The sequence below is a fragment of the Carassius auratus genome, chromosome 20 (assembly GCF_003368295.1).
Source record: "Carassius auratus strain Wakin chromosome 20, ASM336829v1, whole genome shotgun sequence".
NCBI lineage: Eukaryota > Metazoa > Chordata > Actinopteri > Cypriniformes > Cyprinidae > Carassius > Carassius auratus.
The window spans coordinates 6,805,040-7,302,963 of record NC_039262.1 but is presented as its reverse complement, the minus strand read 5'-3'; the positions used below and the strand labels follow the sequence as shown (position 1 = coordinate 7,302,963).

Sequence of the window (497,924 nt, the reverse complement as noted above, 5' to 3'; positions counted from 1 at the left end):
TACTATCAACTGCTGTTGAAACTGAAATGATGCTTGTGATTTTTGCCATTTTTACAAAGCAAATTTGTCCATAAATACATTAAATTCTGTAAAGATTTAGGCTGAGCTAATACAAGGCACAATTATACTAATATTTTTAATGAGACAAACTATCCAGTTTGTTTATGTTTAAGCTAAATATTTAAATCAGACATGCTTGGACCCATTCAAACGATCTATATCTAAAACCTTACACAAAGCTTAATATAGCAGTATCAATCTATCTCTTTATCATATCTGACAGGGCAGAGTCACGTCATAGAGTTCAAGTTGTGCTCCATCGTATAAAGTTAAACAGGTGTTTAAAGGCCTGCAGTCATTTTGTGTCTGGGACATGGTTACAGCTGTTATGATGTCAATATTGACCTGTTAGCTATTAATACACAGTGAAGATTCAGAAGAAGTGATTTCACTTTTCCATCTGTTACGTGATGATTGTTGTCTATCAACAAAAATGTCAAAAGATGGAATAAAAGAAAAGCCAACCAGCCAGTCTAATCAGATTTTTTTTATAAGCATACACAGTCACGTTTTTATAGGAGGTCATGTGTTATGTTGTCTTTATGTCTGTCTATCTTTCTGTCTGTATGTATGCATTTATTTATAAAATTATTACAAAAAACATGATTAAATTACAGTAGAATCACTTGATGCACTGGATTTTATATATAATTGTATGATTATAATAATGCTGCCTTTGTCTTTCATTTGGCTTTATTTTCATTTTGAAAAATATTTGTATCTTGTACAAAGTGTTTATCTTTCACTTTTGCTTGTACCATACATACATATTTAAATCTTTACAACCAGCACCATCATTATACTTTAAAGTATACAAAATATGTCCTAATTATGTCTATTCTCTCTGTACAATGTAAACTATTTTCTGAAGAAAAAAAAAATACAAATAAAAATTATTAAAAAATAATAATAATAAAGCAAAAGAAATATTGAAAAGACTGATTTTTTTATTCTTCCTTTTGTTATTTTATTCTCTTTCTACTTCCATTTTACTTTATGTGCTATTTATGGAAAACCAAGGCTTGTCATTTTACTAAGTGTTTAAAGTGTTTTAAAATTAAAAAAACGTTACCAGATTATTATAATAATTTAAATAATTTAATTTCTCTTTTTAACTCCGAGTGATATGGCCATTGCGTTACAGACTCGTGTTAAACGGCACACAAGCACTTTCCTAAGAAGCACAGACTCCTCATTGTTTCTTTAAGACGAGCTCTCGAGTATTCTCGCCCGGGGAGAACACGTCATCCTTCCGGGAAGTTGAGACTACAGTAATCGTGAGACTGTCCCTTGTTTTCTAGGTTTGGAGGTGAGCAGTGAAATCACCCTTTTCCCAAAACATCACGCGTGTGAAACGAAACGTTCATTGCTGGAACAATGAAAGGTCGGGATCGATATTTTGATTTGCGCTTTCGGTCTGACACATGGCATTCCAGTCAAACGTTAGTCATCGAAAATGCCTGGTGGTTGCTCTATATATGCCATTATATCTACAAATCGAATGACAGAGTAGCCTCCAGCATCTGTTAGTATACCATGTAGCACAATAGGAACACAGTCGATACCTTTACAACAAATATTTTACATTTCAATAATTATTATTTTAAGGTATTTTGTAAATAAAAACGTGTTATTATTTTAATTTAGGTTTTACAGTATTATCAATAACTGTATCAACTATAATATTTTAGTGAAACTATAGATAGCATTGTCATTTTATTTTTATATAGGCTATAGGATTATATTTTGTTTATGTAACTATGCCCCACCCTTTATAGTTATACATCAACTGACTGCAGTCAGAATAATATAATATAAAAAATCTAAACATCCTTATCGAAAGTATTAAAATAATTTTGTAGATAACACTGAAATTAAAATTAAATAATTAGTTTGTGATTATTTTGTTATAATATGGCAAGGTGTAGTGATGAACATCCTAAATTAACATTTACACATAAAAGTAGTAGTATTTATGGTATTTATCAAGACCCATGAATGGGTCACGAGTCTGATATAGAAATATGGCATGTACTAATATAATATTTGGTCATGTGTTCTGTGTCACTTTTTTTGTTTAACTATTTACAAATTATACAGTTATTAACTTGCATGTTGTTTGGGTTTATACACAGTTCAGTTTCATTAAAAAAAAAAATGTCTGATTTATAGACGTTTTGTTAAGTTGTATACAATAAACCCTTTTTATCATCATTTATCAGGTTGTCACATGGTGTCCAAAGTAAAATCTGGGTATTGAAGCAAAACAAGTCACTCCAGGTGGTTTAAGGTCGTCTACATCATTGACCTTAATGATTAAATAGCCTACATTTCAAGTCTGACGACATGTGGTTTATTCTCTAGTTCTATATTTAGTAAGCTTTTTGTTTGGGTTGAGATTAATATTTTCCAACTAGCCTTGTCACTCGATATGGAATGTACACAAGCTTTTTTGAACTTGTTTAATACTACAATATAATACATATTTTTCCTTTTTTAATGAATTTTTAATGGTAATATTACAAGGTACATTGTCTTGAATGACTCCGCAGCAATGGGGCCCAAATATGCATAGCATCACTTGCTCAGTATAAATGTTGACACTGCTTCCTCTAAATAATAGTTTATATAGCGTCCCTCTTACATATGTGACATAGACAGCTGTAGGCCTCATAGTTATTTATAAAGTCCCAGTTAACTCGGTGCTACCTTCACACTGGTACACGCACCACTGCACTGTGTACATGTTTACTCCGGCTGCGTCCATAGTGACGGACTCCCGCCCAAAGGACTTTCGTCGCAGACAGTCGAAGTAGGGGAAGCCAGGATTCCCAACCCCGTCACAGGCCGTGACCTCATTTCTTTCTCCAGCAGGCCTCTGGGCTGCGTTTTGTTATTTCGGTCCTATGTGTAGAGTGGGAGCAATTACCTAAAGTTCATTCCCCTCTGAAGCATAAATGCCTTACGTAATTCATAAGGAAACCAAATTGAATCACACTCGGAACGTAGTACATGTAATGAAACACATTTAGGGAAGACTTCCTCTTTTCGGAGGAACTCAATTTTTTTTGTCTTTGGTTTTTGGATTCTATTTAGAATGAAACTTCTATGTATGGTAAAGTAAACTACGTTCTGTACTATCTGCTTCCTGCAGATGTGAAAGTAAATTGCTGCTTGTTCTGTGAATTTTTTTTTCTCTCATTCCACATCCAGTGAGCATCCGAGCAGTACCTCAGGCAAACCTCATTTTCATCATTCATTTCCCATTCCTCACTTCAATTTGCTGTAAATTCGAAGAACTGGATTAATTGGGACATTTGACTTCTTCCTGGCATATAGAACGTAACGCTCTAATTTCTGGTTTTTATTTCAAGCAGGGAATTGAAGGAACACAGGCCTCCTATAAAAACTGCCGCACTTAGTCTTTTAAGAGCCACGTCATAGTTAAAAAGTCACATGACTGCCTGTAAAAGATCTAGCTGTTATAAAATTGATACTGTGAGCACAGAGCTGCACGAGAGGCTTCGGCCAATCAGCTTGCTAAAGTGAGATGACATCATCTGACTGCTCTGTGGTGTGACTACAGTATGCATCATTGCAGCATAGGATTAATAGTTAATGATAATCCCTTGAGATCAGCCAATCAGAGCGGAGGAGAAGAACATGGTCAGGGCATGTCCACAGCCTGCAACGCAGTGCGGGACTGAAGCTAAATCCCTGTGCTTTGCCTTACCACTGACATTAGGCTGTTTATATCTGAATCAAGGTTAGTGCATATACACACTAACTTTTACAAGAGCTTCAGCACAGATATAATTATATAAAAGACAATGATATAAAAGATTGTTTCTAAAAATGCTTATTCTTACATTTCAGAGCATAATACAGTAGACCATTTTCAAGCCTGCATACATGTCATAAATCATGATTTGGTAGAATATTAACTTGCAGAAGCTCATGTGATGATGAGCTGAGTGTGTGCAGTCTGACATCATGATGAGTCAGAGAGTAACAGGACTCTGGAAATGCAGGTAGAGGCAGATGAGTCATAATGTCGAAGAACAACAACAAAACAAAAACGCCCTGTGCCAGCTTTTCCTGGTTGTTATCTCTCTTTTTATAGATTGTTAAAAAAATCTTTATGTACACTCTTAAAAATAATAATAATAATAAAAGTTCTTTATAGGCATGAATGGATCCACAAAGAACCTTTACCATCCATGGAACCTTTTCATTCCACAAAAGGTTCTCAGCAATTTCCCTGCAATTATTAAAGGGAGTTTTATGTTTAATAATATGTTTAATATCATGCACACTCCCATGAAATGAAGACTCGATACATATGTCCAACTAATTAAAAGCTCATTTCTTTTACATGTTGCGATCACATGACCAAAAGCGATTGTTGCTGCATTAAAGTTTGTGTACAAAATGACTGGTTCATTTAATATTTCTTTCTTCCTTGATTTACTGGCAAACCTATGAAGGTTTTCTTAGCACTAAACCAAATAAAGTGCACACAGATGTGTAAATTATTTTATTAAACTCATGCTTCTCTGAGGACATATGGGAAATTATTGTTGCAGAAGACTGTCAACTTATAAACCCTGGGGTTTTCAAACTGAGGCCCAGAGACAATTGGGGCCGCAAGGGATTCTGTGAAAATGTTTAGAGACAAACAGTTTAAAATAAAAAAAAATAATGATTTAATAATAAAAATAAGAAAGAAAAATTTGATTAGAATAAAAAGATATAAAGAACTAATGCATTAACTGTACAGTGCTATAATGAATAAACAAAATGTTTTCCAAATAATAATACACATTTTAGGATGGGGTCTCTTGCACAAGGATGATTATATTTAGGGCTCTGTGGCTTCTAAGAGAACAAAAACACTGTTCTAAACCAGTTTTACGAACCATAGGTTTTGACAGTCAATGTTCTTCATTAATAATATACACATTGCATACTAAAATGTGATTTCGATGTTCATAGCATGATTATTTAAAGGTGAAGTGTGTTATTTCTGCACCACACCAACAGGTTTCAAATCCTCACCTGATTCTTAAATATTTGGTTATATTCTTTGTCTTGCACTGTAATAAAAGCATTTGGCCATGTTATACAAATATTTAAGTATTTTGTTCACACGACAAGAATAAGAAGTTATAGCCCAGAAATCGCTTAGTCCTGCACTGTTATGTACGCTATCATCAGCAAACAGAGATAATGTCATTCAGTTTTTTTAATTGTTACAAGATGTTGTTTCCCTTACACTGTATTCCTGTACTTGATGTAAACAGTTTCAGTAAAAAGGTCATGGGACAGAACCAAAGACCCATGTCATGTGATGAAGGGGAATTTCCTGTTTGCTGATACACAACAAAGAGCACGCTGAGCACGGAGCGAGTCACGTGACTGGAGGTGCTACAAGTGCCGTTTGCTTTGTGGAAAACACCCTTGTGGTTATTCAGCATATTCAGGTGGCTTATGCAACAATGAGCCAATTCTTGTTGTTTCCTCTATAGAGCTCGTCCCTTGTCAAACAAACTGTCATAAGCATGACCAGTGCAGTTTCAGTTGTCTTACACATAATCACTGGCAAAATTGACGTCATGTTTTTATAACCTTTGAATCACTAAATTTCTGAACTCCTTTTCCTCTACACTTGGCTGGTTTGTCAGTATCATCTGTGGTATTGGCCACAATCTGACCCACATAGCTGCCCGAAAGATGTCTCAATCTGATGTAATTTACTTGTTTACTCCACATGCTTGTGCTCAGTAGTTACTGGTACTTTCACAAGACTTGCTATCCTCAGAACCTGACTGTATATACTGCAAATGCCTTCTTATCCAAAGTTATACACTGTACACTTAGTGACAGTCAACTCTGCATTAAAAGGATGAAAAATGAAATTCAGTAAACCTCGTGTCATTCCAAACCTTTTTTCTGTGGAACATTTCTCAAATTTCCCAAAATTATTTCATGTTCCACAGAAGAAAAGAAGTCATACAGGTTTGGAATAAAGTAAGGGTGAGAAAATGATGACAGAAATGTTATTTTTGGGTGAACGGTTTCTATAACTGCTTATTAGCTCAGATTCTACCACATCCCTAAAATCTAGATGACCGTGGAAGTCTTAATTTGACTGACTTTTGCTTTATAAAATAACATTTTCAATAGTGCTGTCAAATCAATTAATCATGATTAATCACATCCAAAAATAAAAGTTTGCACTTTAATATAGTGTGTGTGTGTACTGTGTATCTTTATATGTATACATACACATATACATACATGTAAGATATTATAGATATTATATATACTGTACATACCTGTATATGTGTATATTTATACATATAGGAAGTATACACTCATGTAATTACAGACCTTTATTTTGGATGCGATTTACTGTATCGCATTGACATTTCAAATATTATTTATTTAGTACTGCCATTACTGATGAAAAAGTTTATTATTTGTATTTTTTTTAAGAAATAATACTGATACTATAATAATACTGAAAGATGCTTTTTTTTTTAAAGTGACCGTAAAATACTATTTTATTTGAAAATACATGTTATATATGTTTCAAACAGATGATGTTCTTACATATATAAAATAAAGAATCCCAAAAAAAAATGAACAAAAATACTGTGCAGCACAGCAGTTTTCAACATTGAATAATACGATTTTCTTTGGAGCGCCGAATCAGCAGATTGATTTCTGAAGGATTATGTGACACTGAAGACTGGAGTAATGGCTGCTAAAGATTCACATGAATACATACACATTGATATAAATTTAAATAGAAAAAAGGTATTTTAAACTGTAATGATATTTCACAGTATTTTTGATTAAATAAATGTAGCCTTGGTGTAAAGCTAATTATGAATACATTTCTATTAAAATTAATAAATGAAGACATTCATGATTTCATGGCCATAACATTCTTAAAATGATCCAAATATAATCACAAACTAAACTGACAAATGTCAATGATTAGGATTATGCATTGTCATGATGTATCAATTAGCTGTTTATTCTGAATATATTCACTCTTTTATTTTCAGTACATTACATAAACGGTGGTATATAGTCTTATCCAGTTAAGAGAAGTTTTTTTTTTTTTTTAAGGTATAAGGAAGTATTGCGTCAATAGGGTTGTGCTTAATGCAATATCAAACGTCATATGCTACCCACATTTATGCATCTATTTGGTCAGATATTACTTCATTTCTTCCTGATTTTATTTTCGTACTGAAGTTTATTTGGACCTGATGTGACCTAGTTTGTTAAGTTGCTACGCGTTCAATCATAGATGTGCGCTGCCCTCTAGAGGAACCCGGAAGAGTTTCAACGCAACGAAGACGGACGCCCTCGAGGTTTCTTTAACTATAAGAAAGCAGTCTTGTTTCAATAATGCTCCATTTTGAAAAGCCAAAACAGCATGCATTGTTTCCTAATCAAATAATGCATAATTTTAATGAATAGCATTATTACTCACATCATTTATTAACATTCACAGGTCATTTTACAAAAAAAGGGGCATACTACAACCTGTAGAGTTTGCAAAACAAAACGACAGTTCTACAACTATTCTCATTAATTAGTAGAACCAAGTAAATATAAGTGAAAATACTCCTAAATATGTTTGTTTTTTTATCACAGTAGCAGTGCAATTAACATGCAATGCTACCATCCTGGAGGGGAGCATGAATGTGATTTGGTCCTGGAAAATGTCCAGCAGCTGCAACATCAGATTCAGAGATATCCTTTCTGCTATTCCCCCTTATAAGTCCATACTGCAGATGTGAATCATTCATATATATATATAATCTTTTATGCTAGCCATGTCGTGGCAGTTATATAAGGAGATTGCTATGCTACAGGAATTAAAATAAATAAATAAGATGCACTAGTTTATAAGTGCATGTAAAAACCTTGGCATGCCTGGCTGGGAATAAGGTTAGGGGGTCACAACATACAGAAAGGACAGCTAGCAGGTCATGAGAAGCTAACCCATACTGTACACCTGCTAACAACAGAATACCTGGACACCGATACACACTCGGCTCTCAGAACAGTTTCCTCCGGGTCGATTTTATTCAGTGCTGTTCTGCATGAAAGTTTCTTTAAAGTAGATTTGTAAGGAATCTCAGTCCTGTGCTCACTTCTGAAGTTCCTGAGGCGTGCTGAACGTTTCGTACACGTTGGCGGCAAACTCTTTCACCTGGTCTATCAATAAGAGATCCTAAATACAAGAAAACGAGCAAACATTGGTGTGTGGGCAGATTCTATACCACATGCAAGTCAAAATGAGTCGATGAATATGAAGGTTCTCACCTGGACAAAGTGACTGGGTATTTCGCTGCATATTGAATGTATTTGTCCGTTGATGATGGGAATGATTTTGGCTAGTGGGAGGCTTACATGTGATAACCTGGAAGAAAAGCATGTGGAAAAACAGCAATAAATCTCTTTCCATCCCCTATATTGTTCACAAACCTGAAAGGTGACAGAATTTGAAGGGAAGGTGATAAAATGGCTTAAAGCTGCAGTAGGTAACTTTTGTAAAAAATATATTTTTTTACATTTGTTAAACCTGTCATTATGTCCTGACAGTAGAATATGAGACAGATAATCTGTGAAAAAATCAAGCCCCTCTGGCTCCTCCCAGTGGTCCTATTGCCATTTGCAGAAATACATCGCTCCCGTTAAGAAACAACCAATCAGAGCTGCGGTCCGTAACTTTGTTTGTGTTCAAAATGTAGAAAAATGTATATAATAAGCGAGTACACCATGAATCCATTTTCCAAACCGTGTTTTTGGCTTGTCCTGAATCACCAGGGTGCACCTATAATAAGTGTTTATATTCGGACTATTTTAGATTGCTTCGGGGATACCGCGGCGGAGTAACCCAGTACCTTTGTGATTCTTCAAAGACATAAACAGAGAGAAGTAGTTCCGGCTACGATGTTCTTCCGCAAGACACAAGCAGTTCTGTTTATTAACCGCTAGAGCGTCAAAAGTTACCGACTGCAGCTTTAACGTGGCTTAATTGGCCAAATACTTTTTGGGTTCACTGTACGTACCTTCCTTTAAAAAATGAAAAAAAATGCATTTACACTGACCGGTCAGGTGTGCTGGAGGTGTTGGAGTCTTCCTGTGGGGGTCGGAAAAACTCTGACATGTTGTCTAGGAAGCGGATAAAGCCTCGGCTCAAGCAAGTACGAAGTACAGTAGTGAAGTCTGGACTGGAAAAAAAAAAAAGTTTATCAGCTATCTTCACTTAAGTGATCTCTCCTAAATGATTGATTAACCAAATTAGTCTTATCCTATTATTTTTTCTTTTGATCAAAAATGCATTTTGAATCAAGAATTGTTTTCAACCAAAAATGAAAATTCTAAAGGTAACCTGTCCCTTTAAGGTATCTTTTTTTTTTTTTTTCAATTTCATAACCTACAGGATTATACAGGTGCTTAGATTTCCCTCACCTTTCAAGCATATCTCTGGTTTCATTTAGCAGCTTTATTGTTGTGACATCATTCTCCGTGAGACCACAAGCCTACATTTATTTTTAATAAATAAATAAATACAATTAGTACACAGACATCAAGAAATTAAAAAGTAAATTGTGATGTAATATAATGTTTCTTTTTCTTATCAAATGTTAAGTTAATAATATAATTATAGTAATATATAAAAATTATAGTACTATAATTATAGTAAAAATGAGTAATACAATTATATTCCTATAAAAGTCTTATCAAGCTTTATCAAATGTTATTGTTATATTATTTGATGGAAAAAAAAATTCAGGATTCTTTAATGAGTAGAAGGTTTATATAGAAGTTTAGAATATAAATCATTTTTTATTTATTTAATGTATCCTTGCTAAATAAAATAAAATGCTGGTATCATGAATATGTATGCATATAATTGTAGTTTTACATTTAATAAAACAAATCTGAAATAAATTAATCAATTACATATCTAATTCATAACTAAACAAGAAAATAAATGATACATATCTACCTGCGAGGCTAGTGTGTTCTCTTCATCAGGCATCATGTACCAAGAAAGACTTTTGTGTTTAGAGGACGCACAGCCCTCCTCCACTAACTGTCTGATCTGACTTAACTGTTGCTCCAACTCTTGAAGGGACAAACTCTGCTTCAGAGACACCCTGAGGAGACATGGACAGCAGTTAGCGATCCTGCTAAATATACAAGACGATGGACACAACACAATGGCAAACTGCCATGGCAAATAAAGCCACAAATGGTATGAGAAGATAAAAATTCCTTCATCTAATAAATCACTCAACATACGGTCCAAGAACTTCCTGAACAGCTTTCTTCACCACGGTTATCAGTTCAATGAGCCCTGAAAGGACAAAATTAAGATCACTATCAACTATGGTGGATGTGATCTCATAAACATAGGATTAAACTCTAATACAGATTAGATGCTTTTATACAGATCTGACACTGTCCTCACCTGCTCCAAGAAGGTGTTGGATACTTGACAGATATTGTTGTTGGACATCAGGAGGGGCCAAGGGGGTCTAAAGAAGCAGTATAATAGAAATGAAGTAGAATTGATGTGCTGTAACATGGTAAAACCAGGTTGCTTTGCCTTTAGAACACCAAGCCCTGACATACCGTTCCATTCTTTGTCACAGAGTTGTCCAGGTACAAGTAGCCACCAATTATGTTGAGCTGAACTCTGAGTAGCACCACCAGCATGCAAGTGCTGTAAACCGCCACAACGCTGCGGGTAAAACCTGGAGAGCAGAAATCATTGTTTGAGAACAGGAATAGATGAAAGTGTGATTAAATTTCCTTTCAAAAGCCATTTTTACTTCTGTAATGTGACATACAGGTGGATCTCAATAAATTAGAATGTTTGTGAAACTTGTGTATTAAATAAATTGAGTGCACACAGACTGAAGTAGTTTAAGTCTTTGGTTCTTTTATTTGTGATGGTTTTTGGCTCACATTTAACAAAAACCCACCAATTCACTATCTCAACACATTAGAATATGGTGAGATGCCAATTAGCTGATCAACTCAAAACACCAGGCAAAGGTGTCCTGAGCCTTCAAAATGGTCTCTCAGTTTGGTTCACTAGGATATGCAATCATGGGGAAGACTGCTGATCTGACAGTTGTCCAGAAGACAATCATTGACACCCTTCAAAAGGAGGGCAAGCCACAAACATTCATTGCCAAGGAAGCTGGCTGTTCACAGAGTGCTGTATCCAAGCATGTTAACAGAAAGTTGAGTGGTAGGACAAAGTGTGGAAGAAAAGATGCACAACCAATAGAGAGAAATACAGCCTTATGAGGATTGTCAAGCAAAATCGATTCAAGAATTTGAGTGAACTTTACAAGGAATGGAATGAGGCTGGGGTCAAGGCATCCTTTTCGGGTGAGAGCAAGTTTTTTTATTTCATTTGGAAACCAAGGTCCTAGAGTCTGGAGGAAGGGTGGAGAAGCTCATAGCCCAATTTGCTTGAAGTCCAGTCTTAAGTTTCCACAGTCTGTGATGATTTGGGGTGTAATGTCATCTCCTGGTGTTGGTCCATTTTGTTTTTTGATAAACAAAGTAGCCGCACCCGTTTACCAAGAAATTTTGGAGCTTTTTATGCTTCCTTCTGCTGACAGCTTTTTGAAGATGCTGATTTCATTTTCCAGTAGGATTTAGCACCTGCCCACACTGCCAAAAGCACCAAAAGTTGGTTAAATGACCATGGTGTTGGTGTGCTTGACTGGCCAGCTAACTCACCAGACCTGAACACCAGAGAGAATCTATTGTCAAGAGGAAGACGAGGAACAAGAGACCAGAAAATGCAGATGAGCTGAAGGCCAGTGTCAAAGAAACCTGGGCTTCCATACCACCTCAGCAGTGCATGTACAGTAAATTAACATACTTTCTAGAAGGCCAACAATTCACTAATTTTTTTATTTTAAAAAAAAAAAAAATTATTGGTCTTATGAAGTATTGTGATTTTTTGAGATAGTGAACAGGTAGGTTTTTGTTAAATGTGAGCCAAAATTATCACAATTAAAATTATTAATTTAATTTAAAATTATTTAATACACAAAGTTTCACAATTTGAGTTAAATTACTAAAATAAATGAACTTTTCCACAACATTCTAATTTATTGAGATGCACCTGTATTGTGAAACAGGACATTCAACTAAAATATTTCAGGGCATGAATCAGTTTGATTGTGAAAAGTGGGTGTTCCATTATCCACCAGTATTGAGCCAAATCAATAACTTATTAATCATTTGGTCATTCCTCAACATTTTCCAATAACACACATGACATCAGCAGAAAATAATAATTTATAATAAAAAAGTTTGGGGTTGGTAAGATAAAAATAAAGTTTTTAAAAGAACATCGTATTAACAGTAATATTAGGGAAATATTATTGCAATTTAAAGAGCAGTTTTCTATATTTAAATATTTTTAATATTATTTATTGTTGTGATGGAAAAGCTGTATTATTTAGTAGTCATTATTCCAGTCTACAGTATCACATGATCCTTCAGAAATCATGTGATTATGCTGATTTGGTGCTCAAGAATAATTTTCTTCTTATTAATGCTGGAAACATTTATGCTGCTTAATATGATTGTGGAAACTTTGATAAATTTTTTCAAGATTCTTTGATAGAATGTTCAAAAGAACAGCATTTATATGAAATATAAATATTTGTAATAATGTTATACTATAAAAATGTAATGTAATAACGTTGTCGGTCTTTACATCCTTGCTTAATAATATTAATTCTTGTTAAATAAATAAATAAATAAATACTGACCCCAAACTTTTGAATTGTTTTTTTTTTTTTAAGCGAAATTAAATTGACATTGCTCTTCCTTAAATTTTAACACACCAAAAACAAAGGAAAAAGGAAAATTGTGTAGATTGTTACAGATTGGAAAGACTAACAATTTATTCTTAAGGACAGATTGAAAGTACACAATGGCACTCAGAATCTGCATTAAGAAAGTAAATAGGGTCCATTTTAATTTCATGTTGACATTACAGCAAAAAATATGTAATCCTACAACAAAGAATCTTATTCAACTCACTAATAATCTTTAGATCCTCCCAGATTTCAAGTTTATTAGCTGGCCTGTGTAGGGAGAAATGATCACTTGCGTCAGTTCTGTTCTTTTATTTTGTAATTCAGATAATCATCTATAATTTACATGAATGACTCACTTAGTCTTCAGCAAAGCGGTGAGGCTCTCTGAGTTCAGGTGATGTATGATTGCCTCTCGAAGAGTGGGGAGCATTGATAACACTACAAAAAAAGACAATTAAATGTACTGGGCAGAATATCTCGTTTTCATAACATTTATTAACTGATCATGTCATTCGGTTTTATTTTTTACCTGTCATGTTGCATGTCCTCTGGTTGCTTTCAAAATGAAACTGTCTCCGAGCCTGAGCGATGTATTCGGCTGCCTCTCGCTCCTGCATCTCCTGAATTTTTCTTTGTGCATACTTACCAAGTAGATAGACACCTGGAGTTTGAGAATACATTACAATATAACATACATGTTAAGAAACTGACATGCAATGTGCCAGATATATCCAGTGATTTATAAACTGCATTCTGGGTTAAAATACCAGGGTAAAGATCATATCAACTGTGCCAATAGAAAAACTAGGTGACAGGTGAACTGAGATTGATTAGCTGGATGTGGAAATAAGATCTAATGCTTGGCAACACTGTAATAACATGCTAACCTATATATTATAGCATATTAACATATTAGAACTACATGTATTAGTATTCAGCTATTAAAACTTGTTAATACACAGTCACACGTAGCTAACACTCTCTCAACTATATAAGCATGCAGGTGGTCTAACAGTTGCCCACGTTACCTCCAACAAAAACCCCAGCGAAGATGAATTTCCTCCTATGGCGTTTGATGAAATTCCATGTAGAACTCAACATTTTAAAAACAGACTTTACACTGCAGAAAACAAACAAACAAATGAAAAACTAGATGGAAAAGCGTGTTTAGACGTAACGCACTAGCTAGCGCAATGCTACATGGCAATAACTTCTCGTGTTAGCAGCACACAGGCGAACTAAAGATAACAGATTGCGTCGGTCGATCGATCGATTCTGCGACAGGTCGACTCGCCGCCCTGAACTGTCCATCCATTATTACGGTCCTCCGTAAACAACACGTGTGCGTAAACAAAACGTTACTATTTCCTGATTTATGCTGCTTTGTTTTTACGGTTGTAGATTCGTCGAGGATACTAATGGAGATGCAAGCAGACCGTGTTGAGCTTGAGAAAAGTGATTTTCTGCAGCCCTTAGATAGTGAGATACAAACATGGATGTCAAAGGCGTTTGACATGGTAAAACTTATCTGATGTTTACTGTTTGTTCACAATATTTACCATGGTAACTGTCGTTTCCCCTCAAATACCGTAGTTACTAAAGTTACGTTACTGCATTAATTTGACTGTGAAAACTAAATGAAATAAAACGACACTGCCTTTGAAACGAATACGTAATGTATGTATGATTTAATATCTAATATCTTCTGAAGATTTTCCACAGTTTTTTTATTTTTTATTTTTAATAATAACTAGTTTCCATTATATTTTAGTTGTCATGGTAAGTGTGTATGATTTGTGCCTGTCTACCTGGAAATGTGTTGTTGTTTTGAAAAAGTTATAAACGTATTAACTTTTTTAAAGGCACTTGAGGCTCTTGAGAATGGTGAGGTTCCAGTCGGCTGTCTGATGGTTTACAACAATGAGATTATTGGAAAAGGAAGAAATGAGGTGAATGAAACAAAAAATGTAAGTAACTTCACGATGGGCCTATTATAATTGTGTAAACCAACAATAATCCTTATTAGATTAGATTAGATTAGATTCAACATTATTGTCATTATGCAGAGTATAAATACAGAGCTAATGAAATGCAGTTAGCATCTAACCAGAAGTGTAAGAATATAGTGTTTTATATACATATAAGTGCAGAGTAAGTGAAGCTGTGATTTACAGAATAAACAGTGGAGTTGCTATATACACACTATTGAGCGGAGTATATACAGAATATAAATAGGAATGCAATGTAGGGGTATATTATGAACTGAGCAATGTAGCATTATATATACATTATGAACAGCAGCAACGTAAGAACAGTGGTAATAAATACAGATGGATGAGTGTGCAATAGTATTGTTAAACAATGTATTCTATGCAAAATAACAGTAGTGCAATGATATTTTTATAGAAATAGTTTAGTGTGCTTTGTACGGTAACAACTTTAGACAGTTTACAATGTAATAACTTGAACAAGGTGCAGTCTGTGCAAAATATGAGTAGTGCAATACATGTATGTGAAGTACTGTGACCAGTGCAGTAAGAGAGCAGATGCAGGTTAGATTGTTGGTGTGGAGTTCAGAAGTGTCACAGCTTCGGGGAAGAAGCTCTTCCTGAGCCTATTATTGTGAGAGCTTTGGCTCCTGTAACGCCTGTTGGATGGAAGGAGGGTGAAAAGTCCATGGCTAGGATGAGAGGCCTCCTTGATGATGTTTCTTGCCGTGCCCAGGCAGCGCTTGTGATAAAATGTTCTCAATGGAAGTTAACTGGGTGCCGGTGATCCGTTGAGCAGTTTTCACCACCCGCTGGAGTGCTTTGCGGTCAGATGCGGAGCTTATATTAATGTAACTGGCTCCAGAATATATATTCGAATGATAATTGGTCAGTTACTTAATCATATTTTTCAAATCTGTTAAGTTATTCAGAAATGCCTAGAAGATGTGGTTCACAGGCCGTGATGGGAATACACCTCTTCTATGATGGACATTCAGTTTTTGTATTTAAAAGAATGTTGTTATTTTTGTGAGGCTTTCAGTCTGAATGTGTAAATGGTGTAACTGTTTAGAAGTGGTCAAAAGCAAGTCTCATTGCCAGGCTTATTTTCTCGCAAATGATTCATGATCAAATCATTATACTCAAGATGAGAGGAACATTTTCTAAATTGTTAAAATTCTAGGAACTGGTACTGGTGATTCATTTTGAAATGATTTCTAATTTCTCATGTTAATAATCACAGACATCCTTTTTTGCCATTGACCCCTAAATTATAGTTCCTGTTCTTTTAAGAATTTGATCAATGGTTCTTCCTAGTAGAGCACAGAGAAACTTTGGAATAGATGAAACAACCTCACGTCTGTGTATGCTTTGCCCAAGGCTACTCGGCATGCAGAAATGGTGGCACTGGATCAAGTGCTTGATTGGTGCCGTTTCAGAGAGAAGGACCCAAAGGAGGTGTGTGAACAGACTGTACTTTATGTGACAGTGGAGCCATGTATCATGTGTGCCGCTGCTCTGCGCCTGCTTCGTATCCTTGATTCCAAAATGTAGCCACTTATTAGTTTAGAAAAGTTTACACACACCGTACCATTAACAGTACCACAGCACCTTAACATTTAAGCAGACATACCTCTTGTTGTATATGGGTGCAAAAATGAGCGGTTTGGAGGCTGTGGATCAGTCCTGGACATCTCATCAGATCTTTTACCACACACTGGAACTTCATTTAAGGTAAAAGAATTTCCAAGTTCAAGTTAAATTCCAGCTGATCCAAAAGGAAACTAGTCCTTTACATTCTGAACCGTTCTGTGTGGCTAGAATTTTTTTCTTGTAAGAAGCATTCACATTCCTTTAATTGTAGTCCAGACCACATTGCATATTTTTGCTGAAGCACATGCTTACTTGCTTATTACAGTGCATCGCCGGCTATAGAGCAGAAGAGGCTGTTGAAATGCTCAAGACATTTTATAAACAGGAAAACCCAAATGGTAAGGGAAATCTGTTTAATGTATGCAAATTAATGGTTTCAATGTCCTGTTTCTGAAACTGATATTTTTGTTTTTTTTAGCTCCCAAACCTAAAGTGAGGAAAGATTTGATCAGTCCTCCAGATGGCGCTGTAGTCGTTCAGGTAAAACAAGGACCGCAAGATGACGAGAGCGAAACAATTGCTCCTTTGAGCTGAAATGGAAAATATTGAGACTTTTACAAGACCTTGTCAGTGCCTGGATCTCAGTGACTTTTGATTTTGCCATCTTTATGAGGTCATTGATATGATCTAGTATTTGAGGAAGCACGTTGGCTCATTATCTGGACCACATAGCTCGTAAAACCTCCAGGCTTCCTCTTCTCTGTGGCTGGACGCTGAGAGTTGTCTGTTAACAGTGTGTAGAAGCAATAGACTGGGCCTGTTCTGCATTAAAGCGCAGGTTCTTCTCCAGGTCTTGCGCTCTCTGTGTCCTTATACAACCCAGAGAACTGGTTCTGAACTCTCAATGATCTCAGTCTTGGACTCACTAGCAGATGCTGGACAGGCCCAGGTGGAGTTTCCACTTACTTCATAGCCAGAAAATTTAAAGGGATAGTTGAAATTAAATTTCTTTCAGTACTTTTTCACACTACTTTTTTTTCTTCAGTGGAGCACAAAAAGGGAATTTTATGAAGGAGTCCTCTAAAGAATATATACCCATTTTAATAGAATTAAAGTAATTGAAGATGGAGGCTGTCAAGCTCTATAATAGCAAAAAATAAAAGGATCACAAACAAGTATAAAAGTCATCCTGATGCTTTGTGTATATACTTTTGTTTAGATTTTTCTGGAAGATGGAAAGTCACACAGGTTTGGTACAACATGAGGGTCAACAAATAATTAATCATTTTTAGGTTTTCAAAGTTGTTTCCTTAAGTTTGCTTGTTTATATATTTGTATTTGCAATATCCCATGCATACTAACTTGGAAAAAAGAAAATACGTTTTGTTGTCTGTATAAGTGTTAATTTAGTATTATTTATGTGCTGTCATAGTTATTGATATTTTGAATCAGAATTAAATTATATTTTACATTTTTCATTTTAACTTTAGTTTCATTTTCAGTAATTGTATGTGTATATATATATATATATATAAACCATTTAGTTGTTCTTATTTTTTTATTTCCAATCAGTCAACTTGAACTTATTTTGGTTAGTGGCCAAGGCAGCATTTTCTCATTTTGATTTAGTTTATTTATTTATTATAGTGCTGTCAATGATTAATCACATCCAAAATAAGTTTTGGTTTACCTAATATGTATAAAAAGTTATATTATATTATATGTGTATAATGTATAATGTATAACTTTGTCCTCTAATTACATATATTTACATAATTTACAAATAATGTTTTTATTTTATTTTTATATGTATAAATACACACACATACAGTATATATTGTGAACATATATATATGTATATATTTATTGTCATATAAATGTATTTATATAAACATTTTGCTTGAATATATACATAGGTTTGTGTGTGTATATATATATATATATATATATATATATATATATAATATATATATATATGTAAACAAATTTTTTTTTTTTATTTGGATGCAATTAATTGTTTTACAGCACTGATTTATTTATTTATTGTATTGTTTTTAATTAACAAAACTTACACTTAATACCAATCCTGATCTGCACACTTCCACTTCTTCATGAAACCGTTCATGTCATGTTGCGTTTCTGGTTATTAAAGTATAACATAGCTCATAATGGTTTCTAGACCCCATATTATTAAATTGCCATGTAATGTGTTATTAGTGGCTGGAAGTGGGTTTTCTGTGGGTGCGTATGAAAGAGCAATCAAGTGGGTTTGGAAATAGATGTGAGGTGTCTGAGATGTTTTGAGCTGTCGTTTTTCAAGGCCTGTCGTCTTACATGGCTACGGGTTCTGCTGGCCGTATCATATATTTGAAAAATATCCTCGGTCAGTTACTTCTCTGTTATTGTCATTGTAAGCAGAGAACCCATGGGTTTTATTGTTTTGTGATGAATGATCAGACATTGAGCGCTCACAGCTGGCTTTTTTAATATGACTCTTCTATGCTGATGTTGAAATGGCAGGAGCTGTCATTAATAAATGAAAATAATCATTTAGATTCATTGTGTAAATAGTGTGGTCTTAGTAACCGATTCAAAACAACCGAGCGCTGGTCACACACCTGGTAAGCATTTGACAGGTGTTATGCCTTGGCCGCGTTACATCATGAGTCAGTGCGAATCTTAAAACAAGCTGCCGCCACCTACGCTCACCCTGTTCACATGGACTCGGAACAATATTTTGTCTCTAACTCTTTATCCATGGACAGTGTTTCATAAAGCTTCATTCAGCTTTTAATAGAGTGAACCAAAGTGTCAAATCATAATAGATTTTCTAATGTTAATATTTTGTCCGAGGTGAAAATCCTAGGTTTGTTTCATCCCACAGAGGGCTTGGGAAAGCTCACGGAGATGGTTAAGACACAAGGCGTTTTATTCTACATGTAAGCAAGTATTTATTTTAATTTAATTATTTACAGAATAAAATGATATGCTACATGAAAGTTTGAGACTAGTTTTCTTTAGTCTGAAAGTCAACAAGTATTATTGTTTGTTACCCGTTGTACTTCATTTGGCTTTTCCACAGGGAAAACAGGATATTCAGTGCTAAAAAAATGGTGGGAATTGAAAGGATTGTGAAAAGCGAGTTTTGAATATTCAGATGTGAATTTGGATTAAAAAACAAAAAACAATTTGCTAAATAGCTATTGGCTAACAGTATCCAATTGCCTCCATAGCTCAAGTGACAAAAATGGAAAATGAAAGAGAACATTATTTTGATTTGATAAGTTACTATAATTTAATTTGAATGTAAAGACAAACATTTGGTAACACTTTATAGTGTTAATTAATATTAAATAATTAAACAGAATTATTTGTTCCAAGTCTCTTCTGCTCACAAGTGTGCATTTTTTGACCAAAAATAGTCAAAACAGTAATATTTTTATAGCTATTTTCTGTTTTAAAATGCAGTTTATTCCTATGATGGAAAAGCTGAATTATTAGCAGCCGTTAATCCAGTTTCCAGTGTATTTTTCCCCAGGATTCAAAGTTCATAATAACTGCATTCATTTGAAATAGAACAATTTTGCTAAATGATGTCTTTACTTACAAGTACTAATTTCTTTAATAAAATCACTGAGCCCAGATCTCCAGATGCTAGTGTATGCTAATGTTTTTAACATGTCAAGTGGTTTAACTGAAAACTATAGCTACTCACTAAAGAAAATCCTTTACTAAACAGTTTGACTTTCTTCTGTGAAACACAATGGATTTTTTCTTCCTTTGAAAAAAGTCTCGTCTTTTTTGTTCATGATTTAGATTCCCGATATAGAAACAGTTAAAACCTTTTACACAATATATTCTTTTGTGTTTCACACAAGAAAGGAAGTCATACTGGTTTGGAACGGCATGAAGGTGAATAAATGATGACAGAACTTATAGTATATTTACAAATGAAAATGTCAGTTTTCATAAAATTGTTGTTCATTTTAAGATTATGATGAATTAAAGTTAACAGATTAAACCACATTAGAAAGATTTACCACAACAACATACCAATGAATTGTTCACAAGACCAGGAAATGTGCATTAAGTAAATGAAGCTTCAATGATATGATCCAGAGTGCTAATAGATGGTCATTTATACATGTGTGGAGTCTAGACTGGTTTATCTGTCACTGAGCTTTCCTTCAAATGCATCTCACACACCATTTACACTGCAAAATTCTGCTGTACTCTCCTCATTTACATTTTTTTTTTTTTAAAGTTTGTTAATACACGTCAGGAAACTGTTCACTGTGGTACTTCTGCATGCAGGAGAGGCAGTGTTAATGAGGACACTATGAAGTGTCGTTTTAAAATTAACGCTCTGACAGAGAATTTAAACACACACACACACACACTTTCACTCGCTCTCAACATGCCTCCGAACACACACCGCTCCGAAACTAAATTGTAAGTGAAATATATATGAGAATCATCATGAAATTCCATTGCCAGTCAGTGTGGAAGGTATTCTTCATCTATTTTTTTTTTTGACCATTCCTTTGACATAAAATGCATGATGAGTTGCAAGCATGAAACAGGAGAGTATTTGAACAGTCTTGTCTGAAAAATTTAGATATGATGATAACACAAAGTTTCTCACTATCGGTTTTCTTTAAACATCCCGAGAGGCATTGCTCCTCATTCTGCTTTTATCGGGTTGCACCAAATTCTTTTTCTTTTGCTATTTGGGACACACGTTCTGGACTTAAAGTTGAAAATTTGACTTTTAAGGGGATGAGGTTCAACGGGGCCTGGTTATTTGGACTTGTCCATCGAAAGGTGATTGCAATTCCTTGTCGAGCGATCTCCTTTTCCTCAGGCCTGAAATGTGTGTGTTTCTCATTAAAAGAATGTCCAGCTCTGCACAAAGGAATTGTTATGTTTGGGCAACATCTGTGTCTTAAAAGTCGAGGGGGAAAAGGCCAGAGAAAATATAGGACAAACATTAAATCATAAGTACAACAATTTTTCCTTGGTAATTGAACGTTGGCTCTACTTTTCCCACAGAATTATGGTGCATCTGTGTATGTGCGAGCATAAGAAAATCGCTGAGTGAAGACTGTAGGTTTCAATCCGCTTTTCCTCTTGTCTGGCTTCCTCTACAGCTTTGGAAGAACATTAAAAAATCTATATATTTAAAACTTTATTAATAAAAGAAGAAAAATCAACAACATATTAGTGAACTAAACGACAAAAGCTCATCATATCCATAAGATATGAAACATTACATCCCTTTAAGATAAAAAACACATTTAAATAATAGGTAACACTTTATAATTAGGTTTCATTTGTTAGCATTAGTTTACTACATTAGTTTAATTAAAGTTTAATTCTTGTTGACAATTGAATGTACTATGAACTAACAAACAATAAATGAACAACTGTATTTGTATTTACTAAATGCTTTAAAAACTATATTGTGCATTCGTGTTAGCTAACGTTAACGTATGAGAGCTTCTTATAAAGTGTTACCGAGTAGGGAAAGGTCAGTTTTGTTTTCTGACAATGTTTGGATCTCGTGCAGGTAATATCTGCTCATCTTAATCAAAAACATTTATGGCTTCGGAAACCCCATAAACAATTAATCTAAGTGAATTCTCTTGTGCTCATTATCGTTTGCCATATGTTACTGTGTATATAAAGGTGTTGCTTATTTGTTTTAAAGAGGCAAAGAAAGACAAATTCCCTCATAAATCCTCCCTCTGTAAATAAATAATACCTGACGTGAGATATATATGTAATGTGGTTTGTTAAACTGGCTTTGGACACACAAACAGAGCATGTGTGCAGTACAGATCATTCAATGCTCTCACAATGCTTGAGGTTCTCTGAAATACTGCAACATTCATACTATTAAATAAAAACATGAATTATTCAATTGCATGTTCAAGCCAATATAGGTCTGTGCTTTTTTTTAAATTAAGGGCAGTAATGAGGATGAGATAAATGTCTGAGGAGACTGAGATAAATATATACTATTGGTTTGAACTCCAAAGTCCAACTGATTTGAATTCAGAAGAAGAGAAAAAAGGCAGGGTAACATTTGTGGTGGTCTTCTTCAGTCAGTTTTGGTCTTTTCTGATTCCAGAGTGCCTAGAAAAAGAAAAAGAAATATTAATGACATTAAATTTAATGACCTGAAATTATATGATGGCTATTTTAGCAATATTACAAGAGAGCTGTTTTATTGATTCAGGTGCAAGGAATTGCAAATGTGATCTCTCCTTAATATACCCTTCTTTAAACAATAATTTAATATTGAGTAATTGACATTTCAGGCACTATATGGCCTTTTGTTTTATTTATTGTTGTGGCGCCAAAGCAGGATCTAACCAAAAGTAACTGTGTAATACTACAGCAGGCTTGTAAAACAGTGTATTGTGTGAACTGCATTTTGCTTTCAGAGTCATAATTATCTTGAAAACCATGTGTATTTCAATGGTCCAATTAGTTTATGCATTAGGTACAATATTGTTCTAAAGAGAAGGTGTTGAAATGTTGAAGTACTTCTAAGGTTACATTAATTTGGTCCATTTATAAAGTAATAATAATAAGAAATGTTTAATGAGCAACCAAAGGATCATTTGACATAGCTTTGCTATAAAATAAATTTTAAAATATATTAAAATAGAAAACATTTTAATTTAAAATAATATTTCACAATATAACGTTTTTTACTGTACTTTTTTTCTGTATTCGGCCTTGGTGAGAATAAAAGACTTCGAAAACCTTTCCGACCACACACTTTTGAATAGTATTGCATACATTTTGAAATATAAATACACTGTTAGGTTACTTTATAATTATTATTTTATTGAAATGTTAAAACTGTATTAGTATAATGTCTGTACAAATTCATTGAGATTAATAAATGCTGTAAAAGTTTGTGACACTAAAATGCATTAGCTTACTATCGGATTATTATAAAGAGTTGCCATTAAATGATCAAATTAAATGTATGTGGTTCTCGCCACTTCAGCATAATTTGTAAGTTCATTTAAAAATATACTGTGCATCCTGAAATATTAGTATTTTCTTAAACGGTATTTTTCTTTTAATATTTTCACTTTATTTTTTTGGATACTGTAGTGACATATTCAAGATCTGTGATCTCTTGGCAACTGATTGTGCATTTCATCAGAGAATCAGAGTGAAGAACAGCACAGAACATTAGTGACGGATGAGTTCATGGTTAGTTTAGCTGGAGGGGCTGTCGGAGATTACGCTACTAATGCTTTGGACATAAGAGGGGGATCTTGTGCTGAGGATGAAGGGACATAGATTAGCTCCATGGGAGAGAGTCTGAGGTGTGTGTGTGTGTGTGTGTGTGTGTGTGTGTGTGCGTGCGTGTGCTGCTTCGGTGATTTGCAGGTCAATGTCAAACAGGTGGGAGGAAGAGAAGCCTTCGCCGTCTGCTGCTCTCAGACTGCTCACGGGCTCATCTGCTGCACGCTGCCTTTAGCGGCTTTACACCCACGATGCACTGCTCCCAGTCTATAGCACTAACAGGTGGAGCGTGCGTGGGTGCATCAGGAAGCTAAGCGGGATGTATATGTACCTGAGGGAAAGTGTTTAATGTCTCTAGCTACTATCCCGGCGTGGGTTGGGGAGCAAGAAAATTTGTAGCTAGACATATAAACATACAACACGCACAAACTCACACATGGAGCCAGTCAATGGTGGATAATATGCAAAATCAGAAAAACAGTCTTTCCAAACCTGTAGAACGCAAAAGGATGGTGTTTACACTGCTCCTTTCCAAGCAAAAGTGAGCTAGGAAAAACTCAGTAACACACTATAGAATAATCTATTTGGATTGTAAGGTTTTTATCCAAGTCTTCTAAAAGCATTCAATAAATGTATGATGTAAAAGCATTTGCATACTCAAATTTGGTACGCTGTGAGTCACTGATCGGCTTATAGTAGAGATTGTTTGTAAATTATTGTTTTTGGTTGATATTGGATTTGCAATTGTTAATGCTCTTTCCTTTATTTTTACCTTTATTTGCCATCATCTAACAATCACAATAAATAACTGATGTCCAGGTAAGTTTAACTTGGAAGATCCAAAAAGATTATAAAGGTATTGCTTAATTCATAATTTCGATTTTTCAAAATACTTAAATTAACTTGTTACATTTTAATGATTGATTTTATTAAATATTTTTTTAAAAAATATTTTTTTTTATTAGACAAAACTGTATAGAACTTTAATATCAGACATTTATTAATATTGGTAATATCAGCCAGATATTAATATTGGTAATATCAGCTAGATATTTATATTATTTGTTCCTCACAATAAAGCCTTGGAATATATAGCAGTTATATGGACTACTTTTATGGTGTTTTTTTTTCTTCTGAAGACAGAATAAGATTTTTGGGGAGAACTATCCCTTTAAGAAGATATTTAGAAAAATCCCATCGACTTTCATAATATTTTCTCTGCGTAAGTCTGTTTAGTTACCTATACCTTCCATCGTGTTCCGCAGAAGAAAGCAATTAATAAAGGCCTGGAACATCATGAGGGGGAGTAAATGGCTGAACTATCCCTTTAACTTACTCTTTGAGGAATCCCAGATGTAGTTGTTCAGGATTTCTCCCAAGACGTAGTAGACGCTGATCAGAGCCGTGAGGCAGATGAAGAAGAGAATTCTGGCCATGGGCCCGATGTGCTCCAGCAACGGATAAACCCACACCCCCGTCATGCTGTGCACCCAGCACATCCTATGAGAGCGAGACAGAGAAAATCTGTTACCTCTGCACCTCTGATCTGTCTAATGTGTTTGTCCTTCTGTCTGCTAAATCCAGCGCTTGAAAGGCTGCAGAAGCAGTCACCGCACTGTCAATGTGTCTACCATTCATGTCTGTAAATGCTAGACACTGCTCTTTTTGTTACGATGCGGCGCTGCTTAAATTCTTTCTTGCTGGAGTAATTTTAATGCAGTCACATGGTTGTAATCTACGGTCTGACAGCCTGCTTATGTAATGGATTGCGCCTGTTTAATCTACTCCCGCACTCATAACCTTAGCTTTAATATTTGATGAATATTAAAGAAGGCCCATCTACCTACTTTTCAAATGGCTTGTTTTCTCAGCCTCGTGAGTGTCCTGTGAAATGGTGTGTGTATATAAAAGCTGTCTCTGGAAGGTAATCCTCATGTGAGGCTGCCTATGGATTTAACAACTGCAGGCAAGTCTTATTCCCTGCCTAAATAAAATGCAATGCCTAATCAGCTTAATTTAGGGAAGGGAAATAAGACAGAGAGGTGTGTGCTGAACATCTTACACTTGAGGTGATTTTGACAGAGGCCTCCTCCATGCTGTCAAACTAGTTTAGTTTGGCTCCAAGGACTTTCTTCATATTGCCAATTAATCTGTTATGTGCGAGACTAAATAAATCCTTGGCTGATTATTTTCCATAGGTTTCTGGGGCACTGAAATTGGGGACGTGTCTACAAAGATAAATACTTTATTAATACTTTTTGTAATAAATTACATACAAGGCACTTTCCATGAATTGTGTACAAAACAGGGCTCAAAACTCTTAAAATATGTATTTTTTATTTTCTAAAAAAATTATTATTGATAATTATTATTAATCCCATTTATTATATTTTTCTTTTAAAAAATTTTTTGCGAGACAAAGTTATTTTCTAGACAAAAATATTATTATTATTATTGAGAAATTATTAATATTTACTTTAATTTATTCTTAATGATGTATTAATTATTCTATTTATTATGGCATCAAATAATATTACTTTTATTAATAAATACACGATTAATAAATACATTTACTAAAAATTAAATACATGATTTGTTGTTGTTTTTTAACTATAACAGAACATGATGTATCAGTAAAAATCCTGGTTTGTTTGATTTTTTTTAATTTCTTTGCAAAATAAAAGCAATTAATAATGAGTTCTTCTTACCCAATATATTTAATAATAACAAAAATAATAATAATAGTAATGATTGTTCTTGTTGTTGCTGGTTTAAACTAAACCAGAATGTCTAACAGGGTCACAGGTTTAGCCTAAAGCTAGTTGAACAAATGTTGGCTTGTAGTCATTGACAAAATATTATCTTTTATAAATGGACAAGTCAAAGTCTCCGTTTTAAGCGGGGATTCAGACGCCTTTTGCTGGGGTCATTTCACGTTAGATGATAGTTTACATGGGATTTGTGCCTCTAATGCTTTTACAATGTAACGGGAGCCCAAAGTTTACACTATTCGTGAAAAGTGCCAGAATTCAAGCAAATTCATTACTATGCAGAAAGACACAAGGGAATGATTTGGAGGTCAGGAAGATCAGGTGACCAGATGGAATCTTTCTTTTGACTGACACTGTGCTAGAACAATGCAAAGCCAGTTTCCCCTGATCATAATATCTACAGGGAGTCCTTTGTAAATGAGCCCAGTGTAATATTAAAAATGACTGTGCTGAAAAGAGGCATTTACCACACAACATATCCCACGGCAAACATGCACACCGCGAAGAGTCCACAGGTCCTGCTGGGATATCGATGGTGTGTTGTTCTCATCTCAATTATGATAAAAGGAAGAACTGTTGTGTGCTGAAAAGGACAGAAATAGATCACAGTTAGCTTTACAAATGACTCTAAAGCATAAAAAGATTACAGCAGTGTCGCCAAATTTTAGTTGGCATGCTAGCTATCATTATTATGTCCATTAATAACATTATGTAAGCCAATACAAACACTTCAGGTCACGGATAGTAGCATAAAGTTAGTTTATTGGTTGTTTTAATGTAGAGCTGAACATCTGTTTGATTTTTATGAAACTGCTACCATGTGCATTGTGCATGAGAAAATATTTAGGCTGAGGTTTGTTAAAAGTTGCAATGAACGCTGACATAATGCACATTAAGTCAATATTAAAGGCTAATCATTTTAAAACAGACATTCATCATGTACTTAAAGTCATCGTCTGCTCACTTTCATGCCGTTTTCAAGCCTGTTTGACTTTCTTCTTCTGTAGAACTCGAAAGAAGATATTTTGAAGAATGTTGGGAACCAAACAGTTTAGCATTTTTGACCACATAATGGAAGTCTATGGAAGCTGTTTTTGCTTCAGAATAAAAAAATAAAAAAAAATTACATAAAATTCTCACAAATAGTTTATTTCTCACAATCTAAGGGTGAGTAACTAGTGCCAATATTTAAAATCGTTTTGGGTACAAATACAATCCCATGGGTTCCTTCCATTGCATGTTCAGTCACCAGGTGGCACCCTTCTTACATAGACACATTCAAAACTCTCATCCCCTGCAGATCTTGCCTTATTTGACCCCACGTCTATGTTTGAAATGGCATCCAAAGGAAGACTTATGAGCTTTACCGAAATTACATGACATGTTGATATTCTGATATGCTTTTAACATGCCAGCACAGCTCTTAATGAACCCCCTTTTGCAACGCATAATCACATTTCCACACTAAATAAAAAAACAACAGACCACATTTAATGGGCTTTCCCTAGATATGAGCATGCCAGCCCGCATAAAGCTCAGATGCTGGGTGTTTAAGTTCGTCTCATCAGATCGGCAGGTCTGAACTTGTCTTTGACAAGTGTGAGGATGAGATGTACAGTCAGTGAGAAAGCTGCTCTTTGTGTGTCATTCTATGTCTGAACCCATGATGTGCTAGATACCAGTTATGAGTCACATTACTGTTAACCAAACAGATACTGTAATGCTCAAGAAAGCGGCCAATGTCAATCAAAAGTCATATAGGAAGGTCAATCAGCTCTGATTCACTGTGACCCAGTTTTCAGTAGTTGGTGTTATCACCAGTGTTGTTAAGGTTTTAAAGGCCTCACTGTAAAAATAAAGGCTGTGTGATGCATTGAGATGTTTTTGAGTCTTAATTAATTGTTCCCTGTAACACAACTGTGTCGAATTTGCTTGTTTACTAAATGGAAAATGTCCCAATATACATCCATGTCAGTTTCAGTGATGCTGTAAGGTCAAGCGATTCTTCTATCACTAACTCCTTGGAAACCTAAGAATTTTATAGCATAGATAAAGTATAGAATAGTTTGGCACCTATCACTGTTATTGAGGTTTGGGTGCAAAGCACTGTGGGCTATGTGCATTCAGCTGAAACTTTTGCACATAATGCCTTTGCTTTGCCATATGTTCTCTTCAGAGGTTCCTCAACAGTAAGCTGCTTCAGATAAAAGCATCTGCCAAGTGAATAAATGTAAATGTAAATACTACAGAACTGTTTTACTAAATAAACAGAATTAAATGGAAACGTGCTTTATAAAGTAATAAGTTCTAAAACAACAACAACAAAAAAACACATAATAATAACAGGACATATTAAGAAGAATAATTAAGACTTATAATATTGTGTGTGTGTGTGTGTCCTTTTTTTTTAGCAAGGATGTATTCAGTAATTAAATTCACCAAAATGTACTTTTAAATTGTTACAAAACATTTATATTTCCAATAAATGTTGCTTTGAATAAACGAATACATAAATGAATAAATAAAATAAAATCTAAATCTAATCAACTCTTTCCAACATTTATAAGAAATAGAAATGTTTCTTGAGCACTGAGTCAGCATGGATCGCGTCAATCTAATCGGATGCAATTATTATTAATTATTAATACCACACACCCACACGATAGAAAGACAGAGAAATCCATAGTTGCAATGTGCCTAAGTACACATTCAGACAGACAACTTTCCCTTTTTTCTCAGCACCACGAGTGAAGATTTATTTTTTCAAGACTTGTTGAGATAAAACTGGTTTTAAGAATGTGTCGCAAGACCCCTACATTCTGTTCCGAGAACACAAGAACGTGTCCTGTGTGAATGAGCATGCTCCTGACTCATTCTGTGCAGTCTGCTCTCAGTACGTGTGCTTTGGCACACTTTCTACACTGACTGCAAAAACGTTAGCCTGGTAAATTAAGCATTCACATAGTGCTAATTTTATTTATTATGTTTTTGTTTATTATTAATATAAATCAATTAATATTTTAATTACTTAATTGGGATAGAGCATCTAAATTCATGTTAATTTTACATTCAACATTGAATTATGTAGTATAAAATGCGATTTCTTTCTTTATTTAACAGTGCAGTGATGTTGCATACTCTGTTTAATCTTTTGTGTGTTTTCTGTTCTTGTGGGCATGTGCACATCTTTCTTCACCATAATAAAGTTTCCTGAATCATTCAGTCCCCTCAGATATTTACCGAACATGCTTGCGACAAGTTTGAAAAAACCTCAGAAAACCTTTTCATCTCTTTCCAGAAGCTAGTCAGGGAGTCAAAGTTGACACTTGGAAAATAGACGGTTATTCTGTTCATTACGGTGATTACAGTCTAATTGCTATAATGTCAAACCTCTGCAGGAAAAATAAAGAACGTATGCTTCTTGGTGTGGAGATGTGTCCTAGCATGCATGTAGCGCTGAAGTATTCTCCAAGGAGCTTGCTCACCCACACACGTTCCATCTAACAAATCACAGTGCCCCGCTATCGAAACCCCTCATGATCTGCTCAAATGCCTCTCAACCTCTCCAGACTGATCTTGAGAGACTTGTGGCTGTAATAGAGCACTTGTGCAGAAACTAGCGTGGGTTTTGAAACTGCATACCAATAAGGGAATTGTAAAAAGCCAAAAAAATATATATTTAATTTGGTCATTTTTGATAAGTTCTTCATAAAATTTACCCTAGTGGCTGGTGCTTTTCAAAATATGTTCACCAGCTCACCAAGTTTGAATTTATTTGATACAAATATAGTAAAAACAGCAATATAGTGAAGCATTAACATTTAAAAATTTCATATTTTATATATTTATATATCTGTGATGGTAAAGCTGAATTTTCAGCACCCATTACTCGAGTCTTCAATGTTACATGATACTACAGAAATAAATCTGAGATAATGATTTGGTGGAACATTTCTTCATTTATTATTAACAGTTGTGTAGCTTATTATTTGTGTGGAAACTGTGACACATACAGAAAGCCCAAAATAATAAACTATCACTTTTGATGGGTTTCATTCATCCTTGCTGATTAAAACAATAAAAGTAATATATGTGTGTGTGTGTGTGTGTGTGTGTGTGTGTGTGTGTGTATATATATATATATATATATATATATATATATATATATATATATATATATATATATATATATAAACTTTTTCAAAGTTTTTAGGAACAATACCGTCCTCACAAAAATACATTCTTGTATATACTCCGTTATAAAAGTAGATTATGTGCATTGGATGAACAGGTGATATTTTACTCTTTTATTCTGTACTATATTCAAATGTAAATGACACTGACTCTACACGGCCTCAGATACAAACCACACAACTATTAATAAGCTTCACTTTCTTAGTTCTTTCTGTTTGACTATCTCCATAAAATGACTCTTTCACATTTTCTTTCACAGACAAAGCACAGGCTTGCATCTGGGAATAGAGTTGGGCTTGACCCAAGGACCCCATCTTCACATACATTAGTGTCTGTTTCATTGGAAATGATAATAATCATAACCTCACATGCAATTACGAGTTGTGGTTATGGATGCACAACTGCCAGATCTCAAACCAAACAGACTAAATTTGGGAAAAGTGAGACTAAGAGAGGTTGTATCTGTGGGTTGAAGAAGCCAAAGCAACAAGAACAGTCCTCTGCTTGATGATCACACGTAATTCATTGTGATCAGTGATAAGCTATACTTTAGTGCTCACTGACACTTATAGTTATTTCATGATATGGAGAGCTCTAGAGGAATAGACTCATTGGCAGAAACTTTGCCCAAACATTCCAGCTCCTGGAGTCTGTTAAGCAGCGCTGTTTCTCGTTTTTGTCTTCTGACAGTGGTGAGACAGCGAATGTAAGGATTTCACAGCTGCGTCCCAGGTGGGACTCAACCCAACCCTCTGTGGTCAAAGTGTCAAGGCTTCAGCTACTGCCACATTAGAGTTTGGCTGCACACTGCCACTCTATACTCAAACCAAGGACATAGATTGTCATTAAGGGAATAAAAAAATATCATGGGGCAGCAATCTGATAATAGAAATCAATGCATCCATTATGGAAATGAAATAATCAATTATGTGTCACTGATGCCATCTCAGCTTACTTAGTTCCTGAGTTTGGATTTCTGCATCATTCATAATTGCCTGCATCCATCTGTTGTAGCTTTCTTTTTCAATTGTGATTTATTTAATTATTTATTAATGTTTATTCTACAATATTTGGATAGTATACTTAGAAATTCAATTAAAAGTGGCATTAATGTATAGTTAATTCTATTAAATTTCTTCTGAAATTACAAGATTTTGAAATATTTTTGAAAGAAGTTTATTATGCCCACCACATCTGCATTTTTTGTTGTTGCTAAAAATACAGTAAAAAATGTTTTGTTTTTTTTTTTTCTTTTTTTTTCTATTGTAATATATTCTAAAATGTGATCTAAGAATTTCCAGAAGCCATTACTCAAGACTTTAGTGTCACATGATCCTTCAGAAATAATTCAAATATTCTGATTTGGTACTTCAGAAACATTTTGGTATAAATGTATAAATCATTTTAAATGGTTATTAAAGGGTAAAATACATATATAGTTCCAAAACTTCTGAATAGTAACGTACATTTCTGTTGTAAAAATGTACAACAAAAGTCATTGCAGGGGTCATTGCAAAAAAAAAAAAGGCAAAGCGTACAGAATTTAGAAAATATTCCACAACAAAAAGGCCAACAAAAGGCCTTTCGAATTTCTTCTTGGAAATTGATTGTGATTATTATCTGCGCAAAGAAAGCAGAGTTGCTCTTTTTGAAAAAGCAAGACAACTATGATTAATGGGATGTCATATCAATACACACACTACAGCTTGTTTGGAGCTGCGGATAGAGTTTCTGTGAGAGATGAGCCAGTTGGTTAAAGGCACATGATTGGGTTTGTGCTGCCGTCTTATCACAGTCCAGCTTGCCCCGACCTGTCACAGCGTCCGAACCCTGTGGAATCCGAACAGAGATGTGCGAGCTAACCGTGCAGCGGGCCGCCTGATAGCAGGCTCACAGAGGATATAGGGTGACAGAGAGAGTGCTCCCAAGGTCGGGTGTTGGGTTCCCCTGCTTATAGCCTCCCCACGCCCCACAGCTCCCAGTCGACAGGAGCTCACATGACCTCTTAGCCCTTTTCCCCTTGGCAGCCGTGAATCCCCACTAAATAGCACTCCGAGCTGGTCTGCACACAGACGCCACCACAAGGAGAGCCTGTTTAGGTCCCCGCTCAGCTGGATGGGTATCAGTAGATTTGGCCTGACGGTGCATTTTTCACCACTGAGGCGAGCTTGAATGTGACCCAGACTTGTTTTACTTTAGCTTGTGTTTGTGGGTCCCTGTCTTAATTTAACATGGCAGCTCTCTTTCTCTGACCACCAGGCCGAGAAGCTCTTGGAGTCTTGTGGTTTTGGCCAGCATGCCTGGACTATCTGCGGAAAATCCCCTCCAACAAAACAGCACAACTCACTCAGAGGACCCTGGACTATAAACAGGACAGGCCTTGTCAAACACTCGCAGGATTAACTCCATATCCTCCTGTTTCACTGAAAGAGCCGCATGTGCTTCAGACTGATCAAACACTCGCTCTGTGACAGCAGAATGAATGGAGAGGTAAAATTACCTGGGTACAGATCGACAGATGGAGCCTTTTTATGACCGATACACAGAAACTATTTGTAATTTTTTTAAAAGTAGATGATTGTTAAACTGCAAAAATATGTATTATGCATGTATTTTGATAGGCCTAATAATATTATTTTAGAAAAAAACATCATCTTATTGTTAAAGTTATTTATGGGGTGTCTTAATAAAATGAACAATAATCATCATTGATCATTTATATGCAGAAATTATTTCTAAATGTTAAATGTTATGTTAGTAGTATTCAACATAATTGGAGTGTTATTGTTATATATTCAGTGTCTTAATAATAAAATAATCATCAGTGAGGTCGATATGCAAAACAATTTATAATTATTATACTTAATTTAGTGTTAATAATAAAATGAATAATAATAATCACTTAAAATCAATATAATGAAACAATATGCATTTAAAAAAATAAATAAATGGTCATACTGCAAAAATGCTAATTATTATTAATCAACATGCGATGTTGTAGTATTAAAATAAATCATTATCATCATTATCATCATTGATAATCAATATGTAGAAATGATTTGTAGTGCTATTGTCATTTATTTAATGTCTTTAATTATAATAATTATTATTATTAGTTATACTAATGAACGATGATTTTTGCTGCAATCGACTGATCATTTAGTGATAAAAAACAGCAATTAGAAAATTACAAATAAAAATGCAATGGACTTTTTCAATTTTTGTTTTGCCCTATCTAAATGCTAAGCTACATTTTTTGAGTTTAAAACGAAGGCCTGTTATTATTATTATTTTTTTAAGTAAGTGTTTATTAAAAAAATACTTTGTTACTTAACGTAAAAATATTATGGATACTTGCTCCATGATAGCAGAACAGATAGTTAAATAGAATTACTGGCCAAAACCTATAAACTCTCAGGTTTTGTGCAAAGACTAAGTGCAGAAGACTTTGTGTGTGAAGCACATGATGAGATTTCACAAGTTCTTTATGCACCGCTGATCACACTTCACTGGCAGCCTGCTATAGCAAAACTGGTGTGAACACAGATGTTTCTATGCGCAAATGAAAAGCAGGGCTTACTGCCTGCTCTGCTGTCGAATACACTCCAAGAATTCTGTGCTAGAGACGTTTTCCAGCACCTCTGATGTGAAAACTTCCTTGCCAACTTTGTCAACAATGGGCAAGAACGCAAACTACGAAACAGCCATCTTTCACTGGGTTGAGATGGGTAAATATTTTCCCAGTTGTTAAGGATGAGCTAGCGAGCCAGCTATGCGCTCGTTTTAATGACGGGTTTGGATGAAGGAACTTCACCTAGTTACTTTTCCAGGCTCAACATGGCAACTCAATCATGAGTGTAAGCGTGACATCGTACACCGCCATACCGTGAAATATTAGCGTCTAGAAAAACGGACCTGCAATTATTGATCTTTATAAAGTAATCCCCCAGCACTTAAGAAAACCAAAGGAAATAGCTGAACAGAAAACACTTCAAAAGATGATTTTCCCGTAGAGAATCAATATCATTGAACATAGTCGTTTTTTGCTTCTTTGCACCAGTTGTTCAAGAATTTGGGTTTGTTCTGTGAAAACCCAATATGTCTCTTGGTCTTTGCGGAAAAGCACATCTGTTTCCTGTGCACCATGTAAAAACCAGCTCAGACCACATAGAATCACACTGACTGTCAACTGAAACCTCCTGCTTCACCTTGATGATACACACATGCACGGATGAATATCTGAAACAATTCACTGCTTTTACTCAGAAAGGTCAATGTGAGGCCTCCACCACTGATGATTTTATAGAGACTTTTTAATCTGTATAAGTGTAATTATTAGCTTATCTCAAGCCAAAAAAAAAAAGTCAAATGTAAGTGCAGAATATTTTTTGTTAAAATATGAATAGATAGCTATAGTTTTATGCTTCAAACAAGGGAAGAAATATTGCCAATGAGGTAATTAAAATATTTTTTCCCCTGCCCTATTAGCAAGATGTTTTTTCTTTCTTGTTTTAAGCATGACCTCGCTAAAGTTAATTCAGTTTCTCTCAAAACAGTCTTATTTTGCTTATAATAATATTTTTTTATTATTATTATTAAAAATAATATGCATTTTTTATATTATTATATATATATTTCTACTTTATTATATTATATTATATTATTTTATATTTTATTATATTATTAAATTATTATAACGTATGATTTTTTTCTGCCTAATTATTCCCTAATAATATATGACCCTGGACCACAAAATCTTAAATCACATGGGTATATTTGTGACAATAGCCAACAATACATTGTATGGGTCACAATTATCGATTTTTCTTTTATGCCAAAAATCATTAGGATATTAAGGGTGTATTCACACCTGTCTTTTTTGGTTCAATTGAATCAAACTCAAGTTTCATTTCCCCCTTTGGTGCACACAAAACAACTGCAGCGAGACTCAGTTGAAGAGGTGGTTTCAGTCCAGTTCCAAACTAATTCTGGTACAGTTGAACGGATAAAGCAATGAATGGATGACTTTAGCACATGCGTGGTTTTGTTTACAATTTCTGGTTCATTTGCAAAAATTGCAGTGTGAAAGCGAACCACACCGAACAAAAAAAAAATCTGCATCGTATTTGGTCCAAGCGAGTAAACTACCGGACTTTCCTGCTGTTAATAAGTAAAGATCGTGTTCCATTCAAATAATTTGTAAATTTCCAAAACCTAATTTTTAGTAATATGCATTGCTAAGAACTTCATTAGGACAACTTTTAAAGGCGATTTTCTCAATATCTTTTTTTTTTTTTTTACATATTATAATATTGTCCTATCCTAACAAACCATTAATCAATGGAAATCTTATGATTTTTGACTCTTAGATTTTTTTTGGTCCAGGTCACATTTACTGTATCAGATGATACGTGCCGATACGTGCAGATCTGGCAAGGGAGAACAGTTTTTTTAAAATGATCGTAATATGTTTTTTTTTTTTTTTTGTCTGCTTGATAGGTTGAGGCAGTTGTGTTTTTGTGTTTGAAACACAAACGCTGGATTCTGCTGGCGGTCTCTAGGGGACATGATCTCTTGTTATGACAGGCTATTTTGGCTCAGAACGGCTGGCACAGCTGCAGGGATGCTCTCTGGCAAGCGTGAATACAGTGCTGGCATGATGTGGCTCTTTATTTCCCTGTGCCAAGAAGTGTGTTGGTTTGGTAGCTGCTCTTTGGCCCATCACACGACAGGATGCTGATCTAGGCTTAATTTGTCCCTCAACACACTAATGCAGAGCACTGATCCCGGTTTAATTTCCTCTCCATCACAGCTCGCTTTAAGTTAATCCATAACGCATTAGAATCTGACCATTGTAATCAGATATAATCAAACTGCATTTGCGAAAAATCCATCTTAAGATGTCAAAGCCCTCAGATGTGGTGTGTCTTTTTGGTTTTCAATCAAAACACAACAGGTCTTTGATAAAACATCAGGATATTATAGTTTTTTTGACTTCACTGTGCTCAGTTACTTGCAACCAACCGTCATTGCATAAAATGGTAGCACATAATGTCCTCTGTAAGTAGCTGGAGGCTTGCCAGACAAAACAACCAGATCCCTCTTGTCAATCTGGAGCTTTAAGTGAGTGAAGGGGTTGCCAAGCAAAAAAGATAACGCTAACCCCACAGCACATTGAAAGAGAAAACAAGAGCAGATGCTCAATAATGCCACACGGCATACATGGTTAAATCACAAATGAGGGGAATTTACAGAGATGCTGTCATGTTAATAGGCTTTTTTAGTGTTCTAACATGCACTCTTGAGCAATGCAGCTTTTTGTATACACAGATACAGACTTATTGGTATCTTATGGAAGCTTGTTTCCACTGCCACTGAAAAAAGTTTATATCTCAAAATTCTGACGTTTTTCTTCCAATTCTGTGAAAAAAATTGTGAGATGATAAACTCAGAATCTCAGAATGAGATATAAATGCAGAATTGTAAGATGAATGTTCAATTCTCAGGAAAAAAAATTATATCTCCGAATTTTGAGATATAAACTTGCAATTGCAAGAAAAAAAAAAGGTTTGAATTGTAAATTAAATTGAATTGTGAATTGTGAGTTAAAAAGCCATGAGAGAATTCAGAATTCAGAGAAGAAAAGTCTGAAAAGTGAGATATACCTCACAATTGCAAGAAAAAAGTCAGACTTTTCAGAAAAAGTTGCAACTACTTATTTTTTATATATTTTTTTCTGTGGCAAAAATCAAAACAAAACAAAAAAAAAAAAAAAAAATTGCAAGATGTAAACTCAGAATTCAGGAGAAAAAGTTAAAAGAGTTGCAATTACCTTTTTCATTTTCCTTTGGCTGAAACAGGCTTCCATAGTATCTAGTGGCATTTTGAAATTCAAATAATTTATTGATTTATTAATAATCTTAGTTTATATTGAAGCAATACAAATATTTCTACTTTCCCATTGAGTTGCACTATTTTTTTATCAGTGTTTAGTTTTTTAGGCCAGCCAAAGTTAATATAATATAATATATATAAAATAATAAATACAATATAAATAATATAATATAAATATATAATGTCTGGTATCATTTAAACGTTTAATAGTGTAATCATATTTATGTGAAAGTTTCAAGTTTATAATATACTGTGTATCCAAAACTACACTGAAATAATTTATTAGTTACTTTTATTTTATTTTAGTTAGTATTGAAGTCATTACACCAACCCTCCCCCATTTTATTTCACTTGACAAAATGGTTTTCTTTCAATTTTGGTTTTAGTTTTTTGTTAACAATAATAACACTGACCTCTCCCTTATGTTTACGAGCGCGACCGCTGACTGCACTACACTCTCTGCAACAATACTGAGCCGCTTTGTGTTTCTCAGCCAGACTGATATAAGATCAAAGCTCGTGTCCTCCAGCGATGCATGAAAGAATTTGCTGGTAAATGTTCTATAGAAGATGACGGTGGCACTCCACTGTGAAAAACACCACAAAGAATGCTGATTTATTTAGCTTCACTTTACTTCATTGCATACGAGGAATGGCAAGCCACGGGACAAAAGATTTTGCAGGGAAACCTCAATGGCCATAATGAAGGGGAGCCTTGTTTTAACATGTCATTAAAATGATTCTGCATCTTACAGCAATCCTGGGAATTACAGTCTGAGCTTGTGCGCGACCAGTCCTCAAGTTGGCAATGACCACCAGATGGCAATCTGTCAACAGCCTGACATGTTTTTGCATTTATGGAGACTAATACTAATAATTCAATAATGCACTTATGAATCAGGGTCTGGGCGCTGTAGGTGATTACTAGCCTGCATAAATTGTAATTTCTACTATTCAGACAGACCTTTTGGTTTGTATCCTTGGCCAGTATGATAATTGATGGGTAGTTTGCATCAAGTTTATGGGTGCTGAACCAGAATAATATTGAATGTAGGTGTATTTTATCATCATTTACTCCACTGAATTGGTTTGGACAAAAAAAGTTTAATATTTTCAGTTTCTTTTCCTTTGTGTTGCACAGAAGAAAGCATATAGGGTTTTAGAATTACACGAGGGCGAACTGTATAAATGTTGCCAAAATGTATTTTTTTTTTAATTAATTCATTTAGCTGGTATAATTTAACAGAGTACAATTTTTCAGCACAGTCTAGTATTATTGATATCTAGTTGCAATTTCATGTTAAAATAATTTATTAGTTATGTTTATTTGATTATTAGTTTGTACTGAAGTAATAAAAATGTTTTCAAGTTTCTTATTTAGTTGCAACATTTGTGCTATTTATTTTTTTGCCAAATTATTTAGGCTTCTAAAGTTAATATGCTATTTGATAAAAAAAAAAAAAAAAAAAAAGTATACCAGGTTATAAAGTAAAAAAAAAATAATAAACTAAACTGAATACATAAAATGTTCATATAAATGAATATATATATGCACATATACATATACAAAACTGCTGCTACACAGTGCAAACAATTTACCAAAAGATTGCTTACCTTATACCTTTATCCTACTGTAAAGTGTGCATGTGCTGTATTTCATACGATACATGTTTTTTTTTTTTTTTTTTTTTTTGAAAGTGTAAAGGGACGCAAAGCCTGAAAAAAAGTCTGATTTTTTTCTGACATCTGGTTCTTATCCTTGCGGCATCCTAAAGACGGTCTGGGTAATACCATTGGTTAAGCAGAAACTAGTCTGTCTGAGGTTCCTCTGACAGTTGCAAACCCAACATGTTATTAGATGCAGAGAAAACACCACTGGAGAGCATCAGGAGCCCGGATCAGTTTAACACAGCCACGGATGGTGACATTGATCGATTTCAGTCACACGGATGTATTTCTCCTCTCACTCGGAGGATGGATTCTTATTACTGTAAATGGTGAAACACTTATCCTCACAGTCTGAACAACATACTGGTAGTCGCAGCAGGAGCGTACAGTTAGAGACCATTTTCAGAGGAGAGCACTCTTCAAATTGGCCTGTGGGCACAGCTATTTTCCACTCTAAACAACATCCCACAAATCCAGCAGAAGGAATTGTAGAGAAATGCCACAGACAGGTTGAGAGACAATTAATTTTAAAAAGCCAAGTCTGCTTCCTCTCAGTGTGAGTTTTTCTTTACAGGCCAAAAGAAGCCGGAATTGCAACTGGAATTCATTACTGACCTATAGAGCTTAGTTAAATGGGATCCTTGCGTAAAAATCTTTCTCTGTTGCAGCGACGGATGTTTTTGAAAGTTTTGAAACAGTAAGTCAGTCATAACTATTGATTGTCTTTGAACTTACTGCATGATTAATTAGCCGAACCCTGTGCGTTCAAGGTCACGCTGTGGAAAAGGAATTGCCGTGTACTGTGTTTCGTTCCCCCGAACAATTAGCAGTGTGAATAAAGGAGCGACAGAGGGTTGTTTACCAGGTAATCAGTCATAAAAGCCCCTGTGCACAATGACCTGTTTCATTTAAAAGCTACCTGCTGAATTATAAATGAGGAAAGTTAAATGCTCAGACCGGGCGTTCTTCTCCAGAAAATACCTTCATGTGGGAAGTCGGCCTCTCTGGGTCTTTTGTACTTTTATTTTGAGATGTACAGCGGTGGTGTCTTTTCTAAGCAGGTGTAAGATGTTTATTTGCGGTATGCGTTTGAACATGGGGGCTGCTCAGCGGGAGGCCACTGGCATTAACACAACGCTCTTCTGACAGGCCTCTCTCCGCAGAGAAGGGATTATTGTCACAGATACTTTGACGCAGGTAAACCGCCTCCCGATGATGTCATGAAAGTTTAGCAGTGGCTTCTTTAAGTCTTTTTGAAGTGACTCTTGTTTGATTGTTATCAGCACATTATGAGTCCTGACAGGCTTTGCCAAATATACTGCTGACAGCTTCAGAACAGGGAAAATGTCCTTTCCCTTTCTCATTTTATTATAATTTTTTTTTTAATCTTATTTCTGTTTTTGTTTTTCATGTTGCTTCCTGTCTGCACCAACAGAGACAAAGTTTTCAAATTCTAGTGATGTGATTAATATTTGCAAATATTTGCATGTGTCTACATGTATCTAGAGAGTCCCTGAACGTTTCAAAGGACTTTTGTAGCCATGAGCTGCATGCACCAGCAGAAATATAAATATGTCTAGTGTGTTCAAATGAATCGACTTAAAAGGAGCAGTTGTACAGTCAGAGCTATTATAGTTTATTGTGGCCTAATTTTTAGGGAAGCTTTGAAAAACAGCTTTGCTCTCTCTTTCAGTGCATCAAGGTGTAAAGGATTCATAAATGCCCTGCTGTGGGTGTTTCAGTGGCAGGCACATGAGATTTGACACTCATAATTAAGAATTTAGAATTAAGAACTTGATCATTAGGCTACAGTAAAACATAATCATATAATTGTAGTCTATTTAGTTAATAGATAGTTGAATATAAAATTTAAATATAATAACTATTTTATTATAACATTTTTAATAATAATAATAATAATAATAATAATTATTATTATTCCAAAGCTGTTTGAAATGGTCTTTATTTATTAAACATATTTTTCATATAAATTTTTTTAAATTATAATGTTATTGTAATTTGTTAATTTATAAATTACTTACACTTACTTTTAACTACTTAAAATACTATAGTTTCAAGTATTATTATTATTATTATTATTATTATTATTAATGGTAGTTAATTTTTTATTTTGCCGTCTAAATAGTCTTAATTTTAAATAAATTGTTTCAGTTATGTTTAATACTATAATTTTAAAAATGTATGTTGATAAATTCATTTTATAGTTTAAAAATGTTATCTCACTTTATACTAAGTTGCTTTGCAGTATAAATGGTCTCCAGTTTTAAATATATTTTTCATATCTATTTTTTTATATTATAATTTTATTATGATTTTAGTTAATAAACGAATTCAAGAAAATCTCAAGAAAATTATGATTATTATTATTATTAATGCAAAGTTGCTTTGTAGTCTAAATGGTCTTTATTTCTTAAACATATTTTTTATATTTATTTTTTAATATTATACTTTTATTGGTATGACTTATTTTAGTTATTTAATTAATTGCATAATTTTAAAGAAAATGTATTATTATTATTATTACTATTACTATTATTATTACTATTATTATTATTATTATTATTAATTATTATTATTTATGAAAAGTTGCTTTGCAGTCTAAATTATCTTCATTTTTCTAAAATATATTTGTCATATTTATTTATTTTAATTTGAATATCTGTAGACATATCTGTCACATTTATAATCTCTGGTATAAATGCTCAGACATCAGCTCAGACTCGACTTTGTGCCTAAAAGTAACAAGGCTTATTCACAGTTTTTTTTGTCAGAACATCCAGTGAACAGAAGACAGTTGCCATAGCAGCATGGGTAAACAAACAAATGTGGTACCATGGAATGCTTCAAAATATTTACAATGGAGTAACCCTTTTCAGTCACAGGCGGGATAGTCTGGAACTTTCTGCATAGCACAAATTGTTTTCAGATGGAAGGTAGTTCTCTCCCGTGGGTCAGTCCTCAGCAGCACAACTGTATTTAGATCACAAGACCTCCGGTTTCTTCACTGGCTGGAGAAAACCATTGTCCAAAGCAGGAACAATGCTTTCTTCATTGAAAGCCTTGAATTAAGGATGATAAACTAAATTTGGATTTTTAACAGTGTTTGGGGTTGAACATTTTGTTGATCTTGCCATCCTTGCAATGCATGATCACAGTTTTTATCATTTGCATTGTTTTTTTCCCTGTGAACCAAATAGACTCTCGACTCATTTTGGGGCCACCTCAACCAAAGTCGTTAAGGAAATATGAAGAAATTAAACGTACATTTTTAACACATGCCTAATAACCAAACCTAAAAATCATGAACAGTCTAATGTGTATTAATGATGAATGTTGAAAGGTTTAAAACCCTGTGGAAAATCCAATTGCATGTGATTTCATAATGCCCATTAAAGATAGAGACAATTTCTGATTAGGCTCAAAGGTTATATTCCTGCTGATTAATAACCGAGACTCGTTTCCCTAGCAACTGCTACGTGTGTTGTCATTGGCCCCGGGCTATACCCAAGTCAACCGAATACATCCTGTGATTAGCGACGACTGAGACATCCAACCACATTTCCAGTAATAGCCTCATTCTGAGTTATATTTCCTATCAATCTATCAGAAGCCTTTAGGTCCCAAAACCTCTTTCGTCAAGGCCACTTGAGCAGATTAAAGAAGGATTCAATATGGAAACATTTAGGTTATTAAAAATATCTTGTAGAGTCGTTTCACTTCTGAAGATACATTAATGCTGTATTCGTGACGATATGTGGATGTAAACATTCTTGCTGTCTCTTGCCAACAGTCACTTCTGCGATTTTGCTACTGCAATAACACACTGGCTTAAAATGCTGTCACACTTAACATCACATTTACCTGTCAAAAAAACAAGACCTGCAACTTGGACCCCACCTTGAAGGTTTTGTTCTAACTGATTGAAATGAACGTTTGCACAACGACTAGCATTTCACATCTAACGTCAATGTGGCTCAAGAAAAAAGAACAAAATGTGCTTTTTCTTTTGATTCTGTTTGAGAGTGATCTATCTATCTATCTATCTATCTATAGACTTATAATATCATTGTTCATTTATAAAGACATTTGTAATGTCAGTGATTTGAATCTGGCAAGCATATTTCACAGTCTAGTCTAGAAAGAAAAGAAAGCAATTTTCCACTTACCATGCCATGGTTTAGCCACTGAGGTATAAAGTTGTCCAGGAGTCTTGGATATACCAAATCTCTGTCATACACGTAAAGTGTCCAGAACATAGTGACCACAAACTGCAACCCAAAAACAAAGAAAATACTGATAATGAATCATTCGATCACAAAAAAACTAAAACAGAGAAAAAACACATTCTGTCACCATATTGAATGTTGTATAATATATATAATATGTCTTTTAACTTTTTTTAAGTAATTCCTAAATATAAATGAAATGTGTAGAGTATGTGTGGTATGTGATTTTATTTACATTGCACACCTGTGACTGAACAGTTTTCTAATTCCAGTGGGTTTTTTGTGTTTGTCTAATGCTGCAAATACAAGGGGCATTATTGCAGGCTTGCAAGGTTTCCACAACAAAACTTGCCCATTTGCTACTCAAAAATAGTCCCTAAATAGCTCAAAACTAGTCCAATCGTGTTTTGAGGAAGGTCCCCCCCAATTAAAACTCATGTTCTGGGCTTTAAAATACGTGTGTTTTGGTGGGGTTCCCCTGGTAAAATTCGCATTTCAGGGACAAAATATTATGTTTTTGGGGTCTCTTCAACATGTGGACATGAAAAACAACCCATGGCAATAATGTTAAATATTAAATATATACACATTAAATTACTACACGCACAAATTAATCGAGACCTTGAACAGTGTTCCTGCCTCTGATCTGTCCTTCACGCGCTCCACCCTTTACCGCCTGAGACTGTCACAGGATTGCGCTAGCTCTCCGTTCGTCTCTGACGCAGCTGACGTGAGATCTATAGGACTCGTGGCCAGTAGCCTAATAATAAAGTGAAGTAGTTTTACTTTTCTGTAGTTTCTCAATGGCTCTCTGTATCTTACCGACGGCGTTACCTGAGCAGTCGAAAGCTGTATTTATTGCATGGATGGAGCTGAAATGTAAGTGTCCAAATCATAAGTACAGGAAGAAGGAAACTGTTAGTGTGAATGACGTGACATTCAGCCAAGTATGGTGACCCATACTCAGAATTTGTGCTCTGCATTTAACCCATCCAAAGTGCACACACACCAGGGGCGTAGCCATGTTTTCAGAAGTGAGGGGGACAGCAATTATATATATATATATATATATATATATATATATATATATATATATATATTTTATATATATAAAAAATTTCTGTAATCTATATAGCCTAACAATCAACAGTTTTGAACTGTAAGATTTTTTTTTGTTTTTAAAGAAGTCTCTTCTGCTCACCAATCCTGCATTTATTTGGTCCAAAGTACAGCAAAAACAGTAATATTGTGAAATATTTTTATATTTAAAATAACTTTTTTCCCTATTTGAATATATTTTAAAATGTAATTTATTCATGTGATAAAAGTTGTATTTTCAGTATTTTTACTCCAGTCTTCAGTGTCACATCCTTCAGAAATCATAATGTGCTGATTTGCTGATTATCAATATTTAAAACATCATTTTTTTAAACAGTTTTTTTTTCAGTATTCTTTGATAAATAAAAGGACCTAAAGATGAGCATTTATGTGAAATAATATACACTACATAATACATAATACACTACATCATTCAAAAGCCTAGAGTCAATATATAATTTTTGTTTTTTGAAAAAAAAAATAGAAATTAACACTTATATTTAGCAAGGACTCTTTTGTGGGTTCGAGTCTGAGGCCAGCAACACCACTGCTCCCCGGGCACCGCAGCATAAATGATGACCACTGCTCCAGGTGTGTGTTCACTGCTCTGTGTGTGTGCACTTTAGATGGGTTAAATGCAGAGCACGAATTCTGAGTATGGGTCACCATACTTGGCTGTATGTTACTTCACTTCACTGTTTGAATTGATCAAAAGTGATGATAAAGTAATAATTTTTCTAAAGATTTCTATTTCAAATTAAATGCAGTTCTTCTGTATGGAGCCAAAAGAGTCTCAATAAAGATAAATGCACACACTAGATTCACATATTCACACATAGGATTCATACATGCACACACATAATTCATAAATACACACACAGGATACACAAATGCGCACAAAATTCACAAATGCACACACACAATTTTAATATTTAAATATATATAAATGTTCTTTTGGATGCAATATAGAAGTCACTTTAATTATAATATTCGGTCCCTACATGAAGAGAGAGTCAGTGGTCCACTGAGAGAGGAAAGTGACTCTCCGGCTGCGAAAAGTGGGTTTCCAGCTGCGTGAGGAAAGTGAGTCATTTGCTCAACTTCGCTGCATGAGGAATGTGAATCGTTCGCTGAGGAAAGTGAGTCGCTCGCTGCGTGACTCGTGAGGAAAGTGAACCGTTCGCTGAGGAAAGTGAGTCGTTCGCTGCGTGACTCGTGAGGAAATTGAATCGTTCGATGAGGAAAGTGAGTCGTTCGCTACGAGAGGAAAGTGACTCTCCGGCTGCGGAAAGTGAGTCTCCTGCTGCACAAAGTGGGTGTCCGGCTGCGCAAAGTGGGTCGCCGGCTGCGTGAGGTAAGTGAGTCATTCGCTGAGGAAAGGGAGTCGTTCGCTGCGTGAGTCAAGTGAATCGTTCGCTGAGGAAAGTGAGTCGTTCGCTGCCTGAGGAAAGTGAGTTGTTCACTGAAGAAAGTGAGTCGTTTGCTGATTGGCTTGTAAGTAAACAATCCCCCACGTGGGGTGCATTCTTGTGATTGGCTAAAACAAGGGAGATATCTGATTGGTTGCAGATCATTCCCTGTTTAAAAAAAGGCATTTGTGTGTTGAGCCAAGTCAGAGGAGTCTCAAAATTCACACACAAATGCAGTGTAGTTCACAGACCGCAAGCAGTTTGTAAATCAAGATGTGTGTGTGCATCAGAAATACATTTCTGAATCTTGTCCTGTGCATTTGTAAATATTGTTTGCATTTCTGAATTGTGTGTTTATTTCTGAATTTTGTGTGCATTTGTGAATTTTGTATGCATTTGTGAATCTTCTGTGCTTTTTAAATTTTGTGTTTGCATTTGTGAATTTTGTGCACATTTGTGTATCCTGTGTGTGTATTTATGAATTATGTGTGTGCATGTATGAATCCTATGTGTGCATATGTGAATGCAGTGTGTGCATTTATCTTTATTGAGACTCTTTTGGCTCCATACTTCTGAACTTTCTATCGATCAAAGAAACCTGACAAAAAATCTAATCCGCTGGTTTCAACATTATCATAATGTGTGTTTTTTTTTTTTTTTTTTTTTGAGAAGCAAATCAGAATATCAGAATTATTTCTGAAAGATCGTGTAACTGGAGTAATGATACTAAATTCAGCTTTGAAATCTCAATAAATTACATTTTGAAATATATCCAGATAGAAAACAGTTAATTTAAATAGGTTAGTAAAAATATTTCACATTATTTTTTTCATCACAAAATAAGGCAGAATAGGTTCTATTCTGTAATAAATGCTATGTCAATTGGCACTGCTGGAGATACCAATATATAAAAACCATATATTGTTGCAATCGTATGTTTAATGTCTTCATGTTTGCAAAAGTTTCTGGGCTTTTTTTCTGTGTAAAAACTGTTTTCATACAGCCATAGCCGGACGCTTTTGCCCATATTAGGATCTTCCTGAAATGACTTTCTGCGCGAGAGCGCCCTCCAGCTTCGAGTATGAATGAAACACACACTACAGGAGTGTTTGCGCTCTGTGATGTCCATCTACGCCCCTGACACACACACAGCAGTGAACACACACACAGAGCAGTGGGACTCGAACCCACAACCCTAGGGTAAGGAGTCAAACTCCCGAACCACTAGGCCACGAAACGATAATCTTGTAAATGACCACAGCATTAACAACGACCTTGAAATAAGAGCACAAGGTTTATCTGATAATCAGATGCATGAAAGTAGCATTTGTAGCTTTAGCAGACATACATCAGGTGAGTTTTCTCTCAGATTCATTCGCTGATGGAGAGGAAAAGTTAGCTAGTCTACTATAGCATTTTATTCTGTGAAAATGAGATGAAGACGTTTTCACACTGAAAGAGAAGTGATCGCGCTCTCATAAACGTGCCAGGCTTTATCTGCAGCTAAACTGAATAAAAGCAGAATGAACTGATAAAATGTAAAAAAAAAAAAATAATAATAATTAAAAAAATAAACTGTATGAATGATGCAGAGCTAACTGACATATCATTTATTACAGTACGGAAACTATAAAGTATATTTTCTACCTTATTCTGTGCAGAAAATGTAAATAATTGCTAATTAAATGTATTATTGATTATTGTCAAATGACAATATTATCAAATGATTGATTATTGTCCAGCAGTGTATTTTTTTCTTAAAGCTAATTAAAAGTAATAAAAAAAGAAGAGAATTCCTTAAAAAATAAAATAAAATAATAATATTTATCATAATATATAGGCTACATACATAAAATTATTGTATTTGACATTTCTGTCACTCCTGAAATGATGGCTACGCCCCTGGTGTGACAAAATGTTTACCTTATACATAATACTCTTAAAGCCCTTTTTTTAAATCTTGGCTTACATACATTTTTACCTATGCCATGCCACATCATTAAACTAGCATTTAGCAATGGACAAATTATTTTCATTTTATTACCATAAATGCTACTGAAATTTGCCCCCTGACTAAGCATTTAAATAATTTAGGGGAAACATTTAAATAATTCTGTGAATGCACTTTAAGAATGCAGAATCGAATCGTTGTAATCAAATCGAATTTAATTGTGAATCGAATCGAATTGAATCATTTCTAAATTTGCAAAAATCTTCTTGAATCGAATTGAATACCTGTGAATCGTGACTCACCTAAGAATACCAAAGACTCACAGCCCTAGTGTGAACAGAGATTGTTTTGACACTAAACTTAACCATAGTGTGGGATAAACAGTACAGCAAAATTTCTATACTATTGAAGCAGTTCTACTGTCACAGGACCAATACTAACCATTTCTGATCCTAAACATGCTTTCTGTAAAAAGCTTTTTTCCATGATTATATGATTCAGCACAAAACAAGCATTAGAAAAGTAAATACTTCTTGTATGTTATCAGGTGCTATCCATCTTAATTATGGATTTTTCTGAAATTAAATAAATGAGGAAACTGCAACTACATTTTATCTTCAGAGACTTATAACTTTTTAAGACCTCTCACTCCCTGCCATGACTTAAAATTGAGCCCATTCCTCACCCCCAGATTCCCAGCAGGTCTTCTGGCAGACTGCCTCATGCCGGCACATCTCATTATGCCGAAAAGTCTCACTTGTCTAATATCCTCTTTGATTCGCAATCTCTACGCAGAACCACGACAAGCTCTAAAACCAGCCATGAGCACAACTAACCAACACACAGAGCTTATATTTTCATATCAGCGTACCATAATTAATCCCTAAGAGCTGACTTCTTTTTTTCTTGCTTTTATCCAAAACTTACTTGGAGCTACAGATGTCTTCTGTGAAAAAGGACAGTGTTAAGATGATGAGGACATCACACACGCTGTTAAACACAGGCACGTTGGTGTGTAGCATGCAGGCCTCGTGAAAGAGCATTTGAAGTCCAAGGCTCTCCGACGAGGAACTTCATTTCCCCTGCTGTAATCCTGAACTGCTCAAACGTATTTGCATTAATGGGCCTCATTTATGGGCGTGACAGATTTCTGTTTGGTTTGGGTGTCTCCGATTATTTTGCAGGATTCTTGTTTCCAGTAAGAGCTTGGATGATGGTCGCCGTTCCCCAAATAAACGGGTGGCAAAATGAGGATAGGCCTTGTGAAAGGGAACTGTTGTGCTTTTGAAGCATATTTCAAGTAAACGTCGGGCTTCGTCTTGAAAGCGCAAGTTAAATAAGTTCATTGCTGGACAGGTGGTTTATTTGGATTTGCCCGTTCTCTTTGGGCACTGCGGATAAACCACATAACAAGCTCAAAACTTTCTCTATTATCCAGCCAAGCTAGCTGGAGGCCCCGTCCCTAGGCCTGACATACTGTTTCCAGCTTATTTTAACATAAGAGCGGATGTGGCCATTTGTGAATTGAATGTGCAAGCCTTCCAGTGTAATCAACTTCCATTTATTTTAGCTGTACATAAATAGTCTATCATGCAGTTTGATAGTGCAGTCTGGTGTTTGTTATCATTTTAATGTATTATCGTAATCATAAACACACTGGTTTGTAATGCAAATAGTCTTAGTTCTAGCTATTTACCTATAGCAAGTCACATTTACTGAAAACAGCTTACTTCTTCTGTGTCGCAAAATAACGTGGATAAGGTCGTTCACCAAGAAATAAATATATACTATAAATTTACTCACCCTCAGACTATTCAGTATGCAGATGAGTTTGTTTATTCATCTGAACAAATTTGGAGAAGTTTAGTATTGCATCACTTGCTCACCAATGGAACCTGAATGGTTGCCATCAGAATGAGAGTTTAAACAGCTGATAAAATTATCACAATAATCCACAAGTAATCAATACAACTCTACTCCATCAGTTAAAGTCTTGGGAAGTGGAAAAACAAATTCATCAAGATTAGTTTTTTTTCTTTCAATTTACTTAGTCCTCTTTTATGGGATTATAATCCCATACTCTCTCCATGATATTGCTTACATAAAAAGTGGTCTTGGCAAAAATGCACACAGATCAGGCACCATTTACAAGTGAAAACAGTCCAAACAGTCCTAAAAAAATATGTTGATGCATTTTGAACAACAGGGGATAGACTTCTTCATTGGAGGAAGCAGTGTTATGGATTATGGCCAGAAGCAACAGTTTAAAGTTAATTAATGATGGCTTTAATGATCAATTTGTTCATAATAAACATGCAACGTTTTACACACCAAGATGTTAATTGATGGACTGGAGTCATGTGGATTACTTGTGGATCATTGTTATATTTTTATCAGCTGTTTGGACTCTCAGTCTGACGGCACCCATTCACTGCAGAGGATCCGTTGGTAAGCAAGTGATGTAATGCTAAATGTCTCCAAATCTGTTCCTTCATCTACAGTGCACCTTAGATGGCATGGAGTTATACTAATTTTCAGCAAAGTTTAATTTTTTTGTGAACTATTCCTTTAAGCAGACGGCACAAAATGTGATCCCACTGTGTATCATTGAGTCTACAATGCAGAAGAGTGAATATCGGCGAGACACATTAATAGGTGCCAGGAAATGACCTGGGCTAAGGCTAACAAAGTAGGCATATCACTCAAACACACCAGAGCCTGTTTCCCAATATTAACGTCAGCACTAATAATGCTCATTGTGATGGCTGTAAGCTGAGCCTCATGCCCAGCTCTTAGTCTGAGGGCCAGGGCCAAGTCAAGTGTCTATTTTGTGTTTGTATCATGGCTGTCTGGCTGCTAAGTTTTTTACAAGCTTACAAGGAAGCCTCCTCTGTCTGCCATCTCGTTAAGTCCCACTGAGAATCTGCAACCTACAAATACCCCACAGAATGATGCAATGTCAAAGCTGTAAGTATCTTTATGTAAATGCAGCCTTTGCAAATATCTTATATTCTAAACTTTTGACCTGTAGTGTATTTGCACATCAAATAATTATTTGTGCATTTTTACACTCTGCTTTATTTATTATTTAGCCATATTAGCCATTTATTATTAGTAATTCCTTGCAATGTCTAAGTGGAATGCCTGTCGCTTTCATTAAAATTAAATGAGCAGAGTCAATTTTCTTTCCACTTAAGGTTTAAGTCACTTTGACACCGTCATTTGACATCTTAAACTCCTTACTAACATTGTGCCATGCAATATTAAAAGCTATTTAGCCAGCCAGAGACAAAGAAAGACATTTGTGATCAAAATTTAAATACTTTCCATGCAATTATCTGATGGTCATCACAGGCACACACACACACACACTCGCAAAAAACAGAAACAACATAGTGTTTCCTACTTCACAGGACAGGATTTTATTGCATAGATGATTTTGTGGCAGTGCCAGATAGATGACTGGGCATTTGCAAAACAAAAAGGCTCTACATTTAAGACAATGCGTATTGGTGTCTGTAGTCCCCTTATGCAAAGCAGCACGTGTGGATGGTGCCAAATATAGCGGTATATGCTAAGATAATACAAATGCTGTCTGACCAGACCTGCAGGCTCATACCTTTTGTACCTATTTTTCACTTATTGTACCTTTTTAAAGAATCAGATGATTCAAGGTTTTGATAGTTTAAATACAGATCTAAAGGCAACTAGCGTCTATTCTGCCCTACAAAGACAAGACACAGTGACCTTTTAAACTGGATTGCACAATATAGATATATTAATCAAAAGTGACCGTAAATACATTTATAATGTTACAAAAAATATTTCTATTTCAAACCTAATGATGTTCTTTGGAACGTTCTACTCCTGAAAAAAAACATATCATAGTTTCCATAAAAATATGAAGCAGCCCAACTGTTAATGACACTGATAATAATAATAATAAGTGTTTCTTGAGAGGTAGGCTAAATCAGCATATTAGAGTGATTGAAGGATCATGACATTTTGCTTAAAATATATTCAAATAGAAAACACTTACATTGCAATAATTTCCCAGTATTAGTGCATTTTGATCAAATAAATTAAACTTTGTGAGTTTTCAAAAACTTTTAAAGTATGATGTATACTACTGAAAGTTGTCTACAAATGAATGAGACTGCAAAGTTCCAAAAAAATCTACCATTGGTCAGGCATATGCGGCAAGCTGTCTTTTACCTTTGGCACCCTCTACTAATATGCTCTAAACACAACCCTCCTTTCTTAGATCCACTGAATGATTACTTGAAACAAGGTTTGAATAGTTGCCTCTGTTTTTCTGTGGTTTCAGACATCTTAATGTCAATGGCATGTGGGAGGGGACGGCAGCTTCAGACAAAGTATTGCATTCATGTTCCGTTACTGTACTGTTTTTTTTTCTTTCCCACACATTAACAATGGAATTTAATGGCTCAGAGTTTATGGTAGGTTCACACACTTTAAACTAACCGCACTGTAAGTCACCGCCAGCAGCCAATGACTTTTGCTGATTTTCCATTAAAAAAAAAGAAAGAAAGAAATGCAACGTTTGCATACTTATATAAATTTTGAAACTTTTCTAAACTTTAGTTTGAATGCTAGATTTCTTTGCACAATAATAATTTGGATAACTTCATTATTTCACTTTAAAATTGACCATATTGGTGTTATTATTCAATCTCAATCCAATTTTCAAAGTTGATTTTAAGCATTGATTTTATCTGAACGTCAACATATTCTCATTGAGCCAGCAGCACTGCTCACAGTCTCCAGATGTAGATCAAAATAACAAAAACAAAGAGTATCACTATTTTTATAGATCTCAGACAGTGTACATATGCAAAACAAGAAATTTGATTGGTGGTTTATACATACCGCACCAACGGGAAAGGCCAGAACAGCCATCATCCAGTCTCGTAAGCTAATCAGCTTCCTCAACTGTCTCTCTTGCTCCATACTGGCACTGCCTTTTGTCAAAAGGCTTGAGAGGTCAGTCAGGACACACACTCCAAAGAACACCGCCTGAATGACCTGCCGTGAGGAATCGTAACACACTGGTTAGGAAAAGGTAATGTAGTATACCTAGAAGAAATGGGACACGTCCCATCAGATTTGTAAATACAACTTCTAAGAACAATGATGCACCATTTTGACTTTTACATTGTGACAAAGACATTGTAAAAATAAATAAAAAGTTATTTTAAATTGTAACAATATCTCACTATAACTTTTAACATCTTAAGATTTTTAAGAAATTTCGAAATGTCAGAAATTCGTATATATATTAGATAAACGGGGGTTGTGTGGATTACTTGTGGATTATTATAATGTTTGTAATCAGCTGTTAGGACTTTCATTCTGATGGCACCCATTCACTGCATAGAATCCACTAGTGATCAAGTCATGAAATGCAAAAATTTTTGGGTTAAATATTCATTTAACCCCTAATTGAAAAGAGCAGGCAAAATTGACTGAGTTGTAGCTTGGTCCATTTTTGCTATAAATAAATAAATAATATCAAATTTCAATGTGTGTGTGTGTGTGTTTGGAAGGCCTCTCATTGACATGTAAATCAAAGCTCTCTTATAAAAGGAACACAAGAGGAAGTTGAAGGGAAACTTGATGAAAGCCATGCATTCATCTTTGGTTGTCTCAAAATAGAATATGAGTATTTCTAAGCGGCATCATTTTCCAAGAGCAAACAAACTCACATCACAGGAAACAGAACAATATACAGATACAGTTGACAAGCTTTCAAATGTTACAATGCATGACAGGCCGCAAGAAAACTGCCACTGGAATAATTTAATACACAACCTTTCCCACATAACCTATTTCTCATGTTAAGCTAATATGTCTTCTTTTTTTTTGCCCATTTTCCATTAGTGAACATTCGTGATGAGAGTGTTATGAGATTTCTTTGACATTAATTTAAGATGGAAAGACATTATGGAATTATGAGGGTTTCTTTATTATATCTCCTCCACAGAAATCCAACATGCAAAAAAGTCTCCCATTAATGCACTCTTTAATATTTCATTCCTCATTATCTTTCTGCTCCTAAATTTGTTTCCTGGTGTCTTAAGACATGAGAAGCCCCGCTAAGGCTTCATATAAATGTTCGATTTATCCAAAACCAATCTTTTATTGGAAAAGTCTTAAATCCCTATCACCAGCCACCTAAAATTGGATCTATTTTTCTTACTCTACCCTCACTACTGCTTTTAATCTTTGCTTTAGCTGAGCCTAAAATTTACGTTCTTCCTTTTCTCATATCATTTGAGAGTTAAAAACAGCCACGGTGCAAGTACATGAAGCCAATAGAGGCATAAAATCATTTATTAGTTATACAAAATCTTATTTTGTGCTTATAAACAACCACTAGGATTTCTGGACTGAGACTCAAGTCTCCATGAAATCTAGTGAATTGCTTGTCTGAAGCTGGGAATAATAATAATAATTGCGCTAGGAAAACTTCGGTTTTTATCAAACAGTAGACCACTACAGTATACTGCAAAAAAACATACTTTTTCCAACCCTGTTTGCCTTAAAATCAATAATTAAAGTTACAAAGTGTTTGCAACATACTGTAGCAACTGCTCTCCCAGAAATACAGGCTGCCTTTCATTACAGTAATGCCACACTCTGAAAAATGGTGCATCTGTGCTAATTAAACTCCGCTGATTAATCCACGGGTATCTCATTGTCAGATCACTGAAAGCTTTCGGCCACACTTGACCAGGCACTTTATGTATGACACTGAGAGATCAGTTCTATGCCAGGCTCCTCAAGTTCCTATTGTGAGAATGGAAAGCCAAATCTAAACTATCCTGTATTTAATAATTAAAGAAGCCTGATGAAAACACAAATGGCCACAATCACAGTCACTAGAATGGTAGTTACTTAGAAGTGTTAATAAATGGAACAATGCTAGAGTGGAGTACATCAGTTGTGGATAGTGAGTGCAAGTATTTGATCCAGACGTTCTTGCATTTCTTGTGCCAAGATGAGATAATCTGCCTCTCAGAACATGACATGTGTTTATCGTCTGTTCTAATATTAGTTTCACACAGCCTCATCATCCAGGTTCATTACGGCAATGCTGTGAGTGGTGTCAGAGGTCCTTAAATGCTGTCAGAATTAATCATTATACTATTACACAAAGCAGTGTGAACAATAAATCACTTCCCTATCTCTTTATGGTTGTAGGTGAAAATAAGTCAAGTTTTTCTGTGCTTATAGACAATCAAAGAGTTTATGAATTAACCTATAACTATCATCACTTTGTTTTTAGGTGACCAAAACTATTAAAATAACTATTCTTGTACATTTATTTTGTGTGCAATGAATGAAGGTTTATGGTACGGCTATTTCGGCAGATAGGAAACTAAACATTTTCAAGGTTCTTTGATGCATAGTTTTATCTGAAACAGTTCTTTTTATTTTAATGTAATGCATCAGTACAAATAAATGAAAAAATCTTACAAAGCTCACAGTTTTGCACAATAGTTTGACTAATACGGTGACTAGAGTGCGCTACAATTTAAAAAAAAGAACTAAGGATTTTTTGGGGAAAAAAGTGTTATGAAACAGCATAAGGTTTGAAAAGCTTCATCCACAATACTCCAAACACATCTGCACAGAAGATAACTGTGCATGAGATTACTCCCAAACAAGAAAGAAGAAAAAAGGCGCAAACAGTGCACTGGAACAGATGTGTAAATGTGAAGTGTAAGAAAACAACTTTTATTGCTATTAAAAAATCACAGTTCGAAAAAGGGGGAGAAAATGGGCTGTTTATGTGGAAAACATGAGTCATTGGCTCACAGACTGTCATAACAGTCAATGCGTATGTGCGTATGTGCGTGTGTGCAGTTGCTGGCACCTAATGTGACCTGCATTTTCTCGAACAGACTGGTCTCTTATGGTGCCAGAATCAAAGAAAAGGATGATTCAGTTTATATATAAAAACTGTAAATGCACTCTTTATTTGTCCTCCTATGAACTGCACAAGCCTTCAGAAGAAGATTCATTATACATGAGGATGTGAGATATGAAAAGCATGACATCATCATTAGAGATTTAAAAAGTCATTACGTCATGTGATTAAAGATTAATGATCGCTAAATATGACGTAAGGCTATTTGTGTTGGCGTTTGGACTCTGAATCTGCATATTTCAGCATAACAGGGGCCTGTCTAATGCATTATGGACATGTCATATAAATATACATCAGGCAATGCATGGGAACGACGCACATGCACTTACCAAATCTATGAACGTAAGAAACTTCCAGCTACCGCCGTATGTTTGATGCGCGGGCATGTCTATGGCTTTGTAATTGCAGAGGATGGAAAAATAAGAGAGGAGTATCGCTACTCTGAGGATCTGTGATGGGATGAGCGCCATTTTCCTTCCCCCGTCGTATTTCCGTCTCAGGAAATATCCTGTTGACAGAGGGATGCGGTTGTGCGGTGGGGAGGAGGAGACGATGGTGGAAGCGGCGGATGTGCGAGAGAGCTTGTTGCTATAGTAACAAGCATCGCTGCCTGTGTGGAGCAGCTCCTGTGGTGCTGGTCTCGTGTCCGAGCATGCACATTGTATTAGACGCTGATCAGCACCAGTACTGAGCTTTGGGGTTTCGTTTTGTTTGTTCTTTTCGCTTGTCTCTCACTAGGGTAATCTTTTTCTGGATTTGTTTACTGTCCTAATATAGCGCAAAATGTTTAGCTGGAACATTTAGTCTCTATTGTAGATCATGTTGTCACACTTTGTAGTCTGTTTGCTGTTTATTAGAGAAGGCAGTTTGTTCATAAACCAAGAAAAAAAAAAAAGTTACACAAATGATTGCAATTTCCATCGTCTTTGGCTGTGGAAAAAAGATGCAGTTAATTTACCAGCCAACAAAAATGTTCTAAGACCATTTTGCTAACATTCCAATGTCCATTGTTTTTTTTGTTTTTGTTTTTTTTGTTTGTTTTTTTGTGTGAACATTTAAACACTGTTCTTTTTATTTATCAATTTTATTTATTATGTATCTTTTTTATTTATCGAAAAAAGTATCACAGGTTCCAAAAAACATTCAACTGTTTCCAACATTGATTATAAATCAGCATATTAGAATGATTTCTGATGGATCATGTGCCACTAAAGACAACTTTGCTTCACAGGAATAATTGGAATTTTAAAGAACATTAAAATAAAATACTGTTATTTGTTAAAATAAAATACTGTATTTAAATACTGTATTAAATACTGTAATTATATTTATTTTTCTTTTGATAAAATAAATGCAGCCTTGATGAGCATAATAAACTTATTTTTTCTATAAATATATATATATATATATATATATATATATATATATATATATATATATATATATATATATATATATATATATATATATATATATATATATATATATATATTTAATTTTTTTTTCATTATTATTAGGCTTTTTATTTATTTACATACCAAGTATAGAAGCATACAATGAAACAAATAACCCTTTCTCACCACCCCATTTCTGAGCAGTTTAACTGTAACCTATAATTGGCCACTTGAGTCCATCACTGTTTGAGAGACGTCAGACAGTAGCAGACAAAAATATTTGCCCCCGTAAAATCTGCATTATGATACCTTACGTCAGCGAAAGAGGTTTACAGTGGAAAATCCTGTGCCACAGGCACACAAATGGTTCCCAGAACTAGCCATTTAAGAGGATGGAGGAATGAGGATTAAAATACTATGCCTGCCTCCACTTGAAGCAGCATTGCAGGGGCTAGTGTAATTCCTGTGACCTGAACTATACTGGACTATCTCTATGGGACAGGATGATTTTATTTTTGAAATCAAGGGATAATATGCATAATGTACACTATTTTAGCTGTCACATCTCAAATAGCGTTATGAAACTGGATGCTTTTATGTTTGGACTTACTGTCACTCACATGCCATATTATCTCAGCCAAATCCACTTATTAACAGCGTGTTATTGCTTTTTATATCTTAAACAAATCAAGTCACTGAAGTTGATGTGTGTAAAATCCTTTTTCTCCCTGAAATATCCAAAACCTCATATTTATCTAACTTGACCTGAGCCCCATGAGCAAAATGAGAAAATGCGAAGAAAATATAAGGCATCTCGACTGCTGTGCAGGCTCTTCATCTACCGTGGGGTTCGAAGGGGTCTGCCAGAGTACAGGAGTGTTCCACAGTTTGTGGTTAGCTGTTGGGAACGTGCATACGTTTCCAGAGCTGAGATACTTGAGTGAGATACATGTCATGTGCATGTGGTTCTAGATGAGTGGGTCCACCAGCAACTCAAAACTCCATCTCTTTCAGCTGGCCCCAAGACTCTGACATGCAAAGCTCAGATTTCATGTGCAATACATGTGCAAGAGTAGATCTCAGTGTGTTTATTAGTATGATACAGTGCCAAAAGTCTTGAAAACACAGATAGGCTCCCCATTTCACACTTGAAATACTGCGCATGCTTGCTAAGTAAATAATATAGTCAGTCAGGCCAGACAGTCTGTTTTATTTTGCTTTTGGTTTTCTTGGGGTTTATTTTGCGATAATGGCCAGTTGGCTGCATATTATCCTGCTTAATTGTTATATGTCTCTATCTCAAATCAGTCAACAGCCTACACAAACATCAAATTTCTACCCAGGGGCGCCCGAGTCAATACTGTTCAGGGGGCCCAGAAACCACAGCAGCACTCCTTGAAACCATAGCTCTGGATTAGTTATTGTACTATTAATATGATAAGTCACATGAATAAGCAAATAGAACCCATTATTCCAGAAACATTCTTTACGCAAATACGCAAGCCTTGGTCAGCAGTTGTACTGTATTTGATGTAAGTGGTTCTAATTTAGCAATAAATTCTATGATTTGCTGGCCATTTGCTTGTGGATGCATTCGAACACTTGTGTTAAGTATAGGGCTTTTTAAAAATGGGTTTTTCTTCTTCTTTGCATATTTGCTGTGTCATTGTCACTGATTTGGACAAACACAGCACGCGATTAGATAACATGGTTACACGGTTTAGATAACAAGGCTCAATCGCTGTGCATTCTTATAGACTGCAAACTGTAACGTCAAGATTATGGACTTTATAGGTAAGAAACAAGTGGTATCTTCATCACTCCAACTGATGCGTTTTCCATAACCATTTGATATGTTTCACTTCAAACGTTAAAACAAGTGTTCATACAGTGCGCGGTTTTTCCCTGACTAAAGCACGTGAGTATGAGGCTAGAGATTGGGTGTCTGCTGCTAGGCATTAAGCCTTACCATTCTAAAATCACATTATTTTAAAATGTACATGTTTTTTCGGTACCGCAACCTGGGGTTAACACCACAAAAGCGACGATAACCCTGTCCAAGAGCAGGGTTTCATAATGGTTAAGGTTAGAAGGGATACAATAGCATAATTTTTGTCATACTGTACAACAATAATTGCTGTTTTTACATTATTGTAAGGGATAGGTTCAGGGTTGGGGTAGGTGTAGACATTAATAAAACACAAACTAGGTAGAGAAATGTATTTATTGTCAGTTACCTGCTGTAGCTCCCTTCAAGTAACAACCAAAGAAAAAAAGGTTACTTCAGGTTAACCATAATAACCACAAATAAACATGGTTTTGTTATACTAACCATAGTTGAACCTGTAGCAAAAATGGAAATCAGTATGCCACAAAACATGGTTACTACATTTACTATAATAAAATCATGGTTAATTTTTGTTAGGGTTCTACCAGGGGTTAAAAGCAGAGTTTAGAAGGATGATAACCCTGGGATGCAGTTTGAAAAGCCCGTCTGTTTCTGGCTTTATATCGATTATGCTGTCTACAATAGATGGACAAAAATTATCATGACTGAGTTGTTTTTGGAACATTTTCACACTGAACATTCCAATTAATCATTCCGAATCACGTACACCAGAGAGCCACATAAACCTTTATATTATTCAAGTTTATCAAGTAATACAAGAACAAGCATGTGTATAATGAATTATATAAAGAAATACTGCCTTTTGTAAATGCAGTAGGAAAAAGCAGTGGACTTCGGAGAGGCCTGCTGAGGTGATGGACTTGTGGCTTGTGTGGCTGGCCCGGTATGATTTCTATATGTCTCTTTCGATTTTCTGTTAACTTAAGAAAGTTCATAGCCTAGCTTATAGGCAATAAACGTGCAATGGCAAACCATCCTTCAACCACATTTGAAAAGAGAGTTTAAGACGCTGAACCGCAAGTCTTAATGCAGTTCACAGACAGCATGTAGAGCAATATATCTGTCTTTTGGATACATTTATGGTTATGGGGGGAAAGTCATGCTAATCCCTTTCCATTTGATCAATCTCTAGTCAGATCTGCAACAAGATCCCAGGTAATCAGGTTGAGTTGCCCTTATGTACGTATACCAGCATGACATTGTAGCAAATTGAACTGTAGCTCCCTATAAATAGTCTATCAATGTCTCATTAAAATGTTGTTTTGTTTACAACAGTGTAATGCTATAGACTAAACACTGGTGTTTGGACTTGTTTGCAGACATCAAAGTCTGCCCAATCAATCTAATGACGAGAGCGAACGCACACATGTGCCCGCTCGCCCGCCTCCTGCTTACCTTTGTCCTGCTTCTGCCAATTAGATGTCCCTTCTCAGCAACCTCCCAATCTAATCCCGCAGATAATGAAGAAATATTATTCAACCATCACAATTGCCTCCAGATTCAAATTTGGTTTCATAACTGTCCTACGGTTAATCAAAAAACGTCAACAACGATTATGAGCTTTTTGGATGAAGTTGGCAGGACCGCAGGAGGTACAGCGGTCGCACTGTTCTCACTGAGAGCTCAGGTATTTAGTGTTGTGCACTAACTATTCCATTTCAGTTATTGCATTTAAATTGATGTAGCGGACAGGACACATTTCAGTTTGATTATAAGTAGTGAAATTCTGTTTTCAGCACTGAAAAAATGAATGTTTTTGAACACGACTCAGCAGAATGATTTTTGAAGTATTGTTAATGAAAAATAAAAAATAAAATAGTTATTTAAAATTGTAATCACAATATTACTGTCTTTATTGTATTTTTGACCAGTAAGTGTTTTATTGTCAATAAGTAAGATTTGACCTGGTTGCCATTAGCTTCAAATATGAATTTTTCATAACCTTGCAGGTCTGTATCCTGAATCTTTCCTCTTTCTCATTGCCCATTTGCTTCAGAATGAATGATGCATGTGGTGAGTTTTCTAATTGTCCCTGTGGACTTCGAGATTTGAGTGTTGTTTACTGTGCCGGCAGCTTTCATCATCATCTTGACAAGCAATAAATGATACAGTGTGTAGACTATATAAAACGCTCACTGAAAGCAGTGGGGGTTTCCATAGTCACACCATACATTTCATATCATTACCGTTTATGGTCTGCGGTCACAGTCTGTCCAAATATACAGATCACACACACACACACACCTGCAGTTATTTAAAGCACAAGGTGTGTATCTATCCATAATGGAGAGGTGTGAAAAGACAGATGGCCGATGAGAGGTGTGTAAACACTGTACTTTCACTGGTTTAGAGATAGAAAAAACGTGCAGAAGGCGCAAAAATCCACAATGACAGCATAAGAGCTGGGCAAACAGAATTATGAGGAATAATAGCACGCAGATGCTTTTGAATAAGAATAACTCACCTCCTCACGGTGAACTATTTCAATAACCGAATATGTAGATGAGTTTGTTTCTTCATCAGAACAGATTTGGAAAAATTTCGCTCCAATGGTTCCACTGGAGTGAATGGGTGCCGTCAGAATAAGCGCTGATAAAATCATCACAATAATCCACAAGTAATGCAATTTATCCACAAGCTGTTTGTTTGTAATAAACAAATCCATTCTTTAGGATGTTTTTAACTTCAACCCATCGAATAAAATACGAGTCTTCCATGATATCGCTTTCTCAAGTAGTTTAGTCTGAATTAGGTGAGAAATATACACAAATCAAGCACTGTTTACACACATTCTTAAACAGTTCTAAACAAACATGTTGGTGGATTTTGAGGAGGACAACAGGGATGGATGTTTTCCATTGGAAGAAGCGTAATTATAGATTATGTATTGGATTATATTTGGAACTCTCAATCTGATGGCACCCATTCCCATTGGTGAGCAATTTACATAATACTGTATTTCTTCAAATCTGTAAAAAAAAATATATATATATATATTCATCTACTGTCAGTCTTGGAGGGCCTAAAGGGTGAGTACATTTTTAGCAAATTTTCATTTTTGGATGAACTATTCCTTTAAATTTTGTGTTATCTGTGAAGAGAGATATCATTTTGGGATCTTAGAATCGCTTGTGTGGTCCCGCTATTTTCTTGTTTTATATCAGAGTCATGAATACACTGTTTTCATTGAATTAATTTAGTGTTCAGCCAAGAGTGTTATTTGTATTCATTGATGTAGACTTTTAGAATATATCAGCAGTCATGCTTCAATGCGACTGTGTTGTCTTCTATTAAGAGACTTTATTTAAATAACAAGCTTTATTCATTGACGATATTTAGTGGATATAATTGCATATAACAGACAGGCTAAAGTCAAAAATAGGCCAGTGGCTGTGAAAACAAACGTTTTGATTGTGAGAATGATGTCCTTCCTGATCTGTGGGAAAACATGAGGACAGAAGCCATGTGTGCCAAGTACACCGTGGAAAACCTGTGCTCTGCCAGGCTTCAATGTTTTACCGCTTTCTGTCAGTTGTTGACTTCAAACACAGAGCTTCAGTCTCACGGGATGGAGGAGTCTGCAATCACTGCGCTTTTATCTCATGAAAACATGTTAACCGCCTTTTTCCAGGGGCCTCTGTGTGGTCTCCAGGGTCCTGGCAAATGAGATAGATGTTCTGGAGGATGAGGAAGCACACGCTGAAAGTCATATTGACCATGATAAAGAAAGTAATTAAAAGACACCAGTGTACTCTAAAGCTAAAGGTTGACCATGCAGTTAGGGGTCAAACTAAATGCTAATGCATGGCATAGTACCAAATGGCAAATTATATTACATGTAATTAGTAAAATGCTATATTATTAAAGTTATCAAATATTTTATTTATATACACGATTAAAATTTTGGGGGAGGTAAGAGTTTTTTCATTGTCTTTATTTTAAGATTAAAAATAAAAGCAATAGTATGATGAAATAATAAAATACCAGTTTTCTGTTTAAATATACTATTTTAAATATAATTTATTCTTGTAATGGCAAAGCTGACTCAATATTTTTTAGTGTCATATGATCCTACAGAAGACATCAAATATACTGATTTGTAGAAAAATTTCTTATTATCAATATTGAAAACTAATATTTTGGTCACAGCGATTTTTTTGTCTGATAAATAGAAAGTTCAAACGAATTCCAATTATTTGAAATCTTTTGTAACCTTATAAATATTTTATGTCACTTTTGAGCAATGTAATGCGTCCTATAAAAATATGCAAAAAAATAAATAAAATAAAATTATATATATATATATATATATATATATATATATATATATATATATATATATATATATATATATATATATATATTATTATTATTATTATATTATTATTATTATTTTTCTTTTGTATTTTATTTTTTGACAGCCATGACTTTTTTTTTTTGGATTTATAATAAAAAAAAATTGAGCCACTAAACTTGAGGTTTATCATCCCAAATTCGATCAGAAGATAATGCAATATCATTCTTACCACCAGAGGTCTTGAGGCAGCGCCTCTTTTTACAGTAAGACCGCCATTGAAAATTACCTTTGACACCGATTTCCAAACTGCTATATTTCAGTATTTCAAAAAGATAAAATCGTAGTACCTGAAAAAACGAAATAATAAAGATTCATTTAATGACACTGTTGATGTTCTTTCAACAGATATTAATTTAAGATTTGTGATTCATTAGAAAGCATGTCAGGTAACATCTTGTCACTGGACAAATGAATGAATCTAGCGGCATTCTCTTTATAGTCAGCAGACCCAACAAAGGAGTATTTGATATGGACTCTGAGACTTCAGGTGTGTCCACTCGCCAGGCCTTCGTCAGTTTTACAGGGTGGTTTTACAGCTTAGGTACATGAGATGAAAGGAGTTCTTTGGCAAGGATTCACACATTAGTTGAACAACCAAGCACAGACAACCTGACCTTTGTCAGGTGTAACATATTCTTATGTAATTTCCTGCTAATGCTTTACGAGCAGAGAGAAAGCTCTGGGATTCCTGAGAATGACATTTTGCTGAGTATGAGGTTAATCACAGGGATGTGAAAGCCGCACAATAGTCACAGATTACCGGGGGTAAAACTGGGAGTGGAAAAGGGAGAGGCAATTTAAAAAAAAAAGCTCTAGCAGGATGACTCCTGTTGAAGCAATATTACACCATGTCTACTGGAAAATCATTTGGCTATATTCCTCTGTGTCATATGTAGTATATATATAGTATATACATTTAAAAATTGTATTTATATATATATATATATATATATATATATATATGAGAGTGTGTGAGAGAGTGTACGTGACTCATTTAGATTACTGAAGTGTGAAGAGAAGTGGGACTCTGTGTCTCAAAGAAAGCATGAGGAAGTTTCCTGATGTCTGCTTGTTTTGTCATCTTAATTATGAGGCTTTGGATTACCTATTCATTAAAAAACATTTCAGAAAGGAACATATATATATATACTGTATACACACACATACACATAATGTTCAAACTTTTGTGGTTGGTAAGATCTCTAAAAAAAAAATTAATCGTTACTTAAATCTTTAATTTTTTATGCCATTAATCCAGGCTTCAGTGTCAAATGATCCTTCAGAAAATCATTTTAATATGCTGATTTTATTATTATTAATGTTGGAAACAGTTGTTTTCTTGTGAAAACTGTGATAGGTCTTTTTTCAATACAATGCATTAAATACAAATAAATGATCCAAACCAAGATAAATATAAATTATAAAAATAAATTGTTGATCAATTCAATGCATCATGTATTGTATGGTTATATACAGTTATATATATATATATATATATATATATATATAATAAACATATATATCTAACTACGTGTCATCCAAAACTGGATTAAAGGTAAAGTAGGTTAATAGAAAAACACCTCAGTATGAGTCAGTCATGCTCTTGCTAATACCAGCACTTACTTCTGATTAAATACACACACACACACACACACACACACACACACACACACACACACACACACACACACACACACACAAATATGTACATGCACACATTCACAAACAAAGAACTGTTTCACAAAAACATGTACATATATAAAGGTCCTCACTTCATTGCCTTGATTCTAAACAATGTATAAAGTATAAAGCTACTACATCTGTTTTAATGTAACTTTTATCATACATATATAAATGATGATGCGGAAGAGGTGGTTAAGGATAAAAAATATGTCATGGGAGTTATGGTTTGCTTCTAGGAATGTCTGGTGATCACTTCTGGGAAATAAAAATGCATTGTGTTTCATGACATTCAAACATTTATAATATCATGGAGCAGTGTTTTTATCTGGTCCATTGATAGTTAGCTCTGTGCTGCTGGGAACACCCTCGGTGTCCTTGAGAATATGACTTTGCATTCTGAATACACACAGACACCTGCACAGGCACTCATGAGCAGTAAACACCCACCAGTGCAACAAGATGACTTGATAAATGTTGATGAAACATACCTTTTGGGTCAACTCCAGACATTTCCATCTCCTCTTTATTTCTTTCAGGAGAGCACCACTGATTGTGATGTCTAAGTTCGTCCGGCAATGCTGATTTATGTCTGTGCGCTGTTAATTATGTTTGAGTCCGATGCCAGTGATTCTTTGGGGATGCCCTTGCTGAGGCTTACAGAGGAGCTCCCTATTGTCAATGTAATGGGAACTCCAGGTCACAGCTGATGTGATCACAAGCTCCTTAAAAGAAACGTAAGCCACTCTAACCTAGCCAGTAATCCATTTAACACAATACAGAACAGATGCACCACTCCCAGCAAGACAAACATGCACAATTCATATCAAGATCAGGACCTGATCTTTCCCTTGATTTCCGATTTGATTTTATAGTGAGCTAATGATAATTTTTATCTCCTACCCCTGAACTAAAGCTTCAAACAAGCTATCGTTCATTTTGGTTTTCCTCAATGTATAAAGTAATGTAGGTTTTGCATATGTATGTATACCTTCAATGTTTTTCCATCCTTACGAGGACATTCAGTCCCCACAACATAGGTAAAACATAGGCCCTCGTTTATTTTATAAAGCATGCGCATGCTCAGATTTGATCTTAGAGAGTGTGTACTCTTAAATCCATGCCAACGCTCACATTTATAAAAACTGGTTTTGACATGGAAAAGTGCCTAATGTACACACTATTTCTTGTCAGAGTATTCTTGTCATTCAGTAAAAAATTATTTAAATATATTTCATAGATTTCACATCTGAAAGAGAGGCGTACATGCGTTTCTGTGCGTACATACATTCAATGAATCACAAGTATATTTGCATATTTCAGAGGAGACTGTAAGATAAAATTTAGGATGGTTTCTGCACAAAATGTTATAAATGAGGCCCATCATGCACACACAAGAATTGAACAGTAGTACATTTATAGAGCTAAGAAAAATAAATTATAAATACTAAAAATGAAATGGTTTAACAGTCTATCTTTATTTTGGGGCCAAACAAGGCCTATACGTACACATGAACAATGACCATGTTTACATGTATATAACTTTACACTTCTGGTTAAGCCTTTACTCAGAAAAAGCCTGCATTTTGAGTTATTTAAGTAATATTGGAAAGTCATTTGTCAGTCATGTGTGTGTGTGTGTGTGTGTGTGCACTTTCAATGATGCAGAGCTAGGTGTCTCTATATTTACTGCCTACAGTTCTTCTTTCCTAAACAATATGTGTCATACAGGGAAAATAGGTCACTGCCATGATTTTAGAGTAGAAAATATAAAATTTGATGCTGCAAGAAGCCACATAGGTTGTTGATGATAGCATTATATCTTGATACAGATTATAAATCGGAATTTGTGATTTAATACTCCTCAGGGCATTTCAGAATGGTATCTTACCCTATTACTCTAGTGTTGTGCAAGTCAAGTAGACCTGATGCATCAAATCGCAGGAACACAGGACATCTGTCGCGGTCTGGAGTCAGAGGAGCTCGTTCTGGAGAAATTTTAGCAAGTGAGTTCCCTCCTCTATCAAGACAAGGAAGGGCCTGCCTGCCTGGCGGCCAGTCTCGGTCAACACAACACCCCCCTTCCCCCCAGCCTCACGGGGACGCGCGCTGGGGGATCCGATGACGTCACATTCACACTGACACACGCGCGCAGATTCCCTGTCTCCTTCTCCCTCTCTTGCTTTTCTATTCTGGGAAGCGACGCTAGGAATAACCCCGTCTGCCCCCCCAAGCGAAGCGGACTAACTCACTTTCATCTCTTCCTGAAGCAAAGACGCACTACATTGTACTCCAACACCTGGCGTCTGCAACGTAGTCGTTGCGTCACAATTCGAATTGAACTGATATTTTGTGTCAGTTAGAGCTGGAAGCGACAGTGGCGTTTGACCCTCTTTTGGAATGTTGTGGGCGCATTTGAAAACGTTTTACCGGTAAGTTCTAGTCTTGTACACCTTGTTCTTAGAATGTCAGGGAGCGACATTCTTTCGAAAGCGCGAATAAGTGAGAATGAGTTGCGGATGGGTCTCCTCCGCTTATTGAGACATGTGGGGAATACCCCGTTTGCCTGGTTGGAGATAGTGAATATTGCGTAATATCCTAAGGAATTTGCACAGCTGTTGCGAAAAGCGAGATAAATCGCTATCTGGGGAGCAAATGTCATTAACGTTGAAGGGTCTGTGCTGTTTGTGTTGTTGTAAACCGTTTGTTTTTTTCCAGCATGGGTAATGTTGTGATCTGTATTTTCATATACACACCGCCTGTGCGCGTGTATGTGTGTGAGCAGGAGAGAAGGTGGGTGGGACTTTGGCTCGTTCCGGGAATGTTCCATGACGCGCTCTCAGTCAGTGAAGGGCCCCTTTAGGGAGACTCTCGACACGCGATTGTTGCTCAAGCCAGATGGCACCTGCTATAAAAGTGACCATGCTATGATAGGATGGAACAGTTATTTATTTATTTATTCAACGTGGCAGCATATATTGCATTAACAAAATAATGTTAATGTATTAATATCTGTTTTTTTTAACTTTCCAAATTGACAGCTCTAATACTGTATTTGTTATTTTTTTTATGTAAAACACACATACTGTATACATACACACATAGATATATGAATTTAAAATTTGCAACCAGCAAACATGTTTGAGCTTAGTTGGAGACTATACTATTTTTATTATTGTTATAGATAATCTAATATAATCATATACAGCTTTGCAGTAGACATTTCTAAAATATACAATGATTTTCTTTTTTAGGGAGCATTTTTTTGCATTAATGTTTTATATTGATGTAATTTTGTGAACCACAATCTTTTTTGTCATTTACCTTTATGCAGACACGTTCATCCAAAGCGACTTCCAATGCATTCAAGGTACACATTTACATTTTTTTTTTAGTTCTTGCTTTCCATTACCTTGGTGTTGCTGGCACCCTGCTCTACTGTTTGAGCTACAGGAAAGCATTTTTGTGAAAAACGTTTCTTCCATGATTAATATAAGATACTATGAATTTAAAATCCTGTAGGAATAGGCAGCAGGATTATATAACAAGAAAGTGCACCAGCGGAGACAGGGCCAAGGGTGTAGCCTACTATTTACAACCCATCAGGCAAATTAGTTTATTTGACTATGCCAAATACATAAGCCAGTGCCCTTTGCACTGGCTTAATATATATGTCCAGTGCAATGCATAAACACACCCACCGTATCTCTTCCTGACACTGACATATGATACATAAACATCATTTTGTTTTCCATCACCTGGGCTCTATCCATCAAGAAGCAACAGACAGAGTTGGAGGTTTGACAAATGTCCTCATGCCTTTTTTTCCACAACAGAATCAATCACATTGATTCAGTGTTGAGCTTTGACATATCTAGGCTTTCTGGCAATTTATTTGTAATTGTTTCTGATGGGAAGTCACTTTTATAAGTAAACTGACCCACATTTTGTTCTCACTTTAAACACACACACACACATTTATGATTCACCTTTCGAAATGGCTTTCATTCAGTAATGCCAACATAAACAAATGGGTTCCTGGAATTAGGGAAGCATATTCAAAGGCTTCAAAGTGCCACTTTGATGGGAATTTCAACAAGCTTTCTTTGTGACAGTCTGTTCCCTGGTGCAAACCCAACCATTAAATGTAGAGACCCCTCAGCACAAATTTAGGAAGGCAAAGGTCACTCTCCAGCACATATTCAAGGTATTATTGCATTCAAGGTATACATTTAATCGCTTGAACCCATGATCTTGGTGTTTGTTGCTAGCGGCATGCTTTGCTGTTTGGTACAGGAAAACTGACATGCACCAGTTGTGGTTGAATGCTAAATTGTGCAGTGGGCGACTGTTGTTTTTGTGTGCATGATGAGGGGAAGGATTTGTTCTCATGGTGCTGGTATGTAAGGAAACAGTTGAGGCGTATCACCACTTAAACAGTTTGTCAGAATGGATGCCCAGCATCTGGGGTGTGCTTTTCCACCTGTTGCTTCAGGTTACATAATTGGATTTCTGCTCGAGAATACAAGGTTAAGGAGGAAAGTACCATTTGGAGTAGCCACATACTTGGGGCCGATTCCTTGCTGAAGACAATCGTAGATGAGCGATTGGCTGAGGTGCTTTTTTTTAACGTGGTTTTAATGTTCTCATAACATTTCTATACAGCAATACTTACCATTTCACAGCAGTAATAAAACTAGCTCTCTCACTCACAACACTCAGTGTTAAAGTGAATCTGGTATAGATGCTGGGAGGTATCTACATGTGTGTGTTGTAATCCTGAGGCCGTCTTGAAAGTGTCAAGATGAGCCGGCGTCTGTGTTGACACCCTGCCAGAGTGAGAATGCTGCGCGTGACGTCCTCGCTCGCTTCAGCTGCACAACAGGAAATACTCACGGCCTCCCCTCCTTCCTGCTTTGAAAAAGAGGTAGTCTCTCGCTCGCACTCGCTCTCCTGCCCTTCTTTTCTTTCGTTTTCTGCAGCAGCAGGGCAAGGCGAGACCTATTTTAATGCCTGCAGCCATCGGCGTGGCTGACGCCTCCTTCGGACCATCCGCCCAATCAGAGAGCAGCTGCTTACGCTGAAGAAACATGATCATTTTTTTCACTCTTTTGCTCCTTTCTCTGAGCAAGTGAAGGTAGCAGGAGTGGGAGCAACCAAAAGAAAGAGTGTGCGGGAGGGAGGGAGGGAGAGAGAGAGAGTGAGAGAGAGAGAGAGAGAGAGAAGGCTGTAGACAGAGGTAGGGAAATAGCTTCTCGCAGAGAACGTGAGCGAATGGTGATTGTACAGGCTCGTGCGACTGCCACAGCAGAGAGGAAGGAGGTTTGGAGCCCTTGAGGATCTGAAGGATGCCATGTCAGGTGAGCAGCTGACCCCGGCAGGGAGGGATAGCGGAGGAGCGGTGAAAAAGAATGAGAATGAAAGTAAAGAAGTGTGGTTGTGCTGTAGCTTGTGGTTTCTTGCTGCTTGTTTTTAAGTCCTATATGGAGTCAGGCTGAAGTCACAGCCGGTTAGCGGGCATTTGCAAAGAGATTTGAGTGATGCTGGACACAAGTTCAGTAGCTTACGGTAACAAGTTTGTTAACTCACTGACATACCTTTGCTGATAATGTGTAGTGGTTAAATACAGATACCTTGTCTGATTATAGATAACTTGTGCACTAAATGGCTTGGCATATTGAACACGGCTGTATATTTGTTTTTGTTGGTGCATGTGTGCTTTAATAAAACCAGTGTTGCATGCAGTAATGACATTATCTTTTCTCTTTCTGAACAGGGTGTGTGAGGAGGGTGTGTACCTGGATTAGATTCCCGGGACCGTCAGGACAAGAAAACCAAACACTGGGTACAGTATGTGTTTGAGATACGTTGTGGCAAAATTAGTACAGGTGTTTATGCTATGCTTGCAGCCGCATCAGTCAGAAGTGTCTGTGTGTTTGGAAAAGCATCTCCAGAAACATTTGCGCAAGGGTGTGTTACTTGAAACCTATCGCGCTTTTTTTTAAACTGCAGTTTCCGAGCTTTGTTAATAGGGCTGAATAATTAATGAGCAGGTAATCGAGTTGGGCTAATTATTCATTATGAGAATGATGAATATCATCGCCGATTTGGGAAGTATTTCTCAACTCTCATTATTTTCAGTCGCTTTTGATGAACTTGCAGTCAACTTTGTTCAGGGTTGAGTTCGAGATAACAAAGCGAATCGAAAAGAGGAACTGAAAATAGTAAAAGTAGAACAAAGTTTCTAATCTATTTTAGAACGCAGTCATCTTCAATGCATGCATTGTTTTGGTGGTGGTTTTTGAGGTAGGCCTGATGTACTGTATAGGTTCTGTTGTGTGCCACTCTTTTTGTAGGCCAGACCTCTTCTGTTTTTCTTTCTTTCAGTCTACCTCGGCCATATGCTCAGGATACAAAGAGCTGTTTGTGACTGTACATATTTTGCACCGTAAAAATAGACGTATAAAATGCTGATAACCATCAGGCACTGCACAAGCCTGCCAGTGGATCAACAAAATTGAGGGACCAACTACGCTGAGCAAATTGTAGAAGAGTGTGTATAAGTAAATTGAACTGGTGTTGGTTGATTCAGGGTGTGGTGCCGTCACGTCTGTTACGGTGTGTGTTCGTCGATGTGGAGCTCAGTGGTTAGCGCCAGGCCGTAGGTAGAGTGTGAACTGTTGTGTCTGTTTGGACTAGAGTATTGTGGGTGGCAAATGTTGATCCATGCCTCCAGCAGTCTGGTGATGTGACCACAGTTTGCTCAGGGTGATAAAACAGGCAAGTCATTGAACTTTTCTGTTTGTGTTTAGTCTGTAAAGTTCAGGTAATGTTGAGCAACAAATTGTAATATTTTGCTTGAGAGGGATTGTCGTGCCAATGTGTATAACAGTGGGTCAAATGGCATTTGATTGCTTTTGACTTCAGTTGGCTAGGAGTGTTGTGATGCTCTTTGCTGATTTGAGGTGATGGTAAAGTGCCTTCTGGTTATCATACGCTGTGTTAATTGGAAAAACATGTGGCTCTTGGAAGAGAGGCAGCTGTATGACAGTCAGGCGGTTGTTGCCCTCTTCTGAGTGGTGTGCATTTGCCCTTTTTTACCTCGGGGAGCTTGAGCGTGGTGGGCATGGAGAGGTCAAAAGGTCATGCTGTCAGTCTTCTTGTTGCAAGAGCTGAGTTATAAGTGGGTCAAAACTACAAAGGTTATTGGTGCTTCGAGTATGGAAAATAGTTTCACATTTGGATTAAAGTCAGTATTTGGATTTATCCTGTATAATGCGATCTTCTGAAGTAAATTATCATGCCAATTAATATGTAACCTGAAGATGTGTGCGGAGTATGATGGTAAATATCGATGCATATCTCCCGATTCGAAGCTGCTTGATTTGATTTAAATTTTTGATTCAGATTCAGATTCATGAGTGTATTTAACTGAAAACGAAAGAAATTCTCTCTTTGCTAATTCTGTTAATTATACAGGGCAGTGTTTCAGATGGATTGGACTCATCACTGAAGAACCAGCTCAAAGGGATCATTTATTTTTGGAATCAGACTACATTGATTCACTGATTTAATTCACTAAAATTCAGCAGCTCAAGAGTCATTTGTTCATTAATCAGTCTACACTTGTCAGAACACACCCTATGTCAAATTTTTTTGTCGAATTTTGTCTCTGCCATCTAAATTTGAACTGATTTTTCAGCCCATTATCATCAGCATTGTCAGCGTTAGCATTTTTTGTGCGTGATACAAGTCTAAAATGACTTTTGGTTGAGTTAATAATGCTGAGGCATTTTGAAACTACATTCTTGTGACGTTAGTGCCACCCATGAATACTGGTTGAACTTTTGACCAGCATGAGCATGCTCAACAGTTCAGTAATGACAAGTCAGCCATTATTGACCAATACTTACAGGCACTCTGTGCACCTACAGTATTAGTGTTTTTCAGCTCAGTGTGGCAATGGAGGATTTTTGTTATGGATTACTGGTCACAAAATGGTCGCTGTGTGTGTATATGTAGGTGTTTGTCCCTATAGTGCATGACACTTTTCACCCTATTAAGAGGCTGTCAGGCATCTTCCATCCAAGGCAAAAAGGTCAGAGCTGCCAATGCAGTGACTACAGTTCTCTGGAGAGAGACGTGCTTCATTCCTCACAGTTCTTTAATGTTAAAAGTCTACAATTAGTCGGTGACAAAAAACCCTGATTTTAGCCAACTCGCAGCGTATGCTGTTAGAAATCTCTCTGAATGGTCATCAGGTGCACATTCTGCCCCAAATATAGAGAAAGCAATGAACAAATTTGTGCAAGGAGAGTGAGGGATTGAACTACTTGACTCCTTTTCATCTTGCTTTTCTGTCCAAGTCATGGCTAAAACATCCACAAGCTCTTCTCGTTTGAAATGTTGGCAATTAGCTGTGTAACGCTAAAGTGAATGCAACGTTTACTGCAAACATTAAACTCTGTCTTTTAAGACATATTCTGGTTTCATCTTAACCAACAGCATTTGTGGAATAATATATTATTATAATTATATAAAAAAATAAATAATCAGGGTTACAGAGGATGTTTTTCAGAAATCAGAAATCTACAATATATCATTTAAAAATAACAAAGATCTCTATTTTGCAGTGAAATTACAATAGTTATACAGTATCTCCTATTTTGTTTTTACGCGATATATAATAAATAGTTATTAAATATTACTATTATCGTTTTACTGTTAAATAAAAAAAACATAAGTAATAATAATGATTTTATTACCTGTCATGTTATACAATCAAACATAATATTGATTTAAATGTCTTACAGTGTGCACTATGAAACAAACTCCATCTCTCAGACATAATGTGTAGTAGGTAGTACAACATCATTTACCCAGATGCACTGCCTGTTTACAGTTCCTTTATGCCATCTGATATCGCTTAAATCTTTCCTTGATACATTTAGTCGGCCATTAGCCCTTAAGTGGAGGAGGCGGTCTAGTATGAGCGATCGACTTAGTAAAACACACGGTGCTGCATGCAAAAACACTATGCATGATGATTATACGAATCTTTCCCTGTCAGCACTTGCATGTAATAATGCTAATGGAGGATCTCACTCATCAGAAGAGCGTGACCCTCCTGATATACAATGCTGCGATGACTGCTTATGATCTGAACTGCTGTAGGGGTGCCAGGTCGCGCTGACGGCTCCAGGTTGAGGGAAACAAGAGCTATCGGTCAGCCCAGAGCTTTTATACGAATCCCGCTGAAGAAGACAATGCACAAAAGCCCCCTAAAGCAGCAACACATACTCTGTTACTATGGGAACCTATCAGAACTGTGCTTTGTCCTTGACGGAATCAGATGGAGAAGCTGTATTAGTAGAGCTTAGAAGAGAGAGAAACAGACAGAGCAAAAAGAATAAAAGCAGGAAGCAGCATGTGTGAGGAGGATGAATGGAAATACAGTACGTCTGCCTTCGAGTGAATTTCAACACAACAGGAGACTCTTGACCCTCAACCCTTGGTCTGATTGATCCGTCTGTATTGATTTAGTACATTAAGAATTTATTATGCAGCTAGACGTGTCACTAGATTACATGAGCTCTTTGCTTACTAATTTGGCAACAGCGAAAAAGACAACAGTGTATTGGGTCGGAGAAACAAAGGTTACTCGCACACATACACACATAAAGAATGAAGCACATGGCGCACAGGGACCAAAACTTGTCTCATCTTTCCCAAGCAGAACAATAGTATGTGCAGGTGTTTCATCTGATCAGAAATAGAGCACCCACCCACACACATAGAGTTATACAAAGACACACGGAAACTCATACGTATGCACCAACGAGCACACGCATACATTCTCATTCACCTAAACCGTTTACGAGCAACCACGCATGCAGCGCACCTTTCTCTAACAAACAGTGCTACGTTAGACACACTGTCTGTGGGTCGGAAAATAAGTTAACGGAGCTGTTACCCAAAAATTAAAACTCTGTCATCATTTACTCACCCTCTTGTAGTTCCAAACCTTGATGACTTTCTTTTCTTCCATGGAACACAAACTGTCTATGCAATTGAAAAGAATGGGAGCTGGAGCTTTCAAGCTTTAAGAAACACACAAAAGCGCCATAGAAGTATCAAAATATTCTAAATATCGTCCATAAAAGTTGAGAATTGGTTATTATTTACTGATTTTTCTACCAATTCTAAGTAAACGGGAATACAAAATATGTTTTACATCCTTTACTACTGTAGAAGTTTACTCAACTGACTTCTGCTTCTGGGAACCCCGGAAATATGCAAAGGGTCTATTGAGTCAGTAAACCAAACTTAAAGAACCAGTCTCGGTTTTGTTAACTGGATACACCAATTCATTGAAAAGATTTGATTCAAAATTGTTGTGCATGAATCTGGCATCGCTTTTTTCATTAACTCCCAAGAACATGGAAAATTTGGGCATACTGTACTGTATGTAAAGGTTTTTAGAGAATAACAACATTTTGTATAACAACACTTTATTTGAAGCAATGTGCTTCTGTTTTATTAAAATACCTTTTGTGTTCCACCGAAAAAAGAAAAAAGAAGGATGACCGTAAATGATGACTGATTTAACTTTTTCCCCCCTGAATGAATTCCCCCTTTAAATACTGCCAGGCTGTACAGTAGAGACTCCGCACCTCACAGCCCCTCAGCTGTTCTATTCTTCCTCCTGCCACTTCCAGATAACAGAGCATTTGAATTTGAATAGTCCAGGATTGGACAACAAGCGTGCGCGCTGTTGTTTCCTTCAGCCAGACAGAGCCGAGGCGAGCGGCATGTGTCCATAGGCAAAGCACATGGAAAGCAGCGAGAGAGCGAGCATGAACTGTCCTGCCTCGCTCTCCCACACATCGCACCGCACAGGGTGTGCAGGCATAGAGCTGAATTACGCCCTTCTTTCGTTTCCTTCTCTTTGTCAATGCAAATCGCACACCTTCCAAAACCTGCACTGCTGCAACGGAGCACGCTTCCTGTTTGACAAGGTGCATGCGTGAGCTTCTGCAGAGGTGGAGGGATGCGTGCTGGAGTTGATGCCGGGCTGTGGTTTTCATGCCCACTCACCCAATCGCCACATGCAAGCGTGCATGCGGGTGCTCAGCTGTCTCGATAAGGTCAGACATTGATGGCTGTTTCTGACATGAAATTGCATCACAGCAAGAGACCCATCACTTTTGTGGGTTCTAGTGATGCATATCTCCCTATCTGCCAGACTCCTCTGTGCACTGCTATCTCTCTCTCCGGATGTCAAAGGCAGACAAAGCAGCACTTATTTGATACCTCTTTAACTTAATCCTCTATTTTAATCATGGTTTATCTATGTCTTAATCTATTAACCCAGCATCTGCAGATGACCGGCAGAATGCGTCGCTAATTTGCATGTAAATCCACATCATTAGATTACTAACATCATTACATTACTAATACCCAGTATGCAGATTACTAGATGGATGTAAAATAGCACCAGATGGCTTTGAAATCAGAGACTGTCGTCACTTTAAATTTAAGAGAATTGTTTTATTTGTTCACACAATCTGTTTTAAGTCGCTTACAGGCTTTTGGTTCCTTTAACGCACCCAGTTTTCCAAATAAAACGATCTTAGGCGTCTTTCGTTTTTGTCCTTTGTGTCAAATCTTTGTTGTTGATCACATATTCCTGGACGGAGGAAGATGTTTATATCATATTACTGGCTAATACATGAATCAGCTGTAATTGCTAATCAAAATGACTTTTTGGCAGTGGTTTGTCAGAAAGCTGGAGAAAATAGGATACCCTAATTGGGGGTTATTCGAGGAGAGCTCTGTTTTTGCTCTGTGTAGAACAGGTGGTGAGCTGAGCTCGGTAGGATTGGTTGGCAGAGGCTGTTCGTTGTGTTGGTGAGGTGGCAGCTGCGTTGAGCACTGAGCAAAAAGTAGCGCTTCTCTCCCTCCCCGCCTCACTTTCAGCACACCCACGTGCCACCCGCATGCCGAAAAGAGCTGCTCTCGCCCCACTCTCGCTGGGATGGGATGAGGGTGTAGCGAGGGGGCGGTTGGGGGGGAGGGGGTGTGTTGCAATCAGTGCAACCGAGAGATGAGGAAAGATTTCAGTGTACTGTAGATCAGTGTGAGTGTTAATTTTGTCAGTGAAGAGTTCGTTAGTGATGAAAATATCAAATAATACCCATTGTTTACAAAATATGTATAGTATTTGAACAAAATACACTCAAATGCTAGATATTAACAATGTGCTAATATACATTATATATAAATATAATATATATATAAATATATTTGAATATTTTAATTTAGTTTTTCTTATAAATTACAATATAATTTGTCTATTTTTTAATTAGATGCAGTGTTTAGTATTATTTACATAGTGTAGTATTTATTAATTGTTTGAATTTATGTATTTTCAGCTTTAAATTTAGTTTTACACATTTTGTTTTATGATTTAGTTTTTTAAATTAATTTCAGTTTTTTTATATTTCTCATTTATTTTTTATTTTAGATTTTGTAATTTTAGTACTTCAACTTAAACATTCCTCATTTTATTTAATCTATATTCAGTTATATGTAATATTATTTCAACTTTATTGCCATAAACTAAAATTATTAAAAATAAATTTTGTTATAGTTAACAATTATAACAGATGCCTTTTTAGTCAGAGTACAAATGACTAAAATGTATAATATGAAATATGCATTTAATTTAAAGACTAACATATATACACACACACACACACATAAAATACAGGTCAGTACACACATTTTATCCTGCACTCAGGGGTTGGTTTGCCTTTATTTTATTGATGTATTTTTATGTTTTTAGTATTAGCACAGTATCTAGTGATTGATTTGATCATTTTGTGAGCGTTTGCATCCAATATTTACTTCCTCTCTGGATCATATGTTTGATTTCTGTTCTGCTACAACAGCAGTCTCACCTATCTCCTCTTTTTGAAGGTGACCTACTTATAGGCATGGAGTATTTTCCCATTTGTGTGGTATGAAGCAGGTAATCCCTACTGTATGTCATCTGTCATCCAGCACTCTTGCATATGGAGGATTTGGCCGGTGATAAGGGGGATAGAGGGTGACGATGAGTGCCCTGCTGGGAATGGAACACCTCCGACACTGGCCTGTTGGCTCATCTTCTCAGGTCATTAATCCAACATTCTGTCATTAGTGGGTCCACGCTGTTCCTCAGCAGCTGTCCTTCACACTTGATAGCAGTACATTGAAGTGCTTATTAAACAGAGCACAGGCTGGACAGTGTGCTTCTGCCGACACTCGGGTCTCCCTGCAATCAGGAAGGGTACTTACGATTAATTAGCGTTGGTCTCTCCAGCTAAAGATGCAGCCAAGAGGTGCCCTGAAATGTTTGTACTCTGGTCTGGAGGCTAACAACAGCACACATGGGGATCAGGAAGTGGCTACTTAATTCTGTGTCAAACAGAATTAGGTTTGTGTGAGATTAACAGCTTCTGAAATCCTCAGAAACATCAAATTGGCATCATACAATAACTGTGCACACTTGACCAATTAGCAGAGGTTAGGTCGCACCTTTGAAAATTGAACTTTCAATAAGGGTCAGTTAGCTAAACAATTACCCCCTTTGTAATTGTTGTTCTCTCAGTTAGGCTTTATAGAATGTCCCGTAGGAATGAACTGCAGACTTCCAAGAATAGCAAAGGTAACAGTCTGAATCAAGGGTGATTTTGCAACACATTTGTTTTCATATGTCTTTAAAGTTATTTTTTTACAGAGTAATTTAATTAAAGAGACTCCGATCAGAAAAACAATTTCAAGTGATTCTTTTTAGTGAATCAATGAATGACTCTTATGAATCAGTTCATTCTTGAATCATTGGGACCAGTGAACAAATTATTCTAATGAGTCATTTTTTTTTAATGAATAGTATCAAATTGTTATTTATATATTTAAGGCGATATTTGCATTTATGCTGACTCTAGAAACAATTCTTGCAAAAGCAGAGTATTTTATATACTTATTGGAGCCTCAACATTTGACAGAAGAATTTTACTCCCTAAAAGTACAAAACAATCAGTTATAAAACCATTAAGGACAGAATCATTAAGAACTCAGAATCAGAAATTTTAGAATTATAGAGAATTCAGAATTTTAAATTCTACATTATTTTTGATCCTATTTATTCTGGCCTGTTTATTGGAGTCACAATATGAACCACCAAGCTTTCTAGACATCTGTAAAAAAAACTTGACCAAATTGTTTGGCCACTACAGGACATCTGTAATCTGCCAAAGGATTGAATTACAGTAATCAAGTTTTATGAGGTGAGAGACGGGAAAAAAAGCTTGAACAAGTCTGGATGTACAGAGTTGAAAGTTGGATGCATCGTACACATGTGGTTCTGATCTTTTGGCATTTGCGATGGAGGACAAGATTTGAATATGCTTCTGTTTTAATAATCCCTCTTTTGCCCTCCTTGTAGCTTTGGACTGATGGATCCATCCATGTAGGATTGCCAATAATGAGACATTTTTGTGTCATGTGAATGGTTCTTATAATTTGTTCTTCTTCTTTGCTAAATAAGAAAACTCTGCTTTGGACAACCCAGTAGACTGCCTGGAATGTTTTTATTAAAACTGCCATCTTCACATGGTCTAGTGATGAATGGCCTGCTAAATCTTTCCCTTGCTCTAATTTACTGCAGGGATTAATAGAAGCCAAAGTTTAATTACGGCATGTGAGCGGAGACACATATTAAGGCTCTTTGTTCTCCCTGTACGTGAAAGATGATTACAGGTGTAGTACGGCTCTGTATCACTGCCTTGGAAATACACCTCAGTGAGTCACCTTTACTTATACGCTAAAGTGGTTTTGCATCAAAATGGATATTTTGGGTTTATCAGTTGGCTGTTTGGGTTTTAAAGGGCAGTAATTTAATTTACTGTATGCGTTACGTTTGTTTTTTTTTGTTGTGTGCTAATATAGAGATGAAAACTTGTCAAATCTTGAGGTATAACCTTATTGTTTCCTATCAGTTGGATTGGAATACAGCTTTTTAATAAACCTGTTGAGGTTCGATTAAGGTTTTGACTAAGGAAACTCTTACTATAATATATCACACTGCTGAGGCAGGGAGTTACAGACATTATGAATCAAAGCTAGCAAAGTGCTGACAAAAGCCACAGCGTATTACTCACCTGACGTCTCTGTCACAGAGTTTCTTTTTCCACTTTAACAGTCCCTCCAGACAAGTTGGAAAGAGATCTTGGAAATAACAGTTCCATGGGATTGTGTTTGTCTAATGTGCCTCACAAATTTTCTTGATACTTATCTTTAGAAAGGCAGAAATGGTATGATTTTTCATAAATGTATATTTAGAAGCAACATAGATACCAATTAGAATCAGTTATGAGACTTAATTATGCATAGCTCTGTTTTTTGCTAAGATGACAAAAGGTTTTTAGATTAACATTTTAGGCTGTTTAATAGTCTCTGTTTAATTGCTCTTAATCAAATAAATAAATTAAACTAAACTGAAGATCAAAATTTTGCTGGCCAGCATGTTTTTTGAGGCATTTCGATGCACCGGCTACTGATGCACATGCATTTGAGTCTTTGCGTTTGATTTGTGTTAAGCTTCCCTTCATCACAGGAGGACGAAGGAAGGGAGGGAAGGACCACCACTCCTCCTCCTTTGAGTCTGGATCCCTTGATCAGCAGCCTGCGCCTCCAAACGCCGTGTCATACTGTAGGTTCTGACAAGTGCAACCACTCGCCGTATCTGCAGCGCGCACCGCTTGAAAGATGCGAGCTGTCTGTCTCGGCACATTGATCCAGTCTCTCTGAGAAAAAGATATAAAAACACTGACAATATTATCAAAAGAGATGAGCCCTCGACTTGGCATGTGCTGAAACATGCCTTGCTTTGAGAGCCCACCGAGCAAGCTGGGTGTCTTTTGAATACGATGGGGGGTGAGGGGGGGCTGTAACTGCGCTTCATGGCATGCTTTTTCAAATGCTTTTGGATGTGAACAACTGTTTGTTCGTGCGGTGGAAGAAACGGTGGCATTTTGTTTTGCTCAAGCGCTATTATCAACCAGCTTGCCTGGGCCAGCGTGTGACAGGAAGCATTGCTAACAGAGACGTTATAACACTGACAGCCAAAAAAAACACCAGAGATGTGAAGTGTGTGATGAGATAAAATAGACCTGTGCTATCAGAATTAATCCATTATTTGAGTGTGTTTGCTTGATTCATCCATCTGGTTGTTTTCAAAGCTGTCCCCGTTAGCATGGTTTGTTTCAAGAGAGACAGCATTATGCCAGCCTCGTCTTCTAAAGCCAGACTTTTGACTTCGTCCTCTTTGCAGCTTATTCTGGCCAAGAACTGCCCAATTAAACAGGAAGAGACTGGTTTCAGCATTGATAATAGCAGGAAATGTTTATTTAATCAATATAGCATGCTGATTTGGTTCTCAAGAAACATTTCTTGTCTCATTTTGTTATCGATGTTGAAAACTTTTTCTGCTTAATATTTTTTGTGGAAACCATGATACACTACTATTGGGGGCAGAAAGGATAAAAACAAACAAACAAAAGAGAAATTAATACCTTTGTTCAACAAGGACACTTTAAATTGATGAGAAGTGACAGTAAAGGCATGAATCATATTACAAAAGATTTCTGTTTTGAATGTATAATGCTAAATGTATAAATGTATCACTGTTTTCTACAAAGTATTTATAATTATTGCTAAAATAAGACAATCAGAATATTAGAATTAAGGATCATGTGACACTAAAGTAATGCCACTGAAGTAATGACTGCTTAAAGGAATAAACCATGTTTTAAAATATATAAAAATCAGTGATAAAACTGATAATAATATTTCAAAATTGTTCAGTTTTATTTTTGATTAAATTGAAAAAACTTTTGAGCAGTAGTATGTGTATATATATATATATATATAAAACATATTTATTTATCATTTATATTATTTAAGAATTTATAAGTAATTTATTTGTATATTTTATATAAAATGTATATTTTATATTTATTTTATGTCTTCAGTTCAGTTCAGAGACTGAGACATTTTATATTAGTCATATGGTAGAGATGAGACACTCATAGTCAAATCACAAAACCCAATGGTAAAAAATCAGTTTCTGATCACTTTCCAAGCTTCAGAATAAAAAAAAAAAAGTTGTGGTTGCGAGATAGATGGAAGATTACACTGTCGTTTAGCGAAGCACACTCATTTAGCTCGACGGATTTCTGATCTTGGCTTCCTCTTGGCAGAGGGGTAGCCACCTGCTCAGTGTGATGTCAGTGATGTTTGCTTTCCCCTGCTCAACATGTGGTGTGATGCAGGGCGGGTGAGTGAGAGGAGGTGTTGCTGGTGCACGCGCACTTCTCACACATGCACACACAGCATACTGGGAAGGCTAAGGAAGTATGAGCTGCCACAGTGTCAGGTCTCTGGTGCTCCCAGCAGCCCATGCTGAACACACTCAGCTTCCTGCCTGAAGTGACAATCTGCTCTCTGCTGAGTGCTTGTGCAAGCAAGTGCAAACACTGTGAAATTCTGTTCCTTTGAAATGTCAGGTGCGCAGACCTAATGCAAAACCATAGTTAAGATTTAAGCTTTGGAGGAACAACACAAGAAAGTGACTTGTAAATTGCTATATGTGAGTATGACGTCCATTTAAATCATTTCGGAACCAAAATGTCCCAAGCCAAGCCAAGCTCACTTTCTCCCTCCGGTCACCCTCTGGCCAAAACAAATTGTGTGGCAAAGCAGGAACATTTTAAGCGCGACTCGAGGCGCTGTTCCTGGAGGATTGGATCTTGGCAGGGCTGCACCGGTAGCGTGACAGGAGGGGGGTTTCACTTTATCTCAATTCTGTCAGTTTCCTCATCCCATCTGTGAGCTTGGCAGCCTTGTTAAACTGACATTGCTAGTCTCCTATCTCACCTTCTAATTTTTGCCCTGCAGCCCATCCAAGAATCGCAACTTGCATCCGTTCTTCCGTGCTGCTGGTTTCCATGGTGTTGAGGAACTGTGGTCTGTGGTGGCATGCCAGTTTGGTGGATACCATGCTCCAGTGGTCCTCCTTCCTCCTCTACTGTACTGGGCAAACTGGTTTTGTTGCTCAGGATTTAAAGGGACAGTTCACCCCAAAAATGTAAAATTCTGTTGTCGATTGCTCACCATCATGTGACATAAATTTGTAAACTTATTATACATTAAACTGTAATAAAAGATGACTAATTACATGGGTAAATAATAGTTTTTACAGCAAATATAGTTTTTATTTTAATTGTAGTCAAATCGTTTAATAAATAAATTTAGTTTGTAAATTTAGTTTGTACATTTTTTAATGTAATAAATTTAGTTTAATTGCTTTAAATGAAATTATAAAATGTTTAAAATACCATATAAAAATTAAAAGAGCATTACTTATATAATAAGTAAATAATAGACACCTATAAATACAGGAATTTTTTATTATAGATACATCAGAGTGGAATCGTTTTATTTCGTTCTTTTTTTTTCTTAATTTTTTTATTTGCTTTAAATTAAATAAAATAAAAAATGATTTAAAATGGCAATATCGATTGATCTGATATAGATGTTGAAGCATCAGATTTCATCCCTCAAGACTGTAATCCTGTCAGTGATTATTGCTTTTTTTGCTGAGGTCCTTTTTCATAAATTTTATGCAGGGGCCGTTTGAAGGTTTTTCATCCGACATTTAACACTGTCACAGACTGCCAGTTTGCAGCACAGTGAGTAATGTTTGAAGATCCAGGGATGGATGAGGGAAAAGTTTAGGACACAGAAATCTTTGCTGAGTTTACCTAAACTAAATGCAGCAATGTGGCTCCCAATAAACCCCTCAGAGAGCTCAGGAAAATTAACTGTGTTAATTAGCCCTGAAGAGGTACAATGGTGTTCAGTCCAAACCACTTTGGGTTTGTAGGGACTCAGTATGGTCCCATTTGAGAGGGGAACTCCAAATTACTATGCAGAACCTTAGACGTTGATGTGTGAAATCTTCGGGTCTTTACATATTCAATCTCGGATTGGCACAGCCAGAGAAAAAGAAGAGAACAGTAGTCTAGCTTTTTACAAATATCCTGCTGAGGGAAGCACTTTATTGGCTTACACTATGTTCTTTGTGTAAATACACAGCCCTGGAAGCCCTGGCAGTGGCGGGGTGAATTGATTTCCTCTGGTGGGAGTGGGACAGACCCTGGATCTGTGTGTGGAGGAGTGAGACCACTGCTGTGTACTTTTCTGTCTCTCTCTCTCTGTCACTATGCTGCGTCAAGGCCACTTTCAACCCTATTTCTCTCCCCCTTTACTGTTTACTACTCCCTCCTTCTCCTCACACTCCCTCTCTGCCTACACTTCATCATGTTTTTTTTCCTTCTGACACTCAGTTTTTTGCCCCTCTATCTCTGAATATATTGTCGCGTCTGGCTGAGAGTGTGCTTTAAGCACATGCTGCAACCTTGATAGATGTTCTCTCCCTCTATCTCTCTCTCCTTTCGTCTCTGCCTTCTTGTCCTCCTCTATTTCTGCATCCTAGCCGCTGCAGGTCTGTATTTCTCTCCCCCCAACAAGCTTAGGATATTTCCCCTGTGCAATGTAAAATGCGGATCTGGGTGAGGGAATGGGCAGCCGTTTGTGTATCTTTCATTCTATGGATGGGCTTTGTGAAAAACCTAAATTTATCAGCTCCGTGATCTCTGTTGTGTTTGCTGTGCATGGCTTAATTAGCTGTTACATGTAGCATGGCAGAGTACTTCTTGGATGCATTATATAATGCGTTATATAATTGGATGCATATTTCATGTTGAATGTTGCAGAGGGAGGCTCTTCAGAGTCGCATCCTGTGGTTGAAGATGAGTGCAAATGTCAAGAAGAAAGGACAAGCTTAGGTTCAGTTTTTGGAGATATGAGGCAACTGCTGCTGTTGTTAACCTGATGGAGAAACTCACATACTCTGTCAGTTCTGTCAAAGTTTGAGCTAGTAAAAAGGTTGTAAAAGATAATTACTGAGTAATATTTTAATTTTGGCTTTATTTAAGTTATAATATGAAACCGTGAAGCAGATAAATATAAATATTACATTATATAATAGTACACACAAAATGATTTTGACCTATTTTTAGATATTAGGTAACACTTTAGCATAGGGACCAATTCTCACTATTAACTGTTTGCTTATTAGCATGCCTATTATTAACATATGAATATTAGCATATTCTGCATGACCATATTCTACATCCCTAATCCGACCAAGTACCTCAATTTAACAACTACCTTACTAACTAATAATAAGCAGCAGAACAAAAGTTGTTATAAGTTAATGGTTTATTATTAGCGAGAATTGGACCTTAAAATAAAGTATGACCAAATATTATTACATTATTTTCTTTTTGAAAAAACAAACAAACATCTAATGTCTATATGCTTAATATTTTTCTCATATATTTCTCAATATTTTGTCTTTAAACATGAAAATATTTATAGTTGCCTTTATATCTTCTAATCAATACATAAGCATTAGGATATTAAGTAAAGATAGTCAATTTTAATATTGTTATAATTAATTATAATCATAATAACAATAATTGAAGTCATTGTACAGTTAGCGTTAGCTTTTCTTTGTTGAGCGTGATTAGCTTGTCAGAAACTCTCTATGAGAGATCAATTCAAGATGTTTTCTAGTTGGATGTTCTTTGTAAACGAACAGGTCTTGTTGATTGTTGGAGTAATTGCTGAAAGCCTCAATGAGTCATTTCTTTTCCCAAAAGCGGAGAGGTTTACAATTACAATAGACGTTAACAAGCTCATGGCATGGCACGAGCTTACAAATATCTGACTGGAAACGGGCTGCAACATAATAACCCCTCAGGAGAGAAACATTTGTGTATTTTACAACTGAAACGCTAAGCGTGTCATGACCTGGCCGTGATATTGTAATGTAACGTGAGTTAACACAGAAACACCCAACTGAGTCATTCCTTCACAAAGTCTTACGAGGCAAATTTGATGGTTGTGTTTGTTTCGCACTGCAGGAAATAATGTCATGGCATGTTGAGTTTTTCCTGGAGCAAGCAGATGCTCTTGAACTGCTGGCTGATTGCGATGCAATGGCCCGGGATGATAGTGGCATCCGGGGGGTGCTCGGAGGGGGGGCTTGTGACCAGGCCACCACTGCGTGAACGGATTGCATTTCCAGAGTGATAGATAATACTGTAGCCCAGCTCACTGACAGAAATGCATTTATTTATCCTCTCCAGCAAACCATTCATGTTCAATAACCTCTCTGCTTACAAGCCCATTAGCCTTGGAATAAATCCTCGCACTGGAGAAAATGTACTTTACAATTTTAGCCACCTGTCCAACCAGCTTTTATATCCACTATCGTTTTTTCAAAACTAGACTGGTATCTTATGATATTACTTAAGTTAAAAGAACAGAAATAGTATTTTTTTTTTTCTTGCATTGCAGGAGTTCACCTTTACGCAGATCTGTTTGTACGTTAACACTGACGCATATTTAGGCAATATGGCTCATGCACTTACTCTGAGAATGTTCCAGAGCCCCTCAGGGACATTCACAGGACAGCCTAGCATATTTTTAGAGACCAACAATATGTCCAATGTGCCCTACTGTTCAGCCAGGCTCAAGACCCAAGTTTAGACCTGCCACACAGTGAGTTGAGAATGCCTTTTAAATTGCTTGATTTTAATTGACTTGACTTACAGTAACAAACTTGATGCACAATTTGAATGCAAGGGATACATATTCAAAGAAATACTCTATTTTTACCTCTTAAATTTTAATAACAAAGCATAGATAGATTTACATTCACATTTACATATTTATGCATTTCATGCCCATTCTAAATATTACACAACCAAGCCGCACAGAAGAAATTAGAGCCCTGTATTTTTGCACCAACCGTGCATGGATCGAGACCAAAACAAAACTGCTGCCAAAAGGGTGTACTTGCTGGATACTAGTTTTAAAAGTTTGTGATAAACAGAGCAAGTACTGAATTTCAACATGCAATTAATAAGATTGTTTATTGTAGAATGGAGATTTATTTTAACATTTGACTATTTAGTATTAGTATTTTTCGTTTTTTTTTCACTCATACACATAATTAGCCTTGCATAGCACATTCTGTAACTGAAGAATGTAAATAGCTCAAAGTCATGAAAACATGTAGATCTAAATATAATACTCTAAACTGATATAAAATTAAGAGTCTGATGCAGCCATTTCTCTCAGTGACTTTAGCTTTTGCGTTTCTTTCTAATTCTTATGTAGCTCGTGTTGTCAGAGCAATTGAGTTAATTTTAGCTGCTAATGTTCTATTCACAGTAATTGTTTGGAAGTGGAAAAATATAATTTCTTAAATTACCCCCAATCTAAGGTCTTTTTCCATGCCCTGGTGGACTGCATCCGGTACTGGGCGCTGAATGAGAGGCGGGCAGCATATACAAAGCCTGAATTTGTTGGCTGTGTACTTTAATAGAACTCTTGTTCTTGCACTGGGCAGCAGCCGAGTCACCTGCACCGCGATGTTTTTGGGTTCGGGGAAGCGGAGGGGAATTAGATGCAACAGGGGTCTTCTGTTTGGGAAGCCCCCGGTGTTCATTCCCAACATCAGCCAGCTGATCTGACTCGGGGCCAGGGCTAAAATTGGTCGTGCTTGTCTGGGCGATTTTTGTAAAGTGACACTGTGGGCGAGGGGGATCTTTTGGGGCAGCCGTGGCCCCTCTGTGCCTCGCCTTGAAACGCAACAGGTGCAGCGGGGCAACTTGAACCCTGCGGAATGACAGAATGCTGAGAGAGCCGCTCTGGGGACGTTGCTTAGAGGGGTATTCGCTCCACAAGGTTTCTTTTCCCCTGTATTTTTCCTTCAGGCAAAATTGGAGACAGCTGCTGGGGAGTGGCGCAGATAGGAAAACACGCTCCTGGGTTGCATAACAGGAGAAAGCAGGTCCCTGATGGTGCACGGAGTGTGAGCCACTGCCCTGCACTCCAGTGAGCAATTGTGTAGCCCTCGCTTGAGAGCCTGTTTGTTTTGGAATGGCTGCTGAGTGACTGTTTTCATCAGCGTTTGCGCATGGCTTGTCAGACTACATACACGCATCCCCCTGAACTCCCGCCGGGGCTCCTGGGAGAATCACTCCTGGCACGAGTCGCGCCGGGGTTGAGAGGTCAAATGAAACACTGTCATGAATTTGTGCTCAGTTCATCAAGGCCTGAAGTGCGATGTCAGAAATCTGTGACTGCGACCCTGCAGTGTTTTGAATGGAGCTAATTTATTCTTGATTTTAATGAATGCTTGAGCCTGGAATGTAGTGGTTTATTGATAGGAAGTTTAGCCTGAAAGATCAGGATCAGAAATCACAACATCATTTTTAGAGTGCACAACTGTGATGATGAATGTATATGTATACAAATGAATATATATATATATGTCCGTCACTCTGTAATTATAGTTCAGTTGTCAGTTCTGTATGGAGGAGCAGTGTGTAGGTATTTGATAGGTGTGAGGTTTTGTGTTAATTGGATACTGCTGTGCTTTTGATGCACTGTGTCTCATTTCCAGACTATCTTCAGGTTAATCACTTACTGAATCAGCAATCCCCTCTGTACTGCTAACATGTTAACATGCTCTAATTGTGTGATCCGTTTATTTGTGCATAAAAGCTCTTGTCTTCGAGCAGTTGGCTGTGCCCTGTTCTCATGTGCTTGAGGGATCTAATGGAAAGTACTGTGCAGCGTTACAAATGAGACCCAGCACAGGTTGCCTCCCAATTCTCTCTGCTCTAGTTATCCACTATTGCATGATTTTCCCTCTTTTAGCATCTTTTCTCAACACTAGAACTTCCAGCAAATGTGTATATATGAGTGGTAAAGTAAAACAGGCTCAGGAGAAGTGATTTCAGGATGTGCCCTGCTAATTACGCTGCTTTTTTTTTTGTTATATACAATTGAACGCTCTTTTGACAATCTCCGCTCTGGAGGATTGATGGTTCCTGAAGGCACAAACTTCTGTTGTCACCAACGCATGGAAACAAAACATCCCTCATTTCCGTTCTAAACAGATGCCTTCTCATAACAGCTCCACAAATAGATTTGAAGACAATGCTGTGAGTTGTGTGATACAAGCACGTTGTTACAGAGAAATATTTAATTATTTAGTATTAATACAAAACCACTTTGATACAGATATCAGAAGTTGTATAATATACCTGTATGGGAAAGCAATACTTCCAGCAATACTTAAGATTAATTATTGATGTTGTAAATGTATACTGGAGAAATTACACTTCCTAATTAAATTATCATAACTTCCCTATCATTATCATAATATACTATTATTATTATTTTACAGTGAAACAGACTATTATAGTAGCATAAATATAAATATATAATTAATATATATTAGACAATTATTAATGAACTGCAAGTATTTGCAACTGGTTTTGTGTCCTCAAACGAAACACCCGTGGGGAACCTGTTGATTGATATAATGATCCGCTCACACAGTTTGGAATAGATCCATCTGATCTTAGAATTAATACATGACAAATATATACAAGAAACAGAGGCTGACATATCTTGCTACAACATCTTGTTTCACAACACGCCTAACTTCACTGAGTTCTCAGTGGTTGCTGATACAGTAATGATACTCCTAATGAATAATACCATGACTAAACAGTTGCAATATGTCAATGTCAAAAAGTTCAAAGGTTCGGGACGGTAACAGTAATCTCACCGCAGTGGCTCTCGGACACTGAGGTCACTTCTCAAGGTAGATTGTGCAATAGATTTGTCATTAGCATCAAAGAGGGGAAACTTCCATGAGAAGGGGAAAAATAAAAATAAATCCCAACTGGGGGTTTGTTGAGGTAAGCAGAGTATACTGTGTTGATGGGAGGATCCTTCATTTCCCTTGAGTTCCTCCCCTCATCGCGGCCTGCTGATTAGAGGAGTGCACACAGCTTGGCAAAGGTCCAGAGCCTCACCTCAGCCATTAAAGTTGTTCATTCAGCACTAATGCCAGCTGAGATCTTGTTCCTATCCTATTGTCCCTTAGCCACAGACCTGTCTGGCTGCTTACTTACTGAGGATGATGCAAAGAAACAACCAGACGTCCATCCTGCCCTAGATCTTGTCCTAGACCGTTATCTCTTCTCTGCCTATTACCATAAACATGACAGGCCTGTACCTGTCTGCATGGATGGCATTGTAGCCTGTTCGTTTGCTTTCACACTCAGCACATTGAATCATTAGCAGTGGCTCGGTTTGAGGGACACCTATGTGTAGACAGAATGTGGACTGACGCTGTTTTTAGATCAAGGGCAATCACATTCTGAGCAGTTAAATATTAATGAAGCTTCACCTGTCTAGTTTAGTAGGAAATGCATTTATTATGTGTTACTGCATTTAGCAGGAATTTGTATACATTTGTATGCTTGCATGCATATGGCCACAGGTACTGGATAAATAATTAATTTGTACAACAAAACAGTGGAAGATAGATGAAGGCTGCTCTTTATTTCTTCACAGTTAACAGATGGTATCCATATGATCGCCCAATGTAAATACCACTTGATCTTATGAAAAACATAAAGTATATATCTGGAAATCACTTTCCATCTCTAAAGCAAGATTCTGCAATATGCGGTCATTCTTCATTTGTGATGAGAAATATTATATTTGTAGTATTTTTCTATCTTTATTATGATAGAAATTGTATAGTTGTCAGGAAGCAAAGTGGAGGGAAAGGTCCTTCGAACAAGATTCGAACTCGGAACGGTTGTAGCGCGACACAACTTGCATGTTGCCCACAAGGCTATCAGTGCTGACATATTTTGAGTATTTAAAAGTGAAATAATAATTATAAATAAATAACAAAACACACTATCGTTCAAAGGTTTGAGGTCAGTAAGTTTTTCAAATACTTTTATTCAGCAAGGATGCATTTTAAGAAAATCTTACTGATCCCAAATTTTTTAACAGTAGTGTACATTTTGATAAATGTTGTTGTGACATTGAATGTCCTATAACATTAAAACCATCACAACCATACATTTCTGAAACTCTGACCATGAAAGTAACAACCCAGACAAAGTGGTCACAAGTATTTTATTAAACCGTCCATTTCTCTGGATACTGCATGCTTAACTGTTTTAAAATGCACATCTATAAAGCAGATTTTTAAATATTCAAATTTATGCATCTAAATTTTCTACTCCCATTAAAGGATGACCAAATAGTTTAATTAGCAGTGCAAATCATACCCTATCAAAAACAATCCAACACATTTTAATAAGGTGCCCTATTGGATATCTATTGGTAGCTAAACCAGCAGAGTTGTTTACAGAGAGACTTGTTCAGACAGTGAGTGAGAAACCCCAGGGAACCGGTTTAGGTCCTTATATTGTTTTTATTCTCTGCATATCTGAGTGGGCGATGTCACAGGGGATCCTGGCTCCCTGTCGGCCAGATGCTCTGTTAGTCACCGAGTCGCTCTCCAGAGGTCAGACCTGGTCAAATATTTTTAGCTGTGTAAATTGGATTCTGTGGTAAGGGCAAAAGTCTGCCGAATAGCTGTATATGTTTAGCTCGCAGATGTGATTAACTGATTCATCTTTGGGATAACCGGGATGGTTGTTATCACGGTGACTCCTGACAGCTTGATGTCATCCCACAGGTTAAGTAAATGCTCCCTGGAATGATGCCTGATGCCATGAGCTGTTGGCTTATGTGGCCATAACTCTTGATCCGACAGTTCATTCAGGTGACCCTCAAAAGGGCTGCATTGCTGTCACTCATGACACAGTGTGGCTTTGGGAAATATATTAGCATAAGTTAGAATTAATCTTCTCTGCCGTGAAGGGGGTGGCCGGAAGTCTTTGCTCAGCAGCTTGGTTTCCCCGTAAAACCTTTTATTACTGGGGTTGTCGCAGTGCACACCTGTCCAATGTCACAGTTTGTTTTGTTACAGTAAAATAACCCTTGCTAAATGCATGCACGCTCACACAATTTCACGGCGTGGTCTAAATGCTAATTGTATCAGTGTCTGGGCTTGGCCGAGAGTGATCGGTGAAAGCGCATCTATAAAGGGATTTTGTAAGAATTAGCCCGGTGAGCTATTTTTAGCCCTGCGGGAGGTGGCAGAAGGAGGTTTGAGTAGTGATACCTTGTTATACACCGCACTCTTTGGACAATCCCAGGGTCAAAGGCACCGAGGCCAGACTGCAATTAAAGCACTGTCCAATAAGACATTGTTACACACAAATGCTTGTTCAAAAGGCTCTTTGACCCATCTGTAGGATTTGTGGATTTCGCAGCTCTAGAGATTTAAAAGGCACTAAAACAGCCCTGAAGAGCAGGCACTGCGAAAGTACCTCAGAGCGTAGTCTGTTGTATAATCCCTATAGGGGCCCCATTGCTATTTTTGTTCCTGGATATGCGTCACAACTGGGTATTTTCTCTGGTGACTAGCTTACATCAGTAGGTCTCCTAGTATACGCTCTATCAGCGAGAGCCTTCTGATTGATGGGAGTTTCAGCTGGGGCTTGCTGGTTTTATTCCTGACCTCCTAGAATGGACAAGGGGAATTTGAGATTGGCAGAATGTTGTGGATGACCGAGGACCTTGAGAAGGCAGGTTGGTTGACAAATAGATTTTTTTTCCCTTTCTCGAGTTGTCTCTAACAATACTAGTCTAGTGTTGATCAGAGGTGATATCCCTGTCGGCTGTTGTTGTGACCACGAGGACAGACAAGGGAGCGGAGGAGCTTGTGTTAGCTGTTTTCCTCGGACTGAAGCAAGCTGTCAGTGACAGATACTCCACTTTGCTCGATTTGCCTGTATAGCTCGCATGCTGCTGTAACATTATATGTTATGATACAGCAGCGATATAGGCTAGCTTTTGTTAGGAATCTTTTTCCTGTGCATGACCCTCTATTTTTTTTCAATCTCTCCTGCATTCTGATGGTACATTTGTTGTTAAGGCTTGATAGGACGTTGCTGTTAGACTTCCATTGATACTGATGCATTCTCAGCGTTTGTGCGCACAGGAATGTCAGTTCCCATCTCGGTCATGGGACACCCCTCACATACCCCCACCAAACCGGGTTCACATGCCTCACGTCATCCATCAATTGCACTGGGAATCATTACAAAATGCTTGTTTGCACAATGCGTCTGTCTCCGGATATGCAACCCCCCCATACAGCTGTCTGCCTTATCAGCATGTCATAATTCATTATGCGAGTGATAGCTCTGGTGATAACGCAGGGAAACACCAAACCAATGTCATTGGAGCATTTATTCCAGTCCTAGCTAAAAGTCACCAATTTAAAGATGCATCAGTTTCTTTTACATAAACTTTAGACTTATTTGAATGTACCAACAAAGTTCAAATTCAGAAACCTTTACAGGAACCTTGAGATGCAGGTCAGGAGAGCATATCCTCCTCGTTTTCTTTCATTCGCCTGCTCTTTGTTGTATGTCTTCTTGTGTAGAGTGAAAGAATTGTAATACGTCTGTCTGATAGCAGTGGAATGATCCTCCCTGCCAAGTGTGCTAAAGCATTTTCCATTCACAAATACTTCACGTTGCGGATTCGTCTTCTGTACTGTTGTTCGGAGAGGTGTCTCTGGGACAGGGTTCGGGAAATGCCCCATTTGACATGTGTTAAGGATTATCAAGTGTTTTGTGTGTACGAACTGTTTTGCGTAAACGTTTCGTTGTTTGTTTGGAGTTTACTTTTTTTTTCTTGCGCTCTGAATGTCTAAAGTGTATCATTGGAGGGAAGCCTACCACGATGGATCCTTTTGACCTGTCGTGTGATTGAAAGCAATTACCGATCAGAGCGGGAGCTCTGTCCGCCCTTGAGCATGAGAGTAATGCGATGTTAGCCTGCCACTACTGCACTCACGGGATTACAACAGACCCTCGTGCACAACAACCAGATACAGACCCTGCTTCATCAATTGCTCTGTCTTGGTGATGGGACATGAAGTTATTGTGTCCAGGTTTGGGCACTGCATTGTTTACCGCTTGTTTTCTGCTTGCCATTATTTGATTAGCCCAAAATCCTGCTTTTCTGGATTTGTGTGTATGTGTGACACATATAGACCTATGCTCCCAGAAGTCCTTGGAAGTGCTCTCCTGTTTTCTTCTTCTTCTAAATTTACTGTTTAATTTGAAAGGAATTCAAAGGATCTTTACTTACCCTCACGTCAAACTTGTAGGACTTTGGTTTTCTTATGCAACACAAAGGTAGACATTTTTAATGATTTGCTTTTGTCTATATAATTTAATTAAATGGGACTAAAGATTTTAAGCTTCAAGGGATCATAAAAGTTCATGTGACTCAGTAGCAAAGTCTTCTAAAGACATGTTAAATTTGTTTGAGAAAGAGACCATAATTTCAGCTGTTACCTGATAATCTTAAATTTACTGAATCCACTGAACTTGATCGTTGAGTTCGTGAGTTACAATGATCTGTGAACATTCAGTTAAATTCATAGAATTATTTTACTATGTATTTGATTTAAAGCTTTTGATATTTGTATATATTACTGTTTAGCTTTAATTTACTTCTTATTTCAGTTTTAGTAAGTTTTATTACTTTAAATTACTAGAGCTCAGTTTAATTAATTTAAATTTAATTCATTTTAGTACAGCTTAAAATGATTTCAGTTATTCATCATTTCATTATTTTAGTTCATCATTTAATATTTACGTTTCAGTTTTATTTCCATTAATAGTTCTAGTTAAAGGTCACACAACGGATTGTTACAAATTATAGATCTTTACTTCTCTCAAGAATGGCCCACTGTGAGTTAGGGCAGATGATCGCTTAAATTTTGGTTTTCAAATGCCTCAATTTGAGTATTTGAGACCTGGAATAGTGCAGAAATCATATAGACCACTTTTATTCTTGGTGCTTATACTGTATGTTTTTTTTCTTCTGGATCTTAAAACCTCCACTCCAAATTAATTGTACCTGTGATGAAAAGAGCAACCAGTACATTAATCAAAGTCCTTCTTTTGTATTTCATGAAAGGGGAAAAAATAGAAAAAGTGAACTATTTATTTAAAACCATGAAAATGCTAGATAAGTATTTGTCCAACTATCAATATTCTTTCATCCTTCAAAGAACACAACAGAGCACTTCATTCAGTATCTAACCTTGTCTTCTTTTGTGTGCCCTTCACAGTTTTCCTGCATTTGCTGTCTATGTACACTTCCTCTTTTCAAGCTTTACTGGAATGAAACCGTTTCTCCACCGAAAGGCTCACCACTCTCTTTCCTTCTAATCATGACACATTTTCATTCCCTTTCCAGACAGAAGTGGATGTTATGCATCTTTGCATGCTGATTAGAATCAGCCTTTACAGTTAAGGACCTGATTTCTTAGAAGTAGAGAAAATAGTGTTTTGATGATAAATTCCACCATTCAATGGCCAAGCTGAAAGCAACTCCATTTGGAGACAGAAAAGCACCTGAAATGAATAGAGAACCACAGAGTACAGATGGCAGGAGGAGGCCACCTGTACACCTGAAGGATCCTCTGTGACCTTGCACCACCACGCTCCTCCTTCTGTTGAAGGGGAGTGAAAGAGACAATCACCACATCCATGCTCACTCCTCACGCATGATTTGCTTTTTTTCGCAAGGTCCTCTGTGCTGCCACAAAAGTCCCTTTTTGTCACGTGTTGACAGACACCAAAGACATTTCTTCGCATTTTGTCGTCTCCTGACAACGGCTTCGGCATCTGCACTCTTGAATAATGTTGCAGTGACCATAGGTGTGGGTTAAAAGTCAAGACCGCTCAATGTGCAGCATTAGAGAGATGCTCAGGACAGAGGCAGTGTGTCCATGGTGACACAACTGGCATTTTGCCCCTGTTAACTTCTCTGACCTTTCTGTGAGTTAATGTGGCTATGAATTAATTATGCTGATGTGTAGACAGTCTGCCTATTTCATGTCTGCTTCCTGTTCACTATTCAATCCCTTCTATTTGGTTAATCATTTTCTTGGTTATTTCTGTTTTAGTGCCTCTATATTTTTTCCTTTTGTATTCCTGTTTCTAATTTATTTCTATCAGTACATTTACATTACAATGAGAACATACCCAAAAACATTAGGTGGGCAATTAAAACCAGAAACATTTGCTGAACTGTTCAGCTGCTGTCATTAGAAACCATAGATGAGCAACTACGGGGCGAATACAGCTGAATCCGATCGAAAACAGCATGGCCAGGTTTTCATAATGAATGCTGAGGCTTTCATTCAAGCCTACTCTAGCTGTGCCTTGTGACGCAAATGTCACTGATCCGAGTGCCAGAAGAGTGTGGAGGTGTATGGATGGAGGTTGGACAGACCCTGACTGCATCCCCTCTCTGCGTCTGTGGCCTGATCTCCGACTAGGCTAAGCTCTCCATACCTTCTGTTCGGTCCCGGCCAATGCCAGATCTGTAGCAAACAGTGAGACCTGGATAACCAGCCTGAGCCAAATGGGCAAGCACTCTGTGATTCGCAATCCAGCGAGAAAAGAGGTGGAATAGACGGGATCCAATATTGAGATTCAAAATCATGATTTGTTTTTAACATTAACGTGATCTCCTGACTTGCGGTTGTTATTTACTGTATGCTGTTTACATCTTGAAATGCAGTGCATCTGTGAACGCAAGTAAAGCAGCATAGAGTGGGCAGTAAGTTCAGTCATGCTGACCTCTCGACTTATAGCATGTGAATGTAGATTTCAATGTTTGAGTGTGTACTATGCATCGCCGGCAGCATTTTTGTGTCTGTATGCGTTTGTGTGCATCATACTGGACAAGTGTGTGTGCAGGCATTGCATTGGCCAGGCCCAGTGTGTGGGCTGGACTCAGGAAGTGGGCAGGCAGACATGTGGCCCTCTGCCACTTGGGCCCCAGGGTTCCTATCACAGATGGCCCACTGACATTAGCCCAGGCCTGGGGTCAGCTAAGAGAAAGAGAGAGTGAGACTCATGACATTCTCAGCCTGAAAGGATGAAAAGGCAACAGCGAGATGAAAGACGCACAAAGACACTTTACCTTTGCTCAGGTGAGGCTTTGAGTGGAGACAGCTAGGAAAATGGTGGGTTTATTCCATGGAATCACAGGTGAGACCACCTGTCTCCACTGGCCTCAATCAACCACATTCCTGGCAGCTTTCACACTGGAAAATCAGTTTGCTATGATCGAGATTCACATAAAAGCAATTTACGGTTTAGATCTATTCCCAGGTACAGATTTGACGTTTAATAGCATATATTTACCGACTTTTATTGCGCAGTCATAAATTTATCTGACAGCCCTGTCTGAACTCACCTTTACGGTATGGTTGAAAGGTAAAAGTTTAAAGTTGAACCTCAGAATGCTTTTTAAAAGTTAGGGTCTTTTTTGTCTCTTCTTTTTCCAAACAGCCCTGTCAGACAGATCAGACTCCCTCTGCGAGTCTGTGGCCTCCATTATTAATGTTGAAAAAAATCAGGCTTTACACACCAGGCTGGTGGACTGTACCCTATAAAACATATCATCCAACGAATGAGTCACTCCATGCTGGACGCAAGAAATTATAGGCAATCGTTTCAACAAATCCCTTTTTTTCAGCAAAACCTTTTTTGGAGGGATTTTGTTGAGAATGAGGCTGGTCACAAGTATATGTTGTGTTTTAGTTGCTTTTATTCTAACTAATGTTATTTTAGTATCATTACTATAGTATCTTATTTTTAATTTTGTACTTTCCAATTTATTAAAATTTTACTTAAAGATTTAGTCATTTTTTTTGTTTTGGTCAGTTAATTAATATTATTTGAAAATGTCTATTTTAGTTTGAATAATTTTAGTACTTAAAATAATGATATTTAAAAATGTCTACTTCATTTTTATAAATTTTAATTCCATTTTCAGCTTTAATCATTTTAGTACTTAAACTAAATATTATTTTTCAATTGTCTGTTTCATTTTTATTTTAAATAAATTATTTATTATTATATTATATTATAAATATTTAAAATTATTATTTTAAAAAGTGTTTAATTGTTTTTTTAATATGTTATTTTTAGTTTTAATAATTTTTGTACTTAAACTAAATGAAAAACTAGAAATTTTGCCTCCTCAGCTAACTTTTTCTAACTTTAATATTTTATTTTATTTTAATTTTCTTATTATAGTTTTCAATGTAATTATTATTTTTATTTATTATATAATAAAAATGATTAGTTTTCATTTTAGTTTTCAGTGAGGCTTCTTGACTATATTAATCTGGAGCAGTATGGGTGGGAATCAGTCATTCTGGGCAACCTGGGCATATAGACCGGATTCAAACCTTCATTTCCCACATGAGCACCACAGCTTAACATGTCTGGAGCATGTGTTTGCATGCTAAACACTTCATCATAGCTTTTTAGTACTGCAACACAGATTTTAAACATTAAACATTGATAGAGGAATGATGTTAGAGGAGGATGCTGGTAATGCATCACCTTTCTTTATCTGTCAGACACAGAGATTCAAGAGTGAGACAGTGTGTGGCATTTCATAAGGGAATCATGCAGAGGTTTCAGAACAGGAAAGAACCAGATTAATGGAGAAAGAGAGAGGTTACTGTAATGAAACCCACCTGAACCTTCAACCACCATAGAGAAGAGAGCAGCTGACGTTTATTCATCCCACTGACTCTCTGACGCGCTGACACCGAGGCAAGGTGAGGGCCTCAACTTGTATTTTTAGTCTGTGAATGAAAGGAGCCATGAGTTGAGTCAGAGGGAAGAATAGACAGAAAAGAAATGGAAGGAAACGGGGAAAAAAAAATCTTCAGGCAGATGGAGAGGCAGCAGCCGTGGGTTGCTGTGACTGAGATTGTGCTGCTCTATTTAAAAACCACAGGAGTTTGTAAATGCTGCCGTGGGGTACATGTTATGTGTGTGGAGATGGAGAGACAGGAGTGTGTAAGTAAGTGGGAGGACAGAGGGAAGGAAATAGAAAAACTGCCGCTAGCACAGCAGCCCTCATTACAGTGCGACACAGATCTGACCACATACTGCTGTGGGCATGACACTTATCTATGAACATTACAGCACGACTGTTTATGGGCAAACCTCACTGCCTTTTGACCTCTGCCCTTGGTAAGCATCAATGTTTAATGTCTGAATATGAGATATTGATTTTTTGAATCAGTTTTCAGCATTAACTAGGACTGCTTCGTTAACAGAATTTCAGTATTTGATACCAGTAAAATGTCATGATTTTCTTTGAATATTATTATTATTATATTTACAGTAAATACTTCTCAATGAAGTAAACATTGCTTCTCAGGTACACTACAATTGAAAAGGGGCCTTTAAGATTTATTTTTTCTTTTAAAGTCTCTCTGATTAAAATACAACAAATACAGTAATTATTTGAAGTATTATTAGAATGTAAAATAACGTTTTCTATGTTTATTTTTTATTTTTTTATTCCTGTGATGAGAATAATGCATTGTCAGTAAAAATGTCTCTTTTACAGACCAATTGAATCATTCCTTAACTAAATTAAATGTTATTTTATTAATTTATAAATTAGGCTATATATATATATATATATATATATATATATATATATACGATTTAAAAAATATATTATTATGTAGGTTATGGATAACGAGTCATGCTTAATCTCAATCTCCCACTGTACAGAACAGTATCATGATGTTTGTGATATAGCAGAACGATAAGAAATTCATTTTTTATTCATTCAATTTTTTTTTCATTCAATTCAAAATGCATCATAAATTGCATGAAATTCCGACATTAGAACTCACTTAAATTGCTATCCCAGGAAAAGGAGCATCACTGAAACATTGTAAAATTGCTGTAAATGTCTGTAATGGAGAAGGCCAATCCCCATATGCCCACTGTGCTGAGAGTGGTTCATGTTGTTCATTTCTCATTGCCAGTTAAGGGAGATCTATCTGTGATACTGAGAGGAGGAGGCTGCCACTCGTCCATCTGCATACAGTCACACCAAACAAAAGCTGAGCATGAAGCTGTTCAACAGTGGAAGAAACTAGATCTTTATTTGGTTCTGTCTACATTTATCACCCATGGAGACGGCCGAAGGTGTCCAGGTTGGAAATAAAAATAGGCTTTCTTAGAGAAAAGGGGTATCAGTATTTGGCTCCACTATTGGATTGTAGGAATATTGCAGTTTAGTGGAATCAGTCATTGGTTGCATTAGTCAGGATTTGGCCTTAAAGAATAAAAACATTAGCTGCCATAAGTTTGATATATTATTCAAACGTCTTTTTTTTTTTAAAGAAATTAATACTTCAGTTTAGCAAGGATGCATTGCATAGATCAAAAATAATAATTAAGATTTGTTTTACAGCATTCTTTATCACTCAGTCATGAAACAAAAATGCATCACAGTTTCCACAAAAAAAAAAAATATTTTGAATATTATAAGAAATAATTTTTCAGTTTTTACTGTAATTTTAGTCAAATAAATCCAGCCTCAGTAAGCATAAAATCTTGAATGGTAGTTTATGTGGATAATATATTTTTTAAATTCTTTAATTCTTTGTCTTGATTCGGTCTACATGTTTGCATAAACCACTTATGGCATTCCATATCCATTGTAAGATTTGCAGCATATATAGAGAAACTCTGTTGGTGTTAAACAACACCAGTGGACTGCCTGTGGGGATATCCCATCAGCAGGTAGATATAAACACACCGAGAGATCCTCACACACTCAGACTCCAGCATATGCAGGGCATGCATGTCTGGTCCACGAAGAGGGAGGAATGTGGAAAACCTCGTAACGCACCTCTGATTTTCCACTCCTGCTGTGTACACATCCCATTATCAGTTTTATTAGAACGTTGGAAATTCCTCCAGTGAGGTGGCTCCAGTGCACAGACGCCCCGGGCGGCACGGCCACTACATTCCTGACTGGGGGGCCTCTTTCCGAGACAACTTAGGGTGGCCCCTTCTTGGCTCATTTAATAGTGATATAAAAAGCTTTTCCCCACATCTAGTCATCAGCATGCAATGCAACACCACATAATGCGTGTATAGAGTTGCATGCGTGCATGTTTTTGTTCGTGCAGTATACTGTGATCTCATGAGCTGGCAGGTCAGGCAGTCATTCGCTCAGCGTTTGTTGATCCAGAAGTAATTAAACGCAGGTTAAGTGTTTTTAGAGATGGAAAATCGTAAAGGAACTGTTGATAGATTTCTAACGTGTCATGGAAGAGGACTGGTTGCATAATACACAGGGTGTGGACAAAAGGTTTCTAAGCCAGATTTCAGTTTGAATGTTTTTTCATTCTTGTTAGTGCTTGAAATGGGTGGATTTACAGTATGGTTGTCGGAACATATTTTGACAAGAACAGAAAATCATGTTTCGTAGACGTAATACAGGCAACACAAGTAAAATGTTATGTAGCAGTACCAGTTCTTACTTCTTCTAGAAGTCATATGCTTGTGTTATCTGTGTGAGATATATAGATACACACAGAGTTCAAATGCAATGCTGTGGATATTTAATCATGTTTATTCAGCAAATAAATGGTCATGTCTGGAATTGATTTAGCAGTCTGTTTTACACAGTAACAATGGTATCGGGGAGTTTTATTTTCAATTGTTTTTCTATGAAATCCGAATGAATACACTCAGAATTGTGTGACGTCTAAATCTGAGATTCTTGAACAGATTTGACGTAGTCGCATTTCACTACAACTCAACGGTAGAAAGTACATGAACGGCTAATCTGGGTTAAAACGGGCTCAACCTTGTTTTGCTTTAGAAGTGTGCTTTAGAACTAAATTTGTCCCAGAACTGTGTGTTAATCAGGTGCAGTTGTGACGTGGCAGCTTTAGCAGCTCTCAGATCATTTTCATAAAGAATCATCGATTGCGTAGTATTTGGGTGTTCTTTCTATATTAATCTCAAACGGCTCAATCAGGTGCTGCAGTGACGTGGCAGGTAACAGGTTTCGGGAAAATGACAGATTACAAATTATTTGAATGTTCTGTTCTATATTTACAGTGGAACTATTTTTAGATGACTTTAGCAGTTTTTGGTTCCTGGGTGGCAAATATTGCTGACTACTTAATAAGAACAGATTAATGAAACTGTGAAACCAAATGAACACTAGACAGACTTACAGACAGTAATTTATTTATATTTGTTGATATTAAATATGTTTATTAGCCCTATTTTTTTTTACTTTACCATGATCTAACTCTATTTAATCTATGTAATATTTACCAGATTTTGAAATTATTATACTTTTTTGTATTGTACTAATGCCTAAAGACAGAGTGATAGAATGTGTAGCTTGATTATAACTGCGCATATAAATATATTTAGTGGGGCAACTAGACCTCAGCTGCGAGAGAGCTTATCCGTTCTTGCTTAATGTAAGAATATATATAAATAAAAAACAGCCACGATTTGCCTATTCGTTTTGTTTATGTGTTTATTTACTTCTCTTACCCCAGTCTGATGTGTCTCCAAGGATGAATGTAAATACACACGTACAAACAAGTTCTCCTGCGTTCCGTACACACCCATAAGAGACGTACAGTACACAAACAACATACGTACACACTTAAACATTCAAGAGGCCTCATGTGTGCGTTCCTGCTAGAGGCAAGATGATGAGAACTTGTTTGTGATGGGGGCTAGCAGTGACCTCAGATGCTTAACAGAGAAGGTAGTGTACCCCTCCGCCCCCTGACACACACACACATTGGAACAGCGCTGTTTGTATACCCCTACGCCCCAGCGAGGCAGCGAAGCAACTGTTATGTAAGTCACACACACACGCTGCCAGAGTTCACTGTGAGGTTCTCGACCGAGTTAAGAGGTGGACCACAGTGACACCTCGTCCCTTCCATCTGCAAGGAGGGCTGCATTGTCAGAGACACAAAAGAGGGTGTCCTGGGCGTTACGTAACACTCACATCTTGGGATTTTGTGTGCTCATCTCTCTTCGTATTTCTTTGCACTGAATTGTATTTGCTTCACACTTAGCTCAGATCTCTGAGGACGAATGGCTGAAGCATGGACTTCATTGTGTGGATTTGATTCTGTAAGACAGGGTTTTCCCCTTGAGAGTCAGCCTATGACATCAACCGAACTTTCCTCTCTTCCACAGTTACACGTTCCTGAAACCTGAAAAAAGGGTTTCGTGTCTCTCAGGTGAAATGATTGTTCAAGTTGTTTGACTGTGGCAGACGTGTTTTTAAGAATGGAATAAGAGGGGAAATTGCCTGTTGAAATTGCATTGGCCATTCCGACCGGAGCATTTGATTTGTGTCTGGGCATGGGTGTTGTTTTCACTTTGAGAGGTGCTGATAGACAATAGTTTGCTTTTAGAATGACATACTCAGTGTTGACTTGAAAGTTATGCAAAAAAAAAAAAAAAAACCTGTGTAGTGAATTTGAACTTGAGTCTGAAATGAATGTGATGAGATGAGAAACATACATGTATCAAAATTATAGATAAAACACTTTCCTATTCTTCATGCAAAGTGTAGGGTGAATCACATATAAACAATTCTTGTGATGTGGTTCTTTTTAGGGAGTCACATTCATACAGCATAACAATGTAATCTAATTCTCAAGCCTATGACCCAGCTCTCTTTAAACAATCATACACACACAACTAGACTAGTATATTCTAAATAAATGACAAATGACTTGGTTCCTTTAAGTGTGTCTTATATTTACAGTGTCTCATTCATTAACTGATTCTTTTAATAAATCTTTTCAAAAGACTCAAACTGTGTGAATCAGTATGATCTATCCTTTACTCAGTGGATTCATCTGAATTTATTTTTTACTGAATGGAGTCACTGAATCAGTAAAAACGAGTTTTGAATCAATATCTGATTCAATAACCTGCAGTATGACTCTGAAACAAACTTATTGCCTTTAACCTTTGAAACTCTGTCCTCGAGAGGTTTATATGTATATCATTTCTATTGTTGTTGTTATTTATTTTTATATTGTAGTTTTAATATGCCAGTCAATGTCTACTGGTCTGTAATAAGGTCTGCGTCGTTACAGTCTGATTTCGTACAGCTTTAATTTGGTGATTGTTTTAGGGGTTCACCTGTTAAAAATAGCCAAATAGTATCTGTTTTTGCTGTTCATAGCTCCCCAGTATCACATGTGACTCAGCTGAATGCACCCATGGTACAAACATGATACGGAACAAGCTTAGCGTGAAACACGGGCACACGGAAAGGCTCAGCTGCATGTCAGTGAAACTGGAAAAACAATTTAATTCTTCATTTCGTATTGAGGGGTTTCATCCCAGTGCTGGAAGAAGCTGAGAAATCGTGAATGAGCAGTTCCATCCCCACTGTGCTGCCTTTGTTATGTAGTTGTGTCTTTTAGAGATGGAAATTCATGGTCAGATTACACTATGGTCCTGTCTCTGGAAATGAACATGCCCCGGGGAGAGGACTCGTCAGGTTATGACAGATGTGGAAAACGCCAGAGAGCCGCTTGATTTTCCACTTTCCAAGCAGCTTGGAAAAATAATTTCTCAAAGAGACTCACAACAAGGGAAAAAAAAATGACAATGCCATCAGAAACTGCTTTGCGCTTGTTTGCACAAGTATGCGTATTTGCGTGCTAGTGCCCAGCTTTTCCACGGGTATATTCGGTCTGGGGAAATCTGGCCTGTTCCTCCATTCCTTTTTCCTCCACTGATACCCAGAGTTTCCAAGCCTGGAACTGTTAATCAGTGTTTGTTTCTTGGCCCAAGTGTCTGTGGCAGACCCCAATTCCATGACCAGAAAACCTGTCTCTCTAGTCAAAGCAAACTTGATAAAACAATTCACCATTCTTCACCTCACATCCTTTGTCTCCTCACTCAAAGACAGCTACAGTATAGAGATGTGCTCTTGCATGTGGGCGGATGTGTACGTGTGTGCAAGCGAGTCAGTCGCCTGCACTGTTGTGGTGTTGTATCTACAGTCTTGTGGGAGTTCAGTTTGCACCTTTACATTACCACTTCCTCCAACGTCACTGACACAGTTGCAGCCTCAACAGTAGTAGTCGCTGTGTGGATCTCAGCATTGCAACCTGGGATGCCACCCAAGATTGTGCATTCACTGATTTTCTGTGATTGTAATCTTAGTGTTCCCACGTAACTTTTACTTTCTTGATGGAAAGGACTAATAAATGTATCAAAATCGGGTGAAGCTTGTGTGTTCTCTTAATATAATATCTCCAGTTTCTCTCTGATTTCAGCAGTGCATTAGAGGTCCAAAGACACTCAAGTAATGATGGAAAAATCTGTCCCCACTGTACGCACACTTGAGACCCTCTCAGGGATTGAGACAGGCAGATTAAGATAAGGAGACAGAATTAATATAGTTGCCAGACTCTTCTCTTTGACTAAAAAACACTTTGTCAGATCCCTAGAAGCCTGTTTCTGCCTCAAGTAAAATAAAAAGACTTCATATGTCACAGTATAACTTGTTATAACCCAGAATCAAAGCTGTATTTCTCCTAATTACAGAGAAATTGGTCTTTTTCTCATTAATTGCCTTGTTTCTTTTGATAAAATACATTTGTCTTACATCAGCAAGATCTCAGAATTGAATCTAACCGTCTAATTACAGATGTACTAATTAAATCTAACTATCTAACATAAAACTTTATTTCTTATAATTATGAATAACTTTTATACCTTCATATCTCATAATTGTGATTTATATTCTCAATATCTCAAAAATATGGCTTTATATCTTACAACTGCAACTTTATTTCTTGTAACTGTGACTTTATACCTCACAAGGTGATTTAATATTTCACAATATGGCATTATACAAACATTTTAAACTTTATTCATTATTACATGCTTTATTTTTTTATTCTGAAGGTAAAAGCAGGCTTTCTTTTGTAAAGCAGCAAAATGTTTCAGCCGGTCTTTCAAAAATGCTGAATATAATTTATTTTAGCCATCTCTTCAAAAAGACTGGATAAATTGATTGCAATTATAGGTGTGCCTTTGAAATAATTGTCCAGCTAAAGTCTGTACAAATATATTCAATTTACAGAATTAAATAGACATTTAGAATTGACCACCAAAAAACGCATCTGAAAAGGCAATCCGAAAATACCAGCCAATGAGTTAAAGGCACAAAGTCAGAGGTAAAGAGTAGCCATGTAGAGGAAATGGAGATGCTGCTATTTTATTTTACTGAAGATGCCATAATTACAGTATGATGCAACTGTGGCTTCATCTCCTTCCTCACACAGCTGTGACAGTTCCACCCTCAGCAATTGAGCCAGACACCAAAGACGCTTTGTCTCTCTGTCAGATTCCTGGAAGTAAAGGCTTTTATCGCATTACACAGATAGGCCCAATTTGTGGGAAAGGCCGTGCTCTGATAAAGATCTTAGCATCAAGGATTGTTTGCAGTGACTCTTGACAGTGCTTTTTTTTCTGGTGGGAAATGGAAATATGGCGATTCCAGGGAAAGTTGGCACCTGGACGGCATGACGAGGTGTGATTCTGGCTCTGTTATTGTGCATGTGGGACACAAGCTACTTTACAAGCTCTTCCCACAGGCACAACATAAAGACAGGGTCCCGTTTTTGGAAATACAACCATACAGTATAACCATAGGACTCAAGTGGCTCAAAATGCTCTCCCTCCCTCTCTGTTTCCGCTGGATTATGTGGCCTTGACTGCTAGACTTGACTGTAGTGGGCCACTTTAGTCCTGCACTTCAATATTAATGCATCAGGAGGATTTCGGAGGGGGCTGTTATTATCTCCCGCACATGTCTGTCTCCAGCAGAGTGACAGTTAAAGGGACAGGCGCCACAGAGCAAACAGGCTCGTGTTCTCTATGATGTGGGCCAGCCAGCAGAGCCCAGAGAAACACTGCGGGGTGACTGATTGATATTCTTGGCCCCCAGGATCGTCCCCTGTGGCCTGTATTCACTCTTAATTATAGGAGTGGTTGGAGGGCAGGTCACTCTCTCTCCAGTAATAATATTATTCTATTGGGTCTTAGGGGAGAGCCGCAAAATGTCAAATTTTCTCAGCTCTGTTAATGGCTTGGTGATGCACTCTGATCATGGGTAAAATCCTCCTGTGTAGTTGGAAATGGAGCACAGTCGAGGTTGAATCAGCATATTGCTCTGTCTGCTTTTCTTTTGCAGTGTGTAAGTGACTCGTTTATGCGTTAACCACCGGCGGTTCTTCTCAGGAAACTCTTTGTCTTGAAGAAGGGCTTTCAGCAGCAGCACAGCCTCCTTGACGCTGGTGTTGGTGTAAAAACAGCTCAGTGCAGACACAGCAGAGTGCATATAAAAGTCCAGAGAATGGTATGACCACGGCAGTGTTATCCCTGCAGTGGTGAATCAGCACTTCACCTCCTTGGAAAAAGCTTTCCTCAGTGTTTGTGGTATAGCAATGCTAGATCCACTTTTCAGAAAGACAGCAGCAAGTCTACTGTACTCTTTATGTTTTCTAACGTGCTGTTCAAGTAGGCCCACAACTCTTTCTCTGACTTTTAACAGCTGTGATACTCCTTTTCTTGGACGTGTCTCTTGCTAGAAAAATTATTAAATAATAATAATGATAGCTAGCTAGCTAGATAGATAGATAGATAGATAGATAGATAGATAGATAGATAGATATTGTAATGTCAACTAATGAAATGTTTCTGACTAACAGTTTTGGCAGTGAAAAATTATTTATAGAATTACAGAAAGTTGTGCTTTGCTAACTCGGCTATAAAGCTGTTCTGAAATATTGCTGTACACCCTTATCGACTCTGAGTTCATGCTGAAGTATGGAAGGAAATATTATATAAACATTTTTCACTTGTGAGTTGTGTAATGCAGGTTTCAGGACATTTCATCATGAATCAAGACTGAAAATCAGAATTGGGTTTGCAGGCATGGAAAGAGTGGCGCCGTGTTTTGAGAATGCCGGACAGGAAGTGCCGTTTACCCCTTGGAGAAAGGAGTGTGTTATTTGTTAGAGGATGCTGTTGAAAGCAGCTGTTTTCTCACTACAGGTCTATCAAAGACCATTACAGGAAGACCCTCTTCCTGCTGCAATACCTGATATCCAGGAAGAAAAATGTGTAGCGGTCACCTCAGATAATTTAGCAGGAAATCGTACACTGTATTATTCTCCCATTACTCTCCAGGCAACTATATAGAATGACGTATTTTCAACGAAATTGTGTTGTTTTGTGTTTCATTCTAACTGGTGCCATTGCTGCCTTAAGTCTCCGGACTCCTCCACCTTGAGTTGGTATGTTTATACATGGTGGGCTTCTATAAAAGGAGCGCATGTCTCTCACAGGGTAATGGCACTGTGCAGTGGTTGTGTTGCCCAAGCCCATCAATTACACAGCCATAAAGCTCTCATTTCAGCCCAAATAGCTGCCATTGCTGTGTCAAAGCCCCCACCAAACTGCCTGGGTACTTTTAACAACCGCCCTCCCCCTTGGCTGAAGTAAATTGGTGAAAAGGCATGTTAGAGAGAAAATGACTGGAAACTGGACAGACGGGGCCTGGATGTATTTTGCAGACTGACTCAGACACCAGCTCAGCGCTAGCTTCTTGACTTGTATAACAGTGCGGAGATTGGAACAGATAGAGCTAGCTTGACTCATGGTGCTATCATACAGAATCTGCTCTTGTTTTTCTTTAGTAGAGGAAGGAGAGAGAAGAACAGAAGGACAAGTGGGCGTATTTGCCTTATTCTGCAAAAGACAGCTGAACCCAGTGACCTTGCCGTGGTCCTCAAAGAGAGGTTCTTCATCGGCCCTCGGCCAGTGTGGAGGCTGGGATGGGTTGTTCTATGAACTGGTTCCTTGAGTCGTTCTCTTGGGGTACTTGTTACGGTTCTGTGTTACTATCACACCCAATGTGATGTGCTCAGCTTGTGCGATATAAGTCACACTTCCCCCGTTTCAATCTCAGGGGAAGATTCTCTTGGCTTTGGATGGACTCACGCTGATGCTGGCACCATTCCTTTGCCGGGGCCTGCCTCTGATCCAAAAAGATCGCCGCTTGTGAAAGGAGTGACAAGGATGTTAACTGGTCCACTCATCCCCCAATGACGTAAATGTCACTTCCCCCTTTCAGTCTGGGCCTAAAGTCAGATGCATTGCAATGCAAAGGGCTGGAGAAGATGACACTGATTAGCTCGCTCTCGGGGGCGACTGTCGTGGTTTGCGCAAGATGGCCATGGCACTCTGTGATTAATGCCCATTAAACACCATGTGGCTCCAATTTGTTGCAGCCCAAATCCTGTCTCCCAATGCGCTGATTACAGAGCAATTCTGCACCTGCTGGATTGAGGAGATGCTCATTGTGCCTTGTTCTTGGTTATGTGGTTCCGCTGACTCTTTAGATAAACAAGCAATGGAGAGACAGCACTCCCTCTGGAACTTTGCCTAATCAACAGTGTGTGATCAGGGCTTTTATAGTTCGTCTAAATCACAATAAACCATGAGACTTAAATATTTTTGTTTCAGCAGTTTTGTTTGACTAGAAAACCTCTAGAGGTATTCGCCTCATGATGTTTCAAATTAGTCGTGAGCAATGAATCAATTTCTCGCCTTTTAAGACTGGACAACTCGTAAATCATTGAATACCTAACAATTTTCCACAGGGGTGTCTGGCTGGTTCTGTTAAATGTGTCTTTTATTATCTTGAAATTCTTGCAAAGCATTTAAATCGTTCCTGACATTGGAGCCTTGCTATAGGGGTTGCTGTGTGGCATTTAAAAACAGATATCTAGTCATTTCTATATAAATGTTTTACATGTACATTATGTTTAGTTGCCACTAATTTTGGTTCAGAAATACTGTTTAGATGGGAAGGTCGCTTCTGGACTGATGACACATGTGAGAGTAGTTTTTCTTTCAGAGCACAAAGCAAATACATGAACCCATATACCGATCCGATACCATTTTCTTAAACAAGACCTAGTTTTGACCGCTAGCTTTGCCTAACCGCTGCACGGTTCTTCTTCGCTTCTCACAATGCATTGCAAACACAGGAAGTTGTGCTGTGTCGCCACAAGCAACCCCTGTTTAGAGCAGTGAAGAAGAAATGAAAACGCGTTAGCAGTATGTCCGCTCTTTAGCAGTATTTCAGACTGGACCAACTAGACAGTAAAATGGCGACTAGGGATGCCACAAGTACAGTACTCAGTATCGCCCGATACCCTGAGCCCAGGTACCAGAATCAGTATCGGGAAGAGAAAAAGGGTATCGGAACATCTCTAACTTATTTCCGATCTTGCTAATTCAAGTACAAGTCAGCCTGTGCCGTCAGGAAATCCACTCAGCCCAATTTCCCGACTCTTGTGAGGGGTAACATGACACTGGCCCCAGCCGTCAGGGGAACACTCACCGCCCAACGATAAAACATGTGACTCTGATGTCATGACCACAACAATGCGCTGAATTCCTCACTGATGCACTCATCTATCAGTAGTGCTCTTTCCAGTGAAACGCCCTGTCATGAAGAGACATGGGAATCAAAGGGTGGAAGGAAGCAGAAAGATGGAAGCGGGGGATTCGGTGGGGGATTGTGTGCAGCTGGGGCTGAAGGAGAACAACAGAGCCTACTGATTTGTTTGTTTGTGCTGGGAGACATGTGATGGTTTAACGGGATCCTTTCCTTTTTTCTGCCTTCTTTTTTAAGACTAAGCCGAAGGAGGGAGCTGTCACCTATGTTGATTGTGTCATTTGTCAAAAGTACTTTCCAGTTTCCTTCTATACATTTTTAAGTCACCCCATTAAATATAAGGTAATTGCATTGTCTCTATATGGCGCCTGGAGCTATAAGTCCTTTTAAAGAGACACAAAGGCAGCAAGTCTTAAGAGTATTTATTAAAAAGAGTGATATTAATTATGGAGGAGGACTTGAACTTGTGATGCTGTGAGGGTCACAAGTTTAGATTTGTTTACATAGTGGCCAGCCCTGCTCATATCAATGACAATCCACAGATGGGGATTTGACTAGTATTTGGTCGATCTATTCTGGGTAGTAACAGTTCCTCCTCACCCTTTTATTTGTCCCTGCTGAGCTCCATTATATCGACTTCCTCAAGTAAAAAGATGCTAGGGTTTGGAAAGGATGGCGTCATAGTTTGTCAGACAGGCAAGAGAATGCAAAATGATATGCGGGCAGAAGGAAAGATTTTTAAAAGAGAATGAGTAAAAGAGGAAATGAGAGAGAGTGGTAAGTTCAGTGGAGGTGTCAGTGTGAGGCAGGTGCACCTGACAGAGTGCACATTGGTTCCCATGGTTGCAGGGCCGAGTCAGAATAATGACAGCTCTTCTAGCCCCAGGGCCCTTCCTCCTCTGTGATACATTTAGCTTCTTAATGCCACCTCAAATGATCTTGCTAACTTTCCTGTATTACTCTGCATAAATTTTTTAGCACCCTGAATAATGTTGTGGAAGTGAGGCAACAGGAAGGCTCGTCTCCTTGACAAATTTTACTCAACGGATGTGGTCGCTGACCACGTGCAATATTAGAGCATGGTTAGTGTAAATAAGACTATACACACTGAGCTACAGTCAACTGCTCAGTTGTTGGGCAGGATGTGCCCAATAAACTGGCTGTATAAATCGTTATATTAAAATCTGTTACTCATATACTGCAGATCTCTCTAAAAATGTACCTAAAAAAAATTATAATCTAAACTGGCAGTGTGCCTTTCAATCTTAGCATGCAATACACATTAAAAGTGGAACATTCAAATGAAGAATTGTTTAAGTGTTTTTATATTATGTAAGATCCATCTGAAAAACTAGGACTTCCTCCTGGTTTATCAGGCTGCTCTATTTCATTTTCATGAGGAGTTTGTGTTCATACACTGAAGTAAATGGAAATGGATTAGGGTAGAACCGCTTCATAATAATATATTTCCTGTGTCAGTTCTGTAATCGTATTCAGTTTAAGACAAAGAGGCAGAAAATGGTGTGAGGATGTTGGGAAGGGGGTTGGAAACGTATTCATGGCATGACATTATATGGCACGTTTTCCACCGAAATCATTTTGCTGAAATTACTCAGACCATTGAAACAGAAAATATGCATTCACTTGTCACTCCTTACATTTTAATTCATACACTGTGGAGTGGCACAGAGCATAGTTTATGAGAGCTTTGACAAAATGTGCCACATGTCCTCAAGTACTTTCAAATGATAATTTCCAAGGAAAAAAAGTGGAGGCATATAATTACAGGCAGTTATTTATACCCTGTACATCTCCAATTCATCGCCTGTTCATTTAGCTAACAGCCCTATGTTGGGTCTCTATTTTGGATGCTTTTTTTTAAGATGAAGCAAGCACTCATCATTGCCCCCATTACCGCACATCTCAGTGGTAAGAATAGTTTCTCTTGTGAGTTCTTGATGACCTGTTGTGGGTGAGATCCTTGGTTGTGGGTGAGCTCCTTGGTAAAGGGTTTTGAGCAAGTAGTCTGAATACTGTAGCTGGACTTTATTTTCCAAAAGCATCATAAGCCTACTTATAACATTGAAACAATTGGCAGAAACCATTCGTTTACTGACACCAAAGTCATTTAAGCAACCAAAATATACTTCACTTTAAGTAATACGGTTGATGATTTGTTTTATTATAAAGACATAATAAACATTCCTTATAATTGCATTGTTAAAACATTTTTCAAAGTCTGAGGATTTGATGTGCTGCGTGATATATCTGAGCTCTGGTGAAAGGTTTTTTTTTTTGTTGCTGTTGCGGGTAAGAGGAAGTGTTGCCAGTGTTTACCCTGGGTGAGCTCCACTGCAGATTGTGATGCAACCTCACAGAAATGTCTTGTTTTTCTGGGTTAGCTGAGGTTGTCTTAGTGCAGCAGAGCAACATAATGGTGTTTGTAATATCTCTAGCCCTGGGGCACATTTGAGATTGCGAGGCTGAAGAGCACAGCTTGGCTGCATTCACTCCAAGACAGGGAGCATGAAAACACTGTAAAGCATGCTTCTCTAGATGGACTTTTTGAGAGCAGGCCTGAATAGCACTACAAAGGCCAAGCAAATTGTTTAATTAAGAGCTAAGACCTTAATGTATCTTTACTATACTACTTCTTGTATCTTTATTTTTTTCATCATATGGATAGTTGTGCAGTGCATGCTTATTTTACTCTCTTTAACATAAAGGAATACATAAATTTGTAGTCATGTTCCATTATTCTGTTTCGGTCCTGGTATCATAAGTGCTTTTTTATAGCAATATTACAGCATTTTTTTTCTTTCTCCATCATAGACTGCTAGCCAAGGTTCAGTCTCGTCCAGGCACAAACAATGGAGCCCTGTGGTTGTCGTCTGGGTTCTTTGCTATTTTAATGTCTTGAAGGTCTTTTTTGCCATTTTAGTGTCTGTGTTGTTAAAGGCAACAAATTGAGTCAGATACTACACAACCTTGTTCAGTAGTATGCCCAGTGTTTGATTATGGTGTATGCATTTTTTGTCATTTATGAATTGGCAAAAGTCCAAGAAAACATGTAGACAACAATGTGTAAACCATCATGCAGATGTCAAATGAAGAAAAGGTTGATGTTTAATCAGTTTGAATGTGTACAATGTATCAAAATATTGCATATATTATCTTGAAGACACTTCTTTGCAATATGGTTTGAGCATAAACACATCAGAGGATTCATATTAATAGAGCATGACTGCTCCAAAGTGAGAGGAAATATTGTTCTAGCAGATGCTCAGTTCCAGGTTATTAATTTGATGTGAAGAGCCTTAAGCTAGTCTGATAGTCTCTATTTAGTCTCACATTATCATTAAACTTGTTTCCTTTCATTGTCTTCTACAGTGGTCTGCATAATCTCAGCACCCTGGCCAGGGGATCTTACTTGTCACCCCACTGCCCAGCCTTTGCCTGCCTAACCTGACTACCATAGAGGAAGTAGCGTGAGGCCTTTACCCTGAGAAACAAGCAGATCCCAGACTGACAGAGAACCTTTGGGTGAGTTCACAATGTCACACCACACAAGAGCAAAAACAGCAGCATGGAGAGTATCTTGGAGGCTATGAAGGACCCAGGTGTTTAATTTGGAAAAAGTGGAAAAGTGAGGTTAGGAAGACACATGTTCCTCTGGCTGTGCATCTGGCGGGACCGTGTGCTGAGGTTGCATTCCTCACAGATGCAGTAGGAGGCACTGCTGATTATATATGATTTACAACGGCTAATAAAGCCTTTGATTAGCATGGGAGTGGAAACATATAGAAGTTCAAAGATCACAAAGGATATTTTGGTATTGATTCCAGTTTTTAGTTCTCTACATGTAAGGCTGGAATACACTACATATTTTAAAACAATAGGAATCGTTTTACAGAGAAAAACTGGGAATTGTACACTAAACATCTGAAGATCACACACTACCAGACTTTCAAGTCTTTCTAAACATGAACTTGCACAGAAACATGCGTCTCATTGCTAGGAGATGCATGACAAATGAAACAATATGTGTTCTAAAACTGACTCAAAATACCAAAAGTGATTGATATCCTCTGACCGGATGGAATCATAGACTGAAGCACAAAAATCATACATGACACAGTTTTCTGTGAAATCTTTAACTTCAGCTGCCCAAAATTGGCAGACTGGTTTTTACTTCCAACAGCTAAAGTGTCCAGACTGCAAATATGGCCAAAAATCTGGGCATGTAGTGTATTCCAGACTTTAGGCCCCTACAGCAGAGCAAAGATAGTCCTATGGTATTTTTGTGGATGCCACAAATGCCTGTGATTCAAAGCTTGAGCTGTGAACAGTGACAGGGTTTATTTTCAATGGTGCTCAGAGTAGTGGCAGCCAAACGTCCCACTCTTGCATGCTCGCCCACCAGTGCTTAAGCTTTTAACCTCGGACAGTGACTAGAGCCATTTATTTGTTCTACTCTAGGAGGTCAGGGCTCACTTGTGGCAGATGTTTAAACTCTTCCACTCTGGATCAAAACCTCCAGATGCTTTCCCTCTTGTTTTGTGCCTTCTCTTTATAGGATTTTGGCAGTGGAAATCTTTCTGAGGTATACCGTTCCACTTGCTTTGGCTAGTCCTGTGCAACACCTTTTTTTGATGCACTTGCATCCAGTAAGCTGTGGAGAGACCTTCATGTGGCTGAAGGGTTGATGTGTTGGTCTAGAAGATCCAAGCTGTGTCCAAACCCCTTTTATGGTAGAGCTAAGCTAAGACCTCCTTTAGAGTTAGTCATTTCCTCTTGGGTTCTGTGATTTCAATGTCAACAACTGACCACAGGTTTTACATTTATACATGGTTCAGTCAGCCTCATGAGGTTCTAATGTAGGTGAGAGGAAGTGAAAAAAGCAAGGATATAATTTCAATAAGGCATAATGTTGTAATTGGGGAAGCATTAAGAAAGACAATTAATCAGTGCCCCCACAGCTGTTTCCTGACATTTCTGCAAAATGTTGTGGAAAATTTAATGAAAGCTAGCTTGTAATGGTTTCAAGCTTACCCGGTGGAAAATATGACAGTCTTTTCCATAGACAATTAAGACCAACATGAAGCCCTGTTTTTCCCTTTTTTTTATTATTCCTGCCTTTCCTTCCATAGGGCAGTGTTCGGTGTTTAAGCCAAGGCTAAATGGAAACATGTACATTAAAACAGATACAGCTGTGAAGTCTGAAAAACCCTTAGGATTGTTGCCGCTTCACTAAGCAATCTAAGCAATGGCACCTACAGGAAGATTTTGTGTCAAATCTTACGTTCCCTCCCACAGTCCGCAAGGCGGGCATGTTTTTAAACACCGCCTCCAGGAATGCACCATAAATCCATCTAATGACCTATACATGGTGCTGATGATCTTTTCCCTATTTACTTCCATGATGTTTTCCTGCATTACACCAGTCCACAACTATGCAGCTCTTGTTTTGGGAGCGGGTTATTCACAGAGAATGTTTTCATCTCTGCCGTTTTCAATTATCAAGCCATCCTGTCATTACGCTGCTCTGCCCCATATTGGACTGCTGGTTCGCCTAAAGAGTCCTGCGCCAGACCGGGGTACATTTTTCCTCCCAGGACCCCCTTTTCTCTAGTGGCCGGTCCAGTCACTTATTTGATTGGTAACAGTATCTCATGCTGGGGGGATAGTGCTTGGGCTATCAGAGTGGCGGTTAAATTAGACATGACCTAATGTTGAAAGGGATTTATTCTCTCCTTAATAGCTGTTGTGTTTTCTATCAGCAGGCACTGCCTTTTGACCCGACACCCACAGCAGCACTCAGATCATTGTTCTGTCCCAATGTAGACCTCTTCTGTGACAGTGAGAAAGAAGAGAGAACTGCTGCTTGACTGTAATAGGTTGACTCAGGGCTTCCTATCAGACCCCTAAAAAATGGTTGGTGGCTTGTAGAAATAGATATCAGTTGCTTTTGCAATGTTAAGACATGAATGGTGGACATAATAACTGGGCACTTTGTAAACCGCCGTTACTGTTCGTCAAGATAAAAAGCAACATTCCCCAAACTGAGGCAGTGCTAATGTCTTATTTAATGTCTGATGTCAAGGCCCAGTCAAATTTGAGCGCATAGCAATTTGTTGAGAGAGCAGCCGTCTGGACAGATGATGTTATTTAAATAATCACCATTGATATGATTATAATGACAAGCTAATGGATAATGTGTCCTTTCCGCTGGCGTATCTCAAAACTAATCAGAGCAAGCGAGCGTTTTCTCCCTCTTCTTTATGCTGGGATATTGTCCTTTTGAAAGAATTGCCCATCATTTTCATGAATGTGAGTCTGTTGATGCTTGATTTTTCCGGTACATTCACTCTTTTTCTCTCACTGAGTCGCTGGCATCACAGCTGCTAGATAATTACGCATTCGACCAAATGTCTTGAAGGGTTGTATGCACCTCGTTTCCGGCTGTGCGCGGATCGCAGCAGCTCTGCCATCCCTCTCGGCCCACACAGGCAGAGAATTGGATGGGCTGGGTTGTGTAACTGAAGTCCCTTTCATAACGCAATTCATCAACACCATAACCCTGCATGGTATTCATGCCTCTCCTCCCACACAGGAACAGTCACCCACTCTCCTCACCCCGTCTCGAGATGGCTGTAAGATGCTTCCCACGCATGCTTTCGCTCTCCAATGCGCACATTAATGCTTAGGCTCTCCTGTACAGAGTGTTAAAAATACTTCCCCTTTGCTTTAATGGCTTTTTCCTCTCCTCCATATAGCTTTGAAAGACTGGTTTATCTGTCTGAACTGCAAGTACGGCTGTCTTTTCATGAACTCCTATCGATCCTCCCATTTCCTCATTTCAGAAGGCTTTAAAGGCATTGTAACGGTGCGTTATGGAAGTCCTGTGTCCTTGGAATGTGATTGCGATATTGTCGACGTGTAGAACTCCCCTCGGCTGACCATCTGGACATGATTTTAGCAGGCCTGTGTCTGTGCACTGGCCTCTCACCCGGCTGCATGTGGAGCTGGATGAGTCTTCTGCCCAAGATTCAACTTTGTATTCTTAATGAGAAGTCAGTTTGACACTCCAGGGGGCTGACTCACATGAATTTTTGGTGATACATCCTCAAGTCCTGCTAACACAGACCAAAATCACACAGTAAAAGTTGCTGGATGAGCAAAAGGTGAATCTTGCGGTGAGCTGAGATAAACTGCAAAGACAAAAGACCTGAGCTAGTGAAGGAAGAGGTAATGTGAGGATAGCATTAGTGGGTCATAACTCAGGATTGTCTCAGAAATTTCCTTTATTTGATTGAATGGACAGTGCCTTTTTTTCACGTAGTTATAATAAATCCTATGAAAGAACAGCTATTGAGATCCTTCCTGCATACAGTCTTGGTTGCTTGAATAATTGCTTTGATTAGACATGTGCCAGTTCCTTTAAAACAAAAGACTTTATTGTGGTATCCTTACTTTTAGTCTATTTGAAGTAAGGCTCATCTTCTCTGTGCCAGATGATAAAGCCAGTTGGAGTAGTAAAAGTTGCTGCCATCACTAATGAGTTGGGATAGCTGGAACAAGGGCAGTGGAAAATCAACTCAGCAACCTCTCCTCCTCAGCAAGAGTAGTGGTATTTGTGCACACTTGAAATTCCCTTATGGCAGAAAAGCTCCTCTTGAGACAACAAAGCAAGGTGTAAGCAAAATTAAGACGCATGATGGCACGGCAAATACAAATGAGGTGCCAAATAAAGTTTGTGGAATTGACCACGACTCTTTTAGTGGTAGGACTTTGTCACCATAACCTCTATAACCACTGAATTGAAACAATTAGCATCCAGTTGAATTATTCAGTGTCTGTCCTACAAGGGACAAAAAAAATTGTGCCACTTGGACTCAGGGAAATGAGATCTGGCTTGTGTACCTCCCCAGCATCATGGCTGTGATGTCATGATGGAGTAGACAAAAGGTGGAACCCAATCTCTGGAACATACCGCCCGGTGTGCCCAGGTGCACCTCAGTGAGCAACATGATCGAGTAACACTGTCTGCCTCCAAAGAGTCCATTAGCTCAAGTATGCAAACTGCAGTCACATACATGTCTCCTAATCATTTCTGAGTCATTTACACTACTGAAGTTCCAGATCTTTGTGCTTGAACCAACAGATCACACCATAAGTGGCTTTGGACTGCAAAGCCTTCCCTTAAAAAGTGGGGGTGTGGTAAATGGACAAGCTTGACTGAATTACCCAAGATGTTTATTGCTATAACCCTGTAACTTTGGCAGGAGTCAAACAGCCAGGCAGCTGATAATCACAGTGTTAAAGAGCATGACTCAGAATATTTCAAGAACAGACTTTGGCCAAAAAAAAAAAAAAAGGTCTGCTTCTGTTTTATTCTTTATTTAGTTGTTCATTTATATATTTATTTGTTTGCGGTCTTTAAGTGTCCTGCGGTGAACTTTGGGGAGATTAGGCATTTCCACTGCATTAAGGCTTTAAATGTGATAGCACTTTAAAAAGACAGGGAGTCTCCCTTCAAGTGAAAAGGATATCCAATTGGCTTAGAATGTGACATAATGCTTCTCCAAATCCTTTTAGGACTGTTGCACCGTAAAGCATTCATTGACAAACAGACTTTGAGAAGACTGCTGTTAATCCTCTCACTGGAATCCGACAGCAGAACCTTAAAATGCATAATCCTTACGTTAGATTAGGTGGTGTATTTCTGATCATGAGCAAACGTTCTTATAAATTGTTTTATGTTCTTTATTATATTGGTATTGTGCATTCAGCATGGAGTCCTTGTTGTGGCCTCAGGCTAAGAACCTCCTACACTTTGTATGGTGAAATGGGGCAGGAAGATGAGTGGGACAGCAGACAGCAGCATACTGATCTCAGCCATGCAAGGATCACAATAATCTTTGGGCATAAACAAGTTTCAGAACCATGTAGCATGGGGTGGTTAAAAATATGTCTTAAACGATGTGTGTAAAACAGTAGATATTGTAGATTCACTCTGTAACAGGGACAGAGAGCACAGGGACTTCATGTCATATAACATTCTTGTAACCTCTTTTGGTTTATGTAATACGACTTAGTCATTCTATTCTAAATTTTGATGGATTTGCTGTGAAAGGAGGTACTGCTCTTATCCTCTTCACAATGTGTGTCCCACACATGCACTCTCAAGCACATTCATTTGCCTCTTAAAAATGTGATTCAAAGTATTTTTAACCTCCCTTAGAAACTGATTATGCAATTCATTCAGTAGATGCAGTATCTCATAACCCCAAAACCCATCATGTCACGAAAGCATGAGCAATAGGGCTGGATGGAATGATGAGATGCACAGTATAACAGCAACAGTACAACATGTATATCATTACAGATTTAGCTCTATTGGTTTCGCAGAAGATAAAGATAAAGATCCACACAGCGCAGTAATACTAACATTTATCTACATGTGAGGGTGGTAAAGCAACATGCATGAATGAGAAAAAGTTATATGAAGAAAATTGATCAATATATTGGATCATTGCAATAGGTCTTAAAGTGATAGTGACTGTAATACCTGCTGCAGTATATGACATGTTATTCAAACAACAAAAGAAAATCTACGTCCTTTATTGTAGTATCAGGGGTATCTTGGAAATACACTGTGGTCCTTTTATATAAATCTTTGTGTTATTGCATTTTAAAAGCCTTACTAATTTACAGAATTGGGCAGGACATTTGTTATGCATGTTGCTATAGGAAACATTGCCTGACAATGCTATACATGTAAAATTGCTGCTTTAGTGCAACAGCAACTGGGGAGTTGAACTCATAGTTTGTCTTGGTTTGTGAACACATACTTTCCTGTGTCAGGCATGGAAGAATTATGAAAACAAAATGAACCAAAAGTTAATGTTTCAAGTGCTATAAATACCAGTGGTTTTTCTGCCCTGCTATTTTTAGTGCTCACATCGTCTTCCAGACACCAGCGTCACACAGTTTCCTCACTCATACTGAGGCAGTGCTGTCTGTTGCAAGCAGTATGAGCCTGAGATTAAGATATACATCACACAGAGACTCCAGTACCTTCTCTTTACAAACTTGTCATGTTCTATTTATTGCTTTGAGTACATACTGTACCTTAAGGCTGTATTTTGGTCTGCTCCCACCTATGTCTTGAAGTGTTCACAGTGTTAATGTTTTTAAAAGCATAGAAAAACCCAAAACTCGTAAGGATGAAAATGCTTATAATTTGACCTTTAAACACCCACACACACTACGTCGAATGTCATTTGCATTCCTTGGGCTATTTTTATATGTTTGTGTCTCTTTAGGAAATGAGTGGGCAAGGTTTTTAATGATGACTCATGAGCACAGGGAGGTGGTAGCTCCTCTGCATCGGTTCATTGAAAACTCTTGACACACTTGCTAGTTAAAAGTACACAGCTGTGCAGCTGCCTCGATATCAAACAGAAAGAAATAAAACAAGAAAGCAAGCTGTAATTGAAGTATGATGAGCAACAGAGTCACACAATGCACTACCATACTGTTTGGTTTAGACAGCTGGTTTTTTTTTGCCAGCTTTTTTAGACATTAGCTTTTAAAATGTTAAAAGGTAGTTATGTTACATGTGTAGTATTTTCTTTATTTAGAACAGTAATCCTTGTCTAAAAACAATGTTTAAACATTATTTTATTTATTCTCTCTTATAGATACTGAAACAGAGGACATTAAACAGAAAGGAACAAGCCTGGATGAAACAGAAAGTAAATGAACTGTTGAAATGAGTGATGGAAAGATGCTGGCCTGATTGTCAAAGAAGGACCTCATTTAAATTTTAAAGTGGAGCAACACTTGAACTATGGAAGTAGAAGGACCTTTTATTTAGGAGTCACTTAAGTAACTCATCTGGCATGACAGCTTGCATGAATGAAAACTAGCAAACATCTTAAGAAACCCCATTGAAGTACTACGAAAATGGAGACACATGAACCTGCTGTTGGCCAAAAATGCACCAAGCAGCAACGGGAAAAGAACCCCTTACAAAGAAAATGGGTCTCTGAGCCCTCTGCTGGAACTAAAAGAAGTACCTTAGGAGATCCAGATGTTAAAAGACACATGCATCGTGAGCAAAGTCTTACAAGTGGGACAAGCCTTGCTAGCTCCACTCAAAATTTTAGCTCTGGAAAGCTGATGTCATCTGCAGTGACACATTCATCGCAAGAAAGCCAGTTTCAACAGGTCTTCCCTCGGCCTTACTCCTACCAGTTGCCACATTCATACCCACAGGAGCCTTTCCTTTGTGGTACAAAGCCACAACCTGGGTTAGAGGCCCATGCCTGGTCTTTTTCTGGTCAAATGCAATCTCTGCCACCAGATGATATGTTTCCTGTGCACTCCCGCTCTCATGGAGTATTTCCTCGTCAGAAGTCTCCGGCTGGTTTTGGCCAGTTTTCCCAATCTGGACCTGAGCAGCCAGATGAAAGTCATAAGAAGGAACAAAAACCCAAGAAGCCAGGAAAGTACATATGTCACTACTGCGGCAGGGCATGTGCTAAACCCAGTGTGCTTAAAAAACACATACGGTCCCACACAGGGGAGCGTCCTTATCCCTGTGTTCCATGTGGTTTCTCATTCAAAACCAAGAGTAATTTGTATAAACATAGAAAATCTCATGCTCATGCTATAAAAGCAGGACTTGTTCCATTCTCAGAGTTAGCAACTCGAACAGACACTGATCAAGCATCTTCAGTTGGGGAAGCAGAGGCACACTCTGATGGTGAACAAAGCACTGACACTGATGAAGAAACTGCAGAAGGCGCAATGTTCCCTGAAAAACGCAGCCCACAGATATCATTTGAGTCAGACAAGAGCCCAATGGAAAGGGGACCAGCATACGCAGATCCAGCAGAGGAACTGTCCGTGGCATCTATGAAAGTGCCTATCTTAATTGTTCCAAAACAAGGGATAACATCACCTGCCACAGAATGTCCTCAGTTTACAGACATTAAAGGTTCAGTTACTGGTGGACAGATGGGCAGAGGAGACGAGTCTCATACGGTCAAACAGAAACTTGCCTTAAAAATCACAGAGAAAAAGGACCAGGATTCAGAGCAGTCTCAAAATCTCTTGAGCCCCCACAGCAAAGGTAGCACTGATTCTGGTTACTTTTCTCGCTCAGAGAGTGCCGAACAGCAGATCAGTCCACCAAACACCAATGCAAAGACATATGAAGAGATAATGTTTGGAAGAACTTGGTACCACAGAACCAACTCCAGATCTAGACAATCAGTCACAGTTGGGATGGTAGATATTGCTAGTCAAGACACTAATATCAACAAGTCTAATGCCATGCAGGAGTTGGCCATGGGAAAGATATCAGAGCGTCATGAATTTTATCAAAATGATTGTGCAGAATCACAATTAATTGCTGGATATGACCCAAATTATTATCATGCTGGCTCTTGCCAAACTAGCACAGGTCTTCTGGAACCACCCTCTGATTCAGGGCCACTTATTAGAAGCAACTCAATGCCAACACCTTCTCCAACCAACCTCAATGTCCCACCGAATCTAAGAGGGAGTCACTCATTTGATGAAATGATGACCCAAGATGATGTCTTTTATGGAGGAGCTGCGGGTCTAAAAAGGTTAAGGAGGCAGGCTGCCTTTGAACACTTTGCCCAAGAAGGTCATGGAGAATCAGAGAACTATGGGAAAATCACAGGTGTGAATTCAAGTTTGAAAATGGGAGAGAGGGGGCCTTTGATGCCAGAATTTAAAGGCTCTGGGTCAGAGATGGCTTGCCCAGAAGTACGCACAGCATACACTTCATATGGTACAAAGGTGGGAATGACATTTATGAGTGGGAATGAGTTTACAACAAGAAAAAGACGCATGAAAAAGAGTGTGGGTGAAGAAGAGGATTGCCTTGGGCAAGATGATAGCAGTCGAAGCGGCTCTACTGAAATGACAGGGGATTATGACCTTAGACAAGGAAGTCACGATTCTGCCAAGGCTGCTCCTACTAGTAAGGGTTCCATGTTTAGAGCGCACAGTCCATCAGAAAGTTTTGACCGAGGCTCATGTATGACACCAGAGGACATTGTACTTGTTCAAGATTCAGACACGAAGACTGCTGGTAATGTAATTTCTGTCATTCAACATACCAATTCGCTGAGCAGGCCAAACTCATTTGAGAAGACTGAATCAATTGAACATCCATTTTATCAGCCAGATAAACATGTTGGACATCTTTCTGAGCAGTCAGACTCAGAAAACATTGATGATGTGCAGAGCCTTGATTCTCATCATAAATTTGAAATCATGGAACATCAGCAGCAGGGTGACATTGAACATGGATCTTTCTCTTCTAACCCACTGTATCATATGCCCCACAAACTCGTACGACAACCCAACATTCAAGTGCCTGAAATAAGAGTTACAGAAGAGCCTGACAAACCTGAAAAAGAACCTGAAGTACCAGTAAAAGAACCAGAGAAACATGTTGAGGAATTTCAGTGGCCACAAAGGAGTGAAACATTGTCCCAGCTTCCTGCTGAGAAACTCCCCCCAAAGAAGAAACGTCTGCGTCTTGCAGATATGGAGCACTCTTCTGGGGAGTCAAGCTTTGAGTCCACTTGTACTAGCCTTTCAAGAAGCCCTAGTCAAGAAAGTAACTTATCACATAGTTCAAGTTTTTCAATGTCATTTGACAGAGAGGAAAACATCAAATCTGTATCCCCAACTAAACAAGAGGACTTCGCTAAACAGTCTGAGTTCTTAACTGTTCCAGGCAGTGGCCATTCTCTGTCTATACCAGGCCATCATCAAAGAGAGATGCGACGCTCATCTTCAGAGCAGGCCCCCTGTGCTCTATCCACTGAAGTGCCAGAAATACGTAGTAAGTCATTTGATTATGGAAGTCTTTCAACCGGTTCAAGACAAGGAGAAGTTTATGCAAGTGCTTCAGCTATGAAGGAGCGTAGACGAGGTTACCTTGTTAGACAGGCATCTCTCAGTGTCTATCCTGAAGCAGTGGTTCAAGAGCCAATCTCAGAATTGAATATCAAACAAGAGCATTCTGACCATGTTTCTCAAGCTGCTTTAACTGGTACATCCTATTGTGTAATTAGTGACTTGGTAAGATCCAGAAGAGGTACACAGTCAGTTCTTGGATCACATCACTTGCTGCAGCAAAGCATCAGTGAGGACAGTCTATCTGAGGATAATTTCCAGAATTCTCCTCGTTTGCCTGCACAGCTTTCATCAGATAGTGAGCATTCAGTACATGAGCATATGACCCAGGATATAATTCAGCACTCTTCACTTCAGAGCAACCTGCCATCCTCATCTTTCTTGCCATTTCAACCAATGCTCTGGCATCCTGAATCAACACAAAGAAACAAGCAGTACCTGGCATTCCAGGCACAACAATTACAGAAACTACATATCAAACAGCCAAATCTACAGCCCATGTTACAAAAACCATACCAACCTCCTCGTCAAATTCAGGTGCAAACAAATTCAAAAACCGATGGGGCAAGTCACAACTATCCATATCCTTCAAGAGCCTCCCCACAGCAACTTGGGGTCTTGTCATCTAAAGGGCAGACTACAAACTTCTTACAACAAGTTCAGCCTATCTTTGCTACTCAAAATGTAGGTTCACATCCATCACTCCCTGCAATGCTGGTACCAGTCAGAATCCAGACAAATGTGCCATCTTATAGTAGTGTTATGTATACAAGTGTTTCACAAATCCTTGTCTCTCATTCTCAGAGCACAACTTCTGTCAGAGTTTTATGCACAGACAATGTGTCGACTGTTTCACTAACAGGCACCTCATCAAAGCCCCAAGTAGGCATCAATTTATCCAAAATATTAGGACATTCAGAAGGGTCCTTAAATATTCCAATATGGAAAGTACCTGAATATTTCCCCGGGAGCCTTAATACAGGAATTCCTTTGTCTTTGACATCAGGAACTATCTCTACTACAGATGCTTCCTCTAGTATTGGGGGAAGTAAGAGAATGTTGTCACCAGCCAGTAGTCTTGAGCTTTTTATTGAAACCAAACAACAGAAACGGGTCAAGGAAGAAAAGATGTATGGCCAGATAGTAAAAGAGCTTAGTGCAGTTGAGCTAAGCAATTCCAGTGCACCGAAAGATAAGACCCCTAAACCTGAATTTTCAAAAAGAAATGACTCCATAGATGAACAAGAGAGGATGTCCTCATCTCCACCCAGTGATTTCCCGTCATCTAAATTCCTTGGGTACCCATCTGCACCTCATTTACCTGATGTGCCACCAAAAGACAACTTCATTCCACCCTTGCAAATTATTACAAACGTCGCTAGCAGAGCAGATTCCCCAGAAGAGCTTGATGTAGATGAGTCTACCCCAGAGGCAAGCTCAAGCCCACAATCAGTAATCTCCTCAAGTGATACTCAAAAAGAATCTAAGCAGAACATGAGTAACAAGTTCCCAGTAAACATGCTGGTGCAGCTAGCTGCCAATCAGGGTGGTGGAGTTGTTGGTAGCAGTCTCCTGCTCACTGACCTTGCAGATGTCCATCAGTTTTTTCAATTCCCAAGTCTTCGCACACCAACCAGTGTCAGTTGGTGCTTCCTAAATTATACCAAGCCAAATTATGCACACACGACTCCCCTAACCTCTGTGTATAGTTCATGGTGCGTCAGCTCTTACAACCCAAACCCACTCAACCTCAGCACCAAGGCCACCTTGGCACTTCTTCGGTCAAAACAGAGGAAGAACACAGAAATGTATACAATGGCTGCTATGTATCAACCTGGCACTGGAAAACTTGTTTCGTCCCTCCGGTGGAAACAGAAGTTTGAGCAGGTAGTACTGACTTCTAAAAACACACACACACAAAAAAAAAATTGATTTAATTTGATGTAAGTCTTAATAAAAACATTTACACATTATATACATTTAATTCCATTGATTTTTGTGAATGAATATTAATTTCAGAACATTGCAGATTTTAATAGTAATTTATACAGACAGATAATGGATACTATTAAAAAAAAATTCAGATTAAATTTACCACTTGAAAATTTGTGAGCAAAATATGCACGAGTTAAAACATAAGTTAACTTTGCTCATTTTTAAATTGAATTTTTAAATGATCAAGATGATTAAAAATGAATTACAAAAAACTGCACAGACCAACTTCTGTTGCTTATGTTTTATGCTTACAGTTTTAGGGTTCATTATTCAATCTTTTCTCTGTTTACATTTCCAGTTGAAGCCAGAGATCATACAGCTGGATGTTGGAAAGTTTGGGAAGAAAATGAAGGGAATCAGCCTAAGAGACAGGGGGAAAGAAGACCACGGAGAAAAAGAAGCTTCTTCAAAGCAGGCTGAACCCACTCGCATCAGAATCTTTGAAGGAGGGTATGTGAAGATGTGTGTTTATTTTCCAACACATAACTTAGTATTCTTTGTACAAGATGGAACTTTCCCTTTTCTAAAATGCAATTAAAATTTTACTGCTGCTAGAAAGCAAATATTAGGACTATCTATCAACATACAATTTTATTTATGGTGCTTAAATCTGTTGAACACAAGTACCTGGAATGTATACAACTACATGCTATGGTATCCCAATGGGTGCGCCATATAATATTATGCTGTGCAGGGAAAAAAACTTAAATTGACTTAAATGTTTTCATTTCTCACAATTATAATGGCTTCAAAATATATAATGTGAGATTTTTGATGTATGTGATATCATTCCACATATGAACCAATATATTTGATCTCTTCCAATAATGTTAAAGGGTTAGTTCACCGAAAAAAGTCATTAATGACTCAACCTCATGTCCTTCCAAACCTGTAAGACCTCCGTTCATCTTCGGAACACAGTTTTAAGATACAGTATTTTAGATTTAGTCCGAGAGCTTTCTGTCCCTCAATTGAAATTGTGTATACGGTATACTGTCCATGTCCAGAAAGATAATAAAAACATCTTCAAAGTAGTCCATGTGACATCATAGAGTCAGTTCGAATTATTTGAAGCATTGAAAATACATTTTGGTTAAAAAAATAGCGAAAACTATGACTTTATTTAGCATTTTCTTCTCTTCCGGGTCTGTTGTGAGCGAGTTCAAAACACTGCATTTCAGTGATATCCGGTTTGCGAACGAATCACTCGATGTAACCAGATCTTCTTATACCAGTTCACCAAATCGAACTGAATCATTTGAAACGGTTCGCGTCTCCAATAAGCATTCCAATAAGAGTAATTCATGAAATAATTTTCATTTTTGGGTGAACTATCCCTTTAATAACCCTGGCTTTGTTTTTATTTCAGGTACAAATCCAATGAAGACTATGTTTATGTGCGTGGCCGAGGCCGGGGAAAGTACATCTGTGAAGAGTGTGGGATCCGCTGTAAAAAGCCAAGCATGCTGAAGAAACATATTCGCACACACACAGATGTCAGGCCATATGTCTGCAAGTTCTGCAACTTTGCTTTTAAAACAAAAGGTGGGTTTTCTCATACATTTCCAATAACCAATACATGCAAAAGCACACATAGCATTAAAAACAACATTATACAATTTGATGAAAAAACATGATTTATGTACTTTTTGTAGATTTTTGTTTGTACCACACTAAATAGCATATGATCTCTGTACTATTTAATGCCAATGCAAGTTATTCAAACACTTTACAATCTGTTTTCAGGAAACCTTACGAAACACATGAAGTCAAAAGCTCACATGAAAAAGTGCTTAGAGCTTGGAGTGTCAGTGACATCGGTGGATGAGACGGAAGCAGAAGAACCAGGTATAATTCTGGATACATTTTATTCAGAGGAGCCAATATTGCATTATATGTTGGCACCTGGAAGAAGTACCAAAATTAGCCTAATTAAAAACAGAAACCTCCTACTGCCAATGAAAACAATATTTCTAAATAAAAAATATTTCCCCCCATTGTGATTGCATGTTCTATCAAAGGGAGACCAAGAAACCTAAAAACCTTTCTAGCTTTCCAACTGATAATTATGAATAAAATAAACAACTTGCAATTAAAACACCTCAAACTATGTTGATTAACCAGTGAAAGTCAACTGAGAAAATGTGTTTTTTTTTTTTTTTTTTTTTTCAGACACCACTGAGGAGGTCCAAAGAGCATCAGAAAAGATTGGCATGTCAGAGATTATGGCAGAGCACCAATTCTCTGATGCTGATGACTCGGAGGGTAATGAAGAGGATGGTGATGAAGTTGATGAAGATGAGGATGATGATGACGAGTATGATGGTGATTCAACGCCGAAGACACGGTCCCGAAGCACAAGTCCACAGCCATGTGCCATCCCCTCGCTCTCCATCACTGCAGTCGCCGCTTCACAAGAATCCACACCAGAGCTTCTGGCCTCTGTCTCCAAACAGCCTCTTTTCACTTATTTCACTAGTCTGCCCAGTATTCAGATCACCCAACTCATGGCACCCAGTGAGAAAGCTGGAGAGGCCCAGATGGCTGAATACCAGAAGCTCCTTCAAGGGGCTCTGGGTGAAGATCACAAAAACAGACTGGATGTGCCGAGCTCTATGGATGAAGACCTGGCTCTGTCTCCGGAACACAGCTCATCCTCCTTTGACTTCTCCTGCTCCCGTCTGTCTTCACCCGGCTGTGATTCCTCGCCACTGCGAGAAAGCTCACCTTCGTCTAGGCGATATCTGTCCCCTCGAAGGGACCTCTCCCCACGTGGTCGTTTGTCAGCAAGGCGAGAAGTGTCTCCCCTTAGGCATATCTCCCCCAGGCGGGATGTTTATAGAAGGGATCTGTCACCGAGGAGGGACCTTTCTCCAAGAGGACATCTCTCTCCTATCTCCCAGACAGGACGGCCAACATCCCCAGGAAGGGATCTCTCGGGCAGACTTTCTCCCAGAAGCCGTAGGGGCATGATCAGACCTGTGTCCCCCAGGAGGGGTCTCCATTATCAAAGCGGCCCATGGGCGCACAACCCCAGGCCACATGCAGAGATGATATCATTAAGCCTAAAGACTAAAAACCATGCAGAGCTGGAGCAAGTAAGTTATGTTTGCCTCATAAACAGTTTTATATCTCCAGTCCTTATGAACTTTTCTAAAACAAATCACAAGTAATATAGCTGTAAACAGTTCACTAGCTACGCAACCATATTGAGTCCATCTGAAAATAACACAGCCTGCATACTTTATATGCGTGCCAGGTTTGGCGAGTTAAAGGATGAAAAGTCATTGTTGTTCGAAGTGAAGAGTAATAATAATGATAATAACGCCAGCATAAAGTATACAAATCTCAAGTATACAAGTTTGGACAAGTAAATTGTAGAGGTAGTCAGGTAATGTCTCTAACAAACAAATTGCCATCATACAACAGAATGGAGCATTTCTATTTATATTGTATACTAGTTGATTAAGAACTCCCTGGAGAAAGTGGATAACTGCAGTGCCTATACAGTGTATGCAGTATAGTAATTCATTTCAGTGCTGCCTGGCTTGTTACCAAAGAGCTAGGGGGATAATAAGATAAATGAGCAAGGTCTATTATGTAAGCTTGGCCCTTTTTACTGTTGTTTTTGTTCGTTGCGGTCTTAAATTTTCCAAACTTTCCAAGAGGTCCAGTTTAAATAACTGTGAAACAAGCCCCAGATAAGCAGAATAACAGACAAGTATTTCAAGAATTCTTTGCTAATCTTATCACCTAAGGTGTATTTAGCTTCACAAGGATTTATTTAAACACTGCCTTTACGATTATCCAGAAATATTCTATGATGTAAATTAACCATATCTTCCAACTGTTTAGGACCAGCGAAAGACATTGCATCTTCAAGGGGAGGCTCACAATGCAGATGCCCCAAGTGTCCACCAGGGATTATTTAGCCACCTTCCCCTGCACTCCCAGCAACAGATCCGCACTCCGTTCTCCATGATACCCATTGGCGGCATCCAGATGGTCCATTCTGTGCCCACTTCTGTCACTGGTCATGTCCACCCGACACGCCTTGCCCTGCAGAAGAGCACTTCGGAGGAGTCCAGCACCAGCGAGGTGTCCTTCCACCTTTCCGAGGGTAGAGGGCCCATCAGCAGAGGCCCAGAAGACTCACCCCTGTCCCATGAAAAATCCATGTCCCCCAAGGCTGCATCACCTTCCTTACATAAGTCACGAGAGGACAGCACCGACATGTCCGACAAGGAGAGCAAGCAGGAAGAGTGCATCCAAACTTGCACTAAGGCAATCGCCTCATTGTGCATCGCCTCCGAAGAAAATCCAGAAAAATCGACAGTTCCAATTGATCCTTACCATCAGCACACATTATCTCTTTCACCCGCAGCTCAGCAAGACTGTGCGTCGAGAGCGCAGCACTATTGCAGCTCAGAGATCAGTCACCCCCTACACTCCAGAGCAGAGAGCAGTGTGTCTGCCACATCAAAGACTCCCACAGCAAGCCATCCCACTCTCTACAACACAGAGACAGCAGAGCGAGTGTCTGGCCAACAAGGTCGTGGAGAGAGGCCAGCGACCATAAAGAAAGGCAAAGATTTAAAAGACGCTATTAACAACAGATGAACAAGGACGAAGGGAGAGTGGTAAATTACACTCACACATTTTATATTTACACATGTACATCCATGTACACAGAAAATCAAGTGAACTGATTCAGTGGTTTTAATGTACATGTATAGCATGCCTTTTATAACACGGTTTGCTATCTCAACTATAATTACTTTCTTATTTAAAGTTTTAAAGAATATACATATATATAAATATATATGTGTTAACTTATATATGAGCCTGACCAAAATTGCTTATGGACTTTGTCTGGTACTTTTAAAAAATGTACAGATGTGTGTGCCTTTTCTTTACTTTTTGCTTATATTCTTATAAGCATTAAACAGGAAGACATGTAAATATATATCGAGTTTTGTGTATCCCGCTTTGTTATAAATGCAATTTACCGTCTTTTTGGACACTTTCAGTCTGAATGATGTGAAGTATCAATACATGTAAGGTTGCACTAAAACATATTTTTATATGTGTGAAATTAAATGGCTTTTGTGTACAGCATCGATTCTATAATACTATTTATTGTATCATGTTTCATAAATTGTAAATTTTTCTTAATGTTGTGGATGCCTTTTCTATGTAAAGCATGGGATTTGCTATTGCATAATTAGAGCAACAAATATGTACATGTAATATGGCTTTATATATTTAGAAGTATGTGTGCATATACTTCTCAGTAAACTCGCTTTATTTAGAATTCTATATAATTTAAGTAAATGTTTATATACCTAGTATACAGAAAAATTATATATCTGCACATGTTCTAGATTGACACCCACATACAGTATGGTAGTTGGTTCTAAGTGCTTGCCTTGTACCCTTCTCTTTCCTATTGGCTGGTAGGCTACACTAGTTGTGATTTTACTGTTCACATTTTAAAAACTGCTAAGCATTAAGTGAATCAAATTTCGCACTTCTGCATTTCCTCCACCACTTATTGAGGTAGATGTGAAAGATATTTTGATCTTCTGTGAATTATGTTGCTTGAAGTACTTGACTTGTTGATGATTAGTATGGGGAACATTCCAAGAGATGTACATATCGGATGCCTATGGTTCTGTATACGCTTATAGCCATACATATTCACACATTGATGGAGTTCATAAAGGGCCACGTCATCAGCCCTTAAACACTTTTATAAATGTACATACAAAAACTCCAATACTGAGAACTCCTAAAATGCACCTTATGTTTTCTAAACTTTCCTAACAAATCCCAGATGATATCACTTTAAGAACTGGGATTGGAAATACAGATTTGTCTTTTCTTTTTTCTTTTTCTGGAATATGTTTTAAAGAGTTGAAGCAACCTAACTGAACTGGAGTATGGAGCCAGTGCACTTGTGTGTATATCTGTATTTTGTATTGTGTGTATATGATCTATGTAATTGACTCCTTTGACCTTTTTGTTGGTAGTCCCTGCTATCCACTTAACTGTATTAACATGTCTTTCAAACCTAAGGTATCAAAAGCACAAATCATTGTATTGAAACAAACAAAAAGAATAAAATACAAACATAATAAAGAAATAAAAAAAAGTGTAACTTTGTGATTTTCAGTGAAAAACCAATATGTACAATACCAGTTTTGACGAATCACAGCACAAGTGAAAAAAATACAGATTGCTGTCTTCAAATAAATACGACTATGGTAACTTTGCATGTCCATGGTGTCTTAATGGTTCTCTAGATTTTCAGGAAACTGGCACAAAATACGAATGCTCAGATTCTCTTTCAACTTATATAAAAAAAGGGATGAGGAAAGGAGAGGACCAAAAGAAGAATTTGAAAAGGATCAGATATACAATGAGATTAAATCTGTCAGTACACAAAGACATCTTGCATTGCTAATTTTAGTAGTTCTGCCTGACTGTACATGAAAACTGTATTACCACAATGTTAATATGCGTTGACACAAATGGGTTGATGTGACATAGTTTGTGCATCTACCAGTTAGTTCAACACATCAATCTTCTTGCTTTCATTCGTTTTTAAACAAGTCTTATCAGTCTTTAAAAATTATTTTTAAACTAAACAGTAATAAAAGGAGTTCTTCTAATAATCACTGATGTGAAGATCTGCACTCAAAATCATTTTTTTTAAAGACTGAATATAGTTTTAGTTTTAAAGGAAGGTTGATCTTGAACCTACAATATTTTCCTACCAATCTACACTCTTGGTACATAAAAATTTAATCATCATCTTATACAACATCAGAGCTGGCTAAAATAGCCACACATTTTGCACAAAACGTGTACATTTAACATTTCATTTAACATTAACTAAAATGGATGCTGAGCCTCTCTGATTAGAAATATATTGCTTCATCAGAAGCAGAGCTACAGATGTTGGGCGTGCTCCTGAAAAATGTTCATGTCTGGCAAACAGTTATTAAGGCCGTTTCTCAGCAGATTAACCTTTTACCACATCATCCAAAAACTGATCAAGTGCAGATATTACGGGGAGAAATTACATGTCAACAGAACAGTACTTCTGAAACAGCATTATCATTAATGTTACACAGGTTTTCCCTTGTTTACCATTCTTGATTATTCTCAAAATAAGATGTCATCCGTTCATCATTAACTATGTGGTGTGATATGACGTCGTATCCATTACTGTTTAACTTAAGCATGGATTTGCACTTCCTGAACAATGTCAGGAACTCTGTGAGTGTTTTAAGAAATGTGACATGGCCTCCTCCCTATTAATGAACCGTTTTCCACGCTTCCCTATATAGAATGATTGCACAATACAGTCTTATGCAACTAAATATTTTCACAGTGCAAGCAGAAACTTGATTGCTGTCATAAAAGTGAGTATAGCAGAATTCTATACAAGTGCACAGATACCACTGGCAATACCACGCACCCATAATAGCACTTTTAAATAGTTTCAACAAACAGCAGCAGCCTTGTTCAAACTGATTATAATTGACTGGTAGACTCGAGCTACAATAAATTGTGATCTATTTAACCAGAATGACATATTTTCCTCTGCTGTTTTATATCTAACCTGCTTCTATACAGATTGATTGTGAAGAAAATCATTGATTATTAGTATGTTATGTTTGCACATAGGTTGGGGGACCAGCCCAAAGTGCTGCCCCCTTCATGGGAACACACTATTCCTAACATTACATACTAGTTAAAATTTTTCCTTTCACCCCTCACCCGCTTTTTTTAAACTAAGGCACTCTCTTGCCAAGAAGAAAAGAAAACCACAGCCCACATTTTCCATGTGTAGTCAATATTTCTACAGTTTTGTTCATGGGTGACATGCCTGTCCTGCTGGAAGTGACTGCATGTCATCTCTGATAGACCTTGAGAATAAAAAGATCATGTCTGGAGACAATTCTATAGAAACTTACTAGCAGGTCTCAAGCTAAATTTAGTTCATTTTCAAACTTCTCATATCGGCAATGTGTCCTAGCCACAAGCTGTAGTGTTACAGTGTTTGTAAAACAAAGTCTGCATCCTGGTCTTTTCTTTAAGACATGCTGCCATCTGTTGGTTTAGGACTGAAATGCCCCCCCATACATGAACAGTACAATGCAGAACAGACTATCTTTAATGTTTTAAAAATGCATAGCTCGTGCAATTCTTAACTTGTTAATGTTCATCAGATCTACTTATTTGTATATATACTTTTATTTAGAAAGGATGCTTAAAATTATTAAAAAATTTTTTTTATAATGTTACATTTTTTATTTCAAATAAATTAAGTTCTTTTGAATGCTGTATTCATTAAACAATTCTAAAAAAAAAATAGTATCACAGTTTCTACAAACATTTTTAAGCAGCTGATAACAATAAGAAATGTCTTTGAACACAAATTAGCATATTAGAATGATTTCTGAAGGACCGTGTTACACTGAAGACTGGAGTAATGCTAAAAAATATAGCTATGAATTACAGAAATAAATGTAATTTTAAAACATACAACCATTTATATTGTAATAATATTTCACAATATTACACTTTTTACTGTAGTTTTGATCAAGTACTGTAAATTACACAGATAACCTTCTAACTTGGTACATTACAAAATACAAATTCTAACTTGTGTCTATGATTGCTATCAGTGGTCATTAAGGCACATACTGTACCTGTAAATAAGACATAGTAAGCACTAAAGCAGTGGATCATTAGGTGATGTGGTTCACCATACTTGGCTGGGCCTTTTTGTATATTGAGAAAGCCAACATATATGGCTTGGCTGGAACCTCCGAGTCATAATAAGAACCAGATGTAAAGGAGACAGCGACGGTCTCAAAGTCAGACTTATAGCACTGTTTATGTTCTGTTCCCTCCAGCATTATCTTGGGCTGAAGGGCTTCTGTAAACCTTTCCAAAATCAATTTATAGGCAAAGATTTTTTCTCTCTCTCTCTTATCATGAAAGTACTTCCTCTGAGATTTTCTTGCTGTGTTAACTAATTGCTTCTTTGCTGACATGTATCATGTGTTCAGCTGATGGAATGTTACTGTCATATAGTGCAAGATGACTTTGTAGCCTCTTTGCTTGTAAGTCAATGAATATCAGTACTGTCAGCTCTATTATCCATAGGAGATAAGAGCAGGGTGGGGTGAAAGACAAATTCATTGGAACATTTCCATTGCCATTCCAGTGGGAAAAGTTCCTTCAGATTATTGAAATGTTCTTTACACTAAGAAAAAAAAAATTTAAGAACCGTTAACAGAAAGGTTATTCAGGCCACTCAAAATGGATCTTCTATTGCACTGCTTCAAACCCTGATTGGTTTGTAGTTTCAACTCATTGCAGACTTAAGGCCCGTTCACACCAAGAACGATAACTATAAAGATAACGATATTAGCGTCCACAACAGCGAACGATATTGTCTGTGTATTCCAAGCGGACGCGCGTCTGCTGCTTTAAATTCTCGAGCTCATTACAGCAGGATTGATTCTGATTGGTTGGCAATGTTTTATCGTTCATCGGGGGAAAAAATCGTTCTGAAAGTGATTCCAACGATACCGTTTCTCTGTGCCTTTATCGTTATAGTTGTGGTGTGGACTCTGCTATTCTTTAATATTGAGAACGATTTTTAGAACTATATTTTTATCGTTATCTTTATAGTTATTGTGCTTGGTGTGAACGGGCCTTTAGTCTAATGGCATTCTGAATGGTGTATGAAGTGTGGCAATCTCCTGAGAAAATAAAGTGAAAAAGTTTGATAAAAAAAAAATAACAGCAGAAGGAAGGATGAGACAGAGGAAAGCTGCTCTCTAGTCAGGGGAGTTTAAACTGCGATCACTGCTGCCACTTTTAAAAGTGATTCATTTGGAAACACTTGGGGAAAGAACAACATCGGTTTTGCTTTGGTGGCTTGTGGAAAAGCTGTAGGCGTGCAGGTACATACAGAGAGGTTACTTTCCATCCATAGACTAGGGCCAAGGAGACAGCAGGAGTCCGGCCAAGCGCAGGAGAACCATAAATGCAGAACTCTAAATCATTCCAGCGATGGCCTCAAAGGCGTCATGTTTTCGAAGGGCAGGAGCCAGGAGAGGATGTTTAGCTGTGCCTAATCTTCCCCTGGAGGTTTGCCTTTGATCGTATATTGTATATTATGGACATATGATTCCACACCCGAGTGGAATAGAGACGTGTGATGTACGGTGGCAGGGAGGAAGTGATCAGGAAGGCAGGCGGGCAGTAGAATAGTAGGAGTAGATGCGAGCCCAGCAAGACCTGTATGGCATATGGTGAAAAATCTGTTCTTCTCTGTTATTAAGTGGCTCTCAGGCTGCCTTGAGCCAAGGTATAACCAGTAAGCCATGGCAGACACAGAGTACTGTTTTTGCAGAGCTGACGCATTTTGCTCCAGTTGAGCACTGTAGGGTTGCCCACCCTCTGATAGTCTATTATAATTAGAACGCTTTGTCGTCATCTTGCTGTACACTGATGATCTCATAAAATGCGAACTGCCAACTGCACTTTTTTAGCACAGTGTAAAAATATTTAGCATGCTGTTTACAGTAAACTGTATGTACACAGTACTGTGCAAAACCATATTAGATGTTCTTTTTCAAATACCGTAATAATTATGTGAGGATTTTGTATGAACAGGAGTTAAAACTATTTTTTGTTAAGTTTGTCTGTGTCTGTGTTTGTGTTTTAAGCAACACACACATACTGTATATATATATATATATATATATATATATATACACAAAGAAAAAATCTAGAGGGTTAAGTCATTAGACCAAATTTGCATTTGTAACCACTACTTCCAATGTTTCCCCTCAGAGAAATTGGCCAATAACTCTTAAAGAGCCCAATTATCTAAATATAGCCTCAAAATCTTTTCGGTATTTCAAGTTGCAGTTGACCAACGTGTGTTTTTCTGGTTGCGTAATTACTGTGATTCAGCCCAAAAATAACATAATTATCTTCTGCCTAACCTTTAATTAGTGTTGTTGTCTTATCTCATTTGTATGCTCCATAAGAGGATTTACCAGAACGACTAAAATGCTGATGTACAGATTGTCACATTTGACAAATGAAAGCATCCATGAACTCATTAGCAGCTTGAGTGGATAGATGCAGAGGGATGTATACAGGTGCTATTTTCATTTCACTATAAATATCATTGCAGTCAGCAGATGTTGCATTGCTTCAGTCCATAAGAAGTTAAATCAAAAGTGCACATTCATTAAAAAAAATAGTCTCAAAGACAGTTTTTAAAATTAAAATAACTCCAACTGGATTCGTCTGAAAGAATAAAGTCATATACACCTAGGATGCCTCCGGGGTGAGTAAAACACAGCCTAATTTTCATTTCTGGGTGAACTAACCCTTTAATAGCCTCTGATTATCACTCACTTTCATTGTACAAAAAAAGTGTAAATAAAATCTCTTTTTGAGGTCAGTGAAAGAAAGTCACATTTTTGAGAACTTCTAAAGATGATTAAAAATATTCATTTTAGGGTGAGCTCTCTTGAAGTTTTGGTTAAAAGTCCAACAAATTATCGGCCCTAGGGCCATAGTGAACCTTCAAGAAGTTCTTAGTGTAAAATCGGTACCTGACAAACTCTCATGCTTTTCCAGGATCAAAATGATGGCTGACAATCTCTCAAAAGCAACTTCCTATTGAAGTCACCACCTCTCCATTAGTGCTGTCTGGAACCGTCACCCAACAGGCCTTGTGGAACTGCATTCACTCTGTAATCAAAGGTAAAATGTGTGGTTTTCAGTAAGAAAGTGTCTCAGACTGAAAAAATAAAAATGACACCAAGCTTATTTTATTCTATGCATCCGGCTCCCAGGTTTCCAGCTGGGATAATCAGCAATAAATCACATTTAATTTCCCTGAGAATGTGTGTCCAAGCCCAACGCTAGAACATGAGACAGGATGTGGTAGACCTGTGTTAGCAGCACTTTCAGTAAGACTACCATGTGCTCATACATTATGTTTCACTTTGGAAAGAAAGCTTTAGCACTTCCTGACCTGTGACAAGCTGATTTAAGCTGATTTTGGCATTTATTTACAGTACATTGTTTCTGACAAAACAGTATATAAAAAAATTATGATTCTTTAAAAACGTTTGTAATTATTTACTAGTTCGGAATTGAAATCTAGAAATCCAGCACAAATAATCTAATCCCAGGAAATTACAACAGATTTGCGCTGTATTTGTAATGTAATATAGCTTATTTTACAAAAGTAATAAAGTTAATGTAAAGCATTATGTACTTTAATTAATTAAAGAATGTCTTTAAATCAGTAATTAAAGCACACTAATGCCTGAAGATAAATATAACATTATATTATATGTGTGTGTAATATGATGTAAGACAGAAAGTCAATGAAGATCTTAATAATTATCTGGTTCATGACAGCAGTTGATGGGACAGCATGTTCTAATCTAAAGTATAACATAAACATAAGTTGAAGTACAGTTACCACGGTAAATGTACATATTTACCTACATGGTTTATGCCCAATGCGGTTTAAATTCATGTGGGCATTAACCAGACCTGCTTTTATGTAAGACTGGGCTTTCCAAACAGTTTAGGTAAAACATTGAAACGCTGACTCTGAAATGCTGCTTTGCGCGGGAATAGCTCACCTTACTTCTTTAAACAGGGAAAAACTCTAGACAACTCTTTTATCCATTGTGCTGACCAACAGGCGAAATCTTTTTTACTAATTTTCGTTTGATTAAGACACCTACCTATCAGAAACTGTACGCCTAGTAACAAGCTTGTAGTTTGAACGCTTCATCTAAACCCACATCTGAACACTAGGCGGAGTCATAGAGTACCTTTTTTTTCTGATAAACCTGGTCAATCGCGCATTGTAGGAAGTGATTATTTTTTATAATTATTTTAAAACGGTATGTATCTGTATACGCATGCAAGATTTATGAAACTGAAATGAATTCATTTCAATACACCAAAACATTTCTTAAAAAATATAATTTAATTGTGTGTGCGTGTGTTAATGTTAAAGATAATATGTAGCATAATTGTGCATGTCATGTGTCGACATACCCAAGTGACGATTTACAAAGATAAAGAATGGAAATTAAGAGTCCTCAGCAGGTAATGTGGTCGAATCCTTCAAAAAAAAAAAAAAAAAAAAAAAAAAAAAAAAAAAAAAAAATATATATATATATATATATATATTAGAGGCTTAAAAGGGAAGTGCAGGGTCAGTGAAAAAAAAAGGGGAGTGTGTAAAACACTGCACCTGTGCATATGAAGGTATGGTTTTCAGGAGCAAAAGTATTTCAAAAGATAGTCTAGCTTAACCATTGTCTTCTCTCAATAATATTTTACTTTTAATGCATTTTTCTGGCTCTAGGATGGATAATCATGAACAGATTGTTACAGGCTTGGTTGGCAAGCTAATAATAATTATGTTGAAAAGTTTATAAAGCCTTCTTCTCATATAGAGGTTAGTGTTCTGTGAAAACAGAAAAGTTATTGATTTACCGATTGATTTTGTCAGCGATTCTGCATGCCATTTGACACCTTGAGCAGTTAGCCAAAGTTTCACTGTTTTATTAGTTTAATAAACACTGACTCAGCACATGTAGGCTACATTGCTACGAAAGATAAAACAGTTATTTTATTAATCAAATAAAAACATTAATGTTAAAGCGTTAATGTAATGTGATATGAAATGCGATAAGAGCAACAAAGACTAGCACAAAGAATTTTCCTCCTCTGCCAGAGATCAAGCCTGTAATATTGACTTGAATAAATTTCACATTAAAGTATCAGTTGAACTTGCATATGGGGCTGTGTCCCATAGTTCACAGTTCAATTTAAGCATGAGCATTTTTTTCAGACAGTCTGTCAAACTGTTCATTATGTCTCTCCCACAGCTGCAGGAAGAAGCTGTTTGGAGCTCTGAAGTTCTCCTTCACCTCACCTCACAGATCTAATTGCTGTAGCCAGGGGCTCTGTGACCAAATATGTTGTTTTGTGTTGTGCCCAGCCTTTAATTATCTATCCTGAATGCAAAACTAAGCCTAATCTGGACTAATGAGAAGTCAAAAAGTGAGCTAAATAGAAGTACGGGTGGGAAAAAATAACCCAACCCCTGTGGTGCTGCATAGAATACATCACTTTGCCCCCCTTGTGATTAAATGACAGGCCCCATTGAGGACCATTCTCAACAACTTTCACGCCACATTTCATATCTCTTCGCCTGTTTGTGCAGTGGAGCTCATGCCACACACATTTTCACCAAATTTGGCATGATTATGGAAGGAATTGCCAAAAAATGAGACCAAGAACTGTTTCTGAACTGCAGAAAATGTTTAACCAGTTAGAGGAACCCTCCACAGTTAAAAGAGTCTGGCACACAGATGCTTATATTGAGATGCTTCAATTGGCTTTTTATTGTTTTAATTAAGATGGAGGTTTACCACAATGGGCTTCCCTTGGTTTGGGAAAAAGACCTGGTCTGTCTAGGTTTTCTACTTTGAAAAAGATGGGTTTCCTCTCCAAGCTGTAGTTTTGACTTTGTTCTTCAAGCCTCCATTCCTAACATAGCATCAGGAAGGAAAAAACAAGAGTGTGCAAAAATTCCCAAGAGATGCCAGCTCACCCATCAAGTGGAACTCAATCCATCCGTTTATAATCTTTGATGTACCTTTGATCATGTTGGAAACACTTGATGGAAACAGACAATGTCGTATCTTATTTCATAAATGTTTCCAATGGATTTAGATCATCTATCAAAACAAAAAGTACATTCTGTCCCTCTTTCTCTCTCCCACTGATGCTCACATACAATGAGTCTCGTCAAACACCTGTCCTTAGCATTGTGAAGAACAACTCGGCAGGCTGATTTAAAGAGGGAGATGGGGGAGGAGGGTGTGGTAGGCTGGAGGTGTTTAGAGAGTGGCAGAAGTTTCTGAGAAACTCCACAACCTGCTCTCTCTCCCCTCACAGTTTTCTTCTCTTCCTGTGGATAGACATCCAGGAGACAGGCTTGCCAATTAATGTTCTGAGCATCTTTGGAGAGAAGAATTATGGATTTTTCCTTCTTATTCTTAATAAGTGTGGTTGTTTTCATATTGGGACAACAAGGTAAATGACAATCATCTTTCTTATGTATTATTTTGGCTTTCTGTTCAATTCTTGTACTACTACGTGAATATTTTCCTATCTGAAAAACTGTTAATCTAGTTTGCATAAGATTTTATCTAGCAACAGCCAACTTTGTATGTAATGTGAACTGTATTTTCAAACCAGATATATATTCTTGTAATTTAAAGTGATAAACAATTTACTGTTAATGCTTAAAGGAAAACATTTGCTCACCCTCTCATTGATCCATGCTTGTATGGCTTTCTTTTTGTTTCACAGAAGACATAAAATTCATACAAGTTGGAGTAAATTTTGACAAATACTTTTGACACTAAATATTTTTATTTGATTGTGACTTGTGAAAAAAATACATAACAGATTTCAATCAAAAATTAGAGTTAAATATTTTTGGATAGATTTCTACAGCATGATCAGTTTGTTTTCAGTTTGTCACAATATCCAGATAGTTTTACAACAGCAGAATGAACTGTTGAATTAGAGTTAAATGTGGCGTAAAATGCTGCTTAAGCCATTTGAGCATGCAAGTGGGTAAACTCCCCATGTGTAGGCCATCTACCACTTCTATGGACCACAGAACATGTAACTTCTTTCATGGTGGTGCAACAGCAGTGACAGTTGCCTCAGAATGGTCTAGATTTTGTTCTGTGGGTGTGCTTAATTTTAATAGCATTCTGAGATCATAGACAGAGCAAGCTGTCTCTGTAAACAGTTCAACTATAATATGATCATTGCTTTGTTTTATAAGGGAAATGTTCTTGAACCAATTGACATCATTGCAAGTTGGCTCAAAAATTTTAACATAACATAGAAAGGTTTGTTGTTGAGCTCTTGAGTTTCAGCATTGGATGTAAAGGTATGCAATGCAAAACACTTTCAAATATTAGGCTAGGATAATAATTATAAACTGTATAGGAAAGTATTGTTATTGCAGTTCATTGCTGGGAATACAGTCCCATTTTTCTCAGTAGATTCAAGTTTCAAGGCCAGTCTCATACAGGACAGAAATTATCACAGCTTTGAATTTTTAATAACAGCAGTCACACTTGGGATTAGTAAAGGTTTACATCTACTTTCTAACATGTTAAAGCTGACAACAGGAATCCTGTTGCCGTTTCTCCGAATGAGATGGTCTGGTTCACTGTTGGTGGTTATGATCTTACATAATCCCTTGCTTGTCTTTTACAATTCTATGCTGATCCACCTTGGCATTCCTCTCTTTCTTCAGGGCATGGGTCACAAAATTAAATTTTTCTTGGGAAAACAAAATGTCCCGAGAGGTGCTACAGAACTCGCCAGTATCGTACCAGTATCGAATTAGTGAAGTCTAGCCTGATAAAATACAGGGATGAAGAAAACGTTTCCTGATTGTCCTTCTCATGATTTTGGGTATGGTATAAAGTCTGTTGTATGTGAATAATGTCAGGCATTTTAATAATACATTCCAATGGATTTGTAACAAATTCCACAGCACAGCTTTTCTCTGTGATTAATTATTCTGACCTGATATATGAAAACTAACCCCAGTGCTTCACTGCGTAACCTCTACTGATGCCTTCAGGATGTGGATGTCAACTGATTTCCAGCCAAGTCAGACCAATTGTTGTGTATTCCACATCGAACTTCTATGGTTAGACCCCCATAGCCTTGTTATAGTGATGGATCACTGTGATCACTCCCAGATCACTTTCCACCGGACCCTAGCATGCAATTTCATCCTTTTCTATAAAGCCTTACAGCCTCAGGCCCTGTTTGCTTGACTGAGCACCTAAGAAGTCATTCCGGTTACTGGGGTCCTGCTAGTACCCCTCTTCCATGTATCCTGAACAAAACTCAGAGACCTCTTGCAGTCTTAGTTCATTGCTCCATAAAATAATTAAGCATCATTCATTGGTAATGGAAATTATCCTGATGTAAATACCATCATACTTGTTATTTTGTCTTTCTTTTCCTTTGAGATCTGTTTGTCTGTTAAAGAGTTATGTTGCAAATAAGCGTGAGATCTGTTTTTGATTCTACATTTAAAACCCCAACCATCGGAAGCTGTAGTGGTGGTTTGCTTTGTAGCATCTACACATGCTGCTGGAATCCTAGAGGCATAAAATGTGGTTGGCCACGTATTTGCTGTCTTCTTTAAACATGATCCACATGGCTTTTTATTCACCACAACCTCAATGAAGCTCAACCAGTTTAGTTTTTCTTCATTTTTATTCTTTTTTCAATGCAATTTTATCATTATTAATGCTGTTATACTGCAATTCACTTCTGAACTGATAACCTATGAGATCAAAGCTACATGAAAACAGGATTTGTATGGGAATCTTCAGGATTAAAACAAAGCGGTCTTCGAAGACACAACAGTGCTGAATTGTTTAGACAGCAGCAACATCTTAGACATGTTATGTCTCACATCATCAAGTGAAGACTAATATATTGAGGATTTGTTTCAGGTGTAACACATCAAAGCAAAAAGTCTTAAGCTTAGGCTGAAAATGGGGATCAGTGAATTGTTGTAATTAAGCTTTTTGAAGGCTTCATTGATAGTGTTAACCCATTTGTTTTTACTGGAATTTCAAGATTAGTATTTGATCAAAAATATAGTATTTTTTTTAAAAATATAATTCAAATTGGAAATAGATTTATATTTAAAATTTAATTTATTCTTGTGATGGAAAATCAGATTTTTTCAGCGGGAGTTATTCCAGTTTTCAGGGTCATGTGATCCAACAAAAATCTTTATTATATATTGATTAGGTGCACAAAAACATTTCTTATTACCAATAGAGTTTATTTTCTTTAATGAATAGAACAGAAATAGAAAGACACAAATATATATTTCTTGGAAACCATAATCTTTTGTAACATTGTCTTGTCCTTGTTCCTTTTGTTACTTGTTGTTTAAAGTTCTTCTCTTTGTATCTGTCAGTCCCAGGGTCCCATGCGAACAAAAGTCCATCTGTGAATGCTACTCCACACACTCGCCGTCGTGAAAGACGCTGCTCCTGTGAAAACCTGAAGGACAAAGAATGTGTGTACTTTTGCCACATAGGAATCGTATGGGTTGATACGCCAAGGTACATCAGACACATTGATTTGTGTATGTCTTTGAACAGCACTTTGGTAAAGAGAGAGTTGAGATCTATTGAGGACTGATGCTGGTAACCTGTGCACTCTGCAAGCACGTGTCTGGTTGTATTTAAGTGTGTGGTCTCATTAATGTGGCCCACGCAAGGAGACCTGAGGACAGGCAGACTGCCTTTGGTGAAAAACAACCCAGAAACCAAAGATTGAGAGTCTGGCTCTTGGGAAGTGAAACAAGTGTGAAGTCTTTTATATTTGAAACAAACAGGAATCTACACACCCGGTCAAAATGCAAATTTAAAAAAGCACAAGGCTTTCGGTTCTGATCATGAATTTCTAAAGAGTTCTACATTGTGCATAAAACATACATTTATATAGGCTACATGTATTTGGTGCAGAACTTTTTCTAGATGAGTTATTTTTTATTAAATTTGATTATTAAATCCATATAAAAAATTGAAAGGTTTGTTTAAATATCCACCGTTCTCTCTCAGTCAGGTCATTCCCTATGGTGTGGGTTCACTCCAAATGCGTCTGAGACGAGATGTGGAACGATGCCAGTGCACAGACAAGAGAGATAAAAATTGTGTGCAGTTTTGCTCTTACTCTGATCTCCAGCAAGAGTGAGTGTCATTATTAATTTCACTGTATTTGACACACATTGTGGCAGTTGTATTGTATTTTACTGATACACTACTTGGTATTTTTGCAGAGATGAAAATGCCTCGGTCAGAAGGTACCATTCCAGAAACTACAAAGAACGATATAAGTCTAAATTCCCATGGAGACTGAGGAATCACAAACCAATGCAAACAACCTGAGAGAAATGAAAAAAAAAAAAAGCTATGTAGTAACATACTGTATATTATTACTATTTGGGCAGCGAGCCTGGCCATAGGTCTGAACATGTGTGCTGTGAATGGTTTACGAAGTACAGTATTAGACATAATTTCTATTACTTTGGCTTGTCATGAAATGCTAGCATCTCAATAGTGACAGTTTAGGAGTGATACTTATATTATCTAACTGTAAGTATTTTGTAGAATACTGTAAAACCGTACTGCTTATTGATGTGTAATATATATTTGATGATTCCAATTTTCCTCATAGTGAGTACATTTGGATATTTAATGAGAACTATAGCGTCTTATGGTCACTTTAATGTTTGACATTATACACATAAATTGGCCTTTGGTAAAGATTTTTTTTTTGTTTAGAAAGAGGATATTGTCAAAAGAACGATTGTAGATTAAGTTTTATTTTTAGCCTTGGAATAATAATAAATATAATAACAATAAATACATCACTATTCAGACAATTGGAACAATTTCTAATCTAATGAATGAACTGAATATTTATTATAATGTGAAAAGGCAAATAATAAAATAAACCAAAACCTAGTCATCTGTGAACATTTTTCCCCCCATATAATGGAATATGGCTGAAGTATATAATTATGGTTTGGTATCGACTTTCTTTGTAAATAGTTCCAGCTTGCAATAATTGAAAAAATTGCTTAATCTACATACAATGAGAGTAAGGTTAAATATGCACAGAAAAAGTGAAAGTTAATCAAAATAAATAAATAAATAAATAAATAACTTCAGTGTGGTATAGTGTGAGAGAAACCGATAAAACTGTCATTGTGCCCAGAGATCAAACAGGAGTCTCATCATGGGAGATGGTAATGGCAAAGCTAAATGTTTCCACAGTGCTAGAGGCTAGCAATTTTCTGAATAGCTCCACTCACTCTTTCTTTTGCTGCTGTTGTTTTCCATGAGGTGATATGTAAAGCCTTTCTGGTGTAAACCAATATTGTTGGTTGGTCTGGTTTTTGGAGTGATACATTTTGGAGCATCAACCAGGCAGTTAAGGTGAATAGTAGTGGGCCTACATCTTTATATAAGGCTGGCTATTTATCTCCATTCATTTTTGGCATCATCAGGAATGCTGGTTTACCTCACAGGAAGCATTTCACAAGAAACTTCTGGAAGGAATTTGTGGTGCTCTCATTTACTACCGGGACAAAGGAACAAACACTCTCTATTCCTGTCCCCCCTGTTTCAGTCAGACGCATCGAGCCAGCCACTAACCACATTGTTAGGTTCTGGGAAACACCCTGAAAAAACCCAACAAATGATTAAAAGTCAGCTAAAAACAGATCATTAAGATTATCAAGGTATGGGTGCATCACATACTGTACCCAAATCTTAAAGGGATAGTTTACCCCATATTCTTTCATTAATTACTCACCCTCGTGTCGTTCCAAATCCATAAGACCTTAGTTCAGAACACAAATTACGTTATTTATGATGAAATCCGAGAGAAAGGTAGTAAGAATATCAATAAAATAGAATATTGTGACATCAGTGATTCAACCATCATTTTATAAAGCTACGAGAATATTTTTTATGCGCAAAGAAAACAAAAATATGTGCTGTGCATCTGGGTTCTATGTCAAAACGCTGGATCCTGCGTCCACAGCAGCACATGTATATGTGTCGTGTTGAATAAAGTAAGTTTTGTTTTCTTTGTGTACAAAAAAGTATTCTCGTAGCTTCATAAAATTGACCACTGATGTCAAATGGACTATGTCCTTACTACTTTGATGGCTTTGAATGTAGTTGCTTGGCTTTCTATGTAGGGTCAGAAAGCTCTTGGATTTCATCAAAAAATAAAAAAATCTTAATTTGTGTAAAGAAGCTGAATGGAGGTCTTTGTTTCAACTATTGCTTTAATATTTCAGATGGGCCACCGTTTCAATATTGTTTGGGAAGTTAACTATGTGAACATAGAACAAACAGGAAACATGATATTGTTTTGACAGAAATCTAGATCTCCAAGATTTAGGCTTCTAAAAGCCCAACAAACACAGAATGGTCCCCTAACATTACTATTTGTTTCCCACTTGATTACTTTTATTTATTTATTTGTGAATCAAATAATAATGTTCTATGCAACCATAAAGTATCATTCCAAGAACAATGCAGTAAATAACTTAAATATAACATACAGAACATTCTCAAATAAAAAGAAGAGGAAAAAAAATTACGTTCAGAGAACATTTAGAAATAACAGATTCATAACTTAATGGGAATGTTAGTGGTAAAGCTTTCAGTTTTGGTAGAACATAATTAGCTTGTTGGGTGTAATACAGACTCAAAATTTGTAAGGCATCCTTATATCAGATTTTTTTCTTAAACAGAAAAAGTTTACTATTCAGACAAATAAGAATGGCAAGATCTGTTTTAAGTGCATTTAATATGCAGGATGTCACATTTTCATAAAGCATCCATAACCGCTATACAATGATGATCTACACTGATGACCAGAGCAAACTGAGAAGCCCTCGGTAAGCATTCCCTCTCCTGACATTTTCTTCAATGAAGCAAAGAAATCTCTTAAAAGCATTTAAAATAAATACCAAGTCAAAACAGTCATTAAACTACAGCAAAGAAGATCTGAATGTGTTAGATTTGGTGTATACTGTAGCTGTTGTTTTCCTTTCTATCGTCAAATAGCAAAGGACTGATCTCGATGTCCTGTCCTTCTATTAGAGCAGTTTTATGAAACTGCATACACTGAAACACTTGAACAATGAACACATTGTAAAAAAAAAAAAAACATTTTCTGTAACAAGTTAATCAGTAGTAGATCATGTGACTAAAACTAAAATAGAGAGCATTTAAATAATGGCAAAACAGAAGTATTAAAGGTTCACTAATTTACATTGAAAATAAACGTAAGGTAAAGAAAGCTAAATCAAGGTGAAATTCACAAGTATGAAAATTCAAGCTCCAACCGTACTTGTTCTTTCAGTCCCGAAGTGAGAAACTAACTAGTACTCCTCATGTTTGCCAGTCAGTCTTTGGATGTACCGTAAATTGGTCCCATTTTTTTTCTGCTGCAGCAAGCCTTTATGCATTTATATATACAAAAACAAAAACCAAAGTAATGTGCAAAAAAGTATGCAAAACCGAAATTAGAAAAAGCACAAATAGTAAAATATATTATGAATATTTACAGATCACATAGTCAGTATAAGCTGAATATCACAGTATGTCAAATCCACACTTTCATAGCTTGCCCTCTCTACAGGGTTATGCGTTTCTCTACTCCAGTCGGGGAGGGTGGAAGGGCTTGAAGGGTTATTAACTCAATATGTAGCATAGTCTTTACACACAAGGTAAGTCTGTGGGGCAGAACAGGGCTCTGTCTCAGCCTCCTCTCACTAGAATTTAGTGCTGTTGCTAAAGCTGTCTGACATCATAATGTTTTTGTAGAAGTTGTCTGAGCGCACGGAGCAGTAACCCTTTACCTTGTCCAGGACCTGGTGGACAGGGAGGATGGACGAGGAAGCCTCTCCGTCGGAAGGGTTGCATTTGGGACTGCTCTGATTGGAGAAACTTTTACCTGCAAATATGCCACAGAGGTTGATTGAAGGACTGAGGGAATATACTTAGAAGTATTGATGTCAAAGTATCTATACACTTGCATACAAGGTGATGATGACAAATGGCACCCAATTTTAAACTATTTTTTTAGGCTGCTTCACAAGAAACAGGACTGTTTTGTCAATGCTTTGATAGTTTGATCATATTAGTTTCCAATCCATTCAACTATATAAGGGGTGAGTCATTATTTGTTCATGCCATTCTGTTGAATTTCCATGCCTTTGTGCATTCTTAGGCAAAACATTCCAATGCACACATGCACCTTCAGTCCCTTTCTATAGCACTATTTTATTTATTGCTTTTTAATGTGCAATAAATTTAACACAGTATTATGCTCTATTATGAGGTTTCAGAAAGCTGCTAAACAGTAGAATACCACAAAAAAATGGGAGAACACTTGGCATTTCAACCCAGACTTATACTCCCACGTTCCATGCTATAAAAGTCATTATTTGATGACGAGGTCATTTACATAGCAATTTTTTCTTTTATATATTCTTTCACAATACACGTATTGTGTAAAATCAGTCAAATGAAGTCAAAAATGTATAAATAAATGAATGAAGTCAAAAATTAATTAATACATAAAAATCAATTCATAACAAAACAGTAAAAAAAGTAAAAAATTATGCATTATTTAAATTAAATAAATGTCTTTATTAAATGGAAAAACAGGATAAACTAATAAAAACAAAGGGTGTCAATATAATAGCAACTTTTTTCACAATACATAATGTGTACCGTAATAATGACAAAAAAAATAGACATTTAAAAAATCAACAACAACAAAAAACATTAATTTGCCTATTAAAAATAGAAAAAAGTGAAAAATTCTAAATTCTTTAATATACTATGATTAATTTAATTACTTTCACTATAAAAAAATCAATATCAATTAATTGTACTGTTAATTAAATGTACAATTCAAAATAAACGTTTTGTTTCCATAATATTTATGTGTAATATGTGTATATATTATGTATATATAAATACACACACATATAGTATGCATTTAAAAAATTGTTACATGTATTCACATGTACATATTATCATTCATTTATATATATATAATATAAATATATATATACATATATACTTAATATATAAACATATTTATCTTAAGTACAGTAGATACATGCATGTATGTGAATTTATATATACATAATAAATATACGCAGTACAAAAACATATCATTTGTAAACAAAAACGTTTATTTTGGATTTAATAAAATCACAATAAAAATACAAAATAGAGTTTGCTATACTATGTGAACTTTTGCCTTTTTTAGATAAATTATGGAATTTTGCTCTATTCAGTGTAACTAACAGCACAGTATTCCCTTAATCTCAGCATATATGCAAACATAAGTCTACTACTCCTAAATGTCTAAGTATTTCACAATGACACATCTGCTGTGCATGACAGCATCTCTGATGTTAAGTGCATTATTAGTGTCAAGTGCAAATAATCTATCCTCTGCATGGCCAGCACGTAGGGGATGAAGTATTTACTGTGTATGGTTTTACACATTTTAGTGTCAGCAGTGCAAGCTGGGTATTTTCTCCTGTGGGAACATTAACACTGCCAAACGAAAAAAGAACAAAACAAAGAAGACAAATAAAAACAGCCCACCATGAGAAACATTAGTCTCAAACAGAGTGCAAATGACATTCAGAACTCCTAAAAGACACTAAAGCTTGTCAATGTCTACTAAAAGACTGGCTGAGAGTTAAGTCTATAACCTATTTATAAATATTTATTCGGGTTGAGGTGTTTCCTAGTATTACACCATTGTGCTAGCAACTTTTTTTTGCTATAATTTAATTGACAATGACAACCAGCAGCAGTGTGTTTTCTAGTTCTAGAATGTCACTCCACAACTTGGATTCAATCCAACAGGCAACTATTCCACCATGAAACATCACAACAGATACCAATTTTTTCCAAAAAGGTAATGTCATATTAAGGGCCAAATAGAGGCATTTATGCGTTAAGAGTGAGTTAGACTAGTTATTACATCTAGGGCCGCTGGATTGATTTCAGTCTATCCCAAAAGGGGAAGCTGATCACATGAACAGAGGAAAGCAGTGTGAACTCAAGCTGGTTTGCGTGTTTTACCTCAGGATGTCTCTCCATGGCATTATTGCAGGGTACTGTCTATACCACAAACATAAATACAGACACAGAGCACCACTGAGTCCCGAAGTACAGTCACACAAATAGTAACACAGTTTAGCAGTGCACAAAATAACACAAGGCATGAAAGGCCATATCCTTACTAAAAATAGTCAAGCATTACACATCAAAGCAAAACCTTACTCAGAACATGCTAACGAAGCTCTATTTTTGGTATCAAATAGCAGTTTTAATCCTAACCCTTTGATGCATGATGTTTGTTAAAGTGGACAAATTTTTAAAGGCTATTTTTAATCATTCGTTTACACTACTGATCAAACGTTCGGGGTTGGTAAGATGAATTTCAAAAGAAACTCTTATGCATACCAAGACTGCATTTATTTTAACTGAATTAAAAAACGGTGAAGCAATATTCTGAAATAATATTACAATATTTTCTATTAGTATTAAACTATAAAAATCAATCTAATTCTTCAATGGTGCACAGTAAAATTTATGTAATAATAAATATATTTTTGTCTATCATACTGGATACATAGTATTATTAAGAGCATATTTGGATTCAGTTGATCTATTTATTAATTCTGAAACCATATTTTTGTAGGTTATTAGTTTTAAAAAGTGACAGATTTCACTTATATATTGACAGTTCTTGTGCTTTTACCCTTGTTTTAATGTAATAGTTTATGCATCAAAGGGTTAATGTAAACCAACAACTGTGGCCAATACAATCCACATCATTACTTTTTTGTTTACCTGTATTACTGTGCCTGGCAAAGGGGTTTAGTGTGGCTTTGGCTTTAGACGTCCAGTTGGCTGTAGTGGAGCCAAATGAACTGGAGGAGAGGGATTTTCCCAGGTTATCGGAACTCACTTTCTTGGTATTATTAGTGGCAGTTTTGCTCCAGTCTGCAAAATATGGTTAAATGTTATTCATACCAATTACAGGTGAATCCCATGCATAAATATACAGAACAAAACAAACCCAGGAAGTTCAGATAATATAATGCAATTCCATCTTAAATTCAGGACAGACAACTTTCTAAAGGAAAGTTGTACGGGACGGGCATTCGAAAAATAAGCTACTACACATTTCATTTTATCAGATTTAACTGTAAGTAAAGACCAGCTAAGGCATTTTATGGTCCTACATTTTATTAAGAATAGTTCAGTGATACTTGGGGCATAAAAGTCTCTAGAGCTGGGCTTTACTGAAACACACATTTTGAGTGCAACAAAAGTCCCAAGAATTCAGCACCTAAAGATGTAATCACAGCACAATCCAATATACCTATGAAAAATAAATGATATAAAAAATATGGCAAAAAATGAAAAAAGTATAAGCACAAATGCAATGTGCAAAAGGAGAAGTATACTGTACAGTGCTCCAGCATTCAAACAACTGATTTAGGCTACATCATGTTAGGCATTACTTCATGGAATGTGACTGAATATATGATTCTTCTTCTGTATTGTTTCCTGACACATGGTAGATGACCAAAAAATCCCCCAAAAACATAATTCATTCAAAATATCAGTAATAATACAGACTAAATTTACCTGAGTTATCTGCCGAGCGGAACTTTCCACAGCACAAGTACCTCCTCCATTGATTCTGTACATTTTCTTTCAGAGCACAGTGGAACACAAATATGAATAATCCTGTTGGAAAAAAAAAATAATAATTACACTCCTTAATCTTTCCTGATTACAAACCCACATTTTAAATGAGTGGTTATATTTCATGTTTAACAAGCAATCAACAATATCAAATCGCATACACAACTACACAATTACAAACCAGACCCCCTACACTGGCCGAAATAGCGTTAAAGGTCCCTGGTTCGATTGCGGGTTTAGAGCTGTAATCTGGCCTCAAAAGTTAGGCCCGACAGGACCCGAGCCCGACAGGTTTCGGCCCGAGCCTGACAAGTAAATTTTGATTGACAGCTTTTTAAAAGCCCGAACCCGTTTACAGCCCGACATTATTCAAATGTGTGCGCACACACAGCTCTTTGCCTTTTGTCAAGTATGAGTCATTTATACATGTTTTAACATAATTTATTCATAACTAACGTAGACTAGACCACTTGGAAATTGGAATAAAGAAATAAAATAAGTCCTCTGTAACATCGTAACATCTCACAACTCTAAAAAAGCATAGGCTATAAAATAGATCAACACACCAATAAAAACTAGTTTTTTTTTTTACAAATTAAATTAAGATAATTTTTTTATTAAGATGGGTATTTGGCAATAACGAAATTAAGATAAAGGCTTCGCCGGATTTGCTTCCCCACTAGCAGCTGACATTTAATAAAAGAATAATGCCAACATTAGCGTATATACTCTGTCCACATTATGCATTTAAGACTCGATTAATATTTATCATTTGAAAAACCTTTACTCACAGAGATTAGTCTAGGTCTACATGTTTTTGTGGAGGAAAATTAATGAATCCACTGTAGATGTCTTCAGCGCATTCCTGTGTTCACTGATGGTGCGTCATTATTCACTCATTATTTTCATTATAAACATGGTCAAAACTTTTCCACACCTCAGACTTTGCTTTAGTTTCTGGTGCAACCAAAACGTAATCACCAGAGGCAAGCCTCTGTTTCACCTACTCAGCATCTATTTTCACATTTTTCTCACGCTAATCGAAAAACACATCACATTACCGCTCGTTCACCTCGCAAACCGGAGCACAAGCCCAAGCCTGGCCCGAGCCCGCGTAAGATGATATAAATTAAGCCCAAACCCGACCGAACCGGGCAAAGATCTTCAGCTCTACCCGGGTTTCGGCAAAGTCTGGTGCTACAAGCAGCTTTTCAATGATTAACTCTTAAGGTAAAATTGGGATTTACCCTTGACAGATAAGTATTTAAGAAGGTACAATACTTAATGTAAAAATAGGAAACAAATAACATGAAAGATATCATCACCACCATCATATGATTCCATGGAGTCTTTAAATGTACAGGATAATTAAAATATAAATGACAAAAACCAACCCTGTAGGGAGTTGAAAATGGAGAAGAGGTACATGAAGGCCAAGCTGACTGGACCCCAGGCGAAAAAAGCAAAGCCCCAGGTCATTCCCAGCAAGAAAGTCAGGCTGACCACACTACGCAGGTTACGTAGGATCTCCTCTCGAAGTGTTCGATTGCTCCGTTTGCCGTTACGACCGCAGATTTGGATCATGACCACGATGAACATGGCAACATTCATCAGGAATATCATGGAAAAGTAGCCCACGCATGTCACGTAGAATACAACCGGACTACGAATCCAACAGCTACAGAAGGAAAGAGCAGGAAAACCAACAGAATAAGGAATTGAACCAGGCTACTTCTTTCACAGATGTCAAATAATGATCAGTTTGAATTTCTTCGACCAACTTACAATTCGGTGCCCTGTCCAGTCTCTCCTTTTCCATAATAGTTTTTTCCATAAGAATTTTTGCCCACAGCCAACACAATGCCAACAATTGAAGCAGGGACACCTGAAAATGCAGTCAGATCTTCTTACTGTTATGTTCAACACTTCTTTAAGAGTGGTCTTACAGTATATTGAACACTGAATACAAAAAATAAATGGCCAACAACTACCAAAGGGAAAAACTAATTAATGTAGCACTTACCCCATCCAACGAGGCAAAACTTGAGGATGTATCGCCGTATGTAGGTGTTGAAGACCTTGACCAAGGCAATGTACATGTGGATGGACTCTAAGCCCATCCATGTGAAGGAAGTGAGAAGGAAAAAGTGCAGAAAAACAGCCACCGTCACACACAATCCCTCAATCTCGTATGAGGCCAACCAGCCATCCAGAAGAAACACCATGTTGAGAAAGAGCAATGATGTGCTGAGATTCATCAGGATCTTAGAGGGATAGTCCCGCCGCAGCTTCCTATAGATTTATATCAATGAAAACAATGAGACTTTCCAATTCCAATGCACCTTTAGTCATTTACACTACAATTTCCAAGTTTGTGATTTTTCCAATTTTCTTCCAAGTTAAAAAAAAAAACACCAAACAAAATACTCAACGAGGCTGCATTTAACTGTTCAAAAATACAGTTAAACAGCAATTTAAAATACATTTTCTTGACCACCAAATCAGCATTTTAGAATGATTTATCAAGTATTGTGTGATACTGAAACTGATGAAAGTTTAGCTTTGTTATACCAATAATAAATTAAATTTGACAATGTAGAAACAGTTCTTATTCTTATTATTATTATCAAAGCTGAAAATAATTGTGCTGATTAATTTTTTTTGGAAATCATGCAACTATTTTTTAGGAATACAACTTCAAAAGAACATTTTTTTTTTTTTTTACTTTCGATCAATTTAATATGTCCTTTATTAGTTACAATTTAATAGTTGTATTATTTCACAATATATCATTAAAACACTTTAAAAAATGTGGGTAAGAAAATGTAACTAGCTGTAACTTTTTTCCATTTTTTTTCAAACTTTTTTTCACGAAGAGGCATAGATCGAAGCAAAGATCGAAGCAAAGCAACTTTTCTAGTCAGATGCTGAAGGGCACTCACTCAAAAGCGATGTACGTGAGAAGTGTTGCTGCAGAAAAAATGGCTGAAATGCCACAGCCAATGTAGGTAATGAAAGTGAGAACCCTGTTGTTCTTCTCATCTATCTGTGCAGAAGCTCCAGAGATGTCCTAAAGAAGAGCAAGTAAGGTGAATCAATTATAACACAGATCAGAGATGCCAGAGTCACATTAGTTTTTAGTTATCAGTGGCAATTCTTGAAATATGAAAAAACCAGTCCATAGATAAGGGTGCATTTCCTCATTAAACAAATGCTACACAAAGAAATGTAATAATAGTTGAAAAGCTGTTTTATTCTATTATTTGTTGTTATATTGTTCCTGTGAATAAATAATTTCTACAATGCCACTGAACTCTTTTGCATAATGCTACATTTAAATGACTCACTGGTGCAACATGAACAAATTGCACCTAATAATATAAGCGTGCAAAGTCTTGATAGCTTCAGTTCCACATTACAGCGAAGCCTCTTAATTTACTATTTGCCAACTATCTGGTCCTGTCTGTTTCAGGGATGGTTAGCCACTCTAGATGACATATCCAACGCATCAACATTGCTTCAGTCTGCCATATTGGCTTAGTACATGAAACCGCTCTGTTGGGCCATTTTGTTGCCAATCCCACAAATCTCACCATTAGAATGCCAAAGTGTGTGAGGTGATTACACAAGCAGACGGTCCTGTTGCTGTTGGACTCCGGACTGACCTCGCAGCCTTCACTGTTCCAGCCCCCTGTGCTATCTAATGGAGACAAATGGATATTATATGAATTTTGTAAGTCTATACGTACAGCCTCGTATGGGACTGTTTTAATGCTTTAACAGTGGCCAAATAAATCATTTATTTTACCCTCATTTTGGAGGTTGAAATCCCAAAATACACAAAGACGCTTTGGATCTCTCTGGAGGACAGACAGACACATTAACATGTGTTAGACACCATTGTTCCAGTTAGCTTGGACAAATCATTTTTTGGAAGAAAATGACTGGTTTGAAAGCTCACTGATGGGAAGGTTAAACTAATAAAATGAAGGGCTACTGTAATTACTCCCCAAAATATATCACTGAAACCCTAGTTTCTTCAAAAAAAACAAACAGTAACCAAAACTGGTACTACAGTAAATCACATTTTCAATAAATCAAAAAAGCTGAATACCTGGTACTCCAGATGGGCAATCTCTATTCTGACAGGATCCTGCAGGTTTTTGATTGTGAAGTTGCCAACACTGCTAGCCACCACATAGCTGTTCAAGGACATGCCGTTACTTTGCTGATCCTGTAAAGACATGAAACAGATTGTCAGGGCAAATCTGCTCGTCTTAGTTTTAGGGAGAGTCAGGCACATACAAATTATACCTCAAGTTTTGTAAGTATGGGCAGAATATTTCACTTTTGTTAGCTATTAGTAAGTGACCAAAGATGCATTCAAGGAATAAGAAACATATCGTTAGATACACGTTAATTAAAATCCACCACATACAGTTCACATGTTTGGGAATGATTTTTTCAATATTTCTTTACTAAGTTTTAATAATCGTATCAAGGTTGCTTTTTTTTGATCACAGTGGAATAAAAACAGTTAAATATTATTATAATTAAAAAGAGCTGATTTATTACATTTTAAAATGTCATTTACTTCTGTGATGGTCACTCCAGTCTTCAGTGTCACATGGTATTTCAGAAATAAGTCTAATATAGGTGCTTAGGAAACCGTAATAGACTTTTTCAGTATTCTTTAAAAAATATGTTTTAAAAGAACAGCTTTTATTAAAAATATCAATATTTAGTAATAATGCAAAAGACTAACCTTTGATCAATTTAACACATTCTTGCTTAATAAAATGATTCATTTCTTTAAAAAAAATCTTGACCCCAAATAAGTCTGAATGGTAGTGTGTTACGCAGTTTAATGCACAATTTAAAGTTTATTCGGAGAAGTTAGTTTACTCAGCACATAGAAAACATCCAGAGATTCATTACCGTACCATGAATGATCCAAAGTGCTATTAACAAAAATATCAATGAGAATTGTCAATATTACATTGTTTTACAGTCCTATAAATAGAGCTTTTTTTTATGAGAATAATTAATTTAGATAAAAATATACAATATAAAAAGCTGGTTCATTCTCACCTGAAAGAGTCCTGTCTTGCTGAAGAACATGAAGTTTATTCTGGACACTTTCAGTGAATTACTCAAGTTCTGCAGTAGTGTTGGAGGCAGAGTGACCACAGCCAAAGCATTCTGGGCTTCTGACTCAAAATCAATCTGAGGAGAAAAAGTGACTTATATTATATGACAATGTGTGTATTAAGGGTATAAGAGCTATGTTGTAACTGCATTTGTAGAGGTTACGGCGCCCTCTGCCAGAATTAAGTGGTAATGAATCCAGGTAGACTCAGGTTGAAGAATCAATGATGCATTCTTGGAGATGTAAAATTGGTTAACTTAAGACTGCACTGAAATGGGATCTAAACGGGATAATCTAAACTGTTGGTAAGCTAATTTGTATTTTTTTATTCTTGAAAATCCCTTAAATAGTTTCAATGATTGAGTTCAACTTCGACTATAAACGTACAAAATGGCCCAAAAAAATAACAATTTAAACTTGAGTATGCTAAAAATACAGAAAATACACTTAAATACTTGCAAAAATATACATTCTGACACTCATGCCCAGAGAAGAGAGAAATGTGTCATTGTCTGAGTCACTCTCAAACTGTACCATGTTGCTTTTTCCTCCCACTACTTTCCAGGAAACGTTGGCTCTTAATCAATGGGTGCAACCTCTGGGCACGGACCATACACGTCACCTCTCATTACACTGCTTTAATTGCTAAAGATTACTTTAAAACTGTCCTGCTAAAATGTTTGGGCAGCCAAAATTACAGCTAAAATGTTCGGGCAGCCTTCCTGAGGAAGTCTTAAGCAAATTTTGCGTGCAGTACATGTTCAAATATACACGCATAACCAGAAATAGACCCCATCAAACAAAACAAATAAAATAAAAAAACACCCTTGTATAAAGACATTTCAAATTTCACATCAAAAGACATGTAGCAGAGAGGTGAACATTTTTTGATGGACGTTTACCTGAGGCTCCGTTGTGTTTGTGGCTATAAATGCACTGAAAGTGGTCCCGTTGAAATTGCTGATGTTTAGAGCAGAAACTCCAACAGCCAGATTTTTGGATGAGATGGTTAGTAAGGGTCCATCGAACTCAATCTTCTGTACCATTTTATCCACTGCTCTGAGAGCTCTGATCATGTCGATACAAAAACAAGAGGCTCAAATGAGAAGATTACAAAACTTCCAGACTGAACACACAAGAAGGCCCTTCACTGAAACTGAAAACATTTGGACGGCAATATTCAGACATTTCTGAGAGATTCAAGCAATATAGTGTAAAAATGTAATGCTTTGTTTTCAAATCAAATGTACTGAGAATACTGTTATATTGAAGCATATGTTGCCATTTAAAACCATAAATACAGGTAATATCACATACGTGTCTGAGGATTCCTTTTGAGCGGCCTTTGAGCTGATCATGACATTGGATATGATAGTGACCACAGTGCTGGCCAGGGTGGCGTTGATTTTGGCTACGTTCACAAGCTCATTGACCTTGAAGACAACCTGTGTCACCTCCTCGTTAGAGAGCTCATTATTGCTGATGTCAGCGAGCTGCACAGCCACTTCCATAGCATTCTCTGAACGGATTCAAAATAAGAATGATTCAATTTGGTTTCGATTTCAGAGGAATGTGTGCAGTGTGGATCAGAACCTACCTTGTGAAACTGAAATGCTTGTTATGTTAGTGCAGTTTCCACGGTCCGGGAGGGTCCAATATGATGTATAATTATACTGGCTAATCATACTAAAGAGTGGAAAAAACAAACGCAAAGAATTTAATAGACTTTTTGTTTTAACACGTCGGCTACAATATGATCACTGCTTGTAACTACTTCAATTAATAATTAATTCCCATTTGCATCTAGATCAGAAGCTATCAGCATTTACTCACCAAGTCCTGGATGCGTTTTGCTCTTTGTAAGGGAAACAGGGGACGTACTGGGTGACAGTGGGTCTGCTCTCTGGCCATCTGTAGTGGAATGGGAACTCCTCGGCCTGGCAGTTTTCTGAGGTAAAACAAACACAGAAACTAAATTAAAAGGATTCACTTCTAAATGTTTCTTTAAAGAGGAGCCATGCTTCTGAAAATGTCCATCCTTCCTTATAACGTGTACTGAATACATTCAAAAGTTTTACTCTTAAGACATGAATGATCCTTGAAAACATGTTTAAATTCACATTATGACTTTGCCAACTAAAACCTGCTTGCTTGATGCTGCAAGGTATCAGCATTCAAGAAAAAGACCATATCATATTTTAATAATGGGATCACAATAATTAGTAAGGGTTTACATGAATGCTTTTTCTTTAGCCATTTACAAGTACAGGGCTACTGAAATTGAACAATATGGAGCATGCCATACCCATTAAGTTCACAGTCACACCGTCCAATATCAAGCCATTGCCGATTGCAGGGGCACTTCTCAATATGTCCTCAATCTCTGCTTCTGCCAGACTTACATCTGTGGTATTCTTATACACCAGCAGGGCCATGTAGGTTTGGCTGAGAAGAATGCAACATCACATCATATCTTTTAGACATCAGAAAACCAAATATTGTGACACATAGTCACTATTACAAGGTTACAAAATAGTTACAGTCTGCAAATGTTTTACCGTATATCTGTGGCCCTTGAGAGAACAGTGCTAGGTTGGAGACTGAAAAAGGGATGAGAGTATGATTGCAAATATTCATAATTAAAAAAAGAGATGTTTATTTACACTTTAAACTTAAAAAAGAATCCTACCTGACACTATCAACATAAACTCTGTAGATCCAGTTTTGAAATGTTTGATTGAGCTGTAAAAATCACAGAAATTGATTAGTAAGCAGTAACATGTTTACAAATAATTACAAATTTATAAAATGATCAGTTATCTTAATATCCATTAATGGGTTTTTAAAACAAATGTATATATATATATATGTGTACCCATTGAGATATCATCGTCTTGGCATCCCTGTCTGCAGTGTTTGCTTGTTCATCAATAACCACTAAGGATATTCTGTAGAAAATATCCTCTGGAAAAGGAGAAGATGGTACTTTTTTAATTATCAGTCGAAACACACTTTGCTTAATTCACTTTTATTTCTGTGTTGCATAGCAGTAGATATGTAATAGTAATAAAATATATATCTTATTAATTAGCAATTTTGAAACAAATGTGCTCTCAAGATAGAGCTTCTAAATCAAATCGCTCCAAAGTGTTGTAAAAATGTATTCAGTATAGTAGATCTGGCAGTAAAAAAACCCTAGTTTTGAGATCTACTGCTATGCTGCACTTCTATCACAAGATGGCTCTCATGTATCTTGAGTTGTTAGTGCTGCACTACTTTATAATGCATTAACTACACCATGCCAAGGCTTTTCTTAGGAGACTCCTAATATTATGTAAAAAACTTATTTCCACAAATTGAAAATATAAGAGAGCTTTCTTAGATAACACACTGTATTTTCACTCTACACCCTAGGTAGTCACTCAAAATCATCAGAGTGTAAACTACTAAAAGTGAGGCTGAACAGTTCAATGTAAAATATTCATATAATTAAATAAAGCAGTCTCCTAAGAAGAAAGAATGATACAAATCTGGATAATTACAAAAGACCTATCTTCTAAATTTGAGTGAGCGAGTAACAGCCAGTACATGAAAAGTGCTGAAACACAATGATTGTCAGAACTGGCTATTGTTAATCTTACTACTTCTAGTAAATCACAAGGAATCAAAAAAATTAATTTGCACACCGAGAAGACTGATTTGCCCCCAAAATTGAACAACCTTCATTCTACGATCACTTGCTAAGAAAGTCAAGATTCAGCAATAAAAGAAACTATCTCTCTTTCTAAGGTCTAGATTGTTATTGGAAAACATACTGTTCCCGGTTGAAAGTCCACACAGACATGTAATATGAAAGGGAGCTTTACATGGACATATGGCCAGTTCATGAGGCTCTGTAGTGGTCCCATTGGTGGCACTAGTATGCACAGATCCAAAACCTGTGCTGACTGCAGTGGTTGGGGTGTCGACTGTGCCATTTGTGCGGACAAAAGACTGGCCATCAATAGCTAGAGACGGATGCGTCTCGCTATCTGCGGTGGCGGGCTGAACAACGAGCACATTGTGGCCATGGCTGGAGGGGTTTGCTGATTCATTCTTGGCCCAAAATGGCCACTTTGTTGTTGAGGAGTGGACATGTTTAGTGTCCAGCAGGTCTTCGCTGTGGCTGCTTGAGATACCCATTGATTTGTTTGGTTGGATGACTGAAATGGAGGCAAGTTCTGATGGCGTGCTACTTGTAAAGGTGGAAAACCGATGAAAAGCAGGGTCTGGTGGGGACTGAGATGACAGATCTGCACCAGTCATAGTCATTTGCAAAGGAGCATGAGTGGGCAGCATGTTCGCTGACAATGATTCAAATGTGTGCATGTCTGTTCTAAGCAATTCATAACCTTGAAAAGTGTTTGAATGGCTTATAGTGGTCACGTGTGCAAAATTACTATGATAATCAACAGAGTCACGTGTACTGTTTTTGTTAAATGACTTAGAGCCTTCTGAGGCATTTAGAGAAGATGTTGTGTTGAGAAGCCATGTGGTAGTTGTGACTTCAACGTAATTGTGCACTGGACTTACTCGACCATATGCACCAGAAATAACAAATCCGTCATGATAAACCTCTCCTTCAGACTGAGAAGGAAGGACATGGCCAGGCTCTATGAAGTTAGAAATGTCCATTGTCTCTGATTGATACCTGGATTTGGTTTCATAAGGTGAGGCCTCATCTGGTCCACTCTTACTTATTGAATTGAACAAAATAGAGGGAAATATTGCAGTTGATGAAATTTGAGAACTCTCCCAATTGGATTTGAAGTAGTCCGACCATGCTGACGTGACCATGCCATGTTCTGAGCCAAAGTCAACAATTTTATGGGAGGGCAAACTGAATGTGGGCGACACATCTATCTTCTCCACTTTCTTTTGGGAATCTGAGATAAGGGGTGAAGACTGAGCACCTCTCCATTCATCTGTCAGGCCCACCACAGAACCGTATGGTAATTCCGAACTTGCGCTGACAGAAATATGAGGCATATGTGACAATTCCCTCAGATCAACCTCTGAAGGATTAACATCGCCTTGCCTACTTAAGCCTCTGAAAACTGTCTCTGGCAATCTGATTACACGCGATGGCTCCAGCGCCAGAGGTGAATCTAATTTGGACAGTCTGCCCACTATTGACGTAGAAATGCTGCTTGTGATGTCTGGATACGCAGTGAGAACACTGCGAGTTGGGAATTGGCTGGAGTCAACAGCTTGAGGGTTTTCAGAGAGGATGAATTGATTGTTCATTGAGGGTAAAACCAGGTCAGCATTGTTTTTGGCATCCGAGATAAAGAGACTTTGGGCTGAGCCAGGTGTCAGAGATGGGAAAACATCAGTGTGAGGCCAAGAAGACAACAGACTCGGTCTGATGGCCTCTGTCATTAAGGAGTCACTTTGAACCCCTGCAGAAGGCATTGAATTTAGGGGCTCAATAAGAGTGGCAGCACTGTGGGTTGAATCCATAAGCAGTCCAGGCACCAGCTCGACACTATGAGAAGAAGTGAGAGAGGAGATAACAAGTGTCTCTGTTGTGAGGGAATAGCTGCCTTGCAGAACGAGAGAGCTCGCTGCCAAAGGCTCTTTGAGTAAAACAGTTTGATCAGGGAGATTGTTGAAAGAGCTCTGTTGGAGGGTTGATGAAAAATAGGAAGGGGTAGTATCAGTAAGACTGTACTCATGTATAACCGCTGTGTGCTCAACGGTGGAATTTTTCTGACTGTGTTGCGCATCTTTAAAAGTGTCCTCGGTGGCAGTTGCCTCTGAGAGGCCCCAAGGCACAGTGCTTGTTAGCTTTACATCCACAAGTTGTGTGGGCAACCGCTCTGGCCATGCTGCTGTTTGATCAGAGAGACTCTTGAGCTCAGGCTGGATCATTTGCACACCTGTTCCTCCCGGAGACATGGTGGGAGATGGGATAAGTGTCCAGCTGCCGTCTGTCTCCTGTCGCTCTGAGACCTGTGCCAGCTCTGACATAGCCCAGGGTAAACTAAGGTCTGACTGACTGTGTAAATGTTCCTGTTTGCTAACAGCCTGTCTTACAGGCCCGAAAGTCGTGGTGTTGACAGTCGGTACACTTTCTACCTCTAAGAAAGACATGTTATGGGGGATGGCAGTGGCCAAACTTTCATCCAGGGAGTAGGTGGAATCAAAGTCGAACAGGCTGAAGACATCATCATCCAAATCAATGTCGTAAAAAAATGCCTCTGGGCCAAAACCAGATGGGTATTCAAGTATCTCTGTGCTGTTCTTGTCACTATCGCTCAGGACTATTTGGGGAGCTAGTGGTTTGTTCTTACGATTACTATGTGATGGCACCTGGAAAGACTCAAAGTCTTCACTCTGATTGTGAGCGCCTGATTGCCACGGAGGTTTCACCTGGGAATAGGCTGGCCTCATGCTTGTAGAGTCTGTTTTCTTGGCAACTGGGGCCATTGTAGATGTTTTCGACAAGTGGGATTCATTCGTCATGCTTATTGTCGGTTGGGCTGGCGGCTTGGTCAGATGGATTGCGGGACGTTTGTGTGGTCGAGTGACGGCAGCCTCAACTTTCTTCCTCACGGGCCAGATGAGGGGTGTGGAGATGAAGCCGAGTGGTGTTTTGGGGCCCCGGGGAGCGGGAGCAATAAGAGGCCTAGCAGGGGGAGAGCCAGTGGATGGAGTCTCAGCACGAGGAGTAAACCGCAGTAGTGACCACAAAAATGCAGCCCTCTCTTTTTCTGCTCCAGCTCAATTATTCAGAGGATCCCGGATTTGGTAAAAATGAAGAGGTCAGAGCAGGCTATTATTTATCTTTGCAGATATAAAAAATGAAGAGGTCAGAACAGGCTATTATTTATCTTTGTGGATATACAGTACACCATACAACAAATCAATATACCTGAAAACCAACCTGGGAAAAAAAAATCTCAAAAAAAATATAGAAGTTAGAACAATGACTGTTTGAAATAAAGCACAAATATAATCCAGTCATTGACACATTGCTGGTGACTGTGAAGTAGAAAAAAAACAGAAACACGGGAGTTCAGGAAATCTGTCTGGAAAGCAATGCTAATGTTAGTGCAGAATAAAGCACAGAAAGATAATATTGCTGAGTGCTATGCACAAAGTAAAAGAATAAGAATGGTAGTTAATTTAGCTTTGCTACAAGCAAGAGAAGAGTAGAGAACTGTTGGTTGGCGGCCAGGAAAGGCTTTAGTTGAACACATTTAGAGAATTTAAGAATATGCAATGAAAGAGAAGATCGAAGGTAAGTGTTTAAAGACTGTTAAGACCTGAAAAAAAAAAAGAAATAATACAAAAAGCTTTCAAGATTCTGACAGATATATACAGGAGGTAGAAGTCAAGTCCAAATTGAAAAAAAAAAAATAAAATAACAAGCTAATCACAGCACACACTTGACAAATAGAGTTAGAATAGTGTTTATTTATACAATCAATTTTGAACATTCTAATATTTGATAAATATACAAACCATGCATAAAAAATGGGTAAGAGGCCTTTTTATTTGCTCCCAGAAACTTTCAGAGCTTTAACAATTAGCCAACTGTTTTAATTTCCGTTCCTATTTAACCAAGCTAGCAGTTCCCATTCTGCCCACACAAATGAAAGTTTAGCAGTGACATCCCCTGGTAAGCACAAGCAAGCCATTTATGACATGAGATAACAGGTTTGGCTTACCAATGGTTTTGCGGTTGGACAGAGTTGAGTTAGTAGCAGCAGCTGCAGATGAATGAATGGATTAAATGACTGATGAATGGTTTAGGTAAATGAACACACACACACACACACACACACACACAAACACATAGTAAAGCTATGCATGAGGACATGAGACAAAAGTCCATATACTGCCATGCAAATTTGTTCTATTTATTGGGCTTTTTTGTTTTATCTTTGTTGGGCAATGCAAGGTATCTGCCAAAACATTGTTTAACTATTATATATATATAAAAAAATAAATAAATAAAAAAAAAAAAACAGGCAACAGCACATTGTGTGTCCAAATGCCACAAACATGTTACATGTATGTAGACTGACAGTGCATCAAATAAACATAAATCTGTTAAAATAATCAGATATTGGAAACATACAATCAAATGGATGTAAAAGCAGATCCTAGACAATGTGGAGTAATTTAGTTAATAAAATAGGCATTTGATAATACATCTTTTGTAGAAGTGATGTCTTACCAGGGTTGATGGGTGGAGGGTTAGACTGAATTAAAGGTGATGTAGTTGGTGCTAATGATGGCACACACAGACATGTTATAGGTTTGGTTAGTAAGGCAATATGAAACAGCACACATTTGTATATATATATATATATATATATATATATAAATAGCTAAATCTTTGACTCAGTAACTGTTAGCTTACCAGTAGTAGTTGTTGTTGTTTTAGCACTAGTAGTTGATGTGAGTAGAGCTAGCATTGGTACAATGTATTAGTGAGGGCATTTTTCATACCTCATTAAACAGAATATAAAACAGTAGGAAACCTAGATACGTGCTTACCAGAAGTTGTGGTTAGAGGCATGCTAGAAGTAGATGTGTATGAAAGAGTAGTAGTGAGAGCTGATGAAATAAATACAGAGATAATGAACTCTACTGACATGCATCCATCTTTCAAATTATAAAACTAACATCTACTGCTTCATAACATAATTTGAAAAATTTAGATATACATTTGACTTGGAATATAACAGTAGTAAATACAATTTATGTCATAATTTAAACAAAACAAGGTTGAATAAATTATGACATAATTGATATTTTTTAGGGGGGAAACTATCCACAGTTGTATACAGTAAAATGCCCCATATGGAATCTATTTAAATTTTGACAATAAACTGCATTGTTGCTACAATATTTGATGCTAGAAGGGGGAAAAAAAGATGAAAAGAGAGTGGAAAAGACATTTAAAGGGAATTTATACTTTCTACTAACTTTTAAATCACTTGTAAACTGCAATTGGTATGACAGAAATTTGCATTTCAACCAGACAGACTTTCTTACTTAAAAAAAAAAGAAAAAAAAAAAAAAAGAAAATAGGGACATTATCATTAGAGTGCTGTGATTCAACCAATTCATCATATAAAGCAACCATTCTCATTGACATTTTTTCAAATCTACTTTTGAGCATTAAAAAAATAAACAAAAATGTATTTATTTATTTATAAAGCATTTTTTTTTTTTAATGGAACATTACTTTCAAATCTAATACTGATGTTCTTCGAATGAGTTTACCACCACCTGTTCTGCATTAGGCAAAATACATTACCCTTATGAAACAAGAGGAACACAGGCATAAAATGATGAGAAGGCAGATGTGAATGCTTACCATGGGTTTCTGCATTAGTAGGAATGATGTTAGTGGTGGCAAAGGAAGCGGTGGTAACAGTTAATGTTGCTGGTGGCAGGGATGGAAGAAGGGCACACTGGCATTAAATGAAGGTTAGAGTGAAACCAAAAACGCAATTAAAAGCATAGCGTGAGAAGAATATGGAAAAAAAGAGAATAACCAAAAATGAGAAATATGACATGTTGGGCAATAGATTATTGTTATTAACTTCCTTTGTTGAGTCAGACATGTGCATCAAAAAAGGAAAATCTTTTCTTGGTAGTTCTCATGTCTTCCTCACAAATTTCTGTCTGTTTCTACTAGTAATTTTCTAGAAACACCCAATAGATCAAATTCTATGTAATGAACCATTGTGAAATTTCAAGGAGGCAATTATATAGAAGCTACCCATGATTCTATATAAACTGATATGGATTTCTATGCAAAGATATTTTAGCTCCATCATAGGTTGTTTCTGCACACATGATACATTAAAACAATTATGACGACAACAATAGTTCAGTGACGAATGACATTAATTCAAGTTTATTTCTCAACAAGAAGACTAACTTTATTGATAGAGTGACAAATCTCCAGGCATCTCCACGAATATGCCATTTTTGTACTTCATGGGAATGAATATTATGCAATGAAATTTCAGGAGACCAGTGGGAAAAAAGCATGGGACATTGACCTTTAATGGCCATTACTAAGGACAGGAGGCCTGAGGATTCTCATGGCTCCCAGATGATGATAGACGTTTACTGGCCACCAGTTCAGTTCAGTTCCTTAATGAGCGGAAGGAAAGCTGTTTTTGTTTGTCACGCCTACGCAAGTACTAAGACTTGCCAATTAAGTATTACATATAATTTTCAAGGAAATGGTTGTATTTTAAACTCTTTCATGTGAAAACTAGCAATCAAATTAAGAGACAAAGGATAAATGTCAATCAGCAAAGTCATAAATGAGTCAAAAAGTTAAAGATTTTGATGAGACAATAATTGTTTATAATGAGTCAACTCATTATCTAGAACAATTATCTAAAACATGTTTTGAGGAATGCGTTCAGCATGAAAAGTTATAATTAGGATATTTCTTCCTACCTGGGCAGCCAAGTCCAGAGGAAGCACAACCCGTGGTTCCCGGGGAAAGAGTTGCTATGTCAGTGCCTAAGAAAGATTTGAAAATGCTCATTTGACATTTTATAACAAATGAAATGTTTGAAAAATAAACGGTTCTAAAGTAAAACTAAATAAATAGCCAGCATAAGAATGCCGCGTTCACGTTGTGAAAACATATTATATTTAAAATTCAAGAAAGTATCTAATAAATCTTAACGCTGCACAGAAACACATCTAAAATGAATCAAGTTTGAGATGGACAAACTTGGACATTCCCAAAGCACTGTCAAAAACATTCATTCTCTCTCTTTTGCATCCTTAAATAGAAAATTCTAGTCTACCTTAGGACAAGATTTGGATCGTAAAAGTCTCAAGACATTTCTCAGCACTCCTCTGGGCTTTGACAACGGAATGTGACCTCAAAATGTCCAGACTGGAACTTGAACATCAGCGATTCAAAGGTGGAATTTAATAATTTGCCACAGTTGAATGACAGAAGTGTTGTGCAGGCTGGTTTGATCGAGGCCCAGGAATGCCGCTTCTTCTCAACACAAATCCATTAGGGATGTGTGAAATACCGATTGCATCTTCTTTTGCTTTTCAAATCTTTCCAATTCATCCGTTGACATAAAGCTCAAGCTGTGTCCAAGCAGCATGCTTTAATGCTCGAAGACACCAAATCTGTCAAATAATTTAAAAGCCAGACAATCCGCAAGAGCAAAACCTCAACTTGCAATGCAAATCCATTGGTTAAGCTTTAGTCAATGAAATCCTCATCAGACCATGTCTGAGGATTGGAGAGATGACCAAAAGTCTAGTCAATAAATCTTTTGCACGGACCAAAATGTTAAAGGTTTTCCCAGATCGGTTTGATATTTTCCGCCTTTTAAGAGTCTTGATGGCTAAAGGATTTACTACATGTACATTAAGATGCTATTGGTTCCAACAAAAGCTGATTATTTTTGACATTTTCGAATACAGTGTAACTCCGACTTAACCTCAGAGCACTAGTCACTTGTGAAAAAGATGATTTGATTCAGGTTTCAGGGAGTAATCCATAGCACATCATAGGATAACTTCAAAAACTCTTTAATTTCTTAACGGAGACGTCATGTTGCGACAACTGCCTAGTGTTATATTGCAGAGTCTCAGATCATCCTGAACTTCAGTGTGTTAAAAGGCAGGTTGAGGGAAAAAAAAACCTCAGATGTTCTAAGGATAGGTTCCTCTGCTGTGTTTACATGCAAGGTGGGATCGCTGTCTCCCACTGGTCTTGTCAAAGGATGAGAGGGAACCACATGAGTAGCCAATGGAAAGACAGGGGAGGACAGCGTTTTAAAAGCATGCTTATTAGTGACAGCATTAGTTTTGCTCCAGGCTATACTTCACGGGCCTCTTGACTTTATGCCAACATCACAAGCACAGCTGGTTGTAACTGAGCAAAGGAAATAGTTATGTGTCATAGGTTCCAGCGTCTAACTGTCTACAGAGGGCTGAGGGGGTCTTGCACTGCTCCTGTCAAGGTCAAAAATAAAAAAAAGGGGGCAAAAATGCCTTGGAATAGGTCTAGCGCTGAAATCGCAAAAATGAAAGATATATGAATGGAACAAAATAATGTTTTAACGGGGTAGTTCATTTTTCACCCCCATTTCGTCCCAAACCCGTATGACTTTCTTTAGCAGAATACCAAAAAGGTATATTTCTAAAAAATATTCTGGTCACTCTTTTTAAAATAACGAAGCTCCAAACTGAAAAAGGCACCATTAAAATATCATAAAGACGTATAATTCATGAACGAATCAGATCTTCTCAGACTAATCATGTGATCCAGTTCACAATATCAGACTAATTGATTTATTCTAGAAATAGACAGATCTGGTTATCAGGTTTAACTCACTAGATTTTAATATTTTCAGTGAATAATAACTTAAAATTCACAAAGCTGATATAGTGACTCCAGATGTGCTGATATTTCTTATGGTGCTTTTGCATTCTTTATGAAGCTTGGAGCATCAGTTTCCATTCAGTTCACATCAAGAGAAGAGAGTAACCAGTGGCATGTTGGAAATTAACCTGTAAATATAAGTATATGCCAACAAACATCAGCTTTCCAAACGTCCGTCAGTAAGAACATGAGCATTGTTCAGCACATTTGACTGTAAATAAACTATACACTGGGCAAAAAGCATCTATAGGTGCAACCACATGTTGAATGACATTGTGTACACATCATGCATGACCTTCACAGCTCATGCAAGCAATTCTGCACATATTAGGCATGTTAGCAGTACACTCACCACTAGTTGAAGCTGTTAAGTGAATGCAATTTGGGTAACAGACTGCAAAAGAAGATGAGAAATTAGTTGCCTTTAAAGACGACAGTTAGCATAAGCACTTAATTCAAGTTAGCCAATGGCAGCGCTATGTATATCAATTGCATACAGTGTCTATCAAAGAAATTTCATGCTTTGAGATGGACAGATAATTAAAAAGCCTTTGAAAACATTAATTACGGTATATACAAGCAAACAGAGTCCACATTTAAAATCTTGGATGCGACATCCAACTAAAACTTAAGTCAAATAGTTTCAAAGTTTTTGATAACTTACTCAAATAAATGTTAAAAAAAGATTGTGCACCATTTATGAGATAGGCCTATTGCTTTTGTGAAATTTGTGATGCACAGGATGGTGGTCAGTCAAGGCTATCATTTTCAGATCATTTGGTCATCAGCAAAAGTAGAAATAATCAAATTTCAATATTCATACATGTTACCATACACAATTGTACCTCTCAAGCAAATTAATTTACTACAAAAAATTACTTTGCAGGCTAAATACAGTATAAATATTTTAGATTCTGCACTAGTTACTTACTTTATAAAAACGCATTTGTGATGCACATGCACAAGATGGACAAAAAAAGCAAAGACAATAAGTATTTTTCAATCAAACTTAGTTTTTACTCACTATTTTCATGTTAATAATAAAATTTGCAATGAAGAAACTGTCAAAAAAGAGACGCATTTTTAGAGCTTTGAAGCCCACTGTATATTAACATAAAAAGACAATGTGTTGCTAATGATTTGCATATGAGTAGTTATCTAAGGAATCAGTACCCTTTCTGTTCTGATGTCCTCCTGACAAGGAAATACCTTTAACAGGAATCTATATAGGCAATTTAACAGGTTATCCAGAGAAAATAATTCCAACATAACTTCCAAGACTAACCCAAACCAAATGTTCACACAGGACATACAGCTTTATCTGTCTTAGGGCACAGAGCACTACTGAGTGAGTTAATGCTTTTGATCTGAGGCGCCATAGTTTAAAGTGACACTTTTTTCCATGGGCTGCTGATGTGCTGGGCATCTAGAGTTTCAGGAACCTAACTAAGTGGAAGAAAGCAGTCCCTGCTGAGGCTTGTTATGCATGTGAGTCATGCCTGCTTTTCCTCTATTCCACTCAAAGCTCATTCCTCAACGCTGAGAGTTGGAGGGCATTTAAAGGACTTTGAAGGACTTTTAAAGCGCTGTCTTAGGTAGCAGAATAAGAAAAGTTTTTAGTTTATCAGAAAGTGTAAAAGAAATGGGTGCCTTTAAATTTGGAATTAACATTCATTTGTTTCAGGAAAGTATCTGGAAACCCTTTAGCTGTATAGCTTTTCCCCCTTGGATTCCAGTGCGATACAATAACATTAATTTATGTAAAATGGAAAACAGCACTTATATATTATTTGTGTGGTTGTATAGACTTAACCAAACAACATTTAGCATGCACATCTTTGTTGAATGTGGTCAGTCTGTGACCACCTCTGAATGGTCTATGGTCACTATGGTCTTTTCTGTTGGTTTAAAACTACAGTACAGTGTCTAATAAATACAATTTCCCTTTCTTTCTTATGTATCTGTATTTGCTTATGTATTTTCAAACACTTTCTACTTAACCAAGTTTACTTCTACATTTTTATATAAGATTTTTTATCTGTGAAATTAATCTGAAATTACTATGATTGAATACCACTAGAAACTAATTTTAGATTTTGGAGTCAAGCGTGTCAACAATTACGTATTACATGAAGTCATGGATGCACATGGCAGAGCAGTGCAAGGCGGCAAATTTTTGTTTATAAAGCATATAACATTACTTTTTCCTTTTTTTTATGTTTGATCATTTCACTAGATAAGATCCTTATTCCTTGTCTGGTATCGTGTAGAGCCCTTTGAATCTGCACTGAAACTTTTGACCTTCAATCGTTTGGTAGCCATTGAAGCCCACTACAAGGGGAATAATCCTGGAATGTTTTCATCAAAAACCTTCATTTCTTTTAAAAAAAAAAAAAGAAAGATTTAAACATTTTGGATGACATGGGGGTGAGTAAACCATCAGGAAATCAGAATTTGAAAGTGAACTAATCTTTTAATTTATAATAAATCAGCTTCCATAGAACTGAAACCATATACTCACTACAGCTGAGAGTGCTGTCAGTCTGCATATAACTGCCTGGCATAGTCCAGAAGCGATGATCCCAGTCAATGACGTTTCCCTCGACATCACAGGTGAGGACAGACAACTCAGATTTGGGCATGGCGTAATCCCACAATCGGAAATTGTACATGAAGCCATCCAAATTCTGATCATCCACACTGACCGAGCTTGACCCTTTTCCTGCAAGTTCGAGGATTCCCCCACTCGGCAAGGTGCAAACCTGAGAGGCTGCGCAGATTTTGGTTTGATAGATGCCTCCAGAGTACACTGCCACAAGGCCGGTGGCCTTGGTCCAGGTGAGGCAGATGGGCGTCATGCTGGATGTGATGTCTGAGCTGGTAAACAGGTCGTTTACGGAGCAGTAGGAGCCGTCAATGAACAGCTCCATGCCTCTTTCTTTCTTCTGAAATGCCAAAATGGATGTGCCATCAGCATCAGACATGGTAAAGATAGTCTCTGTGCTCTTCTGGGAAGTGCGGGAGATCTCAAAGCACACAGTGAATGCAGTGAGAACAGGAATGAAGACTGAATTGGCCACTCTCACTACATTCTTGCTGCTTTTTGGCATTGTGACCTTCTGGTTCCTCAGTGCCACAGCCACTGCAAGAGTAAAAAACATTAGATCTTAAAATATATGACAAATGCACACACTTAGTTATTATGGAATAGAAAATGGTTCATTCAAACCTTTATGATCTCCAAATTGGTTCAAAAGCACAACACAGACTAAATTCAAATGAGAATCAGCTAATATGGAATAACTGTTCCATTATACACACAAGAGAAAAGAGAAGAGAAACATTAATGTCTGAAATCATCCAAGTTTGTCAGGAACATTATATTAAGTAATCACTCAAAGACAAGCTTCTTAAACTTCTTCTAAACTGGGAAGTCATATTCTTTTTGCACACGTTAAAAAAACGCTTTTAAGTCAGATTTGCTGACACATTTCATTTAATTGGTGGAAGTTTGTGTCTGTTGGCCATCTCTTTATAAAAACCACAAGCAATGGAAAAACACACCTCCAGTTGTAATATCAAATCCCTGCACTCTATATTCATGATGCTTTTTGACATAACCAGACATCTGACACTACTGATCACAGAACAAGCAACGGGTTTGCAGTACACTAAACACTAATGAGCTTGATCTCAAAGGTGTTTCATTTCAAACCTGTTTCACTGGGAAGATAATAGAAAATACAGCGTCTAAATCTGTAAGCTACTGGTTACTAATGGGTATCTTCACACCTGTCTGACTTCATAACAAAGGTGTTTTTTTGCAGGTTGTTATTTATTTTAGAGAAGTGTATGCTTTTCCATTGAACATAACTGTGTCCGTCAATTTATACAGGCACCCCTGTCGCCTGATAACGAGCCTACACCTAGAAATTTGTAGTTTTGTTCACAAAAAGAATTACAACCACAAATAAAAACAATGTGTGACTTCCCAAACTCTTTCCATGTTTCAAAAACATTCTACAAAAATCATGTCTTCAAGTTAAACCAATATGACAATTTAACATTTTAAGTGAATTGTTTTCCCCTCAGAGTTAAAAAAAATAAATAAAAAGAAGTTAACTATTTTACACTTTACCTTAAAGAATGTTCAGATCATTCTGTTCCAAAAACAGACATTCATTTGTTTATGAAAAAGAAGCAAAATCTACTATACCAGTGGGCATGAAATTAAATATATATTATCTGAAACCTAGCCTTATTAGGTCACAAAATCAAATGAATAAATTAGCATTTTTTTCTTTCTGAAAAACAAGCAAAAAAAATAAATAAATAAAACTGATTAGAATACTTTACAGGCTGAAAACTCTTGTTGACAGAATTTAGAGAAGTGCTGAATAAATAACTCAATAAAGTGAAATGATTGTGACCGTGGTCATAAGAACATAATGTGATGATAGGGTGAATGGCAAAGCTATATGATGTGAGCAGTTGTGATATGAAATGGAGAAATAGAGTTCAGCAACATAATCTTGATAATACTGCTGTCTGTGACATCTGATGATTCTTCACTACATTAAAACATTGCTTTCGCTGTCCCGCTTGTGTGGAAAGATTATCTGTTTTTTTTTAAGCCGCAAAACATAATCATTGGCATCCAATGAACCATAACAGGATACAATTTTTTTTCTTTAATTATACATTATGAAATAAATAAATAATAAATAAAATTATTCCTTAAAGTCAATCATCAATGAAAAAAAGGATAAATTAAAATATCTTAGATAAATAAACATGCTGTGAAGAGCTCGCCATGCAATAAACATACCTTGTTTGTAACTGATATGGAAGCCTTTCTTTTGGACACTAAAGTCTGAGGTAAAGGAAATCTCCATCACATTGCCACTGGAGTTGAGAGTTAGTCCATTGGGTGTTAAGCCGCAAAAGTTGGTATCGCTCGTGCCAGTTTTGATGTCGATGCGGTCATAGATGCAGCCGGATGCTTCCTCGAGCTCAAAATCTAGGAAGGTGATCTGCACTATAAAGCCAGTCGGGGCCTGTATGGTCCACTTGCAGGACTGACTGGGTGGGTAGTCATTGGGGTAGCAGGGGGAGGTAAAAGAGCCCTGGGAGTCAGTGAGCACCACATTGCAGCTGACGCTACTCTGGCAGCTCTGTGCTACTGCAAGCAAACAGGTCACATGTCACTTTAGCTCGCAAAGTACAGAAGTATTAGAAGAGGCCAAGGACAGGAAAGGCTTCAGGTGACAGGAAGATGCGTTTAGACAGCTGTTGGGTTAGTGCATTGACAAGGACAGAACGAAAGGGAGACAGATTTCAAGTTTGATCGAGATCTGGTACGTTACTTTTAGCAGTCCTGGAGCCATTTTCCCATTAAGACAACCTAGAATCTTCAACCATTTCATGGACTTATGACCAACGTCACCAACCATATCCTTTAAGATCCCTCAAGACAACTCTCGGATGTGAAGACTTCAATGGAAAAAAAAAAAAACTTGACTCAGAGACAATGGTCTCTGTTCATGTAGTCCTGAAAAGCACATAATCAAAAACCACAGCAGTCTTTGGCAAATTGAGCAGCGCTGAGCAATTAAACTTTCTCAAGATGCAGTGGCTTCCTCAGGACAAGTTTGATGTAAGTAAACAAACATTTCTGAGGGTTATATTTCATAACCCATTCCAACAGTCAAAGGACAAACTAATCTCAATGATTTATTATATGTTCTCCAAGTAAATAATACTCCATGAGTTTTTTTCTTTCTGCAGAAACAGTTTTTCATTTACAGTAACAATACTGTTGAGAGCAACCAACTGAGTTTTCCTGCATGAAATCTTTAAAGGGGGGGTGAAATGCTATTTCATGCATACTGAGTTTTTTACACTGTTAAAGAGTTGGATTCCCATGCTAAACATTGACAAGTTGTACGTTTGAAGGAGTATTTTTGTTCCAAAAATACTCCTTCTGGTTTGTCACAAGTTTCAGAAAGTTTTTTTTCGAGTATGGGTCTGTGTGACGTTAGATGGAGCGGAATTTCCTTATATGGGTCCTGAGGCACTTCTTCCGGAAGAGCGCACGCTCCCGTAGAGCAGAGCACAGACATTCACTGATCAGAGCGAGTGCGAAATGTCACAAAAGAAGTGTGTTTTTGGTTGCCAGGGCAAGACAACCCTGCACAGATTACCAAAAAAAAAAAACAGCACTAAGGGACCAGTGGATGGAGTTTATTTTTGCAGAGCATCGAAGGAGTTGTGCAAGTGTTTTTGTTTGTCCCCTGCATTTCGAAGATGTTTGTTTTACAAACAAGGCCCAGTTTGACGCCGGATTTGCATATAGTTTATTTCTTAAGGATAATGCAGTCCCAACGAAAAAGGGTCACGATCGTGTGTTGGAACCGCATGCGCTGAGTAAAACTGCTTCAAATATCTCTGTGTTGTTAACTTAGCTATCGGCGCGTAAGCACATCAAGTAAACAACATGCGATGTTGGCATAAAACTGCCCTTTCCGAATTTACACCTTAAAAAAAAAAAAGACCACATAAAGTGGAACTTAGTCATTTTCCAAAACCACTAAGCAAATATATACAGTTTCAATACATACTACATAGAGACGTCCTGATGTAGTCTTTGAGGCTGCTGCTCTTGCTAAATTTCAGCCTGGATCATAAATAAATGGCTGAATCTGACTGTTAGCCATGGTTTGTTTTGGATGATGGTTTTTTTCCTCACGGTAATCTCACAGCTTCCACATGCTCTCAACGCAAAAGCCTACTGGCGCTCGTGATTCTTTAGCTCCGCCCACACGTCATGCCTCCATACGCTCGTATTTTTCCGGGGAAAAAACGGTACAGACTATCTTTCTCTTATAAATATAATAAAACTAAAGACTTTTTGGAGCTTTGAAGGATGCAGTACTACTCTATAGGTACTCAAGATTAACCCCCCCCACCCCACCCCTTTAAACTCTTTGCATGAAACATCCCAGAATGAAGGTCCACTAGTGGCCATAAATGTGGAAGTTGGCTTGAACCTTGCAGGTATAGTCATTGTACCTCAGGAGAAACAGGAAATATGGAAATTTATGGCTCTACACAGATTCCGGGAGGGAGACAATAAAGCACTTTAATGATGAGAACTTCTCTCTATTAGAATTGAAGGATAGAGGGCCTTCACCCTAGAAAGGAAAATGATCTTCCGTTTAAGAGAACACAAACTTAACCACAGAGTTCGCTCTCTTCAGAGACCCGAGTCATTACATGCCTTGTGTTCACCAGAGTGGACAGTTGATATAAAGGCTGAATTTCAGACCACTTACATTTCAATCCAAACTGTCAAGAGGCCAAAACCACACACTTTTCTCCTTTCTGATTCTGGTTAGAAGTGGTCAGACATCTAAAAGCATTCCTAGAATCAAAATGTCTTTTTATAAAAACTACGAATGCACATTTTCACTACTGTTGTAAATTATGAACTTTGTTCACTTTCTAACAAATTTGGTAGGAATCATATCATGTCTAAGACAAAGTCAGGTCCAGACCAAATACACTACAAGGTAAATGTGAATGAGCTTTAAAGGATACAAATTACTAAAATACATACTAGCGAAATACACAATTTTTTTATTGCAGAAGTTTTACTGTTTGCCTCAGGTCAAGTTTTATAAATGTACAAAATTAACGTATAATTTCTTAATGGAATAACACTATTAGAAATGTTTGCTTGTGCTTGTTTCCCATACCCCTGTGCCAGCATTCAAGCCAAATTTAAATTGAACTAAATACGTCAAGAAAAGGCAAAATGTGATTAAAATGACTTTACTATGAAGAGTGACTCTTGGCTGTATTTCTGCAAGTTGTAAACTGTAAAATAATTTAACTAAATAGATTTTATATATGTAACTACCTTATTTTTTATTTTATTTTACGTTGAAAACACCAGCAGGCTCTACAAGCAAAAAACACTTCATAAATGTATAACAGCTCCTTTTTATCGGAACGTAAGCTAATGTTTCTACACATTTGCATTCTCTTGGTCCCTCCTGGAGGATCAAATACATCACACAAATCATAATGTTAGACCAGCCTGAGCTGGGTCACTACAAAACCCACCACTAACAAGACCCCATCGACACACCTGGGACAGAAAACGGTGGAAAATTCATATTAGTTGTCCAGCAAAAACAAGTAAAGAGGTGAGGGGAAAAAAGATCATTCTTTCCGCCATCATGCCTGGGGTTTAAACAAGCAAGGAATGGGATCAGCTTTTGACAGGTGGCCTGTGAGTGTTTTGCAGAAAGAGACTGAAATCACTATTGGACGGAATCACGCTACTGGAATATCCTGCTGTTTTATAGTTGTGTGCAAAGCTGTCGGAGTGGGCCACAGTAAAAAGCGGCACGACTAACTGTGCTACAGAAGCCACAGCTCTAACTGGCACGATATATGCTGCTCAGATCCTGGTTCCCACCCAGGATGGGTTCATCTCAGTAGTGCGTCGGGGACTGAACACGTCACCTGCCTTTTTAAATGAATTTCATTTGCACGAACTGTACAAAACAGGATCACTCCACTCAAAGGTCATTTACTCGCTATGAGATCATTCACAATAAGTACAATTTGTCTCGTTCATATACTTTGTGTAAAAATATCTTTAATAGCTTATAACAGCTTTCACTATGTGTTGAGTATAATTTCATTACATGTGTTGAAAATGAAATGAAACATACACGTAATTTATAATGTTAACCCGGTTATATTTTATAACGTGTAATTATATCACACATTTATTAAAATTTATTCATTTTGCTCGAGATGGAACAATGTAATTTTTACAATTAAGCACATTTAACATTTTATAAATACTGTTTAAAAAAAGAATTCAACTGAAAAAGGCACTGGTTTACTAACCAACTTTTTCACTATAGCAATTAAACAAAACAAAAAACTACAACAAAACAAAACAAAGCCAAGCCAAGCAAAGCAAAGCAAAGCAAAACAAAACAAAACAAAAAAAACTAAACAAAACAAAACAAAACAAACACTGGTGATATGGGATTTGCAAAGTGTTGTGAAGTGACTGCTGATGAAGTGAAGGTCAATGAAAGAATGCCTGCATGATTTAAAAGGAGAAAAGGAGAGCTTTGATCTCAAAATGTCCTTTTAGAAGAAGGGCGCTTCGGGAAGATGCCAAAAGATGGAATGCCAGATACATGGATCTCAGGCTAAAAAGGCCTGAGAGATTAAAAATAGCCCTTTCAGCAGCGTCACATTTTGTGAAAGCTTTAATCCTGAAGCGTCTCATTTCTCTCACTCTCCTGGCAGTTTACCTGCTGTCTTTGTACCTCAGGTGTGCTGCATTCATCTGCCAAGGCTCAATTAACAGTTCACCCAAAAATGCGAATCCTGTCATCGGTTAGTCAACTTTCTGTCATTACGAATGCCTGCGTTATTTTCTTTCTTTCATGAAAAAGAAAAGGAGATTCAAGGCAGAATGTCCAAAGTGTTCTTTTTCATATAAAATACAAATAAAATAACAAAACAAATAAGCGGCTATATGGGATTTGAGCACTGTTGAGAAGTGCCTGCTGATGAAGTGGAGGTCAATAAAACAGTCCATGATGCATGCCCTATAATCCCACTAAAATATAAATGTGACTACTTTTATGACAGTTTTATGAGGCGTTTTATAATTTTGAATCATAGAATTATAAACTTTGAAATCCGTTTTCATTGTATGAGGAAAACAGCTCGGACATTCTGCCCAGCATTTCATTTAGTGTTTAATGGAATCAAGAGAAAATAACAAGGGCTTGGAATGGCATGAGGGTGAGTAAATGCTATTATTTTCATTTCTGGGTGACCAGTTCCTTAATTGAATCCATCACTTGTGCACTTTTTTTTTTTTTTGCGTTGCTCTTGATCAACATGGAGGAGCTGTTATAAGGATTCAGTGAGGTTTAACTCTATAAACACACCCATGGCTCCTTGGCTTATGAAGCACGGCAGAAAAACAAGGGCATCCAAGAACAAACATGTGACAAGTTGTGTGTACAGTTGCGGTTTCGGTATGAAAACAAGCAACAAACGCATATTGCGAACTTATGCACAAAGGGTTTGGTCTCTCTATGGGCCATAATCACATCTGGTTTTAATGACAACCTCTTGCACAAGGACAGTAAAGATTCCATGTCTGGGATGGAGAGTCTGTGTGCGCTGTTTACTGAAAGTGACAAATCAGATCTAATCAACAAATATTTTCCAAGTTTGTACTACATTTGATTTAGGCGTGATTTAAGTGAGGTCTGGAATGCCTACGAGAGGCAGACATCCTAAAATGATGTTCGAAATTGCTCTTGGCCTTCCCCGCACAACATTATTCCATTATTTGCTTTTGCTGTGGCTTACATTAATTGAATTTCATTGTTTTGAAAGAGTTTTAGCACTTGCTCGTCCGTTGTTTAAACTATTATAGCGTTTTCGAAATTTCCCTGATACTGATTCCCAGCATTAAATCTGATCTTTGCTCTAAACCATTTCTGACAGGCATCCAAAGACCGTAAACGTTCCTTCTTGGACCAATATAACAGTACGAACAAATAAGGCGAGCCACGGTATGTGACTAATATTAAAAAGACACATGCTTTTCATATGCAGCGCACAGGGATCTTATATTCTGCAACAACAGGCCGATTAAGGATTCAAGCTGCCAGTTAAAGCCAATGTTTTTTTGGTTCTGAAATCATTAATAACACGTCTGAATTAGAACTCAGTCTCAGGAGAAACTGTCGTAAAAAAAAGATTAAGTCCGCTGCAGAAAACAACTACAAATGTTGTGCGTAATGACTGGTCTACAAACAGAAGCAGTTTTGGTAAATAGTTTAGCCCACTAATGCATGCTGTGAGACCACTGACAAAGCCAGATCTCACCCTTGGGTCCTGTTTTATTTATATATGGAGGAGTAGAAATAGGATCTTTCTTCACGACTAAATTGAATGTGGCGTTATTTTAAAAAATGTCTTTTTATAAGATATTTTTCATGTATAACTGGTGGCGACTAGGACAAGGACAACCAAAGTATGTTAAAGGTGATTAAAAAAGCATGACAGAGCAAGAAAGTGATTTAAACAAATGTAAGGAAGCTGATAGAAGGTTTAAAGCATGCATATACTGTACATATAAATTAAACAGATAAAAGTGAAATAAGTAAACTGCAAATATGAAACAAGACATTAAAAGGGGGAAAAGATGAATTAATGAAATGGAAGCAATGTTGATTAGCATGAAGTGAAATCAATATACATATAAACTCAGATCAGAACTGAACTGTGGCTTACTTTTCCTGATAACACACTATTTGTTGTATAACATTTTACATTTACAACTGTAGAGCTCCTTTACCTGTGGTCGAAAAGCAGAGCAGCAGCAGGAAAACTGGGAGAGCTTTCTGGAACCTCCATCTCCACCACCTACCACTGACGAACGAAATCCTGCCAATCAGATTTAGCAAATTAAATTTCAAAACAAAACCGCAATTCAATTTATTACTTACATGTCATTTTAGTACAGTGTAAATACACAAAAACCACAACTGCATTAGAGGTTTCATTACATAGTCGGCCGTTAAAACTGGAAACATTATTTGACGGATGTTTGGAAACAAACTCGAGTTTATTTGTTTTGCGAAAAACGCAAATAGCGTCATGAATTGTTGTCTCTGGTTTTCTTAGTCACTGACTTAAAACGCTTCGTACACGTCAACAGGCATAAACTTCATGCATTAGCTTTTCTCACTCTCACACACATGCAGGAGCACAATATCTTTATTCATGCGTCTATAATTTGGGAGAACTTTGAAGGTTTAAATTATGTATTTGTGGCATGGAAACCATTTTTTTCTTGTCAGAACAGTGACCGCAGCCATGCAAAAACTGCCCCGTTACATAATGACTAATCACTCTCCCACGTCAGCCATAATAAGTTTGCTGAAAAAGATCACGGATGGTGAGGTTTACAAAGGGGTGCACCACTATTTACAAAGCAAAACTTGAAATTACAGGAAACACGAAGTCTAAAAAAAACATAAAAGTGTGTGTTATCTATAAAGGGGTTCATGCAAGTAAAAAAACATCATAGCTGCTAAAATACATGGAAGGGTACCTTGAAAAACAAGTTAGCTATACAGAAAACTAGTGTTTAAAAAAGTAAATGATAATGTTTAAAACTACAATGCCGTTACATGGTCTTAAAGAGACAGATCACCCCTCAAAAAATATAAATTCTGTCAACGTCTCATCACTGTATAGAACACAAAATAATTATTTTGAAAGTCAGTGAGGTCTAAACAACACTGAACTCCACTGACTGTCATAGTACGGACAAAAATCAGGGACATTTTTGAAAAGGTTTTCTTTTGTGTTACTCATAAGAAATACAATCAAAATGAGTGTGAAATGTTTTTACTTTTAGGTGAACTATCCCTTTAAACTAGGGCAGTCATAATTGCCGAAACTTGATTATTAATTATGATAATCACAATTTACATTGAATGATGTTTATACCATTGTTTGATGCAACTGCATGCTGTATTTTCAAATGTTCAAATTTTTTTGAACATTTGCGTATTTTCAAATGACATGTTCAAAAGGAGGTCAGGATACTGAGATGTGCAGTACAAAAGAACCTACCCCACATCCCCTTAAAAGCAATGATTGTAGTCTAAAACCTGCTCAGAATGGATCACTATTTTGGTTCTTCAGATCTACAATAATGGACTGTATGGAGCATTGCCCAGGAGTCCCTGCTCTCATTCCTTCATAAAAAGACTGTGCTGTACTAGCAGAGGCAACTGACACTATCAGCATCCACTTTCAGCTTTAAAATAGTCCTTCTAAGAGCTTTTTATCACAGATTGTTGACAAGCTGCAAAAACTCCAAAATAACTTTTAGGTTTTTACTGGAAAGTGAAGTTGACAATAATTTCGAAAATATAGAATCTTTAATGATTCCGTGTTGCACCACAGATTCAGAAAATAACCCCTTTATCATGGAAATTTTTGGGGTTCTTGAGTTGCTTCTGGTTCTTTACATGAAAAAAGTCATGATGTTACAGCTATAAATATCACTGTTATTCAGATCAGAGTATTGTTTTCCCCAGCTCTTTGAAACATAAGAACATAGCTGGTTTTCTAAAGGGCTAGAGGAAAAAAAAGTTGATGAATGAATCAATGAATCAATGACTAAAGAGTTAAGTTAGAAAGCACGTAGCACCAATCCGAACAGCCATCTCAGAAGAATCAACTGCACATATCTATGACTTTTCACTACGAACCACATTAAGATGCAAAATTTGAAATTGGATATCAACAAACAACCCCTGATCTGTAATCTGCTTCCAAGTAGGCGAGTTCTGGTAAGTCATTATCCGAGGTCTATGGAAAATGAAGACTCCAGCGGGAGATGACAACCAATAGAGACCTCCTAAGTTACTCTGACGAAGACATTATTTGTTTAATTAGGCATTGTTCATCTGTATTAGTATTAGGTTGATAAATGTCTTAATTTTTATAAATGGATGGAAAATTCCCTCCATCTGTGACCGAGTATGTTTTAATGAGATTATCGCAATGCTCCATTTGATACTATGGTTAATAACACGTAGTCTGTAAGCTTTCGTTTCCAAGACTTGAAGTGTGAAGTCCCGAGATCTTGTTTCATTTTAACAGCCATTGTCAAAAGATAGTAGAGATCTCGATTTTCAACCCACAAGCGAAGGCAGATTCAGGACAATAGACAGGGCCCTGAATTCATATTTTATTAAACAACCACGACATGCCATCAGTAGCATTCATTAGGCAAGCCACAACTGTGGAATAAAATCATTAAAGGGAAGGGAATCTTATCTAAGAGGAATGCAAGTCAACACCCTGAAATAAATGATTGTTACAAATCATAATGTTGCTCCATGTTTGTCAGTCTTAAATAAACATCCTCATATCATCTCTGTAAGATGGTGCATTTGGCGTGAGAGATCAGAATGAGGCCATGTATTTACACCACCATATAAAATTAATGTAATACATGACATTAGGGGACATATGAAGATTGTTCAGAATGCTCCCCTAAGCATATGTAAATACACATGAATGGGGTCAGCGACTCAAGGGACTGTGTCAGCAGCATAAAGAACTTGATTCATCATGGCAAAAAATGAGTTGGAAAACCAGAAACAGGGGCTTCTGGTATTCAAAATGCTAAGACTCTCATGATAAGAAAATCATAATGTCAAATAAAAGTAATTTGCATTAATATGAACTACAATTGAGTTATAAAACCTAAACCTTAGATGTAACTAAAAAGGTACACCAACGCTTCAACAGTTTTTCATTATTTCGCTATCTTCAGAAACGCACCACAGCTGTCAACACTACAGGTAAATGGGATATTCATCAGTCTCTCGTTTTCTCTGACATGAGCTCATCTCATCTAAATGACCTAAGAAATTCCACATTAACCTACTTCATGGTTGTGCCTGAAAATCAAGTAGTCTGTCGGACATCAAATGTCTGTGATGCCTAAAAACGTTGTGTAGGCAGGCCGCTTGCTATAGTGAGAGAGACAGACTATGAGTGGAAGCTATAATTTAGATGTAGACGTTTTAAATACTATCTAGTTGAGTTGTTTACAGTTTTATTTGCGGTCATCTAAAAGTCCAATAAGCAATTCATCTGCCCACCAACATTGTAATGTGACACCCATTCTTTAGGGCCATGGATATTTCACTCTTAAGTAAAATATATAAAATACAACCAAATGCGCACAATTCATCAATTATACATAAAACAAGACCACATGAACTTTCCATTTAAAAAATTTAATGACCTATGAATATCAACGTTGTTTAAAATAAAGGAGAAAATATATATATAAAAAAATATATATATATAAATAAAATACGTAGCTGTCTCACAGCTCACTCGGTTTCTAATTGTATTATTATTAGGATTCATTTTAGACAATATTTAAACATTTATTAAAACGTATCAATACCTTGTGGTCAAATTCTATTTCCACTAATCAGAGCACTTTGTCGTCAGCGAAAGTTAAACAGGGAAAACCACAAGATTTATTTACCTGAGATTTAGTCAGAATATGTAACGTTAGGCTTATTTCACAAAGAAACGTGGAAGTAGTTCAAAAAGTCACTTACATTGTTTCATTGAAGCTCGTCTCGTTGAAGAAGCATTATCTCTTCTCCTGTTTGAACAACTTGTGAGAACTTTTGAGAGGCAGCCCACCATCAACTTTCGCGCGGCGCGCCAGTGATTAACACACACGTATCATCACCGGAGATGTTTTAAAATGAATTGAAATATCTATTTTTGATGGCTGAACCTGTTCTCCGAGCAGACAAATGATGGGTAAAGCGTTAACAAGAGTTTTACTAGACAAAACTGTGCTTAGCTTGTCCAACTGCTGGAGGCAGTTCTCAATAGCCCCACCCTTTCACAGTGTGAGAAATCCCGAGGAGACCCCAAAAATAAGAAGAAAGAAAGAAATGCATGAATACTTTGCATTAGTGTTTGGTACGCACTGTTGCTAGGATTAAATACGAAAATATGAGCAACAATGTAGCATTAAACGTGTGATTACTTTATATAAAATCATTGTCTTATTTAGGTATAGATAGGCTAATAATAAGTGACCGTGTGAAGAAAAAAAGGGTAGAAATATATATATATATATATATATTATTAATATTGTTTTTGGGTAATTATATTTATATATATATATATATATATATATATATATATATATATATATTATATATATATATATATATATATATATATAAGCTTCAGTAAACATGGACACGTGAGAAAGAATTTTTTTTTTTTTACTATCTATCTATCTATCTATCTATCTATATATATATATATATATATATATATATATATAAACGGGAGAAAGAGAAGTATATATAATATAAAGGCTACATACACAACTTTTTTCATATGTAACTTATTAAATTATCTGTTAAACTAAAATAAATTAGATATTAAAATACAAGAACAAAATATAGCCTATAGAATTCTGTCATTTCTCTAATTATGTGTTTCATGAACAAATTATTACTTCTTACTAATTTGTTAAATACGTTATAAAAGGACTGTAAAGATGAGCTTGTCCTCAGTCACCCAAGCTAGCTAGCTACTTTGTTTTCAACGTCAGAGAAGATCATCCAGTTAGATAGTTCCTACAAGTCCGATAACTGTATTTGCATGTACCTCAGATACTTACATTTCAACAATCAGGTCAAATACGCTCTACAGAAATCGCATGTTATGTGCTTGTAACCAGTTCCTGTTTACTACAAGCCTATGAGCTGATGAATGAGAATACTACACATTTTGTTATCCTTTATTTGGATGTAGAGCCTGCCTCTTCCTTTGAATCAGATAGAGTCCCTGTAGGGGACTGTTAGGTTTTGATCAATTGTGGGTGTGAGAACCCATACACAATAACATGGACATTTATTATAGGCTAGCTACATTTATATGTTTTGTTTAGTATTGAGATTTACAGCCACAATGACATTTTATCATCATATCACAGGAACTTGGCTGAAGATTTTGAATGTGAAACAACTACAGAGCCAGGAATTAAGATTTGAACGATCCTTCCAAATTCTTTGCGGTTCACAAATTACTCATTTGTTCTGCTCAATAGCCATTGCAAAACATGGTAAATTTGAATGATAATGCAGCATACATGGTGGTAAAAAAGATTTAACGGCTTTCTCTATTCCCACAGCACTGATAGCGATCAAGTCATAAACTTTATCTGTGTGCGTCAATGTCAATACCCTTAAACACACTTTAAACACTAAAAAGATATTATAAAGTCAAAAAAATTGATGAATGTCGTCACTCAAAATCTAAGGTTAATTTTGAAAGGTTAATATACATAGTTATGTTTTAATCCTCAGCTGTGGTGTAAATGTATATGCTGTCCTAGATGGATTTCATCAGAAGCAATACATTACTTTGTAAATTCACTTAAGCCAATTAAACCGGAGTACAAAGGAGTAAGACAGGTGGGATGGAAAATCCCAGGTGATGTTCATTTGCATCCACAGTGAGGCAGGAAAGGATTCAGGCAAATGCAGATGCATGCAGTGATAGCTGAGTCTACTTCCAGATAAGTGCAATGCCCTTTCTATTACACTTCAGGCTAAACTGTGGAAAGAGAGGAAAACAGTGACACCACTAATGTGACCGCAACAATCACAAGTTGAGCAGAAAACAACAGGAACGGTCTGTTGTAATTAAATGTTTCCTGAATATGCACACTGAACCAATCAAGTTCAGTCATGCATAGGGCGGAATGGGTTGAGACCAGTAAAAAAAATGACCCATCAAAACATAACTACAATCAGTACATCACCTTTAGCGCCTTTGAAATAATATATCATCCCTGTCTTTCAGTCTGCAGGAATACTTACTGCAGCACATTTTACTGTTTCTACCACCTGGAATAATACAAAAATCAACACTATGTGTGTGTGTGTGGGGGCATGTTTTTGTGACATATCAGGACACAACTCTGTATAATGACATGGGTATGACACAGGTATTACAAGGAGTGGGTGACTTATGAGGACATAACCCATGTCCCCATTTTTCAAAATGCTTATAAATCATACAGAATGAGTTTTTTTTTTGAGAAAGTAAAAATGCACAAAGTTTCCTGAGAGGGTTAGGGTTAGGGTTGGTGAAGGGTGATAGAATATACAGTTTCTACATTATAAAAACCATTACGCCTATGGGATGTCCCCACTTTTCACAAAAACAAACATGTGTGTGTGTGATATATATATATATATATATATATATATATATATATATATATATATATATATATATATATATATAAAATGTTGATTTTAAATAAAAAGCATTCATGACAGTGAAGGAGAAAGTACGGAAGCCTGTTTCTACCATGGAAAAAAAGTAATTGTGATGTTTTAAGCTCACAGTTGACTTTTTCGCACAATCCTGAGTTTATATCTACTTGTGAGATGTTAACTACCTTGTTAGACACTACAAAGGAAGTCCAAATTCTAAGATATAAACTTGTAATTGCAAGAAGAAAAAAAGATCAGAATGAGATAAAAAGTTGCGTTACCTTTAGAATATTTTAATTGTAGTAGTAGTAGTAGTAGCAGCAACAATTGTGAGATGTAAACTCAAAAATCTGAGAAAAAGTCAAAAAAAATCAGACCTTATTTTTTTTTTCTATAATAATAGCGAGTTTATCTGACATGCAAGACAAAAAGTTGCAATTATTTTTATTATTTTTATTCTGTAGCAGAAACAGCTTCTATAAGAAGACTGAAAATCGTTTTCATTTAATTAAGCCAAATAATCGGCACACATTTACCAGTGATTAGGTTTATAATTGCCATTTATTAGTTTATGTCTGTCTGCGTGTGCAGCCTGTCTGTGCAGAGATCCAAAGTTAACACCATTATAATCCTTATTCATGTTCTAACTGCATGTGTGCAGTGCTTATAGTTCACATGATTCAATGCATACAACTTGGAAAGCAGCATATAACAACTACATTTAATAATCAACCACCTAAAAGCAAAATGCGAGATGCTAATTTCTCATGACTATTATTATGAAGAAAACATGCACTGCAAATGACCAATAAAAGAGCTGACCAAGAAAAGATTTATTGCTGATCAGAGCAATGCATAACTAACGGCAGAAAACAGTTACTATGTCAACTAACTGCAGAATCCTTTCACCTGAAGCATACACATAGGAGTGAATGGAAAGTAGTTCAGGGCAAATTGTCTTTAAAGCTCATGTTGCAGAGAGCTTGAAGTAAGATGAGAATTCCTGCTTAAAAGACATCTTGAGACATGCTTCCATGTCCATGCATATCTAACCAAATTGTTGTGAAGCCAGAAAAATAAAAAAAACATTAAAAGACCTCAAAACCATGAATATGAATCAACACCTCAGAATTTAAAAGGGTCTTTCACATGCACCTGATTTTTTGTGTTGTATATATATATCTCATAGGTCTAGTAATGAGCAACTATTGACATCCAATTTTGCAGAAACAGATGTTGTATTGAGTGATTAGTGAGCGTCCTGTTGCGTGTCTCTTTTTAATACAGATGGGGCTAAGGAAAAGGCCCTTTTTCAGTTCCTCTGGGCCAGATCTCTGATAAAGTGGTTTTGGGGGGGCAGCACAATGGTCTCATTCTTTGCCAGTGGTTAGTAGCTTCAGGGCCTTCTGCAGATTCTGGATGGCAGTGCCCACATCCTCATATTGCAGTGCACTGCCTGCGTATTTACAGTATTTCTGAGCCCGAGTAAAGTCTTCTGGTGTGAGCCGCACGTCACCTGTAAAAAGAACATGAGTTGCACTTGAGACACACACAATACTTACATTACTGTTTAAATAATTTTTAAAATAAATTAATACTTATTTTTTTCTCTCTCAGAAAAGACACATAGAAATGTATCTATTTAAAGTGATAGTGAAGTTATTAACAACTTTTTAAACAATTAAGAAAATTTTTTGTTTTTAACAAAATTACAAAAGCACTTTTCCCACTTTTTGCACAACAATTGTTTTAAACATTTATAACCATAAGAAATGTTTCTTGAACACCAAATCAGCATATCAGAATGTTTTCTGAAGGATCATGTGACAATGAAGGCTGAAGTAATGGCTGCTGAAAATGCTGCTTTGCACCACAGGAATAACTTAACTGTATATTAAAGTAGAAAACATTTATTTTAAATTGCAATAACGTCAAATAATTGTTATTACTCTACTGTTGATTAAACAGTAATAAACTATTATTAAATATAAAAATGAAATAAATATAAAATGAGACCGATATGACCAGATAGCTTCTCTGCTAATATTTTAATGATTTCCAGGGGAAAATTCTGGGAAAGCTATGCACCCATTTCACACATGCATGTCTCTCCAGTGCCCACCAGCACATTATGATAAATTATAGGGTGAGCTGAGGTTGAGCTAGTTTATGAATACTTAAGTTAAGGCATTTGCCAGTGGGCATGTGAAATATTATAGTCATGGTGCACAAATGCCTTTACCACAATGTATACTATGCTGGCTCTCACAGTGACACTCTGAGTGACAGTTTGAGCTGAATCCATAATGTGGGAACCAAATAATGAACTGGACAGAGACGACCACCAAAGCACTTGTGAGCTTTCAAAATAGTTTTAGGTGAAGCATTTCTGGGAACCTACAAAGATCTCTAGATCCAGTCTCCTCTCCACTATTAATATTTAACCAGAATACATTTTTGCCTCAATTAATAGCACTGCTTGCACCTCGATTAGTACAACATGCAGTGTCTAGAAGGAGTATAACCACAGCACTATCAGAGATATGGTAGGGTCACGATACTTTGAGGGCGAGTAAATCACAGGCTAATTTTCATTTTACTAACCCTTAAAGACTAGATTCTGTGACGTGATGATTTGTTTGTTTATTAAGATGCATTTCCCAGTTACACTGTACTGACATGATCCACCCTGGGTCTTGTTGTAACTGGTAATAGCTTCGTTATTGTTTAGTGTAGGCAGAGCAGTTGTCTCTGAGGCATGCTGGTATATCAGCTTGTTTGCTGGACTTCTTCAACACTGTCATGCAAGTATTAATCACAATTAACTACTCTGAAAATAGTGATCAGATCAGCATGAGTTGAGACAAGGGATTCAATTAATCTAATTCAAAGTCTTTTAACCTATTTATTAGAACAGAAGTTAACCATACGGATTGAGTATGATATAATATTATACACCTAACCAAAATCATAAAGGTAAAAGATGTGACATCTAATATATAAAACCATCTTATGACATTTTTTGACTTCAACAAAAATAAGTAATTTTATTTCAGTAATTTTTATTTCATTTATTTTAAATGTTGTTTAAGTTGAATCAGATTTATTATATTAAATCAGATATTCTATATTAAAACAGAACATAAATGTTGAGGAAAAAAATGAAACAAATTGAAAATGATAATTAGAAATGTTGGTTTGGCAAATAAATACATCTGTGCTGAAGTACTAATAAATAAATAAATAAATAAAAATACTAAAATCACAAAATTACTAAAACCTTAAAATGAAAACTGAAACTAAAGCTAATTCTAATATTTAATTAAAGGTTGCACTTTATTTTACAGTACGTGTACTAACATGTACCTACAGTGTACTTACAGTGTATTTATCTAAGAAAGTTCTGGTAATACAAGGTAACTACATGGGGTAGGGTTACGTTTAGGGGTAGGTTCAGGGTTAGTACCTAGTTATTACATAGTTATTGTAATTACTATAATAAGTACATAGTATGTACATGAGGAACAGGACTGTAAAATAAAGTGCTACCGAAATAAACATGAATAAATAATTAAATAAGTACAATTACTACTAAATTTTATTATAACTACTATTACAGTATTTTAATGGTAATAAATAATATACAAATTATTTCTTATTCATTAATTAATACTAAATACCCACATTTTATCTTTGCTTCTGGAGAGAAAAAAAAAACCAACCAAACTATTTTTTTTGTTGCTTAAACAGTTTCTAATCCCTGGTTTCATGGATGAATGCATTCTTTTTACTTTGGTCTGTGCAATATCAAGTAAACAGGTTTTTAAATGGGTTCAGATATTGTAAATCTAGGGAGAATGACCCCTACCAAAATCGCCTCACCTTCAGAGCCTTGTTCCACATCACCAATTAGTGTCTAATGCGGTGCAGACTTCTAATTCAATTAGACAATGTCATAGCTGATATGTTCCCAGAAAGAACTCAATAGTTCAGAAATGATGGCTTTGAAAAGCACTTTGCAGTAGTTATATTTGGGTGTTATCTTCCTTATTTGTCCCTGACTGGGTATCAGTTATGATAGCAGACAGATTTCAATTAGCCAAAACAATATCAAATGATACTCTGTTTTGTATACAGATCTGCTTGAGCTAGAAAAGCAACTTTTTGTCATCTGAAATTTTTTTCTAGATTTTAATAGCATTACAAAATTCTCAGTCTGCTCTATTTCTGGTAATTGCAGCAATAATAAACAGTCATTGTATATGAAATGACCTCACTCATTAGCCAAATTATTTAATTGGCAGGCTGAATGCCAACAGCAGCTTTGGCCACAATCTGCAATAATTCTTATTAAGGGTACATTCCAGTGGCTGGTAGGTGAATGTCATTTTGAGCTTCATCTGTGGTCATTCCCACCAACTATGAAAAGCCAAAAGCGTCAATCTGCTTCTCATAAAGCCTTAATTTATTTCAGAAAATCCAGTGCAATGTCTGATTTTTTTCCTCTGGCTTCATGAGTAGAAAATTAGGTCCATCATATCTGTGAAATGAGGCTATATGCTTTTTTTTTGTCACCACAGTTTGCTGACTTCAGTGAAATTGGATTTCAGTCTATAGGAGTCATCTTCAAACAAAAATCTTACCTTCCTGGGTATTGTTCAGAAGTGAAGGATCGACCGCTGGCATGGTTCTTGGAACAGGCACTGGTTTGACGAGCTGTGCTGCTCCAAAAGAGGGAAAAAATGTCCATCAGCTTATAACCATGAAAGCGTTTTTTTTCATTTGCAATCATGGCTGATAGGATGTTGAAAAACTGTAATGAATGAATTAACCAGCCTATTTATTTTAGACCACTGTAACTGATTTAGATGCAGATGCGCTCGGCTACCAGCTATGGCTGAGAACAATCTTTCCAAGGAAGAAAATAACAAAAGGAACATTTTATTTAAAAGGGTCATATGATGCTTTTTTAAAGATCATTATTTGGTGTATTTGTTGTAACAGAATATGTTGACATGCTTTAATTATTTTTCAAATACTGTACATTATTGTAGGTCTTCTATGCCCCGCCTTTCTCAAACACCTCATTTTCTACACAGTCCCTCCTTTTGACAAGTGTAGTCTACTCTGATTGGCCAACTGACCCAGTGCATTGGGATTGGCTGAACACCACAAGAACTCTTCGAAAATGTAACGCACCTTTTCATAATCAAAATAAATGCAAATACAGTAAATAATTTCCTTAGTTTTACCATCAGTTCAAGCCTGAAAGGGGAACAGTGGCGTGCGTGCACACACACACACACACACACACACACGACGCGCAAAACTCCGCATTTGAACATTCAATAGCAAATACTTAAACTAATAACAAAACATACTTCCAGTAGCTGATTCAGAAGCACCAGATTGTCGTAGTAAAGTCAAAATGACCTCCTCTCCTAGGTTCACAAAATGGTCATCCATAAAATGCGTTGCTGTTCTCTTGAACTTCGAAGTAATCTCAAAGATTCCTAAATGCTACTAATCTACTTTCGGAAAGCCAAATAAAGTGCTTTTGCCTAAATCCACACATAATCTCCCTGACATGGCTGCTTCAACACTAACTGCAGTTACTGAAACCATGCCTTCTTTCTTTGCATGAACATTTGGGCGGCATTAAGTAAATATTCCCACATCGTGATGTAGACATGTGGGGGCGTGTTTGAATGAGCTGTTTTAGGGGGCGTGACAGAGTCTTAGCTTTGATAAAGAATATCTCTTTGTATTTGAGAATTTAGTATTTGCAACTTTACAGATCTTCTTCATGCACCAAGAGCTTGTAACACTCCAAAGAGAAAGGAAAAACTGAAATCACATCATATGACCCCTTTAAAGAAAAGTTCACTTTGGAATCATCTAAAGAGTCTGAGAGCTGGCATAATGTCAAATACAAGAGCAAGGAAATGAGAGCATGCTATGCATGATCAAATTAAGTGGTTGCACCTCTGGGGTGCCATGTTGCAGATTAGTCATTTCCGTGTTTGGAAGCCGAAGCACTAATCACAGAGGACAGCAGTTACCAGGGGAAACATGCCCCTCGTGGGGACCCTGAGCCTGCCTTTCTGCACTTTAGAAAGACAAACAGGAACCCTGAATGGTAAATATACAAGCAAACACGCTACAGCTCTGTCCCAGTCCTCTGATAAGTACTAATTAACCTATACGTTTGAGTAAAGGGATGAATGAAAATCAGTGTTCATCAATCACTACCCTACCCAAACTGAGCGAATACTGATTTTAAATATTGTTATCAAATGCATGGCTGTCCATAAACAAGAAACACTTCCTCAAAAAAACAAAAAAAACATGGTCTGTGTGTACTTAGGAATCATCACGTAAAAGTTTGGGGTTGGTAAGATTTTGTAACAGCAGTAATATGGTGATATATTATAACAATTTAAAATAACTATTTCCTATTTTGATATATTTTTCTTTTCTCCATCACTCCAGTCTTTAATGCTACATGATTTGGTGTTCAATAAACATTTCTTACTATTATCGATGTTAAATGATAATGCTTACTATTATGTTAAAACAGTTGTGCTGTGCACAATTATAAATGTGTTTTTAGTGTCACTTCCTAACCATTTAATGCAGTGGTTCTCAATTCCAGTCCTTGCACCCCACTGCTCTGCACATATTGTATGCCTCTCTTTATAAACACTCGTTAGAAGTGAGCTCAGTGCATGAACTGTGTTCCGACTGACATGGTCTCTACACAGTGTTTACTGCTCCCTACCCCCTGAGCAGGGGAAATCTGTTGAAGTTTACTTCACTTCGGAACATTCATTCATGGGTCTGCACACACGGACAAGTGTGACATCATATACCTCTGTAAATCAATACAATTTAAATAAATGTCTCGCACACCTCAATGCACTTTGAATGGAACATATCATTCGCTTCGAACTAGAATCATGGCGAAATATCCTGTGATGTCCACTTCGCAGGGCACTTATGTTCAAATAGAACAAAAGTCTGAAGCAATAAGAGAAACGTACAAAATGTGCAAAGCAGCGGGGCGCGAGGACAGGAATTGTGAACAGCTGATTTAATGTGTCCTTGCTGAAAAGGAGTATTAATTTCTTACCCAAAACTTTTCAATAGTAGTGTATAGTGGAAGCATGGGAGATGCTTATAAAGTACACTTAAGCTCAGCAAGCTTACCTTCTGGATGGGGAATCTCTGCAGGTGTATTGGCTGGGGCGTGTGACCCAGGAGGTATCTGAATATTACTGAAATTGGATGCTGAAGGTTGATTTGACGGGTGGCCATGGAAAGAAGGCTGAGATTGGGGTGGATTGTGAGGAGCTTCTGAAGGACCACCACCCTCCGCACCAAATTCATCATCTAAAGTAAAGAGAAAAAACATTCACGCAAACAGCATTACGCCTTGTCAACATTAAGCATGTTGTGAAAGCGTCCAGAAAGTTCCCCTTTATTTAGGAAAAAGCAATGCTATTCAGAATGAAGTTTTCCTTCCTACAGTTAGTTTTCCACAACTAATGGAGCTCTGAACTGTCTGCTGCCAGCACTAATCAGGCTTTTCAGTTTTCTCACATTATCCCATTCAGTGATGAAAAGATGCCTATGTTCACAGCATTATTTTCTCACATAATTTTATCATGAAAACAAATCATGGAACAAATGAGTCTCACTGCCAGTCAACTGTTTGAGGGTTTTAGTTGTAAAAGCCTTTGATGAAGTGGCTTCAATCTGAAAATATCGGAGCAACTTCCTGTAGCCAAGGAGATACTTGGCAGCAAAGGGAAACAAACACTACACAAAACTGTTATATTTGGACATGCAGAATTTTATCAGCCGAATCTATTATGCAAGTGACATTTTAGCATGATTTGATTTAAGCTTGAAACATTTTTGATCCTCAAAACCCTGGAAAAAGTTGATGAGGAGAGCTATTACACGGAACCAATTTGAATCAATTGCAAGCTGAACCCTAAGACACCCCAAACTGAGTGATGAATATAAATAAACAGAACAAGGAAAAAAGGCAAGAAATTTCTATAAACTGCGGCGGGGTTCTTCCATTTGAAATGTAACAACCATCCCACATTCATAATGTTTCTAAAGATTCGATTTTTGCAAATATATTCGATTACAACAAAACACAGTTTAGAGGTTAGCTTAGCATTATATGTATATGCCTGCATCAGCAACATTTAATAACAAAGTAAAACTTTTCATCACAGGATAAAACTAAATGAAGCATATGAAAAACACATTTCTAAATAAGCTTGCTTAAAACATGCTTTTTGGACGACATTCCTTTCTCCAGACATGTGTCAGGGGGTTTATTTTCATAATCTACGGTGAAATAATAAGGGTGGGGCAAGTCAAACAAACATTATGCTATTATGAAAATATGGCCTTCATATGGTTTCTGTGTAGAGGGGATTGGTCGGCCAAAGATCAGGGGGATTCCTGGTCGATCCTGGAGCAGAGTTTTGTTCTCAGAGCGATGCTGTAGGCAAATGAGGAATTGTGAAAAATAAGTTGGCAGACTATGACCACGAAAGTCTAGACTTGAGATAGCTTTGTACTGCTATAGTGAAAAGACCGGTTGTGATTACACAAGGATAGCACCACAAAAAAGCCATCCCCTCTGTTCTTAAGAGAAATAATATACACCGAGGGGCTGGATGAAGAGCTGAGCTATGCATGAATAAGCTGTGGCTCTGCAGAAAACTCTCAACTCCTGAATATATATACATCATGCTTTCCCTGTGAGCAATGAGCAATGATAAATCAGCATGAAAATCAAAAGCTAATAAAAAAAAAAAATGGATGGTTGTAACCAATGACAAAAATGAAACCGTAAATAAGCCGATGTATTTTGTGCATTGTACTTGTTGCATGACTTATCAATGTGACTTGTTTTAGTTAATTTTCTTTTTTGTGTGTGTGTTATTGATTTTTCAGTGTGCTACCATTTCCGAGTACTTGAGTACTAAAGTGCCAATCCATAATACAGATCCTACCTTTCACTGCCCAGTGCATATGAAAGATTGATCTGTTAAACTTGTTTTAAAACTCCATTAAAGTTCTCACTAATGAAAACATCCCGAAAGCTTTGTTTTAAGTAGGAAGGTGATGGAGCCAACACTGGCTCTAGCGCACTATGGATTTGTAAAAGTCAACACGAGGATTAAGAGAAGCTCTCTCTGCAAATAGGTTTCTTTATTTATTATTGATCTGTGCTGATTTCTGAGCTGAATTCTGAAAGTTTTAATGGGTGTGCTCAACCAAACTCTACAGCTGCTGGCCAAAAATTGTGACCTACATTACACTTAAAAAGAAAAATGTATTCTGTGCTAATTAGTGACAGGGAGGGAATGGAAAAATTGTGAACAGATGGGATGGTTTTAACATGCAAGATGAATTGCTTGGAATGCTGCAGTCATGTACGTCTGGAAAAGTATAGAGGGAAAAGTCATTTGTGGAATTGTAAAATGTATGCAACACTTCATGATATACTGCAATAGGAGGGAGATGCTGTAATAATAATTAAAAAAAAAAAAACCGGCAATCCGAATTGTAATGGGCGATTTAATTTGCAAGGGCAAAAGGGCATAAGTATAGGGAGTAATTAAATTTGAAGCATGCCCAAATCACGTTTTGCAATTAGTCATGCTACATAAAGTTATACATTATCATAATGCACATGTATACACATGGTTATGGTTGTTAGATTTGTTTCAATTGAATCGACTCAAGGCAAACCAATTCAAATCCAAAGGTTCACCTGAATACTACAAAATAGTTATTTAGAGTCAAAATGACTTCAGCATGTCTAGAGCATGTTCTTCACTGACTTTTTAAACCTCTAATTTTTTCCAAGCTGTACTTGTCCTGACACCAGAGCCCATTTGAGTTTGACCTTAATTTCTCAACGGCTAAAATAAAGAGCCCCTTACTTTCCATGGAGTCATGGCACGGGTGCAAGTCCTGCTCCAGGAAACGAACAGCTACTGGTGAACACTGTAAACACTGTAGATGAGTCTTAGGAACAGTATACTAATTGAGAAACTTGTTACAGATCAGTTCTCTTTCCTTCAAATAAGCCTTTTTCCCATGCCCTGAGTCGTGCTTGCTGTGCATATATTCACAAGTGGGAAAGCCAAACTCCAATGGCAAGGAGACAATACCACTAGTATGGTTCTTAAAGGAATATTCCACATTCAACACAACCGAAGTTCAACCAGCATTTGGAGCATAAGTCGTGGCCTAATGGTTAGAGGGTTGGACTCCCAATCGAAGGGTTGTGAGTTCTAGTCTCGGGCCGGACGGAATTGTGGGTGGGGGTAGTGCATGAACATCTCTCTCTCCACCTTCAATACCACGACTTAGGTGCCCTTGAGCAAGGCATCGAACCCCCAACTGCTCCCCGGGCGCCGCAGCATAAATGGCTGCCCACTGCTCCGGGTGTGTGTTCACTGTGTGTGTGTGTGTGTTCACTGCTCTGTGTGTGTGCATTTCGGATGGGTTAAATGCAGAGCACAAATTCTGAGTATGGGTCACCATACTTGGCTGAATGTCACTTCACTTTATGTTCATTACCACAAATGATAATTTTACATCATGCTTTATTTTCTTTAAACCTCATTTTGTGTACTAGTCATTTTAACCCAAGACAATGAAACATATCCTGAGAATCCTAGTTAAAGTTACAGCATTGGACTAAAACCTACTGACTTTGCTCACACAAGGTGTAACAACTTCCTCCCAAAAAAACCTGACAATTTTTGCACCACCTTGTTATACTTGTGGTGCTCCTAGTCAAAAATGACCAGCCTAATATAAATACATACATACATACATGCATACATATATATATATATATATATATATATATATAAAAAATGTTCATCACTTAAAAACTGAGGTGCATAAGCTCTAATCAATGTTGACAAAAAGATTGAATCCAACATAATATAGCATAGTGACAGATTTACAATCAATTTTTAAAAGGCCAGTCATTTTTGACTGGGACACCAAAGTAAGTAAAGGATTTTCAGCACAGCATGTTCCCTTCAACATTACATAACTTAAAATATAAAATTCTAGCAAATAAAACACTCTACTTTGTTAGACTTTATTAATGGAAACAATTGCTTTTGGAAAAACACAGTGATCACTTTTCAAGTGCTCCTTCATCACATGCTGAAATAAGAGGGTTGCACTGTCAAATTGGGATCCCGCATACACAGGAACAACTTTAACTGCTAAGGACAACAGAAAACAAACATTTAATCAGCTGACCCAATGCAGGTCTGACCTCAAACAAGGCCTGGTGTTCGTTACACAACACACAAACATCTTGGCATATTGTTATAATTATTTTTCTAAGGGACTTCCTTGGAAAAGCGATTTGACGGACATAGTGAACAAGACAAATCTGTGATAAGGTGCTTAAACTCCACAAGGCAAAAGCATGCTATAATTTTTTCTCTTGGCAATGCTGCACATGAGTGGGAATAACCAAGCATGAGGTAACTACTTAACAAGAGGGGCCCAGCTGCTAGATGTAAAGCTCAAGAAATCTAACTAAAAACCATTAAAACTTGAAGAAACACTTGTGACATGAGTTTTTGACAGCCGTTAAAAAATAAAACAGCTAAACAGAATAAAACCCTGGGATGATGCAGGCAACATCATACAAATATTACATACTACAGAAACATACTGCATGCATGTGTATGTCCCAACGGCTCAGTCTACAGATGACTTCATCTTTGACATGAGCAGGTCAGGTTAAAAGCAGCACGCCCAGCAGATGTGGAGGGGAGAGTGATCTAACTGAATCCCATCGCCAAGCACTATTTTGACCTCCACATGAACAAGGAAAATTCTTCACTCATAATAATTTCACATTTTCATGTTATCATAAAAAAAAGATACACTCCATAATGAAATTGCAACTAATAGGATGATAAATCTAAGACTAACTGCAAAAGACTTTCTCAAGTAGATTCATTTGCATATTCTACTTTATAAATATGCTAGATTGCAAACCTATTTCACTTGCAGCCCACTTAGCAAAGGTTTCATGGATGTGCTTGAGAAATGTCCCCCATTTCTCTTAGACTGCTTTAATTGAAGTGAAAATGTGGCACTGCATGCACTCTGTGGAGAATTGTGTGTGTGTCAACTGTCAATCATTTAGGTTTAAAATCAGGTTTAAAAAAATAATAAAGTAGACAATGAAAACCAACAGTTCCAAGAAGAATAGGATGAAATCGGGATTGCACCAATGAATGCAATTTGCTCTCAACCAGTGCGTTTATTATGCAACTAGACTGTAACCATAATGAAAGAGTACAATGTGAAGAGGCACTATAAAATAGATGCATAGCTCTTGAATCAGTCTACCTGCAATCAGTCAGATATACTCTCTTTGTCGTAGACACATTTTGAAAGCCAATTTGCAGTATGTTTTCAGAATTTCCTCCTAGGTGGGAATGGCTGTCATAAACATTGCAAAATGTTATAAAAATAAATTCTTAAATTATCAAAAAACATTGCAATGCAACTGTTCTCTGCTGCTTTCATTCACAAAATATTGTACCTCGGGCTTGCCCCAATGAATGTTTCATTTGGCCCACTTCTTGATGAAGTTGAATAGCCCTGCTACATGCTATTGGCACTTCCATGGTGTACTACGTCTGGTGATCATTAATTTAAATAAAGTTTCAAGAGGAAATGGGTTTGGTATTGCTATTGTGTAATAACTTTAGCATGAAATGACCTTTTCCTTTCAAAATGCCCAAATCAAAACACTGGCCTTATGTAACTCCATAAAATAATTGAAAATTATTGATAATATGATAATTATAAAAATAATTGAATTACCCATTCCGATTTTTATTATACAGTAACATAAGAAACCTTATTAAACAATACGTAATCTATTTGTGCTCGGTGAACTGATTACATTAATTTACTTTTGAAATGTAATATACTATACACTGGCTGAAAGTAATATGCTACAAAAGATTTCTTAAGAAGTCAACTTCCACCACTACAATGTAACTTCCGATTACTATGCTGCGACTTTTCTTTAATCAGTTTGGCTGGTTTTATTCATTTTTTATTTTTTTTTATCAACTGTTTATAAGGTACTGCATTACTTTTTCCATTGAATTTTTAAAGACACATTTCAATTCTGCAATCACTCTAAAACTTAAAATAGTTAGATTAGCCAACAGTGGATACATTTTCACACTATTAAAAGGGGTGGCAACCCTAATCCACTCACTGACTGTTTAAATAATTACCACATAAATAGCGACCTGTGTTGACTGGCAACGGGAGGGTCACGGGGCAAAGCGGTCATCTCCTGTGTTCTTCAAAAGTTGATAAGACACACAATGTGCTAACATTTACAGACTCAAAAACAACACTCACAAAGTAAACCTGGAGGAAAACCCCGACTGGGGTGTATTTTGTTAATGGGAATCACGGGACCATTCTGGGGAAGCAGATATAATATCAGCACTTACCATATCCTTCCCCCTCCATTCCAATAGGGCCAGGCTGTGGAGTCTCACCATTCTTCAGGCAGTTGTGAATGTAGGCTGCCTTCCACTTTGCATACTTCCTGTGCTGGATATTCTGGATAAGGGAGAAAATGGGAAAGTCGGTGAATCATTTAGATAATAAATGCTTGAACTTTCCCAAGAACAGGATAGGTGCTAAAAGAGTAGATTTGATTTGTCAGAATTTTGTCTGGACATGACATGGATAAGAACTGATTGATGAATGACTCACACTTGACTATGATTATGGTACATGCGCTTATGAATGTGAGTTTAATGACTGGTATATTCAGCATTGCTTTAGAATAAAACACAAAGACTTGGAAAGCTTGCATTGACATTGAAGGTCTGTTACACATGATGAACAGTTTCATTCCTTGAATGGCGTATACATGATGTTAAAAGACACCAATATTTATTAAATAACCAATAATAAGGGGAGTTCAAAATTAGTACCCACAAATAAGATGCGACCTTTGTAAATGGTCCTAAGAACAAAGTCAGCTATATATTTTCACGTACACGCAATATTATAAAGACATAAAATTAAAAAAATACTTACTTTGTATTAATTTTACAGGATATTTACATTCTAACTACTAATAGTGTAATGTTAGAAAGTTTTAATAAAAAAATCACTTTCACAATAAATATTGTTTTAAAGAAGCATATTAAAAACGATTGCTTTAAACATTATTTCAACATATATTTTAAGTTCTTATTTTCTGATTTCCAATTTCTCTTTCAAATGATCTGCAGACCTTCTAACAGGCCTCTGGCAATTCCTGGACCCCAGTTTAAAACATGACTAAACATGCAATAATACAATCAAAATAAACAATTATTCCATTAAATATTATAGTATATTAGCCTAGCTGTCAGTGATATCTCGGAAGTCCTAGCAAATGAATATAGAATTTAACTGATTTGTTTCAAGGAGGAATGTGTAACAACTATTTTAAAAAGTCAGAACTTTATATCAAGCAGTCTTTTGCAATTAGAAAAACGAATGCAATGCATTCACCATATTATTCATATAAGAGTTGTAATTATTGATTTTGTGCAGTGAAACATTTTTAATCAAATGACTAAAGTACGTTGGCTTTATTTTCGATGGTCTGAAGCGTGCTGAAACCTGTAATTACACCACCGACTCAAATCCATTAAAAGGGTCTCGCAGACCCTTGAAGCCCCTATACATCTCATCTTCTACTTTTACATACATCAGAACCGAGTCCTCTTAAGTCTAGCACTAAAAAGTTCCCTTTCCTCATGTAATCTAATATGGCACAACTCCTTGTGGCATTGTCGGAGCGAAACAGCACAGTAATGGAGGGCGATTCTGAGAGCTCATTGTCTGGGTTAGTGTTACACAGAGAAGGCGCACTGTTTCAACAGTCAATCCAATGAGCTCTCTACAGTAGGAAAATGTCTGGCCCTTAGGGAGCGAAGAACACTCAATGAAACATTGTCCATCTTCGGACACAGGTCACTTCCCTCTGTATAAAAGAGACATCTGCGGCCATGGCGACCAGCAGGGATTGTCTAATAGGCACACTGGAAATACACAGATTCAACTGGTGGATTAGCAACACTTTCCAGGCACAACTTTGCCAAGAATTGGCCTCTCAAAAACTCTGTGTACATTGAGTCTGGTGAGGCGTTGTTAGTCCTTGGGCTCAGCTTTATAGTTTCCCATTAATTTCCACCTTTTCATGTTTTTGTAGCAGTTTTCAGATTTGAACAGAAGAACATGGCTCTAATGACGTATTTGATTCCATCAGACATTTTCACGTTCCACTAAATTAGGCGAGTTTGTGTCTGTGCCATCAGAAACAGGGGACTGTGTCAAGAAACACATCTCAGACCCATATTTTATGTCCCTTGAACACAAAACGTTGTCATACTAGCCTTGGCGTCAAACTACAGACCTACCAAGCTTAGAAGTAGAGAAAGAAACGACTGACAGTGACTCACCTCGTCTGATAATTCGCCAAAGACACTCAACACATCATACAGGAGACTTGAGGTGTAGAAGGACTTGATCATATTCCTGTGATCAAAACACACATTAAACTGTTAACACTGGAGTCAATTAATTTCTCAAAGTACAAAAAATAAGCCAATTGTAGGTCTCAAAGCAGATGTGTAAAACAAAGAACATCTGGATATTACACACATACTACTGTTCAGATGTTTGAGGTCAGTATAATTTTTTTTTAATCCAAGGCTACATTTATTTAAAAAAAGAAAAACAGTAATATTGTAATATACTACTACTATTTTAATATATTAAATCATAAATATCAATATCACAGTTTTGCTGCTTAATAGATTCCTTTTTTTCAGGATTTTTTTAATTTCGTAACATAATATTGTCAAATAGGATGTTACTTTTCTGAGACATCAAGAACCTCTTAGGGCTAAAGAGACTGCTAATTGGTAATCCTGACTTAATGTTTTTTTTTTTTTTCAAAAGTCGTTTATTTCTTTACACACAGTGTCATTAAACATGAATTTATGATGTTATCAGCACTGTTTTTTGCAATGGAACCCAAAGAGTCAATTATCAAAGGTTTAGGTAAGGTGATGTTTAATTTCCTATCAAAACTGATGCAATGACCCTGAAAGTCAAGTATGGGACATACCATCCTTGGACATATTCACATCCTGGGTCTCTTTCAGGACATTTTCAACTTCAGGCACGCTGCTCTGATCAGAAAAACCTCACTCTCTATAAAACCTTTAAGGTTACAATTACACATTAATGTTCAAGAAAACCTAAAAGGAACTTGCTGAAAATACTGGCATTGTTTTTCCAGAATGGGGATAAATGTCATGAACTACAGTACCTATTAAAAGTAAAATCATAAAGTACACAATGATTCACCTTTTGAACTGTTCGAACAAACCCTAAGTATGTGAAAACATCCTGGAGAGTGGCCTCTGGTCAGGGAGTGTATGCAGGACTGACAGCTTCCTACAGTAAGACAGATCTTCACTCTAAACCTCATCAGCAGAAAGAGGATAAAGAACATAAGGACATGGAATGCCAGAGTTTATCCATTTCCGAATGTATTTTGAGACTTAGAGGGAACTTGTTGTTTCTTCTTGTAGCAATGTAAGACTTTTGGAGGTTTTTCTCGGCAACAGAATTGAATACAAGGTCCCTACGTCTACGACAACGTCCTGAAGTGTATTTCTCTGAGATTTTATTAAGTCTTGGTAAACATTTTATAAATGTGTACTCCCGTTTATCTAGCTACAGCCAAACTAATGAGCACTTAAAATACCTTGGGAAGTGCCAGTCTGCATGACCTGAGGCATGAGTCAGTGCCAGGTATTCAGCTCCTGGACCCTTTACCAGCCCTGCACTGCTTATTTACGTCACTGTCCACAACAGCTTCATTATACTGCAGTGACCTGTAACGCTACACCTGGCTAATCCATGCCGTCTCACTCCCAAGCAACTGCCCTGTACAGAACCAGCATTGTAGCTAATTTTAGCCTGCTGCTCATTCCCTGTATGTGCAATACTGACAGTGGGATTATTTTGTGTCACAGTTCAGTGAAACGATGATAAAGGTCTGCGCATTTAAACAGTCTGAACAATCTGGGGACTAATCCAATCCAGACCCTAACTTACTTGTGGAAACGTCCTGATCGATCTTCATTGTCTGCATAGAGGAACATTTTCAAGGCGTAATTCTCAATGTGGGCATTACCAACTACTTCCTGCGTGATGGATTCGTTGTCGCCGAGCTCCTTCTTCATCTGAAACACAAATAAATTAGTTTTCCATGTGCAGTATGGATGTTAATGACAAATATCATCCTAAGTGCTATGCAAAAGAGGTCATTTTAGCATTTTTTTGCGTGGGCGATGCCGTAAAGAGTGTTTACTGCATCATTTATGACAGATTCTAGATGATTACTCTCTAAAGTCTAGTTTCCATAGCATGACTCATTAATTCCTGAGACGCATCGGTCACTTTGATTCCACTCCAGAAGCCTAGTGTAATTAATATTTTGTTGCAAAAGTGGGTCCCTCTGGAGCGTTGCCCAAGCACAATTAGTGGACTCATTCACCCAGCTATTATTATGATCCTTTCTGCGACACCAGGCAAATAAATTTTGCAGCCTCATAATTTACAGAAAATGTTTATAATGCAACAGACAATAGCAATGCGTGGATTAAAGCAGGCATATGCTTTCTCACTTCTAATAATATGACCACAGCAAATCTGAATATGTCTATTTGTTTTCCTGGCATGAGTTTTCAGGCTTCATCCTTCTACATGGTGGTACACTGACCATAAATGTGGTGTAGATTCATTTAAAATAAATTTAGACTGTGATTATATAAACATAAGCAATTTTTGAGGTGGTCCTGCATTAAAAAAAAAAAAAAAAAAAAAAAAAAAGAGCGGGTCACTGCTGTCTTATGTGTTACACTGGTTTGCAGTGATCAGGATTATAGCTGCAATGTTGCAATGAAAAATATTATATATATATATATAATAAATATTTTTCATTGCAACATTGCAGCTATAATCCTGATCACTGCAAACCAGTGTAACACATAAGACAGCAGTAACCCGCTCTTTTACTTTGGTTTGGAATGGCCAGCACCCAACTGCCAAAGCTTCAGCCAGTCGGCGGCCCCCGGGATCTGCCTTCCTCTCTGTGATGTTACAGTCTGCTAGAGAGCGTCAGGTTTCCTTGTAAAATCAGTAAAGCAAATACGACTGGTTACATTTCAACAGGTGGAACCTGGGCGCCTGAATGGACTCACTGTTCACGTTTTAATGAAATTTTTACCTATTTTATGAAAAAGCACTGCGAAGCCACAGTACATCACTTGTGCTGCATCGCAGAAGAATATAAAAACACAAGTCGGAAGAAAGCGTGCAAAAACAGTACAGGGAGAAAGAGAGATTGAACGCTTTCAGTTGCCAGTGCACACTAAATCAAAGTCTTGAAACAAGATCTTGTCTCTGCGCACCGATTCCATGGGACTTACTCAAAATCCCCCTGGAAAAAAAGAAACACTGGAGTCATTTTAACACTCTTACTAAAGGAAGCTTGTTCTGTTTAAGAAAAGCGAAGAAGGTACTATGTGTTTTCTGGCCAAGACACATGCTGATATTTAGCACGAGAGCATGATATAGGTGAAGTGAACCTTATCACGCACATTCTACTTCTCTGTTTAAGTTCATGAGACAAAACTCCTACATCTAACGCTGAGAATTAGCAGGTTTACATGTTATTTATATAAATGCTTCAGAAGACACATATTTCAAGTCCATAATTTGCATTGTAAAAAACACTTTGGTCAGCACAAATCTCAAGTGAACCTGTATTTATTGTAGTCTAGGACTGGGTCATGTTTTCTTTTACCTTGCCTTGTTTCTTGAGGCTGGAGGAACCTGTTCATGCTGGCATCTACCTAATTTGTCTAGCTTCTGCTAGCTGGCAGATGACTTTGTGCTGAAACACCTTAGAGTTTGACTGGATGTTGCATCAGCAACAAAATATATGGGGTTTTTACCTTACTATGGCAATAATGCACATTTATATAGTTAGTAAGATATTATTATTTGCATTTTGGAAATTTTTATTTATTTATTGTTTTTTTAGAACAGGCCTGTGAACCATTTATGGGTTGAGAACCAATTTAAATCACAGTTATGCCACCTAAACCACTGTAGTTTTAGAAGTTTAAAAGTTTTATAAAACACTTCTTTAAGGATGAAAAGAATAAGGTCGGTTAAGTGGAAAATTTCTATACATAATCTTTAAATAGCTATAAAACAAAAGTTCTAAGTTTAATCGATCCATGGATTTCACTCCATATGTAGTAGATTCCTTGCATAAAATCCCCTGAACGACAGGTGTCTGATTCGAATCATAATTATAGAGCAAGGCATCCTTCCACACAGATTCAGTTCAGTACCCTGTATGTTTCAGACCTTTTGACCGGATGTGCCCACCAGGATCGGGGTCTCCACAGGTTGTTGTTTTCAGTTTCAGTGACTTTTAATGAACTGAGTTGAGGCGATAGTAAAAGTGAGCTCCAGAGACAGCAGGGTCTCCATTCTCCTCTAATTGGTTCCCGAAATGTCAATAACAGCACCTAAGCATAAAAGCAAAGTTTTCCCGTAGCTTCCTGCTCCCCTTCTGAGGAGACCTATAAATTCAGCCTTGTGAACAGTGATGTGAATACATTGGCTTAAATATAAAAGGTCACTTATCCCTTTTGCTAATGCCACATACACGAAAGAAAACTAAACTAGTAGAGGTATGAGTCTAGATTTATACATCTATAGTTCTATCTGTAAATATCAGCATATTGCAAAATAAGGCAGTACATTTTTTTAAGACTCGTTTAATAAATAGTTCAAATCAGTTGAAGAAGTCTGTTTAGTGAGTTCATGAGGCAAGATGTTAATAAAAAAAAAAAAAAAAGATATGAACCTATTTAAGACTTACCATTTCCAACTGATCCATTAGTTTCACAAGAAACTTTCGGCACTCTGGAGTTTTGCTATCTAGTTTCATTCCTGTCTGCATGGCGTAAAGTCGACCTGAAACACATTAGACATGAGAAGAGCATTTCACTTTCAGGGTTTAATCACTGCACTGATACAGTACAGTTAAATGTCTAGACTTGCCTATCTGGATATGTGCTTTTCATGACCTTACAGCTTATGCTAAAATGTCTGAAATGAACTTATATATTTTGTAGATTACTTTCGTAAGTTGCATGCGTTTCTTTACAAAAAAAAAGTTGATTTATTTATTTTGTTGTTGGAATGAAGTGATGAAAACGAAGCCAGCATGTGTCCTGTATATCAGAATTCCTTAATTACAGTCCAAGAAGAAGAGCATTCCAAGACTACTTCAAAGTTGGCTGAGAGAATGCCAAGAGTGTGCAAAGCTTTTATCAATGTAAAGAAGTGTCTTACTGAAGTAGTTTTATATTTCCATTTCTGTTGTTTCAAATTTTTGCTTACTTAAAATGTGAAAAAAGGAAAAGTGTCCAAATGTTTGACTTTTACAAAAAAAAAAAAAAAACAGACATGATATAACCAAAATAAATAAATACATTATTTAGTAATTAAATGAACGTTGTTAAAAGTTCTGACCCTTAATTAACTTTCTCCACTATCCTCCAATTCCCTTTTCTTGCCACTAAACTGCATTATTATTTTTTTTATTTTTTGCTTTTATGTCTTTGGAACACTGGAATCCAGTTGTCACTGGTTAAGAGTTACAAAACATGGTCAGGCCTACACATCTGGCAAATGTTTTCAAGGTATTTTACTGGCCATATGTGGCCAGCACAATGGAATTCTTACTGCCTGTTGCTCATTTAGTACAATATACAACAGTGGCACATGATACTAAGAGAGAAAGTTTATATTATATATATATATATATATATATATATATATATATATATATATATATATATATATATATATATATATTATATCTCGGCTCACACATCAATAAAGAGCATTAACCCAACAGCCTATTTTAATATTAATGAATAAAATTCCAAGTCTTAATCAATTAATAGACCCTGCTAGAAAAAGAATGTGATCTACAAAGAAGAAAAGAAGCAGCGAAGCATGAAACAGGAAGCCCAGAGTTTGTTCATTACAATTCAAAGAAGGATCGCAAACAGGGTCTTCATTATGGGGTTCTTGAAAGAAGCAAGACAACAATCAATTGCTATTGCACAAGTTCAAAGTCATTAAGTTAAGAGGGAGTGTTAAGAGGGACATTTGGAAAAAGGCAGCAGCAAGCCCCAAGCCTTTGGGATATGCTCCACTAATGAAGATAATATCCGGTCCCACCCACACTTGCACCAATTTAAAATCTCACCCAGGTGAACCTATGCTGTCCCAAAGGAAATTAAAGATGAGGGCTTACAACTATTCCCCGGCTTGCTATCCTATTTATGTGATGAAGAGGGATGAAACTATCCCCTCGCGGCTAAACATTGGCCAAAATCTTCATTCGCTTAACACTGAGATACATCAGGATGGACCTCTTACTAAATGTCACAACGATGAGAAAACTAAGAGATAGAAACATTTTCATGAACTTATGAACTGTTTTTACTTGGTCCTTAAAATGGTATATATTTGCAAGAAGTCTCTTTTAACAGAAATACTGTGAAGAAATAATTGGTAGGCCTGCATAATTTTACGGAATTTATGAAACAGAAATCTAACCTAATATATATATATATATATATATATATATATATATATATATATATATATATATATATATATATATATATATATATATATATATATATATATATATATATATATATGTAATTACTTAAAATGTATTAAAAAAAAGTCTGCATAGTATGCAAACATAAGGAAACTATAATGGTAATCATATTATGTGAAATACATACTTACTGTAAACACGCTGTGGAAAAGGATGGACACGTTTTCTTGATATTACTGTGCTTTTAGCAATATAAAATATCCAAACAAAATAATCAATTCCACATGCTGTGCTGAAGTGACCATCGTCTAGCCGAGACAGGACTTTGAATGGCACTTTGTATACGAGGCAGACCTTGAAATCAGTCATCTAATTCCGATTTTAAAAACATTAGCCAGTAATGCCAGTGAACTGGCAATTACAACTTCCTGAAGGAAACAAGTAAAAGCAAATATGCCCAGCTGTGAGTGTTCAGGTCAGGGCAAATACATCCTACGTCTTAGTCCTCATAAAGGTGTCTGTATGCTGCTGAAAACCGAATCAATTTTAAATGGTTTAGACTGCTATCAAATGCTAAAGTTTTATTTCAAACAAGAGGCATATTTGCTTTTAATGAGACACGTAAGGTGCCTTAGTTAAAATAAGCATAGTTAAACTGTGAGAGAAAAATCGAGAAAGCAACAAGATCGGCTTAAAACAGAATAGAAGACCAGCCAATAGTCTAGGAAAGGCCATAGGAAGGTCACGAAATACCAGTCAAAATATTGCACATTTTTCAGCCATATCACCAACATCCAATTATAATAAATGAACAAACAAAGGGTGAGCTAATTGAGTTATCAATATGGATATTTCATCATTGTTAGCATCACATAAGTTTTGTAAAAAAGTACAAAAACCCTAATAAACCATACAATGCTCTTGTTTTTGGTCTTTTGTTTTGTAATCTCGACCTAACAAACTTTGCTACTTTCTCATAATCTCAAACACATCTCTCATGAGAAACAAATGGTATGTTGCTCATGATTAGTGCCAGAGTCTTCATTATGCAGCAATAAAATCTGGATTCTGCAACAAAGATTAAGTTAGTATCACCCTAAAATTTATGCAAGACCTCTTAATTTCACTTATTCCTCAAAAAATAAGACGGGTTATAATGAGGTAGATAACCTTGTGTGAACTAAATAATTGGAGGTTCAGCAGATGGCAGCTGAAAGGAAAGGCTCAAACAGTTTGATAGATTTTTGTCAAGTTTCTTTAAGAACATGCCATGTCCTCTTCCATGAGGCCCAATTTGCAGAGATCTGATGTCTATCAGAAAAGATCATAGCATACTGTCACAAAGTCCTCCTTTGTAACTGTATAACGCCCATACTGCTCAACATCCAATTTTCCTCATCTGAAACAATGCAACACTGTGGCCATTCAGAGCTGTAAAGCATGAAAATAAAAACCATAATCTATTATTTGCCTACGGGTGATTTTATTTCTTTCACTGTTTAAGGAGTGGGAACGGAAGTAAGAATAAGAGTTTCATTGAAAGCCGTAACAAACCTTATCAAGTGACTTAAAATAGCTCATTTTTGGCTCAATTAAATGGCCTATATGTAAATTAATTTAGAAAGACTCTTATTGGTAATATGATTCATTGTTACTTGCATGTGCCCGGGCCAAACACCAGATTGCACCCATTCATTGTCCACTGTACAACATCCCAGATGCTCATTATGGCCGAGTAAGCATCAACGCAAGCTTGACGTTTGACAGACGAAAGACAGCCTGACTCTTCAGACGAGGACATGCCCGAGTATTTCACTGACATCTGCAGTAAGAACCGAATTGTATATTCAGGAATGTCAGCCCGCGCACTCTGCTTTCCCTATTACAAGGATGTTATTATGTAGCTGCTGCTCAGCCTGAAGACTGGATAAGGTCCAGCGAGAAGGAAGGAAAACAATGTCAAAGAGGGCCTTTTCCATAGGTTTACAGCATGGTGCCAATCAGAGAACTGGAGCTCGTCAAAGAGACGGAAGCCAGAGCAGAAGCGCATCTGAAGAGCATTCTGCTTCAAAAACTACGCACAACTAAAGACTGCCACACATTAATCTGGCACCACGCACATGGCTGTCTCGCATTATGATGTTTTCTTAAAAAAAAAAAAAAAAAAACTCCGTTATTATCCAGAAAAACTGTTTTGCTATTACCAACACTCTGAAGCAGCACTAAATCTGTAATTTTTTTTCCATTATCACAATGTAGTTCATCCTAACTTTAAAAGTGTGAATTATTAAAACCAGTTCAGCTGAAATACCGGGTTTGACAAAATCGCTAATTATGATTCATAAAGCAAGCTTAACTTGCTCAATAATTAAATTTTAGGATAATGAAGAAAAATATGATAACCGAGAGAGAGTGTAGATGCATCATCATCATCATCTAGTTATATAACAAACAGACCATGATCAACTATTACAAGGGTAAGCAAACAACAGACAAAGTCATAGATAAAAAAGGGCCAGTAAGTTAACAACAGAAACAATTCCAGTAAAGCCAGATTCCCTCAGTTAAATGTCAATGCTGACCTCCAGTGGCACACTGAATTCACCCACTATTAAAAGAAACTGTTTAGACCTTTCAGAATTCATAAGTTTTTATGTATGAGAACAACAGTCAGAATTTTATACAAACAACTTTCACAATCAAAAACCTTTTGAATGGCAGTGTATCTGCAGAAGGAATCGGATTCATTTATTATAATCTTTTTAGAGGGTTAGATTACAGCTATATAAACAAAGAAACTCAAGTCCAAAATTTGTGACAATGGCACATTTTTGCCCTTTGATTGAAGCCAAAACTGAATTTTCTCAAAGCAGTTCCATAACAGATTTATATTGATCTTCTCTACAATATTTTGCCCTGAAACATCAGGATGGCATGGCATTAGCCTGGAAGCTTAAACGTGGCCTTAGTCAGAGTAATTGGACTGCATTTCCCCTTCACGGTTCAGAAACAGCCCAACAAAGAAGAGAGATTACATCTAACATTTTCTTAAACTTGCCCCTCTACCGTCATTGATTTCTCAGGTCAAGTTTGACATTTAGACTCAGCAAAGAAAGGACATAATACCTCACTACTCAGAAATGGAAAATTGTAGGAGCAGTGGGAGGTCTCCTGCTGATGAGGTTAGACTCCCAGGACACTAATTGCTAGGGATCTGATGAGATCTCACGAGATTCGACTGGTCTCGCGAGAACGTGACAATACGTAGTCTCGCAAAACAATTTGCAGTGTTTACACGTTATACATTGCTGCATATAATTCATTAAAATAGAAGTTTAATTTCTTAAAGTACAAGTTGATTTCAAATTGCGCCTACATTTTTTTTCTTTTTGTGTTTTTCAGATAAAAAAATAATAATATCTGTCCCTATATATTAAATCATTGAGCATTTCTTTATATATATACAAAAAAAAACGGCAAAAATTTTTGTCTTGTTCTTGTGAACCCAGTCTCATGTCTCATCTTGTGGGATAAGTGTTTCGTCACAACCCTATGACAACAATAATGCAATGCAAAAATATATGATCCTGCTCAATAGACAGTATCGTAATATCACTAGCCTTTTCGCTTCATTTGATAGTTTTCATGTCACATAAGGTATAGTGTGCAGTGTTTCCAACAGCCTTACACTATATTCGTGGTGGCACTCCCCCGCCCCCCATATATACATATGCAAATTAATTTCTGCCAGCAGGAGGCACTTTAAGAGCGGGAGAGATAGCGGTTTCTCCGGTAGCTGTAAAGCAGTGCTGAGCTCAAAAACCTGCCTTATCAAGCATCACATGCAAGATGAAATGAAATCTAAATTTTTCGGTTTCCTTCTGAAATTCAGCGATATAACAACATCCGCACCGGTTTTTGATTTTGAAACGTGCAGTGCTCACGTTTTTTCAATGAGGTCAAAGACTTTTGGAAAATCTATTTGTGGCGGTCAGTTCTGATATTGTTGCTGCCCGCCACAAATAAATCAATGTGTGGGAAATAGTCCTGGTTTGTGTGACTATTATCTGGAACATGTAAACATTTGGTAACCTTCTATCAGTCTCCAGTCAACGTATTACATTTTTATGAATTGTTAACATAACTCTCAAGCTGAACTGCACAGACCTAAAAATGTCTTCATTTCAGCCATTAAGATAATCCTATTGTGAACACTAAATAACTTCAATATCCAAGAAAAAAACCTTCCTCCTAAAACTACAGTTAAAACATATAGAACCAAAAGTTCTAATACAAAGTTATGATAAAACAAAATGGTATGTAAATCAATCTCTGCAATTATCAGTTTCTGCTATGTGATGCTGTGAGCATGCAGACTAAGCAGCTTGATGTTAAGCAGCCATAAGACGGAGGTATTATCAAACATTAAACATGCTACAATGTCCCTTGGGCATTAATTATCATTTTTAGTTTGTTAATTCATCACAAAGCATACAAAACATGCACACTAATTAATAGCTGTTCAAATATAACAGTTTAATAAAAGTTTTTGAAATGCAATCCTTACTACTGCAACATTACTGTCTTCCAATATTATAAGGGTTATCTAATGATCATATCACAATGTTTCGCAAAAGCCTCATCCAACTCTACTACTTTACTATTCACTTTGATTATATAGTTAATTTACAGTAAAAATTACACTCCTTTATAGACGAAGTCAACCGATTTATCGGTTATCAGCAAAAACCCATGCCAATATTATTTTTTCAATTTTCTATATTATTAAAAAAAAATGTTTACATATTTGTTTAATATGAATGTCTCTAGGGGATAAGAGAGTTCAATTAAATGTTCCATCTTTGTTTCAGTTAAATTAAATGTTTTTTCTTTTGCAAGTTAAAAATGTAACTGGTTGTGTAAAATATGCACATAATATTATAATATTGACTTTTCAATAAAAGGACCCTGTATTTAATTAAAAGCAGAACAGTATTGCAGCATGTTTTGAGGCATAACAAACACTGCACAGTTGGCAAAGAGAACCGACTGTAATGAAACACCCTATTTACATACTATTTTACGTAGTATACAAAGATTCATAATATTATCAACATTTTATAGATTTCGCTACATTTAATTTACTTTTCTGTACAATTTTTAAAACCACATGAATTACACTTAGTATTTAACTGTATTTATAAAATATTCACCCATCACAAAATTACAATTCTGACAAAATTTATTTACCTTCCCCTTTTCCAAACCTGTTTGAGTTTCTTTCTTCTGTTCAACATAAAAGAAGATATTTTGAATAATTTTAGAAACCAAATAGTAGCTGTTCCCCACTGACTCCCACAGTATGAAAAAATATATAGCCTTTACAATGGAAATCAATAGGGACCAGCAACTGTTTTGTTGCAATTCTTTAAAATATCTTCTTCTGTGTTCAGCAGAAAAAAAAAGAAAAAGAAAAAAAAACTCATACAGGTTTGAAACAACTTGACGGTGATTAAATGATGTCTGAATTATAATTTTGTTGAGAACTATCCCTGTAATTATAACAAATATTACAATAATAATAATAATAATAATAAAAGTTTATCCCTAAATATAGTTTAAGGAAAGACTGCCGTTTTATGACATCACTAGAAGCATATGACTACAGAATATGCATGAGTCATGCATTACATGACATGAGCACAGACCAAACTTACTAGTCAAGTCACCTTTATTTATATAGCGCTTTAAACAAAATACATTGCGTCAAAGCAACTGAACAACATTCATTAGGAAAACAGTGTGTCAATAATGCAAAATGACAGTTAAAAGCAGTTCATCATTGAATTGATGAATAGTAATGGGATAATGGGATGGGGGGGCCATCTAGAGGCCCAAGGCCTGCCACTAGGCTGACCACCTTCCTGTTACTTAAAGGGTCACAATTCATCTCAGTTTATGTCACACTTTACGGAAGTTTTACAGTATTGCTAAAAATAGATGTACCACATACAATGTCTGACACACCTATATGATAATTGAAAAAAAAAAAGGTTGTGAACCTTTACAGTTCACGTCCTCTCTCAACACCCCTCAAGATGGGCAGACAAGGAACTTGTTTTTCAGCTTGGCGTGGTGAGAATGACAGCAAAGCCTAACGTGATTCAGCATATTTCTGATTTTACTCTTACACCCGTCAGAAAGAAACAAACTGCATAGCATCCGTAATGAACGACTATATCTCAACTACAGATCCCAGAACACCATTAAATTAAATCGAGCACATGAAGTACTCGTGATGCAGTGTAGTTTAGCCTAAACCTCTCCAAACAAAGCAGCCAGTTAGCCAATCCTGCTACATTTGTTCCTAAATTGTATCATAACAGCATGTGTGTAGAGCTATTAAAATGGGAATCTAGCTGAACATCTGTATTTATAAAGTCTATAAATTAAGCTGTTTAAATAGCAAATAGCTAACGTAACGTTATATTATCATAATAGCAGTTGTAAGCTAGCTTAACTGAAACTAACTTCCACAACATTTCTGTCCACTGCATATAAAAATACTGAGTAATTAAAACAATTTAAGTCGAACTTTATTGGTATAATCTACAAAATGACAAGTTTAATAAACCAGTGAGAGGGGAAGGGCTGCTATGTGACAAGCTAACAAAACAAAGCGCTATTTTCACAGACTTACAGTAATAAGCAACCACCGGATCTCTTTTCTCATGTTCCTGCGCAGTTCGTAAATGGTGCTGGATCGGTTTCAGCTGCGATGGGAGCGCCATCCCGAAAAAAAGACACTGTTACAAACTTCTAGGATTAGCTAGGGCCAAAAATAGCTAATAACAAAGATGACAGGCGCTCGAGAAGGAGCCGCTTCCGCGTCTTCACGTGAACGCACAGCCACGCCTTTACTGACCTCCATAGGCGTGGAGTGGGTAATGCCCGAAATGATCAGTGCTTATATTGGATTATATACAGAGATTTCTTATTATTTAGTAATCATATATTTTTAAGATGTAATTTGTAAATGGTTTGCCATACTAATTTGTTTTATTAATAATATGCTACGTTAATTTAGCTTTTCTGTTTTCATTCTATTCTATATTATACAAACCCGATTCCAAAAACAGTTGGGACACTGTACAAATTGTGAATTAAAAACAGAATGCAATGATGTGGAAGTTTCGAACTTCAATATTTTATTCAGAATACAACATAGATGACATATCAAATGTTTAAACTGAGAAAATGTATCATTTGAAGGGAAAAATAAGTTGATGTAAAATTTCATGGCATTAACAAATCTCAAAAAAGTTGGGACAAGGCCATGTTTACCACTGTGTGGGATCCCCTCTTCTTTGTATAACTGTCTGAAAATGTCTGGGGACTGAGGAGACACGTTGCTCAAGTTTAGGAATAGGAATGTTGTCCCATTCTTGTCTAATACAGGCTTCTAGTTGCTTTGTCTCTTTATTATGCGCCAAATGTTTTCTATGGGTGAAAGATCTGGACTGCAGCCTGGCCATTTCAGTACCTGGATCCTTCTTCCACGCAGCCATGATGTTGTAATTGATGCAGTATGTGGTCTGGCATTGTCATGTTGGAAAATGCAAGGTCTTCCCTGAAAGAGATGACGTCTGGATGGGAGCATATGTTGTTCTAGAACTTGGATATACCTTTCAGCATTGATGATGCCTTTCCAGATGTGTAAGCTGCCCATGCCACACACACTCATACAACCCCATACCATCAGATATGCTGGCTTCTGAACAGAGCGCTGATAACAACTTGGGTTGTCCTTTTCCCTTTCATTCCCAGTTTTCCAAAAAGAACTTCATATTTTGATTCATCTGACCACAGAACAGTTTTTCACTTTGCTACAGTCATTTTAAATGAGCCTTGGCCCAGAAAAAAAAACGCTTGCGCCTCTGGATCATGTTTAGATATGGCTTCTTTTTTGACCTATAGAGTTTTAGCCGGCAACGGCGAATGGCACAGTGGATTGTGTTCACCGACAATGTTTTCTGGAAGTATTCCTGAGCCCATGTTGTGATTTCCATTACAGTAGCATTCCTGTATGTGGTGCAGTGCCGTCTAAGAGCCTGAAGATCACAGGCATCCAGTATGGTTTTCCGGCTTTGACCCTTACACACAGAGATTGTTCCAGATTCTCTGAATCTTTGGATGATATTATGCACTTTAGATGATAATAACTTCAAACTCTTTGCACTTTTTCTCTGAGAAACTCCTTTCTGATATTGCTCCACTATTTTTCACTGCAGCAATGGGGGAATTGGTGATCCTCAGCCCATCTTGACTTCTGAGAGACACTGCCACTCTAAGAGGCTCTTTTTATACAGAATCATGTTGCCAATTGACCTAATAAGTTGCAAATTGGTCCTCCAGCTGTTCCTTATATGTACATTTAACTTTTCCGGCCTCTTATTGCTACCTGTCCCAACTTTTTTGGAATGTGTAGCTCTCATGAAATCCAAAATGAGCCAATATTTGGCATGACATTTCAAAATGTCTCACTTTCAACATTTTATATGTTATCTATATTCTATTGTAAATAAAATATAAGTTTATGAGATTTGGAAATGATTCCATTCCTTTTTTACTCACAATTTGTACAGTGTCCAAACTTTTTTGGAATCAGGTTTGTATTTTTAATTAATAAAGATTTATAATAATTAACCGTTTTCATTTGTAAATGTTTTACAATGCAGTTTGGTGAACCTGTAGCTTTACTGTACACCATTGATGTAACTGTCATAAAAGAGTAGACATTAGCTATTCCTGTTACCTAATAGATTATTTTTTAAATTGTATTTCCCTAATAACATGTGTGAATATCACATATATGTAAAGGTGTGAAAAAAAAAAAGAATGACATGAGTATTTTAATTATTTTTAATCGATTGAAACTTCACAAACATTAGGAAATCATTGTATCTGACAGAGTGCCAAGGATTCACAAGCAGTTCTGTTTATTCTGACCTAGACTGATAATACATTATGGCAGTCATAAAATATGCACCAATTGTTATATCTATATAAAGATTTTCATGCATAATCATATCATAAATCCCACAGACATTGATCAAAAAACCAATATAAATGATCAACTCTACACACAGTACAAAAGCTATTACTCAAACAGCTGTGGTGTTGAACAGTGGGAAGGCAACAGTGGGAAGATGTGCAGGCCAGACCTGCTGCCAGATCTCCTCAGATGCTTCATTTATGCATAAATAGTATTCTTGTAATAAATAGTTACCCGCTGACACAAAGAGATCAGAGTATGCCATTTGTACCTGAGATGAAACACTTAGCTGAGAATAATAACAAAAGTTGGATGGATGCCTGATAAAAACATACAGATACTACAAACACAAGATATGGAAACCAGCAGCATGATGAATATTCTATCTATGTGCATGATTCTAATTAGATACCATGGAGCTTTCAATAATGTTTTTATAAACTGATGCTTGCAATTTGTGTAGTACTTCAATATTGAATTCTGAAAATATTATTGCAACGATAATAATTACCTACCAAATATTTATGTGGGGTTTGGATTAGATTACACAAGTAAAAAAAAAGGAGTGTCTCCTGCTGGGGAGGTGTTTTGTAGGTTTAAAAAGAAATCTGAAAATCTAAAAAGATTAATGAGTCCCTTGTCATTAATTAGGCTCATTTTGTTTTGATTATTCCAGAAAAGGAATAATACGTTGTCTTGTTTTAAAAAAAGCATGTATTTCTGTGTCTACCACCAGAACATGCAGAGGTATGTGGGTTTGTGGGTTTATGTCCTGTCTGTCATTCAGAGAGCCAGCTAAAGCATCACTCAAAACACTTTCTAAATTCTCAAGTCACTGGCTGGTTTAAATAACCCAGTCTTCGGAACAGAATCTCAAAAATCTCAGCGATACAGAGGAGGATGGTGATGATGGTGAAGGTGTACATCGCACTGAGGAAGATAGTCTTCTCAAAGTGTCCAGGGACCATACACTTCGAGATGTTGAAGATCTTTGCAAGGGCACTGACATCGCACATATAAATAGGATCAACCAGGAACCCAAAAAGGTGGCTCTGAAGCCAAAATGCTAAGGCTTCCAGAATTATTCTCAACAGGACAGAGATGATGTAGAAAACTGTGGACACTAGCCGCTCAAGGATCTCTTCCTGGTCTATATTTTTACAGGCAGCATAAAGATGAAACACAGCTCCAGGTACCAAGACAGTGACTAGCTGCAACGCCCAGAATACCTACAAACAGACAATAATAATAATAATAATAACATTACTTTCCTTTCTTTAGTTTTTTTTTCTTCCAATTTGTCATTTCATCCTAAAATGTTTTTTATTTGAATGAAAAATCAAAATATGCTCACAATTTAGTCACCCTCATGCCATCCAAGAAAACAGTGCTTCGCTTTATTTCGCTTTTATTCGTATTAAAGTAACGTTAAGACATTAAATGATGGCCTGGAGTCGTGTGGATTACTATGGATTATTGTGATGTTTTTAACAGCAGTTTGGACTCTCATTCTGACAGCACCCATTCACTACAGAGGATCCAATGGTGATAAAGTGATGAAATGCTTAATTCCTCCAAATCAGGTCAATCAATAAAGAAACAAACTCATCTACATCTTGGATGGCCTGAGGGTAAGTCAGATTTCAGCACATTTTCATTTAACTCTTTCTTTCTCTTATCTCAGTGGAAGTGTCTGTTAGGCTTCCAGTTTTACAGTTATTAGGACTCATTTTTTTTAAATGTTTGATTTTCGGATTTCTGAAATAGTTTCAAAGGTCCCACATACACCTAAATGCCAAATCTTACAGTTACATGTTTAGATTGGTAAAATTAATTAATTAATTAATAAAAAGCTGTTAGCTTCGCAGAATTAATCTGTTTTTCTTTATTTCTACTTTCTACTTCTTCCTGCATCCATAGTCAATTTTGCCTGACCTTTCATGCATATTTTCATACCACCATAGCAGACTATTAAATCCAAATACTTTTAGAAACTTTTACCTGAGGTGTTATAGGCCTGAACTGGTTGTAACAGTAAAGGTTTATTTCCCTTTTGTCTGGATCACAGCTGAAGTGGAGGGCCTCATTGCCATAGACGGTGAATCCAAGGACTCCAAGGAAAAATGTACGCACTGACCCAAAAAACAGTGTGTGAAACTGGCCTATCACTGTCGGAGGCCTGAGCTGAAATATGCAATGAAGAGATTATAACATGCAAGTACAAGACCAGACATGCATCCACTAAAACTTTACATTATATACTTACACATCCTTCATAAAAGTTTTTGATGTAGTTTAATGACATAATTTGGCTTCACAACTCTGCATCATTCTATGGTAGCTTGTCACCATCATTGCCAGTCTTCTAAGCCTCAGGCAGAGGCAAATGGCAGTTCCGAACCTCCACATGACCTTTCGCTTTAGAAACCCCTTGTCAATGCATGCATTCTCTTTTTATCCGCAGTGCCTTCATCAATTTACTCACACAGTGCAAAAAAAAAACAAACAAAAAACAAAAAAGAAAATAACAAAGGCCATGGGACATGTGGTCAGCCCATAGGCTAATCCCTATTCAACTCTGTCAGCGAAAAAACAACTCTTGTATCTCACAATAGAACAGAGCAAACATGACAATTGCAACGAAATGCAATTGTACCACTGGGCAGATCACATAATGGAAAACAACAATTAATAAATTACTCAAATTACCGAGCACGCCTTAAACAAACTATTCTTATCAAGGTAACAATAAATGGCATTTAAATTAGGTGCATTTTTAAAACAACAGTTGGTTGAGTAATGATATCTTGGGATTTTGAGACTCTCTAAATTATGCAGAAGTATATAGTTCCATAAACATATCTATTTTTCTTTATTACATATATCTATATTTTGCATTTGTAGCTGCACATCCACCTCTGCTTGACAGGCCTACTGAAAGTTCCTCTAGACGTTCCTTCAGTGTTTCTACTCTAAAACCACAGCACAAGTAACGTTCACACGGTAAGAAACGTTTCACAAACGTTAAATCGTCTATTAAAAGTCCACACACCAACCGTAATCCAGGCGGAGAGCTGTTCATCCCCCTTCTTAATCAGAACCGAGGTCCTGCTCTCATGTCACTGCGTCCCGAGGGAAAGACAGACCTGCTGGAAAAGCCGCATGTTGGGGGCGCCTTTCTGACGGCAAGCTTTTTCGACTCATAAACCAAAGAGCAAACAGACAAGCAAGTCATCAATGAAACGTAGCAAAGAATACATCATGACCACAGAGATGCTAATTACCGAAATAAGAGTGCTGGGGTCTGGCGGTCAAACGGTCATTGCGCACGTGATGCACACGCAAGCATAGCTGTCCATCAGAGTGATGATTCATATATGACCATGCTTGATTGTTTTATTAGCGCACAGAGATCATGGTATAAGAGAGGACTCTGTTATATGAGTTTACATTATTCGTGCGATACCATTGCCGTATTATGAATATGCATTTGTCTATTTATAGCCTATTATTTGTGCATTAAAAAGTCACTGAAAATAAAAACGCAATATTCCAATTTCTTTGAAAATAAAAGCAGGTCTAAATGTGTGAATTACGTTCCATACGTCTGACTCAAAACTAATTTAAAATGCAATTCTTTATAAATAAATAAAATATTTGAATATGCCTCTTCTCTAATGAACGTGTTTTAAGTTTCTCTGGAAACTGCGAAGACATCTAATTAAATGTCTCAAACATTATTATTATTTATTTATTTTCTAAAATGTGGCAGTGGCAGCTATGTGCGTCAGTGCTGGTTTTGGATGATGATGAAGGAAGCCCATAAACGGCATGTACCTCAACTAAATATTTCAGTTGCATTCTTCTCTAATTACATTTTTCGTCTCCATGCAACTTTTTCACAGGTTGCATCAAGCGCGCGCGTCTTTAAATGCCACCAGATGTCACTAAATCAACAAATGACATTTCCCCCATGCAACCCAGGTCGGTTGCGAATTATATCCATTTAGCCTATTACCAAAGGCCTTATTTATATCAGGCAACATCTGTGTTTTGGTAAACATACACAATTAGATTTTGTTCGTACGATGTGAGTCAAGGTGAGTAACCAGTTCAGCTGAACTGCTAGAAGGAGAAAGAGTGGGGCATGTAATGGTTTTAATTAGCAGTCTGAAACCCATTCTGGTATGCATGGCGCATGTCAAGTTCAGAATTTGATTATTCTTTTGGCTGATCTATAAGCACACCAGAACCAGTAAAAGTTGTCAAAATACCACATCATTTCTGAATAAGTTTCTGGATGTTTGAATTCAGCTTTCTACTATGAGACTACCAAAGCGTGAAGTCTTTGTATTCAGCATGGTACAAATATGAGTTTTACAGACAAAAAGCAAGGACTAAGACATGATACATTAGTTCTGAGACCAAGGCCAACTGAAAAATCTGATTTCAAGATCTGTCTAGACAAGGAACCTTTCTCATTAGCATTTATAATCCATAAATGACTATTTGCACTAAGTGTCTGTTGTAATCCTTGTAAGGATGAGAAGCCAAATCTAAACCAAGATTTGAATTTAAAATATAATACAAATCTCTTTATGTAATTCTTTGGTCACACAAGCCACACAACACGACACAAGCCACACAAAAAGTCTTCTTCATTTGCGCCACATTTTTGCAAGGGACTAGAGAATTTCCTTTCTATCTTTCTTTTTCAAATACCTGTTTTTCCACTCTAGTTGTCCAGACCCTGTTGGTTTTCCTGATTATGTATTTATTGCAATTCTTCCCTCAGTAAATCCCCCCTGCGAGTCATAGAATGAGTATGAAAGAGCTCCAGTCGAACCCTGATAAGGGAGCGCGCGGACAAAAGCTGCACATGCCGAGTCCAGAAAGCACAATCCCAGTTTGTGCTACTGATGAGCGAATGCACTATATGATCAGCATCATTCAGAGATGAGGCTGCGTTTTATGAAATAAATAAATACACTTTAAAACATGTCATGAAGGATGGATAGACAGACACATAGATAGATAGACATATAGATAGATAGATAGATAGATAGATAGATAGATAGATAGATAGATAGATAAATAGATAGATAGATAGATAGATTGATAGGTAGATTTAGAACTGTTTGGTGCTGTGCTCTGCAACAAGGTCCGCATTGAAGTAGTGGCTCCTATGGCAAGCCAATTTAACATGGATTTCTTATATATTATGCTTCTAATACTTGTTTTCTGATTAATACTAATAGTAAAACTGGGAAAGTGAATCGTGACTTGTGGCGAAGAATGAATAAATGCTAGTATCAAATGACTGGTTACAACAGGAAAATAGCATAAACAAGTACGAAAATTAAATTATGAGACAAGTCAAGCGTCATTATTTAGCTTAAGTCAGTTTAGTGTTGATTCAGTTTAATAAAATGAAAAGTTAATCTATTTTGAAATGAGTTAATCTCAGCTATTTCTACAGAAGCATTGTCATTATACAGCTTGAGTTGGTTCTGTGTTGATTCAGTTCAGTTGGATAAAAGTGTAGATGTTGCAAGATATGATTAACTTAAAAAGCAGCTACAGAATAGTGTCATTATCCAGCATTTTTATGAATGAGAAATTTTAATCAATACTATTCACTATTTGAATTTATATATATATATATATATATATATATATATATATATATATATATATATATAGATAGATAGATAGATAGATAGATAGATAGATAGATAGAAAGAAAGATAGATAGATATATATATAGATAGATAGTTAGATAGATAGATCTTTTTTTTTAACTAGTAGTCTAAAAATATGTGTTGATGACATCAATACATAATAGTTTTTTTTTTTAAGAGTTCAATGTTAAATTGGTTTGCCACAGGCTCCCCCTTTACTTGTTCCTGCCTGTCAAAGAAGCCAGTCAACTTTTAGGGACGTGGCTGAAGACATCGCTCATTTCAGCACTAAGTTTGGCGGACAGCACCTCTTGCTCTTTCACTCTCTATGTCTCTATCCCCACTGGACAACTTTTAAAAACCCTTTCAACTACTCTGCTTTCTAACCACTAAAACAAAATATGAATCACACTTTCTCTGAGGATACCTCAGTCTATGAGAACTTCACAGATGACTGGACATCAGATGGAGGGGAAACGGTGCATTTCATCATTCGATGCGTTATCCCGTCGGTCTACATACTTATCATAACGGTTGGTTTACTGGGCAACATTACTCTTGTGAAAATATTCATCACTACCAGCGCGATGCGAAGTGTACCAAACATTTTCATCTCCAGCCTGGCCGTTGGAGATATTTTGCTTTTGGTCACTTGTGTACCAGTGGACGCGTTCAGGTATTTCTATGAGGAGTGGATTTTTGGAACGGTGGCTTGTAAGATGATCCCGGTGATCCAGCTCACTTCGGTCGGAGTCTCCGTGTTCACTCTCACGGCACTGAGCGCAGACAGGTAAGGCGAAAAATCATCAATGAACAACTGCAATCACTGCCACATTCACCACTGAATGAACGGAAGAAAATGACATTTAGAGATAAAATAATGCTGTTTAACAAATAAAACTAGAAATGAGCAACAAACGTGATGTAATTTTCGAAGATTATACATTCATTTTAATAAAATTTTGACACGCACACCTATATGTGTTCTTATTTTTAACACTATTTAAGTTTAAATTGTTATATATATATACACACATATATACACATATATTTCAAGCTTTGGCAATATTGCATTTTTTTTTACATTCATGCCAATAAAGAAATTTTGAATTGAATTGAATAAATAAATATGTATGTAATCAATAACTTTTTTGTACACACACTTTTTAAATGTTTTTAGTATATTAATTGTATTATATATTGTTTATATTTTATGTTGTGCATACTGTATATATATACATACATGTGTTGTTTATTGCTATATAAACCACAAGAAAATATCCATATTAGGTTTGTAGTGACTGCTTTAAGTCATTAAGCAGTAAAGACCTCCTTATTAAGCACCTGTAGCTGAGAGCAAATGCAAATGACTTTGATTTACAGAGGAATTAATCGTGATGATGAAGATATCATACAACATTTGGCAAGCAGCCTGTAGGGATTCTTTAGTACATTTTATTCATTGCACAGATAAATTTCTCAACAACAAAAATGCAGTTCATTTCTCTGACATTACACAGAGTGATGGGGTCAGGTGGGCACAGAGCACAGTTTTGGACAGATTATGAAAGATTTATTCGGTATGTTGGGTTTTTTATACTTTCTATACACATAAATAAGGCTGGAAGTCATCTATACAGCCTATCCATGACATTAATCTTCTGAATTTGTCCACACCACAGTGAATTTTATTATAGAAAAGCAGCAATTTCATAACCAAATTGGACCAGGGCTGCTGTAAATAACAGAGGCATCATTACAGACTAGACAGGAGGGTCTGGGATAAAGCTTACTAGAAATCATTGTTTATTAAAGAAAATCTCCACATACATTTGGACCATAATTCCCTAATATTTATTTCCATAAACTGCACCTGAAAGTAGGAATATCTTCTGAATTCAAAGTTTTTATTAGTAGATTACTGTGCCTCAAATCCTAAATGAAGATTGACGACCTAATTAATTGACAAGCTCATTTCTGGCTGCAGGTCTGCGAAAGAGCATTAAAAATGTGGCTGAGGATCCATAGTGAAGATGACAAATGTCCTCTCTGTTTCACATACTCAGTCTTATCCTTCATTGTTGTGTCAGTGCTTGGGGGCCCCGGCTAAAGGTGATGACCTTTCCTAGTCTGATTTGTTGCTCTGTCTGTTTGTTGTTTGGAGCACCTGAAAGTTCATTTGTGTCACAGTGATTATGCCAGCACCCTGGGGTCCATGTAGTTCTCATTTATTGCTATTGATTTGTAGGCTGCATTTACAGTTCCATTCTCCAAAACGACAATCGTGATGCAAAATGTAGTCAATGTTCAGCTACTTGTGATAATGAATCTCCTGGCCTGAGGAATTAAGTTTAAAATGATAGATTTGAGGAGCTTCTCCCTGAGGAAGAACGACAAGCGCATTGACTAGTATTTCATGTGAGAGGAACAGAAAACAGACTGTTTGTATTGTCAACCAGATGACAGTTTTGAAGACGTAATCTGATTAGAATTTACTCAGCATTCATAGTCATGCATGAAATACAATCAAGGTAATTTGCATGTCAGTCAGTTCATACTGTATGTTCAATTGGGACTTGTTTACTCATGGAGAAATCAAGCTGTGATGGCGCTCCCCAGCTAACCCACGCCTCAGGCAGGGCAGTCGGTTTTCATTGAGGGAAGAAAAAGCAAGCCCAGGGCAGTGAAACCTGGTGGAGGAGAGAAGTCAGGGCGAGGATGCTGTCATATGAGATTTCCATTTACCTTAGAGATGATGGCAGCAGAATGTCTAAAGGACACTGTCGAATAGATCAAGCCGTGCCAGTTTGTCAATAGGAGAAAATAGACAATTTCCCTGGAACAAAAGCAACCAATTTTCCACCATGAATTTCCTCTATTGGTTTTTGTGTATTCTGTCCGTAGGCTTTGCAGCTCCAGCGGAAGAACAGAAAGATGTGCACAGGAAATATCGTATTTCCTATACGACAGCTTTTCTTTTAGAAAAAAACCCAAAACATTAACCTAGAAATGAATCATTTATGACTTTGATCATGTTTTAGACTTACCATTGCTGATCTCAAGTATAGAGAAGCAAACATTAAATCATTAAATAAAAAAAATATGATTTAAAAGTGCCATAACCCTTGAGGAAAATGTTTTAATAAAATTAATATATAAAATAAAAATTAACAGTGTGTAATTTCCAATAATGCCTGTGTTGACAGAGTACTTTAAATTCTTCAAAGTCTGTCAAATAAAAATCTTATCTAATAAGAATACTGTATCCCTGTATTAGTAGACAGATTAGTAACGTTAAAGCGCCTAATCTCAAAACATTGTTTTCCTAATAACGGGTCAAGTATAAACAGACACATATCCCAGTGTGGAATAACTTCAAACCGCCACAGAGAATCAAATCTGACTTCAGATAAGAACACATGGTGTTGTTTTCCCTCAAACCATGATAAATTGTTGATAAACAAAGCAATTTTCTCTTTCATCCATCCTCAACCTGGATGAAAGGCGCAGCAATCTGTGTGCTGACAATTCTTCACATATGTTTCTCTTAGACACAAAGCTATTGTGAATCCCATGGACATCCAGACCTCCAGCGCTGTGTTCTGGACCTGCTTGAAGGCCATCACTATATGGGTTGTCTCAGTGCTGCTGGCTATCCCTGAGGCGGTCTTCTCGCAGGTGGTTCACATGCCAGACAAGAACATGACGTTCACCGCCTGTGTGCCGTATCCACTCTCCAACGAGATGCATCCCAAGATTCACTCCATTATGATATTCCTCGTCTACTTCCTGATCCCTCTGAGCATTATCTCGGTTTATTACTACCATATCGCGAAGACGCTTATCAAGAGTGCTCACGATATGCCAGGCGAGATTAGTGAGCACTCCAAAAGACAGGTAAGAGGTTCCAGGGGAAGAGTGTAAAGCTCACACGGCTGAATGCCAATCTTTTGTGTTTATCCAAATAAGTTCTTCTTCAAGCATTATCTATCAATCATGTTTTATATCTCACAGAAGAGACAGTAGCGCAGAACATACAGATTTGTAATTATGAAATATTATTAATTTAAATTATCTATCTATCTGATGTTTTTTCTATCTATCTATCTATCTATCTATCTATCTATCTATCTATCTATCTATCTATCTATCTATCTATCTATCTATCTATCTATCTATCTATCTATCTATCTTTCTGCTGTTTTTTCTATCTATCTATCTATCTATCTATCTATCTATCTATCTATCTATCTATCTATCTATCTATCTGATTTTTTTGCCAATTTGTATCTATCAATTTTTATAATTTTTTTTAATCTATTTAGTATCTAACTGTTTTTTTTATTCCTCCACCCATCCATCCATCTATTTAATTTTTTAAAACTGTCAAACGAGTTGTCAACCCAAGATCACTTTTACATATTTGCATACGTATACAACATCTAGGATTTACTTTGAAAAAAAAAAAAAATTCAGAGAAATTAATAGAAAACTTTATGAATAATTATCAAATTAAATTAAATGTTCAATATGGAAAATGTACAGACTGAAATGTTTTGTAAAGTGTACTCTATATACATCATTTATGACTTTTTAAAATTCAGTATTGGAATCCAAAAGACATTCTTAATGCAGTTCACAATGCATATAATCCTTACTCGTTATTCAGAAAAAATGTCAAATTACAGTAACAGCTGTTGTTAAAGGAATTGGCCCCTTTATGATGATCTAAGACCAGATTTCTCTCAGAAGTTTCAAACCATAAACATTTTTAGAGAAAGTGTAAAATGAGCCTCTACTGAACCGAGGGACACCCTTCATAAAATGCTCCCTTGACAGTTTTTTGAGACAGGGCACTTTATCTTTTGCTGGGCTGTGAATCATCAGTTAAGCATTGTGCCAAGGGTCCTTAAGGATGACAGATATTCTCGTTAATATTCTCTTTTAGCAGCTGTTTCAAGGCAGCTAACATTTTCCGCTCCCTCTTGCCCTTGATAATACAGTATATCATCCACGCTGAAGTGTATCACTTTACCTTACCTATTTAGGTTATGAGTAATTATGCGTTTCATGGGACAAAGCAACACAGTCTTGTTCATCCATCTATCATTCATTTCTCTGAATGGTGTGAATGGCTTTTAGGGATAAAATCTCTTGTATTGCACTGAATGTACTTGATTGAACAATAGAAAAATAATGCATTATCAGTACCGCAGAATCTCAGGAGCCAACTAATAAAAAATTGCATACCCAAAACTGAAAATTCAGACATTATTTACTCACCCTCACCTTTTTCTAAACCTGTATTAGTTTCCTTATATTGTTGAAAAATCATAAGATAAAAAATAAAAAAATGCAGACAAAAATGTTATCACAATTTAAAATAATCACTTTTGATTTCAATATTCCACAAAACATTAAGCAGCAGCAAAAATAAATAAATAAATAAATAATAATAATAATAATAATTAATTAATTAATGTTCATTGAGCACCAAATCATTAATTTCTGAATGATTTCTGAAAATCATGTGACACTGATGCCTGGAGTAATGGCTGCTGTGTGCCATAACAGTTAGGTTAAATACATTTTAAAATATTAAAATTCACAATATTACTGCAAATAAATGCAGTCTTATTAATCTTTATAAAGAAATGTCCTAGTAAAACATTAAAACATAATGCTGAAACATAGATCACTAACCAGAACTTGATCCCAGCAAATGAAAATCAATAACTGGGTTCAGAATCAGGCTAGAGGATGCGCTTGTGAACTTGCATGCATTTTATTGACCTTTTCCTCATTTAAAATGCACCTTGTACTTTATCGAGTGTTCTTATGTGTCAACTTTTCTCCTTCTCTCTTCTGAGACGGAAACAAGGAAGCGTCTGGCCAAGATCGTTCTGGTGTTCGTGGGCCTCTTTGCGCTGTGCTGGTTCCCCAACCATGTTCTCTACATGTACCGCTCATTCAACTATCGGCAGATCGACTCGTCGCTGTCACACCTCATCATCACGCTTGTGGCGCGCGTGTTGAGTTTCTCCAGCTCCTGCGTGAACCCGTTTGCCCTCTACCTGCTGAGCGAGAGCTTCCGAAGGCACTTCAACAACCAGCTGCTGTGCAGACAGCACAAATACCAAGAGCGCAACACCAGCTACCTTCAGAGCACCTCTGCTATCCGCATGACCTCCATCAGGAAGAGTACGCCTGCTGTCACCAACGGACATGGCCAAAAAACAGGAGTCTGCATTTAGCATCTGTTCTCCAAACCGAACAAAGTCTGAGAATAAGTGTTGCTGGTGACTCACATTTAGGTTCGACTGAAGCGTTTGGTGACCCAGCTGGGTAAACGTGCAGTTATTGAAAGCAGAGGATTTACTGTTGTAAATATCGCATGCAGGTTTTTTTCCAACGGTTGCTTGAGCCCAAGAATTAAATTAGCTTTATATTTGAAACAATATTCTTATTGCAAACAGAAATGAATGGATATCTTGCTGATAAAGACTAATTCTATTTCTCCTCAACCAAAAGACAATTTCTGCCTGTATAAAATATTAGCTCTGTACAAAAGATTTCCATTACTGTATAATGGCAGGTTTGCTTTTCGGCTCAATCTTATCAAATTATGAAAACTCAACTTTAATCGATGGAAAGTGCATTTAAAACAGTAAATGAATGGTTGGGAAAGCAGTTTTGATTTCACCAGGAGGACAAATGTATTATAGAGATGCCACTGAAATCATATACATTGCATATGATCACTTTCTATTTCTCAGACGATGACAATATATTCAATTTAGGAGCAATGGGAGACATGGCTCTTCCCGGTGAATGTTAATGTCTACGATGATAGATCAGACGGGTCGCACACTCAAGGGTAAACTGTGGTGATTAGATTAATATATGCATAAACAGATTAGGATTCAACATGAATATAAATTTCTCAGACACGTTCCCCCTTACCTTCCGATATATAAGTCATAGGAACATCAAGATCATCGTGGCATCGTATCATTCTTAGATTCACCAGCAAATATTATCATATTGATCACTGCATTGCAGTACATCATCTTTTAAAATCTTTGAAATCAGTTTCTGTTTGGAGCGCCTGATGTCTATATCTAATGGAATAATCATTCAGCCGTGAGGTGAAAATATTACCTATAAATGTAGCAATTGTCAATAGCTGCCGGACTGCAGGCAGTGCACCTTTGAGCCACATTTTGAGCTTTCCAACAGGTTCCTGAACCTGAAAAAACATCATACCTTAACATGACACAATTTGGAGTTTAAAGAGGTTTTTGAGATCTTGTGGTCCTCAAGGTATTACTTTGGAAAATGTACACAATTTTAAAATTGAATACATGCACTTTTACTCAACACACACACATTTTTCATTCAGACCTTCAAAGGACATATTTCACTGGTCATCATTATACATTTTTGTCTCTTTTACTGAACGTCACATTTCCTTGAATTTTAATCAAGTTCTCTTCAAAACAATGAAATCCACTTTAATGGAAAATGTAATTAGCGATAACTATTACAATAATTTGTCCTTGTAAAGACACATCTCAGTTCCCACAACACAGAGTCTTTGACCTGAAGCAATGTGTTTCAATTACATAAAAAATTTACTTAATTGACACTAGACTTGTGTCGAATAAAATCAGCTGAAGTTATCAACCATTTCAAGTGATACATTTTAGAATGCTGGTGTCAGTTTAAAATCAATAAATAAAAAAATAGAAGAAAAAATCACCACTGGCTCTTGAATTTATAAGTCTATTTTAAAAGACAAAAAAAAAAAAACCTTTACAAACTTGAGTACAATTAAATGTCGTAACTTAGATTTTTTACTTTTAAGTAATATCTTGACAATAATTTCTACATTTGACACGCTGCATAGTATAATTATAAAATTATATAAAATTCTAACAGCATAGAACATGACATATAGCATCCTTTAGCATCATGAAGTGAGGTGAAAAGACATCAAACGCACCTCCTCAAGAATTGATTGTAACTGTTCCACAGGAGCAGGATCTAAATGTAATTTGGAATGATTGATTAAAAAGGCACACTACACTTTTCCCATCTACTTTATTGGGATTTCACCCGGAGAGTTAATTAAACTTATGGATTAACTTCTCACATTGAATCAAGACAAGTTCAACCAAACTGGTTAATATCTTTAAGAACACATGCAAAAAAGCAGTAAAAGGATTATGCTAAACCATAAAATAAGTATTTCTGCTAGTGCTTTCAAATGATTAATTGCGATTAATCGTATCCAAAATAAAAGTTTGTTTACATAATATATATAAGTGTATATAAGTGTTTATTTATTATGTATATGTAAATATACACAGACATTCAGTATATATTTTGAAAATATTAATATATGCATTTATATATTTATATTTTATATTATATATAAATATATTTAAATACAAAACATTCTTAAATATATACATGCATGTGTTTGTATTTATAAATACATAATACATCCATAATACAGTACACACATTTTATGTAAACAAAAACATTTATGTTGGATGTGATTAATCACGATTAATCGTTTGACAGCACTAATTTCTGCACTTCTGAGCTACAGTAGCTTGCTATAACATGTTATAACGTAAACATATTCTAAAAGCATCTCACGTAAACACCTTAATAATAATATTGTCTTATTCAGAATAAGGTAAATAATCAGATTACTGATGTCCATGTAAATGTAGTCATAGTCTATTATTGTAACACAATTATAGTATGACTATAGTGTGAGCCAATGTGGAGCCGCAGAGCCTCCTCTGCTATTAAATTGAAACATTAGTCGATTGTTTCATGTGGGTACAGAGCAATGCAAAAATATGTATTTTTCAAGTTTAACTGATTTAGATCTATGTAATGCAGCAATGGCAATTCAGTCATGAATGTTCACCATAACAAGATTCTAGAATATTAATCAAGATATTTTAATTAAAAATTTCAATAGATAAAACTTGATTGATTACACTCTACTTACTTCAAAACTTTAAAATGATTAGTTTGATAAAGTGGTTATGTTTTGATACAAGAGTTTATATTTTAATCAGGAATGTCCAGCTCCTGCATATGATAAAATGTCAGCCATGCTTACAATGTGCATGTTTCCTAACCCTTTCTTATTCATAACTGAAAAAGAATAAAAAATATTCTAGAACATTTTACAGATGGGACCATACTAGAATGAATAAATATGAATGAATACACCATGCAATGGTTCTATGTGTTGAAATATCACTAGCTGGTTTTAAGTAATTTGTATGTGTTTATTGAAAATATGTATTTTTATGTTTTCTTGAAATTATTTGTGTTTTTTTTTATTGTATTATTTGTGATTCATAAATTGTTCCATAATGTATATCAAGATGTATTTAAAATGCTAAGTAATTAAAGATTCAAATTGAATAACGAATAAACAGATTTTTGGACTTCTACAAATCTACAAAAGCTTTATGATCCCTCAAACCAGACTTGGAAGATGAAAAACAAGTTTGATTTATTTATATATTAACTTCCCTAAGCAACTGCCATGCAAATATGGTCCATTTTTAAAGACCATAATCTGTTCATGCACAGATAAAGTTAACATTATTATTCAGAACTGCTGAATGAGTCATGGCGCAAAATATTTGAAAGATGTAAAGAATTTTTATGTCATGGTTTATCGCTGTCTCCCAGATTGGAATTGCATTTTCTTTTTATTTGTCACAGAGCAACACGGAAAGAAAATAATTGCATCAATAATTGTATATCAAAAATATAAATCAGCGTAAACACACATAAAAGGGAGCATTATGCTGTATTCACTGAACCCTGATAAGACAGCCGGCTGAAAGCAGTTGAGTTTGTCCATATAATAGAAAACAACATGCAACATTTTAGATTTATTATTATTATTAATAACACTAATAAATCATCCGATTGTCAGAAAACTGATGGTTTGGTCACATATTTGTAAACCCCACACAGCACTGACTGGACTGATATTTTAGATCTTGCTCATATATAATAGAAACTGTCCTTTATGAAATAGTAATGAAACTGTATGAAAAGCTTCATTCTATATCTACACAGTTTAAAGGTTCATCCTTGGAAATAAGATAACATGTTGTGTGTTTTTACTATACCAGATTCTTTTCCTCTTCCTTTTCGAGGAATGACTTTCTTAGTGACATGCCAATGTAACATTTCCTTTACAATTTCACAGGAAGAGAGTAAGATCAGTCACTGTGGAGCAGTGAAAAAGACTTAGTTAGACTTGCCATTGTGCTAGCATAATTTTTTTCTCAACAATCCTCAATGAAAGGCTGAAGAGTGTAGCCAGTTAATTACGCTTTCTTTGTATCGTTCTGATTGGAACAGCATTTAATTTGTTTGCTATTATTCGCTCTCTGCTGATCACTAATCCAAGATTCCGGGAAAAGTCTTCTAGTGGCCATAATTAACTTCATTAGTAAGGTTTAATTAGAGAGTTTAAAAATGGCTTTAAGAAAAATGGCTTTAACAAAAATATAGTCAGTCCAAATTTTTCATCGTGATATTAATTGAAAACTGTAATTCTCTACCAATCTACTTCCTTAGTTGATGAATTGTGGCTTAGAAGTAACTTTCACATCTACGTACCTTTGCATAATCATATGCCATTAAACAGCAAAGCCTAAAATGTTATTTATGTCTAGCGACGCACCTGAATTGCATCTTTAGGGGTTCAGCTTTTTGCAAAAAACATGTGCAAAAGTGCATGTTAAAATGTCATTTGTGTATATGCCCTGAAACAAACAACCCTGTTTAAATGTATTTTTATAACTCCGCCATGTTCTGCTGAACTTTCCTGTTAATGAATAAGGAGGCTATTCCTCTGCCGTCGTTCTGATAAGGCCAATGTTCAATCAAGGAAAATAATTGGCAGCCATCCCATCGTTGTGTGTGATAATTCCTTTTGACACTACCATGTCTTTTGTTTGCACCCATGCTGTCACTCTTCACACATTTATTAGCTCACATCTCAAAAGTGGGCAAATGCTGATGGCGCCGATCACTTTTAGATTGGACTCCTTATACCTTCCACAGAATGAATGGCACTTTCTTAATAGAATAATTTCATTACCTAAGAACTGCTCTAGTGGTATCAATACTTCTCTTATTAAAAGAATAGTGCACCCCAACATTAAAATATGTATTGTGTCAGCTTTTAACTGTCATTATATGGGAATAATTATTTTTATTTTATGACAATTCCTTCGCCGTCTCCAGTAAACTCATGACATTATATATTTGTCATAAAAACATCACTTTTTACCACCTGTAAATGTCAAAAACAACAACAACAACATTGAAAGTCTCTAATATAAGAAACAAAAAAATACTTGCCGATAGTTCTCACATATCTTTCATCATTTAGGAATCTTTAGAAAAAAAAAAAAAAAAAAAATATATATATATATATATATATATATATATATATATATATATATATATGTATGTATGTATGTATGTATGTATATATATATATGTATATATATATATATATATATATATATATATATATATATATATTAAAAAACATATTTTTTAAATCGTATAAAACATATTAAAATATATTTAAAATATAAAAATTAAATAAATAAAACTTTTAAATTAGCGAAACCTTAAGAAAGTATATTAATACAAATATAAATAAAGTAAATAATTTAATATAATAGTAAATATTAGATAGTAAATAGTAAATATATGACTCTCTACAACAACTGTTTTAAAGACTCTGCAGTATTAACATCATAAAGGACTCTAAATATGGTACACAAATATGCCATAGCTAAATGGCAAAGTCTTGCTATATGCCACTGAACTGTATACTACCAACCAAAAGGTTGAAGACCCCTGGTTAAGATCTATCTGTCTGTCCCTTTGTATTAGCACTTTTGGAACAAATGCTGCCCATCAGATTATTTATGGGTTGCTTAATTCACCTCCCCTGCGGCACGACTTCATGTTAGCGAACACATGCAGACATGTAGTTGAACATGCACATAAACACTCTTTCAAATCCTTCATCCATATATATATATATATATATATATATATATATATATATATATATATATATATATATATATATATATATATATATGACAGCTCACAAATGGAGTTGTTATTTTATTTTAATATGACAGGACGGTCTTGGTAGGGGATTTGCCAGAAGTGTTCTGTTACTATCAATGCAGAAAAGTGATGACAGTTCAGCAGAACTATTTCATTTATTACGACAGGTGCTAACAAAGGAGAGCTGACAAGTTATGATTACCTTTGTCCCAGCTCTGGGAATAATTTTGTTTGAATGGTTATTTGACAATCAGATTAATATAAGGTAATTGAAACATTAACAAAAAAGGGTGAGTGTGCTTTTTCAGAGCAGTCTTTTGTAATTCATCAGGACTCATTCAGGCACATTAGAAAATATTGCTGTTTCCTACCAGAAGTGTGAAAATCTAACTCTGATCTCATAGTAAAGATACAATGTGTACTGTGACACTGTTCTTAATGACAAAATATTCACTTGGGCTTGTTAGTCCCCCATGAATCTGTCAAAATCCTAGTGTGCTAGACATTTTCTATGCTTAACCCTTCTCATTTGAAGAAGTCAAAGCAGGTTCCAGAAGGAAGCACTAGTCTCTGCATTTGTGGGCCTGTGGCACATTAGTCACCAAATGTCACTTAAAGCACCTGCAAGACATTTCAAATGTTTCAAATCCCCTCTGTGCGTTTGCTTTCTCTTCTTTCCTTACACTCTCACATAAGTCAGCTTGCGTCCTCTTCCACCTCCTCATCTTCCTCCTTGCATTGTGTTATCAAAACTGACACAAATAAGGGTTGGTAAATAACATCACGGAGCAGCTGGACGGCAGTTTCATCAGGCCCTTCAAATTTTTGGGTAATGATCTCTCAAAAATGATCACCGTTTAAAAATATCAAAGCAAAACTGATGGGAGAGAAAGAGGACACAAGACAGAGGATTAACTACTGAATATTAATAATAATAATAGAAAAATAATTCTTTAACTTTGAAATCATTATATAATCTTATTAACAAAAAAATATTTTTTTTAAATAATATTATTTTTTATTACAGATCAACGTAAAAGGCAATAGCCTGTCCATTGCCTTCCTATATAACTCTTTGAGATATAAACACCTAATTAGATCCTCAAAGCAGGCTATTCAATATAATACAAATCACTTCAACAGCTACCAGAAAAATTCTTGGGAACAGAAATAATAAATTCAAATGGCCTTGCCTGGCACAACATAAAAAGCCTTTGGGATGAAGTCCATTTACAGTAATTTAACACATAATTATGACCATAAGCAGCCAGGAAATAATTTGTGATTAAGCATCTTACCAGAACAGAATGAAACAAATCAACTGCTGTTTGTTTGTGCCAGACCCTTGAAATTATTCTTGCAAGAGTGAACAAACAGAAATTGTCTCTATTCTGTGCATATATTGGTCATGCAATGGAAAGTTATTTATTTATTAGCTATTTTTTTATTAGCTAATTATTAGCTATTTATTTATTGGCTTAAAGGGCACCTATTATGCAAAATTCACTTTTACATGGTGTTTGACCATACATGTGTGTTGGCAGTGTGTGAGCAAAACCACCCTAGAATGATAAAAATCCACCTAGTGTTTTTTTTTACAATCTCAATAATTCATGAGCACTGTCTCAAAACGCCCTGTTCTAAGACTGCTCTCACTGTGACGTAGAATTGAGCTAAGCCCCACCGACGTGGTTTGATTGACAATCTGGTTTTGGCATAGAGCCCGCCCTCCGTGATCAGTACACCATCCTCCATTGTTTCAACGACAGCCGGTAATGTCTCCTAAGAAACATAAGTGTTCTGTTGTGGGATGTAATAATGAACATAGTAGTTTTCACTTACTTCCGACATCAGAGCCACTGAAAACGCAGTGGATGGATTTTATTTATGAAGGAAAGGCGCCACTCAAAATTCCAAAATACGTTTATGTTTGCGCGAATCATTTTTTGACTGACTGTTTTGAGAACGAGGGTCAATTCAAAGCAGGTCTTGCTTCAAAGTTAATCCTCAAGTCTGGATCGTTGCCTACTGTTCGCGATGCAACGTCACCTTCAAAAGAAGTAAGTGTATTTCATGTTTTTTTAGAAAATAGTCATTTCAGTCGATGTCAGCCTGTTCAATAACAAATGCGTCAGTAGTTGACTGGCATAAAGTTGGCTTGACGTTGGACGTTGGATATTCGCAAATCTAGGGACCGTCTCTAAAGTTACACGAGAAACTACTATACACTTCTCTAACGTCAATAGCATGCAAGGAGAATGACTAACAGTCACGAAAACAACTTTTAACTGTTCATCCAGGTGTCAACTATAATGCACACCTTTTATATTTTTGATAATTATTAAAATAAACTGTAAATCATGTGGAAAACAATTGCTACTTTTCATTACCGAATGGACTTAAATACAAATTGAAAGCTCAATAACATTTGAACAGAATGATTCACTTTCATAAAACATACTGTAAAGTGTTCATCTAGGTGTCAGCTATAATGCACACCTTTTATATTTTTCATAATTATTCAAATAGACTGTAAATCATTTGTAAAATATTGTTATTTTTCATTACCGAATGGGCTCAAATGTAAAATATGCCATAACTTGAAGCTCAATAGAATTTGAACAGAATGACTCACTTTCATAAAACATACTGTAAAGTGTTCAACTAGGTGTCAACTATAATCCACACCATTCAGATTTTTCATAATTATTCAAATAAACTGTTAATCATATGTAAAATATTGCTATTTTTCATTACCGAATGGGCTCAAATGTAAAATATGCCATAATTTAAAGCTCAATAGAATTTGAACAGAATGACTCACATTCATAAAACATACTGTAAGGTGTTCATTTAGGTGTCAACTATAAGCCACACCATTCAGATTTTTCATAATTATTCAAATAAACTTTAAATCATATGTAAAATATTGCTATTTTTCATTACCGAATGGGCTCAAATGTAAAATATGCCATAATTTGAAGCTCAATAGAATTTGAACGGAATGACTCACATTCATAAACCATACTGTAAAGTGTTTATCTAGGTGTCAGCTATAATGCACACCTTTTATATTTTTCATTATTATTCAAATAGACTGTAAATTATGTGTAAAATATTGCTACTTTTCATTACCGAATGGGCTTAAATACAAATTTAAAGCTCAATAAAAATTGAACAGAATGACTCACATTCATAAAACATACTGTAAAGTGTTCATCTAGGTGTCAGCTATAATGCACACCTTTTATATTTTTCATAATTATTCAAATAGACTGTAAATCATGTGTAAAATATTGCTACTTTTCATTACCGAATGGGCTTAAATACAAATTTAAAGCTCAATAAAAATTGAACAGGATGACTCACTTTCATAAAACATACTGTAAAGTGTTCATCTAGGTGTCAGCTATAATGCACACCTTTTATATTTATCATAATTATTCAAATAGACTGTAAATCATGTGTAAAATATTGTTATTTTTCATTACCAAATGGGCTCAAATGTAAAATATGCCATAACTTGAAGCTCAATAGAATTTGAACAGAATGACTCACATTCATAAAACATACTGTAAAGTGTTCAACTAGGTGTCAACTATAATCCACACCATTCAGATTTTTCATAATTATTCAAATAAACTGTTAATCATATGTAAAATATTGCTATTTTTCATTACCGAATGGGCTCAAATGTAAAATATGCCATAATTTAAAGCTCAATAGAATTTGAACAGAATGACTCACATTCATAAAACATACTGTAAGGTGTTCATTTAGGTGTCAACTATAAGCCACACCATTCAGATTTTTCATAATTATTCAAATAAACTGTTAATCATATGTAAACAATTGCTATTTTTCATTACCGAATGGGCTCAAATGTAAAATATGCCATAATTTGAAGCTCAATAGAATTTGAACAGAATGACTCACATTCATAAAACATACTGTAAAGTGTTTATCTAGGTGTCAGCTATAATGCACACCTTTTATATTTTTCATAATTATTCAAATAGACTGTAAATCATTTGTAAAATATTGTTATTTTTCATTACCGAATGGGCTCAAATGTAAAATATGCCATAATTTAAAGCTCAATAGAATTTGAACCGAATGACTCACATTCATAAAACATACTGTAAGGTGTTCATTTAGGTGTCAACTATAAGCCACACCATTCAGATTTTTCATTATTATTCAAATAAACTGTTAATCATATGTAAACAATTGCTATTTTTCATTACCGAATGGGCTCAAATGTAAAATATGCCATAATTTGAAGCTCAATAGAATTTGAACAGAATGACTCACATTCATAAAACATACTGTAAAGTGTTTATCTAGGTGTCAGCTATAATGCACACCATTCAGATTTTTCATAATTATTCAAATAAACTGTTAATCATATGTAAAATATTGCTATTTTTCATTACCGAATGGGCTCAAATGTAAAATATGCCATAATTTGAACCTCAATAGAATTTGAACAGAATGACTCACATTCATAAAACATACTGTAAAGTGTTCATCTAGGTGTCAGCTATAATGCACACCTTTTATATTTTTCATAATTATTCAAATAGACTGTAAATTATGTGTAAAATATTGCTACTTTTCATTACCGAATGGGCTTAAATACAAATTTAAAGCTCAATAAAAATTGAACAGGATGACTCACTTTCATAAAACATACTGTAAAGTGTTTATCTAGGTGTCAGCTATAATGCACACCTTTTATATTTTTCATAATTATTCAAATAGACTGTAAATCATGTGTAAAATATTGCTATTTTTCATTACCGAATGGGCTCATATGTAAAATATGCCATAATTTAAAGCTCAATAGAATTTGAACCGAATGACTCACTTTCATAAAAACATACTGTAAAGTGTTCATCTAGGTGTCAGCTATAATGCACACCTTTTATATTTTTCATAATTATTCAAATAGACTGTAAATCATGTGTAAAATATTGCTACTTTTCATTACCGAATGGGCTTAAATAGAAATTTAAAGCTCAATAAAAATTGAACAGAATGACTCACTTTCATAAAACATACTGTAAAGTGTTCATCTAGGTGTCAGCTATAATGCACACCTTTTATATTTTTCATAATTATTCAAATAAACTTTAAATCATATGTCAAATATTGCTACTGTAACTTTCATTACCGAATGGGCTTAAATACAAATTTAAAGCTCAATAGAATTTGAACAGAATGACTCACATTCATAAAACATACTGTAAAGTGTTCATCTAGGTGTCAGCTATAATGCACACCTTTTATATTTTTCATAATTATTCAACTAGACTGTAAATTGTGTGTAAAATATTGCTATTTTTCACTACTGAATGGACTTAAAGACAAATTTAAAGCTCAATAGAATTTGAAAAGGATGATTCACTTTCATAAAACATACTGTAAAGTGTTCATCTAGGTGTCTACTATAATGCACAACCAATTCAAATTTTTCACAAGTATTCAATTAGTTTTAAATCATGTGTAAAATATTGCTACTTTTCATTACCGAATAGGCTCAAACACAAATTGAAAACTCAATAGAATTTCAGCTGAAAATGTACAATTAATATATTTCAGATGTATTCTTTAAACAACAATGAAAGAAACATCAATGATGACAACAATGATACTTCCATCATTTTTATTGTTCAATTATTATCTTTTCAATATTTTCATATTTCCCAGGAACATCCCCAGTCCCTAGACTCCCACAAATACCTTAACTTTTACATAAAACAACTGTAATACATTATTTACACAGGATTTTTTAATTATTTGCATAGGCAGCACTTCCAATCACTCTTTCGAGCCCTGTTAAACTGGCCCTCTGTCATTTGAATGCATGTCACATGGAACCACCTCTTGCATTGATGACATTCGATCTGAAAAAAAAAGAAAATAATAAAATATATAATCTTTTCTAATTGATTAGTAATATTATATATATACACACACACACACACACACACACACACACACACACACACATACTGTACATATACAGTATAAGCATTTATAAATTCACAGTAAAGCACAGCTTATGTATAAGCTTCAAATTAATTGCCACATCAAATAATACTTAAGGCAATAAGCCACAAGAAGCTTTGGTTTACTGTAAATTTATAACAGCTAAGGGCTGTGGTTAGGCACGATGTGAAGAGGAGTGACACACAGATGTAAACATAGGTGTATGTTTGTAGAATAATTTACAACAGCTTCAAAAGCGGCTCAAACTATCAGAATCAAGGACCGAAACTACCCATTTTATAAATTAATATATTAAATTAATTAAAAGCAAACAGTTATCTAAACGATGCAAACAACAAACAAAACAATAGAACATGGCATCAAATGAAAATTAAAAATGGCACAGAAAAAAACATTCCCTAAAGGTCAAAACAATCCCAGTCCTAATTATTAATTTTATTTTTACTATTACTTTTTTATTATTATTTAAAAAAAATGGTACAATTGAGCATCTTAACAATGTAATATGATATTTATTTTAATTTTCCATTGTGAAAAATTCTGAAGGCCTACATGTATCTAGTTACAGAGTGAGGTTTCTGAAATTGCAATTAAACTATTTTTAAACCTTAAAACATGTCACAATATAGCAAGTTACAAATCAGTGAGACATTATTCCACTCAGTTTAAAGTTAAAACATTGTTTTTCAAGAACATTTTTTTTTTCAGAGTGTGACACCAAGGAAAGGCCTTCTTTGAATGTGCTGTGGAAGCGCTGCGCGTGACAGACAAATTGTCAAATTTAAAACGTAAAACAGTCAAAATGATAAGTTGTTTCTGAGATAACGTTAAGCAAAAAAAAATACACATAGAGCAGCTTTTACTACACAGAGCCATTGTTCACTGACAAGCTGTGCAAAACCATGCTAATAATGAAACGTGAATTTGGGTAGTGAATGCTGCTCTTAAAAAAATGTGTAAATCAAGAGTAAAAAATTCTGTCTCTGTCTCTCTCTCTCTCTCTCTTTCTCATGCTCTCACTCACTCACAGACACACACACACAGTTGTTAACAATGTAGTATGACCATATTAATTGTATAAGGAATGGTATTACCCACCCAAACCATTTTTGCACCTCCACCAGGGGGTTTTGAGGCAGCACAAGCAGAACAGTAATGTCCTCTCTTGAATACTGAAAACATGGTTATATGTTAGCTGTGTTGGCGAATGGTACATAATGTAAATAACGCATAGTAGTCCATGACCCTATGTTTACTACTAAAAATTGTATTTCTCTTGTATTCCTCATGTAAAAAGGATATTGCGTGTTATAAAATGAATGGTTTTCTAGAAGTTTTTCAAATCTACACTTTACAGTATATGTTGTATTATAAATGACAGCTGTACAAGAAATATATTACCTGAGGCTTGCAGAATTTCCTCTGCCATTCTCAGTCGCACATCTTCCATATGCTGCTTGGATGTGTTTATCATCAAATGACAAGGGATGCGTGGGAAATCAGCTACAACTCCCTAAATGAACACCTTACAGTATGTTTTATGAATGTGAGTCATTCGGTTCAAATTCTATTGAGCTTTAAATTATGGCATATTTTACATTTGAGCCCATTCGGTAATGAAAAATAGCTATATTTTACATATGATTAACAGTTTATTTGAATAATTATGAAAAATATAAAAGGTGTGCATTATAGCTGACACCTAGATGAACACTTTACAGTGTGTTTTATGAAAGTGAGTCATCCTGTTCAATTTTTATTGAGCTTTAAATTTGTATTTAAGCCCATTCGGTAATGAAAAATAGCAATATTTTACATATAATTAACAGTTTATTTGAATAATTATGAAAAATCTGAATGGTGTGGATTATAGTTGACACCTAGTTGAACACTTTACAGTATGTTTTATGAATGTGAGTCATTCTGTTCAAATTCTATTGAGCTTCAAGTTATGGCATATTTTACATTTGAGCCCATTCGGTAATGAAAAATAACAATATTTTACAAATGATTTACAGTGTATTTGAATAATTATGAAAAATATAAAATGTGTGCATTATAGCTGACACCTAGATGAACACTTTACAGTATGTTTTATGAAAGTGAGTCATCCTGTTCAATTTTTATTGAGCTTTAAATTTGTATTTAAGCCCATTCGGTAATGAAAAGTAGCAATATTTTACACATGATTTACAGTCTATTTGAATAATTATGAAAAATATAAAAGGTGTGCATTATAGCTGACACCTAGATGAACACTTTACAGTATGTTTTATGAAAGTGAATCATTCTGTTCAAATGTTATTGAGCTTTCAATTTGTATTTAAGTCCATTCGGTAATGAAAAGTAGCAATTGTTTTCCACAAGATTTACAGTTTATTTTAATAATTATCAAAAAATATAAAAGGTGTGCATTATAGTTGACACCTGGATGAACAGTTAAAAGTTGTTTTCGTGACTGTTAGTCATTCTCCTTGCATGCTATTGACGTTAGAGAAGTGTAAGTAATGAAAAATAGCAATATTTTACATATGATTAACAGTTTATTTGAATAATTATGAAAAATCTGAATGGTGTGGATTATAGTTGACACCTAGTTGAACACTTTACAGTATGTTTTATGAATGTGAGTCATTCTGTTCAAATTCTATTGAGCTTCAAGTTATGGCATATTTTACATTTGAGCCCATTCGGTAATGAAAAATAACAATATTTTACAAATGATTTACAGTGTATTTGAATAATTATGAAAAATATAAAATGTGTGCATTATAGCTGACACCTAGATGAACACTTTACAGTATGTTTTATGAAAGTGAGTCATCCTGTTCAATTTTTATTGAGCTTTAAATTTGTATTTAAGCCCATTCGGTAATGAAAAGTAGCAATATTTTACACATGATTTACAGTCTATTTGAATAATTATGAAAAATATAAAAGGTGTGCATTATAGCTGACACCTAGATGAACACTTTACAGTATGTTTTATGAAAGTGAATCATTCTGTTCAAATGTTATTGAGCTTTCAATTTGTATTTAAGTCCATTCGGTAATGAAAAGTAGCAATTGTTTTCCACATGATTTACAGTTTATTTTAATAATTATCAAAAAATATAAAAGGTGTGCATTATAGTTGACACCTGGATGAACAGTTAAAAGTTGTTTTCGTGACTGTTAGTCATTCTCCTTGCATGCTATTGACGTTAGAGAAGTGTATAGTAGTTTCTCCTGTAACTTTAGAGACGGTCCCTAGATTTGCGAATATCCAACGTCCAACGTCAAGCCAACTTTATGCCAGTCTAAAACTGTTGTCGTCGTCGTAGAAAATCTGACTGTGTATATAATGTAAACCTTGTTTGTAAAGTGTGTATCCACACGTATATAACTTTTTAAAGATATTGTATTAAAAACCGTGTATGTTTTCTGTAAAGACAAGACATCAAAATTGCTATGTTTATACAAAGGCCAGCACATCGACACGAAGCTGTAGAACGAGGGATATTGGCGTGCAGACAGAAACATCAAAGCTATGCAGTGTTGGTACACAACTGTCAATGAGGACGCTTCAAACACACCACAGGAGTGTCTGTATGTTTATGTTTTTAACTATATTTATATTATATAGTATACAATATAATATTATATAATTGTATTAGCTAATTGTATTTTTATATGCACATTTCGAAATTCATTTTCTGTAAAGTTGCTTTAAAACAATGTATTGTGAAAAGTACTATACAAATAAATTTGAATTGAATTGAATAGCCACGATAGAGAAAGTGAATCTTTGCTGAATTATATATTCCAGGTGTCCAGACAGAGACAACATTGTCAAGTTTTGATGTTAGCACAAAATTAGTTTCTCATACAGCTGTTGCGTCTTCCACGCCCCTCAAGACTTCATCAAAAAGACCTTGTCTGGACCTTGAGGAAGATGAAGATATCCTGCAGGAATGCTCTTCAATACTAACATCACAAGAGACTGATGTCACATTTAATCCTGCAGAGGCAGACACATCAATAACAGAGCCAAAAGACTTGTCGTAAGTTTATATTATATTTTAGAATAATGTTTGTTTTAATTATAGCATATCTAATTTTTCTGTAGTGCTTATGTAAATTAATGTTTTTTTTTTTTTCAGAGCTCAAGAATCCAGCCATATTCAAAACATTTGTAAATATATTGTCTATGAGACCTGCATCATGGAACTGTTTGATGTGTGCCCGGTATGTCATAGAAGCTGTCATATAAGATCACAAAGGATTGGAACATTTCTACGTGTTGAACAACTCTGCCACCATTGTCAGTTCTCACGGAAATGGAACAGTCAGCCGATTTTGGGCAGTACTCCAGCTGGAAACCTTCACCTTTCTGCTGCTGTGTATCTCAGTGGTGCTTCATTTTTCACAATTGAAAAGGTATTTGTAAATGAAATAATCAATAGCTTTGCAGTTACATGAGACTAAAAATGTGTAATGTAAAAAAAAATTATGTTTATTCATTTATTAATTTACTGCTTACCAACTCTTCTCTATGTGTTGTCAGATATTTGCAGCTATGAAGTTACATCTTTTCAAGTACGACACCTTTCGTCGTCATGCACGAATGTGCATTGAGCCTGCTATTGTTTACAAATGGAGAAACTGGCAGGATGAGATGCTACAGCTGTTGGCTCAAAGGGAAAAGGTCATTGTTGGAGGAGATATGAGGGCTGACTCACCAGGTACATTGTGGGACAAATTTACATTGTTTTTTTATAAAGAAAAAAATATATAGAATTTTATCTTATAGACAGGGCACATTGTGTAATAAGAGATTATGTATTTTTGTTTTTGAAGGGCACTCTGCCAAATATGGCAGTTACACAATGATGGACCTGGAGACAAACACCGTTGTTGATGTACAACTCGTCCAGGTAAATGAGCAGAAACCTTTGATTCAATGTCCTGGAAAACTTGAATATTTTATTTTAAACGCAAAAAAATAATTATATTTTAATCAATTTTCAGAGTAATGAAGTGGGAGGAAGTTACCACATGGAAAAGGAAGGTTTGAAGAGAGGTCTTGACTTTTTGGATGCTCATGGAGTGACTCTGGACTGCATTGTGACTGACCGACATCCGCAAATACAAAAATTCCTCAGGGAACGCAATGTCAACCAATTCTATGATGTCTGGCACATTGAGAAAGGTAAATAACCTTACTACCATCATATCATTTTCTAAATTTTTACAGACTAATAATTGCGCTGAAACAGTTTTAGCGGATCATTATGTGTTAGCGGATTATTTATATATATACTGTGTGTATGTATGTATGTATGTATGTATGTATATATATATATATATATATATATATATATATATATATATATATATATATATATAAAACACCACCATTACATTATATGTAATGACACATTGCTCTACTTATTGTGTGTTGTCATGTTTGTATTTAATTGAAATCTCCAGGAATTTCAAAGCAGCTGGAAAAAGTGTGCAAGCTAAAGGGTTGTGAGAAAATACGTAAATGGTTGCATAGTATAAAAAACCACATCTATTGGACTGCTGCATCATCAAGCAGTGGACCTGAAAGAGTGGCTAAATGGATGTCTATGCTAAACCACATGCAAAATAAGCACACACATGAAGACAGCAATTTTCCAGCATGTCTACATGGAACAAGGAGAAGTCGAGACACAAAAAAGTGGCTAGCTGCTGGTATGTAGGCTAAAGAAGCAATAGTTACTTTTAAAAAATGTATACAGATCATATAGCTTGCCTTTTTTTATTTAAAATTACATATCATACTATAGTAACACTTCCAATAATTTAGGAACACTGCCATATCTCAAGTTGGAGAAAGTTCTCTCCAACAAGAGAATTGTGAAGGATGTTGCCAAGCTAAGTCCACACTATCAGACTTCTTCTATCGAGGTTTTCCACAGTGTAATACTACGGTTTACACCAAAAAATGTGGTTTTTCCATTTCTGGGAATGTTGTGCAGGTAATGTTATTGTTGTAAAAATAAATTTACTTTTACATACACTGTAGACATTGTATGTTGAAAACGTATTTATTGCTTACAGACTATACCTGGCTGCACTACATTACAATGAGAATGCCGGGCGTCCTCAAGCCACGACAGCAGCTGGTCGACCGGTGTTCAAAGTGACCTTTCCAAAGGCCAAGAAGGGAGAATACCGGGTCAGAGAAGTAAAGACACAAGCAACATTCAGTATGTATAAAATGAGTTTACTTAACAAATTTACTACAAATGTACATATCTTTTTTGCATAATTTCTTACAAGCTATTAGAAAACTCAATATTTGACTAATTTAAAATAAAATAAAATGTTATATTGCACAGAATATGTGGATGACCTGCTGGATCTCATATTTGATAAAGTCTTTGTGGATCCTGCACCATATGTGGATGATGTTTTGAGGATACCAATACCACCAGCATTGTGCGCAGAGTATGACCGGCCAGAGAAGGAGGAGGCCATCTCTAGTAGGGTATCTCGGTTTAATCAATAGGTGGTCGAAAACCTACATAACTACCCTGGGCATCAGGAAACTCTCTTCGAATCCTCAGGACCACACAGGATGGAATCACAACTCGAACTTTTCGTCCAAGGAAACCCCAGCACCAGCTCACAAAACTCCGATAAGCTAAAAATCTGTAACGACTAAGGCACACACACACATAGACACGTTCTCAAAACTTCTGTGTTTTTTTTCTTTCAAATATCTATCATTTGTTGTCTGGAGTTGAAATATTTGATATTTAATTGATCATGGTTCAATTTTTTTTGGAGGAATGTCCTTTTATTAAAATTATTTAATTTCTAAACTTATTTGTACAGTTCAGTGTCTTTATACATAATGTAAATAAAAAAATGTATATGCAAGTTGTTGTGAAATTATTTAAAGCTATAATATGTATTGTTTTCACTATAATTTCCTTATAACCCGGGAAAATATTAGACTAAAAATTAATTCATCAAAAATTCATAAAAACATTTGTAATATTTAGAAGAAATTGACATTTTTTCTTAAATGTGCTAATCATTAACACTCACTGTTGTACTCCACGAAGTCGCAGGGGACCATAGTCAGCCCTGTAAATGTTAAAAGCGTTTTGTAACGAAAACACATTTAAACAAACTGGATCCATTCCGGGATGGTCTACCATACATGATGGAGTGACTTGAAGTTGTTGCATCCGTCTTGTAACCTTTGATACAACAAATAGCGTATGACAGTTTTATGTCACTTATTATTTTTTGCAACAATTACAAGTGTAAATAAATTAATACCTGTTCTATCTCCCTGCAGCATATATTTTCTGGTTCTGTAGCCATCTTCTCACATTTGGCACATAAACACCTGTACGACAAGTAATGTCAACATGACGCAATCGTTCCCTCGCATAAATATAATTTCGTTTGTACTTAGCAAACGTTATCACAGTATTTGTGTTTGTAGTTTAAAAAAATTGCGCGAACGTTATCACAGTGCGTGTTGCACATCCATAATTGCAAAGGGGACGGGATTAAAATATGAGTACATAAATGTATCAAACAACCATTCAGAGACGTCCTGCTCCATTCTCATTTGTGTTTCTTCTGCCGGAGTCTCTTCATCATCTGGGTCTGATTCTGGTTCAAACATATACGGCTGAATGCCATACAAAACAGCGGGTCTCCCACTCTCAGCCATTCTGCTTCTACCGATACCGATCGCTCATTGTAATAGGTGTGCCAGTTACGCCCTCATCCAAAGGCAGGGCGGGGATATGCAGCTCATTTATATTTAAGGTGGTACACACCAAAACAGCTCTTTTTAAAACAGGCCCCAAAAATGACATTTTCAAATGGTTATAATAAATTAACTGTGGGGTATTTTGTGCTGAAACTTCACAAATACATTCTGGGGACACCCAAGACCATTATTATATCTTGTAAAAAGGGGCATAATAGGTGCCCTTTAAGTAAAAAAATATAGATGTGAATAATTACCTTAATTTTTTTTTAAATTGGATGAATGAAACACTTTTCAATTTTCAGTGTATATTATAGTAACATCTAACTGGTGGTGCAAATATTTAATAATTAAATATTGAACTTTAAACTTTGATTTTTTTATTTGAATCAAGGATACGATCAGGACTTATTGTTCATACAACACTAAATAAAAATATTACTTTCCAATTCACACAATCATTTAGACATCAAGATATCAATTGTACTTCATTTAGCCATGTGCTGCTGTTTCTCCACCTCTGGCGAACAATTGCAGCAGACATTGATGCATGGAAACCATTGTGAGTAAAGCAACTCCTGACCTCATATGTCTCAAGTTGTGTGCTTTTGCTATCTGGTCCGCCCAGAGACCTTTGTGATTGGTCAGACTGTTTATCATGGTTATTGATTTGAAAAAGATAAGGTCAGAGTATTGTTTAATTGAATGGGACGGTACTTTGTTGAGGCAAGATAGAGGTGTGACCGATAACTTTAGCCTTAATCAACATGCGTTCTCATTATATTGTGGACCTAAAGCATCAACTCAATATTGGCAATATAGTGCTGTTGCTGCACAGTTCAACAAACAAAAGTTCATTGTGATTGCTACTGCAAACAAAGCCGGAAAAACTAAACGAAAGGCGGGGCTCTTTTAAAGAATATGTCAACCAAGCCCACCAGAAGAACTGCGGTTTGGTATGAAAGGGGTTTATACATAAAACTTTACTAATAAGTACACATAGTAATGTTATATGTAATGAATTGTTATATTCCTGCATAGGGAGAGCAACAGTGGCAACAAAAACTGGATGATCAATAATCATTTTCAGTTTTTTTATCACAAGTAGGTCAGTATCCCCCCAAAAAAAGAAGAAAGACAAACAGAAAATCATACGATGTTGTTACTTTAAACTAAAATTAAAAAAAAAAAAAAAAAAGATAATACATTTTTGTTTATTGAAATAAGAGTATATGAGAAATAACAATAATAATTTATAAAATAATAAACAATAATACATTATCAATCACTTAAATTACTAAAATAAATGTGTAAAAGAAATTAAGCTAAACATGCATAAAAACAAAAACATGCTGTAGTAGCATATTAAACAATACAATAATGATAATAATAATAAAAAAACATCATACTACAACAAAAGAGATCTACAAAATATAATGCCAGTGACCTGAGCCATAAATGTCATGTGACCTCAGAAGAGACATCATCATGACAATGCTGTTTGGCTGACGGCACCATGAGAATCTGCACATTTCCATGCTCTTTACTAGCAGCTATAAAGTCAAAGGCTGAATATATATATATATATATATATATATATATATATAACACAATGAAATACTTGCAATTTATATGTTGCTTGTAAATAATTATTTAAACCAACAACATACACAGATTTATTTCTTAGTTTAAACTTTTATTTCTTATTTTAACTCTCAGTGTTTTTAAGGCAGAAATTTATATAAGGCAGAAATGAGCTTCTATGTGTTAGTTATAAGAAATTCAAATAAAATGTAATTTAATAAAGAGAAAACCAGCTGAAAAAAAAATAGTAACCAGATCTCAAGTTCTTCTACCTGCCTGTCAGAGAAAATGTAATTAGGGTTGTCTCCACAAATATCAAACACTGGTGGTGGAAAAGTGCTGAAAGCTTAATAAAGGATATATTGGTTAGGAGTGTTTGCTAGAGATCTGATTGGACAGGAGCTGCTTCTAAGGGTCAATTACAGTTGTTGTGAAGAGCTGCAGATAAGTGAATGGTTGTCCTTATGCTATTAGCTGTCGGTGAAGAATAAGAAGGATTGCTGTTGTTGGTGTACCCTTAAATGCCGATTAACTTCCTTTCCATGAATAGTCCGTGTTCATGCTTGGAATTCATTTTCCAATGGGTATCCTCCAGGTCACTTCGACTGTTCCCATGGCGACAGGAAGCTTGAAAGCTGCAGGCAAAACCAAGGGAAATTCAACATACACATCCAAGTTATTTTACAGTTTAAATTAAGATTGTATTGCATGTATCACATCTATATCTTTTTATCTGAAAATATTATATGTGTATGTGGACAGACTACTGAAAACGTTCATTTGCAGCATGCAATACAAATTGTTTTCTTAATTAACTGAGAAAAAAGTATTCCCGTAGCTTTGTAAAATTACGGTTTACCAATGATCTCCCATTACTATTTTACAAAGATTCTGGGCCTGGGAGCATCAGAAAGCTCTTGAAAGAGCATCATAAAGCTCTTGGAAGCTCTTCAAAAATATTTTAATTTGTGTTCCGAAGATAAACAAAGATCTTACAGGCTTGGAACAACATGAGGGTGAGTAATTCATGACAGAATTTTCATTTTTTGAGTGAACTATCCCTTTAAGTGCCTTCTGACTTCTAACGTCTCCATAGCGTTGTGATCCATCATATTCGCAAAGCAGCAGTGATTATAAGAGGAGAAATCAATCTACATACAAAATACTGGTCACAAATGATTGCCCACTTTCTAAATAATAAAAGTATAGTGCATCTATAATGAATTATATAAATTAATAGTTTTTTTTACTGATGCAAATATGTTATAAAACAATGCAAATGTGAAACTAATGCCAATTTTTATCTTATGCACACTATTAATGCATTCAACTTTTAATGCAGATGCACTGATGCGAATCTGTGACTTTTGCAATCCCTACAACAGCAAATATTACTGATATACTAAAAATGACCAGAAACAACAACTGACTGTCTTTAGCATGCTCTGTCTTCATTCTGTGCTTTGCACCCAGACTACATTAATATTTATTTTAGAATCTAAAGCACTATTAACATACTGCACACTGCATACTGCATCCATAACTCACTGAGATACTGCTTTATGTACATCCATCAAATCCTCCCTGTCTGCTAGCTCACTGATAATTATGCATCTCTTCCCCTTAGCCTAGCATATAGCATGTGGTGTGGCACCCGAGGGATGTTTCGAAACCTATGTAGATTAGCCTCCCGAATGTCTCTGCTGCATCTTTACCTCTGTGTAGTGTTGAATCAGCCATAGAAGTCTGCTCGGTGGGGAGGAGGTTTGAACAGAATTTAATTCTCACCCGGATCAATGGTAAGGCTGAGGTTTCTAACAGGATTTACCCAAGGCTTTTTTGCCGTATCGATCTATCGAACTTGAAAACATCCTCAGAGAGTACTGGGAATTAGCAGGCACAGTAAGATGTCATCACTACTGTCAAGCTTTTTCAGGTTAGAGTATGGCAGAATCATCATTTTTAACCATTTTAATTGTCTCATTTAAATGTGCTGAAAATTGTCCATTAAAGCATTTAGAGCAGAAACAGTGTTCAGTAATGTGGCAGAAAAGCAATGTTTTATTTTTCTTCTTACACACATACACATCTTTGTTAATGATTATGTAATTAACTGCTCTTCTTCAGACTTTGAAGTAATTAAATAGATTTTTTTTCTTCCAGTTTTGAGTAAATGTCATGTTTTAAATGCACAGAGCACTTGTACAGTACAGTTCCGCCAATGACATCAAAAGCCTTGCCTTGCATAAAAACTACAAATCATTAAAGCAAACTGTTCAGCAAAACAGACCATAATGAATTGTAGTGACGAATATTTCCATTGTATTAGGCATATATTTTCCCTGCCACTTCTCTATGAGAATAATTGCGAGTATACATTGTTTTTGTTCAAATCAAAGTGTAAATAAACATAGAAAATGTATCCGTGTGGTGCTGCTGACACAGAAGAGCATATGCTGTTTGCGTTCAGTGGATACTCTCCAAAAATGGCACTATGATGATGCGGAGGAGACGAATTATTGAATAAAGTCACTATTTTTGTGTTCTTTTGTGTAAAAAAAGTATTTTCATAAATTCGTTAAATTACAGTTGAACCCCTGATGTCACATGGATTATTATTATTTTACCAATGCTTTGTTTCTGGATGTTGATTGTGTTTGTGACATTGCTGTCAATGGAGCATCAGAAACCTCTTGGACTTCATCAAAAATATCTTAATTTGTGTTCTGAAGAGGAACGGAGGTCTTATGGGTTTGGAACAACATAAGGGTGAGTAATGACAAAATGTTCATTTTGGAGTGAAGTAACCCTTTAATGACTGTCTTGCTTCTGTGGAACACAAAGGTAGATGTTTTAAAGAATGTTCACACTGCTCTTTTTCATACAACTCATAAAGCATTCTGAAACAATTTAATAGCTCTGGGAGAAAAATGTTAATTCAGACTTGTTTTGAATGAAAAGTTACTAATCAAAGAATGTTAATTTTGAGAGAATTATCTATTTAAATGTAAATGTATTGAGTATTGCTTATTCACATAAAGACATTGCACTAAAATCTGCATAGGGATACAGTAAAGCAGATTAAAATACATACCAGATTCTTGCTAATCTTAATATAGTAATACTTCAGTTTACTTTATTAATATTTTAATTTATTGAGGCATTACTTAATAAGAAATTGCTAAAACACCCTATTATGTTCTCAATCTTAATCAACTTCTAATAAGTTTTCTAATAAAAAAAAAGTTTGACCTATTACATATTCTAATACTGCAACGGTAAAATCTATAGTCAGGATATAAAATGATGAATCTGAAGCATAACAGAGCTCAATGATGTCTGTTTTCTAGCAGCGGTCAGTTACAGAGGTGAAGGGCCAGGGATTCCTGCTGGGTTTTTCCAAATGTTTTTCCACTGTTCATAAAAAAAGCAATGGAGCAATAACGTGATCTACTTGTTTTGTTAAAAGTAACAGTTTTGTCAGGCATTTTTGACAAATAATTTTTCACTGTGATTTTAATATATACAACATTTTCAATGTGTCAAACATTTTAGCATAGGCACAGATAATGTTTTTGAATGCTGCTTATTTCTTAGTACTTATACTAGTACTTATAACTAGGCTATTTTGTGTGTGTGTGCAAAATCACAGTGTCTGGAAGTAAAGAGATCAGCCATTGCTTGGTCTCATCTCAATCAACAGACAGCGACCTACTGGCCACACACACACACACACACACACACACAGTCTGACAATCACTCTTTCATGACCTACAGTAATGATAAAACAAAACACATAACCATTTAAAGAGTTAGTTAACCCTAAAATTAAAATTCTGTAATTAATGACTCTTAATGACCCTCATGTCGTTCCGTACCCGTAAGACTTACTTTCATCTTCGGAACACAAATGAAGATCTTTTTGATGACAGATTAATGTCATAAAAACGATTGATTCTCTTCAGAAAACTTGGACTTAAACCGCTCTATTCATATGGATTAGTTGTCCGATCTCTTTGTAAAGTTGCTGTAGCATCAAATTGGTGGTTACAAAGGCATCCAATGACAGAAAATCATCAAAAACATCTTAATTTGTGTTCTGAAGATGAATGAAGGTCTAACGGGTGTGGAACAACATGAGGTTGAGTAATTAATGACAGAATTTTCATTCTGGGGTGAACTAACCCTTTAACCAGATGCAATGTTCAAACCTAAATCAGGATGCATATTTAAAATAATTAACATAATGTTAATTAAACTTTATCTTCTGTTGCATATTAAAATGCAAATTGTATCCTGCTATGTTTATGCAAAACATGTAAATATACTCAATATTTTTAAGCTTATAAATTTTATAATTTAATTTTCAAATTCAGCCAACATGAATGTTGGCAAGAATCAAACAATATTTCTTCTATTTATTTGCAAAAATACATGGCAGAGTTATACTGATGTCATGGTAAATTTCTAATGTGTGGTGAATCTCCTTTACATACTAGAAAACAAGAATGTAAGTCTCATTTGTTACAGTTCCTATTGGTACAGATTAAAATTCAACAAAATCCCTTATTGGTCCTCCAATTCCAAACATGATTACGCAGCAAGGTGTTTGTTTACAGTAAAGTAAACCTAAACTTATATTAGTTATTTCAGTGGTAGATGATGTCTACTGCAACCACAAGTTCCTGGCCTTTTACAATTGCACTTTTACAAAAGATAAATAAATGAACAACACAAGTGTTATTAATTGTTGAAGGCACATTCAACAACCAGTCCACCAACAGACTGTAATGTAACATTTCAATTCCAACAGCTAATGACTTGCTATTGACTTAATATTTCCTTTCCAACAAAATACCATGGATGTCATGTTTAAAGGATATGTACAGTGAAAATAACAAAGTAACTAACAGGGAATGGGGAAATGAAATGCATGTCACCTTTTAATGGAAAATATGTTAATGATTAATTAATTAATTATTTATTTTAATGAATAATTAATTTCACATATTATTTTGCATTTAATGCGAACCGGCTTTTAAACTCAACTGACCTTTTTGCCTAAATTGAATTGTAGGCCTTTGGGTAAGACCATGTGGGTCTCCACTACATATTGAAAGCTGGTATATCACAGAGGCACTTTTGAAAACAGTGCACACAGGTGGGGATTAGTGGATTCACTCCTGCACATCAATATGGAACACAACTGACATCTTGTAAGGTCATTTCTAGTTTGCTGTGAAAAAGAACAACCTGTATACATTAAGCATGAGCCCTGAGGAGATCCCATCTGCACACCAAAATCTACAACAGGAAACAACTCATGTTAACACCGGTGCCAGAACTACATCTTTCTAGCTCTGATGTGCTGATCATATCCTGGCTTCACAGAAGTACTTTTAAATCTGAAAAAAAAAACCATTCTCCAAAGTATAGGTAATACAAAAATACATACAAATTTCAGGATGTAACTCAACAACTTGCTCAAAGCTGCTGTGGGCAAATTGTGATAGGATTTATATTTATATAGGGATACTTTCTGAATGTTACAGTAGTTCCAACATTTTGAAAGTACATTATAATGAAAATTAAAAGAAGAAAATGTTTCTTGTAAAAATATGCAACAGATACATATTAGGTGATACTCTTTCCCACTGTCAATTTAACAAAATAATGTGAAGCAGTCCGGTTAGTTTGAATATTGAAATGTTGTTGGGTTATTAGGTGTATTATTTTTTAACAATGCTCGTCATGACAAAGACAGAATGGAATATTGGGCATATTCATGCATAAACTTATCTGAAGAAGTGAATAATATAGCGAAGCTCACTGAGGCATTTAGAGCTAATCTAATGAATATATCTTAGATAAGCAATTCACTGGGTTTAAATGATTTCAACCTGAATGTTCAATCTTTTAATGGGATTCCATTAGGGTCTGGTCCAGAAACCAGAAAAAAAACAAGTCAACGGGAAAATCAGTCCTGACTGCTCTTTTCTAATATGCCTAAACACTGAAAAGCAGCTTAATCAGTTGGAGTTGTGTGAAGTTTTGCTTTAAAAACCATTAATGCAAAAGTAATTCAGGCCAAAACTGATGTATTCAATCAAACCAGTTTGAATTGGATGGAGTGAAATGCTTTTAACGTCTTTATTGGTCATGTAAATATGGAAAGCTTTGACACAGTCAATAGGAAGGAAATTCAGAAACAAATTTGAAAGGAAATGAACTTCACAGTGGATCATGACATAAAGTGATTACACTTCAGAGGGTGTTTGAAGCGCTGAAGTGCTTCCCATATTTTCTGTTTGCAAGGCACTTCCAAAAACACACACTCACACACAAAGACTCCAGGAAGACATCCTGGGGTGTTTTCCTCAGACTCACTGACACATTGTACAATATGTGGGACACGTGTTATGCAGTGGCCAATTGGCACATGCAAACTCATTAATCAACTCGGCTCAGTTCCGACAAAACACTAATGAATGTGTTTATAATAATTAAAAAAACTACCTTAGGGCTCCAAAGTTCAATGATGACGTGTAGGCCACAGAACTCAAACTCTGTTATTAAATTATTCCATCCTACAATGCAATACCTGTACTCTTGTCTCTACTGTATATTTCAGGCAGCTTATATGGCGGAAAGCACAAGCTAATATCTACACCGTGTTCCTCAATATGCTATTAGATATTCTGGTATAGTCTACGACTACTTGAAGTGATTATTCCAGCCGCTCTGCCTGTTAGTCTGATGAGGCTTCTAGGGTAATGCAGAAGAAATCAGACTGTGGGCAATTGACATGCTGATACTGCAACAGAAGCCTCAATATCATTAACTATATACTTAAGAAAGGTCACAGCTCTCATAAAATAAGACACAAGCCTTCATCTCAAGTGAAGATTTAATCATATTCACTGGCGTTCACTCTAGGCTGACCTCTATACTTCATATAGAGACCTTCACACAGTCTAAACAATATCCCAACACTGCCCATAGGTCAAACCTCTGTGATTAATGGAGTTGAATACTCCATTTTTTTAATATTCATGGATTATCAGAACTGTTCTCTTTCAGTTGCCTTTGTTTTATTCCTTTTCATATTATTATAACGTGTACACCGCCTGCCAATTTTGTTACTGTAAGCTATAAAAATGAGAATAAGCAGTAAAAGAAAAAAAAAGACAATATTTTTTGCTTTGCCAAAAACAGTCTAATACTATATTGAAGCAATGACGCATTGACATGGGTTTGTTTGAATAAAAGACATTTACAAATTTGAATGATTAATTGAAAATGACCAAGTTATTTTAATCACAAATCGGACTATACATTTGGTTTTGCATGCTTTGCATGGTGCAGGAAAAATGTCTGTGATTCATAATACATCTTTGGTGTGTTATGTAAATATAAGTTATGCCCATACCAAGTCAACTAAATTTGAGATCTAATTTTTCATATTTCTCACATGGTATAAACTTTCCACCATTCTAAAACTCTTCGTGACCCATTTTTTCCCCACTCCTTGACCCAAAGTTTGAAAACCACTGAAAAGAACAGGCCAGCAAAACCAATTTAATGCCTTGACTGTTCTGGATCTACTTCAGTTGTTCTCAATATGACAATATGAATTTTAAGTCAAAAAGTGTTTAAAAAGAACTTAGAACTTTATCTGATTCTGAATGATTCCAAAGCACAGTATAACAATTTCTTTAAAAGAAGAAAGATCAATAATAACAAAAAAAAAAAAAAAAAAAAAAAAAAAAAAAAAACTACATTGATTTGGGGAATAATGTTGTAACCACTGTTGACCATAAGATAAGTCACAGTGCTAATAAAAATGCTGAGAAAATAGTTACAGTGCAATTAAGGAGCAATGGACATCGATAACTTTAATGCAAGTTAATTCCTGAGGGTGGAACATGGGAAGAAGAATACATCTGTTCTCTTTCACTTGACTTTGATTTATATATTACTTCTCATATGATTATAATGTGTACTATACATTGAATTACTGTAAGCTATAAAAATGAGAACCATGTTCCACAAGTGAAGTGAGAGGACCAACGTGATCTCGTGAGAGAACAGACAAAATCTCTTATCTAGATAGGCAGGCCTGTCTCATGTGGCGACACAAGTGAATTAGGTGGCGATGGCAGCAGGATCAGGGTGTATGGTTTGATAATGCAGTACATGGGGGTCTGGCATGGACTGGTACTGTAGGTTGAGGACTCTACATATAGGATAAATATAGGTCAAGCAGCAACATTTGGAAATAAATTGGCTAGAAATTCAAATATACTGTATACTGTACTACCCATTTAGATAGCACAGATTATGTAAGAAACATGCATAAATGTGCTCTTCAGTCACAAATACAGTGCTTAAAGGTATAGTTCATAAAAAAATTCTAATTGTGTCAACATTTGCTCAAAACCTGTTTAAATAAAAAACATAAATTAACAATGGAAGTCAATTGCTACCAGTTCTTGTTAGGTTAAAAACATAACTTAATTAATTTTTTTTCAGCAGAAGAAGAAAATTCATGAGGATTCTGAACAATATAAGGGAGGCTTAATGACAAAAAATATATATTTTTGGTTAAATTATCCCTTTTAAATAAGCTACATGTGTTTAAAGAGCATTGTGCATTGATGTTCATTACAAGTACAGTTCACTCAAATTTTAACATGAAGGTGAATAAATAATGACTAAATGACAAAAATAATGGCACAATTTGTGATACAAACCACAGTGCTTATGATTAAGATAATAAATCAAATAAAAACAAATACCGGGTTGAAATATCATGCAGCATATTAGATTGTTCTGTTTGGCTAAAATAACTGGTAATATGAGTGGAAGACTTTCTGAAGCCTCGCATTTTCAAATTACAAACTGCTGCACCAGCTCTTATGTTGAAAACAAGGCGGATAATTCTAAAGATATTGATCTGTTGTAGTTTAGCTGATGATCTAAAAGAAAAGAGCACATTTACAAAAAATAAAGACACTTTCAAGGTAGCCTTTATGCTCTTTCTGATCGCATACAAAAACAAGTAACGCTCTCTTTCCAAGCTCACACAGTATAAAGGACACAAGGGAAAATCCATTTTCTCTGCTCCAGCTTTCCCCTCTACAGTCATATTTGTAAAAGTGGTTCTGCTAATCACTGCAGGTGGGCATGAATATTGGGATTGTTTCAAGCCTTCAAAGAAGATAATGTATGCCAAATATCCCATGATGCTTTATCAGACCTCATTAACCATCATGACAGATGGCACCAGGCCAGATTTTCACATTCTGACAAGCTAATCTCACAAACTGTCAAAGTGCTCGGAGAAAAAAAGACTAGTGCTGATTGGTTCAGTGGTGTGGTCCTCCACATAGAACTGTACACATCTGTGAAAATGACTTGTGCCATGTATGGTTGGTATCCGCAGGTATCTGATGATTCTCTCAGACCCTCATACAGCATTTAACACAGAGAAATAAAACACTGCCACAATCTCAGTTCCTACCCCCTCATACAGCTTGGAATATCCTCACATTATATCACATCTAATTGAATTTGGTACAAAAAAAGAACTCAATATTTGAGTGTTTTCTTTTCCATTTCCAATCTCAAGTGTCACAATATAACCTACCCACGAGAGCAAATTGCTTGAGATGAACATGAAAAATCGTATTTACTGTGCACAGACTCAAATTTAAAAAGGTTATTTTAATGTTTGCTAGATGAGGCATTACAATATAATCCTTATTAAATCCTACTTAGCTGCTCGCTTGTTTGCTGAAGTTGGGGGGATTTTCAACATCCATCTTTATGCAGTAAGTGTCAAAACACAAGACCAGTCTTGTTAGTCTGAAGGTTGCCGATGGGGCATGCATTTTCATGAGATGTTTTGCAAAGACCATCTGATGACAATAGAAAAACACTTTCTTATTTAATAGATATTGAGCCCTTTGTCATTCAGGCAGATAATTAAATGTGTGAAAACATTTACAGTTACTTATCTCCTTTATTTAGTGCTGCGTTAGACAGAGCTGTAAAACATAAATAATACGTATTATTATAATTCTAATAATTATAATCACTAGTTTGTCTTGCACATAAACATCCTTAAAATATTTTATATCACTACACAATACCATTGACTTTAGATGTTTTTTTTTTCTTATTTTATTTTTTTCTGGAAAACAAGATAATGATTATTCCTGTTTTCTTTTTAAATGTGGTTTAACTTGTTATTTCATGTTTGAAGATACCTGATGAAGGTCATGTGACCAAAATGTTGTTATGAAACATTTTTTATATTTTTTGCACTAATTGACAGTGTGCAGGACTTGTTTTCTTTTTATTTGTGAAACAAGATAAACTACCGATTAAAAACTTTTTTGTGTTAGATTTTCTTCTTTTGATCTGACAGTCTCCTTGTAATAATAATAAAATTTATATTATAAATCATTTCTGACCTTGAACTTCACTTTCCCAATTTTAACCAGCACTGTAGTTTCATTGCAGATTATTATTATCGGCGTGTTATTTATATTCTAATACTAGACGTTCCTTCTTCTTGTGTTGGTACGTGATCTGTATGCACAGTATGAAACGGTCTCTGGAGATTTTTGGCATTTGAGGTACAAACTTAGTACTTGGCTTGCATTCTTAGCAAACTGCAGTGGTAATTACTTGTACACAGTATTTCCTGACACTATGTTCTGCCAAGATCCACTTGGTGTAAGTTGTTTACCCGAGTAAAAAAGCATTTTGGTCTCTGTTTACACCAGGTTCTCTAGAAAGGCTTCCTATGTACTCTAGCAACACTCTGCATTAAATTTAGTCATTTAAATATTTTAGTGACAATGAAATGTAGATAACTCAAGCATAAACATATATCTGAAACTACTTTTCTACTAGTATTCACTGGAGTGCCTCTGATAATTTTATAGTCAGACTGAAACCTCTACAGTCAGACCTATAGTAAGTCAAGTAAACGACACAAACCAAGATGAGAAATGTCTGTTTGGATACACGGTTGTGAAATATCTGACCTTTTGAGCGAAGGTGGACACTTGCCAGGAGCACTTTCAAAGTCTACAGCTTCAAAGCATCTTAAAGAAAACAGAAAACAAAAAGAAGAATAATTCACTTTAAAAGAAGGCATGCTTGCATTGCCTTTGCTTTGTGTGTGTTTGCTGGTAGTGCCATCCATTCAGCATTCTGCTCTTCATTTCCATTAGATAGAGCTTGCTTGATAGGAAAGTCATAATGTAGAAATTATGTCAAAAAATCATCACGCACACCAATACAAATGCACACAAATTACAGTCTGTATTTAAGTAATATCACATGAGTGTTGTTTAAGAACTGTGTTCATAATTAGTTAGGCTACTCCGTGTGTTTTTACAGTTCAAACTGCACCACACTTCTGTTAGTGGGTTCCTGATTGAATTACTGTGTTTGAATGAATCGCTTGAATGAACAATTCAATGGTTCGGTCACTTGTTTTGTTCCTGATGATAATAATATAATATTAATATGTTTTTGAATGACACACTTGAGTGAACAACCCAGTTACTGAGTCACTTGTTTCCTGGATAAATTTGTGTTTTTGGACGAATTAAGGTTATCGGAGTACAGGATTTAAAGACTCAATATATAACACCCAATTGTTTTGTTCCTGAATTAATTATTAGCTGAATCCCAAATGACATACACTATGTATTTATTCACTATGTACTCAACCATGTAGTATATGAGTTATATAAGATTATTTTGTCATTCATAATCAGAGTCTGATTGCCCCTCCCCTTCACTACATAATTAAAGCTAAGACAGTTAAGTGCATGAAGTGTCCAACAATCCAAACATAATTTTTTGGTTATTTAAGTGCATTGTTCAGGTATTTAAAGTGCACTTTTTTTTCTGTGTAAAACACACTAGTCACACTGTTTATAGTACACAACATCATAGAACAACGCTTAAGTGCAATTTGGGATGCACCTTTTGTTTTTTAGTGAACTGGTTGAGTGAATGAATCAAAAACTCACTCACACACATTCAACTGTTGCTGAATCTGTCAGTGAGTTTAAATGAATCAGTTGAGTCAATGATTCAATAGTGACTTCCTCAAAAAAAAAAAACTCACTTTGCACCACCAATTGGTGGAACTCTGCAAAATTGAAAATTTAAAATCCCAATTTTTATGTAACAAAAACATGAATATTTTGATGAAAAGACCCCCTCCCCTTACAAAAATGTTATAACAAATAAAAACCAAAAAACTTGCTTACTACAGTTAAACCACAAATGAATGGCATTGCTACACTAACCATGTTAAACATAATATACAAATGGTAAACAATATGCCCAAAAACAATTACATTTTTACTATAACAAAAACAAGGTTAATTTTCATAAGGTCCAGTAAAGACATCATTCTTGGAATATTTTTGCCTTACCTGAACTGTGTGTAGTGGGATTTTATACCACACTTCAAGAAGTAAAGCTTCCAGCTCTGATAAATGATGGAAAGATTTGGGACATCAGAAGACTGAAATCACAAAAAAATCAATGGGATTTAGATTGAAAATAGACTCATCATAGTCTCATAGTCTCATCACATCACATACGTTTTTATTGCTTAGAAATCCATCTGCTCTTTGGACGGTTTTGTTTTATGCTGTTTTAGTGCTGTCAAAATGGCAGCCCAACAATAAAGTTTAGCATTGTGAACAATTCACAGTTGTTGTTCAGTAGCTGCTCTTTTTTCTCACAGATGTTCTGATTCAGTCATTATTTTTCTCTATGCCAGGTTTGCCAATATCTGACTTAGACTTCCATGACTGTTCAGCTCCGAAATGAGAGGACATTAATAACTAATAGCCTAGTACTGACAACTGCCAGTTCTCAACCTGTGACTCATAAACAATTATATATATGTGCACTTCAAAGTTAGATGTCTTTTACATGAAATGCTTCCATTAGTTTGTATATAAAGAGGACTATACTATGTAGTGCACTTTCAAAATGTTATACATCTGCTATGTAAGATTTATAAGTGCCATTTGAATGTATATAATGGTGTGCTTTTGAAAGTTATGGAAGTTCATGTAAGGTCTCTCTGAAGACTACATAAACTATGAAAAAAGTGTACAGCCACATTTACACACATACTGTACCTTTCCAAACCTCCATTAGCATCCAGAGACATGAGGGCCTTGGCCTCAACCTCAGCAATCCTACAAAGCAACAGAAGAGAGGCACAGAGATGAGGTCAGGAGGGTTAACTTCACTCACAATGTCATGATAATGCATGTTTGCTCTTATTGACAAGCCAGCATTGCTCAAAGTCGGTTTTCACACATGACCATGTCTCCTCCTGACGCCCTCTTATGCAGTCTACTTTCACCATCTCCATATGAGGCTAACAGGAAAAAAATATATATTGTCAAATATGACACTCATGTAAATTTGTGCAATCTCAAATATGACATTTATGTAAAAAGTTGTTTGTCAAGCCCAATCTTCGAATCAATGCCACAATTTATGTATGAATGATTTCATAAGGCTGTCTACCATTGCTGTTTCTTCCATTTCTTAAATCATAGGGTTGCTTAGGTATTATTAGCCCTAGTCATTATGGTGTTTTTATTTTATAACCACATGCACTACTCAGTTACTCGGTAACTTGACCATTCAAGCTTTCACATGGCTCAATTAGCAGCACTGAGGACCGGAGGGCAGTATTACTGCTAATACACTCAGAACATTTTTTCAGTACACACGTCTTTTAAACCTTCCATTTGCAGCCCAGAAAACCTGCGGGTCAGAAAAACTTCAAATGGACCTGATTATTGAATTTAGAGCTTTTTAATAAAAAAAAAAAATGAAATAAATGACATTGGCAACATGGATTTAATGTAGGGACAAGGCATTAAGATATTAATATAAGTGGCCTCTTGCTCCAAAATCAGCTTTTACTTCAAACACATAATACAATTATTATCATAAAAATCTTTCAGTGGATTGTCTGAAAAATTTTATTGCACAGACATTACAAAACAAATACATAGAGGGGGATTTGATGACATATTTTATGCCCAGAGAGAAAAACACACAAAACAAAGATGGAAAATGGATGATGTTGAATGGCAGGAACAAGCTTCAGATTGTTTTTCATGATATTTATAATTCATCACACAATTATTTAAATTGTAAATTCTAAATACATACCATACAGTTCATATTCCAACTGTGTTTTATCCTGATGGATTCATTAAATTGTAAAGATTTGTTAAATCGGCCCTAATTACAAAGTTATCCTGAAATGATGGGAAAAATTTACAATTATGCATCATGAGGGGAATTACTGTGCAACAACTGATTCAGTAATGAGAAATGCGGCTGGTCTGTGAGGGCAAACACTTTGCACACCTGTCAGCATCGCCCAGAGCAACGATACAAACAAACACACAAAACAGAGTGAACATGCAGATTGGAATAATCCCCAACAACACCTGCTGTTGTTGAGTCATTCACAAAATGAGCATCCCAGTCAGGTGACCAATGTCTCCAGCAGACTCCTTTACCTTGTGTGATAGGAAGTAACTACACAGAGCTGCCCGTAACTCTGACACTGGCCCGTCTTCATGCCAAAATTCAAACTGATGAGGTAATACCCAAGGACAGAGAGTAGATTCCTAAGAGCAAGGTAATTGTATTTATTTGGAGTTCAGAAAAGTGAGATACCTATATTGACAGTATCCATCATTCATGTAGGAATTTATTAGATCGTGAACTCGCATAACAAGTCATCACAGAGTTTCTAATTCAATTCAACATCTCAATTACTGCTTAAACATGGTGTCTAAATGTCACTGTGGCAGAATGCCACATATGCTTTAAGTGAAGTGAAGCATAAAAGTCAAACTAAAACTGAAGCCCAAACAGATTGGAAATGAAACGAGTGTACAAATGAGTACGTTAGATGGAGTCTATCTCTATATCTAACTTTTTGGAGTGGTGGTTTGGGTTGGTGTTTTAGTGTGTCAGTGTTCATCTCTGAGGTGATGTGTATTTTAATAGAAACGATTACGTCTAGTGTCAATTATAGAAGTATGAGAAAGTGTATATCAGCACATCCGGTGCTTCAAACAAACTCTCAATTATCTTTATCTTCGCAAAAGAATGTGTTTTATTGAAAAAGTGTATGGCAAGTAAATAAATGTAAATGTAAGTGCTTAAACCAAGCCATTATTTCACAAATGTTGAGATCTGCTCACATAGCTCAGGGTTCACCAAGTGAGAAAATGTCTATTCATTATTCCTTACACATTCACTGTGTTATCAAAGTCTTACTGAAGCGAGAAGTACAGAGTCAGAGGGTAAAATCACGGCATAGAGACACGCTATTTTCTTGAATCAAATTGTTTGGCAAAATACTTATAACAAGGATGACAACAACTGTTGTTAAATCTCTTAGAATGAATTGGAGTGAATGCAGGTGGTTCTACAACAGCTGGTCCATCGAGTTAATCCCTGATTAGAATAAATGAATTTACAGAAGATGCTATATATATATATATATATATATATATATATATATATATATATATATATATATATATATATATATATATATATAGACACACACACACACACACACACACACACAAAGGAAAAGGGGGAAAAAGAAGATGATTCTGGTGTTGGGAAGTATTTCTTCAATTATTTCTTCCTACTAAAATCAAGACACCAATTAGAGCATTTTAGTTTGTATCAGACAGTATTCATTAAAACATAAAAAAGTTCCATACATTAATACGCCAACAGAGGTCTCTGTTTTTGCTCTACTCATTATGTGTTTTCACTTCACTGATAATGCTTGCTTCCATTTTTACTTGATTAGTTCATTAGCTTCCATGCTTTTCTGCACTATTTCCTTTTCATAATTCTGTTTGCCATACTGAAATGAACTTCTGTCTTTACTGGTTCTTTTTAATGTACTTAATTAGAATTGATTATTTTATTTGTCTGTAAAACTAGAAAACATCCCATACAGCACTTTTGTATCGTTGAAGAATACTTATATATAATGCAAAAGTTTTATAGACTACAGTTAAGATCTTTTGTTTTTCCAGAGGTTGAAATCCCAGTTCTTATTAAATGCAAATAGGTGTTGCTGGTGTTTTCATTTTTTGTTTATTGAGCCAAAAAATAGTTTCTTAACCATTCACTCAATTATTTAACCCTTGACTACATACTGCATACTGTATTCTGCAAAACTTCCATGACACAATGATACAATTCTACCAGTTTCATGCATTGTTACACCAGTTGTTATTCTTCTTTTGCTCCAGTTTATTTAAAACCATTAAATAAAATTCTAGGGTATAGTATTGCTCAAAATACTTTAAGCTGGCCCTAAGTTTTACCCTTGGCAGATGCTCAAGACTCCATCAAATGAGCTACTTCCAATTCCTCTGTGGTTTTGCACACCATCCTAGTCTGTTGTGATTGCATGATCTGTATTGTAGACTAGATTCCCAAGGAATAATCATGGGCCACAGTTGATGATAACTTGGAACCATTACTGTTCAGCTATTTTTCTCCACCTCTTTGGTGTAGACAGCTGTAGCTTCCCCTAGGTTACATTAATCAACAACAGTTATATGTACCACTACCATGTTTTATAAAAATGTGCAGCTGCAGTTAAAGTAGATGCATGATTGGAATTTCTTCTTGCTTCAAATAGTGATGCACATCCATTTAAATTAATCTCATACCTGTTTATAAGAATAAAGGGAATGTAATTGGCAATGCACCATTGTATGACAATCCATATTGTTTTGTGCAAACTGTATATACACATGTATACTGTTAGTACAAATCGATATCTGCAATAAAATTTGAAAAGAAAAGAAAAAAAAAATATACAGTATATTCTATGAGTGTATTCCACAGTTAAGGGGAATGGAGAACTGTAGTCCTCAATCAAGTGCTCCACAGTCAAGCAATCTGAAATTTCAATTCAGTCCTATTGTGTTTGCATTTTGCAAACATTTTTTCTTACTGAGCTCAAATGATCAAGAATCTTGTTGACGGCATGAAATGCAGCTCTAATGGTTTTAAATATCTGGGTGTTTTCATAAAACCTTCCATTTGAAATAAATTATTCTGCTCTATAATAGAACACTAAAAGCAATTTCAATAAATGGAATAATCTACCGGTGCCGCATATCGGTTGAATTGCCCTCATTGAAATGAGTCCATTGCCAACATACGTTTGGCACTTTTGCTGGCAATTTCAAAAAAGGGCTTGATAGAGGCGGGTTAAAAAAGGATAAGTAACCAAGAGTCACCATTAAAAACAACTTGTCTGCAAAATTAAGACGGCCTCACGTTATATTGTGTCCCTAATACCTGTGTACTTACATAGTAACTAAATGTGTATGTAGTATATACACATCGGTACATAGTTGTAATATTTTTTCACTTCACTAAGTACTCGTGTAACAAGAATTATACAACTAAATTTTCTAACAACAATATGTACAGTATAAGAGTAATTGGAACCATTTGATCCACAGGGTGGAGATGGGTAGGTTTAGGGGTGGAAATGGGATCCAGTGGGTGGAGATGGGCAGTTTTAGGGGTGGAAATGTGATCCAGGGGGTGGAGATGGGTAGTTAAAGTGGGAGGAAATTGGATCTCGAGTTGGAGTTGGTGCACCGCTCTGTACTTACAAGTGTACTTACATGGTAACTCCTCAGGAACTGTCCACTTAATATAAAGTGTAATATTCTGGACACCAACCAGAATTTATATGTAAAGCCTAACTTACAGGCTGCTGCTGTGTAACATGTGAGTAATTACATTATAAATCTAATATAAAGTGTAACACTTGCTTTACCAAAAAGTGGTGTTAGTCCTGTTACACAGTTGTACTTTCATTACCAAAATGTGTTGTTACACAAAATGTCCTGTTACACATTTGTACTTACACATACCATTCAGTGGGTTGTTACATATATATTTACACAAACATTAGTGCTGTATACACTATCTATCAATGTGTACTTACACTGTGGTTACATACTATGTATACATCAAGTTACTATGTAAGAACACAGGTATTAGTGACACTTACTGTAATATAAGGTGAGACCATTTAGACAAATTTGGATTAGTCATATGCATAACTAGTTAATATGTTAATTAAATAAGCTGTAGTTTCTGCTGTCTTCATTAGAAAACAATGCTGTTTTTTTATTCTCAGTGTCATTCAGATGATTAAATTGTTATATTACTGCCACGGAATGCTCCAAAACAAGGAGCCACAAGACACAGCTGAATGTAATAAGACTTGAACAAAGGGATAGGATGGTGGGACAGGTCCACGTAGTGAAAGAGGTCTAGAAACAGAGGTAGGCCAGAGAGGCAGGGTGGGCCCAGCAGTGACAGACCAGCGAGGGTCCAGCCGAAGAACAACCCCATCGTGTGACCAGGGCAGAGCCAGGAGCTTGGTTGACAGCAAAGAGAGAGCTTATGACCACCTCAGCAGAGCTGACAAGGCCAATGAACCCCATAGCAGATCAGGCAGGACTGCAAAGAAGAGCACAGAAAGATTTGTAACAGCCTTGATGGTTGTAACAGGACAGGCAGACAGTTCAGCAACGGTCTCCTTGACCAAAATAGGGCAAGCAGACAGTCTAACAACAGTCTCCTTGGCCATGACAAGGCAGACTGTGAGTTCAGAAGTAATGCCCAGAGTGGAGCTGAAGCAGAAGCCGCAGCTCAGGAGTAAACTCAATCTGGAGTAAGCTCTGAAATGGATTTGTTGACTGAAACAAACTCTGGAATGAATTTGTAGACTTGAGCGGGCTCCAAAATATTGAGCGGGCTCTAGAGTGAACTCATAGACTTGAGCGGGCTCCAAAATACTTGAGCGGGCTCTAGAGTGAACTCATAGACTTGAGCGGGCTCCAAAATACTTAAGCGGGCTCTAGAGTGAACTCATAGACATGAGCGGGTTCTGGAATGAACTCATAGACTTGAGTGATCTTTGGAGTACTTTAGCAGGCTCTGGAGTGAACTCATAGACTTGAGCGGGCTCCTAAGCACTTGAGCGGGCTCTAGAGTGAACTGTAGACTTGAGTGGGCTCTGGAGTGAAGTCATAGACTTGAGCATGCTCTAGAGAACTTGAGTGGGTCTGGAGTGGACTCTGAAGGCTCCCATGCACGCAACACAGCCCAGAGGCCAAAAGGAAAAGACAGCCTTCTTTATAATGGCAGAAGCAGTTAAATTGGGCAGTTCTGTGATGACCTCTGAGACCAACAGGGTCAGTTCCTCTAGGACCACCAGACTTGGAACCACTGGAATCAGGTGCTTCAGGACCAGCATACTCGAGGCGAGTAGAGCCAGTTCCTCCAGTACTACCAGACTCAAGACCAGACTCCATCCCCTTGCGAATCCACTGCGTAGCTCCTCCAACATCTGGTGCCAAGCCTTCCACTTCTTCAAAGCAGGAGGAATACAAATGCCCAAGGTCCACAATCCGATAAGCCCAGCCGAGCTGCTGGATCTGTTGATAGCTGTTTTATTCTGTCACGGACTGCTCCAAAACAAGAAGATCCAAATGCAGCAGAGTCACAAACAGTGCAATATATGTGGATGAGTTAACAAGGTAAATGAGACAGCTCAGTGTAATAAGACTTGATAGTCAAATTTGCTCATGTACATTCCACATATAGGCTAAAAATATCTGGAACATTTTGTATTAATCATGATAGCTATTTATATGAATGCCACTGATTGTCTAAACAATGCTATGTGAAATGTATCATATAGCTCATGTGGTTGGTTGCTTGTGTATGGCAATATAATAAACCAATGAAATATACACTAAAATTGAAAAAAAAAACACATTTCACTTGTTACACAATTTAGAGGATGAGCTCTTTTGACTTACTGATGTTGGAAAGCTGTTTAACACGCACACACAAACACACGTTTGTTTTTGTGAAAAGTGGGGACATCCTATAGGCGTAATGGTTTTTATACTGTACGAAGTGTATATTCTATCACCCTTCACCAACCCTACACCTAACCCTAACCCTAACCCTCACAGGAAACTTTGTGCATTTTTACTTTCTCAAAAAAAAAAAAAAACTCATTCTGTATGATTTATAAGTGTTTTGAAAAATGGGGAAATGGGTTATGTACTCATAAGTCACCCTCTCCTTGTAATACCTGTGTCATACCCATGTCATTATACAGAGTTGTGACCTGATATGTCACAAAAACATGTACACACACACACACACACACACACACAAATACAATTTACAATTTACAATACTCAAGTGTAATTTTCCAACTAAAAGTTCCCAATTTGTTTACATGTGAATATGACAGAATTGTGGATCAGATTTCCTGTCTCTTTTGAGTGACAAGTCACGAATACGACCTTCAGAATGATATCGACGTGATGAATTGGTGATAAATGCCATCATATTCTATTACACTATAGTTGCTTGCACATGATAGCTTCATCTACTACTAAATATTTAATAAACATTTTCCATTTTCGTCTTTTTTTCCAATCATGATACATCTGTTCATCGGCAAATACCGTGTTTGCCATTCGCTCTCAGGAAATTACATGAATCCAACTTCATCCCCTCAAGATCCTCAAGGTGTCTTTCCCAGGCCAGGAAGCAATCAGAATCTCCACTGAAAGCTGATCATGTCATACACGGAGATCTTCAAGATCATTCTCATCACAAGATGCACAGGCTCCCAAAAGCTTGCAATATGCTTCCCTGTAAGGAGACGTAATGCACAAGTTAAAAAATAACATCCTGTGGCACGTTTTGAGTTTTGGAAGTCGGCTCTCGAATTGAAGAGTGTATGTTACCAGATGTTACCATGCTGTTAGCACATTTTATGCCTAGGGATGTTGCACAAATCTTTGCCAAACAGAAAAATAGGTTCAGACCTTGAATAGGAACAAAAACTTTAAGAACGTTTGTCTCAAATTATAATGCAGTACAGTTAACTGCAGAAAAGTGACCCTGTTATCTTTAAAGTCATCTCATATTCAGATGAGACAGAAAGCTGGATAATTGTGGTTCAATTTTCAATTTCAGATGAAAATAATGTTTGGGAACACCCAGGGCTCGGCAGTCCTTGGTGGCCTCGATTTTCTCACCTAGAGATTACTCTGCACAAACCAAAATCCAAAATTAATTTACATAATTGGCAGAAGACAAATATTAAGTGATGCTGTCTCCCAAGGATATGCTGGAACTCTTGAATCTCCCACTTGCATTTTTTTTTTATCTCTGAACTGCAGACACAAATTAAAAACCCACAGCGATGCAACACCACACTGAAATAAAATGGGGTTCTCACGGGATTTAAGTTTAAAATGAGGCTCTTAACAATGAACAGATATACTCCCTTACACCTTTGACATGGATGATTTATTCATCAAATTAAGAAGAATTCACTGAAATTCAGTACTATTAGTTGAAAAATAGAATAAAGACTAAATTTTACCTTTCCTTTTCAAGAAGAGCGCTGTAATAATTAGACATTGTTCTGATTATTTTACATTTATTATCATCACCATCTTTGTTTGAATGCCATTGAATGTGATTATTCATTCATTCTAAATTATTTGGTTTTCAATTTCCATTTATGCTGTGTTTTGGAGATGGAATTGAAGAGCAAAGGTGTTTGCAGGTTTAGACATATTGAGATTTCACAATGTAAAGATCTGCATTGAAAGACAACTGTAGGGTTCAACACCTGAACATCAGTTTGCATACAAGAACTTTTGAATATTATGAAAGCTATTGTCAATCAGTGTTGTCAATATTAATGTGACTGCTACAACAAGACTGCATTTGGTTACACCACATCTTTAAGGTATGGTCAGATCAGGTCAGATCTGCCTGCTTTAGCTTTTTACATAATTGGAAAATGCAGCAGACATAAATAATAGTTTTAAAAACAGAGGCAGGGTTAGACACCCTGTAAGCATTTTTGAGGTAAGATGATTTTTAATTTTGTCAACTGCTTATTTCCTCAGGTACAGTGGTAAATACAATCCATGTGGCTTTCTTAGAGTAGATTTTATTTCACAACAACACTTTGACAAACACCCTTTGAGGCTTTGAGAATAAAAATAGGCTATACAAAATACACAAAAAAGTTGCATGTTGAATAAACTGCTTATAATTGCTTCTTAGCACAATAAGTTTCTTGAATCTGATTGCTTAAATGAGTCCATCTAGTTGTTAAAAATTTCAAAAATATTTATAATCACAGTCGCTACTGGAAACGAAACATTTGGTTAACTGAAAAGGGCACTACTTTAATGTATCTTGTATCACATTCGCGGGCTCAGCGTTTCAATCAAGCACAACTGCCACCACTTTTAGAGAAAATTACCTCAGTATTATTACAATCTGCCTACTGTATTGTTTGTTTTTTATTGCTGGGTGGACTATTTTTCTTAGAAGAAGTTTCAAGAAAACATAGGCCTACAGGTAAAATACAGCCTCAAATCAAAATGTCTTTACACTTTTCTTTGGTGATAAGTAAGCAGGATAACAAAGAGTTAGATGGTCATAGTGACAAATTAAACCCTGTCATAACAGTAAAACTGAATTTCCATTGTGTTGTGGTTTAAGTTGTTTTCCTCTTCTCAAAAAATGGCAATGTTCACTTTTGGGGAAAAATGCCCATTTGTATGGACTTTAGGCTTTTATTCTCACTCGAGGGTTTTGTGGACATTAAATAAGGCAAGAAATAAAGTTCTTCTCATAAGGCTTTATGGGTGTAAAGAATTCCCTTCAGCTACTTGCAAATATGATAGAATAATGAAAAACAGTATCATAGCGTGCCACATTATGTGTGCACACTGTCAGATCTGTTTATCATCTTGTTGCCGCTGAGATGATGACCTCTACACCTGGGAAGGCACTGGAAAAAAAGAATACAAAGGCTTCGGTTTCTGAGGATGTCAATCTGCCTGACTCCTTTGACCACTCCGGGCATGAGTTTATAAATTCTGTCAGGGCCCACAAAAAGAACAAGTGATTTCAGCTGGTGGAGAAATAAAGAGCAGGATGATTTCCTCGAAAATGTTGTTTGCCCCTGCAACTCGTTATGTTTGTGGAACTGCCATTTTTGATAACAAATCTCACTGGTGCAGAGACACTGCTATGAAAGCTGTGTACTACAACACATCATGTAACCATGGGGGTTAAAGGTTATTTGAGAAGAGGAAACCAAGTAGGTCTGGAGAAAACTTGCATTCCCATTGATCTGAGATGTAGTTGCATGGCTGCCGCAGGATCTGCCAGAAATACCTCAATTTTAAATCTGTCATCTTTGCTCATGGGCATTCTGTTCTGCAGCCCGGCCGTATTTGAACAGAGATGCCATGTGACTAATCATTCTGGAAAATGATATCATTGTTATCCTTATTGGCTGGACAAATCCTTTGACATCAAAGACATGAGACAGAAATATATAGGTCCATTTCACATTTATTTATTTATTTTTGCTAAATCTTGCAAATTTGACTTTTTACCTAGTAATTCTGACTTTACATCTTGCAATTCTGTTTATTTCCCCAAAGTATTTAGACACCTGGCTACATATACATATACAATACACAAAAACATAATTTCACCTAACCGTACTAATAAATACATAGAAATAACCTCTGTTAACTTTAAAAAGTACTGTTTGGCTATCCACAGTACATTGTGTACTGAATGAAGACATGAAACCCTTATTATGAACAGCTAAGCAGAAGGACTTCCATTAAAGCTCAAGTGTCCATCAACATCCTTTCCCCACGTTTGCTTCCTGTTCTAGTCAAAGGGGCAGCATCGATCATGCGAATGCTATGCGAAGGTCATCATATCTTGGCACGGCAGTCACCCCAATTGCAGCGTCTTTCAGTGCGGCTGGTACACGAGATGGTGGAACACATCAGTCAGTCCTTGAGTAGAATGCTAGCGCACTAGCCGCGTCCCAGCGGAGTGCCCTTCAGGGCTTTGTAATTGCTTTTTTCTTCACACAGCACTCATTTGTGCTTCATGGAGCTATGTTAAGCCACCCGAGTGATCATGCATCCTCATGTAAACACCTGCTTCTTTGCTTGGAGGAATTCACTTAGTGCTTTCTTTCAGACCAAAACATTAATTAATTAATTAATTAACCCGGTTAATCTTTTAAAATGCCTACCACATTGCATATGTTTTATGTTTTGCTCTAAGTAATTTTGAATACATCAAGAAATGGTACTGCTTAAAAACTGTACTCCCCCAATATTTTTTCTGTAGTTTTATATCCACACGTTTAATAACTAGATCATGAACCCAAACTTCCCTCTAGAGCCCTTTGATCTCTTTTTAGACCGTTTTCCCAATGTTAGGCTGTAAAAGTAAATGAGCTATTAAACATCTTTTTTTCTCTCCGGCTGATTTAACATCAATGAATCCAGCTACTGTATATCTATAAAATAAAGCTGCAAAGATGCCAAGTTAATTAAGGTTTGATGTAGTAAAAACTGCCAGCCAAAAACGTTTATCATTGTGGCTTGCGCATACAGTACTAGTGCCAGGACTGTTTCTACTTTGTTAAAAAAAAAAAAAATCCTAAACTTGTACGTCTGGGGGACAGACCTTCCAATTAAGATACAGATGCTCACTGAGATGCACTTTAACTTCAAAATCCATTATATATAAAAGAAGATAAGCTGTCAAAAGTAAGGAAGGGTTACTTGAAAGTCAGCTTTGAGGATTCATCCTATGCTCCATGAAAATGAGATCGCTTCCAGATGGGAAGGAGAAAGTGAAGACATGCCGAGAGAATTTGGATCATATGGAAGAATTCTCTGTGCTATACTTTTTCATTTGTATCTTTTTGATATGCATGAAGAACATTTTTATATGAATAGTTCTGCCAAAAATGAGAGTTGTCATCATTTACTTACCCTCATGCTGCTCCAAAACTTGTATGAATTTCTTTTTTCTGTTCTAAACAAATGGAGATGTTTTAAGAATGCAGATGGTTACACTTGTCCATTCAGTTATAATGAACAGGGACTTTACAAGCTTTAATAAAGATGCAAAAGCATCATAAAGGGAATCCATATAAACAGCTCAGTAGAAAGTATCACATACAGTGGTTTTAGATGGCTTGGAATAAAGTGCACAATAAATAAATATAAAGTTCACATCCTTTTTAAAGGTGAAAGATGCCAGCTCTCATTTACTTAAATTTTCGGGTGAACTAATTCTTTAACACAGGGATTTGTGTCACTATGCATAACAGGAGGTATCTATGAGGCGCAACCTCTTTGCATCATAGAATTAGTGGCATTTCCTTCCTTAAGGCCATGATATTCAGGCATGTCAGAACTGATTATTCTTATTATAAAATCAACAAACGACAATCATATTTTCCATTCTGGTTCCAGAACCTCACAAAAATGTAATCCTGGAAAACGTCCCATTCAATTGCCTATAGGGAATTATATAATAAGCTATTCAGCCATTTACTCACCATATATTTTATTTGTGCGGTGCATCAGTCGTCTTGCTCACCTCTGCAGGGGATGTTGCAGCTTGACAGTGAAAAGCAACAATCCTCAGAGTCTCTGCTGACATCAAATGGCAAATCTGAAGAATGCAACAAGAATTTTTGACATCTCAAGATCACTGGGGGAAATGAAAATGGGGATTAGAACAAAAGTGTTTGGTCATAATTTAAACACACAGCTCTGATGTTTACAAAACTTTAGCATGAGCCAATGAATGCATTATAGGAACATAAAATGCCATTGAAGATTATCCTAATTTCTAATTCATCTTCTTTTTTCTTCTTCTTTTTTTTTCACAGAAAAAAACCCCTTTTGATTTCGTTTGAAATGTGCATTTTCTTAAAGTAATAGTATATATATATATTTAAAATGCAGTAAATTATTTTTTTTGTTTATATATTTAAATGTATTATTATTTTTATTTATTTCGATTTTTTTGTTTATTTTTGGCTCACAGCTCTCAATCAAGTTAGATTTCTGTCACTTCCTATAAAAATAAGTTTGGGCATCTCTGATCAAGTTGATTAGATCAACTAAATAAAAATACTTGAGATATGAAATACGAAATATGAGTGCTTATATGCAAATTCCACACAACGCACACAAACTGTTAATGACTAATGCAAATTGTCACGGTCAAGTGAAGTCTTAATTGGGCAGAAATAAAATGTCTTGCCTTTAATACTTATTTCATACCGCTAGGGGGCACTGTTGAAACATCCATTATTTAAGCACTCCAGAAGTCTCATTAAACTCCAAAATAATTTTGATGAACTGCTTAGATGGGGGATGGTGACTGCTAAATAAACTGGTGAATATGAGTATAATTTAGATTTCAGGAGGGAAAAACATCTAAACTTCACTGGTCCTTAACAAATCTACACTAAGCCTGGAAACAAACAACATTAGAAGAATTTTACAAGAAACGTATTCGGACACATTTATTTATATTGTTACAAACCTTATTATTGAACCATCTCAAATATAATCTGAATATATTATACCATCTTAGATGAATGATCAAATTCCCTAGCAGTAAATGCTTTTCGACTAAAATAATAATACATGAGTCATGTTAATGAACTATCTATCCATATATTGTCATGACTTCTGAGTGACCTGAGTGTGATATGTGTGTATGGCGAGTCTGAGCAGGGGACATCAACAAGCTTTATTCTTTTGTATCAGTGAACTCTAATTCCAAAGTTGCCTAGCAACAGTGACAGTAACAGCTGAGACAGCCTTGATCTTGTTGTTTAAACCATTACAAATAGGTGATGTGAGAAGTGGTACCATGGTAACAACAACAGTGTGTCTGAAGCAGGTGTTCACATTGGCACATGTCAGAAGAGCCATGAAGCCTGCGTCTAAACATTCAAGCTATGTTAGATAACGATGTCTTTAAAAAGAAATTAAGTACTGTATTATCTTCAATCACTATAAATGTTAGCATCCATAAACCATTTGCACCAAAACATTTGAACCATTTTTACTGTATTGTTCTACATCATACCCTGTGTTATCCAATTGTTTTTCAATAAAAAAAAACTATATATTGATTTTTGTTGTTTTAACTTGATTTAAAAAATAATACACACACACATGCACACACACAAGCATAATCACATATTAATAATTATCATGCATGATAAAAAAAGCAAACAATCTCACTCTTATACAGTAAGATTCTTCAGAAAGTGCAAAAATATTTAATTACAATTTTAATATAATTAAATGTTAATTATTTATATTAACATTTTTATATAATCATAAAAACAATAATTGTTACATTTTGTGTAATTCAATTATTTAATTTTAAATATATAAATATATTGTGATGGGTGTGTATACATATGTAAAATATTATATGCAATTATTATATATTTCTCATACACGTGTGTGTGTGTGTGTGTGTGTGTGTGTGTGTGATTATCATAGATAAGAATAATACACACTTCATTCCACCATTAAGGACAATATAGGGCTAAAAAATAAACTCAAGTGAATATAAACTAGCATTAATATGGCAATTGATACTGACAATACACATGTAGAGATGTTTATTATTTGTACAAAGCTCAGATTTGATTTGGCTATTTAGCTGTCACAGGTTTTGTGACCACATTGAGCTCAAAACGAAAGCCAAAGGCGTTTGCCCTTCAGACCTGTTTGTTTCAGATGAGATGTGCTCTGTGTGTTCTGAGAGAGAGAGAGAGAGAGCATCCATGCAGGTATGATCACAACCCGCTGCTTTCTTCCACCCTGCCAGGTTGAAGCACACACTTCTGTTTGATACACCTGGACACATCGAGTCTGATTCGTTTAGCCTGCGTACCAGCCGTGAAGCATTTCTCTCCGATACAAGATCACCCTTTGTGGCAGGTTCAATTCAATTTTACCAGCAGCCCCTCTATCAGGCATCATTAGTGAGTCATTTCTCATGGGATTAGGTGCTATTGATTGAGGAAAACCGATATACTCTTCCATCAGTTCCTGTCATGTTTTCATGACATTTCATAATTGCTTTAGCAAGAGAAATCTAGTCCAAGTGCTGCAGCGGCTTTTTTTAAGAACACCATTAGCTAATACAGCTTTTCAATTATATTTCTATGGATGCAATCTCTATCTACGCGTACGTGCTTGTGTTTGTTGTTGTACTGTATGTGAAAATCAGGCCCGCATGGAATCTGTAGCTGCTGAATTCCATAGAATCGGAAAACTGCTAGTTTCACAAATCTCATTTTCCTCCATTTCATCATGATTTACTCACCCTCATGCTATTCCATTCCTGTATGACTTCTGTGGAAATCAAAGACGGATGTTTAAAAACTAAACTAAACTAAACTTTAAAATAAAATAAAATGAAGGTATTAGATTTATTTATTGATAAAATAAGTTTCATCTCCCAGTCCAAAACCCTTTACATTAAGGTGAGTAAATGCTGACAAAATTGTTCATTAAATATTCAGGCTGATTTGATTATGCATTTCACCTCTGTTTAACAAAAGTTCCATGTTTACATCCATTACACAGATTTCCCCCCGAAATTAGGCCAGAAAAAGCTCATTCCTGCCTGACCCTGGAACAGATAATATACAAAACCAGCAGGTAACATGATGCTTTCTATTGAATGTTCCAACTAATCATATTAAGACAAACATCAATAGATGATTCTGACCAAAAGCAAGCAATTACACAATGAGCCAATCAAAATGCAGAGACCTCCAAATACAATATTCCATCTCACTTACATTACAAAGTTCAATTCTCACAGAGCACTTTTCAGCTCTACTGTAAACAGACAACCCAGTGATTTGTATCAACAATCTCCTTTGCAGAACAATGTGAGGTGGCTGACATATGCCGCAGATATTCTGACTGCTGGTGCTAGTTAGTCACCGGGGTCCAGATGATTCACAGGGTGAATGTGGCAGTTCTCTGTTGGCTGCCCGCTCCTCTCTACGGGATGTACTACTGTGAAAGCCAGAGCAGGTCTGTTTCTAACACGTGCTTCTGGCCACATGATCCAAACAGACCCCAGCTGTGTGAGGGATCGTCTCTGCAGCCCTGGACACAATACAGTAACGGTTCTCCCTGTGTGCCCACGCCTCGCTTGAAGCCAAGTCAGCATTTTAATGCAGATGGCGGACCACTGAGTGTGCAGTGAACCTTCCAGCAGGCCCGGTGCGGTGTGCTCGTAACAGTGAGGCCTCTTCATTAAGCTGTTGGAGGAAATTAAGGCCCAACTTTGATCATGGCCCCTGCCCGCCAGGACCCAACAAGCAAATCTCTCTCCAGACTATAAGCTCTCAAGGAGCTGGAATGCAGGCATGGCATAGTGAAAGGAGAACAAAGGCACTTGGCTGTACTGTGGACTTGGACATTCTGTTCAGCAGGGAGTAGAGTGGTGAGGACTCGAGTCACAAATGGCCTCCGTGCGCCATGCAACTCATTCCTTGTTGGTCCATTACATTTTTAAAGTAATTTACAAATTCAGAACAACTAAATGACAGCACCAAAAACAAATCTAAACAATAAAAGTAAAACAAAATAATAGAAAAAAGCAAATGGAAAATAATAAATAATTTTAACAACAACACATTAATAATAATAATAATTAAGCAAAGAAAATGAAATATATTAAAAATAAAGCAAAACAAAACTATATATATATTTTAAAAATCTGTCAATATTTAAATCAATAAAGTGGTGGAACTGGAAAAAACTAAACAAAACAAAAAATAGGTAAAGAAGCAAATCATTAAACTATATTAATAATAGAATAAAGCAAAAAAAAAAAAAAAAAATATATATATATATATATATATATATATATATATATATATATATATATATATATATATATATATATATAGATAGATAAAGCAAAGCAAAACAAATAAACAAATGTATATATAATTCAATACTAATCCTCCATGTGGCATGCAACTGCTTTGTTGTTGGTCTTAAAGTCATTTTAATTCTTAAGGACATTTTTAATTTTAAAGAGTGCCTATTATGCAAAATCCACTTTTACATGGTGTTTGGGCATAAATGTGTGTTGGCAGTGTGTGAACACAACCACCCTACAATGATAACAATTCACTCATCCTAATGTTTAATCCCATTTAAACCAAGTCAGTCTCAATACCCACATGGAAAGAACCTATGAGGATATATGCGCATATATAAAACCTATATGCAGTTTATATGCACATATATGCTGCACAGCATATATGAACATATATGATAATATATTTGCTGCATATATGCGTATATATGCCACATAATGGCATCAGTCAGAGCAAGAAGTACCAGTAAGGTAAGAAAATGTAAAGTTTTCCTTGTGTTAAGTCAAAGTATTTTATTTCTCTTTGAGTTTCTGTTTTGGGGTGCTTTTGTTTTGCATTCTAGTATTGTGTAATCAGTTTATTGCGTCATTAATAGATGATTTATATATTTAAAAAATATATGTTTATATAGGTTATTTACACATGGGTAGGCCTGCCACTTTGATTCTCATGCAGTGTGACATCACATTGCATAGGGCCGGGGTGTTGGTTGAAAGCTCTGCATTGCTATAATTTCCACCTTCTTCCGGTTGTACGCTGTCCTTTATTTTCTCCACACTCGAGCAGCTGTAACATCAACGTCTCATAAGCAATCCTGATGCTCTCTGTTTCAATGTAAGAATGAAGATTCTTCATCTTCTCTCAACTTCTGAGCAGCTGAGAATGCTGTGGATTGCTTAAAATGTTTCAATTTATTGCGCCTCAAAATCTACCTAAATATGTGTTTCCCTACAGACTCCTTTGTGAATGTCCTGTCCTTAGGGTGCTTAGCCTTTCAACTGTATTTGTGTGCATATATTAAGTATTTTTTAACTGACCAGCTTGTGAGATTAGTTTGCGCTGTTTGTAGCGTGAGATTCGTCAGCGCGTCCGAATCTTTAACCTTTAGGCCACGATTTCCCCACAATGTCACACTGTCACACATCAACTCACTTCGTGCTCACACACAACATGACGGAGTTTTACTGTTTAGGGCCATTGGAAAGCTGAGATCTGAGTCAAGTAGAGGAAGCAACACTGTGCGCTTTCTTCTGTCTTGAAGTGCTTGACGTTCCTTACCTCTGACACTGGTACTTGAACCATTCATATATTTCTGTGCCGGTCCTTTGCATCTCTTTGGTGTGACCTGTGGAGTTTTTGAAGCGGCTTTCATTGAAGACGCTCTGATCTTAAGGTTTCCATCCTAACAAACCATTCAGCTCATTCATATTTACATTTTTTCTTAGCCCTTTCTGTAGTGGGTGACACAGTAGAAGAGCTGGCGAAAGCCTCCATGAGTGTGCATTGTTCTGTGGTAACTGAATACCCATTCTTTAAAGCTACCCCTTCGCAGCCTGTCATGTGGAAGGAATTTACACACCTGGCCTCAAAGAAAATTTTTTTGCCACTGGTTTGGGTAGGTTTTCAAGGTAGAAGCACTACACTGGTTGCAATCCCTAAACTTTAAGAGTGCATCGACTCAATCGCAAAAGCTGTAAACATGGCACAATTTCACTTTGGCCAGACTGAATTTGTTCAATTCCCTCGCTTTTTCATCTGTACTCAAAGGCACATGATTGAACTTTCAGACATAAGAGTGATCTCATTGTTCAGTCTGCTGATCTGTGACACAAACGTAATGTCCCTATTCAGCAAATCACACAAGCACTGTATTCACAAATGAACAAGTAACAAGGCCGTAAGCGCTGGTGTACAGTTGAACTGAAGAACAGCGGAGCTAAACTTGGATCCATGTGTGGCTTTCTTCAGTACATTAGAACAATTAGGCAATCTCAGTCAAGACAAAAAAATGCCTATTCTGTGTCTTTTTGGAGGTCAGATTCCTAAAGAAGCATCATGAATGTTGTCTTGTATTGTGTTTAAAGTGTCGATTTTGCTCCTCTAGTGGTGACCAACAACAAATTGATGGTGTAAAAATTCAGTTTAAACTCTTTTTAATGAACTAAGAAAAAATAAACAGAATGTTAGCAAACAAACATTTACAAATTTTACTAACGAAAAAAAAACTTAAAAGCCTTTACAAGAAATGTTAAAAACTCTCTCTCTCTCTCTCTACTGTGTGTATATAGTGTATGTGTTTAACATTGATTGTACAGGCCTTCAGTGGAAAATAAAGCTTGCAAGCTCCATAAAGGATACAAAAGAACTATAAAAGTATTCAAAATGTTAAAAAAGTAAACTATTTCTTGTACATCCAAAACTCACAAAGAAGCTATAAATGGCAAAGGATAAACTGAGAAAGAAAAAGAGAAAGTAGAGTCCACTAGAGATACTGATGGACAAAAAGCATCTACAAGCAGTTAATCCCATAATAGTCCATTAAGTCTTAAGAGACACAAATGCCCCATTATGGCTGGAGATGGTGTAAAAAGGATGTCCATCACATGGACAATAAAAGCAAACTGATCAGTGATCAGAGACTGCTGCCCATTGCCATCTCTCTCCCAAAGCTTTTACTGCTCATGGAAGCCCAATTACGTCCTCTGACAAGCTGCAGTGACAGCACGCCTGCCACATTCAAGCATTAGCCTGCATGTTATCAATGCATTAGTCATTCATTTGGGCAGAAAAATACTTTATAATGAGCTCAGCAGAGATAGGCTCCAGAAGTCTCCAATGCTGAGCCAGATCGACAAGCCTTAAAGAGATAGTTCTGCCAAAAATAAAAATTGCCATTATTTTCTCACCTTTATATAATTCCAAACTTCCAAACTAGTATGCTGTTACAAAAAAAAGAGCATGAATATTCTTTAAAATATCTTCTTTTCTTTTTTTTCTTTGACAGAAAACCAAATCAAATTGGCTAGGTAAAGATGGCAAAATTAAATTTTTGAGTGAACTGTCTATTAAATGAATTAAGCCTAGCTTTCAAACATCACCAAACTTCTGTCTGTCAAAGTTTCAGATGAATAATACATTAGTTCACAAACACATTGAGATTGTGAATTCAGTTTGTTGTTTCCCTTCTCTGACAGTTCCAGCACCTGTCACTCAGTTCACATGAAGACTGGCCGATTTCAGAAAGCTGATTGGCACCGTCTGACTGCCCCAAGCTCCCTCTGTTAGTGTCAGACATTTTCAACTGGCACAATGCCAGCTGTTCTCATTTTTAATTCCACTGTGAGCATGAAATTAGTCAGGTCATATTATGTAAATTCAGAGATCACAGTCACCTGTCACATCCATATTGTCAATTGCACTTTGCACCAGTCCCTTAAAGCAAATTTATATTTTAACTTGCTGTGGGAAACGTCTCGGTTACATATCGTAACCCTCGTTCCCTGAAGGAGGGAATGGAGACATCACATTGGTGACCGACGAATTGGGATATGGCTTCGATAGACAAATCTACTTCGAGTGTAAACTTAATTAGCCAATGCACATTGACATGCAATTATTGCATCCAGCTGCCGCTGACCACAGCGTGAGTATAATAAGGCAGCAGGTGCAATGGATGCCAGCTTTTTGCTACGGAGCCGAGCCGGTGACCCAGCAGCTCAGCGGTGGTACAGCAACCGTGGCGAAGGGACGTGACGTAACCATTCCATCCTTCAGGGAACAAGGGTTACCACATGTAACCGAGACATTCCCTTTCAGTCGGTCACTCTCAATATCACATCAGTGACCGACGAATAGGGATCCCTACCAAAGCACCATGGGTGCTGCCCCTTCCAGTGCCCTTTGATTTGAGGTGACTTTGAGGTGATTAAAACCCTCTTTGGAAGGCAGAAGTCTGCCAGGGAAACACGGGGCTCTAAGGCTATACCATGGACTATACACATACAAGTACCGCTTAGGTCTCAATATGGAACCCAGCCTTCCACAGTTCTCACAGAGTCATCATGAAGGCCTGGGGCCGGACATTCCGCAGTGTCCAGCTGCCTAAGGTGATGGAAGATCTTAACAGGGTCTACAGTACGGACAATTGAGAATGTGCTAGAATAAGTCAACCATCAAGATAATTAAGGATGCAAACACCTTGCTCTCTGAGGGGAACAAGAGCCCCCTCTGCGACCTTCATGTAGACACGGGGAGAAAGGGACACCCCCTTTGTACTGATATGTACTGACACCCCCTTTTGACCTTGTACTGATATGCCTGTCCTTCGAACACAAACCGCAGAAATGGTCTGTAGGATCGACACATGACAGTACGCATTCTTCAGGTCGATCGCTGCAAACCAATCTCGGGGATAGACGCACCCAAAGATGCTTTTCTGCGTCAACATTTTGAACGGTAGTCGATGAAGGACCCAGTTCAAAGCTCGCAGATCCAAGATTGGGCGTAACCCACCACCATTTTCAGGTACAATGAAGTAAGGGCTGTAAAACCCCAACCTCATATCGGCTGGAGGGACCGGCACTATCGTGTCCTTCGACAGTAGGACTTCATTCTCTACTTGCATAACAGGGGTATCGGATGCTTTCACTGTAGTAAAGCTGAACTTGGGGGGATGCCGGGTAAACTGAATCGCATAGCCAAGGCTGATGGTCCGCAGAAGACAGCGAGAGGGGCTGTGTAGTGCTGGCACTTAGAAACCGTACAAGCGGGAACACAGGGAACCAACTCAGGCGACTTGTGAACGTGTCGGAGAGTGGGTGAGAGAGTGGGTGCTAAGCTCACCTGGTTCCACAGGTTGGCAGAGGGTGCGTGCGTGAGTAGGGCCTTCGTTGACACTCTCAAACCACCCGCTGCTGCCATCTGGCGAAGAGGAGGATGAGTGAGGTCTGTCTGCAACTCTCCATGCCTTCCTAGGACTCAGAGATAGAGAAAACCACTCTCTCATCAAGATTTCCAGATTCTCCACCCAGCCCTTCTCTTGGGGAGGGTGAGGTGCCTTCACCATCTCCCAGAAAGCAGCTACCTCTCTCTGGGTTGCCCGTACCGCGGCCTCTTGCTCTTCCACTCACCGCCAAGTTTGACAAGGGCCAGAATGGGTGGGGCAGCAGCTGCCCGTCGGGCAGAGTGATGGACCGCCTCAGTCTGCTCCCATGCACCCGAGAACTGCTGGGCCAAGTTCTCGAGTGCGTCGCTGAAGAGGCTGGTCTGGGACACAGTGGAATTAAGGAACCGATCTTTGTCGGCGTCCCTCATTTCAACCAGACTCAGCCAGAGATTACTTCTGGACCACAAGCGTGGTTTCAGGCAGTAAAAGGTGCCGTCCATGACCTGGTGAGCTTGTCATGCACTTCCTGGAAGTGGGACGTGACTCATATACGAAGGCCACCTCAGCATACTTGATGCTCAGAATGTGAGGATCGTGACCATCACCCGTTGCCAGCTAACAACCGCACCCAGAAATGCATGGGTGAAACAGCACCCTTATAAGGACGATCCGCCATCTTTACAAAGATGCACCCGTGAAGCTCTCTTAGAGAAATTTGCTCTTTAGGAAGCAAAAAGTTGGTATGCATTGCACCTGCTGCCTTATTATACTCACGCTGTGATCAGCCGAAGCTGGATGAAATAATTGCATGCCAATGTGCATTGGCACGTTTAGTTTACACTCAAAGTAGATTTATCTATCAAAACGATATCCCAATTCGTTGGTCACTGGCGTGATGTTGAGAGTGCCCGACTGAAAGGGAATTTCAAGGAAGAAACTAAGACTACAGTGCCAAAATAAAGATTTTAGTTTTGTTTTTAATGATGAAATGTCTAATTATCCATAAGGCAAATTTATTTTTACTTGAGGATCAAGAAAAAAAAATTACTATTATGTACTATTATCTATTTTCTAAGTTATTTATTGATGCATTCATTGTGTTAGTAAAGATTATCCTGATGTTTTATCAGGGGTCCAAAAGATCCTAAGCCTCTTTTTTGAGTGCAAAAGATATTTAAGCATTTACTAATTTTATGTATCAAAATGAATTTTTATAAATAATATAAATATGAATTAATGCAATTCAAATTTTAAATTGGAAGTTTCCATACTGAGCCAAAACAGAAAATCCCTCAAGTCCATGACAAAGGGTTAAAATCTGTATAAAAATGTAAAGAATGCACACACACACACACACACACATACACACACAAACTGAAATTATTCATTCTGTTACACAAATAATGAGGATTATAAATTCAACAAAGGTTTTTGTGTCCATAACAAATTCCATAACAAAAGGTAAAAAATATATATAATAATAATATATATAATTTAACGTGCGCCTACACACACACACACACACACATCATGCAATAACATTACAATTAATCATTCAGTTACACAATGAGTACTGTAAATGCAACACAGGCTTTCGTGCACTTCTATCCTAATTGTATCCTACTCAATTAAATTAAACATTTACCTGACATGGGTAATTCAGACTTTTTCCTTTAACAAAAAATTAAATAGAATTAGCTAGATAAAAGTGTAAAAAAAACATGAATATGAAGAATGCAATTAATGTTTTCATATTAAAACTTTGAATTGGATCTTTTCATACTGACCCAAAACAGAACTTTCACTTATTATCCCTTTTTAATAACAAATAATAATGAAATCGGTATAATCTGTTTTAATTATATCTTAATTAAATTGCTTAAACTCAATTAAATTATAAATGTAATTGACACAGATCATTTAGGAATAACATGTTTCTTTTTAAACTCTGTTCCTCCCTTAGATTGTTTCAACTGAATCAGCCACAAATAATGCACAACATCCAAAATAAACTCTCAGCTGCATTAACTTCTCACAATCCTCTTCTGTTAGAATCCATCTTTAAGTATAGTCCACTCAGTTTATGGACTGTGCTGTTAAAATGCTGTGTAAACAGATTGTGTTGAAAAGCGAATAGCTTCCCAAATTAATTAATTTGAGGACTCAGGACTCCTGCTCTGGACCAATACCAACTTCCAACATTGCTTATTCAACACATAAAGACCCTTTTCCAGTTTATTCAGCATTTTTGAGTAGCTTCACTGCCAAAAAGTAACCATTACCAAAATGCAAAGATGGGGAAACACGCTACGACTTCATCCAGAAATATCTGATCACTTCACACAAAGCATCCGGATATCAGATTTTATTACATTAGACGGGCCTGCCACACATACCAAAATTGAATCAAAGCCGACTGAACATGAGTAATTAATATATGATTAGACAGTTGCAGACGACAGCCGTTTCCCGGCAGCAGAAGGGGGGAGCGGGAGAGCGGGAATGGACAGGGTGCCCATCGAGTTTGCAAGGCAGCCTTGCACAGCTGTGAGGCAGAGATGACCCCTGCCTCACTGCTCCTCTGGCACGGCACACATGCCATGCATGGCTGCTCCCAGGAAGAGGGAAGTAAGGCTGCTTTTGATGGCCACAAACCTTTAATTAGCCATCAGGGCTGAATCTGGCTCAGCCGTTGAGGCCCACCCCCTGCCTGCCTGCCCTCGCTGCTCTACAGCTGTTTCTCCATCGACGGGCGGCTAAAACAAGAGCTCATCACCGAGCCTTCCTGATGCTGCTCTAAGTGTTATTAATGAAGGTGCTGGCACGCAGTCAGCTTTGAGCTCTGCGCTTTTGTTTTCTTGAAATAATGCACAGTTATTTGTCCTTAAAGGACAGACTACTCAAAATGTAGATGGGCTTGTTTCTTCACTTGCTCACCGTTGGATCCTCTGCAGTGAATGGGTGCTGTCAGAACAAGAGTCCAAACAGCTGATAAAAACATTACAATAATCCAAAGTAATCAACATGATTTAAGGCATGAAGAAATGTTAACTTCAAACTGTTGCTTCTGAACTAAATACAAGTTCATAATTCACAATAACCATCAGTGGAAAAAGTCTATCGCCTGTTGTCCTGTCATATTAAAATCCACCAACATAATTTCTGAACTATTTTGGACAGATTTCATTTGTAAACAGTGCTTGATCTTGAATATTTCATTCCTAATTTAGAAAAGATGTCATTTTACTGTAGAAAATATAATTTGGATATAGAGTACTCATATTTTAGCAAAAGTCTACTTTTATTTGATATTATTTCTAAGTTATTATTTACCTCTAATTCATTCAAAAACTTAATTCTTACAAATATTGTATTCTTTCATTTTTCTTGAAACCTTTTTAATACTATAAAGTCAAAAGCAATGGGGCTATCAAGCTCTAAAAGTTTTTTTTTTTTTTAAAGCAGCATTAAATGTTTTATTAGATTTGTGAACTAAACCTATAACAAGTCTTCTTAAATCATACAACAGTTTTGTGAGTAACCAACCAAAATGAAATGCTTCCCTTACATTAACTGTAAATCTTGGCATCCTTCCTAGTAAACAAATTATTTAAGAAAATCAATATATTTTCAGAACAATACATTTATGAGCCATAACAATACAGAACTATTGCCTGGCCAATTTTTAAGTCAAGAGAAAGCGGGAACACAAAGCAATACAATGATTTGTAGCTCTGTACAGACTTTCTGTTCTTTGTGAACAATAACTTCATTCCATAATACAGTGTTCTGACAGAGATGTTTTCTGGACTGACCTACTTTGCTGTTTATTCCTGTCTTTTCATGCTTTTTTTCTGAGAGAACAGTATGGCAGAATTCCCTCCCTGACTTATCTATCTCCAGGAGCCCAGGTCTGTGAGCACTGCAGCCGCAACATGATAAATGACTACTGGAGTGTTTATAATTCTACTTTCCGAGAACATGGCTTGTGAAATATTGAATTAGAGCCCCTGCCATCATCACACCCTGTCTGTTCTAACAGTCTTTCTTTTTTTTTTTTTTTTGCATAACCATCAATTGACATTATACAACAACCATTAATACTGCAGAATTATCGATTTCTATATTAACCCATTCTGCACAGTTCATTTTGACATTAACACTGATGTACTGCAACCAACGTCAGTCACCTTTTCAGAACATTCTGACATGGTGGTAACATTTGTTTTGGCAAGGACACTCTTTACAGACTATGCAGCATCTTCACTGGATTTCAAAATATGATGCTTACAATGTGTCTACCTCATAAAGAGGCTGCTGAAACAAATATTCATGTAGTCATGGCACAATACAAATCAAAACTGACACAATCACCCATTATATCTTTATAGACTGCATCATCCTAAAACTCTGTCTTAATACATTCATAGTCATAAATTTACATAAACCTTTCAGAATCTGCAAAATGTTTTTATTTTGTTTAAGTAGAAGGGATCATAATGTTGTTGTTGTTGTGGAATTACTTGGAATTTCACTGTTATAATATTTTTTAATATTATATTATTTTTAATATTTTTATAATAGTTTTCATAACATACACAGACAGATTGCATAAGTCTTTGGAATTAATTTGAATAAAAAGACTATAATAAATCACTACACTAGATAAATACACCATGTATGGGTCCACATTCTATTGATTTGTGCTTACTTGTGAAAGTGCAATACCTTAAATAAAAAGTACATTTCTCAAATGACAGGAATCATTACGATTATAATTTTGCTCATATATTTCATTGACTTAAACTTGACTAAACAAAAACAGGACAAGGTTGAATAAATATTATATGTAAAATGTACATTGAAGTAAGACTTAGACTGAATTAAAAAATTTAATACTGCTGTATGCTTAACTAATAATAATATTATTGCTAAAATGTCAAGATTTCATTGACTAAAATTAAAATACTTTAGATTTTCTTTAATTAAAACTAGACTAAATTGTTGAGACTTTTAGTCAACTATAACTTGACCAAAACTCAATAGGATAAGGTTGACTTAATACAATAAAAACTAACAAGAACATTTAACACGGAACATAGACTAAAATTAAAAAATACTGATAAAACAAAGTATATGTATGTTATTTAGAAGTTTAGAAATAAATTGAAAATGATTACATTTCTTTGTTTCACGTCTTATATTTTAGCCCTCATATTACTCAACTGAAGAAAAAATTGAAAATTAAGCTTGGATTTTATTTTTTTGTCACGAACATCCTGTGCTTAGAGCTAATCACCACCAGGTGTTCCCCATTACCACTCCCCTATATATACTGTGTTTGTACTCGCAATGATTGCGAAGTCTTGTTTAGCCCCATCTAGCATTTCCAAACGGTTTCCTAGGTTTTGTTCTTTCCTTGTCTGATTTTGGATCATGTATATTGTCTTTGATTCTCTGCCGCCTGCCCCGACCTCTGCCTGGTACTGTTATTGATTCTGGATATCCCTCTACACACTTGACGCTGTTGTTTGATTACTGCCTGTTTCACCATTCTGTAATAAATTCTGCAAATGGATCCGAACATCTCTGACTCCCCGTAACATTAAGAACAAGTTTTGTTTTTCATTTAATGCTAGAAAGAAATTAGCTTCTGCTACTTTTTTATCTGTACTTGATTATGGTGACATAGTATATCAGTTTGCACCATAATATCTTCTTCTTAAGATAATGTTTATCATGGCACTCTAAGATTCATGCTTTGTATAGATTGTAAATCTTCAATTCACCAACGTCAGGGCTCTAGAGTGTAACCAATTTGGTTGCATGTGCAACCTAATTTCTCAATGGTGCGATCATAGGTCGCACCAGTGCGACCAGCCGTTCGAGAGAAAAAGGCTTAAGCTTGCAGCAAAGCACCAGCACAAGTAATTACCATAATGTGACGGGGAAATAGTAAGGAGATATTTGAAGAATAAATTAAAAAACTAGTGTTTTCTAGTTTATTTTCTGAGTCTGTTTCGCAAGGATGAAGTTGCAGAGCCTGACTCACCATCTCCTTATTAGACGCGCCTTTAGAAAGAAATGCATCTTCACGGATTATGATTATAATGAAAGAGTTTTTGTTTTCGATTTGTTTTATTTTGTTTAGTAGTCATTGACATTTTTCTACAGATATATTTACCATGTCTGTTAGCCATGTTTTCACTGAGTATCGGATAATTTTTGTTCTCATGTTAAAGACGAGATGGCAGAAAGCGCAACGTTTTGTTGATATGACCTCTAGACTGGACTATTGTAACACACTTCTTGGTGGTTGTCCAGCATCTTCAATAAACAAGCTACAGGTAGTCCAAAATGCAGTGGCTAGAGTCCTTACCAGGTGAAGAAAATATGATCATATTACCCCAATTTTACAGTCTCTGCACTGACTACATATTAAGTTCCGTATCAGTTACAAATTATCATTACTTACCTATAAGGCCCTTAATGGTTTAGCTCCTGCGTACCTAAATAGCCTTATACCACGCTACAATCCATCATGCTCCCAAAGGTCACAAAACGCTGGACTTTTGGTATGTTCCTAGGATAGCAAAGTCCACTAAGGGATGTAGAGCTTTTTCACACTTGGCTCCCAAACTCTGGAATAGCTTTCCTGATAATGTTCAGGGTTCAGACTCTTTCTGTTTACAACTAGATTAAAAACACATCTCTTTCGCCAAGCTTTTGATTAATGCATCTCATAATTTGTGACTGCTGTATCTGATCAAATGTGCATTCTTATTCTTTAGCTTGGGTTAAACTCATTAATTTTACTTTGTTGGAACAGGAGCTATGCTAATTATGCCTAAACTGATCACCACTTATAAGCTACTACTAAATATTGTAGAAACTTAATGTTCTGTAAAGTTGCTTTGCAATTATTTATATTGTAAAAAGCACTATACAAATAAACTTGAATTGAATTGATATTGTGAGTGCACAGAAATAAAAGTAGACCCTTTGCAGCTATGAATGATGTATTACTCTTATGAGCAAAAATGACGGCATATCCACTGAAAAAAATGCAACTGATCATGCTGGCACCTCCATATCCTGCGAAGCATCTCAGCACAAAATATTGTGCACATTTGTTTGGGTCTAACGTTTAAACATTGTTATTGTTATGCTCGAACCGTTTTATATCTATAGATTTTATTTTAGGCAGGTCATGATGATTTGAGAAGGCTAATTTGATCAAACTCATTGTCTGCCGCTGGCCACTTGGTCATTACTTAAAAAAAAAAAAAAAAAAAAACTTTAACAAACAAAAAATGCTCCAAACATTCTTCTAAATTAACTTAATAACAAAATTAAATGTCAAATGTGATGTGGTCGAAAATTTGGGTGCACCTAACTTTTGCGTTGGTGCACCTAACAAAAAAAGAAAAAAAGGCACACCAGTGCAACTAGTGCAAAAAGTTAGTCTAGAGCTCTGATCAATGTACTTGGTCCAACAGAAAATCTTGGTCTGAGCTGAGTATGACGGCTACTATGTTTGCAGCTCCGTCCTACTGGAAACTTCTTCAGTCAAAATTTAAATGACAAAGTTAGATGTTTTTGGATTATTTTAAAATAGTTATTTGGCAAATGGAAGATGACTCGATGTGTAGGCCTAATTGTTTTAAGTGTTCTTTGTTTGTGTTGCGTAAATTTGTGATGAAACTCTTTGTATTGCTGCCCATTTTGGCCAGGACACTCCAAAGAGATTTTTAATCTCAGTAATTAAAAAGTGATTTTAAACTTTTCTGGTTAAAAAATAATAAAACTCCTAGAACAGGAGGATCAGAGTAAACTGTTCTTATTTTTTATTCAGTACTCAACCTGAGAAGATATAAGATATTTAAATAAGTTGTACCCCAAAAGACAAAAAAATAAAAAAAAATAAAAAAATAATGGAAAAAAGTTTTTAATAAAAAGAAAGAAAGAAAAAAAAATTTCTTTATAGTGCCTCTGCTATATACATTTTTATTTATTTTTATTTAAAGCTGGAAATTTGAAACATCTTGGCCTTTGAAGATCAGTTGTTGGGGATAAAATGTGTTAATTGAGCATGAAAGTGTCAAAAATAATGAATTAATAAGGGGTCAAACAATGAGCAAATGCTGCCAGTTTATTTTTCTTCAGGTAAAATTCTGGCCAATGTTGAGTTGCTGCTATGACTGAACATTTCAAATATTGTTAATTGTTCAGTAGATTACTAGTTATGTCATTTGAATGTTTCAGAAATAACTGGTTTAAAGTAGAAGTTTTGCTTGTATACAATTTTTTTTGAGAAATCCGCAACCTCTGTCTAGATATATTAGAGCAATAGATATAATGATAAACAGCTTAGGAAAAGCTAAACAAATATATCAGCCTCCAGTTGAAAGAATTACTCATGTGCACCGATTACCTCTAAAGATTATTCTGTCATGTCTCACATGTGAACGGTGCATTAGACAATGTGAGAATCAGATGGACTGTAGGTAAACACTGCCACTGTAATTATCTGACCAGATTCAGCAATCGGATTAAAATAAAATAAAATGACAGTAGAGAAAAGACCTCACTGTGCCATACAAAAATGAAGCTTGACTGTAAACTCACACAGACTCATACACACTATTTTTCTATTTAATACTGTAAAGCAGCTATGGCTCAAATTTGCATGGTTAAAAGCACTATATAAATAAAGATGTCTTGATTTGTATGATATAAGATCATGTTTATTCAGTTTCAAGTTTTGAAAAAGGTTACTGACCATATAAGCAGGTTTCTAGTCAGCATTTATGTATTTAGACCGCTCTGCCATGATATCAAAGTCCTTATTGTCATTCTCGGGTGAAATTGTATTGTTTATAAGAGATCCAAACAGGGATGCTCACCAATGCCAATGTCAGCCTAAAAGCAATGCTTCTTCCATGAGTGACCACCATATGTTAGGACAGCTGGTTAATCTGGACACACTGGGTGTCATGGAAAGGCTTCTCAGCCAGCATGGTCCAGCTCAGGAAACCACAGAGGCCAGCACCACAAACACGTGTTTCTGTCAAACTCTGTTGTGTCATTTCGGTTGGTTTCTTTCTAAAGGAAAATGCTAATTTTGGATGTATTTTCTCTCAGTTCAGATATGATGAGAAACTTGATAACTGACCCTTTTATTATGTAATGTCTGTTGAAATGGAGGTATGCATTTTGTTAACATAATGCATTTTTAAATGACATCTTTGCAGAAGAAAAACAAAACAAAACAATAAAATAAAATAAATCTTTACTGCAAATTGACTAGGCCAATTGCTTTACTTAATTCAAGCAATACTTGGAGCCAAAACCTTTGTGCTCATTGATAAAACAAGATAAAAATCATACCTTGGTTTTAATCAGAACATTGTGAAGCAATGTGAGCAATTAATTATGGTCTAAAAGAAACTTGTGTCAAACAAATTTTCCATGGTAATCAACGTTGCACCACAAATTCTGTTGAAAATGTCTCAACCTGAACCCTGGGACCATTTTTGTTTGATGATTCCTCTTTTTAACCATAATTTCCTTACAGAATGACTTGTGATGCTCTTTTTGTGCCAAAAAGTGAAGTAATGCTGAGCTGACATATAATTACAGTTTTATAAATTCTCCCCTGGATGCAAGACGAAGATAAAATCACATATCACTGCTGAACAGAATTATTTGCAGCACACTTCCATCTGACCCAGACCCATTTGAACAGACAACCCACTGATCACAGAGAATGAGAATGGGGGGAACAGGAAAAAACTGAGCTGATCACAGGGGAGTTGTTTCTAGAGCATGCAGCTACTGGTGGAGTAATTCAGACTGGTGTCAGCTTGGGGATAGATGCCTCTGAGCAACAAAGACAGGGCTTCCCTGCAGTATGCTGTCTTCCATCTAAGCCATTTATTTTACAGTGGAAGAGACACAGTGATATGTCCTAAAGCAATCTCTTAACAGGTTCACAACAACCTACAGATACTCGTATGATTCCATTACAAATTGATGAAAGCTGGCATAAAAATATTTTTCAAACAGAATACACTCCCAATATGACACTTCAAACATGACTGTTAAGTCCAGTTATACAGTTATATATATATATATATATATATATATATATATATATATATATATATATATATATATATATATATGTGTGTGTGTGTGTGTTTGTATATATATATATATATATATATATATATATATATATACAGTAACGTGCAAAAGTCTTGGGCCACTAGTATTTTCACAAACAAAAAATTGTTTTTATAGTCAGTTATTTCTGTTTTGCTGTAGTGTCAGTAGGAAATATTAGTTTACATTACCAAACATTATTTTTGCCATTAAATGTAATTATCCAGTGAGATTTGTGTTTGCACAAGGAATTTGACAACAGCCAGTGCTCCACACAGAGATCTGATCTCATCATCATCATCCAGTCTGTCTGGAATAACATGAAGAAACAGAACAAACAGAGACAGACTCAATCCAGAAGAACTGTGGCAAAGTCTCCAAAATGCTTCAAGAAACCTGCAAAGCTACAGTACTGTGCAAAGTTTTATGCACTTGTGTAAAAATTCTGTAAAGAGAGGATGTGGTCAAAAATAATGCCATTAATAGATTTGATTAATTAACTTTTATTAACTTAACTAAATGAAATCAACATTTGGTGTGACATGCATTAAAAACAGCTTTTGTCCTAGGTGAACTTGCGCATAGTTTTACAGCTTTGCATGTAGGATTCTTGAAGTGTCTTGTAGACATTGCCACAGTTTTTCTGGATTTAGTCTGTCTCAGTTTGTTCTGTTTCTTCATGTCATGTTAACTACACTATTATATACATATATAAATGATTACATTAATATAAAATACATTTGATCTAATGTATTTAAATGTCTTTAGAATGTATGATTATGTACACATTATTTAATAACTTTTAATATTCTATAAAGCTGATAATTAGAGACAATATTATCACAATATGTCAAGAAAAAAAAGTTGGGAATAATTATTAGATCTGTTTTCCTCCCCAAAACATTAAAGCTTTTCAATTCATATTCAACTTTTTTAAATGTAAAACTAGCAGGAACATTTGTCCTTGAGAAAGTCAAGGAGCCCATTACAATCATTCACACTATGCTGAAAGTGTATAATGTATGCCTAATTGTCACTGTCTACCTCCATGTAAGACTGTAAAAAAGATGCAAGTACTTCACATACTTTCAGTGCCTGTAATGTTGTTGCCAGCCATGGGATGGGGGGGGGGCAATAAGATTTAGCAGAAATTCTGTTATGTTTGTGAAGGCAATTTGCACGGACGGCACTTGTAGCAGTGCATATCTTTAAAGACATGTTTCTACATATAAGTCCTCATTAACAAATAGCAGTGCATTTAATTTGCAGGTGATGTATTTTATAATTGCCCAGCTTTAGTGATGCATATATTCCACAATGCCAGCCTGCAAATGAATATTTTCCCTAAATGTTGCTTTTGGTTTATACATAAATTCATTGAAAACTCTTTCTCAGAGTGTTTCTTGACAAAACAACTTGACAAATAAATGTCAGGTGTCTCATTAAATGAAAGGAAGTCGCTTGTTGAATCTCTACATCCCAATAAATTTTTTTTTTTGTTTTGTTTACATTACATTACATTTATTCATTTAGCAGACGCTTTTGTCCAAAGTGACTTACAAATGATTAAACAATTCATTGTAAAAATGTCCACTTTAACAATATGAATAAAGATTGTAGATAGTTACCAGTATAGTATAATTCTAGTTTGTTTAAAGAAAGAGTACTTGAATCACACTGAAGGAGCTGTATAGGTTAAAAACAAAAACAAAAAAAACCTTTGAGAAACACTGCATCTATGGTGTGTCTTACAAAATGCATGGATACTAGTATAGCACATGTATCTCAACGATATTAAGTATGGACTAAAAATTAATTCAATTAGATTTCACAGACATACATAAATGAAGACATGGTTCTGTGTTCATTGTTGTTTATCTCTTATCGCAATCTCTTGACGTCTTATTAAATTGGCTATTTTAAACCAATTTGCTTACCTTTATCATTTTAATAAGCCATGATTTCATTCTAACTAAAAGATGACCTCTATAATAGGGGGTAAGAGCACGACTATGATTTGGTTTTTACATAATTCGGCAAGCTGTATGCCTTCTCTTTGACATAGCACAGAGTGAGCCTGTTATGAAAACAGAAACAACATGAGCTCAAAACCACACTCTTGCTTTGGTGTTGTGAAGCACCAAAATGGTCAAAATACATCATAAAATCCATTTTACAATTCATAAAGGTCCATTTGATTCATAGAGTGAGAGAACGACAATCTTGTGAGAACTACAATATACGACATGTCTAAAAAAAGCCTTATATGTGTATTCCAAATACAAAAAAAAAAAAAAATGTGAATAACAGTCATTAAAAAGGCATGTCATTAAAGCATGCGTGAGCAGACATGACATCATCCCATGAGTCTTAATTTTGTGGGATCAATTACGTTACAGAAATATGCAGCCTCAAATATGTAAATTATGAGTGCCAATCAATGAACGTCTTCAGAGGAGCCCTTAAGAATGTTCTCTACAAGTCTTATTTCCCATTCAACTGTGTATGTCTAGAGACCAAAGTCATTTATCAGTGCAAAGTGACGATGACTGAATGGATAATGTGTTGTCACATGAAATTACAGAGAGAAGTGAAAGGAAAGATATATAATGAATGTATGATATGTAATTGCTCAATGTACAGTCAGCCAGTCATTATGTAATAGATAATGTACAAAGATAATGTACAGCCAATAGATTATTACCACAATATTTATATTACACAGCTACTCACCAATTATTCATCATTTTCACTACACTTGATAACTTGCAGTTATCACCTCACTCAGAACAATCCTGGCATGAGAGAAAACATAGATGCCCTGCCTTTTATTAGACCATAAGCATACAACACAGAATAAGTGATAAATGTTGTTTCAGCAAATGCAGTGTTATGCATGCATCGAAACATATTTGGAGAAATTTAGCATTACATCACATGCTCACCAATGGACCCTCTGCAGTGAATGGGTGCCATCAGAATGAGACTTCAAATAAAACTTCACAACAATCCACAATACAAATCCAGTCAATAAAATAATGATAAATGTCTGCAATAAACAAATCCATCATTTTGAACTTCAAACAATTCCTCTATACATACTGTAACATTGCTTTCTCCAATGGAAAAGTCATATTGTCTCTGAATCAGGAGAGAAATATGCACAGATCTGGCACCATTTACAAGTTAAATCAGTCTGAAAATAGTTCTAAATAAAAGATGTTGGTGGATTTTGATGTTATAGGAGGACAACATCAAACAGGAAATTTACTTTTTCACTGGAGGAAGCATTTTTATGGACTCTGGACTCATATTTAGGCCAGAGGTGATAGTTTAAAGTTAAAACACCCTTATAATAAATTTCTGTCTTATAAACATGCAGCTTTTCACTTCGCAAGATGTTAATTGATTGTCTGGAGTTGCATGGTCCACTTGTGGATTATCATGATGTATTTTATCAGCTGTTTGGACCCTCATTCTGGCGGCACCCATTCACTGCAGAGGTTTTTATTGGTGACTAAGTGATTTAATGCAACATTTTTCCAAATCTGTTCCGATGAAGAGATAAACTTATCTAAATTTTGGATAGAAATGAATGAACTATTCCTTTAAACTCTACAGTAGTGACTAAGAATGTTCTTGTTATTAGTTGACATGTTCTTGTAAGTGTCACTCAGTGCTGTTTTCATTTTAGAATTAAGTATCTGTGCACACGGTAATGATTAAACTAACAAATGGGTGCAAATCTCCACATCACAGGAAAAACAGCAAGACTGCCGCTGTCTATCACTTCTGTTGCACTAAGACAGTAATTATCTCTCTACAGTCTCACACATGCATATTTAATGTTGAATAGCTCATATATTGTGGTGTATCCATGTGTTTTTCCTAAATTGTTCATGACAGATTTAATAAACAACATATGGTACACATGTCCAAAACACACACACCAGCTCCTGATTTGTGACATGAAATTGATTCGTTCCCATCATTTCTGCCAAGTTAATCTCTAAACAATGAGTTTCATTCACTGTGTACACACATTTAAAACATTTGTGTGAATGCAAAAAAGTAGATCCAACTTAAATGTACAACCAAATTGTATCCAATTATAAGTGAATGAAAAGGAGACAATGTTCATACACACAGGTTAAAACTATTTCTAACTTGACTTCATTTCAATACACAACTTGCTCACCAATGGGTCCTCTGTAGTGAATGGGTGCCATCAGAATAAGAGTCCAAATACCTGATAAAAACATCAACGTAATCCAGTCCATTAATGAATGTCTTGTGAAGTGAGAAGACTCTGTTTGTAAGAAACAAAGCCATCATTAGGCTGTTTTAACTTTAAACCATCTCTTCTGGACAAAAATGAGTCCTCAGTTCATAATGTTACTTCCATCAGTGAAAAAAATGTCCATACCTTATTGTCATCTCAAATCAAAATCCACAGACATATCTGTTTAGAACTGTTTTAACTTGTAAACGATGCTTGATCTGGGCTTATTTCTCTCCTGTTTTAGGCTAAATTACTTTTTCACTGAAAAAAAAAAAAAGCTATATTATGGATCGAGAACTCATTTGAATTTAAAAACTTGTTCCAACGAAGAAACAAATTCATTTGCGTACATCTTGGATGGCCTGAGGGTGAATACATTTTCAGCGAATTTTCATTTTGGGGTGAGCATCATTCCATTCATTTTCTTTACCATTTTGTTCAAAACTGTCTTATGCACTGCTGCTCATTTAAAGTATGCTATGAAACATATATTCAAAGTGCTGAATACCATTATTTGTTGTTGTTGCAGCAGCAGAGTGTCCTGAAGTGTGAACAGCTAAAATAAAGTTTTTTCTTGCTCCAGTTCACACTGTTTAATTACTGAAATGAATGAGCATCACTCTATGATCTTCTTCTGCAAACAAAACAGCAATAAAATATGATAAATAAGCATTTGAAAAGCAGTATGGCAAACAGCTAGCCAAGAGCATTACTGTGCCAACTGCACAAAGCAGACACACACACACATATAAAAGCACACTCTTTGTTGATACCATCTACTTGCCCAATGCACTGCAGAGTCCAGGCACAGAGCCACACCATGGTAACTGAGCATCTGGCTTTCCAAAAAGATAATACAAGTAATAATCAACTAAGGGGATATTAGCAATGTCATATTCTCACCCTCACTGGAAAAGCATATTACGCTGTGTGTGCAACACAACATTGAGCACAACGGAAAATAAACCATGTAGCCAAGTAAACCGAGATGTCATCATCGTTTCATGCATGCATAACGTAGTTCTCATGCATCACTAAGCACAGAACAAGTAACTTGTGGAATTCTGACAAGATGGTGTGCACATCCTCAAATATGTGCATAGCATTAATATAATTATAACCTGGCCATTAAATTAGCATAAAATAATGCATTGTGAAAAATGCCTAACATTTTTAATTTGTATGCGGCATGCTTGCTGGAAAATTACTTGAATAAATCTGGAGGCGATGCCATTTTCAGAGCGAATCTCAGGCATGAATAAAATCCTTAAGCATTTACCATAACTAGAGTGTCTTCACTCCCTGGGGCGGCAGTGCTTGTAAACACCTCTCTAATCAGAACACTCAGTGCTCACAGGCTTATTGTCTCATGTTTCTTTGACCCAGAGCATTCCTTAACATGATTAAAACAACACTATTTGCATTATTTCCAAAGAAAAGATACAGCAGGGAAAACATATAAACTCCTTAACCTGTGACGTTATCGCTCTGCTATTATGAGATCTGAAAATGTGAAAAATATTGCATGGGGAGACTTTCCACTTAGTCTTGCGGTTTTTGTCTTTTGTACACAGACACACACACTCACATACAAACACATAATATATATTTCCACAAAAATACTATGAGACATAAACTATTTTCAACATTGGTTATAGTAAGAAATGTTTTTTGAGTACAATTAGAATAATTTCTGAAGGATCATGTGACAGCTAAAAATTTAGCCTTTCCATCATTGAAATAAATACATTTTTTAAATATATTTAAATAATGTTATATTGTAATAATTATTCACAATATTACAATTTTTACTAATCAAATAAATGTAGTCTTGGAGACCATAAGAGACTTCTTTCAAAAACATTTTAAAAAAAAATCTTAGTAATTAAAACTTTTGACAGGTGGTGTATACATCTAGAAAGCTTTATAGGACATGGTAGACTACCTTTTGAAACAAAATGAAGTTATCATAGTCGATTTTGTTAGTCTTGCCATTATGCAGTAGTGTGCAAATCACTGACCATGTCCAAAAATCATGTCCAGTACTACACGCAGTAACACTGCAGCTCTTTCATTCCTTGTCAACAGTGTGCCCTTTTGGTCTATAACGAACCATTCACAGTTTAAATCACACACTTTATGAGCTATTGTGTTTGATCATGCAGCTGAATGCATTGGCCATAACCCCACGCAATGTTCAACTACTTTAAAAATCACATCTTCCATCACAGACTTAGATGAGAGAAAAAACACAGCAATGGCAAGGAAATGCTTTGTGCAAAAAGGCAACAATTACACTGAATGATCAAATACTTTATACTTGGGAATAATTAATTAATTTATTCAAGTAAGCTGCTTGCCTCTCAAGTGTAAAATTACAAGACATGGAAAGTGTCAGGGATCTAAATGTATTTAAATACTTATTTATAGAAGTGCCTTTTAAATTCAGCGTAATTGGCTTGATTAATTTAAATGCAAAAAATATTGCTCCTGTTGATTACTGTGCTGGGGTGAAATGAAACAATTTACCACTCAGAATGCACATTTATTTTCTTTTATATATTTTTTTAATGTGAACTAACAGAGTTAGATAAGATGTCAAGTGACTATTGGTTTCTGTAGTTATTTACCCATCAACTCTTTAAATATTAAAAAGAAAAACATGATGAACATTTTTGTCTTGTGATAAGAAAAAAAGGAAAAGTGTGAACATAAATATTCACATAAATCCCAAGCTTCAGCTGCAGCACTGTGAAACTATGCATTTTTTTCCAGCCTTCCCTGGCAGACTGAAATAAATCAAGCTGAAAAATATTCAAGTTGACTTTGAGAATCAGGAGGACTTCCAAATTATCTGAATCGCTAAGCAAGTTGAATTTCAGATAAGATAAACCATTAGCATGATCAAATTAATGCATCCGGTGAAGCTACACCAACATCAGAGCATTCATAATGTGAGAGCCATCCTTCAAATAAATGTCTGGTCCACATGGTAAAAGCAATATCAAGTTATGTGACTAGCTGGATCCGCTCAGGGGGTCTGGCCTGATGGGATTAAGATCTCTCTTTAAATGCATAGGTTTCTCGCTTGAGTTCTTCACGACCTGCTCCAAATACGCTGACTGCTCATGTTTTTGGAAGCCCAAACGCTCAGGGAAATCGTGTTTAAAAAGTGCTTAAGGGTGCAGGGAAGACACTTATGGGTTATTGCATAGGAGAGATATGGAAGCAAATCTACTATAAATGCAGTAGGTAACTCTTCTGATTTATTAAATTTGAGTGTAACTACTTGCTTTATTAAGTTCTGCATATGAATCAGATTTCGATCACCAAAATGTGTCTTGAGGGTAATGTGTGTAAATCGCAGCTTTTTCAAATATTTGGGTAATAATTGCTACCTATCATTCAAAGGTTTGGTGTCAGTATTTTTTTTTTTAAAGAAATGAGACTTGTTCAGCAAGGAATTACTGTATTAAATTGATTAAATTGATAATTTTACACTGTTAAAAAAAGAAACTTTTTTTCTTTTTATTTTTTGAGCATGGAATCAAGATATTTCTAAAGACGATTCAGGTTTGCCATCAAATAAATATATTACATTTTAAATATATTCAAATAATATATAAGTATAATAAATATAATAAAATAATATTAACAGTAAACATTAACTTTCAATTTTAAATTGTAATAATAATAATAATTCACAATATTACTATATTTTTGGATCAATAAATGCAGATAAGACCAACACTAAACTTGCATGCTGAATTAGGGAATTAGCTCCTTCAAATAAAAAAAGACTTACTGTAATTACATATTCTGATATAATTTATTCACCCTCTTTATTGTCCCAAACCCATATGACAGTTTTTTTTAATCCATGATACACAAATTGACCATTTTGGTCAAACAGAGTTCTCAAATTATATCAGTAATAAACAAATGCACTTCACAAATCATATCGGACCACCATGTACAAAGTTTTTTTTAAGGCTCCAGTCCCCAATTACTTTCACAGTTTCAAAAGAGAGTCACTAAGATGCTCTTAAAAAAATATCCCTTTTGTGTTCCATGGAAAAAATAATAATAGTGATTAAAGTTTGGAATGATGAGCTGAGTAAATAATGAGAGAATTATCATTTTTGGTTGAACTATCACATTAGTTCCTGGATGGATTCTTGTCCACACCTATGCTCCTTCAGCATTCACTTCATTTTTATATTTTACATACGGGACAAATGTACACAAATCCAAGCTACACCAGTTCTAACACTGATATCATCAGAAGTGTTTAATGCTATCAACAATCGTCTGCAAGTATCAGCGTGTGTTAAGCAGAGAAGAATGCAAAGACAGCAGCTCTAGCTGAGATTCTTGGCCTTGAGAACAGTCCTGCTAAATTCCAAACATATTAGCACAAGCTTTTCGTGCATCATGCCACTTGGTGCAGCTGTACTTCTCGGGATCTCCAGCTCTCACAAAACCTTGTAAGGCAGCAGGCAAAACAGCCCTGTCCAGGCGTGCCTTTACTGGTTGGAATGGTGAGATATTTGTAATGCTCAGGCAAATAACAAAACGCTTTGGCAGACAGTCAGGATTGCTTTATCGTGCCAAAATGAATAAAAGGAAATGCTGACATTCCTTTCAGATATACAGCTTTGTACAACCTAGTTTACTAACTTTAAACTATTAGCTGACTGAATATATGAAGATAGTGTATGTAGGTCACATTCATAAGATAAATAGAAATTTTAATGTGTATCTAGCTGAAGGTTCAGGCCTAAAATTTTTATTTGTACTCTATAAATTTTCTACAAACCCATTTCCAAAAAATTTGGGATATTGTACAATTTGTGAATAAAAACAGAATGCAATGATGTGGAAGTTTCAAATTTCAATATTTTATTCTATATTCTATTGTAAATATAAAGTTTATGAGATTTGTAAATTATTCCATTCCTTTTTTTTTTAAATCACAATTTGTACAGTGTCCCAACTTCTTTGGAATCGGGATAGTATAAGAGTGCATTTATTTTTTCATTCTAATTTTTGTTGTTGTTGTTGTTGTTTCATGGCTTTAAGGTATAAAATATAGAAAACATTTTATATGAATGTACAAACATCCACATCCACAAACAATTTACACTGCTCTTTCACTGTAACGTATCCTGTAAAATTATATAACAACTCCACAAATCTGTAATGAGCTGCTAGTTCCCATAAACAAATTGTTACAAGTCTATATATCAATCATCGCAACAAGCATATACAGTTTTCTCATTGCTCAGTGGTCTTCAGCTTTTAAAATTATATTTTAATGTGCTTGGTGGTCCTTATAAAAACTTGTGGTTTGTCATAAGACATTCTAAAGGACTTTCTAAATCATTCAGCAGAAGATATCTCTGCAATTTAGCCTAGTAACTTCCCGAGACATTTCCTCTGGATCTGCTATCTTAATTAACTGTCTTGTAGAAACAGTTGAGCAGTGAATATATTAGTTAACATATGCATAGTGAAATAAAAGGCTTCTATTAACCCTCTTTTTCTGGTGAGATTAATTTGACAGTCTTTATGTTTTGGGGTACAATAGAGCCCAACAATGTAACTAAAATAATATTAGTGGTTTCAAAACTGCCCTTTTGTTATCCCTTCAAATGATTAAAAAAAAATCCTCTGAGCTCAGGAAACTCCAGTAGGCAGCTTATCTTAAAGCTTTAACCTGCTTTTCTATCTAGGTGAGACTTGTGATCACACCTGGGTTTGTTCTCCAGTGTTATGGTATAGTAACCCGAAACTACTAGGTCAGCAAGAGTGATAAATACTATAGCCCTTGCTGAAAGGTTTCACAAGCGGACATATCAACCTGTGAAGTGCCAAAGCCAATGTACTGATGCTAGGCAGATAGAGCATGAGCTGTGTGTGTGGAAGAGTTAACTGTTTGTGGTCCTGCTAGTACTGCTATTTGAGCAATCCTAAATGTAGGCGTATATGCTGTAGTACATGAGGAAAAATCGGATTATTTATTACAGCTTTGGTACATTCCTCAAATCATCCTTGACATTTGCAAAACAGTAAGTGCATTTCTCAAAACAACTCGTACAAATAGAAAAACACAATGGATCACCTGCAAAAGCCAGTTTCTTGCTCAAAAATAAATATCTGTGTCAATAAGCATGTCAGTGCCATCAGAATGACAAGTCCTTGTGTCATAATTAACGGATAAGATAATCAAATTGCTTAATCATGTTGTCAGTATAACAGTGTACTCTGGATGGAAATTCTGATGTAAACTATGGCAACATTTTGGATTACAGTAACTGTATTGAACAGTATGCCATATGCTGATGTATGCCATAAAATAATTTCAAAAGTACATATTTACACATTACTGTATGTGGGATATTGATTAAAAGAGACAGTTTAGAATTCCCAATTACACTGTTACTAGTGATCTGGCCAAAAAAAAAAAAAAGTTGCTTTGGTACATTTCTCAAATCATCCTTGAGATTCGCAAAACAGTAATTGCATTTCTCAAAACAACTCGTACAAATAGCAAAACACAATGGATTACCTGCAAAAGCCAGTCTCTTGTTCAAAATCTTTAGTTCATCTCTCAAAAATAAATATGTGTGTCAATAAGCATGTCAGTGCCATCAGAATGACAAGTCCTGGTGTCATAGTTTATGGATAAGACAATCAAATTGCTAAGTCATGTTGTCAATATAACAGTGGAGGGATGTTCTGATGTAAACTACTGTATTGAACAGTATGCCATATGCTTATGTACTGTATGCCATATATCCATTTCAAAAGTACAAATTTACACATTACTGTCTCTGGAATATTGATTGAAAGAGACTGGATTGAATTCCCAGTTACACTTTTACTAGTTGTATGACCCCAAAAAAAACCTTTACAATGTCATTGTGATATAGAAAAGGAAAAAGAAATATGGGCACAAAGATGAAAATAAGTCCATTTTCAGAATTTGTAACTCTTGTGTTGTCCTCTGTCTATACAGTATAAGCTTTTCAACTGAAGATTCATGAGATGAACCTTTGAGCTATTTCAGAGAAATGGTTTATCATTGGTTTATCATCTACATTCTCTTCATTAGTAAAGATTCACTTGCACAATTAATGTCAAATTGACAAAAAGTCTAATAATAATGTGTAAAAATAAAAACTGTTCTTGGCAGTTTATGACAACTGAATTAACCATTTTGCATTTAATGACTTATACGATGAACTGAAGACTAGATGTTTTGAGGTTTACACAGAAAACTATATAATAAATTTTGAGCTACATGACATTAGCAAATTTAATGAAGGAAACCGCAGATAAATGTGCGTAATTAATTGCATGAATGTACAAAAGCAATCGCAACTTGTCCAAAAGAATAAGAAACTGGTTTCATGAGGTGTACAAATGACTAGATGATGTGGAGGTTGTACAAGTAGTTTTGAGAATTTCATTTCTGATTTGAGATATGCACCAAACTGACTGAGAAAAACTGTACTGGATCATGATTTCTTGATTAACTTTTATGGCCAAATTGAAATAGCAAACTATATTTAAGACTAGTTTAATCAGTCTATCCATTGTTGTATATATAGACAGAATATGTATATGCAGATGCAATGATAAAACAATGAGTATAAAAACAAAATACTGAATAATAGATAGAATGCTAGAAAGATAAAATTACAAAGAAACAGACAGATAGATGGATATATAGACAGACAGACATACAGATAAAATGACAGACAGACAGACAGACAGATAGATAGATAAAATGACAGAGAGATACAGAAAGACAGACAGATAAATAAGTAAAATGACAAATACAGGACGACAGAGATACAGACAGACAGACAGACAGACATATAAAATGACTGATACAAATCGACAGACAGATAAAATGAAAGAAACAGACAAACAAATTGTGTTCAATTTATTTTCTTTCTCTCTTTGTGTACTTCATTGCATTTGCTGAAAGCTGAAAAGCAGCCTACACTGTTGCCAAGTTGCTCTGTCTAAAAAACCTACCTCTCATCAGCAGCTATGTGGGGGTAACTGCTATGTTGACTCAAACTCAGACCTAAGCCCTGTAATTAAGGGTCAAGAGGTTATTCATCTCATACAGCTGAGAATACAACATTTGGCTGAGTGTATACGTAACCACATCCCGCAGAGGTTACATTATTTCTAAAGCCAGAACAAGTACCTGTTTATCAAGCTTGTCTGACAGGAGCACAGAAAGGCTACACGACACCAGACCATACAAACATTCAAATTTCTGTTGTGCTAGAAAAAGCTAGCTTAATTTTGCCTACTGTTGTTGCTGTGAATGATGAGGCTGCAGCTTTAAATTTCTGGAGTATAAACAAACAAAAGAAAATACATTAACAAATAAAAGTATTCATTAATTAATAAAAATTTCTAACTTTTTTTTTTTACTCTGCATTGATGACTTCTCAACAGGCTGGAGGGGCCTTAATCCCTTGTAGCCTGAAGAGAGAAGTCATCACTACAAAGTGGAAATAATGAGCCATATTTTTCCATTGCGTAATTAATGCATGACTTTTTAAATAACTGAAGCGCAAAATGAATGTTATAATTGGTTTCAGTGCACCCTTGCCTGGGCCTCCTCTCTTCTTAGCGAGGATGGTTACAGTGTTATGGAAGGGTTTCAATGAAGCTGAGGTGCAATTAATCCTGCATGCTGCGTATATCATTATCACCGGGCTTGTGTACAATTTCTGTCTCTTCTCCTCTAAGGAGACATACTGTGAATAATCTCACAGCCCAGCTTATTATGTGAAGGCGGATGGCATTTTGATAAGTACAGAGTTAAAAGAGATAGCTGCATGTTTCGGGAAGTATATTATGAGAGGTTTAAATATCAGGAAGATAAGTGTAATTCTGCTGTGTGTATGATACGATTATTATTGCAATTATCTTGCAATTTGCAAATTACACTGTGGACACACAAAAGCCATTATTTTAAGAAGCTTAATAAGCAGCAAAACATTCTCTTTAACATGTATAATTAAAAAGAAGACATTTAAGCGTTTATATGATATAGCGTAGATGGTCATAATCTGTTATTTATTTTGTATGGACTATATGAAAACTAGCAATGACTAGAACCGAAAGATTACATATCTTCCTATCAAGTTTGAAATATTATAGTGGAACAACAAATATTATTGCCTTGATTACAAAAAAAAGGGCTATATAATGAAAGAAAGACAAACATGTTATTGGCCCCTGGAGATCTGGAAAATAAAAACTAAATTGCTTACACTAGCGGCTGTATGATAAAAATCAACTAACAATTTTTTTTATATTATGAATATGACAAAAAGAAAATCCTCTAGTCCTATTTATTTCACCACTGTGGTTGCACATTTTCCACATTATACGAGGCTTTGGAAAGTCTCTGCTAAGACGTGTGATGTAAATATTTCCCAGGCCCAAAGACCATATGTAATCTCGCATGCAAATATTTAAAAACTGTCATTAAACAGCATGACTGAGAATGCTTGTTTCCTGTCTGCTCTGATCTTTCTTAGGAGTTCTCAAGTACAAAAAAAAAAATGAAACAGCATCAGCAGCTCATTGGAAATACATGCCTGTGGTGACATTTCAGGAAAATTATATCATGTTGCTTCTTGCATATTTCACGGCATTTTCAAAGTGAAATGTCTCATGAGTTGTGCTAAAGGTGTGTTTAGTTTACTCTTAAAAATATTATCTGAATGAATCTGGTTTTGTACTGTACGTATCACAATTCAGTAAAATGTACACATACAACCTACACTAAACCCTAGATTGAACATTAGAGCAAAGGTGACATAAAGACGCATTTGCTAAAGCAATCATACCATTTTAGTTTGCTTCCAGAAGTCTTTAATCCTGACTTGTGTGTCATTGGATTCATACCAGGGCTCTCAGTTTCACAAGTGCAATGCTGTACCAGGAGAGCTACTGAGCAAGTTTACTTTTGCTGCTTTTCCACAGTGTAATACAACTCGGCTCAGCTTAGATCGGTTCGCGTTTCCACTACAGATTAGTGCCGCTTTAGATTAGGACAGATTATTCACATGTCATTTTATGTTGCGCTGCCTCTACTGCCATGACTCCTGCAAAAAAATAAAAATAAAAAAAAATCGTAGTTTTTAAAAAATGTAGGTAAACGCACACATTTCCCGAGAACCTACTGTTTGAAAAGTGTCCTTGTTATTTCTCAATAATAATAGATGAGCCCCTGAGGGCATTTACTATGGGCAAGGTTATAAACATTTGTTTCTTTTCTTCTTTTTACCAGCACCATGTGTGCTACAGACTTGAATGATTACACAGGATGTCTGAACCTGGCTCAGAATCAGCATTATGATTTACAAATACATAAAAATAGACTTATGTCAGGTTGTCAACCATTAAGCAATACCCTCGCAACATCTAAAAATGCTAGAAGAAACCAAACAGATCAGCCTGGTAAACACTTAGCAACACGCCTGCCTATCAACTTCCTACTAACCACCTGAAACACCATAGCCATGGCCTCATTCCTACAACATTTGTGCTACAGACATGGATGATACCTCAAACTGCAAAGCTTATTGTGAAGAGGTATGCCATTACTGTTCAAAACGATCACGCCCGGCGGATGATAAAACTAGCATAAAAATCCCGACTCTGAACCCATGGGGGCCCCAGCCATATCTTGGCACCAGAATATCATAGACATATGGGGATGGGTTCTTTTGACTGTGGGCAGACTTCAGCAGTGAGGCACAGAACAAACAGCACTTGTATTTTCTATGGAAATGTAGTTTTCTTCTGCTCTTTCTGCCCAAAGGTTTAGTGCGTAATTCAATCCACACGCTTTGTGCTATGCATATGAATTATACATTAAATTGTGCAGCTTATTGTAACTTTTTAAAATGATCAGATGTATGTGATAAAGTGATCAGTGTTTTCATCCAAAGGCCAAGTGTGGAGAAATCATAGATTTATTATTATAGACCCAAGGCTGTCTTTTGACTCAGTAAACAACAGCCATACAACCATTCAAATGATCTTAGCAACACTTAAGCAATGCCACTGAAACCACTCTTAACACTTAATTGCAAATACTGAGAAATCATTTTTTCAAGGGAAAAAAAAAACTGTTCAGTTTTTAATGTTGAATAATGAACAAATTTCATTGCACTAATTTGTGTAACTAAGAACACTATGTAAATGAGAGTCCTTGGGATTTGTGTGAATGAGAATATAAACTGGATTTTGAAGGGCAGGCAAATGTTCTCAATGTGAGTGGCATGCAAGAGCAACGTTAGAGAGAGAGGCTTGTATAACAGCATGTGGTCTCTCTCTTTTTCTCCCTCAGCCTGTGGGGGATGGGCTGCCAGCTGTTTTCCCCAGTACTATCACGTTAAAAACAGTTTTTGCTGAGACTACCGAATAGAGATCACACATTAATTTTCTGCTGAGCTCCAGAAAACATACATAGAGCATATATATATATATATATATATATATATATATATATATATATATATATATATATTAGTTAACATAACGTAAACGTAACTGCACATTGATTGCAGATAGCGATAGGATTATGCCTTGAATACTTCAATAATATAATTTTTTTATATATATATTTTTTATTATATTCAGTTTTTCATAGCCTCTGCAAACATCAAAAACAAATCTATACATACAATTACTGCAGATTCCAGGTAAAATGAACATAGATTTATTATAAAACATCAAAAACTTTCAACAAAATGCATGGGCCAGATTTTCAATTTGTGAAATCAGTTATTTTCATCCGGATCCGTGCACAATGCTATGTTATGACTCGAATTTGGAAACTAACTGTGTGTGCACCGCTTCCATCGAGAGCATAAAAAATTTAAAAATATATATAATGTGGTCGTGAATAATGTTTACAGGGCTGCGTTCTTTGGAATCCTCTCAAGCTGTGGACTTCTACGTTCCAATTCGTTGCCGCTTTTATCCAGCATGTTAATCAGTAATTTTACACATGATAAAAACATGCACTTAATTTGCTTGGAAAATACTTGCAGTCATGGAAAAAAACATACAGTAGTCCAGCCTAATAATAATTTTTCTATAGCCTTTTAAAATCCGCTTGCGTCCAGTGTAGACACGGTGTTAGTGAGAAAAATATAAATAAATAAATAATCAGTGTTAATTACTACCGAAGCTTTGAAGCTCAAAACAATAGGTATTCGGACCAGCCCTACATAGCTTATTACCATAAAGTTAACCTGTGCCACAACACAGACATTTTTTTTTTTACTCTGGTAAAACATACAATAACCAACAATAAAACACTGACACATACAAGTTTATTTACTTAAAAATGGAATTGGAATTTTTAAATCCAATGAAATTTTGAGCAACAGACTACGCAACAATTTAAAGTTACAGCACAGCAACTGTTCTTCTTAAATGTTCAATTGATCCCCATGCCCTCTTCTAAATCTGTACACAACATCTCCAGTACAGAACAACACTTCAGAGAGTACCGGAGTGGAACTAATTAGTCCTTATGCAATTGAATTACCCCTATATTGTCAGTTTGTACTCAGCACATCCCTTTAAAGAGGCTTTTATGCCACCCCATAATACTTCACCGAATTACACCAATAAAGTTTCAAACTGAAACTCTTAGATCAACAACTCTGCTCAGATTTCGCCCTGGTGACATTTTCCCTGCAGAAGCCCCTGATTTTACTTTGCTGGCCAATTTGTTCACATCCTGTGAATCTTAATACTATATAGAAAGGTGACGCAGCTCTCTAGACTCTGGAATGGTCTGTAGGATCCCATTAATCACTCACCCACCCCACCCCCCCGCCTCAAGTGCACACAAACTCAAGCACACACTCCAGCCGAGCGCTCTGCCCTGCCGTTGCTCATATGTTCCCCTGCTTATAAAACAAAAAGAGGAATAGCAGTGTCACTGCCGCTTTAGCAAGCATGCCTTTTCAGCAGACCCTCTGTAGACGCATCCTCTAATGACCAACACAATGAGCCTGGAATGTGACCACTGCCTATTAGCCCATGCTTAATGCTTTTAGGAAGAAATGGCTTTACAAAATCAAGTGCAAATTCATTGCTGTTAAGCCATATGGTAGTTCATTTATGAGAGGAGGAATGAGATGCAATAAATTCAGGAACTTTTTAGGCAGTAACAGGATAGTCTTAGAATACAAATGTTCACCATGTTTTTATCAAGGTAAATGTCTAGTTTTTTGCTTACTGATATGGACATTAAGCAAAGGTACATTTTGTAATGTCTATTCAATTATTTACTTGTCTGCCACAATAAAGTAATGTTGAACAAATATTGATTCATGTGATTAATTGCAATTAATTAGATTAATTAATCACCTTTTTTTTGATTATGCAAATCTATTACAATTCCTAATCTATTGATAAGCATAATTAATCATTAAGCACTTACTGTTTAGTGTCTGTATTGATGATGCTACCTGCACTATCAAAATTAAGCTTTGTTCATCTAAATAAAGACAGACAAAGGGAACTGACATCTGTGTAAACAGACATGTCAAGTGGCTGTCAAAAATCAGAAAGGACATAAAATGCTTCATCTTTTAACTAGTAATACAGAGTGCTGTAAAGCAAGCCCACTCTCAGGGTTTCAAATGAATCACAGGAGTGCACTCTTGGAGATTTCCCATGAATGCTTTGATTGCAGTCGCTCTTTATTCTAATGATTCAGACAATCTGGCAATCATGCATTGCCCAGAGCACATGGACGTGTAACAGAATAACAACTCAATTTATCAAATACTGGAGACCAGGGATAGTAACTTGTCACACTAGGACTTTTAACAAGGGTTGCATCTCGGTCACTTTACACATTTATTTTCTCTAGCATTGGATTTTTAAAAATCTGTAATCAAAATTATTATTATTATTTATTTTATTTATTTTTTTGCAATAGCTGGTGGTTATTTAAAATGCTAACAAAATATAAAATTGATTAAACAATCTGTCAATGTATAATTATTAAATAGATTTTACATAAATTTACATACATTTAAATAAATTACATACACTTACCGGCACTTTATTAGGTACACCTGTTAAATTGCTTGGTAACACAAATCCAATCAGCCAATCACATGGCAGCAACTCATGCATTTAGTAATCTAGATGCGGTGAAGACAACTTGAAGTTCAAACCGAGCATCAAAATGGTGAAGAAAGGGGATTTAAGTGACTTTGAATGTGGAATGGTTGTTGGTGCTAGTCCGGCTGTTCTGAGGATCTCAAAAACTGCTGATCTACTGGGATTTACACACACAACCATCTCAAGGGTTAACAGAGAATGGTCAGAAAAATAGAAAATATCCAGTGAGCGGCATTTGTGTGGATGGAAATGCCTTGTTGATGTCAGAGGTCAGAAGAGAATGGGCAGACTGGTTAGAGATAATAGAAAGGCAACAGTAACTCAACCACTCGTTACAACCAAGGTATGCAGAATAGCATCTCTGAACACACAACACATCGAACCCTGAAGCAGATGGGCTACAGCAACAGAAGACATCACTGGGTGCCGATCACTTGGAATAGAATTTTGTTTAACTAGAGGGTAAAGAAAAAGTTACCTGAATCATGCTGTAGTTAAATTTTTCAAGTAAACTAGTTTAGTTTAGTTAAAAAAAAAAAAAACATTATTAAAGATTATTAATTATTAAAAAATTTATATAGCAAAGCCCTAAAACAAATGTTGGTGGATTTGGATGTGAGATGACGACGGGATGTACTTTCATGGTTTTTAGACTCATATTTTAGCCAAACCAACACTTTAAGTTTAATGTCTTGATGGATTTGTTTAGTACAAACATGCAGCTTCTCATTTCACAAGACATTAATTGGTGGTCTGGAGATTTGTGAATTACTTTTGGATCATTGTGATGTTTTTATCAGCTGTCTGGACTCTCATTCTGATGGCTCCCATTCACTGGAAAGAATTCATTGGTGAGCAAGTGATTATGCTAAATTTCTCCAAATCTGTTGCAATGAAGAAACAAGATCTATCCAGATCTTGGGTGGCCTGAGGGTGGGTAAATTTTCCACAAACTGTAATTTTTGGGTGAACTGTTCCTTTAAGGTACTGTATGTTAAATTTACCGGAGAAAAAAAAGCACCTCTCAGAAATATTCACTGGAGTAAAAATTGTGTCTATTTGTCTCAGTCTCCCCTATCACATGACATCAATCCTCATTCCTCACTATTCTGAGAACCCTGCTTTCCTTGCTCTGTTCATAACTGCCGGGCAGATCAGCACTTAATTTGGATTCATGGATCATCATTATTCAACAGCCTGACTCATGCCGCCTATACTAGTTGACAAACTGGAGGTGTCAAATTTCTAGACAAATGTCATTAGCTCGACCCATTCACTGTTATAACAAAACATCCTGCATGTGTTTGATTAAAAGTGCACCGTTGCTCTCGCAGGTTTCGCCAACTTAGAAATAGGCTGTCGAATAACCACTGGAGCATTGCCTCTACCTCTTTATCTGGTGTGTGACCTACTTAATGATGAATCTATAATAATTCAGTGGAGGAAAACATGTATTGGCTTGTGCATGAAAATGTGTTAATAAATTAGAAGAAAATAAAGGTAGTGTTGCGCGACGGGAGATTGCGCTGTTATTAATTAGCAAATGATATCGCCAAAAAAAGCATTATAAATCATCTTGGCCTTTCTGTATTAATATCAGGCATAATAGATGGCTTTAGAATGTTGAGACCAGTGCATTGAGACTGCACAACACAAAAGCAACTGGAGATGATTAATGGACATTGCTGGATACAGACGCCAGATCTTCTGGTCTTTTTTTTTCTACGGTCAAGGGAAAATCCAGAAGCTCTTACATGCTGATATCTTCCCTATTAAAGCTCCCTCCCTTGATTCCATCCTTGTAATAGTATTACAGATGACATTGTGGTCATTGATTTGTGGCCTTGAGCAGTGAAGATTACCATCTTTTGTCAGTTATTGTCCAGCTGAGATTATGGATGACTCATATTTGATTTTGTCACAGAGATGCCAACTGAATGTCAGGACTATTGAGAGATAAGTGAACTGTGCATTCTAAGTGGCCAGTTGATAACTTCGGTATCAATCTGTGTCCTTTTGTTACTGCGATCAATCTGAGTGCAGGTTTTGTTTGAAGCAACATTTCATAAAAACAAATGTAGAACATTAATCTCATGTTTAACACACACTTAAAAACAGAGTTGTTTTATAACTTAAAGGGGTCATCAGATGCTAAATTAACTTTCACACAGTGGTGGGCTGTCAGGGCCAGCAGGGTCTTCTCTGCTTACCCTTATAAAAAATAAAATAGTGCAGACAATGTTTATTATTATCACTTAAGTATAATTTTTATTTGTGTAATGTCCACAGAATTGCCTATGATTAATTTTGCTGAGGTTGAACTGGAATATTCTACATAAAAAAAAATGTCAATCTGATTTGTAATGAGTATAAGTGACAGAATCATCAGCCAATCAAATATTGACATTCCATGACAGCACACCCTCTGGGACCTCTGCAACGCGCCCAGTGTTTCCCCCCTGCCAGGATTGCCAGGTTTTCATCAAAATCCACCCAATCACGTTTTGAGGTGTTAAATACACATTTTTGACGAAGTTCTCCTGGTAAAATTCACATTCCAGGGTCACTTCAACCAGCAGACATGAAAAACAACCCAAGGCAACATTGTTAAAATAGCCCAAATTTGGCAACATTGCATCCATCGTTTATTTGGGAATTTCCAAACCTTGATCGATGTAACGCCGTGATCGATGTAACTCCATGATCGATGCAATGTCCACAGACACCAGTCTGCATCTAGTGAATACCGGGCCGTCGTGGCATGGAGAGAGCAGCACGAAGCCAGAGCCATCTTTAACTTCAATTCATCTTCCCTTACCGTCGCCTGTCAGCGATATTGTGGATCTGCCATTGCGGATAGGCGTGAAGGTCTGAAGACTCCAGTGGTAAGTAAAAGTAATACCTGCTAGTTCAGCATGGTTCAAATGGGTCACATTGATTAATATCAATCAGTTGTTGGTGATCGTAAGTGATATATGAGTTGCAGTAAAACACCATCGAAGACAATAAGACATTACAGGAAACAGAGTAGATGGCCTGCCACACACACCAGCGCCATCTTATCATTTGTCATTTGTTTAAGTGCTCCATATGAAGAGATTTAAATTTTTGTTGATTTTGTTATTTGACATAGGCTATTACAGTTTGACAGAGAAATATGTAGCATTTTGTCCAAGCAATAATAAAATGACACCTTTTCATTTTTAATTTTTCTTAAATCTCATTTTGTTTTTTAAAAAAAATTGAAAAACTGAAATTGTGAAATCAGTCCAGGGAATCATGTCGGATTGTGAGCTGAGTGAATCCCTAAATCCTTACATATAGTAGGCTACTGACACACACTCACACCTACAGAAACATAAACACCGAAAAACGTGTTACCAGCACTGGTCTGTCGATTTTATCAGTAAAATAGTTTAGCAGCTTAAAAGCAGCATGACATTTCTTATTTCATATATTCATATATATATATATATATATATATATATATATATATATATATATATATATATATATATATATATATATGTACATATGTATATGTCTGTTTGTGTTAGTGTGTGTGTACTACATATATGCATATAGCATACACATAAATTGCAACCCTTTACAATTACAACTCGCATTGTAATTTCAGATATTTAAAAAGCTCTGCTATTTTACAAACATTATATTTATACATATACTGATTCATTTCTAAATGTATACAGGGTTTAAAGAGCAAATGTGTATACACACAATTTGTGAATGTCTTTTTCTAAATGAAAAACTGATATCAAGGACTGTTACTGAAGGAAAACTCCTACACCTCATCTCCCTGCTCACAAAAACCAAGAGGATAATGATGGGTATTTGCTTTTTTTTCTGCATAAATAAATGGTTGTTGTACTGGTGACTAATATTATACGTAATCAGCTCTTAAATACCCAACGCCTGAATTATCTCTAAGAATAAACATGATTCATTATGTTTTGTCAAAGGAAAAAATATTCTTCACCTAGTAATCAGTTGTTGTTGTTTTTTGACCCCACTGATTTTAATTCTTCAAAATATGTCATATGTTTGAGTAGACTGTCCCTTATTTTTACATAACTACCTTTATAATGTAAGACCAGGTTTGGCTATTTACTACTTGAATGATCGAAGCATTTCGGCCACTTTTATCTCTACAAAAAAATCCATTATGGTGCTTATTGTTACAAACTGGTTGTAACAGGGAAAATAGGATGAAAGACATTCAGATCCATTGACAGTTTTTTTTTTTCACAACGTGCTTACAAAACAGGGAAGGGTCGGACAGTGAAAAACAGCATATCATGGGCAAGACAAAAGTGTAGTCCAGTCAACAGGCATGGTCGATTTCTTGCGAACAATGTCCTAACAGGGTAACCCAAAGGGGTAACCCAAAACACAGGCAATGGTTCAGGCGAGGGTTAAACAGAGTTTAAACAGAGCTAGGCAAGAGTATAATCAAAATACAGGCAAGATATCAGAAAGCACAACTAGACTAAACAGATGAGACTTGACAGGATTAGAATACCAGAAATGGTTTCATAATGTAGCTATCACTGACATATCGATAAGCGCTAACAATGCTCAACAAACTGAGAAGGGTCTAAGTGGGTGTTATATAGTGTGTCTTATTGGCTACAGGTAGCATCTAATGAATCGCAAGGCTCACAAATTCACAGAAAACAGCTTACTTCTGCATTGCAAAATAAGTTGGAGACATAAGCCTTCACCAGAATTAGCATGATTTTCCACAGCCAAATGTAATATCAGCATGCAGTTTAAATTTTAATTCCTTGAGGTCTTTCAATTGGATTCAAATTTAGTGATTTGCCATTACACAATTCCTGAATGAAAAGGGGGGAAACAAACACTTCAGATTTTATCTGAAGACTTGGCAAGTCTAAATGCATCCCCTCTCTTGAAATAGTCAGATCTGACAGTATTTGAAACGCACAGTACTCAGACACGAGTGCTGTAGTGCCAGCGCTGTACATCGTCTGTCTGTTAGTCCAAAGAGCTGTTACCACGGCAACCTGTCAGGACAGGAAGTGGCAACCAAAATTATTCTGAAGGTCATACCTGTGCACTCAAAAATGCTGAAGGGAGAAAGATGGAAATGCAATTTACAAAAATGGCAATTTGCAGTGTTTGTTACTTGTTATTTGATGTAACATGAGAATGGATATGAACATATCAATTATAACAAATGTTAGTCTCCTTTGTAGGTTTTTTTTTTTTTGGGGGGGGGGGTATGTAACTGCCACCCTAAACCGCTTTAATAATCGGTTTCGCAACATTTAACCAGAGCAAAAATAATCTGCCAAAGACATTTTCCAAAGACATATTATCTTTTCATGAGATTTTTAATTTGTGCCATAGAATGTTGATTTTTGAGTTAAATCTACAGTGATACAAAACATCAGAGATGATCTAGCAGCCAGTTTGAGGAGCATTAGGTCTGCTCCATTAGTTCAGCTCTGCATGATGAACTGCACAGTAACTCTGAGACACACTAATGAGCTAAGCATTCTCAGAATACCATGTGCTTGTGTGTGAATGTGTGTGGGAGAGAGAGGACGTGAAAATGGAGAAGAAAAAATAAGTTTGTAACATGTGGATGCCAATAGTTTTAGATATGATTGCTTGTATTGTAACATGGTGATTGATGGCACTTCTGCTAATCAGTGTGCATTCGTAATATATACATGTTGTATGTATGTATTATATGTGTTATGTATATTATATATGTAAATATGTATTTTGTATAACACATCATTATTTTATACATAAAAAAAACATTTCTAACGGTTATGATGTTAAATGAATAAGAAATATAAATCATTTTATTTACTACCATTCAAAAGTTTGGGGTCAAAAAAAAAGTTCATAAAATACCAAATCAGTACATTAGAATATTTTCAAAAGACTGGAAAGTAATGGTTGCTGAAAATTCACACCACTGTAGGTATTTTAATATTTACTAAAAGAGAAAAAACATTTTTAGAGAGGATTTGGGTTATGAACTCATGGTCACATGTGACTGAATAGATTTAGTCAAGTCGCTCCATTACAAAGCATTTTGGAGGAGAATGTATGACCATCTGCTTGCGAATTAAAGCTCAGCAGAACTTGGGTGATGCAACAGGACAACAACCCATAGCTTAGGAGTAAATCAACAACCAAATGTCTTCAACACACACAAAAGAATAAGCCTTCTGGAGTGGTCCAGTCAGACTACTGACCTCAGCCAAGTTGAGATGCTTTGGCATGACCTCAAGAGAGCGATTCACACCAGACAGCAAGAATACTGCTGATGTGCAACAGTTCTGTAAAGAGGTCTGGTGTTGAATTCTTCCTGACTGCTGTGCACGTCTGATCCGCAATTACAGGAAGCCGTTTGATGGAGGTTATTATTGCTAAAAGAGGGTCAGCCTGTTATTAAATCTAAGGGTTCACATACTTGTATAGGTTCTTATCAAATATGTTCCTGTGTTCATAAATCTGTCTGGGGCTAAAAATAAGTTTCAGAATATTATATCAGTGTACAATGTTTTTTTCCCTCTTTGAGTAGAATTAAAAATAAATATTTTGGTCAATTTTGATACAAGAAACAAATGGCTCTAATTTTACTTTACTGGACAAATGCAATTAACACAAATGGCCTCACTTTTGGATCTCTTTCCAGTTTCTTATCATAACCTTAACATGTAAATTATAAAATAATTAGTATAAATCAGCACTCCATTAACAACTCTATGGATAATATTCCTTAATCACTGTTAAAACATGTAGAGATGTGTGTGTGTGTGTGTGTGTGTGTGTGTGTGTGTGTGTGTGTGTGTGTGTGTCAGCATGAATACAAGTAGATTTCTGCAGAAGACATCTTTTAATAAGAACTGTGTATATAACATGCTACCTTGAGATCTAGGTTGCTCTTCAGGGTGCTCTCAATCTAGGGTGCTCCTCAGAGGAATGCCCATTATATTATTTTCAATTAAACTTAATGACTTACATTCTCAAGCACACTAGATAACATAATAATAGATAGAAATAGAGTATTATTAATAACTGATATGTATTTAAATGGATGACAGCTTTATAACAAATTTGCAACTTGAAATCTGATACTGAATAATGAATTTATCATTAAATAACTTGCTCACCAATTGATCCCCTACAGTGAATGGGTGCCGTCAGAATGAGCGTCCAAAGAGCTGATAAAAACATCACAATAATTAATTTGACTCCATTCAACTAACCAGAAATTAAAAACAGAACAATAAAAAAGAAACTGAACAAAATAATCTACTTTTCCTTAAAAATATGACCTTCATTGCATAAGATACTTAAAAAAGTACTTAAAGATTATTTAGTTTTTTTTTTTCTTTTCTTTTTTTTTAAGGAAATTAATACTTTTATTCTTCAAAGCCTCATTAAATTGATCAAAAGTGACAGAAAATACATTTATAAATTTTACAACAGATTTCCAATTCAAATTATTGCTTCTCTTGAAGAATCTTGAAAAAACGTGTCATGGTTTCCACCAAAATATGAAGCAGTACTGTTTTACCATTAATTTTAACACCTTTAACATCAAATCAGATTTCTGAAGTTGCCACTTAAGACTGGAGCTGATAGCTGTAAAATCAGCTTTGCCATCACAAGAATAAATGACATTTCAAAATATGTTAAAATGCAAAGAGCTTAAATTGTAATAATATTTCACAGTGTTACAGTTTTTATTGAATTACTGATCGAAGAAATGCTATCATAGTCAGTATAAGGGATTTTATTGAATGACTTAAGTATAGTGATTTACTGGATTAATATGGATGATTTGGATGATGAAAACAATAATCCACACAACTCCATTCTATCAATTAAAGAGGGGTGTAACATTTTGTGAAGAGAAAAGATGCATGTTTGTAATAAACAAGTCTAATAATTTAATCTAATCCTTTAAAGCCCGCACTTACCAAGGTATTTTTGTTTATTTTAATGTGGAAAAACAGACAGAAATTGAAAAATATTTCAATATTTGAATATATTTCAATATTCAAAAATATCCACCAAGAATTAACACCTAAATCTCATTCCATGTTAAATATGCAGTCACACTGGATGCATGACAGACATCTCAGTCCTCTCATTACCACAGGGTTTCCCCTCGCTTTAAAAAGAGCATGTTTGGGCTGAGATTTACTCAGGTTGAAAACAGGATTAAATACTGCAGATCTTATCTGATACTGACCCGAGCAGTGGAGGTGGTATTTTAAAATAACGCTTCTGCCTCATTTTTCTAAAGAACAGCCTTCACCCTCTCGTGTGACAACTTGACTAAAGCTCCACCGCCTCTTCCTGAAAAAAAGAGAAGAGATGAGACGTTCCAGCCAGCTAAAAAATTCACCAGGTCTCCAGCTCACTGCGGCTCCCCAGGATATCACCTTGAGAAAGATGAGGCTGGTGTGTAAGCTCTCTGCCGCACTCTGTGTCAGGGCTCCTTAATAAATCATTAACGGCTTATGAAAAAGGTAAACTTCCTTTAGGCCACAGGAGCCATTTGCACCAAATACATGGCTGAGGACCAGCACACTATCTCTTTTCCTCTTCCACTCACAGAATAATAACGGAGACATGTTTTTGAGGTGACTTATGGAATGTGTACAGTGTGAAAGTCCCACAAGAACAACACAGAGTAATGTTTAAGCATTAGTATTACAGAAAACACTGTGTGCATGGCAAATCAGCCCAAAATAAAAATAAAAATTTCAAGAACAGTTACAGAACCATAATAACCCTGTACACTCTTAAAAACAAAGGTGCTTCATGATGCCATAGAAGAACCTTTCTGTCTAAATGGTTCCATAAAGAACCTTTAACATCTCAAGAACCTTTCTGTTTCACAAAAGGTTCTTTGTTTTAAAAGAAGGTTCTTCAGATTTTAAAAGGTAAGAAAGAGATGGTTCTTTAAAGAACCTTTTGCTGAATGGTTCTTCTATGGCGTCACTGTGAAGAACCTTTTGAAGCACCTTTATTTCTAAGAGTGTGCACTGTTTAAATTCAATCTCAGATGATGTAATCAACAACAGAACATTAAAAGGAATTAAACAGAATTAAACTACTTTTGAGTTACAGTACAAATGTGGTCTTCATTGCGTAAGATGGTAAAAAAAAACAACGTACATTACTCTGGGGTTCGTAAGATTTTTTAAAAAAGAAATTAAAAGACTTTTTGAAATAAATTACAGTAATACTATTCTTCACATTAAAGCCACATTAAATTAATCAAACTTGACAGTAAAGACATTTATAAATGTTACAAAACATTTCCTTTTTTTAAACGATTGCTGTTATTTTGAACTTTGTGTGTTTGAGAGGTGATGACTAAATTACTGGGAAACTAAAAAAAAAAACCTTCAGAATCTCTAAGTGAAACCAATAAATGAATGAATAAAACAAAGATGCATAATCACATTCGATTACGCAGTGTTTGCAAAACAATATCAAATGGTTGATTTTTTTTAATCAAACCAATTTGGTTCAACAACTGCCAAAAAAACAGGGGTTTAAATATTCTATTAATGTCGAGCCCCCTCTCTGAGAGAATGCTGATTCATAAACAGCAGATGTCCTTGTTTTCTTAGCGAATTTACATAACAGTACAAAGTGCTCCTTTTTTTGTGTCTCTTTCCCATTGCTCACCCTCTTGAGATAGACATCTCATTTTCAGGGGATTAGTGTCTTGACAAATGGGCTTGTATGACAATATGTGACAGGAAAAGTTTTGCAACCATAATGAGAGTCTCAAGGCACAGCTGCAGAGAATCTGTCTCCCTCTGCCATAACTATTCAACCACTACCTGCTTTATATTACACAAAGTGGAAACCGTAATTAAACTACCTTATTATCATCATCATCACTGTTGACAGAATCGTTATCTACACTTTAAACTAATGTGGGTCGTGTACATCACTTATGCTCTGTGCCTTTTCCCGCCTTGTCATACACGCTGCCTATTACTGTGCCAAATGAACTATTTGCACACAGCTCAAACTGCATTAGCGTCACTGAAAAATCTTTTTCCAGGAAATTTTCAATTTAGCTCTTGCAGAACGGAAAACAAACTGGCAATAGTCTCCACAATGAGAGCGGTGTCTGTACCATACAAAAAAATGAGCATGATTATTTTGGGCTAATTACTTTTGTACAATGAAAAATGATTACAACTACGGAGCGGGGATAGAGTGAGAGAACAAAAAAAGAGACGAGGCAAAACAGTGCAGATATTACCTGATCACTGCTCTTCTTTCATTACTGGCCTAATAACATGGTCATGTACTAGGAGGAAAAAGTATGCATTTGCATTTTATTCCTAAATATTAGTTGCCATACTTTTACAGTTATTTCACAGTAGTAGTTCTACAATTTATTATATTTAAACGATGCATGACAACTCAAAAGTGATTGAACTCCCATTCAAAAGTTTGAGGTCAGTAATTTGTTTTGTAAGAAACTTTAAGAAATTAATATTTTTATTCAGCAAGGATGCTTTATGCTGATACACTTCTTGATCTACTTCTAATAAACACTGGTCTGAAACAACTTTCTATTCATCAAAGAATTCTGAAAAACAGAATTGCAAAAAATTTGTCTTTAGCACCAAGTCAGCATGATAATGATTTCTGAAGGATCACGTGACACTGAAAAATGGAGTAATGATGCTGGAAAAAAAAATCAGCTTTGCGAATAACTTAAATTTGAAAATATATCAAAATTAAAAATATATATATATTTTATTTAAATAATATATATATATATATATTTTTTTTTTACTATTTTTTTTATCAAATAAATGCAGCCTTGGTAAGCATAAGAGACTGTATAGCATATAAATAATAATACCAACTTGAAAGTTTTAAACAGTATTATATAATGTACTTTGAATTTCAGCTATTTTTTAAATTCACATCCAATTTTCAAATCTGTTTGACACCTCAATACAAATTCAGGAATTAAAATGGAATTCAAAACCCATTCTCAATTTCATTTTGATAGCAATACCACACTAGATTGTTTGTTCAGGCTCATCTGGAAATAGTCTTGGCCTTCTGAACGTCTGTGTGTTGTGTTTCAGAAGATGGGGCAATGAATGTTGCAGTGCTTATCTCCATGAGCCCATAGATCTGGCTCAGTGCTTGTTAGATCAGACAGATGGTGTTCTGCTGTCTGAAGAGGAGCAAAACATTTCGCAAGCTCTCTCAAGCGAAACTGTCTGTATGATAAGTTGGTTTGAACAAGATGTTTTGGACAACTGTTACATTAATAAAGCCGTGGAGCAGGAGAACGTTCATTCTCCCTAAAGAGGAACTGCTGTTTTAGGGAACAGAAATGATTTTTCAAAGCTTTATAGCTGAAGCATGTCACTTCTGCACTACTATCGACACCGTATAGAACTGAAAAACAAAACAAGTCACCTTTTTTGTAATACTTTTCAGAGAAATCCATTTTATAAGAGAGGAAAAGTATTTTAAAATTGATTTTAATTGCTGTCTATTCAAAATGTACGTGAAAAGCATAAAAAATTCACTGTGTTATAAATGATATCATACAAGACTCCAAATGCTTAAAATGCCTCACAAACTGATGCCACCATTTTAACCTATGTTAACCCCTCACATGAAATTCAGCTTCAATTTCCACCACTTTTCCGCTTTTAATTTCCGTTCTCTCTCCAGGTCCCGAAATGTCACACAATTGGCTCCGAAGAAGGAACATCAGCCACCTGGAGCAAGAATTGGTTTGCTGTTTACTGTATGCAATGATTCACTGTATGACATTACCGGAACAGGGATTTCTATTTTGATAGCATAGCTCAATGAATTTATCTGTCTGAATTGCAGTGTAATTTATGACATTAATCTAGCAGGAATGGCCTCTGACCTCCCTCCATGTGTCCTCTCAGACCGGCTGATATTGGTGCTGGCCCCAGGTGGCTCACACCGTATTTTTACTGATGTGTCCTCACAGAATCCACATTTTAGGTGACCCTAGTGAGTTTTATAAGAAGAACCATTCTAGTCTGCTGAACGGCTTAAAGCAGGAGGCATTCCTGCTGTAATTGGAAAACTCAGATTTATTGTTTAAAATGTACACTTTGAACAGAAGTTTGGTTTGGTCAGATGCAAATTCCTGTTTACTCCAACCTTCCTTGTAGCTAGTGATGTACTGAATATTCACAATACAGGAGAATTACATATAATTTATCTTTAAAAATTGTAATTAAGCTTCATAAAAAGCATTTATTTAAAAATGTTTTGCAAAAACAGCAAGTTTTAGATATTAAGAACTGAATTTCATTGAAGGCCTGAAGAAATCGTAACAAAAGACTAACACACTAGCAAAGGTTAATTAAAAATATGAGATGTATAGCTAGTAAAGTGCATTTAGTATATTTGTAAAATATGTAAAAAGTCTAAAAATACAATATGAAAGAAGCAAGACTGTAAATAAAAAAATAAAAACAATTGACTTATGAACACTTCTGTACACTGGAGAAAAACATGGATTGTTATATGTCTACTTCAATTTTCTTTTTAGGAAAGTATTTTATTTTTACTATTTTTAGCCAAAATCAAATGGATTGGTCATTAATGAGTGCTATAAACTAGGGTCATAACCACCATAGACATTGAGGGGGACAAGTCCACCAATAAGTAGAAATGGCCAAACTGCCCCCATTAGAAATTTTTGTCATTACAAGTCATTAGAAAAGGAAGATGTTTGATGCGTGTTGCTTTTTCAAATGCACATTATAAGCTGGGAGGAGTTTTCTCATCTCAGCGCATAAGATCATGGGCACACAAAAACAGAGAGAAATAAAATGTATGGAAATTATTTAAACACAACAGCCAGCCCACTCACTTTTCAAAATCAGTTTAGCAGCTACTGGTCTTCCTATCTATTTTATAATATGACGTTCACCTAACTAGACATGAAAATTAGTCAGCATAAAAATAGACTCTTTTCACTTTCCTAATGCCTGTGCCTGCTCTTCAAGTGAATGATTCATCGATGCCCACTTAATTCATGCTATTCCAAAGAAGAAAGAAAAAAAAAACTCAGTTTGACTTAGTAATCTTTCATCAAAATGAAATACCCTGCTCTTCATCTAAAATTACTTTCGTCTTAAATTCCTGTCATATTATTACACTGCTCTTTATTTTAAGGTGTCCTTGTTAAAGTGTAATTATATATTTAAGTATACTATTAAGCAATATTACTCGCGTAGTTATGCATAATTTATTATTACAATAGTAAGTACATGTAACAAGGACACTGTAAAATAAAGTGTTACCACATTTTCTAATAAATAAATCATTAGAAATTAGCATCCTGTTATTCACTTTGATTGTGATCATGATATATATCAGAAGTAAAAATGGGTTGTGAACAGTAATTCACATTGCTCATGACCTTCTTATACTTGACATTAAATGACTTCCACTCAAGGAATCAAAAAATAGACAGTAGACGTCACGGGCTGCATGGTTTTTGGAAGGGAGCAGAAGATAGTTGACTTCCCTTTTCAGTCTCCACCATTTCTCTAGTGACAGTGAAATGACTGGGTAATCTTTGCCATCGATTGAAATCCAGCTAACCATTTCATGAGTATTGTCAAGCATAGCACAATTGACTTGTCTTTCCACACAGGCAGCTGGAGGAGGCTGGAAATGCTCCCTTACAGTGTGAAATTGATTGATGAAGTGCTCCTGACTGCTAGGCACATGTTTATATTGGCTTTTATTATCAATCAGACTCTTTGGAAGAATTAATTAAGCCTAGCATTCCTTGGTGATATGGTTCCTTAGAGCAAGACACAGAATGCAGTTTAATAATAACAGTCTACAGCATACGTTTGTAGCAATAACAAATCCATCAGAAGTGATGTGCCATCAGGGCAGCTACACCTTATCAAGGTTTTTTTATATATATATATATATTTTCTTGGCACAATTTCTGCAACAGAGCTTGTTTTGTAGACAAAAAATATCAATCATCTCATTCCAAAATTGTGTTCTCTAGAAGCTAAGTGAAAATAACTCTGTCTAGTATAAGGAATTAACCCAATACTGACTCATAATATTGACCAAAATCAAAAACACATTTAAAACATACTTTGAAAAATTATGTTTGAGGCAATTATGTTTTAGGTGTATTGCCTGAAATTATCATTGTACTTTGAATGAAATAAAACATTTTTTCCCCTAAATATTTAACAGTTAAATTTAACTAACTATACATCTTTTACTAATGGCAATAATAAATATATTAAAGGAACACTCCACTTAAAAAAAATAAAAAATACAGGCTCATTTTCCAACTCCCCTAGAGTTAAACAGTTGAGTTTTGCCGTTTTCGAATCCATTCAGCTGATCTCCGGGTCTGGCGGTAGTACTTTGAGCTTATCATTTAATCTGATTAGACCATTTGCATCTCGCTCAAAAATGACCAAAGAGATTCTATATTTTTCCTATTTAAAACTTGACTTTTCTGTAGTTACATTGTGTACTAAGACCGATGGAAAATGAAAAGTTGCAATTTTCTATGCCAGTATGGGTAGGAATTATACTCTCATTCTGGCGTAATAATCAAGGAACTTTGCAGCCATATCATGGGTGCAGCAGGTGCAGTCATATTACGCAGTAGTTTCTTGATTATTACGCCGGAATGAAAGTTTTGTAGAAAATCACAACTTTTCATTTTCCTTTGGTCTTAGTACACAGTGTAACTACAGAAGGGTCAAGTTTTAAATAGCAAAAATATAGAAAGAGTTTAAGTGTTCTTTTAACAAAAAAGCTGTCACACGTCAAGAACCAGTTTTGTTGTTTTTCCTTCCCCATGTGCTGCGTGTGACTTAGTTTTCCCACATGTCTGATTAATGTCATTTGGTTCAGGTGTTTGCCATTAATTACCCTCATCAGCCCTCCTATTTGAGTTGTGTTCAGTTAACTGCTTGTTGTCTGGTCTACTATATCCCTACGTGTGCTCCTGCCTCATTCTCTCCTGGCTTTACCCTTGCATGGCTTTATTAAAGACAGCTTGCATTGCTCATCTTCCTTGTGCATTTTATTCCACCGTAACTTGACTAAAGCTATTAGCATATTATATTTTACAATTACTGCTACATGAAAGAGTCTAATAGAATAGTCAACAGTTCACTTAAGGTTACTTAAAATATATTTTATCTATTTAAAAAAATCTATCAAAATTGTTTAAAATTCATGTATTTATCATCTTAAAAGACTAACATGATAACTGCAATATTGTGCACCATGCCAGTAAGTTTTTAAGTTTTAAATTGGCCACCGGCATATGTGAGAAACAAAAGTCCTCCGTTAACAATTTTTAATGCCATCATTTGTGCATCATCTGTTTACTAAGTAAATAATATGGCTGTGTTACTCAGAGGCAACAGAGGTTAAAAATTGTATTCCATCACTGATAATGATAAATGTATTATTTTTTAGACATATATTGAGTTTCTGAATTGCTGGGTGACTCAGAACCATTGTTTTGCACATACATTTATTATGTTATTCCATCCTTTATCAAATGTAGATCTAATGCAAGCAATCTGACTATAACCTTGTTTGAATAGAAGGGGTCGTCAAATCATCCTTGATCTAATGATGGCTTCACACCCACTGGTTACATGGTGGCATTCTCTACAGTCATCATTTAGCTAAACTGCGTGAAATTTATGGGTGGACTCAAGGTTAATAGATTTCTGCGAGAAATCCCATTAGGATATCATTTGCTCAGGATGTACAGGCAGACCTAACATTTGACTAATATGGGCTATTACAAGTCCTGGATTCAAGCTAAGCAATGCCCGTTAAATTTACTCTGACTGTGTATTCGTAGCCTGTTCATGATGGGTTTATTTCTACTACAAACATTTATTTGAAACCAGGCGCATGCTTTTGATCTCAGAATATATTTATTTTTAAGGCATTAATGAATTACTTAATATTGACTTTACTGTAGTCACAGTTTTGTGTCAGTTTATTTTAAGATTTGAGACTCTTGTAACATTGCTAATTGGCTTAAAGAGATGAATCATGAACCTAAACCATGCAAATTTGTAAAAGCAATAGTCCTCAAACAATAAATAAGTGGTCATGTTGAGTCCACCATTTCACCACCCCTTGAGATCTCAGGACAAAGTACATTTGCACAGGCTTTAAATCAATTACTGATTAAATTATTATGAACATGCCCCAATTCAACACAAATTGCTCTGAAATTTTATTTTATAAGGCTGATAATCATTGCACACTTTTAATCAGTTTCTCTAATGCACATGCACATAATCAAAGATAAGCACCACAAACATTTTGAAAATTTAATTCAGTAATGGAGAGCTTTATCCCCCTCATCCATTTGAATATTTCATTAGGCCACTCTGTTCCCCATTGAGAGAATGGCTGGTAATAAGAGTAATCCCTGGAATTTGTGGGCCCTGCGGTAGGAGCCGCACAGCCAGTGCATTCAACAGATATTACTGCATCATTCCCTCAATCCACACCCCCTGCGCCAATAAGAGAAAATGTGGCAAAACATTAAAAAAAAAACACTGACAGAAGAAAAAAAAAACTGGAAGAAGAAAAACAAACAGACAGCACTCAACAAGGCTTTAAACAGTGGGTGCAATTGTGATACAAAACAAAATGCTACTTGAAAGGAATCGCAACAGATTGTGGCTTCATTAGCGCAGTCAATGATAGCATATGTGCTAATGAAATGATTTGACCTGCAGTGCATTTGTTGTTAGATTTTAGCTCTTTAAGCTGCAGAAAACCAAAAAATAATTTATATATCATTTATCTAACTCTGATTATGCTTAATCCGACAGTTTCAGTTCCTGAAAAAAATGGCTATGCAGTTAGATATTGAATTTAATTGAAATTAAATGGAATTCAAACAAATCCATGTAGCTGCTATTTAAATAGAAAACAGCAAATTAACAAACTAATGAAAAAACTAACAAACGAATGAATCAACAAATGGACAAACAGATGAATGAACAAAGACAAATGAACAAGTGAACAAACAAATTAATGAACAAATATAAAATAGACAAACAAACAAAAGAACAAACTTATTAACTAACAGACAAATCAACAAATGAATGAACAAAGTCAAATGAATGAATGAAACAAACAATGAACAAATATAAACAAATTAACAAAAACAAGTGAATAAATGGATGACCAAATGAATGAACAAACACATGAACAAAAACAAAATAATTAACAGATGAACAAACAGAAAACAAATAAACTAATGAACAAAGCAGCGAACAAGCGAACATATCAACAAATGAAAAAATGAACAAACGATCAAATGAGCAAACAACCGAATGAACCATGAAATAAATGAACACACAATATAAGATTGAAAAATTTTGAAAAATAAAAATGGTTAAACAATTTAACTACAGAATTAACAACCAAATTACAGAGCAAACAAACAAACAAACTATAAAATGGATGAAGAAACAAATGAAATATATACAATACGGCAGATGGATGCACAGAATTTTTTTAAATTGAATCTCAAAAAAAAATCCTTTTCCTGTCATTCTAATGAATTTCCTTTAGGGTGTGGCCAGTACAATTAACATGCATATATTTAGCATATGTTTTATCCAAACAGACTCACAACAGAGGAGCATAAGCAATTTGCCATAGAGACAAAAGACTATACTAGAAATTTAAATGCAAACTCAAAAATTATAAGGCTGTTTTAACATCAAAACCAGAGAAAACTGCATTTTCAAAATGTAAATGTGCTAAAAAATATATATATATTCAGCCTCAGACCCTGTAATCATTCTATCAGACAAGAACTGTATTTGTATTCTCTCCAAGGGTGGAGAAATTAACCTTAAATGTACTGAAAAAAGTAATATCCCACTTCCCAGGTAGTGGACTGCTCTCTGCACTAAATGGACTCTAGCACTTGAGCCATGACTCCAAGTTGAGAAGGCTTTTGTTCCTGAGTTGACACAATCTGCGGAGATGTTAGCCTGGATTTCTACTTGTAGCCATTGTTATATCACTCTCTTACTTCCCTTCTGCCTCCTGGGAGTCTCCACTTTAATTTTTCTCCACAAGCACACCAGATTTATTGCTTCAGCAAATTTCTATGAAAGAGAGCGAAGCGCTTAGCCCGGGGGAATCGCTGCGGCAGATCACCTGATCCAGTGTTATGGCCGCAACTGCAACAAAAACACATTCTACAAGAGCTATTTTTTATTCTTATTCTAATCCAGGAGAAGTAAGAGTTTGGTCAGGGGTTTGGTCAGATCTTTTGCATTGGGGACCAAATATGGCCCCAATTTATACGACGTACATTCAAGGACGTTTTCCAGAAAAAAACAAGGGTATGATTCTCCTCACATCCGCAACTCTGACAGGCAGAGTTGCACTCACTGAGCAAGCATGCCCTTGTTCTCTATTACTCATTCACTATGGAACCTGCAGAGAAGAATCACATAGCACACGGATGCCTGCTTCTTTACCCCAAGACTTTCGGGTGTACATCATCCCTTTATTTGCTATTGTACACTCACACACTCTTTCACATAATCCAATACAAACTATTTGGTTTGTGCTGGCTCAGATATGACACGCTCTGGTGTTATTCTGGAGAGTGTTATGCTGGCCGCAGCTGAATTCTGCCCAGAGCTATTTGATGTCTGTTTTATGGAGAGCCAAGTGTCCGAGGTTTTCTGTCCATGTTTTCTGCACAGAACTCCAGTACAAAGGCCCTTTTGTTATATTTTTCATTTGCACCAGTTTGTATCTAAGTAAATGTATAATATACACAACTTGACTTGAACCAATTTACATTAATTGCACATTAAAACCTATATATATATATATATATAGTAATCTCCTCAACAACCACCAGTGTGCAGCATCCACCTGGATGATGTGATGGCAGCCATATTGAGCCAGAATGCCCACCACACACCAGCTTATTGGTGGAAAGGAGACAGAATGATGAGGCCAATCAGCAGATATGGGGATGGTTAGGAGGCAATGATGGTCAGAGACCAATGGGCGAATTTGGCCAGGATGCCGGGGTAATACCCCTATTCTTTTTCGAAGGACATCTTGGGATTTTTAATGACCACAGAGAATCAGGACCTTGGTTTAATGTAGCTTAATTAATATAGATTTACAGATTTTTTTTTATTATTAAATTACACATTGAATTGAATTTATCCTAAGTAATCTAGACAAACTTTTGTAGGTATATACGTTTCCAAAATCATTTTAATTTATATTTATTTAAAAAGATTTACTGTTGGACTTAAATATAAGAAACTTCTAACTATCTAACTCTCTTTTTTGTGTTCCACAAACTTAAGCCCTATTCGGACAGGACTAGTTTTCTAAACTTCGTTTGACTTTCGATTCTTATCACCTGACCTCCGTGATTTTCATGTACCAATTCAGACAGAACTAACATCTCCGTGTTTATATCAGAGGTGGGAGGGTCTGTTCTGTACATCTGGGTGTCACAGAGATCACGCGCTCTGTATGCGTGCATTTCATATAGTCATTTGGATTGATTAACATTAGTATTTTTACAATAAATATTAAATGGCTAGTATAGCAAAATGATGTTAATGTGTGGTTTCTTTAGTTTAACTTGTTTTGCTTTTTTTGTAGTAGTGGTAGGCTAAACACATGTTTAATTTTCATAAAGGTACATCTGCAATTAAAACATTGTGTAACTGAGTGAATAAATGAACGCGAGTAATCTTACCTGATATTGATATTACAATAGCCAGTATTAACAGTTTACGTGATCTGACTCTTGATTTAATTATTAAAATTTTTTTTATTATTATTACTTCTTTGCCGGGAAGCAAATCTATCAAACATGCGCACGGTAAGAGCATTTACGGTAATTCACGTTGGCCAAAACACACAAGGAAACTCATTGTAAAAAAAATAACGCCAGCAATCGTAGGCATTTGCATTCGGACGGGATTAGTTTTCTCAGAGGATCACTAAGTTTGCTGATAAACAGTAGGTAATTTGCTCTGGAATTATCACAGAAGTTGTGTGAAAAAAACACCGACGTGGCAGATTCAGTCAGGATTAAAATCACCAAGTACGTCTGTGAAACACAGATTTCTCTAACGACCCCCTGTAAAACTAGTCCTGTCCAAATAGGGCTTTAGAGGTACATAAATGATGACAGAATATTCATTTTTGAGTGAACCAAACATTCAAATTTACGGTTTCCTTTGTGGAAAATTTCTTGACATTATTCCTGCACAGAAAGTCCTAACTGCAGATTTAGTGTTTGCATGGCTATGTATCTCAATATATATAATCAAACAAAGTATCAAAGGTTTTCGACCTTTCAGACTTTTCATATTTGGACTGGGATGCATTCTATTATAATTATGGTCCCTCTAAATGCAGCTACTGAAATAACAATCTATTTACTGTGACACTGCCTTGCCTTGTAGCCCAGTTAACAAAGTTATGGAAACATGTCCTGACAAGTCATTTCCTTTGTATTCAGACACTGATGGGAGGCAGAACATGTTCAAACGCAGCAGAGAAAGGCATGTTTGAAGTATGCCATACCAAAACTAGGAAACCTTTCCTCATGTGCCTTGAGTCCTTAACCCCATACAATGAGTTTAACACGTTTAGGTGGAAGCCAGGAAATAGTTTTATAAAAATAGAAACAGTAATTCTAACTGACTCTAGCCAGAAACAAATCAATACTAAAGTGTCCTCCTCTCTTTTGAATGCATTTCTTTATACATATTGAGTAGTATCATTCATTTATGTAGGTTACTACACAGGACAAAAGATACAGTTAATTGAAACTGTAACAATAGTATTTGCCTTTAAACAATCTATTATGAGTTTTCAGCTAAAAATTAATTATTTCAGCTATATATTAAAAATGAAACAATATACAAAATCCCAAACATTTGGAATGAAGGTAATGTGTGGAAAGACAGCCATTAATGTGACAAATTTTCCAGTTACTTTTCCTATGACCTCTTCTCACATACATATCAATGTAAGAACCTACACCTGAAAAAAACCCAAGAACTCAAGCAAACACAACAAACTTAAAACTCAAAGACATATGCACATATGTTTAACAGCTGTTCTTAAACATTTTCATGTCACTTTAAGTTTATACTTTAAAATTCCAACAATGCAATAGTCATCTGTAGTTTCAGATGCACAGAACTTCTCAGAAACGGGCTGGTTAGGAAACGACAATGGCGATTGATCTTAAACATCAAAGACTCTTAACGGATCTCCCTGTATTTTAAAGCAAGAGTTAATTCAGAAACTCTGTGTTTGCAGAATTGAAAACATCTCCTGTTGAATATGGGACAGCCTGCTGGAGACAAGCCAACAAGATTATGGGATGTGCTTTCTCTGGACCCACAGGCATAGTAAGGAGAAAGCGGGGGGGCTGGGGGGGAGGCACTTCCAACTCACTGGAAACGAGACTGATGTAGCCAAAAGCAACGGGAAGTAATTTGTACCTGCTATTTTGAGTTTTTCACACTTGGATGGCAAAAATGCTCTGGCAGATGGGATAAACTAATGACACTTCATTACATGAACCAGCTTACTGAAAACTGCTGCCTATTATTGAGAGCATTAACACATGATGTGCATAACAGTCGCATAACCGAAAATGACATAAATTGCCTTACCCATTTAATCTTCCATCTTATCTTTGTTACACAGATTGAGACCATTTGATCATAGTTACTGGTTGAATTTGGAGTTTGATTTTGAACACAGGTATGTCGTGAACTGCTGCAATTTAATGCAAATTGCAATGTTTGAATGTAAAATCTTATACTCAACTTGAATTGTATTCTGAGGTTTTATTGTGCTTTTCATTGCACCTAATTCGATTTAATGACATTGTGGTTTCTTTAAAAACTGGCATGCTTTCACATTTTTCAGCGTATATCTGGTCTCTTTGGGATCTTGGCTTTCAGTCTGCCAGCCAGTATGTTTAATCTTAAACTAACAGACTATATGGTTGACTACTTTATGACCATCTCTAGTCTGTGCCAGCTGGCTGAGGTATGCCGAGGGAACTGCACAGGTCCTAAACAAACCCCTTCGACAGACACAATGAATGAATCAGGGTGGGAAATGAGAAAACCACAGAAAAAAAAATCAAGTTGAGTTGTTTTGTTAATCATCTGTTTTTGGAATCATTTTCATCCACAAAATTCTCAATGGCCCATTTTGATTTTAGCATCACATCAGTAGAGATGGCTGGGGCTAGTCATCATGTTTTACTCAAGCGAAGACTTGCTGGATTTCTGCAGGTTACTGAACAGACTAAAGATATATTAACTGAACCCAACAGCAGGGAATGTTGTCACACTATATGAGGAAAGTTGTCCTGGTTGTAATGGAATTTGCCTTTAAACAAGCTATTACAAACTTTCAGCTAAAATAATAGAATTATTAAAAATATTTTTATTAAATATAAAAATAAAATACAGGGTTAAAGCAAAAACAAATCCTGAACCTTAACTTTATCCAGGGGCAGGGTGGGAAGTACGTGCAAAGTATGCAATGACAGTGGCAACTTTAAAATTTTAAAGGATACTATGGCAAAGTTATTGCTTTCTTTACTCAAGATGATTTTCTTTTTCATGAATATATGGTTGACCTTAAGAATGAAAGCTGTATCATACACTTGGAAAATTATGAGCTTATCAACACTAGGGGTGTAACAATACAGAGAGATATACAGAGAGAGTGACAAAATACAGATACTTGGTTCACTAGAACGTGAAAATATTTTAATATTATTTTTAATAAAATTGTATTATTTTTATTACAAAAAGTAAAACAATGCAGTTGTATTTAGAACTTTTAGGATTTAGGGCTGTAACTAATTATTATTTTGGTAATCAAGTGACCTACTGATTATTTTGACACTTAGTAATCTGATATTTTTTAGTAAGAAACAGACCTAAGTGAAAACCAGGCTTTAGTATGACTATTTGTATATGACTATTTATTTATAAACTAATGATGAGGCAATAATAATTGGCTAAAATAAAATATCAAAACCAAAAAAATTACATGATTCTATTGAACAACACTGTTAAAATACATAATGCAATATGCCTATACATAATTTGAACATAACCAACTTAAAGGGTTAGTTCACCCAAAAATTTAAGTTATGTCATTAATGACTCACCCTCATGTTGTTCCAACCCCGTGAGACCTCCGTTCATCTTCAGAACACAGTTTAAGATATTTTAGATTTAGTCCGAGAGCTCTTAGTCCTTACATTGAAGCTGTGTGTACAGTATACTGTCCATGTCCAGAAAGGTAAGACAAACATCATCAAAGTAGTCCATGTGACATCAGAGGGTCAGTTAAATTTTTTTGAAGAATCGAAAATAGATATCGGTCCAAAAATAGCAAAAACTACACCTTGATTCAGTATTGTCTTCTCTTCCAGGTCTGTTCTGAGAAATTCAAAACACTGCAGTTTAGTGATATTCAGTTCGGGAACGAATCATTCGATGTAACTGGATCTTCTTGAACCAGTTCACCAAATCGAACTGAATCATTTTAAACGGTTCTCGTCTCCAATACACATTAATCCACAAATGACTTAAGCTGTTAACTTTTTTAATGTGGCTGACACTCCCTCTGAGTTAAAACAAACCAATATCCTGGAGTAATGCATGCACTCAAACAGTACACTTACTGAACTGCTGTGAAGACCGAACTGAAGATGAACAGAGAGCCGAGCCAGATAACGAACAAAAGATTGACTCGTTCACGATTCAAGAACCATTTCTGTCAGATGCGTCCGATTCGAGAACCGAGAAGCTGATGATACTGCGCATGTGTTGTGTGATTCAGCATGAAGCAGACCGACACACAGAGCGTCTGAACCGAACTGTTTTTTTGGTGATTGATTCTGAACTGATTCTGTTCTAATGTTATGAGCGTGGGTAAACCGAAGGCTTGAATCAAGGGCAATCATCGCAAATGACGTCATTACGTCGAGCGCAAAAGAACCGGTGAACCGTTTTCTTCAACCGGTTTACTGAATCAAACTGTCCGAAGGAACTACTGGTGAAGCTGACCATTCCCATACCATTGGTAAGACGAACTCGTGGAGTCCAAAGTAATATCAATCAACAAGAATTATTTTTTTTTTAAATGTGGGATTATTGTTTTCCGCAACCAAACTCTGCACACCGGAAAACCGGCACAGTGACGGAGAACTTCAAGCCTTGAAAATAAAATGCTTTTTTAAATTACAAATATTATTTAAAATAACATGCATTTAAAATAGAACAATGAATCAATATGACACACCTTGATAACACAGTTCTAACCTTCAGTTAAAATCTACCTTAATTATAGTTTACTTAATTTTTACCAAATATAGCTCTTCCAAGTGTGGCAACTAGCCAATCTTCACAATTCTGTAAAATTAAAAGATTTTTATCTTAACTGAATAGCCACTTGCTGGAAGATCTTTATAGTCATGGAAGCATGCTGAATATCATACTAAACCTTCAAAAAGCACAGGCATGTAATGTTATTCCATCATATTCACTGATTTAAAATGAGGAGTAGTGTTAAAATTATTATGATGTTTAAACAGGGTTTACAGGCAAGGATGAGGCCCCTGTGGAGAACTACACAGGGCCAGGGGCTCTTACTCAACCGAGAGGAGATGGGCTAACATGCTGAGTAATTTCCCTTCAGCCATGCATGCATCAGGAATGCCAAGAGAGAACCATTTTAAATATATACACATGCCAACATCCAGAAAGAAATTAGATGGAAAAAGATCTGAAGCTTAAAACACAATGCATGTGGAGAATTATTAATACTCAGTCTTGCTTATTTCAAAGGAAAAAGATCTCTGAACATACTAAACAACTGCAGCCCTTTACAGAGCAGTGGAAACACCTGACACTTTCATTCAAACACCTTTATTTTAAATGCACTTGCTCTGTTGTGCATTAAATTAACTAATTGTCATTATTTTCAGAACAAACATGACCATTTTCCTATGGGAATTAGTCTTATAGATTGTGCTGCACATAATGCAGTCAACATTTAGGAAAGCAAATGTCAAAAAATGTATTTCAAATGGAAGTTTTTATATATTTGGCATCAAATGATGGAGAAGATGCAGAACAAAAATTGCGTAAAGATCACTGAAATTCAAACTGCAAATTTTACATACATTTTGCAACCTCAATTCAAGATGTAAATTGCTTTTTGAATTTGAAAAAGTATTCTCGGATTAAATTGTGAATGGCACACAACCCTGATTTATGATTACAGTACCAGTAAAGTAAACTAGATCAAGGAAGACTGCAAGTGTGAACCAGTCTGCAATTATTTGAAATAATTCCATGCAAATTTAGTTCAGAACACATTTTGGTCATGTTTGCACTGTTGCATTCATTTCTTTAGTCAATCAAAAGAGGCAACATATTTATTTATAATCAAGTTTTACAGATTGAGCAAACTGGAATAAAAAAAATGCAGAATTGCAAAATTATCCAAACTGAGTCATTTTCAATGAACAGAAATTTGCATGTTTTCTTATTATAAAAAGTATACTGTATCAAGTTACACACATTCAAAAGTTTAAGTGATTAAAAATATAACTTTATTCACCAAGGGCACTTTAAATTGAATATTAATGATAGTAAAAACATAGAAACAAGCATTTATGAGCATAACTATTTAAACTTTTGAATGATGGTGTACAGTAACATACAATCTCTCCTCTCTGCTTAAAATCCAGAGAATTTAAGCCGATAAAACTTGTTAAAGTTTATGCATCTAAATTTACACCACTCAGGTTAACAGTCAAGGTAATAATCTTCTTAACTGCAGCGAGAGATAAAGCAGCCTTGGATCTGTGGCATTGTCAGAGAGTGTGGGATTTCTGTCTAGTTGGATGCTTTGCTTTATCACTTTATTACCCCTGTAATGATAGTCTGGAGTGCTGTGTGGGCAGGCCATGCGGTTCGGAACAGTCTGCTGTAATTTGAATCTGTGAGTTGTGTATGTTTCATTCTCCTTCTTAGTAATCTACAGGGCCAAGCAGAGCTTCCATTGCCAGCCATTTCATCTGGCATGCAACTACTTGGCTAGCAGTTAAAATGCAGATGATAGCACAGTTTGCAACCTGTCTTCATAATCATTGCACAGTGTAGGAGGTCCTGCTTTAGTAAAGCTTTTATAATCTTCTAAACAGATTCCAGAATTCAGTAGTGAATGATCTTCAAAAGGCAAATGTGCAGTGTGCATTGAGTTTGCTTTGCTAAGTGCATGCTGGGCAGCATGGTTACGCTACAACAGAACAAATATATATCACATGTTGCCATAGCCTTTAAAATCCTTACAAAATAAAAATTAGATTATATCAAGGAACATGCAGAAAGTGAAATAATGCTTTTAGTTGAATCAGCTGAATGCTTTGTATTATATTCCATTGGTCTTTCAAATACATGAATGAGCAAAATATTACTGATGCTGTGCATTGTGTATGTTTCAAACACTTACAGTTTACTTTCTCATACGTAAAGTGTTTTTACGTATGCATTTAAATGCTATCATGCATACAAAATATGTGGTACTTCCAGAAATTAATACCAAAAATTAGAGAAATTATAAAGAAAAGAGAGCCATTTACTGAATTCCTGAATGAATCAACCATTTGAACTAATCAAATGAATGAATGACTCATAAAGAGTCTTTAGCTTTAGTTTCTTATTTAGAGTATTATTGTACTTTGGTTACCAGTGACTTTCACTGAATGAACAAAATGTAGTACCCTATGTAGTACTTACACCTTGGGGCTAAATCCAGAAGCAAACATTTTCACCAATGTTTAGAGTGAGATTGAATAGCTAAAATACTGCACATGCCACAAATTTCTCCCTCGGTCTATCTGTGATTAGACCATATCTCCAGATGACCAGCATGTTTCTGACAGCCAAGTGACCAACTGCAACTCTACAAAATATTTATTGCTTTTCTTCCCACAGAGTGTGGGATTTAATGATGTAACACAGTGAAAACCTGACTCTGTCTTCTACTGTGTCAAAATCTTCAGTGACTTATTTTCCAGACACTCTCTTTTTAATTGGGTCACACTTCTGCTCAGCAAAGAAAAATTATCTGACAAATTTATGTGCACATAAACAACCTAGACATTCTGGGCAGTCGGTGATCATGTTCAGGACTAATAATTGCATTATCATTGATGCGTGGAAGGATATGAATCACCCTTTAATTCCACAGGAGAAAGAGGTCTATTGTATCTGGGCATCTAGCTGTACATCCACTCCTAGATATATGCATAAAATCAGATAGACTGCTCCTTCGCAGAGCAATTACCTTACTGCCTGGTTATTATTTACACCTTAGTCCTACTGGCAAAGTAATGTAGCTTCACGTTTCCTCCAAGACTGTTCTATCAATAGTTAGGACACCTGCTCTCTGGTATTCAATGATTTCAGCCATTAGAGATGCACTGTATTTCCCATCACAGAGTCAATGCTGAGCACACTTATGAATTATACATGGTGCAATGAGACTGCTCTGTATTAACAGAACGATTTTGATCATAAGTGCCATAAGCACAAAATCTGTTGTTGTTTTACCTTCATTTCACATCCAAAATACATTTACTTTACTTGTCCAACTAGGGCTCACAAAACACACACATATATATATATATATATATATAGGTTGCACTGGCAGGGCTGAAAATCACGTGGTTACAAAAGGGGCATGTACTGCTTTGCGTGCAGACCGACAGTCTCTCATTAGAGCAGGCCATCACATGAAAATACCAGAGGGTAAATTCATTTACTCTGCATTCACTTCCACTAACTGAAATCCATGATCTTTTCAGATTTTTTCATAGCCATGACAAGCCGTTTATCTGCATACTTCAAACACAGATTAATTGAACTGACATTCACTCTGAGACTGTTCTCACAGCAGTGAATTTTAAATTAGTCGAACCATTGAGCATTGCTAAAACTTTTATGAAGAAACACGTGTAACAAAAGAGTCAATCAATTACAGGATACACATTTTCCTCCTCAGATTGATCCGTCTCAAACACACAAACTGTTTTAGGCCAAAAAGTGTGGTAAGAATGGCAATTCCTCAGTTCAAGGCATTTATTAGGCACAGGAATCACTCAAGAACACTGACTGTTTGCTTATTTAAATGGTTTATTCCCATCTAAATTGAATCAAATGGTATTTCGAGGATTACTAGGACTGATCTGCTGAGACCAGAAGATGCCTGAGGGTTTGAATGCTCAAAGACAATGAGATTAAGATCAATGTTAAAAGGGGTCCCATAGGTCAAGGCAGGACACTTCGCTAACTAACACAAATGTTTGCTTTTATTAGCTGTGCATTCAATTCATTTATTTTAAACACAATTTAAACATTTTAAAAAAGCAGCTGTTCGTGTAAGAATTCTTATTTTGAATAATTTTGAATCGTTTTAACCTGTAACACACTAAAAAGCAAAAATGGCATAACTTCAACTGGTAAATGCTGAAGAGCATTCAGATGTTTCCTGCTTACTCTTGATCTGTTTTTTTTTTAAGCATCATGACAGGATGCTGGTGCTCTTTGAATGTCAGGGAGTAGCAGCCTAGACCTGATGTCCCTGCGCTCCAAATGGCATGGCCATATTCAATGAGTTATATTACAGATGGCGGGAGTTGACATTTGTGCCTTGTTATATGCAAAACATTTCTATTGGGATATGCAGTTTTGTTACATTTCTTGATCTGTTTTGGCTTTGTCTGCAAGTTCACCTGCAGGCAGAGTTATTAAAAGAGATTTCAAATGGCTAAAAAGATCTTAACGTGCACAATTACAGAAAGTTCTTATAAACAATTATATTTTTACCCATGAGCATGCTGGGACTAATTTGACATTCCATTCTCTGCATAATTTGTGGCCATTTTTTGTTTATTAAGGTAGTGGCTCTGAACTGATTTTGCTGTTGGAACAAAGAAAAAATCTCTTTGGAAAGAAAGAAACTGTAGTCAGCTATTAAATACCTCTGGTTTAAAACGCACGCACACATCCACACCCACAAACACCCATACATAGGCTACTTTCAAAAAACATACATTTACGTACACTAAAAGATTTTATTAAATAGAAATATATTTACTTATATTTACTTATTTTTGCATATTTTCCATTTGCATTTATAATTTTCAATTTTTATCACATCATTTATCTTATATATATATATATATATATATATATATATATATATATATATATTATTTTTTTATTATTTATTTTGGATTTTTCACTTAAGATTTTTTTTTTTATTGAATAAAATATATTTTACACAGAAAATCTCTAATAAAAATATACAAATTTATTTTAATAATAAAATTTCACATTTTATATAACTGTACAGGAATCTCCCTAGCATTCAGTCTTTCTAACAATTAAAAAATAATACAAAATACTTAAGTTTCCCAATAAGTTTAAAGCATAATTTACAACCAAAAGTTTGCAATTAAGCCATAAAATACATGTACATTATCAAAATTTTGCTGGCAAGCAGGCCATCCTAATTGTATGTTCACAACAAAAGCAAATTTAATTACTTGTGCAAGTAGATTACATACAAAGTCAATGTAATGATGCGGAAACACACAAGTTTGTGCAGGGCGAAATGATTGCCGGAAATGTGATTTACACGTCAGCAGCATCTTCTGCACAAATTGAAAAATTTCAACTCAAGCAGAAAATTTCCATGACACATTGAATCATAAGCTAACTGAGGAATAGCTTATTCACACATCCGGTTTGACATTTTACCAATTCTCGTTTTTTTTTAAAGATTTTTAAATAGTCAACTTGTAGAAAATTTAACTATAACATGATTCAAGAAAATTATAGCCTATTCCAAGTGCACCACACATAAAATAGTCAACATGATATAAATGTTAAACAAATAACTTGGTAAATATCTTTGCAGGAAAAGATGCACTAACTAAAACTACATATTGTACAAACTTGTCTTATATTATAAGTTCAGAAATAATTTGAGGGGAAAAAAATTTAAAAGTCAAGGGAATTTTTTTTTTAAATGACTGATTGTATAACACCAGTAGACTATTATTAACTATAATTAAAATGAGTATTATGCAAAAGCTGGCAGAATCAGCTAGAAAATCAGACATCAAGAGACTACAACAGACAGTCAGGACTGTGGAAAGGATTATTGGTGCCCCACAGGCTTTATTCAACCTGAACAATTATTCTTACAATGTCCATCACTAACATAGTTATCTCTAACATATTTATATTAAACTGCACACTTTGTAAATAACATATCTGCACACTAATAACATACCTGTACATATTATTTCTGTATATATAGTACATTATTACATATTTTGTCACATTACATCCCTACTGTGTTATTCCTATTTATATCTGCACATGTTGTACTTTCTTCTACAGTGGAAGCTCCTGTCATCAAGTCAAATTCCTTGTGTGTGTAAACATACATGGTAATAAAGCTTTTCTGATTCTGAAATTTTCTGCAAAAACAATAGCACCTTTCAGTCTGTCACCATGATGCAAACATGAAATATCAGACATATGGGGCCCTATCATACACCCGGCGCAATGCGACGCAAGGCGCAGCCCAAGTGTGTTTGCTAGTTTATGTCCGGTGCCGTTCACATTTTCTCGTCCAGCGCCACATCGTTTAATAAGCAAATGCATTTGCGCCCATTTCTCTCAATGCTGGCGCATTGCTATTTTAAGGAGCTAAAAAAAGACTGTGCCATACACCAACTCAAACTTGGTCTAAAGTCTAACGTCAATGGCACAATTTTTTTTGTTATTTAAAGAGCGCGTTGGTAGAAAATGCGCCTCTGGGCGGGTCCATAGTGCGCGTTGACTTTGCTTATAACATACAGGGATGCGCATCACACAAACATGCCAAATATTAAAAACAAAAGGATTACAGTGCAAAAGAATATTATTGTATAGGCTACATAAATATAAAAATGTAATGATGGATAGTCATTGCGTGTATTAGAATTATATTCTATAGAATTTTTTTTTTTATGTGCTACATCAACTAGCTCCCCTTATAAGAGGGTTTTTAGTGTCAGGAACTAGTGTTGTTTTTTGCGCACTGTTTTAAATTTAGTTTCAGTCAGTTTTTGTGTGAAGCTGTCATTTTAGTTTTTATTAGTTTTAGTCACGTTCATTCTCTTTTTAATCTAGTCTAGTTTTAGTCGACGACAACTGATGACATTTTAGTCTAGTTTTAGTCGATGAAAACTGATGACATTTTAGTCTAGTTTTGGTCAATGAAAATGGTATTTTAATTTCTTTTTAGTAATGCAAATCTATTTAACCCAGTCAATATTGTACAAGTACCTAGTAGTATAGAGGAAACAATTTTTTCTTTTAGAGTTTTGAACCAGGCCCTTCATCGTTTACCATTCAAGATGTTGATGCAGATATGTGTCTTTGTGTGCATCCATCCCTGAGATTGGTTTGCAGCAATCGACCTGAAGGACGTGTACTTTCATATGTTGATCCTTCCAAGCAACAGTACATTTCTGCGGTTCACATTCAAAGTGGCGTGCAGCACTTTGGGTTGTCCCTGTCTCTCTGTGTCTTTATAAAGGTCGCAGAGGGGGCTCTGGCTCCACTCATAGAGTCAAGTGTTGACATTCTCAACCATCTTGATGACTGGCATATTCGAGCACAGTCTCGAGACCAGTTGTGCGAACACAGGAACTTGGTATTCCGGCACCACAGCCTGTTGGGAACTTCGAGTCAACTTGGAAAAGAGCAAACTCTTGATGCAGAGGATCTCTCTCAAATATGTGTTTACCCCAGTGAGCCTTATCTTCACAGGTGCTGTAAAAAGTCCAGGAGGACGAGGAGTAGGTTTTACTAGTGGCGCCATATTGGCCCACTCGGACCTGGTTCCTAGAAATAGTGCTCTCCACGACAGCCCCTCCTTGGCCAATTCCTCTGAGGAAGGATCAACTGACTCAGAGATGGGGCACCATTTGGCACCCGCATCCAGACCTTTGGAAACTCCATGTCTGGTCCCTGGGCGGGACGCGGAGGTTCTAGGTGACGTACCCCATGAGGTAGCGAACACCATCACTTCAGTGAGAGCACCGTCTACGAGACATGCTTTCGCCTTGAAGTTGAACCTGTTCTTCGAGTGGTATTCTTCTCCCCGAAAAGACTCCAGGAGATACCCAATTGCAGTCGTGCTTTCCTTTCTGCAGCAAGGGTTGGAGCGAAGGCTGTCTCCCTCCACCCATAAAGTTTAGTTTGCTGCTATTGCTGCGTACCATGACTACATGAATGGGAAGTCTTTGGGTAAGCATGACCTCATCATCAGGTTCCTTAGAGGGGCCAGGAGGTTAAATCCTTCTTGTCCCCCCTACATTATATACCCTCTTGGGACCTGTTTGTAGTTCTAAAATCACTACAGCAGGGCTTATTTGATGCTTTGGGTTCAGTTGAGCTAAAGTTTCTTTAATTGAAAATTCTGCTCCTGCTTGCACTGGCCTCCATCAAAAGGGTAGTGGATATGCATGCATTTTCGGTCAACGATTCGTGCCAACAGTTTGGGCCGGCTAACTCCCAGGTAATCCTGAAGCCCTGGCCCGACTACGTGCCCAAGGTTCCCACTATACCCTTCAAAGACCAAGTGGTGAACCTGCAATCGCTGCCCCCGTGAATCCGTGAGAACCGTAGAAGGCTGGGTTCCATATTGATTTCTCGATATATACCTAAAAGATGTTTTAAGTGTATTTGCTTCCGAAAACTCCTTCTGGAAGGATGGGGCTTCCACAGTGTCCCTGTTCCAACTGGACCGGGTATATTTCCCAGTGTTATCCAGTCTCACTCAGTGAAGTAGTGCTTTGACAGTGGTGAGTGGAACTTCTTATTCCGAGCCCCAGCCTACACCAAATAGGGGCACAGGCAGCTCGCACAGGGCACTGGAAGTGGCAGCACCCAAGGTGCTTTGGTAGGGATCCCAATTCATCGGTCACTGATGTGACGTCGAGAGTGACCGACTGAAAGAGAACTTCCCATCTCCACGGTTGCTGTACCACCGCTGAGCGACCGGGTTACCAGCTCGGCTCCTCATCGAAAACCTGCTTTGCATTGCACCTGCTGCCTTATTATACTCCCGCTGTGATCAGCGGCAGCTGAATGCAATAATTGCATGCCAATGTGCATTGGCTCGTTTAGTTTACACCGAGATTACCCGGAACAATTGTACCAGAAACGTTTTTTTCCCCAGGAACTATTTTCCTCCCAGACCTGTTGCTTTTTGTGTTTCCACCGTGGTCTAATGTACCCTGAAGATTAGGCAAATAGTCTGGTGACGTAGGTCTGCACGCGTTTCTCAATACAAAAGTACGCAAATTTTGGACTTGCATACTCGGTAGACTTTGCGTATTTGACTCGGGAGGGTGTTGTCCACAATGACAAAAATCCGGTAATTCTGCAAACAGCAGCATACTTGATAACATCCGTTGTATCAAATACCACTGCTTCCTTTTGTTTTTCATTTAAACATAACAATAGCAGCAGAAATGTTCTCAGTTCAGGGAAATGTCTATATACTGTATATACAGCCATTACAATGAAAGGGCAGTCTAATAAATGTGATTTGAAAGTTCTTCACTTTTGGTGTGCACACAATATTACAGTTGAGTTGAGTGTCAAAATAAATGAAGGCATAATCAATGTCCCATAATTCTAATATGATTAGCCTAACACCTACATAGCTGCAACAATCTGCCACCTAATCAAAATTCACGAGCCAGGTTGAAAAGGTTTATGTCCATCCCACCACTAGGCCTTGGACAGCAATTTTATAAGAATATCATATTGCAATTGCTGGATGACAAAGGGCATTGTTCACAAAACAAAATTAACTACTGAATGCAAAGGTTCAGAGCCTACGCACGATAAGAGACGTGAATCACTTACAGAACTCCTGTGGTGCAGCACGAACAGCATGCCCTCAAGACCCATTCCTATGTTGTGAACATGGTTGCCTGACAAGCCATGACAAATTGTAGCCATTGATCTATGTGGTTCATTTCCCTTAGGAAAGCATCTACTAGTTATAACTGATACTATTCCAGATGGGTAGAGGGTTATCGTGTCTGCAAGTATAAATACTTCAACTGTAGCCACATGTTTGATGAATACAGCTACACAAGGGCTGTTATCTGTGACAATGGGACACAAATCTCTTGCAAAGATTCAGAGAAGGGGAATTTATCACTAGGAACAAAAGTCTATGCAAAGTCATTCACGCTGCAAAATACAGAGTTTGAAAAGACATTCAGCAGCAGACTAATCTCTGGCACTGTCCAGGTGGCAAGACAGTCTAATGCTAGTCATAATGGGTTCTTGTGTTCGTATCCTAGCATTAATGTTTGTTTGTTTGGGATAAATTGCTACACTGAATTGATTTCATGTTGTTAGGAGCTAATACTATGCCAATTTTGTGCTGTGACTTGATGCCAAAATAATTGCACACTGTTATGGCCTAATGTTACGCCAACATAAATTTGTGCTGTTTTGAGTTATTGCCAATATAATTTTGAGTTACAAAACAAGGATCAGGAAAAGTTCTGCACTGTATAACAATATAAAGTGGTATTTGTTTCTAGACACAAGTAATGCCTTAAAAAGTACAGATGCAATGAAGCAACTCCTAGTCATGTAGATGGAGGTATTATGAGTTCATTTAAAAAAATTGTGTTAAAATTTGTCATTCCAAACCCATAAGACTATTTGTTCTCTGGAACAGAAAGCTATTTTAATGTCTAGTTTCCAAACAACACTGGATCCTTTCATTGTATGAACAAGTATCTGCTTTTTATTTTTGAAAATTGTCAGTAAAGCCAGTTCTGCAATCAGTAGTAAAGAAACCGCATATCTCACAGAAGGAAAAAGTGAGTTTGGAATAAACACGTTATTAAACGTTGTATTTTCACCTTCCTTAAGATGGAGCAGCATTTACTACATAGAGCTGAAGTTCACTGACAAGTTATGCAAAATATTGTGGACGATATAATCATAAGCGCGTATATTACTTGCTGGCAACCTGCCAAAATAAAAGCCTGTTGATTTTAAGTTTGAATATGATGAAAATGCTTTTATTTATTTATTTTTAGATGCCTTTATCCAAAGCGACTTAAAATTGGGCAATACATAAAGCGATTCTTCTTAAAGAGGCGAACAGACAAATGTAGTAATAAATATTAGCATTTTATTTTTTAAATAAATGTATTTGTATTTAATACTAGGACTGCTTTTATTTTTAATAATATTGTCACACACTATTATTTAGTTTATTTAATATTATTTTATAAAAAAAAATTAAAAAAAATAAATATAGTGCAATAATATTATAACTATTAATAATTATAATTTTTTAGTTATATTTAATGGGTCATGCTATATGCAGTGTGAGGACCAAACCAAATCTCCAGGTTCTCTTATGAGAACCAGGCTGAAAAAATTATGTGCACCCCCGATTATAATGAAATTATAATAAGACAAACTCAGATAAACCATATATTGTCAAAGTCATGTGTTTATTTGTCACATTGAATTAGGGTGGCCATATTTCATTCATACGGGACACGTCCTGGCCAGGATTTTAATATTGCCTAAAATAACCAGGTTATAGCTGTTTGCACTGTGCAGGTCGATTGTTGTGTGACATTCACGAGCGCTATAGAGAGCAGAGCAGACAGCTCCTTTTGCTTTCGAATCGCTCTCGCACCTACTTTGGTGTCTTTTTGTGATTGATGAGCAGCGACACTTAAAGTCAAGCGAACAAACAAACACGTGTGCATATTTGCATCACTTTGACCACTCCCTGTAGATCTCACCTTCTCACGCACAGCCCCACGATTGGTCAATTATGTAAAATACCTGAAGGTTATTGGCCAGACTGTTTTGAATGTTTTAGGCAATATAAAAATTCTGGGCAGGAAGTGTTCTGTTAAATAAATCTTTATTAAATAGAAGTTAAATCTTCTATTTATTCAGCTGCAGCAATAGGCATTTCCTGGGTTTCTTCTGCGAGGCGTATTTTGACTTTCCGCACAAGAACGCCCTCTGGCCTTCGGATGGAGATTTACTGCTGATCACACAACCGTTCTTCACTGGAAGGTATGCATGCCAATCACAGCTTTTGCCTAATCGCGATTACAATTTCAATTTGATTTATCGTGCAGCCATTTTATTCTCATAATTCCACAGAAGTAAGGCAGTTTTGGAACAACAATGGGGTGGTGTGGCGAGTGGGGCGGGGCCAAGGGACGTGGGAACAAGGAGTGAGGCCGGTGGAATGATTGGAAAATCAGCGACACCTGCGGTCTCACTCCTTTTTCCCACGTCCCTTGGCCCTGCCCCACTCACCACAGGTGGGTAAAAGAAATTAATTTTAGGGAGAACTATCTCTTTAAGGCACATCATTCTGAATTTTTTAGATGTGTTACATTAGAGATATTGTTTTATGATTTGTTAAACAAACATTTTAATAGCGTGGATCCTTTGCTATGGTTTTGTGTGGAGAAGCTTATGCTCTTGTGGGGATGGTACAAGACCACTAAAACCACTAACTGGACTACACTCTCTTCAAGAAAAGAATATATTTTATTCCAATATAATCACATTGTTGTTTAACATTTAATGAGGTGCATTACTGCAGACAGATGGAATTTATTGCTCTCTCATACACAATAAATGAACCCATGCTGCAATAACTTAACATCTTAACTCCATTCCAAACAAATTATGTAAGGGATGATTTTGGCCTCAACTGAAGTTATATCTCCATTATCAGATCATCATCTGACCTTAACATTCTGCTGGATCAATGTGCGGTCTGATTTTTTGCACGGCTTGTCCATTTTTTGTTGACTTTTCCCTAACAAATTCATATTTACCGAACTGTTACTTCTGAGAATGGTTGATTTATTTACACAAAACGTAATAAAAAATAAAAATGTCTTGCCCCCCCAAAAAGGTAAAGGTAAATACTAATTGTTAACAGAATATTTTTGTGTCTTAAAATTTAAAGTAATTATGCAATCATGTCAAACTGAACACATCAAGTTTTATTTGAAATTTTACTCAGTGGGTTAACCATGTAATATGTTTTTATCATATAATTTGGATTTATTTATTACTTACAATTTGTAAGTAATCTACCCAGCACTGGTGTTCATTATTACATCCTACGTTCAGAAGAACGATTATGGTAAAAAGACAAAACTCTACAAATATGCCTTTATATCCACTGTTGGACACTGTTACAGTTTTTTCATTTGCTTTGATACATTTCTCGAATCATCCTAGACATTTGCAAAACAGTAATTGCATTTCTCAAAACAACTCGTACAAATAGCAAAGCACAATGGATTACCTGCAAAAGCCAGTCTCTTGCTCAAAATCCTTAGTTCATCTCTCAAAAATAAATATCTGTGTCAATGAACATGTCAGTGCCATCAGAATGACAAGTCCTTGTGTCATAGTTTACGGATAAGACAATCAAATTGCTTAATCATGTTGTAAGTATAACAGTGTACTCTGGAGGGATGTTCTGATGTAAACCATGGCAACATTTTAGATGACAGTTACTGTATTGAACAGTATGCCATATGCTTTTGTCTGCCATATATCCATTTCAAAAGTACATACCGATATTTACACATTACTGTATGTGTGATATTGATTGAAAGAGACTGGATAGAATTCCCAGTTACACTTTTACTAATGGTCTAATGGTATTACAGTTTTTCTCAGTCGCTTTGGTACATTTCTTGAATCAAACTCACAATTTGCAAAACATAAAGTGCATTTCTCAAAACAACTCGTACAAATAGCAAATCACCATGAATTACCTGCAAAAGCCAGTCTCCTGCTCAAAATCCTTAGTTCATCTCTCAAAAATAAATATCTGTGTCAATGAACATATCACTGCCATCAGAATGACAAGTCCTTGTGTCATAGTGTACGGATAAGACAGTCAAATTGCTTAGTCATGTTGTCAATATAACAGTTTACTCTGGAGGGATGATCTGATGTAAACCTCTGTATTGAACAATATGCCATATGCTTATGTATGCCATATCCATTTACACATTACTGTATGTGGGATATTGACTGAAAGAGACTGGATAGAATTCCCAGTTACACTTTTACAAAGTCTGACCAAAAAAAAAAACCTTTACAATGTCATTGTGATATAGAAAAGGAAAAACAAATATGGACACAAATATGAAAATAAGTCAATTTTCAGAATGTGTAACTCTTGTGTTGTCCTCTGTCTATACAGTATAAGCTTTTCAACTGAAGATTCATGAGATGAACCTTTGAGCTATTTCAGAGAAAGGGTTTATCATTGGTTTATCATATACATTCTCTTCATAAGTCAAGATTCACTTGGACAATTCATGCCAAATGTACAAAAAGTCTAATAATAATGTGTAAAAATAAATATAAAAAGTGTGCTAGGCAGTTTTTGACAACTAGATTAACCATTTTGCATTTAATGACTTATATGATGAACTAAAGACTAGATGTTTTGAGGGGTAAGACTGTTGCACAGAAAACTATGCAATACGTTTTGAGCAACATGACATGAGCAACTGATAATGTAGGAAACTGCCGATAAACATGCATAATCAATTGCATGAATGTACAAAAGCAATCGCAACTTGTTCAAAAGAATGAGAAACTGGTTTTATGATGTGTATAAATGACTAGATGATGTGGAGGTTGTACAAGTAGTTTTGAGAATTTCATTTCTGTTTTGAAAAATGCACCAAAGTGACTGAGAAAAACTGTAATAAAATAAATACCTTTACAATGTCATTGTGATATGGAAAAGGAAAAAGAAATGTGGGCACAAAGATGAATATAAGTCCATTTTCAGAATTTGTAACTCTTGTGTTGTCCTCTGTCTATACAGTATAAGCTCTCCAGCTGAAGATTCATGAGATGAACCTTTGAGCTATTTCAGAGAACTGGTTTATAATTGGTTTATCATCTACATTCTCTTTATTAGTAAAGATTCACTCGCACAATTCATGCCAAATTGACAAAAAGTCTAATAATGATGTGTAAAAATAAAAATAAAAAGTGTTCTTGGCAGTTTATGACAACTAGATGAACCATTTTGCATTAAATGACTTATACGATGAACTAAAGACTAGATGTTTTGAGGGGTAAGACTATTGCACAGAAAACTATATAATAAATTTTGAGTGACATGACATTAGCAACTGATAATGTAGGAAACAGCAAATAAATGTGCGTAATCAATTGCATGAATGTACAAAAGCAATCGCAACTTGTTCAAAAGAATAAGAAACTGGTTTCATGATGTGTATAAATGACTAGATGATGTGGAGGTTGTACACGTAGTTTTGAGAATTTCATTTCTGATTTGAAAAATGCACCAAAGTGACTGAGAAAAACTGTACTAGACAAATTTGAATGAGATTTTTCAACTAAGTGTCCATAGTTGAAGAAACACCCAGATTAATGTTTTACATCTTTGGAAATAGCTACACTGTGCCTTCTATAGCAAGGGACGAATTTAATATTTACACACAGACTGAAAGGTTTCAGTCTCACCACTGACAGATAAAAAGAGTTATCTTTCTGTCAGAATAAATATCCCAAGCCTCTAGAAACCTATTAAATCATTTCCTGAATACAGTGTATGTTTAAAGGTTAGAAGCACAGTCAGGTGGCCGAACGATTTGTGGCTTCAGGACACAGGGGGCTGATTCACCTATGGCTTCATCCAACCACTGCCATAAGGCAAAGTCTTTTATGCTGTACTTTCAATCTACTGCTAGAGCAGCTTAGTTCATTTGTACACCCTTAAGTCCATTTCAAACCAGTGGTGGAGTTTCCCACATCCCCCTTGGGTGCAGCTGGTTTTTACCACTTTACTTCAAACATTAGAGGAATGCACAACCATTCAATGAGCTTAAGGAACTGCAGTAAAAGAGGCAGGGAAACATTACATAATACAGAAAAGACAAGACAAGATAGAAAAGAAAAGAAAAGAAAGGAAAGGTTATTTTCCCAATAGTAATACACACAATATGATCCAGAGTGCATCTAAAAACTTCTTCTTGCTCTTCTTGCTTACACAATTGCTAAATTCTTTGCAAGCAGATTTTTCCAATAGTATCCTCAAATTAATCTCAAATTAAAACACTGCTTTATTGTCATTTTTTTTAACACGTCTGGAAAATAGTACCTCAGCAGTACAGTAAGCAAGTTTATTACAGAATTTATAATAAATAAATAAAAAACATTTTCAAAGTTTCATTGACATTTAGTACACACTTTTATCCAAAGCGACTTACAAATGAGGACAATGGAAGCAATCAATATCAACAAAAGAGCAATGATATGCAAGTGCTTTAACTAGTCTCAGTTAGCTTAATGCAGTACACGTAGCAATGTTTTTTTTATATATAATGACTAAAAAGAAAACAGATAGAGCAAGCCTTTTTTTTTTTTTTTTTGCTTTTGTTCATTGTATAATAAATAAAAAGAAAACAAATAGATAGAATACAAAAAGATTAAAGAAGCTAGTGGGTTTTTTTTTTTAGGAAACAAGCAGTTAGCAATTGTATAGTCTAAAAGGGGCACTTTTTTTTTTTTTAAGAACAGAATTAGAATAGAGAGTGCTAGGGTTAGAGGGTCAAATAAAGATGGAAGAGTTGCATTTTTAGCCAATTCTTGAAGATAGCTAAAGACTGCTCGGATTGAGTTTTGCAGGTCATTCCACAAGGAGGGAACATATAATTTAAGTCCATGAAAGTGATATTGTACCTCTTTGGGATTGCACAATAAAGCAAGCTTCTAGAGGGCACATAACTCTGAAGTAATAATGAATTTAGGTAAAGGGGTGCAGAGTCAGTGGTGGTTTTATAGGCAAACATTAATGCCTTGAATTATATGCGAGCAGTTATAGGTATGCAAATTGATAAACAGAAATGTCACGTGCATTCTTTTTGCCTCATTAAAAATTAATCTTGCTGCCACGTTCTGGATTAATTGTAAAGCTTTGATAGAACTAGCTGGAAGACCTGCTAAGGAGAGCATTGCAATAGTCCAGCCAGAACAAGAGCTTAATAAGGAGTTGTGAAGCACGTTCTGAAAGAAAGGGCTTGATCTTCTTGATGTTGAAAAAACCAATCTGCAGGACCGGGCAGTTTTAGCAATGTGGTCTGAGAAAGTCAGCTGATCATCAATCATAACTCCAAGGTTTCTAGCTGTTTTTGAAGGAGTTATGGTTGATGTACCTAATTGGATGGTGAAATTGTGATGAAACGATGGGTTTGATGGAACCACAAGCAGTTCTGTCTTGGCGAGGTTGAAGGTGATGGTCTTTCATCCAACAAGAAATGTCAGTTAGACAAACTGAGATGTGAGCAGCTATTTTCGGATCGTAAGGATAGAATGAGAGGTAAAGTGTCATCAGCACTGCAGTGATATGAAAAAGCATGTTTCTGAATGACAGAACCTAGTGATTCCATGTAGACAGAGAAGAGAAGTGGTCCAAGAACTGAGCCCTGAGGAACACCAGTAGTTAAATGTTGCGACTTGGACAGCTCGCTTCTCCAAGATACCTTGAATGACCTGTCTGAGAGGTAAGACTCAAACCATTGGAGTGTGGTTCCTGAGTTAACTAAAACTGAAAAAACACAGAAAAAGAAATAAACATTCATTAAAAATAGAAAAAAATAAGATGAATAAATAAATAACACTGGCAACTGGCCAGATGGCTGTCAAAATAAGAAATTGTTAATTATTGCATTATTAAGGTCTTTAGGTCTGTGACTAATTAAATCATAGAGATACAGAACAGTCTACTAAAGGAAATATAGCTAGTAAACAATAGCTAGTAAACAGTTTTACTGACCAAATAAAAAAATTCTGATTTGTGTATGATGCTGTGAGTCATGACCTGTACTGTTTGCTGCAAATAGGGAAAGTAAACACAGCTTATTTATTTAATAATTTATTTTCAAAATATATTTTCTAAAAACACTGCAAAATACAGTTTTATGACTGGCAAAATTAATGTATGTATATATGAGTGATCTCTGACTCTTCACCCTAAAGAGGAAGAGGCAGTTTTTGATCTCCACAGCCTAAAACAACCAACCCCATTGCTAATGTGACTATTTCATGTTCATATGCTATTACATTATCTGTAGCCCTCAGAACATGTAGAAAATGATAGCACCGAGACACAGGCAGAAAACAAGGCAAGTCCCAGACACAAGAATAATGTTCACACTACTATCTAATCAATATGTCAATCCCTGCCACCACCAGATAAAAGACACAGGACTATCCCTCCACACTGCACGCTTGAACACCTCTGGCTAAATTGAAGTGCATCCAAAGCTTCATCCCTTTAAAATGGATTCCAGTGATAGAAATTTCAGGATCCAACATCATCTCATTTTATTTTGACTTATGACTGTTGTGCATATTGTATATTGCATACTGTTGTGCAAGTGTATATTGTTGTTGTTTATTTATTTTATTCATTTATTTATTTATTATTGACAGTCAAGTGGTTCTATTTTGGAATTACAAAAAAAAAGTAAGCTGGTGTTCTTGGAAACCTATATCATTGGTTAATTCATAAGAAATCAAATAATTATTGGGTCACATTCAAAACATGGTGACAAGTATTTTAGTCCAAAAAAGCCATAATACATTATTAAGATAATATTTAATGGTTTGACCCTACATTGTTTCACAATTTTTTTCTCTTTCTTTAATGCTCAAAAAAGTGTGCACAAAAAGGAAAAGTAAATAATAATCTTAAAAAAATTATAATAAATAAATAAATTCACTCCTTAAATGTGCATTCAAAAGTCAGGTCACTATATTCTGAAAATTACTTAGTGTGCTTTTAACCATGATAAGAAAAAAACAAATTGAACCTAAAAAAAATGTTGTGCATGTATAATATAGAAACTTCAATAAACTAAGCAACAACTGCAAATGCAACCTAGATGCCACAAGAGTTTCTAATTCAAGAAAAGGGATAGAAAAACATGACAAATGCTTTCTTACTAGAAGACTATAAATCTCATGGCATGCATTTTACACCTTGAGCCATGTGAAATCAACCGCATTTGTAGTTGTTGCACATACAGGGACCATATGCTCATCCGAAAATAAATAAAACATGAAACAGTCCATGCATAACGTATGCTTTTCTGTCTGTGTGTATCTATGTGTCACACTGTCTCAGAAGTATACGCGATGTGATGTGCTAAGGATATGCACCTCAAAACTGTAATGACATTCTATTGTTGTGACAATTTTAAAATATTTAAAGAGCTACATAGTAACCAGTAAATATATATTCCCAGAAAAAGAATGTTGCTTAAGCGAGTCTAATTTCTGTGCCACTAGTCTCACCAAATGGAACTGGAAAAAAAATATAATTGTAATAAATAATAAACTGTTTTATATATATATATATATATATATATATATATATATATATATATATATATATATATATATATATATATATATATATATATATATATATATATATATATATATATATATACACGTCAATTATGGTGTATATTCCAGATTATGATTAAAAAGGCATATGTCAGCAGTCTTCAGATTTTGAGAATCTGAAATGCTGGTTCAAGGTCATCTGGTTCATCAAGGTCATCTGGTTACAGCAATCAGGTTAATGCCTTTACATGAGGCTTACATAACTGGATCAAATTATGATGAATACTGGAATATTTATGATGCCAAATGGAGTAATATTGTAACTAAAGAGCAAACTCTGGGGGAAAACAAAGGTGTTTAAACCAATTTGCTTTTGTGCTCCATGGTTATTCTTGAAAAGCCCATACTGTATTTAAAAAGGCTCCTAAAAAAATAGGGAAAAAAACGTTCTGTTTGCTAGCTCTCCTCTGCTTGCATCACTGTACTCTCCTTTCCTATAAATGAAAAGGTTAAATACATAATATAAATATGACTTTAGAAGATAATCTTGTCCACACATACTATTAGTACAGCAACAGGGTGTCTTGAAAATTTTACATAATTGAATGGCAAACAAAGAAGACTCTTGGGTAATCAAGCTCAAGCTAGCTAAGCAGCTATAAAATGACCCAGTTACAGAGCTGAGATAAAACCTACTCACAGCAAGTGTATGTCTCTCTCTCTCACCCTGTGTGTGTATATGTGTGTGTGTGTGTGTGTGTGTGTGTGTGTGTGTGTGTGTGTGTGTGTGTGTGTGTGTGTGTGTGTGTGTGCAATAATGTATAATGGCATAATTCTTTCAATCTTATTTCATGAATCAGCCAGCAAATATATTTCACACAATGGCTGCAAACACCTAAAACCCTTCTGCACACAGAAAGCCTATGGAATTTCTGAACTGCATGTTAGTGGTGGGATTACATCTTGCTTAATAAGAAAATGTCTCATTGTTTTTTTTTCCAAAATTGATAATTACAGCCAAGAATCACTACGTAGATGTCAGAAATCTTTGATAAGCCAAGTTTGAATTCATGACTTGGATCTTTGTTTAAATATGACACATAAGTCACAGGAACAACTGCAATACATCAAAACAACAAATTCAAAACAAAGATACAACAGCAAACTCTGTTTTCAACTAATGTTCAGTGACCAGTTTCAAAAACAGATCGTTTCTCACACATTAAATTTAGCATTAAATGACTTGATGGCAAAGATTTCCAATTAAAACTCCAGCCAATTCCTTCCCAAGCAACTTTTTGCTGGAAAACAAAGTATGCACATGCGAGGAGCTACATGCATATGATTTGTTCAAACCAAGGGGTTTTTCCTTTACATTACATGTATGCATTTGGCAGACACATTAGGGCCTTTCACACTGCTTTAGTTCCAAAACTAAATGTACAGTACTAAAGTACTTAGACGATTTAGCTATTTTTTACTATATCCCAGTACCATTTAAAGGGTTGCATTCGCACCGACAGGGTGTACTAGGATGTGACGTAAGCCGGATTACAGTGAGGTCATTTGTGTGCGACGTTCAACAACGTTAACAAAGAAAAACAACATTAACAACAGGAGGATAGAGGACACTGTGATTAGAGCTGTGTTGTTGTTGTGTCTCGCTGGTTTCACAATAATCGACATGGAATGTTGACATATACATAAATCGATCAAAAGAATGAAAAGTAGGATTAAGAATCTCCAACGACAACTGGCAGTGTTACCTATGCTACAAGTGCCTGCACTTCAGCGTCCGTCCATTTATCGTTGTTCATCCTACTTGCGAAATAAGTTGACACAATGTTTACAGCATGTTTACACTGCATTTTAAATCATGGCGGGTGTTGGGGGTTTTGAACACGTCTGGCCAATCAATGTTTACTTACGTCATGGTTAGTACCAGTTGCACTGCTTAGACCCTGCTCAAGAGTAGGAGCTAATTTGGTTCTCGAAAAAGGCAGTCCGGTGCTAAAAAAGTAAAACTACTAAAACAACTAAAAACGCTCAAGGGTAGTTCCACAATTAGTTGTGGTACTATTTAAAGGTTCCTGTAGTGCAAAAGGCACTTTTATCCAAACTGTTTTAAGTACACTTCTAGATTTTTTCAGTTCTTGTTATCCCTGGGATTTGAACCCATGACCTTGGTATTGCTGCTAATGCCATGCTCTACTGTCTGAGCTACACAAACACCCTTTTGTAGCTCAAAAAACTAGCACTAGCAACTCCAAGGTCATTTGTTCAATTCCCAGTGATTGATGGTTCATTCCCAGACACTTTGGATATCTGCCAAATACATATATCCAAAGTGTTGAAAAATGTACATGTGTATATCTGCTAGAACTTAGGGTTGTTTAAGAGCAAACTAGCATAAAGATGGACTCAAACCTAACAGACATGGATTAAAACCCACAAAACTATAATTATGACTTCATGGATTATTAAATATTATGACTTATTAAAGTTATTTCCAGTAAAGTCTTCATGATAACCAGAAGTCAAAAGTGTATGTCCTAAAACATTTCTTACATAAAAATAATAAATAATAATAATGTATAACCCCCCATTGAAAATAGGGAGACTACTGTGGAACAGTAAAGTATATTTGGTTCCCTATACTTACATACTTGCCATCCAAGCAAACACTGGCTTACAGCTGGTACCATATTTACAAAAACTGTTTTGGCCACATCCAGTCATTCTGTCCAGACCTCTGCAAATTTGAATGTGGCACAAAATTATACACTGTGACAAAAATCAACAAAAGTGTACCTCTGGCTTCACATAATGGCAATTTCGATTTCAATGTGAAAGCGATCCTTGATGGGAGGACTGAAATCAGTTATAGGAACCGGACTAAGAATAGCATGAAGTATGTTTCTTCATTGCATTTTAATCATAATTTTGAGTCTGGCTCAGACAAGCAGATTTGGAGCTCCTAAAAAGAACCTCATCTGGGGCTTTTCCAGTATTCCAGTTTCTCCTCCCAGTGTCACATACATTACCAAGAGGTTCAGAAAGCTGAAATGCCTGCCAGCAGCAAAGGAACCAGGAGAATTCTTTGCTGCTGTCTTTATTTTATATTTGTGCAGCCATCTGCAGTAACAGGCATAAGTGATAATTAGCCATTAGTCATCAGCTGATCCCATTTCTGCCCTTGTTAATTACCACGCCAGCGCCAGTGCATGAAAGAAAGTGATCGGCTCATATTTTTCCATGCCGAGATGTCACTCATCGCTTACTCTGAATTCTCTCTCGGAGAGATGATTGGCCCTAGATTGATGAAGATGACTTGGTGCAATGATCATTACAGTTAACAGTATGCAATGTGATTGACAGGAATCCTCCCGGTCAAGTCCCTTTCTCTCTACCAACCTTATTGCTCAGTGTTATTGCACTGATTACAGCAGACACAGTTTGGCAGAACCAGGCTCCTTTGCCTCCTGTTTATCCTTCAGCTGTGACAGTGCTAGTCCTCAAGATCACAGCAGGGCATGTGCTAAATTTGCTTAAATACTGTTCAGCAATCTCTAAAATATCATCCCTGTTGGGATTAATCATTTGCGTGTTTTTATACGATGCTATTACAAACCGTGGTTTCACACCACACCAGGATATACTTCAAGTCTACTTATTTCAATGCAGGTTTACACAGTGATTAGGCAGTTTTTGTTCATAAAACAGGCATCTTAATTCCCTCTTTACCTTTGAACCTTTTCTTGTCGCATCATCTCCCCTCTCTTGATGTTTCTTTTAACACATTGAGCTTTGATAGTCTATGATCTTGAGAGCAGCAGGCATCTTTCATTCTGAGCAGCCAGAATTAACATGCACACACATACGAACTGACATTGTGAAATACTCATAGTTTCAGTCAGCTACTCATAGTTTCACAGTTTTATTACACATTTGTGCCATAATCACCCTTTACATCTGATTTCCTTGCTGTGCAAAATCCCCCAAATTAAACAAACATTCTGAATAATAGCTTAATATTTCTATAATGATTGAAGTGCAAAACAGTTTTCAGATTTTTTTTTTATATTTATTTAATCTTTTTAAAATAAAAATTGGATAAAGATCAATTTTATGTTAAAAAGATAAATGTTGACAAATAAATGGTCAAAATACAATACAGTTTAAAAGTTTTTACGATTTTATTTCAAGAAATGTTTACTTCTATTCATCAATGACACATTACTGTAAATTGATCAGAAGTGTGACAGTAAAGACTCACACTGTTAGAAAATAAATGTATATTTCATATAAATGCTGTTATTTGCATGCTGTCTTCCTATTCTAAAAAGAGTGCTGAAAAATGACAGTATCACAGTTTCCATAAAAATATCAACCAGTACAAGAAAATGATTTGTGAAGGATCATGTGACACTGAAGACTGGCGTATCACAATCAATTACATTAAAAATATATTTAAAATTAACATGCAATTGTAATATTGTTAAAAAGATTGCAATATTACAGTTTTCACTATATTTTAATCAAATAAATGTAGCCTTAGTCAGCACTTATTTCAAAGATGTTAGAAAAATATCTCCTGATACTGATAGCAGAGGAAAGCTTCCAAAAAGCATACTACTGCTGAGTGTACTATAAATATTATAAATAATATCTATGTGATGCCTTAACTTTTTTTTTGGGGGGGGGGGGGCATTTATTCACACACTTTATTTTGCAAAAAAAAAGAAAAAAAAAAGAAAAACTGTTGTTTTATTCACAAAATACAATAATTATGTGTGAATTAACATGTTTTAGACAAAATACAATCATTTTATTTGGAAAGGTAAATCACTATAATAATAGTTCTGTTCCAAACAGATACTAGCCAGGATAATGTATAATACACAGTACAGTTCGACACTGCTTTATTTGTTAATAAAAATATACATCAACACAAAAAAGAAACTGATAATTGAACACAGGACATCTTACTCTGACAGTGGGAGTTATGCCACCCCCCCCCCAACAGGATATTCTTTTTCATTTCTGGGCATCATGCACAGCTTTTCCTCCCATAAGTTGACCCCCATTAGAATTGAATCAGTTTGAGCACTGCATCAACGAACAAGTTCACAAGAGCTGAGGCAGATAACATGGGAATAACCACAGCTGCCTGTCTGCACTAACTTCAGGCTTACTTCTAGATGATACTCTGGGTAATGCGCTGGAATTAAGACAGCAGAATGGCTAACATGTAAACATGCATAAACAGAGCTTAGACTCAAGGTTTTATGACTTTCCTGGGAAAATAAAAAAGTCCCTGGCATTCTTCCACTATGTCTACAAAAAGGCCAGCCACACACCATATTTCAGTGTAAATTAGAAATTAGCCCCAGAACTTAGAAAAGTTATCTTTTGTTTCATAAGTATTATAGCCAAACTGTTTCAGGGTGATAATGTTCTACATGGAAATACGTTTCATGAATAATTCATCTACAGAGAGAGAGTGAGCAAAACTGCCCTCATTCAAGCTACTACAAGAGTGGAGTGTGAGATTCAAGTGTTAATGAATTCAAAGTGGAGGGCCATCTAGCACTGCGCCATGCTATGCTGAGCTAACTTTAGTCTGGACTATTTTGGTTGGGCCCAGTGAAGCGTTGTGTTAAAGGCATCTCCCAGCCTCCCTGTGCCTGCTACTGACCTGGATAGCAGCAAGAAAACTCATATTATATGCATATTATATGCAAGAAAATGCTAGCAAATGAGCTTCCAGACCAAGTGATGGAACTAAATTGGACAGTAAGGGCAGTAAGTAATAATTATGTTATGTTATTTGTTGTGTTATGTTAAACGGTTAGTTTCACAATAAAGCACAGCTATGACCACATCACTGTGCAATGTAATCAATAACATGGCATCTAAACTGTTCTATTTATTATGTACTTCGGCAAAATTAACTGTTTGCTATTTATTTAAAGGATAAATCCACTTCCAGAATAAAACTTTCCTGATAATTTACATCTTGGATGATATGGGGGTGAGTAAATTATCAAGACATTTTTATTCTGAAGGTGGACTTATACTTTATCCTTTAAGTATGCGTGACCTTTGCTGGTGTTGCATCATTCATCTTTAATTTTGAGACCATGCCCTTCCTGCTGTCAAAGAAACTCTTCTCATATGGAAGTAATGTTGACGTGCGCATGTCTGTGTGGAAGCCCAGTTTCCAAAGTGAGGAGGGAATAACAATTTATAAAAGCAATGAGGCGTGCTGTAACAAGGCGTGGCGTGCTATTTTTGTCAAGTTATGGACGAAATAAAAACAGTTTTGGAAATGGTTTGAAATATGCATATTTATAAGTATTTAGTTTGTGTTTATACATACGCTGTAGTACTGAATATTAACACGGATATGATTCTTCCATAGGTTGATATCCTTACAACATACATCTTGCCGATGTGATGCGAAGAAAATCATAAATGCATTTCCTTTTGTACTGCATCACTCACTTCAACAGACAATAAATACTGGATTAGTTTTCAGTGTTTGTTCATTCTCTTTTAGTGTTTGCTTTTCCTAGTAATACATCGCGAGCAGCCTCCGTTGAGATGTGGATTGACCTACATTTGTGGCCAGTTGTGTTTGTCAAGAAGAATCAAGGTTTTGTCTCCCATTTCAGCTTAGGAGATCATTATTTGTTCTTTGTTTGTCCATTACTTTACATGTTGCCTTTTGAATACATGGATTGAGCATTGGTCCATTACACAGTGAATCACCAAAAAGAGCCATTAAAAAGTCATCTTAACAACATAAGAAGATTTTGCGTCATTAAAGATTATTACATTCAAAGGCGATATACAATTCATTAGTGCTGTCATTATGCTTATACAGCAGATAACTGAAAATTATATTAATTCAAATCGACATGCTGTTTATACTCCTGAGGTGCGGCTGCAAATGTTGAACTGAAACAATCAGATTTGTCCTTCAGTCTATGCCTTTGCAGTTAAGTGATTCATCCATAATTAGTAATGCACTTGAAATACTCCCTCGCCTAATCAAGGTGTTTGCTGTTTTGTTCCACCATGGGAGAAAAATAATTCTGGAAAACAAGACCAATTTATGTTTTTTGTTGTTGGAGTGCACTGTTATGGCCCTGTTTAGGATATAGCTGCAAATAACTAGACCACTGTACTTGGAAATCTTTTTTGCTTATTGCAGATGAATAAAGGTAAAGATTTAGAAATCACAACATTACAGTATACAGCATTAAAGATTACACTTAACATTTTTATTAAAATGTTGTTGTTTTTTAAGTTAAACATTATGGTGAGCACAAACAATAACCAATGACAACTGATACCAATAAATTTAACAAGAAAAATGACATGGCACCAACATATTGTGCACCACTTACTTTAAACCTAATAACTCATATAAAATTATGAGGATAATGAAGATAAGAAATAACCATAAATGGTTAATCCCCATGCAAAAGCTTCAGTTTTAAAGGTTATAAAATTTCAACATTTGTATTCTTTAATTTGAACATAACTCAGTTTTAAACATACACACACACACACACTCCATCACTGAGCCACAGCTGGGAGAATCCATGCATCCAGTTTATACAAATTATCCACAAACAATGTAATGTATTTTTCTCCACAGGCAATAAAACACTAAATATCAATAGAAGTGCAGATGCTGTGCTTGTCAGAGTTTGGTGTGTCAGCAGAAGCCTGTCTAACCAAGCTGTCAACTTCATGACAGAAACTTCAGACTCTACTGCTGTTCCTAACACTCCTCCACACAAGCCCAACATGAGATGAAAAATATAACCAGGAAAAGTCCAGAGAGGAGTAGTAGAAGACACAAATTATAGTGTCAAAAGCACAACAACAACAAAAGGAACAACAGGCCAACTGTACAAATTACATCTTGAGATGAAATAACTTCACCAAAACCAAAGTGCAAGATTAGAGACTTCAAAAATCAAGGCAGAACTTCTTAAAGGTTATTTCAAAACCCCGTCTCTGTGGTGCAAATATTTTTGCAAATTTACAGTGGCACTTTGACGGCAGAATGCTAACCTCTCCAGGATATAACAGTGATGTTTTGAAGGTTAATTCATCGGCAGTGTAAAGAGCAAACTCTCTGAAGCAGTGCCCCCTGCCATCCTCTGTGCCTACAGAAAAAAAAGCTGAGATAAAGAGCCTTGCACAACCTTCCATATCGAATGAAGCTCACGAGCAACTCCTGTGCTCCTGAGTGCAAATCCCCTGGGTGCATCAGCTCCCCTCCTTCTCCCCCTCCCGGGGAGTCTCTCTCTCGCTCTCCCCTCCTTGACAGAGAGCAAATATTTCACCCAGACTCTAATTGCCCAGGGCTGCAACCTTCACTGCCATCACCATTGCTCAGACTGCAGACTGCAGCTTCTTGATCTACCCTGGACTGAGGTGACGGCTGCCTCTAAAATTTCAAAAACAGATGGCTGACCGTCATGTTGCTCCCGGGTTTCTCTCAAATGCTTGGGTCATTACACACAGTTAAATGAGGACTAGACTACCATCTTGTCACCATGGAAAAGAAATTAGGTTTGGAATCAAAGTGCTCCTTGGGGATTGACTAAGCCATCAATAACACTGAAAATCATCTCCAAAAATGCTAAAAAGTATTTAAGCATGAGATGCACATAAATGAATCATTGCTCGCTACAAGGTTTCTTGAAAACTTTTAGAGACATACAGGTTATCCTGAATAAATATGGCTATTATTAAAAAGTGAAACATCTACGGAGCACCAAGTTAACAAAGCCACTCACTCTAACACTAGTTAATTGTGCCGTATTACGCACACTGTATAAAAACATCCTGTACGTTTCAGAACTCATAACTGACTTGTTTAGTCAAAAGACGTATAGTTTTAGTCTAAACTATATTTAGTCTAAAACAGCTTATATTAAAGCCAAACTGCCAAAATGACGGGGTATTGAGTTTGCCACTCTATGATCACCACCTCCGCAAAAAAAAGTCTGCTTCTACATCGCTGCCTGTTTAACCCCGCCCACCAATTCGTGCAAATAGTGTAAATAACAGGAGAGAAAAAAAGCAGGTCTATACAGAAATGAAATGATAAAAGATGACTCTGAATACAACAAAACACTGTGCAGTGCCAAGTTGTGGAAAAACAGTCGTTGCATTGCCTTCTGATCCCAGTGTTAAGAAGTGTTTTTTTTTTAAGAAGATCCAGACCGCAACAGTAAGAATTTGGTCCTTTATTCAATTCATTTTAACACAGATTCATTTACAAACAAGGCTCAATCCAACAAGGTATTTTCGGGAAGATTGAAACAGACAATGCTGGACAAGTAACTTTTTATTATGTGGTCACTATTGTTTTTTCTGTTATTACAGATCATTTAATATGTACCTAAATCACAGCAGCATCCATCTGTGAAGAATGTATGCTGTCAAATATACAGTGTTAGCCAGTCACAGCAGTAAGCGTTTATGTCTGAGTCTACAATCCGACATGCAGTGTTCTGATGGGAGGACAGAAAATAGCTTATTACTTCTAAATTATATTTTTTGATGCAAAAATCTTGACAACATTACAAGGGGACCTCAGAGAACAATACGAAATAATATAAAAAGGCAGTTCATGTCCCCTTCAAATGCGCCTTTATTCAAATATGGCCTATGAAAAATAATGATTTGTCTAATAACATCACAATATACCAAATTCAAAAATGCCTATGGGAACACAAAGCTACTGTATCAATTTAGAAGACTTATAAAGTTTTTGGAGATTGACATCACATATATAATTTAATTTTACTGTTCAGAAAAAAGCAACAAGAACATCCTGCCTTTTATGGTATAGAAAAAAAAGATAGAAATCATACAAGTCTGAAACAGAACAAGATGATTAAATGCATGACTCTGCTGTTCTTTGGAAATATAAAACAAATTGGTGTTTAAGATCTAAAATACACCCACAACATTTGTCTCTTATTTCGATATTTGCCCAAAATGACAACATTCGAATGAAACCTACACCACTGATTCTGTAGAACAAGCATCTTACATGCCATCTTAAGGAACTACATCAGAAATGGCATCACCACCTACAACAACGACGGGGAGGATGAGGGGTATAGTTACAAACAAGGGGAGTCTAACCAGGCATGAAATTCGTCAGTGTCTTTTGCTGCATGGTGTGATTGCGCTGACATTGTTTGGAAGCTCCTGCTACAAATAGCCCTGTCTGCAGAATGGGGGGAGGGGAGCAGTTTTTTTTTCCCCTCCTTGCTTTTCAAAGGTTGTAACCTGATCCAGCGTCTTCCTGCTGACAGAGCTAAATGCCAGGTTCGAAAATTTGCAACACATATTGTGACGAGCCACCATCTAGGTTCCCTGCCAAGTTTCACAATCCAACTATATTTGGTTAAGAACAAGAGTGCAGTGCATATGCTAATTCAACTACACACATTTAACAGAAGTTTTGAAGTGGACGCCTGCAAAAAGAGGGGGAGTAGGCTTATAGCAAAGATAAGAGATCTGAAGCATTTATGGATGACTAATCCGACTTTTTCAGTCTTTCCAAAGCTTTATGTGACACTTTTTCCAAAGAACTGCAAACATGAATGCAATCATTTACCATGTTTTTCCACTACTCTGAAAAAATGGTGTAGAAACAGCTCAGAAACTGCTAGTAAATTTGAATCAGTGTAGTATATTCAATGAAACATGACATTTTGAAGTGGAAAGACTGCAATAGTCTTTTGTAAAAATATAAAAATTTTCAAAGTTGTAAATAAAACAACGTAAGTTTATGTGATACAAACCTCGAGTTGTATATCCACAAGTTTACTTTAATCCAGGAATGTGCTTGGCATTGTAATTTTCAAGTATATTTTGACAATAACTACCTCTGAAGCTGATAATACAGATGAATTGCATACTTCTGTGTGTGTGGGAATAGAAAATGCCTTACTGTGTAGTTTTATTTACAATCCTTATTATAGCCAAGTGGTTTACCTTTTATGAGTTTGCACTTTTTTACAGCCATATGTTGCGGCAGAATAGCACATTGCTCCTTTAAGCCTCCTCTAAGTCTTTCACACTATACACAAGTCTTTCCTTCCAGGTAGGTGAAGTTGCAAATGTGCATCCCCCATGTCAAAAGCATAAAGATGCTCTAGGCACTTGTGTTTTTCCTCTCACTTTTTCTCTAGCCTCATTTAAAAAAAAAAAGTTAGATGGCTATTTTCCAAATCATTCTTTCTATGGGAGGAATCCAAAAACAACAGAGTGAGACAAAGAAAAATAGACAACAAAATAAGCTCATAAACAATGAGATGTAGATGTGTTACTGTGGAGACACAGCGGTAGGAGATGAATATGTTAGATGGAGGAGAGGTTATAAGGTGCAGCGGATAAGACAAGCACTATCTTCCTCGCAAAACACGATTCTCCTAGGGATAAGGATAACCCTTGAGATTGAATATTCCTTTAGCCTCTTACAGAAGAAGTTTTTGAAGAGCCTTTTTTCAAAGATCTTTCAAAAGAGCAGAGCTGACTTCGGTATCTGATTGTGCCAATTTTATGCACCTTTTGCATGTTCTTACTGCAGGCAACTACTAAAGGTATGAAGCTTTAAAAGTGTGTATTTTTAAATAAAGGTTGAAAGTGCCCCGCTGGCAATACTTGGCAATTGAAGATAGGTTCTGGTTGTTGTCGTGAACAAAAGAAGGTCCAAAATACCTAACTGTTAGCATTGCCATTTATCTCAAACGCAGTACCTCAACTGGCGCAGGACTCCCTAAAAGTATGCAATTTGAATTATTTTGCGTTCCTGAGCTGTAAATGGCATGTAAATAATCACTTTAAAGCCACAGGAAAATGACTTGAAGACAGCGGTGATTGTCTGATGGGACCATGAGGATACACACAGTCCCAAACCCATTACGACCCACTATTCTAAGCTGTAGTGTAAAAGGCAGCTTAGAGGGGGATTTTTTAAAGCCTTTAATATTAAAAAAATAAATAAATAAACGCAGGAAAAAAGTGCTACTAGTGTAATTTAGGCTGCACATTATCTTGATAATTATGTTAATTAATAATTAACATGATCATTAAAAGTATGAAATCAGCTAAAGTTTACTTTAAACAGTTATTAAATTACTAATATGTGTAAAACTTAACTTAGATGTCAGCGGTAAAATACATGGGAAAATTTGTTTAAAACAAAATTGAGATTTTGGGCAATTTGGCTTTTCATTAAGCGTTGTTTGAGAATAACAGGAAGAAAATATCCAAAATACACTTTTTAAACTCAACTTCTATTTGCGTCTTTAGATTTCAATTGGAAATGCATATCTTTTTGAACACATTTTATCTAATTAATTAGATCATTCCTAATTTGCATGTTTAACATTTCAGTAAAACCATAATACAATTAAAGCTGCAAGCAGCGATGAACGGGCCCTCGCACCCGGGCTCACCGGCAGTAAGTGGCTTTAGTAGATATGTGAACGGTGAGAAATATGCATTTAAACTCAGAAATATAAGTGGAATATGTCAAAGTTTATTCCATATATCTGCCAATTTTCCTGTTGTAAGCAGGTGGCGCTATCATTATAATGGAATATTGGCCTGCAGATCTGTTCAGGTCAGGACTCTTATCACACATGTGAAGTTTGGGGAAGATCGGACATTTTATGCCTGAGTTATAACATCTTTTATTCACATGGCGAGACATCGAACTTCGCCATGGTGCCGTGGACACGCCTTTTAACGAAAACTCAAGATCTTCACAACTGAACATCGCACAGGCCTTTAGATTAGACTGACCACAAAAAAGAATATGAAAAAATATGTAAACATCTTTTATGTACAATATCTTACTCAGGACAGTACTAAATAAAAAAATTAAATGCATTTAGTATGATCTCTCTTATTTTGTTAAAATTATTCCAATTTTTACAGATTCTGCAAAGGTTTCCCAAATTTTTGCATGCCACTGTAATAGTGATGTGTGATTTCTGCACCACTAGCATCACAGAAGTGCACAAATGATGATGATTTCCAAACAGGTTTCCTGTACCAGTGATAACTGGTCAAACAAATATTCCCTCCCCAAAAATACAGTAGCCACTGTTGCTTTTAGAGACTGATCTGAATACTACACTAATTAATATTATTCTTTTAATATGTCATAATACTTACTTATTGTAAACATGTTATTGCTTCAAGTGTGGCAGTTCTCCAAAGCCGCCGTTTTGTATTAATCCATGAAAGAAAAAACAGACACATTAATTGGAAGCAAAAAAGATGTTCTTAATTATTTGTCCATGGCATGAAACAAGTCTTACAATCTAACAATCAAATCAAAAGGAAATGCACAGTCCTGTGATGCAGATAAATTCGTTTAGCAGCAAAAGAGCCAAGAAATTATCCAAACAAAGAAAACCAGAACAATGTCCAATTAACAAAGCCACTTACTATGCATCATGTATTCATGTCTCATTTCAATATTGTGAAACTTAATTAGTTGAGCTTTTAGTTAATTGGTTTATGGGGAAAGATGCATTGAGTCATGAGTTGCTTTGCTGCTTATACAAACATGATTAATTAAAACGTTCAGGCTTATGCTATCAAACCAACAGTTAAAGGCATGCACAGCAGGTGTGACATAAAAAAAGAGATCTCAAGAAACCTTGAGTTACCACTATAATTCTGAGCTCAATAACGCTTTTCTTTTTCAAGTCTCTCAACAATTAACAGTACTTGAGTAAATAAGGTTAGTTAGTATTCATTGTAACTGAGCTGCTCATTTTGTAGCCCTAGAACTCACAAAGCAATCAACTTTTTAGACAACATAGCATAAATATTAAGACTAAACAGCTTCAGATTTTTAACTCTGTTCCAGTGTTTCACATGCAGTGTTTACAGCATTAGAGGGAGAAGCAATGTTTTGAATGTGACCCCCTTTACATAACCATCTTTTCTCTGAACATAGTGCAGTAGAATGGGCTGTCTGTGTATCATTCAGAAAACAAATCACACAAGCAACATACCTTCACGCTGTGATGAGCTCCACAGCGCAACTTTTGAGCTGAATTCCCAATAAAGATTTTTTTTGTCCAGTCATGTGCCCTTAGGGAGGAGGGGGAGGTTATACTGCAAATCCATTTTTAAGAATGAGTACCATCTGCCAGGCACAGAGAGGTCAGAAAAAGGTTGGCAAGCTTGTGTGTTATAAAATATTGTCAGTCATACAGCTTTCCTCTGCATTCTGTTTACCATTCATAAATGCTCCTCTGTGGCTACTTGACACAGCTACAAAAATGCTATATTAACATTGCAATTATTAATAGAAAAATGAAATGCAACTGCAACATGCTAAACTTGTGAACTTATACTGAAAAAAATAAATGTTTTGGTCTTTTAACTTTATTGGTTTCATTATTTCACAAGCTAACAAAAACTTTTGAACCACATTTGGTTAGGTTCTACCCCCCAACATGGAGCTTGTAATATTTTGTACAAGATGGTACTATCATATAACTTAACACAACATGATTGTAATGGGAACATTCATACAGACACGTTTGGGATGTAGTTTTTGTAAAACCCAACTTGGTTTTGTCATCTCATATAAATTATTATGACTTTTCATAAGACCAGGTTGATCACATCATTGAGATGAATTTAATGCAGAAACTTTAACATAAAAAATATATAGTAATCTCTTGTCCTCCCTTTAACAAGCTGATAAATACATTTTTGCTATCCTAACTATGCACAGTTTGTTTGTTTTATTTTTTGGTCTGCAACCCACCACTGCTTTTAACCTTCACACATTAAAACTAATTGACCCCTTTCCTCACCAGATCTGCCCTTGGTATTCATGCACATTCTAATTTCTTTTCGTCCAATTTGTGAGCCATTATGAGAAGTCTCGTGTCAATGAGAGCCTGCAGTGTGTCCTTGCTTCAGTTCAAGTCATAATAAGTCAATGTTATGAGGAAAAGGAAATAACTATTTATAGGGCTCTTCAGTGGGCAAGGAAACTTAATGAAAGCTAATAAAGCTTATTCTTACTTAGCCTAGATTATTTGGAATATATTACCTACTGAGATACAGAGAGAGAGAATACCTGTAAGAGTGATAGAAAGAGATTAAGAGATCTTGTATAATCATATATTATAAAAGTGGCTTAAAAAATACAAATATATGTATGCAAATATATATAGTTTTCAAGCTTTTTAAGTAAATTTTAAATTCCTTTACAGGTTGGGCAGTTTAAAATGCACAAGTACAGTATGGATCAGAGCTATTAGTAATATCTCCAGTAATGAAGCAGAAGCAAGGAAGGTTGGTTCTAGAGATGCACCAGGGATTGAAATCTACAGATTGTCCTCATTATCTTTTCTGATCGGTGACCGATTTCGGTGATCGATTTCGAGCTGATCCGTTTTGTTACCAGCAGCACAGGCCATAACATCACATCAGCTGCACATTATCGCTTTCTTCTCTCTGACGACCACTTACCTCTCACACATGTCTCATTATTGAAACCACTTAAATAGTGCTTGTACTGCACATTATTTTAGTCATTCCTGCAGGTTTTGACTGAAGTAGTTTAAGTCTTTGGTTATTGTAATTGCAATGATTTTGGCTCACATTGAACAAAAACCCACCAATTCACTTGATCAACAAATTAAAATACTTCATAAGACCAATAAAAAACATTTGTTAGTGAATTGTTGGCCTTCTGGAAAGTATGTTCATTTACTGTACATGTACTCAAAACTTGGTAAGGGATCCTTTTACTTTAATTACTGCCTGAATTCAACGTGGCATGGAGGTGATCAGTTTGTGGCACTGCTGAGGTGGTATGGAAGCCCAGGTTTCTTTGACAGTGGCTTTGTTTGGTCTCTTGTTTCTCATTTTCCTCTTGACAATACCCCACAGATTCTCTCTGGGGTTCAGGTCTGGTGAGTTTGTGGACCAGTCAAACACACCAACACCATGGTCATTTAACTTTTGGTGCTTTTGGCATTGTGGGCAAGTGCCAAATCCTACTGGAAAATGAAATGAGCATCTTCAAAAAGCTGGTCAGCAGAAGGAAACATGAAGTGCTCCAACATTTCTTGGTAAAGGGTGCAGTGACCTTGGTTTAAAAAAAAATGCACCCCAAATCATCACAGACTGTGGAAACTTAACACATGATTTCAAGCAACTTGGGCTATGAGCTTCTCCACCCTTCCTCCAGACTCTAGGGTCTTGGTTTCCAAATGAAATACAAAATTTGCTCTCGTCTGAAAAGAGGACTTTGGACCACTGGGCAACAGTCCAGTTCTTCTTCTCCTTAGCCCAGGTAAAACACCTCTGACGCTGTCTGTGGTTCAGCAAATTCCTTGACATGTCTGTGTGTGGTGGCTCTTGGTGCCTTGACCCCAGCCTCAGTCCATTCCTTCTGAATTTCACTCAAATTCTCGAATCAATTTTCTTGACAATCCTCATAAGGCTGTGGTTCTCTCTGTTGGTTCTGCACCTTTTTCTTCCACACTTTTTCCTTCTACTCAACTTTCCGTTAACATGCATGGATACAGCACTATGTGAACAGACAATTCATTTTTAACAGCAAATAATAACAGCAATTAATGTTTGTGGCTTACCCTCCTTGTGAAGGGTGTCAATGATTGTTTTCTGGACAACTGTCAGATCAGCAGTCTTCCCCAGGATTGTGTAGCCTATTGAACCAAACTGAGATAGAATAACTAATTGGCATGTCACCATATTCTAATTTGTAGATAGTGAATTGGTGCATTTTAGTTAAATGTAAGGCTTCATTTTGTCTTTTCAGGGTATCAGTCTGTGTGCATTGAATTTATTTAATAGACAAGTTTCACAATTTGAGTTGAAATCCTGAAATAAATTAACTTTTCCACTAATTTATTGAGATGCACCTGTACATACACCCCCAAGCTCAGTGCATCTTGTTTCCTTCTTAAGATTTTTCTGTAGATAAGTTCTCAGTTTAAATGTTCAGAACAAACAACGGACTCATGCACAACCATCACAAAACAGAAAGACAGTCGAGGATCATCAGGTAACAGAACACAGTACTAAGAACCCAGGGTTCCCAAACTTTTGAATGGGGTTATTTTAATAATTTCAGCCATTTTTTTGTCTTAAGGACTAAATGTAAACATATTTTATGTACAATATCTTACTCAGGACAGTACTAAATAAAACATAACATGCATTTAGTATGATCTCTCTTTTTTTTTTTAAATGATTCACATTTTCACAGATTCTGCAAGGGGTACCCAAACTTTCGAGCCCCACTGTACTAGCTTCATCACTGTGTTTGTCACGCCACTCTGTTCCCCTTTCACACTTGAACTGATGTTAAAACTAAGGACATTATTTACTGTCTTTACATTTAATTTGAAAGATGAAGCTTGCAATTACGGAAAGGGATGTTACATTTCCGACAAGTGCTTACGGTGCTCTGGGTCAGATGACCAATCAGAGCAGACTGCACTTGTCGGAAGGAAGGACTTTGTAGAAAACAACATGTTTGAGAGAGTCAGGGCATAGAGGACCAACAATAATGTACAGTATTTGAAAAATAAAGTGTTTTTTGAACATCAAAGCATGTCAACAGATTCTGTTACACCAAATATACAAAATAATTATCTTTAAAAAAGGCATCATTTGACTCCTTTAAAGGGACCACTGTCCAATATTCCCGATTCTGTCTGTAATGTCAATCAAAGAACAAAAGATAAAGAAAACCACTTTCTGATCTTGACTGAATACATTTTATAACTTTAAGGGTAAGCATTAATTTGTATTTAATTTTTACAATGAAGACTACAGAAATTAAATTTGATAAAAATTTACATTTGATTACTTTAATTTCTGTGGTATTTCTTACCTGAATAAAAACTTACTTAACCTGAAAACAAAGTTTCATAGCTCTCTTTTTTCTATTGCATTTATTGGTACTATAGTTTACAATTTCTTTTAATTTGTTCTTATTTTATTACTAACTTTTTATTTGCGTTTTTTATGAAAATAAAACTTGGCATTCAAGAAAAGTCGATTTTTGTTTGAATATGCTGTCAATTATAGCTCTTAGAAAAAAAAATAGAATTTACAAAAATTGATATCAACAGATCACAGATCAACAGAATCTGAAACTGAAATCGGCCAAGAAAATTGCAATCGGTGCATCTCTAGTTGGTTCACTAAAGACGGGGAGCTATAACCTTTTCAGGGTGGAGTTTCCCTTAAATGAATGAACTATCATTTTCAAAATAACAACAGCATTTTTCCCAAACTCACAACTTGATTTTCTTATAACCTCCACATAACAAATTTAGTTTTTTGAGATCTCAGTTTAATTTTCCTATGTTCTTTTTTCTTGGTATGGAAGCAACAAAAGTACAGCATACAACTGCTGCAGCGTGAATGAATGAATCCATTTGAACTTTAATCAGAGATTTACTGAAGCTGAAACAGCTCTATGTCTGTCACGACAGACCACTTTTAAAGCAGAGTCTGACACTCAGGGAGGATAATACAACTATATCATTCTAGACACTATTGCGACTGAACATAAAGTCAATTTGAATGCCAGCCAACTAGAGGGACCAAGATGTCTTCATGGTTAGCATGATGTTTGACTTGATAGTGATTAAATAGTTTAAAGCTTTTTTTAATGTGAGACATTTTATATCACATTATAAAAGATCAGATAACTTCTGTAATATATAATATAATAATACAATCTACATATGCATGCATATACACATATTATTATACATATTCCTATATGTATATAAGGCAGCAGTGACCAACTATGAAGGTCTTTCAGCTTTGTCAGTGAAAACGGGTACTACTATGGATAACCAAATGCATTCTGACTTGTTAAATCCTCCATTTCAGAACTTAAATTGTGTAGTTAAATCTAATCCTGCAGTGAAGAGCAAATAAAATGCTTAAGCAACACAACAGTACAGCTGGAAATCTCTCTCCATTACTCTGCCAGCTTGGAGACTCAGCATTAAGTTGCTATATAGAGATGTTAACACCTCTCCTACTTCCCTATTCTGAACAGACAGGATGTAACAGTAGGACATATTTTGCATATCTTAAGTCCCCAAATGAATCTTTAAAAAAGTGCCAGCAGTCTATCAGCAGCCTATGTTTTATTAAACAGCTGTACAGTTTAAACTGGGACATCTTCATTCTATTCGGTTATTCAGATGCATACACTATCTCCCTACATATTAGCTTATCATGTTTTGGCTAATCCACTCATATCTATTTAGTGACTGTAAAATTACAAGGCTCTATATGTGTAAGGCATAGTTAAATGCATAGTTCATGCAAAAATTTTAATTCTTTCCCAATTGATTTTGACTGGATGGACCAAGCAACACACACATATTTTAAAATATATAAATACTAAATAAAGTCGTAGAGGTTTGGAATAACATACAGTTTATTAAATTAAACAGAATTTTAATTTCTGGGTGAACTATCGATTTAACTGTCAGTCATCCCTGTATCTGTGCTGAGCGGTAGGAACTTTTTTAGAAGGAAATGTATATTATATGCACTCACACTGGGTACCGATTCTAGCTCTAAACATTGATTAGCATTTGCAGAAACACAGATCAATACCAGTGGTATTGTATCATAGAAAATGACTAGAAAGTCTGGAGCCCAACAAGAGTGCTTGTGCTTGTGTGTGTGTGTGTGTGTGTGTGTGTGTGTGTGTGTGGCGTAGGAGAGACCTTTGCCCCCTCATCATAAGACAGCCAGTCTCCAATGGGTCCAAAGGTGGTCAACATCACATGGCCTGCCAGCCTTGTTTGTTTACACCATGCTTTTCGTCCTAATTCCAAGCCATGGCAACACGGGAGCAATGGCACGGGAACGCAGGAATGTGGATTTTATAACAAGAGCTAGGTTCACAAAAACACCTTCGGAATGAGTTCGCAGGGCTGTGAAAACACTGCGGTGCTGCAGCACTTTGGATACTGACACACAGTTGTCACAAGGGCATTCCAGGCTGGAAAGGCAAGGGAAGGGGAAAAAACTAAGTCAGCAGCATCAGCAGTACCCCCTCCCGCTCTCTTTTTCGCCCTCATTCCACACTCCGGATATAGACAGCTGTTAGAGTCCTTCTTTTAAAAACACAGCATCTTTAGGCCAAAACGTTGCAGGAACTCTATGCCATACGGAATGGCAATGCCCTTGGGGCAGACTTTACGAGGGAGGAAAAGTAGTTCCTTTTGAGGCCTGTTGGAGCTGGAAGAATGAGGGAATGTCAGCCAGGAATTCTGGAGCCAGAAAGGGGGGCGTTGAAATGAATAAATCCCATTCTTCATACACCGAGCATTGCAGACTTACAAAGAAGGGTGGTTGATTAGGGCTTGTTTTGCTTTTGTGACCTTGGTGCTTACAAGGTCTCGATCCCCCTGCTGAGTCCGGCAGAGGCCTGGAGGAGTTCATAAAAGCCTCGTTTGGTTGTTTCTCTTTCCTGCATAGATGCAAAAGCATGAACTTTTGTCTTATGGGCAAGCAAGAATAATGTTGTAGAAAACTGTTGAGCATTACAAGATTTTTCACACTGTTGCAAGAACAGATTAGCTTTGCAATTGAAGACCTATTCCAAACCTGCAATTTGTCACACTGGGTGGAAAAAAAAGACTGAAGAAAAAAAAAATGACAAAAATATAATTTTACCTGAAAAGCAAGACAAGATACTACCTAAAACTGGCCACCGTGGTGAAAATAATACAGTATTATAATAATCATTTTTAAAGATACATTCAACAAAAAATCTCAAACAATTCTTCTTCTCAGGTAAACGTATATTTATTCAAAGATGCTTAAATATTTATATGGATTATAAACTTGCTGGGTAATATCTTGCAGACACAGGTAATAATTACAGTCTTTTATCCTAGTTTCTTGAAGGCTAGACTAAACGTGTATAGATGGAAAACATTGTTAAATATATGCAGATAAGGTCACGTATAATAATAAATAAAAAAAGCAAGCTCACGCACGTACACACAAACTCCCTACTATTCTGGCATATGTAGCTTTTTATAAATCTGAAAATAAATCTGCCATTTGTAATCGACATGCAATTTTATACACCAAGCCACTGGGTTTAATACAGAAGCCATAAAAGCCTAATTACATGGAGCGATATAGAATTTGAAAGTCAAATGTTTATTGTTGGTGGTCAGCATCCATTTTTCTAAAATGAAGCTTGTCATACCTAACGCTGACAATTTTCCACAAAGAGATCGCTTTCACAAACTACGGCTTAAAGCGAAAATGTTTGAAAGTACTGTCTTTCACCTACTATTTGATGAGGGCGATAAATGACTCATCTGGTAAGTTTTGTTGCAGTAAACATTTGTCATGATGTTCTGCTGCAGTTGCCTGGCAACCTTTCGAGATGAGAGAGATAAGTATGGCAGGGCAGCCCACACTGCTCTAATCAAGTTGCTGAGATGAAGCTAATTATTGCTCTGGTGAAATTTAAGGACAAAGACAAAGTCTTAATCTTCTCTCTAGCAAGCCAACAGAAATCCCATTTCTGGGTAATATTTCAGGGTTTGGTAATATATTATGGGAAAAACATTTGGCAGTTTAAGCTTTAAGCATTTGTGACCTAAATGAAAGCAAGTTCAGTATGAGCCTAAACAATTTTACATATTTTCACAAAATATCAATGAACAGATTAGCAGACTTAACAACACCATATAGATAACAATTCTGTATCGATCAACACTGCACCCACAAAATATTGAAAGCAAAGCAAATAGTTTGCGTGTAATGGATTTTAAGAATCCATATACACAGCTCAATGAGTGTTTGGAAACAAACTATTCATGGAAGTGTGTAATTGTGTGTGTAGGTGTAGTCGTTTAGGTTTTGCCTACATAATAGGGACCAAATGTCACCACATGGACAGAAAACCAAAATCGCCAACATTTTGGTGGAAAGCCAACTGATTTGTTGAGGAAAAACAATTGGCAAAAAAAATTTTGTCTGAATGAAAAAGTAAAAATGACTCTGTGATGGTTAGGTGACAAACAAAAATCATAGTGCAGTAAAAAATTGATTCCAAAGTCAAAGGACATTTCTCACCATGACAGAAAAACAAACGTGTGTACAAGACACAGAGAAAGGCAAAATGAGTGTGTGTAAATCGTGTCAGCATCACTCTGGCAAGATCTGTCAATCTTACTTTAGTCATGTTTGCTGGAAAGAAGGCCACTAACTATCATCCAGCACGGAAATATGGAAATAACAAAAAAAATTAAGCTTTTCTTCAAACAGCTCAGTTCAAGCATCAGACTGCTTAATTTAATAGCTTCAGGCTGCCAATTACATTCAGGGGAGCAAACAGTACACTGTCAATTTCATCCTGTTGGGTTGAGTATTAATTTCCAATGACTCTTGTTGCTTGGAGACCGGCATAAAGTTGGATTGCTTCAATGTTTATTTATCAGGGTGCTTTCAGCCAGTGGAGGGGAATAATGTTAGACATACTTAAGATGGGAATAATGTCCTCGGTTCAGCGCAGTGAACTCACAGTCTGTAGTGTGGCATTTCCAGATTAATGCTAAAATGGCTTAAATGCAAAAAAAAAAGTTAAAAAAAGTACAAATCAATATATCTGTTCCTGTATTGATCTATGATCTTCTGTGAGATAAAAAACAAATGTAATTCTTTACTGGAATGAACTAATAAACTGAATGTGCTACATTCTGCAAGAAAAGTCTGATTCTGTGACAGAAAAAGTTGATATTAACTGCAAATTCCTATCAAGTTAATAGTAGTGACCCCACCTGCCCCCACATAAAATTTAGTTGAAAGAACAGTCTAGGTTCAGTGATCATTTATATTAAAGGTACAAGTTGTAAGACATTTGCAGTAAAATATCCAACAACCACTAAGCTAGTGTTATATTTTTTATCCAGCTGATTACTAACAATATCTCTAATGTTTTCAACTACTTGTAAATCATGAGAAAACTCCCATTCTAAACAGTGACACGGGGCAGTACAGTCGCCTGTCAATGACGTTAGTAACCCTTTGTTACCGCCTTTACAGACGTGGAAACCACATGACAACAGTCTCGTGGACAAATGCGGAAGTAGCTTCGTGACAAAGTTCAACATGAAAGAGATGCCGATCTCGCTTGTGTTTAACTCGACTGGTGAGTTGTTTTGATTCGTATCTTTACAGAAAACGTATGCTATTATAACGATCAACAAGATTAGTATTATGGGGCATACACGCAAAATGCGGGGCATCGCGTCTCTAGACCCGCGCCAGGATGCGTCTGATCCGTAGTCTGATCCCGTCTTTGCATTGACTTTGTATGTAATCTACTTGCGCAAATCGTTGAACAAGCGTTAAATCCATGATTTATCTTTCCATCTGACTGATGGCCGTCAGCGGTTGGGTAGAAGACAACAAATCCCATCATTCCATGCTCCTTCTTAGCATCATCAAACCTCACAATCGTTATTGTTTTGGTTGTGCGCCCTCTAGTGGCAGGTCCTACAACCTGTACAAGTTACACAAAGTTTTTAGCCCAGCAATCGCATTTATTAGGCTCTGTGGAATCCTGGTGTTGACCCTGTATTTCTGTTACAGGAGTGTGAAATGAAGCAGAAGAGTGCATGCACCAGGACGGCGGAATTCCACAATCATTTTGCAATGCTGAGCAGAAGCTCAGCAGACATGATGGCAACTACATAGCAGAGAGCAAGACAATGTCATCATATAGAACAAGTTTTTAAGAGTCAATGGCTAATACTGCGTTATCGTGGCATTTGCTTCGCCAGCTTCTTCACAATGAAGGTTTGTTGTTAACGACATTATAACTCCTGAAAATAAATGACAGGGACTCGCTGTGCTAGGAAGACCTGTAGGAAACTGCTGTCTGGACAATTATTAGAGGCAACTGCTGCACATTTTTCAGACTTCTGATATCTTTAAAATAACCATTTAAGCCTCTGACAAATGAATGGGTGAATTCAGCTCTATGTAACTTACGAGTGTATGGTGTTAGCATGACAAATTCATAGGTCATGTTTACACCAAGTATTAAAGGTCATGAACTGCCTGTTTTATTGTTTTTTAATGTTCTCTGAGGTCCGCTTATAATGTTAACAAGATTTGTAAATAAAAAAAAAAAACATCACAATTTAGGAGTAATAGGCTATTCACTCACACTGGTGTGTTACGACACTACTTTCGGATCCAATATGCAGCACAGAATCATCTCAATCTTTCTGAAAATCCCAAATCAAATTTGTGCCAAAGTTTCAATCCTCTTACTGACACAGTTTGGAACTTTATTAAAAAATATAGTTCTTCCCTAATGTTCAGATCAGGAGGACAATGCAAACACAGTTTTCCCATAATCTGGCACTGACTGCACAGCATCTTGTTTTCTCGGTTTCTCTGTAAATCTTTGTTCGCCTCTCTTTTTACACTACAGTTGCAAATAGGTGGGCGGGGCTAAACAGGCAGTGATGTAGAAGCAGACACTGATCTTCTTCTACAGAGGCACTGTTTAGCCACACTATTACATCTTTTTAAACTAAAAAAGGTTAAGTTTTGAGTTCTGAAACTTACAGGAGGTTTTTATAGTACAATGACCTCTTATATGTTAAAATATAAGGGGAATTTTGTTTTCTCAGTTCATGGCCGCTTCAAAATTTATCTCAGGTAATTCAATCACAAGAGTTCTCTTATTTTTTGACTACATACATCATAAACAATGTCAGTGTATTACTACTTATTTTTATATAAGTGATAAAATAAAATAAAAAATACAATAAACCCAATACTGTGTTGCTTCCAAAAACTGCATACATCAGTTTTAATCTCAGCACTAACAATATATTTCATGTGAAGCGTTATTTTCAGAATCGCAGTGCAATTAAAATTCTGTATGATTCATTAAAAAGTAGTTAATATTAAGTAAGCTACATTTAAGACACAATATTGTCTTTTTTTTCTTTTCAGCCAATGAAAAAAGTTCCAAACAAATCTGAAGTAGAAATTGTGTGCATCTCAGAGCAACACTGCACTTTGTTTCATTCCAGAATAAACCTGTTTTTGAACAACGAGTCAATGATTCAATGATCCATTTATAAAAACAGTCACTTGCTTCATTTCTAAATTAAATCAATTCTGAACAAATCAATTGAATGCTCAATCATTAAAACACGGATTTCCCAGCCACTTACTGCAAGTTTAAGTGTTTTTAGTATATTATATTATGCATGACAGACCTAAACCACCCACAGTCCTCTCCCCCCACTTTTTTAATAATAAAAAAGGAACCAGAAAACAAATCAAGACATAATTTTTTGTCAGTATCACACAGCCCTACTATTTCAAACTGTGTACATAGATGTATCAAGTGTAAACAATTTGTTTTACAGACTAATTTTATTGCAGCAAAAAAAGCAGTACAGATGTACAATATGAGACCTCTCATGTTTCAGTATTCAAGTCTCGAAAATAAATTCCAGTTAATTGAGACAAGCAGAAAACTGTTTTACAGCTTCGCCTGAGGAAACTGTGGTGAGGAGAATGTAACCAGTGACTCAAATAAGCAGTTCATGCAAATAAAGACAGATTAAATCTATATTCAACATCAGACACGGGTATCTAAACTGCTAAAGCAGGCTTGCCCTGACCTCACAGACAAGCTGGAAACAACAACAACACTTGCAACTCCATAAATCAATGCAAACCTTGATGAACTGTGGAGGTGTAATTGTTGCAAAAGTTGCCTCATGCCTCAGCACTTTCTAATTGACTGAATTTATCCCCACATCTGCCATGCATACACACACCACTTAAAAGGCTAAATGAATTGATTTATGGTGACTCTGTCGAAAATTGGCTCCAAAGTCTGTAAACATCCTGTCTTTACAGAATGAACAAATGACGGGTTGAGAACCTGATCTTGCTTCCCACTATGGGATGGCCGGAATATGGCGATCACATACACACATTCCAGACTGCCTCGGAGCAGCTTGCTCAGTGGAAAACACTCACAAAATAAGAAACACCTTCTGGATGCAACATGCTCCGTGAAAACCAGAATGACATAAAAGGAAATTGCACACAGAGGAATTAACTAGCAGTTTAGAGAAATTCTCTGTGACAATCAGTTATACATAACACAAAAATCAGATCATGAAAACCGCCGTTAAATATATGGGAATGACTTCAAAACAAAGGTAATGACCAAATGAAAAGTGTCATTGTCAAAGCTATTCTGTTCTAGAAAAAATGTGATGGTAAATTGCTTCGCACATCAGTATAAGTCAATACACTTGGATGACACTGTAGATTAATCATTTGAGAATATTGACAAACGTGTCACAAGCAATGGCGAAGGCAATGCATGGCGTCCCCTCTCTAATGTGATGCCAGAATCTCATAGACAAGGGGATCTTAAATGAACAGTCCTACCTTCAATACATGCAAACATTATTTATAGCTTAACAGTTTATTAAAAAGAACCAGTGGTCACATTTGTACTATAATTATGTTTTAACATATATGCTTTTGAAAAATTAATCCTTAACATCTGAAACCCATCTACTCAAATGTCTAAATAAAAATTAATACATTTAATGGAAATTAACTAGCTTTTTTCCCACACACACACACAAAAAAAATAAGTTCTACTATTTACTATTCTGTGACATTGGCTTATTTTCAGGTAAACTGACAAAAAGTGAAGAGAAACAACTTTAAAGCTGACAACTTAGCAAACATGTTTTGTTGTGTTTGAGAAAGAGTTTGTGAAGATATGCATTAGAATCTAAGGCATGCAAATATGTAGTAATGCTTTTTCTTAAGCAAATATTTGACTCATAATTGGTACTTACACAGTTGGCTTTGATTTACATGCACTACATCTGAAAGAAAGAAAGAAAGAAAGAAAGAAAGAAAGAAAGAAAGAAAGAAAGAAAGAAAGAAAGAAAGAAAATGTGAGTGGAGAGTGAAGAAATGGGTCAATGTCTATTCCACAGACAGACAGGCTTCATAACATAAAAGAAATGCCAGACATTACGTGAAGAAAGGCAGGCTGACACATGCTTAGTGCACTAGAACAGACTGACCCAAAAAATCGTGCTTATTTTCAATAGCCCCGCTAAAAATGCTATGCTAAATACTGATATTTTCATTTGTAGACTACTTACTGAATAACAAGCAACCAATCTATCTATACAATTATATTCATCAATTCCACAACACACTTATTTGCCACTGGCATAAATAGTCAATTAACAACTAGAGTCTAACATGAAGGGCTCAAAACATCTTAAAATGGGGAGAGGGGGAGGGGGGTATAATACAGGGAAATCAAACAATATTACAGCGGCCAATATTATAAATGTTTTTAATCAAATAAAATAAAAATAATTATTTTGAATTTATAAATTAATTACTGTGCCCACAAAGTAAGATTTATGATTTATTTCCACATGCAATATTTACCTGCCACTTATTAAATTAAATGCAAGTTCAAGTTGCTCACCTTAAAATACGCAGCAACAAATTCACGTGCAGCAGCAAACTTCTGCAATTACAACAGTAAATTCTACTTCCTAAGTCACAAAAATACACAAAACTACATACAGTACAGTTTCTTTAATGCCCTTCAAAGATACCAAGTAAAGGCTATGGTAATGTTATAGTACGTTTTGTGTTAGTGTTACTGTTTTGCCACTTGTGTTGGATGTTTACCTTCAGAGTCGTTCACATGTTTCACTGGCGGGTGTTTAAGATCTACATCACAGGAAAATAACAATACGCAGGTTTGGTTCGATTAACTGTAGTTGGATATCCAACTTATGCAGAGCACTTTTTGTTCCCTGTGTACTATAGTATCCACACAGCGAAAAGACGTTCCGAACGAAATGACTCAGCGCGTTACTGAACTGTTCATTTAATTTAGACCAGCGATTCGGACCATTCGACCGATTCGTTGAAGGAACCGACACAAAAGATTGATTCATTTAAACAGACATCGAATCGCTAGTTCTGACTCCGTTTCTATTCGCTTTAAGCCTATTGTCTATCTTTAAACTGTTTACCAGAGGTGGTCATTTTAAAACATTAGCTGGATGTTACATTTAAAATATTTATTTTATTTAGCCTTTATTTCCGAGGTTATAAACATAAAACAAATGTGCATGATTGATTCAGACCCACGCATGGTAAGTATTACATAATATTACATAGTAAATATTGCACGCTAGCTCCACCATAGCTGGCCCTGTGCCAATTCTATAAAATATAACCAGCTTTTGCCCTTTGGGTAAACAGAAGACGGTTTTACTGTACTTTTACTATTGTGCTCTGTCTTATGAAAACATTGCTACACGGAAACAGCAGTTCAGAGAGTTGTCTGGTATAGTTCACTGGCCAAATACTGCTGAAATTGGGTAAATAAAACAAGCTTTTACTTTCTCCATAACTAAAAAACATGTTTATAGTGAAGGTTGACACTATTTCTACATTTTTTTCTGCATATGATAACACAAACTAAATTTATTAAAGTAGTCCAAATCCAAAAGGATGACGAAAACTTCTATTTTACAAATAAAATGTAAATGGGCTTAATGCATTTAACCGGGTTGAATATATCTAAATTAATTCAGCAGTGAGCTAATCCAAAAATAACATTATAAAAAATACTACATAAGTTTAATTTAGTACACTGAGCAAGCAGCTCTTTCTTTTTTTTTTTGGATTGAATATTCAATTCATATCCAATTCAATTCATGTAATGACAGCAAAAAATTTGTAAACCGACTGGTTATTATGGTTAAAAACTAAATTAAAGTCAGTTTAAAGATTTTAGGTTGGATGTTAAAAGCAACTCAACAAACTTTAAGGAGTAGTTCATTTTCAGAATGAAATTCTGTAATGATTTACTCACACCCCACTTTTTCCACACCTGTTTTTTTCTTCTGTTGAACACAAAAGAAGATATTTAGAAAAATGTTGGGATCAGAACAGTTGATGAGAATCATTGACTTCCATATAGGAAAAAAAATACATGGAAGGAAATGTTGCTCCTCAACTGTTTAGATCCCAACATTTTTCTAAACATATTATTTTGTGATCAACAGAAGAACGAAACTCATACAGGTTTGGAAAAGGTGGAGGGGGTGGGGGGTGAGTTTACCTAATCAACATGCTAAATGCTTGTACTGGATATGCATGACTGTTCACATGTGCAGTGAAGTGAAAACAACAGAGACGTGATTCAGAGCGATCCTGAGACAAGGAACACATGGGTGTTACATGTGCTGCTGTTATGCTTTCAGTTTTCAGTTGTTATTTAACTTCCCATTATCATTCACACAGAAGCATGGCTAGATTTTTATTGACAGTTCCAGATCTTCGAGTAAATTGGTATCATGTAACAGTGCAATGCACCATATAACCCAGGTGCAAACAGTTCAACTAGGTGCTCTGGGGTGAGAAAGTACTTGAGGCTCTATACCAATTTATTTGTGCAGTAAAACTCTCCTTAGATTATTTAGTCTCATGTGATGCTCTCCACTGAAGGTTGGAAAAGACATTAGACATTAGATATTTTATTTTTATTAACATGGAATAAGGATCCTCAAATTAAATCTTAACATGATGGAGAATAGTACAGGCAACAATTTATCTATAATTTATTGTACATAATAAACCAAGTCTTCTAAAATAAAATCATATGGCCCATGACGGTTTTATTGGTGTGTTACAGTGCACAAAGGGGAGATTAAGGAATATCATTTTTATGCCACGTCTTATATAAGACAGTGTTTATTTTGTTTATTGTTTTTCAAAGGTTAAGGCACTAAATTAGATCCATAAACCAAACAGAAAAAAGTCTACTAAAATACTTACAGAGCATGTTGCATTTGCTTTCAAAACAAAAGCTCCCAAATCAATGAGTGTCTTCTTGTTACACAAATGTGCAATAGGTTTCGAACATAAGGCTTAGAGAGTGTAAAGCTCATTAGTTAGTTTCCCTACTGAGGCGGATTCAGGCATGACTTTGGGATTAAACGGCTTTTGGAATGCTATTGTCTAAGCAGCCTCTAAAACTGAAGGAACACTTGGATGGGACCAGGTCTTTTTATGCATACAAACTCTAAATATACAGATAACTTGTTCTTGTTTGACAGGATTAGGAGAGTGTCTCGACATTAATGAACTGTAGTCCATTAATCTGTTCTTGATTATGCTTGTCTATATATAGATATTTCATTAAACATGGGCATCATACTTCTGACGTTCTCTCTTCAAACAGTGTATCATTTAGATCCTATAATGGAAATAAGACTATAGAGCAGGGAATTTATTTTTGCATTAAAAAAAAATAATAATAATATTATATTTAAATAATGTAAACATTTAGAAGCAAATGCATTATTATTAAACATATTATATTTTAAATATATTATAATATGTTGAATTATTAATAAATGTAAAAAAAAATTGATATAATATAGTCGGATACATAATATAGTTGGATATATATAATAACATTTACTTTTTGTTCTTCGGGCACCTCTTCTTTAGAGGAATATGAGGTTATGTGCCTTTCTCAAGAGCACAATGGTCACGTTCTCACATCACACACTGGATGCTTTGCTAAGACAAAACATCTCAAACATGCATGCAAGTAATGATGGCCACAGTAGGATTAATTAATGACTGTGTTAATGGGCCCATTAAACAAATGATCATATCAACCAATGGTGCTGCTTTCTTGTGAACACATATACATTATAATTGAACTGGAATGACTTGTGTTAAGAGTTGAGATGTTTAAAATGCATGAAGCTCTGATTGCAATTAATTTTGACATTATTACTAGGCAGTTGAATTTAAAGCAGGAGTTCTTTTAATGTTTATCTTCCAGAACATGTTTTGATTCTCCTATCCCCTCCATCTATCAGGGCAGTATCTATCTATTGAGACTCACAATGAGATGATTCTTAGAGGTCATTTTCTCAAGTAATAGTTTACAAACTCATAGTGATAAGAAAATATACCTCCCATTTTGGATAAGTAAACAGCTCAAAAAGTGCAATTTATTCACTTTTTCGGTGAAATGTTTTAAAAGCAGTCTATGCGTCTTACAGATGATTATACATGATAACATTTTACATATTTCTAAGTTCTGGTTTATTTACACATGTTTTGATCAAACTCACTGTCAACTGTCTCTCAGCAGGCGTATTGGTTTGGACGTGCAGAACGTGAAGACTGTTTGGCTGCAGTGCACACAGACTCGTCTTATCACCACTCCTGGGATTTAATTGCTGCTCTTTTTTTACTTGTTCTGTTTTATGAACTTAAATTTGACTGTGGACAAAACTGACACATTCACCGGTGTTTAAGTTACTATTTGAACAAATAATAACGATAACATTTCAAATTATCACTCACAAATGGAATCATACTATTTACTTAGAAAAAAAAAAACATTTTTATTTTAGAGACGTTCAACTTCTACTGTCACCTCATTAGGATGATGCTCAACTATTTAACTTTGTAATTTGTTAAATGTATTGTATCGCAACTCAGAACAGCTCATATTATTGCTAAGTGTTGGTATAAATTACATGTGCATGAAAAATATGTGACACGGGCAATGTAGTGTAAAGTATCACCAACCCTGTTTATCTCAATCAGTGCATGGTGTTAATGGGTGTTCGAGCACGCACACTGCCTTTAAAAACCTGTGAAACGTGATTCCATGTTTTGCTCACTCTTGCCGTGAACAGAAATAGCCGCAATGAGGTAATGTGTGCAGCGGTGTTGCTCCATGCGCGCGGAAGGCGATTGGTCGCGCGCTTCAGCTCCACGTTTTGCACGAGCCCAGAGCCAGGCTTTTGCGGCAAGCCGTTTCAACATTTATCCATTCCACGTAATGTCTATTTGCATTTACATTTAGGCTTTTTTTTTTTTTTGCATATGCTTTTATCCAAATCGATTTACAATTCGGGGATACATTAAGCAATTCTTCTTAAAGAGGCAAACAGACACAGGAAGAGCTTGTAATACCAAGTTCTACACATTGTTCAAATGAGTACAAGCTAGAAAGAGAAGAAATAAATAAAGAAAATAGATTGCCAGGGATTCATCTTTTTGGACAGGGGTGTGAAGGTCATTCCACAAGCCAAGAATGGTGAACTAGAATGTTCTGGAAAGTGATTTGAGCCTCCCTGTGATGGTATCATGAGGCGTTGCTCACTATAGCGGAAATAGAGGGGTCCTGGGCTGTTCTATATGCTAGCATCAAAGTCTTGAACTTGATGCAAGCTGAAACTGGTAGCCAGTGCTATTTACTAGTTCATATTTTAATTACTAGTACACTGTAAAATATTGTAAATAAAACAAAGATTGTTGAAGTATGTTTTACAATAAAACACTAGTTAAGATTTTCTTCAGAGTTTCATGTTCATTCAGTGTGTTACTTGCATTTCTTTTACTGTTATGCATGGTTCTTTTTTTTTTTTTTTTTACTGTTTACTTGCTTTTGTTTACCAAATTTATTTCAGTGTAAGTAATAGTATGTATAACTTTTTTTACTAGAAAGGTCTACTAGTAAGCTACTTATTTAATAGATACTACTACTAATTTCAGTACTGATTAGTATCTATTGAATTTAGTTTTGTTACATTAAAATTTATTCTAGTTTCTACTACTTATTGATTAGATAAATAATTAGAAAGCTTGATACTTTTCACTGGGCCTATACTTTTTATCTCACTACTTACAGTAGATTTTTTTCAAATTTGGGGGTGTTTACACAACACAATTTTCAACTAAAAACTGTTTATGTGTTGTGATCATTCATTTACACAACAAAATCGATTTGGCTGCATGAAAGTGCAAGTTTTCAAAACTGATACCATTATCGTCTAAGTGTAAACTTCAAAAATTTGAATTTGTGATATTCAATAGGCTGTAGTGTTTCTCTTCTAAGTGACATCGCATGCCTGGCATGCATAATATACAGCATTCAATTGCTGCTACACTGAATAAGAAATAATAGTATAGAAAACGTGGTCGCAAACAATTACAAAGAAACAGCAAGTAACACACTGAATTTTTAAAGTTGAAATTTAAAAAGGATTGTAAACATAATCATAAACATAATTTACATCTTGTAAAACATAAAATCATGTGAATTTTTTTTTTTAAGGTGTAGGAATACTGGATACCTATCAATACCTGTCTGATATGAGACAGGTTCAGTACAAAACATAAAATTTAACCCTGAAGGGACAACTATAAACCTGCTTTCCTGAAAGTAGTTAAGACTTTTAGTTAATACTAATAATTTTTACTTTCTCTTTGGAGTGTTACAAGCTCTTGGTGCATAAAGATCTGTAAAGTTGCAAAGACTAAAGTCTCATATCCAAAGAGATATTCTTTAAAAAAGTTAAGACTCGTCCACACCCCCTTAAAATGGCTCATTCTAACACACCCAAACACATTTTTTAATGCCCAGATGTTCATGCAAAGAAAGTTTAGCTTAGCTAAACTGAGTTTAGCTTTTATTCTCATTGTAGTATTGTTGTTGCCACTACCACCATGTCGTATGGACACTATGTGTTTCACTGTGAAAGCACAACTACTTTTTTTGGCCTTGCAAAAGAGGATGATATCTGCTTTGTCATGCCTGGAGATGCTTCAATGCTGGTCACTGAGGAAATACATCAACTTTCCACTGTGGATCGCCGGATCGGCTTTCACTGTGGACGAAGCAGAGTCCAGCCTGGGGTAATCACATGTGGTTGCTGCAAGCCCAATGGATGCTCCTTCATAGAATCTGCCAGCCACGCAATTCTCAAGCCCGCCCACCGCTGCTCACTCTAGCCAGCCTCTGCTCACTCTAGGCCCATTTCATTAAGAAACCGAAACTACTTTGGCCTTCCAAAAGAAGGACATGACTATAAATCATTTTTATATAACGTTTATAATTGGTTTTATGTTTATGTCTCGTCGCTCCGGCCAGACAGGGCATCACAATATGTTAAGGGGCGTAACATTTCCGTCACACGCTTGAGGAATTCGTCAAATCACAATGCACTGGATAGCTGACCAGTCAGAGCACACCTTGCTTTTCAGACCGATAAAGCTTGTAAAAATTGACACATTTCAGAAGTCGGGGCATAGAAGAGAAACAATTATGTACAGTATGTAGAAAATAATGTGTTAAACTGCATAAGCACATTTCATTACACCAAATACACCAAATAATGTTATTTTTAGCAGCATCATATGACCCCTGTAATTTAAGAGAAATAGCCTACATGATAAATCGGCTTGCCACAGCCGTGAATGTAGTCAGATTGAAGGTTGGCTTTGCTCCGCCCCTGGCTTGATTGTATATGAGTGCTGACCGAGAAGCATGCAGCAGTTTTTTTCGTAATGTTTTTGATGCGGAGGCTGGCGCTGAATACGGTCTGTATTTGGAGGGCATACGCTTTTATTGACTTGGATTAGGAGGGATTGTAAACTCTTTCATCTCTGGGATTGTCAGTTACTTTTTGCTGTTGCCGACTGCTGTGCAACGCACTCAGCAGATTCAAGCAGAGAGGTAAAGGTTACAAAGTTTAGCCTGCTTATGAATGCTCATGACAGTTAGACCCGTGTGTGTTTAATCGTGCATATTGCAAACAAGCTTCGTTTCAATGTTAAATTGTTCCTAAACTAAATCCTAGTGCCCTCTAACGATCTATTGACACTATATGTTTAAGCAAATCGCCGTATTAACTTTTGAAAACTATTTTCTAGTGGAATGGTGGACCGCATGATGGCAATGAACCATGGACGTTTCCCAGATGCTGTGAATGGGCATCAGCACTCCGCTCGCAGGATGGGAATGGGACAGTTTCCCAACGCGCTTCCCCAGCAGCAGCAGCAGCATTATAACGTTATCATGGGAGATCACATGCATTACGCGGGAGGGAATGTAAACGCAAACCACGGGATCCGACATTCCATGGCCTCTGGGAATAATATAAACGGAGGAATCCCCAATGGCAACTTGCCTGCCCGCTTTAACTCCCAGTTTGTCGGACAAGGGCAGCAGCTGGCTGCCAGTATGCAGTTGCAGAAGCTCAACACGCCTTACTACGGTCACCACACGCATCCTTCCCATCATCACTATTACATGCACGAACTGCACCCCGCCAGCCACCAGTTAAACGGGACAGGACAGCAGTTCCGAGACAGTAACGCCAAGCAGAACACGTCTGGGGTTCCTCTGCCTGGCCACCACATGCCTGCAGCAATGCTGCCCCCCAACGTTATCGACACGGATTTTATTGACGAGGAGGTCTTGATGTCACTGGTGATAGAAATGGGTTTGGACCGAATAAAGGAGTTGCCAGAGCTCTGGCTGGGGCAGAATGAGTTTGATTTCATGACAGACTTCGTTTGTAAGCAACAGCCCAGCCGAGTGAGCTGTTAATCTCACCTTTTCTGTTTTTGTTCCTTTTTTTTGCTTTGTCCTTTTTTTTGAGAGACTGATATTACTGGTGTGTTTTCCTAGATCCATAAACCACAGGGTTCCCACAGTCCTGGATACATCAAGGAGTTTCAAAAGTTTGATTTCCAGGCCTGAAAAAGTCATGGGGATTCATTAAATTTGTAAAAGTTCATGGAAATTTGTTTAGTCAGTATCAATATTTTATTTGTTTGATTCCATTGACGTAAAAAAAAAATTAATGCAATCTTTATAATTTTTTAAACCCTTCAGATCAATGATGACTGGAAAAAGGGGAAATCATTCAAATTCATTAGTTAGAAAGTGTGGGAACCCTGAAACCCGAATGATGAACCCACTAAACAGCCATGGAAGTACTGTTCATGGGTAAACTATCATCAGCTGGTTAATGCCATTATGTAACAGAAATGGATTTGTTTTGCATGAGGATGGTTTGGACACCTAGCAGTCATGCTATGCATCACATACATAGGGGCTGGAGAGTGAGAAATGCAAAGAAATCCCCGAAAACTCTGTTCATATCTGTTCAGTATTAATGTAGCAGACAAAATACAAAAAAAAAAAAAAAAAAAATCATGTTTTGTTCCTTCAGACACTTTTAACATGAGACCTCCAGTGATATCAGATGTCAGTGAATGCATATTCTAAATAATGTTGGTGGTTATGTGACATGATTGTAGATAATAGTGTGTAATTGTCTCAATCAGCAATGTACTATAAACTTTAGTGGCCATATTTACCAGATTCCTGTGCTGCTCAAAGATTCACTAAACTGTGAGCAGATGCTTCAAGTTGTTCTTCTCCCCACACTTTCTACATCTACTCAGGCCCATGTTGCCTCCATGATGCTTGTGTGTATATCAGAGCCTAAAACATATACGGAAGTGATATGAATGTGAGCGGGAGTGTGCATTTGCCAGCTGCTCTATATGCTTAATTGAGTACAGTGTATCGGAAAGTCCAGAAAAAGACCTGACCTTCCGATCCTGAATGTCATAGTCTGGAATGTTGTACAGGAAGGGAATGTGGAAATATCCCAACACAGAAGAGTTTCATCTTCATTGGTTTTCAAAAATAGATAGACCACTGTGCTTATTATAGTATGCGGTACATGGCAATACTACTGTGTTGAGGCTTTCTAGGAAAGTTTTACAGTATTTTTGTATATTTTTAGAAAAAAAATGTTAATTTATTATATTTTAATTTGCAAACATGAATAAAGCAGCAGAGGCTCATTACTGAAGTCAATGCCCTGTTCTTTTGGTTGTCAGCATCATTTATGATTCCAAATTTGAATTATGATGTTCTATTCATGTCAGTTTTACAATTAAAGTTCTGTTCTAATCAACATAATGCAATGCTTTTGTTGTAACATCATAGATCTGTATATGCAGCGAGTTTCTTTTTAACCAACACTTTGTCAAGCAAATTGGTTTAAGCATGTTTTTAATTTTAATTCTTAACATTTAAGTGAAAGTGAACAAATATCAAGCATGTATTTAGCAAATAATGTCTTTTTATAGCCCTCTCTTTAAATTAAGTCACTCTGGGCAATTTCTGTCCATGTCTTGTTCTGGTAGAAAATATGCACATTTGAAAAAGCTCACTGTAGATGTGTATTAAAATGCAAGAGCAAGTGCTGGGTAAAGCGTCCAGTTTCACTGCATGAATAATTATCATGCAAATAGGTAGCATTCAGCAGAGTTTGTCCTGCAGTGAAATTGAAGCTTCTAGGAATTGTCAGCTTACTAGTGCCAAACACAGTCTGAAAACCATCAAGGGCTGATAGACTGAGCATTAGCATAATTTGGAATTCAAGATATACCGAAGTGGGAAATGAGAGCTCATCCTCATCCAGAACCGTATTTAACAATGATCTCAAACGTTCTTCCACAGTTATATGTAATGTAATATGATTATGCAAATGATGATACATTTCAGTGTGCATCAGGAATATTAAGTGCTGATGAAATAAGTGTCTAAGTATTTTAGTCATGTCTAAAAGGTCTACATTTTTGTATAAAAATCACCCAAAAATGGCCAAATTCGTTACTCACTCTGTCATTTCAAACTTAAAAAACTTCATTTAGATATTTAAGATATTTTGAATGAAACCCGAGAGGTTTCTGTCCCTAGAAAATCCAGGTAACCAAAACTTAGAAGATCCAAAAGGGTCATAAAGGCTTAAAAATCTAATCCATTTATGGGTTTGGAATGAGATGAGGATGAGTTAATGATCACAGAATTATTATTTAATTCATTTTTTTGTGTGTTTGGGAGGGGGGGGGGGGTGAACTATCCCTTTAAGATCAAGTATGTTGCTTTCATTAAAAGTGCATCAGCATTTAAAAATACAAATTAAAAACATCATAATATTAAGTACTAGAAAAAACAAACCACTTTTGATATACTCTTACATTATCTTAAGTCCCTTATTGAATAAACATTTTGTTCAAATGATGCCACTCTAATTCTAATTTCAGTGCTTCCCTGCGGTGATATTGACTTATAATGGATGTTCCCGTAATGCCATTTTTAATAGCAGAAGCCAACAGGATATCAACAACCTCTTGCTCCCCTGCTAAATGTGGAGCAGACCTTCAGGTAAAGAGCCTGTGGAGTCAAACTGTGTTTGCTTGATGGCTAAGTTCTCAAGTTCCTTCTTTCATTAGTTCTTGCAAAGGCAATTATTCAGAGCACCATTATGTATCCATTACAGCAAGTTAATTTGAAAAGAATTTTAAACACAGCTTATATCAATAATTGAGACTAATAACAAGGAAATGTCAAAAGACTCCCCGATGAATTTAGCAGAGAATATGCAGGCACACGTTCTTCTTCAAGGTCTGCTGTCCTTCAAATTTTTGGCAGAGGTTCAAATTATGCCTCTTTATTCAGAATTAAGCAAAAAAAAAAAAAAAGAGAGAGAGAGAGAGAGAGAGAGAGAGAGACTCGTGGAGTTGGAGTACAGTTAAAACCATCTTATTTGCGACAAGGGAAATTACATTTACAGAGCAGGGCAGAGAAGAGTAAGAATGGTAATTATGGAAACACATAGGCATCGCTATTGAAAAAGGAGGAATGGAAGTGCAATGCCACATGTCCCAGCGAATTTCTGTCTTCAATAAGAAATAAATTTTTGGGAAATAATTTGACTGTGTCAGATATAACCGGCTCACAAATTTATGGAATGATTACATTTACGTAATCAATGATCTGTAGCATATGAATTTAAACGATTACAAACATCTTTCACACTCATAGAGACACTTAACCTTTAAAGAGAGTAAAACTATAGTACTACAGCTGCCTTGCTCAAGGAGATACTTGCACACCACTGAACCTCCTGAGCCAATCACCAAAGCTGTAAATGTCATCTGACAACACACATAGTCCCAAACCCATCTCTAATGACTATCTTGAACTGTGAAAGGCTGCAGCAGAATGTATATTGAATTATATTATATTAAAAAAACTGCTTGACAGATGATTCTGGAGCACTAAATTAATGTTTTAGAATGATTTCGGAATGATCATGTGACACTGAAGACCTTGCCATCACATGAATATAATATATGTTAAATTATATTTAAACAGTTATTTTAAATCATAATAATATTTCACAATATTACAGTTTTACTGACTTGGTAGCAATGAGAGAATTCTTTCAAAAACTTTTAAAATAGATTTTACTGACCCTAAACTTTTGAACCATAGTATAAACATTCTGCCATTTAAAAAGTTTCATTGAGATATACTTGTGTTTTTAAATGGCCATTAATGTGAACAGATGCTTTTTAGTAAAAAAAAATCTACCCGCAGAGGCTAACTAGACCATGTTAGTATCCTGTCAAAATTTTGACCTTTTGTTCTTGATCATGTTCCTAAATATTATTTCCAGTGTTAAATGATCACTTATGTATTTCTTTTGTTAGCCTATATCAATCATCCTCCTAACACAGTCATGACACTGAACCACTGTGTAGAACATTCTGTCAACAGGCAAACGCTATGACACTGATTTGGATTGTGACATTGTTTAATATACTAAGTGAGAGTCATTATAACAGGCTGTCAGTGGAGGTTCTGCTCTGCTGCTCAGAGGTGAATTTCAAAGCATCGTGTTTTTACAGCTTAATGCACTGCCGTTACTGCAATGCATGAAAAAGCTTTGGACACTTACATGGGCCCTATCAATATATCCATTTACATGACACGGCTATGAGTCAGTCTGTGATCATGCCACTTTAGGGGCAAAAGAGGTTTTTTTTATTTATTTAATAAGGCTTCATAGTCATTGCTGCTGTTGACGTCTTCCTATGAAGTGTAAATGTTCCTTTCTTCTTGCTTAGATAAGCACTCATGTTGAAGAGTAATTATTTTTCCAATTTCCTTTTCCTAAAGGAAATAAATAGTTGGCTACTTGTGAGCCAGCAAATTAATAGGAATAGATTTTATATGTGAGATGATCAAGAAAAGAAGTAAAAAGGGCAGCGGTATAAAAGAACCTGTCGACATCAAATGAAAGATAAATAACAAATGAGGTCTCTTTTTATTTATCTATTTATTTTCCCTGTCCAGCAAATTAAATGGAGAGCAAATTGAGACAAGCGTAACCCCATTCATCTCTCATCTGTCGCCATCTAGTGTTGAGAACTCACAATTGTCACACATTGTGCTTAAAGTCTGCGATCAAACCAGCGTTAGAGAATTTATTAAGAACTCAAACATTGCCATTAAAATTCGCCCAAGATGATCTCACGTCAACAACTGTTGAATTTTTAATTCTCGTTCACAAAGACCTTTGTTTCGTTTTTGAATGAATCGACGCTATCACAACTAATTTGTTTTCTCACACAGCAGTTCAATAAAGAATCAATTAAAGTTGAGTCACTTATATTTTAGACACAACATTCACCAGTTCCACAATACTACTTTGTATCCTTCGCACATTTAATGAAAATAGGCCTATCCAAAAAAAGAAGACATGGTTGAATTGCAGTTGCGTTCCAGAATGAATCAGCGCCTTTGAACGAATCGGTGAATGAAGGATTTAAAATGAATCACTTATAAAACGGTCTTTTGTCGCCACCTATTGGAGTAACTATAAAAGGATCCCAGTGCTGGTGCTGTTGATGAGCTGAAGTGACAAACATTCATTCCAGGGATGCAAACTATTCTGGCCTTTTTGAATTGCGCAGATTTTCATGCCATTTAGGCCTACATTTATTTTCAGCACAGCTACATAAGTTAACAGTGAATGTTTGTATATCGTTATATTTTTACGTGTCTAAGAAAATGTAAAAAAATAAAATAAAAAAAACCCTATAAGAAAATAGGCTAATTGTCTTCATACCCATTCTCTAACTAGAACATTGTAAATACGAAGACTTTCGCTTTCAAGTGCTGTGAATATTACATTTAGTCTATTAATAAATAGCCAACTTTAATATTTAAATGTAATTTATTTCTGTGATCAAAGCTGAATTTTACTGTGCCTTAAATCAATTTCATGCAACCTTGTTGAATAAAAGTATTATTATTATTTTGTTGTTATTATTTTATTATTCTTACTCCTGACTTGGTGATGTATGACTTTTTCCACAAAAAAAATATGAGACAGCACAACTGTTTTTAACATTGATAATAATTTATAAATGTTATAGGCAGAAAATCAGCATAATCATTTCTAAAGGATCATGTGACACTGAAGAATGTTAAAAATTCAGCAGTGATCACATAAATAAATATTTTTTTACTATACATTTCCATAGAAAAACAGCTATCCTAAATTTATATATTTCACATAGGCTATTGCTGTTTACAATATTGTTCATCATCATAAAAGTTTTCATCATAAAAGATGCTTGTCAAGCAATTAAAATACACAATAAAATAGTCCATATTCTGCACTACATTTCAAGTCTTCTAGAGTAGAGCAGAGCAATGTTATATGGACTGATATTAGGCATATAACTTTAGTGATATTAAACTGTATGTGTAAAAGAGATGTAAAAATATTAATTACAATTTGCCATATAAAGACAAATTATAATTTAAAGTATAACAGCCATTCACTAATGTTAATAACAATAATATTTGTTAATTATTTTTATTTCTGTATTGTGTTATATTTGTATGTTAGTAAGTGGTGTTAAAAATAGCTCTAATGAGCTGGTGGGTTTATGGTGTGGTGGGCCGCTCTGGGACACTTTTTAGCCCCAGTCCGCCCCTGGCTGTAGCTAAACGCACTTGAAATGCTAATTCAAGCGTCAAAACGAACTACTATAAGACTTAAATGAAACATAACTGAAACTAGTACCCATGAGTTATTAAACTTTAGTTCATAAGTAATAAAATTTCAAGATTTGTTGTTTGTACATTACCGCATTCTTCAAAGAAGACTGGGTGCAAATTGTGTTAAAGTCATCACAGAGGGATGTTGGCTGTTGTAATTGCCTTCACTGTGGGAATGTTGGTTGTGCTCATCCCTAACAGTCAGCTCTTAGTCCCCGGTGCTTTCCAGCTTCTATTACTGTGAATCCAGACACCTCCTCTAGCCTGCATTGCAAGGAGATACTGTAACCTACAAACAAGTCAGTGACATCTAATGTCAGGAGAGCTGCTGGATTGTGTCTTCTTGAGAGCGTGAGGAGAAATCCTCTCTGTTAGCTCATGCTACATGCATGTGTGACACATCTTTCCATCACATGCTGCTCCATCTCTGGCCTGTGAATAAAACACAAGCTAAAAAATACAATATTCACATTCCTCAGAGAGATCTGTATTTCACTTCCATTGTTCATATGGGATTCCTTGAAATGCTTATTCACTGACCTGATTCATTTGCATTTTTATGATGAGATATTTGATGTTTAACTTATATGTTATCTAATTTTGTGATATGTTAAAAAATAATACACAGGTTAAAATGAACTTAAATCAGTAGTATTACTACCATGTGTATCAGTGAGTGTTTTTGTCTTGTTTTCCTAAAAAATGTACAGGAAAAATTTATGTTTTTATTTTCTACAGTTTATTACATAAAACAAATGCAAATTAATGCATATAATTAATATTATTTGATGTAATAGCTGTTTTAAGGAATTTAAGATAGTAAAACTGTCAAAGGGTTTATCTTTTTTATCAACACAGATAAAAGCATATTGAATAAAGCATCAAAACTTAAATTATGTTCTTTCAACTGAAAAACTGTTGTTGCACTTTTTTCCAATTATTTACGGGATATATGGATATCCCTGTCTCTGCAACACAGTCCAAGGATCAGAGTGTTTTTGACAGCACCTGGAGAGAAAAGAGAGCGAGGCAGGAGGAGACGTGGACAGATCTGACTTAAATTGACTGCATGAGTCAGCAGCTCATTTAGGAGGGCTCTCAAGCCAAAAAGAAATCAAATAAAAAAAAAAAAACATAAAAAGATTCTGTTGTGACTTTGTCAAAAGAGTCCTATTTCATGGAAAACATGAAATGAGCAGTCTGGAGAAGTATCACTCATTCTTACCAGTTCTTCTGTGCCTATAACCTGAAAACTTAAAAGGCCAGAAGCATTGCTCAAGTCCTTGTAACATGCTGACAGTTGCTGCGAAACATGACTCAAGGTTAAAGAGAAGTTTATCAAAACACCCATGCAAGAGACTCTCAAAGAACAAGGACGTTACAACCATTAATTGAGATGCAGGGGCTGAGAGAAATAATTAAGCCTGGAGCCAGTGTCAGAATCATTAAAAAGATTCCCTAATAAAAGCTAAAGAGGGTGAGGATTATCAGAGAGAGACTAACCCGGTTAAGACTATCGCCCACCACTCTTTACAAATCCTCAGCATGACCCTGAAACACTTTAGACTCATTTGTGCTTTTAGTAAGAGCTATTGCAAATAGCAAAGTCATGATTCCGATGTCCAAATTTGCTAATATCAGTTTGTAAAACCGCATTAGGTCAGACATTTAAGACTCCATGATATTGTTTGATGAATGGGGTTGGGGCCGCGTTTCGCAGTTGCATGCCAAATATTTTTTCAATATTTAGAAATGTGCAGACAAAGACGCTGTTATGGAGTGAGTTGCACTGGAGATGCTAATCACTTCACAATTCTCCATTTGCATGATTTGAAGTGATTAGAGTGCAATTGACTGGAATTATGGTGGACAAATGTGATAATAAATGCTAATAGGAGCTGTGAAAACCCAATACTAAGCAGATTGTTACAAGAAATTGGTCCTCAGGCATTCAGTACACAAGTCAATAACTCAGAGAGCCACCCAGATTTGCATGTTAACCCTATAAAGCCAAGTGTATCATATTTAGTATGCAAATACTAAACGTTGTATACAATCTATTACATACCTTCATGAAAAAAATCATGTTAAAATTTAATGAAATGTAAATGACACTTTTGAGGACCGTTTATTTCTATGTTTCTAAATCTAGAGATTCGTCTTCCCTCATATTCTCACTATATCATACTTAACAAAAAACATATACGTACACCATATTAAGATTTCTTTTAGATTTTGTCTAAAGGTTCAACAAACTGTTCCACTAAAAATAATGGAGCTATCATTTAATATCTGAGGCTTTATAGGGGTAAAAGCCTATCAAGATTTTGTTATTACTTCTAACCAACTGCCATTCAAAGGATTCTAAAATATGAGCTCCTCAGCTGTCTTCCTGAAAAGCCTGAGCAGAAAGATCTTGAAAGGCCGATTCACTCAGAGTGTTTGCACAACGCTTCCATTGGTGTTCCACTGGAGGTTATTTTGAGGGGCTCGTGCTGTCAGCTGTTGTCTTGAGTCCTTTTGGACCCTCCTCACTACTCTTTTTCACTCTGATAAAACTGTGGACTGACTGCTTCATTGTCCTCCTTTTCTATTCAAATCTGAACAGACACGTGTAGGTAAGTCTTAAGCTGTACTACTTTATTTAACTTTTTAGTTGATGTTGATCTTGAGAAGCATTAGAGTTGGTTCAAGTCATTGTAGTGTGGTTTCATTATTTTGATCAAGTAATATGAAGAAAAAGCTAATTCCAGGGCAATAATTCTGTTGTTTAAATTCAAATTTGTAGCAAATTTCATCATTTGTCCTAAAGTTTGTGCTTCACTCTAAGTCTGTTGTTCAGATGTAAACTGATGTTTAGAATAGTCATTTTTTCCACTTTGCGTGAAACTGCCACGATTGACATCAGAGTGTACGTGGTTAGACTAAGAAATAGCCTGCCCATATTTAGAGGGTCCAAAAATAGTATGTGGCTTCACAACAGGTGCCATGTTGGTGAAGGAGGAGGGGTGATGGTGAGAGGAGGAGGGCTGGATACATGCACATGGGGTTGGAATGGGGGCTATCATTTTAACCTGATAAGCAACAGAGCTGGGACATAAACCACCTCTGAAATCTCAGAGTTCATTCCACATGAAATCAGCTGTGTAGAGCTGAAGGGCTTCAGACCCGGCGCTATCTGTGACACATCAGATTTAGAGGCTCAGTGATACTCTGCCACTGTGATTTGTGCTATTTTCTCCGCACCCCCTCCTCTCTAGCCTCGTGTGTCACTAGCAACTCGTTGCTTCTCTTCAGATGACCACCAGACGTGGAGGCAACTTAGAGATCAGATGTTACTCTTTTTCAACAATTTGCATTGAAAATGTTTAAGAATTGATCTAACTACCATTAACCAGATCATTAGGTATTAAAGTAATTAAAGTTTTAAAGTATTTACATTAAATTGTTACATTTTCTGTATCCAGATGTGGATCTATAAAATAAAATCAAAATGTTTCATGAGCATAAAATAAGCATCTTAGAGCAATTTCTGAAGGATCATGTGACACTGAAGACTGGAGTAATGGTTATCAGAATTTCAGCTTGCTATCACAGGAATAAATTACATTTGTAAATATATATATATATATATATATATATATATATATATATATATATATATATATATATATATGTATATATATATATATATATATATATATATATATATATATATATATATATATATATATATATATATATATATATAGTAAATTTTAACAATATTACACAATATTTAATTTAATTTTTGAACAAATAAATGCAGCTTTCATGACACTTTCAAAAATATATGACCTAAATATAAACATACATATATAATTATTAATAAAATATCACTACACAACAGTATCAGTACACAAACTAAATAATTTGAAAATGGAAATAAGATAAACAAATAGATAGAACTAATTAAATTTGGTCATTGTTACTGTATATGTAGACAAACCACTTCACATTCCAATTTCCAGTTTTAAGTTTCTGCAAATATTTCTTTTTCAAGGTCACTTCGTTATTATCAATATTGTTTCTGCCTGAGGCAAATCCATTAATCAGTTCCCCAAATTTGAATTTACATTTCAAACAACCTCATGCATTTCAAACATAAATTCCCTCTATTTATGCAAACATACCACAAACTGGCCAAAAGCCATTCATCTTCAGTTTAGTGGCTAGTGATTTCAGAACGTATCAAACCTCTCTACAAGTAATGCATAATCACTTCTCATTAATTTCAACAGTCTCATTTCAGCGTCAAGCCAAGAGTGTAATCAAGGAATTGGCTGTTCTACCTCTGCTAATCAATCTGCTTTCTTCTGAAGCGCTTTTATGATATATTTAACATGATTATTGCAGCAGATGATGGAGGGCAGTGACCAGACCTCTGAGAACACCAATGAACAAGTCAATAGCCCAGAGGAGCAGCCAGTGGACCCCACGGAGGACTTCAGCAGGCAGCTAGAGGATATAATCAACACGTATGGAGCAGCATCCAGCCTGATGCAGGAGCAGATCTCCATCCTGGAGTCTGAGGAGAGAAAGGAAGAGGAGGCAAAGGCTGATAAAGAGGCCGACTCACAAGAAGCTGGTGCCACTCCAGAGAAGGAGCAGATAGCTGATAAGAAAATCCTCAAGGGCCTGGGTGAGCAATTGGCCCTTTTTCTGTTCATTTGATAAACATTGTAAATGTCTTGACAAACTAAAAGACTAAACCTCACAAAGATCATTTTTATTTTGCTGAGCATCATAAAACGGACCTGAGAATGGCCAATAAATGCAAAGTTTAAAAGGAAAGCATTAATAATTTGAAACAGATTTTGTTGTAGCATAGTCTTCACTGTCATATCTGATTTGAGTTTAAAGCATTCTATAAATAAACAATAGTATTGATTTCTCTTGAACAAAAAAAAACCTTCCTTAACCCAAACATTTAAACAGTAATATATGATTTGAGTGACACAAATGACATCCATTTAATTAAATGACCCACAGAGCAGAGATTTCAGTTAGAAAACTGATTGCTGTTTTATGTTTGAAAAATACTGCCGTATGTAGCAGCTCTCAATCACACAGATGGAGAGTCATAAACAGCGATTGGGTTTTTCTATCAGCAGGACGGTCGAGTGCTACAAATGTGTGGTAATCAACTGTTTGGAAAATTTCCCTTCTCAAGGAAAGAATGCTCACGTCAGTACTGAAGCACACTTTATCATCACCAAATGCAGACAGCTATTATGCTTGACTTAAGTTTTCTTACACAATCTAGGCTTAAAGGGAAATTTTACACAGGAATGAAAATTCTGTCATCATTTACTTGCTCATGTTGTTGCAAACCTGTATGACTTTCCTCTGTGGAACGCAGAAAGATAAAATATGAATAATGTACTGGTCACGAATTCTAATGTTATTACAATGAACAGCTGTTGGAGCTTTTAAGATTCAAAAAGCACACATACATGTAAAAAAAAAAAGTCCCATAAAATATCATAAAAGTGGTCCATATGACTCATGCACAATCTCAGGTCATATAAATAGCTTTGTGTAAGAATAGTCACAGATAAATCGGTGATAAATTACTCGATGAGTCTATGATCTGAACTGAAAAACTGGACCAGTCTGATTTGTGAAGAAATCATTCTGGTTTTGTGAACTCATTCAACAATCAGTGAATAAAACTTTCAGTTTGTTCCTGACATAAAGCTCTCTTAAGACTTCTGAAGACAGCACAAAAATGTAACCAACCACTTTGACAGTGCTCTTTAAGAGATTTTTTAAAAAGACAACCGTAAGGTTTTGAATGACAAGAGGGTGAATAAATAATGACAGAGATTCATTTCTGGATGAACTATCCCCTTCAGGCTGAGTATATGCCTTGTGCCTTGTTTGCTTCTCTCAACCATTTTATCATAGTAAACGCTATCACGCTGTGATTCCCCCACTTCTCCCGTTGATTTATTTTGAAGTTGGCGTGCAGAACTTTCCCTTGTGGGCTTCTGCTCATCTTCTTTATCTTCTCATTCTCTGATCTGAACGGAAAATGCTTGTCTCATAGGTAAAGAGGCCGCATCCTTATTGAAAAGCCTGAACAAGCTCGGCTCACCAGAAGAGAAAGTGGAAATGGTGTTGAAGAAATACACTGAGCTGGTGAGTATCCAGACCCATGAGAGAATGCAGCTCTCTGAACACTTTTCACCGCCGGCAACAACAATGCATGGAGGACAGTTAAGAGGAAACAAATAGAACATAAACCAGATTGACACGGAGAGAAAATAAAAGCATGCCTGGTGTGATGTTAAGAGTGGTTTCACTGATACTGCGATGACCTAAATATTCGTCGCCCTGGGCTGAATAAGCTAGTTTGAACACAAGGCCATATGCCACACAAGAAAGCCACAACACTTTCTTCAATTTCAAGCACAGAGATAACGACAGGCGCATGTAGAGAAGGGCATATGACAGAAGACTACGACAATCAGACACAAACAGAGATCTTGTTCTCAGAAATATACAATCTAAGGAAAACTGGAAAAGTCTGTCATTCCAAAATCCACAGACAGACATTATCGAAAGCAGCTTTAGACCAGCCAGAGGTGTTAAAGTGGCGTATCAGATGATGCATGGATCACACCTGTGTGTGTTTTGTGCACATGGGGCAGGTGGAGGAACACAGGACTGAGAAGAAACAGCTGGAGCAGCTTCAGCAGAGACAGGGTCTTCTGGTCAAGCAGAGAGATCAGCTTCAGTTCGAGCACAGTCGTGCCATCCTGGCCCGCAGCAAGCTGGAGATGCTCTGCCGGGAGCTTCAGAGACATAACAGGACACTGAAGGTGAGAGCATTGTCTGACAGTTTAAAAGATTGAGAAAGAATAGTTAAGCTATGATACTACTTGGTAGGTTTATTTTTTGGGTATACTATTTATGATAAGAAACAGACATTATTTATTTTGTCTGAATTCATTCGGTTTTTAAAAGAAACATGGCTATTTTCTTATGTCATTTAAATGTTTGGGGTCAGCTGTTCTTTTAAAGTTTCTATTTATCAAAAAATATTGAAAAAGAAGAAACATCCACAAAAAGTATAACAATTAAAACACTGAAAAGAACAAGAAATGTTTGATGGGCGAAAAATCTGAATATTTCATTCACACTGAAAATTGCAGTAAATTACATTTTAAAATTTAAATGGTATTTCACAGTCGTATTTTTTACTGTATTTTTAATCAAACAAATGTAGCCTTTGAAAGCATAAGAGACTTCTTTAAAAACATTTTTAAAATTGCACTTTTGAACAGTAGTCTATGTTAACACAAAAATAAAATATATATATATATTTTCCCTTATTTTAAGGGGAAAAAATAGTTGACCACAAAAGCACGCTGTTGCATTTTTGCAACAACAACAAAAATTATACTCTTAATTCAAGTGTCTCATACTTGCATATACTGAATTTATGGGGGATGTCGCCATTTTTCTATCACTAAACGAAAAAAAAATTATAACTTCAAATACTTACTTGAAATACTGCTAAAACTGAAATTAGGACCACTTAAAAAGAAAAGCAGACTGATTGACAGGAACAGCGATCAGTGTTTTGTCTACATGTGCCATTAAGGGGTACATTTATCTGATACAGTATAGGATCATAATAACAGACCTTATAGCAACTTCTTGTTTGACATGTGGGAGAGTGTTTCCTATTACCCTGTTACCCGTCTCAGTGTTTTGATTGCTGAGATTGAGTCAATCCAACTTCCTTCTGAGGAGACGGTGTTTTTGATCCCGGTGGGACGTTACTGCAGTGACTCTGTGTCTCTGCCTCGATGAGACACTGACTTCTCAGACTCAAAGCGCTGCTGACTGACAGGTCACTATGACAAGAGGGATAGTGTTACCGAGCTTCAGTGGCATTTGCCCTTCTTTTATAAATCAAAAGTCAAAGAGAATGTCTCGCAGGCTCAAATCACTGCAGAGGCTACGGCCTCCTGTACTTCCATTCTGTTGATGCTACAGCAACTATGTCTACGTCTCAGATAGAATCTGCATAGGTTTTCATATTTTCTGTGCTAATTTTGAGGTGAAATCTGCATAATGGATTAAACCATGCAACTCCTTAAAACGATTTACACATATAAAGAAATTCATAGTACTGTTACATGATGAGATTTTTACACTTATAATCTGTTTTATTTTACATGTGACTGACTTAAAACAACTTATTTTATTGCATAGACTATCTAGACAAAATAAAATAGTGTCATGAATATTTTGTGTTCTTATGCAAAATATACCAAAAACATAAAACAAGAACACAAAATGATCGAGTTTGCACTCGAAAAATAATTACCTTTATATATGACATCATAAAGTTAATGTTTTTTTTTGTTTGTTTTTTGTTTTTTTATACAAAAAATTACATTTTATAAACTCTCATGTTTTCAAAAACAATCTATGTTCATTTCAAGCCTTGGTTTCAAAACATTTTGAAATATGGTCTGACACTATGAACCAAAGATCAGCATTACACATTAACAAATAATAGTCTTTAATTATTTATAGGTTAAATCTAATAGATATTTTATAGATTTCTTAAAAGTGTCATATGCATTTAGGGTTATTTTCATTGCATCAACATGGTTTTAACCAGCAGGTGCCACCAGCCTGTGGAGTTTTGACAGCATCAAAACATTTTGCAAAGCAAATGATTTAAGGTTTCAAAAAGCTTAATTTCTCCAATCACTACCTGCACTGTCACATGTGTTTGATTCAATAAACAGAACCGACTCATAAGAGTCATTAACAAGGGAATTGGACTTCACTGGTTGTGCTGTATGTTTTTAGTGCATGTAAAAGGCAAACTATTTTGTGAATGCCTCTCTCAATTGAGTTGCCATATTTGTCATTTTACAAAACTGTTATTCAGCACTTGAAATGTTTCCAGTTGTCGGATATAGCAGTCCACTCATTTCTTTCAATCTGCCAAACAATTATGTTTCCTTCCAAGAGATAATTTCACCTCCATTCGGTGAATGTGTACATAATATGAAAGATGATATGAATCTTGTGCAAAGCACCTGGAGCCATTTTCTCAGCCACTGAGAAATTTGCTGAACAGATGCTGGAGGACTTTGCATGCACACACACACACACACACTTTTTTTTCTGTTTTTGGGGAGCTTTCTAATCGCGTTTGTGTTGTTTTTTGTCCTCAAGGTATTGAAGATATTAAACTCTTGCTCTAATATGAACTCTGCGTGTCTTTGGAAGTTGATGCTATCCTTCCCTAGAGGCTGGCTTTGACCTTGTTCACTCCCCAATCAATTTTATTCAAGTATTATGGAAGCCATTAATGAGCAGGTCACAGCAGAACATCTAAGCCCTGTGTGTAGGTGCGGGGCTCAGCTATGAGGACGGTAAATTAGATTTAATCTCGGGTCATTTCCTTTGCACTTATATGAGTGATTCGCTTCCCTGATGAGCTTGCGTAGTGGTAATACAGCTTCACCTTTCCCGGGTGGGAGCTTGAGACTCCATGCCATGTGTAAACACAGGCAAGCAAACAGACTCAGCCCTGGAGAGGAACACTCCATGCTTGGGTTGCTTACAATTAGCTGAGTCAGGAAGCTGGCGCCTCTGAAACAGGAGCTCATGTTTACAAAGCGCACACATTGGATGGCAGGACTATTTAGCATTCACACATCCAATCCCAGATACTAAAAAAGGATAATATTGTTTATTAGTGCTACAAATATAGATCACATAGAGCTTAATACGTCATTAACAACATTTGAGTAATAGGATCATAAACTAGCCTTCACTATTCAGACCTTGTAAGGTAGAAATAATGCCGTTAACATAGCGGTTAGTGCACCTGCTTTGGACATGTTGCACTGGTGCATGGTGCTCATGTGGGCCACTTAGGTTCAAGTTGGGCTTATAAGATATCCATTCCCTCTATCCTTTAAAATTCTTGTCACTCTCTATACTATATTTATAAAATAAAAGCCCTTTCCAAAAGACTGTCTCTAAATTATAACATGGCCAAAAATATCATATTCCTTTATGGCCAAAAATATCGACACCCTTGGTAAATATGTTCAAAGAAGGCTGTGAAAATTCATCTGCATTGTTAATCCTTTTGGTCTTTTATTTAAAAAAATCACAAAAAATGTATCCTTTCATTGGATAATACAAATTTAAAATGGGGGGGAAAAATTATTATGGAATAAATGTTTTTCTCAAATATTTGTTGGACACAATTATTGGCACCCCTAGAAATTCTTATGAGTAAAATATCTCTGAAGTATATTCCCATTCATATTCACAAGTTTGAGCACTCCAGCATGATTAAAAACATGAAATCATCCAGCTCTTGCTTCCTGTTTCACAGAAATATAAAGAGAAGGGAAAACAAAGGCCAAATTCCCATAATCATCCATCACAATCAGAAAAACCAAAGAATATATCTCGACGTGCAGCAAAAGATGATTGAGCTTCACAAATTGGTGAAGTGGCTTTAAGAAAAGAACTAGAGCAGTGAAAATTCCCAAATCCACCATCAGGACAATAATTAAGCATTTCCAACCAACAGAAAATGTTACAAAACTGCCTGGAAGAGGACGTGTGTCTATATCGTCCTAATGTGCGGTGAGAAGGAGAGTTTATGTAGCTAAAGACTCTCCAAGGGTCACAGCTGGAGAATTGCAGAAAATAGTTGAGTTTCTGGTTCAGAAAACCTTTTAAAAAATAGTCAAACAGAACCTACATCCCACGTTGTTTGGGAGGGTTACAATAGAAATTCTCCTAGCTCATTCAAAAACAAACTAAAGCATATTCAGTTATGAGACACGACTGGCACTTCAAATGGGACTGGCTTTTAGGATCAGATGAAACTAAAAAATGAGCTTTTTAGCAGCAAACACTCAAGGTGGATTTGGTGAACACAGAGAAAAAAAGTACCCCATGTGTACAATGAAATATACTGCTGTATTTTTGATGTTGTGGGCCTATATTTCTGCTGGAGGTCCTGGACATCTCGTTTAGATACATGGCATCTTTGATTATATCAAATACCAACAGATATAAAAAAATCAGAAAGTGACTGACTCTGTTAGAAATCTTGTAATGACCATGTTTGGATCTTCCAACCGTACAATAACACATACCTTGAAGAGACACAGAAATGGGTCACTGAACTCAAAACCAAGCTTCTGCATTAGCCATTCCAGTCCTCTGACCTGAACCCTACGGAAAATGAGAGAAGTGAACTAGGGAGGAGAAGCTGGGAATCTGAAGGGTCTGGAGTGATTCTGGATGAAGGAATGGTCTCTGACCTCATCAGGCATTAGGAGAAAATTTAGACCTGTAATGATATTCCCCCCATTTTAAATTCTTATTATCCAATGAAAGGATACATTTTTGTGAATTTTTAAAATAAAAGACCAAAAGGATTAACAATGCAGATGAATTTTCACAGCCTTATTTGATCATATTTACCAAGGGTGCCTATATTTTTGGCCATGACTGTATATATTACTTTTATTTATTTTTTTAAATTAATTTTAATGTTTTTATGAAAAACTATTATGAACCATAAACTCTTATAAATTTATCAATACTTATGTTTACACAATAAATAAGGAAATGTACATTTATATTCATTTGTAGCATGTCTATTAGTTTTACTATTTAATTTTTCTTGTCAACCAGTGTTATTTGAGTGTTATTTTTATGCTATTGTAGTGTTTATTAATATTTTACATTTGTTAATTTTAATTACTGTGCTTTTGTCAGTTTTATTGGTTTTTATTGATTTTCTTTTTATCTTTAATGCATTTTATATCAGCTTTAGTTATTTAAGTACCTCAGATTAGTTCAGTTAACATTTCTCATTGTTTACAGTGTTTTTAAGTTTAGGCGTTCATCTGATATTTATATTTCACATTTATTTTAATGAACCTTTTTTCTAAATTGTTTTTGTGTTAGTTAACAGTGACACTGTTATGAAATATTATGAATATATTATTACTATTATTCTTTATAAATATGTTATAAATCAAGCAAAAGAAATGTTGTTTGTTTATAGGCTATATAAAATGCAAACTATGAAATAAGCTTTAGAAAGAGTTGGTCATTTTATTCCACAAATGTTTAAAATATAACTTCTACCACAATATGCTATCAAACACAATACATTATTTGACTTTTACCATTTAATCACGGCTCCATCTCACGTAATGCTAGATCTAGATTGCTTTCATCTTTCATTCATTTTGCTGGCTTTCAAGACTGCATATTCCCAGATTTCCCACACGTTTCCGTCTCTCTTTCTCCCTGCAGGAGGAGAGTCTGCAGAGGCTGCGGGAGGATGAAGTGAAGCGGAAGGAGATCTCTGCTCATTTCCAGAGCACGCTAGTGGACATTCAGAGTCAGATCGAGCAGCACAGTAACCGCAACAACAAGCTGTGCCAAGAGAACAGTGAGCTGGCCAGCAAACTCAAGACCATCATAGAGCAGTATGAGCGAAGAGAAGAGGTACTGACGGAAATCCACACACATTATATTAAATCCACAGGACGTATCTAACATCTTGATTTGAAATGCACTAAATCCACACATAAGCAGAGCTCCAGCAGGCCCACCGTTCATAGTGCTTCTGCTGCAACAGACCTCTATTTTGTGCTGTTAATGTGGGCAGTGTGAGGACTGTAACCTGTTAATATGAGCCCTAAAATAAATATGTGCTTGTGGTGTGAAGTAGACCGAAGACCTGTGCAGCGAAAGCCAGCAAAATGAATTGAGGATTTCAAACACCACAATATCTAACAGATCTGTCAAAGAGAATCAGTCTTAAATCTGTTTAAAGCTGCACCGCAAGGCACAGTCGAGATTCGATTTTGCTACAAGTAAGTGTGCACATAAATGATTGTGATGCATTTGATAATGCATCTGATTGGATTTTTTGTTCTGGTCCAGCAGAATAAATGTAATGAGTCATTATTGGGTTTCCAAACTTATTTGAAACTACAGCAGTCAAAAGTTCTGCATAGTTTTAATGTCCTATAAGTCTCTTATGCTCACCAAGGGTGCATTTATTTGATTAAAAAATGCAGTAAAAACAAATTTTGTCAAATATTATTACAATACTATTACAATTTATAACAAGTGGTTTCTATTTGAATATTTTTTCAAATATGTTATGGCAAAGCTGAATTTTCAAGATTTTATTTTGTGCTTTTGTATTTGTTTTACCTCTCTACCTCTACATTTTTATTTTAGTTTTGTTTTTCTATCATTTTTGCATATCATAGGATTTTCATATATATATATATATATATATATATATATATATATATATATATATATATATATATATATATATATATTAGGGGTGTAACGATACGCGTATTCGTATTGAACCGTTCGGTACGACGCTTTCGGTTCGGTACGCGGTACGCATTATGTATACCGAACGGTTCGTTGGAGTAATTAATTATATTTGAAAAAAAAAAAAAAAAGAGAGAGAGAGAAATATAATGATATGCGTTCAACAAGGTAGCCCAATAACCCAAACAACGTAACAGGCAACGCCCCTGACACTCCCGAAGAAGAAAAAAACACCATCTTATATGTTTATGTTAGGCTACTCAGCAGGCGCTCGCTCACTCAGTACACGCTGAAGGCTCGTTGCAAAATAGCCAATGCGTTTAACAGACTAGAAATGAGAAGATCCTCCAATAACCAACAGGTCTGGTGTTTGGGTGCACTTTGGATTCCCTTTAAGCTATAATGGTGATGGCAAGAGAGTGGTGGATAAATAAACAACGGTATGTCGCATCTGCAACATGACAGGGTACACCAGCGGGATTACAAAAAAAAACAAAAAAAAAACACCAGCGGGAATATCTGGGATATATGCGTCAGTACTATCTGGGAAAAGACGAAAAAAAGGAGAAACATGCACGCAGCAAACTATCCCTGCAGCATTTAGAAACTATAGCTTACAGGGAATCCAACCCAAACACCAGACCTGTTGGTTATTTTAGGATCTTATATTTCTGGTCTGTTAAAGGCATTCGACATTTTGCAACGAGCCTTCAGCGCGTGCTGAGTGAGCGAGCGCCTTAGGGGCCGTTCACATATCGTGCCTAAAAACGCATAGAAAACGCTAAGCGCGTCTTTCTCCTCCTTTCCAAAGCGCTTGGGCAGAAGCGCTCATGAGGCGTCTGTCTTTGCTAAGCAACAATGACGTGCTCTCTCCATGAGACGCGGAAATTTCAGCGAAGGATAAATGGATTTGCAGCTCTAAAAATCGCTTGCAGTAGCTCTGCTACTAAATTTATTTCAAAATTGCAATCCATATACAACTATGATTAGCTGATCCTTCATCTTGGCTGAGCTTTCAACGTTGTTACGGGAAAGGATGAAGCTGATTGGTTAGTTCTTGTCACATGACCCGCGGTGCGCTTGCGGCATTCTGAAAAGTTGAGATGTTTTTACATTTTGCTGTATCTAAAACGTATCGAACCGAACCGAACCGAACCGTGACATCAGTGTATCGTATCGAACCGAACCGTGAATTTTGTGAACCGTTACACCCCTAATATATATATATATATATATATATATATATATATACTTAATTTCAGCTTTTTTAACAAAACCACTAATTGAAATATGTTTATAGTTTTAATATTTTAACATTAATAATATTTTTTAATAGTTTTAGATTTAGTCAACATTGACTGTTATAAACAAGAATGTAAAGATTATGACTGAGAATATGAAGAAATCAAACAAAAGAAATCATTCTAATATGCTGATTTGCTGTTATTAAAGTATTAGGATAGAATTATTATAAGCATAGAATTAATTCTGGAGGCATTCTTGCATACTGTACTGTAGAAAACTTTTTTTTTTAACTGCAATATCTCTAGTATTTTTTTATTGTTATTTATTTATTTTTTAATCAAATAAATGCATCCTTGGTGAGCACAAGATAATCTCTAAGACATTAATTAATTATTCCAAACTTCGGACTGGAAGTTTACATGAGCAATTTTTACAGTCACGATGCATAAAAACATATGTGTGTTTTAGAGCTGAAGTCTGCCAGAGCTGTAATTTCACAACATGAGGCGGAGGAAACTACACCCTCACACTTTCTAAACCTGCTATATGCACAGCAGATACTTGTATTTTTTGCCTTTGACTCAGTGATTCACGCCTGGTTTGACAGTGAATATTGCACCTTGTAGAACACTCTACTATTCTCTATCTAATCACAGGAGGAATGAAAAGCCTGATGTGAGGGGAAGTTAAGCTCAGTCTGTCACGCTGATGTGTACCACAGTGACTGCTCACACACAGCTGTGTGGTGGGCTAAAACAGACCCCAAGTAGTTAACTGACTCGGAATTGAATTGTGCCGTGTGTCTCTACTGCCCTCTGCTGTCTGCGGTAGAGACACGCATCATGCTTAATGTGATTTGCACGAGAATAACATGTTCCTGGAACAACACCCCTGTTGACCAATCACCGCCCTCTGATTTTAGGCATACAAGTTTGATTAATATAAAAGCTGTTCCAAGAACAACAAAGGATGTTGATCCTGGAACATGTTCTGCTTGTGAATAATCACACTGTGTGTTGTATCAGGAGAGAGACAAACACACATTATCAATGTTAAAATGGTGTACTGTGTTAAATGTTGTTCCTAGAAATGACTAGAGCTGGAAAAAATAAAATAAACAAAAAAAAATATGGCATCCCTGCAACCCTTAATAGGACAAGTGGTTTGGACAATGGAAAAATCAAATCAAATATAAAACCATGATCCGCACTCACAAAACTACTGTAAATAATGTAAAAGAATACATTTTTGTGAGTGCAGATCATGGTTTTATATTAGGATTTTAATAGACTGACATACTGGAATAAAATAATGTTAAAAATAATGAAAAATGTTTCTTCCCTGTATTTTTATGCAGAGTTTAGAGAAGATATTCAAACACAGAGATCTACAGCAGAAACTGTCTGATGCCAAGCTGGAAGAATCCAACATGCTCCTCAGTCAAGCTGAAGAGAAACACAAAAGAGAGAAGGAATATGTAAGACACACAGATCTCCTATTCTGCCTCTTCAGATTTGCCTCAAGTAAAATGAAGGGCAGGCAAATTCATTTGCATGAGCTTCCAATGAATTCATTTACAAGCAGGGTCTAAATGAACAAGCATCAAGTGCAAAATGCAAGTAATAATTGGCTTGTAAAAGGTCATTTTAGAAAGAACTGCAACATAACACAAGTTGATATTAATGGTAAGCTGACATTTGCAGATAAGCAGAGTGATGAATGTGTCATTCAGATAAAACTTCTGTTGTGACTTGCAAGTCTTCTTAGTGGAACATTTTTTAAGTTTATCTCATTGTTTTGTCCCTTAAGATATAGCCTCTCTCTTTCTCTCTTTCTTTTGGCTTATTCCCTTTATCAAGGGTCACCACAGCGGAATGATCCCCTCAATATATTACTATATGATTAACTTGCATTTTCTCAAGTGTGGCAAAAAATTCATGTTGGACCCTGTTTATAAAAATGTTTCAGTGAATCTCGAGAATTGGCACATGTTAACATCTCACTATTTATGTTGTTAGCTGCTTAAAGAGGCTATTGAAAAAACAAAGAAATGCTACGCAATGAGGGAGCAGGAGTTACAGATGAAGAAACAGGTAACGCCAAGTTCTCTGTCTCGCTCACCTGTGTGTGTCTTGTGTTTAACCAGTTACTCACTCAGGCTGCAGAGTGGAAACTACAGGCTAAAGAGCTGAAAGAGCAGCACACTGTCATGCAGGCCCAGGTGAATATCTACCGCTGTGGCATTACCCACAATCCAACACTCTCTCCTCTCTAGCTGTGGCGTTTCTCTCGCTGAGCCGTCTGACAAATCACATAAACCAATCGATCTTTAAAAGGCAATTTATGGGGATGATTCATTGTCATTAGGTGCAATACAATTCAGATGAGATGGATAGATAAATTATAGATGGATGTTTATGAGAAGCAGTTTTGCATAAATTCTGTCTTCATTTATTATACCCTAATGTTGTTTCAGACCGGTCAAATCTGTGTCCTCCTGTTGTTTCAGACCTGTCAAATCTGTGTTCAGTGGAACACAAAAGGAGAAATTGGAACAATACTTTTTTATGCAATTACAATAAATAAGGACTGAGGTTTTCCAGTTACATAAAAGGAAATTAAAGCATCAAAAATGTTGTGCATATTGAGAAATACTATCATTCTGTCTTAGAGCAGATAAATCATACTGATCTATTCTTGGAAATGGAAAAAGGAAATGAATGTGACAACTTCTCACTGTCTCTGAATCAACAAAGACAATGAAGCTCTTTCAGTTCATTATGCTGATGGCTGTATGAAGGCTTCCTCTCTCTCGTGGCTATATTGTGACACCACAGACAGAAATATATCATTTCGGTGAATTATTATAGTTTACAAGTGCTGAACTGCAAATGCGACCTGGATGAGTTTCACTGCTGCTATTACAAATAATAAGTGATGCCTTGCACATTACATACTGAGTCACTGCAGAAAGTGTTCACTCATTTAAAGCTCTGTGTTTTTGAATGGAACATTTGCTTTGACTAACTGCAGATGGATTGAGTAAAGTGCAGCTGCAAAATCAGTGATTAACTCATTTTTACATCAGATCCATGATGTAAACAGAAGAATGAATGAATAAGTCAATTAATGGATGTATAAATAAATACAAATAAATATATATTTCAATATGTATTTATTTATTTATTCATCAATTCAATCATTAATGTATTAATTAATTATTCATAAATATAAAAAGAAAGAAAGTTTTTGTTGTCGTTTTTACATAAGATTGATATATAATAATTTAAAAGGAAGGGCAAGCTGATAAGTACAAAGGTCATCATCATCATGCATGGTTTTCTTGTGGCACAGTTTATTAACAGGCAACATTTACAATGATTTTCTGAATGATGCAAACTTTAATTCTCTTCTTACAGCTTGTGTTGTACTCCCAGAAGTTTGATGAGTTCCAGAACACACTTGCAAAAAGCAATGAAATCTACATCACTTTCAAACAGGAGATGGAGAAGGTTTGTTGTATTAGAAACACTTTTACATTCTAGATGCAAAAGTTAATAGGAAAAACAATGTTGAAAAACAACTTTATAGTTGTTTTCCAGTGAAAATATCTACAAGATAAAAGTTTCATTTATACCTAAAACAAGTGATAAATCTGCTGATACGGTAAGATAAAACACACTCATAATAAAGCTACATTCTCTGAAAATAAGTTTTCAGTAAATGTTTCTTGCTTCAAGGATTTTTTTTTATATTTCAACAATAAAATTAGACAAAATTCTAGTTTAATTATTTTAAATTTTTCTGCAGTGAACAACTTAAAATGACTTTGTTTATTTTAAAGCATATAAGTAATATGCTCATTATGTTTTTATTTGAATAGATGACAAAGAAGATGAAAAAGCTGGAAAAGGAGTCAAGTATATGGAAGACACGGTTTGAAAGCTGCAATAAAGCTCTTGTTGAAATGATTGAGGAGGTAATTTACAGTTTGTTAGTATTTGACCATTAGCGTTTCACTTACTAACTGATTAACTCCAATCCAACAGAGATCAGAAAAGGCCAAAGAGTTTGAACTCTTCACTTTGAAAATCGACCGTCTGGAGACTCTGTGCCGAGCACTGCAGGATGAAAGAAAAAGTTTATATAACAAAATTAAAGAAATACGGTCCTCAGAAAAGGAGACTCTAGCACCTGTGGTGGATTTGCCCCAAGTAGCTGAGCTTCAAGAGCTCATCCAACTTCCTAAGTCAGTTCCCAACCCCATGTTGACCGCAGAGATGAAGAGGCTGCGAGAGGAGCAGATCCGTCTGCAGGAGTTTGCCGCTTCCTTGGTAAGTTCCATAACAGATAATGCTGGAGAATCTGATAGTGAGGAAGAGAAGATGGCAGAAAAGATTCCAGTAATCCCTGAGGCTCCCAAACTTGAGTCCACCAAACCAGCAGATAAACCAGATTCAACACAAGAGGAACACTCCACCACAGAAGAAAACAAACCAGAGGTTGCAGGAGTTAATGTAGAGTACCCATCAGTACTCACAAATCCTGAACCCGCCAAACCCCAGACGGAATCCAAACTTCCTCAAGAGAATCTACAACCAGAGATCCCTGAACATCAGACAGGAAAACAAGAGTCTGCCAAAGTGGAACCAAGCCAGGAAGAGGCAACAAAAGCAGAAGAGACAATCAAACAGGAATCCACTCAACCAAAGCATGTCATGAAGGACGATAGCAAAGATAAAGCTGTTAAACCTGAGCTACCTGAATCAGAGCCGCCCAGACAAGAACCCCTCAAAGAAGAACAGCTGAAGCCTGTCTTGAAAGAAGATAGCAAAGATGAAGCTGTTAAACCGGAGCTACGTGAACCAAAGCCGCCCAGACAAGAACCCCTCAAAGAAGAACAGCTGAAGCCTGTCTTGAAAGAAGATAGCAAAGATGAAGCTGTTAAACCGGAGCTACGTGAACCAAAGCCGCCCAGACAAGAACCCCTCAAAGAAGAACAGCTGAAGCCTGTCTTGAAAGAAGATAGCAAAGATGAAGCTGTTAAACCGGAGCTACGTAAACCAAAGCCGCCCAGACAAGAACCCCTCAAAGAAAAGCAGCCAAAGCCTGGCTTGAAAAAAGATAGCAAAGATGAAGCTGTGAAATTAGAGCTACCTGAACCAGAGCCGCCCAGACAAGAACCCCTCAAAGAAGAGCAGCTGAAGCCTGTCTTGAAAGAAGATAGCAAGAATGAAGCTGTTAAACCTGAGCTACCTGAACCAAACCCTCCCAAACAAGAACCCCTCAAAGAGGAACATGTTGATAAAGCCACAGCTGCCTCTGAGGAAGCCAAAGCACCGGCGACAAAACCTAAAGCCCCAAAATCCCAAGAGGCAAAAGCAAAGGCCGGCAAAGCCCAGCCTAAAAAACAAGCTTCAGCTAAAAAGAAAGGTTCTGCAAAGGGCCCGAATAAAAGCTAAGCCGAAATGCATTACCAAATTAGTTTTTCCTTATATTATTTCTAGATCGGTTTGTTTGTGTTCTTAGACAGGTCTTGTTGTTGATGAGTTTAAAGGCCAATTCGCACTGCACTGGCAGATTTCAATAAACAGCAACAGACACATTTGACAGGTTTGGTCTGATCAATGTGTTACTCATGTCAGCATCTGTTGGTGTTGATCTCTGCTTGTTTTTTGCCAACTGTTGAATCAGCATTTATCGAGTCTTGGTATATCTGAAAAGTGATGTAGGCTTACTTTTCTCGGCCTGCATCTGTTTGTGCAGGAATTGTGAATTGGCCTTATAGGTTAATACGGATGATGACATACTGGTCATAGAATTTCTAGCTTCCTGAAGAAGGACTTTTTTTTTTTTTTTCACTTGTAATACTTTCTCAGTATACCTTCAAATAAACATCTGCCCTTGAAAATCCTATTAGATGTTCTCTTTCACAAAGACATTTAGTTATATGACTAATAGAATTTAATGTGAAGCCTATTGTAAACAAAAGGTTTTCAAATGTTCTGGAGAAAATTGCCAGGATGGTGCTACTGTAGGTGGTTGTTAAGCAATGAAATTTACACCACTTTCAGACTGGAGATGGAGACATTTGTCACAATGGGGCAACAAATAATAGGGGGAAAAATGTAAAACCTTTTATTGCAGTAAACCATTTTTAAAGTTGAGAACTTGTTGGTGAAGTGTAGACATTCAAAATGCAAGTTGAATTAAAATTAAATTAAGGTAGATTACAGCTAAATACTAGTTTTTCATATTTTCTGAAAATAGTTGGTTGCTCTCAGTGGTTTGTTAAACCATAGTAACAGAACTAATTGTGGAACTACACACTTTTAAGGCGTTTTCGCATTGCAGGAACTTGGTGCGATTTTAGTACCGGACTGCCTTTTTCGAGAACCAAATTAGCTCCTACTCCAGAGCAGGGTCTAACCAGCACAACTGGTACTAACCGTGACGTAAGTAGACATAGATTGGCCAGACGCGTTCGAAAACACTGGAGTTCTGGAAGTTCTGGAACAAAGCGGTGCTTAAGGTCCTATTGACTTATTTGAACTATCAAACATGTTACCTGATTGACTAACATCTTAGAATGTTTAGGGGTATGTTTAGGGGTGGGGCCAGGTAAGGAGGTGCATTTTCATTGCATGATTTAGAGCCATAGACTCTATAAAAACAGTTTAAGCTAAGCAACTTTCTGATGGGGCTATAGCCCCGTCAAGCCCTGACCTAGCGCCACCACTGGCATGTAATAAAATCCGGTAGCCAAGACATATAGTTAATATAATAATTTAAAAATAAAATATTTTCTATAATAAATAATATAATAATTCCTTAATTAAAAACAAAATATTAAATCAATACATCATTGATAATCCCAAGTTGCTTTGGTTTGTTTTACGAATTAAACTCGTGGCCACAAGAAAAATATGTTGTTCCCTCAACATAATAAGTGGTGGCCATGAGAAATGGATGTTGTTCCCTCAACATAGCATCTCGAGGCAACTACATAACCTCGACAAAATGATCTCGTGGCCACGAGTTAATATGGCATTCCCACGAGTTAATATGACGTTCCCACAAATTAATAACTCGTGGCCATATTATCACGTTCCCACAAGTTATTATGTCGTGGCCACGACAAAACTTAGTGAACCGACCATGTTTTCTCGCGGGCACCATAGTGTATATGACATCTGCTTCGAACATTACAATCCACTTCACCAGCTAATTAGCTACTCTTTAACAGCGATGCTGCAGTAAAAATGGAAGATCGGAGGCAGAATTCTAAAGATAACTGTGCACTTGTTTCTCAAGTCATAAGGTCTGTAAAATCAAGCTTGCAAATCGTTAAAACAACAATTATTATTGTAGACGACAAATATCACAATCTCCTAAAAAGAACACATCCTTTCAATAATCCACACAATTTGAAAAAACAGTCATGGCACAAATGCAGCGAGAGGTTGTGTGCTTCAAGTTTAATAGCGATAATAATAGTGATAATTTCCTTAGCAAGCACCCCAAATTACATTTTGGGCGTCTTCTAATATAAGGATTTTCAAAATAAGGTAGATTGATGATGACTTATGTTAACTGTCACTGGCATAAAATAACTCCTATTGCACACCATGATTTTTACTCATGCAGCAGTTTCCATGGCAACAGCCTCAAAAGGCAACCAGCTTTTATGCTTACAATGTTCAAAATGATTCAGTGCCTATTCCTGCAAGTGAATATGTATTGACCTGCATATTATATATATATATATATATATATATATATATATATATATATATATATATATATATATATATATATATATATATATATATATATATATATATATATATATATATTTTACGATATATATGTGTGTCTTCACATAATTTTCCACTCTAGGTTACACATTCTGTACCTTATACACATACTAAAGCACTGCAGGTTCGAATAGATATATTTTGGTTGTACAGCATCTCTCCAAAGTACAAAAAGAAGCTGTCTTTGTCCTATTAAACACATACTGTACAAATACACAAGCACCCCCAAATAAATTTGTTCTGTAGGAACAAACTACACTTAGTTAAAAATGTAAGATTCAGAGCAAGTCAGAGAATACTGAGTTATACCTGCAGGCAGTCCTGGCTTCAAACAGAGCGAGAATATATATTAGGAGCAGCAGTAATGGTCATGAGTGGGAATGAGGAAGCCAGCGGGCCTGAACTTAACTCGACCTTTTGACTGAAGCATAAAATATAAAGACATTAAAAAAAAATACATTATTGGGTTGACAGAATTTTAGTGATGCTTTGTTATAGACAATAACAACAAGCATGCCTTAGTTACCATTTCTAAAAGGGTTTGTTGCTCCACAAGAGTTTCCACAAATTGTTCCAGTACATTTAAATTCGATCAAAAAATGATTTCTCTCACTCAATAAATGTCCTTGTCTTCCAAGATTTACAAACCAAATGTTGTCCACATGAGAGTGCTTTCTCATTATTTTATCAAAGAAGCTGCTTCATCTGCAATAATGATGTTCTTTGAGCATTGCGAATTGATGTGGAAAACAGGAATTATGTAGTCAGGCTTGAGATTAAGATCAAAAAGATAACTGACCATGCCGTGGAATAATTAATAATTACTCTGAGAAAGGAAGTATCCTTTTATGTATTTTATTGTTTTCTTATACAAAAGAGGAAATTTGGCATACAGAGATACATTCACTTGTCACAGTATTGTTGCTTTATTTTTTAAATGCAAGCTCAAACATTTCAAGGATGGCGTTAGAATTTATGCAAAAGCACACCCTCTTTATCTTAATAAAAGACACGCTCTCCATCGATCAGCATCGTATGCTTTGGTTCCACACAAAGTGTCGACAAGAGCACAAAATAAGTAATTCTATCAATAAAAAAAACAGGGAAAATACTAGCACGCAAATGCAACTTTTGTCAATAAGCTTCGAGAACTTTGTACGAGGAGAATGGCTTTACAAAGTGATAGTCCAGATTGCCACAGTGAGGACACTGCTGTACATTGCTGTACTCAGAGAAATACTGCATGCCCACACGTACGTCTATGACAGGTTTCCCACAATGCTTGCAGTTCAGCCGGGCCTGGGCAGACAGAGAGTGGTAGTGCATTTAAAACAGAACTTGTAAAGTATATAAAGAATATAATTTATGAGCACAAACAAATTGATTACCTGGCAGCATGGTGATGCAGCCAGTATGTCGTATGTGTACATTGTGCCCAGCTGGTGCCAGCTTCCATCCCACCTGGACTTGCACTTTATGCACACGATTTTGTGCACTCCTTCCAGGCAGTCCACACAGATGGCATAAAGGTGCATCAGCCTCCCTTTAGAACATAAACAAAAAACCCTTTTTAACTGCAATTAGACTCTAATTAATGAAAATATATTCTAATAGGGTTTTAATGATAAAAAACCAAAAAACCTTGCTCAAAACCTTGATTTATTCTTCAGTGACAGTAATATTTCATTCTCAAATGCTACTTAATGGTGCTTGAACTGTTTTTGCTGTGGTAAAATTATTTTCATGCACAGTTTATGAACTGTCTCAGCTCGGTGTTATTTAATAAAAATGGAAAGGTTTTTGCTGTTCTTGCTATATCAAAAACAAGGAAATAACTGATTGACAAAAGTGCACAAAAATGCCCGTCTGCCAAATGAATAAATGTAACTGATTTGTCTTCGCATTGACATTATTAAAGTGACTGAGCAAGCTTAAAATAACACAACAACAATGTTCATACTTGAAATAATTTTGGAAGTCTGCATTAACTGAAACTTTTTCAAATTAATGAGAATGTAATTGTATTTTAAACAGAATTTAATTTTTAACTTTTCTGATGTAGAAAAAACTGTAGAAATATATGAAACACTGATGCACAATAACACTTTCCACAGTAATATATATATATATATTTTTAAATGAAAAGTAAATGAGAACCAGCCTCTTTTGAGTTTGAAAAGTGGATTGGCTCACCTTGTAAATGGCAAGGTACATCATACTCAATCTCATCATGGCGTGAAGGGCTCAGGAACAGCGTTCCATCCACTAAAGGGAACTGCTCAAAGATGGGCATGGTGTGATGGCAGAGGGCACAGTTCACCACATTGCGGTGACTCGCACTGAGCGCAGAGAGGATGAACTTCCTGAGATCCTCTCCCTGCCCGGCCTGGGCGTCGTCCTCCATTCGCACATGATAGGTGTTGAGCTTGTGTCGTGGAACGTGCATGAGCAGCTCAGAAAGATCCAGCCTCCTCAAGAACTGCACAGGGTTATCTCCGGGAGAAAGCCGAGGGAGGCACATGCTGGCGGCTCCTTGCTCAAACTGAGCCCCGCCACGTACCGTGCCACCTCCAGACAACAAATGCTTCCTGTGGGCTTCCATATGAACCGCACTCTTGAGAAACTCACCCAGGTGCCTCGAACTCCGCGGGCCACCGAGGGACTGGGGGGAGTAGGAGGAGAAGCCCGACGGAGGGGACTGAGCAGGGGATTCACAAGGGGAGAGGAGCCCGTGGGAAACCCCACTGGCTGCATTTGGAAGACCAGCGTGACATCTCTCCTGACAGTTCTGCCAATCTGCTGATTGTCTGCGAGACAGTTCCTGACAGGAGCCACGGTGCGCTAGCTTATGGCTTGCAGATGATTTCCCTTTCTTGGGCTCATCTGCAGCTTCCAGGCCAGCTCCGCCGCAAGCGCCACCTCCAGAGGGAAAACTGCTGGGCTTTCCGCTCCCTTTCTCTGGCACCTTCTTCTTGCGCTCGTCATGCATGCGTTTCACCTGGTACCAGTCTGTGTCTTTTTTCAGGTGTCCCTGGCCGCAGCGGCAGGAGCAGAAGCGGAAGGCCAGATCGTAGCCCTTTTTGGTCCACATGTTTTGTCGGCACTGCTTCTCGTTCCAGCTGCGAGCCCGGCCGATGCAGTTGAACTGCACCAGGATGCTGCTCTCCCACTCATAGAAGCACTGCAGGTGCATCCAATTGCCGTAGGGGCAGATTTCACTGTTGCACACCACACGCTGGTAGTCGTCCTTCTCAAGGTCAATGGGACGGCCCAGACTGCACACTAATGGGGTGGCACATGGAGCCTCTGCCAAAACACAATGGCATGTTATATTAATTTAGGCTTAATGCAAGGGAATTGCTCACATGACAATTCTTTCATCATTTACTCACCCTCGCGTCATTTCAAACCTGTTTGACTTTCTTTCCTCAGTGGAACGGAAAAAGAAATGTTACAATGATTCACTTGCATTGGAGATGAAAAGAACATGAAAGTGAATGGTGACTAGGCTGTCATTTTGTCTAACATCTTCATTTGTGTCTCAGGAGGAAAAAAGAGCTTGGAACAATATGAGAATGAGGATTTAAATTTCTGGGTGAACTATTCCAAGGTAAAATACATGTGGTGCAGATTTCAATGCCTTATACACTAACAATATGGGGTTCATTGTTTTGTATTCTAATTTAAAAATGAATGACTGAATTAAAAAATTACACCCGAAAAATAACATGAGAAACATCTGAATAAAGCAAACCACCAAATTCATGAAGGGACATCTATTTATAGACTGTGATTCAAACAGCTTCAATGACAGAATGTTCAATGTCAGTACATCTCTTCTATTTATGATAACTCTGTGGGTGCGAATCCCACTCAAAAAGAACAAATATTACGCAACACTCCTGTGATATGAAGTCTGAATGTGTGTCTCATGAGAGACAGGAAAAGACAATTATACAACAGAGAGCCTCATTCCTCAAATTTGATTGGACAGCGCTGCTTTTTCTGTGTGAATTCTGATTGTTCAATACCTTTCATTTCAGACTATGCAAGTATATAGTGAAAAAAACTGCATCAATATGCAGTTTTATCTCGTGCACTTAAGAAAAGAAAATGTTTTTTTTAATCATGTAGCTCATTAATCGCTCTGACTGGGTTTCTCTCATTGTGGTGTTAAAATAAAAACATGGAGTGGAGTCAGATGATTAAAGCACTTTCTAACTCATTTAGGAACAGCCATGTCGATCCGCTCCACTCATAAAAACAGATCCAGTCCAGATTTTTTTATGCATCTCTAGTGACCTGCATAAAGTTTTCTGAACTATTTGTGTCTAAAACTTACTGGAGTTATCTGTCAATAAATAGTAATAATCATACTGTAGTACTAAATATTACCTGTGCCTTAATATTCAACAGCCTCTTGCTGTAAATATTCCATTATTCATAACTGCCACTCAAAGATGCTATGCATTATTAAACACCCTAACTGCACATCATTAGACAACACTGATCTCCAAATCACATGCAACTCCATGCCAAGTGCGTCTACCCTTGAACAAGGCCTACACAACCACCTTGTGCAGGACGATAATTGAAAACACGGAAATCTCCAGACAATGTCGTAACAATTCTGATGGTGATGACGCGCACAAAACAAGTTGCCGCAAGTGAGAGAACATTTAAAGAAAGGTAACGCTCGCGCGTGCACGTACGTACAGGGAAACGTAGCGTTCGCTAGAACATAAACTGAAGTGACGTTCTTCTTACCGCTTCTATGGTCGCTCGGCGGACCCGCTGTCGCTCCAGTCAACACCGAGGCAGTTCCTCCAGTAACCGCAGACGCAGAGGCTCCATTTTCTTGCTCGTCCCCGCTACTGTTCGTGCGTTTATTTCTCTTCCCCTTGTTGCTTTTTTGGTTGGGCATGATGGTGCGCTCAGTGTGAATGCAGCCTGTCAGCGACCGCCACCGAGCATTTGTGCGGATATCATGTCTAGGGTGCTTGACGAATCCTCTGTGAATCGGAATGCGGGGGGATGCAGATGTTACAGTTCGATCATCATCCTCCAGATTTGTACAGGCAGTCTTGACAGCAGAGGTACACCATGAAGAAGGCGTGTCCCTCTCTTGTTTTGATTCCTGCTCTGAAGAGAGAATGTTCCTCTGGCCCCGCCCCCATCTCTGATCCAGACCCGGAGCTCAGAGATATTAATAGCACAGACCTAAGAGGGAGTCCCAAGCAAATAATCGACCCACTGCTAAAATTATTTAAGTCATACGTGCTTTGCCACATATGGCTTTACAAGTGATAGTCATGCTATTAACGAGATAAGACCTTCATTTTGCTATTCGACATGAGATATTTTGATAAATCAATAACCTAATTTTTTTTTTTCAGCCATATTTCATTGGAGACCCATCTTAAGGTCCACAAAGAATCTGTTTATGTGTTTTAGAGAAATACCACTTGGAACTTTCTTGTAAATTATACTAAAGATCTTTTTTCAGTCATCCAAAGAACCATTTTAGGTGCAAATGGCTTTCAAAAGGTCAAAATCTGTACATTTTAACTCAGCTCATTCAAAGACAAAAACAGTCATACATCTGAAAGACAAAAAAATAAAAAAAGTCTCTTAACTTCAGTTCTTGTATTTGTATTACAGTTTATTGCACTGTCTCCAGTCATTTGAGAAGCAGATGAAGCATCACAAGACAGCAACACAAATCCAAATATACACTAAAAATTAGAAGTTTGAAGTCAGTTTTAAATGTTGAGAAATGGATGCTGTAGAGAGTCATACATTTATTTTTAAAAATTAAAATTAAAAGCTTACTCTGCAGTCAGTTTCAATGTCATAACCCATGTAATGACTCAGTACAAAGTTATAAACATACACCCCTCTGTTTAATTGTTGAAGTCTTTATATCAAATTGCTGCTCATGCTAAGGTCTTCCTGAGCTTGAAATAGCACAAACTATGCCATTGGGAGCCTTATAACATTTGTACAGACATAAATAACAACAGCACAAGAACAATGTGGGGATGTTTTTGCAAGAGCTTTATAAAACAGAATATCACACTAGTACAGTTCAGATGATGTTGAACTTGGTTTTTTAAAACATTTAATTCCAGAAAACCATACAGCAGCCTTTGAGATGTTATGGCACATATAACCTGAATGACCATGCCTGAAATGAATAATTTCACAGTAATGGTACTGAAAACAAACAACCTCATGACAGCAGGTACAGTAAAAGACAGCAATTATGCAGTCTACAATCAATACAGTCAGAATAGGACATCAGAGGTATAATTTGTAAAAGTGATATTAACCTGTGTGGATATTCATTTGATGAATTCATTCAATACCAGAAAACTAGTAACATGATCATGCACACTGTAACTAATAACTGTTGAGCTGACTGAACAGGGAAGATTGCTACTTTTCACGAAAAAGAAAAAAAAAACTGTGTGCAGATCACTCCCCTGAGAGAGAAAAAGTTGCTGTATAAAAATATTCCAATCCAGTATACAAAAATGTTTCACTCTCAAGTATATTTCCATATCAAAATGTATCAATGACATGTCACAAACACATTTGTCATTTTAACTTGGGTTTAGAAAAGACTGTTAGATTCAGTCCTGCAGTAATATGACATCAACGTTGTCGTGAACTCCTTGCAGTAAGAGCTCCCCTTCGAATGTGATGATCTTCTTTCGCTTGGCCGCTTTCAGCGTTCCGACCAGAGCTTCAAAGAGGTTGGCGCATTGGTCATCATTAAACAAGACTCCAAATTTGACACTGATCTTCCCATCTGCATCTGTGAGACAGTAAGAATGGGTTTGCTCTAAATAATTCAGTAACAACCTTGAATATCCAATTAACATTTACAGTAGGCTATGTACTTAATAAAGCACCAAAACAATACAGAATAAGTGTTCGCAAATCTCAAAAGCGAGTAGTATGAGGAATCATTAGCCTGGTTTGAGTAAACACCGCAGAGTATTGAGAGGACAGTACAGTATGTCAACTAATAGAAATTAAACGTGCACCTTAAATAATCACAAAATTTATTTTATTTTATTTTTTATATAAAGGCTCTGATATGAACAGTACTTCTCCTATTTATCCAGAACTCCTCATCTAAAGAAGCATCAAGACCTGCATTGTAAGTAAATTATGATGTGTAAAGCCATCTTATTACATACATGTAAATGAATGTAGATTTCAACAGGTTATATACTATACAATATTTTTAAGTATATTAGAATGAATTCTGAAGGATCATGTGACACTGAAGTAATGGCTGTACATTTTTTAAATATTAAAATGGAAAAGTTATTTTAAGTTAAAGTAATATTTCTCAACATTAATGTCTTCCTGCATGTTTGACCAATTAAAAGCAGCATTGGTGAGCATAAACGAATTCTTTTACATAAAAATCGTAATTACTTTTAGCCACCAGCCTATGTTTATAGATATGGAAGTTTGAAATACAAAATCTATTTTCTCATTTAAACCTGAAAATAAATGTTTTGGAGAAATGTCATGATGTAGAATAAATATTACGTTTATGCATTATATCCAGGCCTCCAAATCAATAAGCAAATTTATGACAATTTTAATTTATAATTTGTAATGGGAAAATAGGCAAAAATAATCATTTTTACTGGTGGTCTCATGGAGACTTTATCCCTAATAGTGATGTTAATCAAAAATAGCACAAGACTTACTTGTATTGCCCAGTCGACGAATCTCATCAATGAGCAGTCCAACTTCATGTTCCACATTCATTTTTGTCACTGAAATATACATGTGTGTGTTAATACGATAAAAGCTTACTTTGTCTTTGAAATACTTAAAGATATACGGAGACTATAGCCATCTAATTTGAGTATGGAACTGGAATAACAAATTATAGTTCATTCAAAGCATACTGACCATTCTTATGTGGATTACAACAATAAACATGCTGACTAAATCGCTAAACTAATTTAGACACTCATTCTTAACTTTATTAGCTTTATTTAGCGCCCTCTCTGGGCAAACTGAGAATTGCAACGCCGCACCCTACCGGTTTATTGCAGATGCTGACCATCTAAAGACTATAATTACTTATCATCTTGAATTTTGATTAAGAAAATAATACGTGTGGGCCGCATGGTTAAAACCATACCGTAGGTTAAACATAATGAGGCGTAATTAATAAACGGCAGCTCGGCTTTCACGGAGCACGAGGATTATCATTTGATCAAGCAATGCGGAAGTACGAATCTGAACACGGAAAGTAAAAGAAATGTGTGAAATATTGTATCAAAGCAAATTGTGAATCGCATATCATTTGAATTCTATCATGACACAGATTGAATTCCCTAAAGCGCAGTTAAATAAACAAACAAACAAACAAACACTTTTTGAGCATAAATCTATTCACACCGCATCAAGAGAATTGCACTCAGATTCTGGATTATTAATCCAAAACTCCACTGGGAAAACATGTATTCGGATAAATAATTCATTAACATAACATTAAAAAAGAATAATAAATCCAAACCTGTAAAATGATCAACCTGCTAACCTTTGTGGTGGTTTTGTGCCGCCGCTCTGCTGACTATAGACCGATTGAAATAAGAAAGCACTACCATAGATGGCTTTGTGTGTATGTGCGTGCGTGTGTGTGTGTGTGTGTGTGTGACGTCACATTAAACGGCCTCTTTAGATTAACCAAGTGGTTACAAAGTAATTTGTTATCCTAAAGTGAATTTTTGGATACACTTCGAATGGCAGGTCCCTTAATTGTATGGCGCTGAGTGAAGCCATATATCAACAAAATGTACAGTTATAAGAGCTTCTGACTGTAGGCTACTTGATTTGGTGCTACATATGTAAAATATATTGACATAACAGATTAAACGACTGCTTTAATGGACATCTGTATTTCTAACAATGTAGACCTAATTCTTTGTTTTATAGCTTGTTTGGCCAATTACAATAAATCATAGCCTACGCAAATTTGATAAATTATTATACGTTTGATGAGTAAATAATACAAGTAATACTTTATTTAAATATAATAAATATTTACAGCAACATTCCATGAAAATGCTGTCCATCCATAAATGTTTGAGATACACAATTTCATTTATTAGACAAAAGGTGGCAGTAAATAGCCATTTATTGCTGATTAGTACGGTGACGTTTGGTTTTTAGCCATTGAGTTTATTAGATTATTTTTGTGTATTCGACGTTAAAATAATATTGTGTATAGGACTATATGAATGTCGTCCCTTTGGAGAGGGAAAATGTAGTTTTAGGTGCCAGACGCTTCTTTGTAGTCTAGTCTACAACTTATTACGTAAAGCTGTCGGTATGTACCCTGGCCAACCGGTATAGCTTAAAAACCGGCTTCGCCTCTTATTAAAAGTGTAGCAATGTTTTAAAACCTGCAATGTCTCCTGTACCATAAAATTCAAGTTGGCCCCTATCAATGTTCACTCTTTCACCATGTGCTGCAACTGTTGCAGAATTAGGTAGCTACACCTTCTTTATAGTTTTATTTATTTATTTTTTTTTTATCATTTTATATATTTATATAATAAACAGTATCTACAATATGTTCTATGGAAGTGCTTTTTTCATTTTTTTCAGTCACATTTCCTTTGGACCTTTCTTAAACCAGACTTCAGATACAGGGCGAAGGTGGTTCCCGACTGCACAGTGGACAAAATACAGAAATACAGGGGCCATGTTGAGCACAGCTATGGTTATAGTGCGAGAAGAAGGGCCCTTAAAAAAGTGGCAAGGGGTCACATCAGCTGTCTACAGACATATAAGTATAATGTTAATTGCAATGAGCTTTATTAACAAATGGGAGTTATATCCATGCATGGAATGATAATTGCCTGAATTAATACATTTATTTGAATCCCCTTCTGACCTTTGGAATTCTTCGTTTTTAGTGTATTCAGGCAGCAGGATTTCTTCTTATGAACAGCTCATAGAATCAGTGTTGGGAAGATCTGAAGATGGCATTTTTCCAGTCTGTTGAGGGAAAGATCTGAAATATGAAACAGAACATTGATTAAAGTCTAAATAGATGGAATCAGCATGTGTTCTGTGATGTGTAGGAAAGCAGTGATCAGCAGCATGATATCAGGTGCCTTAGGCCAGTTCATCGCTAGTCCAACAGATCTAGTGAAGGTTCAGATGCAAATGGAGGGCCGGCGCGGTCTTGAAGGGAAGCCGCCCAAGGTGAGGCATAGACTTAAAGGAATAGTTCACCCAAAAATGAAAAATTGTTGAAAATGTTGAAAATGTACTCACCCTCAGGCCATCCAAGATGTAGATGAGTTTGTTTCTTCATCGGAACAGATTTGGAGAACTTCAGCATTACATCACTTGCTCACCACAGGATCCTCTGCAGTGAATGGGGGCCGTCAGAATGAGTAAATGTTTGATTGAACTATTCTTTCATACATCCCTATTAAAAACTTTTTCAATTGCTACTTATTCTGAATGTTTTTTTTTTAATGGACAGAGTACATGGAGTTTACAATGATTTTATTGAAGATCATGGCAGAGGGAGGAATACGAGGCCTTTGGGCTGGATGGGTTCCCAGTGTTCAGAGAGGTGCATTGGTCAATTTAGGAGGTACAGTAGTCAAAACTTCTTGAGATCTATTTGCAGCTGCAGTTTTGCATATACATCAAATATTTTTTTCAAAAATAAAACGTTATAGCAATCATTCAAGCCTTTTTATAAAAAAAAAATATACCATTGTTGTCTCCCTCTCTTTTTTATATACTTTTAAGCAATAATTGAGTGTTTAAACTGGTCTCCCAATCTGATTATTTTATATTATTGCAGTGTTTACTGATATTTTAAATTACTTTTTATTTTTATAGTTTTTATTTGAATACAGTTTTGTTCAATTTTGACATTGTTACTGTTTTTAATATGTCTACATTTTATGTTTAATACATCAAGTTAAACTAAATAAAAGTGTGAAATGTTGCCTTTGCAATTAGTGAAAATTAAATAAGTTAAAGTTTTTATAAGTTTATTATAAGTAACTTTTTTTATGGGTTTGGATTTTACTTAACTATAACTGGAAGACCAGTTATAAGTAGACTGAAAAGACTGAAAGTATTGTATATTTCAGAAAACCTAGTGAGATAAAGGTAAAAACAACTTTATTATATGCAATTAAACATAAATGAAGGAGAGTCCTCAAACAACCACTAGAGGGCATCCAGTCAAAAATTTTACCAGGAAGGAACTAAACCCGGAGCTAGTACTACCCGGAACGTAAACATGAACCCGCCTATGAGTCATTTCCGGTCAGGCTATTTTCACATTCAGTAAAATGGCAACGCCGAGCAGTGGCACTTCCCGGCGTTTAGTCCAGTATGTGATCGTCCGATCAGACCTGATACACACTTTATCATGGCCTTTAGGGGCGGTTATAACTCAAGCCTGTCACGCGGCCACTGCTGCCATTCATTTACACTACAGTGACCCTGAAACTCAGGAGTATCTGGCAGAACTGGACAGCATGCACAAAGTAGTGCTGCAGGTTTGTACTGCAATTACATAATATGCATCGTGTGCTTCTGTCCCTGCACTGCTGGCTTAGATTATATAGTGGTCTTCGATTTCTTATGGTTGACAAATACTAGCAAAGCCATTAGCAATCTTACAATAGACAAATTAATTAATGATTTTCCCCCCCATTAAGTATATATATATATATATATATATATATATATATATATATATATATATATATATATATGTACAACTTATAGTTTTTTTCCTCTCACAGGCACCAGACGAGGCATCCCTCAACACTCTTTCCAGTGCTCTACGTGAAAAAGACATTGCACATAAACTGTGGATGGAGCAGCCAGAGAATATCCCCACATGTTTGGCGTTGAAGCCCTACCCTAAAGAGACCGTGCAGCCATTTCTAAAAAAGTTCAAGCTTTTCAAGTGAATTGTGCATGAATGGTGCCATGTTCTGAGATGAACTGAACAATGTAAACCTAAAGAGTGGTCAGAATGGAATTTGGCTGAATGAACCTGCTAAAACAGCCTTAACATCACATCTTTGAATTTCATCCACATTTTGTCTTGATGTATCTTTGTGGCAAATGATTATTCACCGAAGTTGTGTTAGAAATGTAAGTTCTTTAATATCTAACATGAAAACGGAATGTCTTTATTCTGCATTGTGGGTGGTAATAAAGTTCTTATTTGTCGGCAATGGATTCTGAAATCTCACGTTTTATTTTTTTAATGTATTGGAAGGGCTTTTAAAATATGTACACTTTAACATATCAATAAATTAAACTAAGACGTAAGAGGTGGTGGGTTACTAATTATGAACTGCTATGGTTCACGTTTGCAGTGTGGGAATTATATCGTGACCAGACTTACTCTTTTTTTTTTTTCTTTTTTTTTTACCTTGGATTCTTGAATAAAAGAGCCTTATGAACCATTTGTATTTTTGGGTAGAAAAAACAAAACAAAACGTTGTCCAAAAAAATTCGATTTGTGTTGTTAATGACTTAATGAGTCGGTTCTTTTTAGTGAATCAAGGTTACCTCGCGACCAATGAAGCTTGGTTCTCGAGGGATTGATTCTCACGAGCAGGTTCTTATCAATTAATCATAAAGTAACATCGTGACTAGTGATGCGCGATTCTCGAGTCGGTTCTTTTTAAGTGAATCAAAAAAGAAAAATAAGAAAATTCCTCCCGAGTTAACTACTCATATGAGGTATTTTTTTGGTCTAGGAAAAAGTTTTATATGAAACACTCAAGTTCGATTTTCTAGTGAATTACTTGCGAGTCGGTTCGTTTTAGTGAATTACAAACACTTTATCTCAAGTAATATGACTTATTAAATCATTAATATCAGACTCTATTAACTAAGAACTGAGAAGGTGTTATATTTTTCTGAAGATAAGTGAAAAGTACCCGACTGATTGTTCATATGACACACACACACACACGCATTAAGTTTTCTGTACTGCACTGTTTCATCAAAACAATCATTAGTGCAACTGTTAATTGAACAGTTTAAATAGCTTACTATTCCATTCCCTAGATATAAAGATGGCACTTGCAGTCCTTTTTTACATGGTGCTTTATTGCAATGTGTTGCATTCTCACATTCATGGATGTTATAGAGATTTGTTAGTCAAAGCATAATTTCCTTCAAGGTATGTATCTTCACCTTGGAAAAGCAACAAAGGGGCCATATGCACGAGGTGTGAGTGAAGGTTTCTTGTTTGTCTGAGTGTAGGTGTATGCATATGTGTGTGTGTGTGTGTGTGTGTAAACTTCAAATCTCAGTTTGAGCAGCCACATAATTCCATGAAATGGACAAGAAAAATAAGACTGATTCAGTAGATGCGAAACACAGTTTTGCAGCCCACAGGACAATCCTGCAGGTGCTGGACCCAGCATGTGACTGATTGTCTACAACGTCCTAAGAAAGGTAGGATTCTCCAGATAAACCTGGATATAGAGAAAACAAAAAAAATAAAACAAAATAGAAACATGACAAAACATGCAGAAGTCTCCCAGATACATCTTCATTCATAATGTCCCACACACAGCTGCAATGATACCTCTTAAGAAGAAAAAAAAAGTTCACAAGCATTATACAAAACTGGACAAAATGAGTAAAATGTATATATCTATATATTTGTTTATTTATATTAATTTTACAGGTGAAAAGTGGAACCTTGTCTTGAAAGAACGAGCGCCGTTTCAGTGGAGCTACAAACACATGACTTCCCTTCACCAATACAACTAATATCTGTATATTAATAAGGCAGCACTTACAATATGCAAAAAATCACAGGTAAACAGTAGCTACTGTAGATGATACCATGTAGAGATGACATCTGAATGACGAGGAGAGTGTGTGGTGGTCGAAACGTAGGATTCTCTACTATGATATGAGGAAATGCAGATTGTACGAGTTTGCATAAATGGTTCGTAGCACTTGGCACTGAGCGTGCGGGGCCTGAACTATGATACAGTCCGGAAAAGCTGAGTTTGATGAGGAATGTCTTCAAAAGATAAAGCCAGGAGCGCGTCGGCTAACAGGACGGGGCAAAGGGAAGGTGGAGCACCTGAAGAAGATTGGCATAGTTAGATCTATGGTTCTGCAGCAGAAAAAACACCCATGTAGCAAAGGCTCCATTACCCTGCTCCGTTAAGGGATTCAATGGTGAGGGCCCGACAAGCCAAGTTCTTCCTGAAGAACCTGAGATGTGTTTAGATTTTTTTTTTCAGAGGAAAGCGAAATGGCATTTCACTTGGCGAAAATACATTCAGGGGGTATTTGTTTTTGTTTTTGTCTTCTTCTTTTTTTTCCGAACGTGATGCTATAGTCTGATTTAAACATGGCCTCTTTCCTTGTAATTCATGTATAAAGTGCAAAACTAGATTGTATTCCTTGCAAGTTCCTGGTACATTAGGTTTTTAGTAAAAAACGTCATGTAAAATACAGCAAAAGTCTTACAAAGGTCAGTATAAGAAAATCCTCATAAACAAGAAAACGTTCAACAAACGGTGAGGAGCAGTCCTCTATGCTGAAAATATGTACAAGAGGCACCTCAAATTTGGTATAAAGAACCCAGCTAAATAAAGTCAAATATCTAAGTATAGTTGCATCAGTATGGTTTTCTCGCTTTAAGCCTGTGTAGCTCAAAACCACTTGTTTCGAACTACAAATGATGTATATCCTTGAGTTAAAAAACAAAATAGAGGAAAAACAGGAGATATTTGTTAGCATGCGTTGCTGGAATACTGCATTTAAAGCAATAATACGTTTTGAGTGTCAGTTTTAAAACAAAAGCCAAATGCTATTCATTTAACCTCTAAAGGTGCATAGCTAGCGGTTAGAAATCTGTCTTCCTGAAAAGAGTAACTAAAGTTCCTCCCGAAGAGGCATTTGCATGTTTGGTAGATCAGTAGCAATGGGGGAACGTCTGAAGAAATTCGCTACTGAACATATCTTTGAAAATAATCAAACCAGCTAGGGGAATAATGTCCAAAAAGTAAAGACAAAATGGTAGTGTTTTATGGGACACCTATACTCGATGCTACATTTGTCCAATTGCATGAACTTTGCATATGATATGGATCTTTTAGTATCTTGAAGCTTTGGTCATATTTGCGTTTTTGTCTTCAGAGCGTTTAAACATGGCAAAAACTACATCAGGCAGTTGACGAAAACCCACAAGAATAAGCCGGTGCCGTTCCCAAACCAAGGTTCCACTTTGTCAGAGCTGTTTAAACTTTGACAACAGAGAAATTAAATAATATGGCCTTTTTGTTTTGTTTTTAAATTAACCCGTACAAAAGCCAGTCCATGCTGCTTCTCCCTCAGCAAAGTCACATTCAGCAGTCGCTAAACCATTCTCACATATAGAGCAATCTCAACACCCACAGGAAAAGTTGCAGGTATTCCAACAACAAAAAAATAGATTGAAAGAAAAAAAAAGAAAATCAAAATCAGGACATTTGTCTGTTTTTCCATTTTAAACACCAGATATACAGTATTAATCACACATACACACGCTTTCAGACAGCCATACACATCTCAAAAACAAAACAAAAAAGAGAAGAAACAAAAATGGAAGCAAGTAGTTATTACCACAAACTCGGAGCACTACATTTTGTTGATTCTGAACAGATACATATTCACATTTATCTGTTATATACACAATACTTTGATAATCCAGGTTCTGAATAGTTCTATTGTACCTTGATGTTGTCTTCTGACTGTGAGAGCCGTTATAAACGAGGAAACAAAACGATAAAAACATTATTAATAGGCGCTGTTTGCTAGTTTGGTATATTTGGCATAAACACGGTAGTGATGACAGGTAGGGTTCATTAAATTAATCTTATCCACTGCATAAAAACCATTGTATTTATACAGGAATGCCTGCTCCCCAAAGAGGAGGGCAGAAATGAATAATTACGACATCTGTGTTTTTTCTCGGCGAGCCAAAAACGTACAAAATAAACACAGGCTGACTTAGTGTAAATGTTATGTATTTGTCAATTCATCTCGCTTTTTGTAAATGTCTATGTACATAGTAAAAAGTGGCTCGATCTCAACAGTACATACTGTAGATGAATGAGAATCTGCTTCACGAAATTTGTCTTTTTTTTTTTCGGTAAGGACAATCTAAGCTGGTGTAGCATTGGCGAAAAAGAGCCATTCTTTGTATACAGAGCACACGCACAAAGACACGGCACTTAAACTCCACGAAGTGAGTCACGAACAAAAGAACACTGTTAATTAAAGGGGAACGAAAATACGATTTCGAGCTGTGCTCCAATTCTGTCACACGATTTGTGAAATACCTTGTGCTCACATGGTGAGACATCAATTTCGACCACAGCGAGTATTTTTGTGGGCTTGTCAATTTGATATATAAAAAGAATTTGGTTTTCCATTAGTACGTTTCACGTAAACTAGCGAATGTTTAGGTTCGAATCTATTGGGGATGACAAGTAGGTAAATTAACAAAGGATCATTCTTATGAACAGTGTCTGACTGGGCAACAGTAGTCTCATGAGCAGTCAAATGACGGTGCGGACGTTGCGCGAAACAACACCTCGCTCCTCCAGTCGGGAGAGAGCACCTGTGGTTTTGAAGAGTGACCTTGAAACACTCAACTGTATAATGAAAATCAATGTACAATCTACATTTTTGCAACAGAGGGTTTGTAACATTTCCTGGGGTGTTTAATAACTGATAACAATCATAAAAATGTGAGTCTCTCTCATCTCGATACATGACAACGCGCGAGACCCGCCCCCGGATGATTCCTAAAAAAAAGTGACATTACAGATTCTCAAAGCCGTTAAAAAGGAACTGGTGTTAAGTTAATGCTTTCGAAACAAGAGTTGCCTGTAATTTGATGATGTTTTGGTTTTAAAGGAAATTACAAAGTGTGAGCTTGGCCCAACTTTGTCCGTTTTTGCTGTACAATAATACCAACCTGCACAACATGTCGCCGCAAACAACACTGATAGGCTGAGTTGACCCTAAGTGGCTCGTATTCACAGCTGCTGTGGGGGGGAAATGTGTAGGACATTGTTAAAAAACGTCTGCTGTTTCAAAAACAGTGTTGCCAGGAAAGCCTGCAGCAGACGGATACGCACTTCAGAGCTGTCTCCCATCCTGGCGATGCTTGTTCTGAAAACGACAACAGAGAAAAACAAACGAACCCGAAACAAAAAAAAAAAGACAATAAACAGAACAGACTAACAAATAAAAAGAGTTGGGAAATTCCTCCCATCATCAGGCACTGCTGAGGAGAGCCTATCAGTCACAGATCCAGCTGAAACTGAGCAATATACCATGAACATAGCAACATAGCCTGCCCCAGTTTCTAATCCGACCAATCCGAGCTCAGCTGCTGCGCTGCTCTCCAAGAAGCACTGCAACGTTGGCCTGACTGACAGGACGTGTAGACGGCTTAAGCAGCAGGTCCATTTTATTTGAATTTTTTTTTACAGACTTGGCAAATTCTGGAACGTGATCTTTTCTCCTTTCCGGAAACAGACGTTTAAAAAGGTGACCAGGAATGAGCACTGTCGAACGGCTATGAAACCTCACAAGCCTGGGCCCAGACACCGACCCTGCAAATATACTGTATAGAAACCAAAGGTGAAGAATAAAAATCTCTACATGTGGAGACAGTCCTCTGGCAGACGGTGGGCGCCTCACTCGGTCAGGAGCTGCTGGAGGAGGCTCTTCTGCTGAGACTGGGCTGTGGGGTTCCCGCTCGGGCCCTTCTGGGACCCGATGGGGCCCGACTGGTTAAGGTAGGAGTCACTGCCCACCAGGTTTACCGTGCACTGGACATCAGCGAACACCTGAACCTGCTGTACCTGAGAAATGGGAATAAATGGAAAAGGGAAACACCGTAATTTTTCAAAAGAAATGTATACTTTTATTTAGCAAGAATGCTTTAAGTTGAACGAAATTCACAGTTAACTTTTACATTTTCTATTCATTAAAAAATAAACTGAAATAAATGTCTCATGGTCTCCAAATATTAAGCAGCTAACAGTTTCAATCATGGATGATAATAAGAAATGTTGTTGAGCACCAAATTAGCATATTAGAATTATATTAATATTAATATTTAATATTAATTACATATATATAATGTGTGTGTAAATATATTAGTGGTGTCAAAATTAGTAACCGTAACAGCCCTACTTTAAGATATCTCAATAAATAACCAGTGACCATCTTACCTGATCGTTACACATTGAAGTGACGTTGCCAAGGTTATTGTTGCCCATGCCGACAGATGGTCCAATAGGAGGTAGTGTGCTCACCGCTCCTGACCCTCCAGCCATTGAGACGGTGATGCTCATGTTGTTATACACGCCTTGTTGCCCAAAGCTCTGAGAGACAGGCTGGCCTGCCTGGTTAAACAAACTAACACAAAACAAGAAGAAACAGTTTAAATGAAGATTAATACACATAAAAACAAATTGCATACAGTTTTGTGACCTTTTGGTGACTAATATCAAACACCACACCTGTTGTTGCCCATGGCCCCTTGCTGCCAGTTCTTCATGTCAGGTGACGGATAACCAGGTGGAGGCTGCGCTTGCTGGAGCAGAGGATTCTGGGAGGTGGAGTTCTGCGGTGAAAGTAGGGGGCTGGTCGGACTAAGCTCAGGAGCAAAGGATGGATCTGCTTGCTGGATCATGCCTGTGAGAGACAAATTTTAGGGATAATGATAAAAGCATTAAAAGTTGTTATTAACATAACCCTGGTCATGATAAATCAAGTAGCTTACAAATGGGACATACCAGACCCCCCAAATTGCTGGAAAAGCCCCTGCTGAACAGGAGTGTTCACTGGCCCCCCAAACTGCCCTTGAATGCCTCCCATAATGCCTTGGTTTCCCATGCCCCCCCTGGCAGGCAGCTTGGGGTCCAGAGGTCCTACCATGGGGTTAAAATGGCTTGGGGAGGTAGGGGTGTTTCCAGGCACGACGTTGTAGCCTGGAGGAAAGCCGAACTGCTGCTGCTGCTGTGGTGGTGGCTGTTGCTGCTGGGGGCCCTTAGGAACTCGCTGAGCCCCCAGAGGTCCTGTGTTCATCCCCTGCCTCATCAGCATGACCTTCTGCTGCAGAAGCTGCCGCTGGCGGTGCTGGAAACTATAAAGCTCCCGTTGCCGCTGAGCCATCATCTGAGCGTTTAGTGGAGGCTGTGAGAGAGAAGACGGGGCTTTCAGTTTCATACAGAAAAACAAATCATGATTGTGAATGTAAAATTATAATTTGGAATTATAAGTTTCTGTCTGCATTATGAGTAGTTTTGCGATTTTGGGCTTCAAAGTTTTTCGTTCCATAGACTTCTGTATATATATAAACCTTTTTTGTTTCCTAAAGAAAGGCCCAAAATGTACACAGCTTACAAAAGAAACGTCACATAATTTAAAGAAGTTTAAAAACATTGGCCAAGCAGAAAAACGTATCAACCGATGTCGATATTTGCAAAATGCCAAATATCAGCCGATGTATCAGCCTTGGCAATACATCGGTCGAACTCTAATAGACATGCACACAAATGTATTTATAAATACTACCAGCTTATACACAATAATAAAAATAATACTGATTACTACTGACTTATTATATAAAAACTCAAATGTATAAACTATATATATATATATATATATATATATATATATATATATATATATATATATATATATATATATATATTTAATTATACTACTAATAGTAATTATAAATAATACTATTAATGACTGTCAGAATATTTATAAAAACTTAGCTTTAAAATAAATACATAAACAAATAAACATATATATAACAGCAATGGGTGTATTGTCAGCATATAAAAAAAAATATGAACCATACCAAAACTAATCAAATCAAAGTGAATTGTGGCTAAGATTCAAATCTGAGATAAATAATCCTAATCAAATCAAACCATTGTCAGAGCAAATGCTTACACCCCTATAAATGACATCCAGTAATTTTCTCGGAGCATGTGATGCTAACCTGAGAGGGCATCTGAGGCTGCTGCATGCCCTGACGCATCCCCATGGCAACATGCCCCCCTTGAGGGAACTGGCCCATGGCCGCAAGCCTGTTCTGGAGCTGATGGAGAGAGGAGATATATCACCACTAAACAAGTGCAACTAATCACACGTTCGCTCAGCAGCTGCACTCGACAAAAGAATAGGTTCGTTCCACAGCATGTTATTCGAAAAGGGTGAAATCAAAAGCATTCACTGGATCCGTTACACAGCACAAGAAAATCCAAAAAAGGGGGATTGAGAAGTTTGGCGTTCACATTTATTATTACACAATGAAGTGAAAGCTGAAGCTCTACCTGCTGCGGGCCTTGCAAACGTTGTTGGAGCTGGAGTCTCAGCTGGTTGGGAGGTAGCCGCAGCTGGTTGGGCACACCAGGAGCTCGATTCATCCCGGGCCGGACCGCCATGCCCACGTTACCTGGAAACGGCATCCGTGGGGCCCCGAAACTCATGCCCTGTGCTGTGCCCATCTCAGCAGGAAATTGTGAGGGTGAGGTGGGGAACTGAGAGGGGTAACTGGGCAGCTTGGGGTCCATGGGTACAGGTGTTGGAGGTTGAGACTGAGGGAAGTTCTGGGTGACAGGTTCAAGGCATCCACTCTGTAGGCGAGACAGTAAAGTGGTCAACATTCAGACACACTGTTCTTGCAAAAGGTATGAGAAGAATGTTTTTTCTAATAATACTAACCTGAACAATCTTGTCGATGCCCAACGCTCTGTCCAGCTCGGCCAACTCACTCTCGTCGGTGCGGCTCAAGAAAGTGACCAGCTGCTCCAGCAGGACCTTCTCGTCGTTACAGCCCTCGGGAGTGGTGGGCGGACACAACATCTTATCCAGCGGACACGGAACACACTGCCTACTTAGAGCAGAGAAGAAGAAAAAAACAACAGAGGTCATTTAGGATTCTGATTATGATGAGGAGAAAGGAACTTTGGGTAAGCGACTGGCAACTCTATGTTATGTCGCACAGCTTACTGATTTGGCAGGTAAGTAGAATTTGGGTGAAAGTGCACATCTGCTTCCTTGTGACTCAGATATATACACAGCAGTAATTGTTGACTGGAAATATAAATATTTCTATCTTTTCTTGAGAGATCAAACATTGGACCTGCTAATAGTTTATAAATTAACAGTTGCACACTGATATTAATCAGAGATAATTTAATTGAATGTTCTCAGCAAGTGTAAACACAAATGTAAACCTAAGACAAAAATAAAGATAAATAGAAATATTTAACAAAAACAAATTAATAAATACAATACAGGCACTTAAAACACAAGCCCTGTTGAGCCTTTTTTTTAATATCTGTTATAATTAAATTTTTAACTAAAATTCCACCACACAAATTTTAAAGACATTTTGGGATTATTCGATAATTTGTGTAATTTTACATAGGTGATTTTAGTTGCTAGCAACAACAAAACTAGAGTATACAATACATGTAAAAAAACAAACAAACAAACAAAAAACAAATGCAATAAAATATAAATAAATAGTTATTGTGATATTAATCAAATTGTTTGGTTCATTTCTGTAATCTGATTATGATCAAGAATTACTCTATGACATTCATAAACACTCACTCTTGAGGAGAGGACAGAGGGGCCTGTGTCTGGTTACCCAAGCTGCTATCGAAAGCCATTGGTTCAACCAGGGACAAGGGCTGGAACTGCTGAGACTCAGGAAGCTCCAGTTTGGCCAGTGCTGAAACAAATGAGACAAAGAAAATTGATAACAGTCTTCTCCCCTGCGTTTACCAATCAAACCATTTCTGTTTTCAAGCATGGTGACGCATTCAATCCTGCACCTGTGTTGGTGTTGAAAGAGTTGAGGCTTGTTGGATTGGCAAAGGGGCTGCTGCTCTCCTTGGGTGGCTGAAACGGGTCTGTCTGCCCAAGATCCGCCACCTGGACCTGACCCTGGTTTGGTGTGGAAGGGTCACAGAACTCAAAAGAGGACTGATTTGAGAGGTTTGATCCATCAGGGAATGCTACAGAGAGAGGTGAAGGAGGACAAAGGAGTTATTGAGGAGGACTGAAATATTAATTTTATTATTACTCCTTTGGGATGGGCATCACCTTGGCTTGATGTTCCTGGTGACTCTCTCTTCACATTCAACTCGATGGAAAGGTTGTCCTCAATGGGCTGGACAAGCACTGGCTCCTCTACTGCTTTACCCCCCACAGAGCTTCTCAAAGTGGGCAAGAGCTGGTTCAAAGTGTCCAGATCGGTACTGGGAAACTGCTACTTATGTAAACACACACAGCGGTGGAGTGGAAATGAGAGCAAAGGTCATCAACATCAAAAGGCACACCAGAGCACAAGAAAGACAAAGTCCACACGTGACTGCCTCAAATCAACATATGGGTTTGACAGATTAAGAAAACAGTAACAGAGTGAACACAGCGAGAGTAAGGCCTATCATTAATATTCATTAGGACACTGAAGGGGAGTTTGAAGCTGGAATTTATTTTCATGAAAGACTGAGAGACATTTCCTGTGACATGAATGATGAGGTGTGGGCATGTCCAGTAACAAAGGTGAGAAGAGTTTGATGCAATGCAGCGACTTTTGGAAAGTTGAAAAAGATCAGTGTACTGTGAGCAATAACACTATTTAATATAGATTTTTGACCACATAAAGAAATATAAAACTATTGCATGGAAAAACAAATCTCATTTGTGCACTGCTATAATGGCAAGCTATATATTTATATTTAATGCTAATCAGTTTTTGTCTTCTGACAAAAAGTGAAATAAAGTTGAGTTTATATTTTTTTTGTCAAAATCAATCACTTATTCAGCTTTACTGAATAAAATGGCAATTAAAATCAAATCATTAAAACTGTATCAAGTGTTTTTAATATTACCTTAAAACATGTAGCAAGATTCAACAAAAACATCTGAAAACTGACCTCGTCGTTAAAGCCTGAGCCTTCTGAAATAGCATTATGATAAGTACACTATTGTAATATAAGAATGTGAATTCCTTATGCTTTCTTCAGCAATTTTTAATTAAAATTGTTCAAGCATTGTCATGATGTCCATTTTTTTTAATTATAACCTCATTCTCATTACCACTTGTGAAATAAAAAGAATCTTCATTAAATAGTCATTTTGGTGCCGAGATTAATTCTGAGAAAAAGTAAACAGTCAAAATAGACTTCCATCAGCCAAACATCCTATTTGTGGTCAGACTTTCAAAGGCTCAGGAGTGTAAACAATAGAACATTCAAAATTTGGGGTCAGTTGATTTAAAAGAAATAAATTATTTTCAGCAAAGATGTATTAAATTGATCAAAATATCATTTATAAAGTAAAAAGAAAAAAAAATTAAATAAATGCTGTCAAGGACATCAAAAACGTTAAAAGAATATTAAAAAAAGTAACGTACATAGAAATATTAAATATTACATGTACATATTTTTTCCCATAATGTATTTAGATTCATTCATTAAGTAGGAATAATGAAATAAAGATGTAAATACCGGGCTGGGCTTGTCACTGGATTGAGGCGAGCAAGGGACTGTAGAAACGGTGGTGGTGGGGGCAGCAGCAGCACAGGGCACATTCTCTCTGCTCCCTTTTTTCTCTGCCTTCACCTTGACTGTACTGAGGCTAAGGGCAGCCGGAGGAGGCAAGTCCTCCAGGTCCTTTTCATCCGTATCCAACAGGAAGCGTAGCAGCTGGTGGTCCTGGGGCTCCTTTCCATGTCCCCGTGCTACCAAGGCTGCATTAGGACTGGTCGGAGGCTCCTTCTTGATGTCAGGCTCCTTTCCCGCATCTGCAGGACTACTGTCCTGGAGCAGGCGGTGCAGAATCTTATGCCGCTCAGTCAGACTGCTGTGAGAAGCCGGACACTGGGCCATGGTCGCGGGACGGGGTTGGGAGTCGTGTTCGGGGGCACTGTCCAAGAGCTGGATAAGTTTGGGGTTGCCCACCGCAGTGGCCTTAGGCTCATCAGCGGACGCTTCCGGCGGTTTGGCCGGAGGCTGACGTGCCGGGGAGCTGCTGGGGGTCGGAGTCTGTCTGGGGGGTAAGGGAGAGGGGAGAGAGAAACTGACACTGTCGCCGCAAGACTGCTGCCTGGTCAGTCCGCCAGCGGGCGAGTGGATGCCGGGCGCCGTGGGGGAAAAAGGACAGCCGGGCACACGTGGGCTGCTGGCCAGGCCCGGGCTGCCCCGAGGAGGTCGGGGCGACATGAATGAGGTAGGGGTGGCTGTGAGAGGGCTGCCAAGTGGAGAGGGGCTGCTGACCTGCTGGGAGGGCCCAACGCGGCTGGGCGTCAGGTAGCCTGGTGGAGTGGGTGTGGGGGGTCCAGGAGTGGCACAGGTGCCATTGCTGTTGTTGAGATGGAGGCTGAGGTCACTGGAGGGCTGCAGGGCAGGTGAGCAGGAAGGTGGGGCAGCAGGAGACGGAAGGCTGGGGGTAGTGTTTTCCTGAGAGCTAGCAGTGTTGTGTTCCCTAAAACAAACATTATATCCAAAAAACATATGTATTGTGTGATGTGCTCATATAAATGCAACAGAAATCATCAGCTACCTGTCTATAGTGTGAATGCCCATGATGAAGGGCTGTACGTCTGGGTTTGGGGGGCAGCAGAATTTGCAGCGCGTCTGCGCACTGAGGGAAGTCCCATCACTGAGTGTGAAATGGTACAGAGGACTGATGGCCGTGCCATGGGTCATCACTGTCAACGCACACAGAGCATAGAAATGTGTTTGTTTTAGTTACCACATTTACAAATATCAACTTAGAGACTCATTTGCTAACCAGAATTGCCTTTGGCTAACGATAATGGTCTTCTAAATTTAGGATAAATCCACATGTACCCTGCATTTTAACACTACCATTCAAAAGTTTGCTGTCAAAAATAAATACTTCAATTCAGCAAAATACAATTATTTGACATTTATTCTTGTAACAAAAAAACACATTTTTGTGACAATTTTTTTTGAAGAAGAACACTGAAAAAACAAAAACAAATCATAAAAAACATAAAAAAATGTTTCTATCAAAATATATAGCAGTACACCTGTTTAAGAAGAAATGTTTTTTTTTACATTGATAAGAAGAAATGTTTTTTTTAGCAGCAAATTAGAATTTCAGAATCATTTCTGAAAGATCATGTGACACTGAAGACTGGAGTAATGGCTGCTGAAAATTCAGATTTACCATCACAGGAATGCATAAAAATGATTAAAATATATATAAAAAAATAGAAAAACTTTATTTTAAATTATATTAAATAATATTACGAACTGTAATGTATACATTTCTTTTAATAACCTTTCGAAGGAAGAAAATAACATGTTTGCTCTGTAAAACATAATAAATCTGTTTTTTTTTTCAGGGAAATAAAAATTGGGCTACTGGATCAATAACAATAATAAAACAATTGCACGGATTGATCAGTTATCAAAATAATTGTTGGTTGCAGCCATATTTTTGCAGCAGATTAGAACACCTTGAACGAGTGAATGAGGGTATGAATAAAAATGTGAGTGTATATCATCAAATAAATCCATAAATAGTCACTCTTTAGCTAAAGAAATGCAAGGTCAGATCATAACTGCTTTAAAATGTCAAGTACTACTCAAAATGGCTAGAACGGAGGTGAATGTGCTCACCCTCGTGAAGCAGCTTCTTGGCATGGGAGGGCTCATTGCCCTGAGGCTGGAAGAATGCGTAGATGCACTTCCTGACCAGGTCCTCCCAACCTGGTCGGCCTGTGGCCCTCAGAGCACTCGTCTCAATAGAGATGATTTTCCCTGCGCGCGCACACACACACACAAAGCAAACACCGGGAAAGATCATTAGATTCTGTAAACAGGACTTCAGGTTCAAGAGGAGGAAGCTTTAAAGTCACAGATTTAACAACAAACCATTTTGTGCTTCCTTCTGCAAGAACGGAAAAAGAACATAGTTTCAGGTTTATGCTTATCCTGCATGCTTATTCTTCTACTCCAGCTGACTTTTTCTGCCACTGCTGCTAAGGCTTTCAAGACTAGAGACACTACTTTGTTTCAGCAAAAATTCTGACTGATATAGTTTATTTAAATTTTTTATTACATTTGACATTTTTCTGTTTTATATTTAATTTTTTTATTATTTTACTCAAAAGTTTGAAATAAGTAAGTCTTTGAAAGAAGTTTCTTATGCTAACTAAGGCTGTAATTAAGTGATGAAAAATACAACAAAAGAGTAATATTGTGAAATATTACTTCAATTTAAAATAACCGTTTTCTATGTAATTATATTTAAATTATAATGTCTTTACTATCACTTTTGATCAATTTAATAGGCCCTGGCTCGATAAAATTCTTAATTTCTTTATTTCTTTATTATAATTAAACTAAGCAAGTTTTCTTTGAGGGAGAAAGTCATGTGTCTAATTAGACAGGAATTACAGAAACAATTTGTCAGCTCAATGCACCTGTCACTTGTTGATGCGACAAAGAAAAAAAAATAGAGTGTAATGAAATGGAATTACATTACGGTGTCAGGAGATGCATTTTAAAAAGTGCTTATAATCAAAATCATTATCTCAAGAATAAGATGCTGAAAAAATATAAAAACATTTTTATATTTACTGCAATTAAGGCAATACAATTTAGAATACATTCTGTGTGAACACTTGTGTCCGTCTTTGTTATAGTAACTACAGATTTCGGCTACAGCTATTTCAGCCACGGTTTTCTACTTTGCAATATTTGTTCTATTTTTACTTCAATGTTTCTGTCTTTGGTTTAGCCTATGACAATAACACTGCATGAGCTCCTACATGATGATAATGTGCCCAGAGTCCTCCAGCTGAGACTAAGTAAGTATGTGTATATGATGAAGCACTACCTGTAGGGTCCTGCTTGGTGATGAAGGACTCTGTACTGACAGGGATCTGAGGTGGACGGGGCATTCGGCATGCTATACAGATTAAACAGCTCTGCAGGTCTGTGGACAACAGAGACATAACTGTTTAAGGTGCAACATGCAACACATACCGAACATTTTTTCATAAATCTGAACAGAACATGATTAAATATAAATCAGTTAGAAAAATGCAATATAGAAGAATTATTATTAGTGAACCCCGAAAAAAAAAAGGATTTCACATTTGAACACTAGCGTGTCAATGACAGCTTCACCAGACTCCTAGCACTAAGCTAAATATTTATATGGGTATGATTTTATGAGTGTGTGTGTGGTCTCACCCTCGCCCTCCTCCTGCACCGTCCTGGGCTGAGAGACTGTGAAGCACTGCATGAGCTCATACTGCTGACGGGCCTCCTGGTTCTCTGCGTCCACCTCGTCTGGAGGCCTTTTCAGCAACCTGCAGTTAAACGTGTGGCTGTTCCTTCGGCCTTGCTCCTGAGGCCATGGCACACCGTTTACTGCAAACACACACAGATGTGAGAGGTTGACCTCTAACCTTTGTGCTAGTATTTACAGTGAATGATTAACATAGAACCCTACCTGCCTTTTGTTTTTAACCCATTTTTTTTTCTACAACTAACACACAAAAAAACAGCTTGCTTCTACCATATCTCGGTTGGTTATAAAATACAAATATACATAAATATGTAAACAATTTTAGTTACTCATTTAATAGCTCTGCCCACAAAGAAATTTCATTGGTCCAAATTCCTACTCGCCAAAGCTTTACATTAATCATCAAATATCTTCTGAGTAGCTGTAAATATGTCATGATGCATCGCGTCTGGTTAGGTGTAAAATTTTCAGTTAAATCTTTATCTGCTGTTTTGCTGTTACTGTGGCCCTTCTCTCTGAGAGACTCACCAAGGCTCTTTGGTAGCAGGTTGCGCACAAACTCGTTGTGATCACCCACATGAAGAATGCTGTAGACGCTGGAGGTCATCAGCTCTTCCTGGGTATAACCCAGATAACCGGTGACGTTCTCAGACACAAACACAACGCGCCCCTCGCGGTTCACGACGAAAAAGAAGCCATCCAGGGCCTTGTAGAACAGACAGAGAACAGAGATGGAAGACTAAAATAAGATTTTGTCATTCCCAACCATAACAACCGAGCTAGGCTCAGATGAGGAGAGAATGAAAATGTTGGTCATACAATTTCAATATCAGTCTTTTCTACAGAAAAAGAGTTTAAAAAGTCTAACATACCTCCAAGAGAAGTGGCCCAAGGGCTTCCTTCTCCACCATGCCCTGACTGCTGGACGATATGTCACTCTTTTGCACCTCATCATCTGGAGACATCAGAGCTGCTTTTTCTATGGACATGCAAAGAACATTATGCTTACATTTCTGGTAAGTAACACCAAATGTGTCTAAATTTCAGTGCATGAATATAAACTATGGAGTCAGTAAACAAAACACAATATTAATAAAAAAATTATTAAATTATTTTTTAATTAATAATTTAATTATAATAAAGTATGCATAAATGTGACAGTCCAGATATTTATAATGTTATAAAATATTTCTAAGTCAAATAAACGCTGTTCGTTTAAACTTACAGTTCATAGCGTTTCATAAAAATCGGTGCATTGATCGTAGTAAGAAATGTTTCTTGAGCACTAAATCAGCAGATTTTAATGATTTCTGAATGATCATGTGATACTGAAGACTGGAGTAAGACTGCAAAAAAAAATTCAGCTTTGCCAACACAAGGAAAATGATATAATATATTCAAAAATAATACACTTGTTAAAATTGCTATAATATTTCACAATATTACTTTTTTTACTGTATTTTTGATCAAATATGTGCAGCCTTGAGCATGACACTTCTTTCAAAAGCATACAAATAAATCTTACCAACCCCAGATATTTGCACGCTAGCATTAACACAGTGAAACACATTCAAAGTTTTGTTTAGTTTTTTTGCCACAAGTTTGGGTTCCTGGTTAATATAATCCACACCTTCCAAACCAATCGTACACATCCCTACCCATAAGAGCTTTCTAGTGTGGCCTCATACAAACACACAAAAAAACGTGCATAATTTCACTATTGTCCTCCTTCCTCTCTTGGACTGGGTGGATGAAAGCTACGCAGCGGAAGCCTCTCTCAGACTAATGTGAGTAAAGTGGTACTTTTGGACAGGAGCCAGCCGAAGTAAGTGCGGAGAGCACTCTTGAAAAAAGCTTGAGACTGAAGAGTCACAATTCAGTAATTCCCGTCCCAGTTCGACTCAAAGGGCTGATATAAAGTGTCAATGATTATTCTGTGGCCAAACTACTTAACCTTTTTTTCTCCTCTCGAGATCAAAGCTTCTGAAGGACCTCATGAGAACACCGCTCAGTCCAGCAGCTGGAGAGAAGAGCGGACGAGACTGTTTGTTTTGGGCTGCATTTTAAGTGAAGACTTCTTGAAGAAAAGGCTAAATTTAGATCAGAGCTCGAGCGCTTTATTTACACACATAATAGCAATGTAGCTCTCACCGAGGAACTTCTGCAGAGCGCTCAACTCGGCGGCGACATCTGTCTTGTTAGCTGCGTTCTGAACTCTGGAACACGAAAGTTTAAAATGAGGTCAGTCTGGTGGGAGGGGATAGGAGTTTTAGGGGTTTTACAGAAACGTTGCTTGGCCAATATGTTGTAAGGAACGGGAATGACAGACTAAACTTAAAATGTCCACACATCTATTTATTTTCTATTTTGCATAGCAGTCAATCGTTGTGGATATTTTGATGGCTGATGCCGATATCTTACAGTGTGATCATACTGATTCATGGCTGGGAGAAGGCTTTTACAGTCTATCAAACATATTTCTAATAAATAAATTAGCCTAATTAAAATAAAAATCAATTAAGTAAAATAAAATTATCAAAATAATTTATAATGAATTATTTTCTATAAATATTCTCAGCACTGGTGAAAAAAGTAATTTTTTTTAACACTTAGCGGCATAACAGAAAACCTTTTCAGCCAATCAGCAGTGTCGATTTATATTGGTCAGCAACTAATTTTGAACTTGGTGTAAATGCCAGAATAAATAACAAATAAGATTAATACACAGGACATTTGCAAATATATTCATTCTGTTTTAAATAATTTATTGGTCATGCACATCAATTGAAGGAGTACTGCAACTTTGGGCCCTGGAAGTTAAGTCAAGTCACCTTTATTGATATACATTAGCATTATGCAATACAGTGTCAAAGCAGCTTTACAGTATTAAACAGAAAATAGTACTGATAATGCAAGAGGACAATAGTAAACACTCAATTTACCAGTTAAAGTCAGTTCATCATCGATTCAGTGATGTCATCGTCATTCCCCAACTAAGCAATCCAAAGGGGACAGTGGCACTGATAGAAGGCAGCTTCATGGATCATGACATATACTACGCAGTTTTGATTTCTGGTTTGAAAACTGAACTTTGAAACATGAAGTTCAGTTTTGAACAGTTTTGAACTGAGGGCTGAAATTAGTCAACATGTATTTAAGTGAAGACAGTGGGAGAATCTGTGGACAACAAGAGAGAAAAGGAACCAAGTCTACATCCTCACGATTAGCCCTAAACAATTTAATACAAATGGGAGTCCGAGTCAATCCCACAATTAGCCTCCCTGGCAATCGATCACAACTTTCTGACACCACTCCCACTTGAAACACAGCCAGCTGCCATGGCAGCAGCGCTAATGTGGCAGTGGTGCAGCAGGCGATACCTGATCTCATAACAGAAGGCTCTCGATCTGCGTGATGTAAGGGCTTTATGTGTTTGGTGTGTCACACATACACAGACAGCTGGCCTATAGACACAGTACTGCCAAAAATCTCCTACTCTTTTTTTTTTTTTTTTAAAGGGAAAACAGATGAATCAAAGCAAAATATTCACAATTAATTTATTAATGCTGTTTGCCAAGGCATGAATCACCATTACTATTGCTCATACTTAGAGTTACGGTTTTGTTCAAATCCCTAACCATAAGAATGAAACTGTCATAACTCATCCCACACTGTTTGTAATACCAACATGTACAATCAGGGCTCCAGATTGTGACCATTTTTTTCTGCCGGTGCGACTAATTTTTGTGAGAAGGTAAACAAACACTTATGTAAAATAAAATAAATACATAAAATCACAATTATAACCAGTATACAGCAGCAGAGGAGCACTTATTGGCTTAGAAGTCATTAATTTGTACCTTTTCTCTATATTTTGAAATTATAAAATCATTACTATAAAATATCAAATCATCAAGAAATCAGATTTTGTCAGAATTTTACACTTTCACAAACTTTTCTTCAATTTACTACTAAATCACACAATCACTGAAGTTGGTCAGTTCTATATGCTAGAAAAATAATGGTACATTTAATAAGAATGGAAGACATATTTTCTGTATAGTAAAGTAGATTTTACACCTGTTACTGTTGTTAACAAAAGTTTTATATGCATCTTAACTCAAGCTTAGTGCTTTACTGTCAAATCTGTATAAACAATAAACAAAAGAAAAATAAACCAGAAACGAATATGAAAGTATTAGTAACTGCACTTATTAATGCAAAACAATAGTAATTTTATGATTAAATTACCTACATTATCTTTATTTTGAATCGCTTGCTGAGGAGAGGGGTGCTACTGATTGTTTTGAGCGATCAGAATTTCCACATGGTTAACAATAAACCACAAATTGAAAAATCCCATATGCTTTAAGAGAAAGCATTTTTTGTAGGGCTAGGATTTGACACAAATTTCATGATTAGATTTGATTCGGACTCGCAAGCTGTTTATGGTCACCAAATAAGATTTTTTTCTGAGGTAAATGTTACGTTACACAACAAATATGTATATAAATATATAGTAGGGCTGTGCCGATAAGACGATATTATCATGTCTAGATGATAGTCAGAGACATCGCCTGTGGCTGATGCCTTTGCCGTCAATTATTATTATTATAAGGCTAGTAATACTATCTACTTAATATTAGGGCTTATTTGTTGCATTATATTTCTTTTTCCACATTTTTTCAGTATTGCACATTATAACCAATCACACACGATTATGCTGAGCTTATGAATACAATGGCCAATCAGTTTCGTTTTTCGGGACGCGCTGACTGAATTCTGACAAAATTCAAATTCTCTCATCAAAAACAACAAAGTGCAAATGTACACGTGAAGTATAAAACATTTATTCATCATACAGTATAGATTCACTGATTTTAATGGGTGTTTTTAAAGAACAAAAACTTGCGCTAAACTGAGTTTGTGAAGATGTTTTTTGGTAATGTTATGTTCTTTGCTCATTTTCTGTAGCGGAGGAAATGTAAACGTTATAATTAGTAACTTAAGATGTTTCTATTAATTTGTTATGATAAATACAAATTCAGTCATTTTAATAACATTAGACTGCTTTTAGCCTTACGCTGGAGTTGGTTCACTTTGTCAATAAATAATTAAATAAATTAGCATGATAATATTGTGTATTGGCGATATCACAGGCTGACGATAGGGCGGTATGAAAACTGAGTATATTGCCCAATACTAATGTATAGTATACAAGCTGTTTTATTGACAACCTTCTGTGGTTGAAACACTGATTGAGTGATTGCATGAGACAGGATACAGATTACGATAAGTTGTACTCTTTCTTTTGACATACCTTCAGATGTTTATTTCATGTATTAAAGGTATTAAAGCAAAGAAAATGATTGCCACTTCTATTGATATGAGGTGCTACAGCGATTGGTCACTCCACACAGCACCAAAATCACATTTATTGTTTGAATACTGTCATAAAATCAAGAATTTGAAATCTGATACTTCAAAAGTAACAAAGCACAAAACTTATTGTGACTTATTGAATGGGAGATGTGCTAAAATGTTCCATTCATTAACTGAAAACAGGACAGACTAATCTGTTCTTGGGATTTAATAAATCAATTCAGTTTTGTTAATAATGAGAATCAATTAAAATCCAGAAATCAACATTTTTAACCCACCCTAATATTGTGCTGCAAATAAAATTGAGTGGAAAAGTTTTATTCTAAACCATATTACAACCACCAATCAAGGTTCTGCATCATAAAAAAAACCTACAAATAAAAATGAATAATATATTTTATTTTCACAATTGTGATGCATCAAGAATCATTCTAAAATCAGACTGTGATTTACTCAATTGAAAAAAATTTAATTGTGAGGGGCGTAAAGATTCTCCTCCTATTAAATACATCCTGTCACTTTACATAAGTGGCAAAGTGAACAAATTACTATCATTATACACAGTCCTCAAAAGGAGCGGAATAATAACTCAAGCAATTTCACCCAGGCACTGAACTTCACAGCGAGCAAACAAAGCTAATGGCTGCCAGTTTTCATGACCTTTGGCATGTGAATTGTGCTCTGACTTCATTTCTCAGGTTTCAAATTTAATTGAATTTAGATTTTTTTTTCAAGTACATTTTCTGAGGGGCTGGAATGTTAATTAAGTGCGCTGTTCTGTATGAGAGCATGAATAAAATGTGGAAAATGTCTTTGATGTACCCATCTTCCAACTGAAAGTGACATTTAGTCCTAACGTCCTCGTTCATATCATCCGGCAAACACATCGACAACCTTTTTCATATTCATAAACAAACCGGATTGATGCGCAGGAGCCTTTAAAATGTTTAAATTGCAAATGCTTCCATGACAGATCAGATTTACTGCTGTACTTCTGAATTTGAGCAGATATGCTTGATGATCAAAATTAAAGATGGGCGGCTTAGTTAAAAATTTTGATAATTATGTTATGGTGACAAAATAAATCATGATTACAGTTATTTTTTTACTGTAAATTCAATAGAAAAAATGGCTCCAAAGACACATCCTGCTCTTTTTTTCACATTATTCAATTTTTGAAAATCTCTTATACATCTACTACAGTATAAATGGACACACTTCTACCAATGCACAGTATTATGTCTCATACTGCCAAGCCCTAAAAGTGTCGTAAGAGGCCCTTCAGGTGACAGTCCAGGTAAACATGTTGGTACACATCTATAAGTTTAAGCTCATGAGGTGAAAGTGTGTTTTTGTCTGACATGATTAACACCACCCTGAAGCAGGGATATTAGAGGTGGGGCGGCAAGTTCCCGTTTCTCCTTTCTCACAGGAAGAGAGGGGAAGCTGAGGTCTACGAGAGGCCCTCTCTTGCACAAGGTCAGGGGGCAGGTTAACGTCGCCATTGGCTGCTCTCTCGCACGCCCCTGTGGCCCCCCTTTCCTTAGGCTCCGAATGAAAACAGAGAGGGGCCAGTGCTCTAGGTGACAAACTGTAGAACGAGAGCAAGCAAATGAGTAAGATAACCCCTGTGTTGGCAGAGCGTGTACACAACCACCCTATAATGATCAAAATCCACTCAGTGTTTTTTGTTTATCTACTAAAATCTTTACACCTTTCTCAAATCAAGGTGTTTTCAGATGCTTGTCTGTGTGACGTCACACTTAAAAACTATAAAAGTCAGATTTTCATGATATGTTTAGTATATTAATTCTACTACTTTAGAGTTGTAAAATTACAGTACTTAGGCCTCATCCACACAGAGACGCATTTAGCTGTATAGTATACACAAACATTTTGTATCGTTTTGGAAGAGTGAAACCGATATTTTTTGAAACCCGGGTCCCAGAGTGGAAAAATATAAAAACGCTGCCCTTGCATTTTCATGTGGACAGCGAATCCGTATATTTTCTGAAACGATGATGTCATCAGCCCACGTCTCGCCCCTAGTCAGACACCGCTAAGTCATGTAACGAAAACATGAACAAACACTGAACGATTGTCTTTTTATTAACTAACATTAACAAAGATTTATAAATGTATTGTTCCATGTTCGTTTGCATAACATGCACAAGGTTTATGCGCATAGTCCCAGTCTTCATCTCTGTTTTTAGTGCATCTCTGTGGCAGAATTACAGCGCCAAATACTGGTCTGGCATGTATACTACATCATTTGGTGTCGATTTTGTGGTTTCGTGTAGACGCAGATATTTCTTAAAAAAAAAAAAAAGATTGGATAGGGAAAGCTCTGGCTTAATGTGGACATAGCCATCATTTCTTTGAAGACTTGAAGACTTAAACCCTCAAGTGTTGGTGGAAAATCTCTGACTACAGGTTTACAAATGCTTCTCATTACAAATCTACCTGAAATGTGTGAAAGCATAACATGCTGTAATTATCGGTCCACAAAAATGTTGGAAATTATGCAAACGTGAAAATAAAGTATAACTGGTGCACACAGTGTTTAATAATGCGGATCACCGAGCCCTAGCACATGCAGTCACACATAATAATAGAGACTACTGACACTTCCTGCTTAAGCTATACATTCTCCTGTTCTTACATATGTTTCACAATTTAACCCATTTCCCACTGCTTTGTTAAAATAGCTAAGAATAATAATACTGTATTTCCTCCTGCAGCGCATGCAGATGTGCCAGATATAACTTCAGCAACTATTTGTCAAGTGCCATTTTAAAGGATTATGGTGTATACATTACAGTCCTGCAAAGAAACTATAGACAGCTTAAAATGTTTGTGCTAGCCAGTGCCTGCCCATCTAATATGCAGATCCCACAGCATTCTGACACTGATGAATTTTTAGATCTTCGGATAAACATCCTCTCGTGGCCTGTTTGCATAAGTGATATTCACTATTCCAGGGGCTCCTTAGTTTGCCATGCCAACAGAACCTTTTTCTAGGCCTGCAAATCATGAGATGACATGTTTACTGCTGTCAAAATGAAGAATGACCGACATTTGAATTACTTTTAAATGTGAGATAACAGGGGTGATTTGGAGCTAGCCGACATGCTTTGTTCACACTTCAATTTACTTTTGAGTTCTCAAGCTTCCTCTCTCAAGCTTCCTCTCATTTCGAAATAACAGCGACAACAACAGCAAACCAAGTCAGCTGCTGAAGCAAATCTAAATACCAGTGAGTTTCATGCCAATGAAATTAATACTACACTGGTTTAGCTTTAAGGTCAACCAGAAATAATCTCCTAACAAATAAAACGATCGATGATAAGGAAAGGAGCTGGGTTCCCAAGGACTTTACTCAATTCAAGGTCTGACTGGTTGGTCTTAAAAAATATTTAACCATTGAGAAGAAACTGAAGTCTACTGACAGCAAGACTGGTCCAAGCATAGCCTACTATTCCAAGACAACAGAAATTTATGAAATCAACTGAATGATATCAAAGTGATTCAAGAAAATCTGAATAAAACAGATGGAATAACTGCAAGAAATAAATGTTATGTCTGTCTTTCATTTAGGCTTTGTGCCCACTGCATGCTATATGGCATTGCTAAACTCACAATGCCAAAAACAATTATTTATGTACCAAGTGAACTCAACATAATCTTAAGTAACCAGTCTTATAAAAGCCAAAATACTTCACTTTTGATAAGGGCTAACATCTAATGATCAGCCAACACTGGGCTGGTCATATATCCAAAACGTCTGGTTTAAAAGGAATACTTATGCCAAAAAACGGCTATCACTCATTCATGCTTATGTCACTGTAAACCCGTAATATTTTCCTTCATCTGTGAGTGATACAAATGAACCATACAAGAAGTTCATAAGGCTCAGACAACATTCTTATTAACAGTATTATTATTATGCAATTGTATTCTATACTACATATTCACAATTATATATATATATATATATATATATATATATATATATATATATATATATATATATATAAACAATATTCTACATATACACCGTTCTATTTCACACTACTATAGAATAATACACTACTATTTATGTTTCTGAGAAATGTCTCTTTATACTCACCAAAGCTGAATTTATAGTACAGTAAAACACTGAAAATTTTTAAAATTGTAAAATTTTTGCAGTTTAAAATAACTATCTTCTATTTTAAATTTATTTTCAATCATAATTTCCTCAAGCCATTTCTCCAGTCTTTAGTGTCAAATGATCCTTCAGAAATCGCTCTAATTAGCTGATTTCTTATTATCAGAGTTGTAAATGGCTGTGCTGCTTAATATTTTTTTGTAAACCATGAAACATTTTATTCAGGATTTTTCTGATGAATATAAAGTTAAAAACCATTTATTCGAAATATAAATCTTTTGTATCATTATAAATGTCACTTTTAATCAATTTAATGAATCCTTGCAAAATACTACTATTTCAAAAAATCTGAACAAATTTTACATTTTACTTAATCACTGATTGTTTCTTGGACATAATATGCGTTTGTCTAAAAGCTGATTAAACTGATTAAAACAAACTCAAGAGACAAGTGTGATTTAAAGCCAGAATAAAACCTTTTGTTCTGTATTATATATACATTTCACTTTATTTCTGGTAATGCTAATTTATCTTGAAGATGACTGAAGGAACACAAGTTCTCATCAGATTAGGCATGTCAACAAAAATAAGCACTAAAATGTTTGTGTCAATTACCTATTTGTACTGTGAAGTATAGAAATACTTGTGTGCAGCCTACGCACAGTCCCAAAGGAAAAGCATGGACACTGGCTACTCACCCTGCTCGCGCCGTTTGATCTGCTGGATCTGGTCCACGGTGCTCTTTAAGATGTGGCATTTGTCCGGCTTCACGTTCAAGCTGGCAATGTCGCTCATGTTGGCCGAGAGTAACTCAGCCAGTTCGTCAATGTAGCGGCATTCCAGCTCACGCCGTCGCTTCTCCACACTACCATACAAACAGGAACAAACAAAGAGAATTGTAAAATTTTTAGAACATATTTAAAAGAACCTTAAGCACTGTACTTTACAATCATACATGATGTATTTTGAAATATTTTTTATTATATATGTACATTTACTGTACATTAACGCGAGAAAGGATGTAAATAAAATGAAACGCGTACATTTTAAATATAACGCTGCATTAGCACTGCATTTATGCGTTAGTACTCAGTTGAAAGAAAGTCTAAAGCATTGTATTTTACAATGTAAATTACATAATTACAAATTAAATGTACATCAAATATTATTTATAAAAAAACTTTTTTTATTTATTTTTAAAATGAGTACTTTAATTCAGAAAGGACACATTAAATTGTGACTTACTATTCTAGACCAAGAAATGTCTACTGCAAATAAACTGTTCTTTTGAACTAAATATTATATATCATGGTTTCCACGAAAAGATTAAGCAGCAAAACGGTTTTCAACTGTGATAATAATTGTTTCTTGATTTCTGAAGGATCATGTGATACTGAAGACTGAAAATACATTTTAAAATATTGTTAAATAGAAAAAAAATATTTTATTTTCTAATGATATTTGACAATAATCCCTGTTTGCTGTATTTTTGATCAAATAAATTAATACTGTCACGGGACAAAGAAGCACACGACGAGCGAGTGAGTGAAAAAATATCCCCGAAGGGTGGATTTTATTGAGAGTGCCAGTGAGGAAGTGTCGAAAGTGCGGGTCTTCGTGTCCGTGTCCTTGTATCCCTCTTGTGCGCGTGCCTGGGCTGTGCCGGTGTCACCGTGGTTCGACGGGGCTGCGGCTTAAGGGCTGCTTTCTGCGGGGAAAAGAACAAAGAGTCACTTCCTGGCATGGAGACGTTTCTCCCCTTCTTCCTCCTCTGCCGTATCTTTATAGCCCGCTTGATGAGCCGCAGCTGGGCTTGCTCAGTGGCTGATGAGCGGGGACAGGTGCGGCGTGTCGGTTGCCAGGGCGACGCTGATGAGGACTCGGGACACTTGTCACACTCCCCCCCCCTAAGCGTCGTCCTGTGTCTGCGGGAGAATGGGGAGAGAGGGTAGGGGTGGGGAGTGGAGCCTGACAGACCTGCGAAAGTTGCCCACATCCTGGAAAGGCCGTCGGCGTTGGCGTTGGCCGTCCCCGCCCGATGTTGTATGGTGAAGTGGAAGTCCTGGAGCGCTAGGAACCACCGGGTCACCCTGGCATTTGTGTCCTTAGCCCGTGCCATCCACTGTAATGGGGCGTGATCCGTGAGGAGGGTGAACCGGCGGCCGAGGAGGTAATACCGCAGCTCCAGGACTGCCCACTTGATGGCCAATGCCTCCTTTTCGACGGCCGCGTACCGCGTCTCAGCGGGGGACAGCTTTCGGCTGATGTAGATCACCGGGTGTTCCTCACCGTCGTGGACCTGGGAGAGGACGGCTCCCAACCCGGTGTCTGATGCGTCCGTCTGCAGCAGGAAGGGGCAGCTGAAGTCGGGGGCGTGCAGGACTGGTTCGGAGGTGAGGGCCATCTTCACCTGCTGGAACGCCTTCTCCGCCTCCGGGCTCCAGGGAATCTTCTCGGGCTGCCCCTTCCTGGTCAGGTCTGTCAGGGGAGATGCTAAGGAGGAGAAGTGAGGTATGAAACACCGGTAATATCCCGCCAACCCCAAAAAGGCTCGTACCTGGGTTTTCGTTGAGGGCTTCGGTGCGGACAGGATGGCCTCCACTTTCTTCTCCTGCGGCCTAATGAGGCCGCGACCGACCTGGAAACCCAGGTACTTGGCTTCTGACAGCGCTAGGTGACACTTGCGGGGGTTGGCGGTTAGTCCCGCCCGGCGCAGCTCCAACAGCACCCTCCGGAGCCGCTCTAAATGCTCTCCCCAGGTCTCCGAGTGGACTACCACATCGTCCAGATAGGCTGCGGCGTAGGACATATGGGGCCGCAGCAGGATGTCCATCATGCGCTGGAAGGTGGCAGGGGCCCCGTGTAGGCCGAAGGGAAGGACCCGGTATTGCCAGTGGCCACTGGGGGTAGAGAAGGCGGTTTTTGCTTTGGCTTCCTTAGTCAGGGGGACCTGCCAATATCCTTTCGTGAGGTCTAGTGTAGAGATGAACCGGGCTCTTCCCAGGCGGTCGAGCAGCTCATCCACACGGGGCATGGGGTAGCCGTCGAACTCGGAGACCTCATTTAGGCGGCGGAAGTCGTTGCAAAACCGGAGGGTGCCGTCGGGCTTCGGGACCATGACGATGGGGCTTGACCAGGGACTCCGAGATGGTTCGATCACACCTAACCTCAACATCTCCTGCACCTCCTCCTCGATGGCGTGTCGCCGAGCCTCCGGGACTCGATAGGGCCGCTGCCGGACGATGACTCCAGGTGGTGTCCTCACATCGTGCTCGACGACCTTGGTCCTTCCGGGCCGGGGGGAGAACACATCGGAGAACTGACCGACTAGGTGTTGCAGCTCCGCCTTCTGGGCCGCGGAGAGGTGTGGATTGACATCTACCACCACGGGAGTAGAGGCGGTGAGGGCCGCAAGTTGGGGTCCGGTCCCCACCCAGCGTTTCAAGAGGTTGACGTGGTATAATTGTTCGGGTCGACGCCGCCCAGGTTGTCTGACCCTGTAGGTGACGGGCCCTACTCTCTCCAGTACCGTGTACGGGCCTTGCCATCTTGCCAGGAATTTACAGGCTGAGGTGGGGACCAGGACCATTACGTGGTCTCCTGGCTGGAACTCCCGTGGTTGGGCGGCCCGATCGAAGTGGCGCTGCTGGGCTTGCTGGGCCTTGGTCAGGTGCTCCCGGACTAGTGGCATGACCCTGTCGACTCGCTCCCGCATCTGGCGGACGTGTTCAACCGTCGTCCTGAGGTTGACTGGTTGTTGCTCCCAGGCCTCTTTAGCCACGTCGAGAAGCCCTCGGGGTTGGCGGCCAAACAGAAGCTCGAACGGGGTGAAGCCCGTGGATGCCTGGGGGACCTCCCGGATGCCGAAGAGGACGTAAGGTATCAGCTGGTCCCAGTCTCGTCGGTCCTCGGCCGCCACCCGTCGCAACATCTGCTTCAAGGTTTGATTAAACCTCTCGACGAGGCCGTCGGTCTGGGGGTGGTAGACGGACGTCCGGAGTTGTTTCACTTTCATGAGTCGACAGAGGTCAGCCATTAGCCGGGACATGAAGGGCGTCCCTTGGTCGGTCAGTATCTCTGCCGGTATGCCGACCCGGCTACATAGGAGGAAGAGCTCCTGGGCGATGGCCTTTGCGGTGGCTTTGCGGAGAGGGATAGCTTCGGGGTAGCGGGTGGCATAGTCGACGATGACCAGGATGTGTTCATGCCCCCGGGCGGACTTCGGCAGCGGCCCAACGAGATCCATTCCGATGCGCTCGAAGGGCACCTCGATGATGGGTAATGGAATCAGCGGGCTGGGGGGAGGTGTGTGTGGTGAGGTCCTCTGGCAGATCGGGCAGGCTTGGCAGAACCGTTTCACATCGGCGTCCAGGCCCGGCCAATGGAAACGGTCCCGGATCCGCTGGACGGTGTTCTGGGCCCCAAGATGACCCGCCATCGGGTGAGCGTGTGCCAGTTCCATCACCGTTCCTATCTTGCTGCGGGGCACTACGAGCAGAAGCTTCTCCTCCCCCCTCCGCTGGGCGGCACAATAGAGCAGGCCATTCCGGATGACGAAGTGAGGGATGGGATGAGGTGCTGGTTGGAGATCCTCTCCTTCCGCAACCCTCACTTGAGACCAGCAGTTCTTCAGGCGATCATCCTCGTGCTGCTCCTTCGCGAAAGCCCCACCTCCTGCCACCTGCTGAAACACATCAAAATATAGGTCAGAATTTTGGGAGGGGGGCTCACCTTCTCGAGGGCTGTCCGATGTCAGCAGCACGGGATGTCGAGGAGGTCCCTTTTCTGGCCTCCGGCGTCGGCGGTTCCCGGTCGAGCTGGCAGGCTGTGCGGCTGCGGCGAGTAGACGGTCGAACCCCGGCCAATCTCTCCCGAGGAGGACGGGGACGGGCAGGTCCTTCACGATCCCTACTTCCAATGACCAGGTTCCCGGGGCAGCGGTTATGGCGACTCGCCGAGTGGGGACCCGTCTGGTATCGCCGTGGACGCACGTGATGGCCATCCGGGCCTTGGCTCCTGACCGTGGAGGGAGGACGGTGGGCCGCATCAATGTAATGGAGCTCCCGGAATCCAGCAGCGCCGAGAACGGGCGGCCATTGACGGCGACTTCGGCCCGAGTCGCCCCAGCTGGGGGGTCGTGAACGGCACAGCCTGCCAGCCAAGCGCGTCCTGGGGAGCGTGGTGGTTCCGTTGGCATGGGCTCGTCCTGGGGACCGGGAACCGCTGGCCTGCTCATGTGCCGCGAGGTGCCCTCCGGCGTGCGTCGCTCCTGGACCACCCTTCGGGGAAAAGGCGGCGCTCGCTCCCCAGCCTCCCGGTGGTAGGCGGCATCCGCCAGCTCAATGGCCTCGATCACTTCATCCACACTGGAGGGGTTCCGCATGCCTACCGCCTGGCGGATGGATCGGGGCAAGGCGCGAAGAAGGCGGTCGACGGCCACGCGCTCCGCCACCTGGTGCGCGCTGGGATCCCCGGCCAACAGCCAATGATGCGCCAACCTGGTGAGTTCCGCTGCCTGTGCGCGAGCGGGCAATCGGGGTCGATATTCCCAATCGTGGAACTGTTGGGCCGCACATATCGGGGACAGACCCACGCGGCCGAGGAGTTCTTTCTTTAATTCATCATATGAAGCCCTTCGGCTGGGAGTCAAAGAATAATAGGCCCGCTGTGCTTCCCCCGTCAGGAGCGGGGCGAGGAGATGTGCCCATTCATCCATGGGCCAAACTTCGCGCACGGCTGTGGCCTCGAACATCTGCAGGTACAGCTCGACGTCATCACTCGCCGTCATCCGGGGCACGAGCTGCGCGGCTTGGACGCGGGGATCAGGCAGCGGAGCGCGCTGGGCGGTGGTAGTGCGAAGCGCGGCGAGCTCCCGTTCAGTTTCCCCTTGCCGCGCGGCCATGTGTTCGACAATTTGTTGCTGGCGGATGCTCACCTCGGTGAGGTGTTTGAGCAATTCTTCCATCACGGGGGAGGAGCTGCCGCCTGCACAAAAAAAAAAAAGAAAAGAAAAAAAACACAACGGTGAACGGGGGAAAAGACTCACAATTTTGGTGATCGCTGTCGGTGCTTCTTTCAATTTGCTGCCCGCATTCTCCACCAAATTGTCACGGGACAAAGAAGCACACGACGAGCGAGTGAGTGAAAAAATATCCCCGAAGGGTGGATTTTATTGAGAGTGCCAGTGAGGAAGTGTCGAAAGTGCGGGTCTTCGTGTCCGTGTCCTTGTATCCCTCTTGTGCGCGTGCCTGGGCTGTGCCGGTGTCACCGTGGTTCGACGGGGCTGCGGCTTAAGGGCTGCTTTCTGCGGGGAAAAGAACAAAGAGTCACTTCCTGGCATGGAGACGTTTCTCCCCTTCTTCCTCCTCTGCCGTATCTTTATAGCCCGCTTGATGAGCCGCAGCTGGGCTTGCTCAGTGGCTGATGAGCGGGGACAGGTGCGGCGTGTCGGTTGCCAGGGCGACGCTGATGAGGACTCGGGACACTTGTCACAATACATATAGATATTTTTTAATATATATCATACAATATGTATTTATGAAGTGCTCAGTAACCTGGGGTGGGGGTGAATAAATAAACAGATAAATAAAAACACATGACAATATCTACCTGGTTCATAATAATGAAACTAATATGAATCATATTCTTAGTTGAAAATGACTTGAAATGCTCATTTCAATACACAAAAGGAGACTTACAATAAGCTCTCCCTTCCTCTGCTGGCACATGAACAACCAACTGCACTCTGAGATTTTTTTTTTATAAATAAACAAAAGAAAACAGCCAGCCTGCTGCTGCTCTGTTATGATGTTTTTAAGACAAAGCCTTGAAGTGGTAAATTTTGGCATGGAGGCTGAGTGGGCATTCTGCAAGGACTTAGGCCCTGAATAATTCATGATGCTCAAAGAGCACTATGATCACAAACAGCCCCTGAACCCCGATTTAGGGTCTCAGCGCTCTGCCACCTGATAGAGGCAGAGGATTCTGCAGTTGAAAGGAGGAATGCAGGGCAAGGGGAGACTATAGGTGCACTCAGGGACAAACTGTGGGTGGCCTGGAACCAAAGCAAGGCTAAAACACACACTTTAACACAGACGTATCATTGTAGAGCTAATAAGGGTTGGGCTGCGTACAGTCCTTGCACTAGCAGGCATTCCTCAAAGGCTTATGCTGCACATGGGTTATCAAGCTGAGAGGAGACAGTGAAAGAGAGAGCGGCTGAATAGGAGAGAGAAAGACAGATGGTCAGGGGCTATAGTCAAGTAATGTTAAATATCAATGGAATGCAAAGGCTTCAGATCTGAGCCCATTTATCATCTGGTCAAAAACAAAAGATCGGCAATGGCGAGGGGAAAAAAACGCTGTAACTGGAGGCGTGCACCATGTTAAAAGCAACTGAAAAGATTTGACAGAAATGGACGGATTCTAAAGACACCGAATAAGGGAGTTTCATGTTTATTCTTTGACACATAAAGAGTATAGGAACGTGTTTGCGAGTTTGTGTCATTCACTAACGGCTGTTGTGCATGTGCAAGGATAAATAAATGCTTCTCTTTTGAAGTATCATTTATCAAAGAATTCTAAAGAAAAAAAAAAATGCATCAATGGTTGTCAACATTAACAATAATATTCCTTCCTTGAAAAGAAATGTTTCTTGAGCACTAAATCAGCTTATTAGAATGGTTTCTGAAATATTTATAAATGCCTGAAGCAATTGCTTTTTGAAATATATTAAAACATATATCAAGTGACCAGTGCAGGAAGGAAATAAATAATTCTGCCTGATTCATAATCAAAATTACATGGATTATTTGCTTAGCGGAAAAACAAAAAATGGCTATTTACAGAACTAAAGACACTTACAATCAGCTCTGGCTTCATTCCAGAGTGCGCGTATATGCACATGTGTCATGCATGTGTGAACAACGTCTGTCATACGTGTTCAAGGATGGAGGAAAGTGCTTATCTGTTTTTGGTTGTCCCGCTCCTGGGTAAGCCAGTGCATGTACATACAAATGACTTGCAAGTGTGAGTGCATGTTAACGTGTGTGTGTGTGTGTGTGGGAGAAGACGGCAGAGAAAGTAGGTCAGCGCCTCGCCAAGGTTGTGCGCACGCGTGCTGCTTGCACAGGTCAGGGCGCTGCGTGGGGTTGCTATAGAAACATGCTGTTACATCAGCCCCGCCAAGGCCCTATGGAAGAGTATCACTCAGCCAGACAGACCAGTTCTCCTGCAACCAACCCTGACACAAGGAAACCTTAAAAAAAAAAAAAAAAAATGCACTGGCCTGCCATGTTACACCTAAAAACAACACACTTTTGAAACTATATTGTGCATTGCTCATGACAGATATTTTTAGGATGTGTTCATTTTATTTTATTTAGTTTAGTTTGCTTTTAGTTTTATTTATTAGGTTTATTTTGTGCACAGTGACCAGGGTTTGAATCTGGTCTGGGCTATGTGCTGATTCCCAATCCCACTGTCCTTTATCCTATCAGCAAACCCAATAAAACTTATATAAAAAAAGAAATAATAAAGAAATAGGGTAAAATTTAAAGTGTCTAAATTGAAACTCTTATTTTATATATATACTTATTTATATATACTCTTATTATATATATATATATATATATATATATTGTCACGGGAGGAGCACAAGACAGACACAGTGGGCGTGGCGTCAGGCCTCGGAGAGGCTTTTATTAACAGAAATCATAAAACAAAGGGAATAAAAGTGGCCAAAGGGGGAAAGTGTCCAAAATAACAGGGAATCTGGTGTCCTCGTTGTGCTGCGGGGTTTGTGTAGGTCGGGCAGTGTTCATCGAGGAAGGGTCCAGGCAAGGGGCGGAGTCCGGCGGCCGCACGCGCTCCCCTCCTTGGTCCGGGGCGCGAGGGGCGGCGGCTTCTCCTAGCGGCCGCGTCTCTCTCGTTGGCCGCGGCGCTGGTAGGGGATGGACGGCCCGGCATCCTGGCCCGTCGGCCGTGTATACGGGTGCGGTTCCCATCCGGATCGCGGGTCCGGCAGCTCACGTCTTGGTGGCGCGGGAGTCCCTCAACGCACCCTTCCTGGACCCACGAGGACACCAGTGTGCATGCACGGGGAAGAGACCGGTCTCTTGAGGAGAGGCGCGTTGGGCTTTTAAACAGCGGCGGTAATGAGGCTCCACTTCCTTCAGGTGTGCCCCATCACACGCCACCAGCCCTGACTCGTCCAGCGCCCCTCCTCTCACACACCCACTCCAGTCGGGAGCCTGGTGAAGGGCGGCGATTTAGGACGGGGTGCCGGTGATAATCAGGGAGGAGGCAGCTGACTCGTCACATTCCCCCTCCCAAGCGACATCCCCGTCATCAGGGCGCCGCCCACACGGGAGTGCTACCATCCTCAACCAGGCTCCAAACGGTCGGAGTGGGCGGGGCTTCCTCTCCGGGCGGTCCTCCCTCTCGCAGCGCACCAGAACAGGGACAGAGAAACCGGGTTTTAGTGACAGCCTCAACCAACCACAGGGTAAAATGACAATGGAAAAGTCACTTACCCCTTGTGTTGCTGGGAGGCTGTCCCCAGTTTTCCTCCGTCCCAGTCTGGGTTCTCACGAACGTTTGCAAGCGAGAGGGAGTGACGTCACCAGACGTTTCCCAACTGCGCTGTCTAGGCTCCGCCTGCCCGCATTCTCCACCAGTGTCACGGGAGGAGCACAAGACAGACACAGTGGGCGTGGCGTCAGGCCTCGGAGAGGCTTTTATTAACAGAAATCATAAAACAAAGGGAATAAAAGTGGCCAAAGGGGGAAAGTGTCCAAAATAACAGGGAATCTGGTGTCCTCGTTGTGCTGCGGGGTTTGTGTAGGTCGGGCAGTGTTCATCGAGGAAGGGTCCAGGCAAGGGGCGGAGTCCGGCGGCCGCACGCGCTCCCCTCCTTGGTCCGGGGCGCGAGGGGCGGCGGCTTCTCCTAGCGGCCGCGTCTCTCTCGTTGGCCGCGGCGCTGGTAGGGGATGGACGGCCCGGCATCCTGGCCCGTCGGCCGTGTATACGGGTGCGGTTCCCATCCGGATCGCGGGTCCGGCAGCTCACGTCTTGGTGGCGCGGGAGTCCCTCAACGCACCCTTCCTGGACCCACGAGGACACCAGTGTGCATGCACGGGGAAGAGACCGGTCTCTTGAGGAGAGGCGCGTTGGGCTTTTAAACAGCGGCGGTAATGAGGCTCCACTTCCTTCAGGTGTGCCCCATCACACGCCACCAGCCCTGACTCGTCCAGCGCCCCTCCTCTCACACACCCACTCCAGTCGGGAGCCTGGTGAAGGGCGGCGATTTAGGACGGGGTGCCGGTGATAATCAGGGAGGAGGCAGCTGACTCGTCACAATATATATATATATATATATATATATATATATATATATATATATATATATATATATATATATATATATATATGACGCTCCCCGCCTAAATTTAAGTGTCTAAATTGTCACCCATATACTTAAATATATATATATATATATATATATATATATATATATATATATATATATATATATATATATATAAAAACAAATATACATATGTAAACAAATGAAAACTTAGCCCTGTCCTTATTTTAACATTTAAAGATCATAAAAATATTTTAATAATCAAATATTTAAATGTTATTTATATAAAAAATAACAAAAAATTTACAAATGCTGTCAAAATTTAAATGTCTAAATTGTCACCCATGTTCTAAACGTTTTTTTTATTATTATTATTATTTTTGTTAAACAACAGGGTTGGGTTTTGACGCAAATTTCACAATTCAATTAGATTCTTTTGAATATAGATGCTACAGCTATCTGTCACTACAGATTAAACAGCACCAAAACTACATTTATTGTTTGAATACTACAATACAATGAACAGAATTTGAAATCTGAGAATGTGTTTCATATTAAAAGTACCAAAGCACAATGCTTATTGTGATATATTGGATGGGAAGTGCCCTTCAATGTTCCATCCATTAACTGAAAACAGGTGAGACTAATTGATGTTTGGGATATCATTCCGTAAAAAAAAATTGATTAATATAGAGATATCTATATTTTTGACCCAGCCCTAGTAAACAAGCACAAAATCGTAACTTTTGTTCTAAATCTAACATTTAAAAGACTACTTTAATAAACACCTTTTAAAATAACCAAAAAAACAAAAGTGATTTCAAACCTGAAATGTCTTAACTGTCGCTCTTATTCGAACATTTAAAATACTTCTTATGAACGTTTTGTTAAGAAATCATAAAAAACTAACAAGAACAAACACACACAAAAAATAACACTTTTCTGTTTTCACTTCAAGCATGTCAGTTGTTAAAATAAACTTTCTCCCGTTATTCCCATTTGCTGCACTTCCTCTGCAAAACCTTCACTATACTGTCAGCTGTCTGCCTGTAAGTCATTGTATTACATAAAATAAAACACTTAGTAATGTGAAACACTTCAAACTGGAGAGGAAAGCCAATCTTATACTTCACCTGGGACCAGAGGTATCACATGGAGAGCCCTTCCTCTTCCGTGACTCTGGGGTGTTGGGGTCAAGGGCATTCTCCCCGGCAGCACTCATTTTCAGCATATGCACACCTGCAAATCAGGGTAATCTCAAGTCAGCCAATGGAGTCAAGTTAACCATTCTACTAAATAAACACAAAGCAGGACAATGAAGTTAAATCATCCAGTGAAGAAAATGACAGAAATGAGTCCGTAATGTTGTTGTTTATAACCGATTTGATAATATCATCTAGAACTACAAAATAATGGTAGAAACAGGATCCCAGGCACCACTTCAGACCAACATGTTCTGGAAAACCAGCAAACTTCAAGTTAAACCAGTTCTGAAATAGTCCCATATTTCTGTAAACACTATGACAAGTTACATATCTCGACCTGAGAGCAACAGTCAGATGACTCCATTTTTTTATTTTATGTTTATAATAAAAATAAGAATACTGCAAAAAATTATAACAATTTCAAATAACCACATCTATTTGAATATAAAAAACATTCTAGTATGCTTATTTAGTGCTCAAGAAACAACTCTTCGCTTTAAAAAAATTCTAATTCAAGACAGAAATGTCTTTACTGTCCACTTTTTCAAAAAAAAAAAAAAAAAAAAAAAAATTATATATATATATATATATATATATATATATATATATATATATATATATATATATATATATATATATATATATATATATATATATATATATATATAATATATATAATTTATATAATTTATATAAATTATATATATAATTTATTTTATTTATTTTTTTTGAAAAAGTGGACAGTAAAGACATTTCTGTCTTGAATTAGATTTTTTTTATAATATATACATCCCCAAACTTTTGATCAAAAATGTAGATGTACATTTTAATATATAATCACATTTTCATATATTAGAAATGATAATTATATTTAATTCTGAAAAAAAAAACATTTTAGAAAATGCTAGACTTACAAACATCCAATGTTCTATGTCCTGTCCAAACGTTCTCCACCGGCATCAGGTGGCAGAACGTAACCATAGAAACAGGACACATTCAAGCTGCACATAAGGTACTCCTAAATAGAATTTCACTGCATTATGTGATAGTGATACAAAAAACATACATACCATTGCACAAAATACCAATCAAGGTATTTAGAACCAATTCATGTTTACTTGTCCAACCCTTCATAACATAGAAAAACTCTGTAGCTCTGATATTGACTAAACAACCATACCAGAATAGAAAGCTAGAATTTATTCTAGCTAAAAAGATAATGAAAAGCAAGGTCGTTACTGCAATACAAATAATATGTTGAATATGGTTGGCTGTGGCTGAACTCAGATGAACTGCACTTAAATGGCAAGACCACACTCGGGAAAGCACAGAATTCCACCAGATAAACTTGATGTTCAATCAAATAAAAGCCTCAAGTTAAAAGAAATGAGAGCTAGAGATGATTGAAAATGATAATAGTGAATTAATTAATTAATCATGTGATACTAAAAGACCTTGCATTTTCCAACATGACAATGCCAGACCACATCAATTACAACATCATGGCTGCGTAGAAGAAGGATCCGGATACTGGAATGGCCAGCCTGCAGTCCAGATCTTTCACCCATAGAAAACATTCGGCGCATCATAAAGAAACAGTTGAGACTAAGACAGTTGAGCAACTAGATACTAGACAGAAGCCTGTATTAAACAAGAATGGGACAACATTCCTATTCCTAAACTTGAGAAACTTGTCTCCTCAGTCCACAGACGCTTGCAGACTGTGTTAAAAAGAAGAGGGGATCCCACACAGTGGTAAACATGGCCTTGTCCCAACTTTTTTGAGATGTGTTGATGCCATGAAATTGAAAATTAACTTATTTTTCCCTTAAAATTATACATTTTTCAGTTAAAAAATTTGATATCTCATCTGTGTTGTATTCTGAATAAAATATTGAAATGCGAAACTTCCACATCATTGCATTCTGTTTTTATTCACAATGTGTACAGTGTCCCAACTTTTTGGTTTCTAAAAAGGCAGCGTTTCGTCACCTTTTACATGATAGCACCTGATCCAGTTCCCCTGGAGCAGGTTACACCACCGCATAATTTGGTGACCTCAACAGCAACTCTTCACCTAGAAAGGCCAACTGAAACTGAGCTCTGAAGTAATTCCTGCTCTAGGAATTGCATCTCTGATGACTCCTTCAGTTTGAAGAAGATAATTCGCCATTTCTTGTGTTTGGTTGCTCCACTTGGGGAGGCCACAACCCAAACCAGAGCCTGGCTCCTCAGGCATAGTCCGCTTTGATCTGCAAGGCTTGAACAGGCTGCTATTGTGGGTCTGTTGAAAACCTCCAGCGGCCCCTAATCCCTGGCAGCTCCATTCCCAGCAAATTCACCCCAAACAGGTCCATTTAGGATGAGGAGAAAAAAAAAAAAAAAAAAAAAAAAATATTGCAGAATTTAGGCTGGTTTTGAAATTTAAACACTTGAACAGCCATTTGGGGGGGGGGGCAAGCAAGTTTCTTGTATTACAAGCTTTAGCACTGACACATTCCACAGTGTCAACCACCATCAAAGGACGTGAATATAATACCTATATTTAAAGGATTAACAACAAGCATTTACAATATATAATATTATAAATCCCCAATTCACACCAATGTGAAATTCTTTAAGCAAATATGAAGGAACTAAGGGCACACTTCACCATTTTTTTTATTTTTTTTAAACATGACCCATACATATGAACATGCAAGATCGTTCAGAAATTAGGCTAGATCCTAAGAAAATCCAGAAAATGACTCCCATGCATGTGCGGCCCTTACTGTAATTATCAACAGCTTGTGCCAGTGTGTTCAGAGTTCAGTTCAGCCCTGCTCAGTCAAGTGTTGAGGAAAACCAACCGGCAGGTAATGAAGATACCTTAGCTTAGACTTGAGAATAACCAGTCACACTTCTCATGTTGCATGAGTTATCTGCATCAGCTAAAATGTGACTTACACAAAAACATCTATAGAAACTATACTTTGAAACTATATTAAACTATACCATTTCTATCCCTAAATATTCCAGAGGAGTGATATTTCAATATATCAAAGCATGCCTGTTCACATTAACAACATTTTACACGTCTGCATTATAATTTAAGAAAAACAATATTTTTGCATTCATTTTAGTCTTTCTCTTACCGTCTGCTGTTTGCTGAATCTCATATTTCACGCTAGATAAGAAATATTTGGCAAAGTCCAATCTGATTTCAAATTCCCTCACCAAATGCAGTAGATATAGCATGTTTTAACCACTAACTGTATGCAAGAAGTTGACAAAACGGTCATGAATCTTGTCTATAGGTCAGCTTAGTCCTGTTTATAAACTCTGAGTCATCAGTCTTTGGTTGAGAAAGTTTGCATGTAAGCTGATGCTTCTATCTTATATCTGCTAATAAGTTGTGGGGCTATTTAATGGAGCTATAATTAAATTTCTTTGAAAGCAATTGATAAGAGAGAGCATACTGTATCTTTTTCTGCCAAGAGGCAAAAAACCCTTCAATTTTAAGCACTGCCATCATGTGATACTAATATCTAAATACACTATTTATTTTTATTCATACACATCTCCCATCTTTGCAATTCCTTTTAGTAGAAAAATATCATGAGACTTCATACCCATCATCATAAGAGTTTACAAAATCAACAGATACCTTGTACTAGGTGTAATGATTTATCAATACCACACAAAACACACACACACACACACACACACACGCATGCATGCATGCACACAAGGATGCACGCGCGCATGCACGCAAATGTACACAAACAAGCAATGTTATGTTATAATACAATGATACATTTAAATAAACAAGTTAAAATAAGTTAAAAGGTTTTCAATTTAGCTTCACCAGGCAGACAAACATGTGTATACTTGTGTTTGTGTGTGTCACTCTCTTTATATCATGGGTGTGACTTTTCCCTGGCGCCAATCGGCTACCTGATTTGGCTGGCTGCTGACCTGGTAATGGGAGGTCCTTTGTCAGTGTGAATGCTTTCCTCGGGGCAACCTGCCACCCAGTCATCAGATGTCTGAGTTTTGATGTCTCACGGCATAGTTTGCAAACATACATTAATGTGCTGGGTAAATATGTGTGGGATAACTCAGGGCTTAGTACTTAGCCCCCTCTTTTTCTCAATAAACACACCATCAGTGGCTGGTGGGCTATGATAAAACACGAAGCTTGTCCTCTCACTGCACATACTATACAAGACAACCATCATTTCAGTGTGTCAACATCCTGATCCTGACTTGTATCTATGACTGCATTTCAATCTCAGTCTGGACAAAGAGTCATTACCTTGTGGGTTCAACAATACTACTCTGAGAAAGAAACCTGAGAGTAGTGTTTGGTGACCAGTTAAAGTTCACTGCCAACATGTTGAGGACTAGCCTTGCAGATTTGTTTTACAACTTCAGAAAACCGACCCCATGTGTCTAGATATGCTGCAGAGTACTTAGTTCAGGCTCTCAGATGACCTAAAAGAGAAAACTGACTATAGATTAGGGGTGGGTGATGTATAAAAAAAAATTACATCTTGCAAAATTTTTACGATATTCGATATATAGCTGCCCGATATATTTGCCCATTAAAAAGAACAACAACAACAAAAACCATATACCATATTTTTTGGACTATAAGTCGCACCTGAGTATAAGTGGATTTATTTAGAACCAAGAACCAATAGAAAACATTACTGTATACAGCCGCGAGAGGGCGCTCTATATCTTCAGAGTAGGCTACAGGAGCATTGAGCAGCATAGAGCGCCCTCTCATGGCTGTAGACGGTAATGTTTTCTCTTGGTTCATGTCAAATTAATTTTGATAAGTCGCACCTGACTATAAGTCGCAGGACCAGTCAAACTATGAAAAAAAAGTGCGCCTTCTAGTCCTGAAAATACGGTAGATTAAACAGCGAATTTAAGCTGTTAAAAAAAATCTAGACCAAGTGATCAATTACTGCTTTTTATTAAATGAACACATGTAAGCCTATATGTAGCTGAAGCAGTGCAAAACAAGTACAGAATGTGCATTCTGTAAAAAAAAAATTTTCACATAGAGTATGTTCTGGGTGTAAGAAAACTATCAGTACAAAAGTGAGCTATTTGACACAAATGTTTTAATAAACAGCATTCACAGTTTTCCTTATTTAACACTGATGAAATATTCACACTGTGAAGAACACTTCACTTCAACAAAATCAAGAGGCTCTCATTCTTTCTACTAGTACAAAAACAAAAATCATCATCATCATCCTCACCACATTCACAACATTTTACAACATAAACATTTTAATCTGCACTCGCTTTGGTCACTCACTCTTCATGCTAATGTGAAAATTTTCCTCACACTTCCTTCAGCAGACAAACAAACTATGAAAGCCCTGGGAGGCCTACAGTCCCCTCACATGCTCGGTGCACACACACTCTCCCACGCGTATGTGCACGCACACATAGTCGGCCTGAAGGTAAACAACCTGTTTATGGGAGAAAAAAAAACAGTGGGAGGGATTTTCCTTTTCACTCTCTCATTCACTCACGCACCTGAAGCAGGGCTCAGCTGGCACCTATGAGGCTGGCCAACTCAGCCTGTCCGGTCAGAGAACAGTCCACGACAGTTACGCTAACCCCTCTGTCAGCACGAGCTATGGCCGCGTGTCTCGCCATTTCCCAGGATATGGGGCTCCTTCTCGTTGAGAGCTACTCTAATCACCTCGCGCGCAGACAGAACAGCAACCTATGTCACTGAGCGAGAGGGAGAGACCACCATGAAGTGGAGGAGAGGGGATGAAAAGTATTGTTTACACATTCTTATCAGTGCTCACGCTAGGTGAAAAGAGAAAATGCATCTCATAAATGTGAGCCAATAGGGCACAGCCCCAAAGGAGAGGGGAGAGGCCCTCCTAGAGGAGACCAGTGGCACAGCGATGAAGTTTCAAAACAGACAAATCCCACGCCTGACTGCACTCACAACCCACCCCCCTCCGTCCATCAATGGTTTGCTCCATGAGGAGCCATGGAGTCACTGTTGCTGTCTACCTCCCCATAGCAATACAGATGAGAGAGAAAATGTATACAGCTTACCCTGAAAATCTGAACACAGTGTGAAGCTGAAGCAACAGTCGTGACTCATTCTTTGACAATGCACCAATTAATTCAATATTTTGTCAAAGAATCGTGAGCTTTCCAAAGAAGAAATTTGGTCAAAATTCTAAAAAAAAAATTGTATAGATGTTCCAAGGAATGTGCAAAACTATATATACTATATATATATATATATATATATATACTATATATATATATATATATATATATATACTATATATATATATATATATATATATATATATATATATATATAAACTTTTTTTTTGTCTAATTCTGAATAAATCCATTTTCCGCACATGCGTCTTTTTGCTGTGAAATCTTCTATTAAGTAAATGTAAAAATAGCTAATATTGCTAGTAATATTTTAAGATGAGCAGGACTGTAACAACTTGGGTTTGGAAAAAAATCATGATAAATGTATCAATTATGATACATCTGGCTTTTGAAGACATATTATTGGGTGATATACATGAGATATAGGCCTACAGTGATATTTCTGATACTAATCTCATTCATTTACATTTCAAGCTATAAGAATTGTATCTAACTCCTTGACCAAATAAATATCAGTAAACCACCAAATTGCACATTTTCGCTCAGTTTGGTCCTCTGAAAAAGCTTTATATTCTCCTATAATATCATACCTATTGGATCATATAAGCCTGATGTATCAAATACCCTACGCAACACATAGGTAAACATGAATATATATATATATATTTTAGGGATGCATGATAGAACACACTTCTATGGAAACATACCTTTGTTCGGTGTCTTCATTCATGCACATTTTCTGCTCGTGCACACAGACCAATAACACACACAGCACACACAAAACTGCATGCTTCAGTTTTATAAGTTTAAAAACAACATAAACTCACAATCTATTTGAAAACCACTGTGCTACACCATAGCTTTTCTTTTCTATTCAGGGTAATTGCACCCTTGAGTATGCACTTGATTTTCCAGGAGCCTCCATAGTATTTTTTCACCTCCTCTGACCTCAGGCTGCGGTCTTGCAAAGGAACAAACGTAAAATTTAAAACAAATGAAATGTCGAATAATAATCATGAAAAGAGAGCATTTTTTCTGAGCCTCATCATCCTTAAATTACCCAAACCTTACTGTTTAACACTGTACTGTTGACATGAGAAAAAGATCACGGGTTTCATAACACGAAACACATGTCAAACTAAATCCGATAATTATGGGGAAAATTGTTGGGAGAGTACAACCTATGCATGTGAAAGAGAAACCAGGTGTCAGAGCACTGTACAATAAGCACAAACACCTTTAAAGAAAACAGGCACACTAAAGCAATCATCATATAAACAAACTGCCCTTTCCAAACTGAGCTGAGAAGACATTACGTTTTTTTTACTAATTCATTCAAGTCAGTGATTACCCTCATATTAAGAGGGAGGTCTGTTAATTCAGCTGGTTTCCAAGCAACTAAGTGATTAGCATGAGCATTTTTCCATACATTAGGAAATGGAGTAAATTACATTTCAGTCGTGGGTTTTTGCATTTGATTACAGCTTGTATAATCCCAGTAACCAGGATGTAAACATATCTGACAGCTTGAACCTACATCTGTGTGCATGTTGTACGATCCGCATCTTAAAACATTTACATTAAGCAGATGCTTTTATCCAAAATGACTTACAAACTGAGGACAATAGAAGCAATCAAAATCAACAAAAGAGCAATGATATGCAAATGCTATAACAAGTTTCAGTTAGCTTAATGCAGTACATATAGCATGTTTTTTTTTTAATGATCATATAATAAATGAAAAGAAAACACAGAATAGAAAAAGAAAAGAGCAAGCTAGTTTGAGGCCTTTTTTGCTTTTCTCGATTGTATTATAAATAAAACGAAAACGGATAGAATACAAAAAGATTCGAAAAAGCAAGTGTTCAGTTTTTTTTTTTAAGTCTAAAAGGGGTATGTTTTTTTAAATAAAGAATAGAATTAGAATAGAGAGTGCTAGAGGTAGAGTTGTCATTTTTTCAGTGTTTCCTTTTTAATAAATTTGCAGAGTTGTGATAAATCCGTTTTTGCTTTGTAATTATGGACATGGATTTACGTGGAAAAAAAACAAAATGAGAAGAAAAAAAATAAAGGGATATGAAGACTTTCTATAGGCACTTCTATAAGAAAACAAAATGAATGACACTTTTTCCATCACAGCACAATCCTTGACTAAAATATCTTGTCAGTATTTTCAAATCAACAAAAGCGCAAACATGCATACATTAAAACCATGCTAATAATTAAACTACCTAAGTGTGAGTGTGAAAATTTATCTGCAAAATAGAAGAGTGCAGACAGATCCAGTGCAAGCACAATTGGGTTTCACATTACCAAGACAACTGTAGGCTTTGTTGAACAACCACTACACATCTAGTATAAGCAAATGCAGAAAACACTGTGCAGTTGAGCCAAAGAAGAGTGTTACACCTGCACCGACTGTCCCCAGCACTGATCATTCATATCTGAAACACCTCAAAGCAGAGTGCTGCACTGAATACCCTACTTGTTTGAACAGAAACTACTGTCTTATGGACACAATTTATCAGTTAACTTTGCAGTGATGACAATTATTTGGCAGTTGCGACTTCAACAATAAGAGAACTATGAGAGCTACAGCTGTGTGCCAAGATACAAGCTAATGAATATTTTTAGAAAGATACATAACAAGAAATACATATATTCAATTGGGTGTAATATAATTATATGGTAACTATATAATTAACTGAAAAAAGGAATGTGCAGCTTGACATGCACAAAAAAATATATTTTGAATAATATTAATGCTAAGTTTTTTTGCTTGTGTGCTAATATATAAACTCACTCTAATTTATATAAACAAACAGAAAAAGCAGTATGTCAGCAGTCAACCATTTATACTCATCAATATTTTGCTGTTTAATATCTTGGTGAAAACCATTTTTTCAGGATGCTTTGATTAATAGAATGTTCATAAGAACAGCATTTAGAAAAGCAAAAAATCTTTTGTGACATCATGTATGTATTTACTGTAAGAATTAATGAATTTAATGCATTCTTGCTAAATAAAAGTATTCATTTTTGTCTCGCTAAAAATCTGAAAGACCCAAAACTTTTGAATGGTGGTGCATTAAACTTTTTTTTTTAATCACTATAAAACAATGTATGTTCAAACCATCTGAATCAATAAAATGCATACTCAATATTATGTTACGAGTACCTGATTTCTGCCTCTGCACACGAGGCTACATGTGTAATATAATATGACATAAACAACGGTGATGTAATGTTTAGTCATGCCGCCACTACTTGGAGAAAATAGCCTATTACTGGAAGCGCTTCACTATTTTGAAAACAGCTGAGATACTGCCACGCCACTAAGAATGCAGTCCAGTTAGTACCATCATAACTTGTAGTTAGTTACTCCGAAACACAGGATGATAAGTAAACATTTCCTCCAATAAAAAAAACTTGTTACTGCTGGATCCACAGTTTCAGGTTATTTCTTAATACAGCTTTGAGTTTCTGGATGATTAGCCAACTTACGTGATCTAAGGCTCCAGAGGGATGCTCATTGAGGGGAACACTATGGCTGTGGTCCACTGGGTTTATGGGGTGAGAGAGATCTCAAGGAGAGGGGGCTACGGCGCCACACCCTCCCTATCATGCAGAACCATCCCACCGGGGGGAGGCAGCAGAGAATGGACACCCAATGTATCCTGTGCAAAAAGTAAAGCATTGTGTCAGAATTTACAGGCACTGTAGGCTACCTTAACACAGCAGTAGAATATGGTCATGTCCTATGGCGTCCAATGCTTTTACCTACTGTTAAAAATGTTTTACTTTACCTAAAAAAAGTAATTGAAATAAAGCCAAAACAAAATATAAAATTATTGACACTTAAAACTAAATTAAAAAGAAAAACTGAAAATATAAAAACACTATAAAAGTATATAAATATTAAAATAACACTGCAGTACTGTTGCTCTGCTTATATGTATCTTTAAAAGGTAGCATAAACATTTCTTTACTTTAAAATTATTTATTTGTCATAATTTGTATTATTTATTTTAATTTAGCTTATTTTAATTAAATAATTAATTTAATTAAAATATGTGTTTTTTTAACTAAACTACTTGGCATTTACCTATCAGTGTAAAAGGAAAATGTAACAAAACCGCAAAAGTAAGCAGAAGTTATGTAACATGAAAGTCATGCTATCAGTGAATATGAAAGTTCTACACACCGAGACAGTCTAGTCATAGACTCATGTGTGCAAAAAAATTTTTTACATTGCCATAGCAACTGTAAGGTCTGTTCCACTAGTTTTAAGCCACACGGATAAAGCCTCACTATGCCTTGGCAAAGTGTTCATACAATTGCACCATATTCACATCTATTACCTGCTGCACATCAGCACAGATTGTGACTTCACAGAAGACCTTGATGGTTAAAAAGTGGGCAAACATTTCCAGCCCATGAAAAAAGCTGGAATGACTTTCATCAGTATTGTATGTCTACAACAATGGAAGTGAATGTCTTAAAAACACTTTTTAGCTTTAGTATCAAATACAAAATGGGTCTAGACCATTTAAAAAAAAATAGTCTGTAGGTACTTTAAATGAAAGTTACTTAAGTGTAGAGAGAAAATCTAGCTTTTTAATAACGGAGGTCAATGGACTGACTGAGAGTCTGGGTTTTGGGAAACCCAACATGGCTGACTTACTTGATCTAGGGCTCCAGAGGGAGGTTCATTGAAGGGAACACTATGGCTGTGGTCCACTGGGTTTATGGGATGGGAACTGGAGAACAGAGAGGGGGTTACAGAACCATACCCTCCCTGTCATGCAGAACCATCCCACTAGGGGAGGCAGGAGGAAATGGGCACTCGATGCAACCTGCGGATGAACCACAAGAAAAAGATTAAGGGTTGAGGGAATAAAATCAATTCCACAATCATCAAAATGGCAAATCGCTGTCATTGTGAAAGCCCCTTAAGACATACATTGACAAAAGCCAGCACTGTGTAAAGCTTTTCCATGAAGTTTCATGAAAATAAAGAGATTATAGAATGAGGAGCTAATCTATTTGGATACCAGCTTCGGGCAAGCAGCTGAGCTGTGATCAGATCTGATGATTTGTATACAACGGAAAGATGAAAGCAAAGATTTCCTGCTGCGTTAATTAAGAACCTTTTACTTCACCTCAACAGATGTGAGACCTAGGGCAGACAGCACTGATGCTTTGATTGAATGAGTGCTTGTGTGCGTTCTAGATCATAGCAACTAGGAAACCTTAAAGCTTTTGACTTCAGATGGGCCTTTGTTCTTGTTCCAGCCCAGTATTCTCTACCACCAATACTGATTCTCATGGGGCCCTTGAGGAATTTGAAATGCAGGCTATTCATATAAGCACCAGAGGGATCATATCTTTTCATTATTAAAAAAAAAGAAGAAAATAAACTGTAGGGCTACATTTATTAATAACGAATGCTTTGTTCATTACTTTGAAACACAACCTAGATATGTAACACAACAACATTATATTGAAGTATATAAACTAAAAATAAGATTAAAATGTCAAAATGTATTTAATATTATTAATTAATATTATTCCCACAATGTAATGGGAGAGTAAAAAACAACTGAAACAAGAAGGAAAAAGGCTTTTAGGATGTTTAAGCCCTCATTATGATGAATAATATACATGTCTTTAAATAGAAAAATAAATGGCAAATGACTGTTTCACTCTAAAAACTGTGGTTCCTAAACAGACAGCAGGACGAGACAACCTCAAAATGAAAATCCTTCTCATACAACAATGCAAAGTTTCTTACTTCTTTGCAGAGGTGGCAGTATATCTCATATTACCTGATATGCTCTACTGTGTCCCAGAACTATAAGCCTAAATCCATTGGCTACATTTTGCAAATAGTCTGTTATAGAGCAGCATGATAGTGAAGCTAGGTGTGAATCCAATGGAATACTCACAAAATGAAAGCTACATACTGAATAGCCTAGATCAGAAAAAAATATCTGTATTATGTGAGAGAGAGAGAGAGAGAGAGAGAGAGAAAGACTGCTGTGAGATTTGAGCGAGCTGTGAAACAACCACAGCTATATAGAATAAATTGGTTGTAAGTTAAACAGTTTGGATTTCATTAGACTTTGCATATAAAACATGCAGAATGACACAAATCAGAATTAAGTATTTCAGAAAGTAATGTGTTAAGTGATCATAGCATGAATTTTATATGCACTGCAATAGGATTTGGTCATGCACGAGGAATACCGTTCATTAATCAAATTCAGTATACACAGTGTAAAGAAAATCTGAGCTTTAAAATGTCAGGAGCATGATCAATGAATCCCAAATGCAGTAGCTGTAGTCTCTTAATGTTTATTTTATGAAAACATCATGCAGGCATAGCTGATGTCAGCATTATCTTTTGATTTTTTTTTAACACCGCAATCATATGCTGTCCTAGTACAAAATGATGACAAAGTCAAGATTATCACAGAGTCATCAGTACACTTGCAATGCATGGAGGTGTACATTTAGATTTGGACATGATTTTAAACCACACTGGTTTATGCAAATGAGTGGCAATTAAGTATCAGCTATGAGAACAGAACACATGAGCGGAATGCATCGATTTTGCAAGCAAATGCAGATGACAACCACAAATAACGCAGTACTTCAGTTCCCAAAGAATGTCTCCACAGACATGTTATCTTCTTTAGCTATTAATCATAGAATTGATCATCTCAAACACGTACACAACCGCTTAAAGTTTGGGGTCATTAAGATTTCTTTTCTTGAAAAAGATTTATACTTTTATTAGTCTGCAACTCTGCATTAAAACAATCAAAATTGGTTTGTTTTCAGGATCATGTGATATTGAAGTCTTGTGAAACAGCTGCAGAAAATAAATTGCATTTTAAAACATTAAAATAGAATACATTTCAATACAAAATAGAATGCATTTCAAATGACATGGGCAAAATAATGCATAAAGTTTGAGATGTCTGTGTTTTCTTGACAAACTTTTGTCTATCTATTCCTAATATACTCATAAAATATAGGCCTAGAATTTCTCTGAAGTGAGATGTCATGGCACATATTATGAAAAACTAAACAAGCATAAACCAAGATTTTTTTGTTGCAACTTGCAAGTCAGAAAAGGAAACTTTTTTTGAACGTTTCAAAATACATTCAATAATTCTAGACTGAAATCTGTATAAAAACCACAGAGCCAGAAATCAAAAAAGAAAAGGAAACAGACTCCATAATAACGCATTGGACATTTTTTGTGGATATTTCTTTCCAGTTGGAATAGAGTTTTAAATAAGCTAGTTAATAATGTAATAAGAAATTTCATATAAATAATTCTGACTGAAACACTGAGAAATAAGAAAACAGAAGTTTCAGGACTAGAAAAGTTGAATGCTGCTCACCATGTTAGGCCCGTCTAAAAGAAATACATTACAACGTTGCCCTTTTGGAAGTCAATGAAGGAGGATGATATAAAAAGCAACTAAAAAAAGGACAAAGAAAAGAAAAAGGTGTGTGTTGTCATTCACAAAAGCAAGGCATAATGCTTTGTTTGAAAAAAGGTCAGTTTCACCGCCAGTGATTCTTCTAATGCGTCCACAGTTTGTGTAGTAATTACTTGCATCTCCAAACAATGATAGATCTTAATAACATCTGTAGATGAGAACTCTGAACCCCATTTCCATGCATGTAACATCTGTGGATAGACTGAAATAACTTTCAGGAAACATTCAAATTCAAAACACTTCAAGAAGTGTAATGACAACGAGTGAATTAGGGCATAGAAGCAGATTTCACTAAATGTTTCCATGTGTATTCTCTGTTGATAGAAGAGAGATGTTAAACTGGACTAATGCAACACAGCAAAGTATCTCCCTAACTGATTGTTAGTAACAGAATCTAATAATAGACTACTTCCCCACTGCTCATTGTTACAAGTACAAGAACCTCTGAATTTACAAAGTGAAACACTAAACCTAAAGATAAAATCTTTCATATTTATTCATTTGCTTAATATATTCAAAGACTGTGAATACTGGAGAAAATGAAACATTTCTGAAAGCTAGATGATCAATACCATTTAAAGACAAAGTTTTGCTCTATGCAAACATATCGACCACACAGCAATGAAAATGTGTAGGTTTAAATCATATCTGCTTAGATGCATTTAGTTATATCTTTAATACGGGAACATTAAGGAAGTCTTACTATGGGAGATTTATTGAAAAAGTAAGCCTATTTATACCTTACAGGTAACTTGGTATTTTACAAATAAAATGATGGAAAAGGTTAAATGCTAAATATTTAGAAGGTGTTGACTTTCAGAGTCCTAAAACAGCTGCTTAATGTTGACAAGTTCCCACAGCAGTCAGTCCCTCTGGATTTTGCAATTTCAATACATATTCAAGCAATCTCTGCATTATTTGCAATAGCTTTTAACTTTTGTCTCATACTACCATCACATGGCTTCCAGGCTAGAAGACAATTTTACTAGTCATTTGTTTACACATTTAACTCCTTGGGAACCAGAATAATTGTCAACAGGATTGTTGGGTTACATTGCAAAAAATATATATATTTTGTCTTTAGTATTTTCTTGTTTTCCCGTACAAATATCTTAATATTTTTAAATCAAGATATTTATTAGATAAGCAAAATGATTTAGGATAATAAATCTTGTATTCTGAAAAAATGTAACAAAATTGAGTTTAAGATTAAGAAAAAATAAACTTAATTCAAAGGGCAAAACTATTTAAAAATATATATTTTTTTAACAATTGAATATTACCAATATCCAGTCATTTTGCTTATCAAATAAATGTTTCTTGATATAAGAATGTTAATATACTTCCACCTTTTTTCTTCTTCTTTAGAGTACCTCTGGACCAATTATTAAGAAATATTTCTATTTGAGCATTGTGTTGTTTCATAACACGTGTTGTTAACAACTTCATGACAAATAAACCTTTCATTAAAATTATACATTTGCTCATAATTAATCAATTATGGGGGAAACTTCATTGAAACTGTTTTATTATAAGGGATGTTATATTTATAACAATTAAAGCAACACACACACACAAAAAAAAAAATCCAATTATTAACATAGCAAATATAATTGCATTTTCCCATTAAATTAATAGGGAGAACGTTTAATTTAATGCCTCCCACTGACAAAAATATCAAATATGCACGCATGTTTTATTTTCAAAAGTGACAGCTGAAGAGTTTTCAAAGTGAGAGAGTGGCAAGGGGTGTCAAAAGTTGCAAGGTTTATAAAAGGAGAGAGTGAGGACATGTTCTTTGTGGAGAAACTGATGTTTCACTCACACTGAGCTTGTTACAACATCCTGTACTTCTGAACTTTGGGGGCGAGACTGTCTTTCCCACCTCTGCTATCTGTAAATACAACTTCTGAGGCAAGGGAAGCAGTTAGCAGATGCTGCACTCGCAGAAACTGTTGCCCCTCGCCCAAACTTCCATGCAAAGGGGAAGCAGAGTTTGTCCGTCTTGCGCCGTTTCCGTGTGCTTTGAAAAACAACCCTGAGTTGTTGTTAAGCTCAGGCATGATCTGATAACAAGACATGTGACACGGAGTCCTGGGTCCCCCTCTCGCCGTTCTCGTTGCACAGGGTGGGCGTCTGTTCGCTGGCTTGAGCAAGCTTGCTTTCCTGTCCCTCTCACTCGTTCATTTGCTAGTTCGCTCTGGCGCTTTTTCCCTACCCCCACACATTCTCACAGGCTGCTGCACAAGCTTTTTTTCGAGAGAGATGTAGGTCAGCTCTCTGACGTCTAAGGAGGCACAGCTGAGCGCCCCTCTCCATGCTGCGGCAGAGAGAGACGCTCACACCGACACACAGGGAAGGAAGCGGTAAGAGTGCGATACCGTCGCCTTTCGGTCACACCAGAATCTGGGTTTGACTGCTGATCATTTACTTGTTGAGTTTGAGGATGTGTAAACAAAACATAAGGGACCTTTGTAAGACAATACTGCAACCACATTATAAACAGCTGCTTTTTATGATGAAAATATTTTAATTACTTCCCTTGAGATTTAGAAGAAATATATACATACATATTTATTACATAATTAGCGAGACTTCACCAGTGAAACGAAGAACAACATAAAGCCAACTGTTTATGAATAACAACCTTATTTCCACAGCTACTTACAATCAAAAGCCGTCTGTTTATTTTAGTTCGTAATGTGCATATTCATAAGCTCCTCCACTGGAGACTGTTATAAATTTAAAGTTATAAGAGAGGTACATTCCTGTTTAGTCAAACTAATGCATCAACACAACACTCTGAAAACAAGGAAGTCCACATCTTCCATCTCTCTCCTGGCAGGTTCGTGGAAGGGACATGCTTATATGAATATGTGCTGGAATGTCGAGGGGTGACAGTGAGCTGTGAATTCTGACCACGAGCTTTGCATATTTGGGGCCTTTGAAAAGTATAAAAGCTTTTTTCCAGTGAAATGCAAAGAAAGCACTAGATTAAGTAAAACGATATAAGGCATCAAATCCTTTTTGATGCACCTGATAAACCAAGGGTGGTAAATTAATAATAACAATTATTTTTAGACAGATTTTTTATTTTTTTGCTTTTAACATACTGGGAACCATTGATAGCATGTACAATATTCTACAAACGTAGGTATGAAAACAATATTTTACATAGCCATCATCTAAATTTTTTTAGAATTACCTTTTTTTGTCAACAATAATGATTTCTAAGAATAATCAACCTAACATAATATTATTATTACCTATATAATTATATAACATAACCTATATAATAATATAACCTTTAAAACAACAAGAAGATTATTATTGTTAGGAAATCGTTTTTACTCAAAATCATCCAATTTTTTTTTTTTTTTTTTTTTAAGATCTAACTGCAGTCTCTCCCTAAACCAATTAACTTAAAAATAAATAAATAGAATTATTTTTGGCAGGATAAAATATCCTTATGCTGCTGATCAGACAATAATAACAACAAAAACTGGTATAACTGGTTGGTAAAATAATAACTACAATAACTATTTAAATTATCATTATGACATCAACTTTTATAATTATTAGTGTTATATATTAGTATTAGTATTATGAATAATAATAATCTGAATATTTTTTTTTTTTATGACATTTATTTTTGGAGTACATTTGACTATTTCAGCCTTTCTGCTTCAATATTTCACATTTAATTCAACCTACTTTCTGATCATTTGTAATTTAAATTAAATCCTACACCTATTTTGGTCAGTACAGAATGATATATGGCAGAATAAAATCATATTTTATTCACCTGATCAGACATAACAACAACAATAATTGATCATTGTTTGTTCAAATAATAATCATTATTTTATTCTCAATATTAATAACAACAATAATTCGTTATTGTTATTATTATTACTGGCAACAATTTTTACTGTTGTTAATTATGAGCTGAATATTGTCAGAACATGTTTACATTTATTAACCTCATATAATTTAAAGATTTAAATAACTGCATTCTCAGCTAAATAAAAGCACTTCAGTTTAAACCCTGCCAATACAATCTGACACTCAAACTTGAGGAGTCAGTAAACACCATGCAGAGTCTCTCGACATGACATTAGCTTGCACTTCAACCAAATGCAACCACATTGCAAGAATCCAAATTAAATCTTATGATCTCACTATACAGATCTGTATTTCACAGTTTGACAAAAAGAAACCATCAAATGCATGTCTAACCACTTGTAAAGCAGTTTGTGTAAACGCCACATCTTTTCCACCTGTCTGGTAAACTAACCCATACATCTGAGCAATATTAATGCAAATGGATGTTTAAATCAAGTAACCTCTAGCTGGATCATCCCCGCCACATATTCTTTTTACTCAACAACAACAACAAATACAAAACACGAACGCATTCCAGTTACCTGTTTATTCCGTTCTCCTATTAAGTTACAGATGCTCGCTGAACTTTAAGAAGTCTTGGAGGATGGTGTTTGTTGTTGCTAATACAGCCAGACGGAGCGATTAGTTATGCATTCAGTCCGATGCAAATATTTCTACAAGCCCAGCGCCTATGACTGAGCTTGCATTTGAGAAATAATTGGAGAAAAGCGCAGTTCATCTTATTCTGACAGAAGAATTCCGTTAATGTGGTGCTATGGTGTCCGTTAAACCTTCCAGTTGAAGGCTAGCTAAGCTAACGAGGTTAGCGGGCTAATTTCAGAAGCTATTTTGAATCCAGGACGCAGTTTTTCTCCGTTAAACTCCGGGTGTATGTTGTCGTACGTGCATTTTGTTGAAGATAAGCTATTTCTTTATTCACTCCCGGAGCTGCAGTGCTGCTGTCATCCAAGGCAAATGGTAATTTGTGTGTTTAATTCTCGCGTTGATCTCTCCCCACCGCCATTTTCATCCTCGAGCTACACAAACAAACAGGAGGATCGCTCACGTCACCCACAAGGTGCGCGACTGCGCTGATCTCTATGGCATGGTTTGAGGAGGTTGCTTGGCGACGCATGACTTGAAGATCTGATCTGATTGGCTGCGCAGGTTTGTGTGCGATTGAGGAATCGCTGGGTTGCGTATGGCTAGAGCATAGATATATTTTTTCATAGATTCCTCCTCATCAGTTACCCAAAACAGTCTTACAACCCCCTCTGCATTTGATTTATTTGATAATTTTATTAGAAAACTTTGTTTTGGCACTAGAAATATGAATGTTAACAAAACTGTTCGTTCCTTACTTCAAAAAGATATTGTTTCGTCTCCTAACTGTATATTTTATTGGAATATATTAGTAAAAGGTTTATTATGGAAGGATATTTAGACCTTGCCAAACAAATACTTATTGGTAAACAAAGTCAAGGAAGTATCTTTTACATAGCCTAGATATTACCCAGTAAATAACTTTCTTGTTAAATGTAAAAATTATATTGATTTGGTTTGTTCCTTTTGTAATATCAGGACTGAAACTTTGTTTTTTATTTTTTTGTTTTTTGGCATTGCTATTATGTTAAAATATTTTGGAAAGATTTGACTAGATTTATAATTGATAACACTGACCCCACTTTTTCTTTGTGCTTAGAGCACGTTGTATTTGGATTTATTAATATCCCTTCAAATAAAACCAAGCAATATTCAATTATAAATTTAATTGTAATTTTTGCAAAATTTCATATCCACATGTGTAAGTACAGTAAAAGCCAATCCTTTATTTTTGGTTCTTGAAAAAGAAATTCAAGTTTATGTTAAGACGATTATATATATAATATATATATATATATATATATATATATATATATATATATATATATATATATATATATATATATATATATATATATATATATATATATATATATGTAATATATATATATGTAATGTTTAGCCCACCCCCCTGGCTATATGTGTATTTTGTATGCATATTTTTCTTTACTTTTCTTTATATTCTGTTTGGGTTTTATGTTTTCATGTGTATTATTGTAGCTGTTACTGTAATATATATATATATATATATATATATATATATATATATATATATATATATATATATATATATATATATATATATATATATATATATATATATATATATATATATATATATATATATATATATATATATTCCCCGTAAGCGACTGTTTCTACAGGCCACTATATGTAAGCCGTCAACCTGACGTGATTCTATCAAGGTATATTTGTTCTCACAGAGCCGTTCTGATTGTGGCATATTTTGAATAATCAGTGATCACTATGGTGAATTAAATGAAGGTATTTTTGATGCAAAACAACTGATCGTCTGTAACAACGAAATTAAGACGTTCATTTGTTTTGTATCAAAAATACGTTTATAGAATTCACCATAGTAATCACTGAATCACTGACCCGATTCAGTATGTTGAATGACGTCGAGTTGACCGCTCCAAGATGGCGTCCGAATCTACGTGCCTGGAGCGGTCGAATGGGGAATCTATGCATATCTATGAGATAGAGAGCACAGTTGCGTATTGGCTTGAATGAATAAAACCAGAGACGATCCTTCCTCCACGCAAAATACGCAAGATGCCTAGGGCCCCCCAAACAACAGGGGGGGCTCTTGCTCTCAAAGATTATTTAATTTTAGTTTCGATTTGAATTTGGCCAGCGGTTATAAAACCATGAATGCTGAAAAATAAAGCCATCAACGGGGTAAGAATGTCACATAACTTTAATGATTTAGTTTATTATAAAATGGCACTGGCTATAGTGAGGAGAGTAATTCAGACATCTAACAGAAATTATTGGAGTACATTTTGTAAAAGTGTTGCTGAAGACATTGAAATTAATAAAGGAGAGGGTATGAAAAGAAAGATGGGAGGGATACAAAGAGATTGTAACATCCTGGGCCCGTATTCATAAAGATTCTAAGAATCCTCTCAGAAAACTCTTAATTTAGCTTAAAAACTTTAACGTAGGAGTCAGCTTAAGAGCGATTTGGGACCGATCTGAGAGCAACTCTGAGTAAGGAAAATACAAAAACGTTCATCTTAGTGAGGAGGCCCCGTTGCAATGTATGACACAATCTTTTGAAGACTGTGATTGGTTGGTTGTCCAAGAAAGAAAAAAAGAGTGATTTTAAGTATAGGGTCTATTCTAATTCTCACTTTGAATGTACATATGTACTTTTTCCTATTTGACCGTTCTCTCGCGCGCACATACACACACACATTTTATGTGTGTATATAAATCCTTTTTTCATTTACCATGCTTTTCATTTCCTAAAAAGGTATTTGATTGGCTTAGAATGATAGAAATTGTTTCACTCTTTCAAATTACAGTAATTGCTGTCCTATTTAAAGGGGGAGTGAAATGCTATTTCATGCATACTGAGTTTTTTTACACTGTTAAAGAGTTGGATTCCCATGCTAAACATGGACAAAGTTTCAAAAATTAAGTTGTACGTTTGAAGGAGTATTTTTTTATCCAAAAATACTCCTTCCGGTTTGTCACAAGTTTCGGAACGTTTTTTTCGAGTATGGCTCTGTGTGACGTGAGATGGACCGGAATTTCCTTATATGGGTCCTGAGGGCACTTCTGCCGGAAGAGCGCGCGCTCCCGTATAGCAGAGCACTGAGAGCACAGACATTCACTGATCAGAGCGAGAGCGTCGCGAAATGTCACAACAGAAGTGTGTTTTTGGTTGCCAGGGTAAGACTACCCTGCACAGATTACCAAAAAAAAAAACAGCATTAAGACCCAGTGGATGGAGTTTATTTTTACAGAGCATCAACGGAGTTGTGCAATTGTTTTTGTTTGTTCCCTGCATTTCGAAGATGCTTGTTTTGCAAACAAGTCCCAGTTTGACGCCGGATTTGCACATCGTTTATTTCTTAAGGATAATGCAGTCCCAACGAAAAAGGGTCATGATCGTGTGTTGGAACCGCATGTGGTGAGTAAAACTGCTTCAAATATCTCTGTGTTGTTAACTTAGCTATCGGCTCGTAAGCACATCAAGTAAACAACATGTGATGTTGTCATCAAACTGCACTTTCCACATGTACAGCTTAAAAAAAAAAAAAAAAAAAGTCATTTTCCCAAACCGCTAAGCAAATATATACAGTTTAAGGACATACCACATAGAGACGTCGTTGCTGATGCTGCTCTTGTTAAATTTCAGCCTCTGGATCTGATTCTGGATCATAAATATACGCTGAATCTGACTGTTAGCCATGATTTGTTTTGGATGGTGGTTTTCCCCTCAAGGTAATGTTACAGCTGCCACACGCTCTCAACGCAAAAGCTTACTCGCGCTCGTGATTCTTTGGCTCCGCCCACACTTCACGCCTTCAGCCGGTAGTGTTTTTCCGGGAAAAATCGGTACAGACTATCTTTCTCTTATGAATATAATAAAACTAAAAACTTTTTGGAGTTATGAACAGGGGCGTGTCTAGAGCATTTTCAGTGGGGGGGCCATGCTGGGGCACTGCCTCCTAATGGGGTGGCCGCCACTGCCCCCCCCCCCAAAAAAAGCGAAATTCTAAAGTGTATTACGTATATCCTATTGATTTTATTATTATTTTTAACTTGAATAAGTTACTTGTAAACAAATGCAGTAATAAAGCACATTTTTGATTACTTTAGTTTTTGTCATCCCTGTATATATCCATTAAGTTAAATTTGAGAATACATATATATATTTTTTTTTTTTCATTGAAAGAAACTCCCTATATCTTTACTTCTTTTCATGGCTTGCCACTGCTCTCTTCCCTGCCTTCAAAAGAAACACTTATGTGTGTATGTTTTTCTCAATCTCAAAAAAAAAATTCAAATTGTAAATGAAATGCACAGAATGCATCCACAACATTTCATGTGTAAATGGCTAAGTTAGGCCTGACAATTTAACTGACTCTCTAACTGACTTACTCTCATGCATTAACAAGTAACGTGTCACCAGACAAATATTATTATGGAACATTCTGTGCATATTGTCATTTGGTGCAATCTTGCTATATGTGGTCACTGTCACAAAATAAACTGATACAAAATATGCAAATCAACATGACATGTTTATTGTTTGATAGCCCCCCATCGTATTTTACTTTTATTGTGTTTTATTAAACGTTGACTGAACGTTCGATTGAAATCAACCACGACCAACGCGAGCAGAGCCTGACGGGGTAAAAACATTGATCTGAGAAAACCATACAAACATTTTAAACCATACATAAAGGTTACCTACCAGCTCTTTGTTTGGTGTCTTGTGATGTGTCGTTCTTGAACGACGAATCTTTAATGTGACTAGGGAAGAACAAGTCGTCTCTATGACGGCGACATCACTTTGATTGTTTTTTTTTTTTTTTTTTTTTTTACAGTGGATTCTAATCTTCAAAAATGACCGTGTTGTATGATTTATATCTTTTGAGTTCACCCTTCAGAGTAGACTATAGAACTGTAGTGTTACTCGTTTAGGATTCAAAATGTTGTTTGCTTTTAATTTATGTCATTATGTCCTTTTTGAGCAAGCATCTTATACATATATTATTAAAAATGGATTAAAAATTAAACTAGGCTATAAATACTTTATTAGATTATTATATAGCCTAGTGTTTATTTACTGATAGACAGTCAAAAAGACAAATTAATCAATATTTTATTTATTAAAAGGTTTTATTTATTTATAAAATAATAACATCACAGATCCTCAAGAAACAGTAACAAAAACACAGTGACAGAAATGTCAGAAATAGCGCATGGGTCTGTCACGTGATTAAGGAATGATTTGAACCCGAAGACTTGTCAGACACGAGGTGAGTTAATCACAGACTGAAGACCCAGGTCAAGAATTAATTAATTAAGTCCAAGATCGCGACGAGCGTTGTTTCTCTGAAGACGCTGCACTTCTTTGAATCCCGAACTTCAGTAGAGTCTATAGACTGATTTGCCATAAAATGAACCAATCACAAGACATCTTATAGGGGGGGCACCTGGGGTGGCCAATCGAATTTCAGGGGGGGCCGGTGCCCCCCCTGGCCACCACGTAGACCCGCCCCTGGTTATGAAGGATGAAGTACTACTCTATAGGTATTCTGCCGGTCGTGTTTTTCCGGGAAAAATCGGTACAGACTATCTTTCTCTTATGAATATAATACAACTAAAGACTCTATAGGTACTCCAGCCGGTCGTGTTTTTCTGGGAAAAATCGGTACAGACTATCTTTCTCTTATGAATATAATAAAACTAAAGACTGTTTGGGGTTATGAAGGATGCAGGACTACTCTAAAGGTACTCAAGATTAATAGGATATTGAGTGAAAACGAGCATTTCACCCCCCCTTTAAGTGGCAGTTTGAATGTTGGTTTTAATGTATCAAACATGGAATCAAAACCAAGAAGGGGGAGAAAGCCTAACTGGACAGAGGAACAGTGTTTACTGTTAGCCCAGTTAGTGGATGAGCACAAGGCCATTCTTAAAGAGCGTATAGCACAAACTATTAACGGTTCATTCCCCCTGCTTGTGCGCATCTATAAGCCTGCTATATTCATAAATGCAGTTTTTTTGAGCCTGCAAGGCGGGAATGTCCAGGTGAAACGAAATGAACTGCGACACAATAAGATGTTCTGAAAGTGCTGTAATTGTTTGTGTGATCACTCTGCAGAAGGTTGTGACAGACCCAAATCATCACAGTTTCCAAATATCGTAATGTAGTGATTACTTTAATTTCTGGCGCTATGGCATTTCTGCGCTGTGTCTGAGATGTTAGCACGTCTCTAATAAGATCAGTCACAAACATGATCCCTGCACGATCTAATCTATAGCGTCTTATTAACTCACTGTCATCCATTGTCTGCAACACATTTCTTCTGCTTCTTCATCTTTCTGCCATTTTCTCCTCTGCTAAAGAAACTCTTAAGCCTCTTAAATGTCCTCGTCTGTGCTCCTAACAAGTTTGACCTTAAGACCTCCTTTAAGGGTTAAGATGCTTTCTGAATTACTTTTTTCTTTACTAGGATTTTTTCGTTAATTTTAAGAGTAAACGCCCACATTTCTAAGAATTTTCTTAGAATTTTGTCACTAGGAGCTACTTTTTGTATTAAGATTCTTTATGAATACGGGCCCTGGTTTAATATAT

At 36.6% G+C, this 497,924-nt stretch overlaps 18 protein-coding genes and 2 long non-coding RNA genes across 43 annotated transcripts; 8 read left to right on the top strand and 12 right to left on the bottom strand.

Moving 5' to 3' along the window:
• Positions 1-7,521: 7,521 nt before the first annotated feature.
• On the bottom strand, positions 7,522-14,186 carry pex3 (peroxisomal biogenesis factor 3). Of its 2 annotated transcripts, none has more exons than XM_026290742.1 (12): positions 13,982-14,186; positions 13,483-13,614; positions 13,310-13,391; positions 13,177-13,220; positions 10,732-10,853; positions 10,568-10,634; positions 10,399-10,453; positions 10,103-10,253; positions 9,562-9,632; positions 9,198-9,320; positions 8,410-8,506; positions 7,522-8,317 (listed from the first exon to the last, which is right to left on the bottom strand). In XM_026290742.1, the coding sequence occupies exons 1-12, from the start codon at positions 14,052-14,054 to the stop codon at positions 8,234-8,236; spliced, it is 1,101 nt and encodes a 366-aa protein (XP_026146527.1). In that variant the 5' UTR covers positions 14,055-14,186; the 3' UTR covers positions 7,522-8,233. The 2 variants fall into 2 exon arrangements, 1 of the variants encoding a protein (XP_026146527.1); XR_003294652.1 differs by having other exon boundaries at positions 8,221-8,317; positions 9,198-9,315.
• A 65-nt stretch (positions 14,187-14,251) lies between these two features.
• Positions 14,252-18,280, top strand: adat2 (adenosine deaminase tRNA specific 2). 3 transcript variants are annotated; one of them, XM_026290745.1, is made up of 6 exons: positions 14,252-14,470; positions 14,816-14,920; positions 16,322-16,472; positions 16,569-16,675; positions 16,860-16,932; positions 17,013-18,280. In XM_026290745.1, exons 1-6 carry the CDS (start codon positions 14,372-14,374, stop codon positions 17,126-17,128), a joined length of 651 nt encoding a protein of 216 aa, XP_026146530.1. In that variant the 5' UTR covers positions 14,252-14,371; the 3' UTR covers positions 17,129-18,280. The 3 variants fall into 3 exon arrangements, with proteins under 3 accessions (XP_026146530.1, XP_026146529.1, XP_026146531.1); XM_026290744.1 differs by having other exon boundaries at positions 16,566-16,675; XM_026290746.1 differs by lacking the exon at positions 14,252-14,470 and adding an exon at positions 14,490-14,732 and having other exon boundaries at positions 16,566-16,675.
• Positions 18,281-20,695: 2,415 nt separating this feature from the next.
• Positions 20,696-56,579, bottom strand: LOC113120732 (androgen-induced gene 1 protein-like). The gene is made up of 6 exons (XM_026290743.1): positions 56,321-56,579; positions 52,928-53,083; positions 43,520-43,621; positions 27,045-27,160; positions 25,143-25,306; positions 20,696-22,672 (listed from the first exon to the last, which is right to left on the bottom strand). The coding sequence occupies exons 1-6, from the start codon at positions 56,459-56,461 to the stop codon at positions 22,638-22,640; spliced, it is 714 nt and encodes a 237-aa protein (XP_026146528.1). The 5' UTR covers positions 56,462-56,579; the 3' UTR covers positions 20,696-22,637.
• Positions 56,580-67,506: 10,927 nt separating this feature from the next.
• Positions 67,507-133,125, top strand: hivep2a (HIVEP zinc finger 2a). 3 transcript variants are annotated; one of them, XM_026290739.1, is made up of 9 exons: positions 67,507-67,763; positions 71,108-71,176; positions 114,280-114,432; positions 121,596-126,747; positions 127,154-127,305; positions 128,225-128,400; positions 128,602-128,703; positions 129,028-129,953; positions 130,711-133,125. In XM_026290739.1, the coding sequence occupies exons 4-9, from the start codon at positions 121,861-121,863 to the stop codon at positions 131,473-131,475; spliced, it is 7,008 nt and encodes a 2,335-aa protein (XP_026146524.1). In that variant the 5' UTR covers positions 67,507-67,763; positions 71,108-71,176; positions 114,280-114,432; positions 121,596-121,860; the 3' UTR covers positions 131,476-133,125. The 3 variants fall into 3 exon arrangements, with proteins under 3 accessions (XP_026146524.1, XP_026146523.1, XP_026146525.1); XM_026290738.1 differs by lacking the exon at positions 67,507-67,763 and adding an exon at positions 70,506-70,691; XM_026290740.1 differs by lacking the exons at positions 67,507-67,763; positions 71,108-71,176 and adding an exon at positions 92,368-93,057.
• An 8,720-nt stretch (positions 133,126-141,845) lies between these two features.
• On the top strand, positions 141,846-146,436 carry LOC113120728 (endothelin-1). The gene is made up of 4 exons (XM_026290737.1): positions 141,846-142,038; positions 144,983-145,130; positions 145,632-145,760; positions 145,850-146,436. The coding sequence occupies exons 1-4, from the start codon at positions 141,981-141,983 to the stop codon at positions 145,956-145,958; spliced, it is 444 nt and encodes a 147-aa protein (XP_026146522.1). The 5' UTR covers positions 141,846-141,980; the 3' UTR covers positions 145,959-146,436.
• Positions 146,437-148,378: 1,942 nt separating this feature from the next.
• On the bottom strand, positions 148,379-186,446 carry adgrg6 (adhesion G protein-coupled receptor G6). Of its 9 annotated transcripts, XM_026290728.1 has the most exons (31): positions 186,163-186,446; positions 182,355-182,443; positions 175,767-176,120; positions 173,460-174,080; positions 171,291-171,332; positions 168,976-169,041; positions 167,873-167,941; positions 167,047-167,106; positions 166,910-166,957; positions 166,724-166,774; positions 166,212-166,253; positions 161,372-161,460; positions 161,186-161,238; positions 161,055-161,096; positions 160,802-160,941; positions 160,330-160,444; positions 160,094-160,182; positions 159,814-160,015; positions 159,399-159,564; positions 158,439-158,573; positions 158,291-158,308; positions 157,462-157,581; positions 157,156-157,207; positions 156,941-157,047; positions 156,290-156,417; positions 155,371-155,639; positions 155,133-155,232; positions 154,742-155,025; positions 153,288-153,389; positions 152,484-152,636; positions 148,379-149,550 (listed from the first exon to the last, which is right to left on the bottom strand). In XM_026290728.1, coding segments are annotated over exons 1-31 (3,990 nt in total). In that variant the 5' UTR covers positions 186,165-186,446; the 3' UTR covers positions 148,379-149,368. The 9 variants fall into 9 exon arrangements, with proteins under 9 accessions (XP_026146513.1, XP_026146514.1, XP_026146516.1 ...); XM_026290729.1 differs by lacking the exon at positions 171,291-171,332; XM_026290731.1 differs by lacking the exons at positions 167,047-167,106; positions 167,873-167,941.
• A 2,955-nt stretch (positions 186,447-189,401) lies between these two features.
• Positions 189,402-217,619, bottom strand: vta1 (vesicle (multivesicular body) trafficking 1). The gene is made up of 8 exons (XM_026290726.1): positions 217,413-217,619; positions 208,949-209,043; positions 206,104-206,231; positions 204,435-204,510; positions 202,422-202,533; positions 196,069-196,251; positions 193,503-193,580; positions 189,402-190,375 (listed from the first exon to the last, which is right to left on the bottom strand). The coding sequence occupies exons 1-8, from the start codon at positions 217,501-217,503 to the stop codon at positions 190,230-190,232; spliced, it is 909 nt and encodes a 302-aa protein (XP_026146511.1). The 5' UTR covers positions 217,504-217,619; the 3' UTR covers positions 189,402-190,229.
• A 2,076-nt stretch (positions 217,620-219,695) lies between these two features.
• Positions 219,696-223,145, bottom strand: gje1a (gap junction protein epsilon 1a). Of its 2 annotated transcripts, none has more exons than XM_026195168.1 (3): positions 222,820-223,145; positions 221,769-221,951; positions 219,696-220,996 (listed from the first exon to the last, which is right to left on the bottom strand). In XM_026195168.1, the coding sequence occupies exons 1-3, from the start codon at positions 222,847-222,849 to the stop codon at positions 220,595-220,597; spliced, it is 615 nt and encodes a 204-aa protein (XP_026050953.1). In that variant the 5' UTR covers positions 222,850-223,145; the 3' UTR covers positions 219,696-220,594. The 2 variants fall into 2 exon arrangements, with proteins under 2 accessions (XP_026050953.1, XP_026050952.1); XM_026195167.1 differs by lacking the exon at positions 222,820-223,145 and adding an exon at positions 222,034-222,239.
• Positions 223,146-225,691: 2,546 nt separating this feature from the next.
• Positions 225,692-233,625, top strand: nmbr (neuromedin B receptor). Its single transcript, XM_026195166.1, has 3 exons — positions 225,692-226,238; positions 229,000-229,345; positions 231,319-233,625. Exons 1-3 carry the CDS (start codon positions 225,850-225,852, stop codon positions 231,700-231,702), a joined length of 1,119 nt encoding a protein of 372 aa, XP_026050951.1. The 5' UTR covers positions 225,692-225,849; the 3' UTR covers positions 231,703-233,625.
• A 5,518-nt stretch (positions 233,626-239,143) lies between these two features.
• Positions 239,144-250,531, top strand: LOC113120723 (uncharacterized). Its single transcript, XM_026290724.1, has 11 exons — positions 239,144-239,661; positions 247,081-247,204; positions 247,425-247,659; positions 247,759-248,035; positions 248,163-248,340; positions 248,456-248,532; positions 248,627-248,807; positions 249,089-249,337; positions 249,453-249,624; positions 249,707-249,855; positions 249,988-250,531. Exons 1-11 carry the CDS (start codon positions 239,377-239,379, stop codon positions 250,155-250,157), a joined length of 2,097 nt encoding a protein of 698 aa, XP_026146509.1. The 5' UTR covers positions 239,144-239,376; the 3' UTR covers positions 250,158-250,531.
• Positions 250,147-250,986, bottom strand: LOC113120724 (P2X purinoceptor 7-like). Its single transcript, XM_026290725.1, has 3 exons — positions 250,940-250,986; positions 250,703-250,857; positions 250,147-250,309 (listed from the first exon to the last, which is right to left on the bottom strand). Exons 1-3 carry the CDS (start codon positions 250,982-250,984, stop codon positions 250,147-250,149), a joined length of 363 nt encoding a protein of 120 aa, XP_026146510.1. The 5' UTR covers positions 250,985-250,986.
• Positions 250,987-253,231: 2,245 nt separating this feature from the next.
• On the bottom strand, positions 253,232-266,286 carry LOC113037820 (uncharacterized). Its single transcript, XR_003274686.1, has 3 exons — positions 266,156-266,286; positions 265,436-265,527; positions 253,232-253,603 (listed from the first exon to the last, which is right to left on the bottom strand). It is a non-coding gene; the product is annotated as an uncharacterized LOC113037820 (long non-coding RNA).
• A 120,921-nt stretch (positions 266,287-387,207) lies between these two features.
• LOC113037818 (uncharacterized) lies at positions 387,208-388,225 on the bottom strand. Its single transcript, XR_003274685.1, has 3 exons — positions 388,070-388,225; positions 387,861-387,902; positions 387,208-387,237 (listed from the first exon to the last, which is right to left on the bottom strand). It is a non-coding gene; the product is annotated as an uncharacterized LOC113037818 (long non-coding RNA).
• Positions 388,226-394,740: 6,515 nt separating this feature from the next.
• cited2 (Cbp/p300-interacting transactivator, with Glu/Asp-rich carboxy-terminal domain, 2) lies at positions 394,741-396,460 on the top strand. Its single transcript, XM_026290723.1, has 2 exons — positions 394,741-394,946; positions 395,144-396,460. The coding sequence occupies exon 2, from the start codon at positions 395,148-395,150 to the stop codon at positions 395,820-395,822; it is 675 nt and encodes a 224-aa protein (XP_026146508.1). The 5' UTR covers positions 394,741-394,946; positions 395,144-395,147; the 3' UTR covers positions 395,823-396,460.
• An 8,124-nt stretch (positions 396,461-404,584) lies between these two features.
• txlnba (taxilin beta a) lies at positions 404,585-422,738 on the top strand. Of its 6 annotated transcripts, none has more exons than XM_026290717.1 (10): positions 404,585-404,773; positions 406,551-406,836; positions 408,247-408,338; positions 408,851-409,021; positions 414,531-414,725; positions 418,180-418,299; positions 418,969-419,043; positions 420,242-420,334; positions 420,706-420,801; positions 420,872-422,738. In XM_026290717.1, the coding sequence occupies exons 2-10, from the start codon at positions 406,554-406,556 to the stop codon at positions 422,282-422,284; spliced, it is 2,538 nt and encodes an 845-aa protein (XP_026146502.1). In that variant the 5' UTR covers positions 404,585-404,773; positions 406,551-406,553; the 3' UTR covers positions 422,285-422,738. The 6 variants fall into 6 exon arrangements, with proteins under 6 accessions (XP_026146502.1, XP_026146501.1, XP_026146498.1 ...); XM_026290716.1 differs by lacking the exon at positions 418,969-419,043 and adding an exon at positions 418,841-418,915; XM_026290713.1 differs by having other exon boundaries at positions 408,235-408,338.
• Positions 422,739-425,696: 2,958 nt separating this feature from the next.
• On the bottom strand, positions 425,697-429,903 carry LOC113120719 (headcase protein homolog). Its single transcript, XM_026290718.1, has 4 exons — positions 429,407-429,903; positions 426,833-427,945; positions 426,028-426,182; positions 425,697-425,938 (listed from the first exon to the last, which is right to left on the bottom strand). The coding sequence occupies exons 1-4, from the start codon at positions 429,561-429,563 to the stop codon at positions 425,774-425,776; spliced, it is 1,590 nt and encodes a 529-aa protein (XP_026146503.1). The 5' UTR covers positions 429,564-429,903; the 3' UTR covers positions 425,697-425,773.
• Positions 429,904-430,523: 620 nt separating this feature from the next.
• LOC113120721 (costars family protein ABRACL) lies at positions 430,524-433,346 on the bottom strand. 2 transcript variants are annotated; one of them, XM_026290721.1, is made up of 3 exons: positions 433,218-433,346; positions 432,373-432,441; positions 430,524-431,459 (listed from the first exon to the last, which is right to left on the bottom strand). In XM_026290721.1, exons 1-3 carry the CDS (start codon positions 433,282-433,284, stop codon positions 431,275-431,277), a joined length of 321 nt encoding a protein of 106 aa, XP_026146506.1. In that variant the 5' UTR covers positions 433,285-433,346; the 3' UTR covers positions 430,524-431,274. The 2 variants fall into 2 exon arrangements, with proteins under 2 accessions (XP_026146506.1, XP_026146507.1); XM_026290722.1 differs by having other exon boundaries at positions 430,674-431,459; positions 433,194-433,341.
• A 2,608-nt stretch (positions 433,347-435,954) lies between these two features.
• On the top strand, positions 435,955-436,909 carry LOC113120720 (putative peptidyl-tRNA hydrolase PTRHD1). Its single transcript, XM_026290720.1, has 2 exons — positions 435,955-436,215; positions 436,465-436,909. The coding sequence occupies exons 1-2, from the start codon at positions 436,006-436,008 to the stop codon at positions 436,633-436,635; spliced, it is 381 nt and encodes a 126-aa protein (XP_026146505.1). The 5' UTR covers positions 435,955-436,005; the 3' UTR covers positions 436,636-436,909.
• An 864-nt stretch (positions 436,910-437,773) lies between these two features.
• Positions 437,774-491,769, bottom strand: LOC113120716 (nuclear receptor coactivator 1-like). Of its 4 annotated transcripts, none has more exons than XM_026290706.1 (22): positions 491,242-491,769; positions 483,982-484,153; positions 482,802-482,974; positions 473,067-473,172; positions 462,266-462,432; positions 452,908-453,014; positions 452,564-452,741; positions 451,978-452,157; positions 451,619-451,717; positions 450,397-450,537; positions 449,309-449,456; positions 448,255-449,230; positions 446,846-447,011; positions 446,575-446,757; positions 446,351-446,471; positions 445,454-445,625; positions 445,063-445,365; positions 444,729-444,827; positions 443,509-443,908; positions 443,233-443,407; positions 442,942-443,128; positions 437,774-442,569 (listed from the first exon to the last, which is right to left on the bottom strand). In XM_026290706.1, exons 4-22 carry the CDS (start codon positions 473,162-473,164, stop codon positions 442,402-442,404), a joined length of 4,068 nt encoding a protein of 1,355 aa, XP_026146491.1. In that variant the 5' UTR covers positions 473,165-473,172; positions 482,802-482,974; positions 483,982-484,153; positions 491,242-491,769; the 3' UTR covers positions 437,774-442,401. The 4 variants fall into 4 exon arrangements, with proteins under 4 accessions (XP_026146491.1, XP_026146492.1, XP_026146495.1 ...); XM_026290708.1 differs by having other exon boundaries at positions 442,402-442,569; positions 445,454-445,622; XM_026290707.1 differs by lacking the exons at positions 482,802-482,974; positions 483,982-484,153; positions 491,242-491,769 and adding an exon at positions 478,680-479,063.
• On the bottom strand, positions 463,110-468,054 carry LOC113120717 (uncharacterized). The gene is made up of 2 exons (XM_026290711.1): positions 464,125-468,054; positions 463,110-463,275 (listed from the first exon to the last, which is right to left on the bottom strand). The coding sequence occupies exons 1-2, from the start codon at positions 467,530-467,532 to the stop codon at positions 463,141-463,143; spliced, it is 3,543 nt and encodes a 1,180-aa protein (XP_026146496.1). The 5' UTR covers positions 467,533-468,054; the 3' UTR covers positions 463,110-463,140.
• Positions 491,770-497,924: the final 6,155 nt, after the last annotated feature.

Excerpts from the sequence above, each read along its gene's own strand:
- adat2 (XM_026290744.1), top strand. The coding sequence starts at position 14,372 with ATGGAGATGCAAGCAGACCGTGTTGAGCTTGAGAAAAGTGATTTTCTG. Across the intron at positions 14,471-14,815 it reads TGTCAAAGGCGTTTGACATG|GCACTTGAGGCTCTTGAGAA; the intron begins GTAAAACTTATC and ends ACTTTTTTAAAG. Across the intron at positions 14,921-16,321 it reads AGGTGAATGAAACAAAAAAT|GCTACTCGGCATGCAGAAAT; the intron begins GTAAGTAACTTC and ends GCTTTGCCCAAG.
- vta1 (XM_026290726.1), bottom strand. The coding sequence starts at position 217,503 with ATGGCGCTCCCATCGCAGCTGAAACCGATCCAGCACCATTTACGAACT. Across the intron at positions 202,534-204,434 it reads TTGGCGAATTATCAGACGAG|AATATCCAGCACAGGAAGTA; the intron begins GTGAGTCACTGT and ends TCCCTTATCCAG. Across the intron at positions 190,376-193,502 it reads TCTGAACAATACCCAGGAAG|GTGACGTGCGGCTCACACCA; the intron begins GTAAGATTTTTG and ends TTCTTTTTACAG.
- LOC113120721 (XM_026290721.1), bottom strand. The coding sequence starts at position 433,284 with ATGGTAGTGCTTTCTTATTTCAATCGGTCTATAGTCAGCAGAGCGGCG. Across the intron at positions 432,442-433,217 it reads GGCACAAAACCACCACAAAG|TGACAAAAATGAATGTGGAA; the intron begins GTTAGCAGGTTG and ends TGTATATTTCAG. Across the intron at positions 431,460-432,372 it reads TCGTCGACTGGGCAATACAA|ATGCAGATGGGAAGATCAGT; the intron begins GTAAGTCTTGTG and ends ACTGTCTCACAG.
- txlnba (XM_026290713.1), top strand. The coding sequence starts at position 406,554 with ATGATGGAGGGCAGTGACCAGACCTCTGAGAACACCAATGAACAAGTC. Across the intron at positions 409,022-414,530 it reads GACATAACAGGACACTGAAG|GAGGAGAGTCTGCAGAGGCT; the intron begins GTGAGAGCATTG and ends TTCTCCCTGCAG. Across the intron at positions 420,335-420,705 it reads TCAAACAGGAGATGGAGAAG|ATGACAAAGAAGATGAAAAA; the intron begins GTTTGTTGTATT and ends TTATTTGAATAG.
- nmbr (XM_026195166.1), top strand. The coding sequence starts at position 225,850 with ATGAATCACACTTTCTCTGAGGATACCTCAGTCTATGAGAACTTCACA. Across the intron at positions 226,239-228,999 it reads ACGGCACTGAGCGCAGACAG|ACACAAAGCTATTGTGAATC; the intron begins GTAAGGCGAAAA and ends TGTTTCTCTTAG. Across the intron at positions 229,346-231,318 it reads GTGAGCACTCCAAAAGACAG|ACGGAAACAAGGAAGCGTCT; the intron begins GTAAGAGGTTCC and ends CTCTCTTCTGAG.
- pex3 (XM_026290742.1), bottom strand. The coding sequence starts at position 14,054 with ATGTTGAGTTCTACATGGAATTTCATCAAACGCCATAGGAGGAAATTC. Across the intron at positions 10,454-10,567 it reads CCAACACCTTCTTGGAGCAG|GGCTCATTGAACTGATAACC; the intron begins GTGAGGACAGTG and ends TTGTCCTTTCAG. Across the intron at positions 8,318-8,409 it reads TACCCAGTCACTTTGTCCAG|GATCTCTTATTGATAGACCA; the intron begins GTGAGAACCTTC and ends TCTTGTATTTAG.
- gje1a (XM_026195167.1), bottom strand. The coding sequence starts at position 222,072 with ATGTCATTAAACTACATCAAAAACTTTTATGAAGGATGT. Across the intron at positions 221,952-222,033 it reads AAAACTTTTATGAAGGATGT|CTCAGGCCTCCGACAGTGAT; the intron begins GTAAGTATATAA and ends TGCATATTTCAG. Across the intron at positions 220,997-221,768 it reads TCAGGCCTATAACACCTCAG|GTATTCTGGGCGTTGCAGCT; the intron begins GTAAAAGTTTCT and ends GTCTGTTTGTAG.
- LOC113120724 (XM_026290725.1), bottom strand. The coding sequence starts at position 250,984 with ATGGCTACAGAACCAGAAAATATATGCTGCAGGGAGATAGAACAG. Across the intron at positions 250,858-250,939 it reads GCTGCAGGGAGATAGAACAG|GTTACAAGACGGATGCAACA; the intron begins GTATTAATTTAT and ends GTTGTATCAAAG. Across the intron at positions 250,310-250,702 it reads CGACTTCGTGGAGTACAACA|TCGTTACAGATTTTTAGCTT; the intron begins GTGAGTGTTAAT and ends TGTGTGCCTTAG.
- LOC113120720 (XM_026290720.1), top strand. The coding sequence starts at position 436,006 with ATGGCAACGCCGAGCAGTGGCACTTCCCGGCGTTTAGTCCAGTATGTG. Across the intron at positions 436,216-436,464 it reads TGCACAAAGTAGTGCTGCAG|GCACCAGACGAGGCATCCCT; the intron begins GTTTGTACTGCA and ends TTCCTCTCACAG.
- LOC113120716 (XM_026290706.1), bottom strand. The coding sequence starts at position 473,164 with ATGCTGAAAATGAGTGCTGCCGGGGAGAATGCCCTTGACCCCAACACC. Across the intron at positions 451,718-451,977 it reads GGTGCAGGAGGAGGGCGAGG|ACCTGCAGAGCTGTTTAATC; the intron begins GTGAGACCACAC and ends TGTTGTCCACAG. Across the intron at positions 445,366-445,453 it reads GCATCGACAAGATTGTTCAG|AGTGGATGCCTTGAACCTGT; the intron begins GTTAGTATTATT and ends TCTCGCCTACAG.
- hivep2a (XM_026290739.1), top strand. The coding sequence starts at position 121,861 with ATGGAGACACATGAACCTGCTGTTGGCCAAAAATGCACCAAGCAGCAA. Across the intron at positions 127,306-128,224 it reads ATCAGAATCTTTGAAGGAGG|GTACAAATCCAATGAAGACT; the intron begins GTATGTGAAGAT and ends TTTTTATTTCAG. Across the intron at positions 128,704-129,027 it reads GACGGAAGCAGAAGAACCAG|ACACCACTGAGGAGGTCCAA; the intron begins GTATAATTCTGG and ends TTTTTTTTTCAG.
- adgrg6 (XM_026290728.1), bottom strand. Across the intron at positions 174,081-175,766 it reads CCATATCAGTTACAAACAAG|TGGCTGTGGCACTGAGGAAC; the intron begins GTATGTTTATTG and ends TTACTCTTGCAG. Across the intron at positions 171,333-173,459 it reads TGACAGCACTCTCAGCTGTA|TCTGTTACCCAAATTGCATT; the intron begins GTGAGTATATGG and ends CTTCTTTTGCAG.
- LOC113120719 (XM_026290718.1), bottom strand. The coding sequence starts at position 429,563 with ATGCCCAACCAAAAAAGCAACAAGGGGAAGAGAAATAAACGCACGAAC. Across the intron at positions 427,946-429,406 it reads GCCGAGCGACCATAGAAGCG|AGGCTCCATGTGCCACCCCA; the intron begins GTAAGAAGAACG and ends GTGTTTTGGCAG. Across the intron at positions 426,183-426,832 it reads TGTACCTTGCCATTTACAAG|GGAGGCTGATGCACCTTTAT; the intron begins GTGAGCCAATCC and ends TATGTTCTAAAG.
- LOC113120732 (XM_026290743.1), bottom strand. The coding sequence starts at position 56,461 with ATGGCGCTCATCCCATCACAGATCCTCAGAGTAGCGATACTCCTCTCT. Across the intron at positions 43,622-52,927 it reads TGGCCTTTCCCGTTGGTGCG|TTTGTGGTCACTATGTTCTG; the intron begins GTATGTATAAAC and ends TTTGGGTTGCAG. Across the intron at positions 22,673-25,142 it reads CATCTGGGATTCCTCAAAGA|GCACTCTGGAATCAGAAAAG; the intron begins GTAAGTTAAAGG and ends TTCTTTTTCTAG.
- LOC113120723 (XM_026290724.1), top strand. The coding sequence starts at position 239,377 with ATGTCTCCTAAGAAACATAAGTGTTCTGTTGTGGGATGTAATAATGAA. Across the intron at positions 248,533-248,626 it reads TTGATGTACAACTCGTCCAG|AGTAATGAAGTGGGAGGAAG; the intron begins GTAAATGAGCAG and ends ATCAATTTTCAG. Across the intron at positions 248,808-249,088 it reads TGTCTGGCACATTGAGAAAG|GAATTTCAAAGCAGCTGGAA; the intron begins GTAAATAACCTT and ends TGAAATCTCCAG.
- cited2 (XM_026290723.1), top strand. The coding sequence starts at position 395,148 with ATGGTGGACCGCATGATGGCAATGAACCATGGACGTTTCCCAGATGCT.
- LOC113120728 (XM_026290737.1), top strand. The coding sequence starts at position 141,981 with ATGGATTTTTCCTTCTTATTCTTAATAAGTGTGGTTGTTTTCATATTG. Across the intron at positions 145,131-145,631 it reads GTATGGGTTGATACGCCAAG|TCAGGTCATTCCCTATGGTG; the intron begins GTACATCAGACA and ends GTTCTCTCTCAG. Across the intron at positions 145,761-145,849 it reads TACTCTGATCTCCAGCAAGA|AGATGAAAATGCCTCGGTCA; the intron begins GTGAGTGTCATT and ends GTATTTTTGCAG.
- LOC113120717 (XM_026290711.1), bottom strand. The coding sequence starts at position 467,532 with ATGGAAGAATTGCTCAAACACCTCACCGAGGTGAGCATCCGCCAGCAA. Across the intron at positions 463,276-464,124 it reads AGCCCTCAACGAAAACCCAG|AAAGCAGCCCTTAAGCCGCA; the intron begins GTACGAGCCTTT and ends TTTTCCCCGCAG.